The sequence below is a fragment of the Echeneis naucrates genome, chromosome 18, assembly GCF_900963305.1.
Source record: "Echeneis naucrates chromosome 18, fEcheNa1.1, whole genome shotgun sequence".
Taxonomy (NCBI): domain Eukaryota; kingdom Metazoa; phylum Chordata; class Actinopteri; order Carangiformes; family Echeneidae; genus Echeneis; species Echeneis naucrates.
In genome coordinates, this window is record NC_042528.1 from 13,575,267 (window position 1) to 14,049,773 (window position 474,507).

The window sequence follows — 474,507 nt, forward strand, 5'->3', positions numbered from 1 at the left end:
CAGAAATTTGGCCAAAGTTGACACCATGAACATCTGTATTCAATATTAATTAATGGATAAATCAACAAATGACATGTTGGTTTGAAGAGTCTGGAAGTACAGTCACTAACAGCTTGAAAATGCAGGGATGGGGCAGGGCTACCACAGGTAGATGGCATTTACAACCTGAATAATACACCACTGTTTTCATCCTCACTTGTTCTGGCTGCAACACTTCCACAAAATGTGTACTGAAGCTTTTCATTTGCAAAAGCAGTGTGTTGATTGTACATAAGTGCTGGATGAGCTGATCTCTCTCGCTTTCGCCCTGTTCTGCAGGAAAAGAATAAGGCAGTGCTGATAGGACAAATGGATGACTGCATGGATGGGTGGATGAAGGAGGATAATGAAAAAAGGGATGAAAGGGGCAGCTCCTCTAACCAAGATCCTAAACCTCATTCCCCAGTTTAGCAGAGAGCTCTTTGGATACACAAACTTATCCGCCTGCTCAAACAGAAACCTTGAGGCATCCATTCAAGTTCAGAGACAGAGATTGAACTCTTTACGGTAAATGATCCTTGAAATGCTTCTTTTAATGTCTTCAAATGTCATGTTCCTTAATCTTCTCTATTCCTATTACCACTCTGTTAATACTGCTGGATAGTTTCACATTGGGCTGCATGGAGAGGGGAGGCTAATGCACCACATTCTGATCTCCACCACCACTTTGAGGGAGGCTCATGATGGCTTGGACAAGGTGTGACTGAGGAAGTTCAACATGTTTTCCAGAACAATGAGCCCTGAGTCCAAATTTTTTTTTTTGTGTTTAGAAAGGTGTTACACTCCAGTGGGTTTTTCAACTCCTCTATGAGGTTGGCAGCTGCATGAAAATCTCAAGGAGGAAAAAGGGCTTGGAGGTGAAGTTTAGCCTCTCTCCAGCAGCCCGCTTCCCTAAAATCCACATTCTGTATTAAGTACTGCTCTGTACACAGTTTAAACTCAACACAGGGACAAAACCAGGTGCATCTGAGAAACTGAACAACAAAATGTAATCCACATTGGACTGTGGGGAGAAATTAAGGCAAGTGTATCTAATCAGCCTAATTAGACAGAATCTCCAATTGCCCTTCTACGCAGTTCTGAACTTAAACTGAGATGTAAACTCAGGTTGCAGTTGTCATAAAGAATCTCTCCTCCTCATTGTGTTCAACTTTTATTAATTCTTGATTACTTACTTTTTTTTTTTTTTTTTTGGACAGCATGTCTATGAAAATGTCTTCCAATCTGAAACACACAATTTGATATTGCGGGGGGAGTGGGGTAATGGAAGATTTTTTGACTTACTGTCAACCCCTAACCCTTGCCTGGGGGAGCACATTACAGATCACCTGCCTAATATTGTCTCGGTCCCCCTTTTGCTGCCAAAACAGCCATGACCCAGAGAGGAATGGACTCCACTAGGCCCCTGAAGATGTGCTGGGGTATCCTTTGAATACTGTAAATTGCAAGGTGGGGCCTCTTTGGATTGGACTTGTTTGTCCAGCTAATCCTTAAAATGCTCAATGGATTGCAATCAGGGGAATTTGAAGGCTAAGTCACATTTGTCTGTCTGGAATTTGGTGTTTAAACACCTTATTCGCATTGTCTCAAGTTGTTTCTCTGGCTGGCATTTCATCCATGTGATTATCCTTCTTTGAGATTCTCGAGCACAAAATCAGCTACAGTACATCCAGGCTAGCCAAGGGATTAAGAGTGCGTAAAGATTTCACATCACAAAATTACATGCAAGAGATTTACATTTCAGAAGACCCGAACTCTATGACTACATTATTAATGACTTGAGTAAATTTCAGTTAAAACCATTGAGGCCCCTGTGAAGGACAAATGTATAAGCCTTTGGAATAGAAAATGTCGTTGTCCAGGCTACAAAGCACACAGTTTGGGCTTGTTAAGCATTCCCCAATAGCCGAGGTGATTTCCTGCAATGCCAGACTTTGAAAAGTAAGTAAACAACATTACCATAAACAGCATGAATAATTTGGGTTATAGTGACTAGCCTATATGGGAAGCAGAAATCTTCCTGAAGGAAAGCACTTCCCATTTTTGCCTGGTACTGATTGAAAGGACTTTGACATCAGGACATTGCCAATTGTTCAATGTGACGTTGAATTTTAGGATGCATGAAATGGGCTGACAGAGCAACTGCTAAAGCTTGGACTGCTCTGCCCTGACAGCCCCTCTTAAACTTCTGTCTCACACTGGAAATTGACAGATACATGATTGTGCAATACAGTCTCATTTTCATTTCTCATTTTCTACTAATTATACTCTGTTGTCAGAAATCTTCAAACTGGAAACAAGGTAAAAATGTATTCAACGTATCAATGTCTTATTAATATTGAACCTTCTCAGAGTCTATTTCAAAGGGACTATTAGTATGTTTTCGCTGCTGCTGAACTTGGTTTCTTCCCTGGGGCATGACTAGACCTCCAAGAGGTCATAATATATCCTCTGAGTCAACAGTGAATCACTATCAGGAAAATGATGATATGGGCTAGGGCTAGCTGGTTAGCATGCTAAGTTCTGTAGAAGCACTCCTGGAGGCAAGAGTTACGGTTTAGATTAAAGTATCCGGGTGCTCTTTGAGTCAAGTATCCAGTTATTATAATACACCCACAATCAAGGGCAACAAAATGCCTCTAGCAGCCTGACAGAAAAAAAATAGCAAGATGGATATAAGATGAGGTCCAAAGTTTGTCTTTGCCACTGAACTATAATTTGCTGTCCTGAAGGATTTTTCAAGCTGAGAGCCTGAATGTGTTTTTCAGTATATATGGTATATTTTTGTTTGAGGATGGTGCCAGCAGAATGGTCATTATGTTAATGCTATCTGAGATGTTGTGACATGGTAAAAAATATGCTTAAATATGTAGAATATGTCTCCTTTGTGTTCGACAAAATGTGACGCAATTGAGCTGTGTATGTTGTTCAGTAATTTGTCACGAAGCACTAGCCAATTCAAATTATCTCAGTGGAGCAGCCCGGCCCCAGACAGCAGCAACCCAAACATCCTGTCCCAATATTTTTCTTTGTTTAGTCATTCAGTGCTTCATACACACACTACTTATATATTTCTTTATTTACTGTCTTTTACTATGCTGACCCTCAGGGAGTCTCTGCCAACATCAAGAGAAAAAGCTGGAGGATTTGCACTCACGTACCCTCGCCTGGTGAGCTATCACTGCAGGGTGCAAGGAAAAAACAATGAGAGGTGTGATCTATATCTGACAGCTATTCAGGTGCCTGGAAGATAGAGAGCGTGAGGACTGGTAAGAGGGGTGGGCAGAGGGAGGAGAAATAATACGCAGCAAATACTTCATCTTCTTGAGAGATGACTGTGTGGACTCACTTTATAAAGGAAGTTGAGAGGCCACTCACGAGGGGAAGAAATAAAGCAGTTTATTTCAATGGCGACTTGCCAATCAGCTGATATTAGATAATATCTGATTCAAAGTGACCTTGTTTATGCCATTTGCTGTATCTGACAAGAAGCAAGAATGACAGCTCTGGCCTGTTTACATTACTGCTGTTTTACTGTTCTATATTGTGTAGCGACAGTCCTACTCAAGAGCTGGATCCTTTTTCTTCTTCTTTCCCCTCGAGGTTAAGGCCCAGTGCAGTGCTACAGACAACTGGGATGACACAGCACGTGCTATCCTTGCCATTCAGATTGAATGTGAATGGATAATGTTTCTTTTGTTTGCTGTTTTTCTCCTAATTCTTCTTCTTTAACCCACTTTGAGGACTTTGAAAAGCTTACAGGAAAGTAACACCCAGAGAAAGTTAGACAGAGAGACAGGGTGGATGTTAGTTTACCCAAAACTAAAATTGTGCAGTGAGAAACTAATTCAATTTCTGCTGTTTTACTATAAATCACTAGAAAACGTGGGCGCTGGTGTGACTAGTGGTGTATACCACCTTCCAATTTTTTCCACCAGGACACTTACTTCTAACGCAGCCAAAAGCCTCATTAAAAGAAACTCTTCCACAAAGTAGGAGGTCATTTTTGCGATTCCTGTCTTCTGAAGCATGAGCTGAGGGGCTGGGAAAAAACAACAGTCACAGTCAGAAACCATCATCTGACTCTCCTGTCCTGTTGAGTCACTGATTGCCCGTAGGTCTGAGTGTGAGTGGTTGTTTGTCTCTGTCTGTCTCTGTGTGTTGGCCCTTTGATGGAGTGGCAACCTGTCCAGGGTGGACCCCACCCTCGTCCAATGTGAGCTGGGATTTGCTCCAGAACCGCCTGCCACCTAAAAAACTGATACGCAGTTGACGATGAATGAATGAATGAAAGACATGAGTCTAAGTTTTCATAGAGGTCTGAGTCTGCTTTGCATTTCAATTATTATAATTATACTGCACTGAAAATGTTCAAGCTTTTCCAGTTTTTTGGCCTGAATAACCTTATTAGTGGATTAGTGGTTAGCACTGTTGTCTCACAACAAGAAGGTCGCAGGTTCAGTTCTCGGGTCTGGCGACCTGTCCATGATGTATATTGCCCTCGCACAATGCGAGCATTGGTTGGCTGTAGTGCAGTGATTTAAAAAGACAGAGCAGCATGTTAAAAACACAGCAATTAAAACAAAGCAACATATTAAGTTGTTATTAAGGATACACAAATGAATCAACCAATGTTCCCCTTGTTGACTGGCATCAGCCTATTGGTAAATTAGATAGAATTTGTTGATGTCAGTGGCTGATGCATTGGTTATTTGCGGTCGGACATTCAGATTCAGACAGCATCAGCAACACAAAGGTGACTGCCTACAGCTCTAGTGTGACATGGGGGGGCAAAAGGTGCTGCCACACAAGAGTTTTCAGAGTGAGAGAAAATGTTGGCCATGTGAGAGTTTTACACCATATCTGAGAGAGATTGATGATATATAGTATGTAAGAGGCATTCAAGTGACATTTCAAGAGGAGATGCTAGATCTAAGAATTTTAGCACACCAAATCTCAGCCACCTAAAAAACAGACATGAGGCAGAATAAAACGACTTGAAAGTGGATAAAAAAAACAAAGAGATGAACTGGAAAGTAAGAGGGAACAACCTGCCACTAACAGAACTCAGTGCTCAATTAGCACAGCGTTTGACAAGGGGGAAAACTGCCCAGCCACCGAAATTTTGCAGATGTGTCTCCCTGAAAACAACGCTGTGGCTTTACACATTCATGAACTACTTGCTTGCAATATTCCCATCATTAGTATTACAACAGACATTTGGAGTTCAGATGCTAGCATGCTTAGCTTCACAGCACAGTGGACTGACAAAGACTTCAAACTGATAAAAGTGGTGGTGTACTCCAGTTCACGGGCTTCCACTCCGCACCCGTTATCTCTAAGGCATTTTAGAAAATGTCAGAAACTTGGAAAGCAGGCAAATCTGAAGTGCATGCAGTTGTGAGAGACAACGCCAGAAATATGGCAAAAGCCATGATGGACAGCGGTCTGGCAAGTTTTGGCTGCATGGTTCACATCTTGGCTGCCACAATGGTGTTTTGAACCAGAGCAACAGTTGCTTGGACACTTTAAAACCTCGCCGCTCACTTAAACCCACCTGTATGCTGTGCAGATGCAGTTGGGGATGAAACCAAAAAGGCTACAGCAAGATGTGACCATTCGTTGGAATAGTACTTTCTATATGATGCAGAGCCTTCTTGAACAAAAGCATGCACTTCCTATGTATGCTGCTATGACTTATGAAAATGAGAAAGTATAGTAAGCTTTTACATTAGGAAGTGGCTAGGTGTTCCAAGATGTTTCAGCACTGTGGCACTGTATGGGAATGGCATACTTCAGCTCCCAGTATCTAGTCTAGTGGAGGAGTTTAAATGTACTAAGGTTAGGACAGAGCTCCTGTTATCTGGCAGTAAAGATGTGGTAGTTAGTAAGGTGGTTCCAACCCACCAAGGGAGAAATTTGAATCCAAGAATGGCAGTGCAGGAAGCAAAAAGCAACTCTTGGGCATACCGAGATTGGTGGGTAATGTAAAAATAAGTCAGGGAGACTTGGGGCTTGGTCCAGGCAAACCGGTGTGAGGTAGAGCAGTCCCAAAGAGAAGAGGAAACTAGTTGTGGAGCAGGTTCGTAGACAGGAGGAAATATAGTATGAAGGAAAGTAGTATTAGATTTTTGATAGGGGCAACATATGATGTATCGCCAACTCCCCCGAACCTAAAAATCTGGGTAAATGAGAGAGCAGAGAACCGCTATGTTTGTTGTGTTCAGGTGTTGCAACTCTAAGGCACATTTTGTCATGTTGTAAGATTAGTCTGTCACAAGGATGGTATACGTGACGACATAACCAAGTTTTAAAAAGCTTAGCTGCATATATATATATTGAAGATATATGGAGGCAGGCAATTCTAGGAGGGTCTAAGACAAAGAGAGTGTCAATTCAGTTTGTTCAAGAAGGAGGGAAAGTTAATAAGACAACAAGGAGGCAAGGCCGCCTAGAGGATGCTAATGACTGGAGATGGAGCTAAATTTAGGAGGAATCTTGTTGTTTCCCAGGAAATAACCTGTACAAAACTGATATAATTTTGTGGTCCAGGAGTAGAATGAGAGTATATTTCATAGAGCTGACTGTGCCGTGGGAGGAGATTCAGTTGAAGAAGCATATGAAAGGAAAAAGCTCAGGTATCCAGATCTAAGTAAGGATGCTGAGCAGCGAGGATGGAAGGTTAGGATTTGTCCAGTGGAGGTAGGATGTAGAGGGTTTGTAGCCAGATCTGTTGCTGCTTTGTTGAAGGAGTTAGGAGGAAGGGGACAGAGGGTGAGGAAAATAGTGAAGGAAATGTCAGATGAGGCAGTAAGATCCAGTCAGTGGATTTGGGTTATATTTTGGGTTATATAACTGGTAATAGTAGCTGGGGGCCCAGCAGGGGAAGCTTTTAAGAAAGACAGACTCTTGGGAGAAGCAGAGGAAGAAATCCAGGAATAGGAAGTGTATTTAAGTGGAGGGTGTGGCCTGTTTGAGCCTCTTTGAGACCATGTGGTTAGTCCAGGTGAGTTGGGTCTGTATTGGTTTGATTTTGACTTTTGCTCTCTCTCTGATTATAGGACTGTTGAGATAAATTTGTTTGCTGATCTGCTAGTGTAGCTTGTCCTCCGCCTCATGCTGCACCTTCTATACTTTCATGCCCCCTACCTGAACAGGGTCTGTATCCCATCCCTACTCTTATCTCCACCTCTTCTATTTCTCCCCCCCTACCCGAACCAGGGTCTGTATCCCACCCTCTTTCACTGGTGCAGTTGGTGAGACGTCAGAGTAAAGGAGGTTCCCACCTGATGACCCAAAGACATTTAGCTATCACTGCTCACTGGCCTAGTTAGTATTATCTTCAGGGCAAAAGTTTGTTGTTAGGGAGTTAGACACTGAGTCTGATCTGATTCTTAAAAAACACAGTTTCACCAGTTCTAAGCATTTATACTACATTTACTAACCATGTTCTGCCAAAGTCTCTGTCTCTTCCCAGTTCCTCTCCTCTCTCTCCCTGTCCTCATCCTGCAGGTGGTGATCATCACCATCCCATGTTCCTGCACACCTGCTGGTCCCATATTTCATGAATTCTGCACTACAGCCCCCCCCGAGCCTGGTTCTGCTCGAGGTTTCTGCCTCTTAAAGGAAGTTTTTCCTGGCCACTGTTGCCAAGTGCTTGCTCATCGGGGGATCTGTTGGTCTCTTTAAATAAATTTATAAAGAGTTTGGTCTAGACCTGCTCTATATGTAAAGTGCCTTGATGTAACTTTGTATGATTTGGCGCTATACAAATAAAATCTGATTTGATTTGATTTGATCCATTTTCTTTGTCGCACAATTTCTTGTGTTTTACTCTAATTGACTTTTAATTGAAAGCTTCATACTACTCTCCCCGTTTGAACCACCGACAAGAGAAGTCAGCTGTCAAAGTCAGAAGTCATCGGGAGCATCGGCTGCTGACACAATCCCCTTGCTCAGAGCCCTCTTAAACAACGAGCCCGACACAGAGCATGGTGTTAAAACAGCACAAATCACATGATTGGAGGCTGTAAACAAACAATTTGACCCAATATAGTTGGATCAGATTTTCTTCATTGCAATGCTTGACACACAACTTATGGACAGCATGCTCTCAGTGTTGGAGACTGTAGAGCGAGCAAGAGGGCATGCACAGATGTGACATGGTCGACTCTGCATGACATGTTTGAGGAGATGCTGGGAGGAAAAATGGACCAGAAGTGCCAAGGACGAGGGTATTACAGCAGCTGATGCTTGCTTTGCTGGGCCTCCCATTCCCAGAACTGTATGATGCACTAGGATACTGGAGAAACAGTCACCTGCATTCACCAGCATTGCACAGATGGCATGCAAATACCTGAGCAACACCATGCACCAGTATAGACAGGGAGCGGCTGTAACAGACTGAGCTGTAACAAGACAAAGATGCTTATCTTTGTGAAGAAAAATGTGCATCTCATCAAGAAATAGACTATAAGACAATAGACATTTTTTGCATTTTGTTTTCAAATTACAGGAGATTTCTCCTAAGAGGAAAACTTTTGTTTAGTGGGGAGGCCCATATTCCAGCCTACTGCAAATTGGTGCTCAATGGAAACATAAGAACATTGTAATCTGTATGAAATATACAAGATGTAAGACACCCCTATTTATTTATACTTAGTTTTTTTTTTATTATTATATTTCATTTTTCTTTTCCAGTACATTTACATTTAATTTATGTTCTACTTAAGGGATGTTTTTGTTGGGCTATGGAAGTACTAGAGGGATTTGAAGCAGATTTCCAAAAAGAAAAATAGATTTCCTGTGAAAGAAAGTTATTAAAGATTGTTTCATGAATTTGTATGACTGAATTTATGCTCATTCAAAGAAAGTGTAACTGTGAGCTGAATAACATTAAAACAATTCATCTATTTTTTTAACAGTGATTTCTTTTCCCCCCGAAAAAGCGGTATTGTTAGATATGGGCTATCAGCCAAATTCTTATAAAAAAAAATAAATAAATCGGTGTCAGCCCAGAATTTCACAATCGGTGCATCCCTAGTTGTTATATGACTATAAATACCTTAAATCCCCAATAACTCCTGCCTTTGACTACTTTAAATCCAATCTTTGACTATCTTAATTCCCAGTTTTGACTATCTGGAAGTTTCTCAATTTCTACACTGTATCTCTATAGCCACCATAAATCCATACTTTCACAACTTTCAATTCCAAATTTGATTTCTTATATCCTTACTATGCCTACCACTAATTCCAACTGTGACTATGTTAAATCCCAGTTTTGACTACCTTGAATCCCAATTTGGACTACCTTAAATCAAGATAGGGCATCATCTTTTGCACATGTGAGTTGTTTTACATTTCTATTAGTCCAGTGCAGCCTACATGAAACTGTAGAAGCACCATGTACAGCAAAAGTCCACTGAATACAACACCTAAGCTCTTAACACATGTATTTCCTTCAGAAAATGTTCCTGTATTGTTATAGTGGTTTTCCCTAAGCACCATTTATCATTTAAAAGCAAAATGAAATGTTTAAATTTTCCACACACCAACGTCACTTTGCTGGGAAAAATGCACTCTATTTCCGGCTGTGATTTCATCATGAAAAATTCATGATAAAATGTACTGTAGGTTGTTCTCTCTGAAGGCCATCAAACTAAGCAAATTACAAGTGTGCAACAGGTATGAGGCAGTTTCAGGAAAATAAGTAAGACTTGTGTTTATACACATTCTTAACGACACAATTGATTGTGGGCAGGGAGGTGGGAGCTTGCTGGCTAACATTCTATTTAATGTTCAAAACGCAGTTTAGATCCACCCCAGCAACAATGTTTTAAGTAGAACTAAGAAATACATCTTTTGCTCTAGGGGAATAGTCCTCTCACTGTTTTTACCATATACATTAAACTAGGCACAAAACTTACTTTTCACTGGGGTCCTTAACATGAAATTAATATGTGACGCAACCCTTGCACCATTTTCACATGAAGTTGGTCTCATACCTCAATGATTATGAAAACCAGATCTAAACTGCAGATACATATATTTCTCAAAAAAGAGAAGCCAACATAGCATTACTTATTCTGCATCTTGGATATTTCACAGCACAGGATGCTACACAATCAGCCAGCGTGTAGTTGGGGCCAAACACCAAGCAGTCAGTCACATTTACAAAACCTAAAAAATAATGAATTATTGAGTTAGTCTGACCAAAAGTGGACTTTTAAAGACATGTAAGCATGTTAGCTCGACTGAAGTCGAATTTATAATCGTCACACTTGGAGGTGGAGGAGGTGATCTGCGCATGTGCTGAGGTTTTGCACCAAGCTATGACCCAGAAGTCGAACGGCGTTTTGGGGGTCAGACAAAAGAAGTTGGCTAACTGCTACGCATCGGAGATGGAAAAGTCTGAAGCAAAAGCTCATTTTTGGAGGGATACAGAGGCTAACTTGCTAGCTCACTAGTCTTTTTTTCTTTCCACCTCTATTGTGGTCTGTGACGTCATACTGTAGGTGCATCAGTAGTGGCCCATTACCCACGAGCTGAAAGAGCGCAGATTGCCACCTATCATAGCGGAGATGGCATGATATCAACAAATAAATCTATATCACTCCCGTACATGTGTGCTGGGACAAGCACAGAAGTCTGATTAGAGGCTTTATCAAACTATGCCCATAGCTCCACTTAACTGTGCATGTAAACGTGTTGAATGACGTGTTGAAGTCTACATGGATGAGAATCTTACTAAAGTGCACAACCAAGGTCTTATGATAGCCAAAAGAAACAGTATCCTAAAACCTCATGATTATACCCCATGATTGTACCACGCACAATGGACTGTGAGCCAATCAAGTTAGAGTACAGATCAGGTCAGCTAGGTCCAAATATGGTTTTATCTGGTTTCAAAAAACCAAGATGACCAACAGCAAATTATATATATATATTATATATATAATATATATATTTGATATTTGATATATTTTTGATTAAGATGTAGATGGGTCTACATTGCTGGGTCCATTTCTATAGTAAATGTTGCTATTTTAATAAGGTACTAAGCTTCTTTTCCTCAGCCTCTAATTCATTCTCAGGAATACTTTAGCTGAAATATCTTATATGCTAAATTGTTATTTCGTTGAATTAAGCCAATTAAGATCCTTGAATCGGACATCAATTCAGTAAATCGGCAGATATACCCAGCCCCTACTTATTTGACCTGCTGTCACTAGGTTTAAAACATCCTATGGGACTGTTTGGTAAATGCTGGCAGTTGATTCACTTTTCATGTAAGCAGGAGAAAACTCAGTAAGCCTAGAAACAGCTTACGCTTATATTTCATATACCATAAATCCCACTGGCTTCATCTCCCAGTTCAAGAGTCCCTAAGCTCTTCTTGTCCTAACCAGATGCTCAATAGACGAGATTCCTTCCCCTCTTTCTCTTTTCTTAGTTTTCCACAGGACTGAAGTGATGGGATGATTCAATCCAAGCTCTCTCATAGGGGAAGTGGTTCCCTAGCTCTATATTAATGATTATTATACTGTACTGAGGCTCCGCTCGCATTTCCTCATACCTGACAGAATGAAAGCCACCTTCACGACGTATGCTAGACAGAAAAATAGCCAGATCTGATGGGATATTGGGTTTGGGTTAGGTTAGGTTTGGTTCCCCCAAATCCATAAAAGCCCCTCTCTCTCTCTCTCTCTCCCTCTCCTGAGAAGCATTCTCAGGATCTGTGAACACTCAGTTGTGTAAGGATTCTCCAAATGCATGGTTCCATTCTTAGTGCAGGTCAGCCAAAATCTACCTACTCAAGTCAAGTCAAGCCAGCTTTATTATCCCTGAGGGTCAAATTGTGGTACAGCCAGCAGACATAACTAAAACACACACAAAAAAAAAGACACTTCCACAAAAATAATTAAATCACACTGTTTCACTCATTGATGACATTAATGGCAGCAGTAACAAAAGAAGTCTTTAACCTGTTTGTCCTACATTGCGGCAATCTGTATCTGTGACCAGACGAGAGCAACTGAAGTTCCACTGCCAGAGGGTGAGATGGCTCGGCAAGGACTGTTTGGGCCTTCTTAAGGGCTCACCTTGTAGAGCTGAAAGAGGTCATTTAAAGCGGTATCCATCACCTTACGACACACTTTAGCAGTGCTCATCAGTCTATTCTTATTTTTAATGTGAATGAGCCTCTGCTTTAATGTTGAGACGCTGCTAATTTTGCAACAACATTGCATATGTTCATATCTAAGGGATATGATGATAGATAAAAACAGGATATAGGATCAAAGCATCTTAGTAGACAGTTCAGTAAATCATTCACTCTTAATTATATCTGACCATGTTCACATAAAAATCACAGAAGAGAATCATTCCTAGCCTAGAGCTATGTCAAATTATTATTACTTATTTCTAACCTCTATTCTTCCATCTCCCACACATGCCTTTAAAGTAGGTCTGTGTTCCAAGTTGAGGACTGAAGACACCAGACAGACCTGATTATGTGTCCGTTATCCTGCTTAATGCAACGCTAAACTAAATTTCAGTTGTTTCGTATTAACCAGTTTCTGAAATTAGGCTTTAACCCTTTGATACGAAACATTCCTATTCGCCACCTGGACTTTGAGCTTATTTTAACCATAAACAGGCCAGAACGTATCCTGTCAGTGATTGCTTTTGCCCATTTTTCCAGAACACTTAGAACTGTTGATATCCAGCAGTTTACTGTGTGTCGAAAGAATGTATTAATGGTTAGAAACAAAGGATTCTCTGATTTCCAAGTGGAATTAACATATTGAGCCTATATTGGCTGTGAAGTGCAACTTCTCAGCTTACAGAAACATCTGGCATTTATCCAATAGTACAAACATTCCCAAACTTATGGTAATGCAAAAAGCAGTGGCCACTAGTGACAACACCCAGTTTAGAAGGGTTAATAACGTTCAGGCCACCATCTTATGGCACCCTTGGCTGGCCCCTGCCTTTCCATCTAATACTTGCATCATCAACCGCTACTTTATGACCTGATGCCTACTATAGGGCAGGTCCCCCTTTTGCTATAAACCAGTCTCAACTGTTATTGTTCTTCAAACCATTCCCGGCCAATTGTTGCATTTATGACATGATCCTGACCCAGAAGTGTTTCCCACCACAAAAGTAACCCTGACTGCAAGAAGTTGTTTGAGGTGTTTTGTTTTGTTTTTTTTTTCCCAAGAATCACTTTATTCACTTCCTGTCAGTGGTCAGAATGTTTTTGGCTGATTGGTACTGAAATAACATGAAGAGACTGTTGACTCACCGCCTCATGTTTACAAGTCGTTTTCTACAGACTTTGAAGTTTTCTGAAATCCTTCAAATTCTGATATGATGAGAGTTAAAGTGGGGAATTCTCCAGTCTACTTGTGGTGACGGACAGGTGTCTCCTGGTTAAATAGACACACACAGACCTGCATGGTTTCATTTAAATTGTTGCACTTTAGGTTAGGAGAGGCTACAGTCAGCACCGGGATCTTGCTACTATCACAAAGGTAAGCTTGAATAAATAGCAATTACGATTTGCGGTAGTTGTCAAATATGTACATATCTTCATTATTCATCAGTTTGTCAGGCAAAACAACATATTCAAAATAAAAAAGGTGTTTTCTGACATAAAAAACATTCAACTGTTGAATCAATAGTGAAAGCAATGGTTACCTGTAGTTCTCTTAGTTACGTGCAATCATTACAATACAAGCATAGAGAAATTTGGTTTAGAAAAGTCACCAGTAAAGGAACATAATCAACACTCAGAATGCTTTGGTAGATTTTCTACCAAAGTACACCTGCTCATTGTCTGTGTGATGACACAGAGTCAGATGCAAAATGCTGATTCAAAGCTGAGCTGGGGCCCGATCATGTTGTGTCATAAGCGTGTGTCCTGTCTTCCTTCTGGGGGAAGATTTGATCAAAACATTTACGGAAGGGATGACATCCTCAAAACTATGGCCATGTTTCACCAAAGCAAACATCATAAAATGGACAATAGCCTCTACCAATATTGCAATTTCGTCCAGCCCCAATATCATAATTAAGCTGTTGCATAACCACTTTTCATTATAATCTGCACACAGTTCATAATGATATAATTACATTTTACAAATAAGCTGTGATATTATTACAATATTTTTGAATACCGAACTGAATTATAACACAAAGCTAATTAGCACATAATTCAAGTTACCCTTTTAGAGCCACATTAAGGAAACGTTTTCCCATATATTAGTGTTTTTCTTAAAAATTTCACTAAATCAGCCCATTTTCACAATCAGCAAATAGGGACTTTGTTCACAAGAATGCTGTAAACCATAATAACTATAGAAAATGTCAATACAGAAAGTACGTTTAGGATGTTCTAGAGCTGATGTGAAGCTTTTATCGTAATCTGCTCATTCTTGTAATCTTGTAATCATGACAGATCAGCCCACAAGAATTGATTCTGGTTTAAGTAAAAAATTAAATTAAATTAAAATAAAAAAAGCAGCATTCCTCCAGCTAAAACCACTGCACAGCAATAACACTCAGTTGTGTTGTGACTCTTTGAGGATATACACTTCAGGTGTAATAACATTAAGAGAACCTCTGAGACTTGTACATACTGGCTACAGGTACCAGACTGGACCTCCAGCCTCAGTGTCAGCTGGGGGGGGGACTAATGTATAATTAATGCATGACTGTACATGAGGAGGGTGGGTGTAAAACCACCTGCCTATCCATTGCAGTGAATGTTAGTCACCCAACACAAAACAACAAAAAGCATTACCAGTACTGATCAGCAGGGCAACAAAAAAATCCTGTGTTACTGTTTTATGCAATTATATTGCAATATTCGAGATCAGCTGGGGCCTTTTTACATCTGTTTAAATCACGTTCATTAGGTTTTTTACTCTTTTACTTGAGGGGAAAATGGCCTGTAGTTCAGGTCTCTCTATCACCACAATGCTTGTGGTGCCAATAATGCCCATTCTTATTCATTCATTCATTCATCTTCTACCACTTATCTGTTTCTGGGTCACAGGGTTCTGGAGCCAATCCCAGCTCATATACACCATCAACAGGTCACCAGTCCATCGCAGGGCCAACAAAAAGAGACAGACAGAACAGACACATGTCTTTGGACGATGGGAGGAAACCCACGCAGGCCCAGGGAGAACATGAAAACTCCACATAGAAAGAACCCAGGCCGGGAACCGAACCCACAACCTTGTTGTTGTGGTGCAACCACTATGCTGCCATACTGCCCCAATGTCCATTTTATCTTTCCCCAAAAAGAAATAAATAAATCAAACATTATATTTTGATTATTTGTGCAATATTTATTCCTTTGGTTTCGGTACTGGTGATGACGCATTCACAAAATGTCTTTTGTTTTTTTTTTTGGTTTTGTTTTTTTAAGCCATTTCATTTTGTACAATCACTACTGAAAGAGATTTGTTCACTGGATGGAATGATATAACCAAACAATGTGGATTTCCTCCTTTAGATTATGTAATAATTTAAACAGCATCTGACATTTGCTCTGAAAGAAGAGCCAGCTCAGTTATCTGTTGTGTAAGAGAGGCTACTTCTCAGCTCATCATAAAAGAGGTTAAAAACTTCACGTTATTGAGCTATACCACACTCCACACTGGCACACGGACTGATAGAATGAGACTGGAACAGCAAGCTCTTAGCAGCACAGCCCCCTTTACCTCAGCACCAAAGACCCACAAAGCAATGAACAATGAAAACAAGGCCACACAGGGGACCAGAGAAGACCTTGTACGGTGTTACAAATAACAACCACGAATGTTTATTAGATTTCAAACTAAATATTCCTGAAGGGTTCAGCCTCTCTTGGCATTTGCAGTCAATTCAAATACATGAGATGAGCATCATCTGGGAACGTGTCGCCAATGAAAGTTTGCGTGTTTCACGGTTAAGTGGCAGCAGCTCTGCAGCCCCCACCCCTAGGACGTAACAAGCCCACACATTGAAGAGCTCTCGAATCTTTCCAAACAGATTCCTTTGGGCTCCCACAACAGCCCTTACATTGCAAAAGCATGTGGAGTGCAGGCCCGGCGCAGGCTGCAGTTCTGTGCCTGGTAAATGGGCCGTGCTGCAAGAAGAGATTGTAGAGGAAACTGCTGAGCACAGAGTTTATTTGAGGCCTGGCAAGTTTGAAGAACGTTTTAACCTTCTGCTGACATAACTGAGAATAAAATGTGTGAGAAAACTATCAGGAAGAGCCATCAGGATGTATGAAGAGATGCGCAAATGTAAGGGAGATGTCAGGACCATGAGGTGACTCTCTGCATCAGTATTAGTCCTGATATTATTTTGTGAAGTCATAGTTCAAGTTACACTTACATCTCTGCAAACTGCGCCTACACAATGGTCTATCCTGGCCTAAATAAACACTCAAGGTGAATTAGAACTCCATTCTGCTGGATTTACCTCAGAGCAAAAATGTTGTTGTGAAACATTTCAAAGGAAGTCGCTTCCACCTGTGCAGCAAGCCCTCAGCACGAGCTTGACCATGACAATGTGCCTGAAGAGGTTGTGCGCTGACAAAAGAAAACGAAAGGTGGGAATTTGTATGGGCTTGGAGTCACTGAGCTGCATGATAAAATCATGATTTTACCAGTTTTAAAATGCGTTAGTTAAAGCCTCTGAAAATGGAACAAAACTGAATTGTGATTTGTCCTTGAGTCAGGCCTGCTCACAACTTTCAGTTCACCTTTCGTATAGAATCCTAGAACTGGGAACTGCACGGACATGAGTGCACTGCTGGTCAGTCTTTCTGTGAGCGTATAGGACTATTTGTGTTAAAGGTGCCTTCTTTTTTATTTCATTTCTTTTAGTGCAGACATTGTTAGAAATAGGTAAACAAGTAACTCCACATACACATCAGAAAGGTTTACTTAAGTTCTTAGCATGATATCACTCTAGAATAAGACAGGTATCACTGTTGTTTTGGTAGTGACGTGGAAAGTGATCTCGGCAAAAACCATGTGACAATCTTCTAAAGTAGGTTCCTAATCAGTCTGGTGATTCACCATCTGCCTCATGCTTCTCCTGATTTAATTCTTATAAATGTCTTTTTTTTTTTTATGTTACCAAGTTTTCTTGGCACACCCTGGACAGGTCACCAATCCATCACAGGGCCAACACACAGAGAAACGGAGACATGACAGGTGGTGCACGACAAACGGGATGGAAATTTTCAATTCCTATCTTACTGTAAATGCCTTTTTTTTTACTGACAATAAAGATAGTTCACTGTAAACAAAACAACCACACGCAAACAAAGTAATAATGGCTAAAATGATTATTGAGCATTAGGAGACCAGGAGAAAAATGGAACCTGGGACTAAAATGCAAAAACAATGATTGACGTCGGGATGATAATTGCAGCGGGACAACAAGGTAACAAGTAGCCATGAGCAACATGGATAAATTTGTGACAAACCACAAAAGAACCATCTCACACGTACGCACACAAGACAGACTGTTGCTTCTCTGAAAACGAAATACAGATCTCAGCTCAACATTGAGCATGACTTGAGAGTTGGCTTGAAAATCCCCACTTGTTCAAAGTGGATAATAACAAAAACAGTTTGAGAACCACTGGGCTACAGCGACCCCAACAACCCAGACACAGATAAACTGTAGATGAATGAATGACTTTCACTGTGACAGTGGATCTAAGGCTGTGCGGACAAATCAAGTGTTGATGGCAGATGGATGATGTGTTGGTGAATGGCTCTGGTTCTGCTCACTGTAGTTTTAATAGCACCAAAGAATAAATTTTCTGATGCGGATTGTTTTTTCAGGGTTTTCAGTTTTCTGTTGAAATATGGAAAAAAGCTAATTATCAATGTTACATTCAGAATATGATGCTCTACAGCCAACTATCTGCTGTACTAATGACTGACACCAACCAGCAGTATGAATGCGTGTTGTAATGTATTAAGCATGCCAAGGCTGCATTTAGGAGCAAACTAAATTCAGAATCTATGCCTCGTCATATGATACCCAAGGAGTGACTGAGTACATCTCATCAATGTCTGAGAGCCAATTGGTATGCAGCATGCACCAAAACCTAGTAACGCTGGTGATTATTTACTGAAACACACATGTGTAAAGAAACCGTTAGAGTTAAGTAAAACTCAAATGTGTACTTTACTGCCCTGATCTCGAGTTTCTTCCTTTTCACATGCTAGACAGTGAGCTAACAACATGTCTCTTTTTCTGGTCTTATTAAATCTGACAGCGCATAAAACGGGTAAAACTGAAACATACAACAACAAAATACATGTGTACCAGCAATGACATAAACCCTGCTACCACAAGCTTGACATATATACACGCATACTCACAGACTAATGATGTCCAAGGTAACAACAGTAAGACAAGTTCATAGCACTGTTGCATCGGACTTTCACCTCACCACACTTTCATTACAAAGTCCACGGCACATGCATCCTGTACAAGCCTACAATCAAATATAAGGCAGAATATGTACTGTAATGCACATTGTGATTTACTTATTTCATCTTAGGGCTGGACGATATACCGGTTCGTACCGAAAACTGCTCTTTATTTGTTATGAACTGGCAACACCGATTCAAATGCTGTAAACATGTCCGGAACGCAGCGCGTTGGTGGTGTCACAGGGGACCATTTTCATGGCTGCGCCGCTAAACACGCATTGAACAGAGCGGAAATAATAGTGGAGTCGCTGAGCGCGGTGGACATAGATATAAAGAGTAGACACCACATCGACTCCTACTGCCTATTTGCGCTGACGAGCCGTGGGGCCGCCATCTTGGGCTGGTCACCCGCTCCACTGGTGCAATGAACTGTCAGCACATTTAATCAATCATAACTTGCTGAATACTAAACTGATTTTCTTTTCCTTTTTCTGCTGTAAACATCATACTTGTAGCTATGAAACTAAATTCTGCACCTTCCACGCCATCAGTTAAAACCGACAAAGCTACAGGACAGACGAACGGCAGCATACGTGACATATTTCAGCCCAGTGCCATCAAATAAATAAAAATAAGTGAACACCGGCTGTCGCCGCCCAAACATCAGACCGGCCCACCAGGAGTTGTCCCGGTTCTCCCGATTAGCCACTCCAGGCTATTCTTAGCCAATATGCAGTAAATCTTCTCTCAGTTGGTGGAAAATGTGGTCATGAAATAAAAGAAAAAAATCAAATACTGTGAAAACCCAGCTCTATTTCATCTTAAATCATATTCGGTGACCTGATGATCAAATGATTTGGGTGAGTCCTTAGTTTGACCCCAGAGCAGCCGGATGACTTTTTCTGTCATTCTCTATAAAAAAGGACCTGTGGTCCGTCTCACAAATCAGGTTCAAAAAACTCTGAATCTAACCCTGAACTGTGAATTGATCAGCAGAACAGCAGATTTTAATTACCGTAATTTACGAACTATAGAGCACACCTGAATATAAGCCGCACCCACTACATTTAAAGATAAAAACTGTTTTGTACATACATAGGCCGCACTTGTTTATAAGCTGCAGGTGTTGGAAATATGGGAAATGGCGTATGACAAGGAATTATGTTACACAGAAAGATTTTGCCTTTTCGTCAGATCAATCGTCTTTAACTTGAAAGCTGCATCATATGTATTACTTTGTCTGTTTTCCATGATAAGGCTGTGTGCATGAAGTGCAAATGAAGAATTTAGTGTTTAATTCGAACAATTTCATTGCGCCACTGTGACCTGTTGGGTAATTTCATTGGTCTGATGTGACGCTAAATGTATTGGCGGCATGAAGCTTGTTACCCATAAAAATCCATAAATTAGCCGCATCGTTGTTTAAGACACAGGGTCTAAAGCATGTGAAAAAGTAGCAGTTTATAATCTGGAAATTACGATACTTTGATCAAGTCGGAGTAGTTTCACCTGGAGTTAAGCATGTGCATCACAAAGATAAAAAGACAGCATCAACGGAGCCCCCATTCGACGAGTCACCATGGCAATGGTAGAATTGGACATCTTAATGTGCTCATACGGTGAGTTTGAGCATGTTTTTAGAAATAAATGCAACATCGCTGCAGCTGCAAAAGAGATGGAGACAGCATGGGAGAACATTGCTGCTCAGGTCAATGCGTAACTTGAAATGTAGTCCTTTGCAAAAACTGCTTGAATGGTAGCCTATTAATTTATTTCATTTAGGTGCAATCCTGCGGCGGAGAGGCGCACTTGGCAGAAGCTTAAAATTAAATATAAAAACATTGTTCAAACAGTTAACACCTCAGCATAATCTCATGGGGTACCTAATTTTGATGTGCCTGGTGGAGCCCCCTCACGCCACAACAGACCTTGTAACTGTGAGTAGGCAAAAGATGGGCAAGTAGGCAATGATTTTGTTTACGTGTACTGAAACAAATCACTAATCTCAGATGAAGAGCACAAGGAAACTGTGTCTGCTGCCTTTACAGAGGGGATCCAGAAAGGCCTATAGAGGTAACATCTTAATATGTTACTGATGGCTCTCTTCCCATTCACATTCTTAACCTTGTATTGGAATAGAGTGACATTTAGCCTACACTGAAGTTTGAACACATTCTCATCCTTTTTAACAGGGCTTGGCTGGGCAGCAGCAGGAGGGTCCCTCAACTTCCACGACACAGATTGACACAGTGAGATGGATTCTGTGGAATTGCAAATTGTACAGCTTTATTGTTTAATGTCCTCCTTATGTATTCTCAGTTATCAGTAAAAGACATTTATAAAATTCACCAGCTGAAAAACTAAATCCAAAAAACCGACAAAGAAATGCAAAACTTGGATGGTCAGTTGCCTTACTCAAGTGCTATGCATCTCCAACGTTGTACAAAAAACCCCAATTTGCAAAGAAAAGCTGCACAACACACAATTTCTGCTGGGAAGTGAGAGCATGAATGCAGTTTGTAATGCTGCAAATGTAAGGACAGATTAGGTTGTGCATGTACAGTAGATGATGGACAGTGCCATCTCCCAATATTGCATTCTCTGCACTGTCAAGCTGCGCCTTCATCCACGAGATCGTTATCAAAAGGACATGTCATGTTAGCAAAAACAATCGCCTAATGGACTTCTAATATCAGCCTACTCACTGATTTATTTATTTATTTATTTTTTATAATTTTTCAAAATAACAGACAGCAGAATTGTGCTGCTGCAAAACTCACCTGCTCACAGAATGAATGAGGAAGTAAAATACCGTGTGTGGCTGGAAGAGGGCAGAGACCGAGAGAAACTCAAGGTTTACTGAAAAAAAACCTGGTCCTGACCAGGTTAGGTTCAGAGAGTCTGTTACTACGGTAACTGACCGAGAGCTTTAACTAAGCTCTCAGTTTCTCTCTGGGAAACAGGCTAGAGTTACCCCGCTTTCTCCTGTTTGAGTTACTTCCCTTTGTTACTCAGAGTTTTCCTTATTTCAGGGTTGACAGACTCAGAGTTTCAACTAAACCTGCTTTGTGAAATGGACCCCTGAAGACTCTGTAAATCAAGCAACAAAGACGCTAAATTGGCAACATTGCCTACTAACAGAATCCAAATAGTTCCAAATGGTTTGGAAAGACAAGTGGACAGTGAGGAAACTCTTTCACGGGACCAGTCAACCAATGACCTTACTTTTGTCAGCTTTACTTTGAACTTCTTCCATATGTCTCCTTGAATATAGAGTTGACAAGATGGAAACTGGACCAGATTTTTTTTTTCTCCTGAGAAATGCTAAGCAACTTCAAAACATTCACATTTGCGTCCACTTGTTTTTTGGGGTCATTGTTATAATCCTTTTCATTTACAATGGAAGACACTAAACTCACATTCTGAGCATCCTTGACTGAGAGAGAAAAAAAAAATGTGTACGAATGGACTGAGGAAAAAAATACATGAATGAACAGACATATGTTTTGTTTATGGAGATTCAGAGAGCAGCAATGTGGTGAGGGCGACACGTCTGTTATTGGGCTGGTTAAATGAGTGCAGTGCAAATGTACAAAATTATATTATTAAGGTGACAGGAAAACATTGAAGAGATGTTGAAACTGCATGAACAGCAAATGATTAAAAAGTCTTATTTAAATAAACAGATTCAAACTGGAGAACAGGACCTGTCTTGAATATCATATTTTCATTGAGTTTGGTCTATGTATAATAGTGATGTATTTGAGTGATGTATGAACACATGCAACATAAAAAATGCTAATCACAACATGTTTTTTTTTTTTCTTTTATGATAAGATTTGTTTTGGTGCTGTAAGGACAAATGATCCTCCAGAAGAAGAGAAGCTTTGTCTGCTGTACTATTCTTTTCAAGATGAGTTTTAGAGGTGAGGCAGCATTTACTTTCCTCAAACACTGGCTGTGCTCAGTTGGGGTCCTTGTGTCATCGCGACTGTCTGGCTACCAGAAGCTCATCTACACCCTCCTATAACAAAATGCAACCCACGTACAGCGCACATACTTGCAGACGGTGTATATACCACTAACTTCAGATGTTCTGCTGAAATGAGTTTGAGGGGCAGAGATTCTTCAGCATTGAAGCAAGTAATGTTTCTCTGGCTGCTGTAAGTATCATCGGTCTTAACCACTAACTCCACAGAAAGGTGGCGCTCACTGCAGAGCTGCTGTTGACCTGCATCTAAGAGTTCAGCAGGGCGCCCAGCCCTGGATTTTTGTGTATTCTCCAACTAAACACATGGACACATAGGCAGGGGGTTAACAGGATTAACTTGAAACATGGTTTTAGAATAGGGGTTATTCAGTGCACATACCACAGCTCGACCTTCCTGGGCCTGAACATATTCAATCTGTCAGATTGATGACAGGACTCTGACCCAAGACAGACTATAAACAACAGAACATTAGGTCCAGTAAGGGGCCGACATCATTTTGGTTGTAGCCAAAAAAGTCAAAAACGCACTTTCTGTGACATAATTGGGTGAAATCTGGGCCATTCCACAACACTGTACTTTCCAGCATTTCTCCTCAACTCTGCCTTTTAAGGACAAAAGACAGTGGGGCTCATACTGTGCTGGGTTTGATTAACGACCTCATTTGAACATTTGGACTACAGGAAATGTGGAATCAAAGCTCAACACGTTTAAAACTTGTGATCTTCGGCTCTGTCAAAGCTAAGTACGTGCCTTTTGTCGAGACGGCCCAAACAGATGTGACAAACCCCATACTTCTGTTGGTGCCTTGGAAAAGAAATCAAACACCACAGAAAAAGGAAAAATGGGGTTAACACATTTTGTTCATTTCGCCGTAAAAGGCTCAAGTTCACAAGCTTTTTATAAAAGTAAAGGCGTTCCGCTGTTACACAGCAGTTGTGTGACACCGTGTTAGTGTGCAGGCTGATGCCAGTGTGTCTTCACGGAGTGCGCCCGGAGCGCAGCGGACACCAATCGAACCGCTCCTTCTTTTACCGCCATATCACCAGAAAGTTTCGATGCTTCGACAGCAAAACATTTCCCGCCCAAGTCCGATGCAGACACTGAATGGCACTCTTTACACTGTCTCTGCCGCTTTGTCTACGGCGCCCGAACTGTTTCACCAAGCAACTAGTAGATGGTCCAAGAAGTTGAAAAGCGTGTTGGAGCGCGTTTTTACCTTCGTCTGCGGTGTCTCCGCTGGCTCTTTCCAGAGTCCCGCTCAGCAACAGAAGAGATAGAAAAAGCAGGAGACGTCCACATTTTGCCGGTGATTTTTGGACATTTTTCTGCCTGTGTTTACTGTACATCCCTGTGGGCCTCGGTACCGCTGACCGTCCTCCCTGTCCTCCCCGTTGTTCAACTCTGCTTCCCTCTCCGACTCCGAGTGTCAGCCAGCGGAAAGGGACACATGCCACTTCCTGTGCGTACCATCACTATAAAAGCACGAGCAAACCAATTATTTCACATATGAATGTTACTCAGAAGTGGTCCAATGTTGTCATAATTAACCGTGAGAAAGGTTACAATTCAGCAGACACATTTCATCTTGCATCACACACAGGAAACATGGTTTAACAAAAGATTCCACCAAATGCACACATTGGAGAGATTGTTGTGTGTTTATTAGCATTAGGTTTTCCTGCAAAATAGATAATATTTAATCACATTTCATCATTTTTTTGGGAAATCAAGTAAGAAAACCATCAATTTCATTAAAGAAACGCTTTACTAAAAGAAAAACACTATTGTTTGGTTTGTTTTATTCAAGCACAAAGTGTGGTTGAGTCTGTTTACACGATTGTCACTGCATCAAGTTTTGACTAAAATTGGAGAAAAACGTTGTACGTGACGATGTAAAGTTTTGTTCTGAAGGGAAATTTCCAGACATCCGGTGATTTTTCTGGGAACTTTACACCACCTGGAGAAACCCAAAAGCAGACACGGATCGAACGGATCCTGCACCACAGATTCATTCACTTTGTATAGGAAGCAAAACGCAAGCAGCGAATTGAAAACAAGCATTAGTATAATACTACTACTAGGCTTTGAAAAGTGGAACTTTGAATCAACTATAAAAAAAAAATATGGGCAGCATAGTGGTTAGAGCTGTTGCCTCACAGCAAAAAGGTTGCATGTTCGGTTCTTGGGCCATGGTACAGAGCCCCAGACATGACATGGAGGGGGGGCATAACGTGCGCACGAAATACTAGCCTAATTTGTCCCCATGAAATAAATATAACGTGTCACGAGGAGCCTTTCTAACAATTTAGTGTGACTCTATTGCTGTCACATATTTTTTGCTGACTTTATGTGCTCATCAGACAAAATTTAAAGAAACAACAGGATCATTTTCCAACAAGCTAAGTGCTTTTAAACTTGACATGTAAAGTAAGATGTAACTAACTCAGTGACTGGCTTATGCTTTGTACTTCAGTTATTCTGGTTTTATAAGAACATTTTTTTGGTTTCTAGGTTGTGAAAAATCACTTTGATTTCTTATATGCAATTTGATATCCAAGTAGCTTGGATGGGATGCGTGAAGCGACCTGGCTCTCAATAGTCTATATAAATGCATCTCGTTAATAATGAATCCTTGCAATGCCAGGCTTTTCAGAATGTCTTTGTAGCTCATCCCCAGCCTAAAATAAAACTCAATCATACTATCTGGTTGTTTAGTGCCTCTTCCTCTGTTCCTTTTCTAACTGCTACAGACGGTGCACCCTATTTACTTACCCGGCTTCCTACATTTACTACTGTTACTGTTAATTATAATTACTATTTTGTGCGCATGTTATATCTTTTCCCCCATGTGATGTCTGGGGCTCTGTGGATTTCCTCCCACCGCCCAAAGACATGCGTCTTTAGGTTAACTGGTGACTCTAAAACACATAAACTATAGAAGATTAATATGGTAACATGGTAATGCTGCTTGAATTAAGTTTTAAGTATTTTTGCGTGTTTTAATTTCAAATGTTCTTATTTAATATTTATGTATGAAGGACATTTTCAAGTTAGGGCAGCACGGCAACATAGTAGTTACACTGTTGCCCCACAACAAGTTTGCAAGTTCAATTCCCAGGCCTGGGGCTTTTCTGTGTGGAATTTACATGTTTTGTACTCCGGTTTCCTCCCACCATCCAAAGACATCATATTTGGTTAATTGGTGACTCTAAATTGTCCGTAGGTCTGAGTGTGAGTGGTTCTTCTTCTCTGTCTGTCTCTGTGTTGGCCCTGCGATGGACTGGCACCCTGTCCAGGGTGAACCCGCCCTCATGGGATGTGGGCTGGGATACGCTCCAGCATCCCCTGCGACCCAGAAACAGATAAGAGCTTGAGGATGAATGAATGAATTTTCAAGTTAACAAAATCTCCTTGGAGATGAGACTGATATGAATTTCATGTGTATGTGGTCATTGGTGTTTGGAGACAGCATACTGCTTTGTGTCAGCACAAATACTGGAGGCAGAGAGAAACATAGCCTGGCTCACTTATGTGCATATTATTTGCAAGTCTATAAAACTGACATTGACTCTGGCTCTATAAAGTAAGCCCATTGCTGAAAAACCTTTAATCTGCATTTTAGCTAATGGCTGTCAAGCAGTGACAGATTGTATTGGAGTCTATTGGAAAATGTTCCTTCTTCTCCCTTTTTATTAGCTGAGGAATGTGTTCCTAATTACTTTATGGCTTTAATCTGTAGTTCCATGTCGTTCATTTAATTTAGAGAAAATTAGACCACATAGCAGGGCATGTATTAGGGCATGGATGTCATGTGACTGACAGACTGTACCACCCAATCAGGATAGCATATAGAGCAGGTAAGATTCAACCCCCACTCCTTCTCAGCTCCACCTTCTCCCCATATGGTTTCTTCTGGTACCAAAAGTACAAGTTGGCTGACAGCAAAATTACAAATTAGAGGCTTCAAAGTGGTAACTCACAAACCAAATGGTGGAGTAAAACTTAGTTAAAGTTTGAAACATTAATTTGTATAACTAGGGAATGGGAATGGAATTCATTGTGCTCTTTATTATATATATACATGGTTTCAACCTTGAATGATGAGAGTCATCATTCAAAAACCTATTCAAAAACCCAAACAGGCCAACAACACAAAAGCAGCTGTACATCTGTTATAATCCCCTCTATCCTGAAAACCCCCATCGTAAAAACTAATTAGAATGATGTTTTGTGGTTTTAGGAGGAAAGATAGTATGGTAGGGAATGTTGGGAACACAGCCCTGCCTCCCTCTGCGCTAACATGTATGAATTATTGCTTATCAGTTTGCATGAAGTTAAGGAAAGTGAGACAGGATGAATAATGCATCGCAGGGAACCACTTCCATTTCCATTAACAATTCTATTGCCATTTACTTGCATTCAAAGATCCCATTAAATATTTATATTATTGGACAGAGGGAACTTTATTGAAAGAGGAAGAGCTCTGTGTAACGAGCAAAAGCATCTTTCATATTCAAAATTAGTTCTTTATTGTTCACAGGGTCCAAAAAACGTATGTCTTTCAAGCCAATATTTTTTTTCCTCAATATACATATTCCTCAGCCTTTGTTTTTGTTTTTGTTGTTGTTGTTTGTTTACTGCAAAGCAATAAAAATATCTAAACTTATGAATGAAAGGAAATTACTTCTGCAAACAAATCCCATTTTAGAACCTCAGTCCTCAAGACTTTAGGCTTTGTTGATGAACATCACTTGAAGGCCTACACACTTTATAGAAAGGTGAAAGAACAATAATTACTATTGCTGAGTTTTATTTTGCCCCAGTTAACACTGAGATGAAAGATCTATTGAATATGTTTAAAGGGTTACACCATTGGGCAACTCCAATTTAATCTTTCTTCCTCCTGGTGATATTTTTTCCCTTCTGCCCACTCCATCACTCAGCTCTTTCAAACATTTAACGATCTAAACAGCCTCTCTTGTCACTGGCTTGTTGCCCTTTGCTCAGCTATATCTGGTCTATGACAAAATGGCATCCACAGCCTGGTCTGGTTCAGAGAAGCTTTCTGTTGGTCCTCTAGAGGACTTATTTTATGTGCTAGCGAGTTGCTTTGCTCTGTAATGGGGCCCAAAGTCATTGTCTGTCCTCTCCACCACGAGTGCTGCGTGCCTGTGCCATGCTCACACTCTTTGACTTTGGAATTAAGGCAAGGATTTAGGCTTAGCTGGCAGAAGGGATTCGAGGATGAGACAGATTTATTTCACCTCCTCTGGAAAATGTCTCCTCTGCTGTTTGACCACTTCAGTGACTCTTTATCCTGCAAGTCAGAAAGTGGAGACTGCACTCACTCACTGAGCCATGGTGCAAATGGCTTCGCTTTTTGTTGTTTTTGCTCAGGTCTGTTTGAGGCATGCTATCAATGAAAGGTTAAAAATCTTTGGCTGAGACATGTTCAAATCCATCATCCCATTCACACTGCCCACAGAGAAACACTTTAAAGGTCATAAGCCTTCCAGAATATGTCAGATCCCCCACAACCAGCCAGCTGTGAGACTTTCAGTTGCTATTTGGGGGATTTTCCACACAAAAGGCAATTTGTTTTGTGAGACACTTGCATGATGAAGTCACCCTGTGTACACAAGAACCATTAAAAAGCAGTGTAGACTGCTGCACCGCAACACTAACAGTTAGGCAGCTCGGGAAAGCAAGTAGCACTGATGAGAGCCAGAGTGTTACACTGTGTGGCAATAAAGTTAGTGCCAAAAGAAGGAGAAAAAACTGTTGTGTTTCAATGTGGAGCTCGCAGGATTGACTGTGTCAGTAATATACAGTGACACAACTCATCCACTGGTGGAATGGAATTTCAACTAGCTTAGTTCCGATTGGCAGGCGCCCTGAGATCTGGTGTCATGTGATGTCATGTTTATGTGAAAGAGTGATTTCCTCAGAGGGAGAAAGTTTGGAATGTCAGTTTTACCTGAGCGATGTCTTTTACCTGAATGATGTCTCTTTGACTTCAGCGATGTCTTTCACCTGAATGATGTCTCTTTGACTTCAGCAATGTTTTTCACCTGAATGATGTCTCTTTGACTTCAGCGATGTCTTTCACCTGAATGATGTCTCTTTGACTTCAGCGATGTCTTTCACCTGAATGATGTCTCTTGACTTGAGTGATGTCTTTTACCTGAATGATGTCTCTCGACTTGAGCGATGTCTTTTACCTGAGCAATGTCTCCTTGACTTGACCGGTCTTTCACCTGAATGATGTCTTTTACCTGAATGATGTCTCTCGACTTGAGCGATGTCTTTTACCTGAGCAATGTCTCTTTGACTTGAGCGATGTCTCTTACACTTGAATGATGTCTCTTTGACTTGAGCGATGTCTTTCACCTGAATGATGTCTCTCGACTTGAGCGATGTCTTTTACCTGAGCAATGTCTCTTTGACTTGAGCGATGTCTCTTACACTTGAATGATGTCTCTTTGACTTGAGCGATGTCTTTCACCTGAATGATGTCTCTTTGACTTGAGCGATGTCTTTCACCTGAATGATGTCTCTTGACTTGAGCGATGTCTTTCACCTGAATGATGTCTCTTTGACTTGAGCGATGTCTTTCACCTGAATGATGTCTCTTTGACTACAGCGATGTCTTTCACCTGAATGATGTCTCTTGACTTGAGTGATGTCTTTCACCTGAATGATGTCTCCTTGACTTGACCGGTCTTTCACCTGAATGATGTCTCCTTGACTTGAGTGATGTCTTTCACCTGAATGATGTCTCTTGACTTGAGCGATGTCTCTTACACTTGAATGATGTCTCTTTGACTTGAGCGATGTCTTTCACCTGATTGATGTCTCTTCACTTGAGCGATGTCTCTTACACTTGAATGATGTCTCTTTGACTTGAGCGATGTCTTTTACCTGAATGATGTCTCTCGACTTGAGCGATGTCTTTTACCTGAGCAATGTCTCCTTGACTTGACCGGTCTTTCACCTGAATGATGTCTTTTACCTGAATGATGTCTCTCGACTTGAGCGATGTCTTTTACCTGAGCAATGTCTCTTTGACTTGAGCGATGTCTCTTACACTTGAATGATGTCTCTTTGACTTGAGCGATGTCTTTTACCTGAGCAATGTCTCTTTGACTTGAGCGATGTCTCTTACACTTGAATGATGTCTCTTTGACTTGAGCGATGTCTTTCACCTGAATGATGTCTCTCGACTTGAGCGATGTCTTTTACCTGAGCAATGTCTCTTTGACTTGAGCGATGTCTCTTACACTTGAATGATGTCTCTTTGACTTGAGCGATGTCTTTCACCTGAATGATGTCTCTCGACTTGAGCGATGTCTTTTACCTGAGCAATGTCTCTTTGACTTGAGCGATGTCTCTTACACTTGAATGATGTCTCTTTGACTTGAGCGATGTCTTTCACCTGAATGATGTCTCTTTGACTTGAGCGATGTCTTTCACCTGAATGATGTCTCTTGACTTGAGCGATGTCTTTCACCTGAATGATGTCTCTTTGACTTGAGCGATGTCTTTCACCTGAATGATGTCTCTTTGACTACAGCGATGTCTTTCACCTGAATGATGTCTCTTGACTTGAGTGATGTCTTTCACCTGAATGATGTCTCCTTGACTTGACCGGTCTTTCACCTGAATGATGTCTCCTTGACTTGAGTGATGTCTTTCACCTGAATGATGTCTCTTGACTTGAGCGATGTCTCTTACACTTGAATGATGTCTCTTTGACTTGAGCGATGTCTTTCACCTGATTGATGTCTCTTCACTTGAGCGATGTCTCTTACACTTGAATGATGTCTCTTTGACTTGAGCGATGTCTTTTACCTGAATGATGTCTCTCGACTTGAGCGATGTCTTTTACCTGAGCAATGTCTCCTTGACTTGACCGGTCTTTCACCTGAATGATGTCTTTTACCTGAATGATGTCTCTCGACTTGAGCGATGTCTTTTACCTGAGCAATGTCTCTTTGACTTGAGCGATGTCTCTTACACTTGAATGATGTCTCTTTGACTTGAGCGATGTCTTTTACCTGAGCAATGTCTCTTTGACTTGAGCGATGTCTCTTACACTTGAATGATGTCTCTTTGACTTGAGCGATGTCTTTCACCTGAATGATGTCTCTCGACTTGAGCGATGTCTTTTACCTGAGCAATGTCTCTTTGACTTGAGCGATGTCTCTTACACTTGAATGATGTCTCTTTGACTTGAGCGATGTCTTTCACCTGAATGATGTCTCTTTGACTTGAGCGATGTCTTTCACCTGAATGATGTCTCTTGACTTGAGCGATGTCTTTCACCTGAATGATGTCTCTTTGACTTGAGCGATGTCTTTCACCTGAATGATGTCTCTTTGACTACAGCGATGTCTTTCACCTGAATGATGTCTCTTGACTTGAGTGATGTCTTTCACCTGAATGATGTCTCCTTGACTTGACCGGTCTTTCACCTGAATGATGTCTCCTTGACTTGAGTGATGTCTTTCACCTGAATGATGTCTCTTGACTTGAGCGATGTCTCTTACACTTGAATGATGTCTCTTTGACTTGAGCGATGTCTTTCACCTGATTGATGTCTCTTCACTTGAGCGATGTCTCTTACACTTGAATGATGTCTCTTTGACTTGAGCGATGTCTTTTACCTGAATGATGTCTCTCGACTTGAGCGATGTCTTTTACCTGAGCAATGTCTCCTTGACTTGACCGGTCTTTCACCTGAATGATGTCTTTTACCTGAATGATGTCTCTCGACTTGAGCGATGTCTTTTACCTGAGCAATGTCTCTTTGACTTGAGCGATGTCTCTTACACTTGAATGATGTCTCTTTGACTTGAGCGATGTCTTTTACCTGAGCAATGTCTCTTTGACTTGAGCGATGTCTCTTACACTTGAATGATGTCTCTTTGACTTGAGCGATGTCTTTCACCTGAATGATGTCTCTCGACTTGAGCGATGTCTTTTACCTGAGCAATGTCTCTTTGACTTGAGCGATGTCTCTTACACTTGAATGATGTCTCTTTGACTTGAGCGATGTCTTTCACCTGAATGATGTCTCTTTGACTTGAGCGATGTCTTTCACCTGAATGATGTCTCTTGACTTGAGCGATGTCTTTCACCTGAATGATGTCTCTTTGACTTGAGCGATGTCTTTCACCTGAATGATGTCTCTTTGACTACAGCGATGTCTTTCACCTGAATGATGTCTCTTGACTTGAGTGATGTCTTTCACCTGAATGATGTCTCCTTGACTTGACCGGTCTTTCACCTGAATGATGTCTCCTTGACTTGAGTGATGTCTTTCACCTGAATGATGTCTCTTGACTTGAGCGATGTCTCTTACACTTGAATGATGTCTCTTTGACTTGAGCGATGTCTTTCACCTGAATGATGTCTCTTCACTTGAGCGATGTCTCTTACACTTGAATGATGTCTCTTTGACTTGAGCGATGTCTTTTACCTGAATGATGTCTCTCGACTTGAGCGATGTCTTTTACCTGAGCAATGTCTCCTTGACTTGACCGGTCTTTCACCTGAATGATGTCTTTTACCTGAATGATGTCTCTCGACTTGAGCGATGTCTTTTACCTGAGCAATGTCTCTTTGACTTGAGCGATGTCTCTTACACTTGAATGATGTCTCTTTGACTTGAGCGATGTCTTTTACCTGAGCAATGTCTCTTTGACTTGAGCGATGTCTCTTACACTTGAATGATGTCTCTTTGACTTGAGCGATGTCTTTCACCTGAATGATGTCTCTCGACTTGAGCGATGTCTTTTACCTGAGCAATGTCTCTTTGACTTGAGCGATGTCTCTTACACTTGAATGATGTCTCTTTGACTTGAGCGATGTCTTTCACCTGAATGATGTCTCTTTGACTTGAGCGATGTCTTTCACCTGAATGATGTCTCTTGACTTGAGCGATGTCTTTCACCTGAATGATGTCTCTTTGACTTGAGCGATGTCTTTCACCTGAATGATGTCTCTTTGACTACAGCGATGTCTTTCACCTGAATGATGTCTCTTGACTTGAGTGATGTCTTTCACCTGAATGATGTCTCCTTGACTTGACCGGTCTTTCACCTGAATGATGTCTCCTTGACTTGAGTGATGTCTTTCACCTGAATGATGTCTCTTGACTTGAGCGATGTCTCTTACACTTGAATGATGTCTCTTTGACTTGAGCGATGTCTTTCACCTGATTGATGTCTCTTCACTTGAGCGATGTCTCTTACACTTGAATGATGTCTCTTTGACTTGAGCGATGTCTTTTACCTGAATGATGTCTCTCTGACTTCAGCGATGTGTTTCCGCAAAGCAATGTCTATTAGACCTAAGCGATGTCTCTTTCACCTTAGCGATATCTCTTTGACTTGAGCGATGTCTCTTTCAGCTATGATTTTTTCACAGAAAGACTCAAACTCATGAACATCCCACTTTCTGCGACTGTAGTAATCAAAGCTAAAAGCAGATGAAGTCAGCTGAACACCCAATGAATGTGAGGGAGCCCCGTGTTCACGACATTATTACTTTGCAATATATTTTTGAAGAAAACAGTTGTTTACTGTTAGTTCACTGTTTGAACCTTGTTCACAGAACCTTTAACTGACATCTCTTCATCACTGGACAAACTTAGGATATAGCCACCTGGAAACACTGTTCTACCTTTTTACAGTCCATGCTGCTTTGTGCACATCATTGATTATTCTACGCTTAGAGGAGCACAGGGTCGCTGGTTGTTGGGACGAGGGTTCACTTGAGGAATCTCTTGCAGAAGTGAGGAGTATTTTATTAAAATCTTTGAATATGCATCACTTAGTCCTTCTCTACAATGGTTGCAAACAAACTGCAGCTTAAGCTCTTAGGAGGTCTGGGGCAATGGTAGAAGTTGCCAAATCTCTCTTTTTCTTTCAAAGGGTGGGGACTTTTGTACCATATGCACAAGAATTAGATGAAGGTAGAGTATGACGTGGAGCCAAGATTATGAAACAAGTCTTATTTTCTGTTGGTATACTAAATATGTGTGTGTGTGTGTGTGTGTGTTTTAGATTGTTGGTTTAATATGAGATTTTCTGATGGACACAACTGCTGCTTAAAACAATGAAAGCACTGAAACTGAGAAATATTAAACCTAAAGGTCGAAAAACCAAAAGTAAGCTGAAAGATGGTAAACAAGCAAAGTTGGTCTTCACATCACACATACTTTCATCCATCATTTTATTCATTTGATCCATTACTAATATCAAAAAATTATTGATTGGTGCAACTTTAAGATTTCATTGTGATTCTGCCTCATGGGCTTTACTGAGGATCTATTTACTTCAAACACATCCTCATTTATTTTCTGTCTTTGGCAAAAGGTATCACTGTCCAAATAATATGATACATTTTATTGATTAACATACAGTCATAAATGTAGCTGAGAGACTTTGGCATTTACAAAATTACATTGTTTTTGTTGTTGTTGTTTTGCTTTTGGCATCAGCTGACAGCAGAGATGAACAGGAGGGGAAACCAGTGCAACAAAGCTGGAATAAAACCAGCAACCCTGTGGTTACCCAGCAGACCAGCAGCCCACCTGCAGAGAGTGTAGTTTTAAAGGAAACACACCATGTCTGGGGAGGGAGGTCATAGTATAAAGCTTTGTTGCAGCTGTTGAGGTTACGTACAGATTAATCCTGTTGTTTTTCTCACATGATTCTAATTTTAAATGATGTACTGCAGATTGAAAACACAAAAGAGTCTACTGCCTCCTGAACAAAGTGACAAAATGACAAAAAGACTTTCATATGCTTTCATATGACAACCTTTCATGGTTTGTAGACAGTTTAAATGACAATGAAATGTACTTATTTTCATTATTTTTAATGAAAATTAAACAGATTTGCAAAAGCACCTTATGAATGAAGGTAGCCCTGTCTGAGGTTCTTGAACAAGTTTCACCTCTCATCCAAAAGTTCACTTCACTTGTAGCTAATGGGCAGTATGACCAGCTATTTGTCACACCGTGGTGAGGTTGTCTTGTCTGGGCTCACTGTGTCTCGTCATTTCCTGTTTTATTTTGAAATGCCTAACTCTCCTCTCGTTTCAGAACACTTGCCCTTCCTCATGTCTCCGGTGTGTCCTCCTGATTACCGATTGTCTCCACCTGGTCCCCATTTTCCCCCACAGTTCAAATAGCCTGTCTTTCCCTTGTCTTGTGCCAGTGTGTCGTCATTTCATGTCTCACACCAGCGTACGTCCTAGCTACAGTCCTCGTCTCCTTGCGTATACCTTTGATCCTCTACGGAGTGAATTTTTGTTTGTAAATTTATATATCTGAGTTAGCTCGTTTCCAACAATAGCCTTTTGTTTTTCCTCTATATGAGCAATTTTTTTTGTTTGTACGATCTGTTATTTAGATTAATGTTCATAGCTTTTGTGTTTTTCCTCCTTGAGAGTGATTTTGAGTTTTTATACGTTTTTATAGAGTTACCTTGATCCTCCGCTTAATAGCGCGAGTGAGTTTTCTTTTGTTTAGTCAGGTTTTCCTCCCTACGGAGAGTTTTGTGTTGTTCCCCTTTTTCCCTCGTGACTCCCCGCTACAGTTAAGGTTTCATAGCCTGGTTTCCTTTATTCACTCGGTTCTGAGGTCATTGCTACCGAGAATAAAGTCTGTGACTGACAAAACCTCTGCTCCTGAGTCCTGTGTGAGTCCCAGCCTGACACTATTAAACCCCTTGGGGTGTCACTAACAAGTTGAGGGTTGTTAGCTCACTTGCCTATCATGTGAGTAATTAGTGTTACCTGAATAATGCTGTGGGTGGTTGTTGAGCTGCAGGGGATTGATCTCACAACTCATTGACTGCCTAGAACCCTCCAACTGCCAGGCAGACTTGAAGAAGCCTTTAGGGTGAGGTAAAACATTGTCAAGAGCCTCAAGCAAGTCTAGTTGGTAAAGCTCTAAGAGATACCCCATCCTGGATCCCCGATCATTTCCAGAGTCATCAGCCGTCAGCACCAGCAAGTTTGATGATTCAGAATCAGCTGTATGGTCCAAGTATGCATGTGTTAACAAGAGATTTGACTCTGGCTGAGCTAATGTATGGAAACACAGAAGCTTCTACTCTAAATTTATTGAATAAAGAATTGACTAAAGATTGAAAATTGAAAAATATACACATCTGTACAAGGTTACTTAAACCTTATAAGACTGAAAGTGAACATTTTAAACTGATTTGTACAATAAGACAATATATGAACACATATAAGTCAAAACTAAATCACTATAGTATCTCAAACGCTTTGTCTTCTTTATGATAGAGCATCCTGTTCTTGTGTGGGGTTTTGTTTTTAGCTTTATTATGTTTCATGTCAAGGCCAATTTAACTCCTGAGGCTTAGTAACTTGTTTAAGGACATAAAAATCTGTCCATAGCGACAAAAAAACCCAATAAAATGTGACAAGTTAAACAAATCAGTTAGAATGTCAATGGCTCAACAACCCTGAGAATAACCTGGCTGAAATTACACTGTTTGCCATTAATCTATACATACATCTGTACATGAGCTTAAAGGTGGGCACACCAGCACTTGCACAGCTCCATTGTGGCTCCTTGAGGAGCAGCCTTATGTCATCATTGTAGGCTGTGGTTAGTTTCTTGCTCTTTCTGCAGCAGTGGGCAGTATACATGGGGGTATAATAAGCCCTAAAAAGTGCCATCTTTTCAGATGCAGAGCAAATGCAAAATTAGCTTAAGGGCATATTTGCTTGTACATACTGCATATAACAGTGTCTATAAATGTCCCTCTCATCGGACAGATCATGAACTATAAAGTGCCCCAAGAACTTGCCTCACCACACACAGGACAATTCCATTCAGAGAGAAATCAGAGAATGAGTTTACTGTCCTCCTCACTACTAACAATCATGGTGTTGCTCTTCTTTGTACTATATTTAATGTCAAAGTTTAAACCCTATTGAGAACAGGCCCTCAGTAAGTGTTGAAAGCCAGTGCTCTATCAATAAAAGACCATCAAATCATCTGCATACATTAAGTGGTTAATGATGGTGTGACCAACCGTGCTGTCTGCCCAAAATCTTCATTCATATTAATATTCCCAAAACTCAGTTACTTACATTGAATGAAGTTACCCCATTTTAAATACATGAATTGGTGAGCATGCCAAAAAATGTGAACGCCAGGTATGTGTGGACCTAAGTGCAAAGAGAAGCAAGGCAGAAGCACCAAGTCCGTAAAAACAAGCTCTGTAGTCGAGGAGGTAACAAAATGTCCAAATCCTGAAAGGCAGGCAGAATCAGGCAGACAAATCAGACACAAACAAGCAAAAATCCAAAAGGTCAAAAATACCAAAACTGGTCATACACAGGAGACACACAGCTCAGAAAGTGAGAGAGCTTATACACAGAGGTAACTAAGACTATCTGGCACAGGAGGGAAGGTGAGCACGGTTTAAATGCATGAGGAGGGGGGGCAATGAGACACAGGTGTAACACAATAGGGCCAGGATGTAATCAAAGAGAGGAGGGACAAAACAGGAAGTAAAACTAACAGTAACACAACAGAACAGGAAATACATACAAATTAACATATGGGTCCTGACAAAGACATCAAGTTCTCACTAAAACTTTGGGAACCCCTCTATTGTACAACTTGTAAAGTAATTTTTCATGACTTACATGGGCAAAAGCTTTAGAAGCATTAATAAAGGAACTTAAGCTGATGCAAATCTACAATCTACAATCAGTGTCTGTGCCTGTTAAAGTTTAAAACCAAACTGGTTGTCAGAGTTTAGTATGAACTGGTCTGGTCTATTCGGTATAGTCCTCTCCAAAACCATGGCTATTGATTGATCGGTTGTTATCTCTGCTATTTATCTTATTTATATCCTTAATAATAGGCACTAACATAACAGATGGAGGTTTAGGCTATCGTGTTGTGAAGAACTTGGTCAGTCATTGTAAAATGAAAAATGACTGATACTGCCTGATACCGCATACTGAGAGGTTAGTGTTTGTGTTGATACTATATGAGCAGTCCGATTGATTTGTTTTTCCCTGTTTGGCTCTTGTCCTGTGGATTTGACAGTGCTTCACATGTCTCAATAAGATTACAGCACACACACATTTCTGATTGCCAGGAGACGATGAAGGACCAATGCTGGGTGTGGCTGAAATCAGAATCAGGTAGAAGCAGATACGTAACAAATGCTTCCAAACAGAAGCTGAGTAGGCCAAGATGTTAAAACAGTGGGTGCACGGACAAACTGGCAGAGACTGGAGAGAGAGAGAGGAGGCAGGAGGAATGGATAATCAGTGATGAAGATCAATAGGTGCGTCAGTCACATTCAGCTGGAGACACACAACATACAAGAGCAGGGAAGAGGAAACACCAGGAAACAAAAGGAAAGTGGTACAGCACACAGCGGATATTACACCCAGGAACTGGTGTCTGAACTCCGAACTTTCTTGCTGTGAGGCAACAGCAAATTTTCTCTTTCTGATAACAAGAACTCACCTGGGGATTTCAAAACTAACTGCTCACATATCTCGTCTCAGTCATGCATTAGAGTCAAACAACCAAGCTGTTTCCTTTTTAGAGACATTTATCCTGCAGAATCTCATCAGAATGCACTAAGAAATTCGCTCCAGCCTGCAGTTTCAGTGGCTTCTATCTTAGGCTATGAATGAAATTGGTGATGAAGAGGCTATTTAGTTTTCTACTGCTCTTTTAATTGGCTTGTTTGGGTCACGCTTTGATTAACATAATGTCTTGGTGAACATGGCTTAATGAAGCATTCAATAGTAACCTTGCTGACTCTTGATCAGCGTTTTGCTCAAATACACTTGAGCAGGTATACTAATCACTTAGTCACTTCTTTTATTGGCCTTGCTGTCCTCATTTATTCGAAGCACTGTGATCTTTGCTTTGTTGCTGCTCTTGGGTGCTTTTTTGGTATACAGTTAATTATTCCTGTTACATTATGAGGCTTGTTTAGTTGATAGTTCACAGGGGGATTAGCAGTGTGTGAGAAGTTTCCTTCTTCTCCTTTTCAGATGTTGATATGAAGGACGTATGCAGGGAGGCAGTCTGTCTATTTCGTGTCACGTTTCACTTGGCTTTCAGTTGCACAGGTGTTGAGTGTCAGAGGATTAAAAATAAGCCCCACTCCTGCAGTTTTGCATGTATTTGAGAGCATCCTGCTTTTCCAAGAATCAGAGCAAGGGTTTTTTGTGGATAAAGAATTTTCCCTCTGCAGTGATATCTATGATGAAAGAACATGCCTCACCTCTTTATTGTGTAAAAGTCTGAGGACTATCCTCATCTGTCAACATTGGTGAGACTTAAATGAAGAGCTTCTATTGTAAAATATGAACCATGTTTCTACAAATAAAAGGAATCTCTTATTTTTAGCCAACTACATCTCTTGGCTGGACCATCACAGGTTAGGCAGCCCTATGCACTATGACAGACAAAGCAGCAATGAGACATCCTTTACACTCTTTGTTTTAATTTCAATGATCACAGCTCACAGTTCATGAAAATCAAAAATCTGTTATCTGAAAATATCCCAATATTTAAATTGGATTGGAGTCCTGGAGTTTCTTTCAAACAGTATAAATTCAGCATATTGCTTAGTGCACTTCAGTATACACAACCACAGTGATGATGACTGCTGCCTGGACAGTTGTCCAAATGATGATCATCAACACCCTCCACAGAGGGTGAGCCTCTAACTGTTGACAGTGAGCTGTAATGAAGGTATTCATGGAAAGTGGATTGGAAGTCTGGTTGAAAATGTGACAGAGCAACAAAGATGGCAGCAGCCTTGAGAGGATTGTCAAGCAGAGTCAGTTTAAGTTGGAAGAGATTCATAAGGGGAGAACTAAAGCTGGAGACAGAGCAGCAAACGCCATCAGGCACAGATATCTTCAGGAAATTGACAACTATCCAAGACCCTCCTGAACCAGAAGCAGCATCAGAAGGTCTAAACAGGATTTGAACTGTTGATCAGTTCAAAAGTTTTTATTATGTGTATTGAGATTAGACCAGAGTCGTAACTCTGGTCACTGAGCTTGATTGGTAGGTGTTAATAATGATAACATCAAATGTATCCAGTTTATTTTTTTGACTCTTCAGTTATACAAAGCGATGGGGGTTGTTGTCTTGTCCTGCAGGGACTGGACATCATTCCCCAGCATTTAAGTCAGAATGCTTCCTCTTCCTATTTTACCTCCAGCCAGCTGCTAACTGAGCATGAATGGAGTTCATTAGAGCTATCTGCTAAACGGCTCCAGGACTTGCAGTGAAACAGATGCTACTCATCTTGTGTCAAACAAACCCAACTCCGTGCCATCCGTAATGACAGGGTGTTAATTACTGTAGCAATAAACAGTTGGCCCTATTTTTCTTCTAGTGCTTTTGTCTTTTTGTGGTCTTGTGACTGTTTCTCTTTTTTTCTTAGGACTACTTGCAGTATTCTGTTAGATGAAGAGCTTCAGGGTTTCTTTAGCAGTTTGTTCTTTTCACAAGCAAAAAAAGAAATACATGCAATTAGTTGATTGCATTTAATTTACATCAAATGAGCAAACGATCCAACCATATGTCACAGACATAGCTCTGATGACGGTATGTAGGGGATCAAGACAAAAATATACACTGAGCTAATTACTGAAAATTAAGACAAAACGCTAAGAGGCTCATTAGCAGGCTCGGGAGCCACAGTGCTCTTTACAACCTATAATAGATTTGTGTTACTTAACCCTGTTTTTACTCTTCACAGGAGTCAGACTTTGAAATGAAAGACCATGGTGTCATTCATTTTTGCCTGCAAAGATAATGAATGTTTGAATTGAGTGTCATGCCACCACAAGATCACACCTTAATTGTGAAATGTTTGAAGCCTCCAGTTTTCAACTTGTTAGTTTTTTGTTTTTTTTTTGTAGAATAAAGTGTATTTGGAGCCCTGAGATGGATTGGTGACCTGTCCAGGCTGTACCCTGTCCTTGCCCATTGTTAAATGGGGTTGGCTCCAGCACTCACTGCGATTGGGAAACAGATAAGCGGTAGAAAATGAATGAATGAATGAATGAATAAACCATAACTGGTGGAGAACCTGAAGCTGAGGAGGAGTCGGATCTTACCTGCTATTGTCAGGCAGTGTTTGTCAGTCGGGCAGTAGACACACCCACGTTAACCCATGACCTCACCAGTAACATTTTCAGAAATATCATGAGCACTTTCAGACACTATTTCAAAATGTGGCCATTGATTTTACACTACTTTTAATTAAGCATTGTGCTATGAGGCTACTAAACAGGGCATATGAACTTGAACAATTAGAATATGACAAACTTTTACTTATGAGTGATTTTGGACACAGCCTAGTTCTGCATTTAGCAGGAGAAAATTGGCAACCTGCCATTATTTTATACTTGCCACAGGTAGGAGTCCTGCAACGTTTTTGTGAAAAATCTGAATATGCAAATTACTGCATTCCCTGCATCCAGTCTTTATGATAAACGAGGCTAATCACAGCCTGTGGTCCAGCTCTTTGAGAGAAAGCATAAAATGTTGAACTGTGCCTTTAATAAAACGTATCGGTTCCATAGCTGGATAAATTCATACATTGTACCATAACCAGTGAATAAAAATAGTCACAACAAGGTTGTTTACAAGCACAGTGGTTCTCATCCATTGTTGACAGCAGATGGAAAACAACTGAACATTGGGTGTAATCTGTCGGAACCGTCTTATCAAAGGGGTTGCCTGTTCAAAACTGCAAACATAGAGCTCTAATTGAATGCAGTCTGGAGGAACCACTCCCTCCACCAGATCACTTATTTATATGTGCCATATGGATTCAGTGCTCTGTGTTTGCTTTGCTGCCTCTGAAGAGAAATCAAATGTGCGAGTGACATCCTGTGTGTGAAAGAGAGTCAAATGTTTCCTTCCTCCCTGCTAATGTTAGCAGGCCTGTCTGGGGAGTGTGACACACTTCTCACAACACAAGCCCATTTTCATCAATCAGGACTTAGTTAAATCCCCGAATGACAGAAACTCTGCCTAAAGTTTGCCCTTCCTCTGCTAAAACATGAGAACAAATCTCTCTTACTCATTCTTTTCTCCACTCCAGAGTACAGCAAATGCAGACTTAGTCTGAGGTATCCTGGTGAGAGAGATGTTTATTTGGATTATCACATCTCAAGCGAAGGAGAGCCTCCCTCAGCCAATTTAGAGTTTTCCCCATTGGCCAGAATTCTTTTGCAGAGTAGATAAGTTAATTAAGAACACAAAACGGATGATAACCACCTTGTATTCTGGTCCTGTTGTACAATAATTACATTTCATGCTCAGTATTTGTGGTAGGGGGTCATTGTGTATTGATGAACCGCACTCCAAGTAGATAAGAACTCCTCATTATTGTGCAAGGCTGGACTGGGACTGAGCCAACTGACGTGACAAACCTCTGAAACATCTCTGTCTCTGAAGCAGATGGGCACAGTGTAATCATTAGCTGTGGCTGCCATATTCTTTGAAGGAGATGGCATCAGAAAAGCTAACAGACATTCAAGAGATATAGAGTTAGTAATTACAATTATGCTACCAAGCATGTCAGGAACATAAACAGTAAGTGAGTCCATGATATTTTAGATTATATCTCAGCTTCCGTTGTGTTTTTGTTGAGTTGAGAGTTCCTTTAAAAGTCTACTTGTTCCCCATATTCCACCTTAAGCTGCTTACATTATCTTTTAATGGTGAACTGTTGCTCCTGATAATTTGAAAACGAAGCTATGATGTTGGTCTGGAGAAAGAAAAAACACATTATTTTTCATTTCTTTAAACAGTTAACATTCTCTACCAAGAGACTTCTTTTGATTATGTCAATGAGATAAAATATGATTGATCCTTTATTGATCCCTCAAAGTGGGACAAGTGTTTGTTACAGTGGGTTAATATACATAGTAAAAAAAAGTGAGATAGAAGAATAGGGAAGAAAGCAATTAAAACAATAAAAAAATTAAAATGTGTAGACTCTAGCTTGCTTTCCTCCACCTCCTTTACAGATCTCAGGGGATGGCCCAGGACCAAAATCACGCTCTTGACCAATTTGTCCACCCTTCTTCTGTTCTTCTGACCACAGCATATTAAAGTTCAGCTGAGACCATGGTGTCATAAAAGGTTCTCAGCAATGTCCTGCACATACCGAAGGACCTCAGACGACTTTGGCCCTTCTTGAACAGGGCACTCATGTGAGAGACCAATCCAGTATACTGTTGAGGTCAACATTCAGATATTTGTAGAGCTAACAGAGCGCTCCAAGCCGAAAGAACATGTAAATAGTTTTTTTCATTCCACTGAGGTGGCACAGGGTGGCGTGGCAACGTAGTGGTTAGTGATGTTGCCCCACAAAAAGAAGGTTGTGGGTTCGGTTCCCGGCCTGGGACCTTTTTGTGTGGAGTTTGTATGTTCTCCCTCTGTTTGTGTGGGTTTCCTCCCACTGTCTAAAGATATGCATGTTTACGTTAACTGGTGACTCTAAATTGTCCACAGGTCTGAGTGTGAGTGGTTGTTGGTCTCTGTCTGTCTTTGTGTATCCTGCCCCTCGCCTGGAGTGTTAGCTGGGATTGGCTCCAGCACATGGAAAAGTGGTAGAAGATGGATGATGTGGCACAGGTACACCTCTGGTGCCATCAATACATTGATAAACAGGAATGAATTTGTCAGATCTTGGCACATTTTATTTTTGATTTCAGAAAACAATATGACTTCAGCCACACTTTTGTAGAAGGCTGAATGAAATTGACACCCTGGAAACACATAGCTTTATTTCATGTTTCAACTTTGAGGTTTGAAGCTGCATTAGTGATCCACCAGTTGGATGCTTTGTAAAGAGGCAAAACAGACATGCCTGATGGAGCCTCTGATATTAGACAGTCTCACCGATCTTTTAATCATTAAATGCAGCCTCTGGAGGATGCAGCACAGATTTGTGACACAGCTACTATGTTTTGTTTTGTCTGTTTCTATCATAAATACTAGAACTTCTAGATATCACAGCAAAACATTATGATTATTACCTGCTTACCCAATGAGCTTCTTTTTCACAGAGAGTTGGTGAGAGTTTGGTGCAAAGCCGAGGTTGAAGTAATATGAGTGGGCAGTGAAGGTGGAGACACCCTCCAGGATGAAAAAAGCCAAACTCTAGAGAATGGGGCAGAAAAGCACATACACACTTATTGTAACGTGCTCTATGTTATAAAAGTATTAGAAGGGGGTGTTCTGGTAGCGTTGGATAAAGTGTGTGCTCTGTGAACACAATGCTACAACGTTTTTGTCTGCAGCGCTAGTTTGCTGCATTTTTCAGAGTAAAATTCTTCACTTCATCCCTGTAAGATGGTAGAAAAGAGCCACAGTAAATATAGCAACTAAATCTCACTATGACTCAGGTCACTGAGTTTAGCTGGTTGCATAGCTGCAGTTCCTACAAAATAGTAAGGACAACATATATGTTATTCCCCACTCTCTCTCCCCATTTCCTGTCACAGAGCAGATCCCTTGTTGAGGAAGTCTCAAATTGCTCCAGCTGCCATGTCCCCCTTTAGGCATAGATGCAGTTCAGCTGAGACTGTGGCTTCTCTAGTCAGGACAGTGTTGGTGGTTTGGGTGACACAGCTTGAAACAAATGCACAGTTGCATGATATAACCACTATGTATCGAAGGCACACTGATAACTTAAGGGCTACTTTTACTTCCTTATCCTGTTAATGGAAACACTGACCTGTGATACTTCAGAGCTTTTACACTTTGACAAAGGAAAACTGATTAATTCAGGTATTGATTTGGATTGAAATTGTTGAAATACAGAGAAAGACAGTGTGTGTGTGCATGGAATTACCTGTGTTTTCCAGAGGATGGATTTTATTATGAAAATCAGCATATAGAAAACTCTGAGAATTCACTGTTATCAGTATAAAGATATTAGTATGGAGGGGATGGAGGACAGAAGCTGTTCTGTCTCACTATCAAAAAAGAAAAACACACGCACGCAGTGGTTTTCCCTTCCATTACCTCTTCCAGTGAATGCAATCTAACTGAAATTGACAAAAAAAACTTGCCGCATTCTGCTCCGTCTCTCAAGTGAATATTGTGGAGCAAACCAGAGCAGTCAGGATTGCTGAAGTTGAATTGGTCTGACCAAACCAATCGATTTCAGCTCAGGGGATTGGGGGAGAAACAGGGGTCAACGGTGACAAGACTGAGCTAGTCATGCTTCTCTGTCCAGGCATTTTCAGCCAGAATAGAGATGTCAGAAAGGATCAATAAAAAGACATCCGGGAATCTGCATCTAACCAAAGGCAGCATGAGGAGTAGTAGCTGTTCATTTGAACTAACAGATGGTTATTAACACAATGCAGAGTGTGCATTAACCTAGCTCTGCTTACATCATACTTCCATGCTTTGATGCAGTTACAATCCATGTAAAGTGTCACCTTATCAGAGTTGTGTGACATTTGTAGAAGCAGCTTCGAGATTGTGTGTTCAGCAATAAGTAAAAGTAAAATCTTAAAGCTGCATAATTAAATCTTTGTTTTCAGTGATAAGGCATCTATACATTTAATTAAAAAGTCAAAGCATCACAGCGGAGTCTCAGCAGCCTCCGCTCAGCCTCAGCATCATCTGTTCATCCTCTTAGGTTATTTCCTGCCATTGGTGAAACTGGCTTTTCTCTAACCACAAGGTTGAAGTTTCATTTCACAGTCCCACCAGTCCATGCAACAAGTGAACACCACATTGAACTGTGGAATGTGGGCCAATGCAACATGTAGGCATGGAGGCAGCTCTGCCTCTGTCAGTGTGTGTGTTTAGCAATACGGAGCTTTTTCAAACCTAAATTAGAAATGTGCTGTTGATTTTAAGGCTTTTGGGAGGGATTCTTTGCTGGAGACACCTCTTAATTGAATCAGACAAAAATGATGGCATATATTTAAAACTCACTGACTGAGAAGTTTGTAATTTTGAACCAAGGGAGGTTCTGTGAATGCAAAAATATTCAGCAGAGAGTGGAAACTACAGGAACTGACAGTTGCTCTGCCAAACTGTCCACATTTCCATCACTAAGCTCTTAGTGCCCTCTGGTGTCCCAGCAAAGTTCCTGTCTATTACGGGATGGACTCCTTGCACAGAAATACACCCATCATCCATAACACTATGAGCCCTGACAGGTCAAGTGATGTAACAACTGAATCAGAGCATCTCCAACACACAGCATGCAGCTCTGTGGGATGGTCCTGTCTGCAGTGGACAGGAAGGATCTACCAGAAGTGGTGGGCCCTTACTCCCCTAAGTTTTGCCAGAGTTGTTCTCTCTCTCCCTCTCCCTCACCCTCTCTCTGTGGGCGTGATGCTTCCTTACTGGTGCTGGAGGAAGTCACCTGCACCCTGATGTATCTGCTTCTACCTCTTGGGCTCATTCCTCTTTGTACGATAGAGAAACCCCTTTTTAACATCAACCTTGCTTGCTCCAAATTCCCCAGATATCAGTCCAAATCAGCATCTGTGGGATGAGCTGGACAAACAAGTCCAGATGCGTGGACGCTCCAACTTCCAGGACTTAAAGGATATGCTGCAAACTTCTTGGTCCAGATACCACATTAGTTGCATGCAGGGCCAGTGAAGTGCTAAAGTGAGTGTGAGCATACAAAAATCAACATTAACAGTGTAGCGAACCAACTACTTAATTGACTTGTTTCTACAAGATTCTACAGTGGAGTTGCCCCGAGGTGTTCTTGGTAAAGCGGCAGGTTTAAGATTTAGAGATCCTGGACCAATGCTGGGTGGGGATAGAGACATGACAAACTGGAGGAAATGTTTCTTTTTAATGCCTATCTTAATAATGCCTTTTTTTATTGACAACATAGATCCTATATTCAAAACAAAACAACCACACACAAACAGAGTAAACATTAATGAAGCATTAATGGCCTGCATTTAGCCTAAATGAAAAGAATATTAGATAAGAGCCCGGGAGAAAAATGTAACCTGGAATCAAAGTGTGAAAATAATGATTAACGTTGGCATGTTAAATGCAGTGGAGCAATGAACAAATAGTCACACAGAGGGGTGGCAGACTAGTGTAGGCTATTTCCTCACATAAACAAATCTGTGGCAGGAACCACAACAGCTGGCGACAGAACATGATATCAATTGAGGTTACTTTTGAAAAGTTTAAGCTTTGCATATTTCATTAGCATTCTGTAAGGACGATGGGGACAGGTGGGGCATGGAAGTTCCACCTTGTCCAAAGTGGGGAATGCCTGAAAAAGTCTGAACACCCCTAGTCTATAAACAGGATCTTTTGGATCTAAATCTGTTGGAGATGATTTTTATCCTGTATCTCTCTTTTTACCCCCTTTTTGGTTGTTTCTATTTTTTGTTTTGTTTTTTATCTAACAAGATTTTAAGATTAATAGGATGTTTGTTTCTTTTTAGCTCGAGTCAAAGGGTTAGCTGACAAAGCTGATGATTTCTAAATTTGAAGGAAGAAGAATCAAGAGAATAAGGTCAAAAGTTTAAATGGAAGTTTTTATTATATGAAAAGGACCAGCCTTTTGGTGAGTAAAACCCCTGCCTTGCTATTTAACATCAGAAAATGGAGAGAGTACTAAACCCTCCGTCTTATCATTAGAAAAGTACAAACTCTCAAACCAGAAATTTTCCAGCATCCTTCTTCCTCTCTTGATCCTCCTCCTCCTCTTCGCTGTGGCTGCCTTCTTTACCTGAGGCAAATCAGCATTGTCACAACTCACACACCACATGTCTCTTTCAGTGTGTTCAAACTGAAGATTATCACAGTTTCCCCCACAGCATACATTACACGCTAATCTGTCCATGTTTTGGTGTTACTATATCAAAGCTTATTCATTTCTAAATGGCGAATCTAATTAGGTAGACATTTTGTAACTTCACACGGGTGTTGCGCCAGGTTAATCTCTCAGAATATATCTGTGTGGGTTAAAGGACCAAAGCATAGTCACCCTCCGACCCTGACAGATTATTGGTAGAAGATGAGAGAGACAGAAGTATCAGTATTGAAACTGTAGTAAAGATAAAGACAAATACTAATGTATTGGTGTATGGTCGTATGCCCTTCAAATTAGACAATGTTTTCTTCAGAAGGTGTGTGGACTCTTGGGTGTATTGTGTGTCTTTGCACTGTCAAAATAAGAGTCCTTGTTTTTGCCTTTTGTGTTTTGATAAGCAGTATGAATAAAAGCTGTTTCTGTTTTCAGGCTCATTCCATATTCACTCAAAAAGGTGTGTGAAGCTTCAGTGTCCAGGGGATGCTAAAGCTTCAACTGAAATCGTATCTGACAACAACCAATTCACAATTAAATTCACATCACCACATCTCATGCCTCAGCTCATATCCCAAAAACATCTGTACTTGTCCAAAATCACAAACAGACATTTACATGTTTTAAGAGTCCCCCCTCCCTCCTTCATTCCTACAAAACATCTAATTTTGTACCTCTTTTTCCTTAATTGTGAATTTCTTGTCATTCCTTGAATAACACAGTGGCTTCTCAACGGAATAAAGAAACATATGGCTTTCTTCAGATTCAGATGCAGTTTCAGATGCAAAGGATTTTTCTCTGGTGAATTTAAAGCTCCATTAGGTATATTTTTGCATCCTAATTCATCCTACTTGTAGTTTGTGAACTGTAAAGCCCCATTACCACTTAATATGAATACACACACGTGTATATATATATGAAAATATAATGAGCTAAGAAGTGGAAGAAAGTGTAAACTGAAGTGGAAGTGGAATAGCGAGGAGGGAGGCTGGCTGGCTCTCTGGAGCGGAAGGAGCGCTACCGCGATCTGGTGCAGCTTACCTCCATGCACAGTATCAGCTCTGGATCGAAAATCCTGGATGGGTGCTGGGTGTTATTCTTCTCCAGAGTTTCCAGGGGCGTGAGGCACCAGGCAGGTGTGGAGACACTCACAAGTCTCCATCTGAGTGCTGCCATGTTGGAGTTTACCACTGTGGACCAGAGTTTGGCCTCCCTGTGCTTGAACGCAAGGGGCAAAACTCTTACTTTTCTCTGTGCATATGCACTGAACAGCAGTTCAGAGTATCCAGCCTTCTTGGAAACCCTGGCTGGAGCCCTGTATAAAGGTCTGGTGGGCGACTCTGTAGTACTGCTGTGATACCTGGAGGGGTGTAATTGGGAGGATCAGCCTCCCTGATCTGAACCCGAGTGACAGTTTGTCAATAATCAACACCATGTTGGAAACACAAGGATGCTCATAAGTGCACTTGGTAGCAAAGTACCCTGGGCCGAAGGTCAATGTCCAAGAAGCCCTCAACTTCCACTTCTGAAGGAGTTTTTCCCCACATTCCTGTGGACGTTGGGGGCAGTGCACCTGAATAGTTGATAGCTTCCATTGTTGAAGCCACAGAGGGATCCTGTGGTCTAAGGGTGTTGGGTCCCTCAAGAGGCTGTAACCCTCAAACACTGTGATGGACACTGGAGGCCAGGAAAGCTGTCTGGCTGAAGAAGGATGGGCCACAGGGCAGCAGCCTTTGAGCAAGTGACTGGGGAAAAACAGGTCTGGGTCTGGGAAGACTTCAGTGAGGCCATGGAAAAGGATGTTCGGATGGACAGAAGACCATCAGACCGGAGATGGGGGACCATCCAAACTGTGCACAACAAAGATGGAACACTGTTGACCTGAACTGAGGAGGTGATAGGACGGTGGAAAGAGCACTTTGGGGAATATCTGAACCCTACTAATCCACTTCCTGTAATGGAGACATGGGTGGAGGGTGATGGGGACTCATAGTCAACATCCCTGGGTGAAGTCACTGAGGTAGTTAAACAACTCCACAGTGGCAAAGCCCTAGGGGTTGATGAGATACCCCTTGAAATGCAGAACGCTCTGGATATTGGGGGGCTGTCTTGGTGGACACACCTTTTCAACATTGCGTGGAAGTCAGCGACGGTGCTGAAGGAGTGGCAGACCAGGGTGGTCCCTCTTCAAGAAATGGGACCAAAGAGTGTGTGCCAGATACAGGGGCCTCATGCTTCTCAGCCTCAATGGAAAAGTCTACTCTAAGGTCCTGGAAAAGAGGGTCTGTTTGATTGTCTAACCCCAGATTGGAACAATACAGATTCTGTCCTGCTTGTGGAACAACAGACCAGCTCTTTATTCTAACAGAGATCCTTGAGGGGGCCTGGGAATACAATCTGCCAGTCCACATCGGTTTTTGTGGCTGTAGAGAAGTTGTTTGACCGGGTTCCCAAGGATGTCTGTGGGAGGTGCTTCGGGAGTATGGGACGAGGGGGTCACTTTTGAGGACCATCCAATCCCTATATGCCCAAAGTGAGAGCAGTGTGCTGATACTCAACAGTAAGTCGGATTCGTTTCCTGTGGGTGTTGGCTTCTGAGAGGCTGTGCCTTGTCTCCGATTCTGTTAGTGATATTCATGGACAGGATTTCAAGGCACAGCCAAGGTGAGGAAGTTGCTGATAATCACTGCACTGTGTGCACCTTTGTTGCAATATATTTATGGAAATATATTTTAACTTTTAGATTTGTTATCATAGTTAATTGCATGATTTAGTGTATATTAATTTGTCTGGTACAAAACACATTATGTGGGTTGAAAATGGAATTCTTTGTTTGTGTTGACAGTGATTGGTGAGCAAGTAATCGGCTTCAGTCCACTGTAGCTGATTCATTCCGTACTTAGCTGCCCTGTGAACCCGAAAGCACTATTGCACTTACGCATCTACACATCATACACAATAGTATTTCTCATTTGTTGAAGATCCAGTTTGTCTCCTTTTAAATTGCTATTTTTGTATTGGATAGAACAACTCCTGGTTATATTTTTATACAATAGATATAAAAGATTATTTTAATTTCTAACCTATGGAATGGATTCTGACAATCAAAGTATTACAGAAACAGAAAACAATTTGTTTTCTTGCTAGTTATGTGTAAACATACAAGGAATTTTTCCTCCAGCGTTTCGAACTTTGACAAGGGAAAGACAGGCGTTAAAAATAGAAAATAAAAGTCATTTTTTTATACATTTAGTCATGGGATGGGATGACGTGGTATTGGATAGTGGCTCTATCGCAAGGCTACACAAACATTTCCATGTTAAATGTTTATCGTTTAATTGCTCTAATTATATGTTTTTATGTTACGGGCACAGCAAAAACTCTCTTGTCCCGACAATACTATCTATCCTAAAAATAAAAAATAAAACCCTCTGACACGGTTTCCTACTGCGCATGTCTGCACTAGCATGGCGTCAGTGTCTGTGCGAGTTGGGGAAGTTGGGAAATGAACACAGTGAAGTTTTTATGGAAGAAATGGGTCGTTAGCTGTGCGGCAATAAGTTTGAAGCACAGAGACACAGGAAGACAACCATGACAGCGAACGAGGACCAGGAGGTAAGAAGAACTGATGGTGCACAAGCTGCTGTAGCTGCTAGCGGCTAAAAGCTAACTGTAGGTCAGCATGGCTGTTAGCATCAGACTGCTTTCAGGGCTTCTTGCTCGTCAAGCACCAAACAAGTGAACAGGGCAGCAGTCAGTGTGTACGAGCTCAGTGTACGTGTCGAAGCAGTCAGACCAAGATGGAAAGCCAGCTGGGCACCATGTGTATACGGGAGATAATATCCCACCAAGTCCATCCAAGAAGAACGTGTAGTCAGACGTCGAATGCCCCAGAAGCTGTAGGTCACCATGTTGTCTTAGAAACGTTCACAAAGTTACTTGGTGCACGTTATTATCCATGAACAGCATGGATGTGTCTGTGTTGAGGTTCCACCGAAACCACCATCCTTAATTTCCAGGAGCAGCTTACAGACTGCACTGAATGGAAGTCGTTCTAAGCCTGGAAACCCACATGGATGGACAATTAGTCACTGCGGTGACGTGTCTGTCCTGCACACCTCTCAACTCCATTCCGTGGTTCATGGAACATTTCTGAGAGGTTTTGGCCTGTGAGAGTTGTCAACTCAACCATGTTGCTGTTTTTCTGAATGACTTCTGTCGGGCTAACTTGCTACTGTGCCTCCTGTTTGACTGCAGATGGAGCTGGAGGCTCTGCGCTCCATCTACGAGGGGGATGAGGGCTTCAAGGAAGTTAGTCCAGTGTCATTTCAGTTCAGGGTGAGCACTGTCTGCTAGAAACAGTTGTATCACCTGAGCCTCCCCACCAACAGCCACCAGGCTACCTTTCAAATTATACCACAGTTCCTTAAGTTTCATCTTCTCTGGTACCACCTGTTTGGATTAATTCTGTCCTTGGAACTTGTCTCTTATTCTGTTTTGCATAAAAGATAGGAGGCCTCGAGGACACCAAAGCATTTATCCTGGACATCACATGGCCGGAGACGTACCCAGACACGGCCCCACAAATCTCCCTAGATGCCTTTTTCAATAACAGGATGTACGTTTGATAACAATGTTTTGTCAAATATCATTTTCTACTTAAGTTCATTCATATATCAAGCACTGAAGACAGACAGGCAGATTGGAAAATTGAAAATTACTTGATGATTTTTTGCCATTGCACCATTGCAATGGGTCCATGTAGCTTTAGTAAACTCTTGTATTGTGTATTTTAGGGACTGCTTATTTTATTTATTTTATTTATTTATTTATTTTTTGGGGGGGGGGCAAAAGAAATGTTGAGGCCATAACATAAGATTGTATTGATGAGCCTTCATCAGTTTCCAAATTCCTCAATAAATCTAAAAATGATTAAACCGATCAACACTGAAATAAGTACGTTATCCTCTTCTTATTTACTGGAAAAAAAAACCAATCTGATATTCAACCTGAACAATGTGTTGGTTTTTGAATTGCAGAGTAATTGTCAGCTTCAGTATCTTTCTGACAACACCACAGGGGGGCATCAGTGTCTACATTTTGTGGCTTTAAATAAGTCCACATTTTCAAGAGTCTGTGGACAGTGAGTAGTGGCTGTATGTATGTCACTATGGTACATATGTTCTTTTATTTTTTTTCCCTTTATATTGGTTCCATCACAGTTCTGTAGAGACAAAACAGCTGATTCTGTCGAAGCTGGAGCAGCAGGTGGAGGCTAACCTAGGGACTGCAATGATGTACACCCTGTTTGAGTGGGCCAAGGACAACCAGGAGGCACTGATGGAGAACCATAAACCTGTAATGAGTACTGTGGTGAGAACATCCTGAGATTGTTGGAGGCTTATTTGATTCTGTGTTTTGAATTTGAAATAAGACTTGACATAGCATTTTTATTACCCATTTGTTGCCTGACATCAGGTTCAGTGTCCCAAAGGTTAATGTTTGGGTGAACACCTGGAGTTTTGTGGTCTGAAAAGAATGATAAGATGTGGGTTTTTTGTTTGTTTGCTTTTTTTGCAGGCATCGACATCCAGCAGTGAGGTGACCAACACAATTTCAACAGCCAAGAAGAAGGAGAAGAAAGAACAGCTGACAAAGGCTCAGAAGAGGAGGATCATCAATAGAACAGGTAGATCACTAATTGATGTCCTGACCTCAATTAAATCTTAGACACTAACCCTAACATCAAATTGGATAAAGGTAATTGTCGGTCTTCTGTCAGGGTTAGGGTTAGGGTTAGACAACAGACAACACAGACTCATAAGCGGAGAAGATATGACATCATTGACAGCTGACTAATTAAGACTACACCTTCCAAATCTCAAGTGTCTGGTCTGATTGATATTGGTTGTAAGTACAGTCGGTGTGTTCAGATAACAGAGGGATTTGTTCTTTCAGATAACAAAGGAGAGCTGCCCCGAGGCTGGAACTGGGTGGATGTTATCAAAGTAAGTTGATGTCATTTTTCTGCAGTATATGCTGCAGTTCACCACCGTAAGCAAAAATATTACTGACTTCTACTCTTGTCTCTGCTCCCTGCTCGCTGCTGCAACCGTACTCCAGCACGTAAGTAAAAACCATCCCAGTGAAAATGTCTTTCAACTCAAATTCATGTTGATATTTATTTATTTATTTTTTTGCAGTTGAGTAAAACGGGTGGGAAGGATGACGACTAAACCTGAGGGCAGTGACCTGGTGCTGCTTCATAGAAGACTCTACACTGAGGCCTGATGTCACTGCAGCCTTTCAACGCTGCTGCCTTCATATCCAACCTCATCAACATGCTACACTTAGACTGGCTGCCTTCATCCTGGCAACCAAAGCAGGCTGGGTAATGGCAGACTTCACGACACACACAGACACACACCCACAAACAAACAAACTCAGCGTAACTGAGACTGTGAACTGTATTTGTTGTGTTTGTTGAAACGAGCGACAAAGAGGAACATATCAGGTTTCCCTCAGTGACTTATTCCTCAGATGTTCTGCTGGTCAGTCAGTGTGGAGTGTGGGTGAGATATTTGCCATCACTGCCATGTTTTCACTTAGTTTCAGATGTACAGGCATTGAGCCATAAGTGTTGGATTGTGGTTATGAATGGATGTGTAGAAATGACAAGCAGCATCCTGCTGTTACTCTGAGGTGTCGTGTTAAATTTTTAACATAAAATATTTCTCCTCTCACTGTTTTCTTATTTTGATAAATTTTAGTTTTTGTGGATGGTTTGAAAAAGTTAAAATTTTTTGTGTGTGTATGTGTGTGTGTGTGTGTGTGTGTGTGTGTGTGTGTGTGTCTGAGAGAGTGAAAATAAAATTATATTTCTTCTGCTGCTTGTCTATTATTTACCATCAGCCTCACTAGTCTAAGCTTTGAGATTCAAGCACCAATTTTTGTCACCTCTTTTACCAGCTTCTGTGTCACATTAGGCGGTAAATTTAACAGTAACAGGACAACATTAAGATATAATTCTGTTTCTCTGTCCTAAAAGTGTAAAGGGACAAAATTCAACCTCAAATCCAAACAAAGCTTTGTGACTTTGCCTTGATAATTAATCTGATGAGTTCGAGATTGCTGCCATCAAGGAATCTTAGGCTGAGTAATAAGGGTGAAAATGTAAAGCCACACCCACTTAGCAGGCTCTTTGTGATAAAACCGATGAAAGAGGTGTAACAGTCATGACAAAGCTCTTGCTCAAAGGAAGAAGAACAAAAAGCTTGATGACAAAGAAGCCACACAAATGCAGCACAGTGTCAATCATTTCCTGAAATGGATTCTCAGAGAGGGTGCAGTGGAGAAGATGAGAGAGAAATCTGAGAGATACATGTTGATCCTGCTATCACATTTGGTTCAGACTAGATTCAAATTACGCAGTGGCCCTCAGGGGAGCCATATTGTACAGAGTGCACCACAACTTTCCATCCTTATGCGTATATCACTATCCAAGTGCCGCCAGTAGCAGGGTTACTGGGTAAAAACACAGTCTGCCAACTAAGGAAAGCAGATACTGTCTTTCCCAACGTAAGGACTTAATTTACTTCGATATGAGACTAAAAATACCACAAAAAGTTAGGTTTCTTATTCTGTCAGTAAGACAACGCAGCATGGTCGATATTGATATATTAATTTCTTCATCTTGACACAAGAATGTAGGCCAGTTAGATGTTTTATCTTCTAGCCTGTCAAGTATGTCAGATAAGTCGCTGTGTTTTAAATGTTACTGTCCAATATGAATGTATTATACAGAAATATATATATTAAACACTGACCAGTTCAAGATCAAATTTTATTAAAAACTGAAATGTTAACAAGAAAATACGTTCGTCAGTCAAACATATTAGAGATGCAGCCATCAAAAGATGACCTGAAACAGGTACATCTGGGAAAAAGGCATTTCGTTTATCACGTTTATTTCCGAATTGCGTTAATTCAAAGGAGATGGGCCACCAGAGCCATGTATTTCTGTTTTGCCACTCTCTCCATTGCTTGCATGTCCAATTGACCCCTGCTGGTGGCGGGTACAGCTGTCGCCAAAGCACTGTCACTATTCGCTGTAGTAGTTGGTCCACTTGCATGGTTGTCATTACTGGCTATGGCTGTTTCAACTGATGTTGTCTTCGTTTACATCAAAAAGCCACAATGTTGACGACATGGCTGTTGTTGTTTGGACATTTTCAATATAATTTGAGGATAATCCAAACACCATACCATTCATTCATTCAAAGATTTCCCTCGGTCCACCCATTCACTCATGAGGAGTTCAAGTGTGGCTATGTAAATCTAGCAATTCCACTCCAGAGCCACAGCAAGAATATATGGAATTGTGTGGATTGTGAGTTACACAACTTGATCCTGCTCCGCTAAACACTAAGATGTCTCTGAGGGATGTAGGTGCTCTGCTTCATGGTCAGAGTGGAGTCAATTTGGTACATGTGCCCACCTACCACTGCGGGGTTTCACAGCTGTCTCCTCACATCCATTTTCATTTTGAAGCCTGCCTAGAGTTTGACTTCTTGTCCTCTTAAACGACTAAAGGAGAACTTTTCATATTGCAGGACATCTGCTGATTGGATCTTGTCTAGCTACACGGTCAAAGTCGAGGCTGCCAGGGATGGAAGGAGGGAATGGAGTCAGTTAACAAGGACAGATAACAAGATAGATATAACTTTTTTGATCCCCAAGGGGAAATTCTCCTAGTCAGGAGGTCATCAAAATAAAACAAAAAATGTAAACATAAAAAACCAAACATTATCCAGTCAGCAGGAGGAATTGAACATTCTAATAGGATTTCCTGCAGTACAGTGAGAGGAGCCGACTGCTGCGACTGCTGGTCATCACGTCCACACACACGTCAAAGGACCTCAGTGACCGCAGGAAGAACAGGCAGCTCTGTCCCTTCCTATAGAGGGCAGTCCAGCTTGTCATCCACAAGGACCCCTAGATATTTGTAGACTTCTCCACTGGTACACCTTTGTCTATAAAACAATTATTGGACTGCTTCCCTCATACCTCTGCACCTACCTCACTTTTACATCAAATCCATCATACAGATTGCGCTTGCTGGACATTTTAATTGCCTCTGTCCCCAGAATGAGGACTGAGTTTGGGAAGAGGGCTTTCATGTTCTCTGCTCCCTCTGCTTGGAACAATCTGCAAAAATCACTAAAACTACAGGAGCTCATCACCATCACTGATTTCAAAACACAACTCACAGGTCTTTTAATGTCAAATTTTTTTTTTGTATCATTTTTTATCATTAGTATATTAGTGTTCTTTTGTTGTGTATTGTGGTGTGTTGTTTTTGTTCTTGATTTAATATGATTTTTCCCTCCTTTGGCTTGATCCCCACTTACCGCCTTCACTGCCCCCTTCCAGCCCTCTTCTCATAGGACTTTAAGCCTTTTCACTGTTCTGTGTTTGTGCTTTCTTTCTGTATTTTATCATGTTTTTTTTTTCTTAATGCTGCCATTTCAGCCAGGCCTTGTTCGTAAAAGAGATCATCTGATCTCAAGCAACTTGTCTGGTTAAATAAAGGTTGAATAAAAAAATAAAAATAAAATACAACAGTCCCTCAGCACCTGATAAACCAGCTGGTAGCCTTGGCTTCAGCAGCACTGTGGATCTGAAAGAACAACCCCTCAGTCATCACCCTGACTACCGGCTCCCTTCAGGGTAGCATCTTGAATCCACTGCTCTTCACCCTCATGACCCATGGCTGTGTCGCCAGGTCTGCCTCAACCATATCATCAAGTATGATGACAGTGGTGGGTCTCATCCAGAATGACAACAGAGAGGAAATGCAGCAGGTAAACTGGTGCTGATGGTTGAGAGCACAAAGTTCTTGGAAGTGCACATAACAAACTCATTAACCAGAAAAAAAAAACATGGGGTCAAGAAAGCACAGCAGTGCCTACACTTCTTCCGCAGGATGAAAAAATTTCACCTCCTCCTCCATTCTCACCACCTTTTACAGGAGTGCTATCAAGTCGATATAGACTAATTGCATCTCTGTGTGTGAAGCTAAGACCTGGAAAACAGCTGCTTTCTGAGCTAAAAGCTCAACATGATAATCAGCACTTCAAAATCAAACTAAAGAAATTTTATAAAGATAATCAACCAGCTAGTCACCTTCAGGGATAGGGTGGGCCAGTGTGTGTACAGGTACAGGTGCGTAAGGCAAGGATAAGATCAAAAACAGAGGAGATAATGAATAGAAGCCTTAAGGATCATGGCCTGATCCCCGAGGTATCCCATGAGCACAATGGGTTGGGTTTACCCATGGCCTCAAAAAGGTACCTCAAGTTTTAGGATTTTTAGCTGCTGTTGGCCCATAATGTAATCTAATACAGTTCTACAATATTTTAGTTTATTTTTCATGAACTGACAGAAAGCCATTGATTCATTAACACGTCCAAGCCTGTTGCATGCACTGTTTCTTTAGGGAATGCACTTTCAGTAACAGTTCATCCCAATCATTGGAAAAGCTTGCAGTTGGTGAAATGATTGAACTTTTGTGACCTATCTGGCTCAAAGTGAAACCTTCCCAACTGTTTGAAAGGTGAGTTACTGAGGTTTTCCTGCAGCACCTTTCTCGCTCCAACTACTGGAAGACAGCTACCTCAGAGAGCAGATATTCAAGTTTACGTAGTTAGCTTGATTATTATGATTGTGAAGTCACAGCGTTTTACAGCTTGTTTCAGAGATTGTGAATGCCAACAACACTGAATTCTAGTGTTATTTGTATTTTGCAGCTATGTTTCTTGTAGATCAGTTTTGACAAACTCAAATAAGGTATGTGCTATCAAAAGTGTATTCACTCTTTTTGTCTGCTCTTCTCCAAATTGTTGATTTGATGCAATGATCCATTTAAGTTCAGCTACCTCCATGCTCTTCTTTCTCATGTTCCCACTCCTCTTTGCCTGTATTGCTGCCCTCCACCACATATCTTCTACCCCCCAGAGGACTCCAACGCACCCTAGCTGACAGGTAACATATACTTTTTGATTGACTACACTGAATAAATACACCTGTTAGGAAAACATGTCCTTGACTAGTGGTGTGCATATTGTTAAATTACTGTTAAATAATCAAATGTGACCACTGGAATGTTTACACAGGTCCCTTAATCAATGTGACTACCCTTTGAATGGGCCAGAGAGGACACTCGGTAGTTCCTGGTGAAACCGATGGAAACCTGAGGTTTGTGATCTGAGGCAGAGGCACATTGTCAAAAACCTAAATGAAGTAGGAGGGCTTGTGACAGTCCCTCACCCTGGGTCTAGATGACAGGATTATCATAGTCCGAATGGGTCAAAGTGCAAAAGTTTTGGCTTTTTATTTCAACACTAGGAAGGATTGCCTGGAACTGTGATCGCCAAGATCCCTTTGACGCAACCCAACCATGTATACTTTTCATTTTAAAAGACATGTGATTGTGTTTGGGGTGAGAGTGGTGTAATCTGGGAAAGTTGGGTATTTTGAGAGTGACTCTCATGTGACTGTCACATGTGGATGACAGCTTATGATGGTCTTACGTGATGAAAGACATCTAGTTCATGTTAATATAAAGATAATGAGAGGTTGATATGAGTGATGTCTGAGACAAATGTGTGTCTTTGACCTTCTAGGTTTTTGATCTGGCTTCCTCCTTCTCCCTGCTGCACTGTGTTAACATTTTCCTGGAGTGTGAGGCCATCCACAAAAAAGGCTTCGTCTTGCTGTCCAACAACTCTACTAGAGATTACGTTATCTTTGCTCTACAGGCCAGACCCTGGTCAGGATGAGGCTCCCGTGTTCAGAATGTAACAAGAAATCTGTGTCGATCATTCACATAGCAGGCCTGTTTTGATCCCTAGAGCACTATGAACGTCGAACCATTTCAGCCTGATGAGTTGCCATCAAGGTCGCTGCAGTGACCTTAAAACCTTCGTCAGGAACTCTTGTTCCGTAATGACTTAAACTGAATGTGCAGAGGATACCAGCAAGACAATGAATTTGTCTTTAGCCTGTTACAACCCAATTGCAGCTAGATTAAAAGCAGTTGTGAATGCCTTCAGAGTAATTAGAACATAAGTCACACCCTTGTGCCTGAGGAGGTACCTGATATGCAATGAACTGGGTCACTGGTGTTTGCAGGTAAGCTGGCGGGGTAATGATATGGAATATTTCAGCTCATTTACAGTGCTTTGTCACTACCCTGCAAACACATCATCACTGCTACATGTGATGGATGTCTGCTACGGACTGTTCTTATTCTTTTTATTCTTTTTTTTCTCATATATTCCATTATTGCTTTTTAAATTTTATGTGGGTGATACGTGCGTTGTTTATCTGTCATACACAATTGATTGTTGGTTGTTTATTTTTTGTTATATGTTTGACATGTGGGTTATTTGTCTGTTATATGTAGGTGCTATATACGGTTCTGAGTAAGCTACTGGATGCCTTAAATTTCCTTTTGGATTAATAAAATCTATCCATCTACTAGGAAGAGATTTGAGAAATCCAGAATCCATCAAATGTTTGTTTGGGGCAAGTAGTCCATGCCTCTAAATAAACTGTTAATAAGTTGTTTTATATTCATCGTTTCAACCCTTGATGAGCAACTGTGGCTCTACCTCAGGAAACTTTAGATGTCTACTAATTTGTATTTTTATATTAGTCTGCATACCTGATCCAAATGCGAACACATGGTTTAACCCAACTGTCACAACTGAGAAACACAAGAGTAAAGCTCACTGTCACGCAGGAACAGAGAGCTTTTATAAAGATAGAGAAGGATTAAACAACTGGAAATTACTCTTTTTAGACTTTTGTTGTTTGTATTAAAAAACCAAGATGGCAAAATTCTAGTTACAAACCGAAGGCTTCAAAATAGAATTTCACAAAATAGTGGGTGACTTCATGAATGACATTTGATTTAGACATATGTAGATTAAAATGTCTTATTTTAGACTGTACAGCCTCTGTTGTCCTACATTGCAAAATAGATTTTATTATATATATGTAAAATGCAAAGAACATGAAAAGCTATGTATAACTAATACAAACTGCAAGATCCTGCAACAATAACAAATACTTCAGTATCTGTCTAAAGCAGATAACTTTTTTAATAACAGTTTTTGACATTCATGGCACATTTATATTTGGTTTAATTAAAGTCCATTGATAAGACCAAGGTCTCTGAGCTTCCAAATTCTGATTCGAATGTCTTGATTATATTTTAGCAACCCCACACTTCAACCCGATACCAGTAATGTTTGATTCAGGTTCTACATAATTGTGAAACAAATGGTGACACCAAAGCCTTTTGTACATCTTCCAAGTAACTAATGCAGTGTAGGCAGATCATCTTCCTCCTCCACATCATCCACTATGGCCATAAGAGCACAAAACTTGTCAGTTGCTGAGTTATTCCAAAATGAAGTAGTGGACTGTTAACGCCATCCCAAGTACCCTGTCTGTGGGACCTGGGTGATTTGTAAGAAACAGACCTTGACACTCCTGGTGTGACTCTTTCCCTCTTCCTCTCCAGGTCCGGTGGTGAGGCTGGTGTATTTAGTGCCTGGTGGGGTTCTGTGCTGTCTGTCCTGTCAGCTCAGCACAGTGCTGCCTCTGCACACGCTGTGGAAATGACCCAAGACTACCTACTTCTCTTCTGCAGGTAAAGTGGAATCGTTCACATTGAGCCCTTCAGCACCATCACTTTCCTGTACCTGCACTCTCTAGTATTGTAGGCTGTAGCTAGGACTGCGTTTTTCAGGTTACTGTTAACACATTGTGGCCTTTCACATCACTGAGTTGGTCACCGGAAACATGGAGACAGAGGACCACAGACACATTACTCGCCTCCCTGCATTTTTACAGGTTTTCAAGTGTGGCCACTAAGTGGGCTCAGATAATTTTCTCTGCATCTTCACTTAGTATTTTATATATTTCCTGATTAGTTTGCTGGGAAGTAGGTGGCTCTATATCAGCATGGACCACCTGTCCTATATGCCTCAGTTTTCCTCCAGTCTTGATCGTTGATCTTCTATGAGCTTCCTTGATCTTGAAAGACTCGCCACATCAGTCCATGACACCCATTTTAGTAGCTTGTCTATACTGTATATTTATGAATTGTATTCTTTTCATATCTAGAAATAGATTTGTAAACACATTAAAGTGACATAGTCAAATAAATAACAATCTAAATCTGTCAGTTTGTCTATTTGAGAACTTTGTTATCATGGTTGTAATCCATTTGAGTAAATGAAAATTTTAAAATGAAGAGACATTTTAAGGAAGAAACCAGAACTTTGCTGAGCCACTGTAGCATGCCACCAGAATCTGCGAAGCATTAATCCTGTATTGGTCTTGCCAGCGCATGTGTTATGTATATGTACTGCTTGTTTACGTAATATTCTGACGTTTATGGCGATGTGTGTCATGGCCAATATATCCAACAAAGTGGTATTCAAGATATGAACAAGTATACAGGAGATGATGCTTACAGCCAGCTTGTGCAATTGATATTGATCAGCTACCCAACTTCAGCTGATAGATCCTGCTGGCAGCAGTTATCAATGATGAGACGTTTATGATGATGGTTGCGATTTCAGTCAAGAACCCATAAATAAAAGTGGTCAGTAATGTAGAATGCTCACTCAGGCACCATAATTGTAGGCTATTATTGTCCTTCTGATTGCAAAGGTTCACTTGCAACACCTGAAAACCAAGAATTTACAAGTTCTTCATTGTCTCTTAAAGGGTATATTGCAGGTTAAAGACCTCTTTAAATCAACGTTTAGAAAAATAATATGATAACTGTTTTTTATTCAAAATATATTGGAAAATACATAAATTGGGCTTCTACAGTCGTTTTTTGTGAGAGGATTTTACTTCCATATCCAAAAATGCTAAAGTGGAAGTGACGTCGGCAGAGGGAGAGCAGTGAACCTGGGCAACAGGAAAAAAATGGATCGCAATCTCAGACACAGAAGAAACTTTAATTGAGATAAAAAGATATACCTTTTGTTGGTTAATAAAAAATTCAAATATAATACATTAAGTACTTACAGGGCTGAGAAAAACATTCTGAGAACAAAATAAAGGTATTATGAACTAAGGGAGAAAGCTCATAAAGTCCTGTCCTGGCAACTAAAGGCAGAGGAAAATTCAAGAATAATTAACCAGATCCTAAACGAAGCGGGTAATATTATACACAACCCAAAAGAAATAAATGAAACCTTTAAACAATTTTATGTAAATTTGTATAAATCAGACTTACCAGAGGACTTGAGTATAATAGATGCCTATTTATCCAACACTGAATTTCCCAAACTGAACCAGGAGGAAGAGAAGAATCTTGATCTTCCATTTGATTCAAAAGAAATTGAAAAGGCCTTAAGTTCTTCACAATCTAATAAATCACCGGGGGAGGATGGCTTCCCCCCCGAATTTTATAAAGAATTTAAATCAAATCAAATCAAATCAGATTTATTTGTATAGCACCAAATCATAACAAAGTTACATCAAGGCACTTTACATATAGAGCAGGTCTACACCAAACTCTTTATACATTTATTTAAAGAGACCCAACAGATCCCCCAATGAGCAAGCACTTGGCAACAGTGGCAAGGAAAAACTTCCTTTAAGAGGCAGAAACCTCGAGCAGAACCAGGCTCAGGGGGGGCGGCCATCTGCCTCGACCGGTTGGGTTGAGAGTGGGAGAGAGAGAGAGAGAGAGAGTGAGATAGGCATTGGAGGGGGGGGGGGGGGGGGCGTGTAGGCAGGAACCTGTTGCTGCATGAAGTTCATGGAGTTGAGCTGTAATACAGAATTCATGCTATATGGGACCAGCAGGTGTTGCAGGAACATGGGATGGAGATGAGTCACCACCTGCAGGATGAGGACAGGGAGAGAGAGGAGAGCAACTGGGAGAGACAGAGACTTTGGCAGAACATGGTTAGTAAATGCAGTATAAATGCTTAGAACTGGGTGAAACTGTGTTTTTTTTTTTTTAAGAAGGATGGTTTTTATCAGCGCATGCAAGGAGGGAGTTAGAGAGAAAGAGGGTGAGAGGGTGAGAGGGAGAGACAGAGAGAGAGAGAGATAGAGAGAGAGAGAGAGAGAGAGAGAGAGAAGCTCAGTCCTTCCCCCAGCAGTCTAGGCCTACAGCAGCATACCTAAAGAGTAGAGGACTTTAACTTTTTAACTATCAGCTCTGTCATACAGGAAAGTTTTAAGCCTGGTCTTGAAAGTTACTAAAGAGTCCGCCCCCCGGACCGATGCTGTAAGTTGGTTCCATAGAAGAGGAGCCTGATAACTGAACGATCTGCCTCCAGATTTACTCTTGGAGACTCTAGGAACCACAAGTAAACCTCCATCTAGAGGGCTTTAAGGACTTACTTATTCCTCTTCTTATGGATTTAATTAATCTAGCATCCAAAACTAAAGTCTTCCTGATTCATTCTCCATGGCTATAATTACTGCTATTCACCCGTTAGAGTGCTCTTCCTATCGACCTATCTCAATGTTGAATTCAGATTACAAATTGATTTCCAAAGCTTTCACCAATAGGCTAAGTGATTACTTATCAAAATTGATCAACTCAGATCAGACTGGTTTTATTTTGAGGAGATCCTCTGCTAGTAACCTATGTAGGTTATTTAACATTATCCATTTAGCCAATTCCAGAACTGAACCAAGCATAGCCGTTACTTTGGATGCTGAAAAGGCTTTTGACAGGCTTGAGTGGCCTTACTTGTTCAGGGTCTTGGCAAAATTTGGATTTGGTTCTTATTTCATTAATTGGGTTAGTACTCTTTACAAAAAACCTCAAGCCAGAATTATCACCCATGGACAAATGTCCACTCCTTTCTTTTTGAGTAGATCTAGTAAACAGGGCTGCCCCCTGTCTCCTGGGCTCTTTGTCCTAGCCATTGAGCCTCTGGCTGAGGTAATCAGATGTAGACATTAAGGGCTTTAAAGTAGGTTTAACAACCCACAAAATTAATCTACTAGCAGATTATATAATTCTTTATTTGACAAATCCATTAAATTCCCTTGCTAAACTACAAACACTCCTAGATACATTTGGGACTGTGTCAGGATATTAAGTCAATTACATAAAAAGTGAAATTATCCCAACGACAAATACTGATTATGAGGAATACCAACAAAGAAGCACATTTAAATGGTCCCAAATGGAGTGCAATAACTTGGAATTATCGTAGATAATAATCTAAAGAATTTGTATAATCTTAATTACCCTACATTGGTTAGTAAAATAGTACTGGATTGACAGAAATTGATAAATTTACCTATCACGTTGATTGGGAGAATAAATTGTGTTAAAATGAATATATTACCAAGGTTACAGTATCTTTTCCAGTCCTTACCTATTCCAATACCACATAGTTTTCTTTTGAAACCCTTAATAAACACATTAGACAGTTCATATGGAATGGTAAGACTCCAAGGGTCTCTTACATGGGACAATAAACTGGGTGGCCTTCGATTACCTAGCTTTAAAAAGTGTTTTTTGGCTGCCCAAATGCGACTTATGTCTTTTCTTTTTGAGAAGCAAAGTGTTCCCTCTTGGGCTTTAATTTTAAAGTTTGCTCTTAAAGAGAAGGTGCCCGGTGATTTCCTTTATAAATGGACCCCAAGGCCTATAACCATGAGAACTGACAATCCTGTTTTAATACGCTTTTTTAAATATGGTATGAGGTCTGTAAATGTCTTGGACTAGAAACTAATCTCTCACCCAAAACACCAAAGACAGAATGAATTCATATCTGGATACACACTTCTGGACAACAGGATCGTCTAAGTGTGGAATCAGAAAGGGATTCGTTATTTGGAGGACTGTAACAATGGATCCCTGATGTCTTTTGAGGATCTGAAGAGGAAGTATGATCTGTCCAACAAAAATTTTGTTTGTTATCTTCAGCTAAGATCTTTTCTGGGACCTAAAATGACTTTACCTGAGTACAGTGATATAGAAAAGCTGCTTGCTTGCATTAATCTAGAGTGAAATGGGAGTCAGACTTGGAAATAACAATAGATGCAGAACTTTGGTCAAAATTGTGTCAGAGAAGTTTGTCTGCCACTGTTAATTCTAGATACAGACTGATCCATTATAATTTTCTCCATCAACTCTATATTACGCCACAGAGATTGCATAAATACAAACCTGAGTTATCAGACAAATGTTTTAGATGTGGTATAGAGGAGGGCTCGTTTCTACATTGTACCTGGTCATGTACAAAGCTTAATACATTTTGGCACAACTTTGGTAAAATCATGACAAAACTTGTAGGATTTGCCTTTCCGTTGGATCCACAATTTTGTCTACTGGGGAATTTTACAATCATTAGTATACACTTAAGGAACTTCCAAAAGAAGTTCTTAGAAATAGCTTTGTGCATCACCAGGAAGTGTATAGCGGTAACGTCGAAATCGGATTTGCATCTTCCCATAGCAAGATGGTTTTTGGAAATGAACAGCTGCATTCCACTTGAAAAGATTGCATATTCTCTAAGAGAGCAGGGCAGGTGGTGTTAGCTTATGGAATATTGTGTTTACGCCATAATATTGCACTGATTACCATCATATGTCCGGCAATGGTAAATTATTAATGGTCATCTATTATAGGCAGGAGAATTGATACAAATAATCAAAATCAATGATCTTGACGAAGTGTCTCATACTCGTAATATCCATCAACCCTACGAGGTACAGCACTGTACTACAGCCGCGGGAGAGAAACACTTTGGATCCACATTTTGTTTCATAGTTGCTTGTGTGGGAAATGCGAGGCCAAGACCACAGCCGAGGAGAGCGTGTGCTGCAGGGAGGTAGAGGCCTGCTGGGCCTGAGTGGAGAATGTCCCCCCAGGCTCCAAGTGCAGTGCTTCACACAGCACCCGGGATTTGATGCTGTCTGAATCCCTCCGTGCTTCAGATAGCCTCCATGCACTACAGGCAGGAGCATGGACCTCTCCAGGCCAGAGTATGTTGTGTTTAGGGTAGAAATTTAGTTATTTTACTCTCTTTATTACTTACATGTTCTATTTTCCATATATGAACTGGGATAATAAAGTACACAATAATGCTGAATGGCAGCAGATCTTGTTGGAATATCTGATTTTATGCTTCTTACATGCTTTTACACTCTTTGATGATTATATTGTTTGAACTTAATGAACTGCTTATGATGAAGTAAAGAGTGACATTTACATGAATAAAGAAAGTAACAACTGCACAGTGTAATGAGGATAGAATGTCGAGACGTGAATGAAAAACATGTTTTATAAAATATCCATATACGGTATATAATGCAACTGTGACCTGTTAATTGCTGACTGGATGCAGAAGATACACTGGCGTTGTGCGGGTTGTAGTTTGTCTGTTCTTCTTTCTTTACACAAAAACAGGGACAGTCAACAGCCACCAGGAGCTGATCGCAACAGTGGAGCCAGATATCATGAGGCGGAAGTGTGAGAGCAGAGGAAGACCACACCCACATACGTCATTTCCTTTGTGTACGCTGGACTGGGGAAAGACAGAGCATCAGACTTCGTGAACTGACGCTGGAGTTGTCTGCTGGTCAGGGAGGCACAGTCTGGTTCAGAGCTCTGTAAATGATCTCTTTTTCTATAGTGTATGTTGTTGTTAGATGTTATAATAAAACATTTGAAACTGATTTGGACATTTCCTGCATCCTTCATCAAACGGATGCGCACAATTTGTAAATTTCTCCGGCACAACAGGAGCCTGCTTCGGACAACTGAGCTGAGGAGGCCATCCCATGTTGAGCTCCATCAGATCGCTTGGCTGATAATCCTCCAGTCTAAAAGGGTCGTTAGTCGTAGCTGATGCAGCCGTGAAGTCTCTTCAGCTGCACCCAGGCACGGAGGATAGCGGGTTTTTTACTGTTAGGAAGCCTGTGGAGTTGATTTCCTGACAGGCTGGAGTTTGTGCAACCGCCACAAACGCAATAATTTACCATGATAATGATAAATGAATGCAATACAACACTACTGAATACACAGCGACTCTGACTGATAACTGCCCAGTGTAGTTATATAGTTAGTATATATAAAGTATATATAGTTCTAGCAGAGCCTAGCATGTAGCTCCCACTGCCTACGTCATATGAAAAAAAGATTCTTTTAGAGGCTTAACTCAAAACTGTCACTTTTTGGACTAAATTTACGCGCTTATGTCTTGGAAAGAATTTTAAAACTCCATTACCCTTTGAAAGGTTTTACGTAAACATCTAAAAAAATGTAACCTGCAATATGCCCTTTAAGACTAACTGTATCCATGGATGATCATTGTGCTGGTGCTGCCATCTAGTGCCTGTTTATTACAGTGAGTTGACTTTCCAGTGCCATGCTTCGCTGTCCTGTCCCCTGTTTGACTTTGCTGCATCACAGCTATGAATTGTGTATTGTCAGAATTTTAATATAAAGCACAGAATCAGTTTCTGTCATCACAGATGTGACCTTTTCTCTGCCTACAGGGCTGTGCTTTGAACTGCACCTCTGCCTGGGGTGAGGGTTAGGGTTAGGGGAAAACTCCACAGGGAAAACTCCATGGAATGTGTGAAACTATTGTATTTTTATGTTTTTGTCTCATAATCAACCTGGTTTAAATGTCATAAAGGTTTAAGTAGATTTTGAGTCTTAGTCTTAAACCTGCATGACCCTCAGGGGGCAACTCCACTGTTTTTAAGAAGTCAGAATCCAAGTCTACAGGTGTATCTCAATAAATTAGAATATCATCAGAAATTTGATTTGTTTCAGTAATTCAATTCAAAACGTCAAGATGATTATGAGTCATTACACACAGACTGATATATATTTTATTTATAAGCCTTTATTTCTTAAAATTTTGTTGATAGTAACGATTATTACTAGGGATGCACCGATACCGGTATCTGGTATCAGTCCAATCACCACTGATACCACTTTACGGCAGTGCACGGTTTACAGCACTTGACTGCAAGGCGGGAAGCGAGGAGTCATGTCAGCAGTGTGGAACTATTTTCAGGTGAATGAGAGCGACAAAAAAACAAAGCAGAATGCTAATTATCCATCCATCCATTCATCTCAACCCTTTCCAGGTTGTGGGGAATGCTGGGGCCAATCCCAATGTGAACCAATGTAACCCATGAACCCATGAACCCAGTAAAAATTTGTGTTTGTCACAAGTTTCACTGCAGCATGTACAAGAAAATCATACTGAGGAATGGTGCTCAAATAACAGACGATCAAAGTAACTTTATGTGTGGTGGCGTACGTACTCGGTATCAGTATCAGTATTGGTAAGCACTTGTACACTACTCGTTTTGGACAAAAGTGGTATCAGTGCATGCCTAATTATTACTTACAGCAACAATCCAAAATTCAGTATCTCAGAAAAATATTAATATTACATAAGACCAACTTAGAAAGGATTTTTAACACAGAAATGTTGACCTACTGAAGTATGAACATGCACATAACTCAATTGGTCAGTGCTACTTTTGCATGAATCACGATCCCTTTGTGGCACTGCTGAGGTGCTATGGAAGCCCAAGGCTGACAGCAGCCTTTAGCTCTGCTGTGTTGTTGAGTCAGGTGTCTTGAAACCTCCTCCCCACAATATCCCATAGATTCTGTATAGGCTTTAGGCCAGGCAGTTGAATAGCCAATCAAGCACGGGTCCATAAACATGGTTCCTTAAACAACGTATTGGTACTTTTCGCAGTGTAGGCTGGCACCAAATGCTGCTGGAAGATTAAATCAGCATGTTAATAAAGCTGGTCAGCAGCGGGAAGCATGAAGTCTCTAATACTTGCTGGTAGATGGCTGCGCTGATAAAACACAGTGGAGCAACACCAGCAGATGACATGGCTACTCAAGCCAACACTGATTGTGGAAACTATACTGGACCCCATCTTCCTGTTTCTATGCACTCCATTTCTATGAACTTCATGCAGCATCCTATGTTCCTGTCTGTACCTGTGTTAAATATCCCTTCCTCCTGCTCTCATCTCTCCCACTTTTGCACTTAGCACTTGTTGAACAGTTAGCTTCTTTAGCAAGGGCCCTCCTTACACTCTTTGTGCGGGGTGTCAATGATCATCTTCTGGTGAACTGTCAGGTCAGTAGTCTTCTCCATGCTTGTGTAGCCCACTGAACCAGACTGATAGACCATTTAAAGGCTCGGGAAATGTTTGCAGGGGTTTTGAGTGAATTAGCTTATTAGAATATGTCACCAGGAGTCTCCAATATTGAACTTATTCACAATTATCAAATTTTGGGAGATACTGAATTTTGGGTTTTCATTAGCTGCAAGTGATCAAATCAAATCAAATCAGATTTATTTGTATAGCGCCAAATCATAACAAAGTTACATCAAGGCACTTTACATATAGAGCAGGTCTAGACCAAACTCTTTATAAATTTATTTAAAGAGACCCAACAGATCAGTTTTTTTTTTTGTTTTTTTTTTTTTAAGAAAGATGGTTTTATCAGCGCATGCAAGGAGGGAGTTAGAGAGAAAGAGGGAGAGAGGGTGACAGGGAGAGACAGAGAGAGAGAGAGAGAGAGAGAGAGAGAGAAGCTCAGTCCTTCCCCCAGCAGCCTAGGCCTACAGCAGCATAGCTAAAGAGTAGAGGACTTTTTAACTGTACTTTAACTGACTTTTTAATGTCTTCAAGACATGCCTGCAGTCTGACTATCTGACTGACTTCAAATCATAACAAAGTTACATCAAGGCACTTTACATATAGAGCAGGTCTAGACCAAACTCTTTATAAATTTATTTAAAGAGACCCAACAGATCCCCCGATGAGCAAGCACTTGGTGACAGTGGCAAGGAAAAACTTCCTTTAAGAGGCAGAAACCTTGAGGAGAACCAGGCTCAGGGGGGGGGCGGCCATCTGCCTCGACTGGTTGGGTTGAGAAAGAGAGGAAGAGAGAGAGAGAGAGAGAGAGAGAGAGAGAGAGAGAGAGAGAGACACGGGGGGGGAGTATAGGGTGAGAATGAAAGCAGGAGAGGGGATATTCAAACAGGTGTAGGCAGGAACATGTTGCTGCATGAAGTTCATGGAGATGATGCTGTAGTACAGAATTCATGAAGATATGACAGCAGCAGGTGTTTCAGGAACATGGGATGGTGATGAGTCACCACCTGCAGGATGAGGACAGGGAGAGAGAGGAGAGGAACTGGGAGAGACAGAGACTTTGGCAGAACATGGTTAGTCAATGCAGTACACAAGAACTGGGAGAAACAGGGATTTAGGAGAAGTGTGGTTATTGTCAGCACCTGCAGGGGGGAGGGAGGGGGAGAGAGAGAGAGAGAAGCTCAGTCCTTCCCCCAGCAGCCTCGGCCTACAGCAGCATAGCTAAAGAGTAGAGGACTTTAACTTAATCAGCTCTGTCATACAGGAAAGTTTTAAGCCTGGTCTTGAAAGTTACTAAAGAGTCCGCCCCCTGGACCGATACTGGAAGTTGGTTCCATAGAAGAGGAGCCTGATAACTGAACGATCTGCCTCCAGATTTACTCTTGGAGACTCTAGGAACCACAAGTAAACCTCCATCTACAGAGCGGAGTGGCCTGCTAGGACAGTAAGGAACTATGAGCTCTCTGAGATATGATGGAGGTTGGTCATTAAGAGCTTTATACGTTAAAAGAAGGATTTTGAATTCTACTCTATATTTTACTGGCAGCCAATGAAGAGCAGCTAACACGGGAGAGATGTGATCTCTTTTCCTAGTTCCTGTTAATATTCGTGCAGCAGCGTTCTGAATTAACTGAAGGCCTTTTAGAGATTTGTTTGGACATCCAGATAGTGAGTTACAGTAGTCCAGCCTAGAAGTTACAAATGCATGGACTAGTTTTTCTGCATCATCCTGAAAAGGATGTTTCTGATTTTCCTAATGTTTCTCAGGTGGAAGAAAGCTGCCCGACTAACTTGTTTTATGTGAGGGACAAAGGACATGTCCTGGTCAAAAATTACTCCAAGGTTTCTTACAGTGGAGCTGGAAGCCAAAGTGATGCCGCCCAAACTGATGAGATGATTAGACAGTATTTTTCTGAGGTGCTTAGGACCGAGTACAATAACTTCTGTTTTGTCAGAGTTGAGAAGTAAAAAATTTCCAGTCATCCAGACTTTTATGTCTTCAAAACATGCCTGCAGTCTGACTATCTGACTGACTTCATTTGGCTTCATTGATAGGTACAGCTGAGTGTCGCCTGCATAGCAGTGGAAGTTGATGCTGTGTTTCCTGATGTTGCCTAGAGGAAGCAGATAAAGCGTAAAGAGGATTGGTCCAAGTACCGAACCCTGTGGGACTCCATGACTGACTACAGTGCATGAGGAGGAGCTGTTGTTTACATCAGCGGTCCCCAACCTTTTTTGTGCCACGGACCGGTTTAATGTCAGACAATATTTCCACGGACCAGCCTTTAAGGTGTGGCGTATAAATGCAACAAAATAAAATGATACGATCGGCATAAAAACTGTGCTATTTTCTAAATGTCATAATAAACGTGAATCCACTGTGCACTCGTATGCAACTTTATTAGCAGCGTCATCGTAACATCCTCTCTGCCCCCTAACCCCAAACCTAAATGCAGCTTTCTTTTTCATGGAAGTCACAGGCTCTTCTTCTGTCTCCTCACTGGGCCTTTTCCCCTTCACAAAGAAACTATCCTTTTTTAATCATTTCGCTAGCTTGTGGGTTTAATTTTAGCGGTAACGTATCACATGACCGAGACAAGCTCAAGAGTGAGTCATAGACGGATGTAACGGAGAGAATCCGGTCATTTTTCAAAATAAAACATAGCTCAGATTCAGATAATAAATAAAACATAAATAATGTATGTTATTTATTCTTTCTGCGCGGCCCGGTTCAAAAGACCCACGGACCGGTACTGGTCCGCGGGGGTTGGGGACCGCTGGTTTACATGAACAAACTGATGTCTATCTGATAAGTAGGATTTGAACCACCTTAGTGCAGTTCCTTTAATTCCAATTTCATGTTCCAGTCTCTGCAGTAAAATATTATGATCTATGGTGTTGAATGCAGCACTAAGATCTAGAAGGAGAAGTATGGAGGCTGATCCATTGTCTGAGGCCATTAGAATGTCATTGGAGACTTTAACCAGCGCTGTTTCTGTGCTATGATGGGCTTTAAATCCTGACTGAAACTCTTCAAACAAACTGTTCCCATCCAGATGCTCATGTAGTTGTTTTGCTACAGCTTTCTCAGTGATTTTAGGAATAAATGGAAGGTAAGATATGGGTCTATAATTGGCCAAAACATCTGGTTTCAGCTTTTTAAGCTGGGGTTTGATGACCGCAGTCTTAAGTGCCTGAGGTACATAACCCAGAAATAAAGTCAGATTAATCAAATCTAGAATGAACGGCTCAGTTTAATAAAAAATCTCTTTAAGGAGGTTAGTCTGTACTGGGTCTAATAGACAGGTTGATGATCTGGATGATGAGACTATAAAAGTTATATTCATGAAAATAAAATAAAAAAAAAACTTGAAATATATCAATCTGTGTGTAATGATTCTATATACGGGTAATTATTTATATAATTACACTCTTTGATGATATTTACTAATTTGTTTAGATGCCTTTGTATGTGAAAATGGCCAGTACTGTCCAAGGAAAGGGCTTTCTAATTGTTCAGGCTCTAGTATAATAGAGATCAGGGTATAGAACATTTTATATGACATTTGGTATACAAATATCTCATAAACCATGATATATCAGCTAAGGAAAAATACTTGAGATATTATCCTTCCTTTTTCAGGATCAAGTCAAAGTAAAATTGTCATTATTGTGTTGTGGATCCAAACTAAACCTACTGTGTGTCTATCTGAGCATATATCACCCTGATAAATGCAAAATATGCTGGAATTGCTGATTGCATGTTGTCAAGTGCTTCACATTAGTCAGGAAACGTGATGGACTGACATCAATATCAGCATTATCCAGAAAAACAGATGTAGCCTATAATCCATGTTTGTATCCTGGCATGATGGAAGTTGACTCCCTCTGCCAGCAGGTATGCTTTGTGCCGCTCCACAAGAACTGGAGCGGTGTATGTGTTGAATTTGGCCAGATGATGCTTCTCCTGCAGACTGGTCAGATTGGAGCACAGCCTTTACAGCAGCTTACCCGTGATTTTAACTCTACATCTTTACAGTCAGGAGCTTAATCAGCAGCGTGGTGACACTTTGATATCGATACCAGGTAAAAACGTATTACTAAAGTTTACGTCTCTAAACATTTTTGCTTCTTTTGTGTTATAAGTGCAGCAGGCTTAATGGCTCTTGGTCAGTTTAATGTGTTCAGATCCAATCTTCGTCACGTTTATTTCCTTTTGCAAGTTTGAAGGACTGGTCTGAATTCTGTGTCTAACCTCCCAGACTCTACTGGTCTAACTTGATTAAGAAGAGCGATGTGAGGAGACTGACTGAGATCACAGTCATTCCCTGTCCTCACTATGAGTACTGCCTGCTATAGGATGGACAGATTCTTTTGGGCCTGTCAGAGACCAGGTGAGAGTCAGGAACCCAGTCAAGGTGTGGAACCTTGCTACTGTGGGGAAAATGAGCCAAACAAAACATTTTCTGATGTCCAAAGTCCAAAGCTGATTTTGGTAGGAGCCACCTTAGATCTGGTTGTTGTTGCAGGGATTAACTTCATCGTCCTTCTCCTTATTTTTTTTATGACTTTTTAGTCTAATACGGCTTTATTCCCACCTGCTTCAGTCATTTTAACAAATATACATGTTGCTAATTAGGATCCATAACAACCTGCCCTTTGAACCCATTATTACACCTTTGTCCCTGAATTTCAGTTCATTTTGCAGTGGTAGAAGCAAAATCATTCCCTTTGACTTACCTTTTCAATAGTGCGAAAGAAGATATCTCTGTCATAAAAACATAAATTATTGACTTTTGTTCAAATCCACCAAAAAAACATGACCTTAGAGCTCAGACCCATTTCCAGTCCGACAACAAAATCTTCTCGTCTCCTGATGCAAGGGTCAGTCGTTCCCATGCTGATCCCATGCTTTATGGTGTATTTTCCTCTAAATGGGACCATCTTTAAAAAATACACCATCTGAAATGAATCAATCATGTTGTATTGAAGAAGAGTTGAAACTAGAGACTGAGACTATAAAGTCATCAGTAACATTTCCTTAGCTAATAAATCAATCACTTTTCAGAGTCTCAGTCCACTTTGATGGTCTACAGCAGAGGTGTCCACCTCCAGTCCTGGAGGGTCACTGTCCTGCATGTTTTAGGTGTTTTCCTGCTCCAACACACCTGATTCAAATGATCAGCTCGTACTCAAGCTCTGCTGAGGTCTGATCGGGAGTCACTCATTTGAATCAGGTGTGTTGGAGCAGGAAGCATCTAAAATATGCAGGACAGTAGCTCTCCAGGACTGGAGGTGGACAGTACAGTATGTCCTGGCCATGAAGGGGTGCTGCAGTGCTCTCAGATTGTGGTCTGTGAACCTGCATCACTCTCACTTCATGGTGATTGGTTTAGAGTGACACAAGCAGAGTGAAAGTAGGTGGGGTTTGGATTTAAATTAGGCTACAACTGACTTTTCCAATATTACCAAACGTGGCTTAAGTTGAGGTTTCTTAATATCTGAATAATAATGTATGTGGCCATCGTAATGAAAGAAAACAAAAAAAACAATTATTAGAGGCATAAACATCTGCAGGTGTATTGAACTTTTTAATTGAAACTATAGAAATGATCAGGTCTTATCTGATGCTTTGCTTATATCTTATGATGGCACTCATGGACAGGCCGCATAGAGCTCAAAGCTCCTTCTCCTTTGTTTCAGCAATGCTGTGCGATGTCCCAACAGAGCCAATGTGAAAGGACGAGGAAGCTGGAGAAAAAGGTGAGAGGAGGAGGAGAGAAGGGGAATGTGCAGAGAAAAATACTACTGCATCAGCAGTTTATTTTGGCTTTTTATTTAAGCAATATATATTGGCAGCCTGAACAGACAGGTAATAGATTAGAATTAGAATAAGTGGCACAAAATAATTTTGATTAGTGAGAAAGGGCTGTGTGGGAATGAGGAGCAGGCGTGAATGGATGGATGGATGGCAAGGAACACAAAGGAAAGTGTGAGGACATAAAGTAGTAGGGGATGGGAAGTGAAGGAAATGATGCGGCAGCAGTGGGGAAAGATGTTGCTGGACTTGCCTGGAGAATGAAAAATGAATTCTTCTTAAACGTATTCATTAATCAGGTTTTTTCATTTGGGTGATGGAGAAAATCTCCCACAGTTTTCCTGGTCTTAGAGCTGGTGACTGTGATGAGCAGTGTATGATGTAGGTTTATCCTCATCACTGTGGCGACCCCTCCTTCCGTGGCAACAAATGGCCCCAAAGTAAAAAAACAGAGTAGCATTCAGCCCTGTTCCTTTCTTATGACCTCACCCACCAAGACACTGTTGTCCGCATCTCTGTGAAACAGTGCCACTGGGTTTTTAATTTGAAGATGCAGATCCATCTCTAATAATAACAGCGAACATCCCTCTATACATCAGATGAGGCCTGATCATGTCCTACAGTGACATCATCAGTCACCTGAGGAAGAGTGGTGTGTCTGCTTTCTGCACCCTGTGGGACCTGGAGAAATGCATGGTGGGAAATCTATTTCTTCCAGTTTATTCTTTATCAGAATATTTTTAATAGTTATGCCTTCTGTATGGCAAAAGAAATATTTGACAATGCGGCTGACGTGTGATTTGATCTTTAATTTTGAAGGTGATGAACAGACTGATGACTGAAGCTTGAGTTTAATGCATAGCTGTCAGACAGTGCAAACAGAATAGTCTTTGGACTGACAGAAGGCAACAGGTAAACGTGTCCAAGTTTTATACATCAATGGAAGTGTTCTGAGGGCGCACAAAAAGTGATAAACAAGGCAGGGATACCAAAATTAACAAATGCTAAGGTTTGTAAATGGCTAAACTGGAGCCACAAGTCACACACAGAAACACAGCCAGCTTCGCCAGCTTCGCATTCAAAGGAATAGGAAAATGTGTTCAAAGCTTTGACTGGTACTGTCCATGCAACAGTCACTGCTCTTGGCTGTTTGTCTGTGGAAATTTTCCATCACTCAGCTCATGCCCTGGACAGACGATCAGGGTGCAGCTCTGTTTAAACAGCCAATGTCAGCTAAAGTAAAATTAGCTGACTAATTGACTTAAACTGCAGCTAGTGTAGCACCATTAACATTACAAACAAGCCATAATACTCCACTCCTCACAGAGGACGCTCTATATGGTTAATATAATATTTTTGAACGCTGCTGAAATAGGAAAATAATTAATACCCTAATGCCATTTAATATTAGAAATGAGACTTTCACATATTCACCCTGGTGTGTTTCTATTACATAATTTAAACATGGAAATGATTAAATGACTGTTCTGTTTAAAGTCTATCTGTATGGCTTCTAAATATTATGCACCTGTTTTGTTGTCCTCCAGCTGCATGTGTCACATTTCCTTTGTTCCAGTCCTGAAGTTCGGCTGTGACTCTGAGGATATAGACAGCCCACATTAAAGTTGTTGCAGCAGAATGTGCAGCACTAACTTAAAATTCTCAAAGATAGCTGAGCCTACGGGACCTGGAGATGTGGAGCATCCTGTCTGTGCTCTCCCTGAATGCTCGTGACCACCGTATGAGGCTGCTCCATCAACACCCTCTGACCCTCATCAGGGTCCGTTTTACATCCAGGCCAGTTCAGGACGCAGCAGCTCAAGCCTCTAAAGATGTAAATCTGTTTGGTGAGTCCAGCAGCAGTGAGGAAGAAAAGGAGAGGTCAAAGGATGGGACAGTCTCTGCAGCTGTTAGGGCTAGTTTGAGGACCAACACCTAAGCAGCTCTCTGTGAGATAAAAGGGAGATGAGATTTGCATGACTGTTGGATTAGACTGTTAGTATAGTTAGAAGGACAGTTGCCTGTAAAAGTTGTCAATTCAAAAGCTTGATTAAGTGCAGAAGTATGATTATATAACAATACTTTTAGTCCCAAAAGACATGTGTGGCTGAATGACTTAGTTATAATGTAACTGCTGTACTGTGAGAAAAATGTTTTAGACCGTGTGCATTTCTTAGCGTAGAACCAATCTTATATGAATCACACCAATTAGACATAAGGTTATAACTACCTGTTTGATACTGTGTAGATCTAAAACAGCCCTGGACTCCTCTCAGAGCAGCAGATATTTTAACTGCTGGAAGTTGTGAGGTGAAGCCTCCATGGATCTGTACTTGTTGGTCCAGCTCATCCCACAGATGCTGGAATGGAGCTAAATTAACACCTTCAGTGGTTTGTTGTTCCTCAAAACCATTCCTGAAGCATTAGGGAGCATTATCCAGCTGACAGAGGCCACTGACATTAGGGAATGCTGTTTCCATGAAGGGCAGCTGATTGTTTTTCACACTGAAGAAAACACAGGTCACTGAATGACAATACTTTGTTTTAATGAATATAAAAAGAAATGTACACAATAGTGATAGTGAACCAGTGAAAACGTTAAGTCCACACACAGCGTTCTACTCCAGTGTCCTATCAACAATCATCTCCTCAATTAAATATCAATATCTTGTAAACATATTACATGTGAAGGTTATTCTCTAGAAGCCAGTATCGTAGAAAGATAGATGCAGATTCCAAATAACTGAGTATAATTTAGGAAGTTAGAATAACGTTTGGCCAAAATTGAACAAACTAATAACCATTAATTGGAATACCTGTTTCTTCTTCTTTTTTTTTTCTTTTTTAAATGAGGAACGTGACCAGAATAAAAAGTAAACCAAATTATTCTCTTTTTTTCGCTTACAAGTCAAAAAAAAAAAACAAACAAACAAAATAAAATCCCACAGAGAGCGAAACACTTGAGGACGACAGCAGCTTCAGGCAGATGTTTCTCGCAACAGCTGGACTCCCTATAGTCCACAGTGCGCCGATAACCAGCGGGAGCAATCAGTGATGTAACAGCAATCACAACTTGTCCTTGATTAATAATAAGCGCTGCTACTCATGGTGTTTGATTGTGCTCTTATAACATCACAAGTACTTTTATCAACTACCACGCAGTTCTAACCCCCAAGAAGAAGAACTCTGAGATGAAGGTCACTACCTGGAACGACGGTCTTTTCTGTTCTTGTCCAGGCTTTTGTCCATGGTCTTTTCGTTGTCCCCTCTGCATTTGGGGCAGTACCACTTGCCTTTGGGCTTGTAGGTCAGCCCCACACAGGAGAAGTGAAACCATTCAATGGGGCACTGGTCGTTATCACATCCAATCATCTCGCCATAAGACACCTGCTCACAGAGGCAGTAAGTGGGCTCATTGGGGTCAATAGCAAATTCTACTGGCGATGCGTCCCGTTCCTGTTTGGACTTGCGCTTTTTCTTCTTTGCAGACTTGGACTTCTTTTCTCGGGGTGGAGGGATGGAAAGCTCCTCCGAGGCATCGTCCACCATAGACCCGTTGGCTGAAGGGTGGTTGGAGTCACGGCTCTCGCTGTTACGCTGGCGTCTTGGACGCCGGTTTGAGGTGCGCTCAGGGGCCGGGGGCTCCTGGATGCTGGATCGCCGCTCCGTGCTGAGCCGCTCAGCCTCGCTGGGTTCCTGGAGGCACAGGGAATGAGAGTCCATTTGGCGAGAGCGGTTCTCCACCAGTTCTGTCATCTGGGTCACCACGTGAATCTTCTCATCTCCAAGCTCCTGGCTGATGATGAGCGCCCGCTGCAGCTGGATCTGTAGGCGCTTCCTTTGAGCTGCATCCTGTTCACCTTTGTACTTCTCGAACACTTCATCCACCTCTTTCAGCACCTCTGCAGAGCACAAACCACACAGGCAAATTAATGAACTGGACCCTCTACTAATTTTTTTTTTTTTTTTTAGGTGTTGTGTTTCTCATTGCATTTGTAAAACTGTTGGGGGGAAAAAAGGCATGGGAAGATTACTTTTTACCAGTGTCATTTCAAAATGGCTTATATCTCTAAAATGAGCATGAAAATTATGTTTTTACTTTAAGTGAACTTATTCTACCAACTTGGTGAACATTTAACTATGTACAGAACAGCACACTAACACTGGGTGGTTCCTTGGTTCTCCACATCGTGACTGCACCACACCAGTTTTACAGATTTGTCGCCTGCAAATTCTTCTCCTGGTCTATCATATACCACAAAAGGCCTAAAAGGATAGTGGATGGGGGGGAGTTGAAGTGCAATAAACTCACTGGAATCTAGATGAAACCAGTCTGAGAAAACTTTATCATTGTCCTGCTGGTACAATGGTAAAATGCAGCCATAAAATACAGATCCCAGTCAGCAACAATTCTCAGAGTGTGGCACTCAGAGAACTTACGCCACTATCAATGTGCACTGTTGACATAAGGCTGGTTGGGTCCATGGAAACAGTATCTACCATCTGCTGCCACAGCAAAAATTCAGATCCATCAGAGCAGGTCTCGGACTGTCCAGTCACTGCAACCTCAGCATTCTGCTCAGAGGTTAGATTAGAACATGAAGGAACGCTCCTGACACACACCGATTGGCTGACTATATGAAGAAGCAGGTGCACAGCTGTTCCTAATAAAGTGCCCGTCCAACTTTTCAGCGGACATTTTAAACTTTTGGCTGACGTGAAATAGAAATTGGACATGTTAGATAGGGGGCAGGAGAGGGCGGAGCCACACTGAGAGCCAACCCACGGGAAGTGACGCCAGTCGGAGGGGGTGCCTTGAGGAGCTATCCGGCTCTGCGGTTCGAGATCTAGGGAGCAGAGTAGTGGGGTGGACGTCGATCCAGCCCTCAAATGTGTGTAGTCTCTCCCGAAAATGATTTAAAACCAATGCGCGTGAGTTCATTCGATTTCCGTCACTATCTATCGATGGTGTCGTTCAACTTATCGCGAGCGGCGGCAGTTCAACACCGCCGCTTAGCCTGTGTCAACACAACGCAACAATGACAATTGTTTTTCCTACAATAAACGCATTTGTTCGAATACTAACCGCCTTAACGTTGACGACAGAGTCATTAATCGCTCTTATCGGCTAAATACCGAGCCCACCTCACGGACAGCAAGGCGAAAATGAACAGTTAACCAGCACTCTTTAGTATGCATAATGTCACACAAGCCTGCATTAAGGAAACTGCAATGTCTGTTAACCATGGTCGTTGGGCAAAGGGTCATACATCAATTAAGACAATTACCCAATTTCTACGCATCCTCATTCTGTGTTGTGGTATTCGGCATACGTTTCATAGACCAAGTAGCGTTTCTTTCAAATAAAAAACCAAGTTTACGCATCGTTTTACCTGCTATTCGCACAATAATCCTCCGTGGAAACACCGCGCTGGGCGGCAGTGTATAGTCTATAGCTATTGAAAAAGTTGAGATTTTATGATTACACGGTTCTAGTTTTGGGACTGTATTAACACCGAATGTGCCATCAGACACCAAATATTCATTCACAGATCATTATCAGGTCACAATATACATTTGTAGAAAGACACATAGTGCATTTCAGAATTTCCTCGATCAGATTGGTATCGCACACAAAACAGGACTGAGTATCCGAGCAATGCTAACTGTCGCTTTGCTTGCTTGTTGAATTAGCCCTTGGTCTATCGATACAATTGTCCACATTTCAGCCGGTCACCTTAGTGTTGGGATGAAACAAGGGGCGCTCAGTTTTTGCAAAATGGGAACACAAGCCTCGCGCCTGCTCCACCATTTCAGCCCATCCTCTCACACTGCCGTCAATGTTTAACACTTTTACACACACGCAGTTAGAATTCACGAGAAAAGCGTATAACACAATACCTTGATACTTTGCATCAATTTCTCGAAGCAGGGAAACATTTCTTTGTATGTCCAATGGTAGGGACTCCACACATTCCAGATAATCCTCCACATAGTTGACCAGTTGTTGCGACTTGTCGGCATTTGGGTAGTGGTGGCCTAACATCGTCCCTACGATGCATAGAGGCACTAAAACAATATGGAGGAAATGGGGAAAATATACAGTTAAAATCAAATGATTGGCGACTTTGCAGCTTGTAGGGCAGTTCCAGGCAGCAGTTCACTTCAAACAAAACTCAAGCTACTGCGCATGCGGGAGTAATAGCCTTTTATGGAATTGTACAGTTTCCTCTCATTTGTCGTCATCGAAGGCGGTGCCTGGTGAAATTGCAGCATTGGGATTGGTAGAGACTGGCCTCATTATCATAGTATTTTCCCGGGAAATCAATCCAAAGGGGAAAGTGAAAACATAGTGCTGCCACAGCACACAATGAGATTACATTTGACCTTGTTTCTCATTAAAGTAGAGCAGCAGAAGGCTCAAAGGCTCAGTTACTATTCTTTAATTCATATGTAAATCACGAGGATCGTAATGATAGATTAATTAATCCATCTTCTACCGTTTATCCGTTTCTAGAGCCAATCCCAGCTCAGATCGGGCGAAGGCGGGCTGCACCCTGGACAGGTCCCCAGTCTATTGACTCACACCTACGGACAATTTAGTCAGCAATTATCCTACACATACATGTCTATGGACGTTGGGTGGTTGCCCCGCAAGCACGGGGAGAACATGCTATGTCCGCACAGAAAGCCCCCAGGCTTTGTCCATTGTTCTTAACAGCAACATGAAAATCTGGATGACCACTTTTAAAAGTGTCTGTTTTGCTCCTTTCCCCGCACTGTCTCTGTCCGTTATCTGTTACAGTATCTCAACTAGTAGTCTTTTTATATACAGTGTTGCTGACATAACCATTGTTATTATAACAAAAAGTATGAATTTACGATACTTATAAAATCATATTTCCTACTACTACTACCACTCCCACTACTACCATTATTCTGAGTGCATCACTACTACAGCAGTGCAACAGCTACATTTAATTTTCCAATGACTCAATTTGATGACAATACAATGACAAATGAACCCAAAATCAATTTAAACTCTGGTGGTCTAAAAGCTGAATTTGGACACAGATGCTCTTTATACGACCAGGGTCACAAGGAAGTCAGAGTCTGACTTCGGTGGCCTGGGGCTTTAGGGGCACCTGGGCTTTTGGGTGATAATCTCCAGTGCTGTTTGAATGACGGCAGGAGCCGCCTCCACTGAAATACATAATTTATCTCAGTTACGTTGTGGTCAAGTTAAATGCAGCGCTGAGTCACTGAGTCACATGAACACCCCGGTGTGTGTGTGTGTGTGTGTGTGTGTGTGTGTGCGAGAGAGGGAGAGAGAGAAAGAACATGACCATTCGAGAAAGTCTCACAAGGACCTTTCCCCCCAGTTTTGTTCAACCGCCTCTTCTTTCTGTCTCAGTGGTTTCGTTTCCTGACTTTCGAAGTCAGTTGGTCAATACATCATTAGCATATAAGAATCAACGTTTCTGCTTCCGGTTTGTATTTTCAAAATACAATCCCTTCAGTGTGAGACATTGCATCCAAATTTCATGGTATGATAAGTAATCAAACACGAATCAAATACAATAAGTTGTTTTATTTTGATTGAATAATTAGAACTGGATTAGCGCTGTTGCCGCACAGCAAGAAGAATGTGGGTTCAATTCCCAAACCTAGGTCCTTTCGGTATGGAGCATGTGTTCGAGTTTCCTCCCACAGTGAAAGAGGTCAACTGGTGACTCTAAATTGCCTGTAGGTCTGAGTGTGAGTGGTTGTTTGTCTGTCTGTCTCTGTGTGTTGGGTCTGTGATGGGCTGGTGACCTGTCCAGGGTGACCCCCCCCCCCCCCCCTTGTTCCAGATCATTGTAATTATTTTCATGCCATCTCATCCACTGTGCTTGTTTTCAGTTTTATCGTGTTCATCCACACATTAAGTGGTTAAAATTCCCACTTCATTCGCGAGAAAGGGTAAAATGTCACGCTATACTACGATATACACAGTACTGCACAGTCCATGAAAAAATATGAAATATTGTCTAATCTGGGGTGAATCCCGTGATTTTCATTGCACTGATACCAAAGCACTGATACCAAGCAGGTTAAAAAAAACAAGAAGTAATTTTAGGAAATTAAAAGCACTCATTCATCGTTTACTTCTACCGATTATCGGGTTGCGGGGTTTGCTGCCAAAATGCCAATGCCAATACTTTGAGCAAGAGCGGGGTTCATCCTGGACAGGTCAGCAGTCCATCACAGGGCCAACACACAGAGACAGAGACAAAGCCCTATCCATGCAGCCATCCAGGAAAACTTCTCCACAAATTTTTAATAAATGTTTATACTAGCCTATTGGAAGGGAATCCCCATTATTATGTCATTACTGTTTGGATTGAAATATTTGACATTCTGCACGAGAAATAAAATCCAACTAATATATATATATATGTGCGGATTTTATTTGTAAATGAGAGACTTCCTGTCATGCTCTGTGTGCCGCTGCTTGTTGTGGACTAGTGTACGGAGCTGTACACCGTGGGGGACAGACTGACTGAGAGTCCAGCTGAGTGTCGCACTTGTCGCCATGAAGAAGGCAGTTGTGTTGTTCGTTGTAGCCTGCTGCGCTGTCTCAGGTGAGCTTCAGTCTCATCATTCTTTACTTTGCAGGCCAAAACTGCTTTCCTCCACTATATTCACCTTTTTTATTACGCGAGTAAAGTGTGATGCGTTTTGTGGAATTTTGCAAATAATGTTTGCATCTTCTAAACTGGTTTATTGCCATTTTGCGATTGGAAACTTAGAAAAAGAAATTCGGTGAATAAAGGAGACAGGAGATGTTTTCATCAGGACGAGGTGTTACTTCCTGGATTGTTTGGGGAACAGAAATTTCCGCAGTCGATAGTTTCTGAGTCACATGTCAGCTGGCAAAAGATCGCTTTTTTCCGAGGATGGAATCAGCAACTTGTGTTTGAGCCTCAAGTCACCGTTGAATTTTGCAGTTCACTTACTACAAGTGTTACATTAAACAACTTTGAATATTGTGGCCTTTAACCTGTCTTCACTTTTGGAGGCCGTAGTTTGTACAAAGAGTAACAGACAGAGTCAGCACTGTCTGAGCAGAAGATAAGTTGGGGACTGAAAACACGTCACATGAAGACAATATCACCTGATGCCACCGGAAGGGTTCGCCTTTGTCTTGACAACATCCAACTCTGAGGAGAACAATTATCTAAATGAATTTATTTTAGTGCTCAAGTTCTGTTTTCTAAGTCTGACAGTATTGCCAGAAGTTACTTAGATGATTCCAGCACACACACAGAAATCTTTAACAGCCAGAGTGGTGTGGTGTTTCTGTTCATTAGTTGGTGGAGGTAAGATGCAAGATACCAGCTTCAGTTACATCCTCTGCCATCAAGTTGTCAAAAACAACCAGTTGTTGTGTTTGTAATGGAAGAAAATGAAGTTGGAAGGTTGTATTAATATGGGAATTAATTGTTTTGTCCCTTCCTGTCTCTTTAAAGTGCTGTCATTGGCTGAAGAGAAACCATCTGCAACCATGTCATCTGCAAAGCAGTTTGACGTTTCGCCATCATCCACCACCTCCCAGCCTAAAACCACTACCGCCATGGCCAACACAACTACCACCACCTCCAAGACAACAACCACCACCCCCAAGACAACAACCACCACCCCCAAGACAACAACCACCACGCCCAAGACAACAACCACCACCCCCAAGACAACAACCACCACCCCCAAGACAACAACCACCACGCCCAAGACAACAACCACCACGCCCAAGACAACAGCCACCACCCCCAAGACAACAACCACACCTGTCCCAGGACCCACCCCCCCCACACGTGTGTTCGTTGGAAGCTACAATCTGACTGAGAAAAAAGTGGTTTGCCTGCGGGCTAACATGGCACTAGAGATCCAACTGTCAGCAGCAAAGGTACATTTCAAGTCATCAACATGGATAGAACTTTCTGCTCAAGTCTCTGACTCAGCTGTTATAAAAGCAATTGTTAGCAACATGTTTTCAGGAAATGAAAAAACTATTCATAGTTCAAATGTTTTATTTCTTCACTGTTGTGGCCTTGACATGCACACAAAGTTAAACGTGCCATCTTTGTGTCATAAGACAGTAGCTGCTAATGCTATATGATATTTTTTGCTCCAAAGAAACACTGTAACAGCTATGGTGCCTTGGGGGACGTTGTGATACAAAGCATCTGTCTAGTTTCCTGATTTCTTTGTTAATGTTTCAGGTCAATGGGAGCTTCATTGTTCAGCCTAATGAGACCAAGACTGAAGGAAGTTGTGGGGAAACCAAGGCAAACCTGACTCTCGTCTTCAAAGAGGGCTTTATCACTTTCATGTTCAACAAGGTACATTTGTTTTATTTAATTTCTCACTAATATCATGTTATCAGTTTAATGCTGGTAGGACTGGACAGTCCCCGTTTTCCTCTTTGACCTATTTACACTACAAATATAAGTTTCAACCAATTAAATAGTTTATTGATGAATAATAATGACTAAAGTAATTTCATGTAAGAAGTGAAATAACAGAGCTTTGTTAAAAAGAGGAACTATAGTCGACGGGCCTGTTCTAAAAGCATGTGACAAGGAAGCTGCATCTCGCCTCTCCGCAATGTGTCTGTGATTCATTTAGTGTTGTTCAAAGAGACAGTTGAAATGAGATGATGTGAAAGTTGCTTGGTGAAGTGAAGTGTAACATTAATATATAATTGTAAAAATAACTGCATAAACAAAGCTTAATAACCTCTAATAATATCTCACACTAATTATGTGTTCAAAAAACCAGTGAGGCCAGCAGGTGCAACAACAGACGTCAACAAAAGAAAGATTTGTAAGCTAAAGTTAGAATTTAACAGGAATACTGACTGTAAATTCAAGCTAAAATCTTCATATCCTGTCAAGTTATACAGTTTATTGGGATAAAATACAGTCCAATCAGAAAATGGTCACAACAGAAGGGAAGGCCCTAATGAAAATTTAGTATTTTTGCAGCAAGTCAATAGTTTCTCAGTGAGCTTTACTTTAATTTTTCTTTCTGAAAAACTGAACAATGTTGCTACTAGTTGTGGTCTTTTTAAGATATTTTGCTTTCAGAATTCAAACCCCTTGTGACCTCACTAACATTAAAAAGATTCAATTCAAAATGAAACAGATATATTTCAAGAAAAACTTATTGAAAACGCACCATCCTGATCTTTATATTCATGTGAGCCAAAGTGTTATCTTCCAGAATGTTAGTCATATAAAATTCTAATGTGCTTTTCATACATCCATAAAAGAACCCAGGGGATTTGCACAAAATGATCACCACTAATTAGGTAGAGCTTTCAAAACCGTATTAGTACAAACATTAGTACATAAATAGCACGATAGATTAAAAATATTTTAAGACATCATTTGAAGAACAAAGCAAAAGTGTGTCACATATTTAAAGCAGATCAGGTTCTATGTTAATGTTAAGTTGTCAGGACTGCAACTTTGTGATGTCACAGCAAAACAATCACCACTCTCAGCCACAATCCAAGCCTGGCAGGATTGGGTTTCACACTGAACACAAAGCTTCTCTGCACAAGTAATCCAAATATATTTAAGCAGTGTAGAAAAATTGTAGCCATAGAGAGTAAACATTGTTAAAAATATCTTGCTGTCACTGTGGGCATTTTAAAAAAGAGCGAAGAAAAAAGGCACACAAGAGACCAAAATCATACATGCATAAACCACACTAAGATACACACAACAGTTCAGCAGTTCAACAATTTAATAAACCATTTCCAAATATATATGATAAAATTCATGGCAAGGCTCTGTCCTCAGCATTTGATTTGTCTGCTAATTTCCTCAGTCACTGAGGATGGCCTGTGCCTTCAGTGGGACATGGTCTACCTGGGATTCTGTCCACAGGTCTAAGGGAGAACATGCAAACTACAAAGAAAGGCCCCAACCTTCTTGCTGTGACAGTGCTAACCACTTTGCCACCTTACCACCCCAATACTCGAATTTCAAAGTATAATCCCAGCAGAAGAATGTAGTATTTCCCTCACTTTTCCAGACAAGATAGTCTAGTATAGATGGTAATATGCAATGGGTCTGTACCCTGATTTGATCCAGCTATGGTCTTGTTGACTGCAGTGAGAATCATTATCTCACATTTAGTTACAATAAGCACTTTGATTACCAAATTGCTTTGGATTATATCCTTTGTGAAACCCTGTCTCCTCAGAGTGTTGCTGATAATACTGCCTATGTTGATGCTCTGTCTTTCAAACTCAGCTACAGCTTCGCCAAAGGAGGTAAGTTGTCATTAATCCAGCTTCTCCTTTCCTGTCATTAAACTTTAAACTCTGAGAATGTGGGTCACTGAATTTCAAAGGAGGCTGAAAATGTGCAAGACTGGCAATTGACAAAAAATAGATAAATGCTTAACAACTTCCATGTCTGTGTGTCACGGCGTAGCCTTTGGAATTACTTTTAAGTATGTCCTGTCCAACAAGTTTGACAATCATCATTGTGCTCTGAGAGAACCCTTCAGCATTGTTTTTTGACTGTTGCAGAAGCTCGGCAAGAATATCGCGCCGACAACAAGTCACTGCATCTCTTCGCTGCAAAAGTGTCACACTGCTATTCCTGCTCGGGTGAAATGCTTTACATGGGGAACGGACTCTACCTAAATGTTACTAAAAACAGGATGCAGGCTTTCAATCTGACCAAGAGCTATGACTTTGGCCAACGTAAGTGTTCTGATGAGAAGTTCCTTATTATACAATTTCTTTGATTACATGTCTGAATGAATGAAAAAATAAGACAATTCTTTTAAAAGAAAAATATTTTTTTCTATTTAAAATCAGAATCACTTGAATTTTTTTTAAAGAAATTTACTAATACATTTTTTAATAAAAATGAAAACATCCTGTAATGATAATGACAGTCTTTAAGATAAATTGTCACATGATGTGTAACTTACATTTGATAATGAAACTACAAACCATTACAACAACATTTGAATTTCAACATAAAAAAAAACCCAAACATAATAATGTTTTAACACAACATCAAGTCTTAATTATGAGTTGTATGTAGCTGTGCATTTTTAAAAAGGAAAATTAAAAAATAATTCTGTATAATATAATTAATTTTCTGTTATAGTTAATTTTCTCAGTAGAAAATTAGACTTTGCCCTTTGCCCTGTGAAATTGCACCTTTCAAATTAGGCTACAAATTAATGACACTTTTGATCATGTTTGTAAAATGATTTGTTTTTTGATTCATGTGTTTTTCAGCTGACATGTGCCTTGCTGACAAGACAGATTACCGTGTTGCCATTGGAGTGGGAGTGACATTACTCGTGCTCATTGTGATTGTGGTATTGGCCTATCTGGTGAGCCGCAGGAAGAGGACTGACGGTTACCAGACTCTATAAGGTGGCCTGGTCCAAGGTTGACGAGAGCTCATCCCAGATGTCACTCTGGTTTAAGAGGAGAAGTCAGTAAGGCTGTGAGGCTCTTTCTCAGGGGATCGGCAGCATTTCTACCAAATCCTATCCATTTCTGACACTTAATTTGAACTAATCAATCAATTACTTGGTAAATTTTAAAATGCTATTATAAATTGATCTATCAAAATAGCACTTCAAAGTTATGTTCATCAGTTCAAGGTAAGTATGTCATGGCTTTTGGCTGTTAATCCATGTATTCTTGCTCTTACATGTTAAATAGAATTTTAAAATAGAATCACAAAATACACTTAAAGGAACTTACATTTTAGTGTTCGCTCTTGGATTTAATTTTTTGCCTTTCCAATTTTGTTTCACAGCTGATCAATATATGGCTTAAAATTTTAGAACTGTATTCAATTTGACAAGACGTTTGGAGTTCAACAGCAGCATGCCACCTGCAAATTAAATCCAAAGTCCACCTGCAGTGCAGATGGTGCTCTGACTGGCCAAATCACTGGCAATACACAATCTGGACTTTGACTTTACATTTAACTTTCATGTAGCACGCTGCTCAAACAGTCTTCAACAGGATCAATATTGTAAGAGACCAAATTTGATTCATTTTAAAAGAATTGAATAACAACAAGTAAATATTAAAAACTACAATCACAATTAATTTCTAGTTTCATCATAAAAAACTATGAATTCACAATTGTAAGCAACAACATTAAAGCAATTGTAAATTCAAAGAAATGTAAGATATAGCTTTACCTTGAGTGTAATTATTGAAATGCTAGTTTGATTGATCAATAGCTTTTATATCATCACCTCCTATATATAGGTTTTGAAAAGCAGGTGTACTGCATCCTATATTTTAACCGTCATCAGCCTAACCATAACCCTAACCATTTTAGAATGACACATAATAGAAGAACTTTGATGCCACAATATTATTCGTTACGAGTTCAACAATTGCATAAAAACATTACAAAGTGGGACACTAAGCGTGGCACAAACTGACGTGGGGCACACATTTTTAAAAATGACTAAAATGCCTAATCATAATCAGTTGAGGTTGTATAATACAATAATATGCGCTGATCAGGATTGTGTTGATATAAATTAATTCATTCAAATTAAATTTCTTACAGGTGGCAAAAACAATTAGTTGTTTTTGACAAATACTGTTTAAATTTTCTGTTTCAGTGTAAACATTATGTCTGAAATGTTTTTTAGTCCTCTATTTTTTGAAGAATCAAATTTTGTGTATTTTGTAGCACATAGAGTTTCTTATTGAAGAAGAAGGGAATTTATCCAATCACTATTGATGTTATTGGTGATTATGATGTGTTTTCATTACTAATCAGCACAAAAGGGAAAATTTGTTTATAAGGCATTCATTCTCCCTTATCAACATTAATGGCACTGATTGGCTTTTCCAGTTTTTTACTTTTGTCTTTGTTATACTATATATAGTTAATCCTGAGTTTTCATATAAATGCGAGGAATAACCATGGATCCATGCAGGTTAGTCTTATCTTGATTAGAGTATTTAATGGAGCGTACATTTACTGAAGCTTAGCAGTCCATCTGTCCTCCCCCAACAAGTCTACTGTGATACACTTTCCAGCACTGGAGGAATATTTCAACAATTTAGGAAATTGCTTTGCAGCTGTTTCCCCTTGTGCCTAGTGTTTATGCTACAATAAATAAAATGTCTCCTCAAGGGAAGTGTATGTTCTCATATAATTCCCAACAAAAAAATTGCTTATTAGTTTTCCAAAATGTTAACATATTTGATTTGTCTTTTACACATGCAAAACCAACAACAAAAGACAGGTTTTGAATAACAAGAAACAATGTAGTGCAACGATGTCACTGTAGTAGCTGCTGACCATAATGTCATTATGGCCTTCACCAGCCTCAATTTTGAAAATCAAAAACACAATGGGCAAAATTAATATCTTGATTAAATATAAAGATTTAAAAAAAGAAAACGAAAATATACGCTTTGCACTGAGATTATTTTCTTAACCTACTGCATTTGTGCACATGACTAAAATAGCTTTTTCAGCACACAAGGAAAATAATTAAATACATAACAATGAATGTTAAATCAGTAGGTCAGTTTACTCTTGTTAGATTTACTCTTTACCCTGACCTGGCTCGATTATTGAGGGGTCAGCTTTTCAAAAATAAGCCTCACTTTTACATACAATGCCAGTGGATACAGTGTGTGTGTTCCTTGAAGCATTAAAAATGATGAAGCTGTTGAAAGGCCTATCTGTAGATTATCTGACCATCCAGGACGTTGTTGCAGGTGAAATGAACTGGCTTCCTGGTGGCTGTCAGCTTCTGCAGGGACTTTAAAGAGCCCACTGCTGCAATTTTCACCCACCGGTAGAGGCTGTGAAGTTAGGGAGTGAACACAAATAAGGGACCTTTATGTTTGTAAAGTTATACACAGTGTGCTAGCACTTTGACCTGTAATTTCTTGTGCCAATAAAAACTGATATTTGCTTATGTGTGTGTGTGTCCTTGAATTACAGCTTTATCTCCAGGTAGTTTTACTAACTCCTCAATGACACTTTTCTGTCAACATTTTCTGCAGTGTTAATAAAGTAAATCAGTAGCCTTGCATGTCAAAAGAAATTAGAAATTAAATTAAATCGAAGGAAAAATCAAAAAAAGCTCTAAAATAATAAGAGTGATAGCTCAGTAAATAAGTAAACATTTATTTTAATGCCTCAGAAATGACACAACAAAAAATATAATGTGATATTTGTGTTCCGTGTTGATTTGACATTAACATAATAGCTTAGTAACTATTCCTGTGACTGGATTATATAGCTTTATGTAAAATAAACTTAGCATAAAAAGAAAGGAAATGTGAGTTTGGTAGATCACTCTTGTTGTAACAATGCTTCTTATACCTAATCTTACACTGCTGGAAAGCCTGTTGATTTCCCTTTGAACTGGTGCCACATTTCTAAGTAACATACTGTACATTTGTTCGATGAGCAGCAGAGTTGTGTATGTGGATGCCAAATCTTCTCTTCCAATGCCAAACAGCTTATTTTGCTGTTGCCATTGACTCTTGTTTTGAGCTTCTAGTACCCCAGCATGGACCCTGCTAGAGTGGTCACTATGTGTCTGCGCCATTGGACTGATCTGGATAGGACCCATGCAACAGGGCAACTTCAAGTTGGTGTTACGCCAAACCAAGTTGCAGTATAATTTGGAGTGAGCCTATGAGAAAGGTTGTTGGTTCACTGACTACGAAACCTGAGACCCTGAAGATCGTCTTGCTACGCAGACGACACTCAGCTGTACCTATCAATGAAGCCAAATGAAGTCAGTCAGATAGTCAGACTGCAGACATGTCTTGAAGACAAGTCTGGATGACTGGAAATTTTTTACTTCTCAACTCTGACAAAACAGAAGTTACTGTACTCGGTCCTAAACACCTCAGAAAAATACTATCTAATCATCTCATCAGTCTGGTCGGCATTACTTTGGCCTCCAGCTCCACTGTAATAAACCTTGGAGTAACCTTTGACCAGGACATGTCCTTTGTCCCTCACATAAAACAAGTTAGTCGGGCAGCTTTCTTCCACCTGAGAAACATTAGGAAAATCAGAAACATCCTTTCTCAGGATGATGCTGAAAAACTAGTCCATGCATTTGTAACTTCTAGGCTGGACTACTGTAACTCATTACTATCTGGATGTCCAAACAAATCTCTGAAAGGCCTTCAGTTGATTCAGAATGCTGCTGCACGAATATTAACAGGAACTAGGAAAAGAGATCACATCTCTCCTGTGTTAGCTGCTCTTCATTGGCTGCCAGTAAAATATAGAGTAGAATTCAAAATCCTTCTTTTAACATATAAAGCTCTTAATGGCCAAGCTCCATCATATCTCAGAGAGCTCATAGTTCCTTACTGTCCTAGCAGGCCACTCCGCTCTCTAGATGGAGGTTTACTTGTTGTTCCTAGAGTCTCCTAGAGTCCTAGAGGCAGATTGTTCAGTTATCAGGCTCCTCTTCTATGGAACCAACTCCCAGCATCGGTCCGAGGGGCGGACTCTTTAGTAATTTTCAAGACCAGGCTTAAAACTTTCCTGTATGACAGAGCGTACAGTTAAAAAGTCCTCTACTCTTTAGGTATGCTGCTATAGGCCTAGGCTGCTGGGGGAAGGACTGAGCTTCTCTCTCTCTCTCTCTCTCTCTCTGTGTCACCCTCTCTCCCCCTCTCCCTCTTTCTCTCTCCCTCCCTCCTTGCATGCGCTGATAAGAACCATCCTTCTTAAAAAACACCCAGTTCTAAGCATTTATACTGCATTTACTAACCATGTTCTGCCAAAGTCTCTGTCTCTCCCAGTTCCTCTCCTCGCTCTCCCTGTCCTCATCCTGCAGGTGGTGACTCATCTCCATCCCATGTTCCTGCAACACCTGCTGGTCCCATATTTCATGAATTCTGTACTACAGCTCAACTCCATGAACTCCATGCAACATGTTCCTGCCTACACCCCCCCCTCCAATGCCTGTCTCACTCTCTCTCTCTCTCTCTCTCTCTCTCTCTCTCCCATTCTCAACCCAACCGGTCGAGGCAGATGGCCGCCCCCCCTGAGCCTGGTTCTGCTCGAGGTTTCTGCCTCTTAAAGGAAGTTTTTCCTTGCCACTGTTGCCAAGTGCTTGCTCATCGGGGGATCTGTTGGGTCTCTTTAAATAAATGTATAAAGAGTTTGGTCTAGACCTGCTCTATATGTAAAGTGCCTTGATGTAACTTTGTTATGATTTGGGGCTATACAAATAAATCTGATTTGATTTGATTTGATTTGAAGAATGAATGACACCTTAGGCGATAGTTGTGTTATTGTGACTGTAATCTCCACAGGCTGTCTGGTAAGAACAGTAGTAATGATTGTCAAACAGTCCAATTGATGACACACACACTCTGAATGAAGTTCCACTCTTTTAATGCTGGCTCATATGTGTTGCCACATCAAAGACATAAACAGAAAACATTCAGATATTAATAATATGCAATAGTTTTAAACATACAAGATAATATTAGTCAAAGAGTGCAACAGTGGGGTAGCTTAATGAAATAAACAACGTCAATGTGAATGAACAAGGAGAAAATAGCTCTCAGGAATTTTTAAGACTATGAACAAAAACTACTCCTTAAATGTTGATTGAAATAATTCAAGCTTTCCACAGCTCCACAGAAATGACTGAACTCAAATATCAACTCAACTTCAGTGTTAATATTAGAACAGTAGAATGACTATTAAAGGCAACAATAATTAACAAATATATACCCGAGAGAATGTCATACTGCAACATATTTATGAAAAAAGCAACTTGAATAATAAATTTGATAACTTACAGTCTCATGGATGCACATAAAGGAAAGATAAGAAAATAAGAAGGAAAGGTCCCTAAGCTGAAGTCCAAAGTGAAATCCACACTGGAGCTGTGGATGTGTTAGATTGTCCAAAAACTGAAGGAAAGTGAGCAAGTCTGTCTTCATCCTTTCTCTGCACCTGTGCACACAGCGAGGCAGGGCTCTGATTGGAGGAGACAGTGTTTACCTCATCTGCGCATGAGTCCTGCATGCACAGATCACATGCTCAGCACATGGGCTGCTGTCCTTCTGAAAAGAACCCTAGTACCATCTCCAAATGAAGGCCAAGTTCCATATAACTGGGGATGTCCCATGAAGACAAGGCCCCAAGAAGACTGTTTCTGCGCCCTGCCAGCACTAATGTACCGTAGACTGTCTTCTACAGATTTGCAGTCAAGGTTTGCAAGACCTAACCTTAACCCTGGACAGGTTCGCAGCTGAGTGTGAAGCGACCTCAGGATCCCTCAGTAAGAGCTGGTCAATGTGGCCAGGGAAAGGAAAGTCTGGGCCTCCCTGCTGAAGTTGCTACCCCCGCAACCCGACCTCGGATAAGCAGATGAGGATGGATGGTTTGCAAGAAGACAGCTCTCTGCCCAGACAATCTAGAACAGATTGCACGCAGCCAATTCCGGTCTCAGAGGGCTGCCAGAAGGCCTGCCATGACTACCCTTCACCATGTTGGCAACATGTGCACTGGATCCTGATCATGTGGAGGAATGTTATGACACTATGTTGATTGCTGCGCCAATAGAGTAACATCTTTTGGTGGAGTCAGTGTGATTGTGTGGGGCAGAAACTCCCTCACTGGAAAAGTGAGGCTTGTCTTCATAGGAGGCAATCTCAATGCCTAAGATTCTGCAACCAGAGGCGATTCCATATCTCCACTGTCAGGGGCTGAACTCTTAACTCAGCGCTCGCCCCCCACAGAGCAGGTTTTATCAAAAACTAGCTCCAGAATTCTGGAGTGGACAGGATGGAATGGCCTGCCAGCAGTGCTGACCTCAACCCCACTGAACACTGGGACACTCACACTGGGATCAGCTTGAGCGTGCTGGTTGAGTCAACACAACCACAGTGGCTGACTTGCGTCAAATGCTGGTTGAAGAATGGGATGCCATACCCAAAGCAGTGTGACCAGGCTGGTGACCGGCATGAGGAGGAGGTGCCAGGCTGTTATGGTCTGGTATGGTTCTTCCACATGCTACTGAGGCTCCAGTTTGTTAAATGAAGGAATTGTTAAATTGCCAATATGTATTGTTTCCTCAAACTTCAATCATCCAGTCCACCAAACACCAAACAAAAGTAAATGGAAATTGCATAAAGCCCCAGTTTCATGTTTCTTTACCCTCTGCGTTTGCAATCTTATTTATTTACCCCAAACTTCTTTCTCTCCATACTGTGCCTGTCTGCTTCATTATCTAATGAGGGGATGTCATCCAGTTGTGACATTTAATTTTTTTTTTTTTTTTATAATTTCAGGCAGAATAGAAAAAGCCTTGGTTGTACAGTCGATGAGCAGTTTCACTCAGGCTTTCTTTCTTCAGAAAAGTCATGCCAAAAAGTGGTGGATCTTATTAGTTTCATTAGACACACCACCTTCACATATATTTCAACAAATGATCAAATGGTTTAATCTTTATTAAGCTGGTCGTGTTAGCAGATATTTGGTTTAATGAGCCTGCTGGTTGATGTCTTGGTCTCTTTAAAACCGACCTCAGGAGTCGTGTTGCACTGACCGACCGGGGCGGGACTCCAACAGTCACATCCACCACAGCTGTTGCAAAACTTCCGTCCAGCGGTCCGGGACCAAGAGAAACCAAGAGACCGAGAGAAAACCGAGCAGCGGATGGATCCTGGGATCATGGCAGGTAACAGTGAAATCTGAATGAAGTGAGAGGAAAGTGCGTGTTGTTTGTCCAGAAAGATGGAATCCAGATGTGGAGGCGGACTTCCGCTGCAGCGGTTGTGTTGAGCTGAGTGAAGGCTGGATGTTGACTCTTCCAGATGAAGCAGCGGTGATGGAGGAGAGCTGTGGGCCGCCTCAGACCCCGCTGGTCGCCGTCACCTTTCAGAAGAACGTCCACAGGAAGCTGAAGTACCTGGAGGCTGAACCCAAAGCGCTGGGGGTACGGTGTGTGTGTGTGTGTGTGTGTGTGTGTGTGTAACTTGAACCTACAGTGTTGTGTGTGTTGTTGGCAGGTCACCCAGATTGGGCTGAGTGCATTTCAGATCATCTGTGCCAGTGTGTTTCTGACTGAAGGTGTGAGTCAGACACACTCTGACATCCCCATGATCATCTCATCTCTGCTGGTAAGATCCTTCGAAAACGACATTATACTTTATGTCTCCACCTCTCCTGGCTATTTGAAATTCTCAGGAATGTTGGTCAATATCCAAACCCATGACAAACAGATAAGATCATTTTGTGACAGTACATTTAAAATGTTTTTTTGTTGTTGTTTTTTTGGGGGGGACAAGTTTGATCAAATTTTTTGTCACACATGTTGAGACTGTCAGTTGCTTTAGTTGATTTGACTCAAAACAATTTTCATCCCACTTTTTACACTTCCTGCTTTCTTGACTGTGTGATTTTGGTCTTTCACAGGTGGTTATAGCCGGGAGTGTCGCTGTAGCAGCTCAGAACCTTCATCTGCCCACGGTAAGTTATCAGACCAGAGAGGAGACACACAACTCAGAGACCCAAATACTGCCAAATACAGACTGAGGCCACTTCTGCTTTCAGGGGAGAAGACAAAAACTACTAGAAAGTATCAAAATGTTCTGTGAAAAATGTCTCTTCCACTTCCTCTGCAACACAAGTGTGAATCGAGCTGGTTGTGAATTACATGTGGTCAGAACATGGTTTGTCTTCGTGATTTTTTTTATTTGTCAAAGTGTTTGTCATAACTTTTTTCAAAGTTTCCTTGTTTGTCTTTCCTGTGTCTCAGCTCAAAGCCTGTCTGGCCATGCAGATTGTTGCATGTTGTGCCTCCATCGTCAACATAATCTGCAGTCTAATTAAAATGGACAACATTCTCACATTCTGTTGGATTTACGACCATAACTTCACAGAATATACTGCTGAAATCTGCCACAAGATTGAGGTAAAGCGATAAATGTTACCTCTAAAAAGAACAATGTTTGGATTTATACTGAAATTGTAGGTAGTGAATGTATTCAATTGACAACAATACTTTATCATTCAAAATGATCTTTTAATGATCTGACAGAGCCAAGAATGAGCAATTTAATGTTACCATCATCCTGTAAGTCATATAACACTTAAAAGTAAGATGTGCTATTGTGACAGTTGTAAGTTTTGCAATCTAATTTCTACAATGATCAATCACTGAAATGATTAAAAAACAAAAAGCAATAAATTATTTACGCATATCACAAGATGAGAGCAGTTGAAGTGTCAGACAGTAATGCGAGGGCAGATGCAGTCAATGTGCCAGTCCTGAAGTTGTGTTGCAAGTATAAGCTTACATTTCTGAACAGCCTTATATAAACACACAAGTATTTGCACTACTCATTTATTGATTTTTGCTCTCTTCGGTTCAGTCCCTTGTAAGCTTTGCAAATCTTGTCCCACTTACAGAATGCCCAGTCCCATTTCCATGCTGAGTGTGTGGTCATTCATACTGCTCTACTGGCCATCTCAGTCACTCTGGCTGCGTACTGCTGCAAGGTGGTCAACTGCTGCACCCCAGCTCCAAAAGTGGTGAGTGTACACCAACAATTGTCATAGCAATGTAAGGTTGCTATGACAATAACAACCTTAGACTAGACAAGAAAGAGGAACAAGGCCTCGCTAAAATAAAAATCTGCACAGAGTAAAGATGATATAATTAGGTTGGCTGTTTTGTGTATTCAGATACACTACTCATTCAGACCTTTTCTTGTTTCCTGTCCCCGTCAGCCGGTGATCACTGTGCAAGCCCCCCCTGTCCAGCAGTAAGAAAGCAATGCAAGGACCAAAGAGTTGCACACAAATCCTCACCAGTTCAAACTGCATCAACCTACAATTTTATATTAATAATGGATGGCTGGAAAGTGGAAGTAGTGCATTACTGCCTTCAATCTGGATCATAGCTAACAACCACTAGGGGGTGACTGGTGACTGAAGTCTATGGGAAACTGTCACTGCTTCTCACTTCATTTATTAGCTCAGTAAATGTTTTCCTAATGAGTTTATGGCACCAGTCTCTGGTTTAAAGTCCTCAATAGAAAATGGCATATGCATATATTCTTAAAATAATGATCCCATTTAGAGGAAAACAAATGGAATAAAGCCTTTGATTGTGATTGGCAGATTGTACAACACAATCAGTATAGGGTACAGAACAGATCAGATCCAGCCTTGCTTCCTGTTCCACCTTCTCTTCCAAATATGGTTCTTCTAGTTTACTCTAAATGAGTGCAAGGTTGATCTGTTTCTGCTTAATGTGTTAACAAGCAACTGTTTTCTGCTTACTATTAGTACTATTTTATGTGATTCTAATATGTCAGTGCTGTGTTTACAACACACAATACAAATATAATAATGGGAATAAAAGCAACTAAAAAAAGGAACTTCAGACTTAAAAATAAAATTACACTTTGTATATAATCACAAACTTTATACGTACTCATTCTCTAAAGCAAAATGTAATTGTTTATTGTGGCCACATGGGTCAGCTACATGGTAAAATTGAATGTGAAAGTAATGAAATCAGTGAGCAGGTGAGTTATTCATGGAGTTTTCGAATGTTAGCAAACATTAGAAAAACTTGAGCTACGACAATGAGCTAAGATTTCTGATCTTTCTTCTTTTAAAGATAAACTCACAGTTAAAACCATACCAAGTAACATGACAGAAAATAAATAATGCAATGAGGAACTACTAATAAATTTACTTTTGAAATTTCTGATATCTAGATAAATTAATAAATGCAATAATTGTTTCTGATCATATTTTTTACTCTGATTGCTATTTTATAATGATCACACTTAATAAAGGTTCATTGTCACTGCAACTAACAACTATGGATAATAAAAAAGTGAAGAAAAAATTACGTGAAGGATCTGGTGCTCTCTTGTACAAGTCTGTTGTGAATAAAAAGTCATGATTGGGATTACTTGCACCTCTGAATTTTAAATAATTCAACATGATTCTGCCCACAGTTACTGAACAAATAAAAACCATATATATAACCCTACTACCACATAACAATGGTGAAATAGATTAGATTTTTTTTATTGTTGTGTTCAGCAGCTGGGGCAGGCAGTATGAATGTTCCTGGTGCCTTGTTGTGCTGAAACAGTTTTACTCTGCGACTATTTGCATTAGTCATTTATTGATTTTCTCTCTCTGGTTCAGTCCCAGCATAATCTCTGCAAATCTTGTCCCACTGACCCTAACCCTACCTACAGGGGGGGTACAAAAACAGCAACAACAATATCAACTTCGGAAGGGCAGGAAGGAGAGGGGCACAGAAACAATGAGACCATTGGTTGCAGAATTCCAGTGCAAATTTAACGGTTTGGTTAATATAATTAAAATGAATGTATGAGTGTGTCATAATATATCACTTGTGCACCTTGTTTATGTTTGTGAGTGTATGCATGTGTATGCTACTCTTTGTCATTGGATGCTGTGGGTAGCTGACTGTAGCTGACGTGGAGGCTTGTTACTCCAGGCCTCCACGTCAGCCCGGGATAGCAGGCAGGTCAGGATCAGGCTACCAGGGCACCCAAGCAACCCCCTGAGCACAGGAAGCCCCAGGTCACCCCCCTCCCCCAAAGGACCCAGAGGAAAACATGGGAGGAGCAGCCCACAGAGACAGGGGAGGCCTAAGCCCAGGGGCACAGAACTCCCCCAAGCCAAAGGCCCAGCCAGACCCCCAACAGGGGCCCACCACCCCCAGACAGAGGTGTAGCTCATATTGACTAAATTAAACGTAATTATTCAGAACAAATACATTAAAAAGATTCCACATTATGAACATTTGAGGTTTATTTTATGAGCTTTATTTCACAATATGAAAATGTTTTCCAATAACACTTTAATATCTTTCAGAACAATAATAATAACTTTAATATCTACAAATGTTGGTTCATTTAATTACATATGATATGCTGAAAAAATTGCAGCTCAAACCAATGGATGACATCACAATGAGCTGAACCTTTTTTATGTTGTAACACATATGAGTGAAGATCTGCAGTACACTATTGGATTGATAAAATTTTGAAAATTCTTACATACAAAAACGTTGCTGTACTTTTTTTCTTCAATAAATCATACATAATAATAAGATCAGCTAAGTGATCAAAAACTTACATTTGTGTTTAACAACTGTATAGGATAAATGTGATATAAGAAATACACAACTGTTTTTTTCCAGTTGAGATTTGCTGTTACCTAGTCATTCATTCAAATGACAACTATCATCTTAACTTATTCTAGCTCTACCCTTAACAAGAGAAAGAAGTTGAGAAACTGACAGACACTTCACATACATGTACAAAACACTTAATACATTAAAAAAAAAAAATCAAACAAAAACTTGCATAATAAAAAAAAGTGCTTCATCAGATTAAAAAAAATAAAAATAAAAAAATCGTACCACAACCAGTGGTCTGAGAGAGATGACAACTCTTTTTTGACCTATATTTTAAACAGGATTATAGGAAAAGACTGTACTCCTTCATATCTGCAGTTCATCTGCCCAGTGGTTCTGTGGAAGATCAGAAGACAAGTCAGAAAAGCATTCTGACTTGAGAGGGGTCCAGAATAAGACATAAATAACAAACAGACACAAAATTATCACACAGACGAAATCATCCTGTAACTCACTTGAGGTGCAGTGGATGTAATATCCTCCAGGTCTCCGAAGCAGCCCTGTTTATGACGAATGAGACTTCCCCACAGCACTGAGCGCCGACAGGCTGGACACTCTCCCTCAACAGGAAGTAGGTGAAATGGCTCTGACATTAGAAAATGTTTGGCGAGGCAGATCAAATGACTGTTCATTTCACAGGATTGGTGGAAGCAGCTCAGCTTTTCTGCCACCTAGGAAAAGAACAAACAATGATGTGGCATTCAACCATGTCAACAAAAGGACTAAAAACTAGCCTAAAAGCTAATCTAATGTAAACAGAGTGAGCAAAATGTCAGGTGAGAATCCTGGACCTGGGGCCTTTCTGTGTGGCGTTAGCATGTTATACCTCTGCCTGTGTGAGTACACTCCAGGTACTCCAGTGGTTTATTTGGTGACTCAAGATTGCCCATTAAATGTGAGCACGAATGATTCTTTGTCTATATATGTCAGCCCTATGATAGAGTGGAGACCTGAAGCACAAATTTTCATTACATTGTGCTTATGTGAGAATGTAACGATATTATCAAAGATGTTGAACCACCTCTTAAATGAAAAGCACACAATATAAGGTCTTACCTTGACTGAGCCTCTACAGAGAAAACACCTGGACACGTCTTGCTCTTCCGCAGGCTGCAGCAAAAGCATCTTCTTGGCTCTCACGCTGCCAAATGCAATGGGGATGTGCAGGGGAGGCTGCAGATTAGGGTCAAAGTCCATTCTGTATTCCTGTTTGAGCCAGCGGGCCGTCAGTGGTAGTCTATTCCACGGTGTCGCCTGCAGCATGTTGGAGAGGACACGCCAGTGGAACTGCAAGCTCGACTCTTTCCTGGAGCGCCGAGAGACATGGGAGAGTCGCCTGGAGGAGTGAGGGTGTTGCCATGCCCATTCAAACTGACACAGAAATATCACAAGTGTCAGAGTAAGAGATAAACTAATGTCTTTATTAAAGTGACTTTTTAAGTTGAGATGATTACTTGGTTTTTTGTTTTTTTGCTGTGTAGGTTCAGTCATCCAGGTAATGAGTCTTAACTGTTTGAGTCAGAGGGACCTGGACTTTGGCTCTGGAAGATTTTTCACTTCTCATTCAAAGAATCTTCTTTTTTAAAATCTGATGGTAATTTATCTCTAATTGGGTTGTCACCTTGGAGGCGGTGTGAGACTCTTAGACCAAAACATTGGGTGATTTTCTGGGGTCACATATGCTGAGATGTGGCTCACACTGCCAGGGATGGCCTCCTTTACTCCTCACTAAAACAATCTGTCTTCCCTGACCAAAATGTGAACAGTGTTGGTGGCGCAATGTAGAAGAGCCAGCTAATCTCACTGCTGGACAAGCTACAGGACAGTGACACCTAAAAAAACTGCTAAATTTCATAGTCTAAATCCCGTTTCAGTGATTTTACACCAACTGTATGAACTAAAATGTCTGTCAAATAAAGCTGACTGTTGAGAATTCACTCGGATCTATTTAAGAGTCCCTCCATCATTTCAAGGCTGCTCTCACACTCTTACCCTCAGGGCAGCGATTTCAGAGGGGAAGCCGTGTATGATGAGGACCATCTCCCTGGACAGAAGAAAGGAGTACATCCAGAGGTGATTTAGTCACTCCACACACAGTGGCCATCATGCATTGTGCTACAGCAGGTCAGCCACCATACCACGGTCCTCTCCCACTGGTTCTCTTGGCCCCCCCTCTGTGCCGACCAGCGTTGTGCTGTCCGATCCGCCGCTCTGGGTTCACAGTGAAGCCGATGTAGATGCGGCCTTTGAATTTAGGATTGATGCAGTAAAGCATGTACACACCAAAGAAGCTCTCTACCTCCACCACCATTGTAGGAAACTAAACTACGCAACGTATAATTTTACGAAACCACCGCTACCCTCAAACAAAACAAAGGCAGATGAGATAACTGTAAAAAGGTAGGTAAAAAGGCCAATCCTGTTTTGAATACGACCTGCTGTACAGCATTCCACAGAAAACGTACGCGATGGCGTTGAGTGTACTATCACAACCGAACAACCATAGTTGAGTTGATGCAAATCTACAGACGTTCATGTAAACAGTGTTGGTTGTGGTTGCCCACAAAACTGCCTGATTCAATATTACCTAAATTAATTGAATGTCTCTCTCAACGAGGCTAACAACTACTTACGTCATAAAAACATTATTTTATAATTACTAATCTGATGAATTAACTCGGAATATATATTTTTCAGAAATGAATCTCTGCAAAAACAGTTTTCTGTTTAAGTGAGAGCACCCATTTTTCTGATTGGCCAGTTTTAAAAAGTCACCCGGCGCCCGACTGGCCAGCTTGTCACCGCCATAACGTAATGCTGCGTCGTTAGCAATACCTACTATCACAGTGCATCTTGGCGCTGTAAGAAATTAGCAAGAAGAAAAGGATACAACCTCGCAAATAGAACGTGTCTCTGTCAGATTAACACTGTTCCGTAGCCGCGTTGAAAACAAATAGGCATTTTCCACTTCAAGATTGCTATATCACTTCCGGTGTCAGCCGAGCCCTCCTGTGGCTGCTGTGACTGGACTTCAGCAGTCTGAATGAGCTGACTGTGTGTGTTCGTTGAATCAGATATGGCTATCACAGCAGATCACATCCGGGATAAGCTCATGAAAGATCTTGCGGCAGTGCATGTGGTAGGTCTCCGCATTTGCTATGTGCTGACTGGTGCTGTTTCCCGCTTTTTGTATGGAAAACCCCACTACAGCACAGCAAAAACGTTTGATGGCTATGTCATCCTCGGAATGATTCGACATTTGGCCCAAAGAGAAAGCACCGGCTCAGGCTATGGCTGCTACAGCAGCTCTCACCGATGTGGAAACACAGTCGGTCTAAATCTAACAGCGACCCCGTCTCCTATAAAGCATATTTATGTGTTATTTGGTTTTACAAAGTGCCAAACACAATCGTTGGTTGGGTTGTCTGTTAATGGAATGTATTAAGTCGTAATTTATGGATACGTATGCTGTCCTCTAGGATGTGGAGGACACATCACCTAACCGCTGTGCTGCCAGCTTCAGAGTCTTGGTGGTGTCACCCCAGTTTGAAGGCAAACAGCTGTTACAGAGACACAGGTAGTACATTCTGTGCTCTTGACTGTCACACGCACACCATTTGTGATGAATGATATACTAACACTTTATGTCAGCACAGTCGAGCAGTGAATGCTGTGACTTTGTGTATCAATGAGTGTATTTCGATAGATAAGAGTTTATATTCATTATTTATCACATTAAGCCAGTAACTGCCAATTATCACCTTGTGTGGTTTGTTGTCAGAATGGTGAACACCTGCCTGGCCGAGGAGCTGAATGAAATCCATGCTTTTGAACAGAAGACCCTCACACCAGAGCAGTGGGAGAAGCAGAAGTCCCAATGACGCACGCACACCCCCGAGTGGTATCCCCCTCACGTTCCTTTATATGAAGCGAACAGATGAGAACTGTCTCTGAGTTACTGGAATGGATTAATGAAATGTAATATAAAGGCAATAAAACATGGTAATTCAGTTTTGTGATTGTTTGTTCTCAATAGACATTTGGACCTGTCATTTTTTTATCAGCATGTAAAAGAAAGGTTAGTGGTCTCAGAAGAAGTCGCAGTGAGATTGGCTTCAGTTGTGTGCTGTCACTATGCAACTCCCCCGCTCTCTTTCTGTTTTGGAACAGGTTAAACACCAAGTTCAAAATTAAATTTGAGTTGAAATGTTTTGTCTCATTGGTCAGTAGACACCACTAGCAGGGTTACAGTCTTTCACAGCTGACACATAGTTATCAACAAATAACCACCAAATGTAAATGAAATTTAGTGGATGACTCAAAACCAGCAGAGCCTTAAAAAGATATTGACCACACAGCTGGGATGTGTGGCCCCAAAATCCACTCAGGCAGGTGGCCAGCGGGGGCTTAATGCATCTGATCTTGGAAAGAACAAAACACATACACATTGATTCCAGCTTTCAGTCTGGTTTGTTGTCCACAAACAATTTTTAGATTTTCACTTCATGATCTAATGACTCAGCCTGTTTCTAAAATTCTGGTTTGTATACTTCTATGAAATATGTATTCTATAATGTTTTTCACATTTAGTTTTAAACCTCGACCTGATACAGTGGAGATCTATCAAGGGTGAATGCCACCTTAACCAAATGTCAGCTGGCATTGGCTCCAGCAGCCCTGCAACCCTGTATGCATGGATATAAATCTATTTATCCGATGTAAACAATATAATCAGATTTCAATCCTTCATTTTTTTAAGCAAACATCGAAAACAAGGCTTGTCTATTAAATATTTTTTTAAATCCCAGGACACAATAATACAAAACACACACACATTTTGTGTGTGTGTTTTGTATTACACAAAGAGAAGAAGTGCTCAACAGTCTCCCCATAGAAACAGAACAGTTTGGGCAGGTCAAGCTCAGATCGCTCTGTTAAAAGAATCTTGCTTCCTCTTATACTGTGACAATTTTAAGGACTTGAGAGAAAGAACAGCAGCATGTGATGTTCCGTCAGTTTGTCCCTGTCAGTAGGGAGAGCATGTCGGACAGTATCACAGCTCTTGCAGCTCCTGTCTCTGCTGTCACTGATATTTATGGATAATTGTAAGGGTAATAATTTTGTGTACTCGTTGAGTGCTGTTCTCAATCAGGAGAAAGGGATGATACCGAGGACCTTTGAGTTCAACATGACATATTTGGGTTTCAACAGATCCGAGTATCAGAGTGAAACACAATTCTCTGTTTGATAAAATGGCTGAATGCTGATGTTATTTCATCTGTCAGTGAACACAGACAGCAATAGACTGTGTGAGGATTATTTCCACCACTTACTCTCCAAAGTCCACACTAATTGACAAGTGGGCATTGGGGAAAGTGTGTGTGTGTGTGTGTGTTTTATTCACCAGTCAAGAACAAACTCATCTCTTTTCAGGGACAGAAAATACAACATTGAACTTGTCATTTTTACCAAAACGGAGCCATGAACGTGAACTGGGTCATGAATAGGACACAAAAGGTTTTAAAAGTACTTTTAGTGTCTTGGCTCAATAAAGTTTAGTAGAGCTCTACATAAACACATGATTTGGAGCTTCAACATGCTTTGGGCTCCAGCCTGTTGTTAGGGACGTAAGACGGAGAATGAGACGTTTTTTTTATCAGTATAAGAATGAAATTACAAATATTTTCTCAAGTGATGTTCTGAAATGTAGAGGAACTTGTACTTTTGTGAGCCACAAAATAGTTCATTGGATCAGTTAAAGGTTTTACCTATTAGGCCGGGACAAGAGGTGCACGTTTGTTGTATTTAACTATTACAGTTCAAATCGTCATTCTGGTGTTTTAACTACAATATAGTTTATCTATCCCTTCGAATGTAGTCATTCCAAAAGAGGACATACTAAGTCCCTCTATCTAACTATCTATCCATCCATCCATCCATCCATCCATCCATCCATCCATCATCTATCTATCTATCTATCTATCGATCCATCCATCTATCTAATTAGATTTGCACATTGTACATAAACATCAGAAATTCTTCTCTCACTGTGTTTGAAAAAAATAAAATACACTACACTTCATTTCTGTATGGAGCATTTTCTTGACCACACAGCGTCAGACAAGGAAATAATGTGTTCACAGGAGCAGGAATTATGGATCAAGACTCAAAGGGTAGTCCATCAGTAAACAGGCCTTACTGTCTGAGGTGTCAAATGACAACGCTTGAATTCTCTGCAGGGGCTGGTTATTCCAGTCACCCACTTACCTTCTACACATATGCAGTGAAGTGAAAAATTGAAAGAGTTGGCTGAACAAGCGTGAATACATCAATTAGGTTCCATTAGTTCAAGCTGCAGCTGATCTCTGTTAAAACATGTCTGGCAGGGATTCGTTGAGGTTGACTGTTTGTGCTTACATATCAATGGCTGAAATGCAAAACCTCTTATCTGCTGATTTTTCTGATAGGTAGATTTCACTATGGATGATGAGAAGAAGGAAGGCAGCTCATATGGTCTGTGTGAAAAAAGTGCATTTTTGCAGGTGGGAGATTTTGCGTTTTGGCCATCAATATGACAATATAACCCTAACCCTCTGGAAGGGATTATTTGGATGCTTTGTCACTGGAAAGTCAGCATTGCATATGCACAGCGGGCGATCTGCAGGACTGGAAAGATTTGTTCAGTTCAGCATGTTCATTAGTAGGGATTTTGTTTGTCTGCATTGTTTCCCAATGAAGTGTAGGGATTCAAAGCGTGTCCTAATGACTGAAAATTGCATTTAGACAGACAACAACATGTCTGTAATATTGAGCAAAGCTCTACCAAGGCCAATCAGGTCAGAAAAACAGCCTTCCTTTGTATAATGAGCGCTAGTCCTATAGTTTGCTTGGAACTTAAATAAAATTAATTGTTTATGAACAGTTTTATTGGACTATCGTTTGTCCATGTGTTCAGGACTCTGTAGATTATGGCAGCAGTTCATTAGATTATTTTTTAATTATTATATATATTTAATTATTATATTTGGTCATTTTTATTTATTTTACACTATATTTTTGCTATAATTGCCAAGAAATGACATGCTGTTTTGTTCAGCATTGTATTTTAAAGTAGTCAAAAATATAACCCATGAAATTGAATCCTGAATCCTATTTAAAAAGAATTGAACATCTTGAAACTGTCCAGCATAAGTATCACGATAGACAGTAATAGCAGCTATTGTGTAGCATTTTATTTCAGTTTTTTGAAAATAATCACACGTGAGAAGTATAAAATCTGTGACAACATGTCCACTGAAAAGCTGCCCTGGTCTAAACGTAGTAAAATAAGTATAATATATACTACTACTACTACTACTACTACTATTAACAACAACAACAACAACAACAACAATAATAATAATCTTCCATTCATAGATGCACTGATAAAATAGAATTAGCTGCTGCTTTATGTCTCCTTCTCTTACGAATAAGTCAAGCAGACCAAAACACATGACACACACATCTGTCATCATATAGACAGCCCATTGTTTGCATGTAAACACGCTATAATGCTGCGTCATTATTGAAGTTTGTTTGTTTTTTCCTCTCGTGTGTTACTGGTTTTTTCTGTTGAAATAAATGGTATACATTATATTATCAGACAAACTCATCATCATCCACACACACCTACACACCACGTCACCAACAGACCTAAGCTTGTAAATGGAAGGAGACTATTTGAAATAGAGTCTCTTGGCTCTTCCATCAGATATGTTGGGGGGATTAGTGAGTCTTGCTACTGATGTCCAACAAAGCGTGCAACTCTCTGGGCTCATATCCCAACAGGCCTTGGAGGTTGCAGACAAAGCGGTAGACATAGCGTTTGCCGGCTGTCTTGCGGATGATGTTTTTGTCATAGTAGTAGCGCAGACCCCGACTCAGCTTCTCGTAGTTCATCTTGGGTTTGTTCTTCCTCTGACCCCACAGCAGTGCAACCTGAACACAAAGCTTACATCTTAACAACACGGGGTAATAACTGAAAGTCAAAGAAAGCTACAATCCTGTAAACACTTTAGCTCCTTTTGACCTCAGAGCAATATCATAATGATTGACAACATGTGACATAAGAAATTCAGCGTCGTTGGTTTGCAATAATAGCATTCACCGGACTCATTGCTTTTTTCCTTTTACTTTCATTGGTGATTGTGTATGGTGCTGAAATGACAGCAGTACATTTCTTTGGTCATTCAGGAGAGTTAAATACCTCTACGAGAAATTCCATCCAGCAAAAAGGCAGGTCCAGGACCTGTTCCCAGGTTGTTTCCAGTGTAAGACGCCTACATGTTTCCTCCTCACTCAGGTAGAACTTGTACACCAGGGATGACTGAGATTCCAGTCCCTTTGCTAAGCAAGGCTAAATACACATCACAGAAATTGAGCTGAGCCAGAAGGCAAAGCTCGATCTACCGGTCAGTCTTCGTTCCTATCTTCATCTATGGCCATGAGTGATGGGTCCTGACCAAAAGAACAAGATCGTGAATACAAGTGGCTGAAATGGGTTTTTCTCTGCAGGTTGGCTGGGGTCTCACTTAGAGATAGTGTTAGGAGCTCAGTCATCCAGGAGAGACTCAGAGTAGAGCTGCTGCTCCTTTGTGTGGAAAGGAGCCAGTCGAGGTGGTTCGGGTATCTGATAAGGAAGCCAGCAGGGCATCATCCTAGGGAGGTCCTCCTGGCACGTCCAACTGGGAGGAGACCTCGAAGGGAGAGTGTATCTCCTTACTAGCCTCGGAGTGCCTTGGGATCCCCCAGTCAGAGCTCGCCAGGTTTCTGGGGGAAAGGAAGTCTGGGGCTCTTTGCTAAACCTGTTACCCCTGACCCGACTTCGGATAAGTGGTTGAACGTGGATGGATGGCGTGAACAAGCTTTTTAACAGACAGAAAATTTGCAAATCACTTGTATAAAAAGGTGGACAACAGCTCCTATTTGTGTAGAACCTTGTCTTACCAATCAACAACTCCACAGACCTCAGGACGAGGGAGGAAAGTCATGAAGTACCAAATAATTCCTGTAGAACAACATTGTTCAAACCCTCAGCCATTGTGTACCTCATCTGGGTCTGTCAGCTTGAACTCCCACCCGTCTCCTGTCCAACTTATACACGACTGACAGCTGTGGTCTGTCAGAAGCTCCAGGAGAAACTGCCATAGCTGAATTGGACCACTTCCTGTAGAAATAATCAGCATCAGTATTTGCTAGATCGATCTGCAACCAACATTAGTAGAGACCAGAGGTGTCCACCTCCAGTCCTGGAGGGCCACTGTCCTGCATGTTTTAGGTGTTTCCTGCTCCAACACACCTGATTCAAATGATCAGCTCGTTGTCAAGCTCTGCTGAAGTCTGATAAGGAGCCTCTCATTAGTAGCAGTATCTGTTATCTCTTGAAACCAGTACTTACCAGTGTATCCAGCGAGGATGGCTGCTGGTATCACAGCTCTGCCAACATTTGTTTTGTTTCCAATGTATTCCTTGAAGCTCCTGTGTGGCTGTAGTAATGTAAAGGCATTTTCAGACATGGTCTCTTCCAGGACTGTGTCTATATCCTGCAGTGGAGCAGCCCATGACAGAGTGCGCACATGGCCAGAATCATCACTGTGAACAGTCTCCACCTCTGAGTCTGACTCTGTGAGCACACAGGAACAGAAGCTTCAGCTGATGATGCAGCCTCATTGGATACTTTAATGGATAATGGTACATTAAAGTAATTGTTAAAACATTTGAACTGATCTTTCTATATTTTGAACATCAGAGGTATTTGTTTGTACTGACATTCACTCCTCTTTGTCTCAGCCGCCACAATGAACCATGAAGCACATGTGGACTTGGTTTTACGTATCTGTGACCGTATCTTGTATTGTATCATTTTACCATGAAACACACACACACACAGACTCATACCTGCATGACCTCCTGCTTCCTGATGCCGAGGAGCAGAGGCCATGTTCCTGCTGGGATCTTCTGTTTTGATCAGGTAGCAGTCTCCATGTTGTGCAGTCACAGGCTCCAGAGCATGGAGCTCTGTCCTCTCAGTGGGAACGTATCCAACATGGAAAATATGTTTGTCTGGCTGGTCCTGAACACAGGCTGAGTAGTTTCCTGAGAGCACAGAGAAAAAGGCCCTCTCTGCACAACCCGCTCAGTCCCGTGCTACTGTTAATGAATTACTGACCAACTTTACAGTTTCTATTTGCTGCACATTCATTTTCTGTTAATCAGGTTGGTTTTGTCCATATGTACAATAGTATTCATTCATTCAGCTTCTACCACTTATCTGTTAAAGGGTCTCTGGGGATGTTCATTATCGTCTCACATTAATTCCACTCTATTTTGCTTTCTTAAAGATGTCTCCCTGTGTGAATCATCAATAAGTCTTATTCACAATTCTATTATAACAAGCAAGAACATAGTCATTATATATAGTATTATTATTCAAAATAATAATAACACCAAAAAGTAGTGGTTAGAAAAGACACCTCATTTCATACCTTTGCTGAAGTGAAGTGGGGAATAAGACACTGCTGTGCAGTTGAGCGCTGAAGAAGTACAGTCAGAGTCATTCTCTGCAAGATTAAAATGAATGAAAAGAGTGATGACATGGAGTTATTGTGTTACTGACTGGGAAAAAAGGGACCTACACTAATGTAATAAAGATGAATGTAAGAACATGACACACAGAATGAAGCAAAAGCAGCCTATATAATAGAACCAAGCTGAAAATATTTCATATACGTGATTTGACATACAAATGACACTAGATTCATAACATTTAAAGTGCATTCAGTACATGTCACTAGAGATAAATTCCTACAATATACAATACAAAATCAAAGTCAGCAAATACATCGAATAAGAAAGCTTTTATCTCTACAAGAAAGTTGCAAGCTTTGAGTTCGAGGGCAGTTTGCAGTTTGCAGTTCATTTCTTTACCTGCCAGTATTATTGTGAATTATTATTGTGGATTTTAGTGAGAGAGGGGTGGCGAGGTAGTTTAAAACAAAATGAGACTGTTGAGTACAGGTGTGAGTTTTAGAAGTTGTGTTTACCTCTCCTCATTGTCTCTAGATGTTCCCACAGGATTTCTCCTGCAGTGCAGTCTGACATCAAGCCCAGGAAAGCATCTCGGTCCAGGCCACACAGTTCACTGCCTTTCTGGCCCCTCAGGTCTGAGTCCAGGCATTGGAGACTGAACTCAGTTTGACACCAGTCTAGCCAGTGTCTCACCTGCCACTCAGACCACAAGGTAGGATCTGCACACAAACACATGAACCCACATAAAGCACTGGTCCACAGCTCCTCCGCTCCTCTTACTCAGGCCCCTGCTCTGAAATGGTCTGTACCCAGTGGGAACTGATGGAGGATTCTCTCCTGGGTGAAACCAACAAAACTGGCCTTCACCGCCTGGCTGAGGACCTCCTTACTTGTTGGGGTGAGAGGAGGGACGTCCAGGGAGTCCAGCTCTGGGACACGAGGAAAACCAATATTATCTAAAGTCTATGAACTAAACAGTACATTTTTTAAAACAACATCAAACATACCCTGGCTTGCGTTGTATAAGTTGTATGTAAGCTATTTATGATTAGTTTATCACTATAACACTGCAGTACAGCTGTTGGCAGTTATATGATTTTTATTCACCTTTATTCATTTGCTGAAAGTAAAGTATGTTTGATGTTGGTTATTAAAAAATGATAAATGATTAAAAAATAAAATGTGTTATATTTAATGAGGATTTCCTGAAAATAATGAATTTCAAAGACAAATATTGTTATTTGAAAGTTGATATCAGTAACCAACGCCTTCTGATATAGTCCAAACTCTAAATATTGATTGTTCATAAATTAATTATGAGAGCATTAGGTACTCTCTGGGTTATTACATGGAACATTACAGTCTATAGAGGCCTATTCAGGCTGATTGCATCTATCATACATGGACTTGCATTCATTCACAGATACACTTAGTATATATAGAATTATTAAAAACTAACACTCATTTATACACTGTATGTAAACATTACATGGTTCATAACATGTTTTAATGTGGCAGTATGAATATATGTCAGAAACATATCTAACATTGTTAATATATTGTTATGTAGTATCTCTTGAACCAAGAGCTATTTATCTTTTATATAACTTTTTCTGGTCATGATTACTGATTTTAATTTACCTTGTCTTGATCTAATCTTAATTGTTCTATGTTATTTTTGCATTTATTACTGGTGTTTTCTGAACGCTGTCATGTACAACTTAGTTTCTTAAATCTTGCTGATAATTAGAAAACAAATACCTACAAAACACAGTGAAAACACAGTAAATGGGGTACAGTGAAAATAAAAATGGAAAAACATGAAAACTGATAATAATCACGTAAAATGGCCTTGCAACTACTTACTAGTGAATAACGAATCAAATCATAATGTCTTTATTAAAGTTTGAAATTAATTTCACTTTTGAAGAGTTGCATTGTAAATGCTAAAGAGCTAATTTTAAAACCCCGATTACTGAAAAATGAGAAGACTAAAACAAGAAATAGATCAATCAATGATCAATAACTGACAATAACTGAGTAAAACCTGAGGTGATCCAATACCTTACCGTGGGTACTTGAGTCCATCCCTGCGTGTGTGGCCCTGGGGCATCGGGTAGGGCAAACAAGCCCACAAAGTGAGCTACGGGACTTACATATAGTAGATAGGAGGGGCAGGTTGTGACAGACACCTGTCAATCATAAGAGTGTGGGCGGGGCAAGACGGGCAGGTTTGAGGCCAAGGGCAGGGTCACTGGTGCATATAGATTAATCGCCGTATGTACTGCACGTTTAGGTAAAATTTTAAAGATTACCATTTGGTTTCTGTCCAATAAAAACGGAATTAAATTAAATTAAATTCAATCTGCCAAACTGCTCACACTTTCACACATGCTGCTGCTGTTTATACATTTGACTCATACAGCCACTGTGCTGACTACACATGGTATACGTTTCACTTGTAGCAGTAAAGAATATCAGATAAATCCTTCTTACAGGAGTACATACACTAAGCACTGAATCATTTGAAGCCATAGTCATTAGTATTGGTGGTGTAAAAGCAGCACTCAGTAGCTTTGACCCCCTCTAGTGACCTGCAGTGGAAAGAAGCTCAGGTGAAATGTAATCCTTTTTACTGGATCACTTCATGTTCCTGGATCTTCTGTACTCAGTTTTCTCACCCTGCACTTCACCTGTCAGGGATGATGTGAGATCCAGGATGAAGGTCGTGGTTCAGTGTCTGCTCTGGTGGACAATGGGAGAAGGCAAAACACAAAACAGCAGTCCTGCTGAGATTAATTTTTTCCACAAATAAGCTTTGAACAAAAGGCAGGACACCTCATTTCACCTGGAAAACTGAAGAGTTTGACTTAATCGGGTTAACTGACACATCTGTACAACACAGAACTCACACAGTGAGTGCTGCTTCTGTGTCAAAAAACCTTCTGCATTTTCAAACATAAGGTGAGAAATATTGCAACTCTTGCAGCCCTGTGGTCAACCTTAATCTGTATCAATGGGATGATTACAATATTAAGAATCACCCATTTTCAAAGATTTTGTAAAAACTGGTCATGGTTCTCATTGGAGAGGAATAAGAACAGATCTGTTGTACACTAATCATAACATAACATTATGGACAGCTGTGTTTTCTCACCAAAACAATCCTGACCCTTGAGTCTGGACTCCTCTACACCTCTGAAAGTGAGCTGTGGTATTTGGACCAAGATGTTACTTTAGCAGCTGATCCTTTAAGTCCTGGAAGTTGTGAGGGGGAGCCTCCATGGATCAGACTTGTTGGTCCAGCTCATACAACAGATGGAGTTTGCATGCTCTTCCCGTGGCCCCATGGGGTCCCACCAGGAACACACAGTCCAAAGACATGCACATTTAGCTTAACTGGGGACTCTAAACATCCTGTAGACAGAAATGAATAATTTGGACTCTATATAGTGATAGTTGGGACGGATGGAGTCAACAGATATGGGATTACATTTTTGGATCTGGGGAATTTTGGAAGCCAACACCTTGAACTGGTTGTCGCTCCTCAAACTCTTCTTGAAGTAGTGTTGCAGTGAGACAGGGAGCATTATACTGCTGAAAGAGGCCACTGTCATGAGGAAACATTGTTTTCATGAAGAGCTGGACTGAGTCTGAACCAGGTTTAGGTTGGTGGTGGACAGGAGTCAGCATGGACGCCCTGACTGGTATGCAGCTACACAGCTCCATATGCAACAAACTATGATGTTCTGTGTGTTCAGTTCAAGCTACAGTGGTGCTTCTGGTGGCTCAGACCACACGGCCCAGCCTTCACTCCCCATGACCATCAATGAGCCTTGACCCATGACTTTTGTTAGGGAAAAATCTGTCATCATTGTTGAAGAAAGAGCACTGGAATCCTGGATGTTTTATGCTTTTATTGAAGCTTGAACTTAAGATGGAAGGAGGATTAAACAGTATAGTGCACACGATGTCACCTCCAATCTCAAACAGTAACCTCTCAAGAAAGTGTTAAGTACTAAGAGAGTTAACTATTGATAGTTTACACTCCATAATTGTTCAAATGTCCCAAGAAGAGTGAGAACAGACCGGAAAGGGATGTATGACTACACTATTGGTTAATTAGCCATAAACATAGAAACATCACTTTACTTGTCTGAGAACACCAGGCCACTTGTTAGTGACCATCCAAGTTCTGAGGTTATCAGCCAGTATACATCAACAGTATCAGTAGAAACCCACAGCTCCATTTGGAGGAGCTGCCTGAATGTCTGGAAGGGTATCAGCCCTGGAAGATTTAATGAAGGAGATCCAGGGCCTCAGACACAAACACTGATTCAGTGGACAGCAGAAACCTCCCTCACAACCCTGTGTGCTGTTCAGTGCTTTAACTTCCTTCTGGTAGGCCCTTACTGTCAACTGCAGGTCAGGATCCTCCCACAGAGCTGCAGTGGCAGAGATGATCCACCTCAGTTTTGGTCATTATTAAATTCTCTCACATCCTCACACTTGGCCGTTTTCCTGCTTCAACATCCACTTCAGGACTAAATGTTCAGCTTCTGCCTGATATATCCACCCACTGCAAAGTGCCATGGAAACCAGATAATCATGGTTATTCACTTCCTGTCAGTGATTGTAACAAAACGGCATATTTACACTGCATTAGTTTGACTTAAGGGTACCTAATAAACTGTGTTAAAAAAAAAAAAAAAAATCCTTTTCAAGTTTTCTTATATTTTAATCACTAACATTATAAGAGAGCAGAAATGACAGCAGCACATTTTGACTAAGCACTGCATTTGTTAAAGAAAAAACTAACTGTGCAGTTTATAAGTAGGCATAATCTGTCTTTTTGATCTTGGGGTCAAATGTGTTTTTTTTTTTAAAGGATCACTAACATTTGTGAACAGAAAAATATCTACAGTCATTTTTTATCTGTGGATCTTTTTACAATGGCTTAATAGTATACTAGAAAAAAAAAAAAAAAAAAAAAACATTCTTAGCCCATCTCTGTTCTGGACCAGGAGTGATGTAGAAACCCTGATCTGATCAAAGAGAAGCAAACAAAAACATAAAATCTGTTTTTAGTCATTTATTGACTAAAGAAGACCAAAAGCTCTTATTGCAGCACCAGACTCTGCCACAGAGCGCAGCTGAAGCAGAACAGGATGTTGTTACAGCACATCAGATTAGCCACAGTGTCATAAACCGTCCTACAGTTATTACACTACTACTCTACAACACTACAGAGTACACACACCTTCCAAAAATTAAAACAGTCACTTAGGTTTCAGCCAAAAGAGGTGTTGTTATTCTCTCACACAGTGGCTTTGAGATAGACACAAACATGCTGAGACCAGAATCAAACAAGTACACAGTTCCTGTCTGTATTGAGTATGGAAACATGGCTTCCTTCTAACCACCCAAAGCGCTGTTTTGAAGCTGCATAGCCTCATCGTTCAGTTATGGAAGACACATGCTGGTCTGAGACCAGCAGCATTCTGAGGTCTGTTAGCATATGTGTCGGGTTTTAACAGCCATTTGGGCTCAGAAGTAAGGGGAATGTATTCAAAATCATCGTTATGTGAAAACCAGAGGACGGAAGTCGTCTGATGGAAGAGTGTGGTCTGATGACTCAAACATTTACTGCAAGGTTTTCATTTAGTACTGATGAGATTGAATAAAGCTATTACAACACATGTTACTGCTAGATGAAGTATGAGGATCAGTACAGTAGTGGTACAGTAATAATAACACAGTGCACAGTGAAAAAGCTACAGGGTGGCTCTCTGGACCACTTGGTGGCTACAGAGAAGAGGAGGAGGCAGATGTGGTGGTTTAGCGAGGATCATCAGGAGCAGCAATCTTCTCCAGACTGGGCTCCATGCCCCAGATCTCCCTGGCATACTGGGAAATTGTTCGATCACTAGAGAATTTACCACAGCCTGCAATGTTGTGGATCACCATCTTGGTCCACTCTTTGGAGTTCTGTTAATATGGGGATAACTGGGCTGTCACAATGTATAATAAAATGGAATACAAAGCTATGTGCTGGTATTGGTATACGGCAGTATGCCACCATGTACTCGAGCACAGCATGGTACAGTACCCTATTGTATGTTACAGTGCTATAAAACCAATGTCAAGCAGCTGATCAAATATGATGTAATGAATGCATAATGTACAGCATAACACAGTAAAGTATAAAGCAGTATATTATAGCACAGCAGAATATAGAATATAGTGTTGTGGTGTATATCAAATATAACTATATTTGTCGGGGCAGTAATCTCAGCAGCTGCAGTCATGACTACTGTAACTGCTGCATTAGGCTACACTGGCAGATTCATTAGGATTTGACCTTTCCTGATGATACTGACCTTGTAGAGTGCGCTGACCTTCTCCTGGCATTTGATATAGTCTTCATAGTCTGCAAACACCTTGAACCTGCAGTCAGAAGTTAATATTATGTTACATCTATCTAACTTATCTCCGAGGACACATGGTCAATGGTTTAACCCCATAGAAGCTGAAAAAGTTATTCTCTGGCAGGTGATAGGAAACAGGGGTTGGGGGGCAGCGGGATATCCTGCAGCATAGGTCCAATGGTCCAATAAAAGACATGTGACACTGAATTGTTTACTTTAGTCAAAGTTACAGTGCTTGGAGTTTGATCATTCTGAAACCTGGTTTACTTTCTGTACTACAAAGAAGAAGTGAAGTCTGTGATGCGTATAGGGCTTAATGAAATTAGGGGTAGTACCTTGGTTACAACAAGGGTCTTTTATATATGGGGTTGTCAAAGTGCACAAAATCAATAGATAAACATAATCAGCAGTACAAAGGCATCCAGAGGACAGAAACAGGATCCACAAGGACAAACCTCTGTCATTACCATCTTTTTTCCATTTACACAACATATCAATTTATCAAAACATTTCTGTACAATATTATTCAGATTCCTCAGATTAGCTACTGTGCGCATTCATAAGTAGGTGGAGTAAACAGTGTTGCCAGAAACTCCTTATTTTACACTTAGTTCCATGCTATGGAGCAACCTCCAACATATCCAATTAATTCAACTTGTGGTGATTTATTTTAAATCTTAGGCTTTGTCTTGTTTAGTTTTATGGTACATGCGTTTTTCTGTATTTTCACTTAAACATGCACCACCTGAAATGCATAAATAAATTATTAGATCCTATCCATCACATAATAAAAGGAGCCATGAAATTGAGAATGTATTCATTCACATTCATTAGACAGCGAATGTGTCAGAGCTCCTACCTGTCATGGTGCATCAGCATATTAACAAGATCTTTGAAGAGGTTGGGCTGACTGGGGCTGAAGAAGCCCCCTGAAATCTGGTCCACGGCCTGCTTCAGCTCTGGGATGTGGTTGTAGTAGGAGAGGGCATCATAACTGAGGACAAAGGCATAAAAAACAAATGAAAACACTGGGTTTGCTGTGATGTTACTGAAAGTTTTCCACCAAATGGGACGATCATTTAAAAATGAACATCATGTCACATTGAAGAAAACTCGAAAATAGAGACAGGAACAATAAATTCATCAGGAAAACGTTTTGTGAAAAAAATAAACCATGTAGGAAGCAGGACCATTCCAATGGATCAAAACAGCCAGACGAGGTTTGAGGCACAAGTCAAAATAGACTTTCATTGAGACTTTCCAGTTTGAACTCATGTAAAAATATAACAATGCACCATGTGTCTGAATTCCAGACTGACTGAATTCAGTACATGTGTAAGTAAAATAAATGCGTCATTTTCAGCTGTTGCTGACATCATCGCATACAGAGTAACATGTAGCCATCATGTTGCTCCAGTCCTCCTGCCTTCCCCTGCCCACATGGAAACATCAATGGTGGGTTAGGGTGCTTTGCTTAAGCACATGCAAGTGTGCACACATGAATGTGTATTAAAGTTAATGGTCCTGGTTTACGGAATGGAAAATATCATCCTCTGCAAATGTTACATATTTATATACAGTCACAGATTTGATCATATCATGACATCGTGTCCCAAGACTCACCCCTTCTTGTCCAGAGCCTCAACATCGGACACCCTCATTCCGAAGATGAAGAGATTCTCCTCTCCAGCCTCTTCTGCCATCTCTACATTGGCTCCATCCATGGTGCCAATGGTGAGGGCGCCATTCAGCATGAACTTCATGTTACCAGTGCCAGAGGCCTCGGTGCCTGCTGTAGAGATCTGCTCCGACAGGTCAGCTGCAGGGATGGCTGCAAAGACAGACTCATTCATGATTATATTAGAAATCTTCACTGTCCCTGAAACTGGGCCACTAATCAGAGCTAGTTTCCAGCTTTAAACTGAGAACATAGAGTTTCAGGAAAACATAAGCTATGGTGTCTGCAATTTGGACTCACTTGGGTAATGTGGCCACTCACTACATACGAGCTCCCAATAACAACTGTGGAGAAGATGGAGCAAACCATGACCTCTTAGATGAAGAAATGGCTTCCCACGCTGTCTGTGTAATATCTCTACGGCAAAGGGGTGCTTGAACTGCCTTTCACAAGCCTCACTGAAAAGTACAAATGCTCTAAAGTAAGACAGCAGATGTCTTTGAAGGACTCCTGACACCAGACCATCAGCAATGCTGCTCCACCCCTGTTAACTGGATGGAAATGGACACCATCCAATGCGGCGCAGCGTGCTAAGTCAGCCCTGAAGCACCGCGACATTGTGGGACAGGCCCAGCTGGGAAGAGGAGGCTTTGGCCTTACAGCAAGTAAGCCAACTTGGTGTAAGGCCTCAACACTCTCAGGAGGAGGCAGAAAGAAGTGCAAAGGCTGTCTCCTTTGCCAAGCAGGGACGATGGATGAGGTGGGAAAGCCTGGAGAGGAGAAAGCTGAGCTGAAGGGAGCTCTGGGAAATGGAGGCAAGCAAAATCATCTTCATCATCAGAGGTACCTATGATGTGCTCCCATCTCCAAAAAACATGCACCAGTGGTATGGTGCGGACCTGACTTGTGCCCTATGCCCGACTCCAGCGAATCTAAAACATACAATAAAAGGTACACTGAGGGTACTGATGATGTGTACCAAATTTACATCTTACCCACATCTGAGATACAGCTCTCGTGCCACTCTCAATAGCAAGGCAAACCTCAGGTGCATACCATCTATTGGCACAATGGACAGTTTACCATCATGTCCTGTGTTTCATGAGCCTGTGCACACACCACAGACCTCTATCCTGACACACATACAATAGCTATTTTTTGTCTCAGTTTTATTCACATTTATTTTTTCACCCACTGGACATTTAACTTTCTATGCATCCGTCTAATGCTGGAACATGAACCAGTAATCAGTATGATCATCAAGGTGCGTTACCTTTCTCAGCCAGAGTGACCCGATAGTTCTCCAGGAAGATGAGTTTTAGGCGGTCTCCCACCACTGGGTCATTATTGATGATGTCTCCAATGGATGTGATCAGCTTAATGATCATCTTGGCAGTGTGGTAACCTGGAGCTGCCTGGAAACACAGAGGGCAACCATATTCAGTAATACTTAAGACAATCTGAGATCTCCAAGAAAGCCCATTTACAAAGGAAAATTTGTGCAGAACCACAAACATTGTAGAGTTCATTATTTGAGAGTGAGAGTGCTTTAGTGGTTTTTTTTAAAGGGTAAAAATGTCAAAATTTGGTGTAAACATGCTTACTTTTTGTGCCAAAATAAATGTAGCTCAACAATTAGGCAGTGGGACAAAGTACTCCTGAGTGTGTCTTAAGTTAAATACACAAACCAACACAATCTATTGGTACGTATCTTGTAATTATCATGGATACACAAATCCAAATGGAGAAATCAAAGCAAAGGCTTCTTGACCAAATGGGAAAACCTTCAGTTCCTCCTTCTGGATCCAGCAGTGAGACAAAAATGTCCAACTTTACAACAGACATAAACATGTTTACGGCCTGGTACAGGAAGCTCCAGTCTCTGTAGCAAATTTCCTCTGGGATAACAACTATATGGGGGTGAACATTTATATACTGGACTGTTCACACTGTAAGGATTAAAGTACTGTGTAATTGAGGGTGCGGGGTACTTTGACAGGCAGGTGCAGTCACAGCTCACTTGTTCAAATCAGTGTAACTTTTGAGCCAGTTGCCCAAGAAACCCTGCCATGTTAATGATTCAAGCAGGAATATACTGGGGCCCCACATAAACCCCAGCTCTTTGCCTGTTTGGTTTAAAGGGACTCTGCTTGGTTAACACACACACCCTTGACACCACAGTTCATCCACTGCTCTGTGCAGTGTATATGGCTACAGTGCAGGTGACCAGAGCGCTACAGAATGTTGTATTCACCTTTCCTCCAATCATGACTGTCCTGGGGGTCCACAGCTTGCTGGGTTCCTTTTTGATTCCTATTAAGGAAATAAACTGTGTTAATGTAAAGTCATACTACAATTGAACAAGAAAAGTTGTCAAGAAAAGAAGAAACCCACTATTATACAACGTGATGACGTGGAGGCAATTGAGAAGCTGTCTCTTATACTCGTGGATCCTCTTCACATGGATGTCAAACATGGAGCTGGGGTTGATCTTCACCTTGTACTGCTCTTCCATGTGGGCAGCAAACTTCATTTTGTTCTCCTTATGGTTCAAGTCAGCAAAGCAATACGAGTCAAAAAAATTCAGAGGTCAGAAGAACATATAACAAACTGTCTTCATTGTCTAGCGCTCACCTGTTTGACTTTGGCAACATCTCGAATGAAGGCGTCATCATCCACAAAGTCCAGAAGCTTCTTCAGCTGGTCCAGGTCACGGATGTAATCCTCACCAATCCTCTGAAAGAAAAACAGGTCAGTGAAGTTGAATCAACACTGATTATCACAGCAACACAGGCTTCTGGGGCTATAAAATTAAACCAATACTGTATTTTCAACTTCTATTCTATGTAATGAGCCGAAGGATTTCCTAATCATCCACTTTTTCAATGAAGGCCCCATTTTGAGAAACATGGGCGAGTTACCACTTGCCACAGATGGGAATTTAGCAGCAGATTGGAATGATTGCATTCGGAGAAGCCAGAAGTGAGGAAAATGTGTGTTTTCTAGATTAATAAAAAAAAACAAAAAAAAAAAAAAAACACAACAACAACCCCTGACCCCTCTCACTACAAAGCAGCACACCTCTGCGATGACCTCAGCCAGACCAGGGTTACACATGACCAGCCAGCGCCGAGGTGTGATGCCGTTGGTCTTGTTCTGAAACTTTTGAGGGTCGACTTCATAGAAATCCTTGAACCTGGAGAAGAATACAGAATTTATTGGAGATTATGGCACAGCTAAATCTTTACATCATTAAATTTCATGCTGACAATTTCCATACACCGTGTCTTTGATGATTTCAGAGTGAATACGAGCCACTCCGTTCACAGCATGAGATCCCACAATGCACATGTGAGCCATGTTAATTTTCCTGTTGTCCACTTCCTCAATTAAAGACATGCGGCGCAGGCGGTCATTGTCACCAGGGTAAAGTTTAGAGATGCGCTGAAAGAGACATAGTCACACAAAACAAGTTTTATATCACATCAGAATAATAGCTTGGGGGGGGGGCAGAAATCCACATATTAGCATCCTCCAGTCAGACACTCATATATGGGGGTCTCGTACTGTTGGCCACTGCTGTGGGCCCCATAGGGATATGCACTCCATCAGAACCATTACACCTGAGCTGTAAATTACCACTGTACAGTATGGATGGTGTGGTCAGAGAATGATAACCCCAGATTGGAAACCTGATGATTTAAAAATGTAGATCAAAGTCCAGAAAGGTATGGGGCTCCTGTTTGTACCTCCAGGTGCCTCCTGTTGATCTCATAGATAATCTCCAGATGTCGAGGAAGGAGGTTTTGGAAGAGGTCAACGGGCCATCGCTCTAGAGCCTCAGGCAAGACGGTGTGGTTGGTGTAGGCACAGGTACGAACCACAATATCCCAGGCCTGCAGATGAAGGGGGCATGATATATCACACAGTCAAATTGTGCTGGAGTAGAAACCAACCCTGAAACTAATGAATGAGGTCTAAACTTGACCCCTAACCTGAGACCCGGCACAGTCAATGGAAGGTGGGGCACTGAATTAAGTTAGCTTGTTGTTTTTACAATGGTCACAGGTTGCCAGTCGCCATTTTGTTAATGACAAAAACCCAACATGGCCAGTTATGCAGTTTATTTCTAAAACAAATCAAAACAAAAAGGTATCCGCCATCAACACATGTAGCCCCAAACTCACTACAATGGAAAAGGTCATTTCAGTTAAAATATGTACTTTTCTATTTGCACTTATAGTTTGAAAGACTGAGAATCATTTGTTATTTGGGATGATGACGACACATGATCCTGTCAGAGCAAGGTGATGAACATGAACAGATGGTCAGTTTTAGAAAGCAGCTTCACTGACTGCATTTCCATTTTGGTTTAATCACACGAGGTGTGGGCATGATCAAGCTGCTGTTAATTCTTATACCTTCTCCCAACTGACTTTCTCAATGTCCACCAAGATCCTCATCAGCTCAGGGATGGCCAGAGCAGGGTGAGTGTCGTTCAGCTGTATGGCCACCTACACACCAGATGGCAGAATTCCAGTTTCGCCACACATGAAAGACATTTAATCTCAGAAGCTAAGACAGGTCAACAAAAATAGAATTCTTTGTACAGTGTTATAGGCTAATATAACATGATGAGATGATGAGTCTCTGACCTTGTCTGGAAGCGTGGAAAGGTCATTCCGCACAAACTCAGTGGAGCCAAATTTGGACGCTTTAAATCGACGGATGATGTCTTGAAGAGTTGCAGCAACAACAAAGTACTCCTGTTTGAGACGCAGCTCCTTCCCTTCAAAGAACTACACACACAGTGCACACGGTGCTGATTCAACCACAGCACTGATGAAATGGCTGCACGTTATAATTTTTAACTCTAGAAGCATTTTGGACACAGGAAAGTACAAAGCACAACCCTATCTCTCTTGCTGTTCACTCTCTACACCTCAGACAGTCAGATTCTGCTCACATTATTACCTAATCCGGACCCCACACACAGATCTTTTAGATATGTAGTTCCATTCCTAAGGTGTTCTACATCTCTGCAGTTGGAACTGTCATGTGGTGGGCAAAGAGGCTAACACTAACAGACTCAAGAAGCTCATTGGGAAAGCTTATTCTGTCCTGACAGTGGAGCTGAAGTGGTTAGTACACATGTCTGTGAGGTGGAAACATAAGCAGTTGAAGACATAACCCCTTGGTTAGCTGTGAGAAGACCCAAGCAGGAACAAAGTAGACTGACCTTCAATATAAAATATGCAGTTGCTGTGAATAAGTCCACTCACGTTGTCATTGGGGTAGAGAACTCGGGAGATGTTCTCTGCCAGGTTTCGATCCAGCACAGCTTGGATGTAACCGCCAACATTAACTGTGGAACAGCAGCAGTGTGAGTACTTAATGTTTTTTTACAGAATATGATTCTTTAGGTTTATATCTATGGCTGATGATAACTCACAGTCTTTAAGGTTAAAGTCACAGGGGGCCTTAGCAGACCACAGTCTCATGGTGTTGACGATGTTGTTTCTGTAGCCGGGCACCGGCGTGTCATAGGGCAGAGCAAGGACCACCTGGTTAAAATAAAAGTATTAGTTTGAAATATGCTGCTCAAAAATCACATGATTGTCTGTGTAAACCTTTGATCTAGGAGATTTTTTAACATTGCTCAGGAATTGATGATCTGGAATTAAAGCTGTGGCTTGATGATCTTGCATCTGTAAGTGTCAGGACAATTGGCATAAACCAAATGGATATTAGACACATCTCTGCAATAACAGCAAATGTCAATATTTATAATGTTCACAAAATAACTTAATTCTAATGGTGTCATAGTGGTTATCAATGTTGTCCCACAATAAGAAGGTTGTGGGTTCGGTTCCCAGGCCTGGGGCCTTTCTGTGCAGAATGTCTGCGTGGGAGGACCTGCCCAAGATGTACCCAACCCTTGCCCAGAGTGAGCTGGGATTGCCTCCAGCACCCCTAACCCTACCACTGAAAACACTGGCTGCGACTGTGACTGAGGATGTTAACATCATCTGTCTTCTGAAAGCTCAGCAGTTCCAACTGAGCCGCTGATTTTAATGGTTCTAATGTTCTAACATTATGACTGTTCTATTCTAGATCTTCTAATGTTGTAAATTCTAAAATGTTTTAACTAAGTGTTCTGTTCTAGTCCTTTTAATGTTTTTAATATTCTAACTGAGCTCGTGATTTTAAAGGTTCTAATGATCTAACAATCCAACAGTCTAACTGTTGTACCAAATGCTCTTACTGTCCTAAGATTCTAACTGTTCTAATGTTCTAAACTCCCAATACTTAAATCTAAAAAAAATGTATCAATATCTACCATACAGGTTGAGAAACCCACTGGACAAAGGGCTAGTTCTGTAGTGATGTCCTACATGTAGCTCCTGCTGACCTGAGTGTCCAACCATTTCACCCCATCAGCCGTGTGTTCCACTCGTCCATAGAAGTGGACTGGACGCATGTACTCAGGGCGAGCCTTCTCCCAAGGGTTACCGTATCGCAGCCAGTCATCAGCTTCCTCCACCTGTGAACATGAGTGTCGATCTGAGGTTGCAGTGATTCTCCTCCATGTTGAGTTATATTTATAACATTTCAAATAGCATATATTGATGCTGTTATGGTGTTAAATGTTTTGGTGATATTATGCAATCAAAACAGAATTTACAATGCCTGTTATTAGGTGATTGTAGTCCTTCTTTTACAACACTCAAGCCATCACCAACGGTATGTGCGTGTTACATTGCAGAGGTTCTGTACTTTTGTGGAAGGCTGATGTGGTGCCTCCAGAACACCAGTTAAATATACCTGCCAGCCATTGACAATTTTCTGATTGAAAATGCCAAACTCGTAGCGGATGCCGTATCCATAAGCAGCCAGACCCAGAGATGCCATGGAGTCCAGAAAACAGGCTGAGGAAACAGAGACAGGAGAGAAGGAGGAGTGGGGTGGGGTGGGAGTGACTAGGCTGTCCATAGCACCTATGTTTCAGTAGCTTGTCAGGGGAGAGCAGGATCTCACCAGCCAGTCTGCCCAGCCCACCGTTTCCCAGACCAGCATCTTCTTCAATGTCCTGTAGCTCCTCCATGTCCAGGCCCAGCTGAGGAACACACCAATATGTTCTTACAAAGAAGCTGCTAGGAGTGACGCAGTCAGCCTTGGGGTGTAGCTAGAAATATGTCATTAATTCCTCTCAACTTTAAAACAGATCTTTATCTGAACTGGATAGCAGGCTGCTCTTTGGTTTTTCTGAAAGCCCCAGACAAAAACTAAAACCTGTGATATCAGTGATGTCACATGCTGGTTTCTGATGTCTGGATTTGTGTTGTAGTTGTTACTTGAGTTGACTGGAGCTGGTGAATAAATGAAAGACAGGCTTTCCTCTGACAGGAAGCACATGCGCTGAGTTATAGAACAAAGTCAGGTGTGGGTCTTAAGTTTGATAGTTGTGAGATAAATGTAGATTTTCCACCTCTTTGCTTATAGTACATGTTGAATGTTTTAGAGGGACACTTTTTTCTTCTGTTCAATTTGTGACACGCTTAGTTCTGTACATTCGATTTGGGAATGCCCTTCATCCCTGTGCCTTTTCCCATGATCCTTTGCCTCACCTGGTATGTTGCTTCATCACAGGCATTCTCCAAAGCTAGATTAACCATGGTGTTCTGCAGAGTCCGTCCCATGTAAAACTCCAAGGAGAGGTAGTAGACACGCTACAGGAGAACAGAAGGAACAAATCTATGAATTCTCTCAAATCCACCTAAAATAAAACGCATAAATAAAGCAATAAGTATGCAGCTGATAACTTCTGCCGGGATTCCCAAGGGAACACTAATAATAAAGCACACGTGTTCCTTTTGGAGGCCCTAATGGCAGAGTAGGACACAACACCTGCTGTCACAGACATTACATTATCGATGACCCTTCACAGAGAAGTGAATCAAACCACAAGAATGCAGTAATAGCATAGAGTCTACAATATACATTGTGTGCATTGATGACAAATAAAGTCCAAACTGCATGAGGAATGTGGTACTGTAGGGTGGCATTGCTAGCAGTCTTGCCAGCCTGTCTGACCTTAATGATGACTGATTAATGAGAGCTGTATTGTTGTGACAGGCCACCTGGAACTCTACATAAACAGGAAAGGAGGACCTTTTACAGAGTTCATGCAAGGAACATGGATTTCTTTCTATCAGAGCCCAAGATGTATATTTAACCAAAATGGCTCAATAGTGCCTCCTAGAATTTCAACTATCTATTTCTCATAACATGTTTTGGCCTCTTAGAATCCTATCCTCAACCCAAAAAGTCAGGTCTTTTGAAGCTATTGTGGAATTTTAACATAGTTTTTGGTATTTAAAAGGGTAATATATTATTCCTAAATGCAAAGCTTTCCAGATTTCAGTTAACTGTAGTGGCATAGTAAATTTCAAAATTTCACTATGAAACACAAAGTTGTTGTAACAAGTATATTTTGCCCAATCCACACATTTCAATGGTCAAGTTAAACTGTAATGATGTCCTTCAGCTGGCTGGAAGATGCTTTACTGTGAGAACCATGACTGTTCATTCAAAGTTGCTTTGCTATCATAGATCAAGTTTTTAAAAGGGGCTATGTCTTCTCAAAAGCTCTAGAAACCTAAATATTCAACTAGTCTGTGATGCATGTTTCACTGGTATACACAAAAATCAGTAGCAAACATTCCAAACTCTTGGAGTCACACCTGGGAAGACAGTCATGCTGACATTTTTTCAAATAAATTTTTCGCAATGAAACATGAAGTTGTGGTTATGGGGCTGGAGATACATGGAAAGTAACGAGACCTGTCACATGTGTCAAAAATGCTTCAAATCACCAATAAGGCTCTCAGAACTGGGTTTGATGAAATGGCTCTATACTGCACCCTGCAAAACATTTCTTAGATTAAAAGGAACAACCAGTACGCAATGTACAGGATTGTGTGAGGCTCAATCCATACTGTTTGCTGCATTAATTAAACTTTGTGATGTCATCATGCAACAGAAAGGCAAACATGACTCAACTTATTCTGTTTTTTTATTATTATTATTATTATTATTATTATTATTATTATTATTATTATACACAAACACTTTCTGACAAACAAATGACAATGACATGACCACTTTCTGGCCACATTTGTTTAGACTAGGCTTCTCTGTGGCATCACTGATAACATCATGTTGTTTTAGCTCTAACAACCCATACCCCCCCTCCAAAAACAAAACAAAAAAAAAACAAAACTCAACCTGATCGTGCTTTACAATGCCACCAGGGCTGACGGGCCAACCCTGTATCATTAACTTCCCACTATGATCAGTTCACTATATAGATGATGGTCCTCCCAGTCAAACTGAGATAAACCTTTAGAAGGACACATTGTGAGGCCATTTTGGGAACTGTTGCTGTGTGATGGAGGGAGGACACAACGTGCGATTACATAACATATCTTTCATCCAGCAGTTGAGTCCTAAGCCTGCACAGAGACGGCCTGCTCAGCAGAGAGCACCACAGAGCACGTCACTCATCACCACCACCACCATCAGATGAAGGGTGCTGAGGCAGAAAGAGCCAGGTTCACGCACAGAATTGTTACTGAAAGGAAACAAAGCTGCTGTAACATTCCTATATATGGTGTGCTCACGTGCACGCATCCAACTGCACGCGCAGAGGCCGTCAAACCCGACACAGGGCCCGGCATCCCCGCCCACTGCGCCCTGTCAGCTGTGTGTGTGTGTGTGTGTGTGTGTGTGTGTGTGTGTGTGCGCGCGCGCCTGCAGGACTGCGGCATCAGTTGGCAGCTTACTTTGGGGTCTTTCTCATAGTAATGCTGCTGCGTCCGGATCCAGCGGCCCACCAGGTGGTCTCGGACTGTGTTAGCCAGGGCAAAGTAGTAGTCCCTTTTGGTGGCCACATTCCGGTCCTTCACCAGAGTGAAGTGGAGGTGACGGTTGAAATTAGTTTTCAAGTCGGCAACATTTTCCACCCCGGCCAGTCCCCGGACCGATATCTGCTTCCTCTTGTCCTGGTCGGTCAGCGGCTTGGCCATGTTTACTTTACCTGGATGATAAATGAAATATGAGCCCGCTGCTCGTCCGCCCTCTTTCAGACTGCACCGAGCACAGGCCGCCAGCTGGGATGGGAAATGTCTTTTATATGGCACGTAGCCAGCGTCGTTCAGGAGAAAAAAAAAGAACCACGTCCGGCTGAAAGTTTCGGAATAAGAGTCACATTTGGCTCAGCTAACATGCGCATCGTCCATTTCAAACTGCGTCACAACGCTCACTGGAGCCGATTTGCCCTCACGAACAGCAGATAAACGACGAGAGTTCATTCATGTTCAAAAAATACCTATGTTGACATCACAAACAAAAAACAGCTAATTATGATAGTATTAAAAAAAACAATGATACGCTAGAGTAGCACGACAAACGTAAAGCGGAAATTGGTAAACGTGCTTTTATTTTTTTTGTCAAAATTACTATTTCCGGTCTTAAACTGTGTGCTTTGCGCAGTTCTCCATTCACACCGGTAACAGTGGAAAAACTCGATATAGTTGTTGAGCTCAGAAATACTTAATGTTCTGCATTTTGAAAAGAAATATACCAAAAATAGTTTGATACGTTTCTGTACGTCGAACTGTCTTACTACTACAGAAGCAAAGAAGAAAAATAGCAGCTGAGTGTAACGTATGCTTTAAACAAGTAAAAAAAAAAACAAACAAAACACTTAATTACTGCGCTGTACTTGTGAACATTCACAAACCAAAGATCGGGAATTTTGGTCAAAACCGTCATTTCCTGTGCCACAGCACTGAATAATGGACAACAATTTTTATGGAACCTAATGCCACAGGGGAGTTGACCTTTAACCCTCTAAGATAACAATTGGAATTACTTTATCCAGTAAGGTATCCAATTGTTATTATCTAACGTATTTGTGCATTGTGGCCAAGAAGGTGGCAGTAACCTTGACCTATGACCTTCAAACTCCAATAAAATCATCCAACAGCAAGTGAACCATAAGAAATTCTCTCAAGGCATTACAGAGATATATTCAAGGAGTTTTACGCTTGACCTTGGTGACAGTTTACTGAGGAAAAACATTTTAATTCTGGGTATTGTAGCTGCAAATTTGCAGAGCTTTCAATCACATCCTTGCTCCAGCAAATGGAGTATGTTCAGTGACCTACATTTGAAATTTAAGATGAATAGGCCATATATGGAGGTAGGATTTTAACATATGCATGTTTGGACACCCCAAGTTACGTCCCAAATGGCCATTTGTATCCTGAAATGTCAAGGTGTTTTGTTTCGTAACAGCTATCTGTCTCACATCTCAGAGCTGACTGCTTTGTGCTGAGACCATGAAGAGGTAGGATTTACAGCAAGAGGCAGAAGAGAAGCAAAAATGTCATTTTCTGATGATCTCATCCAACCTGACAGCTTGAGAGGACCTGCAAACAGCAGAAAAATCCAAAGACTCAGGAGGTTCAAAGGATGTGAGAGACCAAAATTAGACCGTAAGCTCTGGCAAAGGTTTAACTAAGTCAAGGGTCAATGTGAGACTTAAGGGTTTTTTTATATATATATATATATATATATATATATATATATATATATGGCAAATTAAAGATCAATGAGAAAAATATAATAGTATAAGTATATCGTATAAGTATATAGTATATATTATAGTATAAGGCAACAAGGATTTCTCTCTGTAAGGACGGACCCCCTCAATGCAAATGTGTGGAGACTGGACAAAAACATTGCATAACACTTCCGAGACAGCATGCAGTGCCTTGGCTAGGAGGTGGGAAGGCGGCACTTGGTAACCATTTTGACAAAGGGTCTAACATCCATGAAAGGGGGGAGCCAAAAAAAAAATAAAAGAATAAAAAGCCTGCACTGAAGGACAAAAAGGTGAAATGGATGAGTTTAATTCTAAATCAAGCAAGATTTAAACAGCTATTCCAAAACACAACAGACTGAGTCCAGAAACAGTAAAACAGTTTCCACCTCCAATAAATCAAAGAACAAATTGATGCATTCGTCCCCACAGAAGCAACAAAATTCCTGCACAAAGCATCTGATCAGAGCACAGAGGCAGGAAAACAAAGATATATCAAATTCATAGCATTCAAGTAGTACAGGGGGATAAACACTCCCTTTAAACTCAGAGTTTTTAACTGAGACACAAATAACGAAAGAGAAAAAAAGGCCGGAGAATTCCAGGAATCAATCTGAGACAGAACTACAGAACTTAGATCAATTCACACCTCATTACAAAAATATTAATCTTATTCAACTCAACAGTCAACAGGGACACTGATAGAAGTATAAATGTGTCACTTTAAACAGGTGTTTAAAACGAGTCATGCAAGTCATAGTTCAATATATTATATTCAATGAAAGTTATGTTTCCAGGGTTGAAGCGATGGGACTGAGCAAATTTAGCCCGCGGCTATTTGAGTAATTTATTTGGTGAACAAGTAACATGACAAAGTTGTGTGGCATTGCCGAACATGTGGTTGAGGGCAACAGTGTGTATCTGTGTACACAAGGAGCTTTGTATTAATCTAAACTTTAAAAACAAGAAAAACAACTAAGTTACACTACTTTACAAATTGAACTAACACAGCCTCGTTTCACAATATTCAGGATTAATAAAAAATAAAGCACGGATTATATTTTCTGTGACACACAGACACTAACATCAGTCTATTGAATATCTGGTGAACTATGTGCTGCGGCGCTGAGACTCTTCTTCTGTGGTGAGATTAATTCTGAGGTGGAGGAGGTGGGGGGGCAGGAGGCATCCCAAATGGAGGCATACCTGGTACCCCCATTCCCATCATGGTGACAAAGTTGGAAGGGTCCATGGGTGGCGGGGGTGGAGGTGGGGCATACATCATGCCAGTTGAGCCTGGAGGTGGGGGAGGGGGAGGGGGAGGCGCACCAGGAGGCAATGGTGGCTGGACACCAGGAGGGGGTGGCACCATGGATGGCGTACCCATGGGTGGTGGAGGTTGGGCACCAGAGGCTGCAGGCTGTTGGGGCTGCTGCCATGGAGGCAGGGTGCCAGTGCCAGGGCTGGATGTAGTGGTGGTATCTGAGAGGGGTAGGGGCGGAAATACAAGTTAACCATTTCTGTCAAGAAAAAGCGCATAGAATTTATGACGATGCACAATGTATGACTCATAGAATAGCCAAGGGTGACCTTTGTTACATAGTATCGTCTAATTTAAGCAGATAATTACAGCATTGCCTGTTACCAAGTGCATCAACTTTTGTACAATGAGACATTTCTTCACAGATATATATAATAAGCAGGAAAAACTGAATGGTCCATAGTATCGTCTAATTTAAGCAGATAATTACAGCATTGCCTGTTACCAAGTGCATCAACTTTTGTACAATGAGACATTTCTTCACAGATATATATAATAAGCAGGAAAAACTGAATGGTCCCTTATGTAGTTTTTGTGAGCCCTTACTTTGTTGCCAGGGCAGCGGTGTACTGGTTGCCATGCTGCTAGTTGGAGGGGGAGGTGGAGCCTGCTGTTGCCATGGTGGCAAGGGACCAGAAGGAGGGGGAGGTGGCTGGTTGCTGGGGGGAGGAGGTGGAGGCGGCATCATACCCATTGGTGGAGGCAGCAGACCTTCGAGGGCAAAAATTGTAAAATCAACAATCTTGGATCTAAATCTGACTCTAAAATGAAGACCAAGGAATTTTTCTGAACCACATATGCACATGGAGCTCACTTTAAAAGGCTACTCTTCAAGACCTTTCCAGGACTTCAGTGAAACTTATTAACGCTTATCTTAAAATTCTTTTTCAGCATCTGTCACAGCTCTTACCCATAGGGTGTCCATGAGGTCCAGGACCCTGCCCCATAGGGGGAGGAGGGGGCTGCATCCATGGAGGAGGCAAGCCATTGGGGTTGGGGGGCATAGGGGGCCCTCCTATGTTTGGCATTGGTGGAGGGAAGTTGTGCGGCCCTCCATGGCCCCCAGGCCCTCCATGCATGCCATGGAAGTTCCTGTTCTCAGCTGGACCAGAGCTCATCCAGGGAGGCCGGTTCTGCTGCCATGAAAGATTCAATAAATCACAATCATCGTAAAATCTTCTATAAAAACCTAACTGAACCATGGAGTCAGCAACTCACTGGTGGGGGCTGGTTATTGTTGGGGCCTGAAGCTCGAGGTGCTCCTCCCTGGGTGCTGGAGTGCCCTCCTCCGGATGTGGGTACTGGTGCTTCCCCCAGCTCTGCCATGAGGGACAGGTACTCCTTGTCCATACGAGCTTTGTCCTGGGCTGACTGAGGCGGCTCACCACCTGTGGCTCTGTGGGCAGCAAATGTGCTGCACAAAGCAAAAAAAAAAAAAAAAAACCACAAGCATTTAGAACATGACACCACATCAGGTTTTCTGATTTCATTTAGTGTCCCATTTTCAATGATTACCTAGTGTACTTGCAGTCAGAAGAGATGTGGCCTGCTCCACCACATTTGGTACAAAGAGTGGTGTTGGTAATGCTGCGTGGCTCTGAGTTCTGCCAAGGGCGGAGAATCCTGCAGAAACAATAACTATCACTTACTCTGTGGATCTTTGACCAACCTGAAGCTCCAGTTCTGTCAGACCTGTGCAGCCTACCTGTTGTCGTCTTCCCTCAGAGTACCGTTGAGTCTGGCGAGTTCCCTCAGCTGCATCTTCCGTAGGTCATTCTGATCCTCAGGTGTCTCGATGCCTTGTTTCAGGATGTTTCGAATCTGTGAATTTCCCACCATTAATATATTGAAAATTTTCTTCTAGTATAATTAAGCCACACATTAAGCCATAAACTGCATTTGGACACTATGATGCACCAAACAGAGACGGGAGCATCCAACAGGAGAATGATCATGAACACAGTGAAGTAAATCTTACCTGCTCAACAGCTTTCTTGACATTTTCCATTGTGTTGGCGGTGACTAAGGCATGCAGTGGCTCGTCCTCACCTGGGAGCATCTGTCCATCCTTCCGGCCAACTTTCCCCTCTTTTACAGAACCTTTACCACGGATCATGATCTTAGCACAGCATTCTTTCTCAATGTTCTTCAGTGTGTTACCACTGGTAAGACAACAGAAAAAGTAGTGAGACCTTAAACTGTCTTGTTGAAAGAACCTAAAACATGTGAAGTGATGGTGACATTGAGTCCTCTTTACCGCGGCCCAATGAGCAGGCCAACGAAGTTGATTTCTGGGTATTCATCTTGGGGGATCATAACTTTGTCGTTGACCCTGGTGGCTGGAGGTCTACAAAGAACCCAAACAACATCATTATTAACCAAGAGCATTTCTTTTTGATTTGACTAAACACATAATAATAATAATAATAATAATAATAATAATAATAATAATAATAATAATAAATGATAAAAAAAAAACAGCACTCCACCACTAGTCCCCAGTCACTGCTGAAAATGGGACCTGGACGCTCTCTTAATTTTCCCAAAGTTGTATCCTTAAGTACTAATGGCGACCTGGATCTTTTTCTGTCCAAAAGTAACATATTACGTATGATATTGGTTGACCAACATTGTCAGTTACCACCTGTGAGCAGTGCAGAAATGTACCTCCAGGAACTCATCATAGAGCTTTGGTAGCAACATATCTAAATTTACTCAATGCTATTCATCAGTGGTGTTTGTCAGAAGCAGCCACAAGATTCACCAAACTAAGAAAATGATCATACTTATAGTCTGCCGGAGGCTTGAAATCGGGGTTAAGTCCAACCATCTCAGTGATGAGGGAGTGACGCTCCTCCTCAATCTTCTTTCGTGTGCGATATTCTCGGGTGTTCAGCCTCTTGCCCTCGCTGTTGTAGATGGGCTCTGGAGAAGGAGACCTGAGGACGGCAGACAAAGAACAACAGAGACTTCGTTAACACCCCTCTGGAAGTCGAGCGCTGTCATTAACAGTTGCACACACATCCTACAGCTATGCTAGGACTTAAACCATTCAGCACTAAATCAATGGGTACTGACAAGTCTTAGAGATACTGCTAAATTTAAAATGGTTTTGCAAATTTAGAAGACTATGTGACTCATGACCAGTGCAGGAGCAAACTCAAAAATAAATTAAAAAAATAAATAGATGTAAAAACTCTGCACTGAGGCATCAAAGGTTCATTCATTTATGCAATTAAAGGATGGGAGCTGGGGGGAGTTGGGGCAACCAAAGCTGTATAGCCGTAATTAATCTGATACACTGGAAGGGCATCAATCACACAGAAAAAAGTTAAATAATATATGGCCAGAATTAAACCTGCATACAGGATTGTTGGCCTACAAGAAAGGAAAGTTGGAGGTAAGAAAAAGAAACCATAACAAAATTTGCAATCCTAAACAGAAACGCTGGCTTTGTGTTGCTTGCTGTTGACTTGGCTGAAGAGGTCCGTACCTCCCTTTGGATGCTGAAAACCTGTGCTGCTGCGTTAAGGAGATTCTGTGCTTGAAAAAGGGTTAGGTTGATGTGGGGTAATTTGGGTTAGAGAAAAGGAATTAAGATTAGATATCCACCTTTTCCTATGCTCTCCCATCTGAGAGCCACATGTGTCCATGTAATGAGAAGAGTGAGGGGAGGAAAAAAAAATAAAGGGGAGGGGGGTCCTTTTATGCTTCAAACTTCCGACGGTGACGACCTGAAACACCCCCGAGTTGGTTCTTTCACATTAGCTTGGGGAGTGATTTATATGAGTGCTGCAGCTCTGCAATCAAATTTTTTAGCTGCTGTGGAAATGTCTTATGATGAGAAACTCTATGCAGTGTACATATGACAGGGACTCTAGCTAACAGAGGTCAACTTCACACACTTGAGAGCAAACCACTTCCTGTGGGAACAGATCCTTATGGAAACTATGTTATACGCTGCCCATGGTGTTTGCAGGACACAAGCAGTTATGGCAGTTTTCATCCAGACCTCAAGAGTCCAGAGGGAAAACTGGCACCCAAACCTCTGTTCCCTCCCCACCGGGGTGCAAATGTTTGAAAAGCCACATCACCAATGAAAAGTCTTTGTTAGGTCTAAGACAAAATGAATCAGTTGTGTAATGTGATGTAAGCTACATACATCACTGTCAGAAATATTCATGGACTATGCATGTAAATCAGACAGTATTAACTGATGGGCAGGAATATTTGGTTATTCAATTTTGAAAATTAGCCAATTTAACTCAAATACAAATCTGCAATATCAATATCAATGTTAAAAATATTGACATTAAGTATGGTGCATTGACCCAAACCTGTTTCAGAGGAAAATCTTAATACATTTAGCATTAAATGTGGTTTCATAGACTCACACAGCACTCTCCAGCACACAAAAAAGAAGTGGGTGAAATCATGATGCATTGACACTAGTACTCCACTGAACTGTCAAATAAAATGACAAATAATCCAATGGAAAAGATACAAATATTCAAATAGTTGTCCTGGCTAAAATACACCTAAAATCATCCAACACCCTTCTGTATAGTGGGTTGTCCAAACATTCCTACCCTCTTGCTCCTTTCCTATTTATAGTCACAAATCAATTGTCCTCTTTTTTTTTTTTTTTTTTTTTTTTTTAACCCAAGACTGAAACTGTGGCTGATAAAAGACATCCTGTGGAGAGTTTTTTGAAAAATTCAATAAAAACAGATAACACTAATACTCAACTCAAGGCCAACCAACTAGATGTTGGGGGCTTTTAACTGCATCTCAGCATCTTCCTCAGCAGATAGTTACCCTATTCTGGGTAAACCTCAACCTCTGAAGATGACATGAGAATTTCTCGAAAGCTCCAAAAAACGGAAGAGCGAAAATAGATCCTTTACACACTTCATCCAAATAACAGTAAACTGGAAAAGGTTGATTTTTTCCTTTTTAATTTCAATTAAGTCACTGTCTCAGTCTCTAGGGTAAAAATATACTAATTTGTGAGTTTATTGGGTAAACCTCTCTGCACTCTTACAGTAAATTCTCCTTCAGTCTGTTAAGGAGGTGGTGTTTCAACTGTGTGATCACTTTTGACATTAGATTTTGGATTGCAGTTCCATTGTGCTATTTTAACAAGTGTCCTTAATACTTTGTTCTACGCATTCAAAAAAATAAAAAAATAAATAAAAATAAAAATCAATGAGGGTCACTAAAGAATAGAGGCAACTCTTTGAAAAAGAAGCACAAACTTTATCCTCCAAATAATCACACAGTTTAATCAACACCTGTTTAACTGCCCATTTAATGCACAACTGTTTCTTTAGACTGCATTTGTTTTGGCTGTTGTGTTCCGAATAAACTGACAATCAAATGTATATGCATCTCAGTTTAAAAAGAAACAGGTATTTGAAAGCATCAGTGAGATACACTCAACTAAAGAATTGGTCTTAAATGCTTAAAGAAATATTTTTTTTAAAAGAATGCATTTGACCAATCTAAGATAACCTGACTATAAAACCAGTGCCAGGAAATGTACAACATGTACACTTACTGGTGATGGACTGCTTGGCAAGAACTTCATAAATATGATTATATATATGATTTCTTCTCTAACACTGAGATTTTGCCATGTGACAACTGTCCTTGAAATAGGAGACAGCTAACCAAACTCTACATCTGTCAGCTTCTTACTACACAATCTGAGATTTAGACTAACAGCCACACATATCAGAAAAAAAAGAGGAGAAAAATAATAATAAAAAAAAATCATCAACATTTTTCTTCCAAAAAGTCAAGAATGTAGAGAAAATGTTACTGTTCATGAGTTTAATCTTTTTCCGACCTGTCCTCAGGGTTAACAGGGATTCCCAGGTCTCCTGTACGCAGTTTACGAGTCAGGTCTTCAATCTGCAGTTGGACTGGAAGAATTCAGGTTAGGAAAGAAAAACAAGGATGGAGAGAATGTGGTTACCACAACAAAATCAGAGAGACAATGCTCTGCATATTAGAGCACTGTCTCAGTCATTACTAAGGTAAAAGCAAATGGTGAGTCTGTTAAAATAAATAAAGGGAGATCAAATGAACATCTAGTAAGACTCTACAACATGAAACCACTTACTCATTTCATCAACGGCATACACTACCCAATACGATTATTTTCTAGAAGTCCTTCACATTAGCTTGAACAGAACTAACCTTTCCTCAGACAACAATTAAACATGGTAACATGTCAGTAAAAGACTAGGCCATGGTTCCTAAAAATGCCTGCCACACCGTTAGTATAGTTTTTCATCCATGAGAACAAGGCTTCACATTCTGTTGCATATTGCCTTTAAAGGTTTAGCCATTTTGAGTACAGTGTGTCTCAAAATGACCAGTCTATTTGTTTAGTGAGTTTTTGGAACAAAAACAGGTGATGACAGTCACTCTTGTCACTCCACAGATCTAATACTGAGGGGCTGCAGTGACAGAGAAACAATTCTTACATTTAGAAGGCAATGAAAAAATAAGATCAGTCATCACATGCACATTATGAAAGTGATTATGGAATACCCCCACACACACAGATTCACTGATCACTGAAAGGATTACTCTTAACTATTGAGATGAACGTAGGGCCTGTGATTGTGGCATTTATCTAAATATGCTTCCCTCAGATTGTTTTCGAGGATCTACTGAATGCGCAAAGGAAATGATAAGAATGACAAGGGAGGGTATGCACAAATGAGAGTTTATGTACCAAGGAAGTACAACCATTACCAATGAGTAAACAGCATCAATAACAATGTCAGTTATTGACAAAAGACTTTTTTTGCTTTGGGGACCCAAGCTGAGAGCCTGTAAATGCAGTGTGTCTGTGCTACACTGCTGCTGAATGGCACTTATGGTTTTAAGTACAGCATTTCATGTGATGATAATTTTCTATAACAGTGATCAAGTGTTTCCCAATTTGCAATGCCCAACTAGACCAAATTGTTGGGTGAACTGATAGTAATAGGATTGTTTTGCCATTGAAGCAGCATTGCTCACACTTAGACCAGTGTAACAGAAGCATACTTTAGCATGTTAGGACTTTATGAGTAACGTATCCATGCACAGGACATTACTGATGGTGTGTAGGGGGTCAGGCAAGACAGTGAACAGTGACCTGCAGCTCAGGACAAAGATCAGCAAGCAGTGGTTTTTAATCATCTATCTTAAAATCCTCTTGCTAATGGGTGCCCAATAGTATGCAAACTGTAAGACAATAAAAACACTTGCCAAAGCAGGACCACTTTATCTCAATTAAACAGAAAAATAACCTCAATTAGCACCTTAAATCAACAAGTTATAATCGTTGTTAATCAAAAAGTATTGTTTGTCTTAACAGTTAGAGCAAAATTAAACATTTTGTGTAACAGTAATGTTACTGTCAGATAGATGGAAAATGTGATTCCAGGTTTTTAGTTAGTAAAGCATCTTGTGGGTGCCTTTACAGCACTCTAGCTGTTGGGAATTCAGCAGACAGTAACATTAATACTGGTATGCATCATGTAAAAAAACTAGCATTTCAGACATGTAATAGAAAAATCAGCATTCATAAATTACATGATAACCTTACTAAGAAGAGATAATTACTAAAGCATTTACCTATATAGGCTCTCTCTTGATCCCGGGTCAGTCCAGGAGGAATGACTGTAGGCATGCCCGGGATGACTGTCTTCTGGTCGGGTGTCTCACTGCTCCAGCGGCTCTTCTTTCTTGCTTTCTTCTGACCGAAATCTACTGAAAGAGACGGGAGATTTATGCTGCCTGTGGCACTCGACGTGGCCTCGCTTCATATGAAATGTAATAAGACACTGAAAATATTAACGACCTACAGATAATCAAATAAGCATTTAGAAGTCAACTAATCCAGACACCAAGAACTCATCGCAACATAACCTGGTGTTTATTATTACCAGTGCAGGTATTATGGGATCACTATAGCATTGTGATTCTGGAGGAAAAAAAAAAGAATACGACTGGCTAAAATTGCTGTCATATTAAGTGTTCCTCTAAGTCCAGATAATGACATACAATCAAACCAGTGTTCGGTCATGATCCGTCTAACATATGTAACTTCCATCACCGAAGGGGCAAAAACCCGACTAAGCCCTTACTAGTGTTGGATTGGCTCATCATATTAACGTTAGCCACGCGGTCTCCATTTCGCGGAAGGCCAATGCTTAATGTTGGGCCTTTTACGTTAACCATGTCAGTTAGCTACATTAGCTGACCAGCGATAGCTTGTGCGGCATCGAGCGTTTGATGCTAGTGGGCTTGCGGTTCACTTACCGGGTTTGGCTAATCCAGCCTGCGGAGCTGGTTGTTGAGCCTGGGCCGAAAAACCTGACGCTGGGTTGAACTGGTGTGTCTGTGGGAAAGATGCATTTGGAATCGAAGGCTGGAAACCTTGTAAAGAAGCAAAAGATGCAGGCGGCCCCGGTGTCGGCATCAACCCGTTTCCCGCACCAGGCCCCGCGTCAAATCCTCGTTTAGCGCCGATACTGGGATGCAACTTCCCTAGAGGAGTTGCATTTGCTCCAGTAGCCATAGTAGGTGTAGTTAAATCGCCTCGTTCCTGTCAGTCGATTGAATTATAAATTGGTTAAAAAGAGAAAACCGCTCACAAAGTACAGAACGTTCAACCTACAGTATTTCAATCAAAATGGCGTCCAACTGAAATTCACAAAGACTCGTCTCATGCTACCATGCAGAATGCCGCCTTGCTATTGGCCAGGCCAAGGCCCTCCCCATAGACTACGTCCCATTGGACAGTTTTTGTAATCCTCGTTCTATAAAGTGATTGGTTCATGGGACTGCCAACTCTAGACTATGGCGCCATGACAATGGGCTTACATAGGACTCTATTCACGCGCTTCAGGCACTCACCCAAAAAAATAAATAAATAAATAAAAAAAATCAACAGCATCCATATCTACCACTCATTAATTATGAAAATGATGAAATATGAACCGAATTACTTAGAACTCTTTCATATTGTGTATAGTCCAGCGGGGACACTTTTCCTGCAGTACTTTCAGTTTCGTTACCCCACATTACCATTAGAGGAAGGAAGACGCCATTAGATCTCAACGTCTCGAGCAACCCAAGATAATTTTTCTACTTTTCACTTTTTTATTAAAATTCCCAGCTAAACACAGCATTGGTCAAACCTAGAGTACCGTTTTATGACTTTATTTCAATAGCATATTTTTAATTTATATAATAATTTTACTATATATAAATAACTATATAAAATCACACGCACACAAACACACACGACAAAATAAACACAGAGGCCACAGTTTTCAGTTTTAATATTAACCTAATAGTAGGAAATCAAGATGGACAGTAATTGAGGTCATGTTCTTAACAGACTACAAGTGACGATGTGAAGCCACATATTTATCACACCCATGAAAATAAATCTAAATAATTAAAAAAATGCAGCTTGATAAAAAGTTCTAAAGCATCATATCATCAAAGATTCCATATAGTCCAAATACAAAAGTATAACCATTTTAACCTGTGCATGGCTATAATGTAAGTGATACAGAATTTAGATTGTTTTGCCATTGTTTCACATATCTAATAACAATGTAAACTTACATTAACAGAAATGCACTAAAATACATACAGTGATACTTAAGACGCTGCTTGAAAGAATTCACTTCATTTACATAACATAATCCTAGGACTCACCTTTAAAACATGCACCATGCACTATGTTAATTTTTTCTATGAATAGAATCTAAATAGTGAAAGAACATATAGCTACTTTGAGAGGGGAAAACTTTTTCTTCTCACAGTTTCATGAGTAGATGTCACCCAGGTTGTTTCCATCAGAAGGGTTGCTTGTCCTGGTATGAGGATCCTGTGGGTGTGCTGGGGTGGGTAGGACTGAGACTGGTCAAGTTAGGCCAGAGTGGAACAGGGAACACTCATCCATGCCGCACATTCTAAATTCAAGGCTCACAAAGAGGGCCACTTAAGACTGACAGGGTCTGTAAACCCTTTAGATATTTGGACTTGGATTTGGCCTAATGCACTCAATGGCCATTTTAACTGTGGCTTTTAGAATTACATCCCTGTTAACTAATCATTTTAAGAATCAATTGCTGGGAAGCTTACCCACTATTGTATCTTATCTGGCCAACCAAAAATTGCTTGATTGAGAGGGCACTTTCAGCCTGGCAGAAACCCTGACACCTCTACACTGGACTATTCCCTCTCAGAAATCCATGAATATCACAACATGGAAATAGGACAATGAAAGGTGATCAGCTGAGCATTACTTGTACTGTATTTTTTAGTATGAGCTGGAATGAGATCACAGCATTGTGAATGCATTCAACCATTCACACTAAAGTCTACACGTTGGTTATTGTTTTATTGTGACATAACCCTTATTAACCATGTCTCTCCATATTCAGAAAGGTGACCTGCGCCACTGATATTACCGATGAGATACATTGTTTACTTTTCAGTGACTCCAATGGCACTTAGGCTATTCTATCCTCTAAATGTTAGTCAGCTCTCACCTGGCTGTATTGGACAAGGATCAGAATGTATATCGAGCCCGCTCAGCACCGGGATCCCGCGAATGGTCAAAGGTAGAACTTCTCTGGAGGGTGGGCACTGGGGAAAGGCGCGAACGCTCAAATGTGTATCCATCTGTCTCGGCAGGGAGTCTCCGAATTGGACTCCGGTCACGTGCATAGTATGAGGACACTGGGGCTGGTGGAGGAGGGAGGGGAGGGCACTCATATGGGTCAAGGCTAGAGGGGGGAAGACGTTCCCTTATTACAGCTGTGGAAGAAGCTGTTGATGGAGCAGGCAAAGGGACGGCGCGGCGTTCCTCAAAATAACTGCTTCCGTAAGAATTGGCCCTGTACTTCTCGTAGTAGTCCACGACCCCGTACGGATCCCTTTCGTCGTAAGGCGACCGTCGCATCGGGTAGGCTGGTACCGCGCCATAGAGAGAACCGTTGCTCCGGTATGCCACCTCGTTGCCATACATCCGAGGCATGCTATGATCAGCAACAGCGCTTATGCCGTAACCTGGGTGTGGCCCGTATCTCATTGCGCTTTCATAGCCTGCACCCCTTCTGTACCCCGCCATGCCGCTGCTGTGACCAGCACCCCGGGAAAACACATGTACAGGAGCATAGCTGCCACCATAATCTGGATCGCCACTGAAGTCCGGATGATAACCCCTGTTGTGACCACGCCCACCAAATCTCGAGGCATCGTATCCATCAGACTTTGGCTCTGAGCCGTTTCTGTGGTAGCCATTTTGGTCTAGAGGACATTCTTTGGACCAGTGGCCTTCCTGCCCGCAACGATAACAACCTGATCTGTCTCCCATTCCCGGCGCAGTACGCAGGCGGCTAGTCGAAAGCTTCACGCTCATCAGTTTGCCTTAAAAAGAAAAGATTCAATAAGGACTTATGCCTGCATTTTTTTTCCAAATATATTTGACATTTCCTGTCTGTCATAAATGTCTCCTAATCCATCAGTCCAGATAACCTGAATAATGCTTCTTTAGTGGCAATAAGCCTATTATTAAAATACATTGACAGCAAAAAGAACGATTGTTAAAGCTGAAATCCGTAACTTACATAGTAACGCTTTGCAGTGAAAAAGAAAGATTACCTCAATGATAGTCATGTGGTAAAAATTGGCGAGGGAACTCATCAGAGTGACCTGCATTTATGTTTTCATTTGTCATAAATATAAGTAGACCTTCATTGTGGTTGCAAAAAATTTTGTTTCTTCCAGGATTTAAAAGACTGTATGCTTAAGAGGTAACTCATAATCTGCAATATCTGGCCATTAGTGTTTTACAGCACTCTATCTACCAGCTGGATATAACCAATGATATTACGGATACCAGCTTTAAAATATTAAGTATGGTGGGTTGCCTTATTGATGAGCTCATCATTATCCCCTTATCTCTCCCATTTTACTCACCTGAGGTGCATCCAACACTTACCTGTGAATTTATATAACATAATTAAATATTCCTGATATCAAATATCTAATAAAAGTTTAACTTCCCATCAAGCCCAGCCCAAGAGTTCACCTTTAAAAGCTGTGTTGTCTAACTGATTAATGGCTTCCATGGCATCCTCCATTCGTTCCATGTGAACAAAAGCATAGTTTTTTACTATGTCACACTCCAACACTGTGCCAAACTCTTCAAACTTAGCCCTCAGCTCCTGGTTGGTGCAGGCAATGTTGCCAACATGAAGTTTGGTGGATCCTCTTGACTTCCCACGGCTCAATTCCACATTCATGGGCTGGCCATTGAGCTCATAATGGTGAAGGTTGCAGATGGCTTCTTCAGCCTCCGCTTTATCATCCATGTGCACAAAGCCAAAGTTCTTGACAATAGTACATTCTGCAATCTTGCCATACTGGGAGAAGAGAGAGCGAAGTTCATCTGATGTAGTGTCTGGTGACAAGTTCCCAATGAATATTTTCACCATTGTGGAGCTGCCACGTCTCTAAGGGAGGGGAGGAAATAAATATAACTGCAAATTACAATGACTAAATTTGAACAGTTGCATTAATCTTAACACAAATTATTAAAACTGGTGTTTTAGAAATGTTTGCGGCAAATGGCAGTCAATCACAGATGTCATTTTGTCTTTGAGGCAACACAGTTTTAGCTTTGGATTATCTTCAATTTTTATCTAAGTAAATGATAGATGATAGATTCAATTTAAATGTTACTCATTTAACAGTTATGTCCTAGATTAACACAGCATGTGTATTTGTACTTAAGATAAACCACAGAAAAGATACTTTTGATGCATTCCATACATGTACTGAGGTTTTTGGATATATCTTTGAGACATGGGAAAAACAAGAAAAAGGTGTTCCGTGCTTTTAAATAAATACAAAGTCTAATGTTTATAAAACGTGAGGTCTCTGGTTCCCTTCTAATACATAACTGAAATGTTTAACTTACTTATAGGCAAGTATGGAAACCACTCACACGCTTCCTTCTGCAGTCACTTGAGTCACATTTATATCATCTTCCTATCTCATAATAGTTATGGCCAACCTCACAAGGCCATCATAAGAACACGTCTGACCCGAAACAGCTCAAGAAGAAGCATGGTTGATTTATACTTCCAAATGAATGCCCATGTGTTATTTTTAGAATACTTTTCAAGTTATTGGCAGAAAATGTAGTCAACCAAATTCCCTTACTTTTTTGAGCACAGGGAACATTTAATGACTTCAGTTCAGACAAAACCTCCGAGAACCAAAATAATCAGTTCACCCTCGAGCACCGCTTAGTTCAACGGAACATTTAAACCAAAATCTAACATTTCTTTATCATAGTAATATGGAAATCCTACAATGTTTTACACTAACAGAATGAAAAAAATCAATTTTCAATCTATATTCTGTCATGGCCGTGTGAAAGCCCAGACCAGAACAGATCAAAACACGTCTGAAGTAGCTCTACCAAGGCAAAGCCTCAAACTTCGACTTTGTAATCCGTCGACGGTGATGTCGTGATTCCTTCGTTATTTAACGAACCAAATGTGATTTCATGTTGGGCTGATAACGTCACCGTCATCGATGAAACCACTTTACAGAGGCCATCAGAATCGTACACACTGATCTCAGGTTCCTTTCATTCACATTCCAGGCAACACATCGTGGCTCTGAAACCCACTTCAGTTCGCGACAGAAACCGAAGTTAACGAAACAAACAGGCCCATAAAGAATGGAGAATAATACAATAAACAGTAATAATTTAAGACGTAAATGTGACTGTTATGGGGGGCAACAAGTTACGTTACATTCCTCCCACGCTTTTAGCCAATAACGTCAAATCCCTAGCACGCCTATAGCATATTTTTTCAGTTAGCATAGCATTTCCATACACGACAAAAGCCTTGCGTTTTTCCTCAAACCGACAGGAACCTTTAATGCATTAACTCAGCCGACAAGATGGGAACCTCCGTGGCATGCTGTATTTGTAGATTCGTACCTTTACCAACAGCAGACTGTGTCGATCCTCGGAAACTGAAATGGCGACCTGCTCTACCGACTGGCGTAACACGAGCAGCTCATGACCAGGCAGCACGGAGACTGCAGCGGCTAACAGTTAGCAGCTTCAAGGCGGGACTAAAGCGGCAAGTGACGTAACACGAAACATCAAGCAAACAAAGGAACAAAGGTGGAAAACGGAATATCCCGATATTCAGACTTTATCACATATTCTCATCTTCATATTGCTCTTAATGTACGTGTGTATGTATACAAAACAAACAAATCAACATGCTCAAAAGTAGATTATATGAAAGAAAATTTCTTTGAGAACAAAACTCCAGAAACGAAAATAAATGTCTTTATTAAAAATCATTTTCATTGTATGCTGGTCTTTTACAGCTAATATGAAAAAATACAAACTTCAAATCTACATATATGCAAGCTAAACAAAGGCACCTTTAACACAAGTGCCTCACGACTTTAACAGCCCATACCTGAATCCTGCCTCACATTTCTATCTGCTTGTTACACAGCCATTTACAACACAGAACCATCCCAGACTAAGATCCAGGATTTGAAGGATTATTTTTGTGTTCAGATGCAGGCAAAGTGTGCAATATTGTCAGTGGGAAGAAAACAGTTGTTAGCCAACATGTTATCCAATATTCTTGTTGGTACTGTCACTCAACAATACTTCAAGAATTCTGACTTATCAGCAGAAACTTCAATATAAAATTAACTTGCTTATTTTGCAAACATTTTGAAATGATAACACAGAGGCTGGAATGTTTGAAAATCTTTGTCTTACTTCAAATCCTCTCCCTTAAAATCAATTGCAGCGATTCTGTACCCTGACTGAACACTCGAGTCAGTTACACAGATATGGATTCATATTTGTGGGCAGACACCCGTTTCACCCTTTGTCTGGTTTTAGCTCTAATTGAACATACATGAAAAATAAGCCTACTACTCATCATCAATGATGATAATTTTTGAAAAATATAAATTTATCCACATCCATATAACTGATTCACATCACAAGATGCATGCTGAGGAGCAAGATTAAGCTTTTCAGCTCTACAAGCAACTGACACAGCTAACTGGCTGGGTCAAACCACAACCAAATTAAAAAATTAATATATTAATTGAACATGAAGGCTAAGCTGGATTTACAGTCAACGTGAGGTACTAGTGCCACAGGTAACCATGGCACTGGTAGTGACTGACTGAGAGCTTGGTCGGCTCTCACTCATTGATAACATTGCTGCACAAGTTACACATATCTGGAATAGGATAGGGCTATATCATGCTAATTTTATTCTTCACAGCATTTGCATCCTTTCATTAAATTTGCAATTCGGTGTCAATGAGGTACACATATTTAAACTACTCACAGCCTGCTAACAATGTTATTTTATTCTTATTAAACAGGATATTACTGCATTGAACTCACTGTGTTCATGATCATTTATTCATATGAAACCAAGCTTTATGATTACAGAGAGAATTTAACTTCTCTCCCCACAACTCCACCACAAGTCACACAAGGAAGAAAACAGCAGCAGCCAATCAGCTCCTGCTCTTCCTACTGCATGGTTGTTATTTTAATGCCATGGCATTAATGTGTAATTCTCGTATGCAGTCTTAGTGCCTTTACATGTATGGCATAGCTCATTCACGTAAATCCAGCTTTCTTCAAAATGACAAAGGCCAAACAACTAACAACTGTTTCATGTGAGGATAAAAGACATGGCTAAAAATTGAGCTGAAACCCTGCAGAGTAAGTGAGAAAATTATTGTTTCATACATCACAAATGTTAAACAGTGCAGTTTGGTAATCATCCCTCTGGAGAACACAAGTCTGATGAAGTGCGGGTCAGCTGCTGGAACTGCCATCTCAAGATGCCAACACAATTTCCAAACTGAACTTCAGAATCACATATTCTTTGTTGCACGTCACACAGACTGATGGAATCGCATACGTTGAAGAAACCACAGCAAAGTCCTATAATGTTCAAAGAGACCTAGAGAGAGCAGGATAATCCCTTTTCAAAATCTGTAAAATAGTTATTGAGTATTTATCGTGTGAAAGAAATCTGAAAGATCCCAGTGCACATTGGTTTACAACAAAGTGTCGCACTCCCTAGAGATCAAGTAAACTGTCATATTTGTTTACTATGTTGCTCACCTTGGCACCATGGCTTCAGTAAGGTGTATATCGTGGTGCATAATGGTCCTTGGGTCGTGGAACAGCATAGGAGTTCCTGGAGGACACTGGTGAGAGCCGTGTTCGCTCATAGGTGGAGCCCGCTGAAGAGAAAGGCACTCGTCTGATCAGGCTGCGGTCTTGTGCATAGTATGCAGAGGGTGATGTAGGTGGAGGCATTGGTCGACGGTTAAACAGATCTATACCGGAGGAGAGCTTTGACAGGGAGGAAGGAGGGGGTGGGGGAGGCGGGAGGTAGGACATGCGCCGATCCTCGAAATAGCTTGAGCCATAAGGATGAGCCCGATACTTCTCATAATAATCAACACTGCTATACACATGTGGTGACCTCTCAGCATAAGGGCCTGATACTCTGCTGACATACCTATCGCCACACTCAGAGCCATAGCTACTGAGCCTTCGAGGGGGAGGAGGTAGCCCACCAACATAACTACCCTGATTATATGCAGAGCCACCATTTGCTGAAGGTGAGGCCATGCTGTAGCTGCCACGGCCATAACCTGGCGGACCGTGTGGCTGGGCCCAGGCACTGCGACCTCTCGAGTCATCACCATGGCTATTATTTCGACCAACTGAACAATCTTTGGACCAGTGACCATGTTTCCCGCAGACATAGCAGCCAGTATGATCTCCCATTCCTGGGGCAGTTCGCAGGCGGCTGGTGGATAGCTGTACGCTCATCAGCTTGCCTTGTAAGAAGAGAGAAGACATGCAACTATAAAACATGTTAAATGCGTTTGTCTGAAAGTCATTGAGCAAAACAAAATAGCCTTAAGCACGAGAGCATGTGATTTTATGCCAGTGCATTGTCACTGCTTTTTGAAAAAGACTGAAGGCATAATTTCTCTTTGTGTGGAATATCACGTATGGGTCACAAGACCTTCAGATCGACAAAATGGAATCCAAATTAATATTTACATACAGTAAAGACAGCTCATGCTCCACTGCCCGAGAATTCACCTTTGAAGGCTGTGTTGTCCAGCTTACTGATGGCATCCATGGCATCTTCCATTCGCTCCATGTGAACAAAGGCATAGTCCTTCACTATGTCACACTCCACCACTGGGCCAAAATCCTCAAACTTGGCCCGAAGAACATCACTGGTGACCCCTTCACCGAGGTTGCTGACATGCAGTTTGGTGGTGGACTTGGGCCTCCCTTTACTCATCTCAACATTCATGCGCCAGCCATGCAGCTGGTGCTGGTGGAGGTTTTGAATGGCCTCCTCTGCCTCAGACATGCTGTTCATGTGTACAAAACCATAGTTTTTTACAATGTCACATTCTGTGACTTTGCCATACTTCTCAAAGAGTTCACGCAGCTCCTCAGGTGTAGTACTGCAAGCAAGATTGCCAATAAAAATTTTCACCATGTTGATGTTCCCCGTTTCCTGGAAGAATTAGAAAACTGTTTGAATTATAAAATTTTATAATAATTGTTGACATAACATTTGTAAATAACATACATCACAATATGAAATTAAAATAATACAGTCAACAGTTGGACATCAGCACTATCACAGAGCTGTAGACAGAAAGGAAAGATTTTTCTCATTTGACTTTTGTTGGTTCATTGGCTTGTTCTGTATTATATTATATTATATTATATTATATTATATTATATAGGCATGTTTACCATTGAGCCATACTTCTTTGTAAATCCCAAGGCCGATCATGCAAATACACTGGACAAAAATCAAACACTTGCTCAATTAGACTAGTGAGTGAAGGAAGGGGCCGAATTTAAAGACTAGACTGAGTCTCAAACATGAATGTTAGAACTTTTTTGTTTTATTTGAGTAGATATATTGTACCTATAGATTTTCAATGGAGCTGAAATGTCAGAGGCCACAAAGTAGCCTGGAATGAACGTACTGCAGCGTTCTTTAGCACAATAAATGCTAAAAATCAAAACAAAGGGCTGAACAGCCACTAAGCCCAATTTTTGGATTGTGAAACGGTCAGATGGGGCGGACACCAGCTGTATACAAAAAATTTTCTCCAAGAGTCTCCTAACACTGGCGATAGATTTCCTTTATCCAAGGAAATTGTATGTGGTCTTTAATTGTTCACTTGTATCTGCTTTATTTACTCAGATGTAGACATTTGAATGCTGCATCATCTGCTCCCCAATGCAAGTACAGTTTGATGGACTGAACTTCACACGAGCTAACGTCGAGGTAAACATCTCGTCTAAGCCTTACGTCAGCGAGTAAATTCTATTAGCCAGCCTGTTTGCTAACACTGACGCTGTCCGTGTTCTCGTTATATGTTACGATATGTCGGAGTTCGACGACCTTTTACCACAATGACCGAACCGGTCAGTTTATATATGACGCACGAAACAGCATGAAATGGACCAATGCATCCATATGAGGATAACTGCGTTTGAATAAGTAGAAACATAGAACAAACAGGAAGCATAATTGTAGGGAGCTGTTATGCTAGCTAGCTAGCTAGCTACTAGCCAACAAATCGTTTGCAGATGGTTGCCCACAGAATCAGCACATCATTTTAATAAAAAAAACCCATCTTTAACAAAGCTACGATGACGGGTGTATGTCAACAACTACTCAAAATGTACTGTCACGGTGTTTTCATCTCTAACTCACCTACAAATAGATGTAGGCCGCAAAACCAATGAATGAAAAGTGAAATGGCGCGGCTTCTTCTTCGCTTCTGATGTGAACGCTATGCCAGTTCGCGACTTATGGCCCTGTCGCCACCAACTGGGAAGGAGTAGGAATTCGTTTCAGAATCAATGGTGCAAAATGCCGGGTAACTGGTAATCTATCTTCAGCTCCATCACCTAACCTCCCTCAGCTCAATAAATCAATACAGCAGCGAGACAGTCTTTGGAATCAACAGCCCCTCAAGCTAGAGCTCCTTTATTCTTTCATTCATTCCTTCATTCATTCATTCATTCATTCATTCTTCATTCTTTCATTCATTCAGTCCTTCCTTCTTCATTCATTCATTCTTCATTCTTTCATTCATTCATACATCTTCAACCGCTTATCCGTGCTGGAGCCAATCCAGTTTTGTTCCTCTGTGTCTGTAGTTACTGTTAACCCAAACATGGTGTACACTCCACTCCTCATTTATCCGGATTTAGGACTGGTTTCCCTTGTGGCCGGGTTTGAACCCGAGGCCTCTGCATGTAAAGCATGAAACCCTACCACTGAGCTACAAAGCTATATAGCTAGCCCGGGACAAAGCTATACATTTTATTCAATTTTCCCTGAATTTTCAAAAATGTATGTAAATGAAATGTCTTGATGTGTCCCTGATTTTACTTAATTTGCAAAAAGAACGTGTTTATAGTTGCCTAATTATGTTTTCAAATCCCTCACAAGTCAAATATTAAAAGTGACAGTTGAAATGTTATTGAAATGTACTTCATTTGATTTAAAAGTAAACTGTCAATCATATAGCTGAAGGGAATGATAGCATACTCAACTTCATGTGAATACCACGTTAACATAGCAAAAGCAAATAGTTGATAGGGATATGCAAGGAAACACATGATCACAACCAGACCTCGGCTTGAGGTCTTTTTATTGTTCTGGACCTCCATGAATGTTACTTGAGTAACCACGCTATAGAGCCTTCTACAAGAAGACTGGAAGCTGTAACTGCTACCAAAGAGGCTTCTACAATTCCTCCATTAACGCTCTGAATACTTTGGAGAATAAAGATTTCAATTTCAGATTTTGAAAAAGAATGTTTCTGAAAACATGTTTTCCAGAACAAAAAATGAAGAGGTTTGAATAGTTTCTTACATTGCAGTGTTTCAATCTATTTTAGGGTTAGAGGATATCTTTATTCTTTATATTACAATCCCTCCATTCAGTAAGAGCATACTGTGTTTTTGTATACATACATTTTATCCACAAGACCAAACATGAAAAAAAAGAAGCCCATATGCACATCATGTCATTCAAGTATCTGTCAGGGAAAGTTGAATGTTAGTAATACAGTTTACTTTCTACAAAAAACATACATATAACTCGCAACATGTGGAATTTATATTTTTGTCAAACAATCATAAGGGGGCTGCGAAAGTCCACATTCATTTTCTATGGCACCTCAGGTAATCAAACATACAACTAACAACGTGTACAGCTGAACTGGAGTGAAATGGACTCACATGTTGAAGCTGCAATGGAGCAGTCTTTTTCAGACACCAGAGGGTCACACCACGTTAGCAAATAATGTAAGAGCTTCTATGCTAAAGGAGCACATTTATAAACTTCAATCTACATTTAAATGTGATTTTTTCTTAGGTTAGGAAAAAAAATGGATAAGAGTAAATTTGGCTTACCACACACTTAGTTTCTATTTAATTTTTAGCTCACATTAACGTAAGATAACTTTGACCAGATGACAAGGCAGCTTCAAACAAGAAATATAAATATATGTTTTTATAAGTTTCTTTAATTAGTCTCCCTACATCAAAATTCATCCAAAACAAGATACCATATGTTCCTGTCAGTGTTTTGAGAGTAAGCCTAGGGCTATCATAACACTCCCAACATACAGTTTCCTAGTAAAAGCTTCATGCTTACTCAAATGCATCAATTTTCACCTGTAGGTTTTCCAGGAAAAGAGTAAATAAAACTCATTATGAAATTACACTGAAATGTAAGTGAAACCATTAGTCGGAATTGAATTTTGGAATTTTACATTTTAGCATCCATTTCATTATTCCAAGTTGGACCAGTGGCTTGGAGTCAAGGTGTCGTGAATTTCTAACTGATACTTTGATGATAATCCAACATTTGAAAAAGACTACAGCTGCCTTTTAAGTCAATATTAGGTGGCCCTGGGAGCTCCAAGCATTGGAGCTCAAGGAAACAAGTGCAAACACAGAAACTCCAAAAAGAGATGTCTATGGACAGGTTCAGATACACAAGTTAAAAAATTGAGAAAATGAGTATGGATGTACCAAAAATTATTTTCACAAAACTTGGTTGTGAGATTCTTGCATGGATTGCTATTTCCTTAATTTGTTTGTTTGTTTGTTTTGTCTGGTTGCATGAAATTTCTTAGGTTGTAGTGTGCTGAGCTCTCATGGCCATCATAAAACAGTGATAAATCAGTGGTGAATATCTTTCATTAAAAATGTCTGTGTATATTCTCATTCATCCAGGTCAGAGTCATAGCCAGCCAACAATTGAATCGAAAGCAACTAGACTTTGGACTTAGGTTTGTCAAAAAAGACATTTCTCCTCTTGTTCAAAAGACTTCATCAGTTTGTAATGCATTGGTCTGACTAGTTGTCACTAGTCCGACCAACTAGTTTGAAAAAACCTTATTCCTAAATCCGGTTGCTTTTGATTGGTCGAATATCTTTCATCAAAACACCAAATGCTGGTCAAAACATTATTTAAAAAAATATAACTAGATTGAGGAAGAAACCCCCTGAAAAATCAGCCTGATTCAGGTCAAATGGAATGACTGTATTGTGATGGTAAACTCATGCATTATGCAATCAGGATATCACAATACATCAATTACATTTTGAACGTAATGGCTGCAGCGCAATAATTACCTTGACAAACTCTGTTTTCCACATCATTTAGCCCCATCTTAGATATATTCAGCAAATTTAAAGAAGTCTGAGTTTTTCCAGCTGGTAAATGCAATGGAAACAGTATTTACAAGCGAGAAACTGGTCATTGCTGGAACTCAAATACGAATTGAATGCAGTAGTGAAACCAAAGTATAAATGCTTTCAGCTGCGGTGCCACCAACAGTCACCACCTACGCTAAAAAGTCTCACAGAGATCCTTAGAAAAATTCAACTCTATCACAACATCTGCTGTGCGTGTCTGAATCAGACGGTCCCTCCATGTAGCCTCTCAGGGATTTGACCAAATGTTGTGGTTCTAGTGTCTGACAAAGACAACTGAAAACTCAAACTGTGATAGATGTCACTGATGTTTTTCTTCAGTCCATAGATATAGCAGTGACTCTATGGCTATGTCTTCTCTGTAGCAGTCAAACTTTGGTTTAGGGTTGAATTGCTTTTCATTAAAGTAGTTAAATGAGTTAGAAACTCATTTAGCATACTGACCAGTATCTCAACAAAAACAGTTTGAGACATCTGAGCTGGCAACTTAATCCCACACTGACATTTGTCTGTCACAGCAGAGAGGTGGTGGAATTAGTTTGTGCTGGTGTCTGCTATAGCTTCAGTCACGGACGACAGTTCTTATGCGCAGATCTGCATTTTTGTTCTTCTTTGTTAAAGATGATCTATTCCTTTCAGTAGCTGCTTTCATGTCCTGTTAGGATGTAGAGGTTGCTCAGAGCTGAAGGGTCATGTGTGGGTGTGCTCTGAAGGATGATGTCTCTGCACAAAGAGCAATGTCATCAGAAAGTATGGATAGAATTAAGTTATTTATCTTATATAGTCAGTGTTTCCTAGTAGGCTGAAACTGTACTAAAATGGTATTATTGAAATTCTTCGCTGCGCATTAGCTTTTTCAAAAACTCTTTCTTATTTATGTCATCAATATATCTTGTTCTGCTATCAATTCCTAGTAATTATGTCCCCTTAATTCAGTTTAATATGATTAATAATGATTATAATACTGGCACTGTTGGAATCAACACTACCATTACCATTAGTATGTCTAATTCAGCTTCTGCTACTACTTTGAGAACAACTACTGTTTGTACTATTTCAAATAGCACTAACCAACCAACACCGCTATTAAATCTGTCTGTACTGCTGTTAGTACTATGAATCAGACTGAGATAATATCCAAAATGTAATATCACAAAGCAGTCCAGCCTAAATATCATGATCTACAAAACAGTATTATGTGGAGTGGTGGAGGGAATTTTTAAAATAATGTAATTATTGATTGTGTTTCATATTTCAAGTACAAGTGAGGCTGCCACTGTACAGCAGTTCAAAGTTGTCTCTTCCAAATGTTGAGAAACTAAATATTTGTACTGGAGTACTATGAAAAATAAAACATTGCATGTGAGAGGAAAAATTGTAATATTTGGTATTAACACATATCAGCCCACATTATCGGCACTACTGATAACTGCTGTACCTCTAGGATTACATCATGTGATACCGAGACCCACTTTTTGTGCTCTCAGTGTCATGATAAATACTACTATTACCAATAATGTGATTCATTAGTTTTAGGTACCTACCACCACTAATATCAATAACCAATTGGCACACTACCACTATTTATACTGACACTACTAATATTACTACCAATGCAGGTACAAGTATCACTATTCCTAGGTGGACTGAGGAGAGAATGTTTCCAATCAAACACATCTAAAACACATCTAAAAGGGCTGAGACAAAAAAACAACAGATTCTCGTCTTTGAATTACTTTGCAATTGATCCATGTTGCAATTGAGCCCAGGGTTGGTCCCATGATCAAATTCCCAGTCTTCAATGCAGTATCTAATAATGTTACTATTAATGACACCAGTCAAAAACTCAATACTATTATAACTAGTGCTACTGCCATTACTACTATTGTCTATTTCAAAAGCCCCACTTTGCACTGAATTCTACTGATATTGTCTGATTAATGTTACTGTACCTGTTTGTTCCAAGAACTTTGAATACTCGGCTCTCATCTGTTATTTCTTGGGTTATCTGCAGAGAAAGAATGTGGTGGTGAAAATCTGATTAAAAGACACACAGGTGACATAAATTCAGTGTCTTCCTTTTAAACAATCTCATCACCTCATTTGATTGAAAACTCCTCCCCTTGAGGCCATGCTGCCAGAAGGCCAGCACACTGTCCTGTAAGCAGACTATTACAACATTTTATGTCACTCAGCTGTCAACAGCAACTTCAAGTCTCAGTCACTATGCTTTTGACATAATTATTACTACCTAGTGTTTCAATGTGGAAATCAAAGCGCATTTCAGCAGCTAGCTCTTTAGATGGGAGACCCTGGAGGTTCACTATCTTCACAGTTTCTGTGAAAAGAGTGTTGACAAGGAGGTACAGTGTGTTAGGGTTAGTCAGTATGTTGGAGGATGTGTTGAGATGGCAGAAACTTACTCTCGACTGCAATGAGGACAGTGTCTCTGTCCAGCTGGGTCACCTGCACCGCCCTGAGTGCTCTGTCATCTGCACACAAACACAGACACACACAGTTTCATCTGAGCGGCAATTAAGAACAGCAGAGAAAAAGCAGTTAGTCCTACCTGGTGTTGAAACAGTGGCCCCGTTCAGCTCTATAATATCAAACTGAAGCTGTTGGCTGGCAGGGGGCTTTCCATTACTACATTCTCTCACCCCAACACACAGCTGGGGAAACTCATCTGTCACCAACACCAGCAGCTCAAATACTGGCAGAGAGTCAGGCAACCGCATTGGTATGTGCTGCAATTCAAACAGATGGTAGCAAATGAAGATAAATCTGGTTATAAAAGTGAGACCGAAAAGTTTTCCATGACAGGACTAGCATTACATTTTCACCTAGAATTCTCTCTGAAACAAATCCCAAAAATATTATGAATCTTGTGTACAAAAACAAGTATCTACTGACACCTCCATTGTTCCGAGGAGTCATCTGTATTTGAAGCTAATTTGCTGTGTAGTTTTTCTCCAGGGAAGCTCATGCAATAAGCATTGTCTCCAACCTTTCTTATAAAAACATCATCACATTCAGATGCAAATACTTTGTGCGTTTGGAATTAATAAATTGTTGCTATACTAAGAAGTTCAACAGAACTTAGTAAACCATGTTCAAGTGACATTTCTGTGGTAAATTGCCTCATTGTATCTAAATGGCACCCCCTGAAGGAACTCATGAGCACAACAGCTGATCAGTTGCCCTGCGTGGTGGCCTGTTGCAGACGGGTGGGATTCGTGCTAATGCAAGTCCTCCACTCAGATGGCAGGTCTTTTTGATCCATCCAACATCCCTGCCCATGTAAGAATGTTTACCCAACAAAATCTACAAAAGTAATGTTCGTAATACTCATAAATCCTAATATTCATTTTCCTTCAGTATTCAAAACCTGATACACCAAACCCATCAAAGCACGGGAAAGAAAACTAACATGTAAAGACAAAACTGTCATAATTATAATTATTCAAAACTCAGGCTCCATAATGAAATAGTTCTTACTACTAGCCAGCAGCCTTGTATGCAATGTGGCCCTTATGAAACTATTATTCTGCACCTAAACCTGAAAGTAAATCTGACCAGGAATAAGGGATACATTTTCATGCTAACTAAAACTAACCCTAACCCTAAGACTTATTTAAACCTCCTGTATGAAACAGAATTTGCTGCCTCATTGACATTATGCTGAGTGAAAACACTTTCAGCTCAGCTCAAACATCTACACAGATGATCAATATATCATATAGTTCATCCCTGCAACAGAAACATGCAAAGCACCATATTCCTCTGAATACCATTTAAAATCTGTGCATACCTTTAGGTGCATGAACTTCTGCAGTGGCTCATACCACAACAGTAGAACCAGACCAGATGGAACTGCTGCACAGAGAAATGTGCTGTCTGTGTACGGGTTTCTCGCTGAAAGAGAGAAATAAGATGTCATTATGACTGAATAAACATGAGGAACACGTGGAGTCAATTCTACATCACTTACCTACGCTACATGTTCTACAGCCTTTGGTGTCAGGAATCTTTACAGAGATGGCAAACTTCCTGTGGACCATCAGTAAGAAACCCTCAGTGAAAAACTTTTGGCACCATCAAGAATACACCAATGAGCCGTCAGCTCGAACAACCTTTTCTTTGTATGTTTGAGTTTAATGCATGTCCCATCCTACCTGGGGATGATTCTGTCAGTGAAGCGGTTGGTGCTGAGGGACAGACTGCTGTGTTTCTTCTGCAGATGTCCTTTCTGTTCAAACAAAGCTGTCAGACTGTGGGAGTACAGCTGGCACGACTTCCCTGCAGAATGGACATTTTCTTAGAGCAACAGATAACACACTGTAATCTGTTCTCCAGCAAAATCATTTTGAAGGGTTTTATTACCTGATACAGACATCAACACATTGTTCATGATGTACAACCAGGTGCATCGCTGAGGGACTAGCTGTGTGAAGAAAAGACAATCAGTAATCTGCTCAGGTCTTCTGTTGGGGGATTTAGCAAACCCCTCCAAGTTCATTTTAAGAAACGTTTGCCTTGCCACAGACTAAGAATGAGGTTTTTCTTGGCTCTGAGACCACCTAAAAACCCAAGTACCCCGCCAAACATCCCTCTTCAAGGTCTTTCCAGTTCAGCTTTCCCAGAAATACAGACCTTCCATAGAGTTCTGGGTCTTCTTACAGTTCAATTTGCCTGGACTGACACTGATCCGTAAACTAGAATACATAAAATGGTTTCTATTCTGAATCATTCTGAACTCAGAAAACATGAAGGAAAAGCTAGCTCAGTGAGATGAAAGTCCATCGAAGTCCAGGATCTGTGAGAACAATGCTGTGACAAAGTCTCTCGGCCTTAGGTTTCGAGTCTTCACCCACATAACCAAATCAGTCACAGGGGTGACATAGGCACCTACCAAACCCCCTCCTGTTAGCCTTCCAAAAGAGCCTATGTAGCTGAGACACGGAGCTTCACCGCGGAGGAACATCAATGTAGGCTCAGAGACGGACAATGTGTTTATTGTGGCAAACATCACCCATCTCCAACTTAGGCCTACCAGACCCCAGAGGAACCCTGGTGAACCAAAATGTTTACCCAGAACCCCTGAGCAGCTGGAGGCGGTGGTCATAACTCCGATGCAGATGATAACTTCCTGATTCCACCTTCGCCTCACAGTGAACTTCTTTAAAATCAGTTAATGCTCTGGATGGGAGCAATCTATCCAGTGTTACCCTTCAAAACCACACACATTGCCCTTCTCCTGTCTGGCAGGCTATGGGAGTTTGATCCCCTCACTTCCCCTTGGGTGTTGGGTCCGTCGTGGCTTCAGTTACACAATCTGCATATTGACTGAACCTTTGGCTCCAGAATCTGTCTGGAGAAGAGGGTACTGACTAGAATGTTTCTAGTCAGTACCCTGTACCACCTCACTTCTTGCACTCCACCCAAACCCCCCTGGTGAATACCATGGAATGTAAAATGATTTAGTAAGCCCAGGCCCAAACTCTTCCAAATCGTCTTCTAGTCTGCTTTATTGACCTCCTCTTTGGGCCCTCTCTGCCTACGGGATACACTCTTCTTTGTGGAAAAGAAGGATGGAACCCTGAACACTGCTATTATCCACAACGCCACATTGCCCAAGACTCTCATGAGAAGCTAGATTGTCTTTGGTTCTACATAACACCATAGAGGACATAAGAGCAAACATAATTTCTATTCCTCTGTGCATCTTGTATGTACAGAAGAACTGACAATAAAGCTGAAGAGATGACCAGACTACAATAAAATCCTGTTATTGTGACTCCATTTGTCTCATTCTGTCTGCTCTGGGGGCACTGATCCATCATAACAACCTTGAGATCCTCCTTCATTTGGGTCAGGTGCTTCCTTCCACCAGCATGGAGCGGTGCACAGTCTTTCAGCAGAGCGTGATATCAAGGCCACCTAACTGGATACTGACCCGTTCCTTGCTAAACCTATGAATTCTGCCCTTAAAAATCTGACCTGGCTACAAGGGACATGTTTCGATGGGTCTGAACACTCACCTAGAAAAAAAACCTGACTTCAACAAGTCAACAGAGCACATGTAGACTGGGTGGAAGAATTCTCCAGAATTCTTTCAAAATTGCCTTACTGACCCAAAACCAGCACAGAATCTTATATTCCCTCATCAGCCAGAATCTCTGGTCCATGACCTACCTGGTAGCAAAAACCTGTATGAACCATCTTTGATTCTTTTCTGGTGTCCAATTCTAAGTGATCGGATACAAAAAATGCTGTGTTATACAGTGGGTGAAATAAGTATTGATCACATCACCATTTTTCTCAGTAAATATATTTGTAAAGGAGCTACTGACATTAAATTTTCACCAGATGTCGTTAACAACCCATGCAACCCACACATGCGAGGAAATCAAACCTTAGATGTCCATAAATTAAGTAATGTGTGATAAAATGGAATGACACAGGAAAAAGTATTGACCACACTTTGTTTAATACTTCATACAAATAAATAAAGTCACCTCCTGTACGGAGAAACTAGTTGCATGCATTGCTCAGGTGATATTTTGGCCCATTCTTCCACACAAACAGTGTTCAAATCTTGAAGGTTTGGTGGGCCTCTTCTAAGAACTCTAATCTTTAGCTCTTTTCATAGATTTTCTATTGGTTTCAAGTCAGGTGATTGGCTGGGCCATTCTAGCAGCTTTATTTTCTTTCTCTGAAACCAAGTGAGAGTTTCCTTTGCTGTGTGTTTGGGATCATTGCCTTGCTGAAATGTCCACCCTCATTTCATCTTTATCATCCTGGTAGATGGCAGCAGATTTTCATCAAGAATGTCTCACTACATTTCTCCATTCATCCTTCCTTCAATTACATGAAGTTTGCCAGTGCCGTATGCTGAAAAACCGCTCCACATCTCCAAGCTTCACTGTTGGTATGGTGTTTTAAAGGTGATGTGCCATTTGACCTCCAAACATGAACATGGTGTGTATTATGGCATCCAAAGAGTTCTCTTTTGGTCTCATCAGACCAGACTACATCCTCCCAATATTTCACAGGCTTGTCTTAATGTTGTGCAGCAAACTTTAAACAAGCTTCAACATGTTTTTTCTTCAGCAACGGAGTCTTGCGTGGTGATGGTGCATACAGGCCATGGCTGTTGAGTGGGTTACTTATTGTTCTTCTTACTGTTTTTTTAAACAATTGTCCCTGCTAATTCCTGGTCTCCACAAGTGGTCCTTGGGTCTTGGACAACTCTTGTGATAATTCTTTTGACTCCTCCGTCAAATCTTGCCAGGAACACCTGATGGTGGCTGATTTATGGTGAAATGATGTTTCCACTTCCGGATTACAACCCCAACAGTGCTCACTGGAACATTCAGAAGTTTAGAAATACCATCAGTATGTTTTGCAACAATAAGGCTGTGAAGGTCTTGAGAGAGTTCTTTGCTTTTACCCATCATGAGACGTTTCTTGTGTGACACCTTTTTACAGGCCATCAGCTGGGACGGCACCAGCTGATATTAATTTGCACTGACAATGGGCAGGATTTCTTTCTGATTACTGATAGATTTCAGCTTGTCTTGGCTTTTGGTGCCTTCATTTCACACTTCATGTGTTCAATACTTTTTCCCTGTGCCATTCCACTGTATTACACATAACTTAGTTTATGGACATCTAAAGTTTGGGTTGTATCAGTTGTTACTGACATCTGGTGAAAATTTCATGTAGCACCTTTACAAATATATTTACTGAGAAAAATGGTGACATGCTCAATACTTATTTTACCTGCTGCATATGAAAGAGTGTCTTTCTTACCTTCTCTAATGTGTCTTCATGAAGTTCATTAAGGTTCAGATAGTAGATGCCCTCCTCAGCCCCAAGAATAAGGTACTGATCTACATAGGAATAGTGTAATAGGTAATAAATAAATAGCATACTCTGTTTGGATATGCTGAACTTCTCTGATCAAAACATGTGGGATGTCTCTGTCAGGGTTTTAATATTAGTTTGTGAAACATAACCACTGACCTGTTTACAGCCATCTCAGAAAGGAATGGCCACATCATTTTAAAAAATGAGGTGAATAAAGTACAATATGTTTTTGTTCTCTATCTATAACCTCGGACATACTGTCCTTGTTTTTGTCTCTTCTCTTTTGTAATTTTTGGGAACAAAACAAAGCAGAAATGATGCCTTAAGGAACAGCCCACATTTCTGGTGAGAGGCAGAAATGTGCCCATTCTAAAATATTTTAAAAGACTGGAATATAAACAGACAGGCTGCATGGCTTCATGCGAAGAGGAATGTTCATTTATTTTTATAGGATATTTTGTGCACAAGTGTGTCATTTTTTCATTTGCGTTTCGGGACATCAGGAGATATTGTCTCACCTCTTGTCTTTGGTAAAATCCAGGTGACAGCGCAGTGGATTTTTAGAGGACAACCATTGAAGACTTTAGAGAAGCAGGCTCCCATCTATAGATGCAGTATAGCCAGTCAATCACCAATAGTCTGATATGACGACAGTGCATTATTATTCCAGCAAAAAGCATGTATTTACAGTTATGACAATGATATCTTAAGGTGCTGTTTTTCAAGCTGCATTAGGTATGACAGTTGAGAGAAACCGGATGCTGAGCTTTCCAAAAAATAGCAGGCTATATTTAAAAAAAAAAAATCTATACATTTTGTATAAGAAATTTAAATAGCACAAGCTCAGAAACATCACAGAGTTTCAGGCATCAAAACTTTTTCTTTGTGCATCTCTCATGCAGTGTGACAAACCATGTCTTGTTAGTCATCATCAATTTGCTCCTGAGCAGGTTTAATTGTAGGTCACATGCTGTTAGATTTCACACTTACATGGACTTGAGGGGTTGGAGGAAGTCCATGACAATCAGCCCTCTAGAAATTTCAAGGGTTACACAGAACAAAACAAAGGGTAGGATCAAAACTGTAAATCAGACAAATCACAAACTATCTTATAGGCATAGACACTTCTAAAGGATCCAAACCAAATCATTAGATAGTTATTAGGTTAGAAGATCACACTACTGATGTGAACATTCTGAGAATTAGTTGAACTCACTGAGTCCTCAGTCTTTTTCCTAAGTGTACTCCACTCAGGTGACAGAGGTGTCTCTCTCTTAGGAGACGTAGCTGTCAAGATCTTCCTCTTATCTGCTGGTGCAGCTTCCCCCCCAGGCAGACACGGATTACTGCAGCGCTGTGCAATGTCCTGTGTGCCTGAGCACCTGGACAGACCTGACAACAAGAACAAACAAACAAATAAATGTGAGAAGAACAGCAATTAATGTTAGACTCTGGAATCTCCTCTCGGCTAGTTTGACAGAATAAAAAAAGTGACAAATTGGAGACACAACACAACTTGTGATGGAGCAGTGGGCTGGGGTTAGGGTTACCACCTGTGGTGGAGGCAGAGTCCGCCGTCGAGGCGACATCAGGACCCAGCGTACAGCTTGGTCTTAGAGTCAGGTCTCTGCCGTCAGTGCTGAGAGTTAGAGAACTGAGGGCAGGTAGGGAGGCTGTCGATGACTGGCTACTTTTCTTTACTCCCTAAAAACACCAGGAAACAAATTACATCTGTCACTCAGAGAAGAGAACAGATGAAAGTCTCGATATGTGGTGTCAACGTGGCTGAACCATGTCTGTGTAGAGTCCACAGATTCACCAGGGTTCCTTGGTAAACCTCTTTATCTGCATCATCAACAGGTTAGAATTCATTTTATTGTTAAATTCATGCTAAATGTAATCATTAGCCTAAGATGCATCTTGAAGTTATTAAAAATAGTTTGCAAACATCCTAAGAATGACACCGACAGGCTAAATATTGATATTGTGCATTACCAGGTAAAATACTAAGAATCTAACATAATTAAAGTTGTGGCTACATGTTTACCAGATGTATTATTTCTAAGAACAGTTCTTTATAAACTGATTCCAATTAGGGAGCAAATAAACACAAAGTTGTGACACTACTATTATCCAGTTTATCCAGTTGATGCCTGGATCCTGAAGGGGTGATGTCATTCTGAATGGTGTTAGGTAGTGGTTACGTGTCAAAGTCACTCTCAGCTTACCACTTGACAGTTTTTCCTGCTTTAACAATAAATTCAGAACCGAATGTTCACCTGCTACCTGATATATCTACCCACTGACAGGTGCCATGCAAGAGATAAACAATGTTATTCACGTCAGCTGTTATGGCTGATCAATGTAACTTCTTGAGTATGAAGTACAGATTCATAGTTTTCAATACAGTACTAATGTCAGCTTTTATCAGTGAATTTATGAAATGCTTTTCAATCTATTATGTATTGTTTCTATAAATTCCAGGTCTGTATCAACTCAAACATTGGATATAATGTGAAAAAACAAGTAAAGTTCCCACTTACATCAGTAGATGGCGCCCTCTTGATGGTTAAACTTCTGAAAAACAAAAAGCACAAAAAAAAATCCAACAAAAAAAAAACAACAAGCATCTGATCAAGGTCAAAGCTGAAGTAGATTCACTCTGTTGACAGCCAAATCAACAATACGCAAGATACAATAAGAGCAGATGCTGAAGATACTGAGGGCAGGGCAGGACATATACAAAAATAATGAGGGCACACAACCACAAAAAAGCAAACAACAAGCCCAAAAAGCTGAAAACCAAAGAATCTATGCTGAATCAGTGCCGCATTCACTTCTTATAGGCAGACAGCAGGACTTGGAATTAGCAGAGAAATAAGAAAAACCTATGACTACATCAAAGGTGTTGGCATTAGCTGATAATCACACCATTTAAAAAAAAATCAACATAAGCAGTTTATTTGAGACGGATTGAGGTGGGATTGCAGAACGTTGATGTTAGGAGGCTGGAGGTGATGGACGGGGCCTACCTCTGTTGCAGCGCTTGCTCCACACATTCCAACAGGCTCCTGAAACAGGAAGACCTGGTGTTTATCTGACTACAGGCCTGAATGGCCCACAACACAACGGGAGTGAAGGAACGAGGGGTCAGCTCCTACTGGCTTCAGAGACCTGACGATGAGCAGCTGATGTTCTGTTCCATGTTCAAGGATATTTCTTTCTCTTTGTTTTGGTCATCACTACTGTCAGCTATAGGAACATTATACTCCATCAGTTCAGGCTGCAGCCAAGACTTTATAAAAGCTATGGTAATGTGAGTCCTACCAGAGTTTTTAGAGATAAAAAGAGATTTTCTGATGAAAATATGACTGTGAGGCTTGATTTGACACAAATGTTACAGTTCCAATATTTGACTCTTCTCTTGTTGTAGATTTCTCTAAGAAGCTATATTCTGCTTTTCAGAGCCAAAAGCCATCTCTGTGTAGTTCTGCATCTCTTCTCCATAAAGTCAGTGAGCCAGGATCTGATCCTCTCTTACATTTCCTGAATAATCCACCAAAACAGCAGATTTCAGGTGAACATTCCAGTTCTGTGACATGACAGCAGGGCCCCATAGCTGAGACCACAACAGCCCTGATTTGATTCCATAAATGGATCTTTATTGCATGTTATTCCCCTTCTTCTTCTCGCCAGCATGAACTGAATAAATACCAAAAACATTCTTTAGCTGCAGTAGTCCCAGTCAAGATTTGGTGTCCTCTATTGTTATGTTGTGCATTACAGCTTTCACAAAGCGGTAGTTCTCTCAACCCTCTATTCTGACTCTTCCATTAACTATGAATAACAGTTGGTTTTGTTTAGGTGTTACAACTGATAGGTTGTTCAGAGAGGCTTCCTGTAGCTGCACTATGACAGAAAATACACTGACAGTCAGCCCCACACCAGCTGCTAATGTGGGTTAGTGTTTAGGACCAGAACTCTGCAGCAGCTGGCAAACACTGGATAGAGACACCATATCATGGGAACACTGGGGGCTAGGCCAGACCTTTGTAAGGGAGTCTAGGGGATCCTACCCAGAGACAACACATTGTAGCACCTTGCCTACACACTAAAACTGCACCAGGTACTTCCATTTTATTCTAAATTAATCATGAATACTGTACAATACAAACAAACAAACAAACAAAAAACATCACAGCCAAGTTTGTTTAGCAGGTTTTAAGACTGACACAGATAAAGGGTAAGGCTACTGGTTTAGCTAACTTAGCCCTGGAAGTATAATTTCCCACCTGCTGTCATATATGTGCCGACATGTTCACATAATTTGGATGACATACAGAATTAAGTGACTTGTTTACTTGGTTCAAATAATGACTCAGAGATTTGAGGCCAGGCGAGCCCAGGCCAGCCTTTCACATTGTGGAGCTGCTGCTGTTTCTTGCCTTTTTACTGCATTGCAACAATGTCACAATATTCCAGAGGGCAGTGGTAGTGCCTTCAAAGGTGACTACAATGTTATCATAATTGATAGAAACAACACCCAGGTTGCAATTAACCAATATTATTCTTAAAATATTACTTACTAGAACTACAAATCTTGATCTCGAACTGTTATTGCAGCAAAATTAATCCTCTCTATTAATGCCATGAATATCCTAATCCTGCCCCTTTTAGGTAAGGATTGTTGTACTTATTATCTTTATTACAGGGATTTTCTGACTGATTCATTTGCTATTTAAAATCTAGAGATCACATGACATCCCTGTCACAGTTTGTAAAAATATAATTAAAAAATGAAAGTTTATTTATATTATTTTAAAAGATTTTTGATTAAAAAAAATTATGACTTGAGCTCCACAATATTTAGTTCTGTTTGGTTCAAACATCTATCCTCAGTCAGATAGCCATACATTTCAGAAATTGCAGCAAATAATTATTAAATCTTGATCACTTCAAGAGAAGCTTTGTGTACAAAACACCAAATAATAACCAAATAAAGAAAAAGGTGCAAGCCTTACGGTGAATTGTCTTCATTCCCAGACAGACTCCATTCGTCCTCATAAAGGCTCTGCTCAAGGAACCAACACAGAAGCGTTGATAAGATTTATATTCTCATGTTTGTCAATACAAAACTGTCCAAAAAATATGAGAAAACATTTACTACCACATCAGGATAAGGCTCTGTGACTTTTCTCAACGGGGGTCCAAACTTCACTTGATCAACTACAAACAGATGAGGATGAAAAAGAGCATTTCATTCATTCAGACAAACATGTTTTTTTGTTTAGTTAGTTTGTTTTCTAAGAACAGTCCAGTGTGCTCCCACACAACCCAGCTAGTCAAATGTTCACAGTTCATCAGAGCTGAAGCTAGACACAGGATGTCACCAATCAGTAAAGAATTAGAGCCATACAGCATCAGCTTCTTCGGCCCTGAGTCCACACAACACCTGAGCATGTACACAGTGACCATATTAAAAGTGACAAAACAATGTGAGGTTTACTTCCCTTGGTCAGCTTTGACCAGGAGCTCATATTAATGCTGTACTTTCTTTTGTTTTTTTTGCATGAACTGTCCTGCAATTTTTGAGTGATGGTCATGGAGATCACTCTTCAGCAAATGTTCAAAAACTGTGTTGCTGCAACATAATTTACAGTTTTGGCATACTTTGACTATTTTTCTCAACCTTTCTGATTTTATCCAACTTGACTCTCCCATGTGAAACTGTATCTGTATGCAAATATACAGAGTCAGCAGCCAAGTGAGGCTGTGCTAAGGCCAAATCTAAATGCAAAAGTCAGCATCATAACATGTTTACCGGAGATGATTGAGTACACCACTACCCTTATCTGATCAAGCATCTACATTATATGTATTCATACTTGTAAGGGGCGGGACTTAAACCGGAAGTGAGTGTGGTTTATATGAAAGTTGTATTTTTAAGCCGGAAATTGATATTGGTTGGTCAGAAGTTGCTATATTTATTGCAAGCCTGAATATAATTTTATTTACAGCTTAATTTGTATTACACCAAGGTAAGAAGAGCAAGCCGACCGGAAAAAAAACCTGACCTGATGAAGAAACAGTGAGAATGAGAAACGCTGCTGTTACGCATTACGTTTTACCCCATAACCCCATAAAGCGGGGCTGATTTGAAAAAACTATTTTAAAATGATGAGGTAACTTTTGATCGCTGTCAGGTTAAATGATGGTCTTAGCGGAGAACTCCATCAGGTAGTTATATCGATATATGTCACTTCAGGCCATTTCTCCATAAAAATGAAGGCAAACAGAAGGGACAATGAGAAAGACCCACATATAGCAAACTATTGGACAGAGTTTTTTAAAATGTGCCGCTGGTTGGCCGTGGCTTTGGGAGTATGACGCGTTGCGCTGTGTCCTATCACAGGACGCCCTGAGGAGGATTTTTCTTTAGGCCCAGCACGGATATTGTCTTGGCTACTCGTAGGAACTCCCACTCGTTAAAATTGCTGTATCCGTACCGAATACTTGTTTCAGCCAAGTGTCTGGCTCAACCCTGATGTCTACAATGATATTTTTAAGCTATTAAATTTGACCTTCATCTCCATTATAGTCTGATTTTAGGACTTTAGGTTAGGATTGTTTTAAATATCATTAAGAATTGCAATAATATTCACCAATAATATTTTCACAAAACATATAATACAATGAATATCATACACCCTATGCAAGACTCTTGTGTACATTATGAGTTCTGATTGAAGACAAAGGCGCTATCAGGTTAGCTTTGCTGGCAAGCGTCTTACTTTGGTTTCTGTCATGGCTTGACTGAGACATCACTGACAGGAAGAAGTATGTTACATGTTACCACAGAGAGCCTGACTTACTTTGAAGCAAATTATAAGAAAACTATTGAACCAGACCTGCTGTTGCTTCCCAGCTTAGTTTTGTGTAATCACATTCTCATCATGCACAAAACTTTTTTTTTTATTATTCATCAGTTAAATGTTTAAAATTTTACGTCTTAAAACAATCACTAATTTCCTTCCTTGCATCACAGTGAAAATGGTGTGGTATTTTTCACTAACACCTAATGTTGTAACATGAATATTTTGTAGAATATTCTTGCTATTACACCGAAAAGTCGTTGAAAAATTGAAAAGTTGAAGCCTGGTTCAAAAGTGCAACTGTACTTGTTTCCTGCTGTCCTCTCCCTTCTCTTCTTTGTCTGCCCTCATATTTAATATTCCCATGGTATGAGGTACTTCTTTGCTTTACGATTCACCTTTGCTTCCTTTAAGATTGTTATGCCACACATGTTCTCTGGTCTCTGGTCATGGGTCATGACCTGAAGAACAAGATCACACATACAAGCAGCCAAAGTGGATTTTCTCCACAGAGTGGATGGGGTCTCCCTTAGAGATACTCAGTCATCCAGGAAAATCGGAGTAAAGCCGCTACTCTGTGTGGACAGGAGACACTTGAGGTGGTTTGGGCATCTGATGAGGATTCCTGGTTCCTTTAGCATTTAGCACAGCCTCACACCACCAGTGAAAGAGTCTTAGAGTCTTAATGTTGTTACAAAACACTTTTTCAGTACTTCAGTGACATCTTTTTCACCTAAGAAGAGCTACATTAAACTTGTGACCAAACCAGATTTTGTGTGTGTGTGTGTGTGTGTGTGTGTGTGTGTGTGTAAATTTTGCCCAAGTAAAGCAAGAATTGTTTAACTGGAGAAATCTGTCTTTACCTGTGAAGCCACCCTTCAGTAATTCAGTTTTGTCTAGTAGTATTATGAGCATAGTGGTAGTGGTTGAAGTGATAGCCTTAACAGTGGAGGTTGTAAAAGCACACACAGTGTGACACAAACAAAAGACATATTGATGTGATCGAGGTTTATGTGTTGTAATGTGCTTATGGTTGATGTGAGAGTGAATAACACTCTGTGTGAAAGGGAATTGGGTGTCAACACGAGGTTAGTTTACAGTGTGGTGCTGAGTCAAGTGTGAAATAAATCAGACCGTCACATTAGAAACTCTCGGACCACAAGAAGCGAACAGGCAGCGTAGCAGTATGAAGTCACTCCAGCGAGTGCACAGAAGTAGCACTGTCTGTCACACACCAGTGGCATGTTCTCAGTGCCATCCTCTGATGCAGCCTCTGCCCCACATGTATGGACGGGCAACAGAACAAGGGAAGCCATCAGCAGGCTCACTGAGAGGCTTTTGTTCGTATTCATATTATGGAGATTACGGCACTGGCAGACTTGGTGGACAATGAAGCAACTCATCAGCAAGTACAGCTGACATACAGTACATTTACATATGCAGGCATGGAGTCACAAGCAAAGCCATGAAGTGCATTTGAACGTGTGTTGGCTGTTCAGTGTTGACAAAACAAAACACAGTAAAATGTTCAGATCATCTCATGTTAGAGCTGAAGTCACAACTTTACGTTAGTTTAGCATGAAGACTTGAAACAGCTAGCATGTCCAAAGTTCAGTAAAATAAGTCTGCAGTCAGGCTAACATCTCTGTGGGGTTTTAAACCAAATGCTACCATCACCATGCTAACATAATCCCAGTGGTGGAAACATGTTGATCTGTAGAAGCTGCAGAGTATTTTCAACAAATGAAATATGATGATCGTCATGACCCCCCAGGGGGCTGTTTTCTCCATTTCATTGGAAGTAATAGATGGGACCCCTTTTGAACTAGAATGCCTGATGCCTGCAATCCTCTGCTTTTAAATAGTCTACACGGATGAGAATCTTACCAAAGTGCACAACCAAGGCCTTTAATGTCTGTGCATTAAGCACTCCCTAACTCTAACAGCTTCCTTGAAAAAGTCTAAAGTTCTCATAATGTTGGACTTTATAAAGCTGTTTGAAAGTGTGTTTGTGTGGGTGCATCCTCACATTGCTCTTCAGACAGGGTCCTCTCTACAGGCAGGTGCTTCCCTGCTGACTGAATCTTGTTGGGAGCCATTTCCCCAGCCTGACGAAACAACATTTAGAGGACAAAAGAGAAAATGAAAAGAGTGCTCACTATATAGAATAAAAATCATCACTGGATACAAACACAGTGTAATTCATTCAAGTAATTTTTACAAATATTCTTTGAGGAATTTACTCGACAACAGATCCCTCAAGGTCTGTATGTAAACACATACTGTATTTTCTACATCTTTTGTATGTCTTTTGTAATTTATTGTAATAATATAAACAGAAAACTATATATATTATATTATAACCCAGTTTTATTTTTATTTTCTGCCACTTTTTCATTTCAGCTCAGTACTGACCTCCAATTCGTAGTCGTCTAGGGTATGTGTGTGGGTGGAAGAGAGCTCAGGGTATTCAGCCATTAACAGAAGCTCAATCACCAGGCCACGTGTCAGTAACTGTGTCACAAATGGATGCTGGGGGAACAAGTTATCACAGCCTTGGACATCAGAAAATATCATATGTATTCTAAATAAACCACAACGTCACTGTCAAAATTTCAGCCTGTGTCGAGAAATTGCTAAGTTGGTTCCAGACCACTGCATTGCTGCTATTGTCTTGAAGATTTGATGAATTGAGAAATCATTAAAATGTCATAAAATGTGAAAAACATCCAGTCCAGTCCAGCATGAAGCGCTGTTTTGTCCAAACGTCAAACATTACTGAAATTTAGAGATGCAGTGTTTACAGAAACAGTGTTTAAGCAGATTTTAATAGAATAATGTCTTCCCCCTCCCCTCAGGCAAGAGGCTGCAGTGCAATAAGACCAGAACAACTAGGTTAAAACACAGCCTCTACCGAGCGGATGCTAGACAGGTGAGCTCCACGCCTGATTGAGCACGTTTTCTCTCAATATATGACTCATTACAAAAGATTATTTTTGACTTATTATATTGTATACTGCTGGGCCTGAGTACAAATGTTGTGGCATGTGCAAACGTGTAAATGACAATAAATAAACTTTGGACCTTGAAATTCAGTTCAATTTCTATTGTGTTGTCTAACTCCAAGTATGCGTAGACTGATCTGCATAAATGTAATAAATGAAGATAAGATTCACCCATCTTTTCCTGGATATGTAGGGATTCATAAATACTTTCCATTAATGACCAGCTATAACAAAAGAAGCTAACGGACCCTGGGGCCCCGGCTTCAAACCCCAGCCACAAGGCAAACCAGTGTTAGGCTTATGCTGGTCCCAAGCCCAGATGATAGGGGAGGGTTGGGACAGGAAGGGCATCCAGTGTGAAAAATAGAACTAAATCAATCATGTAAGTCACAGAACCGACTTGCTATGGTGACCGCAAAATAGGGAAAAGCTGAAAGAAGAAAAGAAAAGAAGAAATAAAGATACAGCTAACCTGTAACAGTGTCTCAGCTGATGGTCTTTTACGAGGATTTTTAATGAGAGACATCTTTACAAAGCTGTGGAAACCTGCAGACCTGCAGAGAGAGAGCAGCAAAGGAGGGAAAGAAATTCTATATCTAGAAAAAAATGATCAGATTCAGGAGGAAAAAATATCAGATTTTAAAGGGAAGAGGCAACGCACCACTTGGATTTATCCTTTAATTTTGGGGGCTGGAAGCTGCTCTTGGACATCAACATCAGTGCACTGAAACATAGTTTTAAAAATCACCAAACTGGAAAATGGCTTCACTCTTTATATGCAAGTGACTGTTGGGAAATAAAACACAAGCTGTTTGTTACTCGGCTTTGACGTCACACAGGTTGCATTAAGTCTGTCTCCAGCTGTCCCTGTTGTCTGTGCTGACTCACCGCATTGGGTGGAGGTCAAACATCGGCGGTTGGAGCTCAGCTAGCTCAATGGCAGTGATGCCGATGGCCCATATATCACACAGGTGGTTGTATCCTCCATTTTTCTCCACTGCAGCCACCTCTGGAGCCATCCTGCACAGAAAAACAGAGAGGAAGGAAATGTCAGAGTGCAGCAGAAACTCACCTTTCCCTGCTGCTTCACTGGTTCATTTCTGATATGAACAATATGATGTGATATCGTACAATATATGCACAGATTTCATTTTGAAAGTCAATAAAGAAAGACAAACAGAAGGAAGGAGTGCATTTGGTTGGGATGATTGTGAAAAGCAGATTCATCCACACTTTGTGTCATGGTGAGTATTTGCTGGAAAGGCAAAATATCAGTGTAACTTTGTATAATAATGTTTGGAAGTCAGGGAAATGAAGATATATCAGGCTTTGACCCTTACCATATGTATCATGTAACTGAGTTATTCAAAAACAGAAGGCCTTTAATCATTTCTGAGAGATTCATCAATGGAATTCATGAGAGCCATGTAATTGGGAAATTGGTTCTCCTTACATCTAAATACAGACTGCACAAGTGCAGGTTTCCTATATTTAGCATAACACATATGGGATATTACTTCTTAAAATAAAGTACTTAAAGACAGGAGAGTGTGTACCAGGGGAAATGTGTCATTGTATTTTCTGACCAGATATACTGAGACATATTGGTAGAAAGTATTGGTCAGTTGTAACCTTTATTAAAATGATACCCTGCCACTGAAAAGTCCCCTCAAGGCTGAATTTCAGTTTGCATGGTTCTGTAAACAGACAGAGGTCCGCTCCATTCATCTTACCAGTAGGGGGTTCCTATAAAAGACTTCCTCTTCATCACCGAGGCGCTGATCTCTGCTGCCACTCCAAAGTCAGCTGAAAACAGAAGAGACAAATGAACTGAAGCTGAGTGGGGTGAATCCTGTGTAGATGGCCTATTGAACAAGTTTGAGTGGTCCTCTAGGTATTGTTTGGGTGTGTGTCCTACACAGATCACTACTGACCCAGTTTCACATCTCCTCTCTCTGTCAAAAGGATGTTGGCTCCCTGCACAGAAGACACCCACCGTTACACGAGTTATCTGTTTACATATAGTGCAGTTAAAAGATTTTAAAAAATTGCCGTACCTTTATGTCTCGATGCATTTTGCCTGTTTCATGCAGGTAATACAAACCCTGCAATAAAAACAGTGTAAATATACATATTTTACTATGACTTACTTTTGAGTTGTGGACCATTTTATATTGGTGAAAAACATGTTGAGTTTAACTTGGGAAACAAATGAGTAAATGTTAAAAAGATTTACAAAGGTAAAATGTGCAAAAAGAAACATTAAACTTTTTTAAAGATCATGATTAATAACAAGAAAATGTCTTCAGTTATATGTGTTAGGAGTCCAGAGTCAATCAGTTGTTTTTCACTGTGAGCAGTCCTCACCATCAGCTTATTTCAGATGCAAATGTGAATAAATGTGGATTGACAAGAAAAAAAAGACCTTTTCTCATTCTTTTCTGTGATTTCCTTCCTCTGTGTTGTTGTCCTCAAAAGTAAAGAAGTGAGCAGAAGATTGATCACAATGTGTGTGTTCATCCCCTCATTCTGCTGCAGCCACAGTTACCTTGACTATATACTTAGTGGTCTGGCAAAGTTAAACACCATTTAGCTGCTCTGCTGCTGGAAAAACTCACTCTGTCAGAAGTCTCACTTTAGAGTTTTCACAACACAACGACAACAGTCTCTTGCCCAAAAAGTCTCTTACCTGTAGGGTTTCTCTGCACATGTACGCTATCTGCTTCTCCCTTAATGGCCCTGTCACTGTAAGGAACAGTTCATTCATCAAGTGATTTATAGACTTAGGAGGAGGTAAAAAGAGAAAGCCTGCCAGGTTAATTTCTTAAAAGAAGGGAGAAATTTCTGACTACATAACTCCAAAGTGGCTGCAAAGTCCTGAGAGGGAAAATCTGTACGTCAAGGCCAAATGTTTTCACACTGAATGCCCAAAATGCTGTTGTGTATATAAAGAGAGAGCCAACACAACACATCATTTCTCCCCCTGAAGCCCTGTGGTCAAATCAGACCTGCCATTCCTTTATTTGAAACGAATCTGTATTCTGCCCTTTGTGGTAAATGCATTGCATCTGCAGCTGTTTCAATGTACAAATATGGAACTTTTATTTTGAAAATTTTCAGTGATTTTGTTTGTTTGTTAGTTTGTTTAGCATTTTAATGTTTTACCATCAGTCTAAATTATAAAGACAATAGGGGGACTTGATTCTGACTTAGACTGTGAAAATGTGTTTGGTATATACTTGTGTGTTCGAACCTTAATTTGAAAACTGGACATGTGACACTGGATATGTGAATTCTCTTGTTAACGTCATCCAGTCAGCTCCATTTTATCTCAGGCACGATCGCGTTTTGAGCACTCACTGTAATAAAATGAGGTCTTGATAAAAATCTTATATACTCTGTAGCCATTCTGGGCCAATGTACTTTTCTCAACACTGTGTTGTCTCTGCCAGAGCCAGAGGAGAAGATCAGTTTGACACCACTATGCAAACATAAAATATATATAAATAGCTTCTGTACATTACAAATGAAATACTACCTGAAAATTTTCCGTAGCTGGAAAACTGAAAGCCACATTAGCTTTATTCGTCAGTGAGAGCTGATGTCAAACGGTGTATGAACCACAGTGAAGATTGCTGTTTTGAATCACAGAGCTTGCTTTCCCATGATTAAGTCTGTGCCAGCACAACATGAGTATTTTGCTCTTGCTGCTTGTTTATAACTTTTCATTTACTGCAGCAACTTTTAGAATATGCTGTACATAACATTAAAATGAAAGTCATCTGGATGTAAAACAATCTGAATTTTTCATGTGTGTATTTGTACCGTGGTAAATGTCCTGGAGTGACCCTCCACCACAGTACTCCATGCAGATCCACAGCTTGGTGTTCCTGCAGAGAGAAACGCAACCTTTATGTTGGTGTTGTAACATATGCTCTGTACATTGACTGTAAGAATCAGTACTCAGTATCAAAGGTAAGCAGACAGTCCCTAATACCCTGGAGCTAATGCTTCACTCCCACAAATATACAGTCATTCACAAGCTATTGTGCCAACAATCTAACTGAAGACCAGAGGCAGTGGGCGAGGAATCCAGAAGCAAAGGGAGGAAGATAAAAGTCAAATTCCTCATGCTTCAGTCCACCAACAACCCCAGGAATCCCACACATGTGAGGAGGACAGCTGGAGACACACAGCACCTGTGATAGCTGCCAAAGTAGGCCACTATGTTTTTGTGTTTGCACTCCTTCATCATTGTGATCTCTTGCTGGATGGATGTGATGTCATCACCTGAAGACAGAAAGAAAAGCAAGCAGTTATAGACCAGTAACCACAAGGTAGGCGTGTATTATCTGTATTAGACAGAAGGGATGATTCAATGCGCTTTCAGCTTGACTAAAACATTTAGTATGACGTTTTATCAAATGTAGCATCAATCAAAACGCAGCATAAAAAATCAGTCTGGAGTTTTGTTGTGTTTGAATCAGCAATAGAAAAGCCAAAAATGCAACCATAGTCTCTTTAAGGGCCACTAGAATCTGGCCCCAGAAGTCTGTGGGGACTCACTGAAAGTATTTTAAATTGAGGGTGTGGCCTTTTTGAGTGGTTTTATGCACTTAACGCAAACTTGCATGAAGCAAAATCTCATCATCACATCTCTTCGCCAATTTTTGGATAGACGGTTAACTCAGACACTGCCAAGACAGTGATGATGCAGTACCCCGCTGAACTTCAGGAAGCTGTAGGCAATGTCACAGAGGCTATGCTCATCTTTTTTTTAAGTCTGAGGTTTCTTCCTGATATTATGTTAGTCCTCTTTCAGTGTCCCAGAGTTTTGTCATAGATTCAACGAGGCTTTAGCAGTTTTTCTGAATATGAGGGTAAAAATTCCCTCTTTGTGGTCCTCTTCTTCCACTGTGACTCAGCAGGAAGTTGAGTCCAGGAAGAGGGTATTGGTGCACTGTTGCACACAATGAGCACAGGCTCACTTCACAGTACCAGCAGAATGAAGTGGTTATGGAAATCAACAAACTCTTGAAATGTGCATATGTTCCGTTGTTTTAATGTCACATGTAGTGCTGAGAAACACAAAATCACATTTGGTCAGAATTGGGCCAGCAACAGGTCACACTGCACCTGGTCAAACCTGCAGCTCCAAGACCTGGATTATCTGGTTTCTGTTCCTTTTAACAGCTGTGTATGAGTGACAAACTGCCGATATTTTTAACTGCACTTTATTCCACTCATGAGATTTTTTCAAATGTTCTCTTTGTCATGCTTTGCAGGTAATGTTTTCACCATCAATGTGTGAACTGTGCTGCTTAAGTCAACTGAATAAAAGTTATATGGACCTCAAATCTAATTTTTAAAAAATGATTTCAGCAGGAAAGAGAACAATCTAAATCACAGAATCCTGTCACAATGATCTGTGAATGAGTAAGGTCAGTGTGTTCAGACAGTCCTCATACCTGGATCCAGCTTGACAATCTTGATTGCTGCCAGTTCAGCTGTCTTGATGTTACGAGCCTGATAGAGACAGAAAATACATTAATGTTGATGTAATGAGTAAAACAAAACCATAGCTATGATACTTTGTTTTGTTTAAAGTCATCCAAAGGAGGAAATGTCAAACTGCAACCAAACCGAAATAGGCAAGCACACAATCACAAAACTGCACACAAGGGTTATAAATAAAACAGTGAAATAAATACCGAGTTCAGTCAGAAGAGGAAAAACCAGTAAAAACTGAGCAGGGTCAGAGCTGAATGCCTGATGTCTTTCAATGTTATTCAAGGTTAGCACCTCTATCATGACAGGAATTTGAGCTCAGCTGTTCAGATGAAGCAAACATAAATATAGCAACACATGCCAATTGCACAAACATACATTTTTTGAAAGGAACTTTCATCGAGTTAAAAAAAAAGACAAGCAACAAATCTGTGCCGTTAGAAGAATGTCAAAAAAATGTAGGACAAAAATCAAAACAATATTCCTGACTGAGGTCCAGTGCTGGGCTTTTTTTTCCCACTACACTTTCACAGACAAGTCCTGGTTGGACTCCACTAAAAAAACAAAGCCTGGGCATTTATCCAACTGCTCAGTTTGCCACCATGATGATGAATGACTAATTAGTCCAGGCTACTACCGCTCCCAAACTTTGACCTCATACTGCTTCAATGGAAGGGTCTAATGGTGTTGGCAAAGAAGCATATCCGACTCATACAGACCGACAGTAGCGTCATTTAGCAGATTTATTCTGTGGCTGTGATGACTATCCGTTGTAGGGATCATCACAGAGTTAATCATCTGGGGTCCATGAGGAGCCACAGCAGATCAATAACTTGCTCCAATTGATTAAATGCAGAGTCAAAGTGACTAATGGAGCAATCAATCAACGTCGTCATCACAGCTTGTTAGAGTAAAAATGTGCAATTCTGACATCAATTAGATCTATTTAAACCTTGAACATCTGGAGACTCAGAAAGATTTCAATGGAATGCTGCGTTACATTAATGAGAAAAGTTGTACCTCCATTATTTCTAGAATACGGTTTTCTTTCTGAAAATAAAAGCATTTCCAACACACCTGACATCTAAAACATGCAGGACAGTAGCTCTCCAGGACTGGAGTTGGAGACCTCTGGTCTGAGCACATTGTAAATGAAATAATAACATCAAATGTCAATATATATATAATATAATATCAAAATCATCAAGAATTTGACCCGAATGTGATATTTCTCATCATAAAATTTTTATGTTGTTTTGAGTTTGACCCAAATGTCTTTGTTGACAGCACCTTGTACCTCAGCTGTGACATATGAAACTTCAAATACTGGTTCCTGGGAGCATCACTTCCAAACATCATTCATTCATCCACCTTCCACCACTTATCCATTTCCGGGTCATGGGGGTTGCTGGGGCCAGTCTCACCTCACACTGGGTGAGGGCAGGGTACACCTTGGACAGGTGACCAGTCCATTGTTGGGCCAACACACAGACACAGACAGAGATGACCACTCACTCACACTCAGACCTATGGACAATTTCAAATCACAAATCAACCTAGACATGCATGTCTGAAGATGGTGGGAGCAAACCCACACAAGCATGGGCAGAACATGCAAACACTGCACAGAAAGGCTTGTAAACAGGGACCAAACCATGAAAAATAAAACAATCATGAATCAGGTTCTTATCATCATCACTTCGTGAGGTCATCAAATCAATGACCTGAGGTGTCAACATACAATTGGTGAGTATTTGAGGTGAGGTACAGATTACAGAAATCTACTCTCAGTAGTAACCAGCAAGGATAAACCTGCAATGAACCTGCATTATTGATGGTCTACTTTTCACTCTCGGCATCCACATCAAATAAGGCAGCAGCCAACAGGAGCCAGCAGCTTGCCTGTACACAACCTGCGGCATGTCTGCATTCACTTCCTGTTTTCTTTCCTGTTCTAACACAGGACTTCCTGTGACTACTGACACTGATAGTAATGTCTCTCACATGGTTTCTACTCAGCCAAGCCTGAAATGACAGCTGTTCAACATTACGTCCAAAATGTTGAGAGGGAGGGGGGAAGGTTTATTTTACTTTGATCACCCAAATGGTCTCTGAGTCAGAAATAAGACAATGCTGTTAAAAAAAAGTGGTTGTTGATGAAAGGGAACATGTATTGTAGGAAGTTGAGAGATGAAGTCATAAACAATAAAATGGCTGTAAGATCAGTAAACATTTTTGGTCTGGTATGACGTTGCTCATGGTGGCTAATGTTAGCATTGGATAAATATTGCAGTTCAACTTTTTCCAAATGAAAATATGTCTGATTGTGGCCCATATCGTTCCGCGCCTAGGCTAATGTGTATGCCAGAATTTGTCATGTAATCAAACTCACACTCGTCACAAGGCACAACCTCAGTTGTCCTAAAGTACAGTTCCTGAACAACATCATTTTGGAAGGAGCTTTGCAAAAGGCCTGATATAAAAAAGAATCTACATAAAAAAATAAATCACATTTACACGTGGATAAGACTCAGACAAGCTTATTTTTCTTACAGTTCTGATGCATTTCCAGTGGAAAAACAAAAACAAAATTGGATATAACCACTCCCAGAACATTATAATTATGTCTGTGTGCATGTGCCAATGTGCTGTCCAGTCCTGAGTTGTGGTCAGCCTCGAGATTGGCCACCATTCTAGCTACTCCAGAAGTCAAGTATTCAACAGTACCATTGATCAGGTTAAATCATTTCAACTACTGCTGTAAATCACTGCACCAGACAACGTTAAACTAAAGGACACAACAATACTGATTCGTAGTGTCATCACAACACATATGAAACACCATTGCAGGTGTGACAATGTACTAAAACTTGCTACAGTGGAAAATGTTGAGAAATTTTCTCCTCCATCTTGCATATTATTCTCTTATATCTGATATATGACTCCACTGGTTGTAAAAAGGAGTCAGATTGTATTGAAGTCTAAGGGAAATGTCTCTACTTCTCCCTTTATTTATCAACTAAGTAAATGTGTTCCTAATAAGATCGTGGTTTCAGCTACTAGACTTAACTCTTCAAAAGCTACAACATAATGTTCCTTTATTGAATGATGGAACCAGGAGGAAGGTTGGAAATAAAGCAAGGGATGAATTGGGGCGTGGCTACTGTGTGTTTGACAGAATGCACCATCCAATCAGGCTAGAGTACAAAGCTTCAGATCAAGTCCTCATTCCTTCCCACCTTCTCCAAACTTTTGGTCACTTTTGGTTTTAAAAAAACAATTAAAAAACTGAAGGCTTCAAAGCAGCAGTTCACAAACCAATGGGTGACCTCACATTGGGATGGCATTTGTTCTGACAGCCATAATCTACGTAAAACAGCTGCAGAACTCTGTTTAAATCTCTTTAGATGGTAGAAAATGTACACAACCTCTGTAATGGGTTACGTGAATATAAATGTAGAGAATAAATGTGTTTCAGGATAGTTACAGTGTTACCAATTGGAATACTATATAGGTCAGACATTTCAGCCATCAGGAACATTGATACCAATATTCAATAGTCATAAAAGAAGCGATACATAACAGAGACAAATTGCAGTGTCACAATAAAAATAACGCAAAGGCCAAGCAGGTGTTTTCTTCATAAATGCAGCATGCTGGTTAAAGTTCAGAGCAGCAGTCAATACATGGATGTTAAATCTAACATCCATGTCCTTTTAGAACAAACCACAATGACAGAACCAGCACAAAAACTTAAATCCTCATCCCCTTAAAACCATCAGGGTGTCTTATTTTGGTCATATTGAGAGGAAATGGTCTATAGCTGTGCACCTAACAAAATGTCTATGTACCTAGCATGGAAAAATAAGCCTTAAAATCACAACGTACAGATGATGGAGTTTTATCTTCTTGGGAGGTCATCATGTTCCAATTATAACAGAGTGAGCAGCACATCTCTTCTACCTCTTGCCATCATTTAAAAGCTACAAGTTCAAAGTTCAAACCTCAACTGTGTCAGGAGTCTTATCCCAAAGAGACTGCTTCTGAAGACTGACTTTATCACAGTGGTAAGACTAGACATTGCATTTCAAAGGCCTTCATATGTTTCCTTCCCCTCCTGGACCACAAGGGCTCCAACAGGAGGAACCTTCGTGGGCCAACATAACATAAATATAAGATTTGTTTTGCTGCAGTAACGAAAATAATGCATCAGTAAACTGAGAGCCGATTTATAGAATATGACACAGAGTATATCAACAACACCTGCCTAATACTGTGACGCTCTAAAACAGCCATGGACTCCATTAGACCTCTAAAGGTGAGCTATGGTATCTGGATCAAGGCATTAGCTGCAGATCTGGATTTTTTTTCCACCTTATCCCACAGATGCTGAATTGGACTGAGATTTGGGGAATCTGGAGCCCAGTTTACACTGAACTGGTTGTTGTTCCTCAAACCATTCCTGAACTGTTGCTACAGTGAAGTGGAGCATTATACAGCTGAAAGAGGCCACTGACATTAGAGAATACTGTTTCTGTCAGGTTTAGGTTGTTGCTCAGTGTCAAAGTAACCAACCAACTTGCCTGCTTCCCAAAATGCATCTTTGTGCCATGTCTTCTAAAGGTAAGAGACACATTCAGACAAATTCGGCCATCCAAGTGATGTAAAAGAAAACCTGAGGTTGAGCTACAGTGCTCTTATGTACCACTCTGTGCTAAGCTATATCACATATCCTTAAAGATTAAGGAGTTTTGTCTATTGTCTTTTACTGTATAACTGGTCCCATTCATGTCAAAATGTTATGGATATGGTGTAAAACACAATATTTAAATTCTGAAATCCAAATCCAAATTGCTAAAAGAGAGTCTAAGTCGAGTCCTAGTCAAACCTTGAGACCTAATCCAAGCCAAAGCCATCAAGGTCGATATGAAGCATCTCTTTATGCTTTATTGTTACTGACCATATGAATATAATGATCAACAGTTTACATCAAATTATTACAAAAAACATACAACAAAGTCAGAGTCCACATGGGTGACAGTGTTAGATAACATGCCAACATATTCAATGAGGATTACATCTCTAGTGTGATCTCATTTTATCAGTGAACAACGAATTCATGCTATATTCCTACAGTCTTTACCTCATCAAGGTTTAACACCTCTGCCCTCAGTCCCTCATGTGACCCTGTGTGTATACAAACCCTCAGAAGTCCAAAAATGATCAATAACTGGATGGCTGGATGAGAAATCAGATTTGAAAGAGATATGACACCAACAGATATGATTTGATGATCCACATTGGCACACACATATATAGAAAATATAACACAACTCTTGTTTGTCTTCGGCAGGAAGCACAAGGCACCAGGGCGGGTTCACAGCACAGGAAGTTTGCATCCTGACACCAAAATCGAGTGAGAAAATACTTTTCTATTGACCACAAAGGCACAGAGGATATCTACCCTTTAAATACCAAATATGTTGTCATAAATAGCAGATTTTTTTGATTTTTCTTTTACTAAAAACTGCAGATTTTCAAGAAAATGACGCACATTATAATATGTGTATCACATATGTGAAAGCAGCACAAGCCTGTAGTGCCACTGGAGCAACAGGCTGACACTGCTTGGTAAGATAATAAGAGAATTCTGTTTCTTTCAGAGCTGAATGTGTTGAAGGGCTTTAGTATCTCAGATAGACTTCATAATGTGCATATTAAGTGTAGTAGCTTCCTGTTGTCATTTACCAAGAAAATGCACATTAAACTGAACCCTGAGAGCTGATGAGTCCTCTTGTCACATGAAGTAGTGCACACACTTCTCATATCATACAGTTTCACCTTGATGACAGGAAGTGAGAAACCTTTTAGTCTCTTGATTTTATTTTCCTGAAAATACGACGAAATCTTTGACTTACCTTGAAAACATCTCCATAGGTGCCGCACCCAAGCCTGTGTATTAACTCATATTCATCCAAAGGGTCCTGGAATGACACCCCTATCCTGTCCATGTTTGCAGACACCTCTCTGGCCGGGTTTCTTACTCACACATCCCGGCCGCTGTCGCAGCAGATCAACACACACACAGGGCTGATCGCAGACGGGACACCAACGCACACCTGACACACACAACCACACGAGCACGCGAGGAAAGTACAGGAGGCGCTGTGGTGATCACGCATGCGCAGACGGCGTCAACAGGGTCAGGCACAGAAAGGATTTTCTCTTCTCGCTGAGATAAGTAGAAACTTGTTTCAAAGTGTCAGCCCACCATGAAGTCACCCGCTGACTTAAGAGAAAGTGATTTGGAGCCTCCACTTCATCAGGAGAAGGTGGAGCTGAAGAGGCGTGACCTGCTCTGTACTGTATCATGATTGGGTGGTGTAGTCTGTCCATCACGATTATCCTCTGAATGGGGCCATCATTTCAAAATGAACGTTATATTATATTGAAGAATAGTGACTGGAACCCTAAATTCAGTAGAGAAACATTTAATGATCTTATTAATCAAGTCAGAATGGGAGCCATTTTCACATAGACTTCAATACAATTTGACTTCTTTTTCCAACTGGAACAGCTAACTTTAGGCTACATCCTCTCAAACGGTCATATCGAGATGGATCCTTCAAAAATACAGGATGTACTTAAATGGCTTTCTCCCACATCCCGTAAGGAGTTGCAATGTTTTCTGGGGTGTGCCAACTTCTCTAGGAAGTTCATCAAGGGGTTCAGCTCTGTGGCTGCCCACCTCCATGTTCTCACCTCTCCACCTGCCGAGAAGGTCTTCCAGCGCCTGAAGGAAATTCTTCGCAGCAGCTCCAGTCCTTGCCAAACCAGCAGAACAATTCATTGTTGAGGTGGACGCCTCAGATACGGGGATTGGTGCTGACCTGTTCCAGAGGATGGGTAAGGATGGAAAGGTTCATCTGTGTGCTGAGCTTTCTAGAAAGCTGTCCGCTGCAAAAAGAAAGTACGTGGTGGGGGACCAGGAGCTGCTGGCGGTCAAAGTGGCGCTGGAAGAGCGCCATTATAATATGATGTCTGGTTGTCACTCCCAGAGCAACGGCCAAATCGAGAGGGTGAACCAACAATTGGAAGATGGGTTGTGCTATCTCACCTCTCAAAATCCCTCCAGTTGGTCTAAGTCTCTACCGTGGGTCGAGTTTGCACACAACATCCTGCCCTCTTCATCCTCAGGCTTAACCCCCTTCCAAGTGGTTTTTTTGATACCAACCCCCTCGCTTCAGGGCCCTGGAGAAAGATATCCTGGTCTGATGGTGCCGAGGCATGTGGGTCCTTCCAAGGATAGCTCTCCTTAAAACCTCACAGTCCTGCAAGAGCTCTGCCAACCACCACCGCCCCGCTCCAGACTACACTCCTGGACAGAAGGTGTGGCTATCGTGATCTCCCTCACCAAGTCCAGTGCCGTAAGTTGTCGCCTAGATTTATCGGACCATTCCCCATCTCAAAGATTATTAACCGCTCTGCTGTTAGACTGCAGTTTCCCAGGTCCTCCAGAATCCGCTTCACCTTCCATGTCAGCTGCATCCAGCCTTTCAAGGAGAGTCCTCTTGTTCCAGCCCCCAGACCACCTCCTCCCACCCGAATCGTTGGTGGAGGACCTGTGTACACCATGAAAAAGCTGTTGGTAGTTAGGCGGTGAGGCCAAGGCCTGCAGTATCTTGTAAGACTGGGAGGGATACGGCCCAGAGGAAAGATCCTGGGTGCCCTTTTGGCATATTGTGGGAGGTACTGTCAGGGTCAGTTAGTGCTAAGTGTCTATTGTTAGGGTTTAGTTGAGTTTTCTGTTCTCGTTTTGTCACCTCCTGTTTTATTTTGTCCTCATCCCTGGCTTCTGGTCCAGCTTCCCTGCCCTAATGTGTTTCACCTGTGTATTTTGTTTCCCTCCTTGTGTAAGCTGCGTTTCCCTTCCTTTCTGTTCCAGATCAGCTCGGTGTTCCAGCATTCATTTTCTGTTAATTTGCCTACCTGGTTTTGACCCCACCTGCAATAAACAACTGTGAGCAAGCCTGAGCTATCTGGTTCCATCATTGTGTCCTGATTCGTACCTGATAGTTACTCTTTGGAATGACGGTTTAAGGTTCTTCAGCATTGGCTCCACTTTATAGCCCTGGAACTAACATCCACTGGATACTCTATGGTTATACTCAAGTTGATTCTGTATCGTTCTATTTTATGTCGTGGTTATTTACATTTTTTGTGTTTATTTATTGTGTGTATGTTGTAATTTGTATAGATGTATGAGTTGTGTGTTTTTTTATGGAAACCCCACTGCAAGCTGTTGTGAAAGATTAATCTCTGTTCAATGGTCCATGGAGGTTAATTCTGTATTTATTGAAACATCAAATCAAATCAAATCAGATTTATTTGTATAGCGCCAAATCATAACAAAGTTACATCAAGGCACTTTACATATAGAGCAGGTCTAGAGCAAACTCTTTATAAATTTATTTAAAGAGACCCAACAGATCCCCCGATGAGCAAGATCTTTGGCGACAGTGGCAAAGAAAACATTCCTGTAAGAGGCAGAAACCTCAGGCAGAACCAGGCTCAGCGTTCCCTCAGCAGTCTAGGCCTATAGTAGCATAACTAAAGACTCAGAACTGAGCTCTGTCATATAGAAAAGTTTTAAGCCTGCTCTTGAAAATTGCTGAATTGTCTCCTGATTGGAGGCTATAGGAACCACAAGTAAACCTCCATCATCTAAACAGCTCACTAACTCATTTTCTACAGCTTACCCGTTTCCAGTTTACAGGCTTTACTGAAACATATTCTGCCCGTCTACAAACAGACAGGTGGGCATGTTTATTCAAGCGTTCTTTACCTTGATGTCTTCCTCATGTGATGTTACTGTGAAGTGTCAGCTGTGTAAAACAGATAATCTCTACTAAAAACACTTTCATGGCAGGAAGTTCTCAAGATTCACTTCCAAAGAGCTCTTATTCCTCACAGCTTCTAATGCTCTTATTTGCCCAGAAAACCGTATGCATGAGATCAGCATCTGATCTCATGGATGTGGAACAGCATATTGGTTCAGAGGGTTCTGATTTCAGCATTCCAGTCAATCACTGATACAGCGAACATTTTGAAATGATCTTTCTGTGTGAAGTTTGAATGTTCTCTGTTCCTGGTCCTCCAGTTTCCTCTCACAATCCAAAGACATGCAGCTCCACGATGAAAACATATCCATGACTGGGGATGAAGTAGAGGTGAGAAGGCTAAAAGGATAAAGAGTTCAGATCATGGATCTGTTAATCCTGTAATGCTGTATCATATGTGATCCATACATTTCTGAGACCACCACCTGGCAAAATACAAAAGATTTGAAATGGCAGCTGTTTGAAAAAATAAAGATGTAGATGACCATGGACATCTACATCTTCATGTTATTGCCCAAATTGTGTGGAATGCCTGATGTATTAAATATGATACAAACAAAAAGCAAATATTAAATGTTCAGTTTTTTTAATTAATTAGTTAATTAATTAACTTAATTTCAATTTAGAAAATTTAGAAATTTCTCTCCATTATTTCTTGGGTCTGGCATTATAAGAACTACATGCATCTCTGTGTTTACTGAATAAAGAGGACTGCAGCATTAAGACATCTTTCCATAGGTGGAGCTGGATCTAGATCTTTGCTGCCTATGGACTGGGACAATTCCACATTACAGATAGGAATATAAGTTCTCAGGTATATCAAGCCCTCTTCCAGACTAATGCCACTCCAAAAGACCCAAAAATTTGAGAAAACCCATCTTCTGGAGTTGTTCAGTTGGGAGATTCAGTCAGCTAATACACATTAGCCGGTCTCATCACTGTTGTCAGTCTTTATTTGGAGATACAAAACATGAACAAAAACCACAAGTCATCAAGCAAATAGGATGTAGCAGGGCCGCCTAATGTGGCTCTGGCTCAACAGTGCATGGTCTTCCTGGTCTTCTCTAATAGCTTAAAAACTGGCCCAGTTTAGCTACTCAAAACAAAAGGCCACCTAATTTAGAAAAAAGCAAAAGCAAAGTAAGGCAACATAGAGCTAGCAAGAAAGAAGCTTTTGATAGAGAAGAGGTGGACAATGTTACACAGTAACTATCCTAAATTAATCACTTCCAAGGCTTCAGTCATGAACAGGTTCCCTATAGTTAATATTTACAGATCTGTACGCTGAGTTCTGGTAGTCTCCTTGATCCTTTGGTTAATACAGCCACATTTGAGTCAATGAGATGGTAATTGTCAGATAGTCCCCTGTGCAATTGGCTGCCAATTAAAACATTTATGAGCAAAGATTACAATCTATCAAACTGGGTAGCTCCCAGAATAGATTTTCAATAAAACCAGTGAAATTTTCCTTCAGTTCTAACCTGATATTTGATATTGAACTCAACATCATCTGTGCAAGTGAGATCTGTTGCTGGAAACTAAGAGGATGTTCACTGAAAACCACCTCTGGATGAAAAGGCCCAGAAACAGAAGTGAGACTAATCATGTTTCTGTGTTCACAGTATGTCTGACTGATTCTCCACTACCTGTCCCACAAATCTACAGTGACTTGCGCTGCCGCTTCATGAAGGACATGGAGTAATCCCCAGCAGGTGTGCTTTTCTGTCTCTTCATCTGGACCTGGGACTGTGCGGTGAGCTGCAGCTTGATGGCGCTGGAGTTCACTTTGGCCGCACACAGAAGTTCCTTCATGCCCTTCATCTTTTCACTCTGAAAGATGACAACCGGACCAGCTGGGGAGGGGGACGCCTGCTGCTGGGACGAGGGCGAGGATGTAGAATCTGGGCTGGGGGACTTGGGTTTTCCTTCAGAATCTCCAGCCCTTAGGCCCTGTGAAGAGCGGCGACGACCCCCTCCATCACCCACTTTCTTCAGCTGAGTAGCTGCTGTGGCTGCTGCTAGCTGGGTGGGTGGGGAGGTGGGTGCAGCAGGAGGAGGAGAGTTCTGCTCCTCCAGCTTGGACTCCCTCCTAGGGCCTCGCCTGCGGCCCTCCCGGGGGTCATCACTCGACTGGTCATCATCATCCTGCGACTCTGGTTCTTTGGTGATAATGGTCACCTTCTGACGCACCTTTAGAAGCAAAGGACAAGCCCATTTTTATCATTGTCACATGAGTTGGTTTCAGTCACTCTGATGTTCAAAGGTAGAGCTGATCTGGGTCTCACCTGAGCTTCAAAGCGGCTTAGAGACTGGACCAGGTAGGTGGCCCAGCCTACATGAAGGACAGGCGTCGGACTGCCCTCCTCCCATTTGCAGATGCCATCATAGAAACGAAGCAGGTGGGCAAAGCATTCTGGGTCTTGTAGGGCTGAGAATGCTGTGGATAGTTTGGGGTGTTCCTGGAGGTGTGAGGGTCACAGGAAAAAAGAGAGAGAGAGAGAGATAGAGCGATTTAGTCGATGCCCCATGCTAAAACTAGGTGAAAATGGCAGAGATTATTCTTACGCTTTTACCAGACGATGAAATGATGCTACCGTGAATACACACAAATATAACTCTAATCTGTGGGGATAATTGACTTTAGTTGCTCTGCCAAGATGAACACTCACCTTGTCAGCGCTGTCTCCTCCCTCCCCTCCCTCCCCAGGACTCTCTGCAGCAGCAGTTTCTTTCAGCAGAGTGGGGATCACATCGTTTGCAATGTCAAAGAACTCTTTGTAGATCTCTTCGTCCTCACGGAAATAATTATAGCTGGAGGACCAGGTAATAAGACACTTTCAATAACAGCAGGAAGACAAGATTGATAATTTCGCTTTGGTCTACTCTCTCTGCCTTAATTAGCACTGACCTTCGAATGCAAGTTATTTACAATGTGCAAAGTTTGACGGTAATTAGTTATTCAGTTGTTTCAATGCGTCTTTACTGTGTAGATTTTAGTTTAGACATTCTTTATAGTTTCTATGGCAGACCAGGGATGTCAGAGAAAAAGGAACTAAGCAAAGTCTTAATTTCATATTTTAGACATTTAAATCAGGAATTAATTATCAACTCAAGAATTAATCATAATAATTCTAATAAAGATTTAGAAAGCAAATAACAAAAACAGCATAAAATCCATTAAATTAATTCGTAAATACATTTTGTTAATTCTTGAATGAATGCTAAAAATATTGATTGGTGGATTAATGGTTCATTTATTAAGAAAGTTTTTTTATATGTTAATATCTCTTTTAATTTTTTTTTCCATTTCCAGATTTTTCACTTTTTCTCTATATTTATACTTTTAAATTATTTATGTCTTCATTTATATCTGAAATCCTACAAGTGTATCAGAGAGGCATCAGAGAAACCCAGACATGTGGAAGAACACACACGCATGCACATATACACAATGAAGAAGAACAATGGGTGGCAGGAAAAGGAAGATGAGAGGTGGGAAGGGAATGTGTGCTGGGTCCATGTTTGTATTTTTAGCTGCAAATCATGAAAAGTGTGTTTAAAGGGGAAGAGACAGAGTGAGTATGCAGAGTTGGACGATTCCAGACTCAACTACCAAACACTGTCAAACTTAGAGCGTCAGTGAACAACCTATACTGTCACAACACCTTCATTTTCGAACTATTTTCCAAGGTAACAATATACATTACATTCACACGGTCACTCTCAGCATTATGACATTGTCGCAACTGGTCAGGAAACATAATGTGGTATTTACTGCCACCAACAGTTTGTCTGGTCAAATGACTGAAGCTGACTCAGGGTGCTCACTAGCTTCACCCTTTTGTTCACAGTGATGAAACTCTGCTTTCAGCACTTATCATGTATCGCTATAGTTCTATTTGAGACTGTCAGGAGTAAAGTGGTGAAACACACAACTCCCTGGTTTTATCAGTGAGCAATTGCCACACACTAGAAATGAAGTTCAGGTCAAACGAACAAATTTTATCTTTAATGCCACAGTACAGTACCATACGCAACATTTCCTGAGGAAAACTACAGCCATAAAATCTCTTCTAATTTTGGTTTCTGAACAAAGACTAAAATGAGACGAGAACTTTATAAACATTTAGTCATTTCTAGTCTGAAAATTAGATGAATAATAACAAAAAAAAAATCAATCATTAGTAGAAATCAAAGTAAAAGTTAAAAATAATTGGGAAAAAATATTGCATTGTTTATTTTAAGTCATACTACCCAGGCCTCCTGTGGCCTTTGCTCACCTCCTAAGTCACTGTTTGGTGTCATGTTTTTGTTTTTCTTTATCAAGTCACTGTATTGTAAGGTCTTAAAATCTTTTGTCTAGACCTATAAATGTCAGCTAATGGTCCTCTCCTGAAGAACATTAAAAGACCTAGAAATTTGATTGTTTGGTCTCTGGCTATGTTTCTGCAGTTATGAGCAGTCAACAGCCTTCCTGTCTCCTGTGGTGTGTGAAAGAGTGAACTCACTCCTGCATGACTTGAGCAGCTTCAGCCCAGGCCCTTAGAGCCTCACGCACGTCCCTGTGTCTGTAGTGAAAGCCAGCCAGATACATGTAGGGGTAGATGTGCTCATTATTGTAGTGCTTCTGAGCAGAATTCACAGCCTGAGAAAGAGACAGTAATACAGGAATTAGGCAGGCCTTTTATATCACCTCCATACTCTTGAAGACCATTACACATTAGAGGGAAGAAAGTACAATGAGATCTTCTTAACTCTGATGGTCAACCCACATGTCAGTCTGTTCATGAGCTCATGTATAATACAAAAGATTTTAAAATTAATTTTATGTTTGCAATACCTAAGCTTTGGGAAAGTAGTGGTGGTAACAAATACATTCTGTGTGACTCCTCTATTTTGTTCTTACCTTTAGGTGGATTTGTAGAGGGTTCTCCTTTCCTGGGATTGGATCCTGGTCCTCAAGGTCTGCCAGAGTGCCCATGGCCATAGGATACCTTGTGCACAGGAGGAAAGTAGGTGGATATGGACTTGAAACAGATTACATATAAATTGTTTGCAGTTAAGATTCACATCATTTTTCATATCACTTAATCACTTCAACAAAAGATCCTCACCTGTCCAGGTCGCCTCGTTCATACAGCAACCACAGCAGTTTCTGTTCAACACAAAGATCAGGAAGGGAAACACAAGACAGGTCATGAAAAAAGTCTCCTCTCAGTTCATCTAACGGAGGTATTTTTTCATTTCTCATTGAGGCATGACCAAATGGCCTTTGGTCTTTTAAAATCTCAATTCTAAAACAAAACAAAACAAACAAACCAAAAAAAAGAACAAGCCCAAACACTTTCTGATGAGCTGGTTGGAGTTGAGGCAGCATGGCAGCATAGTGGTTGGCGCTGTCGCCCCACAATAAGAAGCTTATGGGCTTGGTTCCTGGCCTGGGGCCTTTCTGTGTGGAGTTTGCATTTTCTCCACGTGCCTGTGTAAGTTTCCTCTGGGTATTGTGGTTTTCTCCCACCATCCAAAGGCAGGCTTGTTTAGGTTAATTGGTGAATGAAAATTGTTTGTAGGTCTGAGTGCGAGTTGTTGTTTGTCTGTCTGCCTCTGTGTGTTGGCCCTGTGACAGACAGGAGATCTGTCCAGGGTGTACCCCACCCTCGCCCAATGTCAGCTTGGATTGGCTCAAGCATCCCTCAATGGCCAGAAAACAACAAGCAGTAGAAGATAAATGAATGAATGGTTTGAGCTGCTCAGCTAACTGCAGGAAGAAGACGTGAGGGGGCCTGTATCTACCAGTGCATTTTCGAACAGCAATAGACTCTTTGGGCTTGATATGAGCCACTAAAAAAGAAAATCCATGTCTGTTGGTTGTGCAAAGGTCAGATTGACAGTTGTAGTCTCTACTTCAGTTAAAGTTAGGAAAGTTTATTCAAGAGTTTTTCTGATCAGATCTCTGACCTTAAGATTGGCATTTTCTGAAAACTGTCAAGTACAGAGGAAAGATGAAAATGACAAATAAGTAAATACACATTACAGGTATTGGTGCTCACCTGTTGTAGTTGCAGGAGCTCAGAGCTGTCAGTGTGAAGGTCTAGTGATGGGTTGATAGCACAGATCATGAAGGCCACCTCCATGTTTCTATCGCATTTCATGTATGAGCCCTTCAAATAGAGCCAGCTCTACAGGAGACACAAATACATAGGACGGGAAGTATATATTGTGGCTCAGCCTGTTTGAAAAGCTCAATCATTACATCAGGTTTAAAAAGGATTTTACTCAGATTAATGGAAAAAGGTATAAAGAGAATTGACAGACTTTTGTGTAACTGCAGGAACTCAAAACAGGTAGCTTACATATTTCTCAGTAATCCTGGTCATTAGTTCAGTTACATCAAAGTAATATCTTTATTAATCTCCCCAATGATATATCCTGCTCTTTGCTGACCAAAAATATCCACCTAAAAGATATATATTTCCATCTGTTGCTCTCCACAGCATTGGGTCTGGTTGTCTCAAACAGGCATCTATAAAATCAATCATTTCTAAGGCTGGGACCTTTCCAACTACTATTAACACTGTATGAAAAGTGGCTGTAAGTGAATGTGACTGAGGAGGAGTTTGTATGGAAAAATGATACACTTCTGACATTTTGTTTGTTTTGTATTGTGAACATCATGATTCATCACATCATGAGAAAGATGAAGACAGGACTCACTTTCTCATTGACTCCTGCAGCAACTGTCTGTCCTCGACGGTCCTCATTGCCCTTTCCATGCCAAGTGACTTCTGCAGTCTCTTCTGCGTTTTTGCCAAAAATGACCCAAGCATGGTCCTCAGACAGAGCCAAGTGGACATCCTTCAGACCAAGGACCTGGCAAGCTGCCACCACTGCAAATGCCACCCCAGAGCTGTCCAGTTTGGTACCTGGTTTCATTTTAATCAAGAATTTTTGCCAGATTATTTAATATCCTAAGCATGCTCATATAGTAATTTTATGATAATAAATGTAATATCGCACCAGTGATGAGACTGAAGAGAGATTGGATGTGAGCCCGGTCCTTAAAGTAAGAGCGACTGAGGCTGTTCCAGATTACATCTGACACTTTTTTCACCAGCTCTCTGCTGGATCCTGCAGCAGTCCTCCGGTACTGGGACAAGTCGACTGCCCCACGGATCTGGGCCGTGAAACGCTCATACAGTGCAGAGATCATACCCAGCTCCACTGTGGGGAAGCAGGAGGTGGGACAGTCTGGTTCTAGTGGCTCAAATCGTACTCCTGGAACGTTTATGGGAATGACTCGATTCACAGCCAGGAAGTGCTCGACAAACCCCAGGACCAGGGAAAGAAGGGCCAGGTCCGGCTCAGACTTGCGGAGCTCTGCGTCAAATAGCTGAACCACACCGTCAATCCCTCGCAGGGGAAAGTGCTTTTTCTGTGCTGAGTGCAAGCCCATTGTGAAAAGTGCCAGTCACAAGCCAGATGTTCTTCTTACCTGCAGTGCTGAACATTACAGTGCAGTCAGTTTGTTAACGCTCATTTTCTTATAAGTCAAGACACACAATGAAGGAGCCATGCTGATCTGTACAATTTCTTTGTAAAGGTCCTCATCACATAAAGTCTTCACGTATTTATATATTATACATATACAATATATTATTATTTATTTCATACAATTCTATTCCGTGGTTTTTGGTTACATCTTACTTCTCTCTTGATTCTTTCTTTTAATATTATTATTTTCCTCATGTTTGTTTTTTGTTTATTTTATGCTGTATTAGTGAATTAGTTATTTTACTCTTCTCTTCCGATGCTTTTTGTTTGTACAGAAAGTAAATCACTCATCATTACGAGTAATTAATACGGTTTACTTATTTTGCCAGCGTCCTTTCAAAGCAAACCAACGTATCTATCCCTTGTGTGAGTACACAAAAAAGCTCATCGGTGATCTTTCCAGTAACAATGCCGGCCTTCTGCCTTCAGACAAATAGTCATCCTGGGCTGAGCAGCTTGTGCCGTTGCATAATGCCGCTAACACGGTGTATATGGCGCTGTGGTGGGCGGGGCACTCCACTGTCTGCTACAGGCGCCCATTCAACACAAGACTGCAACTACACTCCGTAAAGTTCGTTATTCCGGTTAATACGCCATAACAGCAGCACCACACACACAGCCTCTTACAGTACAGGGAACAATACTCACTTGGATTCGTTAACTCGCTAGACGGGCAATCTGACCGAAGCTAACTAGCGTCTTAAAGTTAAGTGAAGTTAACGGTAGCTCCCTACATAAGGTTACTATCTGTGTTATAACGCTGAATGAATCCTACATGATTTCAACAAAGGAGACAGGGGATTGTGAAATGGGTCGACCTGGACATTCAGTCCACACTGTGATAAATAGCTTGTAAGCAGCTGGCTGCATGACGACTGTTGTGAGACAGCTAACAAGCTAACGAGCTAGTTAGCTGAACTCAATACTTTTACATAACGCCCGTCCCTTCCCTTCCCTTTGGCGTCCCCAAGATCTCACTTAGCGATGATTCGCTCTGTGTTCCTTCCATTCCTACATCTGATCGGTCTATAATAGACCACAAACCTCTTTCTTCAGAGCATCGGCCACATGTTTTTGTTTGTGTCCCTCTTCTTTTGCCGCGCACTTCAGTCTGTCCCAATGTGTTGCCGATGTCTACGTTCGCGTAGCACAGTAGATCTCACAACAATACGCATGCCGCTGTCAGTGGCGGTTGAACACCGATCGGCCCACGGCCGTGGTTAGAGATCTAAACCGCTGCGCACACAGGCGCACTTCTTGTACACTGGGAAATGTAGTTCAATGCTTGTTATTTGTGAGCAGCCCGCCCCCCCAGGAGAGGGCAGCAGGACACCTTTACGTGCTTGAATCTTGAACAAAGGTAAGCGTTACATAATAGAAAACTGTTTGCCATAAAATTCACTCAGTTTTCAGTTGGACATAAAAGTGATGCATCATCATCATTTCGTTCACACGTGCATCTGTTATGTATCTGACCTATTGTTACGAAATAATTTTCTTGCTTGTATTTGATGACGAAACACTTTTATCAGAAAATCACCACCATTTTAATAAATGCTATTCAGTGTTCATTTTTGTTCAAAGCAGGAATACGACATAGTCTCTGTGTTCAGTAATATTCCTCCCAATAGTGCTGTTAAACATTTCTACATTCGTATATATTTTGTATTTTCCGTCGTCGTACTTGAATGACAAAGCGGCGAGTCACGTTGAGAATGAGTGCCAGAAATTGGAGCTCAAATGGAGACATTGAACGCGCCATGGCTGTTTCCCCTCCTCCATAGTCCGCCTAGTTTCCCTCAGTCTCTGCTTCTTCCTCAGTGCTCGGACGTTGCGTGAAGGTGAGCATCCGAGACCCGCACTTGGGGAAATTCGAGGAAAGTCAGACGACGCAGACATCTTTAAGGGACAGTATACGAATCTGTATCGAGACGACAGACATTTCGCCGCCTTTGTCCAATTTTAAAGCTAAAGCAAAATGGATCCAATGACCCAGTCCACCCAGATATCATCGTCACAAGGGCTTGCCGATGGGCAAAACTCTGCTGCCAAGGAATCAAAGCTATCTGGTAAGGAATAACATTAATGTCGCTTATTAAGTATTATCGTTAATCCCAACTCATTTTTGCCATTAATTGCTATTAAACTGTATTCGCTTCCTTCTTATTTACAGGCATAATAATTATTTTCACAGGTTATATTCATGTCCATAGAACTGTAGCCATTGCAGTACCGAAATCACCATCTCATTTTGTGCTGTTGGTCAGTGTGTAGTGGTTTAAGCTCGTCCCAGCTAATACCAGAAACACCTGTGATTGTCAACATATCCGGCTACTTTACGTTCTTTTGCCTGGGCCTTCTCAGAGCACTGTCCCGACTGCCTGCCATCTATGGCGAAAACGCCAAACCTCTTTTATGAAGGTGTCATTTTAAAATGTGTCGCCTTGCTAACAGGTGAAGGTGCTGTGAGTATAGCACGAGGTAAGACATGAGCAAACATTTCATTCGGCTGGTTTGAAGCTTAACTAAGCATCGAAACATTGAACAATATCTATGACGTGATACTGTTAGCTCCAAAGCAACGGTAACTGTCATATTGTATGTTGGGTGCTTGGGGGGGGAAATGCCAAAATACGTTCTGCGTAGCGTGATTAAAACATGTATCCCAATAAGCCGCTAATGTAGTCTTACTTGATGCCTTTCGAAGTAGGTACAATATATTTCTAAGTAAAGGAGTGTAGCAGAAGTTGGGGTGACAAAGCGTTATTGGTGCTAATTGTTGCAAAGCTCTGCACTGCAGATGCATTGTTACTGGGCCACTGCCAGTGAAGGGAGGACCTCTTAAAGGCGCATTGCAATTTTCCGTCGTCTTCATTTCATAGTAATCAGTTCCTAACGAAACATCAAACGCGAAGGATTGTTACTTCCCCTAACGTTTTTATTGTGGTCTTTATTTTTACGATTTATTCGAGCCTAACTATAACAAAAGGCTAGTGTTGTCTCCGATGGTTTAATTGGCAGGTTATTGTGGGTTAAGCTTTCTGATCTGAACGTCATGGCTCAATCAGACACCACAAGAGAGCCATTTGAAAATCCTTCAAATCCTTCTGCTGATCAAATGGATTGTGACCGTGAAGAGCTATAGAGCATGTAGTTGTGGGCATCAGCTGGATGTGGAAGGGTGTGGCACATTATGCTTCACAGTTTCAATGTGGTCATGTTGTTGTTATCACTAAATGGAGGGGGGCTTAATTCAATTTTGAGTTCCATCAGTCTAAAATTAACAGTAATGATCATAGTTGTTTTGGCACATAACAAAGTTTTATTTTCTGAGCTGAAGTCCCTGTATCATGTTTGGGGAAACACATTTTTTTTTTTTTTTTTTTATTGATCACTTTTGAAAGACAGGTATTGCCGTTTGCAAATATTGTTCTTCATAGTAAAGCTGAGTCATCTTATGAAATGGTTGTACTGCATTAGTTATGAATTCATCTGTCAAGAGCTTTTGCTAGTGTTTTAACAGATGCCTTTTTTTCTGAATAAATCGGTACAATGTACATTTCTGCAGTGCTCAATTAATTTTACAGCTCACTGAGATAATGAAAATTAGTTTTCTCTGTCGGTCTGTGGATGACACAGATGAAAGACAGCCGGCTCCATCTTTGCAGTTTCATTCTGTAGATGAGCCCATTTCACTTGAAGTGCACGGTGGAGAGTGACACTGGTCACAAAGGAAGTGGCACACTTCAGAATGAGAACCTAATTTCTGAAGCCAGTTTGGCAAGGAATCATTCTGTGTTGCTGCATTATGGATTAAACTTAATAACACTGATCAGACCTGCAGGGCTCTAACACGTAACATTCATCCTAAAATTTGTATTTTATCACTGTACTCACAGCTGTCTCTGAGCTCATATTTCCTCACTGGAGTGTTATAATATGAGCTGACTAACCTTTATATTTCTAAGCGCCTCAGACATGAGCTTTCATTTGATCATTTGTTGTGTTCATTGTGCTATTTTTTTTTTCTCTGTTGGTGTAAATTTTTGTATTGTAGAATTTTGATGAATTTGCAGAACTTGAGAGTAATTTTAAATTGTATTGTTCTAGCCAAACAAATTTCCTTACTCAAATGGCAGTCTTCCTACATGACCACTCTTGTATGATTCTTAAACATTTTGGTGTATCAAAAGTGTCCTGACATGACAGTCCTAACACAAAAATCATGAGCTCAATATAAAGCCTGTGAAAATTAGACATTTAAGCAAAGCTTCAAAGAACAGAGTTCTTCTCTCCATTAGTCTTGCCAAGAGGGCAACTCCCTCCCTTATTGGAGCAGACCGTATCAAGAGGCAGTCAGATAGCCTATGGGTGTGGTCAGGATAGGGAAGTTGGAGTGTCATGGCAGTTGGTTGGCACAACCAACTCTGCACCATCACTCCAACCAAGACACAAACCTGACAATTTCAAATCCAAAGGGAAAAAGGTAACTTTCTGTGACAGATGTATCTGCAAAGCTGAATATCCAGAATGTATACCAGTTAAACTGCCTGTTCAAGGCTCCATCCCACCTCAGTGTTCTATTACAGGTACATAGGATGGGGGGTGGCGGCATTGTGGAGGGAGTAACTGACCAGAGCTGTGATGGGGGGACAGACACAGACCGTGCTGCATTACTTGTCAAGCCTGATTTATGAACGTTGGCACCCTGTCTAAAATTTCATTGCACTGGCAATATGGTTTGGCATGTAAATGAACAGAGGGAGTACGTCATTTTTACAAAACTGTGAATGTATAAAAGGGACAACAGAATCAGTAATTCTAAAGTTTGATTTTTAGAAAGCAGTGGTCAAGCCAAACAACAGCATTGGGCAGCCCATCTCGACCTCAATTACTAATTTCTGTTAAATTGACAGTACCTGCCGTCTGTGCAGCAACAAAAAACAGACATATTTAGACTAGCTAGTGAGCTAGGGGCTAGCTAGGGAATTGAAGAATTTAACACCTTTCTCTAGCAGAAAGGGTTAGCAGAATTTAAGGAGTGGAAAGTTAATACTAAGCTCATAACATGGCCAGTAACACATGTTACTGTCTTCGTGAATAGGCATGTTTTGCTAATTCCTTTTAGGTGTACATTTTTAGTATAGCTGTAGATATTGCGGATTCTTCCTATTTCTGCTCACAAAAATAACTGCATAAGTTTTAATTCAGAAGTACACAAAGAATGTGAACATCTGCAAAGTTAAAATAACATAAATTAGATTGCAGAGGGGGGTCAAATTCTTAGTAAAGTAATTCTCCCCAAAGTTGAGGGTTCATACCTGGTCCACGCCTCACCCTTGTTGAACGCAAAAACATTTTAGTTACGTTGTATTGAAAAGATTGACTCACATTATGTCCTTTTTTTTTTAAATGGATGTGTTGGTGCAATTTGGTTTTTATTTCCACATCACATTTCATCAGAAAGCTAGATTAATTGAGTTATTTTGCTCATGCGACCTGTATTGCTCAAATTAGCTAGTGTTGGAGTTGAAGATTATATTTTTGTGCGTCTTTAGTTTATTTCATTTCATATTTATGAGTACCTTTGAGTGTCTGGTATTGCCTTTCAAACTGATTACCACCACAAGTTTGCCTCTGGAAAGATGACGATGAAGAAAAATGAAAAATGAAGATTTGGACATTATGGTTAGAAAGTGAAGGTGTGGCATGTTAAAAGAGGAAAAAGAATGTTGCAGCACCAGGGCTCACTGAGCCTAACCTGCTCAGCCCATACAGATTCTCATGAAGGTGAAAGCAAAGAGAGATGCCACACCTCCCTGAGTAAACCTTCAACTTTCACACATCATTGCATTGAGACAGATTTTCCTTTTATCAAAGCAGTGCAAGGGATAATAATGACAAGGGTGTGTTCTTTCATGTACCAGTGAGACAGAGAAATACAATCTGGGCAATCCAGTCTGACAAACTGGCTGGTGTGCAATTGTTTGCAGCCAACCACATTAAACCCAGGTGACACTTTCTGTCAAGGCAAAAATTTATACAAGTCAACTTTTGAGCTTCTGCGCATACAAAAAATTCTTGAAATTACACAGCTTTACACACAAAACACACAGCTTTAGTTTCAGTATGTTTAGATTGCCCTATACTCAGCTGTGAGGTTGCTAGCTTAAGGTTATGCAGTCTAATGGAATCCTGCATAAAATACAAATGTGTGATGTTCAGATTTCACTGAATTCATTTCAAGATGTTGAGGATTTTTGTCATTTGGAGGCTGCAGTTTGTGGTGACAAAACAGCCCTTCAAAGATACATATTCTAAACTTCACCACTTTACAAGTCTTATTGGTGGTGATGATATCCGTCTAAAGATCTATGGGTTTTTTTTAATTATTATTTTTTATTCTAGCTTTACATCTCTTGACATCCATCTTTACATCTCTTCTCTCAGGGCAACATGTTGATAAACATGCTAATAAAAATGGAGTAAGACCAAATGGACCTTTTAGCATGCAGGGGTTGGACCCATTTGTTCATGTTCAGTTACAAAAGCATCATGGCTGATAATGGTCGATCAGCCCTGGATCACAGTCCACTTTTCACTTCATCCCAAAGGTTTTAGATAAACTCTCTCCAAGGAGCACAATTTGTGCATGTCAGTGTCATGTTGAAACAGTAGCAGGGGGTATGGTGGTTTTCTAAACTTTAATGTAAGATTTCTCGAGGTGTAGACAAAACCATAAAAAGCGACTCAAACCAGTATGTGGACAGGTGTAGAGGACAAATGTTTCCACACATTTCTAGCCATACAGTTAACATATTGCTAACTTGAATTGTGTATGCTAGTTTCTAGTCTAATATAGTTGTGGTTTTGACACTGTAGTTAATCTGTGAGAAGCTTAATTATTTGTTGATGGCATTAAAGTGAGAAACTCTTATCTGCTTTTTCAAATTGTCATGGTCTTGACTGCATAGAAAATATAAGTGCATGCATTTAAGGTATTGTATGTTTACTGATGTAACAATAGTCTTGCATGGGGTGTCTCTGTTAACTGTAGTGTGTTCTGGTCTTTTATTTGAAGTAGTTTTTTTTTTTTTGTTAACAGTTTTTAAATGGAGTTGGTAAGGCTGGATAAGTTAAGTCTGATTTGAATATCTCTGTTTGAGTGGATACAGTGGGTAGGAGTTTCGTTCTTCTAGGATGATCATTCTTCTGTCCTTTTTATTTTTTCAGATTCCTTTCTTTCCTCTTCGCCTGTATCTCTCATTCAGTCTCCTCAAGGCAAGTTATGGTTCTCTTTCGCTGCTCGCCTGCACTCCCTCTGTCCTGTACTCTCACGCTGGCTTGCTGCTATTGCTCCACATCATCCCTCTTTCGAGTGCCTCTCTCCTGCTTTAAGCAGTACAATAAAGATAGCTCAAAACTGCAGAGAAACTGGAAACGTACTGAATTCCAGCTCGAGCTCCAGTTCCTTTCCTAGCTCGCTTGGGCTTTACCCATCCCACCTCTTAGAGACCTCGTTCTGTCTCCCATCTGTTTCTAACACTTCCAGCCCTCAGACGGCAGGTTAATTGTAAGTTAGCAGGGCAACTCCTCCCTCTGTTTTTCAATGACATATGGCATATTTTTTGTCCACCGCCACCCTTGATGCTATTTGCGATTAAACCTTTATAGTTGCTGTAAATAGCTAACGTTGGTTTATTGTACAGACTGCAGGATGCACATCAATGTATAGTCACAGTACAAACAGAAGCTCAACCAACATAACTTATACAGATATTTACACACATTTTAAAATTGCCAGCTGTTAATAGGAAGAATAAAAAAAAAAAGTCATTTTGGCTTGTTCTTGCTGACCTCCAGAATCTGTAGGCATGTAAAACCTTGCCTCTGCTGGAGCAGTCAGATCCATTTTAGCTTGTACCACCACAGGCATTATTTAGGTCAGCAGCACTCACTATAGGTTCAACATAATCCCAAGATTGCCACCTTATTTTAAGAAAGCAGAGAAGTTCAAGTTCACATTGTGCACACAAGAGCAGAAACCTAAAAATGGATCAGGCTGATGTCCCAAGGGGGTGGTCCTACCTTCCTGCTGCCCTAGTATCCAAGTTGCCCACCCCTCCTCATCTCAGCCCTGGTAGCCTCCTGGCCCCAGAGGATGAGTGGCGCTGGAAATGCCATCCACTGCTCAATGGTCTCGGCCTGCCATTTCTTGTGGCTGCTCACTAGCCCTCCACCCCTCTACCTGCTTTGTAGGCATTGTGCATGTCTCACATCTTTGCTTAAGCTTTAAAAGTAGGTTTTCTTTAATCAGTTTTGCTTTTTTTCTTTTCAAATAATTTCAAACTGTGGTTTCATCATCAAATCTCAACACACGGTAGACAATGTTGTAGAGTTTAAATACTTCAGGATGGACAGGCACACACATATATTCCAATTGCACTCTGACCTGTTCAGAGTGAGGAGTGTCATTACATGACTGCACGCTGTGGAATTTGGACTTTAACTGGCATGTCTGCTGCTCTTACAATGTTTTACCTATTAGTCAGTGCTAAACCCTTTCCATTGTGATGAGGTGTGCAAAGAATCTTGAAAAACATTTGTTTCTTCATAATCTCAACAGTCTGCTGAGCTGAGTTATTCATCAGCTAGTTGCTCAATATCTAAAACTTGTTTCAACTGAGAAGGGGTTTCAGACCTCTCACCTCCAGAAATCCCAGCCAAAATCTAGCAAGAGGACCATGAGTCAAGAGTACTTTGCCCCACATATCACTCCTAATGTTTTTGATCCTCAGGCCATCCGTGGCAAACACAGCTGCAGTTACATAAATCAATGTAAAAAGTCACATAGACCTAAGCTGTTACATAACTAAAAAACTGTTACAAATGGGGCTGGACGATATTCCAGTTCGTACCGAAAACTGCTCTTTATTTGTTATGAACTGGCAACACCGATTCAAATGCCGTAAACATGTCCAGAACGCAGCGCGTTGGTAAGTGGTTTCACAGGGGACCATTTTCATGGCTGCGAGGCTAAAAACGCATTGAACAGAGCGGAAATAATAGTGGGGTTGCTGAGCGCGGTGGACATAGATATAAAGAGTAGACACCACATCGACTCCTACTGCCTATTTGTGCTGACGAGCCGTGGGGCCGCCATCTTGGGCTGGTCACCCGCTCCACTGGTGCAATGAACTGTCAGCACATTTAATCAGTCATAACTTGCTGAATACTAAACTGATTTTCTTTTCCTTTTTCTGCTGTAAACTTCATACTTGTAGCTATGAAACTAAATTGTGCACCTTCCACGCCATCAGGTAAAACCGACAAAGCTACAGGACAGACGAACGGACAGCACTTTGCAGGGCCATGCAAACCTGTAGGCTATTAATACTTGTGCACAATCAGGGCCGGAGTGGGACACATTTTCAGCTCTGGAGTTTCACTTTAGATCCCTGCACTGACCGTGTGCACTCTTTAAACGTCCATGGTGTGCACGAACAGGGATGTGTTACGTTTCCATGGTTACGAGAGCTGCTGCCAGTGGAGGCAGGTCAGGGACAGCGGCCGATAAGCGCAGCATACGTGATATATTTCAGCCCAGTGCCATGAAATAAATAAAAATAAGTGAACACCGGCCATCGCCGCCCAAACATCAGACCGGCCCACCAGGAGTTGTCCCGGTTCTCCCGATTAGCCACTCCGAGCCTGTGCACAATGCACAATAGTCACGACCATGGATTGGAATAGGCTATTCTTTGCCAATATGCAGTAAATCTTCTCTCAGTTGGTGGAAAATGTGGTCATGGGAAAAAAAAATCCAATACCCTGAAACTGGAGTAATTTTGAAAAATACCGTGATACAGAATTTTGGTCATTCCACGCAGCTTTAGTTACAAAATAAATTTAATTACTGAGTGAAATGTAGTCTTGCTGTACTTAAAACTGTAGTCATTCAATTCTTATCATGCATTCCTGGCAGTATGTCATATTTATGGTGACACTCTTAGAGTACTAGTCATTTTGGAATTTGTTGACAAGTAAGCAATCAAAAGACAACACTCTTCGCACAATGCCAGTGTGGGTCCCTTCCCCTTCCCTTCATCTGGCCTAGTTTGAACAAGGCATTGTATTGTGATGCAATATTAGGGAGGAGGCAGTGCTATCCAAAGTAAAGTGGTCCAATCATTTGGGCTCCAGTGGAAAATCCTCTCTCTACACAGGCGCAACGAAGGGATGGGGGTCTTGGAACTATGCTGACAACACAGTTTATGATTTAGATTTCACTCAAAGGCAGTTGTTGGTAGGTAGCAGTTGACATTGGAAGGGTCTATTAGCTAACTTGTGCCATAGTTTTCTCTAGGATTTGTTGTCTGAATATTACATAATTTTGATTTTATAAAGGGTTGTTAACAAACTCAAATTATGCAGCAAGTAACTAACAACAGTAATGAATGCAGTGGATGTTTTCAAATTCATAATTTTCTTTTATGTTTTAAATTGTTCATAAGTAGAAGGCTTCGAATTTCTCTTCCTTTATATCTTGCTTTTTTTTTTTTTTTTTTTTTTTTAAAGGCACAGAAATGTGATTGGTTGATAGGTGTACTGGCTGTCCAATCATCAGTGAGTCATACCCTGATTTTAAGATGATCTGCATTTCAGATTTTAAAGTGAGATGTAAATATCACAACAGGTTGTGTAGAGGAAAGTAGTCCATATCTGTTATGTTGGAGTTCGCAACAGTTTGACACACATTTTGTGTTGGGAGTTGATCCTCCAAAGATGTGTAACATGGAGGTGATGTGGTTTTGTCAAGATGGCCCTCATTCCAATTACATCAGGATTCAAAACAGTCTGATATTTTGAAAGTTACAACTTTCCGAACTTCATCCACAGGACCTCTTTATCCTATAAACAGTGGGATCAAATTTGAAAAGCAACGTCCATATTATAGTGGATATAGTGCAGTCTCTGACGTGAGAGTATTTTCTAATAACTAATTTCTAATAAAACTTCTAATGCAGAGGAGCTCCTGGTCAAGTGTTAAAAATACAAATAACCAAATCCAGGTAGACTGCACCACTATGAGATATGATGGACAGGACATTGTAATAAGCATTTCATCATCAGATGATGATCATCCTAAGTACAATTTTAAATTGCATTATAATATACATTTTCCACAATTTCAAAGAAAGTGACCTTGACTTTTAAATTGGAAATATTGGTCTCGGTGAGTGCCACTTCTGTATGGAAATACAAACAGCAGGTGCTGCAAATAATGAGGGCCTTCCTTAAAAAGATTATGTGAAACCAAAAGACAGTGGTATGGTATTTTTGAGTTGACTTTTTAAAATACATACGCATAACAGTCACACACTATCACCATATTTACTTCAGCTATGTACAAATAACAGCTGCCATATCAGCATCTCTGCAAATGTGTTAGTGAGTACAATATAAAATCAATGAATGACTTTCAAAACACTGCTTTCAGTTGACATTTGGGCTATATTTAGTCTTAGTACTACTGTTAATGTGCAGTCAACATATAGCCACACACAATAATTTTACAAAAGCTATCCAAGAAATTTAATTTCTTTTGCTTCCTCATCTGATCGCTCCAATAGTTTAAGTTGCTATACTGAGTTCTGCTTGATAGCAACTTTGTGGCAGTAAAGAATCCCATTCATTTTGAAGCTTCTCAGCATTTCCATAATATAATGCATGAATGCTTGGGCTGCAACTTTAAAGCCTTGCTGAATAAAGAAGTGCATGGAAATTTATTGTTTGAAATTTAATTTATTTATTTAGATTATTATTATTACTTTTATGACCTCCTCTTTCCTCTTCGCTGTCGTTCTTCACGCATGGTGATGCAGACAAAAGAGTCGCCCTGAGTTCCGACAAGCCCTCAGGTGAAGGTGTAGCAACATCCCTTCGCTTTCCTTCTCAATCTGGCTCTTTCACGCCTGGTCATTATGGAAGTGAAGCAGGTCCACCAGATGGACAACCAGATTCACCAATAAAGACATCTCCCGTTTCTGAGAGAATTAAGGCACTGGAGGCGCTTGCGGCCAAAAAGAAGGAACCTGATTTTAGAAGCGATGGAAGTCTCTCTCACTTCAGAGATCGCCACTATGAGAGATCTCCCACTGAGTTCCAGAAGTCTCTCTCTGAGTCCCAGAAATCTTCTGAGTTTCATAAATCTCCCCCTGAAGCCCCCAAATCACCCACTGAGAAAACTCTACCGACTGTTGAGAAAAAAGGAAGCTCTGTGGATCAGGAGTCACCAGAATCCCCTTTTGAAGTTCTTGGAGATATAAGACAAGTGAGTGAATTTGAAGAAACAGAAGAGTGGATGAAAGCTCATTTACCTCCAGTGCCAGACTTTGATGCTGCAGATTTAATTAAAGGCACCCTGACTTCAGACAATCTTACCTCAAAGGAGGAAAAGGAGACTGAAATAGTTATACCAGATGCTCCTGCTCCCTTTGCTGGTGTACCTGACGCTTTCATGGATTCCCCCAATGTGACCTCAGAACTGAAGGAAGAGTTAAGTGATGCAGAGAAGCAATTGAGTGTTGAGGAGGAGTCTGAGTTTGACCTTAGCTTTTTACCCACAGCCTACATGTGGGATCAGCAGGAAAAATCAGGTGTCCAAGCTCAAGAAAATCTTTATTCAGAGCTTCCAACCTCATCTGCACCCCCAGCAGGCTTTGGCTCTTCATCTCCTCTTGGCTCTCCTGCTACTGAAACAAATGTCAAAAATGTTTTAGATGACAAGAAAACCACTTGGACAGGAGATCTGGAGCCTCCAAAAGCAAGTGAAACAGACAGCTCAGGAGAGTCAGATGATACTGTTATTGAAGAGGGCATCATCATTCCTCCATCTGTTCCCCTTCTATCTTCAGATGCATCATTCACAAATGATTCTACCTCTACCCCTGCAAATCCCACTCTCCCCACTGATGAAATGGAACCCCCTCCACCAAAATCTGAGAGGAAGCTAATGCAAGTTCCAACAATCAATGTCATTGAGACTGATGAGCCAAATTACAGTGAAGAAGAGTTGGAAATGGAGCTGGATGCTGACGCAGATGAAGATGAGGATTATGACAGTATAAAAGATACAACCCAAGAGGTTTCAAAAACTCCAGATCCTGAAGACAGTAAAAATGAACCACCCAAGACGCGTCCCTTAGAAACTGAATTCATGGAAGGCTACTCTCCTCCATCCTCCCCTGTAGACTCTGATAATGAATACTCTCCCAAACACAAAATGCAAACATCTTTTTCAGAAGCTGTCCAGCACAAAACTGCATCCAAGCCAGAGACCTTACTAGGTTCCACTGTTTCAAATGACTCAGCAGTTGATTTTTCCAAGACGCAGTCCGAGAAGTCACAGACTTCCAACATGGTAAATAATAGACCCTCTCCTTTCAGGGTTACAAATGAAGTGGATTTCCCAGACAATGATGATGAATGGTTGGATGAAGCACAAGATGTTGTGGTGCAGCCTTGCAAGGCTGATCTTGTGTCCAAGGAACCAGCCCCTTTCACCCAGTCCAAAATGAATGAAAATGGCAGAACAGCTCTAAAAGAGGATTCTATGGAGGCACCTTCCTTTTCTAAAACCACCTTCATGCACGACGATATATATGACAGACAGTCATTCGATTATGATTATGATGCATCCTCTCCCCTGGATGATTTTGATGACAAAATGCAAAACAGTGCAAGGGAGGGGTTTCTGTCTGATCCTTCTGACATTAAAATAATGGATGCACGTGTTGTGCAACATGATGCTCCAGAGGACATTCAAAAATTTGATAACTTCACTTCACGGAGTGATGGAGAGACACTAAGCACCACCGATGAGCAAGATCTCAATAAGAAGACTACTGCTGACATCGTTCCAGATAACATAGCAAACTCTCTGAAACATGGCAAAGGTGACTTGAAGGATGAGCAGGACATTAAAGTAAGTCACCAACCAATTGGCACAACAAGGAAACCAGAAGGTATTGACCCAGTTTCTGAACCTACAGATAGCTTTGTCGAATTCATGAGGGAGTGTCTGAAATCTAAGCACGATGAAGAGCCTGACAATATGCACGAAAGTGTTCCGCCTGAACCAGAGTTCTCCAAATCTAGTTGGCCTCCTTCCCAGGCCTCTCCAACCATGGTGATGGATCTTGAACAAGAACAGCTTACTATCAGTGCTCTCAGAGAGCTTGGTAGCAGTCAAGAAGAAGAAGAAGTGGAGGAGTTGGCATCTCCCCAGCCCGCATTTCTTGACCAGGGCAGAGTTGACCCTGATGCCATATCGTCACAGCAATCTTCCTTTACCTCAGCTCCTAACCCCCCCTGTTCCCAAAGTGATCAAGCTCTTGCCAACACTTATTCCAAAGAAGTCGAGGCCATTGACGAATGGGTAGCTGAAGCCTATCATCTTGCTGAGCATGTCTTGACAGCAATACTAACCCACTTATCAGGTAACATGCCTTCCTGCAGGGCAGTAGGCCTTCTAATCTCATGCAGCCACCTCACAGTGACTCTTCTCTCACTTGCACCTTGTAACTGCCTGCTCTTTTCTATTAAGTGCTCCTCTTTTGGTATGTATATATTTAGGGACGTGCCTTTTCAAAAAAATTCTACTTGCAGTTTATAAAGTGTATCCTGTCCTTTGCTCATCGTTGCCATATCTTATCTATCTATGAGGGTATATTCTCAGTGAACATTAAGAGCTTGGTATGCTATCAAGGTTTTTTCTTTCTTGTTTTTTGAGGTGGGCGCTGGTCTCTAAGTCAACAGGTTTCTTCAAGAAATGTCTCTTGTCTCTTGTGTGTGTTTTATTATCATGATGTTCATATATTATTCCATCAAAGCATTTAAGGTCTTGTACTTTATACGCATAAAAGCAAATTTAGTAGTTGCAAGAAGAATTTCTCTTAAAAACTGCCGTTTTGTTGAGTTCTTTTCCTATGTTTTCAAGTGAGTTTGTCAAATGAAAGTCACATTTTTTAGACACAGTCATGGAAAGTCTAGAGTCAAAACCTGTTGGATTAGTTGCAGGACTGTAAAATGTCAAGTTTACTTATATAGAATATTTCATGCAAAAGATGCAGAATTGATGTGCTTTTAATCCAAACACAGTTTAACTTTAACTAATTTTAAATGTGTGAGAATTATTTTATTTATTCTTTTTGTTTGTTTTTAGACTCGATTTATTACGAGCCTGTTCCATCATCATATGGTGTACACCATCCAGTTTACAGCTGTCATTTTTTTCAGTATAGCAGAGCATGTGTGAGGAAAGGTTGGTAATTGGAGCAAGTGTTATCATGTCAGAATGCATAAATGCCTGATGCAATAAGGAATACCAGAGACTGCCTCACAGGAGGAGTGCAACTCTAAAAGTCGAGGGAATCATAATTCTTGAGTGCTTTCAAAGTTAGGATAATACAAATCGGTATGATCCTACCCACACGTGTAATAGAGATGTTTTTCTTTAAAATAACTTCTTAGACCTCATGCAAAACTCGTAGACAATGGAGTTGGCATAGGTGACAGCATCCAAAGCACAATATAGTTTGTGATGTGGACAAATCTGCCTACGGAGTTGTGATCCCCACTCAGTTTGAGCTTATGACCCTTATTACCCTCTGTCCTTTACAGCTCGGCAGTCATCCATGGGTGTTTAAATATGGTGACCAAGTGTTGGCTTTCAAGAACTTTGGAAGTCACGCGTCACAGTCAATCCCCAGTGTCAGATATCTACCTCCATGCAACTTTCCATGGTACCCTTAGTGATGTGATGGCCAGGTGTGGTACAAAGAACAAAGTAATGCAAAAATATTTGTGTATCTAAAGACTGAGTATGAATTATTTAGGAGAGACGATAAGTGCTCAGGTTTCAGGCAAGACGCCAAATTGTTTTAGTGTCAGTTCACTTTTCTTCCAGGCCTAGCTTTCCTCTCAAAACGATACGAGTGCTCCTTTAATCTAAGGATAACAATTTAAGGTGATCATTATTGTTTACTCTCAATTAAAATGCAAAGTGAAATGTTATATTTTATCAGCAAATGTAGCCTGTTCTGCAGCATTTTCCCTTTTCTGCACACATGATCTCCACACATAGGCACAGAGGTTCTTATGCAGACAGTTACACAGACACATTCAGTGTTATGTCTTCATGAGTTGAATACCTTGATTTGGAGAAAATGACAGAACAAAGAGCTTCTGTTTTTAGCTTTTCAGAAACTGAAGGAAAGGAAATACCAGTAACATAAAAGGTCATGTTGGTGTTAGTGAAGCATGTTGTATATGCACATGTAATCCTTTCCACAGGGTATTAATGAGTTAGAGTTGAAGAAGGACTGTTTAGTGTCGTGTTCTATGGAGGAGCATGTGTTGTCGAGTCCACCCCCTCCAGCAGTGAGCTGGTGCTATTTTAGTGCTTCTCTGCAGTGGTGCTCCACAATTCACTAGATTATTAGGCAGGGTACACTTAACAAGGTGGCTTTGTTTCAGTTAGTGTGACTCTTGTCACTCTGGATGTGTTTGAGACTCCTGTTTTGTTTTAAAACTTCAACCACCCATAAGTGAATCCAGATAGTAGAAACCAATAGTGGCTCTCTAGTTTTCTTTGTGGACTCACTAATGCCAGCATTGTTGTCAGGGCTTCAGATTAGTTTAACTCATGGTCCCATTTTTGTTGAGATTCATGTTAATCCTCTGTGTGAAGATTGGTGAAATGGGGGGGGGGTAACTGTGAATACTTGAATTGAACAAAGCATATGTCTAACATGCCTTGCTAGTAGAAGCAGTGACTTGTGCCAAGATTTGTAACAGGGTTAAAGTAAAAATAGAGCAAGTTTGAATGGGCTTGTTACTTAAAATAATTCTACAGCTAATTACTCCAGTGGAAAAGTTAATAGTTACTCAGCTCATGAAGTCTCATTGCTACATTTCCTGCTGTCAAAATGGATTATATAAACATGGAACATACATTGAGTTCAGATGGAAGGCTAACATGTTTTTAAAATTCCAAACAAGGAGGATGTACAGCTAGCATCTTGGATTGCATTGTAATTTTGGTCCATTGCGTCTGTTCCTGTTGTTAAGTGTGTTGCTTTAAGAGTGGCATACGAGACAATGAAAGAAGGCCACTGCGACTTAGCAGCCACTGGGACCTGAGCAGAACAGAGTGGGAGCAAAAGAAATAGAGACAGGTATCGAGATAATGAACGAGGGCCATCAAGCGCCAACCAGATCTCTGTGGGTAGCAGCGGCAAGCCATGCTGGCAGGTCACATGGATACTTCTGCATTCCAGGGTGAAGAAACCCAGCTCATTGCTCTCAGATGAAAACATGTGTCTTTTATAGACATTCATCTTCTACGGCTTATCTGCTTCTGGGTTGTGGGGAGCGCTCGAGCCAGTGCCAGCTCACATTGGACAAGGGCAAGGTACACCCTGGACAGGTTGCCATTCCATCACAGGGCCAAAATGCAGAGAGAGAGAGAGAGAGAGAGAGAGCCAGAGACCAACAACCACTCACACTCACACCTATGGGCAATTTAGAGACACCAGTCAACTTAGACATGCATTTGGATGGTGGGAAGAGTGTGCAAACTTTAGTGGAATGTTTTCAGTGAGTGATTGTTTAATCGTTTATAAATTCATTTTCTAAATGTAGTCTCTGTTAGTCTAAGCTTGGGGGATGATGGGAGTCATTATTTATGGATAAAGTTAACTTCTAAATAAATTAACTTTGAATAATTGATACACCACTGCACACATGTAGTTGTACCAGTCACATTGGACACTTTGTTCGTATTTACTACTGGGCTGTATTGTCTCTCGGATTTGTTTATACCTTTAGCTGAGTGATAACATGAACTGTTGGTGGGTCAGCTGAAGCCCTGAGGCAGCAGCCCACGTGGCTTATCCACTCTCACACAAGGGTTTTCCTTATACCCCCTCTTCATGCAGATTGAGGAAGAGGGAAATCAACATTACATAACTTCCTTATATAGAGGCTATTACCAAACATGCACGCAAACATGAAATGGGCATCTTCAGCTATGTGCCTCTCTGTTATTCTTGGCTGAGAAATGTCAGTGTTATGGCGTGTGTTGATTCTTTGGCGGCCATGTTTTATGGGACTGGTGGAGTAGGAGGGTTTTTCACAGGCTGTCCATGCTTTTTTTCAAGTACTGAGGGCCAGTACCAACATTATTCAGCCACTTACAAATACTGTCTTCAACACATGAAAATGAGTACATTCTGTTATCGCTGTAGAAAGAAGCAGATCTTTATGTGGTTCAGGTATACTGAATTAAACCAGATTTTCCATTTGGTTGAATTTGTCCACCTATCAGCACATCACAACATGAGGTTATGGATGGGGCTGTAGTATTACCTGATGAAACCACCATCAGTCTAATACCCTCCATTCCTTCTCTTTTCTACAGTGAAGGATCTGATCCACTGGCGAGACCCCAAGAAGTCGGGCTTGGTATTTGGGCTGTCCATGCTGTTGTTGCTGTCGCTGGCAGCCTTCAGTGTCATCAGTGTGGTCTCCTACCTGCTGTTAGCCCTGCTTTGTGTCACCATCACCTTCCGCATCTACAAGTCTGTGGTCCAGGCTGTGCAGAAGTCTAATGACGGACATCCTTTCAAGTAAGATCAAATACATACTACTCAGTAATACCAGACAAAAGTTGATAGCATTCAGCATTTCACGATATTTTGTCATCTCAGTTTGTTTCCCTCCAAATTTGATGAGTCTGGAGCAAAATCCAAAACCCTTTCCTGAATTGATATCTGCCTGTCTGATATTGTTATAAGAATACTTAAACTACTACTTTTGCATGGGTCAGATGCCCACTAATTTATGAATAAAATTTCTAGCAAAATGGCAGTTTTTCTGGAAATTTTCTCTGCCACCTCTTGAAATGTGTCCAGTATTTATAGCATCAATTATTTAAGAAGTGATGATCAAATTGGATTATTAAAATTATTAAATTATTATCAAACAAATACATTGACAATGAGACAGTTCAAATTAAATGGGACTTTGTTCAGGCTCATGAAACAGGTATATTTTCCGTGCTGGGAAGTTGCTACAGTCTGCACATTGAGATACTTGCATCTTTCCTATTTATTGTTCAGTGTAATATAGGAGCATGAATGATAGATTAGAACGTGGTCTCAGTGCACGTGATTTAAACTGCTGCATCATAAGACACAAAACTAGCGTCATAAATAAGGACCACAGAGTTTCTGAATGTAAGCGTTGGCCAGAGCCAAGAGCAGTGTCCGATGTAGAGAAGTTACTCTATATGCTACCAGCAATGATGTTTGAGAATTGATGGACAAACAGAGGAAAAGCAACAATGCTCAAGTCAAAGAGTCAAACCAATCCAAACCTTAGCCTAGTCACCAGTTTTTATCCCACACCAACAAATTGGTGTTTGCTACGAAGAGCAGATTCTTTAGTTTAAGGAGGGGAAAAAAGCAAAATGCCTCTCTTGGAAGCAGTTGGTCCAGTTGGGCAGGACTTTGGGTGGACCTGAGGGCAGCCAATGATTTGTTGTGACATCAAAGTTCCATAACAGTGGCTGGTTTTAAGGCTCAATTTCTGAATACAGGCTGTGAGCATTTCTCTGTGGACTGAGACCTTTGATGCTTCTGCAGTATTAATATGAAACTTAGACCTCATTTATATCCCAAAAAGTCATGGGATATCTACGTTTAGATTGTATAGACCTTTAGAATTGAGGAATTGGGTATTACAGTTATAATAATCTCCCCACTTTTTCCCAGAGAATCCTCAAATAAAAGATATAATCTTGATATAATCTCAAAGTGATTCATCTACTTATATTTTCTTTTCGTTTTCTTTTTTTCACTGCTGTTGCAGTCTCTGGAACTGCACATTCCACTTTAAGTTTAAAGTGTACCAGAGGGCTTGTGCTCTTGCTGAAAAGATTTTAATGTAAAATAGGTGTGCAGGGACAGTTGAGTTTAATTTTGAAGATGAAATGGCACGCAAGAGGAACTGTAATTGGTGATTCAAAACAGCGTTTGTGTTTCAGTGTCAGTCTGATGAGCTGAGAACAGGGAGGCCTCTTACAAGAATCTGATGAGCTTTACTGCTACACCTGGGGGAATTTAAAATGGACACTCTTATGAAGGGCAGTCTGTAGACTGTAGAAAATGTGAAGTTCATAATTTCTTCTGTTGAGCTCTTGAGCCACACGTTTCAAAATATCATGCCTGAGCCAGAGAGTGAGTTTTGAAATCAAGAATAATCTCAACTTGGCCTTTTTGTTTTTCAGCCTTTTGAACCACCTTATAATATAATGGGCAGTATATTCTACATGGTTGTATGGTACAGGCTGGTTATATTCATGTTTTTTTTTTTTTTTTGGAGGTCTCGAAGCTTGGACTCAGCCTCATTTTGTGCTCATCTCCTCCTCCCTCCTCTTTGTAGATCACTGATAGAAAAGGATGTTAGCATCCCCCCTGAGACTTTCCGCAAGCACGTGGACGCCAGTCTGACCTACATCAACCGAGCCCTAAAGCAAATGAGCCGCCTCTTTCTGGTTGAGGACCTTGTGGACTCCCTAAAGGTGAGCAGCCACAGCCTTTACTCCCTGCCCATTGTCTTGAGCTGTGATCATGCAGTTGGACTCTAGTAGGAAACTGTCAGCTCTGTGCTCATAAAGACATTTTTGCTGGATCTCCTCGGATTTCTACAGTAGTCTCTCAACATGAAGAGGGTGGCAGTTAGTTTAAAGACACAATTAGATTTGTGTCTTTCTCAGAATCTCACTGTCATCATAACTTGTAAGTAGTTCACGCTATTTATCCAGCTGTCATGACACACATATCCATCTCAGTGTAATCTACACATTGCTTCCCAGAGCTGAGGCTGTGAACTCGGTGAAGAGCTGAAACAGTGCTTGAATAGGGCCTTCAGTTCTGATTAGAAAAAGTTAGCATGACATTTTACCTAAATAATTTGGACTTTAGAAACCTTTGAACATACTACAGTATGTTCAATGAGCAAGCAAAGTTATATTTGTGCCTTCTACGTGAGAAGCAATATTTGCCATGATGTAGTAAATAATTGCAATTGCAAAGTGCAAATCTAAAATGTCATCAGTCATCAACATTTTACCTCATATTTTCATGAACAGACATTTTAAACTTGTACAGTATAAATTCTTAAATTGATTTGGCTTTGGCCATTGATATCCAGAAAGGATGGGGTCAATTTAAGGCACACTTTAGTATAACTTTCTGTGGACTCCCTTCTTAGATAAAAGCATTGTTGGTCCTCCAAACTTAAGGAAACATGCAAGATGACATTAAATCATATAAATCCTACTTCCTCCTTACTCATCTACAATGCTACCACACAACCAACTTACAGCCATTAGCCACACTTCACCCTGCTGCAGTGAAGTTTCCCTACAGTTCAGCGCAGTAGATTCTAGGATCCACAACTTGTACCTCCTCTTGACCCGAAGCCAAAGGTTACAGTGGCCTTCTGCCTCTGCCACCTTTTTATTTCGTTAAACTTCCACTGTCACTCAAGAGATGGCTCACAAATTATAGGGACAGTCCTTCAATCCTTGGTTTCATCAGTTCACTTGTCCCTGGATAAGATAATTCAACCAAAATTGCCTGTTCAATCAGTGTGGGGTCTGGTAGAAGTGCTGAATGAGCAGTAGTATGAATGGTGGTGTGTGCGACTGTGGCTTCTGATGTAAATCATTTTAAGCAGTCAAGATGCCTTGAAAAGAAAAGTCCTACGGAAGTGCCTTCCAATTACTCTTCTCAACTCAGGCCCCCATCAACATCTGGCTTTAGAGTGGTATGACCATTTCTTTTAACAGTTGAGGTAGACTCTCAGGTCATGACTCCACCACCTTTTTAAGACTCCTGGTTCCACAGGTCATGTCCTTGTTGATCGCAAATTGCAAGATCACTAGCTTTTGTTTTACATTGGAGTCCGTCCCTGCTTGCAAACGTGGGCCTTGGTCTTGGTGACTTGTAGCTGGACTTAATGGATGTAAGTAGTAGCTTGACGGTCTTCCTTTCTAGCAGGGATGCACTGGCGCTCTCATGCAGTTTCAATGGCTGCGCAAGTGACCAGGGACTATCAGACTGCTGTACCATGTGACTATCTGAATGCTTAGTCATGGACTATTCATTTTCCACCTCATCTCTGGGGCAGAAGGCAGAATGGGAGTTATTCCAGCAAGGTTTAACCTTTTATGACCTTTGGCAGAAACCTAAAGGAAATATTTTAGTGGGGAAATAGGAAAATAAGGGTCCCCACTGCCTCACCTACTGTACATACCGTACATGAAGGCTAAGTAATTGTAGCAACCAGAGCTGGAGTCAGACCGGTGGCCTGTTACTGTATGGAGTCCTCTTTCCCCTTGAATTCCCTGTTTCACTCCTTCTGTCTGTATGAGTAGAGGCAACATAACTCCTGAACCTTTAAGTGGAACAAAGTGGAAAAACTGCAAACTGGTTTAATGCGCTGGATGCCAATTTTGGCCACCAGCCCAATACTGCCCAGGATTTGCTGCTGACCAATTCATCATGTTAACATGAAAAAAAAAATAAATAAACATCATCCGCATCCCCTCTGATGTTGTCTCCTGTTCTAGAACCATTTATATCATTCCCAACAAGCAGCACATAAAAATGAGAACAGTGCTGCTATTGCTTTTGTGTTTCTTCTCTGGTACAGAGAGATTGAACATAAGTCAATAAGAGCTATAATTCTGGTTGTGGGGAGTTAGAGAATGTTGACCTGGAAAAAGTTTATGCCTACTACTGAAAATCTTTTCACACCCACCCACCTGTCAGTTACTCAGACAGATGAAGGCTGTGGTTAGTTTAAAGGTGAGGAAATTTGTACCATAGCATGTGGTGTCACTGATATTAACAGGAACTGTCACTTGTCTCAGGCCAGTCTAATAACCCCTCAATCAGTCCTATTTAGTTCTTGATGTTTTTACTTCACACTCTCTTTCAAAACTTAGAATGTCTTGTAATGTGGACAAGAACAACCCAATTATTTATCTTTACTGTCTTTGTTCATCATGAATAAGACTTTTTTTATCAAATTTGAAAACAAGTCTGTTCACATTTATCGTACGAGTAAATCCATCCACCTGTATTATTTTGTGTTGACCTCTGTTATTTTACTCTGTAAAGTGTGATTGTTTTGTGTTTTAAACAAATGAATTCAGTGCGTTTCTGATGCGGCTGTGTAAAAAGCTCCACTTCTCTGTTCTCCCTCTCCAGCTGGCTGTGGTCATGTGGCTGTTGACCTATGTAGGAGCCGTGTTCAATGGAATCACCATCCTCATCCTTGGTGAGAGCCATGGAAACTGTGTTTAACCCACTGAAACATTCTTCTCAATATTCAATGTTTTCTGAGTGTAAAACACTTGTACTGAATCCTTTCTAACAAACTGAGACCTTAGGTCAGGTCCTAGTCTTTGCTCTTGGCCTGTTGATAGCTGTAGCTCCTGGTTAAGTTCATTTTACTGTCCCTTAATGTGTGCAGTTTTTGAGATTTGTAAGTTTAATAATTTAATCTTGAAATGTAAGCAAATTCATTGAAAATCTGGGCAACATCTACCTTTGCCAAAAAGTGATTATTGTATTCACAGTTGAAAAACAGTTTTTAACTTTTACCATCTGGATCTAACTCTTCTTTGTCTTTCTCCAGCGGACATCTTGCTCTTTGCTGTGCCTCCGATCTATGAGAAGAACAAGGTGAGAATTCACCCACCCCAACAATCATGCTGGGGTTAGGGTTATAAAATCCCTGAGTTCTGCATTTTTACCAGTGTCCCATCTTCTTATTGACCTAATATTTCAATACTTTGAAACACCTTGATGAGTTTGGTACATTTTCAAACTTCTGCTGCAGCACCACCACCGATGCATGTTAATGGTCACGGCTTGATAAATATCCTGAGGTCACCACATCAGTCTAATTTTCAAATAAAATACTAGTAAGTATAAAGTACAAAAAATATTTGGAATTGTTTTCTGAATATAAATAAAAGATTGAAGAAAACCCAAAACTAAAAACCAATGAAAAGGTCATACATTTCTAAATCCATCAAACGAATAATGCAGGTCTTTAAACATAAATATAAAAATATGAAAAATTATGTAACTTTCCAAATATAAAATAGTTGAGACCATAGAAAGCCCAAATAAATACATTTATAAAGCCACTGCTCATCAATACCTGAAGCCCCTTCAAGGTTTCCTGCTGATTGTGCAGCTTCACTGAAAGTAGTTGGCATAACCGCTCCTGACATATTGCTGCAAAGTGTCCATTGGTTGTTTAAGGAGGAAGAGCCAAGTTTGGTAACTTGACGTCAGGAGGCCAAGGCTTCAGCCTCTTAAGCTGTGCCACATGTATGAGTAGATAATAAGTTTGACTCGTTGATAATAGGACTGAATTCTTTTCTCTTTCAGACCCAGATTGATCAATACATTGATCTGGCACGTACTCAGGTCAACACCACAATTGGCAAGTAAGTGAATATAGTGTTCAGTGAGCCGATGTTATGTGTTGGTCACTGACTCGGTTAACAGGTCGTTGTTTGAAGCCTTTTTGTGTTTCTCTCCTTTAGGTTGCAAGAGAAACTTCCTGGAGCTGTGAAGCGCAGCAAAACGGAATGATCAACCCACTTCCATCAGAAACCTCATCATCATCATCTTCATTTCCATCATTTTAAACCCCCAACTTCCCCCTGCCCCTCTCCAGTTAACGCCCCCAGTCCCAGTCTAACTGCCCTTACTCCATCTACCATCACAACCCTACTACACTGAACCTTGCTAGGTAGAAAATCTCTGAGCTACTCGATATTCAATGTAAAACTACTGCGCAGCTTAACTTGTAAGCATTAGAAAAGAACTATGCCTGTGCAGACAGGAAGCGCATTGCGGGCAAGGAAGTGATGTAACGCTGTGCCAGACCCCCGCCTCTCTGGGCGTTGCCACAGGGGAACGGAGGCAGTGTCAAGTGAACTAGACTGAATCTATGACCTGGTTACGTTGTGTACAGCAAGCGGGGGGTTGGACCATGGTTGTTTATGTCACCATAGAGCAAATGTCTGTACTTTAAACCACACAATTCCATGAACGTAAATGTGTCATTTAAGATGGAGACATTAAAGAAAAACAAAAACGGGGGAAAAAAGAAACAAAAAAATTGAATAAGAGAAATCTTCTGGGTGTTATTGTAGATAGTCTTATCCTGCTCCTGTGCTCCATGACTGTAGTATGGATAGATACAAGTTGGTTTGTAGGGGTTGGTAATGGGTTTGCTGTTAGTGGTTGGCCTGTTTTTGAGTTTTTCCATTCACCTTACAGGCGCTTGTGTATTTTTCTGCAGTGCACTGAATTTTTATTTTTCAAAGCGATGAGAAGGTTGAAATAAAATAATTGGAACACTGAACCAGCTGTGATAATTTAGTCTAGTTCACCCTCTTCTGATCAGATGCATTTCAACAGTTTACTGTATGTATATACACCCAAAAACAACTACAGGCTCTGCTGTATGGAACATGTTGGCCTCGCTTTTTATATCAAAGGAAAGTTCCCTCACTCAGAGCAGTTCTCTTTCTTTTGTCATGTTTTGAAGCCACAAAGTGTTGAGATTTCACATTTTCACTTGTAAATTTTGATTATTCTTAGCACTATATTATTGTTAATGATATTAATTGGGACAGCTGCTTCGACTCACTAATAGCTTGACAACAGCTTTGTAAGACAAATGTTAGTGTCATTGAGCTTCGGTGTTTTAAACTGCAAGACTTTCCAAGGCATCTTGAAAAATTTAATAACGTCCTATTAGATTGAGAGGGTAAAAAATGTATGTGGTCACATCCCAGAATCACCACAATCCCTACGTAGGTTGCTGTTGGGGTTTCGACAAAATTTGGATATTTGTTTATGGTGTCTAGAGTAAGCCAAGACCTGTAGATTCGATTTCTTTTTCACCCTTCCCCCAAATGTGGGGGTCAAATTCCAAACTCCCTAATAGATAGATAGTAATCAACTGCCAGTGTTTACTTAAAAATAAATCTTATACTTTAAAACTTTTCTTAGTTTTCTTTAAAATATAAATTTCATAATGGCATTTAAAATTAAATCAATCTGAACTTCAAAATATGAAAGCAGAAGACAAAATGTGAGATGGAATCTGAAAATAGGACTCAGATTCTCGAGATAATGGAATGACAAAATTAAATGGAAATTGACTTGCACAATAGCATAGTGAACAATTTGTGATTCAGTTATGTATATACAATTTAAAATTTTTACAGAATTATTTTTAGCACATTTTAAATTCCATCCAAACCCCAACAGTGAACTGAGAGGTCTGTTATGCACCTGTATATGCACATGTCACATTATAAGCTGAAAATGTTCTCACCTTTTCTATGGGCTGTATCATACTTTGACCCTGATTTTGTTTGATATGATTATTACCTGTGAGTGTTTAAATGGTGTTTTTGACTAGAAGGTAAACAAAACAAAAAAAAAGTCATGTTAGCATCACCGCTACATCTCCATATTGTTTTTAGGGATGAGTAAACAGAAGGAAATTAAATTAAGTATTACGTATGCGAGTGTTGCGTTCTCTTTCCATGTAAATTATCACAGTTAATTTCCCCTGAATTTTGACTGGCCATCCTTTCACGGCCTCTCAATGCATTGACCACTCAGCCATCTTCCTGTGAGCTGAATGTTTTCTCTGGTGGAACATTCCTCTCCATGCGTGCTCTCTGCTGTGTCATCTGCAGAGTCACTTCGCACTCTTCCTGCACGGTGTCTCATTCACACTATGCGCTGTCAAAACCAAAATGCAACCTTTCTGTTTTGGATGCTAGCTGTTAGCAGCATCTTTAAAGTAGTAGAAAGTGCCGAAGTAGAAAAATGGCATCGGGCCTGAATGCAGACACTGGTAATGTTATTAGGAGTTCTTTTATTTATATGAATGTCAGGAAGTTGCATAATGTAGCTTTAAAAGGTAACATTCACATATCTAAAAGTTCGCACATACTACTGGAAAACTTTTGTGTTAAATGTTTAGTTTATGTAAAATAAGTTTATTTAAAGGGTCAATTCAATCAAATTGCAATTTTTTTTATTATTATTTTTTTAGAAAACTGTAGTTATATTTGTAACTTTAGTTTTGAGATTCACTTAAAAAAACATCTGAAGGTGAGTATGTTTAATTTATGCTGCCAACACCATTAAACTTTTATTTTTTAAGTCTCCTTTTTTAGTATCAGCGTCCTTGTTCTTTGCAATGCATTTTTTTGGGGATTATTACATCTGGAATAAATGCCTTCAAGAGAAACTTTGACTCCACTGTGCTCTAGTGGAAGTAAATAAGATCAAGGATAAAAAAGAAAATGGAACCAATTCTGTGTATAAAGTTGGATAGCAGTGAGAAGGATGGTTTGTATTTTGGTTGAATTGACACTTTAACGTTCAAGCTGTCTGACCTCACCCCAGTGTTGTGCTATAAAGACTAATGAATTATGCACTGCACCTTTAAGTGACACTTCAGTTTAGAACAGGCCATGTTACTTATGTTAGCGTGCAACTGAGGCTAAAATAAGTCACTACTATTCAGAGTCATAGTTAGCTTATTTCTTTGGAGTGTAATATATAATAAAAATAAAATTTGACACCTGTTTGAATCTTTTCCCTCACAGCATGTTGCTTTTCTCCTTCTCCTATCTGTCCCTCTGCTTTCACTGGATCGGAGAGTGTACCAGGAGTGTATTTGACTTTACTTGTCTCTGGGGAGTCTTGTTTTGCTTTTTGACTCTTTGCTGGTATGTAGAAGTTCACTATCATCATTAGTTTTGTAATAGCTATGACTTCGGTTCCAATTTTTGAAGCTTTGGGAAATATGTTGCAGAAAAAAAAGAAAACTGGAAAAAAAGTATGTGGTCTCTGTACTAATGTCAACGTGAAATTAATAAAAACACATCGAAGGACCATGGCTCAGCTGTTCACTTGGGTTAAGGGTATGTAAGTGCTTTGAGAAAAGCATGTATTTTCCCAGCATTCCTGCAGTCTGGGAGAACGGTGGATTAACACAATCCATCTAGATGAAATATCCAAAATAAGAAGATTTGACTCAGGAGGATGCTGTTTATGGTGTTTGGGTGGAGAGATTATAGTTTCTAATTTTAGACCATGCCAGAATACCAAAACCAGCAAGTCTCAGTAGTTAAACGAACATGACATCACATTTAAAGCCTATATGGCACTACATAAGAGTAACACAAAGGCACAAGAATACTAAATGAATGTCAATGTTGTGTTACACATGAATGTGTAAATTCACTGAGTGAAATGTAACACTGGTCTTTGCTTTTCATACAAGACATCAGTTAGCTCAGAAGTTCAACTTTTTCTAGGTTTAAATTGCTTGTGAACCTAATTATGACATGAACTTGGGGTTTTAGGACATTACGAACATAAAGACAAAAAGAAAAAAGAAATCCCAGCTCAGATCATGTAAGCTTGGATTTGTTGAACGTTGTGTAATGTGTAAGGGTAGATTTAAAGATTTATGCACGTTTTCCTGATCCACATATAAATACCTCAGCTAAAACACTGGAGAAGAGTAACAGTGATGTTATGTCACCGATGTTTTACAGCTCACTGTATCATCTAAGTTGGCTAAAATTCAGCTAAACATAAACTTTCTCTTGTTTCAAAAAATCCTGTAATCTGTGGAGCACTATTTTTTAAAACAGGTCTCTATTCTGTTTAGGATGTTGCTTACTCTTCAACCATATACGATTCACTCCAGTTATCAATTCTCATCTAGGTCATTTGTTTAATAAAAATACAACTACAGATTTGATTTGTAAATTAGCTTGAATAATATGGTAATATTCTTTACATGAGCAGACCGCCTCACAGTGTTGAGCTTTTATTGAAAGATGATAGGGAGAGAATGCATATCTTACATGTTGGCCATGTACAGATGAAAGGTGAACAGACAACGGTGAAGTATGGAAAACTCGTCATTCACACAATATAAACACACATACACAAGCAAATACATTATAATTCACTTCCCCTTTACTTCTACTTCATTTTAAATAATCAAGTGCTATATTAGATTTCTATTGTAAGCCAAAGAAGACCAACAAAATGAAAATATGACAATGTGTCTGCGGCCAAAGTGTAGCAGGGAGAGTCTGCTTGGGCTTCACTTTCAGGTCAAGTCTGACGCTCATGTTCATCTTTATGAAAAACATCGTAATAGGGCCACTGGTCATAAGGGTTTGAGAAAATGTATTGTTGAACTTCCAAATTTGAAAGCAAAAAATAAAAGTCATAGTATGAGCATATAAGCAGTAAATAAATGTGTGAAAGAAGAAATATGTGCATGTTTTATTTCTCCTGACAGTCCAATAACTATTCTGTGAAGTCACAGCTTTATTTCAAATCATTGTGCCTTCACTGTTTCATAACTTTTACACATAAACTCACTTTTTATTCAAAATAACTTTTTCAAAAATATTATTTTTCTTTAAATATTAAGGCTTTTCCTTCAAATGACCTTTTCCCCAAATTTCTTATTTTAATCAGGTTTTCAAAATATATATATTTTTTCACATTTGAACTTCCATAAAACTACAACTTCGTTTAAATTTTGATCTTTTTTGCAAAAGTATCACAAATGCTTTAGCTTTATTGTTTTATATATTGCGACTGTCCTCAAAACTTCAACACCACTTAATTTTCAAATTTGCAGTTTTTAAATAGTCTTTTCTCCGAATGACTTCTTCCAAATTACTTTTTATGTTGTAAAATCCTTTCCCCCCAAATAAATGTTTTTAATATTGCAACTGTTTTCTTAGATTACAACTTCATTCTCTCGACAATATGACTTTATTGTGGCCCTCGTACAACCCCCTGCAGACAAATGTGTCCAGTATCTTCAATGATTACTGAGGAAATGTGGATGGAACCAGAATCCCTGAGTTACATTTTCCAGGTGAAGAAGTAACATTTCATGGCAGACTTTTCCTCTCAAAGACCTCTGTTAATCTTCAGCTCTTTTTGTTGCATAAAGTCTGTACAGTGACTGAAAAGATGAAGCAGTACCAAAGCTCGGGTAAATGCATCAAAGTGATGGGAGAAGTCATAAGAAGCTACTCTCCAGCCATTAAAGAATGAAACGTTAAATCTTCAATGAAGTAGAAAAACTGACATAATAAAGATGTTTTGTAAAAACCAGGGTGCATAAAAGTGCTTGTATAAAAGAAAATATAATTCAGATTTTTTTTATATAAATATTTACACATTGTTTTTGTGCAGCTTTTAGCTAAGATGAGTTTTGAATGGTGAAAAGGAAACAGGCAGATGTAGCAACAATGCAAAATGACAGAGATAACATATCTCATTATAATCGATGAGAGGGAGGAGGCATCCTTCTCCACTGTAAACAAGGAATTAAATACACGAGAAAGATCTGAACTCACTGACTACACGCTGGCATTCATTGTCTTCAGCAATTACATCAAACAGTCTCATTCTATTAGCTGTACAGAAAAAAGCTGGGGTTCAATACATTTTAGGGAAAAGTGCCTTTTTGTCTTTAGATACATTATAATAAAACTAATTCAGTTCAGCCCTACTGAAGATTCTGTTTCTACCTTCCTGAGAGTATAAGACTCTGGCCCCAACACAAGACCCGGACCCCATACTGGACCTGAAAGATATTAGAGACCGGAAATGTAGTTACATATATTTAGGTGTACCATTAAAAACTAAGAAGTCCAGGCACTCATTAGGTGTTGAAGGAACAACACTTTTCATATCTAAGGCCCCATTTCTGCGTTAGTCCCTGGTTTGACAAAAAAGTGTATTCAGAAAAGTGTTTGCTGAAACTTACACAGCTGGCTAACTGTGTTACTGTGTTACCTGTCAGCAGAGAATGGAAGTCGCAGGTTTAGAGTCCATGCTGCTAAAATTTAATGAAAGCTTTTGTTGTTTTATATGCAAACTAAGGACTTAAACTTCAAAATCACAAAGCAGTCCAGCTAACATTGTTTTGATGTCAGCTCTCTGCAGCCCGCCAAGCTAGATGATTTAATGTTACCACTTTATTCAAGATGCATAATTGTTCCATCAACTTATTTGACACAACAGCACCAGAGCCTTTTTTGTGGAGCATCTTATCCTCCAGCAGAAGGTTATCTACAAGCTAAACGTGTAACACATTATATTTTAGCATCCTCTAAAGTCAAAACTGTCAAGACTGTTTCTTTTAGGTCAATTTGCATGTCAAAGTTCAAAGTTCCACATAATGCTGAAACTAAGAATCAGTCAGCTTCTGGTAAAAAAAACAAAAAAAACAAAAAAAACAAAAAAAAAAAAAAAAACAACCAATAAACTGAATACATAAATGATTGTGAAAGTTTTGTGGTCAACTCATAAATGAATTCCTCAGATGACACTGATGCCACACAAATTAGGCTTTGGTTTCAAATGAGTGACTGGACTTTCATTTTTTTTAGGCCATGCCATTTTTAGGTTGTTATTTCACCGCCTGCTATTTTTATCCAGAGCAGTGCTCAGATTTAGATCTAAAGGGTCATTCCAATTACAGTTTCTTAACCGGGGTTTGACTTTCATGACTGTCCATTTTGACAACTGGTAACATTTTATTTATCACCGGATTGTAGAAACTTGGGACAGTAGCAGGAATAGGAGAGTAAGACTGTGTTTATTTCAAATTTCCCTTAAAAAGAGAAAGTGTAGGGGTCTCTGTTGTCTTGGGCCATGTGAGGAGCAAATGAATGGAGCGCTGTCTAAGTGCCAATTTGGGCTGGACTGGGATCTAAATCCGTGTGTCCGTGGTCCTGGGTGGAGAAGCAGTCATCGGAGTGGATGAAGTGCAACGCTGTCTGGTTGTAGCTCAGCAAAGCCTGCTGCTTCTCCTCCGGGCTGTAGTCTAGGGAGTGGGGGTGCACCTGCTGGATGTGCCTTTTGATGGTGCTGACCTTCAGTGTAGCCAGGGTGGCTCCACACACAATGCAGATCAGCCCGTGCCTCCTGCAGTCGTAGTCCATCAGGTACTCCAGTCGCCAGCGCACCTGGTAATTCCTCCTCTGGTCCTTCCCAGGATAATGGCCATGACGAGAGTGTGTGGATATGGCAGCACTGTCCTTTGCTTTCCACTTTGACCTGCTCAGACCCTCCTTCTTCAGCATTTTACTGGCTGATCTGTCATCAAGGGAGGTATCATCATTCTTCTCTCCTGTGGTCGCTTCAGTCAGGCTGATTTCTGATGAAACATGAAGTTCAATTAAATCATGTTATTTCACTACTGACAAACAAAAGTGCACTCCTGAGCAAGACTATCCCCGCAAGCACAGACCTACTCCCTTTATTTCAAAATAAAATCTAATTGAGTTGTCAGATATGAACACAGACTAAAAAACGAAAATGTGCTGTAATGGCTCAAAAATTCAGCACTGTCAGATATATGAGTCTTACCTATCTGCTCTGACTCTGGGTCTTAACACAAATATTCTTATGAATCACTCATTTATTTTAGTCACTTCAACTATACCTGTTTTTGTTGTACTGCTGTTAAGCGACTGACAACATCCCTTCCTGAAAATGATTTATATTAAATATCTTACAATGCTAACAATGCTAACTCAAGACCATGTACCAAGTTTGGTCTGGATAGATCCAGCTGTTGCTGAAATATAAGCACTGACTTCCTGTTTGATATGATTGGACAAAATTTGTCTGTTCTGTAAAAACACTGAATTGGGTTTGATCTACATAATCCAACGATATGATTTCTTAAAATCTGCCTCATAAATAGCATGCATCATGGGAATGTGTTCGATCAGTGGGTTTCAATAGACACAATGGCTGATGAAGATTAAGGGAGATAATAACTGCTTGGTCCCCAATAATTTGGCCCTCACTCCACAGTACCGCTAACACATGTTGATTCCCAGTACATATATGTGTATGTGTGTGTGTGTTTATATATATATATATAGGGTTAGGGGTTAGGGTTAGGGGTTATATATATATATATATTAGGATGCCATATATACATAATACACACACACACACGTATATATATAGAATTCAAGTAGATTCAAGAAGATCAGAAAACAGGGAAACAGACTTTAGGTCTGTAGCTACCACGACCTCACCGTCTTGACTTTGCATTTCTCCAGTAAAATAATCTTTGGTCCAGGCAGCAGCCATGGCTTCTCGTTCCTGCCGGCTCAGTGTTGTAGTGTCAGGGTGACACTCCTGGATGTGGCGGCGGAAGCTGCTGACCTTGGTTTCATGCAGGACCTGAGAGCACACCATACAAAACGTATCCTGGCCCTGAGGTCCATAGGCCACCAGGTAGTCAAGGCGAAGCCGCCATGGGTCACCCCCATGCAGCTGTCTCTTGCTTGCCTGGCGGAGGGGCTGGGGTCCCTGCTGTGGAACTCCAACTCCGCCATCCTCACCAATAAGACGAGTGTCCTGAGTTAAAGTGTCATCAGCTTCTGGGTACAAGTCTGTGTTGATCTGTATGGCCTCCACATCCTGAGCAAATAGTTCCACTGCCCCTTCTTTGGTGCTGGGCTCTGATTTGATTGAGTTTTCTGACTCCTCTGTTGTGGGGCAGAGAAATTCATTGCATTTATTAGATTATAAGAGCACCTCTGTAACAACCGCACTTCCCATGAGGCTTTGCCACAATGCCTGCATCACAGGCTGATGGAAACAAAATAATGGTCATGTTGGATAATGAAGGACAATGATGACAGACTGAGGCCCTCATTGAATTAGCAGCAAGTGTGTGTCTGGGGGCCAGAGTTAACACACCAGGGCATCCAAAGCAATGACTAACCATGTTACCAGGGCAACAATGACCCAGATAAGCAGCAATAAAAAAGGTTGCTGGGTCCCAGGCAGATGGACGTCAATACATTTTAAAGATCAGACTGATAAAATGAACTGATTAAACTTTACAGTCGTCACAGTTATGCAATGCTGTAGTTTACATAGATAGTTTTCCAGCAGTTAATCAAACCAGTCTTCATGGGTTATTTTAGAGAACAACCTAATCTTTTTCTTTCTACCTCTGCACAGTTTGTGTTGTGTTGTCTGCTCTCACCATGAGTCTGAGCCCAGGCCTGCAGGATGCAGTGCTTCTCCTCCGAGCTGTACACCAATGAGTTGGGGTGGGTGTCCAGCACGTGGCTCTTGATGTGATCCAAGTGAAGCGAGGGCAATTCTCCTCCACACACCATGCATAGCAGCCGGCCAGCCTCTGCCTCATACTCCATCAGGAACTCCTGGCGAAACCATGCATGCAGTGAATCGTTCAAGTAGCGCTCCAGGGTCTGAGCTGATGGGCCAGGGAGATCCTGTTTCTGATCCTCCTCCTCATTCTGAGGCTGCGGAGCCTCAACCTCCCCAGATTGGGGGGGCAAGCTGAGAGGCTGTTGTGGCTGCTCCTGGGGTGTCACAGGGTCCAGGGGATCTGCTGAGAATCAAGAAAGAGGAGATAACTTTTGCATACGACAGGAGGGTTACTATAATATTTTTTCTGGCTCCAGTTTTTCTTAGGCTAGGATAATCCATTTCCAAATGTGGCTAATGCTAATAATTAGTCAGGGCTTAACTGAGTCTTCTTTGCTTGTGTTACATTGCTAATTGCTTCTACTTTAGTTAATTACTGCACAAGAGGAACGCAACAAGATGTAGAGACAGGAGAAAACAAGGGGCCTGCAGGAAGCCAGTACAAAACCTATGAGAACATGCACAACATAAAGACAAAGGAAAACATTCTATAAAACAACTTTAATTTCCAATGGTTGTTGTTGGAAATATCTGAGCTATAGCAAACACCACTCCAGGTTCAGGAGTGACTGTTATCTGATACTTGAACACTTTCTCCTGTTACTTTACTAACAAGTTGTGGGCATAAGATGAGAAGATCACGTGTTTGTGGTGACTCGAGAGCTGCAGTCAGGACATCAAGGTAGCTTAGACTAGACTAGAGCCAGGGAGAAACGAGTAGCTTAGCTGTTTCACTTCATAATGATCACATGTACTACAGACAACTGAGCACCAAACTATAAGAAACTGCATTAAGCTCATTTATATTTTAGTTCATTTTCCTCCTATTGACCAATATACTTAACATAAGGTAGGAAATTAGCCATAGCTCCTCAATGATTTGTCCAGTCATCTTGAATCTGGGGACATATATGAAGTCCATGTTGGGTGTGAGTTTACTGAAGCATTTTCAGGCTGACCCATAGGGGTGCCACAAATAAAATTGCCTAAACCTAAATCTGGGCACAACTTTTAGCCCAGATCCTGAAGTGACAGGCATGGCCAACCCCATATTTACTCAGAACACAAGATGCAATTGAATAATCCTGGTTGAATTCAGTCAAGACTCGTTCTCAGCATACACACAGTTTGTGCAAATCTGAAGAATGTAGACAAACATTGAATGTGCAGTTAATTAAACTTCATGTTTTGTGATGGTGAAACAAGAAACATTGAAACAAATTTTCTGCTGTTGAGCAACTTCAGCTATACCTTACTTTTGTTTTGCATTAGTCTGAGGTTTAATATCCAGTAAAGAGTCTGTCCAAGCAATGAAACCTAACACAAGTTTCATGCTGAAATGTTAAAAACTGTCCTCTTAGCGTTATTTGCCTTATATGTGAAAAATATTCATACATAAAAATTTAAGTGCTTTGATAACTTACGATTAACCCGTTTTTCTCTGTACAATTTTTAAACAATCACACACACTGCCTGGAACAGTCCTTCCCTCCCCTGCACAAAATCAGTAAATCATTACATCATCACCTCCTCACACACCAGCCTACAATGCAAACTCATACTGCCACCAAGTGAGGCAGTATGACTATAACACTTCTATTCAGTCTAGTTGAAGTACAGTCCTACCAGCATGTTGGCTTGAATCCAGCTGCCCCTCTTCCTCCTGACATGAAGGTCCAGTAGTAGAGGTAGAGCTGTATGACCTATGACCTCCACCCATGCTTAGGTGATTCTCCCAGCCTGACCGGATCACTTCCTTGTCAGCAGTGCTCCACAGCAATGAGTCTGGGTGCTTCTGCCTGATGTGTCTCTTTATGGTGCTAAGCTTCAGCGTGGCCAGCGAGCTCCCACACACCATGCAAATCATTCCGTGCCGCTGGGGATCAAAGTCCATCAGGTACTCGCTGCGCCAATATTCATGGTAGTAGCGACGGTGATCACGACCCGGGATTCGGCTAAGGCCAGGACGTGAGGCTCTCTGGACCCTGGGTTTTCGTCCAGAGGGCCCGGGGATCGGGGAAAGGAGGAGCGGGTGGTCAGGGCCCTCTGTGATGCTCCAGTAAGTGGTACCTGGAGAGGTAACAGGTGTAACCATGCCAGTTCCTGATTCCTCCTCCTCACCATGGCCATTGGCAAGACCGTCCTCATCTGACAGTACAGGACAGAACACAGATGGGTCTTGTCTGGTAGAAATGTCCAACTACAAATCTTAAAAATACATGTAAATATCTCATTAGGCTGGATGACTGACCGATCCTATTTTTCTTTCTCAGAGACTAATTTTGATGTATTCAAAAGGATAACAAACATTTTCTTAATTCACTGTCTTATATGGATCTGACCTATGACTTAATGCCTTAATAAGGTCAGGACTGATGCAGAAAACAGTCAGCCAATCACAGCCAATGCCAGCAGAGGGCTGGCTGTTTTCTGGGTGTTACTAATCAAAATATGGCAGATTACAGGTAGGCAGTTTGCTGTGTGCATTTCGCTGTGGGTGGAGTGCTTAGATACTTCCACAGTGTTAATGAACCTAGACCAAATCTGTAATCAAAAAAGCCAGAGACATCTACCTTTAGACCACATCTGACATTATGGCCACGCTTTTATGAGGATATAGGAGTATTACACAATAATGGAAGACACCTCCATTGGAAAGATGGTTTGTAATACATTGGACAATATCAGGGTATAACAGACAAACTGGAATATACTGGCCAACGATAAAAAATAACTGCACTGTATGAGCACATGTGCATTGCTGTACTGAACAAGCGTGTTGTGTATATAATTTATGTGACTATGTGTAAGCGTTCTCACACAGGATTAACACTGGTCTGTGTTGGTTTAAACTGCCAGCTCACATACAGCAGGATGATGGTAACGTTTTACATGTTTGGAGGGGGGTTTGCCGAAATGTCTACGGGTGTGTTCACCTGGCAGGTGAATGGTGTTTTTGTTGTTGTGAGGCTACTTGTGGCGCCTCTAGGTGGCAGCGATGTGTCGGTCCGCCTGCCTGCCTCTTCGTGCTGTTGAGCCTTTGTTTATAGGAGCCACAGAGACGGAGGGGCCATGCTGCTCCATGGCATTGTCCCTGACTAGGAGTCACTGGCGGCTTGACAATGGCCGTGGCTCTGACAGCCACGCAGATCCACGTTGTGTTGGGAAACACCAAGAATAATAAGACTAGTTTTGATTTCATTACCTCCCAGGTCACTCTCTTCTGGCGTCGCTTCCTCCTCTCCGCTTATTATTAATGAGAGCAGCTCAGCCTGCTCCCCGGGCTCGTTCTCTTCCATCACTGCTGCTCTGATGGTGGCTGCTCCTTCCTCCTTCACTGGAACGCAGCGCCGAAGCGGGTCATGTAACACACACACAACATGTCACAACAGCAGCACGCTCACACCGCTTGGCCCCGGTCGACACGCATCTGCCAGCCGCGCTCGCTCACGATGTCCCCCCACGCGCCCCGCACGGGAGCCAAGTTAACTTTTCATAGAATCACACAATGATGAATTCCGGCGCGACCAGAGGCCGCTCCTCGTCCCGCTCTGTGGAGAAGCGCCTCGGCGCAGGCCTCCAGTGGTGTATTTTAAGGCTCTTGCTTGTCTTCAGGGTGGGGAGCCGGACTAGGGGCCCCTGGGGCTCCTTAAGGGGCTCCTGGGTAAATTTAAAGAGACAGTAGCAGCGTCGACAATGCACACCCACGGGGGGAGGGGGCGAGGGTGGGGGTGGGTGGCGCAGCAGTGGGTGCTAACAGATAAACCGCTAACGCTGATGCTCTTCGCACAAAATCAGGCGGTGATGAAGGTGGCTTGTCACGGCAAAGCAGCTGGTAAGGCATGGGGCGGGCCCACTAACCGTCAGGGCCCCTCGGTCCCAGCTCCTAATGTCCTGTACTGAGAAACACATTTCCATAAGGCTGCAGCTAACATTTACATCCATTATTGATTGAGTTGCCTAATTCACATTGGATAGATCGATTAGCTATCTGTTGACATCTTACTGCAGGTTTTGTGTGAAAAAAGCCAAAATATGTAAATCCTCAGTTTACCATCAGATAGGGAAGGAAAACAGAGAAACATGATATGACATAGACGTCCTTCAATCTAAAATTATGTAGCCAAGTAAGCCACCTATAGTGTATTATACAATACAAGGACGTGGACTATATGCATCCACTGGATATGTGAACATTAGAATATAAGGCTGAATTTGTACATGTATATATCTTTAATAATATATAAGGCTGTAACCATATCCCGGTTAAAGATATACAGGCCTATTCAATGTATCTGGCAATTTAATTAATTTTATTTAATAAAAATCTTTATGCTTGTATGTATTTTTCTCATGAACTCTGTCACTCCTTCATTTTAAATATGCTTTTTCTTCTTTTATTGGGAAAGTGAGTTCTGACTTTTTGACCACTTTACGTGATATTAATATGTTGACAGTCTTTGGAATCCATATGTATTTAAAGACCATATGTCTGAAAATACACCCCTACATGCATTAACATTTATATTAGCACATGCAAGACATCTAAGTCACCACATTGATTTTTTTTACCTCTTAATAGGTCCCATATATCATTTTCCATTTGTGTTTTATTTTAGGCTGTAGATATGGAAATCCAACATATGTACATGTATCAATCACATTTGTGCTTGTATATTAGCAGGTGATTTGGTAATGTAGGTTGTAGGTAAACTGGTTCTAATTAATCTGTAATTATACGTTTTTATGCAGTGTTATTCTTTAATTATGTAAAATCTGTAAAATCTTATTTTGTTGGGTGTTGGCTAACTGTCACACATTCTGACTTGTAGTTAAACCTTTTTAAACATTTTTCCATTTTTCTTTCTTTAGTTCCTGGTATTATCTGTTCATCCAATTCACCTGTAATGATCCACGTTTGATTATATCATTGAAACCATACATTGAACTGGTTCTCACCCTGCAGCTTCTGCACAAAGCCCATCAGAAATTGGGGTCGTGTGTAGAAAACGTCAATAAATCAATGGACCTTTGTCCCGCTCCTCCAAGCTGAAAATCATTATTGCTTCATCTTTGCGTCACTGGATTTTCGTTTGATCAATTATTGAATTTGTCTCTTCTCCCAAATTCAAGCTTCACTAAAAACGACAATAAGGTTTAACTAACAGCTGTCAGTCATATGAACACATCGGCTCAATGTCAAATCATTTAACAGGGTAATGGGGGGCGTCCTTGTACTGTACGGTTTGTGTACACACACACACACACACACACACACAGAGCCAGCATCCAGGTCCCACATCCTGGTACTTCTACGCGTTGTCAAGGCAGCCTCAGCACGGTAGGCTGGCGGAAAGTAACTGCAGTGTCCTCGCCAAAAATATCTGTCCAAAAACGTTCACCAAACTGTCCCGGAAAGTTAGGTGTACTTGCAAGGTAACGGAAATGCATGTTTTTCTTCCACATGTCTCATAGCGAGCTGCTTTGGCACAGTAAAGCACGGGGTTCTTTGCGTCTTTTAGACAGGCAGCAGACTCAGACAGGCGCCAGTCTGTGTGGACAACAGGAGGAAGAGGTTGTCCATTGTGCGGCTAGCAGAGACACCGAGCTGTGCGCTCCAATTAGGCTTTAATGTGGTCATTTTTTCCTCTCAGTTTTTATATCCGATGTCAGTTTAACTGCGTTTCTAATCCAACAGAGTCAGAATAAAGGATAAAAATGGCTCTCGACAGAGAGAAATTGTGATAGAAAGGGACAGGTTTAAAGGGACAGTGACGCTCCTCTTCCTTCCGGCTTCCTGTAGCGATTGTACTTTACATACGAGACGTGTCTGTGCTTTCGCATCAGGAATTAAATGCTCCATATTTATGTTTTTGTGATATATTTACATATATTAAAAACTAAGAACAACCAACACACTAGATGTAGTGTGTTTCAGCAGGAAACCGCATTTTGTACGGTTGTGTTAAGTGTTGTGATATCGCAGGCGGAACATTAGTTCCTGGCGTTGCTTGATTTGCATTTTAATCCATTTGTGGACAGAGAAACGGTTTCTAATCACATGTAGGAAATTTAATAAGGGGAATAAGTTACTGGGAAAAAAATCATGAAGATATTTTGTATGATACCAACCCTCCTATGTCGAGTTTCAAACGTGACAAATCCCATGTGCTGAGTTGTACATATAATGTACATATAGTTACGTATAGTTTTACATATAAACTACAAACATGTAAACATATAACGAAATGTTATTTTCATATGTGACGTCTTACATTTCAAACGTGAAATATCTAAAATTTGTGACTGATTGAGGGTGATTCTTTACAATCACATAAATGCAATTTACATGTGATATTACATGTTGTAGTGATGTCTTTACATTTCATGAATTAAATATTTCAAAATAACCTGTGCCTATATCATGTCAGTTGTCAGTGCAGTGCAGTCAAACTGATTTGTGAAAATAATCAATTTGAAAAATCAGATCAGTGGATAATGAAGAAATGAAATGAAAAATTAACTGAAGCTGAATTAACTCCTTTAAAGTGTCACAGCAACTGAATGTGAATATGAAAATACTGTATTTTGCTGTATTGGATTGTATATTTGCACCTAAGAAAGTAGCAACTGACTGGGATGTGTAGTGTATATACCTCAGATTGCTGAATGCTAATTCATGAAACTGGGTTTAGGTCACAACTAAGAACTGTTTCTGCTCCCCAGGATACCTGCAAGCCAATGTGATGTTTGAGATAGTTGGCAGCTGCTCTGTGGGGCAAAGCCACCTACTACAACATCATATAGGAGGACACCACTGTAATTTCATGGCAGAGAAAAGTCGAGACTGAGACGTTGAACATACCAGTACCTTTAGATGACAACTGATGAGCTGTCCACACTGGCAATAGCATGCCAACTGCAAAAGGTAAAGGTGGTTCATCGTCCCACCGCTACCGGCCCGCTTCAGAGTATGATGACACCACGCTGGCCCAAAAGAGGGAATACTGGAGGACCAAGAAACGAGAGCAGAGGGCCAGACTGTCAGAGCGGAGGGGGAAGCCAACTCAAGATAGGCGAACAGAAAAGCTCCTTCATCTTACTGCCCCTGCAGCAGTGAATTCCAGTGTATCCTGTTCTTTCGCTACTCCCTCTTTTCGCATGCAGAGTAATCATGACATGTACAAACCAGCCAATGTCTCTTCTGCATCACAGAGCGGAAATACAGTGGGGGACAGGTCACCTGAAGCCACTCAACACCAAAAGGCAGAATGTCTACAGACAATGGAGCTCAACAAGGTCTCACTTCAGTTGCCAGCATCATGTTCCATGTCAGCAGAAGCTGCTGGGGGCAACACAGCCACACTGACAAGCCGATCAGCAGGAGATGCAGTGAGCAGAGCTCTTACCTCACCCACACCCAGTGGAAACCAGATTAACTCGAGTTCCTCAGTGCCTCCAGTCAGAGTGACCAGAATTACCAATGGCAGCTCTGCCAAAACAGCCCCTCAGCCATGTGTGTCTATGCAGGGCACATCAGTCCCCAAAATGCAACAAGAGGCGCAGGTTGCATTGTGCATTCAGCCCAAACTGACCACACAGGAGATTCTTGTGTCTTCTCCATGTTGCCCAGTGTCTATTAAAACAGAGGGCAAAGCTGCAAACAGAACACCTCAAAGTACAGCAAAGAGTGCCTTGGGCACCACTCAGAGGGCCAAAGGTATTGGCAACTCCCACCCTACCATGGAGTCCGAGGAGGAGAGAGCCGCCAAGCGCAGGGAGCATTGGAGGATCAAAAAGCGAGAACAGAGAGCAAAGCTGGCGGCCCGTATAGCTAAAGCCAGAGAGCGGACACAGGCTGTTGAGGTAGTGGTCCAGAGGCAAACAGCACAAAAAACAGGGCTTGAGAGTAGTCCAGTTCTTCAGCATTTTTCATCTCAGCCGTTTTTGAAAGCAGCAGGACAAAGACAGGGTCCTATTCGTGTCAAAGCTTCATTAACACCTGCCAAAAGGGTAAATAACAAGCTGCAAAGTGGGGCAGCAGGTTTAACGGCAGTTAACCTACAAATGAACCAGATACAAAACCCACATGAAAGCAGAACAACACAGACAACAACAGCGCCTAATAGCATTTTTGTGAAAAAATCAGGGGAGTCACTGAGAAAGTTTCCAAGTTATGTGCATTTATCAAATGTTACCAGAGGCTTTGCACGATGTAAAACACCTAGACAGAAATTTATTGAAGCCCAGAAGAATTTCATGAATCAAAGAATCATACGATGTAAATCTTTGCTTCCTACTGTAGTCTGTGGTTCCAGAATTATCCCCAGAATCGACCCGAACCTTACAACTGAACAGATAATAGCCAAACGACGGGAGTACTGGCGAATTAAAAAGCGTGAACAGCGAGCAAAGCTGTCAATGGAGGTGAGAGCTCGGCTAAAGGAGAAGGACTCTCTGATGCGAAGAGTGAAACGCTACCAGAGAATTCTTGAGGATATGAGAAAGGCCAGAGCAATGACACAGGCAGCAGGAAGCACACTTACCCATGCTTCAGAGACAATTGGAGGTTTCATCAAAGAGGATGGGACCTTAACCATTAATATTCCCCAGGATCCACCAGGCCCCCACCCAGCACCACAAAAAACTCAAGAACGTCATGCAGGCTCCAATCACATCCAGATTACACAACCTCAACAGCAGTCTAACACAAAACGGAGAGGTAGCACAGCTGTTAAGTTAGACCAGCCCCCCACTGTATTCCACCCAGCTCAGGTGAAACTCTCTCTTCCTCTCTCAGGGCAGTTAGCCAACAAGTCAGCAAGACTACTGTCTGTCAGACCAAGGATTCAACTGGAAAGAACAACGGTTCCAAACTCACACTCCTCACCAATCCCAGCTGTAGGTCAACTCACACTCACTCATCCTCAAACCCCTCAAAATACCGTCTCTGGGGGATCAACAGCAGGGTCACACCTCAGTGGCTGTGTCATGAAAATGACTGTCTCAACTAGTGCACCATCTATACCAACACTCTCTTTGGATCCAGAGCTGACAGAGGAAGAGAGAATGGCAAAGAAGAGGGAGTACTGGAGGATAAAGAAACGAGAGCAGCGAGCAGCTCGTGCAGCACGACTGAAACAGGGTTCCTTACAAGCAAGGGCCAATGCAGTTTTACAGAGGAGAAAGGCCCACAGGCAACTTGCAGTGTCCCCACTACCCGTGAGCAGGATTCTTACCAGCCATACAGGAAGCACACCACCTCTCACCAAAAACAGCGTACCAGTTACACCAAATTCAAATGATATAAAACAAGAAAATGAGTCTATCCCAACAGTTGACCTAAATTCTGAACCAGATCATGCCATCTGTCCAGATATCAAACCCCCAACCTCCCCACCACCAAGCCCATCTCCAGTGTCCCAGCCAGAGTCTGATGCAGCTCTTAGTGCAGACAGCCAAGCCACCACTCTGCTGGCTGTGGCCTCAATGAAGAAACTCCTAGAAGAATCACTTAGCACAGTGGGTGAGTGTAAGAGTGAGGAGACTGACATTAAAACTGAGATAACAGAGGAGTTATCAGACTCAGAAATCACGCCAAATTTACCTCAGCTGTTCTTTGAAAAGGATGATGTGGATCCCATTGCTGCTGACCTAACGCTGCAGATAAAAAGCTGGCAGCCAGATACTGATATCTTGATGCACAAAGGTTTGCCCAGCCAGGAGACACCGCCACCTCTTTCTGCCTCCAGTGAGGTAGTCCTCCATCCTACTTGTGACCACTCATCCCAAACTTCTTCCAATGTCATACTTAGCCCCCCCATCCCAGCCTCTGATGGTCCATCCTCCCTACGCAGAGCCCAGAGGCTTCGCAACAAAAAAGGGAGCCTTCCAAACTGCCGCTCCCCAGAGCCACCAAGGCTACACCATCTACCTATGGATCAATTTCAGCAACATATTGACCAACAGAGTCGGGTACAAGAGCAACGTCAAAATAGGAACTTGCCATCGGCACAAAGACAGTGCAGTGTTGGAACTAGCCAGAGCAGTTGGAGCAGCCTGCAGCAGAAGAGGGAGTACTGGAAGCTGATGAAGCGGCAGCAGAGGGCCCGGTTAAAGGCCAGGCAAAAGCAAAGGCAGGGCGACCGCAGCAGTCACCTGTCCCCAACAAACATCCAGGTGAAGTGACACATGGGGATAATGTTCATTCAAAATTGTGGGATATGTTCAGTATGGAAGTTAAAAACTAAACATCACAAGTTCCATTTGATGATTAGCTACCCTAATATCTTTAATAATGACCAACTGCCTAAGACTCATAGAATTCAACCAAAATTGATTGATTGACCAAAGTTGGTGAAGGGGAGGGGCATGGGCCAGTTACTAACACCATAAAATAATGATACTGATCCTGGTAAATAGCTGAATTTCACCACTGTCCTTATCATTAGCAGTCCATTTCTCCTGCTAGGTTATTTGCAGTGTAAGGTCACACAATCGGACTCGGCCTGACATGTGATATGTCATAGTAACGAGTACAATGTGAATTGAAAGAACAATACTTTCACTCCCAGTGTTAATGTTCATGTTCTTTTCCTTTTTTGTGTGTTTTGTCCTAAAAAAATTACATCCAGGCAGATATACTCTGACTAGCAATGTATTTGAACATATTACATTTGTAAGTGAATGTAAAAAAAAAAAAAATCATTTACTTACTAAATTAATTTTATCCAAACTAAGAAGTGAAGACCTTAGGGAGTTATCTAAAGACAGATCTTTACTATCTGTGTTTCATTGCAGCTATAATTATTGGTATCACTCCATGAGAACCTGGGCACTGGATAAGTGACCTCTCCAAGCTGAATGATTATACAGGAAACTTCTCTTTGGCACTTAGCATTTTATCAGGGGAGGGAACTGAGATGACCCCCCTTAAAACTAAGGGCAAATATACTATATCTGTGTATATCTGCTAATCTTTGTGTCGTTTTTTTCCGCTCAGGCTTCAGGTCTTGTGATCATCAACACTGTTAAGGGTGTAAATACTCAAACCAAACCAGTTCTCCAACTCAAGCCACCAGTTGCTTCTCCAGCTACAGTCACCAGTATCCCCACTGTCCTGGTTGTCAGTCCTGCAACATGTAATACTCAACAGACACCAGACACTCTCCAGGTTAGCCTGCCTGTCACTGGTGTCCCCTGTTCACAGACAATTGAGCAAAGCAGCTTAAACACAAATCCCCCAAATATTTTGTCCAACTGTCTCAGAGCTGAGAATCAGCAGCAAGCTGGATCTAGCTCACAGAGGTGGATGCCCGAAGAGACAGAAATGGACCCGTCCACCTGCCTCCCTACTCTGGAGCCCCCTGAAAACCCACTGTCTAGTATCAGCCTGCAACCCATCGAACCCCCTGGTCAAACTCCAAGCTCCACCCTCACTCCAATGAAGATCACTTGTTCTCAACTTCAGAACCCTTCACATGTGATACAATCTCCTGCTAAACTAGTGCCTATGAGCACACTGGTTCCACCAAAGCCCATACCCGGGGAGTCCCAGGAGGACTTCTTGAAGAGGAAGAGAGAATACTGGAGGATAAAGAAAAAGGAACAGAGAGCCAGGAAGGCAATTCGGGACAAAGGAATCCGACCAAAAAGAGTTTCCAACAACTTGAGGCCCATTTTACCTGCAGAAGAGCTGCCGATGCATGTGCTAGCTACACAGGTAAAGAAAACACCTGTGTGATGTTTCATGGACCCTGTCCGATAATTATATTCAGAAAGAGTAGATATTTATATCAGTATGTAAGTCGTGCTTGGATGATACACAACTGTAGATCCAGGGGCGCTGACTTTAGGGACTGATGGCCCATCCTTGATGTGCCAATTTAGCTTTAGTTTGAAGTGACTGTTAGCTTTTCATGTTATTTAGTAATGACATTCACTTTTATTTAGCATTTTTCTAGTTTTTTCAACTGGTCAAAGCACTGAACACCACGATGCACAATCACCCATTCAGACAGACACACCCACATGGCCTTTCTATTATACATGACTCATCAGAGCTGGTTGAAGGTTCAGTATCTTGCCTGGGACAGCACCATGGACCTTCTGATTCAGCCACAGCCGTACATAGTCAAATTATTACACAAAGTTACCACTAAGAGATGGCTGATGATAGTAATAATAGTAATAAGATGAACAGGCTGTCGTTTAACACTGAACCACGTTTGGCTCAGTTTTGGTCGATCAAAACAAGTTGTTACTGAGTTGCCAGTCAAAATTCCCCAGATAAATGAAGACATGTTTAAGTGAAATACAGAAGTTGCAAATAATGCATGATGAGATATTTACAGATGTGGATACAGTTCCTAATGGAAAACAACTGATTATACAGACAGGCATTCATGGATTTAAAACAATGATTGTTATGCCTTTTGGAATGAAGTCTAATGAAAGACTTGAAAACACACCAGGTGTTACCAAACCACTTGCTAAAGGGAGGATCAGCTCTGCCACATGATAAGAAAGAAGCCTGTTCAAGAATGTAGACATTCTGGATCAACATCTGAAATATCTTGTGGCCACAGATTCCATTGAATATCACTTCATCTGCATGATCCACTGGAGGGAATAACACCAAATGACAGGGAAAAACTCTAGTTACTCAAAGTGGTTGCAGATCGATCTACAGTGGCTTAGAATCTGTTAGCACAGTTGCAGTTAAAAAGTCCCATTTACTGTTTGATTACAATATTTCCAACATAAAAAGTTGGACTATCCAAGTCCACAATGAGTCATTACTTTGATATTTGTAATATGGAAATTGTAATTTTTTGTAACACAAATGGTCATTATATTTTCAGTTTGTTCATCTGCCCGTCCCAGTGCTGTAAACACAACACCTCAGTAACACCTTTAAGGAAATTCAAAATTTCACAAAATCTTCTTTTAGACCAAAAACTGACAATAAAAGTGGATGTTTTTTCATGGGCACCCTTAAACCGGCATTCTCTCCACTGATAACCATCACTAGTTGTAAAAAGAAGTCAGATTGTATTGAAGTATGTGTAGAAATGGCTATACTTCTCCCTTGATGTATTAGCTCAGAAAGAGTTTTCCAAATGAGTTTATGCTCTCAGCACCTAGTTTCAAATATTCTTCAATGTAATGCCATGTAAAACTTTTAAATAATGGTTCCAAAGTACAGTCCAAAGCTCACTTCTCAATGCCAATTTGTCCCCCAAACATGTTTTCCTTGGATTGTAAAAAAACAAGTTAGTAATATCCTCAGTCTCTTAAATTTTTTCTCACTCCCTGATTTGTCTCCATCTCCTCCCTGTAGGACTCGGGTCAGTGGATGAGCTCGTCTGATGACTCAGAGCATCTAATGAGGTGGGAGATATATGTTTTGTTCCCCTCTGGCATCACTGCTCCAGGCTCTGAGCAGGATAATGAATGTAGCTGTTCTTCTTCTTTCACAGCTCCTCAGTGGACCCTGACACATCGTTTCCACATTTTACAGTGCCCCTAGAAGGTGGAGTATTAACTCTGTGACTGTGAGCTAAAATGAATTCACATTGAAATGAACAAAATGCAAATCTTCTTTTTACTGTCCTCACAGATGAGCCAGAGCTTCTGCTCTCTGAGTATGAGAACAACAGCAGTGAGGAAGGCTCTGTCTCAGATGCTGTGTGGAGGAATCTCTACCTCATGGACTATGACCCACTTAACCAGCTGCTGGTGTGCATGGTGTGTGGGGAGCTGCAGTACTCTCACAACCTGGAAGGAGTGAGGGCCCACATTGACGAGGCCCACCCCGACACCCTAACCCTGGAGCCAGGGGAGAGGAAGAGAATCCTGGAGGCCTGGGATGAACAGGTGTCACAACGGGAACGCTTTTTCACCAGCCAACTCCAGCAGCACAGTGGGTCCATGGCAGGTACAGAATGAGCTCATATAGAACACATAAAAAGAGGTCCGAGTTATCATTGCTGTACACAGTTCTTCAAAGAGTTAAAGGGCCAAGAGCAACATTTTTTCTCTAGTTTTTTTCACAGGACAAGATTTTCAGTTGTTCTTTGTTTTCATGGAGGTGTATTTCATGTGTGTGTTGCTGTTTGTGGTTTTATTGCCACATTATTCCTTACATTGTCTGGTTCACACAGATTTGTTCTCTAGGAGCCTTTGGAACAAGCAACATTCAGATGGATGAAGGTGAACTGTTGTGTTCACAAGAATTGTGGGTTTGTCTCATTATGCAGTCATTTGATCAATTGTTATCCTAAATATGAAAAATACAGCTTTAAAATAATGTATTCATTGTGTTGTTACACTTGAGCTGCCACCAGAGGCAGTTGAAGTGAATAAGTGAAGGAGCTACACAGTTGTTCTTGCTTGTGACCCTCTTACCTTTGCTCTCGTGCCACCAGTCAAGTAATCAGGACATTTACTGTCTCACTCGTGCTCCTCAGAGACAGATGTTTACCATCAGACAGAAAGCCATAAAAATGTATTGAGCTGTTTCATGCTCTCAAAGGATTTAATCTGACTTAATGGTTTTCTGATTTTTACGCTGACCTCTTTCTGTTGCTTTGTGTAGGAGGTTTGTGATCATAACATCTTTAAAATTATTCACTTTATTTTTTTTGTCATTTTCACATCTGTCAGAGATATTTAAACTTTGTTTTTGAATTGTTCCTTTTCAGTCTGCTTCATCCTGAGGCAAAAAGATGTCCAGTATCATCAAGAGAGAAACTTATTCTGTGCAAACCTTGCTTCTCTGTTGGAGAACCAACACACACACACAATGTCTCTTAATTAATGTGTCTGACTTGTTTTGCAGAGGCACATGGGGACTGATCAGCTGAGAATATAACTGTGGCAGTCAGCTGAAGATCATGGACCACGACAGAAAACCTGAATATTTTATTTATATTATTGTTATTTTTATTTAAAATTTTTTACAGTCATAGAAAGTTGCCTCAACATAGAATGCTGTACTCACCCCAGGAGGCAGCTTTACCTCATTTCCTACCAAGACTGCATGAAGGTTGTTAAGTCAGGACATTTTTATACTCAAGCTGTCGCAACTATGACAAATCTTGTACTTTAAGATACAAGTTCAACACTCTGGGGAAAATTGAGTGTCATAAGCTAAGCTAAATACATATGGGTGTATTTCTGTAATGGACACAGACCTATAAAATCTTTAGGTCTTTAAAGTCTGATCTGATAGAAAACCCTGAAACAACATTTCGGCCAAAGCCCTTCCTTTAAATAGACAGCAACCACGATAAGAGAATTCTCTCTTCACTTTTCATGACTCTGTGCCCACTGTGATTAGATGACGCCAAGTCACCTCAGCAATGGGCGGCACAATAGTATAGTGAGTAACACTGTTGGTTCACAGCAAGAAAGTTCTGGGTTCAGTCCCAGGGGCCTTTCTGTTTGTATGTTCACAGTCCAAGAAGTCACATGTAGATTCATTTGTAACTCTAAACTACCCATAAATGTGAGTGTGACTTGTTTTTACCTACATGTGCCCTGTGATAAATTTATAACCTGTGACTGGGGTGTACCCCACCTTCACACACTGTAGGCTGGAATTGGGTAGATAATGGATGGATGGACCTCAGCAGTCAGGTTCAAAACTCATAGAGGAAAAATAAAATGCATTATTTTTCACATGGCCCTGCAGGCATTTTTTTTATTTAATATTTCAGGTTAATCAATGTGTCATCCTGGGTGTCTATGATGTCATAAAAAGTACCCTTGAAAACATTTTCCCCATAGTTTGCAGGCATTATATGATTCATTCACAGGCTCCATCCACACTAACATGTTATTGTTTTGCTACATCCAATGAACTCTAAAATTGAGATTTCAGATTGATTCAGTTATAATTCATTTGGTATTTTAATCTGGAAGGACAAAAACTGAAGTGCATATAACAGGTGCACTTCCACCAGGTTTCATGAGTCACAATGACCCCAGTGTATGCTTTTCCATGACTGACATGACCTAATGCTTTTTTTAGGGGGGCGGGGGGGCTGTTGCAGCACTTTGTGTGTAGTATATTCTGCTACTAAGCATTCAATTACAAAGCAGACAATCTGCTTCCGTTTATGTACCTGACAGGTCATGTTATATGTGTTTTAGATTTTTTTTAATAAAAATGTATCAGTGTGTATGCATACTCTGGCAATTTGTGGATGAGCTGAGGTCGAAAATGGGGCAGGTCATACCATGTCACAAACTGGGTTGTCTGTTGGCTTCATGGTAACATCTACCTTGTGTTTTCCAGCATTAACAAACAGCAGCCACCATAAGGTAATGATCATACCACTCCACACAAGGCTGTGTCAGCAAAACCCCTGAAAATATCATTGCAAGATAAGGTTTCTCTCAGCAATGGTGAGAGACCCCTGACAACCTTACCTGTAAGCTGTGAAAAAAAACCCACACATGATGAAAAGGCCTTAGATGATGTGTTTTAGTAGCTGTTGACACAATCGTGCCAGAGGTACAGTACCAGTCGAGAGTTTGGACACTTTCCCATTCAAATGAATAGAAATGTGTATACAAACCTTTGACTCATGTTGCACATTCTGCTGTCACACATATTTTCAATAAATGACAGAAACATTTCAGATTTCTCCCCTAGCGTCTGTAAGCTTTAAGAGAGAGCACAAGAATCGAAGACTTTGTACTAAGGTACATTTTTCAGAGCTGGTTTTGTTTGGGTTTTCCTGGCCTCGAAACTCAGTTTGAGGTCTGACTGTTCAAGACCCTTGTTAGCTACGTGGGCACCTAAAACTTGTCCACGTTTTTCTATGCGATACTGCAACAACCTGTTGACATCCCCGAATTTTACATAAGCATTTCTTTCTGACTACCTTTTGTATTAAAACAACTTTTTTACAGCAAATTTCTCACATGTAAAAATCTCCTATTGTTCACAGCAAAATGTAAATACACTAAATAATTGTTATGACATGCCAAACTTTTCTTTACCTTTGTTGATCAGCTTTATTTATTATTTATTGAATCCCATGTTATATAACTGATTATTGATCATACATTAGTCATATCCACAGGTAGTTTGATGCTAGAACTTTCTCCTTTGTGAATATTGATGATTGAGCTTTTCCTGCATGAGTAGTACATGGATGAAACGCTGTATATACCAGATGAGCGCTAATGCATTCCCATGTTTTTTCGTCTGTGTATGATTGTTGTTTAGAATAAAAAATATTTTCTGTTGGAGCACAAAACTGTGGAGGTCAAACTGCCTGCACAGCCATGACACTGTAAATAGCTGACCAAGCTTATTTACTTTATGAGAATGTAATTCTGACTTGTTTACCAGTTCAAAGGGAATGTTCAAATGCTTTTTAAATAATAAACCTTTTCTACCTTTGCGCTTCTTTAACACATTTATTCTTACGAATATTATATTATTATTCCTCTCTTCTGTCTCAATAGTTGACAGATGAACCAAGAAACTAAAATCTGATTATGTGGTCCTTATAAAGCTTTTCGCAACATTGCTTTGACTTAATGAGTTGAAATAAAAGATGTAAGATTTGTTCAACTCACACAGATGCTTTATGTCTTAGAAATCTTCTTTACAAATGTGTTTTAATTTCTGTTGGAGGTGTAACCGGCGAAAGTTGGTTACACAGCAAAATTGCTGCACAGGTGAGCCTACGGCTGGTCACAGTACTGTCACTTTACAATGTGTCATTCTATTTTGAGGAGAAAAAAAACTTCATCAGACATTGATGCTTTTGTCTTCAACTCATGAACCATAGGAAAAAGAACTTAAGTATTGCGTCTATATCTTGCTCAGTAAATAGACTTGAATTCACTATAAACCTGGTTCAATCTTGCCATGTCAGTGTTTTTCCTCATGAAATTTGTCATCATTCGCCATTAAAAGCTGAAAGGAAGTTGAATGTTTGAGTGGATACAAGATCAACTAAAAACAGACTGACCTCTTGACTCGTGGTCTTTTAAACTAAAGCCTCTTCAGCCTTTGTGTCTGCTGTTTGACGGAAAGATGTTTTCAAAATTTTGATTACCTCGGTTACACCAGAATGATCCTGTGGTTTCCAGCAGCCAGACTTTGAACAAAATGTTATTTTTCTTGATATAATTTATTTATCTGAACCTTACCAACATTATGAACAGCTTCTGCTAAGTTGATTCCTTAGCTGGTTAAATGAAACTCTGACTAGTTTGTCGACTAACCAGCTGGACATGTCTATGTATGTATGTCATGATTTCTTCTGTCAGTCTGACTGTTCACTACTTCATCCTCTGGCTCCTTCTCAGCTCTTCATCCCCCATAACTTCAGGTTCTTCCTCGGGGAGCCAATCCTCCTTTAGGAGTTCTGATTCAGGCCTGTGGTTGTGGCATGACTTTATATCAGCCAGCATGTCAAGCTCCTGGGGCCCAGCATCAAGACGAAACAAAGTGGGGACCTGACCCAGGACAGGGTTGCTCTGCTGGAGACCAGAGATCCACTGGTTGAGGGTGGCCTCATCACCCTGATTGGTCATACAAATGGCAAAGACCGGACCCTCGTCCACTGGAGAGAAACAAAACAGCTGCATCACATTGCTTTTCTGTTCAACCTGGAGTACAAGAATGATGCCTATAAATATCTTACAGTCTTCTACATCAAAGCTCTCATCATCTCCAAGATCGCGGCCCAAATCAAAGTCGAGCTGCAATGGATAGTCCAGACATCTCTCAGGATCATAGGGCTCCTCAACCTGGGTGGAGACAGACACAGCTCAGTCAGCGACAAATATGAAAGTTAAGATCTCAGTGTACTAACAGTTTCAAAGTTTTTGTTTTTTCCTAGAAATTCTGTACTATCAGGACACAAATGGGATTATCTGTCAAAGTCTTCAGTTATTATAAGACAACTGATACCATTTTATTCAGCCAGATGATCAAACAACATGAGCATCATTCTGTACCATGCTGAGATCAGCAGCCCTGATCCAGAATGTGTTGGATTAAATGACAAACCTACCAACATCCACTTGACTCTGCAGGTAATATCAGCTCCATTCCTGCTGTAATATGTTTTGAAGCACAGTAAGCACACCTGTCACCTCTCCAACCTCGGTTAGACCAGAGACGCCTACTTTTGAGAATGAGTTCCTGCACTTCGGTCCGTTCTGGACTCAAGCATCTCACACACATATGACCAGTCTCAGTGGGAAAAATCAGCATCACGTGGGTGTGAAGTCAGTTAAATAAATAAATAAAAATTCAGCAGACCAAGGATGATTTTTTTTTCTAACAAAGCTTATCCTTATAGTTGGGACTACAAAACTGGTTCAGATAACACTGGGTTCACCTACCAAGCTACCCGGCTAAATTATGCACTCATCGGACATATCATGACCACCTAATATTGTCCCTTAGTCACCAAAACAACCCTGGCCCACAGCTTTAAATTCATTTGGATTTTCTCTAGTCCACAAGGGGTCAAAATTATACATACAGTCCCATTAATATTTGGTTAAACGTCCCTTAGCAAGTTTCACCTTGACCAGACACCTTTTGTAGCCATCAACAAGCTTCTTCCATAATTCTGGCTGGATATTTGACCACTCTTCTTGGCAGAATTGGTAGAGTTAATTTAAACTGCCTGGTTTCCTGGCACAAACCCAGCTTTTAAGCATAGTCCAAAAATGAAGAATAGGGTTGAGGTCAGGGAATGGGGAGTCATTCCATAAGCTTAATTTCAGCCTCTAGAACCAGTTTTGATGTATATTTGGGATCATTTTCCTGTTGTGCTGAACTTTCAGTTGTCTAGCTGTTGATTTCAGACCTTACCTTGACTCCTACAAACATGCATACATTTTGGCCAAAATAACTCAACCATTGTCTCATCTGACCATAAAACTTTTTCTCCAGGAGGAATTTGGTTTGTCCATGTGGGCAGCTGCAAATTTCAGTTGAGCTTGAAGATGTCTATTTCAGAGTTGGGGCTTCTTTCTTGGTGTGCACCCTCTCAGTCCATGGCGATGTAGAGCTCTCTTCACAGTGGACAGGGGCACTGGTGTTCCAGCAGTTTCCAGTTTGGCTTCAGCCTTGGTGGTTCCTGGGTTATTCCTGAACATCCTAACCGACTTCCTTTTAATCTGAGGGTGACAGTTTGGGTCTTCTTCCAGACCTTGGCAAAGTGGTTACGCATCCAAATAACTTGTACTTACACACAATTGTTGGAACTGATGATTTTGGAATCTGCAGTGATTTAGAAATGTCTTCAAAAGACTTTTCCAACTTGTGTAAACATACAATACTCCTTAGATCTTCGCTGAGTTCCTTGGCCTTTCTCATAGTATATGTCTGAGTGCTGTCAAACAAAACCTTTTTATGTTGGCAAAGAGAAAATACCAGATGTAGTCAATAGTGATCACTAAAGAGAAGCTAATAGGGCTTGGCCTTAAAAAGTTACAAGACATTCTACAACCTTCAGCACCACTTATTTCAATGTTATTTTTATGTGATTGTATGTGTATATTTGAGTCTTTAAATATAATTATAAATATAATATTAAATATACCTTGTGTGAATTAGAGAAAATCCAAATTAAATTCAAACCCAATTCTTGTTTTTAAAAATTTTTGAACATGTACATTGTATAATCATTCTACGGTTGAAGAACGGTTCAACTAAATAATTAAAAGCCAAAAATTAATGACATTCATTCATGTGATGAGTGTGTGTCAACTTTTGACCACCTCTGTAACAGATGATGTTAAGAAGTTAGGAATGTGATTTATTATTTAATCCACATAAATGTGTGATGAGCTGAGCCTGACTTAAATATTCACTTCTAAAGGCAAGTAGTTAGTGTGTTGACCTTCTGAAGATACTAACTAAAAATAAGTGAATGTGACTGAAAACCAGAGTTACCTCTATAAACTCTATAGTCTCCTCCACTGAAGACATTATAAACTCATCAAATAAAGCTGCACAGTGTTGCCACAACAACAACATTAAACACATAAAAGAAAATGTGTTTCTGATAAAAACAAGAGAAATCATGATGTTTCACAGCTGATCACTGAAAGCGGCGTCAGTTTGATTTATCCATACTGTAGATGTCAAACAGTAGCTGACATGTTAATAAACTGATCCTTCAAAGATGATCACATATCCAACCAGTGTCACCTAGCAGTGGTGGGAGCAGTAAACATCACATTAAAATGGGCTTTCGCACCTTTTCATTGGGCAGGGGGGGGTCAGCTCTGAGGATGTAGTAGTACACACACTTCTTCCTCAGCCACAGGGGGAAGGGGCCTTCCACAAACACTGGCCTGCTCGGGTTGTGCTTGGTTAGAAGCTCCATCTGGCTGGGGCTCTGTATCCCTGGTGAAGTCAGAGGAAGGAGAGGAGACACACACAGTGAGCTACAGTCTGGGTACATAAAGAGATGATCCCAGCAGCATACTGAGATTATTTCAAAGAAAAGCTTTAGATAGATGCTTCCTGGTTTGTCATTGTTGGTTTTTAGTAAAATAAATAAATCAATAAAAAAATCATGAGTTCCGTACCTACGATATATGGAAGTGTGACCTCCTCTCCACTCTCTGTAACCTCCGTACAGGCCATCTGAGGGGAAGAACAGATAACAGACAGATGGCTGATAACAGCCGACACATCCTCATGTCCTCCTGAGGAGAACAGAACTTAAGCCAGAACCTCCTGGTTCCTCCAATAAAAATGACCCCATTCACAGCCACATTGACATTTGCCTTCATTTCACTGTACTACTCCTGGGACTACAATTTCTGCCATGGAACCTGGAATGCTAATTCTTTGACAAGACAAAATCTTCCAATCTTCCAAATCTTGCAGCTAAACAAGCTAGGATTAAAGCCATAAACATCATCCTGTGAGTTAGTTAAGGGTGTCCCCAGTGAATTGAATCAATTGAACAGAGCACAACGATTTAATAACCGAGACTAACCAGAACCTGTAGTAGCTCTGTACTTAACACACAAACAATCTAAGTGCAGCATTAACCGTGCAACCGTACCTGGTAGACAGTAACTTTTGCGTCCAGGTCATTAGCAATGCGGTTCAGGCAGAAGCGAGCCAGGTCCACTGGGTCTTCAGGCAGCTTTTGGGGGATGGGGAAGGGGTTTATGTGCTTGAACTTGGGGAACCAATACATGATACGCTGGTACTTCCTCATTGGGTGGCTCTTCTCTCCAAAAATCTGGACCAGTAGGACTTTAGTTGTCATGTTAGGCATGATACCTGAAAAACAGTTATTTAAAAAGAAGACAGATGGACACTGTGTTGTTGAAACACCTGGAGAAAGTGCTTTCATAATTCTGCCGTTCTCTCACATACACGCACCATAGTTCTCCATCTGCTCCAGTAGCTGCACTGCACACTCCTGCTGTCTGGGATAGTGGTTAAACATCCGCTGAATAAAGTTTCTAGGCACAAACACTTCTTTGGGGAAAACATCCAGAAGCTTGTTGTAGACAGTGAGGTCTCTCTCCACCCCAAACTCCGGCATCTTCCTCAGAGCTGCATAGATAAACTCCACATGACCCCGTCGTCGTATGTCTCTCTTGGTGAAAATATCCACCACCTTATTAAACATGGCTTTGGTCTTAGCCTCCTGGGCCACCTGCTCAAACAGGTCATCATGGGTGATCAGAGACTTGTTCCTTTTCTTGTGACTCTCACGATCAAACTCTGCAGGTACAGACCGACTCTTGGCACTACCTGGACTGGGGTGGAAATGCCTCAACACCTGCAGGTGAATTATGTCTATATGAGACAATGTCACAACATATATATTGTCTTCCTAATTTCGTTATAACAACTACAGGACTATTAATGTAACATGTATCAAAATGAAAGATGGCAAATTGTTCCACAAATATAAAAAGAAAAAATTAAAATAGAAACAATAGCAAAAATGGTATATAGTTTAATTCATAAAATGGCTGAATCCTTTCCAGATGGTCACTGGATGTTTGTAGAAAACTTTAAGAGGAGACGATTTTCAATCTACATGAGGTGCTCTGATGAATACTTGTGTAGCTGGACAATGTGTGCGTGGAGTCCCAATAAGTGATGGTGTTTTATTGGTACAGAGGAATAAGATATATTTCAGGCTTTGGACAGACACACACAGTTACAAACACAATGGAAGACGAAACTCCCATGATCAGTTAAGATATTAGTCTTTTTATCCAGTGTGCTGCCCGTGTGATCTCAACTAAAAGTCCAGCCTGTCCGAGCAGAGTGTGGGTGCTGTGTTCACCTGCGGCTCGCTCGGCTGACCGGAGGAGGGTGTACGGAGCAGGCCGACACAGCGGGCAGCAGACCGGCCCAACAGGCCGAGAGTCTGCAGCTGGAGGAGGCAGCGGGGGCACGTCATGGTGGAACCACCACACTGACCTCTGAACACACAGCAGCAGTCAGACGCATGGATATAACTGGGGAGGATATGTGCACTGTGATGGCTGAAGAACTCTTTCATACTGTCAAAATGTATACAAGCGTAAGTTTGTTCTTATTCATTTCGGAGTCTAACTCCGTCTAGCTCTATAAAACATCTGCCGTAAGACAGGGAAACATTCCACGGCCAAACACACGGTTTCGCTGTCATTTGTCAAGCACACGGATAATTATGAACTATTGTTTACAATCCATTAATCATGAACCTTCGTAGAGTATCTGTAGATTTTGCATCAGTACCAACCTCGGTCTCCTTCACAGATCACTCACCGGGGACGCCTCCATGTTGGAAAGCGAACATCCTGGTCCAGAACACATTTGCTTCCCCCAGCAACAGAAGCACGGTTGATCCCGTCATCAGTTCCGCTGAGTGCCTGCTTTCACTGTGTTGCATTAGATAGAGCGATTATGTGGCACTAATGTATTTAATGTTCCGGATATATATGTGTATATATATACACACATATATACATAACAACACATAACTAAACAAACAGTATTCCAACCTTGATGCAATGTAGTACTTAATGTATTCAGCTCTGGCTTAACTCGTATAAATAGTATTTGGTTGGTACCAGAATCCTTTGGCTGGATTTTCTTTAGAAGGAGTTTTAGAAACGTTAACAGTTTTTGATGGCTGTAAGATAACAATTGGGCCAATTCTGTTGCATACAGTATCTGGGCAGTAGTATGCCCAGATGTGAAGGCATGTGGCGCAGTCTCGTTGGCTGGATCTGGATGACCTCCTCTTCTAATTCTCTCATCGCAAAAGATTCTTAGGTGGATCTCTTTCAAGCTTAAAATCATGCCTAGTTTCAATTTGAGTAACAATTTTGTTTTATGTTTCACACAAAAATGAAATTATCAGAAACTGTTTTATTGTCCGGTATGTGTCAACATACTAAGAACTTGACTCCAGTGTTTCAAACTTGGACAAGGGAAAGACAGAAAGAACAAATGTATATACATATATGTTGAAATTAGAAATATTTGAAGTGGGGTATGGTACAGATTTATTTATTTTACTTTTATGTAAATACCATTCATACCCAAAACACAGTGAAAGTTTCTCCTGTACCTTTTTTTGTTTCTTTTCAGATTTTCCATCGGAAAGTTGTAAAGAAATATAAACTCTTTCAGTGCCCTGATGCCCTCTGACCACGTGGTGGCGACACCCGCCTTTGGGACAGCTCAGAGTTGCCTGTGAGACATGAGGCTGAGATGGAGGCTGAAAACGTTGCTGAACAGCCTCGTCTGGTCCACATCATGTAGGTTCATAATCCCTCTGCTCACACTTTCCCCAGGTATGTCTCTACACAGACCTTTTTCCCGCGAATGCTGCCAAGCTGGCCATAAGGTATTGGACTTCCGGAGGACGCTCAACTAACGTGCACGTTTCTCACGTTTCTCATTGTAATAATGTAATTTCATTTTATCAAAATAATTCCACTTTATCATTTGATTTCAAGCTTTTTGAGAAACGTTGTTTTCCTTATTCTATTTACATACTATGTTTGCTAACAACTGTGTTTTATTTACAGGAAATATGTCCACGTTTCCGGTATTTATGCTGTTAAAACTGGCAGTTTAACAGTTTAAGTTCCCAGTGTAAATTGTGACACTCCTCAACATGGAAAACACACCTCAGCTCAGATTTAGCATCTAAGCAAAACTCCACCAACTGCGGATGATGAATTCCTCCACCAACAGCCTGGGTGAGTAAAGACTTACTGCGGACTCAGTGGAATTTCACACCGAGCATGATGGAAACTACGCTGCAGAGTTGTTCAATTAGCTTCTTTGATACACAACATGATTGCCAATGGTGTAACTTTTTCTTGGTGCGTTTGGATCATTTCTTGCCCAGTCGTGAAGCAAATGTTTATGTGAGAAATCGTTTTTTCCCGGTTGTTTGGCGGAGCGCCCCGGCTGAGGACTGTTGGAGGAACAGGCTCCTCCGGGATGGTCCGCACCGACTTTGAGTGGCTGTGGGTCAGCCTGTCTTGCAGTTCGTGACATGAATTTAGACAACGCCCTGCTCCAGCCTGTGTGAGGTGTCACAGTCCTGGAGGGGTAGCGGGCTCTGTTGGAACTGCGTCTCCTCACGTGTCCAGCTCTTGCCACGCGAACTCGGGGACATGTCTGATTTTGTTCAAATGGATATTTTTGTAGTGGAATTTTGGACGGTCAAATGCACTATTGTTTTGAGTAGACACTGGCAGCAGAGCTGTTAGGAAGTTGAAGACTATGGAATAATGTTTTTTCATAGTAACAGAAAGGACACAGACAGTTAAATCTTTTGTTTTTAATGAAAGTGGAATTTGAAAAATGAGCTCCACCTGCTCTGCGTACAGTGCTGACAGTCCTAACTGGAGTTTCTATGCTGTTGCACAATGCTGCTTTTGTTGCACGTCTGAAGGCTCCACTGTCCTGGCTTGCTGATGTTGTGTTTATATCGCCTGTACAACCAAGGGGCGGTCAGACACCGGGGAACCTTTCCAGCATCGGTGGTCTGCCGAGGCAGATTGTGAAACAGTGCAGATTCTGCTGTTTATCTCACTGAAAGTCTATGAAGGCAATTTAATTACAGTCTAGATTGCAGCATTGTTACATATCTGCTCCTGCCTGTGTCTCATTAGCAGATGACCATCTTGCATCACATCATAGTCGCAGTGTAATACAATGTCACCCCCCAACATCTGTCCCCACCTTTATCAGTCAGTGTACTGTGCACATTTTTGCATGAGTGTTTGTATGACTGCAGGTCAGGCTTTCAAGTCTTGATGTTATGACTATTTTAAAACTAAAACAGTTTTGTGTAGCAACAGATGCATAATCACAATATGGCAAATGAAAATTTCATATGCAATTATTAAATAATCTACTTCTAAAGGTCAATATGCCAAATCTGCTTCTATATCACATCTGATATTTTACACATGCAAACTAATAAATATTTTAAAATAATTTTTTGAATAAGTACTTTGGAAAACAGTAAGAGAAAGTGATTGTATATATTATATATATCTGATCAAAAGTCCATATGGCACAATATGGCAGTAACCCATGTATGTACAAGCGTGCAGGATTCTTTTATTTTTAATGAGGGCCTTACAGGGCCATTTTTTGGCCATTGTTTTATACTTGGTGTCCACTAGGACACATTTGCATGAATGTTCCAAAAATAGATATTTATCTTCTAATTTACATTTTAAATGTACTCTGATCGCCTTCTGTCTAAAGTATTCTCTTAGATCTCAGGGCACCTTAAGGCCCTTCTCCCTCCTGTGAAACCAGCGAATCAGAGCGAATCATTTCTCTGATTCCTCAGCTCTCTGGCAACTACACGTTCCACCCATGCCTTTCTGTAAACTAACATCTGAAGCTGGTATGCTTACTTTTTGCCTTATGGATTGCAGTTAGAGTTTGATCCGGAACAAAACTACAGTAGACCCAATCCACCTGTGCCAACCAGAAGAACAACATGGATACTCACTGGGAGACAGACAGGAAGATGGAAAAATAAGATATGGAAAGAGTAGTGCTGAGAATAAACAGGCAATACAGTTTGCAATAGACTTTGCATGGCAGCCCTCACAATTTGGATTACTTCCTGAAAAAAACTTAAGATTTTTTGAAATATAAATAATGGAGGAACAAACATAAAGTCTCAAGTTTCCAAGTCTACAAGGCCCTATGCATGGAAGACTCAGAGCATGAAGCACAAAGTCCTCTATCTATATAGGTCTATCCAGTCTAAAGACAGATGTTAAATGACCGTTGAGGCTCTGATTTACATGTTGTAAGGTCACTGCTGTGCAGTGGTTTTTGATTCTTAAAAACACATCTTACATAACAACATATCTTGTTATGGATATCATCACTTCAAATAAAACACTTGAGAAGTCAAAGTATGGGACCTTTTGTACCCCCCCCCCAAAAAAAAAACCAAAACAAAACAAAACAAAACAAAAAACCACAAACACCCTAAAATGAAACTGTGCCATTTTCATATAAATATTTCTCTCTGCATGGCACTTACTATTACTCTGTGTTGTGTGATGAACCTTCACAGTCCTATGCAAAGCAGAACAGGACCTCAGTGCCAATGAAAGCTGAAATAATTCATTATGGGATTTATATCAGGAGGGGCATCTACTCTGAGAGAAGCTCCACTCCTCACACCTCTAAACCAAGCTTCACTAACTAGCTGTTATTCTGCTCTTTTACTGCTTCAGCCGCTTGAATGTAAAATGTATACATTGCTTGGATATATATCAATTGTCAGTTATGCAATTCCAGCTGTGGATTCTAAATTTTTCACTCTGTAATTAGGTTATTGGGCAATTGTGAACTATAACTATTATCTCAGAAAAGTAAAATATTGAAATCGCAGAACCTGCAATTTTCTGTTCAAAATAAAATGCGTCAGAAAAGTGTTGTGACACTATTGTTGTGGTGCTGGCTAATGTGTTTTTCAGTGAAAACAAAAAGCAAAAGTGATCATTGCAACTAAAATATCTTCCAAAAGTAATATTACTTTGACTTATATTTTACTTATTATTATTCTTCTCTTTATATTTTACTTATGTTGCACATTATTAAGCCCTATTTCTGAACATGAGTTCAGCCTCCATCCATCCATCCACATTGCATTATGTACACATTTACTTATGTCTTTATTTTTGGACATTTTTGGAGACACTTATTGTATTTTTATTTGTCATATTGTTACTATAAAAAAACTAAATCAAACAAACAAAAAACATCCCAAAATGATTTGTGTATACAGAAGTAAATCATTTTGATGTAGTTTCTATCAGTGCACTCACTGAAATGGTATGAAGACTCACCATTACCATCTAAAGATCATCTAAAGGATCATCTTACTGTGTCACTGCTGTAAATAACTAAACATTGTATTTATTCCAGCTTCCTTTAGTTAATCTTTTTTCTGTTATGTGTTGTAAAACACGTTATTTCATCTGACTGTAATCTAGTTTGATCAGACCTGTAATTGACAAAACTGAAAATTTTTGAATGCTTTTTGGTTTTATTCTGGAAAAACAAAAGCACTGAGTTTGGATATGGGACACGGTGCGATTTGTGCAGAGATCAGCAGGAAGTTGCATCAGCAGATGGCAGCTATTTCAGTGTTTTTCCCAGCATTTTGTAATACTGCTGTGTTTCTTAAGAGCTTAAGATTGTATTTTCTAGAATCTAGAGGTAGATAGCCACTTTTTGTCTGATTTTCAATCTTCAATGTGACAAAAAAAAACCACAGGCAACAAAAACTAGAATCAAACCTATGATCAAATTTGCTTACCCAGATAGTTCCTGGATTAAATAAACAAACAAAAACAGCATGTCATTAGGCAACTCTGTCCTCAGAAATTAATGAAGTCAGTCATTAAATCAGGAAAAGCTTACACAACGGCAGATATTTGCTCTGCATTTTAATAACAGTCAGTCGCTTATTATGTTATCCATATGCAAAGCAACTATGATGAAAATGTTTAATGCAGCCAAAAATGCCAAAAAATGTGAGAAATGGGAGATTTCCAAATGAGGGAAACTCTGATACTCAGAACAGCTGCATGCGAGAACAAAAATGTCTGAATCAGTCGGCATTAAATTACTATAAAATCAGTGTATTGTACAATTACTATAACTGATCACTTATCAGGGAATTCACAGTGAGTAAGCAGTGGTGATGTTTCTGGCACAACCCCTTGTCTGAACTAGAGTATTTCTAAAGGAATAGATCATATTTAATAATCATAATATGAATACATTTTATTCATAAGCACCTTTCAAGACACTCAAGGACACTGTACAGTGAGTAAAGACAAGAATTAAAAATTTTTGTCAAATTTGCTACATTGTCTGACATGTCTCCCTGCTGCTTGAGGATGGGACCAGATTGAAGGGGCTGTGTCTGTTGTACACCTTTACATTGCACACGCTCATTTAGTATGAAATGTGTGCTGCTGCCTCAAACTGTGAAACAACCACACCGACTGTGCAGGAGGGGAAGAGAAAGTATTTCTCAGAGATGTAGCTGCTCTGTAGTTTCACTTCTCAGATGGGACCTCATACTGCACTGCAGGGGCGTACAGGAAGTTGCAAGGCGTCAAAATCAAACCCTTAAAGCTGTGAGTGGTGTGCTTTGGGAGAAACGGCATCTGTAGGTGGTTGAGGTCAATATGCAGCACCCTAGGGTGAGTGCTGCAGGGAATGAGTGGGTGGACAGAAAATCTAGTGAGTAATTGTCAGATACATTTGTTGTTTGAAGACTGAGAGTTATATTTTAATACAACTAATAAGTAAATGTAAAAATGATCTCTTACTTGGCACTCTAATGAAACCTGTGGAGTGGAGAAAGTGATCAAGATTACATCAAGCAAATAAAAACAGAAGTGGGAACTCACTACCATGCTAATTATAGTTTTTGTGAACTTGAAAATCAACCAGTTTGACAATAAAAACCATGTTGATGATGATGAATCAAGGTTTGACAAATGATTCAGGTCAGTGTGTGGCTGTGCAGCTGTCAGCCAGCCAACCTTCCACAGGAACTGGAATGACCTTAGCCTTTCAGAGACCTGAAAATCTAACACAGGAATTTCATTACACCAAAGTTTTTAGGATCATAGGATACTTGTGGTTGTTCATTTGAATGCCATCAAACTCCCTAAGGCCTTAAACTCCGATATGATTCACCAGTTCAATATATCCATTGAATTGATCTGCTTCATTTTCTCTATAACCTGAATCATTCATTCATTTTTACTGCTTATCCAGTCACGGGGGCTGCTGGAGTCAATCCCAGCTAACACTGGGGGGTTGCCAGTCCATCACAGGGCCAACACACAGAGACAGACAGAAACAAACAACCACTCACACCCAGACCAATGGATAAATGGATAATTTTGAGTCACCAGTTAACCTTAACATGATGTCTTTGGACGGTGGGAGGAAACCCACGCATCCACAGGGAGAACATGCAGACTTCTTCTGCTTCAAACATCGACGAAATCAGGGCTACATTAAGTCATTTGGGGAGAAAAAAATGACCAGGACTCAACTTTATGCACTTTTAATTATATATTCCAATGACATAAGCAGCGACAAGAGCTTTAACTTACGATCACTATTCTTGCCTTTGATGTAATCAAAGACCAATGGACCAATTGGTCTGATGTAATCAAAGGCAAAGTTTTCTCTGCCATTGAACATAGTGGTGACGTAATTTTCACCCTTAGTCGTAAACAATGTTGAGTTAGAGTGTGCTTTCTGATCAGTGCTACGTTTTTATCCTCCTACCCTTAACCTCTTCACTCAATCCCCCTAGTGGTTGGGACGCCAGCGTCCCAAACTAATTAACTAAGTACACATTGGACACAGTGCTATTATGATTAGGCCTGGGTTTTGAACTTATGTAATTTTATGGCAAGTGAATCAGTTTGATATAAAATGTCTTTAAACATTAAACATACAAAATTTTGATCCTGAAGGAGGAAACGCTAATATGTATTTGTGCAATGTCCAGATGATGCTAGCCTCAGTAGAAATGAAAATAAGTGATACAAATAGAAGCAAAACAAAAGGCAACATTGATATTTGTTTCCAGGGAAAATAAATGAAGTTTTATTCCTGAACTTGTGTTTCATTTAGACCAGTACGCAAACGGCTGCTAATGCTAATGTTGCTCATGTAACGGTAAGTAGCAATAGAAAACACTTGCATATAGCACCTTTAAACCAAATTGTAGCTAATTATTGAATCTTATGGAAGTGACATATCATAATGGTGCCGCTGACTTGTATGTCAGTAGCAGTCAATTCATTTTAATGTAAAATGATCATTACACTTAGAGCTGCTGTGGTGGTTCCCTCTCTGTGTTATGCCAACATTCAATATTCACCACTGACTGTGAAATGGTCTGATTTCAAATTTGGGTAAAAAGACACATCCCTACAGATCTGTGCTTTGAGGGCTGTGTGTGGGTATAACAGACGTGACTAATGGTTCTGGCAACAATAAGCTAACAAACCTGCAACTGTCATCACCTTTTGATGCAAATGTTGTGAAATTCTGATGCACACATATGATGTTACCCTATTTCAACTGGGGAGTAGCCAACCACTGACACACAGGGCTTTTTTCTGCTTTTCAGCTACATCAGATTAACATGGAGAGAACAGAGCCAGTTAACCTTTTTGCTGTTTTTCTCACTTGTTTTGACTCCTCACAGTACAGGTGTTGGAGCCAAAAACCTGAAAACCCCATGTTTCACTGAAAAATACGTAATAAATCAAATTTATGTGTCATCATAGTTGCTAGGCAACAGGAGCTGCAGAATACACTTTCATTTCAATCCTTTGCAATAATGAAGAATGTATGTCCTCTGAAGGATGCGATGAGTGAATTGAGACGCAACTAATGTTAGCTAGTGTTAGCTGCTAGTCAGCATTCGAGTACATGGAGCTAAAAACAGCCTGACTTAAAACTATATTTAAATTCAGAGCACCTGTTTACAGATAAACTTTTAAATATGAGGCAGTTAAACTTAAATGGTGAACCCGGATAATTTCTCCTTCAGTACTACGCTACACATGGTAATCCAGTTTCTTCAGATGTTTCTTCACATGAAGTGTTTTGTAAAAGATGAAACAATAGTATTCTTGCCTGCAGCGTTTGACATGCTTACATTATTTCCTGCCACTTCTTCTGCATGTACATTTTGGGGCAGGCAAACCAGATGCAGAATGCCTTCATTGGAAACTAGTACATAAATCTTTCTCAGGCCGAAAACTTGTTCTGAAATTTTACTCAGATACAGAAGCTCATGAATATTAGTCATAATTAGTGTTCTTTTTTTTTGTACTTTATTGGTCTCAATAATCATTTTATTGCTCAAATATTATATATATGGAAACAAATTACAGTGCAGTTGTCTTAGTGAATCTGTGGCTTTACTCATCAATTGCAAATATTGCGGGTGCCTTGAATATCAAGGATTTAAGGGAAGTAAAAAGTTTTTAATAATTCAGTTTTTTTGTTTGTATATTTACACACACACACACACACAACAAACAAAAAAAAATAACACACACACCTGGGCAGATGGATTTGTGCGCCCCAGTGGCTGGGCGGTTTCAGTTTTTGGATTAAGTTGGTGGCCTCCTGCTGGTAGGAGTCTGATGTTATTGAAAACTTGTAATATGATATTTTATTTTATTTTATTAATCCTTTATTTAGCCAGGGGAGCTTGATTACAGCACACAGTGCTATAAATTCCAAATAAGAAGAATACACATTTGAGAATATCCACAATATATTACTTTGGGGCACATTACCTGTGATCCCACTTGTTGTGACACAGTCCTACAGACTGTCTACAGAGACACTGGGAAAAGTTGGAAATCAGTCAGACAGGAAACTGCTATGCAGCCAGAGTTAGGATCAACTACACAGTAAAGTGTTGGCCCCTTTTTAAATTCCTTGGTTACCCTTCACTTTGTTATCTCCACAAACCATAAAACACCAGATTCACGTAAAAAAAATCCTACAAGGAAGTTCTTACACCAGCAGTTGGTGTGGTACCACCAAAGTTCTGCTTGTCCTCGCCATAAATACAATATGAAGTCTTTTCCACCAATACAAACACACACACACAGAAACTAACGAATCTGATACGCTGTGTTGACTAAAATATTAAATAAGGCTTTGAATCTCTCTCGTTGTCTTGACCATACTCTTTTATTGCCTCATAGGAATTTTAAAAATGTGAGCAGGCGCTGCAGAAAGGCCCATACTGTTTGGGGATGGTTAATACGCTTTTTCCCTGTGGGCAAATTGAGCAATAAACAGGAGGAAAACTCCAACTTCCTGTTTCTGATGTACCTTCCTGTAGCAAATTGGCCAGATGTCAGGGTGATGTCATGCCCAGAACTTTTCCCAGTTACATTACAGTTAACTGTTGTCGAATCTTTGCTGTATCAGTATAAGGCACAAATAAAAATCTTCTTGCTTCAGACTCATGCAGTCCAATCATGCTCTGTGGGCCCATCAGTTGAAAATAAGCAGAAGAGGGAGGTTTAACTGCTATGTTGTTTAGACCACTGTTGAGTAGAGATGAAAAAGAAAAAATATCAAAGAGTTATCAGTAACTCAACACCCCTGAAAATTAGAAAAAGTAGCTAGCTCACTTTATATGGACAGAAAGATTCAGCCATGAACCATTACAGGTGTGTAGTCAAGGTTCAAATTAAGGTAAAGTCTGGAGATGGGTGTGGTCCAACCTTTGAGCACTGATCATAGCATAGTTATCACTGAGCTCTCATTGGTGGAAATTGATTGCCCCGGGTGTCTAGCTGACCACTTCACGTCATCCTTTACCAAAGAGGGTTTCTGCCATTACATGTAGTTCTAGTCAAGTGTGACCACTTTCAATGCTAATTCGTTAATTGATTGACATGATTTACAAGTGTAGCTGTTGTGTGGTTGGATTGGGCAGAACCTCTGTTTGTGGCTCCACTACTGTGTAGGATGTGACTCCGAATGACAAGATGATGTTGTGACTTCTCTTTTATACAGTTGGAGGAAGTGTGTGTGTGCGTATGTGTGTGTATGTATATGTGTATATATATATATATATATATATATAGTCACAGCTACAAGAAATGTTGTGGACACACTGCTCAGTTGATAACAAAGCATTTTAGTCGGAATCTGACCATACGGTTAGCTAATCTCAGTGCTGACTCACCACTGCCAGAGAGTTTTAAAAGTTACATTAGCTGGCTATAATACATTTCCTGTGGTTAGCATGCCTGTGCATGACTGAGAAACAGGTCAACCAATGAGAGAAGAGATTTGGATCAACAGAAATGTACTGTTCCAGAGAGAGACGAGATCTAAGCTTCAAATAAAACATGAAACCCTCAAAATGTGTCAAGAATGGGACCTTTTTAAATGTGCACTGGAATTCTATATTACTCAAATTATGTCGGAATGAAAAAGAGCCAAGGGAAAGACAGGGAAAGATGGCTAACAGATGAAAAATGTACCCACTCGGAAGTCCATGAGGAATAAGACAGCTCTCCACAATAAGAAGTGGGTTTTCATTAGTAGCTGAATCCTGACATGTGCCTGAAGAAAGATTTGCTTGTAGTCAAACTTTACCAGTCACATATCCATCTAGTAGTACAGTCAGAAAAAAGTTCTTGATTTGGAGGATTTGGTGTTTCAACTGTTTATCAGGTAGTGTTTAGTGAGGGTTCAGGGGCACAGATGTAACTAGAAAATTTCCTCTCGGGGGGGGGGGCTGTTGCCAGGGTTGCTTGTCTGTGTGCCTGTCCCAGTCAGGTATGAACAAAATGAATTACATGGACTTTGTGTGTGAACGTCTGTATATGTGTATATGTCTATATGCTTGTGTGTCCATGTCAGTTGATAAACTGACTGCACTTGTCGTACGTACACACACACTTGCTCCAGGATTGCTGTGACAAAGCCCTGAGAGCATAGCCAGACAGCCCAAAACCAGCTGATTTCTGGCTCTGTGAAGGCCTCAAACTAGGGCGACTTATGACAAAACAGTAAATCCTATCACACAGAACTGACCAGACAGTGACCGCTACAAGTTCCTGAAGCAGCGCATGGGTTATGGTGTGTGAAGAGCTGAAAATTTGAACAAGGCAGATGTAAAAAAAACACAGTTTTGCTTTTTCAGACCGCATGTTTTGATACATAATTCATGGGTTTTTCTGAAAACCCTAGGACAAGCGATGAATCAAAATTTTGATGGCAGAATAATAATAACAATAATATGAAGAAGAAAAAGAAACACTCAAGATAACAGCAATGACTCCAGAGTCAATGGAACTCTATAGCTACTGCTGTTGAGGTTCACTGACTCTGTGCAGGGCCCCTAGACACAAATTAAAAATCCACTCTTTAAAACTGAGGGCTTTTATGACATCCTGTTTTATCGCTGTGGCAATAAGAGGTCATGTTATTACCACTATCATCTATTCTCATTCGTCATCTATTATGTCAAGTTGTTTTGACATTTTCTTGTGTTAAATTAGGAAGTGTGGTAATGCAATACCACACTTCCTGCAATTGTTTCAAATTAAAAGCTGTGCAGTTGCTCAGAGGACTCTTGTTTCTTTTGTAATGGTGATTTTAAAAAACCTTGCAACCTGACCCCGGATAAGGGGATGAAGATGGATGATTTAGAAAAGTAATTTAAAATTCCTTTCTGCCCCCTCCTGCTTAGTGTGTCAGTCCGTATGATGCCGATAAAATATAGCAAAAGAATTTCATAAACCTTTTCCTGTGGAAAACAGATGACTGGATTCTGGATCAGGCCTCAGTGCATAAAAGAGTCTGAATTTGGGCTCAGAATTCTTCATAGTCTGCCATCCACAGGTCACATCAACAAATGTAAAACCACACAAAACCAGCTCCTCCTTTTATGATTGTTTGTCCAGTTGAATCTCCCAACTTTTGTCACACATTAATGGAGACTTCCATCTTTATGTATAAGAAACGCAAAAGACACAGATGGATATTCCTGCTGGTTTCTGAAAAACACATTGAACTCAACTTGTCACATCTTCAGATAAGGGAACAAACTCCAGGTAAGACTTGAGTACTGCTGAACTACACCATTCAACATCCCATCATGCCATCTGGCATGGTTAAATCTGGTTGGTTCTGATTCTGTATCAAAATGAAAAGATCTAATTAACAGGTTTATTGCTGGTGTTCGAAGCTTCAAAGGAACAGACGGTTCACTTCAAAAAGCTCTTCTTAAAACACCATCTCTTTGTAAGGTGGTCTATTGGTGATATATTTTTTTGGACTAAGGAGTTGGAATATGGTAAATCTTTGCTGTTTCCTCTCAGATCAGACATGTGACTGATCACCTGAACAAGTTTGTGCAAGAGTTCATGTAGATTTAGTGAAGGAGTTTTTCCTGCACTGCACAGCTGGACCAGCTTGGCATGTTCTTGTTTGTCTTTCCAGAGAAACACTGACACTAGCAGAGAAGTCAGTGAATCTGAGTGCTCACAGAGCTTCCTCCTGGCCCCCACCTGCTTTAATGTTGCTCATTAAAGTACATGTTAATGGTTACCAACTGCGATCTGAAGGTGAATTGTTGCAGGTGTTGAAATCTGGATCCACGGCAAATAACCACTGACAGCTGGTGGTGATTTGCCATGACATTTATGGTTCACAGTTCAACAACAACATTGTCATCTTCAGATATACCATGTTATAGTGTTTTAAGATGAACTTTAATTAACATTGAAAGCTTTGCACAATTCTCTATGCGACTTTTCCTGCACATTTGGTTAATAATTTTTGCTGGATAAATGTCTCCATTTCTTGGTGGGTCTAAACTGAATCTCCTCCAAAAGCTGTTTGTGTCAGCTCATCCAATGAAGACCACGTGCAAGTGGACATGTAAAAAGGAGGCCATTGAGTGGAAATGCTCCCACCCTTCACAAAACTGATTGACTGACTGACATGTGATATCATTCACATCATCGGCAAGGTGAAAGTTTAGTTTTCACCTCTTATGGTGTCAATCCAATAAAACGTTGTGATGGGAATATTATATCCACCTTAATAGTCGTAATATCTCATCAAAAGTGGTGAGGGCATCTGGTCCAAGTAATGAGAGAGAGAAAACTCTGAGTTAAACTGAGTTAAATGACTGTAAATGTGAAGTTGTTGTGAACAGTGTGGCCATTGTTGCTGTTTCTTTTCCCACCAAAGCCACAATGCAATGTTCTAATTCAATTAAAGTAAGCGTAGTCAGTGTTGGTCTGTGTGTAAATGTTATAATATTTTTGTGGAAGAACCTCAGTGAGGACACCAGACTGGACTGACTTTTCTGAGACACTTAACTGACATTCAGCAGGCAACATACAGAGAGAGGGAGCAATCACATGGCCAGGGTCTTCATATAGACTTCCTGGCAGGTAATACACACACCTGAGCCTAGAGCAGCCTCGAGATAAATAATGCCTTCTTCAACCTCAGGAGTTTTAATAATTGGCCCAGTACAGTGATTTTGGTTGTTGAGCTGGACTGTTAACCAATGTTAAAAGGGAGTCCACAAAACTTGAGAGGATTTGTGGAGAGGTGTGGAGACTTAGGTCCTCCTACCTATTACTGAATGGGCAAACATTTTTCAGAGCTAATGGGTCAATTACTGGCTTGCTGTTTTGGACTATAAAGCATCAATAACACTGGAGACAGCTGAGTGAGAATTCAGGGGCTGAGCTGGAGTCAGCTCTCATCTCTCACTCAGACACAATAGGGGTGAGGGGCTTTGGACTCTCCTCTGAGAAAAATCCTCCATACAGCTGAAATCCCCCAAAATGGACAACAGACTTGTTTTTCCTTCCTGTTATGGCCTACAGAGCATAAATAACACGGCCCCAAAATTGCTTTTGTCTTGTGTGTGACCACCTCTAGTTGGCTGCCATCAATGACCAATATCTGTTTAGGGGCTGAGAGCTCAACTTGGGGAAAGTCATGGAGTTTGACAAAGCTTGAATCAATGAAGTTATCATTGGCACAAGAATCCACAACAATTCTTTTTTCCAAGACAACACCATCGAGTGCATGTTACACAGAGGTGACTTCCCTTAGAGAAAACAGAAAGTTGCTCTCTCCTACTTTTGTGGATTATGGGGGGAAATGCTTTTTGGGCTGCACTTATACACCAAGAGGTCACTGGGAAAAATACGCTGCAAGGCGGAGCTGTGTATGCAGGCCTGATAATACATCCATGGTCACGTTCAAGTAAAAATGGAGTGGCATTTAAAAAAACTGACCATTTAGTTCCAAAATGGTTTATGAAAGTTTAAGAAATGCTTAGTGTATCTTGGATTAAACATAGTTCAACATAAGGCTGTTATGTTATAACAAAAATAGAAATGTCCTTGTCTGTGTTATCAAATATGAAAAAATTATAAAATAATTAAATTATTAAATTGGTTGTTCAAAATAAACACTAAAGGTTTTGACTATACTGCAGAGTTGCATGTTACACACCCAACACACATTAAATAAAAGATGAAGATTCTTTCTAATAATCTAGATATTATATGTCTAAAATGTTTTGCTCTGATGATGTGAACACTACACTCTTCTTCATGAGTCAGAAGTGGTCAGTTTATACAGGATGGTTTATGTTAATCTGATGAAACCAGACCATGCTTCTCTCATGTCTGTCCTTTTTTCAGATGATGGATCAGCAGACAGCAGTGCTGAGTTCCTGGACAGAGCGTCCATGATGGAGGTGCGCCTGCAGGCTCAGGAGGATGAGATTACACTTTTGAAGTCCTCATTGGCCGATGCCCTGCGCAGGATCCAACTCCATGACCAGCTCCTTCCATTACTAAAACAGCAGCTTATTGCAGGTCAGTGATCATCAGCTCTACAGGCCAGTGATCATTCTTTTGAGTTTCAGGAGAATTGTGCTTCCATCTTTGCCAGATAGCCTTCATCCTGTTCGCAGAAATCGTGGACAGATAAAGCATCATTTTCTAAATCAGAAATAACGAATCCCCTGTCATTCCACCCAGTGAACCCAGCTGCAGCACGTGTGCTAAGTCATGTCTGCTGTTCAGACGTTTGTACCAGTGGCAGAAAACTTTCCTCCAGCTCAGCCATCGATGGGATCCGCCAGACTCCCACCAGGTAACAGACCAACATACCACAGGTTTACAGGAACAGGGGAATGAATTATCAGTAGCTTTTTACCCTGATGATATGTCATTGCATTGTTTGTTACATTTGAGACAAACGTCTCAAGTTCAGAAACTTCCAGTACTAATATGATGTCAGTGTAATCTGTCGTGTGTTGACCTTTTAACTATTTTTAGCCTGTCAGACATTGAGACCAATGCCAATGGCCACATAGGATGCCCGGTGTCCACAGAGCTCAGACGCAGACCAGTGTCATTGGACAGGTCTACCCAGACAGATGCAATCCTCCCAGGGCAGGACACTGGGCAGGCCAGGGTCCCTCTCTCCAGACATGCAGAGAGCTTAAATCTGGAGGATGCCCTCATACCAGGACAGCCATTTGAGGGGACCCGTGGCAAGCTCCACCGTATCCCTGGTATGGAAGAGGAGGATGAAGAGCAGGAAGAAGATGAGGAGGAAGGAGGGGACCAAGAGAAGGAGCTGAGTTGGACATCATCAATGGAGGAGCCCATCCAGGCTGCCACGACCAGAGGCCTGGAGAGGGAGGACTCCCAGGATGGAAGCTTCTCGCCAGAGGAGCCAGGCTCTGCTTTGCCTTCAGTCAAAACCCCAGACCAGAACCCCAGTCCCCGCTGTGGGCCTCTGGCCCCCATCAAGGAAGTAGAGAAGATGCCTCTGTGCGTCATCTTACTTCGCCACCGCTGTCTGCATGATCCTCTTCTCTCTCGTGATTGATTGCATGACTTCTCTCTGATCAACTCTGTCCCTTATTCTGGCTACTGCGATTACTAACCCCAGTTGTGCTGCAAAATCATTTGTATAAAAAACAATCAGCCTTTGGTTGACAGTGTTAAAATTAGCTTCACATGAAATGCAGATTTAAGGCCAGTGGAAAAGCTGATGCTGGACATAGCATAATGCACAAAGAGGGAGGAAGGGTAGAGTCACAATATGTATACACACGAGAATGAACTATGGGAGTTGGAGGGTTTGCCTAAGTGGACTCTCTGAAAACCAGAAATGCTTTTGAAATGGTGTGAGCATCAGAATAACCTGTTCTGTCTGTTAAGTCTGTTCCAGCCTTTGTGGAGCCTCACATGATTAAGTGCATGGTTCTGCCGCTCAACTGAGTTTTGCACAAGCATCCAAATGAATAAATTAATTTGTTACAACCTTTTACTCAGTGCTTCTCGCTGTCCTCCAATTTCATCTAGTGATTTTTCTTACTGTAAACAATCATTTCCTCTCTAACAGTATACAATGGTGTGCAAATTTTTGGGAAGAGGGGCTTGTTAGTTAATTTTTCACTTTTGGAACTGAGGCCTGAGACAAATGCAGGCACCAAAGCTGTTTTTATCCCCATGACGCCTCTGACGCCTCTGGTGAAGTGACATGCAACAGGAAACACATCTGTCACACGAAATCCTTAGAGAAAAAAAAACAGGTTGATTACAGTTGACAGCTGTGTGGTTCTTGTTCATTCAGCCTGGCTGAGTTTTGCTTGAGAATCTCAGCATCAACACAGGAAATTAGACTGTTACTGCTGAACCTCTTCACTACAGGTGGCTATTTTAGGACTCTGACTTAGGAGAGATATCCATTTTAGTTGCGGCAAGGTTGAAAGTCAGCTGCAGTTTATGAACAGTTTATTATCATATTACCTAACTTCATTATTGTGAGGGAATACAGATTACATGAGGAGGCCACTGTGGTAAGCAAATGCTTTCTTATTTGAAAATAGTAAATAGTGAACCTGAAGAAGTAAGTGGTAGAGTTAGTGGACTAATAATGACGCTTAACACCAAGCTGGAGATCCTCCACAGGCCACCGGAGTCTGGATTCAGCAGTGAGTTAGTGAGTGGCTGCTTTGAGTGACAGGTGCAGGAGTGCATGCTTGACACAAGCCAGCAGATTCACCAAAGTCACACTTGCACACAAGGGACACCTTGCTCTTTTTTTTTTTTTTTTTTTATCTGGGAGTTAGGCTGGATCTAGCTTTTACAGTTGCTCAAGCTCTTGCATGACATTAATGTAGTGTAAAAAGGCTAGTAAGCTTTACCCTGTAATACAGAAATAATTGTTTTCAACTAACTTACAGAGTTAGTCAGTTATACCTAGTTAGCAAACAAACTAGGTAAATTCTGCAGCTCAATTTTTTTTCTGTAAACTGGGTCTTCAGTGCTTTGACTTCCTGTTGTCAAATTACTGACCCCCAAAATCCCTGTTAGCATGTGAGTGATTGGATGGATGTGTCCTGTGGTGGTCTATTACTTCGGTCCAGTCTAATACAAGGTCTTATTTTGGAGTCTATTCGTTTGTTGAGTGCAGTGTTACTACTCCGAAACTGTGACGCGAAAAGCCAGATAACAAACTGGCATTTTATTTGGAACATGGGGGAGTGAAATCCATGAGCCTAAACAAGCCTGTCTCTGCATGTCATTTACAGATGTTTACAGATGTTTTTCATGCATTAATCATGGGATGATGGCCTCCATCTGTCTTGGATCTGGTGTGCATGTTTACTACTTAAGGCTGAGGCCTATGCTTTTCCTGTGGTGTTCTAGGGTTCGCAGAAACAGTGAAAAACTGGGGAACCCAGAGAAGCAGAGGAAGCGTCTGGATAGGAAGGCAGCGTCCTCGGCCAACCTCCTCACCCGCTCCCCCAGCCTGGAGAGGTTAGCCATCACTCACAGCTGTCACCACATGCACGAATTGCTAACTCTTTCCTATGGCTACTGCAGCCTTGTGTCAAACACTTGCTGGAACTTTAAGAGCCCAGATGAATAATAATAAAATTCCTTTCGCATGAAAAGCTGACAGATACTCACCGTGTCATTCTGAAGTCACAGGCTGCTTGATGCTCATCTCTGTGAAGTTGTTTTACATATCTGTCTCACATGACTATTTTGTGTGTCCACAGCCGAGCCAAGGAACTGATCGCTAGTGCAGGTATGACTCACTCTCCACTGTCTCAGCTCAGGTGAACTTATCTCTGTTCACTTATATATTAAGGGTTTCTCTCCAGAATTTTATATAAGGTGCAGATATCAAAAAGAAGATGTGTTGTTGGTGTAAGAACCAAACATTCAGTGTAGTTTTTTGGTGCCCCAGCAGTACTCACTCAGGCTTCTCTTCGCTCCAGTGGCAACAGGTGAGTCAGCCAATCAAAAGAGAGCCTGTCTTCTAATTACCTGACTGTTTTCCAAGCAAGCCAATAAAAATATAGCAGACTTCAAGTAAACAGAGAAACCAAATTCTGGAAGGGTGGATGGTGGATGGTGGGCAGGGCGTGGGTGTGGCTGAGAGCAGTAAGTGCTTTGTTATAAGTTCCAAGTGTGGTTTTGGTTTTAAGGTTCTGTTTTCTGAATACAGGTTGCAAGCATTTGTTTGTGGACCTTTGATACTTTCACACACCAGCATCAGAACTGGACCACAGAGCAATGGAAGAAGGTGGTCTGGTCTGATGGAGACAGTGTGATGCTTTGACAATTTTCTGAGAAACCTTGAGTTCTTCACTCATGTGGATGTTACTTTGACACATAACACCTCCCTCAACAAGTCCATCCCTTCATAGAAACAGTATTTCCTGATGGTAGTGGGCTGTTAAATATCATACCAAAATGACCAAAGTGTTTCAATGTTAGTGATTGAAAAGACAAGACAAAGCTTGAATCCAAAGACCCAGTATCAGGAGACTCAGATACTGTCAGAGCTGAATACCATCCTCCATCCATCCATCTTCTACCACTTCTGTTTTCGGGTCGTGGGGGTGCTGGAGCCAATCCCAGCTAACGTTCCAGGAAAGGGCAGGCAACTGGGTACACCCTGGACAGGTTGCCAGTCCAGCACAAGGCCAACACACAGAGACAAACAAACACACTCTCGGACAATTTTGAGTCACCAGTTAACCTAAACATGATGTCTTTGGATGGTGGCAGGAAACCCACGCAGACATGGGGGGGAACATGCAAACTCCACACAGAAAGGCCCCAGGCACCCAGCCTGGATAGCTGAATATCATGTCTGCAAAAATACTGTTATGTTGGCACAGACTCCTGCAGGAGACTCGTATCAATGATATAGACAGTATCTGCAATTAGATGACACAGGTTAGGTATTTGTATAAAGACAAAGCCTTTTGATTGGCAGGTGACCTTTTATTTGATGTGTGATGCCAATACAGTACAGCTGTGCTGTCTCAATATCACAAGCAGAGCAAATTGACTTGTTCCACTCAAAGTAGCTTCTGGGGATTTGAAGAGTCAGTGGTCAGTGATTTCTTTGAAGCAGGGACTGTTCCCACATCTTGGCCTGAGTTGAACTGTGCACCCAGGGAGCCCCTCACTGTTTCACACATGTAGTCATTTGAGCAGAAATGAGTGCAGTTCCACATATTTGTGGTTAGATTGGGGTTGTCCATCAGTCTATGTTTTGGATTCTCTTTGGAGTTAACAGCCACTGATGTCAGCTGAATACAGTGTTTTTGTTTGGAAACATATCAGGCTGTCCTTTATGCCTGTCAGTAAGCTAAAACAGTTTAATTTTATGCTAAAGAGAATGAAAACTTTAGGACATCTATGCTGTTAAATGTGTGAATGGTGTTGAAAGGCTCTGACACCATAAATGTTAGTGGGAGCTAATAAGTGTTGGGAGCCCAAACGTTTCAAAACCAGCCCAAGTCCCTGCTGACACGAAACCACTTGACTACCAGCTTCTTCGATGGCTATCTTAACTGCTAAACTTCCCCTTTAGACACACACATCACTCAGGAGGACCTTTCTCCCTCCTGCTTCAATCTTTTTATGTGAGGTTTCACGAAGCAAAACCCCCAACGGGCCTGTTCTCCCGAGAATACAGTCAGCTGAGCTGCGGCTTCACTCTAGCTCACCTGATGGAATGATGGATTGCCTCTGCAGAAGAGGATGCTAGGAAAATATATTTTTGTGCTCCCTTCCTCTTTGCCTCTCATTCAGCTTTGAAGCTCCAATGATAATTGTGTTTGGCTTAAGTCTAGCTGAGTGTGAAAGGAAATGATTAGCATAAAGTACAGAAACTGTCCTTGTGAGTTCCTGATCAGACAGATGATCTAGATTTGATGCATTTTTTAGACCATGATGTGGTCACGTGTCACGTGACACTTTTGATGCTATCGACAGGAATTGATCAACATTTTTTCCGCTGAGTTTGTTTTCATCCTGTGACCTCCTGAACCAGCCAGGTGATTTGATCACACAGTTATAGTCTAATCCTTGGGCTCTTCTCTGGAGGTCTTTGTTTCTGTTTCTGCTGCACAATGAATCTTGATATTGGACCACAAAGGGTCCGCCTGATTCTCAGAAAAATTAATAAGCATTTGAGGAAGCTATTGAAATTGACCTTTTCGGCCTATTACCGCAATGTCATGGTCAGACAGAAAGTGAGAGATCGTGACCCTCGTGAACTTCCATATCTCACGCTTCGTAGTTGAAGCCTCCAGGCTAAGAAAAGAGTTGCCAAGGTTAGAGGGAATAGATCAAATAGAAAAAAAAATCCACCTTGAATAAGCTGGAATTTAAAGCTCTTCGGATGCTGATCTTTATTTGTCTGTCTAATGTTGGCTTTCATTGTCACACAGGATCCCTTGGGTCCAGAAGAGGAACCTACAGCCAAGGTACAAGTCACTTCTACTCTGCATCTTTGCTTTCTTATGGACAGAGCAGGCTTTTCTAGCAGTATACACTGCAAAACTGTTACACAATTCACACACAGTCATCAGCTTTGTGGCTTGTCAGCTGACCAGTTTAACTCATAAAGGGACAAATGAAGAGGAAACAATCCCAGTGGGATTGTAACACTGCTCTGCTGGTCTCTCCTGCTCTGTCTTGCTAGACATATTGTTTGCTGATGTGTCAAGGGCAAAAAATTAACTACATAATAACTAGTGAAAGCTTGTTGTAGAACCTCCAAGGTTCCATTAAACACACCACCTTCTTGCCGTGACAATGCCATAAGCTAACCACTGAACCACTTTGCCGCCCATAAAACATTGAATAACACAATGTAATTACAAATTTGAAACTTGTTAAAATTCACTATAATATCAGTTGCCGCTGCACTAATTCCATTAGTACAACAGAAGGTTTATGTCTTAGTCAACACACTGTTTACAAAAACCCTTTAATTACTGAATATCTTTTCTTTATAAATTAAAAACCTGCTTGAAAAGTGAGGCTTTATTCCTCTTGTGCCAGTAAATGTGAGTTTTTAATGGGAAATTGCAGTCGGAAAGTGCAGGAATTACTGAGTTCCACAGTGATCACAGAACAGAGAAGTCGACACAACTGGAAATAATCAGTGAATGAAAACAGAGACTCTGTTGTCCTGATGGGAATAGCGCTAAGTTCAATGACAAACTGACAGACATGTCTGCAGGCAAATTAAATCAAATGTGAAAACCACAATGTGCATAAGGAAGAAAAGGACAAGTAAAAGGATGGTGCGGTGTTTGTGTGCTTGCTTCTACGTTGCTAATTGGTGCTGTCTTTGTTCCAGGCCAATCGATCAAGATGTTCATCCGAGGCCGGCCAATAACCATGTACATTCCATCCAACATCCAGAACTATGAAGATCTGAAGATGGAGCCGCCTTCAGAGAGGCTGGAGCTGGACTGGGTGTATCCTTTTACAGCAGTGCTCAGCTGCTCGTTTGTATTTATGAGGCTCATGTTTCTTCACCCTATCCATGTCTTACTAGGCACAATATGTTCCTGGTTATTACCACTGTGATACTCTGAGTATCTGAGTCTGGGAGCCAAATGAACAGCTGAGCTGTGTTGGGATGGTTCAGCATCATTAGTTCATTTATGGAAGTTTTTATGGGACATTGTATCCACAAACAAGTGTTCTTCTTAATCTTGTCTCATAAAATCATATTCACAAATATACTGAGATCTGGAGCGCGTTAGCTGCTCCAGTTCCCACAGGTTGAAGTGGTTAACAAACTTAAGACTTATTCATGTCCTGATTTTTAAACTTTAAAATGTATTAAAACATTTGTGAGAATCATGTATTTAGCCTTCCCACCTCCCTTTGTAAGCCACATTGCATGCCTGGGCTCGTACACTCAGCTGTGGTATGAGTTTGATAAAACCCCCGCAAGCAAATCAGAAGGAAGTCACAGATGTCATGTGACCAACCGTACAAAATGTTTACACATTGAGTTATGCATGCTTGTCAATTGTTTTGTGTTTGACTGGATATGACGAAGATAAAAGCATCCTTAGTTATTCACCTTCATGTCGAAAATTCATGTGTTTAAATCTTCACATTCCTTTATGGGTGGCACAGTTTTAATTATTGAATTGTTAAAGTTCTTTACAGTGATGTGTGAAAGGTTTCTTTTACTAATAAGGACTGATTGATTGATTGATTAACATGACCATTCCTTGATTCTCTGATGCCAGCTATGGTTACCGGGGTCGTGACTGCCGAGACAACTTGTACTTCCTTCCTACAGGGGAGGCAGTCTACTTTATTGCCTGTGTCATTGTGCTTTACCACATCAACAACAGAACACAACGACACTACCGCAAACACACCGACTGTGTTCGCTGGTCAGTATGAGATAACTTAGAAGATGAAAAAAGATTAAAACAGGCTGATACGAAGCATCCGCAGAATAAAAAAAGTCTCTTCATGCTCAAAATAAAAATCATTCAAAACAAACATAAAACAAAATAGGCAGAAATGCCATAACAGACAACCAGGAAAACATGACAGTTGATGCACTTCAGACTTAGATGCTGCACAGAGCTAGAGGGCTGATGTTTTATGAGAAATAGCACCTAACATTTGACATTTAACTAACAACAGAAGGAAAAAGCAGTGATGTCATTTCAACCTGTGGACAGAGTTAGTAAGTATTCCAGGTTTTATACTAAGCTCGACTAGATAACCTGTCTCCATCATCTCTATCACCCAATGGGGAAGACACCGCTTCATGAAATCCTAATATATTTTTCGATATACTGACAATGCCATAAATCTTTAAGTAAAGATGCCCAATATAATCACTCTATGAACTCTAGTCTTCTATAACATATTTAAACCATGATGTCATGATGTCATGTATTGAGCTCAGCCAAATGCAAATACAAACGCTCTTGTGGACTATACTGGGATTCAACTGATGCCAGCCTTTTAATAATGACCCAACAGCACATTGCCAACACCACTAGGGGCCAGATAGGGACAAAGTGGCGTAAATATATATATATATATAAAAGTAGGTCAGTCAGGGGGGGTGAATGTTATTCGGATCACTGCTCTTTGGATCCTTCATTGATCTAATGATTATCGCCTGACTGCAAGCAATAGACATTAATTTATTACTTGGTACATTATTTGTAATACACTATTATTTTTATTTATTTTGGAAGATTGAACATTTTTGCTTTTAATTGGGTGTTTGTTTTTTTTTTTAATTCCCGGTTGAATGGTCTTAGTTTGTACTGTCTTCAAGGGTGGCAATCTTAATTTTGTTGTAAATGTTTTATTTAATGACAATAAAGGCTTTCTAATTCTCTGATTTCTGAGCAGACTCAGAGCAGCTTGTGCAAACTGAAAAACAGAGAAGACACTGGACTGTGAGTCCAGACAATCAGACATTCAGAATAATAATAATAATAATAGAATTCAGAAGTTTTAATCAGAATTACTTTCAGTTTACTTTCATTTCATAATTGGCAGAAACAACACTATATTTGAAACAAACTTCTTTTTCTCTCCAGGGAACATATTTATCTACATGAGTATAGTAATTGATTCTTCCTCTACCGCTTATCTAATTCCGGGTCATGGGGGTTGCTGGAGACAATCACAGCTCACAGTGGGTGAGGGCAAGGTACACACTGGACAGGTTGCCAGTCCATCGTGGGGCCAACACACAGAGACAGAGACCAACAACCACTCACACGCACACTCAGACCTACGGACAATTTAGATTCACCAATTAACCTAAACATGCATGTCTTTGGATTGTGGAAGGAAACTGCAGTACCCGGAGGAAACCCACACAAACACATGCTAACTCCACACAGAAAGAATCAAACCCACAACCTTATGGCTGTGAGGAAACAGCTTCTATGCTAACCACTATGCTGCCATGCTGCCTTTATGAATATATGCACATCTTATTAATAAGTTATTCAATTATTTTTGTGTCTCCTGCAGTCTTACCCTCCATCCTGATAAAGTGCGAGTGGCGTCTGGTCAGACAGCAGGGGTGGACAAAGACGGAAAGGTGACTCCTGCTGCATTTTTGTGCACTTCCACAGTAGCATTAAAGCAAATGTTCTAGCTGAAGTTTGGAACATGTAGTGAGTACTCTAACCTCCACATAGATGTGAAATGTTCCAAATCTCCATTTAGGTTTGGATTTTTATAATCACTAATTGTCACACAAACATTAAAAAAGGTGTTTGACTAGTCTTGTATAAAAATTAATGGATAGTTTGTGTGTGTCAGCCCTTACAGCCTTGTGTTCATATCTGGGACTCCACCTCACTGGTCACACTGCAACAGATTGGCCTGGGAACCTTCCAGAGGGGAGTAGGATCAGTGGCCTTCTCTTTTGCTGTGAGTTAATTGTGAAATAAACTCTTTTAATTTAGCCACAGTGACAACCTGAATCTTACAATAAACAGGTTTCTATCTCACCTGCTGCACACATTTTTAGATCTGAGATACGGTGAAAGCACTTCCTCTTAAGGTGCGTCACAGAATCTGTTCGATAGAATGAGTGAGTCAAAACAATACATATAGGAAGAGCAAGAGCAGCAAACCTTTGCTCAGTCTCTGTTGTACTGACTGATATGTGTTAACAAACTGACCATGCGGTTTATTTTTTGGTCTGTTTTCTGGATCTGGTTTGCAGGACTCTGGAGTGTTCTTGTGTGTGATCGATGATTCCAATGAACACATGCTGTCAGTGTGGGACTGCAACAAGGGCACCAAGCAAGCAGAGGTCAAGGTAAAGATAAGTATAGTCAGGACGAAATTTAGTGAAACTAATAACTGTAGTAACAAATTTCTTTTAGCACTCTCACAGTCCCAATGAACACTTCCGGAACATGACAAGATGTAAAGAAAAATGTAAACTTAGTGTAATGTGGTTATTGTTATTGGCTCAGGGTGCTGCATTAGACTTGAAGTCAGCAGGACTGATATTTCCAGGTGTCCTGAAGGCAACAGGAAGCTAGTGTGGTCAAGTACCAGACCTTTTCAGCAGATCCATCAGCAAGAAGTGACACAGCTCATAGAGGCAGATCAGATATTTTAAAGTGTGACTTCTTTAACCTCCCTGTCTCCCAAGTCTTTGTCCCATACAATATCTGAAGACTGAGTATTATCCCTCACCTTCTATTAGACCTCCCTTCACACACAGTCATACCCTTTCATATGGCCTACAATGCAGTCGCCCATCTGGTGTTTGATCATATGTCCCATATATGACAAATGATGTGTCAGGATACCAACAGACTCATTCATTGCTTTGATTGAGTAATTGAAACTGATATTTTAATTACATTTTTAAAAGGGTGATACATAGCTTTAAGTAATTAAATACATTTCTAAACAGACCTCCTAAAACTGGAGATATCCAAGACAAAAAGGAAGAAATGAATTTCCTAAAAAACATGAATAAATGACTGTCTGTGGCCCCTGAATCAAGCTCAGTCTGCCTTTTGAATGACTGCGACTTGAAAAAAGCCATTCATCTATGTTCCCCCATATTCTGTTCTGGTCTGTGGTTCCCTGATAGTGGAACAGGCTCCTGAAGTCTGTCAGAGCAGGGATGACCTTTGCTGTCTAAAAAATTCTGTTGAAGACTTGTCTCCTAAGAGAGCCAAACTCTCTTAACACCTCAAACACCTCAACTAATTTTCTGCTTTTTATGGCTTTTATCCCAGAATGTCTTAACTTCCCTTAAAGCTATTTAAGCACAGCTTCCATGGCAACAGTGCAAATATTTTGTGTGTGTGTGTGTGTGTGTGTGTGTGTGTGCGCATGTGTTCCTGTGTGTAGTCTGTATTGCAGCAGTAGGACTGCAGATGCATCCACACCATAAATGGGTGTTTGAACTTGTTTATCAGCTGGTCAAAAGTTAACGAGCTACTTCAAGAAATGTGCATTAAGTGGACAATAACATCCAGTCCAGTGTTTGGGGCTCAGAGGGTGGGGGCTATGTGTTGGATCGGCCAACACTGATCCACACTATACAAACATACATCTAGCAGGAACAAGATAATTATACCCCTTCCTCTCTGCACAGCAGTGCAGTAGTCCATATGCCCCTTAACAGTACTGTCATGAAAGGAGCTTTTTGTGCAGATACTTTGGTGATACTTTGGTACTACCTGTACTTACTGGTCACTTCAGAGCTTGTAGCTAAAGAAAAACTAATGTAAGGTTAGAAAAATTCAGATATAACATAACTTTAAAAAGAAGAAAACATAGACAGAGATAGTTAGATAGATATATATGTAATTTTTCAACAAACACACAATTAATCTGACTGTTTCTGATCGGTTTCCAGCAGCTCATTCCAGTCTGCGCATTCAAACTAGAGCCTCACTCACCTCAGTTGTCCATCTCCTGACTGTGCAGATAGTTGCAGGCAGCCTCATAATGCAGGGTTTATAACAGGTCTGCAGAGGAACCCAGTTGTAATCTGACATGACTAGTGGAGCTAAGGTAGTTGCTCTGTAGGCTTCTTTGACATAAAGCAGACCAAATGTTATATTTTCTGGTAGGACAGCTAGCAAACTGTAAATTCAGTCAGGTGGGTGGAGAGTTAAGCATGATTGTGGTCTCGATATATTACAATGACTGGTTCAGGATATTTAGTCTGTATCTTGGCAAGAGCTTTGTGAATGACATCACATGGAACATCAGCATTTCCCTCTGGTGGGATTTGAACCAGGAGTGATATTAATGAACTCCCATGGAACATAGTTGGTGTCAGCTGGATCTTTTAACACGAGAAGTTCCTCTTTTGACTAAACTCTTCAACCCACAGAAGTATCCATCAGTTGTTGATTAAAAAAAAAAAACCTAACAAATAAAGTAAATAAAAATAAATAGTTGACAGATAAATAGACAAAAACTATAGTAAAAAATAGATTAATTTTGTGTGTCACCATACATTGCAGCTACCCAGTAACATGTTTTTTTTCTGTGTGTTAAGAGCACCAATGAGGCTGTGTTTGCAGTGGAGTTCAACCCAAGTGACAGCACCAACATCATCACATGTGGTAAATCTCACGTTTACTTCTGGACTCTGAGTGCGGGCCAGTTCACCAAGAAACAAGGCATCTTTGGAGTAAGGCTCACTGACTTTATGATGATGATGATGCTGATGATGGTCTTCTGTTCCTGTTCATGTTTCTGTTTATTGTGTCTATGTGAGTAAATGCTAAAAAAGGAAGTTTTCAGCCTCCACAGGTTATGGTTAGAAGGGGAAGTAAGAGGAATTATTCAGTAGAGGAAGAAAAAACTGAAACCTAAAATCAGCCAACTGCACTCTGAAGAGAAAAAAACATCATACATCAAATACAGTTAGCCTCAACCAGGGGCAACTGTTAATAAATCATTTATATCATTAAAATGTGAAACTTTTTACCAAATATACATTTATCCGCATCACTACAAAATACAAAAGCAAATTTTGATTTCTTACCATCTTTGTTTTGATGACATTTGATGATAGATGACAGTCTTACATTATGCTCTAAAATATTTCTGTATGACACTAATGTCAGCTGCTTTTAGTGCAGCTTTTAAGAAGATATTCCTGTTGTTATGAACACAATGTGCTGTTTCTGTTTCAGAAATACAAGAAGCCCAAATTCATCCAATGCTTCGTGTTCAGTCTGACTGGAGATGTTCTGACTGGAGACTCTGAGGGAAATATCCTAACGTGGGGGAAATCCGCTGCTGACATCAAAACTCTGGGGAAAGGAGCCAAAGGTCAGAGCGTTCAAACCTTCTGGAGTCTTTGTGTGTCTCAGTGTGGGTTCTCTCCAATGACATGCATGTGAGGCCAATTAGTGACTCCCCAACACTCCAAAGACAGGCAGTATAGATAATGGATAGAGTCTTTCTTGAAGAGGAAAATGATTAGTTTCAATGGTTTTTTGTGTCTCTTGCTATGATAGACCAACTGAATCTGTTTCATTTCACACAGAGACCTTCCAGATAATGCGTCAGACAAGAGCCCATGAGGGCAGTGTATTTACCCTGTGCACCCTGCAGGGCGGGGCTCTGCTCAGCGGAGGAGGGAAAGACCGCAAGATAATCCGCTGGAGTGCTGACCTGGCACCTGAGAGAGAGTGTGAGGTGAACCACAGCTGTATGTGTGTGTGACTCTGGTCACGTTATGTTTATGTTAGAGGAAATACTTGTTGATTAAAAGTACAGCCTGTCAATCTGATCATTTCTCCAGATTCCAGAAAAGTTCGGGGCTGTCCGCACCATCACTGATGTATATGGGGAGGAACTGTTAGTTGGTACAACCCGTAACGCGATTCTAAGAGGCACCTTCTCAGATGGCTTTGTGGCCATTGTGCAGGTATAATAACAATATTGCAAATGCACATTTGCATTGTCAAGAGCCTGTCAAAGACTTTTCTATACTCATTTCCTCATTATTGCACACACAACATGTTCAAGTTGATCTGCTGATGTTTTAAGTGAGCATTAGAATGGAGAAGAAAGCTGATTTATCTGGCCTTAAAAATGACACATTTATTGGTGGATTACACGCTGGTCCTAGTATTTCTGCTGATTTACCAGCATTTTTACCCAAAACGCCAGAGAGACGCCAGAGGTCAGAAGAGAATGGCTAGAAAGACAACAGATAAGGCCAGATTTGGTTTCACTCTGTGGGGTTTTATATGTGTTTGTCTCAGGGTCATGTAGATGAGATGTGGGGGCTGGCCACACACCCATCTCAGAACATTTTCCTCACCTGTGGACATGACAGACAGGTGTGTTTGTGGAACACAAAGGAGCACATTGTGGACTGGTGCATAAGCCTGGAGGTAAAAACTCACTGAATTTATCCACAGTAGAAATCATCTTTATATTTCACACCTGAGTGATGTGTCATGACCCTTTCTCTTATAGGAGTATGGACTATGTGCTGATTTCTGCCCCAATGGATCAGTGGTGTCAGTTGGCCTCAGCACAGGAAGGTAATGCAACACAAGGTCAATGTCAGAATGTCAATAGAAGCCTTCACACATAAAAAAAACTGTTCTGTTGTTCAGTTTTTGAAAGATTGGTAAGATAACAGTCTTTATTGGTCCCTCAAAAAATATTACAGCACCATCATCAAATAGACAAGAATAAACTGGAAAAGGTAGAGAAATTACATTGAAAGAAAGAATATTTAAATGGGAAGCACAGTTGCATAATGTTCAGCACTGTTGCCACACAGCAAGAAGGTCATGGGTTCGATTCCTGGGCCTGGGGCCTTTCTGTGCGGAGTTTTCATGTTCTCTCATTGCCTGCATGGATTTCCTCCAGGCACTCTGGTTTCCTCCCACAGTCCAAAGAAATAAATGACAAACCTTTTAATATATATGGAGCACATTTTCTGTCAGTGTGTCTGCTGGAGGTGTCCCATCCCCCTGTGACTCTTAACAGGTGGATGGTCCTCGACCTGCTGACCAGAGAGGTGGTCTCTGAATCCACTGACGGGAATGAGCAGCTATCTGTCATGAGATATTCACCAGGTCAGAGTTCACGTCCACCTTTCTCTCATCTCCTGCAGGAACGTCTGTGATGTTAGTGAGGGATATGAGCCTGTTAGAAAAGACGTTGATGAGCCTCTACAATGAGGCAGACTGGAAATCAAATCAAACAAACTGCTTTTTTATTATTATTATTAGAGGTATAATTTTACAATATTATATAATATAATATTTTTATTAAACTCGTGCTCTGTTGTGCTTTCCACACAGTCCTTCACCATGGCATCATATTATTACAGCTAAACACCTAAAAAAAAAACACCTAAAATCTAAAATGCAATGATAAAGTTATATTATAATCTCTGCAATATTATATATCACTTGTTTATAAAACTTACATTAACAGGTTATTTTTATGAAAAGGCAAATTGGGGAAGAGTGATTTAACCACATTCACAGTCTCAGGTTTAAGAGTTTGACAGAAGCTGAAACATCAGCCTGAACTACTAAAGCATGGACCTCTAGAGAAAGTGGAAACTTCTATAACCATGTGAATGGCCTCTTGTGTTTCCAGATGGCAGCTTTTTAGCTGTTGGATCCCATGACAACTTCATATACATTTACAATGTAACAGAAAGTGGCCGGCGCTATACCCGCTTTGGGAAATGCAATGTGAGTCAATATCAAACAATCATGATCCAGTTTAACTCCCTGTCACAGTGTTTTGTTCACATGGTGGATATCAGTGTTAATATTCACTGAGCTAGACACACCAGTTTTCCTGTAACATGGTTGACATTATGATGAGCACACTGCCTCAGACACTCCCAGTGCACACAATATGGTTAATATGCCACTGAAAATAGTCTCCAACTATGTTCCTATTTCCTATTTGAGAAACATATTCTGGTTTGTTTCCCCCCCATTCCCCCAAACAAAACCATGCGAGTGCAAATCTCAACAGAGTGCCTGTTAGGGTTCATAAAAATACATTGATTCTGGAGATAAAAAACAAACATCCAATACCAATAAAACACTGGCCTTAAAGTTTTGAGCTAAAAACTGGACCAAATCAAACATGTAGTGGCAGACTAACATGTTTTTTGTTTAGATGTTTTGATGCTCTCTGTCATACTCAGTATGACATCAGGTGACTTTGCATCTGTTTGTGTCCAATCAGGGTCACTCCAGCTTCATAACTCACTTGGATTGGTCCAAAGACGGGAAGTACATTATGTCTAATTCAGGCGACTATGAGATCCTTTACTGTGAGTGACCATGAATATGGATGAATATGTAGCTGGTAACTCCTCAGACAAAGTGAAGATGTACTGCTCTAACTGTGACTGTGCTTCCTCAGGGGACATTGCAGCAGGCTGTAAACTGCTGAGGAATCGCTTTGAAAGCAAGGACAGAGAGTGGGCCTCCTACACTTGTGTGTTGGGCTTCCATGTCATGGGTAGGAGGCAACAACTGAGGCTGTGTTGTGTGTGATTTTACTTTGATACCATGAAGGTGACTGTGGTGCCATGTTGTTCCAGGTGTGTGGTTAGAAGGCTCAGATGGCACAGACATCAACGCCCTGTGTCGTTCCCACAGTGAGAGGGTGGTGGCTGTGGCTGATGACTTCTGTAAGGTCCACCTCTTCCAGTACCCCTGTCCTAAACTAAAGGTAAACTCCTACCCCTCAGCCTGTCTTTGCATGCACAGCAACTGCTGCTGTCAGTTAAAGAAGATAAACCTGTTTGTGAGTGAGAAGTTAACACAATGAAGTCGTCACTTTGATCTGGTTGAACCTGTCTGTCTTCAGAAAATCTGCCCGTTCAACAGTCAAATCCGACTGATCACTAGTTTATTTATATATTTAAAAAATGTTGAACATATAGAAAAAAAACATAAAATTTTTTATCAATTCAATACCTACACTGCTTATCCATCAGGGTCTGGGCAAGGGAGGGGTCATCCTGGACAGGTGGCCATTGTATGTCAAAGTCAAAGTCAGCTTTATTTATCTCCTGTTGGGAAAGATTGTTGTGGAGATAAAAGACACACAGTGTACATATGTGCAAGCCAGCAGTCAATAAATATATACAATAAACCTAGTAACACACAACCAACAGCACTGTCTTCCATACATATCCACACACATACATACAAGCCAGACCCAGATTAATATCACACTATAAAAACCATAAAAGCTACTAGTTCTGTCCAGCCTCCGTTTGCTTATTGATAAGTTTGGTTGAGATTAGAATTAATAAATGTTTATAACGGTTGTATTTGCACAGTGGAACACGATACTTACTCACTGACTTCATTAATGTATATTTAGAATGTAAGATGTGTGACATATCCTGTATAATGTTGTTAGCCTGCTTGATAGTGGCCCACACAGAAAGGTCATGGGGGGAGCGAGGCACAGGCCTACCTGTAATCTTCACTGCAGGCTTAACCAGGCTAAGAATTTGGTTCTTTGCTTTAATTGTTCAATTGCCAAACCAGCTTGTTATGCCATTAAATGGCATGGACTCTAAAATGGCTCGGTAGATAATTTCCATAATATTTTTTTTACTGGATACTTAAATGAGGTGACCTGCTCGACACTATGGTCATGTATGACCAGTGGACTGTAGTCTCCAGCTGAGCCAGGATCCAATATCTTTTCTACAGTTTTACTGGTGTTAATCTACAAACCAGTCTCTGTGAGTGTTTGATTCTGACTTGTTTGAGAGCAGGCTGCAAATAACTGTGCCATCTGAGAATTTTAGTATATATTGGTTGGGATGTGAGCTGACACAGTCATTGGTGTATATATGGAGTGAGAACAGTCTCAGAATGAACTCTTGCGGGGCTTTTCACGAATGCACATGCTTTGTTTCGTAGTTGCATGTATTTAATCCATTCAAACTTCATTCAATATATTCAGACTTTCACTCTTGCTGAAATAAAATAAAATATAGAAACAGATGGATAGAGAGAGAGAGGCGCCCAGGACTCAAACCCAGAACCTTCTTGCTCTGAGGATCGCTGTTAGCCACTATTCCATCCATGACACCCGTAAAATATTTTTGTCACAAAAAATCTTGAAAGCCATAGAGATGCTCTGATGCAGAGCACAGTGCTAATACTAAGAAAATGTGTTAAATCGGTGGGTATTAAATTTGTTTCTTTATAAAAACAGTGTTCAAAACAATGCTGTTGAAGTTTGCTGCTCAGCACTGTGTGATACTAAGGTGAAATAATATCACAGCAAAGTAAAAATGCTATGTGTTTATAATTTAAAGTTTTATTTCAGACACTTCAAACTTGATGTCATACACTGCATTTCCAATTACCTGCTTAAAGCACAATTTGAAATTCCAAATTTGAGTCACAAAAACCTTAAAACCACTCACCTAAAGAGATTTTCACACAGACATCAACGCCCTGTGTCGTTCCCACACAGAGAGGGTGGTGGCCAAAGTAAAATGGACACACTTTTTCAACATTGAAGAAAGACTTCCAGAAACTTCAAAAAGTTCCTCACATGTGGTTGCTATCCAGTATCAGGGTTTTCTGTCACAGTCAAATCAAACATCAGGTTCTTTTGTGAGTATAATTTGGCCATGGGCCAGAGCATGAACAAGAATGGTTATTTGTCACTATATGCCACTGTCGGTAGGGATGGTATGAATAAGTGGGACAGACAAATGGATGGACAGATGGAAATCTGTTGGCATGTTTAATCACTATGCCACAGTAGCAGAAATTCTTATAACGTCTCACACAGAACACTGACAATTGTGTTTTGTTGACTTTTCCCAAAAGCACCTTAAAACTAGACCAGCCTTTTTTGCATAGACAAAACAGTCAGTGATGAGTTTTGAGAGGTTTGGTTTGAAGAATGTCTGTCAACTTTGATGAAGACAATACACACAAACATTTTCTAGGGGTCATTAGACTCCAGCTTTCTTGAACAACCTTGTCCTTGTCCAGTCCATAAAGACAGTTTAGATTTCACGCATAAAGGTGTTGCTGAGAAATGAACTAACTTCCTGTTTGATGTGCTTTGGCTTGTACAAATGAGCAGTGATATTTTTGTGTGGTAGAGTAGTTTCAGCAGTTTTGCGTCAGAGTAAGGTGAGGTGAATTGTAAGGGATTTTTTGGTCATGGTTACAGCCTGGGAGCCTCCTCAGTAAGAAGGGTATGAACAGTGTTGATATTACCAAGTCTAATTTCTTTTCTTTGTCCCAAAGTAGGTCAATTTCAATGTTGCAGTGGCACAAAGTAAAAAAAAAAACAAAGCAGTGATATTAGATAGAGTGTGAAGGATATGGATGAAGTCAAAAGAAGCAAGAAAAAATAAAATAAATAGTAAATTAGTGGAATGGAAAAATGTAAATAACCTTATTTACATTTGGCTGCCTATATGTGGTCTACTGGGAGTAGTGCTGGTTGTACGGTCAGCTGCAAAAAGGAATGATCTGCGGTAACATTTGCTCATATATTTGTGGTGGAGCAGCAACTAGCTCTCTTGGCAACGCTAAGAGAATTAATACAGGAATATTCTGTTTCTCCAAGATTACTTCATTAACACTCGGTGTCCCTGAGCCCTGTCACAGAAGCTAACTCTAACTATAAAGCTTCAACCAAATTTTTCTCATTGTTTAAATGTCATTTTTGACCTCCATAGTTACCAGGTTTGACCAAATCAAGACCCAGTGAGATGTGTAGTAGGTAAGCTACTGCAATGTGAAATAAGAAAAATTAATGTCTGTAAAGGGAGCTACAATCTGTTCATTTTGTTTATCACTACACAGTGAAATGTGTCAAAGATGAGATGATTGTTCCATCCACTGTCGGAGAAGATGAAGAGTGTGAATGTCATTGATACTGTGTGTTGTGTCGTGGATGACTAGATGTACAAGTGTTTCCTCCCATAAAAATTCAAAGTATCGCTTAAAAAAGTAGAAGTAGAGTTTGCATGTTCTCCCTCTGCCTGTGTGGGCCTGTGTGGGTCAAACAAGGTTCTCCAGCTTCCTCCCACAGTTCAAAAGCATGCACATTATGTTCATTACGAATTTTCAGTTTGCCTTAGATTTGAATGGGAATGGTTGTTTTTCTTGTTATGTTAGTCCTGGGATGGACTGGCAACTTGTTCACTGGCAAGCTTGTTCTGGGTTTTCAATGTAGTCAGCCATTGACTGAATTAGTTCAATGTCCTCCGCAACTCTGCATGGATAAGCAATATAGATAATAGATGGATGGTCGATCGATCTCTTTTTTTCTCTCTAGGCACCCAGCCACAAGTATGAAGGCCATGGCAGCCATGTTACCAACGTCTGTTTCACCCACAATGACTCCCACCTGCTCTCCATGGGCGGGAAGGACACCTGCATCCTTCAGTGGAGGGTGATTGGAGGCGGGGCAGTCGATGGTCGGTTGGAAAAACAGGGTGCAGCCCTGTCCACCTTCACCAGCTCTACAGAACCTGCCACCAGCTAGGAAGGACTGATGCTACTGAGAGCATCTGAGAGGGGACTGTTTACACCCAGAAACAGAGGCGTGTTAGCAACAGGACAGCAGACATGGCTGGTGGCTCCTTTTGGCCCCTCTGGTGCTGCCACTGTGTCAGATTCATACAGAACGTGTAGAGGGATCCTCATCAGGAGAAATGCCTATATTCCTTTTACTCTTAATCATGTAAATTGTTGTGAAATTGTACAGTGGTGCACTTTCCATTGCATAGATTATCATCAGTCTGTTGCATATGAGGTGAAGCCCATTGGAAGTGATTGTATGCCTGCACAGAACATGACTGGACCTCTGCTTTGATGTTGGTTTCTCGCCAAACTTTACCAAAGTGCTGCATCAGGGTCAACACCATTGTGCCCATAGCGTTTTTATGTTGTTGTTGTTGTTGTTGTTGTTTTTTTGTTTTTTTTTTATTATTAATATTTTGATCAGTTTTTGGTTGGCATCTAATTTGAAATTGCTTTTGCTTGCATTAGACAGACTGTGACAAGCTTGTTATAATCTTATCAACTTTCACCTTCTCTGAATGATACGTTTCTCTAGCAGTTGTAAGTAAACTTGAACATGGTTACTTTAGTACTAAAGTAAGTATATATATGCTGTTTTAAATATATATATATATTTAAAACAGCATTTTGAGTACGGTGATGTATTATCTGTCACTCCCCCAATAAATTACTCATGACTGAAAACTGTAATGTGAGTGATGAGTCACTAGTGGGCAGTGCTACTCCAAAAACTGTGTGCTGTGCTGTGTTGACAAAACATTCCCCAATCACCAAGACCAGAAATCCTCACACTGGGCTCATTCAAAGAGTTGTACCAGACTGTTCCATTTCAGTTAATAAAACTTTAAGCTTTAGCACTGAAACTCTTTTTTATATGAAAAAATAAGTGAGTGGTGCCCAAGTTGGGGTTCAGGACCTATCATAATTTTAAAAATATATCAGAAAATGAGAGTCAGTACTACTACACAAAAACATTTTAAAAGTGTAGTCATGAAATGACATTTTCACTTAAAATTGCTCTAAATGGAAATGGTGTGAAGTGACCACTTTAACAGCATACATAGAATTTGATCATTGATGTTTTCATGTGACATTATAATTTCAGTGGTGCAGGTGGTTAAACTGGTACAAATTTTTCCCTCATATTTTGCAAAACATCATATTATAGACTGTTCATGTTTTTACAGGTGAGGTACAATGGTAATAGTCCCTTTGAAATCTAACATAATAAAAATTGTAGAAGCTGAAGTAAAAGTGGACTTACCTTAGATTTAATCTAAATTGAACACTTGGGTAAATGCAGTTGATTAAGGCCAACATTGTCCCCTAAAGTAAGAGGTGAAAGATGAGTATGGAATAGAAGAAAACTTTTATTGTAGTTGGAAGGGCTGAATATGAAATTCTAAATCAATTAGGAGATGCAATTTAAAATGTAACTTTTTTTTACCTGGTGACTAACCGACCAGACATTTGAAGTGGTGGACAAACAGCAGAAGGAGGCAGCGGTGACAGATTTAACCATCTCAAGAGATAACAACATAAGGAAGAAGGATTCAAATCATCTCAGTATGCACTCTTGGGATGAAATACTGTAGTCATAAATATACTGTGTGCAGTTCATTCATTAATCTTCAACCGCTTATCGGTTTCCGGGTCGCGGAGGGGGGGGGGGCAATCCCAGCCCACACCGGGGGAGGGCGGGGTACACCCTGGACAGATCGCCCGCCCATCGCTGGGCCAACACACAGAGACGAACAACCACTCACACTCACCAATTAACCCAAACATGGTGTCTTTGGACGGCGGGAGGAAACCCACGCAGACACACTCCCCAGGCCCGGAAATCGAAGCAGCTAACCACTATGCCGCCGTGCTGCCCTGCTGTGTGCCAATGGCTCATTATTTAAACATAACTCTGACTTTTTCATCAGCTTGAGGTGTATCTACTTTTTCATTTCAATTATTGTTTTATGTTTTCATTCAGCTCAGATGAACTGTTACAACAGACCTTGTGGAAGCAGAGTCTGACAAAGAAAGTGAATGCTCTAAGTAATAACGGGTTCAACGGGAGCGAGCATGGTAGGCCTAAGCTCCACGTGTATATGGAACAGGTGATGTCACATGACGTAAACCTTAAGATAACTGAACTCTGCGTGCCAGTTTGTCTCTTGTCTAGAACTAAAAACAAACTGAATCATATGCACAATCTGTGCGTGTGTACTATGTCTTTGTATTTATAATTTATCTTACGTTATAATTCAGTCCACCATAGAGTACACTGTTAAATGTATTTTTTATTGCTACTCACTCTTGGTCGTGTGTGTGTGTTCGTACTTGACATCAAATGTTGTCAAACCTATGCCAGCGAAAAAGTTAATTGTGAAATGTCGGAGATTGTCGACAGTGTCCGAAGATGACGATTGCACACGAACGAAGGGGACCAGTGAGTGTGTGTTTTCTATGTGCGAGTGTGTGTGTTGAACTGAGCGGAGGTGAAGAAGAGGAGGATGAAGCTGGGAGCGGAGGATGGGAGGAAGAGTGGAGTAAGAGACAGGCTAGCTGTGTATGAATGTGTGAGTGAGTGAGGAAGAGGAGAGGAAGGTCGTTTGCGGGACCGAAAACAAAGACGTCTATTTTTGGGGGATAACCTCCGGAAAATTACTAACGGAAACTTTCAACTTTTTACCCGCCACATCTTGGCTTGTTGTGCCCGGAGCCGGCTTTGTTTCGCGGCGGGGGTGTCTACGATAAATGAAGGAATAAAATAGATCACCGTCGACCTTTTTCTACCCAAGCGGGGAATACCCTGGGACTGTTTTTGATAAAGGTTACGAGAGAATGGCGGCTAACATGTACCGAGTGGGAGGTAAGGAATGTTTTAGATTTTTAAGACACCCCTCTCAACGTGATTGTTCGTTTCGACACAAGGTGGCTAGCTAACCACTAGCTGTCTGTTCAGTTAGCCGCTAACTAATGCTAACTCTTTCCTGGTGTCCAAGCGTGCGTCCACTCTTGTACGGAAAAGCATCAAATATACTAAATCATTTAACAATGTAATGTGGCTTTAACAAATGTCTGAATGTAAACGGTTCTTACATTATTGATGGGGCTCTGATAAGTTAAAAATCGCTGAAACAGACCCTGCATGCAAAATGGATAGAACACACTAAACAGTGTTTCTTCTTAGAAAAGATTAACTTTTGAAACCAATTGGTGTTAAATCCAGTCAAGTTTCATCCTGCAAAATATCCCACGGAGTCCCGGCTGGCGAACAGTGAACACCTCCTCTGAAAGTTGTCAATTAATTTCGAATACATTCTGCTCGATGGACAACATAGTTTAGCAAGTAGTATTTGTTGTTGCAACTCAGTGACTCAACTTTACATTGACACAATTTCTGACGGAGTCTGCACATATTGCAACGTCCTAAAGTGAACAGAATACGACGTAACATTAGCAGCTAACTGTGGGGAGGTCAACGTCTAACTGTTACGACGTTTGTGGTAGCTAGCTTCGTCAGCTGGGTGGGTTAATTTCATTATCGCCTCCGCCATATCACTTCATATGCAATTTATAGCCTTAGCCGTGGTAGCTAACTTTGATTGCTAAGTTTTGCTAGCTTAGCCCTTAGTGTTACATGTAGTCATACGACTGATTCTACATCAACGGTAGTTAAGTGTTTAATTTACTACGAATATGCACCCAGTTGGGTATCGTGTGTTATCAAATACTAGAACATACCGGCGAGTAAAACGCTTAAGCCAGCCTTAATTGCTTTAAAATCTTCGCTAGCTAACACTAACTTGCTACCAGGATCGCAGGATCAGTGAGACTTCTAATTTTTTTTCTTTTACCGCTACTTTACCGCCGGATGGAGACTGTGGTTCTACAGCAAAACGGAACACAATAAATCCTGCTCGCATCACTTGGTAATGTTACATTATTTGTATGGTATAATAGAATACACTCGTGTCGACACCCGGTTTCTAAATACCACTGTCGGCGTAGACAGAAAGCAAACGCCGGTAGAGACTGCTAGCTGCCAGCAGCTAAATCGCCTCCACCATATCCTCGTAGTATAGTACGATACGATCTACGATAACAAGTGGACTTTTTAGAGGCTGATGTCGATCTGGTACTTCGCTTGTTTAGTGTGCGACAAGTGTGTATTGTGCATCATTAACAGTGCGAGGACTTTGTGTACTTTTTGTCAGTCTGTTTGTGGCGGCAGACGAGGCTGAATTGACGGTGAGACTGTGTGACAGGCTTATCGCTGTGTAAGGTCACAGAGGAATCTGTAGGCTATTAAGGTCATACCAATGGAACACTAGTCTAAGTCTGTTGCGTGAGTGTATTTTCAGACAGTTGAATTTCGGGACATTGATATAATGGGAAAGTTTGTTAAAAGGTGGCATTACACGTCTATTTCTTTAACTGAACGTTATGTCTCGTTTTGTGCACAGGTTAATGTGTTGCTTTTAATCGGGAGCTTTAGACCTAAGGCACACCGATTTTTACAGTACACTGTGGAAAATATTTTTTATGGGGCTTTTAAGAAGTGTATTGCCTGTGCTATTAGTGGCTATGAGCCCTCAGTCACCTTTTATGACGCGTTAATGTATTTATGTATTTTTTTTATTTAGTTGCTCTGCATGTCTGCATCTATATTCCGCCGAGTGTTTCTTCTAAAGTGACTTCATCCAGTCAGTTTGTGTTTTGCAGCCTCAGCACGAAATGGGATAGTGAACTTCGCCATCTTGTTGCTTGATTGTTTTCTGTTGTTTATTTTTATTTTTTAATTTATAGATATTTAACCATATAAGTAGAAGAGAACACATAAACGAAATGAAATGGAATAAAATTAATCAGTCTTCATCCCTGTTAGTTAAAATGCAAATTTTTGCCAATATACAAGTTGTCCATAGGTAACAATACAATTCTATATGTGTTGATAACTAAGTTTGATAGTAATTGAACTGATGCGGAATCAAAAATATTTTCTTAGATTTAAATAGAGCACATTTTTCAGAGATGCTGCTCTAAAACTCTTTGAAAAAAGATCACAAGTCAGCAATGTCGGGCAATTTAAATCTAAATCTCACCAACTGGCACATTTCACGAGAGTTGGTAATGTTTAGTAATCTCCGTTTTGTTGAGTTGCGATGTTTCCTGGAAGTAAGAATGAACTAAATTTAATTTGTATGATGCAGAGTAATATGCTTGATTATGTTCAGGCAACATTGCACTTTATTTATGCATCTGTCCAATTATGGTGATGTCTGTTATTTATCTGTTTTAATGTTTTCTTTTGCATTCTCATCAATGTCAGGATTTTCACTTTGAGTCTTTTATTAAGGTTTTTAAATTCTGTTTTTGTGTGGAGCCAGTGGCAATGAAATTTCGTTCCACTTTGTACCTGTCTGGTATATATTGGGAATGTCAATAAAAAAAATCTTGACCCTTGAACATAACATTACATTAACTTGAACATTACATTGATGGAGCTGAGAACCAAAGGTATTGTCTATGTAATTTGACATTGAAATCTGTTTGCCAAAGTACTTAGTTGTCCCTTAAAATAACATATCATTAAGAACAATAAAAGTGAGCAAATACAGATATTCCTGCCGAGAGGAATCCATTGTTCTACCTTATGTACAGACAAAAGCCGTTCAGGGGTTCAGGTTATATGGAGGTTGTGTAGAGGTTCTGTGCCTCAGAATTGCAGTTTTTGGTCACTCATTGTGTGCAGTGGAATTTCTACAACAGGAATATTGAGTGATGTGGCAAAGAAAAGGTTACTGTGTAATGTTAATTCTAGCCCATGTAATATTGCAGTTAGCAACAAGCATATGACTACGTAATGACTTCCACATTGCTTTAAGTAGCCCACACAGTAAGGTTATGTTAATTGTGTTATGGAGAAACAATAAAGACATGCATGTGGCAATATAGACTTTACAGTAATAGTCAGCATTAATCTGTCTCAATTAGTTAATATTTGTGGAGGAAGTGTCCATGGATTTTGCATTCAATAAGAATTTCTTTGTTTTGCGTGGCTGATGCAGGCAGTTCTGTATGAGTGCATGCCCATATTACCAGTCCTCCAGAAGCACAGAGTGTTCAGGCTGCGTGTAAGATCATTATCTTCCCTAGAGATTAGTCAAAGGGCTTCCTCCTCTTCATTCACCCTCCAGCACCCAGAACACTGCGCCACACCAGCCGCATATGTCCACAACAAATGGCTCACAGCTCATCTACACACTTTCTCTTTTTAGACCATTTTTTTCCCCACCCGCTGACACAAACATGCACACATCAACATTAAATCGTCTGAGTCTCTTCTCAAAGCTGGTATGGTCATACACAGAAGATTTGAGGAGTTACTCTGAAATATGTGATTTGTTTCTGAAGAGTGACACCTCATAAGTTCAGTGGGTCATCACATGTCAAATCCACATAGTCCTCCTGACTATCTTGGAATTGCATAAATAGTGTTATGGACCCACAACTGCTCTGCAATTCTTTTGCAAAATTAACAGGTATAGGTGGGTTGTTCAAGCACAGATAAATGTGAGACTCTTGATTCAGTAATTGTTTTTAAGACAGGACAGTTGATAGACTTGTTTACAGAGTTTAACCATTATAAGAGACTACAGCGAAGGCTAAGAAAAACTGGCCTGTTCAGTCATGCATTTCATTTACATCAATGTTGACGTAAAGATAGTCTTTTTAGTATAGTGGTGAGAATGCCTTTTGTTAGGCGGGAGACCAGGGATCAATTCCCTGATGAGGAACCCTAGCCACAAGGCACCCACTTGTGGTAGTTGTATACTGGTCCCAAGCCTGGATAAATGGGAGGGTTGTGTCAGAAAAGGCATGTGGCCTAAAAACAAACCAAATCAGTTATACAAGTTGCAGGAGGCTGACTTGCTGTGGTGACCCCAAATACGGGGAAAAAATTGATTGAAGGTAAAGCTGATAGGTACCAGGATCTATTGCAGTCAAGTGACCGGGGTGTGAATGAAAAAACACCTGAACCTGTGAAAACTATGTTTAATGCTTTACTAAATGTATTAAAACTTGTACAAAATGTTCAAGGTACCAAGTGCATGGTGCAGAAGTTGTACATGAGCAATATGCACTCAAGACATACATTTGAAATCATATGAATATGAATCATTTCTCGTTGATTTTCTCAACTGGTCTCAGTGCAAGTTCCCCAGTATCAGATTTTGATATTTACAACTGGTCCAAGAAGAAGACCTCTCCCTCCCTCCTCCATCACTACATCTTCAGTCACTGTTGGTGCTTTAGCGTGTGTTATGTAATATGCTGTGTGAGGTTGTGTTCAATGTGAATGAGGAGGCAGTAATTCTCTGGTCAGACTCTCCGTCAGTGTGTTAAATAGAGCAAGAAATCCTCTCCTCCTCTGTTTCTACTTGTGACGATACATTAGAAACCACCTCATATCTTCCTGAGGCTCTGCTCCTGCTTGTCAGAGGACCAGATGGTCCTTAATGTGAAACCACACGTCTGAAAAACTGCATTAGAGGCTACAAGGATGCACAGAGACTGGCAGCGGGATAATAAATGATCAGTGTCAGGGAGGTTTGATCAAAATCTGATTGACTGTTGGCTGACTGATGACTCTAACCTTATCTGAATCCATATTCACTGTTTTTACATATGACTAACCAGTCTTACCAACAACTGCTTTAATTGCTGACTAAACCCCTGCAGGTTAGTCAGCAATAAAGCAGCAAAAAGATTAACACGTCAAAATAAACTAAACCATGTGTCTGAAGTTTTTTTTTGGTCATTTTAAAAGGACTTTGTGTACTCTATTATGATGTAGACACCCCCTAGTTGTCACTCCATGATTGGGAGGAAAGGTTAAAGCAACCTGGAGGGTGAACTACAGAGAATGAAAGTGTTACTTGCTGTCTTTACCAGCAGCTCTTGTTCAGTTTCATTGTGTATCTCATTGCTGAAATGCAACCATTCCTCACTTGTAGCATTTACCGCTGCCGATCTTCTGCAGTAGTAGACAATCTGCTTCCTGTTTAGGTTTTCACTCAGCTCAGTTTAGGGGAATCATCATACATCAAATCAAATTAATTTGTATAGCGCAAAATCAGTTACATCAAGCCATTTTACATATAGAGCAGGTCTAGCTCAAACTCTTTATGGAGTTGTTAAAGAGACCCAAGTCATTCGTTCGAAGAGCAAGCATACATGAACAATCTTAAACATATATATGTTTTCATGTGTGTTTGTGTGGATGGTTTCTGGTACACATCCTCTGGTAACAGTCTCTTGGACAGGGATCCAATGCTACTGTGGAAGTAGCATGCAATTCAGCCAAATATCAGCACATTTTAATTTGCGGTTGTGCTCTGGTGATGGTTCAACCTTTTACCTTGCTTACCTACACGCTGGAGACTTGCATTATTATAACACTACATTAAACCAGGGCTTGAATTTCACTGCAGGATTATGAGAACAGTGCAAATTTTTTTGCATCAGGCAAATCGTGTACCAATAGAGCCAGTCTTTCCTGCAGGGAGTTACTGCAATGTTATCCTGTAATCAGTGTTAATGCCAGAGCGACTGGCTGGAGCACTGTGTAGGTCCAGACCGTCTTTTGTAAAGCACTATCTAGTTAACCATGCTAACTATACAGAAGGCAGCGGAAGAGCAGGCCTTCCCTTTCCATTCACTTCACTGTGGAACTGTCTTCTGTTGAACATTAGACAGGGTTGTTCAGTGGAGTTGTTTTAAAGCTTAACTAAGGGTGCACCTGTCAACACAGTACACAACAGTCTGTTGTGTACTGTGTTGTTGTTCTTTGTTTTTATCTGTTTTAATTCTTCTGTCTATCTGCCCTGTTTTACTCTGATTTGTAAAGCACTATATAAATAAAGTTATTATTAAATGTTAAAATGGGCCTTTTGGCTAAAAATGCGTGATACTGATAGCCCTCTGCATCACGACAAAAAAATTATACTAGTCAGCCCATCTATAATGTTGAAAGACAATGTCCATTTAATAATATTACGGTCATGTGTGACTGATAATTGTTAATTTATCTCTTAAAAGTCCCAGATTGCAGATGAGAAAAATCATCCTGCAATTTTTTGCACTAATTGATTAGTTAACTTGCCTCCTGTGGTTCTGTTAAGAATGTTACATCTTGAAATGGAAATTAAAATTTTTGTGTTTTTCATCTTAATAAAAAAATTCTTTATGCCTTTTAATATTTTGTCATTTTTCACATAAAATGTCCTATGGAAGCATTATCCAGTGTACTGGAGACCGTGCATCTAGACAAGGATTCCACATATGAAAGGGTTTAATCCAATGGTAGCTTGTCTATGATATACTGGAAGGAGAAAGAAACAGAGAGGATAGTTCGAACTTCTTCAATTACTGCAGATTGACAAAATGCAATCTGAGATAAGAATCAGATGATGTAAGACTCCGCCTCCAAAATATTAATTCCTGCCCCCATTAAAGGCATATGAAGGAGGGAATTCCTCCTCAATTTGAAAAATGACTGACCACTGGCTGTGAATACAGGGCCATTAGTGCTGTGGCCTGATCACTGTGTTCAAGATTTCTGCTGGGTGGACATCATGGTGATGCTTCTTGTCCATGTAGCATGTCCTGATGGATATTCCATTGGGAGAAATGGTCACTTTCTACCATTGTTGTTCGAGAATACTGGGAAGTTTTGATGCAAAAGATGTGAGAGGCTCTCCAACAATATCACCAGGAGGGTCTGCTCAAGACCCTAACACTTGGAAAAGGGGGTGTCCAGCTGTTCAGCAAGCATCTGTGCATGCAGATGTCTTTCCAGGACAGTTATTGCATTAACTGGGAGTCCTAAATGATTGGGGGGGCACTACTACTAAGAACATTACATGATTGATGATCTAGCGTCACTACACGCAGAAAGCTCATGAAGCCCTATTCAGACACTGACAGGCTATGCCGACAACCGAGCAATCATCGATCTAAAGGATGATGGCTTTTTCTTAAAACGAAATAACTGCCAGTTAGAGTTGATCAAGAAAAGATCAGTGACCTTTGTGGGAAACTGAGCTGGAGATGAACGATTCCTCACAATTATCACCTGTTAGATTTGTACCCAAACACACACACACACACACACACGTATATATATATATATATATATATATATATATACAGCCTCTGTTATATAGACAAGATTCCAGTCAGAGCTGTGCGTTAACGTACATAGATTTCTGTCCATCAGGTTAAAGAAGTCTTTATAGTTCTGCCATTACACTCCGAATATGTAAAAGAGCTGAAGAGGTCTAGAATATGGATCTTAACAATGAATTGACTGCTGATTGATTGTGTAAGAATTGGTTTGATTAAATAAAATTGAACCGCCAGGTAATTAAATGTTCTGCACACCTAAAGTACGTGCACACAATGCACATGCTCACCTTAAACCACCGTGCCGCCCAGCAGCCTACATGTTTGCCTACATAAAATTTTGTAATCAGAAATACAGATTCTAAAGAAAATAGCTGCTTATCAATTCATTGTTAATTGGTCAATAAGATGAAACAAGTAATGATTACTGAAGTAATTGATCATTTGTATCTTTAGTCTAGAAGAGTAGGTGTGTCTTTCCAGAGGAGACCTGAACTATCAGAGGTTCAATCAGGCATACAGTCAGGTCTATTCAAAGAATATTTTAACATTATCATTTGTTTTAAGGTTTGATCATGGATTGTTTTCTGTTCCTTCCAGACTATGTGTACTTTGAGAACTCTTCCAGCAACCCTTACCTGATCCGAAGAATAGAAGAACTCAACAAGGTTGGTGGACATTTACTTGTTTAACAAACAACAGGTACCTTCTCACTTCACACTGTAACCATAAAATCTTGTGATTTCACATTTGTTATGTTAAAATATTTTTTTCCTTCTACAGTCGACCAATAAAGACAAAGTAATGGCGTTTTTTATAAAATCTTGAAAATGTATTAGAAAAAGTAAAAACTGAAAAGTGTTGCTGAGAGATGTGTACAAACATTTCCACATTGACTGGAGAGCACCTATGATAAACTCAGCTGACTGGACATGGTGTGGACAGACAAACACTTATCTATATCATGTCTCAGCGCTCACAAGTAGAGCTGAAAGTATGTAGAGGAAGCAGCTGCTGTGCTCAAAGATGGGATTGTGCAGAGGCTCATGGAAAATTCAAGGGATCAGTGGCCTGGGAACAACCACGTCTGAAACAACCAGGTCACTTTTACTAACTGAGACATCAGCATGAGAGGTCATGGTCATGACTCTTGATTCTGGAATCCTGTGTAGAGATGAAGAAGCTTCTAGAAGGCCAACCATCACTACAGCTCATCTAATGCTACCTTAATGGCAGAGTCAAGACAAAGCCTTTCCTCATTCACAGTCTGTGTAATGTGGCTGGTGGACTGAAATCAGATCTTCTGGACTGATGAAATCAGTCCCGTCACACTGACCCAAGCATTAAGATGCGAAACATTGGGCCTGAGATTGTACTGAAGGTTAACTTTCCAACAAGACAATGATCTTGAGGTGTGAGCAGAGACAAATTTTTTGCAGCTTACCCCATTTCACACACAAAAAAGACAGACATGGATCAGAGAAGGAGAACAACGAGTTAAATGAAAAAAATTACAATACAGGTTACAAAACATGCTAAATAGACGCCGTCACATGATAATCATGTGACTGAACCCATTGAAAACTCAATTAGAATCGCTACTAGCAGAGTTTAAAACCCTACTAGTGAAAGGAATAAAAGTTGAGGGCAAATGATTTGTTTGTTTGACAAATTATGTTTTCCTTGTTTCCTTCAGGAAAGTCCTCTCAGCTAAGACCTCAGTTACATGTCTAGATACTTCATCAGCATGGATCTGTGTTTCTCCTTTTTAATGAATTGGCAGAATAAGCAAAATGTCAAACTCCACTAGTGGAGTTGCTTTCTGATGTTTCTTAGAATGGAAGTTTAAAGCCGTTTCAATTGCTTTCAATTTTTAGTCCTAACCTCAAAAATGGGTCTGGTTAATAACTGTATACTTAAATTCCCACAGTCTTTTCTCATCACATGTTGAAAAACACAGATACAGTAACAACAGAACTAGTACAGCAGCCACTTATATAACAACAGCAGCATATGACACAGGCTTGTTTCCCAGTCATAGGATTAAGCTCATTTATGTAATACTCTTACATTGAAGGGGCTTTTGCTGAGCGCCAGGAAGACTGCTGTGTCCTTAGTGTCAATGGCTGCTCAACTCAATAAACAGATACGAAGAGAGAGATTTAGCTGCTTTTCAGTGCCTGGCAGGAATTTGGAGGCAACATGTCTACTATACCTTCTGTCTTCCATTGGCCAGAGTTGAGGTAAAGAAAATAGGAACCCTTTCCAGCTGTCCTTATGGCAGATGTTAAATGTGTCACATCAGCTTCAGGAGAAATGGGTTCCAGGAAAAGGAACAAGTTCAACAGTAGGAAGCGGGTGGACAACATGAATCTATAGATAAAATGAGTGTGTCACACAACTGAGGTCACTTGGAGACATCTACTACCTGAAGTGACTTTTCTGATAATTCTCTTTACACAAGCAGAAGAGAATGGACAGGCAGCAAGCTGCAGTTAGTCTAATTTTATACTTGTTATTTATTTGGGGTTTAACATAATACAAGTCCCCATTCAGTCTTGATATTCCTCTAATGCCATATCACCTCTGACTCCATGTCCATACTGGTAACAAAGTTTCTTTTTATTCAGAACCACATATACAAACCAAAAGCAGTGATAACAAGTGTTCTCACTGGTTTCATAGATGAGAACTAATACTAGTATAAAGCAATAAAAGTATCGCTTAAGGAAAATGTGCCAATGTGATGGTGATCTTGAGGATTTAATCAGGCTAACCAGGATAAACTGGCTTTTCGAAACCGATATGTTGTGCTTTTGGGGGTTTTTTTTCCCTTCAATCTGCTATGGTGATGTTTGATGACAATGGCTTCATGGTTAAAGTGACTTAAAATGATCACCAAAGGCTGGAACATGAAGCCAACAGTTCAGAGTTAGAATCTGGAGTCGACAAAATGGTGACATTGAAGCTGCTCACTTTGAGCTATGCTACCACTGAGGGGGAGACAGTTCAAGCTTTGCAGTGTGTAAATTCAGAACCTCAAAGTGTAAGAACGTCAGTAAAACATTTTCTTTTATTTATTATCGAACTTGCACATCACCAAGCAACTGAACAAAATGTGCAAACGCTAACTTTCTAGCTTGTGCATGAGATTATGTATTTAATGTTTGCAAGCTATTTCAAATGTTGTTGAGCTTTAGTGAATAAAATAAATTCAGATTTCGTCGCTGGGGATGTTCTGTTAGCCATGGGGATTATAAGTAGAGGAACATCAGCTGATCTATAGGTCTAATTTAGGTCTAGAAGTAACAGCTGTTGTAGCATGCACACAAGAGTTTTCACCTGGAAACTCTTGATCTTGGTGTAGATTACAAATTGAGAATTAGATAAATAACTGACATGAAACATTTTAGCTCAACATGGGGAAGTCATAATGACTATTGTAGCGCCATTGGTTGTAGTACAAGCAAAATTCTGTTTGGTCAGTGTTTCACTAATCACTCTAGGCAGGGCTAAACTTGTTACAAGGTCAATTTTAAGTTAAAGTTTGAAAAGTTGAAGTTTCACATCAACAGCAAGAAAAAAAAAACTTGTATGAGTTGGTAGATCCCCGATGCTCTATCCACACCTTTTCAGCTGTTAGATGAGAGTCAAAACTTGGCAGAGGAATGATGAAGTTCAACATTGTCCAAATGTAGCAAGGAAAAAAAAATATGCAACAAGTCAGATGCATCCAAATAAAAATACAGGACAAATTTGTGGTAGTAGTTCTTTTTTTGGAAAAGTCAAAAAAAGTCAGTGCCAATTTGACTATCAACTGTTCTATCTGTTGTGTTCATTCTCATTGTCATTAATCTTGTGTGACGAAGTATATCTAGCTACAGGCAAGTGGTCTTGTCAAACTACCTGTGACCTAGCTTCCATTTTGATCAATTATGTGTAAATAAAATTAATACAGTTTTTCCTTCCTCAGCATTAAGAGGTAGCAGTAACAATGACAGTATGTGTGACTATCAGTTAGCGATTACTTTTATTTTCCATGAACTAAGATTGCCACGTAAAAGAGAAAAGATAAGAATTTAATGTTTCCTCCATTTCCAGGAGTAAAAGTTGTTGAGCAATGAATAAGATAAGGCGAAATGTCTAGGCACAGTAGCTAATGTAAAGGAGAGACTTTGTCATCAATGTAGTAATGTAGAATTGCTTGCTAATCTGTCACTCAATCAGTGTGCAGGTTACGTCAGGTATGCCCTACTTTCAAGTAATGCTAACACTTTGATCACCATAGATACTTCCCATTTATTAAAGATGTTTTACAGATTGCATAAAATTTATGTTTGACGTGGTGCTTGTGCCTATTTCACAGCCACAGGGGGAAATTACCACTGGGTGGGTGTTCAATGTCTTCTTATGGTCTTATGGTATCTTCAAGAGGACACGTTAAGATGAATCTTTTACCCAGCTGACTCTTCTATTATGGGATAGGATCTGTAGATAAAAGGCTTTGTCCGCCTTTTCAATTAGATCCTCTTATGCTGTGTTAATATTTCATTTGTTCTACACAATGTCTTATTTTTAGGTGAATGTTTTCGTTTTTATTTAATGTATAAATAAATTCACCATTGTTTTCAGAAATGCATTGTTGCCTGCCATGTACAATGTCAGATAAAGGCTGAATGTAAAAAGCAAAAATAAATAAATACAACAATAAAAGTAAGTCAGTAAAAGGCCAATGATACCTGACTAGCGCCATCTTCATCAGTTACCTTTCTCTTCTTAGAGAAATATTTGAACAAGCTCATCTGAAAATGCAGTCAGCAGTTAATACATCATGGGGTGTAGATATTGTCTGAATGCTATCAATTAGTTTACCCAAGTTTACGTTACTAGTATGTTATGTAACGTTAGCTGGCCATCAATATTTTGCAAATGTCTATTTAACTTGTAAAATCTATGATGAGTTATCTGAAGCAAATAAGTTCACCTTTTCTTCAGTATTTTGCTGCCCTATTTTCCAGGACAACACTCCTCTGACTCCCTGACCTGACGTGATGTCTCGTTCAAGGCTGTGCTCTCACGAGTAATTTACGTTGTATTACCTCCAATAGTATCGCGTGCATCACCAGGCTCTACTGTGAAGGTGGAGAAATGAGGCTGTGATGTATTTGCGATAATTAAAGGAAATAAATGAAATTTGAAGGAGTGGTCGCTAGGATTTATTGAATGAATGTAGAGGAAACACTGGAGACAATAAACTCATTTGGAAAAAAATTATTGAACCAATTTTTAAATATAATGTTCATCAATGTTACTTTTCCTGAAAGAAACTACAAGAAGATAACACTTTTAAGAATGTATACATCAGTGTAGCTATGTTGGGCAGAAAACTCAAATCAGTATGAAACCTAATCACTGACCTTCCCTTGGTAGCTTTGCTGTACATCAAAGTAACCTTTGTTACCAGCTATCACTAACTTAAACCATTGCAGCACCACTTTGTTTTACTATTTGTTAAACCAGTGTTTGATTGTGATACTAACCTGAAGCCACTGATTCCCCTGTTACAGACAGCCAATGGAAATGTGGAGGCCAAGGTGGTGTGTTTGTTCAGGAGGCGAGACATCTCAGGCAACCTCAACACTTTGGCTGACAGCAATGCAAGTGAGTGGAAACCACAGAGCTCAAACTCCCTTTTTTCTGTGTGAGAACAGGTATGCTATGCCCCACTGCTTTCAATGAACCTGTTCCTCATTGTATTTCACGTAAAAGCCTCAAAACTGTTTTTCAGCTTTTCTGTTGTAAATTGCACTGAGGCCTGCTTCAGGGTTAATATAATACCATCACTTTTGTTTTAAAACTCAATGCTAAAAGCTAGTTTGTGTAAAGGGATAGCCCATGGGTAATTGTTCTTTCTACATAGGTTTGGTAGTCAACCAATGTACATTGAGAAAAAGCCTGTTTTCATAACTAATTGCTGATCAGACACATGGCAAATTTCAGACGGGACAAGGTGCAATTTATTGGCAGCAATGCGTGGGCTCCATCCATGAATCCACAATTCAAAAGACACAATTTAAAGTAACAAAAGAGTGACCGTCACATTTCCTGTCACTAACCAAAATAAATTAAGTGACCCAACTTAATTACTAGCCTTAATAAAACTTTTCTGCTGCTGGATCAAGTCCTTCTCTGTAAGCTGTTGGAGATATAGACATTAATTCCACTCCATGTAATGAGAGTTGACTGAGTGTCTAATAAAGACCCATCAGACAGAATCTCATATTTAAAGTTTTATTTAGTTCAGATTAATAAATTCAACTCAAACAGACACACAAAATATCTGAATCGTGACTTTTAGTGTTTTAGTAGCACTGAGTAAATGAAGTGTGTTAAAGTTAAGAGACTACAGTTATTACAAAATGTAAATACATAATCAACATTTGATATTTATTCTTTGGTCAGTGACTGATATTGGGATATTGCATAATTTTTATGATATCAGAATGTATTTTTATTTATTTCTTTATATATAGTTTATTACTATTAATTTATTTTATTTTATTTATTTTATTTATCTGTCTCACCAGTTCCACGGGCCACAATCTCCTAATTAAGCTTTAAATGACATATTTGTATGTTTAACTCATTAACTTGCACATTGTCCAAGCCTCCAGTATTAGGATTAAGGAGCTTGGTTAGATGTGCAAAGTTCGCTATTTCAATGTACCAGACACATTTAATTAATATTTAATGAATTCTTCTCAGTTCATTTTCAGCATGTTGAAGGTTTTACCACACGTACTGTCTGACACCAGCGAAGCTGGTTATAGTAAAATCATCAGCCGTGCCACTTTGGAGAGAAATAATAATGATAATAAAAATAACAAATAAATGTATACTTCTTGCATGATTAACGTTTTCATTTTAACATCAGTAATATTGTATCAGTATGTGAGTCTTGTCCACCCCACCCTGATCAGCCTTGACAGAGCCCAGTCTGTGTGATCAGAGAGCCAAGAAAGTGGGGGGGTGGATGTAGAGGGGTGGTGCTAATGGGATGTAGACTACTGAGGCCTGATCACGTTTAATCATTACCCCCACCCCAACACCATAACCGGCTCTCCCTCCCTCTGCCTGGGTTGCAGTGCTTCAGACAAAGACGTCTACGTACACACACGCATGCAGGCGCGCACACACATGCACACACAGAGCACATGGACACCCAGACACATACTCCTCAAAATGGATGCTTTATGCTTTGATGCTGTTTTTTCAATGTACCCAGCTCTATGCACAGATGCTTGGTGTCTTTTCTCTGGTCGTGTGTAGACAAGTCTGAGATTGAACTAAATGCAGTGAGGGTAATTTCATAATATGTTGTCATTATGTCTGCCAGAAAACCTGACTTCCTCTTAGAAGCTTTTATTCTTTTAAAGGGACTGAACAGTCTTTTTTTCCTCTTTGTTGCATCCAGCCACTGAAGACATCTTGAATCTTATTATGAATTAGAATTTTCAATGTACAATTTACCTACTGCTTTGGTAGTATTAAAATATACTGCTTTGGTATTATTAAAATATAATAATTGTGAAATATGAACCAATAAGGACAAAAAGGTTGGTTCTGTCTCAGCTTTGCCTACTGTAAAGTTAATCTAGTTGGTGAAATTCAACACACGCAAGATCGAATTCCTGATTGATTACTCATAGCCCATAAATCTGATGGTTACCTCATGATCATATGGGCAAAAAAACATAAATTTTACCTCAGTGGTAACTTCTTAGTCTAAATTCTTGAACAATTTTTTATTTATTTTTTTTGTTCACTGGTGCTTCACTTATATCTGAAACATACATTCTAGAAGAAATTCTTCAAGACAAAAATGAAAATAATTTCACATAATTATTTAAGTATACATAATTGAAAGCAACTGAAACATTAAATACTAAAATGTTATTTCATGTGACGGAAACATCCCTGAAATACAAGATTATTTCTTTTTTAATGAAACAATTCAATTTAATTAAACATGACAGCATTCATAGTAGAAAGAAATCAAACCATTGTTATGACTACATCATAAAATGTAATGTAATTATATTATTAACCACAATACAGATGATTATGGGTGAACAGCAAAAATTTGATAATATTGTGTATCCTGATAGTTAGACTAGACTGTCTCACTCAGCAAAATCATTATGAAGTCACTGATTTGAGGGCAATTTCTGAACCTTCCCAGCCCTGTAAGACACACATGCATTGATCAGCCGTAACATTATGGCCACTGACAGGTGAAGTGAATAACTATGACAATCTGGTTACCATGGTTCCTGTCAGTGGGTGGATATGTCAGGCAGCAGGTGAGCATTTAGTCCTGAAGTTGATGTTGAAGCAGGAAAAATGGTCAAATGTGACAATGAGAGAGACTTTAACAAGATCAAACTGTAATATGACGACTGAGACAGTGCATGTCCAACAGTGCTCTGTGGGATGTTCCTGCTATGCAGGGGTCAGGGCCGGAAACCACTTAACCACAGAAAGGGTCAGAGGTCAAGGCTCATTGATGGTCGTGGGTAGTGAAGGTTGTTCTGTTGGATCAGACTAAACTGGTGAAGAAGTTCATGCTGGTTCTGATAGTGAGGTGTCTGGAGCTGTGCAGCTGCAGAGCAGTCAGTGTCCATGCTGTCCCCTATCCATTAACGAAAGATCCTACAATGGACACATGAACAGAACAGGATCACTGAGCAATGGACGAATATGGTCTGGTCTGATGGATGAGGGTTTCTTTTATATGATGTGGATGTCAGTCTGTGTGTGCATGCGTCTTACCTGGGGAATACATGACACCAGGATGCATTGTGGGACGAAGTTAAGCTGGTGGGGGCAGTGTGATGCTTTTGACAATGTTTTGCTGGGGAAATTTGGGTCCTGCCATGAATGTACTCTGGTCAAGTCCATGTTTCAGTGGGTTGGGGCTCTTAAAAGCGGTCTGTACATAATATTAGGTAGGTGGTTATTATGTTATGGCTGCTCAGTCTGTGCTGACTGCTGGAAATACTGTGCAGATACTCAATATCAATAAAGATTTGAACTTCGTGTGACCATTTACAAGGATTGATATGTTAGATCGTTTATGCTCGTCATTTTGTGGCATGTTGTGTAAACTGACTGTAACCAGAGAGTTGACATTGAATTTTGTATTTTATTTATATTGGCATTTAAAATTAGTTTATTAATAAAATATATAAACTAATCCGATTTTAAATGCTGTGCCTTATGAAACACTCGTCAGTTCTCATCTACAGTTTTGGATCAGGTCATTCTGATCCTGGTTCAGTGATGATGAAGAGCACAGACGACTGCTGCTGCTCATTTTTACTAAACCTCATTTTATCTGGATAGTTTCCCCCTCCTCATTTTCCTTCTCCTTCTATACTTACATCAGTTCTTTGTGCTGAACAAAAGGCCCTTGATCTGTCCCTGAGGGCCACAGCATTGAATGGGTTAATTCTGACTTGCCTTGTGTCTGTGTCAGAGCGAATACAGTGTGTACGTCTATGTGTGAGTTTGTCTGTACGAGTGGTGGATTACTGTTTTGCTATGTGCTTTTTAAGTGTCTGTTGCTTCTTCTGTGTGTAAGTGGCTTCTTTTGTGTGCGTGTGGAGGGAGTTGGGGATACATGTTTGGGGGGATGGGCGCCTCAGGTTTGGTACACAGGGTTTCCTACTTTGTTAGGCAGGGACCAGCTGGACAGGAGGGGGAGGGGGGTTGAGAGGTTAACAGAAAAGGGGAGTGGCTAATGGTACCCATCCCCACCCCCCCACCTCCCTTCTCGCTCTCTCGCTCTCTCCCTGTCATGCCCTCACTGACAGGGTTTCCTGTGGCTGAGTGCAGGGGCGGAGTCCACGGAGACGGAGTGATATAGTCCCTCCCTTTCAAGCTTGAAACAAATTACTCATTCGCCTGAAATTGGAAATGCGGAATCTAGTGGTTGATCACACATACGGATGTACAAACATACACATTGACTTATTTTTTTCACATTTCTTTCTGACTGCAAATATGGTGTCACATGATAATGTGGGATAGGTGTATTATTTCACTACAAGTCCATTGATAACTATGTGGTCCTGTCCACTGTGGATCAGAGATCATTCAGGTCCAACTTTCTCCCCTCTGAAATCTGTATAGATGACACAGATGGTTAACCAAATATTAGGTGCTGTAGAAAGGCACAGTAAGAAATTGAACCTGAGAACAAAAGCAGAAATGTGTAAAATAAGAAAGTAGGTCTGTAGAAGTATTGGCCATATTCTCAAGTACCGCAGCCTCTATATTCTGGAGGCTGGATAAAGCTGTTAGTTTTCTTGAGATTTCTTACTGTCAACCAGTGGCAGCTGGTGCTAAAAAATTTTTGGGGGACGCAGTTTACTTTGGTGTACATACGGGTGTAAAGGTACACAGAAGTCATGGTTAGGTACAAGCTTGGTAGATTTGGTTTAGTTTCCTTAGTATTGTCTGTGCCTGCCATTGTGCTCAGCTAAAAAAGACCGGGAAATTAATTGTTGATTCACATTAGATCAAAAAAACACACAACACAACCCTTATTGCTGATTCGCTGCTGACGTTTCTTGGGTGCATACGGGATGCACACAGCTGTGCCCCTGTGAAGAATCTTATTGAAACCAGTTAAGAGAGCCTTGCATTGAGGGCTTACACTGGATTCTGTTTTACCGGTGCCCCTCATTTCAGGAAGTGAATAAAATAAAAACCATTTTAGACCCAAATAAGTATTTAAGCAACGATTAATTACTATTGACAGTCACCCACAGAATGAAATAACATCATCTTTTAATAATTATTTGCATTTTACATCTTACTGTATTTTCTTTTGATTTTCATCTCTTGATTTGATGGGGGCAGCACCCTAGCGCCCTCCTCCGACCAGCTGCTACTACTGTCAACCACAAAAGTGACTGTTATCGTTAGTCCCTGATGCTGTTTCTTAACCGACTATATTGCTTTTATATTGTTTATTTATTGGTATTTGCTGACAGTTGTTGCCCCCATCCTTTAACTTTTTGACACATTTTCATTGATCATTCAAAAACTCCAAACACACAGCTTTGATAAATTATGTCAGTGAAGATAAACAGTCCAATTCTATATTAGTTCTTGGTGGGGACTGACTAATAACACTATCATGATATTACAAGGCTCTTGGGTTTAAATGCCTGATCAGCTAATCTAGGTTATACAACAATTCTTTCTTCCAATCACCCCTGACACTGGCATGGCCAGGTCAGTGGTCTGTCTGAATGTGTCAACACACATCAGCTGATCGTCGACTATCTCTGGCTAAGAAGTAACACTCAGAGTCATTTATATATCATTTGGTACATCATGTGTAAAACACACTTCACTTCACAGTGTATACATATTACATACATATCTACAATACTTCAAGTACTTAAACAAATCTGTGTGAAAATGTTGACCAGCTTCTCTGAAATGTGCTCACATCAGCTGTGAAGGTTAACATGAACCTGTGAGCACATAAGGTCCAGTGGCCACCAGGGGGACATGTGCCATAAAATTAAATACATTGAACAGCGAGTGAATTCAAGTTTTACTTTATTTTTATGAACTTTGTTTAAACCTTGTGAACAGACATCATACATCAATGTTTGTGTTTCTTCTACAGGAGAGTTTGAGGAGGAATCGAAGCAGCCGGTCCTGTCTGAACAACAGAAGCACCAGCTCAAACATAGAGAACTCTTCCTGTCCCGACAGTTTGAATCGCTGCCTGCTACTCACATACGGTACGTTTTGACAGGAGCTGCTGACAGACACCATCAGTGATCTTCATGGCAGCTATAAAGGCTCTGGTCAGTCGGGCCCAAGGGGGCAACAATTTTTATTTATTTATTTTTTTGGATGTTCTAATCTAATTTCCTTAATGGTGCCAAAGTATTTTAAACTGGAGACTGCAGCTGTCACATAATAACGAACACAGAATTATGTCTACAACCATTTCTCATGTCACTCAATCCAGTTGAAGTGATTGACAGCGCTATCACATGACGAATGTATTAAAGACTAGCAAAACTGTTAAAGACATATAGACACACTCACACACAATAGACTATCAGTCTATTGAATCTCAATAATCTACAGTATTTAGGTTCCAGACTAGACCTGGGGAGTGGTCTAACAAGGAGTAGCCACAGACAATGGCTAACTTCACATAAACACTTCTTATTGCTGCTCTATGATAAGTTCTCTCACTCATTCAGTCATTTTATACCATTTATCTGTTTCCGAGTTGTGGAAGGTGCATACTAGGTTTTTTAATGCATTACCTGGTTCCTGACTTGGGTGTACACGCTTATACTTAAAGTGGGAGCAGCACTGGGCCTCCATGATACTCACATTACCGTTTTCATTGTTAGGAATTCATCATAATCTCTTAAAACATTCACACAGCAAGTCTTGTGTTTTCAAGGTAAACCATGTCACATAAAATTATTATTGTGTGTGTTTTTCTTTTGAGTTAAATTTAAACCTGAATTTGTGAATTGTTGGGCTAAAGCGTTTGTTTCAGGGTGTCATAAAACACAAATCTCCAGCGGACCTATAATTCCAAACAAATCAAAGTCCTAAATGTCTTTCAGCCTTCATTATTACCACCAGTTATATTCAAAGATGGAAACTATGTTGTGTCTAAGTGGTACATTCAATCATTGGAAAAAGTTGCTACAGTTGTCTTGTGTTTAACTTTGTGGGAATAATTTGAGGCTAGTCTTATCTCTGTGTTGGACCTCCTCCAGTCTGAGTGCTCCTCATTGTTTCCTCAGGGGGAAATGTAATGTCACCCTCCTCAATGAAACAGACATCTTGGCTGGCTACCTGGAGAAAGAGGTGAGATGCCATTTGTCACTAGATCTTCTATATTCTGAGTTTTTACTGTGTTACTTAAAAATAAGACACTTTGGAGGAACACAATTTTTATTTTTCCAACAGCTGTGATCTTTCTGTGTTCTGTCCAGGACTGCTTCTTCTACTCGCTGGTCTTTGACCCCGTTCAGAAGACCTTACTGGCTGACCAGGGGGAGATCCGTGTTGGCTCCAAGTACCAGGCGGAGATCCCAGACAAGCTGGCTGATGGTGAGGGCTGAGATGGAAAGCAAGCAAATGTCCCCTGCATTTAAAAACCAGAGACAGGACAGAGTCTGGTAGGTGATGTTGAATCAAGTCTCTCTTCATCACAGGTGAATCAGATAATCGGATCCACGAGAAGCTAGAGACCAAGGTCTGGGACCCCAACAATCAGCTCAAAGACCCACAGATCGACCAGTTTTTGGTGGTGGCAAGGTAACGCCCCCCTGCCATCTGTCACCGAGATGCATCACCATCACCATCATCTCTAGATCCTGTTGCCATGACAACATCTGACTCAGTAATCAGTAGTGTAGCTTTTCCAGAGAAACATTTTTGGTCATCTCTAATGTCTAAATTAATCACTTTAGCACTGTCAATGTTCATGCCACACACCCAATGACAATGCCAGTCATTGGATGTGGTAGGAAAGCTAATCAACCAATCAGGTCGGTGATTCGATTCCTTCCTCCAATCCATATGGCCAAAATAATCCCAAACCCCAAAACTACCAGCAGAGGAGTCCAAATTATAAATTCTATACAAAGATTATAGTTATCATGGCCATAAATGTTGAATTTCACCCCAGGGCAGATCACAGTATGTATAAAATGCATCAGAATAAGGATTGATGGTTTGTCCAGTTTGTTTTTGATCCACACATCCTCCTGCTCACATATTGATCCTTGAGCAAAATGCTCCATCTAGTGGTGTTATAAAGAACATTCAGCCTCATTGTATACATTACCATAGAAACGGTGGTCATGTTTTCCTGTTGTAACTATATATCATGCCGGTCAGTGATGCTGACCTGTTTCTGTCTGTTTCAGAGCTGTGGGGACTTTTGCTCGGGCCCTTGACTGCAGCAGTTCTATTCGACAGCCTAGTCTGCACATGAGTGCAGCTGCAGCCTCCAGAGATATCACACTAGTAAGAGCGTTGACAGCCTATGCTCACTTTCTGTGATGCTTATATGTTTGATATGTATCAATCCTAATGTGTTGTATCAGTCAAACTAGTTCACTGTGCGTGATGAGCGTTAAATGAAGGCTGGATTACCAACAGGACAGCTATGCCTGGCAAACTTGTGTTCATCGACAGAAGTCATCCACATTTATTTAAAATTATCGACATCATGTATGATTAGCCAATTCAATGGCTATGGTTGAGGTGTATGAAAACAGAAATCTTCACTTCTATTATAGTTAAAATGCTTGGGTTGGGGAGCTCTGTGTGTTGTTTATTTGATGGCTTCTATCAGGTTTCTATCATTTACAAAAGGATTATTAACTAACTATTTAGAAGATGCTGTTGCTTAAGTCTTCAAAAATCTAGGAATTCTCAGAAATGTAGAAATTAAATGATTAACCAAAGAGTAATTAACAAATGAATCCTGAAATTATCTCCTGTCAAACCTCTTCTGTCAACAAATCCCACCGTCATTTCTAAATTCTTGCACAGTGAAAGCCCAGTGACATCAATGGATCTGTTCTCTGTTTTTGTTGCAAGTGGCATATCATGGGTGAAGTAGTTGGCATGATTATGAATCTCTAGATCAGATATCACAGCTTCAAGCAAGTGGCAAAGAGCAGTGGATCTGCTTGTAGCCATTGACAAATGATAAGGTTTAGATGTTCCTCACAGTCTGTATGATCCAGGGCTGGAATACACCTGTTTCTCTACCCCTAACCCTATTTCATCACCGAGTCCTGTAGATGGACAGTGATGCAATAACTGACACAGGAAACTTTGGCACAAAAAGTGATGATTATTACAGTAGACGCCCAACTCTGACAGGCTGCCCAATACAATGCTTCTATGTTCCTCTTTGTGGATACAGATCAGGTGTACAGGTGTAGGTGAAATCTAAGGGTTATATAATGCTCATTGTGATGATCGTAATAATTCTCTAAGGCTTGACTGCATCTTCTCTTTCCTGAAAGTTCCATGCCATGGACACACTGCAGAAGAACAATTATGACTTGGCCAAGGCCATGTCCACCCTGGTCCCTCAGGGGGGTCCGGTGCTATGCCGTGATGAGATGGAAGAATGGAGCGCCTCGGAGGCCATGCTGTTTGAGGAGGCTCTGGAGAAATATGGCAAAGACTTTAATGACATTCGCCAAGATTTTGTAAGCATTGTACTACTGCTGATGTCAGACCCTTTTCAAGCTGTGAACTGTAGTGTGATTGAGTTGGTCTGCTTTCTTTCTCCCTAGTTACCTTGGAAATCTCTAGCAAGTGTGGTCCAGTTCTACTACATGTGGAAGACCACTGACCGTTACATCCAGCAGGTGGGAGCATGAGCCACGAAACATCATACAACATGATGACTTCCTGTGTTTTCCTTGTGATGGAAATATTTTTTCTCTCTATCAGAAACGACTAAAAGCAGCAGAGGCAGACAGTAAACTGAAGCAGGTGTACATCCCCACCTAGTGAGTAGCTCTGTTAGCTGTTGGGTCAAGTTCCTGCCTTCAGGTAGAACAGCTGTCACAGTAACTCCCTACTCTTCCTCTTCACTAGCACCAAACCCAACCCCAACCAGATCATGGTACCTGGCAGTAAGCCTGGGATGAATGGGGCAGCAGGTTTCCAGAAAGGGCTGAGCTGTGAAAGCTGCCATAGTAAGTATCCACACAGGTTCACCACTGCACACAGGAAACATGACATAATCAGTCTTTCCAAGGTCAGCTTTTCAGGTCTGAATTTTATAGGGACAGAGAAGAAAGTTGGTGAAGATAATTTTGTATGTGATACCTGGCCTTAGCCTCTCGTAGCCTGAATCATGACATTTATAGTTTTTAGTATGTTGTATTTTATCGTCGTATATTTATGGTTTACTTATTTATCTCTCCTTTAATTCACTATTGTATAGATATATCCTTAACCAATCTTGTTGTAACAAGTGTACAATGACAATTTGAGATAGACTGATACCGATTATTAGTAGTCATGAGAGGAGAATTTCCCAGTTTGGGATCAATAAAGTACATCTATCTATCTAGTCAAAAAGGCCAATAACTGATATTTATTTGCAATAAAAGGGAAAATATTGTTATTGTTATATTAGTTAAATTGTTAAAATACCTTTAAACATATGTTTATTAAACAGCTTATCAACATGTTAGGTTTGTTTTTATCTTAGACAATAGACATCTTTGTTGTAAAATTCTAACAAAAAGTGCAGGGAGCTCCCAAGCTCAGCACCTGCTCTATGGGCCGGACAATGCGGAACTAATGCAGAAGATCTGGGTATTTTTATGCCCATCATGACACCTGGAAAACAAACACTTTTGGCATCATGCGCCACTGAGCAACATCTGCAGGAATGAATATGCCCTGCCACCAACGCTGTATCCAGTTCTCTTTATACATCCAGCTCTGGACCTTCTCCATTCAGCAAAACCTTTTCTCCTCTCCGCCATGTGTATGAGCACTGTGCACTGTGCATGCACAGCTTTCACCACTGATTGGCTGTTGCACGTGCCGTGGCTCTGCATGTAAACAATCAGATGGCGCTGTGGGTGGGACAATGTTAGAGACAGAGTAGTGACAGCAGACAGAGAGGCACGACTGCATCAGAGCCAAAATAGCCCAGAAAATTTATCTCTTATCAGCTGTCAGATTTAAAAAAAAAAAAAAAAAAAAAAAAAAAAAAGCCAGACGCCTGTATGTGTCAAAATGCCGAATATTGGCACCAATAATTGGCCCAAGTGATAATCGGTCTGTCCCTAATGACAATAGAGCATATACTCAATCTGATTCTTACAGTCATGTTAGGTTTTTTTGTTTTTTGTTTTTTAACTTAGCATACCAATGTAAGTATTTATTTATGGATTGATTGATTGCCAAATCAACAATGCTTGCTGTTGCAACCCGAAGGAGGAAACGTCATGGGAGGGGGGGGGGATTTCATGATTCATTGTACTTGTGCTGCTGTGCCAAATGTTAGTTTAAGTAGATCGTTTTTCTATCAGACATAGTGATAACATCCCAGGATCACATCAGACTCTAAACCAGAGTAAAACTCATTAGTTTGTTTATCGGTTGAGTTTTTTGATATTTCCCCTCATCACCCACACAGCAACCCAGTCTCCTCAGTGGTATGCTTGGGGGCCTCCCAATATGCAATGCAGGCTTTGCGCCTCCTGCTGGATCTACTGGAAGAAGTATGGAGGCCTGAAGACACCTACACAGCTAGAGGGTGCCGGTAGAGGAGGCTCTGTAAGTCTCCTCTCATGGTCACATTTTTTATCTTGAATTATGTTAATCTATCAGTTTAGAGCAGTGGTACTCTCTCTTCTCTGACCAGGAGTCAGGCCCCCGTGGTCACATGACACGCCAGGAGGTGCAAGGCATGTCACCGTTCACCCGCAATGAAGGTCGAGCAAAGCTGCTGGCCAAAAATCGCCAGACATTCATTCTGCAGACCACCAAATTGACTCGCATCGCTCGACGAGTGTGTGAAGACATCCTGCAGCCACGACGTGCAGCAAGACGACCCTACGCCTCTATCAATGCCAATGCTGTTAAGGCAGAGTGTACGTACCCACATGCCTGCAGCACTCTCACCTGTTTGCTGATTAATGCACATGAATGTACTTTTAAATGAGCAGAGGATTCAATCCCTTTCTAACCCTTGTTCAATTACTCAGATAAGTGACAGAGACTGTAAGTGACTGTTTGTTTCTTCAGGTATGATCCGTCTGCCCAAAGCCACAAAGACTCCTTTGAAGAGCAAAGTGGTGCCTCGACAGTCACTGGCAACAATTGTGAAGGATTTAGGTGAGAACATGTCCTGTGACCATAATTCCTCACTGCCACACTCTTCGTTGTTTGTCCTCCCCTGAGATCTTCTGTCATTGTGTCTCTTGCAGCCATCTCAGCTCCTCTGAAACTGAAGGCATCTAGAGGACCCCCAACTCCCATCAACAGAAACCAGGCCAGCCAGCCCAGGGTGGGCCAAAACCTGCTGGGAAAGAGAGGCTTTGATAGCGTCAGTGTTCATGCGCGTGCACACACACACACTGTCCAGAAAAATGTTGAAACCATGCCTCTTTTGAATCTAAAAGAAACTTAATGAGCAACCACTCTCTCTGATTCTGTCTGTCTTTCCCTTCCAATGGGAATTTCACTGAGTAACTGTTGATCTTTCATTGGCTCACAGGCTTCAGGGGTGCCCTACCCAGCCAATGGAAGGCCGTACACTTCAGGTATGAGAACAACCTCCCAGTCTGTCATCAAGCGGCAGAAGGTGAGCCAGGGGGAAGCACCCAATCCCGTGGTTTTTGTGGCTACAAAGGACACCAGGTATGCTTTTTGAGTGGCTTGACAACTCGTTTTTATAATGTGTTGTTATATCCATTAATATAATTTTTCCACTGATAGTTTGAGGATCAGACAGTAGCCACTCAATTTTATACAAGCATCAATTGTCAAGATTCAGCTTTTATTTTTTTCCTCATACATACAAAAAACAATACAAATAAAATGGATGGCACTGGTTGACCCAATGACTATTGAGAAAATGTATGTTGAGGAATAGGAAAAAAAATGTTACATCATACACATCAATACACATCATAGATCCATCGTTCTGGTTTATCCTAGTATTTTTGAAATGTAATCAAGCCACCAGGTCTGGCCTGGTCAGGGTACAGCAGCAGGTCACCAAACATCCAGACAGCTAACCAGTATATGTAAAACTGTAGCAAGCTCATTTCTGCCCTGTTTATATCTGGTTAACATCTCTTTCCAGAAACCTATGACCTTCTGATTAGATCTCAATTCTATGTTAGTTAATTATCATATAATCTTTGTTTGCAAAGACTAAATTCTCTGTTGTTTTTAAAGAAATGAAGTTCTACACATCTTAGTGATGAAGTTTTAGTAAAGTTAATTAAAGAATTATTAAAGATAGTACTATTAATAAAAAATGTCATCATTTCTGGAGAAACTAATAAGATGTTTCCTTTTAGTATTGATTCTTAAAACGTATTTCACATATTTTATCGCAAACATGTCCGTGTGTTGCTACAACAGCTACAAGCCTTTTTGGGGAGAAACAGCCAAAAAACGCCAGTCAATACTTGATTACTAAGAAATGTCAGTACTTGTCGTGGAACTGGAACTCATCATGCATCATGGGTGTGTTCCTCTTTATTGCTTGAGAGGTGAAGGAAAGGACGTATTAGAGTCCTCCATTTTTCCCTGTTGATGTGTATTTTCATGTTCCTCTCTCAGGGCTCTGAGGAAACATCTGACCCAGTCAGAGATGCGTCGAGCAGCGAGAAAACCTCATCTCCTGGTCCGGATCAAACTGCCTCCACCCCCTCGCTCCTTGGCCATGCCCCTGCTCCCATCCAGCACCAGTGAACCCATTGTCCTGGAGGACTGAGGGGAAAATGGACGTGGGAGTCTTTTATCAGGACATGAGGTTTGGGAGGTCAGGGTCTGTGCTCAACTTGCCAGTTACAGGCAGCACAGTTCACCACACCAGTAGTTTTTTATTTCTTTCTTTTCAGTATCATTTTGCTTTAGTCCTGTTACTTCCCAAATGTTGAAGTGCCCAACACACAAACACACAAAGTTAAATGAGTATACATTTCAATTATGCAAAAGAAGCAGACACACAGCAGCACACTGACACAAACACGCACACACACACACACACAAATACCTTGGGCTTTGTAGTATTTTATTCCAGGTCCGATTTCTTTTCTCTCCTTTTTAAGGCCACCTGTTTTTAAATGTGTAATTTAAATCAAGATATTTCGCATCCTGAAACAATGGTGATAAAGCACACTGTTTTTCTCCATGTTGCTATTTTGTGTAAATATATGCATTGTTGGAGGGTCGACACCCACAGGATATGAAGATAATGTGGAGGTGCTAAAAAGAGATAGGAGGGAACATTTGTAGCAGGTAGATGATCTAATTTGATTTCATTCATATTCTCCTCTGTGGGGGCAGAAGGAGTACTTCACGATTTTGCTTATCTCTCCCAGTCTGCAACTTTCCCATCATTAGTCAGGAGGCTGTTTCCAGGGTTACCCTTCTCAAGAGTTTCATTTTTTATGCGTCCCCCATTCTGTGCAAGCCCCTCAGGGTTATAAACACTGAGTGCACACAAAACAACTGGAGAGTAGTGAAAGCTGAGGTTTGAGACAGGTATAAGTACAGATCTAAACTACAGACAAAACAGCCGGACAGCTGACTTCTCCAAATTCCTACTTCCTACTACAGCCAATAGACCAGATACTCATTTTACTAAGGCTTAACTGGAAAAAAATATTCTAATTGATTTGATCACAAAACATCCATACAGCCTGTGTTTTTAGTCGCTCTTAGGGTTAGGACACACCAACAGCAAGAAACAGAGCAAACAGAGTGTTGACAGATTCAGGATTTTCATGTCTCATCTCAATTTATTAATTATTTGTCTAAGAGTAAAAAAAGAAAAATGCAATCCAGTTTACTACTGTCTGGTTGAGTCTAACTTCAATGCTCTAATTTGTTTTGTGATGAATGAACTTATGTACAACATGTGTCATGGAGCATCACAGTCATTTTTTAATGCATCTCCTGTCACACATCTGTACTCACTGCTCTGCTGAACTTGGCCCTCACAAGTCTGAAAAGGCTGGTATTGGTGGTGGGGGTAGGTTGCAGAAAGGATCAATGGTGTGTTAAAGGACAATGATCGACATGAGTTACTGTGCAGCTGAAACATTTGGTTTTGAGGTAATATGAATCTGCAAGTCCAAGTGTGAAGCTATATAATGTGGGAAAACAACACTTTGAACCCTGAGGAAATGGTGGACTCAGCAGTCACAGCATTTCCAACAATGCTGAGTTCAGTTAATTTGAATGAAACTGATCCAGTTACATCACTGGTCAGTGGATTACAGTAAAGAATAAAGCAGCAATATGTAAATGTACAGAAGATGATTAGAGCCAGAAAATGAGCTCTGAATCTTAAAAATGAAATAAAATAAAAATCTGAGATTGAAGTTTTTCTCCAAATGTCAAATATTCATAACTTTTTTTTAAAAGGCAGTAATCCTCTTCTGTAAACGTTGATGCAGAACAGAAGCAACTTTTCTGATTGAATGGCAATGTGAAAGGAATCTTGCTGTCACAACATGTGCAGTGATTTGCTTTGCTTCATTTCCCCGTTTGTATCATTAGAAAAGACAAAGTACTTAAAGTAAGATGTTAATTGGATAATTATAATTCCTGTGCATCCCTCAGCCATGAGAGTTGAGGCGTTACATTGGTTTTATAAACAAGTCTGGTCCCAATGTGGGCTTTGTAATATTTCTCACAAAAATAAATAAAGTGTTGAATTTGTAGCAAATACGAATCAGTGTAAAGGTGAAAACTGGCATATTGGAACTTTTTTACATCTTGTATGTGTAATTCTGCTCCATTATTGAGGAGATGGCTCTAATGTGCTACTGTACATGTGAAACATTGCTCTCCTTTCTTGGGTGGGTGGGCTGGTCATTTGAATCATGGGTGACATTCAAAAGGGATGGGTGCTCATTTTTGTATGGTGGAGAGACAAACATGCTATAATTGAAAGTTTTTCTCAAGTGTTTTTTATTCCGATGTCTCTGTATCCTTTAATGTATCTTGATAAGAAAAGAAATAAAGAATTTTTTTTTTCTTTGTGGTCAGATGAGAGGTTTTTCTTGACTGTTGGCCAGACTGCTGCCCCAGAGAAAATGCAAGTCCCATCTATTAGTAATATTTAAAAAGCGAATACTTAATTAAAATCTTTTACATCTGCTTTAAACAAATTTGTTTATTGATGCCATGAAGTCTCAGTGAGGTATAAATAAAGAATGTGCTTGGGTCTAAGAGAGGTTCTGTTTGCCCCGCAATAAGAAGTTTGAAATTGAAACCTTACCAGAAAAGTGTATTTTGATGGCAGAACTCAGTGTGTGAGGGAGAGAACTGTTATGAGTACGTCATGGAGAATGGTGAGATTGATGTGCTAATCTAATTGTTTCTGATGAGCACTGCCTCAGACTTATTGAGCTTTCAGATACTGGTGTGGACACAGTGAAACCTTGACAGACACTGAAGAATTTCCAGACATTTGTGACAGTGCTGCACGCATTAAGTTTTGTAACAGAATTTGCAACATTGATATTTATCCATGTCAGTTAAAAAGGCATCACCCTTTCTTTGATCCATCACAATATTAATGTTGTGGAAATGCTGCAACAATGGCTCAGGAATGGTTTGAGGAACAATAACCAGTTCAAGGTGTTGACTTGGCTCTACATTCCTTGCATCTCAAGGAGCCACTTGAAAACTTCCAGGACTTCATGGATCTACTGTTTAACCCTTGGTCCAGATACCACAACTCACCTTCAAAGGTCTGGGGGAGGACTCAGTGGGTCAGGGCTGTTTTGGTGGCATGTGGTCATCATGACACATCTGTATATTTTTCAAATCTTACTGATCAAGTCCAGGATCCTTACAGAGCTCCTCTTAATAGCTAATACAGTGTAGGAACTATATGAATTGTGAGTGGATATCTGGCCTGTTAGGTAGAATTCAGTCACATTTTGGTTACTTAAAACCTGCAGCACTCGGAGCCAGAAGAGTTGAACCAAATCTGAATCCATTGCAAGTGGACTGGTTTAAATTTGCTGTTTTTAAAATTTATAAAACCAAAAATTTGAACTTGAAGACTAACAGGGACCCTTCAGATATTTCCTAAGATATTAATGTGTGCTCTTTACAGATTTGATTGAGGATCTACATTTATTCTTATTTCTGTATTTCTTTTCATATCAAACCCCTTAAGTGTTTTAGGATAAGATGGTCCTTTGTGAGTCCCTCAGTGGGGACAACACGGATGAGAGCTTGGTCCTCATCCTCCTCTCTCCCATCACGTCCAGTGAGTCAAGAGAACATCCTGTTTGTAAGTTTGTTAAATCTTTTCGTTGCTGCTGCCCCAGCAGACGCCTCCAGCTGAGAAAGCGGCTGCCACCACGGTGTCCCATTCACCTGGCTTTTCCTGTAAACTGCAGAAGCGCGATGAGGCCAGTCCACGTCGTTATTAAGGTGAATTCTTCGGTACTCTCAATTTCTATCCCCTGGATATTCACCAGTGTTTGGAATATTGGGCCCACCTGCGAAAATCCACCACCATCTCCTTTGTTTTCCCCGTTGTGATCTGGAGGTGGTTCTGCAGAAAACAGTCCACAAAATCAGCATCGATCCTCTACTCCCGGTTGTCCCCCTCCGTAATGAGGCAGACAATGGCATAGTCCTCAGAGAGCTTTTGAGTTAAGGGAGAATCTGCAGTGCAAAAGGGGAAGAACAACAGAGCCGGTACCGTTCCCTTGGGGGTAGCTCCCACTGCACTGCCCTCAGTTCCTCTCCTCAGAAGAAGTGAAAGCGGGGGTGCTGGCATAAAACAAGTCTAATGCTCTATTGTCTCTGGTGCAGCATGTAATGTACTGGACGAATGAAGACAGACAGGCATGACTGAAGTCCCCAGAAACGAGGAGGGTCTGTGTGTGCTGTGTCTGCAGTCAGCGTCAGCAGAAGGGGGAACGTAGGTGGCTGTCTCCATAAACATGCGTGACTTCTCGTTAGCTAACTGCTAACAGTTCAATGTCCTTGTTGCAGAGTGTTTCTTTAACAGTGATGTGCCCAGAGATACGTTCTGTAATTTCTCTCACCACTCTCCCTTGTGCTGTCCGCCCGAACCAAATCGTGTCAGTACGACTTCCCTATAGTCAGCGCCGACAACTCATCTTGTTAGGAAGAGATCTTACATTTCCCATTATGATGGAAAGGAGGTCAAGTCACGGCTCCCCCGTTTCCTCCTCCTCAGGTCGAGGTCCGGGCAGCTGCTGCAAAGAATAGTACCATAGATGCGTATTGGGTATTGGAAGACAGTAAAGACAGAATAAAGAAGAACAGAAAAGGAGGTCACCGGTGAGCTGCTGTAAAAGGCTGCCAATGGTGCGCGGTTGCCAGGCAACAGCTGGACCATCATCATGTCCCGTCATGTGTTAGAGGCCAGAGAAAAGATCAGCTTCAGAGATCCAGAGATCCGAAGCTAAATGTATTCGTATGAACGCTATCTGCACTGCTGAACATCCATTCAAAATGCTTTCTCTATACTATGGAGCAACAATGGAATGTGATTGTTCTTTTCTAAGCTGAGTTCACAATGAGACTGTTGCAGTATGGAGGGACGATGTTTTACAGCTGCTTTCTTTTTCGCCGTGTTTATCTTTATTATCATCGGGTTATATTGTCATTGTCTGTATGTTAAATGAATGGCGGTGGGGAAACATGGCTCAGTCACAGCTGCTCACCTGATTGGTCGTCTCCCTGCTGACGTAGGAGCAGGTCGAGCGCACCTGTAGCCAGTTGACTTGAAGGCGCTTTAAAAGTGAGTGCGGACGGTGGAGCGGTGCTTGGGACTGTTCCAGCGCGGCTCCGCGGCGAAGTCCGGTACGAAGTTAACGCAAACGCCTCCTCGGCTGGCTGAGTGTGTCTGTGCCATGTTCGAGGTGAGTGCACGTTTCTCGCTGGACGTGGCTAACCAGTCCCTCAACTACTAGAAATTTGAGCGTTTCCTGGCTTAATGTGCCCCTATATTAATTACACTTCTTTAGCTCTCAGACTGTCTAGAAATCAACTCGACTGAAACATCAAATCTGCCTCGGGTTGTATTGAAGTCTGTGGGAAACAATGGCGGCGGCAGGGGGACGCTAGGTGGTGCTGTAGCTTCTCTATAATAGAATAGCACCGGGGGGGGCGAGTGTGTCCCAAAATTCGAAGCACCTCCTCCTGAGTGTTGGGCAGCCCCATAGCATCTGCAACAGAAAATCTCTAGAGCTGTCACTAGTGGTATTTTTTTTTTTCTCCCTTCCCCTTTCAGTGAAAGTTTTCTTGATTGCATTTATGGTACCATACAGCAGGGTAAGCATTATAGTATGGCTGCAGTCTGTCTGACAGTACCAGTGTATATAGAGCAGGTCAGTTCCAGCCCTTCTCCTTCAAACATGGTTTCAGATTGTCTCAAAACCTGTTATGGTCAAACTGGCATCCTCAAAACAGCCACAAACCAATGGTGTCACTTGCTCACAACTGTTTCATACATGACCCACCTAAAAAGCTCAATGCTTGCACTCAACAATAATGATGCCCAATAATACCACAAGTTTTTACATTTGTTAGGACTCTGATTCAGGACTAAATTAAAACTCATGCCTGGCTCAGTCCTGTAACTCTAACAGCTATCAATTCTGACTGTCTCAAACTTAATTCACTGTCCTTCACATGAAGGTCTCTGTGATGGGACTAAAGTTAAAATTTTGATAATGTTAACCTTCTGGTTCAATTATGCTTTTCTATTCACTGAACTTGCCTTTTCAAGTGAGTTGATAACTTTTGTGGAAATTTAGAGGGTTTTTTTTTTCTTTTTTTTTTCTCCACCCTTTGGTGCAATAGGCTGCCATGTATTGTGGTTATTGGCAGATAGTATTTCACATGCTTGTCTTCCCCCCCTTCCAGACCAGCAGTGATGACTTGTTCTTGCCTTCCTGCCAAGATAAGGAGCTGGTGGACAACCTGCTGTCCAGTGACAAGATGTCTGGAGAGGGTAGTGCTGGAGGCCTCTCCCTGGCCAAAGCTCTCCTGCCCCTGGTAGAGTCCCCCTCCCCTCCTCTTATTCACTGGATCTGTTCAACCCGCTACAAGACGGAGCTCTGTACCACTTACTCAGCTACTGGGTTCTGTAAGTATGCAGAGCGCTGCCAGTTTGCCCACGGCCTCCATGAGCTCCATGTTCCTTTCCGGCATCCAAAGTACAAAACAGAGTTGTGTCGTAGCTACCACGCAACTGGCTACTGTTACTATGGCAGCCGCTGCCTGTTTGTCCACAACCCCACTGAGCAGCGCCCCACTCTACGCCGCCGTAGGAACGTCCCCTGCCGCACCTTTCGCTCTTTTGGTGTTTGTCCCTTTGGCACGCGCTGTAACTTTCTGCATGTCGAGGGCGGTGATGGCAGCGACAGTCTACAGCCTCAACATGTTGGTGAGGAAAAGACTCAGCCAGCTGTTGACCAACTGCAACCACACTCCAAAGAGTGGAAGCCTCGGGGAGCTCTGTGCCGTACCTTCAGCTCATTTGGCTTCTGCCTGTACGGCACACGCTGCCGCTTTCAGCACAGCCTCCAAAGAAAGCTCAGGGGTTCTGAGGACAGTCAAGGAGGATCCCGCCACCTTCTGGGAAGTTCAGGGCTACCATCCCCCACCTCCCCCTTCACCTCAGCGTCATCAAACTCTTCAACTTCCTCCTCTCCTCTGTCCACGCCACCTGCAGAGGCTATGGCCAACAATGCCTTCACCTTCTCCAGCCAGCATCTGAGTGACCTACTGCTGCCTCTGGCCCTCCACCTGCAGCAGCTAGAGAGCAACAAGGCCCAGGAGATCTGGGACAACAGAGCAGTCTGAAGACACGGGCCTAGGTGGCTACAGCATCAGCACTAAAAATCACAGCTTAAATTTTATTTATATATATTTTTTCTTTTTTTTTTTTTTTTTTTTTTTTTTAAACTGCAGTTTTACTGGGTGTCTGTCAGCAGCTCAAGCAGGCCTTGACATGTTCAGTTGTAGATCAGACAGCCTCTAGTTCTGGACCTGCCAATCCCTTCTGGTTCAGCTATGATTGTGTGTGGCTTTTTTTAATTTGTATATACTCTATTAATAAACTTAGCAAAGATGTCTGAACTCAGCATCATGAATAAACAATTTTAATCCAACACTGTAAATGTACTCTTTTACGCTACTGCTCAAACAGGATGATGTGCCGTAATGCCAGAAAAATGGGAGTAAAGGTGTGAAACTGACGCGTCATTAATGAGGTCTGACGATAGTTCGGTGGTCCAGACCTGAAGCCCATCAAACATTGGATGAACACAGCGCATCTGCTCATTATGTGCTGAAGTAGCGACACCGGTGGACGAGCACTCCTAACCCTAGGCAAGGTTGGCTGGCTTTCATAACGTCAAAGGCATTAAAACTAAACGTCGGACGCCGCTCATCCTGTGCAGGCGGACCGCTGTACCGCTCGGTACCAATCACCGGTGTCTTCCGCCTGGCGCGTCATCGCTAGCCATGTTGGAATGTCAACATGGAGCTGTGGCCTCGTTAGGTTTGTGGGAGTTGACTGGCGTTTTTGAGAATTTCATGAAGTCTCTCTGAAAATTTTTGCATACCTGTATTTTATTTGCAACATGCTGTTGCGGAATGGGCACACGTAACCTCCCGGTGGTACTTTGCTTTTGAAAAGCTTGTTTACTCGGGTTAGCGAACATGCTAACTTTGCACCGTATGTGGAGAAGCAGTTCGGTCGAAATCTCAATCTGACTGCGCTGCGTTGGGTCATCAGTCGTTCTAACTGAAAGGTACGTTCTGAATTTGAGTACTAAAGCCGACCATCCTGTTTTCTCTGCACTTAAACAGCTGTTAGCTTAGCATGTCGGATAGCTAGCCGCAGCCGGTAATGGCTCGGGCCTTACTGGTTCATTTGCATCTAAACGGTCCCACACACTGAGCAGGGGAGTTCTCTTTGCGTGGTAAGTTCGCTTCACTTTTACGCGTCTGTTCTGGGCGAGAGGGAATGCTGGCAGTGCCAGGCCATCTCCGGCACAGCAGAAACACCAAGACAAGATATTGAAATGAGAGATTCAGCTGATCACAGTTGAGCAGTCTGGTCTTGGGGAGAAGTCATATTAACGTTAGGGGCTTTTCCCAGTCAGCTTCCCGCGGTCTCTCTCAGAATGGCGGACCGGGAGGAGCGCCGCTTCGCCGAGATCTCCCGGGAGTCTGTCAAATTCATGGCCGAGAGTACAGGCGTGGAGCTTGGCGACGATGTGGCAGGTCTGCTGGCCGAGGACGTTTGTTATCGGCTTAGGGAAGCGACACAGGTCAGAGCTGCCTCGCCTGTTTGTCATGTGTATCGAGGTGCATTCATGTTGACGTTAACAGCGTTTTTATTGTGCCCCTGGGACCGCAGAGCAGCTCTCAGTTCATGAGGCACGCCAAGAGGAGGAAGCTTACTGTGGAGGACTTCAACAGAGCTCTGCACTGGAGCAACGTGGAGGTGAGACGGGTCATGTTCTCCGTTCACAGCTGTCCTCCAGTCAGCAGCAAATGACAAAACATTTACAAGCTGCAGTTGTTGCTGTCGCTGCCTTCAGCATTTTTCTTGTGTGTGTGCTTGCCAGGCCATCTGTGGCTATGGGGCCCAGGATACACTGCCTTTCCGTTCAGCGAAGGAAGGAGAGCTGTTCTTCATTGAGGATAGGGACATCAACCTGGTTGAGTTGGCTCTGGCCACTAACATCCCTAAAGGCTGTGCTGAGACCATGGTGCGAGGTATGAGCACTCTTACAAACTAATGACTCAAGCATAATTGGTGTAGGTGAAAATCAATGTTGGATTCAGAAGGTGTCTGTTCCTTAGTTATTTCACCTTTTCTTTTCACATTAGTGAATGTGTCATATATGGATGGGAAAGGCAATCTGGAGCCTCAGGGGACTGGTAAGACTTTTATTTATATCTAGGCTGAAAGTTCAAGTCAATATTGGATACAACATTGGAAGAGAAAGCAGATAAACATTGTAACCAGAACAGTGAACTGTTCCGTTCCTTTAATGGCTTTTTTCTGAGTGTGTAAGTGTTGCTGAGGTTATTTTGAACTCCCCCAGTACCATCTGCAGTGCAGTCTCTGTCAGATGACCTGTTGAAGTACTACCAGCAGATCACACGGGCCATCCTGGGAGAGGACCCCCACCTCATGAAGGTAAACAGCTGCTTAACACAGCCACGCACCTCGTGTGTCTAAAAAGTGTGTTACTCTAATGTTTGTCTCTGTATTTCAGGTAGCTCTGCTGGACCTCCAGTCCAATGCCAAGATAGCTGCCCTGCTGCCTTATTTTGTCTATGTCATCAGTGGGGTGAGTGTTAAAGATGCATCAGTAAAATATCTAATACAATTAAAATTGATGAATATCAGTTGATAGGAAGTACTGTCAGCCAATTGTATTTGTGGGGAATTGTGAGGTCTGCCTGGTGCTGGTTGCTGACACTGGACCAATATCAAATCTAGTTCTGCTGATTCTTATTACTTAACCAAATCAGGAAATTTGTGCTGTAACCTGCTTGTTCCTGAGTACATAGGCTTTATTGCATCACACTGATATTATGTCCTCAGTGAATTACACTAAAAGTAATGCAAAAGAATTCATACATGTTTGTTTGTTTGTTTGTTTTTTTTTAGAATTAAACTGATTTTTGTAGCTGCATTCATGTCCACTGACTGTAAAAACTAAAATCCTGTAATGTGTGTTTCTTAGTTTCTCGCTGTGTTGATCATGTGGGCATGTTTCTCCAGGTGAAGTCAGTAAGCCATGATCTGGAGCAGCTCAACAGGCTCCTCCACATGGTCAAGAGCCTGGTCCAGAACCCCTACCTGTACTTGGGCTCATATATCCGCAGCCTGGTCTCCAGCGTCATGTACTGCATCTTGGAGCCACTTGCTGCCTCCATCAACCCGCTCAACGATCACTGGACCCTTAGGGACTATGCTGCCCTGCTGCTTAGCCACATCTTCTGGTGAGCAGATGGAATTCCTCAGTACACAAGATTTGGTTAGAGCATTAATACCTCATGTGCAGGGCTTAGTCACTTTAGTAATTTAGAGTCACCATTTAACCCATACAGGCATATCTTTGGAGGGTGGGAAGAAACCAGAGTACCTGGAGCAAATCCTCTCTCTCTGTACAGAAAGGCTTCAGGCCCGGGAACTAAACCCACAACCTTATTGTGGGGGATCTGTGCTAACCACTATATCACCATGCTACCCATTTTATATTTTATTTCAAACTAATTATTAAATCAGTGATGAAAATAATCTTAATTGCTTGATCTAATCTGCTTGAACAGACTCAGCATGTCACCAGTGTTTTTCTTAATTTGTTGTGGGTCTGACCAAGACTTTATGGACTTAATTATATGACAGGTCTTAAAGCAACAAATCCATTAGACACAGAAATGCAGCATTAACATAAGTCTGATGCTTCTCTTCACCTGTCTGTCTTCCATCCAGGACTCACGGTGACCTGGTGAGTGGTCTCTACCATCAGATCCTGGTGTCGCTACAGAAGGTTCTGTCTGACCCAGTAAGGCCGCTTTGCTCCCACTATGGAGCTGTGGTTGGACTTCATGCTCTGGGATGGAAAGTAGGTTCACTGCCTTCAGCTGTAAAAATGTTATACAGTTCTTTTTACACACACACCATTTGAGATGCAGACAAAATGTAGGGTGACCAGAGAATAAAATTGCAAGGGTGGCCAAAATATTGCGGGGACTGGCTGAATTTGCTAGTTTATTGTTGCAATTGTGATATTAATGTTTGGGGGGACTGGTTATATTAAAACAGTGAAAATCAACAGTGTTGAAGAATGATTGAGCAACTGGTGTGTTTCATGTTTCCCAATATAATTAATAGCTGTTTCAGTGGCTTGGAGAGCTTGGCATGCTGCAAATCAGAAAACATCCATTTAAGTTACTTTTTGGGTCAGATTTTGCCTTGGTTGTCACGGGGCAGGAAAGCAAGAGAGGGACACAGGGTGACAGGAGGGGCAACATCCTGTGTCCCTCTAGGTTCAAGACTGAGCTCTACAGTACATACTTTACCAGTTGAAGCATCGAGGGGCCCCATCAGAAAAGATCTTCATCAATTTGGCAACACATTCTTGTGCAACAAAGATGTGGCCTTTTTGTAGCCATCGTAGACCACAAAACTAAAATAAAAATGAGACTACCTAGTCTCATGAAGATTTTTACTTTGTCACCAGCTGTTCCCTTACTTGCTTTTATGTCACAGCGTGACTGCTGTTGCCTTGGTAACCTTCAGTACAAGTAACATTTTTTCAGGAAAGCTTGGCCTTTGGTTTTAACAGCTATGTTGCTAGCTGTTAACTTGAGATGAACTCAAGTACTTGGAATACAGTGTCACGTTCAGGCTCGCTCTGTGGTTTTTGATGGCATGTTTTCACTGCTGGTGTAATGATTCCAGGGATATTTTGGTCATTACTGATCCACCTGTTGGAGTATTTGTTTTCTGGGGAAAGGATATACCTTAAGGAGCCTCTGAAGAGACTGGCCCCACTGCTATGACATATTTAGTTTTCAGATGCAGCCCCTGAAGCTTCACACCCCGAATTGGGACTCATCTGTTGTTCAACATTTTATGCCTTTTGAAATTTAAGTGCATTGCAGTCAGGTCCTCTGTTCCATTTATTATGTGATTTCCTCTTCAGTTGTAGAGTGTTGAGCTCTAAGGCCAGCCTATATTGCGTAATTTTCTACGAATTTCAGCCAAATTCAATGTAAAATATTTAGTATCTCTTTAGTATCAACACAACTGGTTGTATCTGATGCCTTAATGTCACTGCTGTAAATGGTTTTTGTGTATTGTGTGATCTGTCTGGGACCACTTCCTCAATGTTTGACTCCACTTCATCATGTTTTCTGCTCTGTGTTCAAAGGTTATCAAATTTGACATGTGTGTTTTGTCCTTCCCAGGCAGTTGAGCGAGTTCTGTTTCCACACCTTCCTGCCTACTGGGCCAACCTGCAAGCGGTGTTGGATGACTACTCTGTGTCCAATGCTCAGGTCAAAGCAGATGGACATAAGGTGTATGGAGCCATCCTGGTCAGTACTGCGGAACTATATCAGCCTCAGTTGTTGGTTTGATTGGTTTATTTTTTTCACTTTTTATTACTGATGTTTCTCCAGTAAAACTGTCACAGTCAGATAAGGTTAAAAACAATATTTAAAGCTCTTTTTCCTTTATTCCCATGATCACAGCTCACAGCAATGACAATGAACCATCTAGTATCTCAAAAATATTGGGTGAATGTCCATTCATACAGTATAAATATGTATCACTTAGCCCAGTTCAATACACACAGCCAGAATAATGATGATGACGACTGTTAACTGCACAGTTGTCCAGATGATTATCATCAAGACCCTCCACATACAGGGTAAGCCTCTGATGCTTGACTGAAAGCTCTAGTTAGACATTTTCATAGAAAGTTAAGGATACCTTTCAGACCCAGTACCAACGAGCTTCTTTAAAGAGATTTTTTACTTATTTGGTTAAAGTCTCCAATGACATTCTAATGGCCTCAGACAATGGATCAGCCTCCATACTTCTCCTTCTAGATCTCAGTGCTGCATTCGACACCATAGATCATAATATTTTACTACAGAGACTGGAACATGAAATTGGGATTAAAGGAACTGCACTAAGGTGGTTCAAATCCTACTTATCAGATAGACATCAGTTTGTTCATGTAAACAACAGCTCCTCCTCATGTACTGTAGTCAATTATGGAGTTCCACAGGGTTCATTACTTGGACCAATCCTCTTTACGCTTTATCTGCTTCCTCTAGGCAACATTATCAGGAAACACAGCATCCTGCAGGTGGTGACTCATCACCATCCCACTTTCCTGCAACGCCTGCTGGTCCCATATCTTCATGAATTCCATACTAAAGCATCATCTCCATGAACTTCATGCAGCATCATATTCTTGCCTACAGCCCCCCCCCCCACCTCCCCCATGTCTCTCTCACTCTCTCAACCCAACCAGTCGAGGCAGATGGCCCCCCCTGAGCCTGGTTCTGCCTCTTAAAGGAAGTTTTTCCTTGCCACTGTCGCCAAGTGTTTGCTAATCGGGGGATCTGTTGGGTCTCCTTAAATAAATTTATAAAGAGTTTGGTCTAGACCTGCTCTATATGTAAAGCGCCTTGATGTAACTTTATGATTTGGCGCTGTACAAATAAATCTGATTTGATTTGAAAACATGAACAAGGAAAAGGGGTGATTGCAATTCATGAAGGATGATGCTTGAGGAAAAAAAAATCATCTCACTGACTGTAACCATATGACATGACATTGGTTCTCTCTGTTTGGCAGGTAGCAGTAGAGCGTTTGCTGAAGATGAAGGCTCTGTCCCTGTCTCAGCAATCAGATGGGGGTTCCAGTGGTCAGACTGGCTTTGCAGGTGGCTCTATATGTTACAGAGTTAGCTCCCCCGGCCTCAGTCCCCCTCCAGAGCCTCTGTCTGAGGCCACCTTGGGAATTGCCAGCCACCTCCAGGCAGGCGGAGCTGGATGTCCCTTAGAGGAGTGGACCCCAGTTCCCCTCCCTGCCATGTACTGTGAGCTCTACTCTTTCTTTGGAGACAGCCTTGCTGTCAGGTTTAGTACTGGGCCAGGGTTCAGCAGCTATTCTGCCCTCAAGTCATCCCAGCTCAGTGATGCCAGGAAGGAGCCTCCTGGTCCTACCTCCAACCCAGACACCACACGCAAGATGCCACAGCTAACTGCCAACCTCAACATCAGCCCCAGGCATGATGGGAGTCCTCGGACTGACCCGACCCCGCCCAGCCTGGCGGCAACAGGATCAGGACGGTAAGCAGCAACCAAATTGACACCAAATTATTGGTTTGGGTATTCAACTGCATGTCTTTGACTTTCGTCTCCTCCATCAGGTCCCTGACCCGCTCCTGCTCCTCCTCTTCCTCTGTGCAGCGCTCCCGATCTTCATCACGTTCAGGGCAGCGCTCAGCAGGGCTGTCCCGTGACGTTTTCCCCAAAGCTCGCTTCACTTCCTCTCAGACTGGACCTCCAGCTTTCTCTTTTCTAATTGGGGGCAGGCAAATGGGCCTCCGCTGCCAAGGCCGCCGTCCCTTTCAGACCAACTTTGCCCCAACTCCTCCTCTCTCAGCTGTCCCCCCACGTGCCTATGCCCACAAACTGCCTGTCATTGGCCGGGTGGGCAAACCAGTACGCCGTTGGGCATGTTCTCATTACTCCCTTCACTTGCCCTTGTAGAGAGAAGGACCTCAGACTGCAGTGTTATTAGCTAATGCGGAGAGTTTAACCAGTATCTTAATTATTTGAGTCTCAGTCGCTATAGAGCATCAATGTTGAAGGTCTGTTTTTGTCATTAAATGTTTTTTTTTTTTTTCCTATCTCTTTGGCTGTTTTGCCCATAGACCTGTTTATTCTTCCCTTAAACTTTTTCAGCCCCTGTGGTTTTGACTCAAAATTGTTTCATTTTAGACCGTCATGTTGCCAAGCTCAGGTGTTTGTCATTGTGCAGATGCCTCTCGGATCAGTGTAGGAACTGTCTGATTGTGTGAGTGATGTTGGTGATGACTTTTCACTATTAATTATTGATCTGTTTTTTTTTTTGTTTTTTTTGTTTTTTTTTTATCAATAACTGGCCAAACTGTTCACACTGAACAGAAGCTGGAACCTTCATTAAAGCTGTTGTTTAGCAGCTCGCTTTCCTTTTCATTGACATGTCCATCAATGGCGAATGAATATGATGAGTCTGAGGCAGATCCCTGTCAAGACATGAGCCTCGGGTACCCACTTCAAACACGAGAAAAGTGTGCATATTGAGTTTCAGTGGTGATCGAGGACATTTTGATTATCTGTGAATATAGTGTTGGAACGTGTTGAACATTTAATCCTAATGGGATTTCAACAAAGGTTATGTAAAGTTTTTCCTGCTGAAGATAGCTCTGGTCTTAAGCCTCATACTTTTTTTATTTGCCACTTACATACAGACAATGTTATACATTTTAATTGTTTGAAAATTAAAACTTGTTGGTACAACTCATCCTACAGATGCTGGATCTGGGGAATTTTAAGCCAGTACCATGAAGTGGTGGTTATTCTTCAAACCGTTCCTGAACAGTTGTCGCAGTGAGACAGGTAGGTTATCCAGCTGCTCCTCCTGTCTGTTGTTCAGTAGTTTTCCTTCTTTGAACCACTTCTGGTAGGACCCTCCTGTCCACTGCAGACCACGAACACCCACAGAGCTGCAGTATGACCTTTTTTCCTTCTTCAACATCAGGCGTAAATTCAGGATTTTTGGTTGTTTCATAGCATATCCTACCAACATGTTCAGTTGTAACCAGATATTGTTATTCACTTTATCTGTCAGTGGTCATGATGGTATAACTGATTGCTGTACAGTCATTGCCAAAAATACTCTCACCCTTAGACTTCTGTCATCATGAAATCTGATGACTATCAAAGAACGTTGGGGCACAGTGTTAAGCCCAGTGTCTGAGAGATGGCTTTCCATCAGAGGTCATAGGTCTTTCAGCAGGACAGGGACCTAAAGCATCCTTCAAAAAGCACTCAGAGATGGTTATAAAGAAAGCACTAGTGAATCCTGAAATGGCCAGAAATGAATCCAGACTTGAATCTCATTGAAAATCTGTGGACAGATCTAAAAACAGTTGGATGAAATTGTCTTTCAAAGCTGAAACACTTTGAGCAGTTTGCAAAAGAAAAGTGGTCAAAAACTCCAGTAGAGAAGTGTAAGAAACAATGTCGGCCCAGTGATAGACTGGCAACCTCTTCAGGCTACAGGTTAGACTCATTGTTCCAACATGTGACAACAGTTGATTTGCTAACATATGCACTTCCCAAACACGGTACTGAACCTCTTATCATGACCTTCAAGGACCTGACCAAAGATAATGTGACTTTTCAAATCAAGTCAAATCTAGTCTCTTTATAAAATTATTTAAAGAGACCCAACAGATCCCCGATGAGCCAGCACTTGGTGACAGTGGCAGAAGAGGCAGAAGCCGGGGCAGAACATGGCAGGAACATGTTGCTGCATGAAGTTCATGGAGATGATGCTGTAGTACAGAATTCATGAAGATATGACAGCAGCAGGTGTTTCAGGAACATGGGAGGGTGATGAGTCACCACCTGCAGGATGAGGACAGGGAGAGAGAGGAGAGGAACTGGGAGAGACAGAGGCTTTGGCAGAACATGGTTAGTCAATGCAGTACACAAGAACTGGGAGAAACAGGGATTTAGGAGAAGTGTGGTTATTGTCAGCACCTGCAGGGGGGAGGGAGGGGGAGAGAGAGAGAGAGAAGCTCAGTCCTTCCCCCAGCAGTCTAGGCCTACAGCAGCATACCTAAAGAGTAGAGGACTTTAACTTTTTAACTCTCAGCTCTGTCATACAGGAAAGTTTTAAGCCTGGTCTTGAAAATTACTAAAGAGTCCGCCCCCCGGACCGATGCTGGAAGTTGGTTCCATAGAAGAGGAGCCTGATAACTGAACGATCTGCCTCCAGATTTACTCTTGGAGACTCTAGGAACCACAAGTAAACCTCCATCTAGAGAGCGGAGTGACCTGCTAGGACAGTAAGGAACTATGAGCTCTCTGAGATATGATGGAGCTTGGCCATTAAGAGCTTTATATGTTAAAAGAAGAAGAAGCCAATGAAGAGCAGCTAACACAGGAGAGATATGATCTCTTTTCCTAGTTCCTGTTAATATTTGTGCAGCAGCGTTCTGAATCAACTGAAGGCCTTTCAGAGATTTGTTTGGACATCCAGACAGTAATGAGTTACAGTAGCCCAGCCTAGAATTAGGCATTTAACTTTAATTGATGTTTTGCCAGATACTTCACTTACACCCTTGGTTGTATTAGCTAAAGTCTCTGAATACCTCTGTCAATGAACAGTTGAACATTCTCAGTAGTATAATTCAATTCAACCAATTCTCCGTTTCCTGTTTCATTGATTTCCTGTCTCCATGTCACTGACATGCTGCCACAGCTGCTGATCATCTCCACCCAACATTTACCTGCCAACACTGAGTCAGTTTTTCCCTGAGGTGGAGTTTATGGTCATCACAGCCAATTCCCTGTTGTCCTGAACACAAACACACTTCATGTTCCACATTAACGCATGAGTTGCTTGTCTTGGACACTTGTATGAAATCAAATAGCTGAATTGTGACTCTGTAACTCCTTGCTATTAGGACCAGAAAAGTGGAGGTAGCAGTTTTTGCTCTGGTGCCAAATCCAGCTGACATTGAATGTTAATATCATCATTTTAAATGATTAAAACCAAAAACAGTTTTCTTCTGGGACAAGTCAAACATTAGTGTTATGAGTGTTGTAAATATGACGTGGGTGTATTTGAATAATTTAACTAGTTGATGCAGAAGGGTTTTAGTTGAAATCCCAACAAGTTTAATGTGAGAAACTTGAGCTCTGAGATCTGAGTGCTGCTGGCAGTGATGGTACAGACTTATGCCAGCTACCACCCATCATCCTCTGAGACAGGCTGCCGTAAGAGGCCACACAACGGGACTCTGTCCCAGCTCCAAAGGAAGCAACCTGCATCTTCAGTCTAAGGAGTCATCAAATGAGTCTGCAGCAGCGTGGTGCATCACGGTTTCCAACTAGGTTCCAAGTTCCAACAGAACCTGTGCTGCTAATGTCAGACATCCTACAGGTGGAACATAGGTGTGGCATTAGCTTATCATTGATAAGATTCTAACTGAATAAACAAAGCGAGGCTTAATGTGAGCTGGGACACGCTGCACCTTTCTAATCACTACAACTCACCTAACCCTAACCCTTCTTCCTGACATTTACACACATTAAATCATAATATCCACGAGTTGGAATCAAAGAACCTGAGTCTGAGTGTCAGAGCTCAGCTCTACATCAAGCCGCAGTGACACCCTGTGGGCAGTCCTGAATATGCTGCCTGCTCAAGCTCACACAGAACCTTATGGATTCAACATCAGCATGTATATTTTAATCATTAGTCTGATTTTAAATTAGCTTCTGGACCTGAATGTAGTGAATTTAAATTTAGCTAAAATGTATTGTGTTTTTTTTTTTTTGCTTTATTATCTTAAACATAACCATTGCACAAAAGCCTTCAGCAACTTAAGTAATGAATTAAAGCTGCTCTGTAGTTCCCAAGGGAGCCACTGTCACCAAGTGCTTGTTCTTGGAGGGACATGTTTGGTCTCTTTAACAACTCCATAAAGACCGGTCTAGACCTGCTCTATATGTAAAGTGCCTAGTGGTAACTTTGCTATGATTTGGCACTATACAAATAAATCTGATCTGATTTTATTTAGATTATGATTACTATTTAACCCTCTTAGAGCTGTATTATTGCTTTGCTATTTTCCTCATCCCTTTATGTTTTCTCATGTTTATGATGTCAAAGAGTTTAAAGTTTCCTCTTTACCTCATCACAATTTCTGGCCATTCTTTTGAGCAGTAATGATGAAAAATCAGCCCCAAAGATTCAAATGCTCTTAATATCCTATTGTTTTTATTCTGTTGCTACAATAAACTCAGACCAACTTCTCAGCACTCTTAGATCAAAAAAATAAAAAGCAGCTGAGAGCTAGGCCTCTGAAAGGGTCACTGACAAAGGGTAAAACTGATAAAAAATCTGAACTTACTTCATCACCAGTTTTTTTACTGAAGTAAATTGGGCTTGTTAGAACAAAGAAAAATATACCTCGAACCATTGCAGAGCAAAAACACCCAAACGATCATGTGACTTTTAGTAGTGGGCTTATTACAGCTGCTATATATGACACAGTGTGGGATTTGTGCTTGTTTCCAGTTTCTCAGCTGTAAATGAAACATTATTTCATGGTATTAAGGTTATTTGTTTGCTGCTGCAGACTTCTGCATCATGGTTTCACAATGTTCTATGACCTTATTATTATGACACATACATTTTCTGCCTGTTGCCCTCCCTTTTCATGTGACAGATGGCTCGCAGGTGTTTGGCTTAGCTAGGCCATATTTAGAAAGGTCATAGATGGAAGCGTGGGGCATGATACCAAAAGGGATCTGATTACTCCCCCAATAGCAAATATCAAGTGCATGTTCCTCCTTCCCTACAATGAGTGATTGTCTGATGTTCAGTATTTTCTCTCATAGAAAAATAAGTGGAGAAACAGGATGTTGGTGTCTCTGGGGTGAATGAATGATGAGAATGATGAGAATGATATCCAGGGATAGGAGGCCTACTTTGTAAGATAGCTGCATGTCTAATGCCTCTTAACAACCAAATTAAAAATGAATCTCTCAGATCTCTTGGGAGAGCACATGACACTTCTTCCTGTAACAACGTATATTTATGTTCACAAATGTGACAGGGAAGTGAAATATAAATTGGCCTCAAAATGACACACTGAAATAGGATCTACACCAATTGATAGGTGTCTGCAACCTGCAGGCTGGAAGTGGATTGTTAAAGAATGACTTAATTTGTAGTTACCACCATGACACCTCTGACCTGACTCCTTGTTTAAAAACTAAAGAAGAAGAAGAAGAGTTTTTAAACATGACATGACCATGACAGAGCTTTCCTACACTCCTTTTTTTTTTTTGCTTTATTTTTACCTGCCAGAAAACAGAAAAGCAGATGTTTCCTGGAGTGCAAACAGTGTGAACTGCTGGGAGACAAGAGGTTCACGGTCCATTAGAAGAAAGACCAGAACCGGCTTGGGAGTTAAAATGCTAATTTCCCCATTATCGGACAAGGAATATCTTGTCTTATCTTAAGAGGCAAGATGCAATTCTGAGTCCCATAAAGTTTAATAATTGATGTCTACCTATAGTTAACGTAATGTTGATGTACACATACTGAGCTGATTATTGTATCCATCAGACTTTGTTGTTGCGTCTGCTTATCCACTGTGAAGCGGATGCTTGTATGTTCACACATATCTGTAGCACATCTCAGATCATTTAGATTACTTTAACTGGCTACTTTATTTGTTTGCCTCTCTCTTGCTGTCATCGTCCACATTCAGACTGTATGATCCAGGTGACTGTGTTTGAGACCCCCTAGACACACCCTCATACACAGATACACACATATCACCTGTGTGTGTCACCTGTTTATACTTCGTTCATACATTTCAATTACCTCACAGTACAACTAAAACTTTCACTTTGATGTGATAATTTTCTCTTCAAATAATAAATTAAAAAATAAACTAATTTAAATAAATAATGTAATTTCTTGTCAAAGCTCAAAAGCAATTGTAACTGGCTATGTTTTGCCATTGGGTTGGCACCCCAGAACATAACTGTAATTAATGTTAGAGAAATGTTATATATTCTGATATAATGTTAAATTATGTCCTGCACATAATTTTAAAAATGTTGTGTATGTAGGCTAAACAGTACTCCCTGACGTAAAGAATGTTTGGAACAGATAAAATCATAGTCAGAGCTTGATCCAGTTTTCATGATAGGATTCAATAACACTGTGGACAGTGCTGCAGTGAACTTAAAAAAACAGACATAAGATTACTATAATTAAACCTTCATTTAAAGAGAATCTGTCAGGACGACAGATCACTAACCTCAGATGAAATGCCTTTGGTGAATAACCCATCAGTTTGTTGTTGTTATATAATTTTGGTAATATTAAGTTACTGCAGTTATGTCAGTGCTTAATTAAATGTGTTTAAAACCCAATTCAGTGGCACACAGTGACTTATCTCTTGACTTTCAGGCTCTTTTGGGCTTTAGCCTCTTTTAGCTCTCTGATGCAGTTAACAACCTGAAACACAGCCCGAGAACAGTTGGTGAAAATGAAGCCTTCATTAGCTAAAGAGACTTTTTTGTTATTTTTACTTCAGAGTTAGTGGTGATGTCACTGTTATGCTGAACCTATTGTTGTCATGTAATTTTTTCCTCACAGCAGATTAAAACAGTGTCCAGTCAAAGAGCTTGTGACAAGTCATATTTTTGCCATTTTATGATACACTTTATGTTTGTGGTGAATACAATGATGATTGCATAAAATTAATGACATCTTTAAATTCAGTTTCATCATGCAGAAACAGAAATGTTTATTCGTGTTCTTGTGTACTGTGCCAATGTAATACTCCCAGCTGTCCTATCTGTCAGTGAGAGACTATAAATAACCTCAGAGCTAAACTGGAAAAGTCCCTCCAGCTTAGGGGGGCAGGCTTACAGAAAATATCTGTCTTGATAATAGGCCTCAACTCAACTACAAGTTTCATGCAAACTCTGTAATCACTGCTTCTCTTAGGAGGGTTTGCAAAGGTCTGATGGATCTGCTACAGAAGTCAGATTTAGTCAGGAACATAATGTATAGTATATAACATATATGATATTATGTACATTGTATTAAACAAAAGAAACTGTGAATTTCATCCAGGGATAGGCAGCATCCTGAAGTGAAATCCACATTACCTATCATGGATTTATTTCTTATTCAGCAGCCTCTTGTTATTTTTAGACTATTCTGCAGAGTCATTGCAAATGTGACTTGGAAAGCAAAGTATATGACCCAGAACCAGTCCAGCTACAGCAAGCTCACCAGAATAAAATCTGCCTGCACATGCCTGCAAGAGGAAGAGAGATGTCTCAAACCTAACATCCAGCTCATCATGTTGGTAATTTATTCCATCATAAGAAAGATATTCCTCATAGTATTTGTTGTTATGATGCACAGACAGAGAGGCAGAGGGTGAAATAAAAACCCTAACTCTAACCCAGGCAGGCAGAGCAGGTCCTGAGCTAAGGGCATCAGTAAAACTGGGGGAACCAGGATTACAAACAAGTCAAACCCTGAAGAAACAAAAGTTGCTAAGGGTGGGTGTGGCAGGAATGAGCTCTTAAAGGCTGGCAGATTGCAGCTGGTGAATGCACTCCCCCCTCCTTTATCCATTTTATATATTTCTGAAGTGTGATAAATAGAAGTGCCTTGCAGTGTCATGTAGAATGGATTTGGCGGCAAGGTGGTTTCCAGACTTGCACCAAAGCCTATTCAATTTTTAGTTGATTCATTTATTTATCACGATTCGGTGCAAGTACCCGCCTCCCCTTCCGTGACTCCGTGCTTTTATTTCGAAAGTTCCAGTTGTGTCGTTTCCCGGTTGTGTGAGTTGCAGCTCGCCCCTCCTCAGCCAGTGTGTGTCGGCCGGGCCCAGCAGACAGAGCGGCGGGTCGAGCTTCTCCATCCACGTCCAGGTTAATGTCGCCTTACCGTGTTTTTGGGAGAGTTACCCGACAAGTCCGACCATGACTTCGGTGTGGAAGCGGCTCCAGCGGGTGGGAAAGAAGGCGTCCAAGTTCCAGTTTGCTGCTTCCTTTCAAGAACTGACGATAGAGTGCACCAAGAAATGGTAAGAGCCTGTGCACTCCCCTAACACCGGGACAGGTGTGTTTGTGTGGTGGGAACTCTGTGGGGCACTCTGGGACTTCCAGCCATATTGGATACAAACAGAGAATTGATGCTGGACTTCACACACAACATTTTTCTGGTGAACAAGTTGTGTATGCCACAAAAACCAAACAAGACAAAATGGCAGACATTCAGAGATGCGCTGTCACCAGCAACGGGGCTCCAGTCAGGGTTTTACACTGAGGGCATACTGCTCATATGACCCCGACACACACACACACACACACACACACACACACACACACTGACACTGACACTGACACACACACACACACACACACACACACACACACACACACACACACACAACACTGACACAGACACACACACACACACACACACACACACTGACACTGACACAGACACACACACACACTGACACTGACACTGACACAGACACACACACACACACACACACACACACACACACTGACATTGACACTGACACACACGCACACAAACACACACACACTGACACTGACACAGACACTGAGACACACACACACACACACACACACTGACACTGACACTGACACAGACACACACACAGACACTGACACACACAGAGACACAGACACACACACACACACTGACACAGACACAGACACTGACACACACACACACACACACACACACACACACACACTGACACTGACACAGACACTGACACACACACACAGACACTGACACACAGAGACACAGACACAGACACACTGACACGCACACTGACACTGACAGTAGTGGAAATATAGCAGTTTATTCTACCATAATTTTGCCAAATACACAACTAAACACAAAAGGCAAATACAGAATCTGAAAACACGATTGAGGTAAGGCCCATAAATTATATGATCAATCAGTATCAGACAAATATAGAGACAACTTTCAGTACTTAAATGGTTTTCATACTATGATCATATTTCATCTTTTGCCCTAATCTGAAGTAGTCTTTCACTGAAACAACATTATTTGCACTTTCATTTTCAGCATCCCTATGTTTAAGACGTGATAGAGGTTAATGGCCTAGCAAACTGCTTTGACTTCGTTATGTGAAGAATCTCAGTTCCTTCGAGTGTCATTACTCAGTATGAAGTCAGCATGTGTTTCCACTCGTCCAGCCCTGTCTTGTTTAGAAGCCTAGCTTTCTGTTGCTCTGTTTATGCAATATCCAAGAGGTATCATGCACACAGACCTGTATCAGCATGTCTGCCGCTATTGAACATTCCCACTGTTCCTTAGAAGTTTTCAAGATACTTTTATTCTTGTTTGCTTCCAATGTCCATCATAAATAATAATCATATATGTAATAAATATATATATATTGTGGGGGGGGGGCTGGAGCCAAATGAAATATTAACAATGGATAGTTGAAATTATGACTCACAAAGTTAAAATAAATTTTTCTTATGTCATTATCTATGCTCCTTATATAGACAGTTGCACAAGGGGTGGAGGTCTCCTGGAGGATTTATCTGTAGAGCTGACATACAGAGACAAACAACCATTAAGACACTTTCATGCCTTTGGTGAAATTATTAAATGTCATTAATCCATCACAATAATGCCTGCTTAAGCGAATGGAGACCCCATTACTGTCACATACTACATATTCGTTTTACTTTTTTTTTTTCTCTCATCTGCCTCTTAATATTTTTGTGTTTGACACTTGTTATGCCCAGCTCATTCAGGAGCATAACACAGGATGGAGGACCGCACAGTGACCAGTTAAATTAATCATAAATGTATTAATGATAAAGTAAAAAGAAACCCTTTGTCTATAAGGCAGTTATCTGCAGTGAGATGAGATGTGTTGGATACACAATGAGTAAGTGTCTATGTGTCACCAAGAAACCAAACCATCCAACCAGAGGGAGAGTGAGACATCTTGGTTTTGGCAAGGCTTATCTAGACGAGGAGCAGGTGAGCTCAACAAGGTGGGAGGAGCTGGCAAACACAACCTGGAAGGGAGGAGCAAAAACAAGAACAAACAAAATGGCAGAGGAACAGCACACATTATTAGGCCCATGAAAGTGTATATGCTTCCAAAAGTCAAATTGTTTTTAGAATGCTATTGTTCTACTTTAAACTCAAGAGCCTGTGTTTTTTTTTTTGTGTGTGTATGACATTTACTGCACTCAACAAACTCATGAATGAATTTGGATGAGATTTGGATCGGTCACACCCTTTGTCTGCAACATTGTTGCTTTACTTCTGTGTGTTTACACAGCATTTCTTATCTTCCATCTTTTATGGTGAAATCTAGCCTCAAATATATACAGCCAATCAGTGTCCTAGCTTTCAGCTGCTTGTATAGCCAGAATTTGGAGGTGATTTTCATGAAAACTGTTCAAATGAGTGAGCAGAGTTCAGATGAGATATAGACACTTCTGGCATTTCAATACAGACCCACATATCTCCACAGTTCCTCAGTGATGTTGCTACTTGCGTAACCTGATTAACCTCAACTGTTGAACAGTTACTCTACAACTCATTATGCGTGAAATATATGTCTTAACCTCTTAAAAAATCTAGTAGAAAGAAGAAACACGCTTGCTTTTACACTCACACACACTGAGTCTTACATTTCTCTTGATTGTCTTTGAGATGTTCTTTCAGGCGTTCACTTTTGATAAATGTTTTGGCTTAATATTATCAATGCATGAGCAGCACAAACCTTTGACCTCTGACAAAAATTACGTTTTTCTAGTCTCTGCAAGATCCGAACTCTGACCTCCACTTAAGCTTAGAGTTATCCTGCTGGTCATCAGGAGCCAGGAAATTGATTTTTTTAATTTTTTTTTTTTTATTCATAGTGTTTACATGAAAGGAGAAGTTAAAGCCCAATTTACTTTCCAATCCTTTACACATTCTGACTTTGCGAAACTGTGGGAGGGAGTATCTGAAACTGACAGTTCTGATGAAGAACACTGAATGCTTCACTGTTTATTGGTGTACAATAACCAGGAGCAGTGACTTATTGGAGTCCCTGAATCCTAAAAAGATGGGTTTGTCAGGAGTTTAGACTTAAGACTTCACTGGCTATGTATGTTTGATATCACAAACAGGCTATTACAAGAATTTGTGAAATGTAGATGAGCTATATGGGCAGTCTTTGCTGAACTGTAAAAGAAAACGTGCAAAAACACCTACATTTAAATTACAGAGGAGGATCAGGATTGAGTCCATCTGAAAAGCTACTTCATTCAAACAGCTCTTTCTCCAGACTGAAGAAAACAAACATTTATACATAGTTGTTTACATGCACCAAATCCGATGTGAATGTGTTATGTTTGTCGACTCTGTCCTGATCTACAGACCAGAGTTGCTAGATACACCATAGTACTTTTGTAGGTCAGCCTGTTGCGACAACACTGAAACATGTGTGTAATAAATAGTACAGCAGGTGGAGGATTGCTATTAAGCCTCTGCGAAGTTTAGCGTAGCAGGCATCTATTTCTGTTCACATCTCCAGCTCTCCCTCTCTCTTGTCCAGGTTGTGACTACTTGGCAAATTTTATCATACTGACAAATTTTGGGGCTTAACCAGCATATTTAAAAATTTAATTTAGAGATTAGATTTTTTATTCACAGTCAAATACAATATGCATTTTTTTTTTCTTCTTGAACAAAAGAATGAGCTCTTTCTAACGAGCCCTGATTTGTTTGCATGTGACCATGACTCTGGTCTGTAGAGGTGGGAAGGAAGTTAGTTCAGATTTGGAATAGTTTGACTCTTTGTCCAGAGCATTCCTGGTATTCCTCTGTGTGTTTGTCCATCCATTCTCAGCTGCCATATTTGCATTGATTTCTAGACTCACATTGGAGCTCCTTTTGGCTCCGCTGGGTGATGTCACACCCAATCAGAATTTATCCTTCAGATGCCTAGCTGTCAGCTGATTGCAGATCAAAAGTCTTTCATATCAGTCCTCTAATTTTCTGATCTGAGAGTGAGAAGTGGGTCTGAGTTTATTATAGTACAGCTTATTACAGTCAGATATTTAGAGCATTAGATGCTTTGGAGCTGATTTTTCACTATTACTACTCTAAAGAATGAGCAGAACTCCTGATCAGATAAAGATGGAACATTTAACCTAAGTAATTTTTGCTGCACAAAATTACACAAAAAGTATATTTTAATAAAATCCAAAAATCTACTTAATCTTTTTTGGAAATGAATGAATACCTAATGGTATGAGTTTGGATTGAGTTTGCTCAGATGACAGTGTAGTTATGAGTTTTTGTGGAATGACTATTCCACCTCCAGGAACAGTTTCCAGTGACCATGACAGGAGAATCAAGACTTTTATTAGTCAACAACTTGTAGATAATGATTTGACTCTGAAGTTATTGAACTCGAGACCAGGAAGTGCTACACTATTCATAAATGATAAACTTAGCGCAAAAAGTAAGGACATTTTTGTTTGGTAGATTAATACTGTGTTGTAACGTTGCTTCTTGGCAATAAATCTTATAGTGTTGGAAAGCCTGCTTATTTCCCTTCGAAATGGTGCCACATTTGTAAGGAACATACTGTACATTTGTGGGATGAGCAGCAGAGTTGAGTATGTGGATGACTCCATGAAAAATTTGCCAAATCTTCTATGATAATGCCAGCTTATCCTGCTGTTGCCATTGATTCTTGTTTTAAACATCAAGCTTTGAAGTGGGCATCCCAAGAACACGACACACCTCACCCTCACAGGACTAAGGCTGTCTTCTACAGATTGGCAGTCAAGGTTTGGAAGAAGATATGACCGACAGCTCTCTGCCCAGACAATCTAGAACAGATTGCACGCAGCCAATTCCGGTCTCAGAGGGCTGCCAGAAGGCCTGCCATGACTACCCTTCACCATGTTGGCAACATGTGCACTGGATCCTGATCATGTGGAGGAATGTTATGACACTATGTTGATTGCTGCGCCAATAGAGTAACATCTTTTGGTGGAGTCAGTGTGATTGTGTGGGGCAGAAACTCCCTCACTGGAAAAGTGAGGCTTGTCTTCATAGGAGGCAATCTCAATGCCTAAGATTCTGCAACCAGAGGCGATTCCATATCTCCACTGTCAGGGGCTGAACTCTTAACTCAGCGCTCGCCCCCCACAGAGCAGGTTTTATCAAAAACTAGCTCCAGAATTCTGGAGTGGACAGGATGGAATGGCCTGCCAGCAGTGCTGACCTCAACCCCACTGAACACTGGGACACTCACACTGGGATCAGCTTGAGTGTGCTGGTTGAGTCAACACAACCACAGTGGCTGACTTGCGTCAAATGCTGGTTGAAGAATGGGATGCCACACCCAAAGCAGTGTGACCAGGCTGGTGACCGGCATGAGGAGGAGGTGCCAGGCTGTTATGGTCTGGTATGGTTCTTCCACATGCTACTGAGGCTCCAGTTTGTTAAATGAAGGAATTGTTAAATTGCCAATATGTGTTGTTTCTTCAAACTTCAATCATCCAGTCCACCAAACACCAAACAAAAGTAAGTAAGAAAGAAAAGAATAAGCTGTTTGGCATTATCAAAGAAGATTTGGCAAAATTTCCATTGGCGCATCCACTTATCCAGCTTTGCCACTCATGCCACAAATGCATTTACCTTACAAATGTGGCACCATTTCAAAGGGAAATAAACACACTCAGTGGTGTAAGATTTATTGCCAAAGAGCATTGTTACAACAAAGTAATAATCTACCAAACACAGATTTCCTTACTTTTTGAGCTAAGTTTATGTATGTTTTGCCTTAATTCAGATACACACACACACACAATCACAAAGAGAGGCACACACAGAGCAGAGATGTTTGTGCTCAGCAGTCATTATTTCTTTCACTGTCACAAGTTTTTCATTTTCTACTCTCAGTGCTTTGACAGTGCACAGATGAACTTGTGTGTACAGCTTGCTCTGTCATTTGTTTTTGACTGATCATCTTGTCTTGTGTTTTTCCTTGCCACTGTCGCCAGGTGCTTGCTCATCGGGGGATCTGTTGGGTCTCTTTAAATAAATTTATAAAGAGTTTGGTCTAGACCTGCTCTACATGTAAAGCGCCTTGATGTAACTTTGTTATGATTTGGCGCTATACAAATAAATCTGATTTGATTTGATTTTTCAGACACTGACATTAGCGGGAGATGAAAATATTGCTTATTGTAGCCATTAAACAATAGTAAAGGGACATATGTAATTATTCAAAACACAGTAACTCCTTGAAGTGCTTTTGAAGAAGGATTCACTTGCTCACTTGTGTGTCTGGGGAAGTGGTGTATACTTTTAGCTATAGCGTGGCTCAGTCCACACCTTTGGTCCAGACTGAATTATCTCAGTAAGTAAGATTGGACTATATTTATCCCATGTATGGGAAATTTGGTCTTTACAGCAGCAACCACAGGTAAAGAAGTGCCAGAACAGAAGAAGGAATAGAAGTACAAGAAATGTGAAGTGGCAGTGGTGATGATAAAGTGATGTAACATAATAAAGTGACATAAAATATAAAAAAGAGGTTCAAACTATGAGGTTGAGACACTATGTCCAACAGTGCAATACAGTACAGTGTATGTGATGAGGGAGTGAAGATAAAGCATAAAGCCTGCCAGTAGTGCAAAAAAATTTTATAGCCCAGAGTGCATATTTTATAGCTGTGACAGAGAGGTGTTGTACAATCTGATAGCTACTGGAATGAGCGACCTGCTGTAGCGCTCCTTCTTGCACAGCGGATGCAGCAGCTGCTGAAGGAGCTGCTTTGTTAGCCCACAGTGGCATGAAGGGGGTGGGATGAGTTGTCCAGTTGACCAGCTTGCTGAGCCTCTTCCTGTCCCTGAAGATCCATAAACTGTGTGTGGAGCAGGTGCAGACTTTTAAACATTTGTGGACAGAGATTGATTTCTGCCTGTCCTTTGGACAACATGCAGATGCTGTCTACAAAAAGGCCCAACAGCGTCTGCACCTGCTCAGGAAGCTCAGCTCTTTTAACATCATTAAGAACATTTTAAGTCTGGTTTACAAATAACTCTCTGAATCCATCCTCACCTATAATATCCCAACCTGGTTCAATTTCCTCACAATCAAACACAAAACAAAACTGTTATGTGGAAAACCACTCTCATCGCTGAGGATCCCTCCCATCCCCTCCACTATTCCTTCATAATGCTCCCATCAGGCAGATGTTTCCGAACCCCACTGGCCAGGAAAAATTGATACAAAAAAATCCTTCATCCCCTCTGCAATAGCCGCTCCCAATATTAAAAAATAGACTGCACCGTTTTGTTTTGTTTTTTTTTTTTAGGGTTTTTAGTAATTTTTATGTGTTTATACTTGTTTTTATCTGCTGTAATGTGTGTGTTTTGATTGTGTTGGAATGTTTTTAATGTTCAGGTGCCTTTAATTTTGTCCTAAGCCGTGACAAAAGAGGAATTTCTGGTTTTTACTTGGAACAGACAATAAAGTTATCTATCTATCTCTCTCTCTGAACTTCCACTGCTCCAGCAGACCACTGCATAAAAAATGGCAGAGGCCACCACTTGTTGAGTTGTAGAAAAGTCCTTAGCAGAGGCCTGGACAATTCAAAGGACCTCAGTCTTCTCAGTAGGTTGAGACGACTCTGTCCCTTTTTGTACAGTGCATCGGTGTTGATTGACCAGTCCAGTTTATTGTTTAGGTGAACACTCAGGTATTTATATTCCTCCATGATCTCTGTCAGATGTTCATTGGCACAATATTGAGTGGCTTCCGGCTGAAGTCGATCACCACCTCCTTTGTCCTACTAGCATTAATGTGCAGGTGGTTCCGTAGCACATCTATTTTTTTCCTGAAGTGCTACTGCAATAAATGATCAGATTTATTATCTTGAGATGTGGTTCAGACCTCCATGTTTTGAAAGATGAACTGAAAATAATTATAGTGTTTTATAGAGCTACATCACAACAAAATTTAGGCCAGTATTCTGACTCATGTTCAAATACCTGTGTATTCTAAAGACAGATCTATCAGCTGGACTGTCTGTCCTATTCAGTAAATAAATATTAATATTTATTAAATTATTTATTATGCTATTATTCTAAGAAAGCCATAGTTGTTTTGTGCATGGTGCTATTATGGATTATGCAATCAACTTAAAAACAACAAAAAAAAACCCAAAACTTTATTGTGGCATCACAAAGAAGTCATGACCAAGTGACAACCTGCTATGACATCACCTATTGTCTTTGAAACCAGAAAAAATGGGTTTTCAAGAGCCGGTGGCGCTCGCCCCCTGCCCCCCAAGACCCTAATGGGATAATCGGTGTAGATATTTGCATTTTTATATACAATCTATGGTCATCACATCACATGTCAGTGTCTGACTACAGGCTTTGAACCTTTTCTTATAGAGGGATTATTTTTATACTATCATAGAATTCATATAGAACCCAGGCTGACTTCATAAAAAAGAATTGGGCATTACCTTTATTTGATGTGGACTTTGAAATAAGAGCTGAAGATCATTAAAATCAGGTAGGATGCTTTCTCTTTGACAGTTTTTCAGTGTTCATCTTTGTCTCTGAGGCAAACAGTTTGTCTCAATCTCTTTTCCCGTTGGAAACTGAAGTAGTGCAGATTTTGAGTACTCCTCGACTGAGTAATCCTGTCCCCAGTGGCCTGTGGGACAGTCTATGATGGCTAATTCACTCTGTTTGAGACTTCATACACTACATGAACTGAATGAATGAAATTAATATTTTGAGTCTTGAACTGTGAAATGTATACATGGGTCACAGCACAATGAAAATTTAGCATTCATAACAAGTGTACTGCAATCTTCTAACACTATTTTTTAACAAATGTTCAAAATAACTGTTCCGACATGTCAACACCTCAACATTGCCACTCACTAACGATTCTTTATGATGTGTAACACACAGGAAGACACTACCAGCATCAGTAGAGGATGTTGAAATGCTCTTCGTGTTCTGCTGTGATTTTAGGCAACCAGACAAACTGAGAGTCGTGTGGATCAGGAGGAGCAGACGCCACAGCACAAAGGTAAGAAAGGAAGCTCAAATTCATTTTGAAACATTTAAGAAGGCATCAGAGTCATACCAAATTATGATGATTGTAAAGAATAAATTCTGTATTTAAAAAACGCTCTAACGCCCTAACCCTCTGTCAGCTTCACAGTTGGCAGCCAGGGATTAAGAACCCCTACAGAGGCCTGGTGTTTTGGCAAGTTCCAGAGAGTTTAGACATCACTGTCACACTCTTCAAGGTAACTGTGTTAAATCTCCACTCAGTTGATTAGAAAGTATCTCTGTTATTATGTGGATCATGCTCAGACATCCGCTCATTGTTTTTTTTCTAACAGGAACCTACTGCAGAGGAGTTTGAAGACAAAGACTGGACCTTTGTCATTGAAAATGTGAATTTGCTTTGTCTGTTTATGCAAAACCATGCTTTCATATAATTTAATTAATCAACATTTAATTGTAAGACTGTTAGATGGAAGCTTTTAGTCTGTTTTCAGTCTTGAAGTGACTACCAATTTTGTTTGTTTGTAGGAAACAAAAGGCCATAGGAAGATTCTGGCATCAGCGGATATCAACATGAAGAAGTATGCTAGTGCCACACCGGCTCAGTATGATGTAACGCTGAAGCTGAAACCACTGTCTGCTAAAGTGGTTGATGCCACACTGAAACTCAACTTGTCCTGTATCTTTCTCAAAGAGGGGAAGGCAACGTAAGTCAGGAGCGAAGCACTTTTTAAGACCAGTGCTGATCTTTCTGGACACATATCCTCTTGTACATTTGGTGTTATAAGAGGATCCTTTTTCTATGTTTTCTGCAGAGATGAGGACATGCAGAGTTTGGCCAGTCTAATGAGTATGAAACAGAGTGATATTGGTAATCTGGAGGATTTTAATGACAGTGATGACGAAGTTGGGGAGGAGAGACGGGCCAACTTTGCATCAGGATATGCTGCTCATATTACAGGTAAGACCAGAGAAACACAAGAATTCCTGGGGTGATTTTGAGACGACTTAGAATGTCCTCTGGAATTGATCCTTTAATCAATGACTATCAAGTTCAAAGTGATGAGGAGAACAACAACATAAAGCTATTAGATCAGACTTTTCTCAGCTACTTCTTTATAATAACTCAATAACCTGGTCTCTGTGGCCATAGTTTTTATTTGATAATAAGTAACAACTTCAAGGTTTGTCATTATAATTTAGGTAATGTAAGAGGTAAGCTTGTTGACATTTTAAACCCCCCCCCCCAATCCACCGACATCTCACACCACGAACCCCACCTCCCATCCAGGGAGGGTGCAGGGGTGGGGGGCCAGCACAGTGGCACACGTGGACCAAAGAGACTGCAGGAGGAGGAATCTTCCCAAGCACTGGGAGGAGCCCTCAACTCCCCACAGACTGTGTGTGTGTGTCCGTGTGTGTGTGACCGTGTGTGTGACCGTGTGACCCTGGATGTGGTGTGATGCGTTAAGATTGGGGGAAAGGAGAGGAGGGTGGGGGGTCCTTAGGTCCTTTGACCTTAAGGACTGCAGCCTGCCCTGATGAAGTGCCCCCTGAACCCGCCCTGGTCTGTCCCCCAAGATGTGGTGCATTAAAATCTTGTGTAGGGTGTATGTGGTGTACCGGACTGTGGCTGTGAGAAGTAAAATATTGGAAAGTTTGTGTCATGGGTGAAGCGTGATGTAAGCGCAATTCAGATCAGATTTATTTGTATCGTGCCAAATCATAACAAAGTAAATCATAGTACTTTACTTTACTATACTACTTTACTAAATCGTTGTAAAGTTCAAGGCACTTTACATATAGAGCAGGTCTAGACCAAACTCTTTATAAAATTATTTAAAGAGACCCAACAGATCCCCCGATGAGCAAGCACTTGGCAACAGTGGCAGAAGAGGCAGATGCCTCGGGCAGAACCAGGCTCCGGGGTGGGGGGGGTGCTGTAGTATGGAATTCATGAGGATGAACAGCAGGCATTGCAGGAACATGGGATTGCAATGCGTCACTGCCTGCAGCTGGGAGGATGCAGACTTTAGGAGAACATGGTTAGTAAATGCAGTACACATGCTTAGAACTGGGAGAAACAGGTAATTTTAAGAAGCATGGTTATTGTCAGGGCATTTGGGGGAGGCTGCTCATTCCTCCCCTATAGGCCTGTAATAGCATAGCTAAAGAGTAGATGGACTTTGACTTTTTAACTATAAGTTCTCTCATACAGAAAATTTTTAAGCTTGGTCTTTAAAATTGCTAACCCACAGGCAGGGCAGAGGCCCCAGGTAATCTGGAAATACCCCAACCAGAACCCACCCTTCAGTGCAGCACAGCAACAGGGGCATGACAGGAGAAGCCAGCCACCCCCAGACACCCCCAGACCCTGGGACAGCGAGCAGGCCCCAGAGCCACAGGGAACCCCAGACAGGGCGCCAGAGCAGAACCCCACGTGGGGGCGAGAGAGGTCGGCCAGGTAGACCCCTCAGAGCCAAAGATCAACCCAGGGTTGTGGAGGAGAGGAACACCCCTAATGCATGCTCTAGGTGTTGCTGTCCAGGGAGCTGACGTTATGATCCTGGATGTGGAGGGTAAAAATATTGCCATAGAGAAGAGTTATCACCTTATCAGAGAGAGTAATATTGTAGAGCACAGAAGGTAGATGTATGGGCAAAGATGGCATATGCTAGCAGGCAACGTCCAGATGCAAATTAGTTTTTCTGATAAGTGGAATAAGATATAATTTTGCCTCTGATTATGGCCTTCCCAGATCAGAAGTAAAAAATAAATTTGGAGAGTCATTTGTTTCCTAAAGGTTTTTCCATTCCTTCTTTCTTATCACGTCAAATTCTGGATCCTTTAGTAGAGAGGCGTTAAAGCGCCAAGTGGGTGATGGTTTCAGGATGGATTCTATTTGAAGGTGGAGGGAACCAGTGCATGATCACTGATTATAGTGTTAAAAGTTGTATAGTAATTATAGTGTATACTGTTTTTGATTATTAATTAATTTATTTTTTTTGTGTGATAGAGTTGTTTGAGAGGAAAAAGTCAATTCTTGAAAAAGAGTGGTGCACTGGGGAGAAGAAGGCGTATTCCCTCTTGGTTGGATTTTTGAGTCTCCAGCCATCGCCAAGTCCAAAGTCATCTATATATTCTTTAAGGACTGTGGCTGATTGTGATATTTTTTTTATTTTTTTTGTGTGTGAGTGTGTGTCAAGTTATGGGAACGATCTATAGAAGGATTCAGGACTATGTTAAAGTCCCCTCCTATGATCGTAGTTGGGATGACTGATGTGTCAGATAATTGCAAAAAAACTGTGTGGAAGAAGGCTGGATCATCGTTTGGAACATCGTTAAAGTAAATAGTAGTCTCTTATGGACCAAAATTGAGATTCCTCTTTGTCTACTATTGTAACAGTATGAAAAGATTTGGTTAAAATTCAGATTCTGCTTTTAACTTGGAGATATAATCCATAGTTTTGTTTTGTTTAGTTTTTTTGCCCATGAGTGAATACCAGTATATTGTATAGTATACATATAGTATACATGAATTCATTCTGATGACAGCCTTGAAATGTGGGTGCAATTTTTGGCCCCTAATATCCCTATTCTGTCATTGCTATTTTTTTTTCCTCTATAAGTCTTGCTTCCCCTTTCTTTCAATTTCTCTGTCTGCTGTTATTATTTTCTTTCTAAAACAGCTTCTGCTGCAAGAGTTCAGGATCTGGCTTGGAGACCTGCAGTTGAATCGGGCCCCACAGGTATCTTTGTGTACCCTGATTCACTCATCCTCCTTCCTCATTGGTTCCATCTGGCCATCTTTACAATTTACTGTGTTGACACATGCAACTAAAGATAATAATATAATATACATCAATGATGCTCAAAGTAACCAAATTTATTTTTAGGCGCATGAAAATGGAGAATAGAAAGTGTCTGTGGTTTGGTTTAACACTCATCGCTGTCCACTCTTTATTTTCACATCTCCATTCATCTCATTTCTTATCTTCTACCCAGTAACCTCAGAGATGGACTGGAAAACGTCCTCTGGCATTTCTTCCACCATCTCAACCCCATTTTGCCAACCTCTACCCAAACCCCCAGACCACTCTGTTCCATCGTCTTTATTGCGAATCCACACACGACAACCATGCACTAGCCAGCCGGCTCGGCCTTCTGCTTATGCCTACTCAATACCAGCCTTTACACGTGCTCATCCTCCTGCACTTCCCAAAATTTTTCAGCCGAGTGCTGGATCAGGTATCAGAGAACAGATGTTCCTCACCCTATGTGCTATGATTGAGCATCTTTTTGCTTCTGTTGCAGGTTCAAATGTTTATCTTGTATTAGTTTAAGTATATAATTTTGCATTAATCTGATTATTAAGAACACATTTTGATATTAAAAACAAGCTATTAATACTTGGGGCTGGATACTGGATGGGGCAAATGCATTTTTTGTGGGACCTTTCAACTGGAGTAGAGCTTTATTTGGAAAACCCTTAGTAGAAGTATTAATGAATAGTATACTAAAATAATTTATAAACTACTAAATTTCACAGATACAATATTGGCATACAACCGGTTATTTTGATTGTTGAAAATGGAAAAGGAAAATTACTGTTGTTTTGTTATGGAACCGTGCAGAGGAAATTACGTTACACACTGGATAGATGCAGCTTTTCAAAAGAAATTGCTCGTGGCCAATATTAGATAGATATCCAGAATTTTTAGAGATTCGGTTCAAAAGAGAGAGTGAAATTTTCATGTAGATACTTATTAGTAATGTTGGCTGATTATCACCTTGAGATTGAATGTCGCATACCACAGTTTACCTACTTTAGAAGGAACTACCGCTGTCTGTTGACACCTTTTTGTCACAGAGAGTCACAAACCACAAGGGGCAGTCCTGAATACACATGAATACATTTTTGATCAAAATTAAGTACAAATATTGGTGTGGCAACCCATGAAAATTTCTCCTGAATGCTCACCATGTCCCAACTCTAACACATTAAACATACAAATTATGGTATATATCTTATCATTGCCCTCTTGGAAAGAAAAAAAATGTGTATACTGTCCAAAGTGACAAACTATCCAAATCAAGTTATTCGTTTTATTTTGAAAGTAAGCCAATAATGTAATGTTTTTTTATGGAGAACAAGATAGAATCACAAGATTTTCACTTAATATTTTTTTTTCTTTTGGTTTAGCTTCCCACTTTTTCCTTTTCTTTTCTCTTTCTACCATTTCCCAAATCTAATGACCTTTAAGTGGCCATATCAGCTTCTCGAAGGCCCCATAGCTTTCATTGTGATTCCCGTCCAGCTGAGGCTCTGGAGGCCCTGGTCTTTCCCACCTCCACTCATCCTGAAGCCCTTTACACTTCTTCTCCTTCTACATCCTCTGAAACCTCACAAACAGGTAATGAGTAGTCAAGCTCAAATAGCTGAAGCTCCAAATGTAGTATGTTTTATCCCAGTTTTCACAATGAGTACCAATTACATTAGCATCTGGAAGCGCGTTTTCAATATCCTTGAGACAATAGTCAAGTCCCTTTTCTTAACTCAAATGAAATAATGTGGCCTCTCATTTTCAACCTGAAGGTCTCCCATGAAGAGGAACCAGAAACTTCCCCATTATCATTTATCATAAAAAAACTATCTATATGTGCAGACATAAGGGCAGTAAAATAACTGTGTAACACCAGTTATACTTTAATTGCACTATCACAGATATTTTCAAGTAAATGAGACTGATCAAATATGAACCTATATAGAGTTAGTAATAGATAGTAGATATGAGGAACTACCATTGCGTATGAGAACAAAAGGAGACAATTACTACTTGGAACACCAAATTTCAACTATGTTTCTTGTTGCATTTGCACTGAGGCTATAGTGGTGGAAGATTGCGTAGTTCAGCTGGCATAGACTCCAGGCTAAACGACTGTGCATATTGTTACGAAATAAAATAGCAAGCCCTCTAGTCTTGCAATTATTATTATATTATTATTATTATTATTATTATTATTATTATTATTATTATTATTATGTTACATTAAGTTATTGGTGTTAATCCTTATATTTTTGGTATTACTAGTGCTGTCCAGAACACTGTCCAATATTGACATTGACTCTGAAATAAAAGAAATCTGGCATCCAACCAAGGTTATGCAGAACATGGAATAACACATTGGTAAAAAGCTAAGATATTTAACAAATTTAACATAATCTGTAATAAAATTGCCTACCTGTTCATTAAGAGTTTCTTTCAATTAAGCCCCTTTAAACCTAGATTCACTAAAGTCTACTCCTCAGGGAGCATTTACGAGCTGGAAAACCTACAATAAGATAGCCCAACCTTTTGTATAAAAAAACCAATTCCATATAAAATCAAGCATTGTTTGAAGATAGTGCAAATAATTGCTTGTATAGGCACATCAAACTTGAATTAATGGAAATTAATAGATGTGTATGTTAATCAAGACAAGATACACTTAATATCTTTTTAATCTCAAAATCTTCATCATAGGAGCTGTTAGAGGTACAAGGTGTAATCCAGGTTCTGCTCTGTCATTATTCCCATCTTCCTCTCAGCCTTTTCTAGTGTCTGGAGAGCACAGAGCGTTCCATCTTTTTCTTCTATCACCCCCTCCTCATCAACTCCCCTCAGCTCCTTCCCTCCTTTACTGCCACCACCTCCTGCTCCCACACAGTCTAAAATTCAACCTATCCATGTGGGACAGCTGAGCTCAGCCCTCACCAGACCCACCAGTCTGCCAACTGCCCCAGAGACAGGTACAGGTCAATGGACAGTGACTGAGTGCAGGACAGGGTAGATGACACTTTACATTGACATGTTTCTTCCGCTGTCTTCCCACCTTTTTCCTTCTCTGTTTTTTCTAGCTTCCTGGCAAAGTGAATGGAGGCCACCAAAATCTCAGGCCCCTCTTGCACAGACAGGCCTCTCTCCTAAATTTCTGCACCTCTCTGCCAGTGATCATGGACAGCCTACAGTGTTGCAGAAAAAGCAGAGAATAGAGATGCCATGTAATGCTGGTATACCTTGATTATAATGCTATCATCCTCCCTCATCGAGCAGTCTGTGCCTGGCCATTTTATATGTTTTTACTAGTGCCTTTTCTTCTGCTCTAAATAGTGATTTACTAACATTTATCTTTGGTACATCTTTACTATTTCAGCATTTCAGTCAATTCATTGCCTACTTCATAGAGTTTGAAACGTGTGCAAATATCTGTGTAACTGGAGAGACACTTTTTATGCAACTTAGACGCAACAATACAATACAATGCAGACAATAAAATCCCATCCAGACATGCTCCTCACTATTCAAATGTGATGTTGAGTTGATCTATTTGCTTTATACACAGCATGTGAGGGAAAAAAAGTAAGGTCTAACGTGTATGTGTGTACACATACACGTTACTTTGTGTGTGTGTCTGAATGACATACACACACATAATTTCAACCATTGTTGCCTTTCTTCCCATTTTCTCTGCCTCTCTTTCCTACTGTCAGCTTCATCCTCTCTGTCCATTGATCAGCCATTAGAGGAGAAGCTTCAAGGAGAGTCTGGATTTGTTTCTTCCTGTAAAGCCCAGGCCACCCCTACAGTAGAACCCTTACATTCCTCTGCTCTTGTTTTCCCTGCACCACTTCCTGTTAAGCCTCATGTAGCTCAACCTGCTGTAGCCTTCCTTGGTGAACAAGACACAGGTACAAAATAAAAAGGGAGCAAGATTAATTTTGTTCCCATGTGATAACATTCAGTATTAAAATAAAAGGCCACTTCGATCCACAATACAAGCACATGTGTTCCTGTGCTCGTTGTTTTTATTTATGAATACCAACATTTAATTCCTCACATCCTGTGCTGGTGTGGAGGCACATGAACATGAATGTTCAGCTCATTATGGGTAATCTTGTTTGTGCACTCTCATTTTAGAATTCAACAGACAGTTGAGCACACTGAGTGAAGAAGATACCCAAAATGCCACAACCAGTAAGCATGAATATGCAATTGATTCATCATACCTTAATTACATATTTAGCTTAGTAAACTTATATTGTTTTATTGTTCAGCTCCTGATCCCCCTACCAGCTGGAAGCCAGATAAGTCCAGTGTATCAGAGAGGAAAAAAGACCTGCAATTTGGAATTAAAGTTGTCAAAGCATCTACAGGGTAGGTGAATTCAAGCTCTTATCACAGATTTGTTTGGTGTGGTTGTCATGTAACAAAAAGCTGCACTGAGGTAAAATACATGGCTAAAATATGCTTGGATGTGCAAAGCACATTGCTGTGAATTTTATTTAACAGTGTCATACATTTAAAGGTAGATTTGTCCTTTTACTAAGAATATTTTCATGAAACACTGTCAAAGCTGCATGTAGACTAAGACACTAAGAACTTTTGCTGTGTGGTCATACATAGTAACAAATTAATTTTATCAAAAAACAGGATGTGGTGTACAGACATCCTGTACAGACAACAACAAACCTAGAAGGCCTTCTTGAGTTTGACAGGGTGCGGTTGTATGATACATCTTCAAAAATGCTGTTTTGGGAACATCGTTGGTGGTATAACTCTGGTTCATCAGGTGTTACGCCGTAAACTACTAGACACCCTACCCTGAGGAAGGCCCTACGGGGGTGATCAGGGTTCCTACATTCAACATTTCAAAGAGGCCCAACAGGAATCCTGTCTCTTCATCCACAGCCACTGACTGCTCCTCTCAGCTGCCTCTGACATGGCTCTGATGGCCCTAGCCTCCAATTCCCACGTCTCTTAGCAGTCTGGTGTTAGATACTGCCACGATTCCTCTGCACCTCACTTCCACTGGGTGGACCTCATTGTTCCAGCCGTGCTGCCGAGCTTCTGCTGCCAGTTCAGTGTAGTACAGGTGCTCATAGAATATCTCCACTGAGTCTTTCCAGGGAGCAGTGAGCTTGACAATGAAGACTCTTTTCAAGGATGGAGAGCAGAGCACAATGTCAGGCCTGAGGGTAGTGACTGCTCTCTCTGGAGGAAACACAAGTAGCTGGTATATTTAAGTTGCAGGCTGCATGCAGCTGGTTGTACATCAGTGATGATATGCTGCTCATGGTTGCTTTTTCCCCTGCCAGCACGAAAGTAACTTGCTGGCTGTCATGTGGTGTTGGGGTTAGGGAGCTAATGGTGGTACACTTTTCTGCCAGCATAGCAGCAAGGCTTTTAAGAACTTGATTGTGGCACTAAGTGTTCCATCCTTGGGTGAGGCTGACCTTACACCCGGTGAGTATGTGGTTGAGTGAGGCAGGACCAAAACATAGGCACATCCTGGATCTTCACACAACAACTGATGAAGCTTGATGAAGAATGTCATATGTTGCTCTGATGATGAAACTGAGATGCTCTACCTCCAGCTGATCCTCCTCCTCTCCACGCTGTCCCGCCACATCCACTGGCCCTGCTTACCAAGGGAGAAGCCTTGTAACATCTTGCCACTTCCTCCTTATGCTGTATTTCCACCACAATCATTTTCCTCTGCTCTGGTGCTGCTGTTGCATTCCTGGCCTCCTAGTTGTTAGGCCAAGGCCTGGTCTTCCTTACTGGATATGTCCCATAATATCCACTGCACTGGCTGATGTCCATTTGTGGCCTGTGACTAAAGTTGCTGCTGCTCACAAGCATGTCTTTGGACTTCTTCAGTTTTTATGTAACTTGTGATCCTTCTTTCCAGTTTCTCAACCGTTGAGATTGGAACTTCAGAAGTAGTAAGGGGCCACAGTACCCGAGGAAGCAGTCCAAAATGCAGACACCAGGCCTTGAGTTTTCCAGGCAGGTCGGTGCTGTCAATAACCTGCAGCCCTCCACTGACGTTCTTCAGCAGCTGTTGAACTTGATTGTTGTCCTTCAGGCTTGCAACATACCACCTCCCAAGGCTTTTGACTGGTTGTTCCAATACTGCTAGTATAGGGTCTTCTTTGATTAAGAACTTAAGGTCACTCAGCATTCCTTTGACTATAGAAATGCTGCGTGACTTGAATGGTTTAATCTTCATGTGGGTCCAGCGGATATTTCCCTCCAGTTTTCTCAGCAGTCTCCTGGTGTAAGGATTTGTGGTGGTCAGGGTAGTTATGTCATTCATATATGCTCTGAGGGGCGGTTGATACGGAGCTGAATTAAGCCCCTGTCCACCCACTACCCATTTTGACGCGCAAATGATGACTTCCATTGCCATTGTAAAAGCTAGCATTGAGATGCTGCCATGATGCCAACTTCTAGTACTGGCCAGGAGGTGGTAAACTCAGCAGTGGTAAAGCAAAACTGCAGGTAAGACTTTACAAGTGTGATGGTGTCAGGAAGATTGAAGAAACTGAAGACAGGAGCTCATGGAGAACAGACCCAAACACATTAGCGAGGTCCAGAAAGACTGCGATTTTTGCCGTCTGGATCTGGCATTAGGCCAATTCACGCACAGTTTTTACCCTGCAAGCCGTCTTTTACTGCAGGTTTTGGAGGTTGGGTGGAATTCTCTGTTGTTGCCATCTCTGTGCCTGGGGATGCCTCCTCCATGGTACTGATGGACTGCAAGCTATGGTTCAAGTCCGGTTGCTGTGGCTCACTTGACTAATTTTACTCTTTTCGCAGAAAATAGTCAATCCAGGGCCCCTGTCCCTTTTCTCTCAAGCACCTTTTCCTCCCCTGATGAATCCTCAGGCCCAAATGTGATGTGACCTCCCTCCAACCACAGGCACATATCTTTAGCTGATACTGCCCTGATGCTGGCAAAGCAGTGCTACCCCTTGAAATGCTCTCTCGGTCTGTGCTTGTGCTCATAATCATTTCCGGTCCAAAGTCTGTTACCATAGAGTCAGCTGGTGAATCTTCTTCCACCGTTGCTCTGGCAGATTCTGAGGATATTTTCTTCTGTCGTGTTTTCTTAGCTATGGTGGGTGTTTCTAATATGCTGATGGGCATCAAAACCTATAAACAGGGATAGTTAGTCCATGTCTCTCCCATTGCGGTCTATTCCCTCCTGTCAGCTGTCTCTCCAAGCTATCACAAAGACCTCTCCTTGTTGTCAGCTGAGTGGTCAGCTCAGTGGTCACTGGATGTGTGCAGAGATTTAATTTCCAAAAAACACAGGATGAGGTGTACAGATATTCTTAGTGCGCCCAAACCTAGAAGGCCTTCTTGAATTTGACAGGGTGAGGTGGTGTGATACATCGTCAGAAATGTTGAAGGTAGTAATGCTTAGGATAACAATAGAAACAATATTTTGTCTTCATTGCGATTGATTTTAATCTGTTGTCACTAACAGCAGTTAAAGAACAACTATAAGTTGTGATTTTATCTATGATCTAAACAAACATGTTATCCACAAATGTCTGCATTTAAAAGATTTTCATTTATGTAGTGCTTACATCTAAAGCTTTGCAATTTACCTCTCATTCACTCACTGTGTTTTGACTAAAACACTGTAGCTTGAAGGAGAGATGAATTGCAATATCCCTCATTGACTAAAACACAGTGTAAAGGCACAGAGCAATTTAGGTATGTAGTGGTTAATCGGCAGTAACAGTATAAAGATCGCTTTAGCCAGATTCATTTTCAGGCCCTTGGAAATTTCTTTCCTGATCAGTCAGTTAGTCCTGGTATCAAGCTCTAGTCCTGGTTGCTCCAAACTAATTTCAATGCAATGCGTAACTTTTCCAGATCTGGGCCTTCTTAGCTCTGCAGGCAGCTGCTTGTTTTTGATTTGATTTACATAGTCAGCTGTGAGACCTTATATAGAGAGATGTGTAATGTTTAATCTGAGTTTACCACAGGTGAACTCCAGTCAAGATGTATGCTGCTGTGTTTCTGTTCATCGTGCTGTCTGAACCTACTGAACTTGTATGGAACTTGTAAACCATATTCTGTTTGGTTGGAAAAGCCTTTGCAAAAAAACTGTTCTGCTACAACATTCTACTTTGCAAGCAACATAAAGTTTAGCTCCCTGTTTTTGTGGGATTGTTCTAAAGAATTCAAGGTTATACATCAGTCTGCCGTATGAAGTGAGAACTCACTTGTACTTAAAGGCAGTAAAGCCAGTAACACACCTTCTAACAGACCAGCCAATTTCGATGTAATAAACACAGTTTAACTGTAAAATCTGTTAAGCAAGACCCAGGTGCCTTCTGTGGAGCAGCTGCAGAAAAATGAATGCTTATTTGGCTGTGCATGAAATATTTTTTTCCTAACATATGGGATTTAAATAGAGGGGGTTTTTCTGTTGAAATGTAGATAAAAGCTTTGTCAAAGTCAGTTTCATGTAGCAAGAGCCAGATGTGGCGGTGTTTTTGTTATATTGTTAAAAGGGATACTGGTGCTTGCCGATACCTGGTCATTCCGTCCATCTGTTTGTTGTGTAACTGTCTGGTTAGAATCTCCTGTAGTACATTTTTGCCTTATATACATTTTCTACTTCCATTTCATATTGCTCGCTTGCTGGAATGCTGTTCAGCAGAATTTTTGAAAATGGTCTGGATATGACTGTATTGCTTTGGTGAAGACTTTCTTTTATGATGTCTGTTTATCCCTTAGACCTGAAAGCATGGCCTCGCTTCTGGCCCTTAGCTCAAGAACAAGTGTAGCCCCGGGCCTAAAATGTTTTAAGATGCCAAAAACACAAATGGATCAGCCGGAAATAAGACCGTCAAGGACATTCTTCAACATCCTTCCTATTTATGCAACTGTGCCGACACAAAACCCAGATTTTCATGATCCAACAAAAATTTCAGTCATGGAGAATTTGGTTCAAGCAAAGGGTCACTTGTCTAAGATGTCCATTCAATCACAGAATACAGCAGTCCAAACAGAACCTGTTCAGCATATACCGTGTCCCACTGACCCTCAACCTAACTCAACATCACTAAAGGAAACTTTATTGCCATTGCCACAAATTTCAACAACCTCTGACACAAAAGCTATAGGAATGGCCCATAAAAAAGAAGACATAAATATGGATTTGGGGTAAGTGTGGCATGGTGCTCTTTGTCTTGGAAATACATTCAAGTTCTTATCAGTGTTACTTGTAATACAAAAGTAAATCATGATGATTAAAGCTTAGTGGATTTCGTTTGCATCAGTCATTTTGTCCTGACATCAATCTTTGGTGTACTCTACTCCTTCAGAAATGAGAGCATGACTGCCTCAGTGTCATCTTCTCTGAGAGACAGCGATTGTTTTCCTCCATTGGTGAAGAATAAAACAACAGAAGCTGTGGATAAGAAAAACATGTGCAACACAGCAACTTCGGACCAAGTCACTGCAAGAGCAGACCCTCATTTAAAGTGTCTCTTTGAACAGCAGTCCACAGCAGAAAAATCTTCAAATCAAAGAGAAGACCCTAGTATGAATTTAGACATTTTTTCAGTAAATAGCTCTGCTGTCTGTGGTTTGAAATCTGTCTGTTGTATGGAGGAAGGTAGAAGTGGGAATGTAGCTTATTCTAGAGATAGCAGGCCATCTTATGAAAGAGATAGGAGAGTTAGACAGGACCTTGTGTTGCCAAGCTCTGTGGTAAATTCAGAAGAAAATAGTGTTTACATATCTAAGGTGGAATTTGGTCCACTTTTTCCAGGAAGCAGTTATATTTCTCATTTACCAACTGTACAGCCAAAAACTCAGATTGATGCAGCAATGAATATGATTAAGTTACTACTAAGTTGCTCACAATATTCAAGGATTCCTGGCATGCCATCTTTATATCCATCGGAAGTTATAGCTTGGCCAGGTGATTGGAGATTAATGTTTCAGAAGTTACTAAGCATGAGATTGCCGTTGATTCTGTATGTTGATTATAACCCTTCTAGTTATGAAGGAAGTGCAGGGATTGCAAAAATGGTGAATATTGTACCATCATGCTCAAGGTCTGCTAGTATTCATGGATTTGCATCTTATGTGAAATGCACAGCAAATATGGCGTACCTTTTATCTACATGTCCGACAATTAGCAGAGTTCCAGATTTAGTTTCTGTGGGATCAGTGAATAGATATGAAAAGTATGTTTGGGACAGAAGCTCTCTTTGGAAAAGTACATTGAAGATAAAACAAGTTTCACATATGTCTGGTGTCGAGGAACAAGATGCCAGAAATATTAATATGGCTAAAGTCATGCTGTCATTGTTGTCAACGTGTTGTAGAAAGGCCAGTGTTCAGGGCTTTCCATCTGCACCATTACAAAAGGCATCAAATACTTTAAGTATCACCAGTTGTCTCCCTTTATATCCCAAACAGACAGTGATTGAAGGTATGTCACTTAGACAAAGACTTGTGGCATATCATGAGAAATGGCATATTTTCAGGAAATTGCTGTTAAATAGACCTTTGAGTAATCCTGTTCTTATTCAGGAAATGTCATATGAGGACAAACAAATTATTAAATACTCTATAAATATGACACCATCTTGTTCCTGGAAGGCAGCTATTCCTGGTTTCCCATCTGTGTCAGAAAAAGAACCTAATATACCTGATGTTCTATTTGTACCAAGGCAAGACTCTAGAATGACAGATTTCTTTCCTATATGCTCAAGAAAAAACAGAATTATTGGTTTACTGTCTAGTAAGCCAGTTAGTGCTCAAGGTGATGGTTTGTTTGTTGTGATGGCAAAACCACTGAGTAAAGGCAAAGTCTTAATTCAAGATATTTCCCCAGGTGTTGCTCAGGATCTAGACAAAGGAAAAATGTGCAGCTTGATGGCAGTCTTGCCCACATGTCCCTTAAGATCGTACCTTGTTGGTATGCCCTCACCACATCAGAATCTGTTACTGAATACTGTCAGTCTTGCATTTATGTGCCTTAAACAAGTCCAAACTCCTGGCATGCCTTCTCTAGGTCACAACTATTCAGAGAACAAAAAATGGCATGCCTTGGGGAAATTACTCAACATGAAACCAGAGGAAAATCTAAAAGCTCAAATTGTTCAGTGGATACCAAAAAACGCAGAAGCCATTCAAAATGGGAGAATGGTAGCTGTGTTGACAAGTTGTGCAGACAAATCTAATGTATTTGGCATACCTTATGTTTCTCGGCAAAAGCCTAGTAAGGTCAATATAATAATCCCTGGTTTTCCTTCAAAAACTGGGCAAAAACTGTATTCATCAAGCTGCAAGGAATGGTTTGTCTTTAAAAGGTTACATACATATGCATTTTTCAAAAAAGAAGTAATGATTTTAGATGCAATTTCATTTTATGATAAGAATGTTTTAATGAGGATGAGTGCAGTATTACCGTGCTGCCCTGAGAATGCTCGTTTACCTGGGTGTCCCTCTGCAGTTTCACTGATGTCAACTGCTGGCCTAACTATGGTGAATCTATTATCAAGTTGTACAAAGGACTCTAGGGTCTGTGGAATGCCACTTAGAGACTGTACAAAACAGTTGGATTGGCTAGTGGAAAGAAAGCCATTGCCATTCTATAGGGAGAAGTCTGTGGTTACGTTTGATTTAGAGGATCTTAATGAGTTCTATCATAACTGCGATGGGATTGAATCTATGTTATCTATATTACCTATTTGCCCACAAATAGCCTATTTCCCACATTCTCCATCAGTAACAAGTCCGATGTCAGTAGATATGACAGGCATTATAAATCTTCTGCCTACATATCTAATGCATTCCAGAGTTTATGGAATACCATGTAAAAATCTCAGTCAGCCTACAGTGCAATGGAATGTAGACAAAAGCCCGATATTGGAGAAGATAAACCCAGGAAGGTTGTTTGTAATAGCTCATCATGAAATGCATTTTAGAGACAAAAGAATCTTCAGAATAATGTTATCAATGCTACCATCATGTCCCAAAAACTCAAATATTCATGGAATTCCATCAAAGGTACAAGAGAAAGGAGTGGAAGCTTTGGTCAAAGAGACTTTCAGAGTTTTGAAATCCTCAGCCACTTTCCCAAAAAACAGTACAATTCCAGGTCTACCTGCAAAGAATGGTGTAAATATTGGCGAGTGGAATGTGAACAGGGATGCAATTTGGGAAAAGCCATTCAATAGAGGGCATGGAGTTTTTTACCAAAATTTTACAGTGAAGAAAATGATATGCAAGGACAAAGAAAAAATGCTTAGTATCCTTCCTTCATGCCCAAAACAAGCATTAAATCCTGGATGTCCTTCTGCCTCGCAAGATGCCAACCCCATTACAGATAAAAATCTAAATATGACACAGTTGACAACATGTTGTCCAACCCAGTCAAGTGTCATTGGTTTCCCACACAGAGTGTCATTTAGCACTGATTCTAAAGTAGGATCCTGGCCAGTGATAATGCACAGCTTGTATGTCTGCTGTCAACTTAACAAAAAATATTGTTCTCCTAACCTATTTATGATGAGGTCAGTTTTTTCTGTCATACCTTCTGGTCCAGAAATTTCAGTACTGCCACCTGACATATACCAGCTTACAAATATAGTGAATATTGTGTTTTCTTGCCCAAAAAGAGCTTCTGTTCTTGGGATACCCTCAACACATGTACACCAGTTAGGACATGGATGGCCAGGTAAAAGGCCATTATTGTGGCGTACAGAGCTGTCAGTTGACCATTCCCTTTGTAAAATTTCTGATAAGGACAAACCCATGCAATTTATGTTACCTTACCAAGATGCACCAGAAGATGTACAACAAAGAATGACCATGGAATCTTCAACCTATCCCATCACGGCCATTGCCAGAAACTTAAAATCATCATCCTTTGAAAACCAAGTGGATCAACCATCCTCTAGATGTAATGGGATTGAGATGGTATTGGATGAGACTGTTCCAGCAAAGTCAGATGTGGGCTTACCTCGAGAGATGCGTAAAGATGCAGAAAGCTGTTCATCTGAGGACATAGCAGTAACCATTGTAGAAAAAGAGTGAGTGAGATTGAGATTTAAAGTTTGATTTTTGTAAGATGTCTGAGAATTAGTTACTGAAACATTTGCTTTTTGGTTCTGTTTTCAGACACTTGCATTGCAGGATGTGGCACTCCGTTCCTGACATGCCATTATTCTTGAGTGTTAGGAAGAGGTGGGTTTAGTTCAATTGAAAGTCGATCTACTGCTGCATGTATACGGACAGTCGGACTGGAGCTGGAAAAGGTGATCTGCGCATGTGCTTAAGTTTTGTGCCAAGCTATGACCCAGAAGTTGAACGACATTTAAAACGCAAACATTGGCGGTCAGACAAAAGAAGCCGGCTAACTGCTATGCGTCGAACATTGCAAAGTTGTCAGCATAAGCCCATTTTTGGACGTATACCGAGGCCAACTCACTGCTTTGGTTTTCTTTCCACCTCTGTTGTGGTCTATGACGTCATAGGTCAAACGTAGCTGAGGCAACATAATTTCAACAAATTGAATTCACTCCTGTGCATGTATGCTGGGACAAGGACAGAGGTCCGATTAGATGGCTTTATCGTGCTATAACCATAGCTACACTTAACTGTGCATGTAAATATACTGACTGTTATAGGTTTGGGTCAAAAGGAAACAAATATCAGCATATGGGGAAATTCTGTTGTCACTAAAGTTTGATGACCTCAGTGAGAGGGGTCATTTGGACACATAATATATAACATTTTCTTTATAGTTAGGGGATGTCATTACCAAAAGGACTTTAGGTAGCGTGAGTCAGCATGTGAGAGTGAGAATGATACCTGGCATTTGCTCTGGTCAGCTTGAGCTATTATGCACATTGCATGGTATAAGTCAAAACAGACCTGGATAAAAACACCCATGCATTTGTGTTATTGAATTGCTTAAAGAAAGCCACTATTGCTTTTAAAGAAAGCTACAGCTAAAGGTTTATTTTTTTTATTCACTTGCTTTTTTTGTAAAACTTTTCCAACTGCATTTAAAAGGACTTTGTAAAGCTGATCTGTTTCACAACAATGTTCAAAGCATTATTGCAATCAAATTGTGCAGACATAAAGGAACATGTTTGCTCATCGTATCATTTACATTTTTTTTCTAAGGAAAACAATTTAGAGAGTTGCTAATACATACTGGAGTCAGTTTCGAAAGAATAGCATTTGTTGAATTTGCATGTATGACGCTAGAACTTATTTCTAAGTGCTTATGCATGATACAGTACTCTTAAGTACTTACACCACGGTCTCCTACTGCACTGAAGCTTTAGTGTAGTGAATGTTGTAAGACCAAAATATAAATTTTTTAAATTATAATAGGTAGTGATACATAGTTTAATGTCTGCCTTTACTATGATTCACAAATTAAGTCTAATATACTGTTAAGTGCTGGTCAATTTACTATCTGATTGTTTGAGATACTATATTTGTACAGCATTTTTAGGAGAGCGTATGTAGAATTACAATGTTGAAAATGTGAATGTTCTAGTTGATTATTTGGTGCAGCGCTACAGTAAACTTGACCATGACTTTATGTTTACCTTCTCTTTAGACACAAAAACATGGCGTCACTAGCGCCATCATGTCCACTTGGATTTGGTGCAGTTGATCCCACAACCCCGACCCATATAAGCAATGCTGAACAGCAGATAGAAAAACATCCTACAAACACAGCCGTACTAAGAGAGGAGCTACCAGAGGGGACTACAGAGACAATTAGAGATATATCGGGGGACGAAATGAAAATCAAAACAGAAATGGTCAGTCAAGTCCCATTGTTCCCTGATGGTGAAATGAAGACAGAACCTGGGATGGGAGATGTGATATCAATATGCCCAGTAAATAGCGACATACCAGAATTTCTTTCTACTGCTAACCAAATGCAAGAATGCTTCCTGAACAGGGAGACCACTTGGAATAATCAGTCCAAAGATAGGGACATTCAAATAACTGAGTGTACTTTTCATTTAAAAGGACAGGCAGATAATGGAGAACAAACGATAAATCAAAACAATCCACCCTCGTTCATGGAATCCTGTCCCGGTATAACAAATGTTGCTGATACCCTCTCCATAAAAGAGCAAAAACACTTGTTTAAAAATCAAATGCCAACATACCCAGCTTCTTCCATGCCAGCACCACAACCTACCACACTATATCATGAATTAGATATAATAAGACTTGTAAGATCTTGCCCAAAAATGTCTTGTGTTGAAGGCCTACACTCATTAACGGATCATCGTCTAGAAATAACATGGGATCAAGCTGACAAAACTTTTGGGGAAATACCACCAAAAAGGAATAGACCCATGATTAAAGATAGACCTTACAATGAAGAAATGAAGGCCATGTCAGCTTTAGCCCAAACATGTCCCAAAGAGGCACGTATCCCTGGACTTCCATCGGCTCTGGCACCTACAGTGAGCTTTGATGGGTCTTGTAATGTCACTCTCCTTCCATCTTGCCCAGGTGTCTCCAGAATGGCTGGTTTTCCATCAGTGCAGAGAAATGAGTGCAAAGACTGGAATACTATTCATCAGCCATTATGGGAGGAGTCAATCAAAAAAGATTATGTAATAATTCTCAAGAATACAAAAGACATGAAAGGAATAGTTTCCCTTGTGCGAACTTGCCCACAAAAATCCAGAAGCTTAGGCTTTCCCTCTGTACCAAAACCAAGGACTATTTATTTTGTGGACAGTATAGTTTATCTTTCATACTCTGAAGTGTCAGAAATACCAGGATTTCCATCATCCCATCATTCAAAGGAGTGGACATTATGCAAGGAGCCATTATTTCAATCAAGAACCAAAGAAAAGCAACTGTTACTACATGATAGGTGTGAAAGAATTGGAAGAACAATGAAAGCAACGTTGTCCCTTGTACCATCTTGTCCAAATGTGGCACGGATGCCAGGATTCCCTTCTCTGACAAATCCCCAAAGTATGTATCCTACACCGGATATCATCAGTCTATCTACAATGTGCTCCCACGTTTCCAAAATACCTGGATTTCCATCAGTTGCTGGGGATGTGTGGATAGAGTGGGAAACTGAAAATGAGTCATTGTTGAGAAGGCCACCGAAGAGGGTGCTAATATTTAATACATCAAATGACAACAAGAAGATAATAAAGACTATGGTTTCCTGTGTACCAACCTGTCCCAAAGTGTCAAGTGTTTTTGGTTTCCCCTGTATCCCAAATCCAAAAGTTGTGTATTATAGCCCAAGTATTGTTAACCTCTTCCCTTTGTGCCCTCTTATTTCTACCATACCTGGCTTTTCATCAGTTGAAGGACATAAGGAAATGGGATGGATTGCTGAACTGGATTCATTGATGCCCAGGCTATATAAGATAACTTTGCCTAGGATTAAATTCCCACCACCTATAATAGACAAACAAAATTGCATGGTTACTTTGGTTCCTTCTTGCCCAGGAACAACAAAGATTTCAGGCTTTCCGTCTTACCCTCAATATAGTATGCAGAGTTTTCTCCCCATTTGCCCCAAAGTATCCCAAAGCCAAGGAGTTTCTTCATTTGACGGTTCCTCAAAATTCCACTGGCTTTTTGATCTACAGCCTCTGTGTGTCATGTGTCCAAGGAAGATGGTGTCTATGATAAACGGTCCAAATCAAGATGGAGACCTGGCAAAAATAATGTTGGCCTTAGCACCATCTTGCCCAGGAGCATCCAGGATCCATGGACTCCCTTCCAGACTTCAAACCAAATCCAAGATTGACGATAATATGATACGAAGCTTAACTTGCTGCCCCAGTGTGTCAAGTCTCAGAGGCTTTGCATCTGTCACTACAATCTCACGCACAGATTGGCTAAGTGAAAGAAAACAAATTTTGATTGAGCCTCACAAGAAGAAGAAGGGAGATGTGATTATGGCCCTTGCTGATCAGGACCAACCGTATCACATCAACATAAAAAGCATGTTGACAATAGTGGCATCCTGCCCAAAAGAGGCCCGTGCGTTTGGTTTTCCTTCTGCTCAGGTTGCAAACAAACCACCAAATATGGCCAGTTTATACACATCTGCTCCATGTGTTCCATGTGTTCCAGGTTTTCCATCAGCAAGGATGCTTAGCTCTGAACATATAAAAATGCCAACAAGGACTACACAGGGCAAATCCTTCCTTGATGAGCCACAGAATGAGAAGATTTGTCTAATAGCAAAACTTCCAGGGAAATATGATCAAATGAACTGCATGGTAGAAATTACTCCATCATGTCCCCATTTGACCCAAATTCATGGTTTTCCAAGCAGTTCTCAGTTAATTCCAACAGAGAAACAAACATTGGCTGCTCCAGTGCTGCCCTCTTCTGAAAAACATAAACCAGAGGAATTGCCTCCGGTACAGACAATGAAGTCATATATCAAAGATGCAAGAGTTCCTGATATTCCCTCTAAATCTGTCAGCAGCTCCAGCGCAGAACTTGGTGAGATTAAGTGTGTAATGATCAAGGTGATTCTGTCTTTGTCTTTTTGCGTTTCACAATTTTATTATGTTTGTTTTTATGACAGTGGAGAAATTCAATTGCAGTGCAAAGCAAAATATAGACCTTTCTCTAGATGATGGGTAAGTTGAAGAGCCGTTTTGCATTGATTGCCTTGAAAGGGGGCAATCTAGTGTGTGTGCTGTTTGGATTGGTTTTAGTAAAGTGATAATTTAGTGCATGGTAAATTTTAAGTGTTGTTGTGAGGACTGTGTTTCACTACATTCGTGTTGTATTATTCATAAGGTATTTTGAATATGCTGCAAAATCTTATTTTGTGGACTTCAGCAAAAAAAAAGAAGGAATAGCAGCAGAGGAGCCCCAGACAGTGAAGAAACCAGTGGACACATCAGAGCCATTGGGAGTCTTGGGTTGGGAAGTATTGGAGGCAGAGGGAACAGTAACAGAAAAACAGGCAGAAGTCACTCTCATAGCAAAGGAAGAAGAGACATCAGGAATAGTAAAGGTTTTTGTGGATGTTTTCCATAAAGGGTAAGTGTAAGACGTGTGTGGCATGCAACATGTAGTTTTCAAAATATTTGTCATCATTAGGATTTAAAAAAAGGCTTTTTTCCTTGGAGCATAAAAACCTTAGTATCATAATAAAATATATTTAGCAAAAATTTCTAATTTTGTCTTCATGTGTTGAATATATATGACTATATATGGCAGACTTTTTTTGGCATGAAATTAATTTCAATAATTCTCCAAAACTTCATTTTTTCTTGTGCTCATTATTTAAATCATTGTTTTTGAACAGTTCCAGATTTCACTCACACATTCCACTATCCATTTCTCACAGTTACGAAACAGTAGCATCCATATTGGGGCCCCCTAGCTCTACTTTAACTCAAGTGAATCACCAACCCGAGGCTATATCCTATAGGGACCTGATGGACAAGGAAGGCTCAGAAGATAGTATTCAGACCATAGAGAGCCAGTTTGAAGACAATCACAATGTTGAATATCCAGCAAGTGCGGAGCCCTACATGTGGCATTTAAATGATCAAGCAGCAACAGCATCTCCATCACCAACTGCAGAGAGCAATGATGGGTTCTTAGTTTGTGCAAGCATGAAAAAATGGCCACCATTGACAGAGGCAGATATTTCTGAAATATCAAAAGAAGATACAGAACAAGTAGAGGACTCTCTTGAACAGTGTCACACAGAAAGCGCACCTATTGGCCAGGGCGCTGCACAAGCATCAGTTGACATTGAAGAATTTGTAGTAAAACCCAAAACAGAAGCAGATAATGATGCTCGAACAGTGTTGTCTTCATCACAGTTGGAGAAAGGGTGAGTTCCAGTGGACTGTTGCCTATTTCAGTTGCATGGTGTGCCCTTGTTCATGTCCTGCAACTTTGGTGATAACACTGACTTTTGTTCTGCTTATGATCAATTCTGTAGTAGCTGCAAGGATCAACATTGATGTGGAATGTAATGTTGCTCTTTGTATAGGTGCCATAGAATGAGCTAACAAAGGTCTGTTTGTCCTTTGCTGCATTGTTTTACTGCATGGAAGGCAGAATATTGTAAATTGTGGTCATTTATTCTTATGATTCATTTTCTGGCTATTAAGTTGAGAAAATGAATAGTTCGTGGGGAAAAGGTTGCATGACACAATTGAATGACATGGTCAAGAAAAGCAATTTCTGAAGTTTTTCCTTTCTTTTCCTTAAGCCTGCAACCAACAAGCATGGAAGACATTTCTGCCACTACATTTCTGCAGTCCACGTCAAATGACTCAATTGCAGGTGCAAATAAACATAGAGAGATGGTCTTAGACAAACCGTCAGATGAACAGTGCATTGGACCGAAAGCTGACATTGCTGTCTCTCAGCGAGGCAGAGAGCCAAAGAAAAAAGTTACAGAATTTCAACTGAAAGGGTCCAAAAAAGAAAAAGACACATTTCCAACACGGCCAGTCAGAAGGAAAGATAGTTTAACACCAGATGGCAAACAAAAACCTGATGGTTTGTCTGTCAAGCTCCTCACTGATGTTATTCCCACACAACTGGCTGTGGACCTTGACACTTCTTCCTGCTTAGAAAAAGGAGACACTACTGTTTCTCTAGATATATCTCAGAATGGTCATAACCAAGAATGTGTTGAAGCTCAAGTGATATCATACATAGATGACCATAACTACAAAGGGGAAGCTGAATCTCTCCAAATATCCGTGAGCCTCACTTCTCCTCCTCATGTGAAAAGAAGGGAAGGTGCCTTGCCACTTGCAAGTCACCAGAAAGCTTCCCCTTGCACACTGATGAGAAGAAAGGACAGTGTTACAGGAGGGAAATCTGATCAAATAGCTCATGGCCAGCAAGATTTGAAAGCCAAAGTTAGTTCTGCTTTGGAAACATCTCAACCTGGTCCTCCTCAATCGGAGACATCAGAGCTCTCTGATGTCTCAGAGAACACTGATAAACCCAGTCAAACGATCACTCGAAGGGTCCCATCACAACTTGTCGGAAGTGCATCTCCACAGACAGCCCAGGTTTCTTCAGACTTAATATGTCCTTTGGAAAGGAAGGAGTCCGAAGCAGAGATGTTGGATGTTGGACAAACTGCTCCTCTTTCAATCATTAAGAAGATATTCCTTCCACAATGTGGCAAGAAATTGCCTTTTTGTGACACTGGGCTGAGAGGTCAACATTTGAAAGTTTCAGTCAAAGAGACTGTAAAAATAGACCAGGCTGACAACACTGTGATGAGCAATAAAGAGGAGACAAAGCAGTCAAAGATAGCTGAAACAGCTTGTAACACAGCCAACATAATTTCCTCTCAGAAATCAGAAAATGCACCAGCAACTGGAGTAAATGAAAAACAAACAAATCATCCTATCCCAATGCCTCGTGCAAGAAAACGTCTCAGTGGCTCCTTCCCAGAAGACTTTATAGCTGTTGAAGAAACATCTCAGGCTTCCCAAACAGAAAAGCCACCTATTATCTTAACATCTAAAGGGAGCAAAGACCTCTATCTTCCACTTGCTACTCAACCTACAACTACAGAACTGGCTACTTTGCAGTTGATGAGTAGCAGATTAAACGTTGAGAGCAGTGTTCAAGTAGACGATGGTGCCACTTCACAAAAGATCCCAAAACCATCAAGTTTGCCTATACCAAAACCAAGAGTAAAGAAACGTCTCAGTGATTCCATCCCAGATGACGTTGTTATTTCTGGCTCAACGCCTCGAGGCCATTCAGACAGTCTGGTTGTTGACACGGTCGAAAAGAATGAACAGTCAAGCCTGCCTATTCCACTCCCTCGTGCAAAGAAGTATGTCAGTGTGACTTCACATAGCACACATCCTGCAGACAATATACTCCCTGTGGAAAAGGAGTCATCTCAGAGATACTCAGAGGGTACATCTGACCCTAGGAAAGATACAAAAGAAAGGGCAATATCGCTGGATTCAAGTGTGATATCTGAAGCAGGTTTTGTCACAATTCAGGGTGATGAGGTTACAGGACAAGTGGAACAGCACATGGAAGAAGAACACTTTTCTCATCAGGATTATTCAGATTATACAGAGAATCCAATGTGTGAAGTCACTGAAGGTTGGACTTTCACAGATACACCTGTAGTTTCTGATGATTCAGAGAAGGTTTCAGAGACGGTGTTAGAGCTGGATGACATTGAAAAAGTGCTGGAGGAAGAGTTTGATAAATCCCTTTTTGGCACTATTGCATCATCTCAGGATGACTGGCTGCACATAGAGGATGCTAAAGACATTGATCCAATGGAAAGAACCTCAAGGAAGGAAACAAGGGATGATGAGATGGATTATGGCTTTGTGTCCGTAGATGTAGCTGCTGGTTATTTAGAGGATGAAAGGTAAGCCTGGTCAGTGCACTTTTAGGGATGGTGGTACACTCACAATTGTGTGTAAATATGTGCAAATTTTGCATTGTTCTAATTTTTCCATTCGTAAAAAGTCAATATTCTCTCTGTATGTCGGTTAATTTCCATGTACTTTGTTTTTCAAGACAAGGATGTTTTAAAAAATTGAAAGAATCATTTTGCTTTGTGTGTTTGCGTGCCTTTCCAGGCAAACAGAAGAAGCAGATCTGCCTGTACCTGTACCTGTCCCTCGTGGGAAGAAGCGCTTGAGTGGTTCTCATGGAGATGACAGCAAGCCACAGCCTCCTCAGCCTCCTGATTTTACTCCCTCTCCAGAAGTATGTTAAGGCTTTTCAACAATTCTGTATTTTTTGATTAATCATCAATTCTACAGTTCCCTACAGATCCTTCCAGCTCTTTGCTCTGGTTTTGTAAATTTTGTCCTCATCAACTTAATTTCAGTAACCCACTGTAATCTAGATTCTTTCTAGATTTCCATCCATTAAACAAAAGAATGCTATATTGTATTTCTCTGTGACTGTTGGATCTATAAATGTGCAAAATCAACATGTTTGCTTCACAATCTTCATGTTTTATACCCTCACAGAGCACTTAAAAAGGAGATTAAACACCACACAAATATTGGGCATGTCCTTAGTTTTCATGTGACAGATCCAGTGGATCCTAAAAAATTTTCCACTGAATTCATGTGTGGGCCACTAAAGTTCACTGAACTCACTGTCAGGTTGATGAAACCTTTAAGATGACATTAGCTTTGTGTCATGGAGCATTATCCTGCAAGAAGTGCCCAAGATGCTCAAAGAAACTTTGTGGCTCACTACAAATCCATCTGATTGCATCAAACTGCCAATAATACCTTGTCACCATTACACCACTTCCACAAATTTTGACTGTTGACAAAAGGCAACAAGCCCACAGATTCAAGCTTTTCATGGCCAATTCCTGCCCCTACTAACCCTCCCATGACACGTAATTGAATGATTAGATAATTGCACAAAGCAGGTGTATAGATGTTCCCAATACAGTGCTCAGTGAATATTTGAGAAATGTGTAATTCCTCCGTTGTCCTTCTTCCCTCTAAATAGCAAAAAATGAATAAAAGTCTGTAATGTGTTTCAGAACTCATTGCCCACTCCTACCTTAGTGACGTCTAGCCAGTCTTTATTGGAATGGTGCCAAGAAATCACCCAGAGTCACAAGGGAGTGAAGATCACCAACTTCACCACCTCTTGGAGAAACGGTCTGGCCTTTTGTGCCATACTACACCACTTCCACCCAGAGAAGATGTAAGAAACGATTGAAAGACTGGTGCCACTGCAGACATTGTTCTGAGTGCCTAACCTTCTTTTTCTTTGTATAGTAATTATGAAATGCTGGACCCATATGACATCAAGCACAACAACAAAAAGGTGATTGATGATGAGTTTTCTGTTGATTTAATAAACAGCAAAGCGTAATTCATAACGTTTTTTTTAAATCTGTTTGTTGCTAAGTCCTTATGCAACCCTCCATTTATTTTGTTCATATTGCAGGCTTTCGATGGCTTTGCTGAACTTGGCATTTCAAGGCTGATGGAGCCTTCAGACATGATCATGCTAGCAGTGCCTGACCGCCTCATTGTCATGACCTACCTTAACCAAATTCGAACCCATTTCATGGGCCAGCAACTCAGTGTGCTTCACTTAGAGAAGGACAGTAGCGAGTCCAGCTATGCAGTAGCAGGGGACGTGCACAACCAAGAGGATCCTGAGGCAACTGTTCGTTATTGTGCCCAGAGGCTGCAAGAGGAAGGTATATGCCTTGAGAATAATAGGACTACTGGCTCTGAAGAGAAGGACAGTAAACCCACTGGGGATGTAGTTCCACCTCCCAGAAGTAAACGGTTGCAGGTTGCTGGGGCAGGCAGGGCTCAGTCACCACTGGCACCACCAAGGACCAATTTCCTATCAAAGTCGGGTTTCTCTCATGTCAAAGATGCAGATCTGGTGAAGAAACGAAGGTCACAGCGGAGGAGTGGATCAGTTGATGAAGGAGACATATCAGTGGTATGGTACCTTGCTTTTGTCCTGCTTTTTAACATACATCTTTTGAATGCTTCTTCCTTTATGATCATCTGCAGTACATGAAAATCTATTTGGGTTTGTAGGTTATTGCAGGGCAGGAAGAGAGTCCCAGGAAGTCAGAAACTGGTAAGGTATTCTCAAAGTTCTTGCAGTCTCGCAACAATCTCAAACAATCTTTGACTTACTTTTTTTGCTGATGCTATTTGGACTTGACTATCTGAATTATTAAAATGTAAGTTCTTTATTGTTAAAATTATTATTGTTTATAGTTGATTGTTTCTGGATTTGTCTTGCAGAGAAAACAGAGGCTGTGGTTGAAGAGGGAAGACCAGAAGGCCAGGTTAGTGGCCAGCTATGTGTCCCATTGTAAGGTTGGATCTCAGAACTGTTTCTCCCTAATAAATGTACTTTGTTTTTGTCCTGCTCATTGGCCACATATGCAATATTTTTTTCCATTTTGATCCACCGATACAAACATTTAGATGCTTTGTTGGGAAATTCTGTGTGTTAATCTATCCAGGACTCCAGCCAATATGTTCTCAATCAGATGGAAGCCCTAGAAGCAGAACAAAATCATATTGATAACAGAGCAGGTGTAGTGGAGAGGAAACTCAGGCAACTACTGGAAACAGGTAAGATATTTGGAAGAAAGCAAATCTCAGTGAAGCAATTCATGGCTACATGTGGACGCACAATAATTCAGAAGAGCAAAGTTACAAATATTTTGAAGGACAAATAGAAAAAGAAATCATTAAATTTTTTTCAGTTAAAACTGGAATAAACTAGTAATGTGAGAAAATAATTTGTAACCTCCCTGGTTTATATGTGAGAGAATGGATTGATTGATTTTCTCTAGGTAGTGACAAGGCGGAAGAGGAGAGGTTGATCCAGGAATGGTTCACTCTGGTCAACAAGAAGAATGCTTTAATAAGGAGACAGGACCATCTGCAGCTGCTGTAAGACATCTACAACATAAACCAAAGAACTTAACAATGCCACTACTATTACGTTCAGTAGTTGTTGATCACTACTTGTGCTCATCCCTAACAGTTGTTGTCAGTGTTGTCCAGTTGTCATTGAATGGCAGAAATTGTTCAAAAGCCTGTTGTGGGAGCTTTAAGGAGTTTGGTTGTATAACTTTAAGAAAACTCAGCTTAGAAAAGATTGTATGACAGAAATTGAAACTTAAGGTTGTTTGTTGAATGTTGTTCCATTATTTATTTTTAGTGCTTTCAAATGCATCTCAGCTTCATCAATGGGTGACTTAGTCACTGAAGTGGACTGAGTCATCCCAGTTAAAATTGTTTAAACGCCATTTTCCTAAAATGAATATGAATATAATGAAAAAGCGCTAGAATAACATAGAAAGAGGACTTGACTTTGGTTGTCGAGATTGTTTTTCACTGGTCATAGCTGGTCAAGAAACTAAATTGCAAGTAAATAATTTATACTTCTGCTCATATTAATTTTAAATCATAAAACAACCTCCCTCCATAAATCTCACATTGTCTAATGCATCTCTTTTGACTGACAGGCTGGAAGAACATGACTTAGAGAGAAGATTTGAGCTGTTGAACAAAGAGTTGAGAGACATGATGGCTATTGAAGGTGAAACTACTTCCAAACAACTATGCAGGACACACTAATACTGCTTTAATTAAGCGTGGTGATGATTGATGTTTTGTGCTTGTGACTTAGTTTCTCATTGCACTGTATTTGAGCATAAGAGTGACAAAGATAAAAATACTAAAGCCTACTGTACAACTGCAACCCTGAGAGTTAATTTTACAATCTGCTTAATGACTTAAAGACTTTAGTCTTTCATCCAACTCTTCAATATCATCTATCTCCTCTATTTTTTTGTCTTTGTGGCGCAGAGTGGCAGAAAAGTCAGGCCCATAAGCACAGGGAACAGCTTCTGCTACAAGAGCTGGTGGCACTAGTCAACCAGAGAGATGAACTGGTCCACAGCATGGATGCCAAAGAGAGAGGGTAAGACAAATTCACTGTTCAGGTTGGGGTTGTAATAAAGTCAGGAAATGGATAAGCAGCAGAAGATGAATGAATGAAAAGGACCCTTTGTCTTAATGTATCACCTGCTGACTTTTAAAAATCAGGAAGGAGAAAAGAACAGGTCAGGTCCTCCTCCTCAGCTCAACCTCATCCAAAATATGGTTCCTTTTGGTTAAAAAAAAAACAAAAAACAAAACCTAATTCCTAAAACACAAATAAACAACTTGCAGTTTATAAACGAATAAATGGCATCACAGTGGGTTTTGCCAAACAGTTTGTGTTTTTTTTCTTGATTGAACCACTAGGTGGCATGAAAGTGCAAAACAGCTAAGCCATTTGTCGAAGCAAGAAGTGACACCAAAAATAACAGTACATTGACTTTCTCAAGATACCTAAAGACACTTTACCTGAAAAATGGCCTACAATATAAAAAGAAGATGACAAACCTGGTACAAACTATAACTGGAGAAAAGGCCATTAAATTAAGTGTGTACAATTTCTATATTTCTAGTTCTCAAGCACCTGTATCAGATTTAATTAATGCATTATGAATTCCAACAGACACACATACACAGTTGTCCACCTGTAAAACTGTCTGTCAATTTTATCTCAACAGCAGACAGTTAATTATTATTTATTTTTTTAGTGTAGTCATAGTCTTGCAGCTAAATATTTTATTATTTCAGTGTGTGTATATGACCCGACAGTTAATTATAAACTATCAGGACATAATGTGCTTTTAATAGTAATAATAATAATAATAAGAGTACATTCATTCATCTTCTACAGTTTATCCATTTCTGGGTCATAGGAGGTGCTGGAGCCAATCCCAGCTCACACTGGGCGAGGACAGATTGCCAGTTCATCAAAGGGGCCAACACACAGAGACAGACAGAAACCAAAACCACTCACATTCAGATCTACGGACAATTTAGAGTCACCTATTTACCTAAACATGCATGTCTTTGGACAGTGGGAGATAACCAGAGTACCTGGAGGAAACCCCATGGAGACACTGGGGAGAACATGTAGCCCCGTACAGCTTGGCCCCCAGCCTGAAACCTGCAACAGTTCTAATAACTATGCTGCCATGCTGCCCTAATAATAGTTTATTTTAATAATAATAATAATAATTCATTTACACAGGCACTCGGTTTGAAGACTTTGATCTTTTTGTACAGTATTGAATGGCTTTCAGAAATTGACCATTTGAATATGTGACCTTGTAACGTATTGATCTTCAGAGGTCTGGAGGAGGACGAACGTCTGGAACGAGGTCTGGAGCAGCGGAGGAGGAAATATGCAAAACAACAGAAGGAAAAGTGTCTGATGCAGTGATTGTCCAGCCATTAGGTGCTGGCACCTGTTTGACTGAGAGTGGGTCAAGACCAAACCAAGGATTTTGTGGTCAAGCTTGGTCGTCTTTCACCTCAGGTTTTAGTCAGTAAGAGGACAATAAGGAGACCAGCAAGCACACCGAACTAGTGTGAGGGGAGAACACACTCCAAAAGCAGAGTAAGAGTGTGCGATTTGTCAGATCTGTTTATTTATGTGATGTGTTATTTTCGTTTGCTACCCCCTTGGTCTGCTGAAAAATGTGACTGCATTTTATGATTAAGGTGATGTGATTGCATCACCTTATCATTTCCACAAATTCAATGCATCATCTTGGAAGCAGTCACCACTCAGCAGGAGGCCTCAGTGACCTCAGAGCTGTTGGACTGCTTGCTTTGCACTTAATGTTTTTATGTCTGTTGATGGTGTTTGAGATCTCTATACAAAAAAATTAATTCTGTAATTTGTGAGTACTTAACTGGTGCCTGAATGTTTGAACTGGATTTGCTGAAAATCAGAATTTATTGCTAATGTTCTGAAACTGACAAGGATTCAGCATATGCTGGTGACTCTGAGAAAGTCTCACTGAGAATTCAGATCTGACTCAGGTTTGGTCTAAAAAGAATGCAAGAAGCTCTTGTGTAAGTTGCCACATGTCTAAAGCATGACCTCAACATAAACACTGAAAGTTTATGTTGATTTCATAGTCAAAGCCATTTAATGTTATTAATGTCAGTGAGAATCGTCTGACTGAAATGTCTAAATGGTCTGTGAGCAGTTCCGTTGATTGTGACAAATCAGTTGGTTTTTATTCTTGAACTTTTTCTTTTCTCAGAGCTGATCAGAGCTGTGGCCATTTGGAAAAGTTCAATGCGGCCTAATGTTTGAGATGGCACCTCTACTGTATCTGGAGTACAGTAGAGGTGCCAGGGCAAGGAATACAGGTTCAACATTTGTTCTTTAGGTCAAAGCTCAGCCTTTATTTAGTATTAACATTTTACCTCTCTGCAGAACATATTCAGCAGCATGAACATAACAGCATGAACATCACATTTACATAAAGTGTGTACAAATACATTTATTTTTCTTTTGTTGTCATAATTGAGTAAAAAGCTCTGAAGTGTTTCATCTCTTGTAATTTATCGGTAATTGTGGAGATTAACAAATGTCAGATGACAGATGTAGCTTTCTGAACTTTTGTGACTGTTGCCTGCGTTATGGCCAATCATCAACATAACATCAACATGTTAAAAGTGAGCTGATGATTCTTTCATAGTTCAAACATGGTCTTTCTACTTGAATTGTTACACATTTGAACTTTAGTATGATAGTGTGAGTAACAGATGTTGACACCTGACAGATTTTGTTGTGTGTGTAACAGTTTGCAGTTGTAGATGAAGCCTTACTATGCAGCTCTGACCGTCACATTTTAAGTATTGGAATATGCTCATAATGGTAACTTCTGTCAGAGAGATTTTATTGTGGTTTTATGTTATATTTGCCCTATTTGTAAAGTTATACAAATATAGATGATTTGAATATCCTCACACATTGCGTGCACTTTTGTTCTGCCTATATGTCAGTTAATGTGGATTGTCTAAAATGGGATTTTTATAGCTTTTTAAACTGCAGTTGTGCCTTTCTTTCCTGATATTATAAGATCTGGTGAACTTATTTTAAAGCTAATGTATAGTAAGGCTTTGAGAGATGGCTCAGAACCAATCTGCCCATTTTGATTCATATTTTTATTTGCTTAACAGAATGCTATATTTCCTTAAAAAAACCTTGAAAACCAGGACAATCAAAGTGAACAATCCGCTGAACTTAACTTTCAACCAGTGATTATAAAAAAATCAACACATTTTCAATTTGACTCACATTTGCTCAGGTGAAGTCATTTTGAAAAGTACACATTAGCTGCATTTTGACAAGACTGCTTTGTCATTTATTTACATACCAAACAATTGAATATTGATGGAAAAAGTTTATTGACTTCAGTTTCCTCTGTCCGTGTTAAAAACACAACATATACAGAAGGCATTGGAACCAGTTAGCATGAAGTAAATTGGTTCCAATGAAACGAAAACAGCATTAGCGTAGCTTAACTCTCAACAGCTTAAATTGAACATAAAATAAATACAGTATATGTATACATAAGGTATTCAGACCCCTTCCTTTTTCACCATTTGTTATGTTGCAGCCTTATGTTAAAATCATGTAAATGCTCATTTCCCTCATCAATCAACACTCAGCACCCCACAATGAAAGCACAAACACAGAATTATAAATGTTTTTGCAAATGAATTAAAATAGAAAAACTGAAATATCACATGACTATAAGAATTCAGACCGTTTGCTGTGATGCTCATGTATTGAACTCTGGTTGTGTCCATTTCTTTTGATCATCTTTAAGATGGTTCTACATCTTCATTGGAGTCTAGCTGTGTTGAGTAAGTTATTTGAAAGGCAAACACCTGTCTATATAAGGCTTCCCACCTTGTAGGGCATATTAGTGCAAAATGATAGCCATGAGCTCTGAGACAGAAATGTGGCATGGCGCAGATCTGGGCAAGACTGAAAAAAAATATAGATATATATCTCTTCAGTGAGCACAGTGGCCTCCATAATTGTTAAATGGAAGAAGTTTTGGACAACCAGGACTCACAGCTCATGTTCCTCGAGCTGGCTGCCAGCCAAACTGAGCAGTCAGGGGAGAGGTCCCTTGGTGAGGTTCACCTTCCAACACAACAATAACCCAAAGCACACAGCCAAAATAACACAGGAATGGCTTAGGAACAACTCTCTGAATGTCCTTGAATGGCCCAGCCAGAGCCCCAACTAAACTGGCTATCCATGGGGAGACCCAAAAATGGCTTCCAACAACATTCCCCATCCAACCAGATGTCAGAATGGGGTGCTGCTGTAGCTTGAGGAGAAAGATTATTTGAATGATTTGAAGTTTAAATACTTGAATGAATACTATGGATGTGCGTACTAGATTTTAAATTATTTCAGGCAAAAATGCCTCAAATGAATAAAATGTACAGAATTTTCAAAATGAGCATACACTCAACGGCCACCTTCTTAGGTTCACATTGTTAGTACTTTTTTAGCCTTTATTTAATTATGACAGTTTTAACAAGATGCTGTTCATTTGAGTCCGGTGAACTCATCATGTTCACTCATACAAATAAATCTGATTTTGATTCGACATGTTTCAGTAAACTTGACGTAATGGATTTTAATTTTTTTTAGAGAAAACACAAGAAACTTGTGCAACAAAAAATGGACCAGACTCAGTGATTACCTTCCTAGCAACAAACGTTCACCCTGCTCTATGTGCCCTACAGATAATATCCAACTAGGCCAGTAAGCGGTGATAGCTATCATGTCTTTGGGGTCATCAGGTAAACATACATATAAAATCTCTGGAATAAAATAAAGATAGAAATAATGTCTCTTCTGTGTTAGAAAAATCAACGTTTCACAAAGAAGTCATTCAACTTTGCTGAACTACTCTCACCTTGCACTGCCTTTTTAAGTTTATGTGTCCATATGAGCTGTGAGGTCCCCGGCACCTTTTATAGACACAGACACATATGTGCCATCTTTGCACACGGTGCCCTCAGCCTCACATATGTCCCGACCGGGTCGGTAAACTGAACGCTTCAGCTGCTTCGCCGCTGTCTGCTGCTTTCTTGTGGTGAGTTTTGGAGATCCGCCCACAGGGCAGCCGCTCTTGATGACGTCACACACGTTAACCCAAACAATAACAACCGGGGGAGAGGGGGGCACACACATATACACACTTACACACACACAAAAGGAACACCGGACATCATCATCAATTACTAACCCCCCCGGACTGAAAAGGTGGACATGTCCGGGAAAAGAGGACGTTTGGTCAGCCTATGATAAATACATCACGCTGGAAAGGGCTCACCGTACTAATGGCACGGCAAAACCGAACCAAGTCAGAGGAGTCCTCATCCGAGGCAGTTTATTGATGCTGACTCCTTCCGAGGTTTTCATCAAAATCCGTGCAGAAGAAGACTCACCTCTTCTCGTCGCCGGAGGATGCGGAGAAATTTCATCTTGGACTCTGAAGAGACGGCGTGGCTTTGTTTACAAACAGAATCAGCTGATGCCTGAGAGCTTTGTCTCGTATCTATGAACAGGTGACCTTATTCTATACAGTAGACATAAAGACATACATTACATAAGGAGGGGATTTTTTAAATGTCTTTTTTCTTAATGATTATTATATAAAATAATCCTCCAGAGCTTGATGTTCTGGGGCAAAGAGGGAGTAGAGATGCAAATCAAATCAAATCAAATCAGATTTATTTGTATAGCGCCAAATCATAACAAAGTTACATCAAGACACTTTACATGTAGAGCAGGTCTACACCAAACTCTTTATAAATTTATTTAAAGAGACCCAACAGATCCCCCGATGAGCAAGCACCTGGCGACAGTGGCAAGGAAAAACTTCCTTTAAGAGGCAGAAACCTCGAGCAGAACCAGGCTCAGGGGGGGCGGCCATCTGCCTCGACCTGTTGGGTTGAGAGAGAGAGAGAGAGAGAGAGAGAGACAGGCAGGCAGGCATTGGAGGGGGGGGGGGGGTGTAGGCAGGAACATGTTGTTGCATGAAGTTCATGGAGTTGAGCTGTAATACAGAATTCATGCTATATGGGACCAGCAGGTGTTGCAGGAACATGGGATGGTGATGAGTCACCACCTGCAGGATGAGGACAGGGAGAGAGAGGAGAGGAACTGGGAGAGACAGAGACTTTGGCAGAACATGGTTAGTAAATGCAGTATAAATGCTTAGAACTGGGTGAAACTGTTTTTTTTTTTTTTTTTTTAAGAAGGACGGTTTTTATCAGCGCATGCAAGGAGGGAGTTAGAGAGAAAGAGGGAGAGAGGGTGACAGGGAGAGACAGAGAGCGAGAGAGAGAGAGAGAGAGAGAGAGAGAGAGAGAGAGAGAGAGAGAGAGAGAGAGAGAGAGAAGCTCAGTCCTTCCCCCAGCAGCCTAGGCCTACAGCAGCATACCTAAAGAGTAGAGGACTTTTTAACTGTACGCTCTGTCATACAGGAAAGTTTTAAGCCTGGTCTTGAAAGTTACTAAAGAGTCCGCCCCCCGGACCGATGCTGGGAGTTGGTTCCATAGAAGAGGAGCCTGATAACTGAACGATCTGCCTCCAGATTTACTCTTGGAGACTCTAGGAACCACAAGTAAACCTCCATCTAGAGAGCGCAGTGGCCTGCTAGGACAGTAAGGAACTATGAGCTCTCTGAGATACGATGGAGCTTGGCCATTAAGAGCTTTATATGTTAAAAGAAGGATTTTGAATTCTACTCTATATTTTACTGGCAGCCAATGAAGAGCAGCTAACACGGGAGAGATGTGATCTCTTTTCCTAGTTCCTGTTAATATTCGTGCAGCAGCGTTCTGAATTAACTGAAGGCCTTTTAGAGATTTGTTTGGACATCCAGATAGTAATGAGTTACAGTAGTCCAGCCTAGAAGTTACAAATGCATGGACTAGTTTTTCTGCATCATCCTGAGAAAGGATGTTTCTGATTTTCCTAATGTTTCTCAGGTGGAAGAAAGCTGCCCAACTAACTTGTTTTATGTGAGGGACAAAGGACATGTCCTGGTCAAAAATTACTCCAAGGTTTCTTACAGTGGAGCTGGAAGGCAAACTAATACTGTCCACAGTGATTAGATGATTAGATAGTGTTTCTCTGAGGTGCTTAGGGCCGAGTACAATAACTTCAGTTTTGTCAGAGTTGAGAAGTAAAAATTTTTGGGCCATACAGATTTTTATGTCTTCAAGACATGTCTGCAGTCTGACTATCTGAGTGACTTCATTTGGCTTCATTGATAGGTACAGCTGTGTGTCGTCTGCATAACAGTGGAAGTTGATCCTGTGTTTCCTGATAATGTTGTCTAGAGGAAGCAGATAAAGCTTTAAGAGGATTGGTCCAAGTACCGAACCCTGTGGGACTCCATAACTGAATACAGTACCTGAGGAGGAGCTGTTGTTAACATGAACAAACTGATATCTATCTGATAAATAGGATAGAACCACCTTAGTGGTTAATGCCAATTTGATGTGCCAGTCTCTGTCCAGTCCAGTCCAGATTAATCAGATCTAGAATGAACGGCTCAATTAAGTAAAAAAATCATTTTTTTAAGAGCCTAGTTGATACTGGAAGCTAACAGAGATTCAAAGGTGAGAGTACCAGTTTCTTTCTAATTTCCTTCCTTCCTTCCTTCCTTCCCGTGGGCTCAAATGCCGTTTGTTACTGTTTGGTTGTATACTACTATAAGTTAAAAGCTAACTTGTTTCACAGGTAATGTTTCCCTCATAATATTTTGCAGCTGAAGTGTCATGCAGATCCATTTCTAGGATACGGTTGTGTATTATGCTGAGAAGCAGAAACAGCATGAATAAACAGTCTGCTACTCGAAAGGATGTGAGCAAGTTTTCCAGAGGAGGCGGGCAGCTCATTTCACAACTTTAATGACAACATTCCTGTGGCTGACTCATTAGTGTGTGAACACTCACAGCTGATGACAGGCTGATGGAAGACAGTGGATTATGAGCAAAATCTGAAGCCAGTGTGAAACATGGTGATGTGGAACAGTAAACCGTGGCTCATCTGGACCACTTTAGTCTCACTGTGTATCTGGATATGGGACACACAAGCAGAGGAGGGTAAGTGTTCGGATGTTTTACAGAAGAACTTGTTCCCTTTCCAAACAAACAAAAACAAAAATGAGAAACAACAAAAGGAAAAGCCAACAACAATTAAATGCCTGTGAGTAGTTTAGGGGTTTTTATGCTGTGGGCCACATTCTGGTTGTTTATAGGAAGTGCTCCAAGAGGGTTAGGGTTAGGGTGGGATGGGAGGGATGGGAACACTCATTGCAGTTTTAATTTAAGAGATATGTTTTGCCCATTCTTTAACTCTTGATTCTGTGTTATGATGTATCTTATACTCTTAATTAATGAGAATAAAAGGGCTCACAGAGACAGAGACTTTTTTTGGATGTTAAGAGCAAAGATCTCAGATTTAAAAATATTCCGTGAAAAATTAGCTCATTTATCAAAAGTAAAAGCTTCATTGAGTTATTAATCAAAGTGGATGTTTACCTGCTGCATGCCGGTGAAAACATGAGCAAGCCTAAACAAAACACATTGGCATATTTCTTTTTTCTGTGAAATAGCTAAATTGAGCTGCAAGTGATATTAAATTATTGTCTTTCCATTTTTGTCATTCATCTTCCCAGCATGTTTTCAAATCAGAGTAAGAGGCAATGAAAGCAAAGTCTGTAAAATCAAAAAAACTTCCATGAACTGATGTTCATGTTGCTTCAAAAGAAAACAAGTATGCGCAAAACAATTTAAATTGTGTAGCCTTTCAAAAAAAAAAAAAAACTCACTTCAAATGATTTTGAATGTATACAGAATACTGAACATAAGCCAAAACATACAAAACGAGAACAATAACAAAATTGATTAAATCCAAACCAACATGGAAATAATATAGGGAACCTGCTCTAAGAAAGCAGCATCCAACCATTTTGTAGAGAATACAATGAGTGTCAGCAGCATCACCAGTGATCAACCTGTCAACGCACTAAACAAAACTAAACATTAAGGGCTTTTTCATACTGAAGCACATCTGCGGAGGATGGCACCATTATCTGAAACTGATCAAAAACAAAGATGCAAATTTGCAAATATGAAAATTTCTTACTGCTTCAACCTAACATGTCTTTGGGGTCATCAGGTGGGAACTTCCTTTCAAGTGTGTTTCATCTAGTTACTCCCACGACACCTTCAGGAGGCTAGACAGTGATCACTGGTCAGCCCCCTAATGTCAGCCATCACCGTCCCTCACGTCAAGACAACCATCTCAAACACCACTACCGTCACCTACTCTGACCTCTCACCCACTGCACCAGTGAAAGCGGGGTGGGGATACAGACCCTGGTTCAGGTAGGGGGGGAGAAATAGAAGAGGTGGAGATAAGAGTAGGGATGGGATACAGGCCCTGGTTTCAGTAGGGGGCATGAAAGTATAGAGGGTGCAGGAGGTGGAGGACAAGCTACACTAGCAGATTCAGCAAACAAATTCATCTCAACAGTCCTATAATCAGAGAGAGAGCAAAAGTCAAAATCAAACCAATACAGACCAACTCACCTGGACTAACATGGTCTCAAAGAGGCTCAAACAGGCCACACCCTCCACTTAAATACACTTCCTATTCCTGGATTTCTTCCTCTGCTTCTCCCAAGAGTCTGTCTTTCTTAAAAGCTTCCCCTGCTGGGCCCCCAGCTACTATTACTTCTAAATCAAATCAAATCAAATCAGATTTATTTGTATAGCGCCAAATCGTAACAAAGTTACATCAAGGCACTTTACATATAGAGCAGGTCTAGACCAAACTCTTTATAAATTTATTTAAAGAGACCCAACAGATCCCCCGATGAGCAAGCACTTGGCAACAGTGGCAAGGAAAAACTTCCTTTAAGAGGCAGAAACCTCGAGCAGAACCAGGCTCAGGGGGGGCGGCCATCTGCCTCGACCGGTTGGGTTGAGAGAGAGAGAGAGAGAGAGAGAGACAGGCAGGCAGGCATTGGAGGGGGGGGGGGTGTAGGCAGGAACATGTTGTTGCATGAAGTTCATGGAGTTGAGCTGTAATACAGAATTCATGCTATATGGGACCAGCAGGTGTTGCAGGAACATGGGATGGAGATGAGTCACCACCTGCAGGATGAGGACAGGGAGAGAGAGGAGAGGAACTGGGAGAGACAGAGACTTTGGCAGAACATGGTTAGTAAATGCAGTATAAATGCTTAGAACTGGGTGAAACTGTTTTGTTTTGTTTTTTTGTTTTTTTTAAGAAGGATGGTTTTTATCAGCGCATGCAAGGAGGGAGTTAGAGAGAAAGAGGGAGAGAGGGTGACAGGGAGAGACAGAGAGCGAGAGAGAGAGAGAGAGAGAGAGAGAGAGAGAGAGAGAGAAGCTCAGTCCTTCCCCCAGCAGCCTAGGCCTATAGCAGCATAGCTAAAGAGTAGAGGACTTTAACTTTTTAACTATCAGCTCTGTCATACAGGAAAGTTTTAAGCCTGGTCTTGAAAGTTACTAAAGAGTCCGCCCCCCGGACCGATGCTGGGAGTTGGTTCCATAGAAGAGGAGCCTGATAACTGAACGATCTGCCTCCAGATTGACTCTTGGAGACTCTAGGAACCACAAGTAAACCTCCATCTAGAGAGCGGAGTGGCCTGCTAGGACAGTAAGGAACTATGAGCTCTCTGAGATACGATGGAGCTTGGCCATTAAGAGCTTTATACGTTAAAAGAAGGATTTTGAATTCTACTCTATATTTTACTGGCAGCCAATGAAGAGCAGCTAACACGGGAGAGATGTGATCTCTTTTCCTAGTTCCTGTTAATATTCGTGCAGCAGCGTTCTGAATTAACTGAAGGCCTTTTAGAGATTTGTTTGGACATCCAGATAGTAATGAGTTACAGTAGTCCAGCCTAGAAGTTACAAATGCATGGACTAGTTTTTCTGCATCATCCTGAGAAAGGATGTTTCTGATTTTCCTAATGTTTCTCAGGTGGAAGAAAGCTGCCCGACTAACTTGTTTTATGTGAGGGACAAAGGACATGTCCTGGTCAAAAATTACTCCAAGGTTTCTTACAGTGGAGCTGGAGGCCAAAGTAATGCCGTCCAAACTGATGAGATGATTAGATAGCATTTTTCTGAGGTGCTTAGGACCGAGTACAATAACTTCTGTTTTGTCAGAGTTGAGAAGTAAAAAATTTCCAGTCATCCAGACTTTTATGTCTTCAAGACATGCCTGCAGTCTGACTATCTGACTGACTTCATTTGGCTTCATTGATAGGTACAGCTGAGTATCGTCTGCGTAGCAGTGGAAATTGATGCTGTGTTTCCTGATAATGTTGCCTAGAGGAAGCAGATAAAGCGTAAAGAGGATTGGTCCAAGTACCGAACCCTGCGGGACTCCATGACTGACTACAGTACATGAGGAGGAGCTGTTGTTTACATGAACAAACTGATGTCTATCTGATAAGTAGGATTTGAACCACTTTAGTGCAGTTCCTTTAATTCCAATTTCATGTTCCAGTCTCTGTAGTAAAATATTATGATCTATGGTGTCGAATGCAGCACTAAGATCTAGAAGGAGAAGTATGGAGGCTGATCCATCGTCTGAGGCCATTAGAATGTCATTGGAGACTTTAACCAGTGCTGTTTCTGTGCTATGATGGGCTCTAAATCCTGACTGAAACTCTTCAAACAAACTGTTCCCATCCAGATGCTCGTGTAGTTGTTTTGCTACAGCTTTCTCAATGATTTTAGAAATAAATGGAAGGTTCGATATGGGTCTATAGTTTGCCAAAACATCTGGATCAAGATTAAGCTTTTTAAGCTGGGGTTTGATGACCGCAGTCTTAAGTGCCTGAGGTACATAACCCAGAAATAAAGTCAGATTAACCAAATCTAGAATGAACGGCTCAATTAAATAAAAGATCTCTTTAAAGAGGCCAGTTGGTACTGGGTCTAATAGACAGGTTGATGGTCTGGATGATGAAACTATAGAAGCTAGCTCTGAGAGATTCAGAGGTGAGAATGATTCCAGATGTAAAAGAGGCACCGCAGCTGATTCAGCAGTTGCCGTCTTCAGAAGGGGATTTTTATCTAACGTAGGCAAGAGCTGATAAATTCTTTCTCTGATCGTGAGAATTTTGTCTGAAAAAAAACTAATAAAATCATTACTGCTTAGAGCTAAAGGGATCACTGGTTCAACTGAGCTATGGCTCTCTGTCAGCCTGGCTACAGTGCTGAAGAGAAACCTGGGGTTGTTCTTGTTTTCTTCTATGAGTGCTGAGTAATATGAACTTCTAGCACTGTGGAGAGCTTTTTTATACGTTTTTAGGCTGTCTTTCCAGGCTCTGTGAGACTCTTCTGACTTACTGGAACGCCAGTTTCTTTCTAATTTCCTTGATGTCTGCTTCAAGGTACGGATTTGGTAACTATACCAGGGAGCCATCCTCCTCAGATTGAATACTTTCTTTTTGAGAGGGGCGGCATTATCAAGATTCGAACGCAGTGTGGCCATAGTGCTAGTCACAAGGTCATCAACCTGCGTATGGGAGAAATCCTCATTTAAATTTAGATATGGCACTGTTGGGAATGATGACCAAATGTTCTCTTTAAATTTAGCCACAGCAGCTTCAGATAAACATCTTCTATAGCTGATTCCTCAAAGCTGTGGAGCCCATTAAAGTAAACTCAAATGTAATAAGGTAATGGTCAGACAGGAGAGAATTTTGGGGAAGAATTGTTAGCTTGTCAATTTCAATGCCATATGTTAGAACAAGATCAAGGATATGATTGTAAAAGTGAGTGGGTTCATTCACATGCTGGGAAAAGCCAATTGAGTCTAGGAGGGAAAGAAACCCAGAACTAAGGCTGTCGCTTTCTACATCAACATGTATATTGAAATCTCCCAGAATAATGATTTTATCTGTACTAAGTACTAACTCTGATATAAACTCAGAAAACTCTGATAGGAATTCTGAGTACGGACCAGGTGGACGGTATACTGTGACTAACAGAACTGGTTTTTCATCTTTCCAGTCTGAGTGGGAAAGACTAAGAGTGAGGCTTTCAAAAGACCTGAAGCCAGATTTTGGTCTGGGGTTGATTAATAGGCTTGACTGAAATATTGCAGCCACCCCACCTCCTCGACCTGTGGTAAGAGGGATATGAAAGTTAACATGAGTTGGGGGTGTAGCTTCATTAATGCTAACATACTCATCCTGCTGCAGCCACGTTTCAGTTATACAAAATAAATCAATATGGTGATCAGCTATGAGATCGTTAACTAGTAGAGATTTTGATGATAATGATCGAATGTTCAACAGTCCACATTTGATCGCAGTGTTATTTGAGACTAAATTTGTGGCTGTTTTAATTACAGTTAGGTTTTTGTTTTTAGCTCCTCTTTTGTTTAGTTTGGGTTTATTAACTTGTCTAAATTTAGGTGGTCGGGGGACAGACACAGTTTCTATAGACCTAAACATAGACAGAGACTCTATTCTATTCTCCGCAGGTGACCGCTCTGACTGAGGCGCAGAGGAGCGTGTTAAACTGCGGCTCTGCCTCCTGGTCTCGACCCGGGATTGTCAGGGTTTTGGATTTCTAATAAAATCGGCCATATTTCTAGAAATGAGAGCGGCCCTGTCCACGGTGGGATGGACACCATCTCTCCTAATTAGACCAAGTCTCCCCCAGAAAGACTTCCAGTTATCTATGTAGCCCACGTTGTTTTCGGGACACCACCTCGACAGCCAGCGGTTAAATGACGACATGCGGCTGTACATGTCATCACTGGTCCGATTAGGGAGGGGGCCGGAGAAAACTACAGTGTCCGACATCGTTTTAGCAAAAGTACACACCGATTCCACATTCATTTTTGTGACTTCCGACTGGCGAAGTCGGGTGTCGTTACTGCCGACGTGAATAACAATATTAGCATATTTACGTTTACCCTTAGCCAGCAGTTTCAGATAAGACTGGATGTCGCCTGCTCTGGCCCCCAGGATACACTTCACTATGGCCGCCGGTGTCACTAACTTCACGTTCCTCAGAATAGAATCACCAATCACTAGAGTCGGCTTTTCAGCGGGTGTGTCGCTGAGAGGGGAGAACCTGTTGGAGGTGAACCGGGGGCTGCTGCCTACGACTATGCCTCTTGTCTCGGACAGTCACCCAGCCGCCCTGACTAGATCCCGGCTGCTCGGGAGCCACTGGGGGGGAGGAAACTATCTTAGCTGCCGTATGAGCTCGTCTAGGTTGGTCCGCACCGGCTACAGGGGGGGGGCTAACTACACTAGCATAAGTTGGGCTAGCTAAAGTGCGGAGCCGGGATTCTAACTCATTAATCTTCGCCTCCATTTCTACCATCATCCTACATCTATGACAAGAGGTGCTATCATAAAAGGAGGCAGAAGAATAACTACACATGAGGCACAGAGAACAGGAGAGGAGAGGAGGAGGAGAAGGAGGAACAGAGAGTGGAGACAGAGAGCTAGAGGACATTGCTAATCGGGTAGTTTGATTAGGGGAGGAACAGAAACGGTTATAAACTTTGGAGAAAGGGGAGATATTGACTTCTAAAACCTAGTGTTGGTGTGAAAATAATTTTCTGCCTGATTACTCGAGTGAATTAGGAAATAATAGCAGAAGAACAGTGGAAACAACACAAGCACAATAGAGAGCACAACCGCCAGTGACCGGAAATGACGCAACACGCTTACCGCACGCACTTCACGCCACGGACACCTTCTTCTTCTAACCCAAATCCACTGACTGGATCTTACTGCCTCATCTGACATTTCCTTCACTATTTTCCTCACCCTCTGTCCCCTTCCTCCTAACTCCTTCAACAAAGCAGCAACAGATCTGGCTACAAACCCTCTACATCCTACCTCCACTGGACAAATCCTAACCTTCCATCCTCGCTGCTCAGCATCCTTACTTAGATCTGGATACCTGAGCTTTTTCCTTTCATATGCTTCTTCAACTGAATCCTCCCACGGCACAGTCAGCTCTATGAAATATACTCTCATTCTACTCCTAGACCACAAAATTATATCAGGCCTTAGTTTTGTACAGGTTATTTCCTGGGAAACAACAAACCTTCCTCCTAAATCTACCTGCATCTCCCAGTCACTAGCATCCTCTAAGCTGCCTTGCCTCCTTGTTATCTTATTACCTTTCCCTCCTTCTTGAATAAACTGAATTGCCACTCTCTTTGTCTTAGACCCTTCTAAATTTGCCTGCCTCCGTATATCTTCAATGCCTGCAGCTAAGCTTTCTAAAACCTGGTTATGTCGCCACGTATACCGTCCGACATACTAACCGTACAACCTGACAAGATGTGCTTTAGAGTTGCAGTACCTGAACACAACGAACATAGCGGGTCTCCATTTACCCAGAGTTTTGGTTTCTGGGGAGTTGGCAATCAATCATATGTTGCCCCTATCAAAAATCTAATACTACTTTGCTCCATACCACTGTCCCTGCTTAGCCTGAGCCACTGCCCTCACAGTCCTTGATATTTCCTCCTGTTTACGTACCTGCTCCACAACTAGTTTCCTCTTCTCTTTGGGACCTGCTCTACTCCACACCGGTTTGCCTCGGCCAAGCCCCAAGTCTCCCTGGCTTATTTGTACATTACCCACAATCTCTGTATGCCCAAGAGTTGCTTTTGCTTCCTGCACTGCCATTCTTGGATTAAAATTTCTCCCCTTGGGTGGGTTTGGAACCACCTTACTAACTACCACATCTTTACTCCCAGATAACAGGAGCTCTGTCCTAACCTTAGTACAGTTAAACTCCTCCACTAGACTAGATACTGGAAGCTGAAGTATGTCATTCCCATACAGTGCCACAGTGCTTAAACATCTTGGAACACCTAGCCACTTCCTAATGTAAAAGTTTACTAGTCTTTCCATTTTCTCTGCAGCAGATATTAGAATCTCATATATGACAGTGGCCACATCAACCTGGGAAATAATCCAAACTGCAATCACCACAGCTTCAACTTTCCTGGAAGTCCTTATTTGTCTATTCTATCCAGTCACTCAGCAACATCCTTCTGAAACTGCACTACCTGTTCTCCGTCCTTTTCATCTATTACAAACTTTCGATCACTTAATCTCCCTCTGCTTATTGAGATACTTCTAGACTTACTAGGCTTGATTTTCATACTAGCCCACTTTAAGTTTATATTAAGTCTCTCAAGTGCTCTTTTCATACATGGCACCGTTGTAGTTATCAACTTCATATCATCCATATATGCCCTAATTAGTGTAAGGCGCAAAAAAATAAAATTAAAGATTTCGGGAATTGAGAAATTAATTATGAGCAGGCTCAGCCCAAGTGTACAAGCTGCTGCTAGAAACTTCTGACTTGGCACTGTTCACTGTTCCTTCACTGAGAGTGGAAAAATATTTGTCACGGAAAGTTCAGCATTACTCTATAACTGTCTTAACTTCCTCTTGCCTACTCTGTTTAGTGGAGCTTTTCAGCTTTGAAAAACAGACCAGGTTGGAATGGACATCTTCCCCACGCAGAGAAGTAAGTGTGTGTTTTATAATAAAAGTCATCATGCACAAGGAAAATTTATACAGAATAAAAAACATTTTAATGAAATAACCTTTTTTATTATTTTTTGTTTGCTTTGTAATGACACCAATAACAGAATAGGTTTTTTTTGTGTCTTCGCAATGTTTATGTTGCATTGAAATGAACGTTTTCACATTTAATCAAAATTTGTGGAGAGTTGCTTGTAGTTCATCTTTGGTGAAAAATGTGAAGTACACAATTTTAAGTAGGGGATAGAAAATGTAAATATTAATCCCAATTAAAATGACCAAAGACGTGATGCCACCTAATGCACAAACACTTCACACAAATTAGGAAAATTGGAGGGACAGAAAGGACTGAATCAAGTTTGAGGAGGTTAAAAATGAAGCCAACGCTGCAGTTCCTCTAAAGGCCACTAGAGTCTGGCTCCAGCCTTCAGTCTCCATAGACCTCCATGTGGCTTTTCATTGATTTCATTTTCCCTCTCTCTTGTCACTCCAGTGGAATGAAATCCATCTTAGACTTGGCACAGAGAGTCGCGTGCCTGTACTCCAGGCTTGTGGGAGAAGAATACCAAGAAGTATTTTAAGCCACTGGATCGAGCGTAAAGAAGCCCATGATCTGCTAATGGATGTTGCATTTTCCCAAGAAGAGGAACCATCTGGAGTGCTCAGCCAACTGCAAGTTCACTTTTATGACACAGACACACCTATCTCAAGATTTCAGGATAGGGCAGTTTTGGAACTTCAGACCTCAAAGCCATTCCCAGTCACAGTCCCTTTAAGCCAGATATCCAGCTATTTGAACTATAGCCTGGCATTGAAGTTGGGCTCTGTAAAGCGCCAAGGCTTCCAAATTGCCTTCCTCTATTCTGGAACATGTGTGTTGCTAACTTCCATCAGGCTGTACTACAGAAGGTGCCCTGAGATTATGACTCACCTGGCCTGGTTTGGAGGGGCGGGGGCTGGGTCTGGGCCTCTGTCAGGTTCCTGTGTGAAGGGAGCTGTGGAGGTTTCTCTGCCCATTAGAGAGTGTCATTTGGATGGAGTGTGGGGGCCACTGCAGGGGGGATGTGCCTGTGAGCCTGGGCATCAAGTCATGGGTGACACCTGTCAAGGTATGATCCCATAGGATTTTTTTAATTCATCAAACATTTAGAATTCATTCAAACAGTAATATTTTTCTTCATTGTAGTGCAAACTCAAAAAAAAAACAACAACATCAAAACATGAGAAAATGTGTCCCTTTAAGCACAAAAACAGCTTTAGCAAAACATTGAGCTTATTTGTGTATCAGATGCTCTTATTAGTTTTTTGTTATTTAGTTTACTGTGTACTATTTTTTGTCAAGTTGTAGTTGACTAAGTCTGAGCATTTAGTCTGATTTTATAAAAAAACAAAACAAAACCCAAAGTATTTTAGGTTAGTTGTAGTTGATGGAGCTCATTTTAGTCCTTAAAAGCAGATTAATTTTAATCTAATTTCAGCCAATTCATTCTCACCAATGGATGGAATTTTTGGTCTTTTTCTCACTTATCTCACATGTATGTTATTACCTAATGAAGTGGCAACACGTGATTTTGGAAGCATCACAATCTGGGAGTGATCAAAATTTTTAATCAGTATTTTGTGAGGTGGATTTGAACTTGAAGCAGAAAAATATCCAAATATTGAACCACATGTCGCTATGCTGTCTCTCACCCTAAACCCCTAAATTAATCTATTATTGTAAAATGTATTTCAGGCAGGAATACATTTATTGAATAACAAATCAACAAGTCAGCTGGCACTGTTCTATCTTAGCCACACATAATATATAAATCTCTTCTTCTGACCAAAAAAAAAAAAAAAAATTAAGGTTTTTATTTGATACAGTAGATCGAAAGATTTTTTTCTGTCCACAAAAATGCGTGTTAATTTAAGCACAGACATTGATTTTGTCTTGTCATTTAGCGATTAAAAAAAAAACCAAAATAAAAACATTATTACGAATATATTTGGTCTCGTCTCATCTGAAGAAATGACCACTGCATTGAGGTAAATTTAGATTTATTGCCCAAAGTTGTTTACTGGCCCTTCCAGTTTTGGATTTGAATTTGTCCAACTTTGATCTTCTTACTGCTGATTATGACATTAATAATAAATCTTACTATTGGTCTTATGTTTAAATGTAGTTACAATTTTTGAAAAAAAAAAAAAAAAAAAGGGACAATAGACTTAAGAATTTCCTGCACTTACAAGACAACTTCTAAAATCTGAATAATAATAAAGACATTTATTTGTTTGATGATTGAAGTGTCTGATCATAAGGCCCAAATGGACTTCTAAAGTGGCAGCAGCAACTAAGATGATCAGGAGACAAATTTCCAAAATTTCACTTTATAACATCAGAGGAACAGGACGGTCCTGTTTTTAAATACTGTTTGCAATATGAATATGAATATGATAATTGATACTAAGTATTCAAGAAGCATGCTATGGTGAACACTTTGAAAGAGTAAATAAATTATAACAGAACTAAACTATGTTATAAAAAGGAGAGTATCTTTCTCCAGAGGCATTGCTTCATTCATCATTTTTCTGTCTTTAATCTTGGCATTTCCATGTATAACAAAAAAAATTCTAAACTTGGTTTGTACCCTTGCTTTATCTGCCACATAAGTGCAAGAACAAATTTTTAGAAGCAGTCAGCAAAATCAAACTTCTGCACTTTTCTGAGGAAGTTGAGTCTGTGCTGTTCTGACCTGATGAAGCCTCTTGGATGAGGTGAAATGTCTTTAAGAATCTAAAACAAAGTCCTGTTGCCCTCAACCTGGATGACCTATAACCTACACAAAAAGCTCAAACTGAATGTTTTGTTTAAATCAATCACTACCTAATGACTCATGTTAAGCCAAGAAGATTTACGTGTGTGTGAAAACTGTGCTTTCAAAACATCACATCAAATGACCTCAAAACAATGTATTTTAATTTTCATCAGTTTCCATCCACCATCAGTAATGTAATTGTAATGTGATTTAGACATTGCTATTCAGAGATGTCTCTTTCAGGAGATATCTCTCTTTCTATTTTCACTGCCATTTTCTATTTGATGAGCAATGCCTCCTGACTTTCATATCCTCTTCCTCATTAATCTCTTCCTTCCCTTATGTTTTATTTTTGATACATTTCCTTTGCATTGCTCAACAAAAAAAAAAAAAAACAAAATGTCTGACTCATGCTTATTTTTATCTAAAATGTGACATTTTTGCCATTGCAGCAGCAGGGACAGTTTGATAAAACACTCTGGGGCCTAAATGTTAGTCCACGTATTGGACAATGAGAGATAAGAAATATGAGAAATGCTTGAGGTCATTTAAAAAGGTTCTCTATAAAGAACACTTTCATAATCAAAGTAATTCAACCTCCCCAATCAGTGATTATTTCTATTTCACCAGCATGTAGGATGGGCTTCTACAAATCAGCTAATGACAGTGCAGGATGCCAGCTGTGTCCAGCGAACAGCAGGACACACGTAGAAGGATCAGAGAGGTGTGACTGTCTGCAGGGTTTCAGCCGACTGCCAACGGAGCCAGATCACCTCAGCTGTACCAGTAAGACTGACGGGTTTTCTGTGAATCACCAAGTGTCATCCCACTATAAAATTATTTCAAATGATTAGACATTAAAGGTCTTATGTAAGTTATGTACATTGCAAATTTTTTACCTCTTCAGTGATTTTTTTTCTAATGCTTGTCTTTCATTGAAATGATCATTTCTCAGATGTCCACCGTGTTGCACATTGATTGGCTTCCTTCTGTGAAACTGTATACATTACATTTTTTGGTGTATTTTGATTTTGCTTCCCTGCTATGTGCCTCACAGAGCCACCCTCTGCTCCAGTGAACCTAACGGTCCAACATCACAATGATTCAGTGCTGAAACTGGTGTGGGATCCTCCTCTCGACTGGGGAGGCAGACAGGAAATTACGTATCATGTAAAATGTCAGAAGGAAGCAGAGGCTGGTGGTGTGTGGGAGGCATGTGGGAGCAATGTAATGTTCCTGCTAGACTCATCAGAGCTCAACAGCACCTCAGTCAGCATCATAGGCATGAATCCCCAGTGTGGCTACAGACTGTCAGTGCAAGCCTTGAATGATATATCCAGCCTCCACGGAGCACCACTTGCATCCACTGCTACGTTGACCATTAATAGATGTATGTAAGCCTGATAAGAGGATCTGCTACTTCAGTCTTTTAGCTAATATGAGCAAACTTAATCAGAAATCTTTGTCTCGTTGTTGCTTCACCAGTAATTATCACGAATTTCCAGCTCCATATCCCTCTCCAGCTAATTAAAAATGTACACTGCTTAAATGAGCTCATTTGGGGAAAAGACATGTGGGCTGCAGTTGTTTAAAGCTGCACCAGTTCCTTTGAATTTAAACATTCAATATGCACACTATCGCTTCATCACATTGTTATGGAGAATGTGTTCACTAATTATTTATTTAAATATCCACAGACATATACAATAGCAAAATCTAACTGTTTGAGTTGTGTTTATGTCCGTGTAACAAACGGAAGTCAAAAATTCAGTGTGGAAAAAAAGTTACTGCTGCTGCATCTGAAATCAAGGTTAAATATGAAACTGAACCAAATAGAAATTTTATGCTTTTGATGTAGAAAGAAAAATTTGTTTCAGAGCTTTGATGAATTTTTCCATATTTAATTCAAATATTAACAAGAGAAGCCTTCATGTTTTGAAGTATAACTGAGTTAGTATTAAATGGCATTAGACAGGTAATCTGTTTGAATTTATAATAACCCGATACTGATTACACAGTGCAATGCTAAAACAAGTTGATAAGAAAGCGAGAAAGCTTAAGTGTCACTTTCACTTCTTTTCTCTTCAATTCTGCACCAGGCACAAAAATTCACAGAAAAGTTAAAAGTCATTTCACAGTGCAAAGACAAAGCAATTGCGCAATAAAAAAGGCTTTCCTGTTGTAATGTATAACAGGAGTAAATATGGAAAAGCTCCCCAACAAAAGACAAAGAATCCTATTTTCCGAAGAGGCAGAGAAGCTGAAGGGGCTCAGTGAGAGAATCCAAGCTTTTGGATAGTCACTAAATTAATAAAAGAACCATGGTCAGACGGGCATTTAGACTGTGGGGCTATGGCTAGTCTGATGATAGCTAGATAGATATCCAAAAACTATGTTAATAGATCTATAGTAACAAAATTTCAGGGTTTGTGGCCCAAGCTGCAATTGTTTCTTCCTTCGGACAGTGGCCAGGCTGATAAACACTACTGCTAGGAACCAGACTAGCAGTCAGATATAATTAGAAGCAACCATTGTTTGTTGGTCTGAGCTAATAACACTTTTTTGGTGGCAACTTTTATAAAATTTTTTGGAAAAGTAGCAGTGCAACAGATTTACTTATTGGGTCCACTTTAGAGACTATTTAAATGTGATGTTTAACATGAACATTACTTTTCATTTATGTGTCACGCGGGCCACTTTTTCTTCCAGGGAAAGAGCCTGGAGTGGTGGTCACTGTGACCCCAGAGTTGTACATCTCAAAGGATGAATTAGCACTTGCTGCACACCACTACAGACGTATGTCCATGTGGCTGACAGTTGGTGTTTTATTTGCTATCTTGCTGCTCATGGCTGTAATTCCCATGGTTGTGTGTCTCCTGCGTCGGAACTACACCCAACACAGGTAAAAGAATCATCTACCTCTGTGTCTCAGTGCAATTCTTTTTATCTGTTATCATTTCCTTTAATGAAATGCCAGCAGCTCAAGTCCAGTGAAAACCTCTAAATGGTACAAAAGTTGAATAGACAACAACCAGAGTTCCTCTGGGCTTAATGTTTAGCTCAGCTGTTAGGCTTGTGGACCAATTCAGCCTAAAGTATGAATTGGTAGAATTGACAAGACTTGACAGTGCATCTTCTGCATAAAATGAAACACCATCATTTTGCTGAGGTTTCTGTTTAAAATGAGCCTATTCCATAGCAAATTGTTTCATTTCACATCAACATGGTTTTAGATTATTCTACTGAGCTTTTGCCCATCATATCCTTGGACAATAATAAAATGACTGAACAGGTTATCTGGGGTCATTATTTGTTTGACTCAGAAATAAGGCCACACGGTAGCTTTCCAATATAACACTGATCTTTAGTGCTGAGATGTTTGTTAGCAGTATGTTAGTGTCATATCGTTGTTAGCTTATTTCTCCTCACATATGCAATAAAGTAAGGTTCTTTGTTGAGGATGCAGCCCATTGAGACAAATTTCATTAAACATATTCTTGTCTTCTCCTTCTGGGCCTTTTGTTGGCTCTGTCTGAATGTCCTTTCTGTGTTTGCAGCTGTCACAAAATCATAACCACAAATGAATTTTCTCTGTTACTTTTAACTTTGAAACTGTCTTCCTCCTCCCAGTGGCATGATTGTGTTTGTGTGTCTTTCTTGTTGTGTAATAACTGACTGTGAAAATAGAAATAGTGAATATACTTAAATTTAGATAAGTTATTGAGCCCTGTCTACATACTATATGTATGACATGCTGATATTTCTGAAAGTAGCTTTGAAAAATGAGAAACACTGTCTGAGAACTGCCGAGAAATAGTCAATATTGCAGGATTTTGAGCAACATTAGATTTAAAACTTCATTTTGGGTACAATGTTGCAATTGTTTTCCAGTGACCACACATTTCCCATAAACCATCCATTAGCAATGTGACTTAACTGTTAAGGTCACTGATGGTTGAAGCCAGTCCCTGCTGACATTGGGCAAGGGGCGCAGTATATCCTGGATAGGTCTCCAGTAGATCTCAGGGCCAACATATGGAGAAAAACAGCCATTCACATTTGCACTCACACCCACAGGTAGTCAGAAATTAATTCATCTAAACCAATTAATACATGTCTCTGGACAGTGAGAGGAATCCTGGAGTTGCCTTCTGGTTCTCTGGAGGTCCTCTCTGTGCCTACATGGGTTCCCCCATGCAGGGTTCCCCCATGCAGGCACAGGAGAGCATCCAAACTGCACACACAAAGGCCTCAGACTTGAGATTTGAAGTAGAATCCTCTTGCTGTGAGTAGGCAGTGTTGACCATTGCATGTGGGAACTATGTTACATTTAAAATGTTTAAAATCACAATGTGCCTTCAGTTCAGACCCAGACACGGTAGAGCTTTTCCCAATCAATATTCAACGTTCCTACCAATGTCCAGAGGTGGAGGAGGCTGCACCTCAGGAGGATAACAGTAAGTGTAATGATCAGTATCTTTGTCCTTTTCATCTTGTCATCTCTGACATTTGAAAACAGAATTTCAGTTTGATCAAACCAAACATAGGTATGTGTTTTATCCTTTGTGGTCACACTGTAAAGCAGTGGGAAAAACACAGCAAATATTTTCATGCGAGGGCTGTACTTTATTTGTAGCAAACATGCATATCCAACAGTCTGAATTTTTTATTAGCATTTACATTTATTCATTTGGTAGATGCTTTAATGCAATGCAACTTACAGTTGAAAGACATCAACAGCTTTGTTGCACCCTAACATTAGATATCCCTAAATATATATTGTAATGCGTAATATAATAGGTTACCTTAATGGGGTCTTTGATTGAAAAGCAGGTGGAGGCTCTATATTAATATTGTGATCAATGAGTCAGTCCACAGAAATTTTCACAGCCTGCATTCAGAAATTGTGTTAACTGACTCTTAGTTCATATTCAGAGGATGAGCAGCCTTCTGCTGCAAACATGTTACTTTTCTTTTTGTCACATTTGGACATTGAATGTTTTGCTTTGTGTTTCAGTGGCAGAGGGGGTGGCCCACTTGTTGGAGGGGGTCAGTGAGAGGCTGCTGGCCAGTCTGAAGGATGTCTTGATAGCAAGAAACAAGTTGACACTGGGCAAAGAGCTGGGCAAAGGTCAGTTCTTCATAAATAATCCTGTCTGTCACTTCACCAACTCTGATTAGGGTAGAATATTCTAGATGAATGATACTGTCTCTCCTGTTTACACATCAACACTTATATTATTGTTGAATAATGACTCAGTGAATGATTTCTCTTTCAGCCTCCAGTGAATCAAATACGTTGGTAATGACAGGTATTTCATGATAGTTTTTCTGTGTTACGATGATTGCTAAAAGCAATGCTTACTGTTGTACAGGGGAGTTTGGTTCTGTATATGAAGGCGTTTTTAATGCAGAAGAAGGCTTGCACATCAAGGTGGCTGTGAAGACAATGAAAGGTGTGTAGAACTGATAGTGAACACTATATCAGAACTCCACTCAAAGTTTTCTTATATTTGTCTTTTTTTTCTTACTCACCTAGTGGGAATCTACAACCAGGAAGAATTACATGAGTTTTTGAGAGAGGCAGAGATCATGAAGAGCTTTGATCATGAAAATGTGGTCAAACTTCTTGGTAAGTTATATCACCCTTTAGGTTTAGCTGAGGAATTGCTGATTTACAAATACTTTGTTCTTGTCTAACCTTGCTGAGTGTGGCCTATCAGCAGAACAGGTGTTATTTTAAACATGAACAACATGTTTTATAATTTCATTTGCTATATAGATAAATATCTATTCCGGTTCGCCATTTATTTTGCCTCAAGGCGTGTATTTTGGTGAAACTCTTTTTCTATCAGCGATAAAGAATTTGTTCTCTGATCTGGTGCGCTGACATTTTTGAAAGGTAAATTAGAATGTTTGTGTCTCATCTTTTAATCTACCCACACACTTAGATTAGCTTTCTCTTCTCTTCTGCAGCAGAGGTAACATTGTGAGAGAAATGAGACTGTGTTTGTCCTGCAGGGGTCACTTTGCAGAGAGAACAGGGCTCTTCCCTGCCTGTTCCTCTGGTTCTCCTGCCCTACATGAAACATGGAGACCTGCGCCACTTCCTCATTGCTACACGTTATGGTGATATTCCTATGGTGAGATGCAGTCACCGCATGCACATAAACTCTATAAATAGAACTGATGCATGTCAGCACACCCTCCTCTAGAGATATATACATACGAGGGGAATGATGGTTGCCCCCCTGGAACTAAGAGAAGATTGCTTCACTCGTACACAATCTCACCACAGCAAGTCAGCTGTGTGACTTGCATTAATGATTTAGCCACAGTTTTTATGCCGGATGCCCTACCTGTCACAACCCTCCTCATATCTCCAGGCTTTGGACAGGCACAGGCCAACCATTGGTTTGCATTGTGGCTGGGGTTTGAAGTCTATCACTGAACTACATCCCCAGGCATCCCACATCCAATAAATAACATGCAGAATAAGTATAGTAACAATGGTCTGGTTTTTGCAGTTTTGGCTGTTCTTTCTGTTGATTGGCATTAGCAGAGGTGAACATTGTACTGATGTATTGAGTTGTAATGGATTTTTTTATTGATATCGATACTCATATTGAAACTAAATGTTTTTGTGAATATGAAACTAGCATTGTATATCTTAATTGTAGGCTTTAAAATAGCAAAATTATTGGAAACACAGTATTCTTTTGTTAGTCAAAACATGGCTTCATAAAATCATTAACACATCATCAGTTGACGTTCTGACACCAGACAATTGGAGCCAAGGGATCAAGCCAGTGTTGAAAAAGCCCTTGGTTTGTGTCCAGGTAGCGATATCACACCCACATCTTGAAGCAACTTCTTCTGATCAGGGACCATTTAGATGTGCCAGCATACAACCTCAATGATCTTTGATGACCTTGCTTTGCATTTCTTCCACTATCTTCCTGCACTGACCCCTTCCTCTCATTGAACTTCTTAATGTAATCATCCCCGAGAGTGATGACTTCCAAGAGAATTATGTACCCAAGACGTCCTAGCACAGCACTTTATTAGTGCATTAGTGTTGGTGTGCGAGCAGTTTGATGGGGCTTATTTTTCTGAACCTCCTCTCTTTTCCCCCTGTTCTGTTTAAAAAAATTGATAAGTGGTCCAGACAATAGTTGGATGTTCAATGTTTTTGATTTCAAAAAACATTTTTTGCATATCTCTACTGAGGATACAGGAAAAATTCACACTCCTCTGTAGAGTAACCTTTGTAAGTTGTTTTAAATATTGTAAGGTACCTCATTCTGTTCTGTAGCTGAGCTTGCTTTTGCATTCTTGAACACCCGCTGGACCTCAATCCAAATGAATTTCACTCTGTGAGTGAACTGAATAAGAACTTACAGTGGCTGAGCTCTAGCTCGCTAGGTGATAATTTTAACCAAATGAACTACAATTGTTGTCGACCAAGAGGCTGAGTAAATCGTAGTATGGAAGGCTGCATTTGTCAAATTTGTCCATGATCTGATCATCAATTGTAGCAAACAACAAAACAAGACCTATAACCATGAGAATTTGGAAAAAGCATCAAAATTAATACTATTTTATTTAATTCTTTACCACAGTGTGGATTTGTGTTTGTGTCTTCAATTTATAATGATAACATGCCATACGTATCTTCCATTTATTACCAGCCACACCTATGCTAAAACACCCACAAAGTGCTACTCAGATTTAAAATAAATGAAAGACCACACCATTCTCTTCCAGTTTGTGCCCCATCAGAGTCTCCTGCGCTTCATGATTGACATTGCTGCAGGGATGAACTATCTGAGCTCGCAGGGGTTTCTGCACAGGGACTTGGCTGCACGCAACTGCATGTGAGTCAATTAAAGGGAGATACTGGGGGGAAGAAGCCGGGTGGGTCAAGCACTATGCCACCCTTGTTCTTCTCTGATAGTGCCTCTGTCCTCGGTTATTGGTATTCATCCAGGGTTTGCATGTTCAAAAGAAGCTGTTGAAAAGTGTGAGAGACAGACTGGGTGTGTGTGTAAAAAATGTAAAAAATAAAATACTGTGACAGAGCTCATATTTTGTCCTTTAATCTGAGCCAACACAGCACTACTTAGAACAGTGCAAATACACTACACCATTACTTGTAATACAAATATACTGTTTAATTTTTTTATGTTAACAGGCTGGGTGATGACCTCAGGGTATCTGTAGCTGATTTTGGCTTATCCAAGAAAGTCTACAGTAGCAATTATTATCGACAGAAAGTAGCTATTCGTGTGCCGATCAAGTGGCTGGCCATGGAGAGTCTGTCTGAGTCTGTGTACACTACCAAAAGTGATGTGGTGAGTACATTCGTCTGTGGAACAGCACAGTTTTGAAAGAATAGATTTGACTCTTATTGATTATGAACTTTACTGAATGTCTGATTTTGTACATTACATATACAAAAAGTAGTGCTGTGATTTTTGTTTTTATCTTGTCAGTGGTCATTTGGAGTGACAATGTGGGAGATTGTGTCCTGGGGGAGAACTCCTTATCCTGGAGTCCAAAACAATGAGCTACTGGACCTACTACTGTCTGGAATGAGGCTCAAGCCACCTGAGGGGTGTGACCATAAACTGTGAGTTTGATTCATTATAAATATACAGAATATATACAGTGCAAAGGTCTTAGACCACCACTTACTCAGCAACTTTTAATCATCCATGTTTATCTTTTTGTTGTCTTTATATGGATACAAACAGAAAATACTGGAAATATATACACAGTGAATCCCCCATAACTTTCAGAACAAAATTTCCTAGTATCTAGTGTGACCTCCCTTGGCACAACCCACATCTTAAACTCTTTTGTGGAGATTGTTGTGAGGTAATATATTACACCAGGCTTCTTTCAGCTCTTCTAACTATTCTGCTATACATTTCTGTCTTTTATTTATTTTCTCTGTCCAGGTGATCTCATACTGCCTCTATAATATTTGGGTCTGGACTCTGTGGAACCAAATCCATGCCTGACAGTGTATAATCAGTGTATTATCATGCAGAAAAATAAAGCCATATCATATCACATCTTGAGTATTTAACTGAAACTTATTTATAACTTTGTGTAAAAGACTTCGACTTCAGTGCAGTGCTCTGCTGTAATATTGGTCGAATCATCAAAACTGATTGTTTGAAACATTCAAGATTCCAAGAGCCCCTTGTGAACCTGATCTTTAATTCCTTTGACAAATGCGGCCAGTTGATGGTGGAGTGATGTTCCTTTCACTTCTAAATATCAACTCCAATGGTTGAAGATCCAAACGTTTGGAAATACATGCAGAGCTTTTAGCTTTTACCTATTGTGAAATATTTTTTATGTGACACCTAAATAACAAAAAGCCAAACCACATGTATTGTACGAGCTGATAATAGTAGGTTGAATTACTTTCTAGCTGTTGATGATTTTTATTTTTCGATTTCATTCCACTTCATTACTAATAACTAAATTATTTTCATTTATTTACATGTCCAGATTTCTTAAGTGGAAAAGTGGAAAAACAGTCTAATAGCAAATTCATTTACTGAAATTTCTTTTGACATGTTCAGTACTTATTTCCCCCACTGCATATATTCAAGCTAAATGACATGAGAGAAGAATATTTTATTTGCAGTGCTCACAATTGACAGACATGTGAAACATATCCAGATGGATTCCTCTGAGAACCTGTTTGTTTTAAGCCTTTAATGTACTATATCTGTAGTGTCTGTAACACTTTACTCCATCTTACTCCAAACACAGTTATGAAGTCATGCTGAGCTGCTGGGATACGAAGCCGAACCGGAGGCCTGGCTTTGAAGAACTGGGTGAGAAACTGAAAAGTCTTCTGTTGGAGCTGCCAGTCTTGGAGGCCTGCCAGGAGGCTAGCTACATCAACCAGGGCCTGGAAGCTGCTTCTGCCATGGCCGCCTCTTTGGAGCAACAGACAAACTCTGGAGGGAGGGGGGAGAATGTCTACCTGCCAAGTCCTGCGGGTGCTGCTGCAGACAAAGCTGATGATATGGAAGAGGAGGGTGGCTACCTTAAATATAGCACTGATTCAATGACAATGAATAATAATCACTAAATCAAACAATGCTTTTATAAGTGTTGGGGCACAGCCCATTCAAGACAATGTGCTCCTTTTTTGAACAAAGGAAGGCCTTTTGGACTCAGCTCCCATATAATGATAATCTTTTCACACCTATGTGGAAGCACAACCACAAACTGTAAGTCCAGCTGCTAATGGTCACTGTATAACATGAGACCTAGCTCTACAAAAACCTCCTGTTCCTCCTCTCGTTCTTTTCTCCCGAGGCTTCCTCCACACCTGCTTGGAACCCTCTCTCTTGGTTCCTGGGTCCTCTCTGGGCTTGGATCCTCTGAGGAAGAATCCAACCACTCAGACCTGCATCCAAGGCACGAGGAAGGACAGTTGTTTTTTTTTTTTTTCAAGAACTGGGCCAACTTAGCATAAAACAAGCACAGCTAAGAACAGGACTGTTAACTCTTTTACAAGCAAGTGTAGGTTGTTGGTTAGCCCCACCAGGAGTTGATATTGATTGTTGTATGCTCACACACGCTTTAGCACATCACTCATCTTGCATGCAACTCACCCAGGTTCGAGCTGTGAAATGTATAGGTAGTGATAAGTTTTAAATACCAATTCCAATATTGAGTCATATTAGGAGATAGTACTTAGCATCAGAGTCAAATTTCTGAATGAGGGCCAGAAAAGATTTTTTTAAAATTGATCTTTTGTAATGTTTTATTACGTAATCGTAATGTTTTTTTCAATGGTCTAATTATTGTTTCTTAAAATCTTGAGTCTGATCTTGTATATTTTCTCAATTAAGTAATGACTTTCATGCAGATAGACGCACTTAAATGTGAAGGGTTCCTTGTTGTAAATGCTTGAGTTGGGGCTTTACTGTTATGTCTATGCAGACTCATCACAGTTTACAGGAGTCAGGTGAGTCCACGAGGGAATCTATGACTGAAAAAGTACTGAACCCTGGTCTGAGCTGAGTCTGGATTTCTTGAAGAGGTTTCTTCAAGATGTGAGATGTGAGCCCTTGGAAGTGAATTATGCTTAATTAAGTCTGTCCTTGCAGGGCAAAAAGCAGTTAACGGCTGCAAATGTCAGGCACAAACAGCGCAGTTTAACAGACTTTCACTTTTTTGTGATGTTTTTTAGGTATTTCAGCAAAAAAAAAACCCAAAAAACTCAAAACTCAAAACTGCAAAACTGTGACCACTTTAGTTGCAGTGTTGTTCACTTGTATCTTATATTTAAATCATTATATTCTTGATTAAATAAATTAATAAAATTAAATTGAATCACATTACTATACAGGCACATTGGAATTCTTTTCCTCAAAGTCGGATTTGTAAAGAAAAATTGAAGGATGAAAGTCGAAAGAGCAGCAGTTTCAATAAAGTACAAAAAAGGGAAGCTATATATTCACACACATTATAAACATTAAGTAATGCTGGTGTAGTGCTAACAACACGTCTACATATATCAGTGTTTCCCCTACCATTATATTGGGGGGCGGCCCAATATATAGTCAATTTAATATAACTTAATTTTCTATATAGCGCCAGATCACAACAGACGTCATTGAAGGTTAATTTTCCTATAGAACATCTTTATAGCTACCTTCTTTTATCAAATAACATAATAATATGGTTTTTATTTTATTTACGCGACAGAATGTCATTTCTGTCTCTCCATGTTTGCACAGTTCTCCTCTGCGCTCTGTATCACAGATGGCGGAGTTTCGGCCTCGAACACAGATGAGCAGACTCATTTTGAACATTTTCAGAACAAGACACAGTTGGCCATACAATCTGAACTGTCCTCAAAATATGAGGAGTTTGGTGTCCTGTACCCAACAATGAGCCTGCTGTCTTCCATTGCCCTGACGGTCCTGGTCAGCAGTGTAAACTGTGAGAGGGACTTCTTACCTGTGAACAGGGTAATAAATACTTTTCACAATAGGATTTGCAGCTATGCTATAACTATTTTAAGGCATCAGCTATCATTTTTAAAGCCTAACAGTGAATGTGTTTGCAGGTCAAGACAAACATCTGCAATAGGCTGCATCTAGCAGCCTTCCTGCAGCTCTCAATAAATGGGCCAGAAGTTTCAGACTTCCCAGATGAAGAGGCGCTGGAAATGTTCTCCCAGAAGCCCAGGAAGATTCACTGCAGTGACAAAAACTCCTTATTGTTCAGCTCTATTGTATTATTATATATTCTTGTCATTAAAATATATTATGATTCCAATTCCTTTTTTCATGTTTTTATCCAACCCCCCTCCCCCCAAGGCTGCAATCCTAGGGGAAACACTGTATATATATTGGGTTGTAGTGTGGGTAAGCACAACACGGGGACAACTTCCTCTGATGAGAATACTCAGGTCCTTTTTAATGTACATTCTTTGTTTTTTAACCAAACAAAAAAGTAGGACCGCTCAACATCCCTGCGCACAAAACCCAGCACACCTCACTGGTCCCTCTGTCAATGTGACTGGTGTCATTCTGCGTTGTGTATTTCTTTTCCCAAACCAAGAAAGAGACGGACAGCTTCTCTCATTTGGTTGTCAGTGACCTTGTATTGCGGACCGTGGCACTGTAGCATTAAAGAAACGTCAATATGCAGCTCCAGCTAGAAAACGTAACCCATAACACAGACAGAAGTTATAAAAATGACATTACACATTACAGAAGTATATTAACAAAACATACTGTACTGACACATTAGAGATGGATCATGGAGAGCTATGGGGGTAAACAGAATAATGGGGCAGGAGATAATATGGCCACATACTTCTTCCCACATGAACATCGCAGGAAAGAGGCAGAGGTGGGAGAAACATAATCTCACAGGGGTGGAGCAACAACAAATACAGTTCCTGATGTACAGTAGGCTATCAAAATAAAAGCATGTGTTAATAAATTAATAATAAATAGTGTGATAGTTTTTGTGGGTTTTGTGTAATTATATATACACTCAAAATGAACATGTTACACCAACACCGAAAAAAAAATATTGACAACACAGTTCCCATTCCATCAAGAAATACAAACAACACATTCGCCAATCACACAAAACAAATTAAATCTCATTTTACAATTATATACTTGTACATTATACACACAAGATTGCAGAATGAGGTATGCCTTTCCCTTGTTAATGTCGTTGGACAGTAGCTTGGTGCTAGCAGGAAAAAACTATTGTTGAAGAGGGCCTTGTGAATGCTGATGCTCACAGACCTGTAGTGTTGCAGGTCATAGTTTGAGCCCACCCACTTGAACATAGGATGGTGGTGTTTGTCTCAGAGGATGCTCTGTGCTTTCCTACTGCAGTGTTGGGTGTATATAGTGTCCATAGAGGAGAGGTCAGAGCCAATGACCCTCTGTGCCCTTCTGGTCGTGTATTGCAGTGATTTCCGCTCAGCCAAGATTGTGTTGCCATACCAGACTCACCACTGGTGGTCTGGTGGGTTAGGGTTTCAACGAGTCCTCTCCATAGATAGTGAACTAATAGTGAAGGTGCTTGTATGATGACTCATCCACTCCCTCTGATGAGGTGAAGAATGTGTTGTGTTGTCAGTGTACTTGATGATATTAGTGCTCTGGGTGGAAGCATAGTCCTATGTGTTCAGTAAGAAGACTTTGGGGAGGAGCCAGCAGTCCTGCTGGGAAATTATGCTCACTTTGAGCTCAGCAGACGCCTTCTCTACTGTCCTCACCACTATCCAGCACAATGAGATTATCATTGTCAGATGCAAAATAAGACAAGATAATAAATGATACTTGATTAGTAAAAATGAGGAAATAAACAATAAGTTATAAATAAGTGCATTAAACAACTGAGAAAATATGAACTATTGATTAAAGGTTGTAATGGAAAGTTCTGACATTTAACTGTTTTGCTAGTTAACCCAGGTTACTGTGACCTTTATTGCATGTTCACGTTAATGTAAATTGCTAGTGTAATCAGTCGATAGTATTGTCAGACACGGATTCAGATTTCAGATTTATTTCAGATTTATTTATATGTATAGCCCCAAATCATAACAAAGCTACATCAAGGCATTTTACATATAGAGCAGGTCTACACCAAACTCTTTATAAAATTATTTAAAGAGACCCAACAGATCCCCCGATGAGCACTTGGCAACAGTGGCAAGGAAAAAGTTCCTTTAAGAGGCAGAAACCTCGAGCAGAACCAGGCTCAGGGGGGGCGGCCATCTGCCTCGACCGGTTGGGTTGAGAGTGGGAGAGAAGGCGAGAGAGAGAGATAGGCAGAGTTGAGCTGTGGTACAGCATTCATGAAATATGGGACCAGCAGGTGTTGCAGGAACATGGGATGGCGATGAGTCACCACCTGCAGGATGAGGACAGGGAGAGAGAGGAGAGGAACTGGGAGAGACAGAGACTTTGGCAGAACATGGTAGAACACAGAGAGCTCTAACGCGCTGCATTTTTGGCATTAACGGCAATGGTGTTATAAAGATGGGAAGAGTAATCGATTAGATTCCTTGTTTATGAAAAAGGTAACGTGGTTAGTAACTGATGGAGTAATTCCCATCACTGGTGTCTAGGAGGTGGCACTGTGTGATTCAGAATTGACAGATGGCATGACACACATTGGGCCATATTGGACAATGTATGTTATAATTTAATGTCATTGAGTGTCCACACTGGTGCTGTGGAACTTCCATCAATCTTGTGTCATGTTGTAGAGTAGGATGTAGAGAGCACAGCCTTTAAGTATCATCTAAATCTGATGTGTTATTAGGTCAACCTCCTGTGTCCAGGAGGTGGCTGTCTGTGTGTGACTCAGTGTTTACAGTGTTCAGGGAAGGAGTCTTATTACTTGTACAAAATTTGGGGTGGAATGGACAAAGTATGCTGCAGTTATAAGGACAATCGTTTTCGTTTTTCTTAAAGCCTTTCTTTTGTCACTGACCACAGCTCACTTCAACAGAGATTAACTCTTAAACATGAGAGACACTTTCTTTTTCCTCCATTTTTCACAAGCCCCGAAACTGTTTTGGAGATTTTGGTTGGAGGCGCAGCAGATCTTTACGGAGTTGCCTGGAGACGCAGACGCCGGCGGGGGAAAGTGCAGGAGCACTTGTAAAGCTGAAGCAACGAGGAGTACACACTGCACTTCCAGCGATACACGTGGCTAATGTCTGCTCCCTGACCAACAAGATGGACAAAGTGCTGCTGCTGAACTCCAAAAACTTGGACTTTCACCACTCTCCCACCCTGTGCTTCATTGGAACCTGGTGCCCGATTCTCCAATCTGTTCTTAAGAAAGATCTTAAGTAATGTCAAGATCTAAATTAAAAAGTTCATAAGACAGTGCTTAAGTGCAATTCCTCAATGTTTTCTTAAGAACAGTCTCAAATCTTACGAATTTGTTTATTTTTCCTACTTATGAACTTCTTAAAACATGTCATGAATTAATATCTGAATCAGAATCATAATTGCCTTTATTGTCATTGTAATTTACATTACAATGAGATTTGAGTCCAGCTCCAAGGTCCTTTCAAGGTAGAAGTGAAAATGAAGATAGAAGAGATATATGTACAGGATAAATAATCAAAATATATACAACTAAATAGGAAATATAAAATGTGCAAAATATGAAAAAGTACAAAGATGTAAGCCAGAATTATATTCAGAACTGTGGAATGTGTCATCGGCTGATATCGCAAGAAATTATTATTCACAAGAAAATATTGCACTGGATATTGGATATTGAGCCGTATTAAAGTTAAAGTGCAGAGTGTAAACACTTATTATTGTTCAGTGCAGTGATGGCTTTGGGGAAGAAGCTGTCCTTGAGCCTGTTTGCCTCAGTTCTGTGAGACCTATACCTTCGGCCCGAGGGTAGTAGGTCAAACAGGTGGCTGCTGGGGTGCTAAGTGTCCTTAATGATGCTGGCAGCTCTGTTGAGGTAGCGACAGCTGGCAATTTCCTTTAGGCTGGTCAGAGAGCAACCAGTGATTTTCTGGGCCATGTTGATCACCCCCTGCAGTGTTCTCCTGTTTGCTGCTGAGCACCCTGTGTACCACGATGTGATGCAATATGTCAGGATGCTCTCGATGGTGGCTCTGTAGAACATCACTGGCAGCTTCTCCTCTCGATTGTTCCTCCTGAGCACCCTCAGGAAGTAGAGTCGCTGCTGGGCTTTCTTCACCACCGCTGTGGTGTTAGCAGTCCAGGAGAGATTGTCGGACAGCTGCACTCCCAGGAATCTGATGGAGCTGACCCGTTCCACCCAGTCCCCATGGATGTACAGTGGGGCTGGGTCAGCCCTGCCCCTCCTGAAGTCCAGGATCATTTCTTTTGTTTTTGCTGTGTTCAGCGGCAGGTTGTTGGCTGAATACTACTCTGTCAGTTGGTTGACCTCATCTCTGTAGTCAGACTTACCCCCCCCGAGATGAGCCTGACCACGGTAGTGTCAACTTGATGATGGTGTTTGAGAGATGGATGGGGGAGCAGTCATGTGTGTAGAGAATGAACAGGAGGGGGCTCAGTACACATCCTTTGGGTGAACCGGTGCTGAGTGTGATGGTGGCGGAGAGGTGGGGGCCAAGTTTCACGGACTGTGGCCGGTCTGTCAGGAAGTCCTTGATCCACTGGCAGATGGGGGTGGAGATGCCCAGGTGGGAAAAACCCTGACCCTTTATTCAACGGTAAAAGTTGAATGCAATGCAATGCAGTTTTTGATGTAAGAGAGTATGTTGTCAGTGTACTCCTGCAGGTTGTGGCTGTTGAATTGTATGACCCATTAAACATTTAAAAGGAACTTTTCTTAAGCAAGTTTTGGGAATCTGGCCTCTGGCTCACTGAGCACATCCCGGACTCTTCTCTCCAGCTGCTGGGCTTCCAGCTCTTCCAAGTGGGCCGAGTAACAAGGCGGAACGTGCTTTTATATTAATTATAGTTGGTGTACTGATGTCATAGTGTTGAAGAAATCATGCAGCCCTCACTTGGAGTCCCTTTTCATAAATCATAAACCGTTTTACTCTGTGGGACTTCTCCTTGTTTATCCTGGTCAGTGTGCACATTCCACCTCAGGCCTGTATCACAGAGACATTACAACACCTGGCTGATCATGTAACAAATGTGGAAAAAAAACATCCAAAGTCCCTGCTCATCATCCTATGGGATTGGATGGGAGGAAACCTAAGTCAAGAACTCCCCAAGTACAGGCGGCACATTAAGGGCGAATCCCAATGTTCACCCCACTCACTACCACTAGCCCTCACCCACTACCCCTTCACCCTTGAAAGGAAACCACAAGGGGTAGGACTTTGTAATTTTCCCTAGGAAGATCTAACAAGCTATGTTAACACGGTAATGTTACCTAGCCAACTCTCATCATGAACAGCCATTGTTGTGGTCACATATTTCTTTATCATACGTTAAACTGTTCTCTATACAAAAACGTGATTACTAAACATTTTTACAACTTTTCCATGCAAAATCATGTGTACATTTGTAGTTTTTTTTTCTCCGACTTCTCCACATCCTCTTGCTCTCTGGAGGTCGCCATTGCTGTTTGATTCAGTATGCAAATGATGATGTACAGCATTCTGGGAAATTTTCCCTTATGGCCCTCCCTCAGCGAGTCAGCATATGAAATCCCTTCATAACCCCTACCCCTTGTTATACCCACTACCCCTATATGAAAAAAGTTATTTACTCCTATCACTCTGTCCCATGCGCTGCATTGGAACTCTCCAATCATTGCATGGCAAGCAGAACTTAAAATCTACAAAGCCTGTAGTGAGGACAGTGAAGAGATAGACTGCTGAGTCAAAGCTGGAGTTACAGGCCTGCTTTGACTGGAATGATCTGAGTGTCGTTGAAGCCATAGCAATGGGCCTCATCGAAATGACATTGACTGAGGACTTGTGTGTGCAGACCAAAACCCTCTGCACATACAACAACAACAAACCATAGCTTAACACCAAACTGCGGAAATTGCGCAAGCAGGCCAGGAACACACTGATGAGGGAAATCGGAGTAGCTAAGAGGAGCTACTCATCACCCACCGCATTCACAACTCCCAACGGCTGTACTGTACCTGAGCACCCTGCCCCTCCACGGCCTGCACTGAGGATTTGTGAAGAGGATGTGTTTCAACCCTTTCAGAGGAAGAAGATCAGGAAAGCCCCAGGATGTGTCCCCTTCCTGTCTGAGATCCTGCGTTGACCAGTTGGCCCCTCCTACCTAACTGCCAACTCCTACCAACTCCTAGCTGGTCCCCCCCTGAGCCTGGTTCTGCTCGAGGTTTCTGCCTCTTAAAGGAAGTTTTTCCTTGCCACTGTTGCCAAGTGCTTGCTCATTGGGGGATCTGTTGGGTCTCTTTAAATAAATTTATAAAGAGTTTGGTCTAGACCTGCTCTATATGTAAAGTGCCTTGATGTAACTTTGTTATGATTTGGCGCTATACAAATAAATCTGATTTGATTTGATTTAAAATGCTCCACCATCATTCCAGGAACCCTCAAGGACAAACTCACCCAGCTCACCGTGCCGGTCTCCACTTGTCAGTGGATTTACAACTTCCTCACCGACAGGAGACAGCAGGTGAGGCTGGGTAACATTCTGTCCAACACCCGTAGTATCGGCACTGGTGCCCCCTAGGGATGTGTTCTTTCCTACACCAAAGACTATGCCTTGGATAAGCTGTCTGTAGAACTTCTAAAGTTTGCAGACAAAACAACGGTCATCGGCCTCATCCAGGACGGCAATGAGTGTGCCTAAAGGCACTAGATGGACTGACTGGTCGTCTGGTGTTGTCACAACCACCTGGAGCTAAATCCACGGAAGACTGTGGACATGACAGTGGATTTCTGGAAGAACCTGCCCACCCTAATCCCTCTCACAACCCTCAACAGTACAGTGTGTAGTGTGGACTAATTCAAGTTCCTGGAGTGGACCTCTCACATAGACTCTGCAAGGAAGAAGGCCCAGCAGAGGTTGTACTCTCTGCGTCAGCTGAGAAAGTTCAACCTGCCTAAGGAGCTGCTTGTCATCTTCTATACCACCATCATCCAGTCTGTTCTCTGCACTTCCATCACTGTCTGATTTGGTTCGGCCACCAAGCAGGACAGGAACAGACTACAACAGACTCTAAGGTCTGCAGAGAAGGGCCCAGTCCCAATACACCCCCTACCCCTAAATTTTGTGCGTTCCCATGAGGGTAGTGGTGTTGCAATTGCTTTTTCCATGTAGGGGTAGTGGGTGTAATGAGTATGACTATGAATCTAGCCCTTCAGATTGAGGGTTTTCTGATGCTGACTTCCCGAGGAAGGGCCAGATTAAAGAGCCCTACCCCTTGTAGCTTCCTTTCGAAGGGTAAGGGGTATTGGGTGAGGGCTAGTGGTAGTAAGTAGAACATTAGGATTGGGCCAAGATCATTGAGGCCAACCTGCCTTGCATCCAGGACCTTTGCAGGTCCAGAGTGAGAAACCTGGCAGGTACTATTACTGCAGACCCCTCACACCCTGGACACAATCTGTTCACACTGCTTCCCTCTGGTCAGCACTACAGAGCTCTGTTTGCCAAAACTACCAGACTTAAAAATAGTTTCTTACCCCAGGCTGTCTCCCAAATCTCTCCAAAGGCTGACTGTCAATGTCATTAAACATTTGCACATTGCTGCACTATTGTAAATATTCCACAGCAAATATTTCAAATGTTCTAATTTCTAATTTCAACGTATATATTTATATATTATTATTTTTTTCTGCCTTTCCCTTGTCCAAGTTTATAACACAAGAGTCAAATTCCTAACATGTTTTTACATACTTGGCAATAAAACAATTTCTGATTCTGACTACCTCTTTTATGGTGACACATCGAAATGCCATTGCCATAGCCACCGAGTGTGGTGGATGAATAAGAATTTGATAACTTTTCATCTTAATTGATTCTCAGTGCATGTGAAGTGGTGTTGCAGGAGGAGTTCTTTTATTTATGAGTGGTGCTGGCTTCCTATGTCCAGTAGATGGCGCTCTGCGTAATTAGGGTTGGGTCCTGATGCGTAGTGAATTTGGGGCAGCTTGGATGGTGTATGTCCGTGTTATGAGAACTACAGAAGTAGAGATGTAGGTCTATGTTATTCCCTTGTCACCAGTGGTAGTGAGTGTGTCGCTGCCGGTGAGTGGGTGGCTAATTATCACACGTGCTTCTATTAATATGAGTGAGCTGTGTTCGCCTGCTATGGAGAAATAGTAGGGCAGGGTGCCTATACTTCTGTTGACCACTTTTAGTTTGATAGCATCTAAAGCCAGTCGTCAATGCATGAGTATCTTAATGTTTTTATTCTATAGCCGAATATATAATATAATTTGGGGTCGGTAGGGGTAGGTCACACTAGCCCACCTTGTGGGCTACATTTATACATTCACTTCACTTTACTACAATCGTCAAGGTTTTGAGATGATAATCAGTGAATGTAAAGTAATTTGGATAAAAATTTTAGGAGGAGCACGTCAACCTACGAGGAATGGTCCTTGAGAATGACTTCCTGTGTCCAGTAGGTGACACTCTAAGTCTGATTTAGTATTAATCCATGGACGTGTTCAAGGCAGGACTCTGATCGAATGAACAGCCAATTTGGACCTGATTGGACGATGTATGCTGGAGTTATGAAAAGCTAATTTTTATGACGAAACCTGGCAAAACTTCAAAAACTTGCAATCATGCCAAGCCAAGCAGGTACCCCTTCTGTTTTGATTTAGATCATTTTCATCTTTCTGGTCTTAACGAAAATGTAGCCATTTGGATGAAAACTGTAGGAAGAGTTTGTTAAAGTACAGGGCTAGAAATCTCCAAAATCCTTCTTCTTGTACACACACAGGCATGGGGAGAACATGCAAACACCGCACAGAAAAGCCCCTGCTTAATGTGGGTTATCAGCACTAACTACTATGCCACCCTGCTGCCCATCATGATGCATTTGGGTACCAATTTTCATCCATCTCTGTCAATCCTGAACCAAGGGCTCCTGGAGAAATGTGATGATTTCTGCAACCAATGAAATATCGAAATTTCACGTATGACATGCTGTCCGAATTTAATGAGCTTTAGGGCATGTTTAGTTCCCCAAAGGGCCGTCCAAGATGGAGAACCCCCAAATTCCTCGCGTGCTGTGAGTGCTTGGGCCCTAAATACACGGTGTATATACACACATACAGTACCAGTCAAAGGTTTGACTTTCCTATTCATTTGTGAAAGTTTGTCTAAAGTTTTGACTGATAGAGTACGTGATTAGTCGAATGTTGTAACCCAGAACTAATAGTTTCCTGAATAGAAAGTTTTAACTTTATATGTATGGATAAGTATGTACACAATGAACTACAAGACCCAGCACTCTGTTTTGTAAGACACGTCACTTTACGTCACTACCGCGCTTGCGCGGCCATCTTGAACCTCTCGCTATCGACGCGCAATAAAGAAGAGAGAAAAGGGAGTTCATTATATTTTAGTTTGACCACAGTGACTTGGCCGCTAGCTCTGAGGCTGTGTGAGACGAGCTGAACACATCAGAACGACCAGGGGACGATAACAGAGACGGCGCTACAGCAGCCATCCAAGTGCCTCGGATACCCGACTTTCAAATTATCTTTCTGCCGGAGCAGGAAGGAAGAGTCGCCGACAGAAAAACATCCAGAGTGACACCATGAATCCTGAATAGTGAGTTTTACATGAAATCGGTCCACCTTAATCCGGTCTACGCTGTGCCCAGGGAGAAACTACTCCTGTGTAACTCTGCTGAAATCTTGTGGGAACGCCAGTGGGAACTGGCGGTTGTCTCATTGGGAAACAGCTAACTGACACTCCTGAACAGGGTGCGGGTAGCTCCTTTACTGTGTCGATCTGGTGGACATGTTTTTCACTCGGCATCAGCTGACAGCTAGCTCGTGCTTAGTCGTGTCAACTGGGCAAATAAAACGGTGGATCGGGGCGAAACACTGGTGTAGATTACTTGGCCTGAAAACAGCTGTTTTCGCACAGGGGGGACGTGTGTGACCTGTGGCCTCCACAAACAACCTCACCCTGCTATTGTCAAGCTGCCTTCCTTATGGACACAGTTCCATAGGAGATTCAGTGTAGGGTTGGTGCCGAATTAAAACATGGTGCCAGCCGATCATGTACTCTGTTTTAGCAGGTACGGAATTTCTTTTGTCATGCAGCCTGTCAGGGCCAGCGTCAGGTAACACGACAATTACCTGGTGTTTGCCGGCCATGACAGAAGTGGACACTTTTTTTTTAAAGTCCCTCTGTCTGCTGTCATTCAGGAACCTGGTCTAACTGGCTCAGCTAACTTCCCACACCCTTCCAACATTCAACTCTCTTGTGTGTTTACAGACACTGAAGGATCTTGTCTCTGGGTAAATAGGCCTTAGTGTACCTTAACATTACACACCATGTCTTGGTGGACATTGTTCATGTGCTGACTGGGGCTTGTTGTCCAATCAAGATGTTTTGTCACGAAAATCGTGTAACTCATCAGATTTTAACGTTCATACACTACTGTTAAAGTGTAGTTGTTGAGACGACCCCCCCCCTCCTTTAAAAAAACAAAACAAAAAAAAAAAAAAAGGCAACAACTGATCACTTACTTTGACCATGTGCTAATTAGCTCCAAGCATCTTTAATTTGACTAATTTAGCCTTGTTGTTTTAACATTTTCTGACTTAATGTGTTGTGACAACAGTTTTTATTCATCTTACCCAGGTAAGCTGAAGGATTAGATCAATTCTGTGTATGGAAGGGTTCTTTTCTGCTCAGTAATTGGGTGAAAGCTGAAATGAGCAAGGCAGCGCAACACAAAAACACAATTATCTTCCTCAAGTGTGGTGGCTCTAATTCCCTTATGGTCATTTATTTAAACACAAAATAAGCATGAAGCTCCAACCAATAATAGCATAAATTTATAATCATTGAAGTCTTTTCCTGAGCTTTTTCTGGAGCTTTCCACAACAAGTGAGTTCATCACAGCTGATAATGAGGACAGTGGGTGCACAGGAAATTCCCAGAAGAAATTCTTACACTCACCGAGTCTGGTGCAGTCTGTGTTAAGTATTTTTCTCAGTCAGCATTGAGCATTTTGTAATGCCTTTATTGTCATTGCTTGAGTAAAAGCACATACAATGAAATTTTGGTGCCTTAAAAAAACAACTGCATGTACACTCTCATGCACGTATTCACAGACACACTGGGCTTAACAGTTAAAACAAATATATCAAATAACTCAAATTGATATATTAAATAAATATATCAAATGTAATAAAAGAAACAAAAGCAAATTTAAAGGGCCTTATGCAATATAACCACATATGTGTATCTATATTATATTAATTTCTTACATATTGCTTATAATCCAGGGGCTGATGAGCATAGAATGGGGGTTGAGTTCAGTAGTGGATGATCGAATTCATTTAAATAGCACCAAATCATAACAGAGTTACATCAAGGCACTTTGGTCTGGATCCAACAATTTCTTTTATTATTTAAAGGGAGATCCAGAAAATCCCTGAGTATTGCCCTCCACTGAATTATAGGCCCTGCTGTAGCAGGGGGAGAGCAAAGAATGTTTCTGTTACAGCAAGAAGAAATGTCTTATCTTTCTCTAAACCTCTGGCAACACCATTAAAGCTCGTCAGTCAACACGTAATGTGTTTTTTTTTTTTTTTTTTTAAATCCTAGTCCAACACACACTATTTTGCTGCTCCATGTACTCACTACTACATGTGAATTCATCTACTACTGAAACAACAATTTTTGCTATTTTGAGTGATTGAAACTGAACAGTTGCTCTAAATAACTCAGGCTTTTCTATTTGAGAGGGGTTTTTTACAGATTTGTTTCTGGAGTAGGATTCAATGAACTTGAGGCCTGTTGCCACAGAAAGGATAGGAAATTGAGTACAGAGAGATGAGTTAACACATTGGTAGGATAATGGGATTAACAGCAGTAACGTGACAAACATGAGAGAAAATATTTATTGTGTCAAATGGGAAAAATTGGATATATAGTCAAGTGGGGTGTGAAGTGTTTTTGTTCAAACATTCAACTCTGTATGTTTACAAATGCTGAAGGATCTTGTCTCTGGGTAAATAGGCCTAATGTAGCTTAACATTACACACTGTGTCTTGGTGGACGTTGAACATGTGCTGACTGTGGCTGGTTATCCTATTGAGATCTTTTGTCATGAAAATCCTTTAACTCCTGAGTAACTCATTAGATTTTAACCCCCCCATACACCACTGTTAATAGCAGGTGTTCTGTTCTAGTCTGATCTATGAGAAAGGTTTGTGTCAGACAAAGTCACATTTTGTTACCTATCGGTTACCTATCAGCTTGTGACATGATTTAAAATGCATTGTTTCTGTTTCAGTGACTATTTGTTCAAGCTTTTGCTCATTGGAGACTCTGGAGTTGGAAAATCCTGTCTTCTTCTGCGCTTTGCAGTAAGTAATCTGTACCAACTGAAATCTTTGGCTGTTCCTCTCACATCTGTCCTAACCCCTTTACTGTCCTTCCCCAATTTTTCTGTCATCCACCATCAGGATGACACCTACACAGAGAGTTACATCAGCACCATTGGAGTGGACTTCAAGATCCGCACCGTTGAGCTTGACGGCAAGACCATCAAACTGCAGATTGTGAGAGCACACACTCACACACTCTGAAATGCTCACCTGAGCCAGGGCTTCCAACCATTGTTTTCAAACCAGATGAGCGTGTGTGCATTATGCATTCAGACTAAGCTGTAATTGGATCCTGTTTTCAGTGAGGGAAGAGACTGTGCCACCTCAAAGTCAGATAGCGCGGAGCATATCAAGATCTGCGTTTAGCACAGTGTACACCTCCTCTTTAGCTGTTTTACACATCAGTCCTCCAGTCCACACACCTGGTGGTAAATGGAGTTACTGCCACAGAAGGTAATTGTATATTTTGTGCTGTCATTTAGCACTGTAAAGAAATACAACAAGTAATCATACAACCATTGAGATATGTTGGTAAGAGATGGGATCTATTGCTGTTTAAATGGAGCTGGATCTTGTGTATTTGTTGCTTTCAAAGAGCCACTGAAAAGACTGGCTCTTTGAAGACAGGTCGCATGTCCACCAATATACTGGTGGGATATCTGAGTTAGAGTTATTATGAAATATTGATTATAATTTCATTTGGCATGTGCTGACTAGATTTTAAAGTCTGGGCTGTCTTCACATGAAGGCAGTGTGGACAACTCAGATGACATCATGTGCTATATTCATATGAAATAAGCACTTCATGTTCTCTGCTTCACTCCCCTCCATTGTGGCTTCTCTCCATCTCACTCAATGGAGTAGCAAGGGAGGTGTTTGTTTATGCATTTGTTTGTTTGTAAAACCCAGCTGTCCCCCAAAAAAGAACAACAGCTGCTCGTAACTGCCACTCAGTTCTGATTGTTCGTGTTAAAGAGCCACTCAGTATATCCGGTTTGTTTTATGAACATCACACCTCTACTGTTGGACCTGGACTGTTGGTTTAAAGGTAAAGCCAATGTTTGATATCCTTTAACCTTCATTCTATAGGTGGGGGAATCACTGTTTAGCCTCCTGGAGGTGTTGTGGGACTAACTAGACGAAACACATGTGAAAGGAGGTTCCCACCTGATGACCCCAAAGACATCTTAGCTATCACTGATCACTGGGCTAGTTAGATATTATCTTCAGGGCACAGAGAAAGTTTGTTGTTAGGAAATTAGACACTGAGTCTGCTCTGTATATATATATATATATATTTTTTTTTTTTTTTTTTAAATTATTATTATTTTTTTTTTTTTTTGTGGGTGTCGCACAAGTTTTTTGTGTTTACTCTAAAAAGCACCATATTTCCCTTTAATGCTCTGGTGACACCTGGTCTCCCCAAACGAGCAATAAGTCTACAGGAGGAATTTTTCTGTGTGTGCAGACTCAAACCTGCATGTTTACAAAGTGTTTTTTGTTTTTAGTTATGAGCATAGGTGCTCAGAATATATTTCAGTCTTGTTGAAGCGTGTGTGTTAGTGCACGCTCTGTAGAGTTCAGACTGAGCATAGAACTGGGGCCCACTACCTTACACAGGCTCAGAAATGGAGGAACAATAATTTGGATAGAATTTAGCACACATTTGAGACCTCACAGTCAACTCCCAACCTCATCAAAGTTTTTGCTTTTCAATAAAAACCTTAAATGATAAAGTGATAAAACTTTGCGCGTGTGTGTTTCTCAGTGGGACACTGCAGGACAGGAAAGGTTTCGCACCATCACCTCCAGTTACTACAGAGGAGCCCATGGCATCATCGTAGTGTATGATGTGACAGATCAGGTGAGTCAGAGGCTGATCTCAGCAGGGCATTGTTTCCTACATAATCAACCCTTAACACTTGTGTGGTATAGCCCGTGTATTTCACTTTATAGATGCAACATACACCCAACTCCTGATGAACCATAGTGATTTCAACTGTATTCACATCAAACCCTCTAACTTTAAATTATTGCTGACTAGAGATAGACTGATATGGTTTTCTCAGAGCCAATACCGATATTGATTATTAGTAGTCAAAGAGTCCGATAACCAATATTTGGAGCCAATATTAATTTGTAGTAAAAGGGAAGATATTGGCGTCAAAATTTTGAATGTTCATCCATGTTGGAAACACATCTCTGCTTTCCGGACGTTCTCCATTTTCTCCAAGCACATTGTATGCTTGGTCCCAGAGGTGTGTCACCTGTACTGATTTTGGTGTTGTTTCCTGCAGGAGTCCTACAACAACGTGAAGCAGTGGCTTCAAGAAATTGACCGCTATGCCAGTGAGAATGTCAACAAGCTGCTGGTGGGCAACAAGTGTGACTTGACCACCAAAAAAGTTGTGGACTACACAACAGCCAAGGTATATGTGCAGAATGTGGAGGTTTATTGGTGTAAATACTGATCCTAAAAATTAAACTGACTAATTTGATGATAAAGTATAGTTGGCAGTGCAATGAGGGAACCGGAAATATAAACTGAAGTTGTTCATTGTGAGTCTAAAAATATGTGCTCCAGGAGTGTGCACAAAATTGTGCAGACCTTTGTAACACACTCAAATCATAACTTTTAACAGTAAACATTTCATGAGCCTTCAGACTGTACTGATCAGGCTCAATATTGCATAAAGATTTAATCTGATCTTTATAATTTCTACATTTCAATATCCATCATTGAAAAATGCTGAGGACATAGTTTTTCAAGGTCCATGTTTTATATTAAAAATCAGACTGGAAGGAACATTAAATTGGTGGGGAGTGTGGCTAAGACTGATTACAGTCTGCCTTAATAATGTTTAAATATCAGGTCGTCCAGTGGCTCATATGTCGGACCAGAAACTGTTGTGTGATGCTCCTTTCTTCTCTGTCAGGAGTTTGCCGACTCTTTGGCCATCCCCTTCCTGGAAACGAGCGCCAAGAATGCTACCAATGTTGAGCAGGCTTTCATGACCATGGCTGCAGAGATTAAGAAGCGCATGGGTCCTGGGGCCACAGCTGGCAGCGACAAACCCAACTTAAAAATTGATAGCACCCCTGTTAGGCAGTCTGGAGGGGGCTGCTGTTAAAGGGACCCGGGCCTCTACCACCCTGACCATTACCTCTACCAGCTTCACTCTGACATCTCTTTCTTCTCCTTCTGCTACCACCACCACCACCATCATCATCATCATCATCATCATCACCACCACCACCAACACCACAACTACTCTGGCATTATATCCTGTAACTGAACCCTCTGACCAGTCAGTTGTCTTGGCAAAGAGAGGATCAAACTGTCTCACTGTATCATTGAGGTTAGTGCACAACTAGAGAGGAAGAAGAGGGGATATTCATGGGGATCTGTGTTTATTTTGAGTGTAAGATGAAACTTATTCTTACAAACACACGGATGCTGCATGTTGAGGTGTGCACTGTAATGCTGCATTTATAGTGGGAGATGTCCATGCTTCTCAGACTCTGACTCATCTCTGCCATTTCTTGATCAAGATTCAGGAGAAGCCTTTTGGGTGAGCCTCCTCTTCTTCAGTTCCCATTCATACTTACAGGTATTTTCCAACAGAGCAGCAGCAAATGTGATGGATAGGCTCCAAAGAGCTGTACAGATAGCTCTGTAGGTTCTGTTAGTGTCTTGCCTCTGTATATTCATGATGGGCTCTCTGCTCAGTTTCCTGGCTGTCTCCAGTCTTTCACTTGTTTTTGTCTGCATGTACTGTCTTAGCACACCTTTAAATTCTGCTTCAAAGGAAGCAGGTGTGTCCTTGATGAGTCTCAGAAGTGGAGATGTCAGACAGCACCCTAAAAATGAGGCCTTCGGTTCTTGAGAAGAAGGTGGATCAGTGAATCTCATGAAGAACTGGACTTTCTTAGCTTATGCTGGACATCAGGTGGTCTGAAGAGGAGTGTCAAGTTAGAGCGGGGGACAGAAGAGAGGCAGAAAAACTGTATCATGTGAATTCATTTGTTTATTTTTCTTGAGGAAAAACAAATGTGACAAGATGCTGCAACATCTAGCAGCATGACCTTTAGAATGACACTAAATATCACAGGGCAAGTGATAACAGTGGTGGGTGTGATGAGTTAAACCCTCTGACAAAGCAGCAATTAGGAATAGTCTGCGTTGATGTTACAATGACTGTTTTATTACTGTTACAGTTTGCCTGTTTTTTGTTGTCCACCAACACCTCACAGGTATGCTCAGTTGTGCTGAAGGACAAGTCACTGTTTTTGATTGTTTACTTGAGTGAAGTGAAAGTTGATTTGTGATGTCCGATTAAGGGTGGAAGCATTTCAACCTGTTGATGGAAACAGCTGTGGACAAGCACTTGCAATGTTTGCTCTGAAAACTGTCTGGCACCCAAGATATACTTTGGCTTGGTCTGTCTGAATGGATCGCACAGTGGGATTTTTTTTCCAAGACTGGCAGTGGTTGAGGAAAACTGGGGCCTTATCTACCTGAGAAACAGCTTCTTTCTGTATGTTAGAGTTACAGGCATAGCTGTTGTGGTGGAGTGTAACCTGTGCTGTCTATGCTGGAGCTTGTTCGCAACTGGGAATGGCTTTGATTGTGTATGCTGATTTGGTGGCGTCTGGAAGTTCAGGGACTGACTGGTGCTGGTTTGCTGACCGGATATGACCTCCCTGCTCTCCCTTACAGCCAGCTGTCTAATAAGGACCTCTGCCCAGGGCCAGGGTTGCTATCCTTCTCTTTTCAAGAAAAACTGGTCAGTATTTCACACCACGCTTTCAAATATATTTGCAGTTTCTGCACGTTGCTCATTTAAGTGTGGTCAGAAGCATCTGATCAGAGCAGAAGCAAAGCTGTGATGCCACTGATCTCTGATTGTGTCAGAGCCGTGTCAGTCTACAGATATTTTGTGTGTGTGTGTGCGCGCGTGTGTGTGTGTGTGCGTGTGTGTGCACGTGCACACGGGTGGGTGGGTGTGTGGGGTGTGGGGGGGGGCGTGGGTGGGTGCGTGGCATATTGGTGTGTGTTATATCTTCCACCTTTTCAGACAAATGTTGGCCTTCCAACTTCACTAGATGCAAATAAATTCACGCATACACACTGGAATGACTGCCTGTCCTTTTTTTTTCTTTTTTTCCTTTAATTCAAATCTTGATGTTCTGCTGATTTTACTGTGCTCATTACAAACCATTGCGTTCTTGGGTATGGGGGAGTGTTAGGGGACACCTGGCGGGTGGGGTGGGATAGGATGGGATGTGGTTGGGCTTGACTTTTGTCTTCAGTATTTTTTTTTTTTTCCGTGTGTGCGTTAATGTCATTTGCACCTATTCATCACTGATGATGGCTTCATAAAGACACTTACCAACTGTTAATAAAGAGCACTGGGTGAGAACTTCCTGTTGTTCACCCTCTGTCTTCTTCCTTTTTGGCTTGTTCTACTTGGTGCTGTCAAAGTTTGATCATGTTTTTTTGTATATATATATATATATATATATATATATATATATATATATATATATATATATATATATAAAATCTATAATAAAATGATAAAAAACATCAACATCAACATGAGAGCTGATGTGATATTTTTACTGAATGAAATCTGCACATCTTACCTGTTGTTATGCGAATATCGTAGACTGGAGGTAGATGTAAAGTATAAAGAATTTAAAAGCTTCTTCTTATCCTTGTCTGGGTCGTGAAGGGTGCTGGAGCCAATCACAGCTCACATTGGGCGAGGTGCATCCTGGACAGGACCCCATTCCATCACAGGGCCAACATACAGAGGCAGACAGAGATGACCACTCACACGCAGACCTACGGACAATTTAGTGTCACCAATCATTAAACCAATCATGCATGTTTTTGGACTGTGAGAGGAAACCTACACGAGCACAGGGCGAACATACAAACACAGCAGCGAAAGGCCCCAGGCCTGGGAATCGAACCCGTAACTTTCTTGTTACATATTATTTCAGTGGTAATCTTCATTTGACTGGTTAGAATATGAAAAAAAAGTTCCCTGTCTAGTTATAGAATTATTTCAGAAAAATCTGAGATCAGCTGTGACCCTGCTATGGTCTCCTCAGTTTGACTTATCAAATCAAATCAGATTTATTTGTATAGCGCCAAATCATAACAAAGTTACATCAAGGCACTTTACATATAGAGCAAGTGTAGACCAAACTCTTTGTAAAATCACCTACAATTCCTACTGAAGAACTTTTACAAACAAGTGTTCAGTCAAGCATCATTCTGGAAATGAAATATGAACCAACAAAGGAGCCAAACTCTGCAGTTCCTCTGCACACCACTACAATCTGGATTCAGCAGTGACTAACCCTAACCCTAACCCTAACCCTCACATGTGAAAATGGCCAGCTCTACAGCAGAAATAAATGTTTGCACCTTGATCATTGATTTTATTGATGACCACCCTTCATATTATTTTGTGCCATTTGTTATGTGTGTGTGTGTGTGTGTGTGTGTATATATTGGTTTATTTTTGGCCCTTATTTTTGTCACGTCATGGATCAGCAGTATGTCAGACGTGAAAAAGGACAGGGTTATGACCAGAAGAACACCATCCCCAGGGGCAAGTATTGGTGAGTAACTGATGAGCTAAGGTTTAAGGTCTCAAACTTAGTCAAATAATTATCAATAACTCTTTTAGCATGTGTAAAATCCCAGTGCACCACTGAAAAAGTCTGAAATTTAAACTGGAAGTGAAAAATTGAGCAAATACACAATAGATACATTGAATTTAATTTCATTCTGGCCAGTAATTGTTGAGATGCCCTGATGGATTTGTCCTTCCCTTTTTACTCATTATCTCAGGAATGGTGGCTGAAAATCTGTCCTTTTCTTAACAGTGAAACATAGTGGTGTTCTCTTTTAGGGCCAACATGGATCCTTCTCATTGTCCTCTTTGTCCCCAGCACCACCTACCTACCGATGTTTACCATGTACCTACACATACATGGTAAACATCCTTGATTTGTCCCTCCACCTCTCCCTTTCACCGTTTTCGTAACCACATACAAGGACATAATCTGTAAGTGCTTCAGTACTTCACTGTGCCAGGTGGAAATCTTATGTGCGTATGTGTGTATCTGCCCTCTGCAGTCAGATATTACAGGATGAGATACAAGTGTTCTGCTCAAAGCCACTAAAAATACAATGTTTTTTCTTGATCTGGCTGCTCCAAATATATTTCAAAGTGAGTCCAAAGAAAGTGAAAGCTAAATCTGTGTTTGTGTAAAATTCTCAGATGTTAAATAGAAAATGTGCAGCCTTTCTGATTCTCTATCTCTGCATACTCTCTCCTGGTGGGAGGCATGGGGCTTCTGGTGACCTTGAGTTATTTTTAGTACAATGGGGGCACTGCATACCTGGAGTAGGGCCAAAAGAGACACTGTGGAGTGTGTAGCTTACTATTACATGTTGTATACGCTGCACAGAGGAATACTGTCTCACAGGGAAAAACCTTAATGCTGGGCCAGCAAAATTCAAACCTGCAGTTTATGGAGACACATGCAGAAGCACTTCTGTAGTGCTGGGGCTCAGGCTGGTATTGAATCAGGCAGTTGGTCTATAAGTGCTGGTCGTTTCAACGAATGGTGAAACAATTGTGTGGTTAGCTTAGATGATCCTCAGGTTTCCAGTCTACATGGCCATGTGGTTTCTTGCCGCTTGATTTTTGGTGATACTGTCACATTCCCACTCCCAACAATGTTAACATCAGATCTATGAAACTGAAAAAAGCAAGAGTCAAAATTATCCTTTGATGATCATCCAAATATAAACCTACAATAGAAGTGAACATATGAAAAGTAGCCCAGACACTGAAAGAGGACAAGACAAGACCTGAACACATGTTCATTTCAACACAGTTTATTTACATCTTCTCCATACACCTCATAGTCCGTGTGAAGCCTTGGCATCTGCTATTGCATGTTGCTTTAAGATCATAACGTCAACAATCCTCTCTCTGTACTTGGAGTCAGTTCTTTCTGTTTCAACTAACACTCAAGCCTTCAGACTTCTACTGAGCAGGTCCTCTGTCCAACCCACCATGACTTTGCTCCAAGTGCCTCCCAGATCTGGGCTTCAGTCGAGAGGGCCCTGGAAGATTAGTTTGATATGGCCCTGCTCCCCTGTTAACCAGGTACCACAGAAGGGGCAGGCAGCATGGAAGGCATGGGTGCCATGGGGTAATGGGATCTGGCTCCACCCCACCACTGTCTTTTCTGAACATACATGGCCACAGGGGCAGAAAGCATGAGTGGGCGGCCCGGCATCCAGGTACAATCCTCCCTCACAGCCCAGCCACAGTGGCACATAAGGGCCCACTCGCCGACACATGGGGCACTCTCTCTCCCCAGTGCTGGCTGGCACTGTACCCCCTGGGCCAGCAGGACCTTTCTCTTTGCGGTAGCCCCAGTTGTGGTAGCCATGCACATGCCCACAGTTGACATAGACCCAGGGTTGCTTCTTATCAACAATCTCACGCTGGGCCAGGCTGGGGAAAGCCAGAGTATTGAAGCCCACGGGACACTGTGGTCGGGCAGCATTCAGCTCCTGGCGAAGTGATTCCAGTTGTTTGAGAGTTGGGGTGTGACGTAGTCCGGCAGGGGTTCTCCACAGCAGAGTAGCCCCACACAAATCAATCAGGGAACCATCCTGTAGAGTATTGGACTCATTTTCAACCTTTATAAAAGTATAAAAAAGGTGAAAATATCAGGGGAAGGATAAAAAGGGAAGGAACATCAGTTTCATTTTTGTTAGAGGAATGCATTGACCCAACCTTTTCTCTCCAGAAACCCATCTAGCCCATATTGCATATCTGAGGGCAAGTTTATTTATATACCACAACACTGACAATGCACTCTTTTCTGACCCCTCTGATGAAGTAGATTGAATAGCAGTACACATATGTCTTGTACCTGTTTCCAGTTCTGTTTACCTGTTCCTTTGACAGGGAAAAATTCTCTACTTCTGTGGCCATTGTCTATCCAGTCTTTGGATGACATACATTGGAAATCAGATTTAATTCTGTTGTGAAACATCTCTTATGTTTGTGTTGAAGGCATCAGACAGACGCATCAGGCATCAGGTCAAGACAGAACAGAGTAGTGCATAATACATAATGCTGCCAGGTTCTGTAGAAGTACTTATGGTGAGGTCTTATTTTCTTCTATTTTACATGCCCTTACACTGATGTATTACAGCTTTTTGTCTGTATTCTTTATCTTCATTTTACTGAGATGAACCAGTTTCTAAGAGACTGAGATTACTGTAGGGAGCCTTATTGATACAAACATGGGAAGACCATCAACTCTACTTTAACTCACCAGTTTTCCTCTCTGTTGAGCTGAGCGGGTCTCCCTCAGGGCAAAGACGTTTCCACAAACTGAGATTTCCCTCCAGACTCCAGGAGCTGGCTCAGACACAAACTCCCCTGCTGGATGCATCACCAGCACCCCATTGGTGGTCAGACCGTCCATTAAGCCATCGGATGTCCTCCATTTGGCAGCCCGCTCCTAAGAGACCACCCCCCACACAAAGGTACAGACACACAGGTGCAGTAGTTAGGGGGATGATGGGGAGGTATGAAGGGACAGAGGTGACTGGCAAGAAAAACAGCCAATTATGCATTTGCTCTGCTGCTATATTTAGCTCGGTACAGACTCACAAATGTACTGGCTAATGCACAGAGATGCACCCATGCATAAGAATAAAGCTGCTGCTGAGAGAGAAAAATGAGGCATTATAGCTCCAATGGAATGAAACAGCAGATTTCTGGCATGTTAAGCTTTAATTTTTTACAAAAATTTTTTCAAGGCCTGGATACTGTAAAATGCAGCCCAGAGAGTGGAGGAAAGAATAAATGTTATGTATTCCAGTTTCAAGTTAGCCAACTGGCAGTTCAGGCTGTATTAACTAGTATGCTTACATGACTATTTATAATTTGGCTCACTCTTTCCCACAAATCCAGAGAGCCATAGCGACTTTTACAAAGCTTTGCTTTTATAGCATCTTTCAGGTCACTGTTTTGGTCCATCAATCTTGTTAGAAACAGTGACTGTTGTGAGGTCTGAAGAAAGGAGGGGGGGGACCCCACACCCCTCAAACTTCAAAATAGACTGTTGCCTCCAACAGAGATTTTCCAGATCTCTGGTAAGTGCCATCATGGACCCTTAACTGAACCTGGCATCCGAAAACCCTGCTTTCCCAAAAACAATAGATTGCGGTCAGTGCCACAAATCAGCATGAACCTGCCTAACACCACAGAGAGGTACCACTTCTCTGCCCTCCACTTGGGTTGACCTTGATAACATTATCAGGCAACGGACATAAATTGCCGCTCTGGAATACATCCAAATCTACAAGGACATAAAGGTTGATATAATAAGAAATAGGATATTCTGATCAAGTAAGAGACTACAAAAACGCCGAACTGACTTCCCTGCAAGAAGAGGACTTCATAGCTGTTTGCACCGTTTTTCTACGAGCTATTTGGCAAAGATAGAACTTACACCGGACAATGAACTATTCCAATCATGCAGCCACAGCACCACCTGATGGCGAACCATGAGAAGCAATGGCGTGTTGCCATAACACCGTAACCTACGTACTTGGATTCCACTCATAAATGTCTGAGAAAGAGAAAGGAAAGACACTTCATGCTCTGTCCATAGTAATGCAATTCTGATTTTCCCCAGCCAATCAAGACATACACGAAAATGTTCTTTCCTTTGTTCAATTGTATGAACAAATTGGGTGTTCTGTGATGATGTGAGTAAGGGATAACCATTTGATTGTGCTTTGCAGAGGATGATGTATCCTGTGCCCACTGAATCGACCATGGCGATTACAGAAAACTGTACTCATCAAAATGACACATTTCTCTGTGTTCAGATGTAATTTTAAACTTGGGTGAATGAAAGGTATTGTCGAAATCCAAAACTGCCCTCGTGATGCCGGGGAGCTAAAGGGAGAATTATGATTGGACCAAATTTGCGCCGACAATCAGACCACGCCCATGGGTCAGCCCTCCAATAAATAGGCAATACGAAATTTTATCATTGGCAGAAGTTGGGAAGAAGTTCAAGAGAGGAGAGCTAAAACAAACACAAAGGTTTGTTTGTTTTTTTTTTTTTTTACTCAGATTCGGGTGTTAAGTAGATTAACAGCCAGCCGCACTTGAGACAACATTGCCACTGAAGAGGGACGAGGCAGACCGACTCTCAGAGCTCTCCTCCCTCAGACAGACTCTCCCTATATGATCTGCCATTCATTCGCCCAAATCCTCAAGAATCATCAGTCGCTTGATTAGCATTGCCCTATTATGTCATTCCATTTATATATTCGAGCTCCCCTGTTCCATGTAGTTCTGCTTTGATCTGCACCTCTATATAATGCACGTTTTTGACGTATCCCTCGCTAGTTAATAAAAAACCAAAAAGAAAATTTAAGCCTTTGTTACACTCTTACAGTAATTCTTACAGTAATTTCTTTTTAGTCAATCCACAGTAGATAAAATCCCTCCCAGACTGAGACTGACGAGAGGCAATAACATACACAATTATAGGCACAACAGTGACTGTTGATAAATGGCAGACATATTGGTTGATGCAGGTGCATCAAGGTTGCAGGTGCGTGGGAAACATCAAGGAACAGAAACAGCAAAAATAACCAAAGAAACTGTGTGTAAGTGGGCAGGAAACCCTAGGGCCTAGGCAATATCTGGTGAACATGCGGACCATTGAAAATGTCTGAGGACATCTTGTGGCCAAAAGGAGATGGCGAAGGATGACCAAAGGTTGACAGCAGGAGCCAAAGAGGAAGTTGTTTTCAGTGTAAAAGATTAGAAACTACCTGGATTAACCTTTGCTAACCTATTTTCAATTCTCAGCTGAAGTGGTAAAAAAAACATAGCACTAAACATTTAAAATGGGCAATCTGGAGATTTAAACATTAACATATGTGTACAACATGCTCTGACTGCATATTAACTAGTAACACAAATGATTTGTTTTTCTTCACATTGACACCTTATCAAACATTAAGAGTACAAGTGCGTGAATCAGAAGCCTTTTGAATGTTAACTCAAAGATTTGAGTCAGACGAACTGAGATAATTTATTCCTTTGTTTAATCTCCATAGCAGATAACTTCCTGCCAAGATGGCTCCAAAGACACAGTGCAGAGTCTTCACTGAGGTGAAGAAGAACTGTACAAATCTGAGGGAATCGTTTAACTGCAATTTCCCAGTCTGGGATAAATAAAGTATCTATCTATCTATCTAACTGAACAACATCTCTATCAATGAGTCTATTTTCTTTCTCCAGTTTTACAAAGAGCACTTTTGTCAGAAGAGCTGGATTCAGGTTATTGCAAAGGAATTTAAAGCATTTATTAAGTAGAATTAGAGATGATGAACCTATCAGATCTGTGTGTATGTGCATGAGTTGTCATGGGTCCCCATGAATCTTGCATTAGATAAAGTCATGATGTCATAGTAGTTTCTCTTGCCCCACCCTGGCAGCTTTAGCAGTGGTTGCAAAACAGTCACATCCAAAGGAGAGATGGCTAACTGAGGAGTGAAAAATATAGGTTATTTACCATTATTAAGCTCACAATAAATCTTTTATATTTCTCATTAAAATTTTGATTTGACTTTTGTAGCTGCTTCTAAAAACTCTTTAATTTATTGTGTAGTTTTAAAGATTTTGTGCCGTGTGACATATTTAAAAATAGGACAGAAGAACCAACGATAAATCATGAGCCATTCCCAACTGACAATGGGCAAGGACATTGCCCAACCTGGACAGGCCTTTAGTCTGACGTATAGACACAAACAACCACACAGACTCACCTTCTCACCAACAGTCAATTTAGCGTCACCAATAAACTTTTGGACTGTCGTAAGAACCCACACACCCTGGAGGGAACCCACACAGGCAATGGGAAAACCTGGAAGTAAGACTTCTTCGTTCGATCCTATTCCTCCACAGCAGTGCCAACAGCAACAGCTGTTTCCTACCAACTGTGTTGCTGCTGTGTGTATTTGTGACATAAATACAGCATGCATCGCATCATTATCATGGCAAATTACACAGATGAACACAACAATACAACTCAACACATATATCTGAATGAATTTTGGTCAGTCGGATGTTATCGGGATTGGCTTAACCTATGACTATATTTGGTCAAAGCAGCTCTTCCAAGGTATTTAGAGGTAAACAGATAAAATTGGTCATGTTTACAAATGATTACGACTACTCACAAATCCTTCCTCTCCTATGAATGTGTGTGACCTAAGGCCAGGTCACATGCACCAACACATCCTTGCAGCTATGGTGTCACCTGTGGGCGGCACAGTCATGTCCCTGCTGTTGCCCTCACTACGGATGCTATTGTTGCTATGGTGACCTTGTGAATTTAGCAGAGGGAAGCCTGGCATCCAGGGGGCAGAATACTCACCCCGAGGAAGATGTTCTTGGAAGAGTCAAAACCAGCGGCGTAGATGCGAGCTGTGTAGGGAGCGCTGCGCTCACACATGATGCGGCAGGCATAGCGGGAGATGGTGCTCTGAGCTGACTGTCCTCCACCACCAACCCCCTCCCCTGCTGCACCACCACCCTGACTGTTGCCACTGCCCACTGTATCCGTCACCACAAAGTCGATCATGCTCTCTGTGGACCGGCCAATCTACAAGAACCGGGAAGAGCAATTTAGTGCTGGTTGCACTTCTTGTATGGAGAAGACCCTCATGAAAACTGTGTGTTTTGTGGACCAAATATGTCAAACTAGAGGCTTATAATTCCAGAGCAAGTATTTAATAGGTGAACCACAGCTGAGGCAGACATACAGACCTGTCCAAGCTCTAGACAGAGATGTCTGACAAATCTGCTCACAGATTAGATTTTCTACCTCAGAGTGTCAGCTCAGGGCTGATGGGTTCAGTTAATGCTCAAAATGCAGGAAGTAGAATATGACTGCTGGCCAAATTTTAAAGGTCCATACTTGAACTTGAATGAAACGGCTAGCTCTAGTGATGATAGCCTAGTCAGCCATCAGATCTGAGCCAAGGAGCTTTGGAGCCTCTATTTATGAAGTGATATATTTACATTGTGACAACTATCAAGACATTAAGTTCTTGGGAAGACAACTTATGAGTACAATTTAAGTTTTTTCATGGTCAACACAATAAAATAATCATTGAATTGAAATGCATATATACTTGGCAGCATCACTGTGTTGAGTCAGGATTTTAGCATATCATTCTAGGCCTACTGGGCAGTTCTTTTGTCCCACCTCATGCTCTTGCATTCCAATAATATTCAAAATATTGGATCTCATTAAAAGAGATCTCAGAAATTTAAATCTGTTCTTACAGAAAGATGATTTATCAATTAACAGGCACAAACAGTCATGTAGATGACAGATGTAATAGATGTTATAGAGGTAACAGATATTCCAGACATAACAGATATTATAGATATCAGAAATTATAGACAATGGATGGTTGTGTGTGTGTGTGAGAGAAAGAGAAAGAGAGAGAGAGACAGCCTGCAGACACTGACCTGAAACATATCTGTGTTGGTGTCATGACTATACTCCACGATGACAGAGTGGCTTCGTGACAGTGTATAGGAGATGCTGTGCTGGCTTTTGTTGCTGAGTGCCTGCCAAGGGATCAAAAACATTATCCGGGTCATATGACAAGGATAGCTGGGGCTGTCCCCCAAGGAAGAACAGCACAGAGGACACTTCCTGTCCTAGTTGTCAATGATGCTAGATACAACCCTAGCGTCATTGACACACATCATTTATAAAACATATTGTTATGATGGAGAAAGCTCATCTAATGTCAACATATCATACATTTTTAAGAATATTTAATTTTAAATAAATGTTAAATTCTAAGCATTGATGCTTTGTTGAGCAGTGATAAAACAATCAGAGTTAAGATTCATAATCAATGTTGAAAGACTGATTTGGTATTTGAACATTTTGGTATTAAATCCATAAATACCTAATATTTACTGTTCATTTGAATTGATTTGTATGTTTCTTTTCTTCAGTTTCATAAAGTTGGGCTAAGTTAACTGACTGACATTTAACTGACAAATGTCTGATTAAAATATGACAAATGTCATGAACACATTTTGTCTCAAAATATATGAAAAATATTTTCCATCACTTAATATGGGTTTGGAGAAATTTCATCCTAAATTTTGAAGCCACATCTACTTTAGTTTAACTTTCCCAAATTACTGTGATTTAATTTTTTAAGAAAAAACTTTATAAGAATTAAGTTGCAAGACAGATATACTTCATTGTCAATTTTTCTCGTATTGTGGACGTTCTGTGCTATAAAACCAGGACTATGACTGCTCACCTTTGACACCAAAGGTGTTGAGACATTATGGATAACATCCGGTTTGACCCCATTGGCTTTGGGTCTCTTGTAAAGTGCCAGACGACTTCTTCTGCGACCCTTGTCCCCATTTGCCAGTGACCCATTGTGCCTGTAAAAGACCAAAATCTTTTCGTATGTCATTGTACATATACATTCCTCCTCGATATTGATATTTTAGTGATGTTGTTTTAACACCTGTATAAAACCTGACAAGGTCTTTTTCCTGAGATAAAAGTGTAAATAAGCCTTTGGTTTGCTAGGCCAAGAAAACCATAACAGCCCATCTACTTGGCTAATCACTAGCATTTCAAGACTTTTTTCAAGCTATAAAGCTTACGTAAAGAAATTTTGTAATCAGACTGCTTAAATTAGCATGTGGACATGGGTTGTCCCATGTCCACATGCTAATTTAACCAGGACATGAGTTGGGTTGGAAGTAAATGAGTTCTTCAAATCTTTTGTATGTTTTGAGGTAGGTGACCAGACTCCAGCTTGGTGCACAGGCAGACAATTGGCTTTCTGAGACGTTTTGGGGGCTCTTAAGTTAAAATAGTGTCCAAAAATTACAAAATATTGTATTGTGCATCTGTTCAGTTGTGTATTTCAGGTGACTGGGAATGGTCCCTTTCCAGAAACTAAATGAACACATGAGGACTTTTGTAATCATGCAACATGAGACTATCAGCTTGCATGAATCTAACGCTTCACTCACATTCAGATCTAAAATTGTGCTGTGAAAACCTACAGTACCTGGAAGTGCCCGATTTAATTCCCAAAGAAAGAGATGAAAGGTAAAAGGAAAAGACACACACATATACCCGAGAGCCAGAGAAATACAACAGGAGTCTAAATTTTTCATTCAGACTTCATGTGTTTGCCACAGATACCAACTACTAGATACTAATACTACCGGATAAATGGGGTCCTGTAACACACACGTCATGCATGCATGCATACAGTACAAAGACAATGTACAATAGCAGATACACTCACCCCAAGACGATAAGCTCGCCATACTTGATGGGCTCCTTGTCCTCAGTGAAAACCCCGTTGTGGGGTTGTGAGCTTGTGCTCAGTGGAGGTGAGGACTGGTTCTTGTTACAGGTTGGGCGCAGCTCCAGAGATGGGGGGGGACACAGCGCCTCTGAGCTTCCCTCCAAAACCATGCCCACCGGCCACAACTGGGGCTTGCTGCTGGGGAGGGGAGAGTGGAAGAGAGACAGAAAATCTTTGTTAATAAATAAAGAATTCATAAATGTTACTTTAATGCAATGAAATGACATGAAACAAAACAGTTTTGGGATGTGCAGCAGGATTGACATGACCTATGTGCTAACATTTAGCAAACCTTATACCTTATATGTTAATGAGGTGTGAATTGTCTTCATGTTTTCCATATAGGTCTATCTGGGTCAAATACACAGATTAAAAAGTGGCTAAGAAGTCTCATTCATGTGACTAGGAGCAATGTCTGGAAAGCCATAGTTGTGAGGTCCTAGTTTTTTCCCCCATTTTATTTTGTAGTTTTGTGATGTCATGTCGTTGTTTATTTTGCTTCCTGTTTCCTCCCTCCTGTGATTGCTGGCTCCGCCCTAATGTAATTTACCCCGTGTCCCATTCCTCCCTGTGCATTTATACCCGGTGTCTTTCCAATGTCTTCGTCAGATTGTCTGCAGCTTTCTGGTGTTAGTGGCCCTGTGTGTTTATTTGCAGTGTTCATCCTCTTTGTACCTCTGCCTGTATTTACAATCTCCTGGTTTTGACCCTCGCCTGTTTTTTGACTCCTGATCCTGCCTTGTGTCTTCGTACTGCTGCCTGAGCTGATTGCCTGCTTGTGTATCGAACCTGGACTGTCAATAAACCACCTCTCGCTACTCATTGCCTCTGATCTGCTTTGTGGGTCCCAGTTTGTCTGTCTGGTCCTCACAATAGTGTTTCCTCTAGTTGTCTGGTCTCTGCTGTCTCATTCCTGCTTTACAGCTACATTCTAATTCATCAGCTGAATAAAACCCAAGATCAAACATCCTCATTTGTTATATTTGACTCAGATCAAAGTTTTTCACTTGTGTTTTGGGGTTTAGTGCCCCGGCCCGTAGTTTATTATCGAGTTTCTTTTTTGAGCCTCTTTACTCCTGACCAAGCTTAAAATATCCTGATTGAGCCGTGGAAAGTCTCTTCCACCCATAACTTGATATCCAAAGTAGAGTTGAAAGGGCATTGATTGGCCCAGGCATTAAATCAAATCAAATCAGATTTATTTGCATAGCCCCAAATCATAACAAAGTTATATCAAGGCACTTTACATATAGAGCAGGTCTAGACCAAACTCTTTATAAAATTATTAAAATTATTAAATTATTTAAAGAGACCCAACAGATCCCCCGATGAGCAAGCACTTGGCTACAGTGGCAAAATGACACTTCCTTTAAGAGGCAGAAACCTCAGGCAGAACCAGGCTCGGGGGGGGGGGGGGGGGCAGCCATCTGCCTCGACCGGTTGGGTTGAGAATGGGAGAGAGAGAGCGAGAGAGAGAGAGATGGAGAAAGAGAGAAAGAATGAGAGAGGCGTGGGTGGGAGGGGGGTGTAGGCAGCATGAAGTTCATGGAGATGAGCTGTAGTATGGAGGTGACACAGTATTATTATCATAAAATGATTTATTATTATAAAGCTGTCTGTCACCAGCATCGGCAGAACTATGGAAATTCATACTGTGCTTCCTGGTGACAGGTCTAAGTGGAAACATAAAGATTAAAAAGCATCTGATCTAAACACCACAACTCATAAAATTGAAAGAGCAGCAGTTCCATCTGTGTTAAGCTATGTCTTTTATGATAGACAGCTGTGTGTTTAAAGACAAAACCCAGAAGAATTGACTGATACCTCAGTTTTGTGATGGGTTCCTGGGATGACAAGCAATTTCTGACTCAAAGATATAAAATAATTGATATCAGTCAAGCTAATAATAAATGTGTCTAAAAAACATATGAATACCCATTCCTGCAAAAAGGTATTTGCGATGCATGTGGCGACTGCTCGCACCCATAAGGCCTCTATTCGGACAATGGACTGTTCAAAGTTTAGTGTACATACACAATCAAATGTATATGTGCTGTTATATAAATTCTGATGTGTGCCATTATTACGTTCAACCAGTGGTAATTGTGATTAATTGATGTAGTTGTATGAAGGCTAATGGGTGTGTAAATATTTTGTTGTGCTTATGTACAATGACAATAAAGGCACTCAACTCAACTCAACAAATGTGTGTTTGTGTGGCATGTGAACTTTGCATATTCTTCCACAAGGTTGTGATATGTTCTGGATAAAAATACTAACCTTGAGTCAAGTTTTTATTTTTAAATATGGAAGGTCACAATTTTGAGGGTCATCAATTCAAAGACGAAATATGGTTCAAACCAAACAAACATGATAATTTACAGCCCTTCGTCATCATCACCATTTATGGCCCTTCAGCTTTACAATTACATTTACATTAGTATCCAATAGTTATAAAATAAAATTCAGGACTATCTGGCTGAATGTGTGTTGCTGCAGCAGCAGAGAAAGCCTATCTTCGGCCCTTGTGACGTTGGCTCTTCTGATAATTGTCATCCTTGGCTGAAGTGCTTTCTAGTTGCTGACATTGGGCCTTTATGGAGGAGCGAGACCATCCTAACAGGACTGGATGGACATAAGTGATCAGGCCTCAGCCACAAAGACAAACTGATACCTGCATCTCTGAATACTTGCAATTCAATCAACCCAGGTTGATGAGTTACATTTCACGATTGAGTGATTTGGAGCCCAGAAAGAAGGAGCAGTGGAAATGAGGAGGCCTTTCCTCTTCACAGGCTCACACAGCGAAGTATATAACCATCAATTGATAAACCGCCACAGCCAAGGTTCTTAACGGAGCCCAGAAAGTGTGTGGCTTTCACCTTAACAGCAGCCACCCAACCAAAGAGAGGGGTGAAACAGCCTCATAGTCACTGCCTAGAAATTTTTTATGAGCAACTCTGACAAATGAAACAAAGGGCCTTGCATTAAAACACCCTGGCCTCAACATACAGCTGTAGAAATCCATAAAACACCAATAAAATGTCCAGACAAGCTTTCTATCCTTTTTAGCACTAAATGAACATTGCGCTAAAAAGAGTGGGATGATTTCTACCACTGACTCATTGTGTGGATATTTTGACATTCATTTTACACAAGTCAAACAAAGCTCAACCCTGTCTCTGCACTCAGGTTTGAAGCCAGCTCTTAATACTCAGGCCTATTATTAATCAAAAGTAGGCGAGACCACCCACACTGTGGAAAGCTATTGGTGCAAAAGCATGACAAAGACCTACAAGCTTTGTTCTCCCTTTAAGCAGATTAGATAATCATTCTGGGAGTGTAAATGTAACAATAATCAAAACACTGTCCAATGTTTAGACTTGCTGTACTTCCTTCCTGTTTGATTTTTCTGTCAGTGTTAAGATGAGAAGAAAACCTCACCATAATCAGATGATGGATGGCAGGAAGCAGATCCTGGCAGCCAGTAGCCATTTCATTACCCTGGCTCTATGCTGCCCTGGCTGGATATTGAGTAGTGAAAGTAATTCAGAAGAAGAGGCAGAGAGGACTCAGGGGAGGCTACATGGAGAGAGGTAAATGGGTGAGAAAAGGAGGGTCAGAACCAGGAGAAAAAGAAGATAGGGAAAGGGATAACACTGATGTTTCTGGGAAACTTCCTGCATCATGTTGGTCCTAACAGTGGCTCTGTAGACTAGGGTCTATATTCTTAAGTGGCATTTATACCATCTTGACCTTGTTCTTAATCGTTCTCAAAAGTAATTTCACCTCAAGGTTCATCACAAAGCTAAACAAACTTGATTACAGAGCAACTGATTGTTAAGAAAGAGACCATGTGCGGTGGTCAAGATTAGAGGTTTTTCCTCAGAGATAAAATAGAAAATCGTCATCATTTATTAGAGTCTAAAAGAAATCCTGTGCATCTCACATATTGGATCCTTATTGTCAAATCCAAACCATACTGGAGGGATAAAAAAAAAGAATGAAAAACAATGAATGCTATACACAAGTTCTGTAAAAGTGTATTTTACACCATGAATGAAAGAGGAATCAGGGGAATCATCATCCCTCCTACGGAATAGACAATAGCTTCATAGATTTTTCATTATAATTGTGGACTCACTCCTCTTTCCTCAGTCTCCATACTGCAATTAATGGAACTGAGAAAATAATCACTAGTACAACGCATAAAAACTAAAGAAACAGGCCTGCCAAGGATGATGAAGATGGGAGAAGGAGGAAAAGGAAATGGGAGTCAGAGTTAGAGGATGTATCTGTGAGGATGATGAAGGGAGGAGGGAAACGAAGAAGAGGAGAACATGGTGGAATGTGTGTATGTGTTTTTGGGAGATTGTGTCTGCAGGCGCATGTGCAGAAGTGGCAGGCTTGGCAGGGTGATAGATTGCCTGTTTTGTGCCACGCATTTTCTAATCAAGATGAGAGAAAGAGAGCGAGAGAGAGAGAGCAAAGGAGGGAGGAGTGAAACAAAGAAAAGCTGTTGGTCTGTCTTACAATGCAAGACAAAGGAAGCAGATGATAATAAAACAGAAGAAAAGAATTGAGTTCAGAGTGAAATGGCTGCTTCTTGGAATGTCTGAGCATACTGACCTTGTCCATTACAGTATAATATAAGGAAATTTATTTTAAATTTTTTTAAAAAACAATTAAATTCTGAAATATTACAAAGTGGTCTTACTGTTTTACCTATCATTGTGTATTAAACCTTGTTGTCATTCATTTACTAAATTCAGTTTCTCGTGTTTGAAGATCTGTGACTAAAGTTATTATGATACCTCCTGTTCTGCTGTTAGCCCAACCTCATTTCATTGCTTTGTTTACACTGGAGTAAGTGACAAACCGCTGTTGGCAGCAGCATCACTGAAAGCTGCACATCGAATCAAATAATCTGATTAGAATGGCTAAGAATTGATCCCAAGCATAACTATAGGTGCAAAAAAAAAAAAAAAAAAAAATCACTCCATCTATTATTCTTGTGATCTCTAACCATGATGCCAAAAACCAGTGTTATAGCCAAAATCAAACCAGACAAAGCTGTAGATCTCTGTGCACTGCTGAGATAAAGTCTGAGAACAGGACCACAACAATTAGGACAATTAAAAGGACCATAAATAAAAAGTTGAGAAGAACCAAAAGAAGAACCTGAAGCAGTTTCTCTACCTCTTTACACACTACATTACAGCATCTGACCACCTGTAGCTGGGATACTAAACAATATCATGCTAGAAGTCGCTCATGCTAAAGCTTACTTGCTAAGCTTGCTTTGGGCCAGTCAGAAGCTCTGTTAGCCTGGTTTGTTGCAAACCAGATAAGGTGAGACATAAAGCAAGCAAGCAGCTGTATGCCTGCTGAACAAAATTCAATAAAAGTGTTTGATGAAACTGTTGATGAGACTTTGTTTGGTATTAATTAATCATACAGTGTTTCTTAGCATTAACTTCAGGGAGACAAATGCACTGTCTGTAAAACTGTACATAGTATTGATGATTTGGACAATGCAGTGTCCCATTTTCCTACTGCATCCTGTTGTTCTTCATCCTCTCACTGCCCACTCCAGGGGAAGGGCAAGTGAGTGTGGAGTGTGTGGGAGACAGAGGGTGAGAAAGGAAGGGGAGAAGGAGTCAAGTTTGTCTCTTCAAGAATAAATGAACAGAGCTACATATATTACGGTTAACAAATGTAGCTAATAATGGTTTCACTGTGTGTTCAGAGTCACTGGATGTGTAATTTTAATCAGATTGTAACTGTAGGTTGGTTGTGTATGTTCCCATCTTTGAAAACATCGAAGAGCCTGAGAGCATGTCTGCTCCATGTTACGTAACATTTCATATTGTACAAATCCGAAAGGGCCAGTGTTAACAACTTCCATCTTACCCTCCCCCTGCCAAAACCAGCCTCCACTCTTTTATTTTCCTCCTCACAACTGGTTTCATTCATGTTTTTGCTTTAAGTCACATTTGCTGTTTTTTTTAAGGCTTTCACTTAAACCAGTCACATCTAATGAATTAACATTAGTTCAAATTCAATGTTATTCTTGTTATTTTATAGTCATTTTTGAGCCACTTGATGCATGGTATTTCTGAATCACTTAGTGCTGTATTTCTTATTAATTTGAAGAGAGGCATCTATGGTTGCCTAGTTACAGTGTATCAATGAAAATTGGAGACACACAAATGCATGGAATAAACATGCCAGTTTGTTGTGATATAACTGTTGTAGTAGTATCTCTGTATTACACTTCCAAACACAAAGGCAGATACCTCCTATAGTTCCGCCTTACCCTCCCAAATAAATACATATCTTTCAAGCTGCAAAGTCACAGTTTCATAAACTGACTGAACCCATGGACATCACTAAAGGCTGGGTTTCCTCCTTTGCGTTCCTCCTTTCCTCCAGGCCTTTACTGCAGCTGTCTTCAGTTCTTGCTTTCTACCTTACGTTTTGTCCTAAGCAAGTGCTTGATTGGGGTTGAGATCTGGTGATCGACTTGGGCATTGTAGAATATTCCACTTCTTTGTCTTAAAAACCTCCTGGGTCACTTTGGCAGTATGCTTTGGGTCATTATCCATCTGTACCGTGAAATGCCATTCAATCAACTGTGCTGCATTTGGCGGAATCTGAGCATAAAGTATATCCCTACACTTCTTGCCTTTCTATTTTTGAGGCTGATTAATGGTTTGCACCTTGTGGTGATCCCTCTGTATTTGCTCTCACGAAGTCTTCTCTTTATGGTAGACTTAGATATTGATACAACTTCCTGGAGAGTGTTCTTCACTTGGGTGGTTGACTGTTGTCTTGGATATCCAGGCCTTTTTGAGTTCCTGAGCTCACCAGTGCGCTCCGTTTTTTCAGAATGTTCCAAACTGTTGATTTGGCCACTCCTCTCTCTATCTATCTATCTATCTATCTATCTATCTATCTCTTTTTTCAGCCTGAGAGTGGTCTGCTTCACTTCCATTGAGAGCTCCTTTGACTGCATGTTGTGGGTTCACAGCAACAGCTTCCAAATGCAAATGCTACACCTGGAATCAACTCCTGCTTCATTGATGATTACATAGCAAAATAATTACTCACACCTGTCCATGAAACAGCTTTTGAGTCAATTACTTTTGGGCCCTTGAAAAAGAGGCAGCTACATTTTAAAGAGCTGTAATTACTAAACCCTTCCTCCAACTTGAATCTGAATACCCTCAAATTCAAACTGGGAGTCTGCACTTTAAGCCCATATTGATTATATAAACAGCTAAATAAACAACTTGTTGTTGGACTTGTTTCACTGTCCAAATATTTCTGGGCCTAACCACATTTGTTATATATTTTCTCAGATGTCTGGAAGCTCCCACCTAATGCAACTATTTTGACTTTGCAATACAGAGCTGCCATTACTACCTGGGCGATAAAATGATAACGATAATTATTGTGAAATAACTTTTCCTCGATAGAAATATGATATGGTCAGGAGAACTCATTCCATCTATGTTTTGACAGACAACACGAACAGTCAATGATAATTAGAATAGCGCCGTGCCGATCACGCAGCTTGAATAGAGTTACAGCCATGCCAGGCTAGGTTGACACACACATAGATGATGTAGCTGGCTTAAACGAAAGCACACGTGCTTATGTTTTGGCCACCAGTGTGTTAGGAGTGGAAGCGAAATTAGTGTTATGGCAGAAAACGAGCGACAGTCTCTCCGAAGAAGACACCCCCAGGCTCAAAAGACGAGCACGTTGTTGAGAAGAAAAGTCAGAGGAATTCGGTAGCGTGAGGATAGTTTGGCTATTTATTTATCTAGTAGTTAGTTAGTTAGTTAGTTGACAAAAAACCAAAAAGGTTTTAGTCCAGTTTTAGCAAAAAAAAAAGCAAAAATTGAAGAAAAGGTATGTATGGAGAACAGAGAGCACATAATTTTCATGAGAAGAACACAATTCCAATTGCTAGCTTGGGGGTGGGTTAGGGTTAGGGTTATCATCCTTTAGAGTTGTATTGCAGCCAATGGCACTGGGAACATTTCATGGGTAGAAGGAAGAATGGGTTGATTAATTTCAAACATATTTTGGAAACAAACATAACACGATCTGTAAAAAACAAAGAAAAACCTAAAACAAACCTGAAGTTAAGAGAGGATGGCTTCTACAACTGGATAATAATGTGAAACACACCTCAAAATCCATGATAGAAATTTTGTTCTTTACTCTCAAAATGAAACAATAGTCCCCATGTTTCAGATGGTGTTGAGACAGGCATGTGCTTGTTGCTATGCAACATTAAGTATGAAAACAGCTTGTGAGTTGCTGAGCAGGGCATCATGGTCGAGGATTGTGATAACTCACAATAAGTCAGAATTTTTGAATCAGACTATTCCTGAAACTAAAGAACATGGTTAAAAATACACAGGCTCATGTCACCTTCCCATGAAATTCTTGCCACTTGTTCAGTAAATTCAAAAGAATTGATTAGATTTGCTATTGCGCGGCAAAATCATAAAACAAAATAAAATAAATCTTATCTTTGTCTGATTTTATTTTTAATGAGGAGGAGAGGATATTCTTTGTACCCTTAACAAACTCCCTTTCCTACTTTTTCTACCATTAAAGTGACTTCAAATCGAACCAGAACTCAAAGAACTACTTCACAACAACTATGACTATTTTTGTTTTATTTCATATCTCTCCTTTCTGTTCCTGCAGGCTCACCTCCTCTCAGTTTGACCTAAGTCTCCATGAGAGCCTGACAGGTGGGTTGTTACTGTGTTATCTCATCTTGCTGACACACACACGCACACACACACACACACACACACCAAAAACTGTGGCTTTGCAGATTGTGATCGTGTCCTTATTTTAACTCTTCTTTTTGCAGTTTCATAATTTCGCAATCTCTTCATGTCAGACACGTCCATGCTGTGCTTGTGTTTCACATAGTTTCTATCTCTTACATATATTAATTTAATTAGTAATTGCTCCGACCTATAATTTCTACAGCCACATAAAGAGAAAGCACCAGTTCTTCTGATACCTACCACTTTCAAGTCAATTTGAAGTACTAAGATATTTCTGCCGTTCCGTAAGAAGGAAATTTGAGGCAGTGGAGAAGCTTGCTAGCACTTGTGCTACATAGCTACACCTGTTGGTCAGGTATGCTATCACAGTTGTTTCTTAATGCTTATCTTAAAAACGTACCAAGTTCAGCTTCTGCCATTACTACTAATGTTGACAGCTTGCACCATTATGGCAAAAACGAATCAAATTGGTCATATTACTACTACATTTACTGTTATCATTGCTTCATACTATAATTCTGATACTGTAATGGCTGCTGCAACAACAATTAATATTATATGTGTTTGGATGTTTTGTGTAACTACAGTACATTAGTAGACAGGGAAACACTTGGGCAAGAAAAACTAATTGTGAATATTACTTTGTTGGTAATAGGGTATGTTTGAAGTTAATAAACACAGGAATATCGCCAAGATAGCCTATCCTTGATGACATTAGCTAAGATTGGCAAGACTGGCAATTTGTCAAACAAATAGCAAAAATATTCACAATCTGACCCATATATAGTACGGTTTTAAGATGGGTGTTAAACTATACCAGAGGGTAACATCCTTCATCTGCTTAGATGTGACAGTCTATGGGCCAGAGCCGAGATAAGGAGAAAGGCCTATGTTGAACCAGAAGTTTCTTTATGTTATCCAAGAAGTTCAAGTGCATTGAACTGAACACTATTTCACTGAAAATGAATGTAACTTTCAATATAATGTTATTTGTTTTTCAAACAGGATTGATTTCCATCTCTGTAAATATTTTAAAGTGAGACTGTTCTAATTGTAACATTGCTTAGACACCTCATAGATAGACATCAGCACAGAGGTGGATGTGGGACCACACTGACTGTCAACTAGTTTTATGTATTTTAAGGCCACATATCTGTAAGCAACACCAGCCTTGGTGACTTCAGCAACACTGAGGGTCTACAGTGCGCTCCAGGCCCAGTGTCTTGTCACTTTGCTGTCATTTCATGGCACATTACTCAGCAATCAAGAAAACAGTTTGATCATGAAAAAACACTACCCTCCCTAAGCTGTCCCTCTTTCTGTGACGCTCCTGGAATACTCTCGAAGCTGGGGAGGGTTACATGAAAACGTTGATGCGCCAGAATTGTTCATATCTGGTCAAGGAGGATTCAAACATGGCCTCTCTCTCATCGTATTATTCCTGCCCTGTCTGCGGATTGCAGCGGATTGCGTTTTCCAAGGGCCAAGCTGTTTGGACCGATACGCATTTCTCCTCCTCCCTGTTAAGACACCATGATGAAATAACGTGAACGCATTTTGCCGTAAACAGGTAATGAGAACAGGAAGAGAACGCGTCCACACAAAACATCTGTTTTCTTCCTCTTACCGGGAAATAAACATGAGTGTCTGGGTTCGTACACAGGGGGCGAGCGCGCGCGCGCACGCACACACACACACACACACACACACACACACAGAAGTAAACAATAAAAGGCTCACAGCCACTAATAAGAACACAATCTGTTCACATCACTTACCAATCAATCCACCTGATAAAATGACGTCAAACTGAATCAAGGTGACAAAGTCAACATCCACTAATGAGGAGTGAGTGTAACCTCCATCCCTGGAGGAGCAGCGGTGTAGACAACAGGCCAGCTGGCGCCTCCCGCCACCTGCTCTCATCACACATACACACACAGGCTCGTACCCGCTGATGTTTGCCAATGGAGGTCCGGGAGCGGCTCGACTCTGCTGTATTTCCTCTTCTTGGATGTGGGCTTGTGCAGGGGTTCTGTTAGTCACCGTACGGCCTGGGAAGCGTGAAGACGGGGAGCAAGAGAGGAGAAAAAGAAGATGAAGTAAAGGAGGAGGAGGGCATCTGAAGCATCGTCTCCCCTCCGTTCACGTTACACCGGAGACTGAGACACGTTCAATCCCCTCGTCTATAAAAGCAGACAGCCCGAGGACACGCCCCCTCACCCCCACACTTCCGTCCACACCTCACCTCGCAACGCTTACATTTTCAAATCTCGAAGCTATACTGTCACCGCGAAGAACACATTGTCAAGGAAATTCGATTCAGCAGATGCCATTCGCTGAAACCGCTTGTTAAAATATCCAATTATGTTGTCTTTAAGGGATGCTCGTAAATTCTGGTTCCAGATTTGCTGCATTCTAGAACTTGTCCATTTAAGCCTAGACTCATACAGCGCTGCACAGCCCTGACATCACAATCACCTGTTCCTTCCATGAACAACCAATAAGATTCATTCTCCTGTGGCTGACTCCAGAAAATAAAGACCAGCTTCTGATTCTGATCCAGGTTTTTTCAGCAGGTTCATCTAACTAATGAACCTGGTCATATTATAAGGTTTGAAACATAAATACAATCAGCATAAGTAATAAGCTAATTTTAGGCTAAAAAGCCACTACACCATGATCACATGACTTCAACATCACCACTGCTCAATTTCACCTCGATTAACCAAGTTGTGAAGTTGTTACATTTTGTCCTCTCATCCAACCAAAACCCTAAGATCTCAGCATAGGGGAGGAGGACAAAGAAACCAAAATATAGTTTTAAGGATTCATCCTGCTGCACTCTAAGGCTAAAACCAGGAAATAATGGAAATGAATTTTAGAATTTCCAGTTATAACCTTAAAGAAAAGCACATAAGAGGAGAAGGATCCACCCCAATCCAGTAATCAGAATCAAATCAAAGTAATTTTTCATTTTAATTATGTTACTTTAACCTGAATATGAATGCAACATATTGTAACACAAGACGAAGTTTGTCTCAATAGCTAGCTTTACATTAATGCATGGGTTAACAGCACCACACATTTATTATAATATTAGACAAAATATTGATATTGGAGAAATATGAACAGCCAATTCCTTTTACCAAAACAGAATGCCGTAGAAGGCTAATTGAGACAAACAAAATGTTGACAAAATGCAGATACATTTTTATGAAATGAAATTACACAACAAAATTCTCTACCCTCTGTTATGGTAGGCAGGTCACTGTGTGTGGTCAGGACTCAATCACATGGTAGTCACTCCTTATAGCATTTCTGCCTTGCCTATTTTATTTGTATTTTATCACTGTGCAATTACATCACTTTGTTCAAATTCAGTTGAAATTTTTGAAAGGTAGCATTTCAGTTTTAATGTTAAGCATTTTTGTAAAAGTGTTATTGGCATTTATAAATAACTGAAATTAATGTTACCAGCAAATATTTTATTTTGAGCAATCAGGACTGTTCACGTCTCCACAAGCAGTTAACAATCCTTGATTTAAATTTACCTGTACACTATTACAGGTCAAACGCAACCATGTTGTCAAAAGTATTTTTCTAGTCAAAATTCATGCAAATTCTTTTGCCTCAGATGCAAAGGTGACACATCATGCACTTTAAAAGAACTAGAAAGGCTCTTTACTACTGAATATATTGACACATTTTCACATGGTTCCACATTTATCACCCTGAAATCAGTATGCAGTTTTAAAGAAATTTTGGCATGAAAACTTGAGATTTATTTGCTTATTTACCCAAAAATTAAGCATTTGCATTTGAATTTGATTCATGTACTCAAGCAGAATGATTTGCTGGTTGTGCTTAAAAAGAAATTTTCGGAGAAGTCGATGTGTAAATGCAAACAAGAGTTATTCTGGTCAAATATAATTAGGGTTATTAAAAATTTAATGGAAGGGGATTCAGTAACTGCATTGATCTGCAAATACCAGGGGTGTCAAAATTTGTTAATCCAGGTTAGCATTTGCATGATTAATTTTATTCCATTTTTTTATGCAATGAATCTAAATTAATACACAGCGGCTATAAGATTAACAGCCTTAATATAGATAGATAGATATTTCAATTATAACACTAATAACCCTTATAACCAGGATAGATCTTTTTTGCATTTACACATTGACCTTTTGGAAAATAGCTTTTTAAGCACAACCATCAAAGGTTAGGGTTACCAACAACATATATTAAATCTTAAAGTCAAATTGTTAAAATAGCAGTGGTATTGACTATGTCATGGTTCTGATTGATGAACATAGCCATCGTGTTCTTGTTAGTTTTTACTTCTTTGTTATGTAAAAATTAGTAATGACTAGTAAAAAAAAAACAGTTTAATGGTCGTAAAATACGTAATAAAGGAATAGTCTCAATATCTGAGTGAGTGAGTGAGATTTGTGGTGTAACGTTGAAAAGATAAACTATATTTTCAGATGAATTTTTCTGTTATATTGAAATAGTTTCACTTAAATTTTAATATTATTATAGTGACAGGGCTGGAGGTAGTCCTTGGAGAGAGGGCCCTGAGGTGAGGAGACTCTTTAAAGGAATGTGGGAGTGATTTGCCATTTTGCTTTCAGGAAATAACAGAAAAACCTGAAATCTGTTGTGACTCTCAAAGAGCGAAGCTGACAAATAACAGAAGTACACTGTGAGCGCCACAAGATGGCGGCAAAGACACGAGCCGTCAGACCACTGAAAAGGAGCATTAGAACAAGAAGGAGAAACGGAAACCTCTTTATGACGTAGAAATACAGTGCCGGGGAAGCTAGCACTCCAACTAGCCACGTTAGCTTACATTTCGAAAGTGGACTATTGACAGTTTCCCAGCTCATGTTGGCGTGTGTTTGATCTGGGTGGATGGTCCAGCCACCGTCCGCTGCCCAGTAATTGTGTAGTATAGACTAAACTGGCGGTCATCATGGCAAAGCAGAAGGATTTCTCACTAAACCTTGTGTCAGACGAGATGACACTCAGCAATGGCGACTTTGTAGCTCCAGAGGGCTTATGCTGGCTGTCGGTGGTGTCCTGCCTGCTGCTTGCTTGCTCTTATGTCGGCAGCCTGTACGTGTGGAGGAGTGACCTGCCGAGGTGAGCCAAGGCAGCTGTTTATCGGTTTAGTGAGCATGGTGTGCATATAATGCACCCTACTGACGTTGTGTCTGTCAGCCAAACGTGTGGTTTATTGCTGTTAGGTTTGTTGCTCGACACTCGCTGGGCTGTGACCTAAAAGTCGGTAATCTCGCGTGTGAGTCATGAACGACACAGCTTCCCTCCGAGCATGTGTTGCTCACTGTGACAGACATCAGCGCCGCTTCGTGGTCGCAGAAACTAGTCGCCTTTGGATGCAGCCCAGTCCGGCCCCGCCTGTGGGACCAGGATGGAACCTTCACTGCTCCACCGGAGTCCTAATACCTGCCGATTGGGTCAATAGGACCCTGCCAGGGATTCAGTCAACTTATCAATGTCATTATATGCAGTGTGATCATAAACATAACATGATCAATGATCATAATGTGACTGACACGTCTCTTTAAATCCAGCTCTCCATGTGATGCGTGTGCCACTATTAATATTTTTGGAATCTTAGTCCACACACACACACACACACATATGGATTAATTTAGATTACAAAAATCATATCACAATAAAGCACTCATGAAAAAACGGCAATATATAAATACTTGTTTTTTTTAAGCTAAAGAGCAGATGTGGTGTACAGACTGCAATATGTATATAAAAAAAACCAATAGAAACCAAGTCATATTTAGAAACCACTGTTTTGCTTTCTTTTTTCTAAACAAACATCCAATAGCCAATACCGCTGCTATTCTAACCATTTGGCTTTAAAATTTAATATATGTTGTTGATAACCCTAACCCTTGATGGTTGTACTTAAAAAGCAATTTTCCAAGAGGTCAATGTGTAAATACAAACAAGACTTGTCCTGGTCGTTACAGTTACCTTAAAATATTTTGATATATATATATTAAGTTTGTAAAACTTTTTTTCCACTTCTTGTAAACGAACAAATATCCACATTGACTGACTAACTTACAGTATTTAATTTTTTATCGTAGAGGAGAGCTGGCCACTTCTTATCAAAAGAAATAAAATTAAATCAGATTTATTTATATAGCACCAAGATTGTGAAGTTGTCAAAGTTGGGTAGAGTGGGGAGAGATGAGAGCAGGAGGAGGGGATATTCAATACAACTGCAGGCAGGGACATATGATGCTGCATGAAGTTCATAGAAATGATGCTGGATGGAGCTCATGAAGACATGAGAGCAGCAGGCATTGCAGGAATATGGAGTAGTGATGATTCAGCACCTTCAGGATGAGGACAGGGAGAGAGAGGAGAGGAGCTGGGAGAGACAGAGACTTTGGGAAACGTGGTTAATATATAAAGTACACATGCTTAGAACTGGGGGAAAACTGGGATTTTGGAGAAGCATAGTTATTGATATGTCGGCGCATGCAGAGGGGAAGGAGAGAGGGAGAGAGGTGCTCAGTGCTTCCCTCAGCAGTCTAGGCCTGTAGCGGCATAGCCAAAGACTAAATGAACTTTAACTTTTTAACTCTCAGCTCTGTCATACAAAAAAGTTTTAAACCTGATCTTGAAAATTGCTAAAGAGTCCTCCCCCTGGACTGATACTGAGAGTTGGTTCCATAGAAGAGGAGCCTGATAACTGAAAGATCTGCCCATTGACTCTTGGAGACTCTAGGAACCTAATAAACCTCCATCTAGAGAGCGGAGTGGCCTACTACTCCTACAGTAAGGAACTATGAGCTCTCTGAGATATGATGGAGCTTGGTCATTAAGAGCTTTATACGTTAAAAGAAGGATTTTAAATTCTACTCTGTATTTTACAATGAAGAGCAGCTAACACAGGAGAGATGTGATCTCTTTTCCTAGTTCCTGTTAATATTCGTGCAGCAGCGTTCTGAATCAACAGAAGGCCTTTTAGAGATTTGTTTGGACATCCAGATAGTAATGAGTTACAGTAGTCCAGCCTAGAAGTAACATAGACTAGTTTTTCTGCTAGATTTTCTCTCTTGAGACAGGATGTTTCTGATATTCCTAATGTTTCATAGGTGGAAGAAAACTGCCCCACTGATTTGTTTTATGTGAGGGACAAAGGACATGTCCTGGTTAAAGGTTGCTCCAAGGCTACTTACAGTGGAGCTGGAAGCCAAAGTACTGTAATTTCCGGATGATAAGACGCTACTTTTTTCACACGCTTTGAACCCTGCAGCTTAAACAACTCTGTGGCTAATTTATGGATTTTTACGGGTAACAAGCTTCATGCTCCCAATACATTTATTTCATATCAGACCAATGAAATTACCGAACAGGTCACAGTGGACCAATGAAATAGTTTGAATTAAATTAAACGCACCCACACTAAATTCTTAATATAATTCATTTATTTTGCGCTTCATGCAAACACCCTTATCATGGAAAACACACAGCTTTCAAATTAAACAGGATCGATCTGGCGAAAAGGTGAAATCTTTGTGTAACAGATTTCCTGTCATATACCATTTCCTCCCATATTTCCTACACCTGTGGCTTATAAAGAAGTGCAGCCTATATATTCTCTTAAAATTTAGTGGGTGCGGCTCATATTCAGGTGCCCTCTATAGTCTGGAAATCAGGGTAATGCCATCCAGACTGATTAGATGATTAGATAGTGTGTTTCTGAGGTGTTTAGGGCCAAGTACAATAACTTAAATAAGTTTTGTCTGAATTTAGAAGTAGAAAATTATGGGTCATCCAGACTTTTGTGTCTTCAAGACATGTCTGCAGTTTGACTATATGACTAACTTCATTTGGCTTCATTGATAAATACAGCTGAGTATTGTCTGCGTAGCAATGCAATTTGATGCTGTGTTTCCTGATAATGTTGCCTAAAGGAAGCAGATACAGAGTGAAGATGACTGGTCCAAGTACCAAACCCTGTGGAACTCCATAATTGGCTATAATGCGTGAAGAAGAGCTATGTTAACATGAACAAACTGATGTCTATCTGATAAGTAGGATTTGAACCACCTTAGTGCAGTTCCTTTAATCCCAATTTCATGTTCCAGTCTCTTTAAAAAAATATCATGATCTATGGTGTCAAATGCAGCACTGAGATCTAACAGAAGTATGAAGGTTGATCCATTGTCTGAGACCATTTGAATATCATTGGAGACTTTAACCAGTGCTGTTTCCAGTGCTGTGATGGGCTCTAAATCCTGACTGAAACCTTTGCAGCCAACCACTCCTATGCAGATTGGTTTGCTACTGCTTTTTCAATTATTTTAGAAATTAACGGAAGATTTGATATGGGTCTATAATTGGCCATTTGTATCAAGATTGGGCTTTTTAAGTTGGGGTTTGATGACTGCAGTCTTAAGTGTCTGAGGTGCATAACCCAAAGATAAGGTCAAATTAATCAGATCTAGAATGAACGGCTCGATTAAGTAAAAAATCTCTTTAAAGAGGCTAGTTGGTACGGGGTCTAATAGACAGGTGGATGATCTGGATGATGAAACCATAGAAGCTAGCTCTGAGATTTAGAGGTGAGAATAACTCCAGATTTAAAATAGGCATTGCAGTTGATTCAGGAGTTGCTGTATTCAGTAGAAGATAATTGTCTAATGTAGGTAAGAGCTAATGAATCATTTCTCTGATTGTTACTATTTTATTATTTTATCTGTAAAAATCTTATGTACGATGTTACTTGGAGTGGCGAGAGATTTATGAGCCAGCAGTGCTCACCACTAGTGATCGCCCATCACGACTGAGCACCCTTCCAATGGACAGTCCTGCATACTAATGTTCGACTTTGCTCTGTACTGCCGGCTGCCATCTTGGACAGTAACTTACAACAACTCTGCTTGAACTACCTTCATTAGGGCACTACTCAATATGCACTGCCAGAGCTGCCTTTTTTCTGGATTTTGAGACGAGATCTGGATTTTAATTAATATGTTTTCTGTACCTCCAAAGCACTACACTTAACCTGCACAGCTTCAAGCTGTTACCCGACAACCCATGAGCAGTCATAATAATGATTAATATTGAATGAGAGAATTTTAAAGCAAACTTTACAGTCATGACATGATGACAATAGTTGTTTCTCTTGGCTACTTTCATCATGTGCAACAGAGCATTGATATGTTTGTGACTTCAAAACAATGCTAAATTATTTGATATGATTTGAGATTTTCATCCACTATTCTGGAATGGTAAATGATACCAGGAAGTTGCAGTTCCAGGGAGAGATCTGGTCAGTTTGACAGCTATGTAAGAAGCTGTGAATGGAGGGAGGATAAACATTCAACAGTTTGACAGTTTTAAACAGAACTTGGTGTAACGTTGGGGGTTTGGGCTGGTAAAATCCTTGACTTCTCAGCTGTTTTCATCCTATTCTTCATGGGTGTTGACAATTAATGTCTGCATTACTCCACTCTCAGGGATCACCCCACTGTGATAAAGCGACGCTTCACCAGTGTCTTGATCGTGTCGGGCCTGTCTCCACTCTTTGTGTGGGCATGGAGAGAGTTCACCGGTGTTAGGGTGAGTCAGTGATCCATCATCTATCAGTTACAACACTTGAGAACTGCTGTTTCTGACACATTGCCTTCTCTGTTCTGTTATTAAACAGATACTGACTTCTCTCTACTTTTTGCGTGTGTGTGTTTCAGACTGGCCCATCATTACTTGCTCTCATGGGGATCCGGTTTGAGGGCCTCACCCCTGCCATCATACTTCCACTGGTGCTCACCATGGTAAGAAACTTGATAATGATCATAGTCAACTGGCTGGATGGGGGGGATCAAAGATGTTAGTTAGATGAGAGAGGGTTGCTGTGCTTAGATGTGCTGCAGCAACATGGCAGCAAAAGAAACTGCTTCAGTTAGTTTCAGTTAGTGTCAAAAGCCGCAGAGTCAAAACTTGTTACATCAGTACACATGTTATGCACTTGTTAATATTGTTATTTATTTCAGTCTGAGCTCTGTTTTGGGGATATAATCATACTTGTAGTTTTGGGTCCCCAGTTGTCATACCTGGAAGTAACATACAGGAAGTAAAGTACTACTATCGATTCAGTGTGTTAGCTGTGGGGAACATCATTTATAGCAACATAGCTGTCTAAGGAAAACTTAAAATCTTCACGATTATGGAGACAGAGTGCAGATTTTTTCCCAAATGAAACTGTGGATTTTTATTCATCCAAAAGTGTCCCACTGACTTTAAATGCAGTGTGTGTACTGCCTCCATGTTCGTCAATGACAACCACTGGTTCTGCTCCTACTGTTATTGGTGAAGGAGCTGAATCATCGGCCCAACTATGATAACTTACTTCCTGTTTTTAGGTTCCCTGTCTCCTCCACCTCTTGGAGCATCTTTATCCCTCTCTCCCTGTGAGCCAGAACTGGATCAGGTTCTGTTAAGTTGCCTTTACTAAGTCCAGTACAGATTGGTCCACAGTTCAGAGAGTACAATAGCAGGAGATTCCAATAAAAAAAAAAAACCCAAACAACTGTAGTTTGTTAAATCATAACATAAAATTGCCTTGAGTTTGGCTCAAAAATATAAAACACCTCAAACACATGAAATACACATTCTGACCCGTGAGAAAGAGAAGGACACACAAAATCTTATGCTCCCTATTGCGCTTTAGATTAGAACAGAAGATAAATATCCCTTTATCAAATATGTTTGGTGCAAGTTTCTCTCATTCTTTCCCACTCTCTATCCCTCTATCTGCTGCAGGTTCTGTTTCTTGGGCCCATCATGCAGCTGGCCATGGACTGTCCATGGAGCTTAATGGATGGAATCAGGGTTGTGTTTGGTGAGACTTTCAACATTTGAAACTTGTCCAACCACTCCACCTTGTTACTTTTGCATTTACACCCAGTGTTAAAGCAAATTTCCAGAAAAATCTATTTCTGTGTGAAACATGAATTTCCAGAGGTGTAAACAGCAGAGGGAATAAGTGCCAGCTCTGCTCTGCATTTGTCCTCCTGCAGACCCTTGTTTCTGGATGTTGTGTCTCAGTGACATGCGCTGGTTGAGGAATCAGGTGGTGGCTCCATTAACAGAGGAGCTGGTGTTCAGGGCTTGCATGCTGCCCATGCTGATCCCCTGTGCTGGTCCTTCTCTCGCCATCGTCACCTGCCCTCTCTTCTTTGGAGTGGGTGAGTACTAATTCCTCTACTCTGTAGGACTGCCCCACCCAAAAAACTAGTCAAAATGCTGAGTGTGACTTACCACACACATCTATAATTTTGACAAACCAACATTTGTCTTCAAACAACTCTCTGGTTGTGGAGAGGTGATATTTTCCTGACCACCTGATGAAATTCAAATTTCAGAAAGTGTTCTCTAAAGTCTTACAGACTAAGATCTTTTCCTAATGTTTCAGGCTGCTTCTTTTTTTTTTTTTTTTTAATGAATTTTATACTGTAACTGGAAAAAAAAATAGCAGAAGAGTCCTGTTGTCCTGGGACTGGGGCCTTCCTTTTTTCCGCATAATGACGATACAAACAGCCCATTTTAACCATACTGTACACTTAAAATATGTTTAAAAGATATAGTTAATAAAAAAAACCCCACCCCACCCCATAATCTATCCACAAAAAAGACTCCGGGCAACAAAGAACAAAACAACTTCAAGAACCATCCCATAGGTTTTCATCATTATACATCATCATGGCCCCCCAGCAAGAGAAAATCTGTAAGCAGAAGCCGATCATATGAAAATTACAATGATATAACTGAGAGTCTGTGGCGGTTTCCAATCTCCTGTTTCTAGCTCATCTGTATGTATGTATGTGTACGTGTCAGTTAGCATGTGTTTACAATGTCTTAGACAGTTTACTATTTCATGGAAAAAAATTGTTCACTTTGAATTTGATGGCAGCAACGGATCTCAAAAAAGTTTGAGGAGGCAACAAAAGGCTGGAAAAGTGCTTGGAACAAAAAAACTAAAAATAATAATAACAGGAGCATTTCAAAAGTAATTAGGTTAATCGATAACAGGTCAGTTATATGACTGGGTATAAAGTTGCATTTTAGAGAGGCAGAGCCTCTAGTAAAGATGGGCAGAGGTTCACCTCTGTAGCAAACTGTGTCTAAAAATTGTTCAACAATTGTTCACCAATTTCAGAAAAATGTTCCTCAGTGTAAAATTAAGAAATCTTTCAAGAGCCCACCATCTACAGTGTCTGTGCACCAAGGACAAGGCTGAAAGTCATAACTAGATGCTATGCTCTTTGGGCCCTGAGGTGGCACTGAATTAAAAACAGCCATGACTCTGCTGAACATCACTGCATGGGCTCAGGAACACTTCTGGAAATCACTGTCTGTGAACACAGGTTGTTGTGCAGTCCACAAATACAAGTTAATGCTTTTTCATGAAAAGAAGAAGCCATATGTGAACACAATCCATAAACGGCATCTTCCCTGGGTCAAAGCTCATTTAAAATGGTCTGAGGCAAAATGGAAAACTTTTGTGGTAAGGTGAATCAAAATGTTTAACTTCTTTTGGGAAACCATGGGCGTTGTGTCCTGTGGACAAAAGAGGAGAGGGACTATCCAGCTTATTATTAGCAGAGAGTGCTAAAGCCTGTATATCTGATGGAATGGGGTTGCATTAGTGCCTATGGCATGGGCAGCTTATTTGTCTGGAAAGGCACCATCAATGTTGAAAAGTACATACAAGTATTGGAAAGAGATATGCTCACATCTAAACATCTCTTTTAGGGAAGGCCTTGCATATATCAGCAAGACAATGCTAAACCACATACTGCAACTCTTACAGCAGCTTGGCTTTGCAGGAGAAGAGTCCGGGTGCTGAACTGGCCTGCCTGCAGTCCAGACCTTTCACCATATAGAAAACTTTTGGTGCATCGTGAAACGACAGTTGTTAAAAGAAGAGGGGATGCAATACAATGGTAAACAATGCCCTGTTCCAACTTTTTTGAGATGTGTTGCTGCCATCAATTTCAAAATGAGGTAATATTTTCCATTAAATTGTAAATATCTCAGTGTCAACATCTGATATGTTGTTTATGTTCTATTGGGAGTAAAATATGGGTTTACGCGATTTTCAAAACATTGCAAAACATTTTACACAGCATCCAAAATTTTTTGGAGTTGTGATTGTATCTGAGTACGTCACTATGTGAGTATCAGTCTCAGATATTACTATTAATAGGTAGGAAGGAAGTAAAAAGAGCATATTTGTTGTATTCTATACACTACAGACAAAACATTTCCCAAATTCCCTTTGGAAATATTGCTAGTTAGTGCATTTACTTTCAGAAAATGACATGCTCAAAATTACACAAAAAACTATGCAGTGTTTTCAGACCTCAAATACCTTCAAATACTCAAAAATAAGTCCATATTCATTTTCAAAAAACCACTAATGTGTAAACTTGGGAAGACATTTGGTGGAAAACCCTGATTTTCAGTAACAGCTTTCATGCATCTGGGCATGCTCTCCACCAGTCTTTCACAATGCTGTTTCTTCCTATTGATCACATTCCAGACATTTTCAATAGTGCTGGCCATGATGAGTTTCTGATGTGGTGGTCCTCCATCCACACCTTGGTTGGCCTAGCTTGGCGGCATGGAGCAATGTCGTGCTGAAAAAACAATCCTCAGAGTTGGGGAATATTACGAGAGCAGAAGGAAGGAAGGATAACTGCCAGATGTGTTGTGCAAAGCTAAAAATCTGACTCATCAGATAAGATGACCTTCCTCCAGTCTACTACAGTCCAGTCCTTATAGTATTTTGCATACCTCAGCCAGCCTTTTCCCTGCTGCTCATTGTTGAAGGGCTTTTTTGTAGCTTTACTCAACTTTAGCTCTGCAGAAGCCTGTTTTGAACCCTTCTTGCCATGCATTTCACCCCAGTGGCCATTTGTCATTATTTATGTAGGCCACTTGCTGAGCGACATTCAAATGAGTTGACGTTCATCCTGGTCTTTGGGGAGTTGTTTTCTTCCTCTGCCAGTCTGCAGCTTTGTCATTCCCAATGTCTGCTACTTGACCTTGTTCTTTTGAACCTCTGAAATTTGGAAGGATGGAAGCAACCTGATGCAAACTGTAACGCTATGCCAGTGAAGCCAGATGTGAACCTTTCTTTTTTCCCTTTTCAACTCTTTTGGCATAGTCAAGTTATTTTTTGATTCCAATTACTTTTGATGTGCTCCTAGCACTATTTTTGCTATCCAGCAGGTCCTATTGCAAGAGAATAGTGATCACCACAGCAATGGTTTTTATCCTTTTGCTTATAAAATAAGATTTTGCTCAAATGACCACTTAATCAGTACCACATTAATTGGAATGACGTATGTATGTACTTGAATTGAACAGAGACTGGAATGGTATGGCTGATATACATGTCAAGATTTCAGAAAGATTTAGCAGTGCAGTTTTTTTCAAAGCTGTATATACACAAACATATATGTATACATGACAGTAATACTCTTGAATTGAAAATGTTTCTAATTAGTTTGTGAAACAGAATTTAATAGCGATAGAGGAGCTCCTGCATGTGTATGAACAGTTTATTTATTCAACCATCTTTCTATGTCCGGCTTTTAGCTCATTTCCACCATGTGATTGAGCTGCTGCGCTTCAGACAGGGGACGCTGTCGGGGATCTTCCTCTCTGCAGGTGAGGACAAGTATCACATTATCTGAAGAGATACAGGAGTAGAAGAGGAATCTTCTGCTGCTGCTTCTGATGATGTTTTATTTTGTCTAACAGTGTTCCAGTTCTCGTACACAGCTGTGTTTGGGGCCTACACAGCCTTCATCTTCATCAGGACAGGTGAGCAGTTTCCATCTTCATCAACTCACAACTAAATTATAATTTATTATCATATAATGGGTGTTGCAGCCTGTTCACGGCCATTTGATACCAATATCAATGCTTTTACACTGCATAGATATTGCATTGCACTTTAATCAGAGAAGACCTTTGTGGGACTTAAAATACATCTATTATGTGTCAGTCAACATCTCTTTAAAATGTGGCTTACAACATTAATGTTTTGTGTTTACATAAAGGAAATTTACACTGGAAACTGGAATATTCACATTTCTTTACAGTGGGCCAAAATGTGTATATTGAGCACTTTTTGGAATTGCTATCAGGTATTCTTTGTCTTTTATTTTGAAAAGGAAGAAGACATGAAATGATGCATCTTTGGCTTTTATTCTTATTTTAAAATGATAACTAATTAAGGTTTCATCAGTGGGTGGATGAGGTTCACTGCCACTTTTCCTTATTGTGGCAGCAGCTTGTTGGTTTTTATACAGGACATGGTTTATGTTTGTTGTTTGTTGGACTCATACCCAGTCCAGGCTTACAAATGTTACTCCTGTATTTTGGTTGTTTGTTCGTTTTACGTCTTCCAGGAATAGACTATAATGCACACAACTGTAAAGTGGTCAACACAGGGTTAACGTGTCCTCTTCTCTGTGTGTCTCAGGTCACCTGATGGGCCCTGTCCTCTGCCATTCCTTCTGTAACTACATGGGTTTCCCCACCATCAGCACAGCTCTGGAGCACCCACAGCGCCTCACCATCCTCTCCTCCTACGTGCTGGGGGTCCTCCTCTTTCTCCTTTTCCTCTTCCCCTTCACTGACCCCTCCTATTATGGTCTCCCTACACCAGTTTGCACCCTCACCTCCTCTCCCAGCTCTCTCTGCCTTTCCTGAACTATGCCCCCTGCCCCAAGCATAGACCTGTTTTTTTGCCAAGTCAGAGACCAGGCCAGGTCAGGTTTGGACTATCAGTGCTAACAGCGATGTAAGCTACATTGCAATGGCGAGGTGAGGAGTCATTCTCTCTGTTCTATGGACCGTTGATGGAGACATGTACATGACACTCATACACAGTATGAGACTGTTCAGCCTCTGTACCTGCAGGCCTTTGCTGCCACCCAGAAATGTGACTGTGGTGTATTACACTGGAGGACTGGTCCTCCCCAGACCCTCTTACACTGGTAGACTACATCAGGTGGTGAGGGAGCATCACAATGCACCACTCTGCTAGAGTTTTGTACTCTGTCTTCTTTAAGGTTAATTGTGATTTATTTTAATGCTGGTTTTAGTTTCGTAACTTGAAGCTATCAGTCACAAACTGGCTGTTATAACACCATATGAACAGTCAATATTTCAGGTGAGCTCATCTGTGGTGAGTTTGTATCCTCGCTGGATTTCCCATTATGTCGTTTTTTGTGCTAAGCTTTAGGTTAGTTTCAAATGTGCTTTATTTTCCTTAGCGTACTGAGTTAATGTTTAGAGATGAAGCTCCCCATCTCAGGCTGGGTTTCAGCTTCAGGTTTTACACAAGTTGTTGTGCTCATTTGAATCCGATGACAATGTCATGGATTTCCACATGTTGTTGTTGGAGCTTGAACCACAAACCCAGAATGTCCTCTGGCGTCAGCATGGAGTCTTGGTCAGTAGTAGATGCTCTGGAGCAGGGTTGTGGGTGTGATATTGGGGGTGGTATTTAACTTAAACATCTTGTATGTGAGTGCAGTAGCTCCAAAGATGGACCTGCCTTGATGGTTTGTGTTGACTCTTCAGGGTGAAGCTCAGTCTGGGATACTGATTGGGATGTGGTCACACAACATTTAAGAGTCAGTATGTGCAGGCTTCTCTGAGACCCTGAAGTCACTGGTACACTGTGTGACCTGGGTTAGGGTTTTTGTGATGTAAACCCCAGCAGTCATTGAGATTGGTTTGTTCATCTCAAAGTGATTTCACATCTGCTTGCTGAGGACAGATCTTCTTTCAGTAAAGCTGTAGTGCACTGTGCTGTGTTAAATCTTTTAGTTGCTTTGGGCTAGACCACAGGAAGAACCACATTCCAGGTCTAACACTACATATCAATGGAGGCATGTCATGCAATCTCAGCTGAATCTCTGGCCCCACCTTCCACAGGTGCTGGAGTGCAATTCATTCAGCTTAAAACAAGTCTTTGATAAAATAGGAGAGTTGAGTTTTTTGGCCTTCGTGTCATTAGGTGGCATGCTTTCAGACCTACTGAACTCTGTTTTTTAGTGTATTTTGCGCTACTGGTCCATCTCTGCTAACTGTTCCACAGATCACGCAGGTCTGTGTTATGGCTACTGGTCCACCAGGTAAGTTCCTCATTGCACGGTGGAGGATAATCTTCATGAGAAGGTCCAGTTTTTTTCATGTTGTGTTCAGACAGGAAATGCATTCAGATACATTCAAGAGTCTGGTCTAAATACCACCTGTCATCCATTGTCATCATAACCAGCAACACAACTCACAACCGCTGAGTTCTCTTTCTGCTTTTCACCCAGATGTAATGTTTGTCCAGGCACACTCTGTATATTTGTATGGCGATTTTGTGGTGCTGTAGACAGGAGGTGACAGGCCACCATCTGCCCCCTGCTAAAGTTATATAGAACTATAGGTTGGTGACTGTCTGGAGAATATGCATACTGTGAACAGGAAGTGGACTGCTTTGGTCTTTAGCAATAAATTCTTTGTTCTATGACAGTGAACAGGAATAGTATAGTCTTTGGATGAAAGAGGGCTACACGATGTATCAGTTGTTGTGAGATGAGATTGCTGACAGCAATGTCAATGTCAAGGAATGGTGCAGTAAATACCTGAAGCTGTTGACAGGGGTCAGCAGAGCACTTCCATCTAATGCACTTTTCCTGTTGCTCCTCCACTGTCATGTAGGAAGAACCTACACCTTGCTGCTCTGGCCACTACCTTTAAATATAAATTTTGTATTTTCTTTGTCTGAATTGCTTTGTGAACATTTTTACCATTGTGGCTGCAGCCACAGCGAGAGCGACAGGAAAGTCAGTGAGACAGAGAGGGGATGGCCTGTAGCAAAGAGACATGGCATGACATCTGATTTGAACCAGGACCACTGTTGTTAGGATTTAGTCTTTGGGGTATGTGGTCTAGCAAGTGAGCTGACTTCCCACTTCACCCTCAGTCACCTCTTCATTGTCATGTTCATCACCTTTAAAAGCTGCAACTCACCTTTCATGATTGAAACTAGGATCTCTCCTCTTTTCTTCCTCTCTACTAAGACAACAATCAGAGATGGCTATTATGTATGTCAATGTACAGTGTTGAATATCAAGACTAAGATAAGTTGTTCCCAATTAAAATATACTTTTGTTTTCAAAAAACAAAAAACAAAAAACCTTAAATCCTCTATGTGTAGATTTTCCAGTAAAATAATAACAGTGCTTGGATTTTCCTTGGTCTAAGTCCCCTGTTTCAAAGGGTTAAGGCGCTGAGCTTTCTGATAAGGCAGCCACACTGATTAGAGCTCAATTAGGCCCATATCCACTTATTTCTGAGGTTGATACTGGAATTCTTAAATAATTTTTTGAACATTCATCTGTAAGGACATAACTGTTATGCGTATCAACAACTATTTACTCACCAGCATAGCTGAGATTGAAGTTCGGCATCAAACTTCACCTTTTACTCACCAACATCTGCCTCCAAAGGTGGAAACAGACACCACCAGATGTTAAGTCTTTACTCATCTTTTCTTCCAACGAAGTTAACATAGTAACAGCTAGACTGGGCCAGTCTCTTTGCTCTCTAGAGAAACTCACTGTCCTGATGACACACTCAGAGGATGTAGTGTAGCCTCCGGTGTTTTAAAGAGAATGATGCTGAAACTTTAGTCAGGTGACCATCACCCCACCTCCTGCTGCCAGGAAAACATCATCAGCACCAGAGAGAACTCACAGAGAATAAGGTCAAATCTCAATACCAATATCTTACTGCAAAATCAGTTATTTAAACAAAGTGCTGCCTTTCAGGGGACTCTCCGCACTGCCTCAGAAACTGCCGCTAGGTGAGGGGGGGCAGACTCAGGCATTTTCAAATAATACACATAGTGGCTTTAATTTAATTTAATTTAATTCTATTATAATAATGTATTGATAAATGTGAAATATCCCACAACACCAGCTTCTGTTAATTAGCTGAACCAAATGGGTAATATCTTCTCTGAGGATCATTTTCTAAAGGAAAACAATTATTTTCAGAGAATAACATAAAATTACTATAAAATGGCTACCTGTCTAGGGTGTACCCCACCCTTGGCCAGTGTGAGCTGGTATTGGCTCCAGCCCCCGCCCCCCGCCCCCCGGCCACCTTGACCCAGAAATAGATAAGTGGCAGAAGAAGGGCCTATCCCTGTCTAATTTAGCTCAAGATGTTTACCAATAAATAGAGGAGCCCATGTCTCTTTATTTTTGTCATAGTGTCCTAAACGGAATGTGAGATCGTGAAGTTCAAGTGAACTTTTCAGATGTCACTGACGCTGAATTCTCCTTGGTGCCTGGGGATCCTGAGTGTTTCCTGTTGTTCACTGAACCTCAGCCGGGACATTTGCATTGAGCCTGCACTGCTGTAAGAATAGAAACAATGTCTTCAGCCAACAATCACACATCAGTGTTTGCTGTTATAATAATATCCAGAGAGCAGCGTCGACAGACTGTCGTCTATTTTTGCTAAGCTTTAGTAGTGCCTGTATTTTAATACACAAATTTCAGAGGAAAAGTCATTTCAGATGAACGTCTTCAGGATGTGTGAAACTCAACTCTACTTATGTTTATACTGAGCACTATATTTTGTAATCAGATCTATTTTGGTGTCAGGAACGAGTGTACAGATATGTGCATGTATTTTATTGCTCACTTGTTGTAACACTTGTTCATTTAGACTTCAACAGTTGTGTTTTAAGACAATCTTTTACAAAACTTTGGAATCACTTCAAAAATGTATTTGTAAATAAATAATGTAATTTTATAAATTTCAGTGTTTGTCCTATATTTTCTGCTGTATAGAGTGAGTTAACCATTCAGCTTTCTTATCCTCGAGTTATGTACTTTAAGCTAAATGTATAAAAAACGGAAAAACTTGCTTTGATGCCCATGCATGTATAAAAACATGCCATTTTACTGCTTTCAGAAGAAACTAACAGACAATCCTTCATGAATAGCTTTAATGTGCACATTGTAGATGCTCCTCTTCATCTTTCATCTCCTCCTGGTCAGTGTTTTATGAACTGAATGTCATGAACGGAAGCTCTTCTAACTGAACTGAGAATCAGTGACCTCTATTCAGATTGTGTTGCAGCAAAAATGCTCCAATGGGGACCATATTCACCTGCGCACTCACTGGAAAGGCATGGCATGAAAGCTCTCTCACCTGCTCCTGATTGATTATAAGATGCAACTGGTAGGAAAACAGCTTTGATTGCGGATGTGTTGAAGTCATACTTCTCTGTTAGCTTGGTAGCAAGCAGCAATTGCCAGAAGCAAATATAATATTGGTAAAAGTAGGTAAGCTAGTGATATTATGCCGTAGGCATCAACAATGAAAATAAACATGTAACTTTATGTTGCATTAAGTTTGTAACTCAAGGAGGACAGGAAATCAGATCTCTAAAAAAAAAAAAAAAAACTAACTAAAAACAAAAAAAAAAAAAAGTACTGCCTGACAGTTTAATGTCAGGCAGTACTTTTCTGCATCCCAAATGGATCAGACCACCAGCAAAGCTAAGTATGGGGTGAGCTACACAATCAGAGACACACAGCACCACACAACTGTAAACCTTCTATTTTGCCATAAGCTGCTGACTATAACCACAAACTGTTAGCACACACGTTATTTATGTTCAACCATGTCATTTACATTATAGTTTTCACTTTCTCTCCTCATATGCTGAGAGGGTCCGCCTGTCACTCCTGAGAAGAAATGATGATAAAAGTCTAATACTTGTCTCCCTGAATTCACAGCCACTTTGCAACAAACAGCCTTGACTTAAAACCAACCAGTCTGCCAACCCGAACAACCCACAGTCCTCTGACTCCATCTGAACCATAGGAGTGTTTCCTGTTATTGTTCTTCCTGAAAAGGTGAAATATCAATAAAGATGCTCAAACACTCGGATTCCTCTTGAACAATCTAAAATATCTAAAGTCTTTACACAAGCCTCTGTTTTTTTCGTTCATAGTGATCAACAATTTAAATTAAGTCCCTTTTAGGCTTGTTTTTTACCTCATTATTTTATGTTATCTACCTTCATCACATCTATCACACACTCCCCTGCAAAACCAGATGTCCTGACACCACAAGAGTTCGGAACCAAGGGTTCTAAATGTCTTTTGTTTCCCAAATGTATAAGCTGTGTCTTGTGGGTAATAGCAGGTCAGAAACAATTTTAACATATGGCTTTATGGATGTACTGCTTGGCTCCACCAAGATAGTTTCCCTATAGTCAGATGTCCAGACTCTAGGGATCTCTAGGGCAACTACAGGGGGCTTTATAGTAGTTATATTGGAAAAAAACAAGCCCCTCTAACTTTATCCCTTTATCTTATCCTCTCTTGACTTGCCTGTTCTTTGTTAATATATATACAAAAACTTTATTATCCAAAATCGCCTTTGGTTTTAGCATACAATGTACCATAAAAAGAAAAGTAAACAAACAGACAAACTTGTGCACAACAGCACAAAAGCTCTTCCTCCTCCACTGCTTCCCTCTAGCATCATCTTTCGCCTCCATCACTCTGAAAAAAAAAATCAAAGGTAAATTTTAAATGGGTAAGATCAAAGCAGAACAGAGCTTTGGAAAGACAGGGAAGGAGAGAGGAGAGAGTGATTACGAGCTTAATTTGACTTCACACCGTGTGGAAAGGGCAGACATTCATCTGCTATGATCTTGTCTCCAGCAACGTTGCTTCATTTGTAGAACTGAATAAAAATGAAGACCTGATGATCTGAAACCTCTCTGTAACAGGGTGTTGTGAAAGAACGGAGAGAGAAAATTGAATGAATGAAGTGAGCTTTTGACTTTTTGTGTATATTTTCCTGTTTTTTTGACTAGAGGTTTTTGAGGGTGTGGGCAGAATAATTAGTAGATATTGACTGTTTTCTCTGTGATCCAATTTTAGAGGGATTCTAACTGCAACAACCATGAGCTCAAGTGCTTCTGACGGACAAAATCAAACCTGCTCTGAAGACATGATGTTATTGGAAGCTGTTGGTGGTGGTTTCTCTGTCCCACTGTGTTTCCTCTGGAATGAAACACCCCAGCTGTGAGATAACTTCTGTTATCTCTTCTCTCTCCACACAACAGCAGTGGCTCTGTGGATGGTGTCGCACTTGTCTCCAAGTTCAATAAATAGCCAAGCTGTTAGCCACTTGGCAGCTTATTATCAATATTTGGTTAACTTACATTGCCCTTCCTGGCCCTCTCTTTCATTGTTTCATTATATACAATAGTGAAAACAAATATACTCACAGTCTCTGTTACACACCTGAGAACATACCAGTACCATCTCACCACACATTAGGCCTGTATCTGGGACACAGCAGGACTCACTCAGCACTCTGATGTGAGAATGTAAGTGAAAACGGTGAAAGGAGAAAGAAGATAGCGTTTTTTCACCTCCCAGGACACTAGTGTGTCCCAGAGTCACTACAGAAGGCACACAGAATTCATATGAGTTTTGTTTATATGCAGGCAGGCATGACTCTTTCCTTAGCATCCTGATTTCATAGCTGTGGGTGTGATAAAAAAGCATGAGGGCAGACAAGGAATGTAGACCTGATTTATCCCAGACAGGGACGAGCCAATGACAAATTTGTTTGCATTCTGATGAGAAAATCCATGTCAGTACCAGACTGGGAGCAGTGGGAAACGTCCAGTGTAATAATTAATGCTGAACTTCACACAGCTTTGTGCCATCTGGGTTTGTTACAAAAGCAAGTAATAGGCTGCCTCTTCACCGTCATTACAGCCACACTTCTCTTAGCATGTTCCTGGTGTTAATTGGGATAAGACATTCATGTGGGACATGATTGTGATTGTGAATCCAACTGTGTAACATGATGAGTTGGTTCCGCCTGGGAAACCTGCATGTATATCATATCTTCATTGAGCCAGAACCCATAAGCCAAGCTTGAAAGTCTGCAGTTCCTCTAGGATCACTTGAGTCTGGATCCAGCAGTGAGTTGGTACCCATAGTAGTGATGTGTCATTTGTGGACGATTCGTTCATTTTGAACTAATGTTTTGTATGAATCGAGTGAGTGAGTTGATTCACGAATGGGTCTTTCTGCCGCATATTCTCAGTGTAGCAATGACTGATTCGTTCATGACTCATAACTATGGGTCTTCGGGTCTTTTGCTCATTATTCACGTAGTTACAGCATTAACATGAATATACTTATTACTGGTGAGGAGAGCTATCTGAAGTTAGCTATGTTGCTATGGGAAGGATGTTTAATTTGCCTTTATGTTTGACTGAATTCATGCACTATGGGTCTTCATTGACCAGGTAGGCTGAAGTGAATAGTAGTTTCCAGCCAACTCCACAACCACCGCAAATCAAACAATTGATATGTGAAGTTCCAGTCTGATCTCAGCTCTGGCCACACTACAGAAACTGCGTTGGTCAGGGTCACCAATGACCTAGTGATGGCGGCTGATGCTAGCTCTCCATCAATTCTCATCCTTCTTGACCTCTCCACAGCATTGAACACAGTTCAATGAGAACATCAGTTCAATCAGATCCATCAAATCAAAATCAAATCAAATCTGATTTATTTGTATAGCGCCAAATCATAACAGTTACATGTGACATGTTAACAGTTACATCAAGGCACTTTACATATAGAGCAGGTCTAAACCAAACTCTTAATAAATTTATTTAAAGAGACCCAACAGATCCCCTGATGAGCAAGCACTTGGTGACAGTGGCAAGGAAAAACTTCCTTTAAGAGGCAGAAACCTCAAGCAGAACCAGGCTCAGGGGGGGCGGCCATCTGCCTCGACCGGTTGGGTTGAGAGTGGGAGAGAGAGAGAGAGAGAGAGAGAGAGAGAGAGAGAGAGTGAGATAGGCATTGGAGGGCGGGGGTGTAGGCAGGAACCTGTTGCTGCATGAAGTTCATGGAGTTGAGCTGTAGTACAGAATTCATGAAATATGGGACCAGCAGGTGTTGCAGGAACATGGGATGGTGATGAGTCACCACCTGCAGGATGAGGACAGGGAGAGAGAGGAGAGGAACTGGGAGAGACAGAGACTTTGGCAGAACATGGTTAGTCAATGCAGTATAAATGCTTAGAACTGGGTGAAACTGTGTTTTTTAGGAACGATGGTTCTTATCAGGGCATGCAAGGAGGGAGGGAGAGAGAAAGAGGGAGAGAGAGAGAGAGAGAAGCTCAGTCCTTCCCCCAGCAGCCTAGGCCTATAGCAGCATACCTAAAGAGTAGAGGACTTTAACTTTTTAACTATCAGCTCTGTCATACAGGAAAGTTTTAAGCCTGGTCTTGAAAATTACTAAAGAGTCCGCCCCCCCGGACTGATACTGGGAGTTGGTTCCATAGAAGAGGAGCCTGATAACTGAACGATCTGCCTCCAGATTGACTCTTGGAGACTCTAGGAACCACAAGTAAACCTCCATCTAGAGAGCGGAGTGGCCTGCTAGGACAGTAAGGAACTATGAGCTCTCTGAGATATGATGGAGCTTGGCCATTAAGAGCTTTATATGTTAAAAGAAAGATTTTGAATTCTACTCTATATTTTACTGGCAGCCAATGAAGAGCAGCTAACACAGGAGAGATGTGATCTCTTTTCCTGGTTCCTGTTAATATTCGTGCAGCAGCGTTCTGAATTAACTGAAGGCCTTTTAGATTTTTAGATTTTTAGATTTGTTTGGACATCCAGATAGTAATGAGTTACAGTAGTCCAGCCTAGAAGTTACAAATGCATGGACTAGTTTTTCTGCATCATCCTGAGAAAGGATGTTTCTGATTTTCCTAATCTTTCTCAGGTGGAAGAAAGCTGCCTGACTAACTTGTTTTATGTGAGGGACAAAGGACATGTCCTGGTCAAAAATTACTCCAAGGTTTCTTACAGTGGAGCTGGAAGCCAAACTAATGCCGTCCAGACTGATGAGATGATTAGATAGTATTTTTCTGAGGTGCTTAGGACCGAGTACAATAACTTCTGTTTTGTCAGAGTTGAGAAGTAAAAAATTTCCAGTCATCCAGACTTTTATGTCTTCAAGACATGCCTGCAGTCTGACTATCTGACTGACATTTGGCTTCATTGATAGGTACAGCTGAGTATCGTCTGCATAGCAGTAGAAGTTGATGCTGTGTTTCCTGATAATGTTGCCTAGAGGAAGCCTGGAGGAAGCCTGGCCTAGTTCTCATCCTATCTCACAGACCAAACTGAGTATATGTCCCTGGGAGGAGCCAAGTCGGACACAGACACTGTCACCTGTGGTGTCCCTCAAGGGTTGGTCCTTGGCCCCACCCTTTTCACTTTATACATGCTCCCCCTTGGCCATGTTATCAGGAGACATGTGATAGCTTTCAATTTCTATGCTGATGAAACTCAACTTTATATCAGAACATGCATGCCACCCGTTTCCTGCTGAGAACCATGGCCTCAGATTTAGAGGTGCTGATCCTCATCCCAGCCGCTTCACACTCAGCTGAGAACTTGTCCAGTGAGCACTAGAGGTCACAGACCAATGGAGCTAATAGGACCACATCATCCGCAAAAAGCAGAGCTGTAACCCCCAGCTCCCCGAACTGCAGCCCTCCTCCCCACGACTACGCCTCAATATCCTGTCCATGAAAATCACAAACAGGATTGGTGACAAAGGGCAACCCTGGTGGAGGGCCAACCCCCACCTGAAACAAGTCTGACTTATTGGTGAGTACTCAGCCACAGCTCTCACTTTGGGAATACAGAGATTGGATGGCCCTCAGAGAGACCCCCTCACCCCATTCTCCCGCAGCACCTCCCACAACATATCCTGGGGAACCACAAAAACACAGGGCGACTGGATAGGCATACTCCCAGCCCCCCCCAGGATACGTGCAAGAGTAAAGATCTTGGATCCGTTGTTCCACGACCAGGACGGAATCCGCATTGTTCCTCTTAATCTGAGGTTAAAACATTGGCCCTGACCCTCCTTTCCAGCACCGTGGAGTAGACTTTCCCAGGGAGGCTGAGGAGTGTGACGCTCCGTGATTGGCACACATCCTCTTGGTCCCTTTTAAACAACAAGGGAACCCAAAAAAAAAAAAACCATCCTGGTCTGGCCACTCATTTGGTACTGTTCCAGATTTCCCCGCAATATTGAAAAGGTGTGTCAACCATGACAGCCCCTCAACACCCAGAGCCTTCACATTTCTGGATGGATCTCATCAATCCCCGGGGCTTTGCCACTGTGGAGTTGTTCAACTACCTCAGTGATCTCCTCCCGGAAGATCAACACTGAGCCTCCATCATCCTCCAGCTCTGCCTCCACCCCAGAGGACGTGCAAGTTGGATTCAGGAGTTCCTCAAAGTGCTCTTTCCACCTTCGGCTACTTC

The 474,507-nt window shown here is 40.8% G+C and overlaps 26 protein-coding genes across 77 annotated transcripts; 14 read left to right on the forward strand and 12 right to left on the reverse strand.

Annotated features, from left to right (window-relative positions):
• Positions 1–50,834: 50,834 nt before the first annotated feature.
• LOC115058997 (RWD domain-containing protein 4-like) lies at positions 50,835–54,207 on the forward strand. 2 transcript variants are annotated; one of them, XM_029526579.1, is made up of 8 exons: positions 50,835–50,988; positions 51,631–51,711; positions 51,882–51,991; positions 52,596–52,746; positions 52,954–53,062; positions 53,332–53,381; positions 53,497–53,499; positions 53,577–54,207. In XM_029526579.1, exons 1-8 carry the CDS (start codon positions 50,965–50,967, stop codon positions 53,607–53,609), a joined length of 561 nt encoding a protein of 186 aa, XP_029382439.1. In that variant the 5' UTR covers positions 50,835–50,964; the 3' UTR covers positions 53,610–54,207. The 2 variants fall into 2 exon arrangements, with proteins under 2 accessions (XP_029382439.1, XP_029382440.1); XM_029526580.1 differs by having other exon boundaries at positions 52,596–52,743.
• A 23,727-nt stretch (positions 54,208–77,934) lies between these two features.
• LOC115059012 (inhibitor of growth protein 2-like) lies at positions 77,935–81,573 on the reverse strand. The gene is made up of 2 exons (XM_029526597.1): positions 81,311–81,573; positions 77,935–79,311 (listed from the first exon to the last, which is right to left on the reverse strand). The coding sequence occupies exons 1-2, from the start codon at positions 81,453–81,455 to the stop codon at positions 78,611–78,613; spliced, it is 846 nt and encodes a 281-aa protein (XP_029382457.1). The 5' UTR covers positions 81,456–81,573; the 3' UTR covers positions 77,935–78,610.
• Positions 81,574–83,897: 2,324 nt separating this feature from the next.
• LOC115059175 (macrosialin-like) lies at positions 83,898–91,399 on the forward strand. Of its 2 annotated transcripts, XM_029526792.1 has the most exons (7): positions 83,985–84,033; positions 84,922–84,991; positions 85,091–85,355; positions 85,672–85,791; positions 87,665–87,734; positions 87,999–88,172; positions 88,722–91,399. In XM_029526792.1, the coding sequence occupies exons 1-7, from the start codon at positions 83,985–83,987 to the stop codon at positions 88,859–88,861; spliced, it is 888 nt and encodes a 295-aa protein (XP_029382652.1). In that variant the 3' UTR covers positions 88,862–91,399. The 2 variants fall into 2 exon arrangements, with proteins under 2 accessions (XP_029382651.1, XP_029382652.1); XM_029526791.1 differs by having other exon boundaries at positions 83,898–84,033; positions 84,922–85,355; positions 87,996–88,172.
• A 4,638-nt stretch (positions 91,400–96,037) lies between these two features.
• On the forward strand, positions 96,038–100,094 carry LOC115059027 (uncharacterized). The gene is made up of 7 exons (XM_029526616.1): positions 96,038–96,154; positions 96,291–96,412; positions 96,486–96,596; positions 96,892–96,945; positions 97,235–97,390; positions 97,888–98,010; positions 98,209–100,094. Exons 1-7 carry the CDS (start codon positions 96,133–96,135, stop codon positions 98,245–98,247), a joined length of 627 nt encoding a protein of 208 aa, XP_029382476.1. The 5' UTR covers positions 96,038–96,132; the 3' UTR covers positions 98,248–100,094.
• Positions 100,095–100,283: 189 nt separating this feature from the next.
• slx1b (SLX1 homolog B, structure-specific endonuclease subunit) lies at positions 100,284–103,708 on the reverse strand. Its single transcript, XM_029526289.1, has 5 exons — positions 102,811–103,708; positions 102,665–102,716; positions 101,729–102,043; positions 101,128–101,343; positions 100,284–101,008 (listed from the first exon to the last, which is right to left on the reverse strand). Exons 1-5 carry the CDS (start codon positions 102,981–102,983, stop codon positions 100,979–100,981), a joined length of 786 nt encoding a protein of 261 aa, XP_029382149.1. The 5' UTR covers positions 102,984–103,708; the 3' UTR covers positions 100,284–100,978.
• On the forward strand, positions 103,460–104,674 carry LOC115058782 (bolA-like protein 2). Its single transcript, XM_029526290.1, has 3 exons — positions 103,460–103,811; positions 104,152–104,249; positions 104,454–104,674. The coding sequence occupies exons 1-3, from the start codon at positions 103,749–103,751 to the stop codon at positions 104,551–104,553; spliced, it is 261 nt and encodes an 86-aa protein (XP_029382150.1). The 5' UTR covers positions 103,460–103,748; the 3' UTR covers positions 104,554–104,674.
• Positions 104,675–108,436: 3,762 nt separating this feature from the next.
• LOC115059307 (protein c-ets-1-B-like) lies at positions 108,437–113,326 on the reverse strand. Its single transcript, XM_029526963.1, has 8 exons — positions 113,308–113,326; positions 112,048–112,167; positions 111,754–111,957; positions 111,196–111,270; positions 110,609–110,806; positions 110,109–110,333; positions 109,759–109,877; positions 108,437–108,649 (listed from the first exon to the last, which is right to left on the reverse strand). Exons 1-8 carry the CDS (start codon positions 113,324–113,326, stop codon positions 108,437–108,439), a joined length of 1,173 nt encoding a protein of 390 aa, XP_029382823.1.
• A 2,989-nt stretch (positions 113,327–116,315) lies between these two features.
• Positions 116,316–129,432, reverse strand: pygmb (phosphorylase, glycogen, muscle b). Of its 3 annotated transcripts, XM_029526301.1 has the most exons (20): positions 129,190–129,432; positions 126,973–127,074; positions 126,383–126,461; positions 126,170–126,273; positions 125,757–125,888; positions 124,797–124,908; positions 124,627–124,709; positions 124,000–124,143; positions 123,766–123,858; positions 123,094–123,240; positions 122,625–122,788; positions 122,426–122,540; positions 121,979–122,080; positions 121,739–121,886; positions 121,599–121,657; positions 120,618–120,759; positions 119,290–119,497; positions 118,526–118,660; positions 117,619–117,685; positions 116,316–117,226 (listed from the first exon to the last, which is right to left on the reverse strand). In XM_029526301.1, exons 1-20 carry the CDS (start codon positions 129,430–129,432, stop codon positions 117,077–117,079), a joined length of 2,529 nt encoding a protein of 842 aa, XP_029382161.1. In that variant the 3' UTR covers positions 116,316–117,076. The 3 variants fall into 3 exon arrangements, with proteins under 3 accessions (XP_029382161.1, XP_029382162.1, XP_029382163.1); XM_029526302.1 differs by lacking the exon at positions 126,973–127,074 and having other exon boundaries at positions 117,077–117,226; XM_029526303.1 differs by lacking the exons at positions 126,383–126,461; positions 126,973–127,074 and having other exon boundaries at positions 117,077–117,226; positions 126,170–126,190.
• Positions 129,433–131,291: 1,859 nt separating this feature from the next.
• Positions 131,292–141,044, reverse strand: sf1 (splicing factor 1). Of its 3 annotated transcripts, none has more exons than XM_029525867.1 (12): positions 140,659–141,044; positions 139,972–140,103; positions 138,185–138,260; positions 135,120–135,272; positions 134,591–134,680; positions 134,312–134,495; positions 134,039–134,154; positions 133,849–133,956; positions 133,552–133,747; positions 133,244–133,469; positions 132,880–133,044; positions 131,292–132,494 (listed from the first exon to the last, which is right to left on the reverse strand). In XM_029525867.1, the coding sequence occupies exons 1-12, from the start codon at positions 140,915–140,917 to the stop codon at positions 132,163–132,165; spliced, it is 2,037 nt and encodes a 678-aa protein (XP_029381727.1). In that variant the 5' UTR covers positions 140,918–141,044; the 3' UTR covers positions 131,292–132,162. The 3 variants fall into 3 exon arrangements, with proteins under 3 accessions (XP_029381727.1, XP_029381728.1, XP_029381726.1); XM_029525868.1 differs by having other exon boundaries at positions 133,244–133,466; positions 139,972–140,106; XM_029525866.1 differs by having other exon boundaries at positions 139,972–140,106.
• Positions 141,045–141,666: 622 nt separating this feature from the next.
• LOC115058522 (RNA-binding protein 4.1-like) lies at positions 141,667–146,483 on the reverse strand. 3 transcript variants are annotated; one of them, XM_029525869.1, is made up of 3 exons: positions 146,381–146,483; positions 144,452–144,875; positions 141,667–143,787 (listed from the first exon to the last, which is right to left on the reverse strand). In XM_029525869.1, exons 2-3 carry the CDS (start codon positions 144,855–144,857, stop codon positions 142,928–142,930), a joined length of 1,266 nt encoding a protein of 421 aa, XP_029381729.1. In that variant the 5' UTR covers positions 144,858–144,875; positions 146,381–146,483; the 3' UTR covers positions 141,667–142,927. The 3 variants fall into 3 exon arrangements, with proteins under 3 accessions (XP_029381729.1, XP_029381730.1, XP_029381731.1); XM_029525870.1 differs by having other exon boundaries at positions 143,651–144,361; XM_029525871.1 differs by having other exon boundaries at positions 143,651–144,875.
• A 235-nt stretch (positions 146,484–146,718) lies between these two features.
• Positions 146,719–151,289, reverse strand: LOC115058783 (RNA-binding protein 4.1-like). Of its 2 annotated transcripts, none has more exons than XM_029526291.1 (4): positions 151,221–151,289; positions 149,570–149,999; positions 148,571–149,298; positions 146,719–148,406 (listed from the first exon to the last, which is right to left on the reverse strand). In XM_029526291.1, the coding sequence occupies exons 2-3, from the start codon at positions 149,979–149,981 to the stop codon at positions 148,586–148,588; spliced, it is 1,125 nt and encodes a 374-aa protein (XP_029382151.1). In that variant the 5' UTR covers positions 149,982–149,999; positions 151,221–151,289; the 3' UTR covers positions 146,719–148,406; positions 148,571–148,585. The 2 variants fall into 2 exon arrangements, with proteins under 2 accessions (XP_029382151.1, XP_029382152.1); XM_029526292.1 differs by having other exon boundaries at positions 151,225–151,257.
• Positions 151,290–153,616: 2,327 nt separating this feature from the next.
• Positions 153,617–183,777, reverse strand: map4k2 (mitogen-activated protein kinase kinase kinase kinase 2). 5 transcript variants are annotated; one of them, XM_029526990.1, is made up of 32 exons: positions 183,419–183,777; positions 177,461–177,518; positions 176,192–176,282; positions 175,818–175,882; positions 174,682–174,737; positions 174,050–174,097; positions 173,927–173,969; positions 173,726–173,798; positions 172,881–173,012; positions 172,654–172,716; positions 172,465–172,546; positions 171,403–171,519; positions 171,017–171,095; positions 167,283–167,341; positions 167,137–167,186; positions 165,148–165,186; positions 164,659–164,692; positions 163,669–163,819; positions 163,332–163,507; positions 163,106–163,147; positions 162,634–162,718; positions 162,059–162,138; positions 158,627–158,687; positions 158,419–158,542; positions 158,235–158,293; positions 158,055–158,158; positions 156,813–156,990; positions 156,667–156,735; positions 156,495–156,581; positions 156,342–156,412; positions 156,196–156,251; positions 153,617–154,966 (listed from the first exon to the last, which is right to left on the reverse strand). In XM_029526990.1, the coding sequence occupies exons 1-32, from the start codon at positions 183,509–183,511 to the stop codon at positions 154,879–154,881; spliced, it is 2,613 nt and encodes an 870-aa protein (XP_029382850.1). In that variant the 5' UTR covers positions 183,512–183,777; the 3' UTR covers positions 153,617–154,878. The 5 variants fall into 5 exon arrangements, with proteins under 5 accessions (XP_029382850.1, XP_029382849.1, XP_029382853.1 ...); XM_029526989.1 differs by having other exon boundaries at positions 167,280–167,341; XM_029526993.1 differs by lacking the exon at positions 165,148–165,186.
• Positions 183,778–187,311: 3,534 nt separating this feature from the next.
• On the reverse strand, positions 187,312–195,096 carry men1 (multiple endocrine neoplasia I). 5 transcript variants are annotated; one of them, XM_029526322.1, is made up of 10 exons: positions 194,996–195,096; positions 193,418–193,900; positions 193,115–193,323; positions 192,451–192,579; positions 191,515–191,555; positions 191,307–191,394; positions 190,909–191,045; positions 189,070–189,211; positions 188,686–188,859; positions 188,060–188,590 (listed from the first exon to the last, which is right to left on the reverse strand). In XM_029526322.1, exons 2-10 carry the CDS (start codon positions 193,851–193,853, stop codon positions 188,060–188,062), a joined length of 1,887 nt encoding a protein of 628 aa, XP_029382182.1. In that variant the 5' UTR covers positions 193,854–193,900; positions 194,996–195,096. The 5 variants fall into 5 exon arrangements, with proteins under 5 accessions (XP_029382183.1, XP_029382182.1, XP_029382186.1 ...); XM_029526323.1 differs by lacking the exon at positions 194,996–195,096 and having other exon boundaries at positions 187,312–188,590; positions 193,418–193,853; XM_029526326.1 differs by lacking the exon at positions 194,996–195,096 and having other exon boundaries at positions 188,686–188,837; positions 189,066–189,211; positions 193,220–193,323; positions 193,418–193,853.
• A 657-nt stretch (positions 195,097–195,753) lies between these two features.
• rtn3 (reticulon 3) lies at positions 195,754–222,036 on the forward strand. 2 transcript variants are annotated; one of them, XM_029526455.1, is made up of 8 exons: positions 195,754–196,020; positions 201,185–201,232; positions 212,436–212,643; positions 214,460–214,598; positions 217,297–217,366; positions 217,727–217,773; positions 218,491–218,549; positions 218,649–222,036. In XM_029526455.1, the coding sequence occupies exons 1-8, from the start codon at positions 195,930–195,932 to the stop codon at positions 218,695–218,697; spliced, it is 711 nt and encodes a 236-aa protein (XP_029382315.1). In that variant the 5' UTR covers positions 195,754–195,929; the 3' UTR covers positions 218,698–222,036. The 2 variants fall into 2 exon arrangements, with proteins under 2 accessions (XP_029382315.1, XP_029382316.1); XM_029526456.1 differs by lacking the exon at positions 201,185–201,232.
• Positions 222,037–225,464: 3,428 nt separating this feature from the next.
• On the reverse strand, positions 225,465–232,012 carry zfta (zinc finger translocation associated). 4 transcript variants are annotated; one of them, XM_029526644.1, is made up of 5 exons: positions 231,602–232,012; positions 230,023–230,466; positions 228,209–228,580; positions 227,247–227,702; positions 225,465–226,351 (listed from the first exon to the last, which is right to left on the reverse strand). In XM_029526644.1, exons 1-5 carry the CDS (start codon positions 231,693–231,695, stop codon positions 225,876–225,878), a joined length of 1,842 nt encoding a protein of 613 aa, XP_029382504.1. In that variant the 5' UTR covers positions 231,696–232,012; the 3' UTR covers positions 225,465–225,875. The 4 variants fall into 4 exon arrangements, with proteins under 4 accessions (XP_029382504.1, XP_029382503.1, XP_029382506.1 ...); XM_029526643.1 differs by having other exon boundaries at positions 230,023–230,544; XM_029526646.1 differs by having other exon boundaries at positions 230,023–230,604.
• A 1,709-nt stretch (positions 232,013–233,721) lies between these two features.
• On the forward strand, positions 233,722–245,817 carry LOC115058806 (uncharacterized). 2 transcript variants are annotated; one of them, XM_029526328.1, is made up of 7 exons: positions 233,722–233,832; positions 235,123–238,575; positions 239,399–240,118; positions 241,739–241,788; positions 241,878–241,930; positions 242,018–242,335; positions 243,239–245,817. In XM_029526328.1, the coding sequence occupies exons 2-7, from the start codon at positions 235,309–235,311 to the stop codon at positions 243,253–243,255; spliced, it is 4,425 nt and encodes a 1,474-aa protein (XP_029382188.1). In that variant the 5' UTR covers positions 233,722–233,832; positions 235,123–235,308; the 3' UTR covers positions 243,256–245,817. The 2 variants fall into 2 exon arrangements, with proteins under 2 accessions (XP_029382188.1, XP_029382189.1); XM_029526329.1 differs by lacking the exon at positions 233,722–233,832 and having other exon boundaries at positions 233,972–238,575.
• On the reverse strand, positions 244,022–253,850 carry ecsit (ECSIT signaling integrator). Of its 4 annotated transcripts, none has more exons than XM_029526338.1 (9): positions 253,643–253,850; positions 252,156–252,294; positions 251,715–251,853; positions 250,793–251,198; positions 250,467–250,690; positions 249,982–250,039; positions 249,648–249,796; positions 247,071–247,176; positions 244,022–246,989 (listed from the first exon to the last, which is right to left on the reverse strand). In XM_029526338.1, the coding sequence occupies exons 3-9, from the start codon at positions 251,829–251,831 to the stop codon at positions 246,706–246,708; spliced, it is 1,344 nt and encodes a 447-aa protein (XP_029382198.1). In that variant the 5' UTR covers positions 251,832–251,853; positions 252,156–252,294; positions 253,643–253,850; the 3' UTR covers positions 244,022–246,705. The 4 variants fall into 4 exon arrangements, with proteins under 4 accessions (XP_029382198.1, XP_029382199.1, XP_029382197.1 ...); XM_029526339.1 differs by having other exon boundaries at positions 249,982–250,036; positions 251,715–251,889; XM_029526337.1 differs by having other exon boundaries at positions 244,023–246,989; positions 251,715–251,889; positions 252,182–252,294; positions 253,643–253,657.
• Positions 253,112–288,691, forward strand: eml3 (EMAP like 3). Of its 6 annotated transcripts, none has more exons than XM_029526330.1 (25): positions 253,112–253,268; positions 253,453–253,626; positions 267,187–267,363; positions 267,529–267,643; positions 267,829–268,329; positions 270,217–270,327; positions 270,573–270,601; positions 273,267–273,302; positions 274,184–274,304; positions 275,094–275,243; positions 276,862–276,931; positions 277,156–277,266; positions 277,565–277,660; positions 279,878–280,012; positions 280,521–280,659; positions 280,877–281,028; positions 281,135–281,260; positions 281,601–281,732; positions 281,818–281,885; positions 282,340–282,428; positions 282,961–283,058; positions 283,567–283,654; positions 283,747–283,845; positions 283,928–284,058; positions 287,662–288,691. In XM_029526330.1, exons 2-25 carry the CDS (start codon positions 253,599–253,601, stop codon positions 287,869–287,871), a joined length of 3,012 nt encoding a protein of 1,003 aa, XP_029382190.1. In that variant the 5' UTR covers positions 253,112–253,268; positions 253,453–253,598; the 3' UTR covers positions 287,872–288,691. The 6 variants fall into 6 exon arrangements, with proteins under 6 accessions (XP_029382190.1, XP_029382195.1, XP_029382192.1 ...); XM_029526332.1 differs by having other exon boundaries at positions 253,130–253,332; XM_029526331.1 differs by having other exon boundaries at positions 253,130–253,324.
• Positions 288,692–290,399: 1,708 nt separating this feature from the next.
• Positions 290,400–319,942, forward strand: mta2 (metastasis associated 1 family, member 2). Of its 2 annotated transcripts, none has more exons than XM_029526402.1 (18): positions 290,400–290,775; positions 298,698–298,765; positions 303,665–303,758; positions 309,805–309,922; positions 310,958–311,021; positions 311,150–311,267; positions 311,372–311,474; positions 312,089–312,188; positions 313,202–313,390; positions 313,478–313,552; positions 313,638–313,696; positions 313,785–313,885; positions 315,346–315,485; positions 315,574–315,802; positions 315,957–316,046; positions 316,139–316,263; positions 316,429–316,571; positions 317,505–319,942. In XM_029526402.1, exons 1-18 carry the CDS (start codon positions 290,748–290,750, stop codon positions 317,656–317,658), a joined length of 1,998 nt encoding a protein of 665 aa, XP_029382262.1. In that variant the 5' UTR covers positions 290,400–290,747; the 3' UTR covers positions 317,659–319,942. The 2 variants fall into 2 exon arrangements, with proteins under 2 accessions (XP_029382262.1, XP_029382261.1); XM_029526401.1 differs by having other exon boundaries at positions 316,139–316,257.
• A 1,835-nt stretch (positions 319,943–321,777) lies between these two features.
• Positions 321,778–324,758, forward strand: cth1 (cysteine three histidine 1). The gene is made up of 2 exons (XM_029526964.1): positions 321,778–321,840; positions 323,817–324,758. The coding sequence occupies exon 2, from the start codon at positions 323,892–323,894 to the stop codon at positions 324,756–324,758; it is 867 nt and encodes a 288-aa protein (XP_029382824.1). The 5' UTR covers positions 321,778–321,840; positions 323,817–323,891.
• Positions 324,759–325,388: 630 nt separating this feature from the next.
• taf6l (TAF6-like RNA polymerase II, p300/CBP-associated factor (PCAF)-associated factor) lies at positions 325,389–333,027 on the forward strand. 2 transcript variants are annotated; one of them, XM_029526730.1, is made up of 12 exons: positions 325,389–325,711; positions 326,062–326,233; positions 326,323–326,409; positions 326,534–326,684; positions 326,799–326,849; positions 327,017–327,111; positions 327,191–327,265; positions 327,703–327,923; positions 328,417–328,549; positions 329,898–330,026; positions 331,300–331,796; positions 331,877–333,027. In XM_029526730.1, exons 2-12 carry the CDS (start codon positions 326,087–326,089, stop codon positions 332,217–332,219), a joined length of 1,929 nt encoding a protein of 642 aa, XP_029382590.1. In that variant the 5' UTR covers positions 325,389–325,711; positions 326,062–326,086; the 3' UTR covers positions 332,220–333,027. The 2 variants fall into 2 exon arrangements, with proteins under 2 accessions (XP_029382590.1, XP_029382591.1); XM_029526731.1 differs by having other exon boundaries at positions 326,328–326,409.
• Positions 333,028–339,965: 6,938 nt separating this feature from the next.
• Positions 339,966–381,632, forward strand: ehbp1l1a (EH domain binding protein 1-like 1a). 15 transcript variants are annotated; one of them, XM_029526725.1, is made up of 34 exons: positions 339,984–340,360; positions 349,374–349,431; positions 349,559–349,654; positions 349,751–349,804; positions 349,944–350,122; positions 350,231–350,376; positions 353,105–353,164; positions 353,421–353,663; positions 354,680–354,829; positions 356,005–356,205; positions 356,314–356,466; positions 356,947–357,144; positions 357,374–357,430; positions 357,511–357,610; positions 361,997–362,425; positions 362,587–362,804; positions 366,060–366,312; positions 366,401–366,466; positions 367,857–370,750; positions 370,836–370,890; positions 371,054–371,299; positions 371,610–372,104; positions 372,489–374,645; positions 374,860–374,989; positions 375,792–375,958; positions 376,033–376,081; positions 376,205–376,717; positions 376,819–376,861; positions 377,032–377,075; positions 377,256–377,367; positions 377,592–377,691; positions 378,270–378,343; positions 378,613–378,727; positions 379,993–381,632. In XM_029526725.1, exons 1-34 carry the CDS (start codon positions 340,257–340,259, stop codon positions 380,084–380,086), a joined length of 10,053 nt encoding a protein of 3,350 aa, XP_029382585.1. In that variant the 5' UTR covers positions 339,984–340,256; the 3' UTR covers positions 380,087–381,632. The 15 variants fall into 15 exon arrangements, 14 of the variants coding, with proteins under 14 accessions (XP_029382578.1, XP_029382577.1, XP_029382579.1 ...); XM_029526718.1 differs by having other exon boundaries at positions 339,977–340,360; positions 362,587–366,312; positions 371,096–371,299; XM_029526717.1 differs by having other exon boundaries at positions 339,977–340,360; positions 356,314–356,457; positions 362,587–366,312.
• A 5,098-nt stretch (positions 381,633–386,730) lies between these two features.
• LOC115059309 (tyrosine-protein kinase receptor TYRO3) lies at positions 386,731–408,522 on the forward strand. The gene is made up of 14 exons (XM_029526965.1): positions 386,731–386,811; positions 395,216–395,277; positions 395,788–396,403; positions 398,723–398,878; positions 400,802–400,994; positions 402,455–402,549; positions 403,110–403,223; positions 403,468–403,548; positions 403,632–403,724; positions 404,114–404,235; positions 405,860–405,969; positions 406,287–406,446; positions 406,588–406,724; positions 407,885–408,522. Exons 3-14 carry the CDS (start codon positions 395,914–395,916, stop codon positions 408,207–408,209), a joined length of 2,076 nt encoding a protein of 691 aa, XP_029382825.1. The 5' UTR covers positions 386,731–386,811; positions 395,216–395,277; positions 395,788–395,913; the 3' UTR covers positions 408,210–408,522.
• Positions 408,523–419,592: 11,070 nt separating this feature from the next.
• Positions 419,593–427,649, forward strand: rab1ba (zRAB1B, member RAS oncogene family a). Of its 3 annotated transcripts, XM_029526475.1 has the most exons (6): positions 419,593–419,862; positions 422,570–422,642; positions 422,742–422,837; positions 424,432–424,527; positions 424,961–425,092; positions 425,600–427,649. In XM_029526475.1, exons 1-6 carry the CDS (start codon positions 419,849–419,851, stop codon positions 425,792–425,794), a joined length of 606 nt encoding a protein of 201 aa, XP_029382335.1. In that variant the 5' UTR covers positions 419,593–419,848; the 3' UTR covers positions 425,795–427,649. The 3 variants fall into 3 exon arrangements, with proteins under 3 accessions (XP_029382335.1, XP_029382336.1, XP_029382334.1); XM_029526474.1 differs by lacking the exon at positions 419,593–419,862 and having other exon boundaries at positions 422,535–422,642; XM_029526476.1 differs by lacking the exons at positions 424,432–424,527; positions 424,961–425,092.
• Positions 427,650–430,594: 2,945 nt separating this feature from the next.
• On the reverse strand, positions 430,595–450,151 carry peli3 (pellino E3 ubiquitin protein ligase family member 3). Of its 3 annotated transcripts, none has more exons than XM_029526654.1 (7): positions 449,959–450,151; positions 439,123–439,320; positions 438,109–438,238; positions 437,291–437,392; positions 436,188–436,415; positions 432,051–432,239; positions 430,595–431,406 (listed from the first exon to the last, which is right to left on the reverse strand). In XM_029526654.1, the coding sequence occupies exons 2-7, from the start codon at positions 439,293–439,295 to the stop codon at positions 430,807–430,809; spliced, it is 1,422 nt and encodes a 473-aa protein (XP_029382514.1). In that variant the 5' UTR covers positions 439,296–439,320; positions 449,959–450,151; the 3' UTR covers positions 430,595–430,806. The 3 variants fall into 3 exon arrangements, with proteins under 3 accessions (XP_029382514.1, XP_029382515.1, XP_029382516.1); XM_029526655.1 differs by having other exon boundaries at positions 439,123–439,323; XM_029526656.1 differs by lacking the exon at positions 449,959–450,151 and adding an exon at positions 449,786–449,937 and having other exon boundaries at positions 439,123–439,323.
• Positions 450,152–452,830: 2,679 nt separating this feature from the next.
• On the forward strand, positions 452,831–467,897 carry rce1a (Ras converting CAAX endopeptidase 1a). Of its 2 annotated transcripts, none has more exons than XM_029526705.1 (8): positions 452,831–453,155; positions 457,532–457,634; positions 457,763–457,846; positions 458,835–458,913; positions 459,092–459,259; positions 462,678–462,749; positions 462,843–462,905; positions 463,570–467,897. In XM_029526705.1, the coding sequence occupies exons 1-8, from the start codon at positions 452,986–452,988 to the stop codon at positions 463,797–463,799; spliced, it is 969 nt and encodes a 322-aa protein (XP_029382565.1). In that variant the 5' UTR covers positions 452,831–452,985; the 3' UTR covers positions 463,800–467,897. The 2 variants fall into 2 exon arrangements, with proteins under 2 accessions (XP_029382565.1, XP_029382566.1); XM_029526706.1 differs by having other exon boundaries at positions 462,864–462,905.
• The last annotated feature ends 6,610 nt before the right edge of the window (positions 467,898–474,507 follow it).

Excerpts from the sequence above, each read along its gene's own strand:
- LOC115058997 (XM_029526579.1), top strand. The coding sequence starts at position 50,965 with ATGACAGCGAACGAGGACCAGGAG. Across the intron at positions 51,992-52,595 it reads GCCTTTTTCAATAACAGGAT|TTCTGTAGAGACAAAACAGC; the intron begins GTACGTTTGATA and ends GTTCCATCACAG. Across the intron at positions 53,063-53,331 it reads GAGGATCATCAATAGAACAG|ATAACAAAGGAGAGCTGCCC; the intron begins GTAGATCACTAA and ends TTGTTCTTTCAG.
- LOC115059012 (XM_029526597.1), bottom strand. The coding sequence starts at position 81,455 with ATGTTAGGCCACCACTACCCAAATGCCGACAAGTCGCAACAACTGGTC. Across the intron at positions 79,312-81,310 it reads AATTGATGCAAAGTATCAAG|AGGTGCTGAAAGAGGTGGAT; the intron begins GTATTGTGTTAT and ends TGTGCTCTGCAG.
- LOC115059175 (XM_029526791.1), top strand. The coding sequence starts at position 83,985 with ATGAAGAAGGCAGTTGTGTTGTTCGTTGTAGCCTGCTGCGCTGTCTCA. Across the intron at positions 87,735-87,995 it reads CTACAGCTTCGCCAAAGGAG|AAGCTCGGCAAGAATATCGC; the intron begins GTAAGTTGTCAT and ends TGACTGTTGCAG. Across the intron at positions 88,173-88,721 it reads GAGCTATGACTTTGGCCAAC|CTGACATGTGCCTTGCTGAC; the intron begins GTAAGTGTTCTG and ends TGTGTTTTTCAG.
- LOC115059027 (XM_029526616.1), top strand. The coding sequence starts at position 96,133 with ATGGATCCTGGGATCATGGCAG. Across the intron at positions 96,597-96,891 it reads TGATCATCTCATCTCTGCTG|GTGGTTATAGCCGGGAGTGT; the intron begins GTAAGATCCTTC and ends GGTCTTTCACAG. Across the intron at positions 97,391-97,887 it reads AAATCTGCCACAAGATTGAG|AATGCCCAGTCCCATTTCCA; the intron begins GTAAAGCGATAA and ends TCCCACTTACAG.
- slx1b (XM_029526289.1), bottom strand. The coding sequence starts at position 102,983 with ATGGTGGTGGAGGTAGAGAGCTTCTTTGGTGTGTACATGCTTTACTGC. Across the intron at positions 102,044-102,664 it reads CTGAAATCGCTGCCCTGAGG|TTTGAATGGGCATGGCAACA; the intron begins GTAAGAGTGTGA and ends TTTCTGTGTCAG. Across the intron at positions 101,344-101,728 it reads TCTGTAGAGGCTCAGTCAAG|GTGGCAGAAAAGCTGAGCTG; the intron begins GTAAGACCTTAT and ends TTCTTTTCCTAG.
- LOC115058782 (XM_029526290.1), top strand. The coding sequence starts at position 103,749 with ATGGCTATCACAGCAGATCACATCCGGGATAAGCTCATGAAAGATCTT. Across the intron at positions 103,812-104,151 it reads ATCTTGCGGCAGTGCATGTG|GATGTGGAGGACACATCACC; the intron begins GTAGGTCTCCGC and ends GCTGTCCTCTAG. Across the intron at positions 104,250-104,453 it reads CAGCTGTTACAGAGACACAG|AATGGTGAACACCTGCCTGG; the intron begins GTAGTACATTCT and ends GTTTGTTGTCAG.
- LOC115059307 (XM_029526963.1), bottom strand. Across the intron at positions 110,807-111,195 it reads CCCACTTCACTTCAGCAAAG|GAAACTACTCAGCCTGTGTT; the intron begins GTATGAAATGAG and ends CTGTGCTCTCAG. Across the intron at positions 110,334-110,608 it reads GGAAGCAGGAGGTCATGCAG|AGTCAGACTCAGAGGTGGAG; the intron begins GTATGAGTCTGT and ends GTGTGCTCACAG.
- pygmb (XM_029526301.1), bottom strand. The coding sequence starts at position 129,432 with ATGGCCAAGCCGCTGACCGACCAGGACAAGAGGAAGCAGATATCGGTC. Across the intron at positions 124,710-124,796 it reads TGACTTTAACCTTAAAGACT|TTAATGTTGGCGGTTACATC; the intron begins GTGAGTTATCAT and ends GCTGTTCCACAG. Across the intron at positions 122,789-123,093 it reads TCAACAGGAGGCACCTGGAG|CGCATCTCTAAACTTTACCC; the intron begins GTACAAACAGGA and ends TGTCTCTTTCAG.
- sf1 (XM_029525866.1), bottom strand. The coding sequence starts at position 140,917 with ATGGCTACTGGAGCAAATGCAACTCCTCTAGGGAAGTTGCATCCCAGT. Across the intron at positions 138,261-139,971 it reads TCAAGAGAGAGCCTATATAG|TCCAACTGCAGATTGAAGAC; the intron begins GTAAATGCTTTA and ends GAATTCTTCCAG. Across the intron at positions 134,681-135,119 it reads AAGCCTCCGGCAGACTATAA|ACCTCCAGCCACCAGGGTCA; the intron begins GTATGATCATTT and ends GGTTCTTTGTAG.
- LOC115058522 (XM_029525869.1), bottom strand. The coding sequence starts at position 144,857 with ATGGTGAAAATATTCATTGGGAACTTGTCACCAGACACTACATCAGAT. Across the intron at positions 143,788-144,451 it reads AGACAACACAGCTTTTAAAG|GCAAACTGATGAGCGTGAAG; the intron begins GTGAACTCTTGG and ends TTTCTTTTTAAG.
- LOC115058783 (XM_029526291.1), bottom strand. The coding sequence starts at position 149,981 with ATGGTGAAAATTTTTATTGGCAATCTTGCTTGCAGTACTACACCTGAG. Across the intron at positions 149,299-149,569 it reads GGACAACACAGCCTTCAAAG|GCAAGCTGATGAGCGTACAG; the intron begins GTGAATTCTCGG and ends TCTTCTTACAAG.
- map4k2 (XM_029526989.1), bottom strand. The coding sequence starts at position 183,511 with ATGGACAGGATAGGGGTGTCATTCCAGGACCCTTTGGATGAATATGAG. Across the intron at positions 158,543-158,626 it reads TGTGTTGATGTCTGTATCAG|GGAAGTCGTGCCAGCTGTAC; the intron begins GTAATAAAACCC and ends TCCATTCTGCAG. Across the intron at positions 158,294-158,418 it reads ACTGACAGAATCATCCCCAG|GAAGTTTGCCATCTCTGTAA; the intron begins GTAGGATGGGAC and ends GATGGTCCACAG.
- men1 (XM_029526323.1), bottom strand. The coding sequence starts at position 193,853 with ATGGGCTTGCACTCAGCACAGAAAAAGCACTTTCCCCTGCGAGGGATT. Across the intron at positions 192,580-193,114 it reads CTGCAGGAGTCAATGAGAAA|AGCTGGCTCTATTTGAAGGG; the intron begins GTGAGTCCTGTC and ends TGTCTCCTGTAG. Across the intron at positions 191,046-191,306 it reads CTCTACAAATCCACCTAAAG|GCTGTGAATTCTGCTCAGAA; the intron begins GTAAGAACAAAA and ends TCTCTTTCTCAG.
- rtn3 (XM_029526455.1), top strand. The coding sequence starts at position 195,930 with ATGGATCCAATGACCCAGTCCACCCAGATATCATCGTCACAAGGGCTT. Across the intron at positions 201,233-212,435 it reads TCTCATTCAGTCTCCTCAAG|TGAAGGATCTGATCCACTGG; the intron begins GCAAGTTATGGT and ends TCTTTTCTACAG. Across the intron at positions 212,644-214,459 it reads AATGACGGACATCCTTTCAA|ATCACTGATAGAAAAGGATG; the intron begins GTAAGATCAAAT and ends TCCTCTTTGTAG.
- zfta (XM_029526643.1), bottom strand. The coding sequence starts at position 231,695 with ATGGAAGAGAACGAGCCCGGGGAGCAGGCTGAGCTGCTCTCATTAATA. Across the intron at positions 230,545-231,601 it reads AGAAGAGAGTGACCTGGGAG|ATGAGGACGGTCTTGCCAAT; the intron begins GTAATGAAATCA and ends CTGTACTGTCAG. Across the intron at positions 226,352-227,246 it reads AGAAATGCAAAGTCAAGACG|AAATCAGCCTGACTGAAGCG; the intron begins GTGAGGTCGTGG and ends ATGTTTCATCAG.
- LOC115058806 (XM_029526328.1), top strand. The coding sequence starts at position 235,309 with ATGCCAACTGCAAAAGGTAAAGGTGGTTCATCGTCCCACCGCTACCGG. Across the intron at positions 240,119-241,738 it reads TGCATGTGCTAGCTACACAG|GACTCGGGTCAGTGGATGAG; the intron begins GTAAAGAAAACA and ends TCCTCCCTGTAG. Across the intron at positions 241,789-241,877 it reads GACTCAGAGCATCTAATGAG|CTCCTCAGTGGACCCTGACA; the intron begins GTGGGAGATATA and ends CTTCTTTCACAG.
- ecsit (XM_029526338.1), bottom strand. The coding sequence starts at position 251,831 with ATGACGTGCCCCCGCTGCCTCCTCCAGCTGCAGACTCTCGGCCTGTTG. Across the intron at positions 249,797-249,981 it reads CACACTTCCATATATCGTAG|GGATACAGAGCCCCAGCCAG; the intron begins GTACGGAACTCA and ends TGACTTCACCAG. Across the intron at positions 246,990-247,070 it reads GAGCTTTGATGTAGAAGACT|TGGACGAGGGTCCGGTCTTT; the intron begins GTAAGATATTTA and ends GTTTCTCTCCAG.
- eml3 (XM_029526330.1), top strand. The coding sequence starts at position 253,599 with ATGATGAATTCCTCCACCAACAGCCTGG. Across the intron at positions 273,303-274,183 it reads AAGAGGAACCTACAGCCAAG|GCCAATCGATCAAGATGTTC; the intron begins GTACAAGTCACT and ends TCTTTGTTCCAG. Across the intron at positions 281,029-281,134 it reads CACCTGAGAGAGAGTGTGAG|ATTCCAGAAAAGTTCGGGGC; the intron begins GTGAACCACAGC and ends TCATTTCTCCAG.
- mta2 (XM_029526402.1), top strand. The coding sequence starts at position 290,748 with ATGGCGGCTAACATGTACCGAGTGGGAG. Across the intron at positions 313,697-313,784 it reads CAGGTGTACATCCCCACCTA|CACCAAACCCAACCCCAACC; the intron begins GTGAGTAGCTCT and ends CCTCTTCACTAG. Across the intron at positions 315,486-315,573 it reads GTGCCGGTAGAGGAGGCTCT|GAGTCAGGCCCCCGTGGTCA; the intron begins GTAAGTCTCCTC and ends TTCTCTGACCAG.
- cth1 (XM_029526964.1), top strand. The coding sequence starts at position 323,892 with ATGTCTGGAGAGGGTAGTGCTGGAGGCCTCTCCCTGGCCAAAGCTCTC.
- taf6l (XM_029526730.1), top strand. The coding sequence starts at position 326,087 with ATGGCGGACCGGGAGGAGCGCCGCTTCGCCGAGATCTCCCGGGAGTCT. Across the intron at positions 326,685-326,798 it reads TGCTGAGACCATGGTGCGAG|TGAATGTGTCATATATGGAT; the intron begins GTATGAGCACTC and ends TTTTCACATTAG. Across the intron at positions 330,027-331,299 it reads AGGTGTATGGAGCCATCCTG|GTAGCAGTAGAGCGTTTGCT; the intron begins GTCAGTACTGCG and ends TCTGTTTGGCAG.
- ehbp1l1a (XM_029526716.1), top strand. The coding sequence starts at position 340,257 with ATGACTTCGGTGTGGAAGCGGCTCCAGCGGGTGGGAAAGAAGGCGTCC. Across the intron at positions 340,361-349,373 it reads ATAGAGTGCACCAAGAAATG|GCAACCAGACAAACTGAGAG; the intron begins GTAAGAGCCTGT and ends CTGTGATTTTAG. Across the intron at positions 375,959-376,032 it reads CACTTCCACCCAGAGAAGAT|TAATTATGAAATGCTGGACC; the intron begins GTAAGAAACGAT and ends TTCTTTGTATAG.
- LOC115059309 (XM_029526965.1), top strand. The coding sequence starts at position 395,914 with ATGGATGTTGCATTTTCCCAAGAAGAGGAACCATCTGGAGTGCTCAGC. Across the intron at positions 396,404-398,722 it reads CATGGGTGACACCTGTCAAG|CATGTAGGATGGGCTTCTAC; the intron begins GTATGATCCCAT and ends CTATTTCACCAG. Across the intron at positions 405,970-406,286 it reads TTGGCTGCACGCAACTGCAT|GCTGGGTGATGACCTCAGGG; the intron begins GTGAGTCAATTA and ends TTATGTTAACAG.
- rab1ba (XM_029526474.1), top strand. The coding sequence starts at position 422,550 with ATGCATTGTTTCTGTTTCAGTGACTATTTGTTCAAGCTTTTGCTCATT. Across the intron at positions 422,838-424,431 it reads AGACCATCAAACTGCAGATT|TGGGACACTGCAGGACAGGA; the intron begins GTGAGAGCACAC and ends TGTGTTTCTCAG. Across the intron at positions 425,093-425,599 it reads TGGACTACACAACAGCCAAG|GAGTTTGCCGACTCTTTGGC; the intron begins GTATATGTGCAG and ends CTTCTCTGTCAG.
- peli3 (XM_029526654.1), bottom strand. The coding sequence starts at position 439,295 with ATGGTTTTGGAGGGAAGCTCAGAGGCGCTGTGTCCCCCCCCATCTCTG. Across the intron at positions 432,240-436,187 it reads CCAAGAACATCTTCCTCGGG|GAGCGGGCTGCCAAATGGAG; the intron begins GTGAGTATTCTG and ends GTGGTCTCTTAG. Across the intron at positions 431,407-432,050 it reads CTCAACAGAGAGGAAAACTG|GTTGAAAATGAGTCCAATAC; the intron begins GTGAGTTAAAGT and ends ACTTTTATAAAG.
- rce1a (XM_029526705.1), top strand. The coding sequence starts at position 452,986 with ATGGCAAAGCAGAAGGATTTCTCACTAAACCTTGTGTCAGACGAGATG. Across the intron at positions 453,156-457,531 it reads TGGAGGAGTGACCTGCCGAG|GGATCACCCCACTGTGATAA; the intron begins GTGAGCCAAGGC and ends CTCCACTCTCAG. Across the intron at positions 459,260-462,677 it reads CCCTCTCTTCTTTGGAGTGG|CTCATTTCCACCATGTGATT; the intron begins GTGAGTACTAAT and ends TCCGGCTTTTAG.